Source organism: Sander lucioperca, chromosome 24 (genome assembly GCF_008315115.2).
Source record: "Sander lucioperca isolate FBNREF2018 chromosome 24, SLUC_FBN_1.2, whole genome shotgun sequence".
NCBI classification, from domain to species: domain Eukaryota; kingdom Metazoa; phylum Chordata; class Actinopteri; order Perciformes; family Percidae; genus Sander; species Sander lucioperca.
The window spans coordinates 12,849,679-13,280,162 of record NC_050196.1 but is presented as its reverse complement, the minus strand read 5'-3'; the positions used below and the strand labels follow the sequence as shown (position 1 = coordinate 13,280,162).

The following is a 430,484-nucleotide window of genomic DNA, read 5'->3' as shown; positions in this document are numbered from 1 at the left end:
TTATGTTGTCTCAAACGTTTATGCTTTGTCTTCACCAGGTCATCGTTGCAAATGAGAATTTGTTCTCAATCAGCCTACCCGGTTAAATAAATAAATAAATAAATAAATAAATAATATATATATTCTATATATATATATATCATCTATTAGCTATACTCTCTCATCCTTTAGGGTCACAGGGGAAAATAAACGTTTACTACAGTGGCTTCTGTAGCACACACACAAACATAGACACTCACATACACAGATAAACACGACATGCACACGTTTATACTTCATGTCCCGCCGTGACTTCTCCTTCAGTGTGTTGCACACACACACACACACATAAAAAAAAAAAAACACGTGCCTTTTAATGCATGCTCAATTTGGAGAGCTCCAAGTAGGAGAGATCTTAATGCAGCATACTTTATCTAAACTTAGTGCAGCTGTGGGAGCAACATCAGTCATGTAAAATTATCAACACACACACACACACACAAAAGAGAGGCCTGTCATGAGATACAAGTTCATTTAATTCCTATGTGCAAACACTGAAAGAAGCTGAGCGGCGGAGTAGTACGGCAGATATTGATTTAAATTTTATGAAAAAAGTAATACACAGACTGTATATTACAGTCTATGGTAATACATAAAGATTCTGAAGTGGGTCATGGTCTCATAATATTATCAACATTATAGATATCAGTTGGTTGACTAAACAAATATCGATCCACACAAATGCAATGATCTTATGAGGCAACGGACTGAATTAGGAATATAATTATGTATCAAAAATGTACAACACATACTAGGTTTGACAGGTCAGTTTCTGTAGCCCTATTAAGATCTCAAAATTATTACATTTAAACATGCATCAGCTACATCTGCCTTATAATTTTAATGTCATATATTTAAAAAAAAAAAAAAAAAGCTCCCACATTCCTCTAAAGTTATACTTTTGAGCCCTTATTAGTATTTTTAGGCTTGCCTGGCCGATTTTGCGCCTTGATGAGAGGCAAAAGAAAATACTGGACACAGATCCTGATTTTTCCTTAAACAGTCCAAAGAAGGAAAACCTCACACTTTGTTTGGCTGCAAAATCTTTGAATGAGGGTAGCTAACAGCCCTTTTTCTCACACACTCACACACACACACCTTTTGTTTATCATTCCAGTAGGTGCTGAAAGGTATTGTACAGCTGCCAGCAGCAGGAGGTGGGTGAGAATCTCTTTGTATTGTGGCAAACTCTTTTCACTCTTTCATGCACGGCTGTGCTTGAATGCACCATTGGTATTCTGCACATACATCATAGATCTGTCTCAAACTAAAACATCAAGTAAGAAGATATAGGCTAGGTTTCATTTAGAAGTGGGATGGGTTTACTGTATATGGTCTCTGGCTGCCACTGACAATAATAGTCATTACAAATTGATCTGCAGGCCATTTTCCAAATTATTCCATTCATTGTTTGGGCTGTTAAATGTCGTTAAAAAATAGTGTAAAATGCCCATCACATTTTCTCAGAGTTGTTGTGGAGGTCATGAAACTGAGCAGAAGAGACAGCTTGACAATATATCACAACTGTTAATGTAAAAAGACAGTGTCTCTTACTGGTCCCAGTTGACATTGGCTCCTAAACTGGCAACAGTGCCGTATGACCAGCCAAAATAATATCCTGGAAAGGTGGGAGAGGAGATTTGCCCAGAGTTCTGTTACCATCTGCCATATTCTCCGTCTCACTACACACTCAGACATCTATTCCGCTATGGCAGGCTATTGGGTTTCTCTTCCCAGAATTGTATAACAAACCCAATAAAAAGCCTTTTAGGTCTCTCTCCTGGAAACAAACACACACACACACACACACACACACACACACACACACCTGATTAGACTGAAATGCTGCAGTTGCCCTCAGTGCCAAGTTATACAAAATTCAAAAAGGTCAAAAGTATGTCACAATGTTATTGTCGCTTTATGGTGAGTTCATGTCCCCAATTTCATTAGCTGAGAGCAGTGATTTTGAGTTTATGTAGTGGAATCCAAAAGGGCTTTAGCTCAAAGTAAAAGCCATGCAATTAAGTGAAAAACACAAAATGTAAGATCTGCCTTCTCTGCAGTCTGATATTTTCTACATTTTATTCAACATTTCCAAATATCTACACCCTGTGGGGGTGGTTTGTGGCTCGGAGGTAGAGTGGTTGCCCCCCCCCAGGCTCAATCCCATGTTCCTCCGGCCACAGGTCAAAGTGTTGCTGAGCAAGACACTGAACCCCGAGTTGCTTCCCGGATGCTGTATGAATAGCTGTCCACTGCTCCTAATAATATGATGGGTTAAGAATGCAGAAATAAAATGTCACTACATTGTACTGTGTGTGTGACTATTAAGAATAAAGTTTGTGTTTTGAGAAGCAAATATTAAGCAAAGCAGACAGTAAAATCTGTATACTGTTAGTTTCTTTAAAAATATGAAAATGTGCACTAATAGGACATTTTGTGTGCACAGGTTCTTCATAACACAATCAGATACAAAAATATTTGGACCCATATTTGTAACTAAAGTCATTGACTTAATAATGAATGTCTTTGGCTCCCCCTATTGGCCGCCAGTAAACTGTAGATGCTGTAGTCAGTTGTCAGCTGTAATAACTTTGTGTAAATAATTTTCATCCTAAAAAAATCGCAGCCCTGCACATCTACAGAGGTGTTTCCACTTATTCCTTATTAGTTAGATGTCTGCTCAGCTGGATGTTGGACTGGAGCTCAGGTCATCATCATAGGGGATTCTGAGTGTGACATTTGTGCACTATACAGGGTTCTAAAAAATCCCCACAACGGAACAAATAAATAATGTCCGTGGCCTTTCCAGTAATTTCTGCTAACAATCCCATAATGCAGTTCTCAGCATTTTATAGATGTGAGAAAGACGTTCTATTATACAGTTGTCAGCGAGGAAGCAAAATGATGACCATTTTATGAGTGTCCGAAATCTCAATTTAACGCTTACTACAGAGACCTATTGAGTGTCTGATGTTTAGGGAGTAGTGAATTAGTAAACAAGGAAGTGATTTCAGACAGAGTGTTACTGAGGAAGTTTTTTATTGGAAGAAATTTTTCAAAACCAAACATTTTATTTACTGTGAAAGACTCAGTTTACAAGTATGCAAGGCTTTAAATATGAGTACACAGTCTGAATATATTCTTCAGAAGTCATGACTAGGTTGAAGGGTGGTAAATGACTCAATATTCCAAAGACATTCAAACTAAATCTGGTGCCCACTCAGAAGAAAGGACAGGCTAGTATACAGCAAAAAGAAAAAGGAAAAATCAAAAAAGCACAGAAAATGGTAACCAGTAAGGTAGAGAGCGTATTATTTTCAGATAACCACACAGCAATGATGTAGTATTGTCTCTCATATCAGCGCTTTACATCCTCGTAGTTAATGGCTGAGTTTTATATCCTCATAGCTGTCCATAAGATGACACTGCCCCCAAAAGTAGGTTATGTTTGTTTAGCTAGCAAGTGACCATGGTAAAATCCAATCCACTTGCCAACAACTAAATATGCTCACTGTTGCTTGAGTTGTAAATGTTTTCTTCTGTTGTCGTCATGCAGAAATGCAGCCTGGCTTTAGCACTGACATCCTCTGTGTGTACGTGTGTGTGTCTGTGAGAAAACAGATTGAAAGGACATCCATAGGAGTTTTAGTGTAATCATGGTTGAGAATTTGATCACAATCTACGAGTACATGTTCCCACACACAGCCACGTTAAGGTTACACCACAGAAGGTTTAAAATGGTTCAGACACTATACACAATGCCACGCCAGTGAGAAACATCCAAACAAATACGCCTCCTCATGTTTTCTTCTGCATTCTTACACTCATGCATCTGTGTGCTATTATGCAATCAATTATCTGTAATTGCGTACACTGACCTTGTAACCAGGCCAGATTCCTTTTAGGGCTGCTCCCTCTTAGTCGATTAGTCGACAAATCGGTCGTTTTGGTCTTAGTCAACTTAGATTTCTTTAGTCGATTAGTCATGTTTGATACTTTTTTCGTGCTGAATGACTTATTTCCGAGAAACGTACGAGCACATCTCTGGTAAACACAAGAATTAAAGTGGTGCTTTTGCATGACTCTTTGAGGAGAAACTCAGATTTACAGATCTGTCGATTAAATCAACTAATCGATTAGTCGATACAATTGAATGAGTGTTAGTCGACTAACAATTTCTTCAATCGAGCACAGCCCTAATTCCTTTGCCACGTGCCTGCATGTGTGCTGACTTCAAACTTCTGTATACCTGCTGCACAGGAAGTCAAAACCAGCTTGAAACAGCTGTATGTTTCAAAAGAATAGTTTATGTGAAACTGGCCTTTTGCTTAACTACAATAGTCTGCTTGCACTCAGTATAATGTATGGTAATGTACTGTAAGCATTAGCCAAGGTGGCTAACAGCAGTGAACCAAAAACTTAATGTATTGCCTTTCTCATTACTCTTACTCTTGAGTTATCTTCATTTACTCCTGAAGAACAAACAAATGATGACATTAAACTGTTTGCAAAGATTAACAGTGAACTACAGTAGTCTATATCGACAACGTTTCATTTCCAGTATTGTTCAGGTGCCGCCGGAAATTCTACCGGATGTCCCTCATTTAGGCCGGATGTCCTTCATCTTCCTCTGTAGGGTAAATCCAGACACGAATAAAACAACTTTTGAACGTACACATGTTCCACCAAAACAAGTTCCTTCCCGAGACTATTCCACCGTTGCTCCGTCCGGCGCCACCCAAGACCATTGTGGTTGGTTTAAATGAAATGCCAATAACCCAGAGCACGTTTTTCCCCCATCCCGGAATGCTGTGTGGACTAGCCAGACCTTCCTCCACAGCGCTGCGGAGGAAGGTCTGGCAATGCCAGACTAACAGTGAACACACCGCTTGAGGCATCAGGCCCTTAGAAATTGAATATACATGGTCTGCTTACGCTAATGTTATAACTCATGTGTAACACCGTGCTGGGTGGTTGGTCTATAATCTGGTTACATACTTGACCTACACAGGATCATTTCCGTACTGATGGATTACGGTGACTCAGGTTTTTCCGGGATGCAGCAAATGCAATTATTTCGTACGTTAGTCTGTTTAGTATGTGACCCTCGAATCAAAAGGCATACACAGGATCACAAACATACTGTAGATAAAAATGTCCCTCAGCATGTTTAGACTGTGATTCAGATAGACTATTTACACAAAAATGGTAAACAGGTAAAAGGTAACAGATTTAAGTTTATAATAGCCAGAATTAATCTATGAAAAGATGAAAACACCTGCATCTGTAGCTCAAACCCACCTGTTTAGACTTGCCTTTATGTTATTTTTATGTTCACACACACACACACACACACACACACACACACACACACACCCTTGGAATTAACCGTAACTAGGCCTCCAAGGAAAATAGAGACATTAAATTGCCATTACATAAATGATAAAAAGACCTTTCTGTTCTGAACACTGAGCTCATCATTCATTTCTTCAACTAAAGATATTCAGTGCTCTAAAACCCACTACTTGTTTCTGGGTAGCTCTTCTTAGCTTGTCCTGCCATTTGCAGCCATAAGCAGATCCTGATACAGGCCTGTGCAGGTTTAAGTTGTCAGCATTAATCAAACTGTCTGCAGCTACATAGATTATTGCCAGTTATCTCGCTAACTGGACAGCCACACTAATATCTCATGTGTTATGATTCTCTTCTCTGCTGGCAGGAGTCAGTTTACCAGAAATTGCTGCCAACTGCCAGAGAGCTGACAGTTTAAAGTCTGTAACAGCACGCGCATATACATACATACATACATACATACATATATACACACACACAGTGAGGAAAATAAGTATTTGAACACCCTGCTATTTTGCAAGTTCTCCCACTTAGAAATCATGGAGGGGTCTGAAATTGTCATCGTAGGTGCATGTCCACTGTGAGAGACAATCTAAAAAAAAAAAAAAATCCAGAAATCACAATATATGATTTTTTAACTATTTATTTGTATGACACAGCTACAAATAAGTATTTGAACACCTGTCTATCAGCTAGAATTCTGACCCTCAAAGACCTGTTAGTCTGCCTTTAAAATGTCCACCTCCACTCCATTTATTATCCTAAATTAGATGCACCTGTTTGAGGTCGTTAGCTGCATAAAGACACCTGTCCACCCCATACAATCAGTAAGAATCCAACTACTAACATGGCCAAGACCAAAGAGCTGTCCAAAGACACTAGAGACAAAATTGTACACCTCCACAAGGCTGGAAAGGGCTACGGGGAAATTGCCAAGCAGCTTGGTGAAAAAAGGTCCACTGTTGGAGCAATCATTAGAAAATGGAAGAAGCTATATCAGTCTCCCTCGGACTGGGGCTCCATGCAAGATCTCACCTCGTGGGGTCTCAATGATCCTAAGAAAGGTGAGAAATCAGCCAAGAACTACACGGGAGGAGCTGGTCAATGACCTGAAAAGAGCTGGGACCACAGTTTCCAAGGTTACTGTTGGTAATACACTAAGACGTCATGGTTTGAAATCATGCATGGCACGGAAGGTTCCCCTGCTTAAACCAGCACATGTCAAGGCCCGTCTTAAGTTTGCCAATGACCATTTGGATGATCCAGAGGAGTCATGGGAGAAAGTCATGTGGTCAGATGAGACCAAAATAGAACTTTTTGGTCATAATTCCACTAAGAGGAAGAAGAATGATGAGTACCATCCCAAGAACACCATCCCTACTGTGAAGCATGGGGGTGGTAGCATCATGCTTTGGGGGTGTTTTTCTGCACATGGGACAGGGCGACTGCACTGTATTAAGGAGAGGATGACCGGGGCCATGTATTGCGAGATTTTGGGGAACAACCTCCTTCCCTCAGTTAGAGCACTGAAGATGGGTCGAGGCTGGGTCTTCCAACATGACAATGACCCGAAGCACACAGCCAGGATAACCAAGGAGTGGCTCTGTAAGAAGCATATCAAGGTTCTGGCGTGGCCTAGCCAGTCTCCAGACCTAAACCCAATAGAGAATCTTTGGAGGGAGCTCAAACTCCGTGTTTCTCAGCGACAGCCCAGAAACCTGACTGATCTAGAGAATATCTGTGTGGAGGAGTGGGCCAAAATCCCTCCTGCAGTGTGTGCAAACCTCGTGAAAAACTACAGGAAACATTTGACCTCTGTAATTGCAAACAAAGGCTACTGTACCAAATATTAACATTGATTTTCTCAGGTGTTCAAATACTTATTTGCAGCTGTATCATACAAATAAAGTTAAAAAATCATACATTGTGATTTCTGGATTTTTCTTTTTTTTTTTTAGATTATGGCTCTCACAGTGGACATGCACCTACGATGACAATTTCAGACCCCTCTATGATTTCTAAGTGGGAGAACTTGCAAAATAGCTGGGTGTTCAAATACTTATTTTCCTCACTGTATATCTGACTTTCTCTGCCACACATTACACAGCTGACACACGAGTTGAGATCAGATAAGCTCTTTAAGCTTAGAAATCTGACAAAATATTATTTTAGTTGAAAATGTTTCTTCCAGACAGGATAAGTGAGGCAGCACCTCAGGATTTAATCGTGTTCTAATCACTGGCTCCATTGGGGGAAAAAAAAAAACACAAAAACAGATACTGCATGGTGAAAGCCATCTGTTTCTTTGCCTTGGCTTTAAATCGTGTTATTCTGCTCGGCTCACTAAACACTGACTTCATGAAGGACAACTCCACTCCAAGACAGGAATAATTTGTTATTTAAGGATGCCTTTTGCGATTACGATAAACCCCAGGGGCCGGATGGGGCCCAGAAATTCTTTTAGAGGGACCAGTTAAATTAACTCTGAAACTACATGCTAAATTAAGAAAATAAGATTTGAAATATCATTGAATTGGGGTGTAATACAATAAACAGATTGAATTTGACATCAAAAATAAACAATGCACATATAGACATGACTTGCACGTATTGTATTAGCATAAAAAAATACACTACAAATCAGATACAAATCAGTAGCTTACTTGATACTAAAATGTTTATCTTTGCATCAAAAAAGTATCAATGCATGTATAAAATACATGACTTACACATAAAAATGAGCCTGAAGGCAGACAGTATTCAAGTTAGTTATTAACTCGCCACTACTCAATACACAGCACAGCTTAAACACAAAATGTAGCTAATTATGAACTGGTTCAAGCAACTCACAGCCCAAACAGAAGTTCAATTCGGTACAGAATGTAACCTCCATAATATTAACATATACACAGCAATGAGTTAAAGACACACACAGGCCACAGCCCAGAACCATTTAACCATCAGGAAAGAGATCAGCTAGGTTGAGAATGGCTAGGTTAGCAAGGCTAGCAAAGACAGACAACACAGAGACGTAGAGTATCTGACTCACGTTATTTGACGTCCAAGTCAATTCTCCTTTCTTTCATTTAAATTAAGTATCCATGTTGACAGGACTCCTCACCTCCATGGCTGCTAGCTAACTAACTTGTTTTACAAAACCGCAGTTAGCTGATATCATTCGCAACCTAGTTTTATACAGTCTATGTCCGCAACCGTTAAAATAACTTACCGTTACCTAACTCTATACTCTCACACTTTTATTGGATTTCTACTAAATTAACATGTTTGTTCTGAGGCCACACCGTGACGGGGTTCACACTTCACTTCAGTTCCGCCGTCACAGTGCCATGATAGTGACCGCGCATTTCGTTGAATACTTTTTAGTTTTTTAATTAACTTCACCTGGCCTCTTCTCGGTAGACTAATGTGCAATGTGCAAAGGGTGCAATGTCGTCTTTTAACCACACAGACCAACCGTTACAATCAAGAGGGACGCCGTTTCGCACTTTTGATAAAGTATTTAAGGGACAGAATTTAATACATGTTGTTTTACATAAATACATCAATTTAAGGGATACTGTGTTTAAGTGAGAACACGACGCTGAAGTTGGCATCCGATTCGGCAGTTATGGGGAAATTTAAGGGCAACTTAAAGCTTCTGATTCACAGCGTGTAGACCACATTGGACCAGGTGGTCCAGATCCAAAACCACTCTAATGTGGTCTACATGTGAGAACAGGAAAATCTCCCTTTATTGCGTTTTCACAAATAGAATAAAGCTTTCACAAATCTGAAACTGTGTTTTTAAGAATCTTTAGCCTCTCTAGAATAATTTAGTCCAGATATGACAAGTCTAGGTATACTGGTTTTGGATCTGGACCTGGTCTAATGTGTAAAACATATGAAAAAAAACTGTAAAATCTCCCTTTCTTGCATTTTCACAAATACAATAAAACTTTCACAAATCTGAAACTGTGTTTTTAAGAATCTTTAGCCTCTCTAGAATAAGTTAGTCCAGATTTGACAAGTCTAGGTAGTGGTTTTGGATCTACACCTGGTCTAATGTGGTCTACACGCTGTGAATCAGAAGCTTCAGAAGAAGTTTCCCTTAAATTTCCCCTTAACTACCGAATTGGAAGCTGCGAATCGGATGCAAACTTCAGCGTCGTGAAGAAGTCCCGATGCCATTGTCTAGCTAAACGTGTATACCTTAACCCTCAAAACATGGGATTGTTAAATTGAATGTCATTATTATAGCTTGTGTTTAATGTTCTCTGTATTGTGCCCAGTATGTCAAATATAATAATCTAATTCAAATTTACTATCTGTATATTTCTTTACTGTATGTATGATAAACCAAGCCCCACAGCATCAACACACCAACTTCCGAACTAAACTAAGCCAGTCCATGGATCATATGCTCAGTCCATGGGCTTGCAAAGACAAAGCCAGTAATTGGACAAAAGATAAAGACTGAAGCTGAAGATTCACATGGGCTCAAAAGAAAATCCGCCCTAAACCACAAGAGCCCTTAGGATCCTTCAGTACATTGTTTAGGAAGGATGTTCCCTTTTAACTGAGAGACTAGTTGATTCAAACAAGTCCCAGAAACCACATCTGAAACCACCATAATAATTAAAACAAACCAATTCCAAGCAACAAATTCCACCTCCTTTTGTCATTTGGGGGCAGGAGGTGGAATTATGGGAAAAATAACCCAGGACATAAATATCCTTCACCTAAAGTCACTGCAATCTCCATACAGTTTTACTTCATAAGAGGGAAGGCCGATGTAGTAACTAGTAGTTAAATGGCAACATCGGAAGCATGCCTTTGTTGATAAAAAAAAAAAGAAGAAAAAAAAACTGTATAATTTGTTTGTAACTTTTTCAAATAAACTATTTTGAGAAACCACAACCAGCCTGGTGCTGAACCACCTCCCTCAGGTTCAAAATGTGCTGTGGTTTGCTTTACCAGTTTAGCTAAACTGAAGAAAAAAGGAATAAATTCACAGGACTGACCAACAGGGTGACACATAGTGTCTATGCTGCAGGTTGTATCTTAATACGTAATGAGTTGACAGCTAAACAGGTCATCAGTTCACCAGAAATCTGTCACAAAACCACAGCAGGAAGAAACGCAACTTTCCCGTAAACAGCCCCTGAGGAAACGCCCACAGAAGGTGTTAACTCATAACTGACTTTAACTCTTTTATTAATCTGTTGCATTGTGGGTCTTTTTGATGCATCTATTCCAATCTGGCAATAAAATCCAAAGGGAAATAATGAATCTCCTATGATAAATACAGCATAATAATATTAGTAAAAAGAATAAAACTGAAGAATAAATAAACAAACATGTTTAACCAACGGCTTAGTATCATTTTCCTCCCATCCTGTTGTGTTACAGTTCAGAGTGAGGGTTATTGTTAGGAGTGGGAGAGCTGGAGGAGGAATCTGTCGCTTCTTCTAACACATCTTCTTCCATGTTCACCTCTTTCTCGTCCACCTCCTCCTCCTCTTCCTCTTCAGGAGTTTGCTGCTGGGCGGAGTTGGGTTCCTGCATGTCCATGATTTTCAGGAAGTCGTAGAATTTGACAGCAGGAGGCCAGCTATCCTCACCCAACAACCCTACAGAGACACACCAAGACAAAGATCTAGAATTACAATGTGCAATTTGAAACAGGATTTAAGATGATACTGGCCTTTAATCTGATGCAACAAAAAAGCACTTTGGGCCTTCATAGGTTTGTGTAGTAACACATGTTGCACCTGAAGTTAAATTTATAATCATGAAAAAACAACTCTGAATTCAACATTTACAAAGTAATCAAGATAATAGTTTTCTATGACTATTAAGATATTATATAATGCCAGAAAATAAGAGAAAGTGACAGATTTATTCTAGGAGTCAGCTTTGAAAAACTCATATTAGGCAATTGACAAGTCCAGTAGTCTAAAGCTTTTTTGAAAACTTGAAAGCCATTAGGTACACACGATGTATACACTTCCAGTCAAAAGAAGAGTTTTGGAAACTGCCTTTCGAGGTAACATAGTCCCAGGATGTGGAAACTTAAAGCCGGTCTGTGGTTTCTTCGCGGCGACTGTATGGAATGTGCTGCATGACAATATTTCGGTATAGATAGACGGAGACGAGTCACAGCGTGACCGCTGTCTTATCTTGGCCCTCACCTGCACAAACTACAGCGTTCAAAAGGTCAAGTTAATTGCTCCGGACAGTTGAGGTTTAAAGCCTCAGCACCTTCATTTAAAAGGGCTTTAACGTCCATTACACATGTAGCTGCTCAACTCAAAGCCCCCTGCACATACCTTTCACATTCCTCAGGCAGTAGAGCCACAAGCTGGAGCCTGTTTTGGAAACAGGTTAGTCTGCCTTTAACCTCTATCGAGCATATGGCTTTTTATGCCATGTGCCTAAATAAAGGAGATATACTGTAGGAAAGACTGTAGACATAGAGCTTTACATTTCCATAGGAGGGTAACTGTCACATCTTTTTTATCATTTCTTTTTCCATGTGAAGTCATTCCCATTTTTCTGTGAAAACTTTTAACAGACACATTGCTCCATCTTGTTTTGGAATTCTATTTTATCTCAATGGACACATAACCTGCCTCACTTTCTTTTCTGTCAGCTAAAAGTGAATGAAATCACATTTATAAGTCATCACAATTATTTGATGGCATTCCCTTATTGTATTCTTCTGAAAAATACTACGTTTTAATGGGCTATAATCAGCCTCTTCTAATGAGCTGACTGGGGTCATCGTGGAGGAAACTGGAAAGTCATCACTGCAGGTAGTCACCTAATCTATGTAAGTTAAGTAAGCAATCACATCAGATAAGAGCTTCATTGCTGCGGTTAAAAAAGTAATTATTGCGACTCCTGCTGCGTGAGAGATGACGACTTCTTCATTGCAAAGAGACCTACTGTAAATCCAAACTACAAAGTGGCCTGCCATGTCTGCTTTTGATGTTGCTCACTCGTTTGCTCGCTGTGTAAATTGTGGAGAGAAATTCTAATTTGTTCACAATGCAGACAGAATACTGACAACCAGAGTGCATAAAATACCAGGTGTAAATGTGAGAGTGTAATTGGATTATTCATTGCAGATGAAAACACATCCAGATGTAGACTGCATTTCAACAGCAGGCGCTAAAAGGGCCTTGCTGCTAAAGAAAACAAACTGAATGATAGTCATTTTGCGTTTCCCACCGTGGGCCAAGTAGCAAGTGAATACTTATTAATGTGGATCCAGTAACTTTTTGAAAGGATTTCTGAAAAAGGCGACATTGTGGGTTTTTTTTTTTTGCACACAAAAAAATCTGGCAAAGACATCCCATGATTTCCACTGTGTATTGGGATACAGATCTGGAGCCAGATGTTGGTCCAAATATTTCTAAACATGTTCTATTATTATACAACAAATAAGGTTTAAACATCCTGTGCTGTTCTATCATATTATATACTTTCCTATATATACTGCAGCTTTGTATTTCCTTAACTTAACTCTTTGCTGTCCAGCTCTTCCTCCGACTTACCTGCTGCTGACTCAGTCCCATCCTCGATTCTCTGCAGCCACTGTAGGACAGAGGGGGCCCCTATAGGCATGTTGGGGGGGTACTGGTAGATTTCACCCCCAGAGGGCAAATGGGTGAGGACCACAGCAGGGAGGGGAGGCATAGAGCCCAGGTATGACCCCAGGACAGACATACCAGCTGGAGTACGGCCACTGGAACACAGACCAACAAAATACATATATTATTCTAAAATAATAAATATATAGAAAATATCCATAAAGAATAAAAGAAACAAATCACAATAAGAGTGGTGTTTTTGTCTGTGTACATGATGAATGGCTGGAGCCATGTAGTAGGGTCATTCTGATGAATGACTGAAGGACTGATGTACGTACAGATGGATCCAGCAGGCCAGGTATGGCTCCATCCTCCGCCCTCCCAACTCTACCACTCTTCTCATCTCCTCCATCAGCGCCTGGTTCTGCCTTTGCCCAAATTCATCCTCTTCCTCTCCCACAAAGAGGAGCAGGAGGGCTTTGCCCAGGGAGAGGAAGGATGGCAGGTTTTCCACCGTCAGCTCAGGCTGGAGATGAAACGGAGACAAAAAGTTAGGAGGCGTTCAAATGTACACATTTTTCCAGTGATTTCCTCTGCAAGATAGATGTAGACGTAGAAGTAAGCACTTTAAAAGCCGACGGTTCAACAACAACCAAAATAAAATCAAGATTTAGAGAAGATTTGGCGATAGCTTATACAAAATCAGCACAAAGGCCAGTTTCTGCTAAATATCTGAGATTTACACATCAGTGATTTTTGCCGTTTATTGCAGCTGCCACACTAAACTGCAGTGATATCAAACCCGCTTGTGAGCGTCAGCACAAAGTATGTTAGAGGCAGCAATTATTTCACTGATTACATCCCTCTTCATTCAGTCCCTAAGCGACTTATCTTCTTTAGAAATTCTGCTTTGAACTGGATAGACTTACTAGACCTTGACCAGACCTTCCAGTCTTGATAAAAATGAGGAAAAAAAGTGGCACCTAAAAAAGCATTTTTTTTTTTATTGTTTAGACTTTTCATCCAAAGGGCCCTATTGTTCAATGAAAAAGAGTTTCCCCAGTAGGATTTAGACCTCCGACCACGGTTATTACACTTCAACTATTTCCCTTCACAGCACCAGAAACTAATTTGCAGCCAAATTCTGCATTGAAGATAGCAGTTTCCACACGACTGCATCATGAGCGAATGAAAACGCAGATGTGACGCATTACTCTGCCCTTGGATGTATTGAACACACCGTGTTCAAACCCTGTGGATCCACATATGGAGTTTGTTATCTGTGACATACCGTGAACGATTCAATCTTGGCTTTCACAGAATTCCAAGAAGTCATCATTTATTTACGCCAAGACATTGGGACTTAATTTTGGTTTAGTTTGAACTGTTAACCAAACAATTGTAAAGTATTTGGTTAGTATTTCCCAATGCATTACACAGAAAGACAATTGAGCACATGTTTTGATTCACCAGTGGATGCAGCAGAGCAGTGTTAATGTGTGAGAGCAGCTCTTCAGCAGAGTTGGACACAGGCAGCGCGGTAGGATGAGTGTGTGTCCTCCAAGATGGAAACACCAAGACTGCAGGAAGGTCCACAGTGTGCTCTGCTGCCCTGCACAGAAAACACACAACTTAAATAAATATTTATACCGTTGCAGGTCAAACATTTAGCACAGTTTTAAGACTATTTATTAATGCAAGGGTATTTTACCCTTTACAAAATGTAATCACATGTTGACTGAAGTGTCATTTCAAAGCCTGACTGAATTTGAATTATCTTTGATCAGCTGCTAAGGCTTCCGGAGAATTACCCTTTAAAAACAAACCTCAAACTGGAATTGAAAGACTGAAATTAGAGCGGTTACCATTTCTCTGCGAGCCCATCTGTCAGCAGTCCAGTCAGCACCTCTCCTCTCAATGACTTTGCTGCTTCAGTAAACAGTGGTACACCTGGCAAGACAGAGCAACATCACCATAACAAATCATTATATGACAAGGCTCATGGATAAGGTTGGTTATATTCCATATGTTTCTTATTGTCAACATGAAAAGAACAAAACTAGCAGTGTGTGTATCAAAGCCTGATATATCTTCTAGCTCTGTGCCATACAGCTCCATTGGTGTCCAAAAACTATTAAAAACACATCAATGAGCAATGCAGTTGCAACAAAGTGCTATGATCCTTCATTACCATAAATAATAAATACTTTTTTAACTGAATCACACATTCAGCATCCTGCTGCCAGAAACACTCACTAAGACCGAGATCAGACTGACTTTAAGACCGTCGACACAGTGGGGTGCCAATGCAGAAAGAAACTAAATAAGTTGAATCTGGCTTCTTTTGCCCGAACCACAACACGCCGACCTCCAGCAAGGCACCACAGTCGCCAATCAGATACGTGCAAGCACACATTCTCGGTAGACTACTTCATAACATGAACCCCTGAATTTCCACGGTTTACCTCGCAATCGTAAATAGTTGCCACGCTGTTTAGTTTTCTAAATTGCTATGCAGTGTTTTCGGGTCTGAGAAGCCTGTGATCTCACATATCTCTTATTCAAATGGGAATTCCTGGATGCTGTTTCATGTCTCACTGGTACCTGAGGCAACATGTCCCCACAAACACAGATGTTTTCTGGCCTGAACTCCCAGTGACACTCCAAATGAAAAATATACAATAACACCAGCCTTATACTTAACCTTTTTAACCCTAACCCTGAGGCACAGTTGCTGTATCCTTTAAAAAGTGAATTAAGTCCTGATTTTTATTTCAGCTATTGAGGCATCCCTTATTAGAAAATGTCAAAAGGTCATCATTAGCCAATAATGTGCACTGATTCATGCGTCACAACAACACATACAATTACAGCATCCTACCTCTGTGTGTTTCAAACAGTCCCAATACTCTGTGAGGCGTATAGCCTGCTAGCTCTGGGTGAGGCACTTCCTGAAGGAATGATGTCACTTCTTCTTGGCTAGACAGTAGCACAGGAGAAGCTGGGTGGCTCCTGGTTAAAGAGACAAATAAGCATGTGTGCACAGACACACACACACACACACACACACACACACACACACACACACACACACAGACACAGACACAGACACATAACTAAATAATATAACAATGTATGTTACTGTTGTGCCTGTACTGTATGAAAGGCCTGGTCCAGGTTAAAGGCTATATATGTACATCTTATAGCTATTCAAAGAGAAGGACTACAACATTTCTCTTTTTGCTCTAAGGAGACACTCATCAGTCAAAAGACTTGATGACATACAAGCATGGAAGTCTCTGGGGGATTATAGGACAAAAAATCTCCTGAATTATAGAAAAGATGACAGGCCATTAATATAAACGATTTCAAAAAGTTTGTAAAAGTTCCTCAACGTTGATTTATATTCCCCCGCTGTTTCATGTGGCCAAGCGTATATCCGAGCGTGCTTCGTGTTATTTTCTTTGCATCATTCTGATACAATCTTATCTCATGTTTTTTTGGTTTTTCTTTTTTGTAAAAACAAACTACAGGAAGTGAGATGAATTAACAGAGAAATTTATCTTTTAAGATAAAAACAGATGTTAAGGTTTTCTTCTGGGGACATAATTTGAAGTTGGAAAAAAGGTAATAACTTGCAATATACTACAGAAAATCGCAATATGTTTAAAATCGCAATAATATCGTATGATGGTGCCTCTGGTAATTTCCACTCCTAGTCTAGGGCCAAGCAGAAATAACCATATTGACAGCACTATGACATCATTGCTATTTTCTCTCCCTGCAGAGTCACAGATGCCAGTATTTAACAGTTTCCACAGGCTGAGTAGTACTCCCCATGATAGGTGAACTGAACTGGATGTGTAAAATTCTCATTTAAAATTGTCAAGAAACAAAATTTTCTTTAATACCAATTACCTTCTTGCTTGCAATGTTTGTTTATTTTAATGTTCCATAATTTGGATTGGAAGAGCACTTAGCTGAATGTAAGACTATAATATATCATGATGTAATTCATCTCCTGATTTCAAAATAATTTCAAAGACAAATTCATGTCTGTGGATTCTTAGAAAACTCACAGCATGATGAAGCGATGCAGCGCCTCAGTACCCAGCATGCCTCTGTAGTGCTGGGCCGTCTCCTGGGGGCGGAGCAGTAAGACGCTGGGGAAGGCCGTGATTGGCGGGAATGGGATCGGAAGGGAGCTGGCCGGCTGAGCAGCGCATAGGTCGGTCCACTCTCCACAGTCGACCGCACTCATCTGGACCTCGGAATCTGAAGAGATTCATTCATCAGGTAAACATCAACATCAAGTCATTTTAAAACTCGTCAAATTTGATCATGTCTCGAAGTAATCTCCTCCAACTCCAGAACTTATCATCATCATGTTTCTCAGTTTTCTTTCTCAGTATCAAAGTAATCCAGTGACAGTAACTGTTGTCTGTGCCAGTTTGTCAAAATATAAACATATATAGGCTGAAAATCAGAGCTCAAGCTGTAGCATAACTAACTAAATGACTCCATGGAAACATTATACTTTCTGTTTACATCCCCCAAAGATCCCAAATTATGGGAACTGTAGTTCCAAAACTTAAGAGTGTGATTATGCCCCAACTTGAAATAATACAAAGAAAAATATAAAGAGTTACAAAATCCATTAGTATTAAAGTTTCTGTGGCTCATCATCATGTTATATTCCTGGAATACTGACACTCTCCTCTATTCATTCATATACATATGTTTGCCCTGTTGTTGAAAATCTGTCGACATATAGAGAAAAAAGTCAGCAATTTAAAATTGCGCCCGGGGGGAGCAGTTGTCTCAGTTTTGTCTGAGGGGGCCCACAGTGTCAGACTGCCATTAGGACTCTGTTCATGCTGCGCCCTCCTGCTTACCTGTAAGACCCTCTGCAACGTCAATGAAGGAGCTGAGAAACGCCATTGAAGCAGCATCCCCTGGAGGTGAAAGCAGAAAATACAATTTCTTCCATCCACATGTATTTCTACTTTGAAATTCATATTCATTTGCTTCCCCTCCTTGACAGGACAGTAAGGAGAGTGTGGCTTACATTTGAGGTAGAAGAGTGCCACTGTCAGGCTGCTTTGAGCTACTGCGGTGTGGAAGTTGTCAGAGGTTAGTTGGGTAATTGAGTCCATGTCCGGCAAGTTGCCTCGATTTTCGTAGACGGACGCCGCAATTTCATCGTCCAAATGGCCTGGAGGTAGACACAGAAACACATAAACACGCAGAAACGCTCTCATTTCTTCCTCCTCACCCCTCCTTCACTCCTTAACTTATCTCTCTTATTCAGTCTTCTACCCTCAGGTCAGAGACACAGGCCACTCTCATTCAGGACTAAGAGAGCCATGTTGAGTTTCAGGGCTACATCCATCCAACCCATGAATAGCTGATCAATGTATTTACTTAATCATTTATTTATGTATACATTTTTTCATAGTTTTTTATGTTATTTATCTTCATTTTTCATGTATTGTGCTTTGCAAGTTTGTACCTTCTGACTGCTGGTATGTGATGTGTGTGGTATATTGTATTGTGTTTCTGAGTATGTGAACTGCACAAGCGAACTGTGAACTGTGTGACTGTGTGAAAATGTGAACTGTGTCATGTTGTTATGTGTTGTATGTGGATTAAACACACACTGATGCTCTGCACAAATGAAGTTCCTAACGGGTAAAGAAGTGAACTGATTCTCTCCATTTTACCATCAGACACTTACCAAAATGGGAATGCTCCTCCTCGTCCTCCTCTTCATCCTCTTCCTCTTGATTTGTAAAGAGCTCCAACACCTCATCAAGGTCGTTCAAGGTCAAATATTTCACCTCTGAACTCTCGAAGCAAACACGCACACACAAAAAGGTAAAACACACATGGGGAAAAAATAATAAGTAATCTTATTTTGTACGTACTGTATGTATGAGAATTATACCTTCTCAGGCAGCCTGTAAGCAGCATTGTATTCATCGGGGGTTTTCACTGCGGGACTCTGCCTGACACACACACACACACACACACACAATATTAATAATTGAAAGCTATAACAAGATTAAATACAGCAAAATAAATGCTTAACACCCCACCAATGATGATGTATTCAGATTCCTGCCCATATATATATATATATATATATATATATGCATATGTGTCTGTGCCTCTTACCTGTGTACAAGCAGCAGCAGTGCAAGACCACGGAGCCTCCAGGCCAGAGTGGTGGCTGTGTCCAGGTCCAGGTGTGCGGTTGTGGGACGAGAGAACAGGAAGACCTGGGGGGTCTGCTGGTAGGGGAACTGAGGGGGCTGGACCGAGGAGGGGTCGTTGTAAACCTCAGACTGGGAGTAGAGAGACACATACAATAATGTACAAATGAATACATTATATTCACTGTTGCTTTTTTAGATTGTTTTCTGACTTGCTTCACAATCAAGACGCAAACACGTTTATTTGGGATTTAAAGTGTGCAACGTCTAAGTATAGGCAGAGCTGACAAGATTTGTTTGATTGATGGAGTAGTCGATCAACAGAAAGAAAATTGTATAAGCAAACTGCCAAACATCGACTGGCTCCAGTTTTGACAAATGTTTTTCTTTTTCATAGTATGCCGAGATAGAGAACTTTTGTTGTTTTTCAGGCACAGATATGACACATTCTGCCCCAAACACATTAGAGCTGTATTTAGGGCTGAAGTTAACAATTATATAATAAAATACTCACAACATCATTTCCTAAAGCTCAACATAATGTCATCTAACTGCTTGTTTTGTCCACCCAAAATATATTCCGCTCACTACCAATCAGACAAAAGCAGCTAATTAAAAGCTGGCCGGTGGCCTGGTTATCTAGGGGTTAATGTTACGACCATGAACCACTGCACGCCCAACCGGGGACCTACAGTATGTTGCATGTTGTTCCCCATCTCTCTCTCTCTCCCCTCATTTCCTGACTGACTAATCCAGTGATTCCCAACCATGGGGTCGGGACCCCTTAAAGGGGCCACAGGACAAATCATGTCACTGAACGATCAACAGGACAGAAAAGCTAGAAAAACATGGTTCTGCCATACAATTTTGCTCTGTTTTTGTGAATGGAACATTTTAATAAAACATGGGGGGGGGGAATCATTTTGTAACTGGTCATAACAAGTACACATATGCAACCAGGGGGTCAAAAGTAGACATTGCTTTGTTTTAAGGGATCACAATGCGGAAAACAGACTAATTGTTTCGGCTCTAGACATAACTCTAAATATAAAAAGTACACAGTATTGCACCGTGGCTCTATATTTCCATCCTACTTACCACCAGTGGAGTCTCCATGAGCTGCAGAAAGGAGTGGAGGCCGAGGGTGGACAGGGGTTTCCTCATAAGGGTCAAAGGACACGTCATCGGGATCACAAACCCACTGTGAACTCTACAATGGAGGAACCACACTCGAGACGAGTGAGACAACTCATTAACACTGAAAAACAGATGGAGAAGGAGACACACAGTAAATTCTTTTTCTTGTAAATATCACTTCTCAGCTTTCAGGGGTTTGATGACGCATTTAGATTTTTTTCAGACTGCCTCAACATCACCACATGAAATGAATAAAACAGATGTTTTGAGACAACAAATGTACTACGGCAGGACAACTTTTTCCTAGAATTTTCCTGTTGAGTTGGCAATGCAGTTTTTGACGTGGCACGCGTCTGACAGAAACCCAAATCACTTCATCTTGATGACTCTACAGAAGTAATCGAACCATTCTTCCAAAAGATATTTCTGCATTTGATGTTTTTTGATGATGGTCTTCAGAGAAAAGAAAGGAAAAAGGAAAAGAACCTACCCTAAGTGCTTCAAAACTGGGCCTCCAGTTATAAGGATGAACTGGTATTTGGATCCGTACACATACGCTGTCTCCATCAACGATCTGTGCTCTAAAGTAACACAATCAGCAGAAACAATACAATTAATTTGATTAGTCATTAAAGTCAATCAATCAGACAATCTTTGTCTCCACGCCAATTTACAAATTACGATCCATGAGTCAATTAATCAGCAGCCAGATCATCTCCATCACTGACATTTTGCCTCCGTGTATCCATCCTCTCCTTCTTTTTCATACCTTGTGTTCCCAGACTGCGGACGTAACCCAGCACGATATCCTTCTTCCCTCTGGCTGCCTTCTCCATGGCCAGCAGGTCAGTGTCTGTGTGAACGTACTTGACCTCTTCACGCAGAATGGCACTTGAAGAGGAAGACAGAGAGACAAAATCGCCATTTTCATCTAACTGCCAATTACATCTTAAAGGGCAAATCTGGTGATATTCTGTATTTTTATTGTGAAAAGACCAGAACCAAAAATGTGTTAGTCTCTCTATACTTTTTGACTTCTCTACCCGGTCTGTGGCTCTCAGATCTAAGCTCCTACACTACAATACTATTGGTTCCTACAGACGTAAATCCTTTAAAACAGCTAATGAATATATAGCGTCATTTGTTAAAAGATGCTGAGTGATTTCCTTTAAAAGCTGGTCACGGTAGCTTTTTTTTTTTTTTTAGCAAACACTACTCAAACAGGAGTGCATTTGTAAGCAACTATTTTCTCCTAAATCAATACTAAGTTTCAGTCATCGAGCAAAACCCAACTTCTCCAATGTGAAGATTTCTGTTTGTCGTTGTTTTACATCATTGTATATTAAATATATTTGGGTTTTGCACAGTTGATCAGACAAAACAAGGTACTTGAAGATATCACTTTGGGCTTTGAGAACTTCTTATGAGTATTGTTTTTTGCATTTTGTAGATTAAATCTGTTAATCGATTATGGTCATGGTATAGGTCATTAGTTGCAGCCCTAGTAACTTCCTCTTTGAACATTGTGCTGAAAGGTTCTGAAATGTAGCACATAAGCACAAAGTCTGTAAACATTGACCTGTTGGAGTCTGCAAGAGATGTGTCTAGCTTCAGAAGTAATGTTATACTGTTAAACCATATTAACACACAACAAGGACTGAAAGTTAAAGCCGCCTCACACAACTGGGTTGCATTATAACTGAGGGAGTGTTGCTTACTTACAACAGGACTTCAGAGACTATGGAGTTGACGTCAAACACAGTGTCCAAATCAAAACCCAAGAACTCTTTACCACCCCTGGCAGAAAGACATGGGCAGAGTTATAGAAAGATTAAAGAAAATGCCAATACAATGCATTTAGTACCTGTATATCACCCATGTCTATTGTGACAAATACACTCAACAGCTCCCACTACTGCTGTACTCCACACATCCCACCTGAACAGAAACGCTGTGTGCAGCACCCGCTCTTCTGTGCAGTATGCGTGAACCAGTTCTTTATTGCAGTTGACCTAAACAGAAAGGACAAAAAGATACTGAACTGTCCACATCTTGAAGTTAATAGAAACTTTGAGCTTTGATGTTAACTTCTATGACAGATGGAGCACACATAGCACCGAGGACTACAGTTACCTTGCCAACCAGTACTCCATAATCCTGCAGAGCATCAGCAGACTTCTCCAACTCCACCAAGAAGAGAGAGATGGTTGGAGAGACTGGAGACAGAGAAATACTGTTGATTACTGGGTTAAAAGGCCTTAAATACCCCATGGATTTAGCGGGGAACTGTTGCGTTGCATATTGACAAGTCCCTGGACCTTTGATGTATTTAAAAACTACTTAAAATGGCAATACAAATGTGGAAAAGATTGTGTAAGGCCTACCTTGATGCTCGAAATAGATAAACATCATCTTCCCCGAATGCAATTTCTCATAGAAGTCTGCAGCTGTGTATTCCATCAGGTCTGATGTGTTCGCTTTCTCTGTGCATCCTCCTGACTTCATCCACAGCAGGAAAACAGCAATACACATCCACATCATGGAGATCAGGCTCTTTGGTGCTTTCTGTGGGGTGGGGGGATGCAGAAGTGGTATTGGCTTCGATGAATAAACAGAAAATAACTATACTGTCTGTGTATAACTGTCAAAGACATGTAGCTAGACACTCATGATGAAAATGATCCCAAACAAACCAAGGAAGGGTAACAATATGAACACTCACTATTAATTCACATGACCTGCACTGTGTAATAGTGTTGAAAGGAGCAAGCAGTAAGAGAAAGATGCTAGCTCGTTACCTGAGAAAGTCGAGGAGGGGGTTAAAGTTCAACTTTTGTCTTTCCAAGTGGCACAAACGTTACAAACCACAGTTAAAACCGGGATGAAAGGAGATGAAGACATTATGACGCTAATTATAAGCAGCAGCTTATCCTACGAGTGTAAATCCCGAAGAAAGTCCAAAAATGGCGCTTTCTGCTTTAGTTAGGAGAATGTTAATGCTAACGTTAGCTGGTTCATTAGCTAGGCTTGTTAGCTGCCTACTGTTGGATGGTTGTCCATGGCTTTATTTGGCTAGCTAACGTAAACCGCTACGAATTTAAAAGATGTCGGCATATGTCAGTGGAAGGTGTAAGTTAACGTTAAACCACTGAAAAAGCAAGGTTATTTTTCACCAAGCCCCACAATAAAACTTGAAGAATGTGTCATGGGAGAATGAGTCTGACGCTCTTTTCGCAAAATAGCGTCAAGATAGTGGAGTTGAAACAGTACTTCCTGTTATTGTTTTAAAATAAAATACTTGTTACGACGTTTGAGTAGTGCATGCCACTTTCATAATAAACACGAAAAATATATTGTAAGAATTTGTAGCTGGTGATAATACAACTGTTTTACAGTTATTCTAATGGTATTCCCAAATGTGGCTGTTCCGTGCACGCTAGGAAAAGTGAGACTACATGTACGCCAACTTTTTAAGCTTTTATTTTGAAGGCATCACCACTTTTCTGCAACTGTGGTTATTGCTCGCTAACTTGACGTAAATATTTGCAAATTGTTTTGACGCGTTTTTCTCTGCGAGATACGCCTATTTGATTCATTAAGCGAATAAGATCAGGGAACAGTTTTGACTTATAGAAATGTCCAATCACAAGCACATAGAGGGCGGGCACTGCCACATCTGACATCATCATAAACTAATGGAGTGAGAAAGCTATGGAGGTTGGGCGGTAGGATGAGCCAATGACACAGCGATTAGGAAAGTGGGTGTGAGGACTCTGGTGATTTAGCTAGGAAACTGGCTAGAATCTGTGGCTCCGGAGTCAGCTGTTTCCCAAGAAAATGAGCCTGGTGTTGAGCCAAGATGGTGGCCTTCGATACCCTAGTTTCACTTTTAAATGAGAGCTACGGGGGCGGGTCTAAACCTGCATCACAGCTGATCTGGAGGTCCCCCCCCCCTTAAATTGTTTTTTTGCAGAGAACAGCTTTGCAGAGATTCACAGGGGGACCTCTTGTTTTCGTTCTCTCTTTCTGGTTATTTTTAACCTAGCGCTTTTTTAAACTACAACCCGTTTTTCCTTCAGTCCAGTATCGGATTTAAACACCAGCAGCTTCACGATGCCACTTCTTTTCAGAATAAACTGCTTTAATCGCAATTTTTCACCCGAGTACCCTTATATTTTTGTCATCCACTGTGAATGTAGCCCAGGTGTGACCAGGTTTTAGTGTTTTCGCCTTCACAGCATCCCATGTGTTAGTGCGAGCCGTCAGTGGAGATGTTTTCGGCAGGAGAGGAGGTTAATTCCCATTTGTTTACCTCACTGAAGGAGTCATCTGGAGCTGCAATCTCCCCAACATTGGAGCTCAGTCTAACTACCGTCTACATCGTCCTCTACTCCTTCCTGTTTGTTTTCGTTTACCTGCAGCTCTGGCTCATTTTGCACTACGGACACAAGCGCTTCAGCTACCAAAGTGTGTTTTTGTTTCTGTGTTTGCTGTGGGCAGCGCTGAGGACGACCCTCTTCTCTTTCTACTTTAAAAATGTGATGCAGGCCAACCAGCTGCAGCCTCTGGCCTACTGGCTGCTCTACTGCTGCCCCGTCTGCCTGCAGTTCTTCACACTCTGCCTACTCAACCTCTACTTCACCCAGGTAGTGCTACACTCTGTGTGTGTGTGTGTGTGTGTGTGTGTGTGTGTGTGTGTGTGTGTGTGTGTTTTATTACACACTTGCTTTGGCAATCTAAACGTCTTGTTTCCCATGCCATGAATTGAATTGAGAGAGGTGTGTGAGTCAGGGTGTACAGGTGCGTGTTTGTGTGTGCATGACCTGATTTAATTAAACAGCTGACATTGCAGTTTTGTGTTCATCGTAGTTATGTGATTACACATTTAACACACACAGATGGTACTGCTTTCCTATTCTATTGTATTCTATTGACTCCTTTGCTGGATTCCTATTATTCCAAGTAGGGCTGGGCGATACGGAGAAAATCAGATATCATGATATTCTTGACCAAATACCTCGATATCGATATTGCGTCGATATTCTAGGGTTGACAATTGGTGCTTTAACAAAATATCTTCACACTTAGATTTTAGATAAATAATCATCAGTAATGTGGACATAATGTCTAAGTGGGGAAAAAGCAAATAATAGAACAGCTAGAACAGTCTGGTAAGTTCAGAAAAGTACATCACTTTACTGTAATGCAGCCTTTAAAACCAGGAAAAGAGAAGACTTCTGTCATATCACGATATTACGATATCCAAAATCTAAGACGATATCTAGTCTCATATCACGGTATCGATATAATATCGATATATTGCCCAGCCCTAATTCCAAGCCAAGGTCTTCAATTCCTTGTCACCCACCACCCTGTGTGCAAAAGCTCTTAAAGGATGATTACCCAACTCTAGTAAAAAAGTGAACTGATTTAACAACAATGTATCACAATTTGTCACGCTGAATTTGCATTAAACACATGCCAGTTGTCATTTTAGCAAAGATAAAAGACCAGCTAGTAAAAAAACTTCAACTCCCATGAGGCTTTGACGGTGCTCGTTGGATATGTTTGACATTTTTCATTATTTTCTGATATTTTATGGCCCTATATGATTAACTGGTTGACAATGATAAATAATCATTAGTTGCAGCCCTGGATTAAATCGAATAAGTATTGGGATTTTTAATTTAGAATAGGTATGAGGCCTCTGTGTCAAAGCAGTGTGGTTATCTGGAAATAACACATAACCTTAAAGAAGTGGTTGGACATTGTGTCAACATTGAGTCTCGTCATCACTGTGAGGTTTCCAGGCAACCAGCAGGGACTCCAGGAAGTTGCACTCGGCTATGAAATAGTCCAGCACATTGCCCCCTGTGCGAAAGAAATGAGTTAGTGAGCTTTAGATGTGCTGGTAAGTGTATTTGGTTACCTTTAGACAAAGCAAGATTTACAGTCTTAATGCTAAGTTAAGCTAGCCGTCTCACAGCTCTAGCATCATACAATATGGACAGACATGAGAGAGGTATCAATTTTCTCATCTAACTTTTTTTTGGGAGCATTTCTGTCTTTAATGAATAGGACAGCTGAGATATGAAAGGGGAGAGACATGCAGGAAACCGTCACAGGTTGGACTCGAACCCTGGACCTTCTGCATCGAGGAATAAACCTCTATATATGTGCGCCCGCTCTACCAACTGAGCTAACCCGGCCACCTCATCTAACTCTTAACTTTAAATTCAAGTTGTTGCTTAGAGTGTTTCTGTAATAGTCAACATTTCTTCTTTCACAAATGGGTAAATGTGGTCATCATCGGCCTACATGTTCCATAGTACAGTGGGTTGACTGACAGCCTTTTTAGGTTGCTGTTGGTTTGAAAGCTCTGCACATCAGTTCATGTCCGAGGGTTAGAGATCTCCCAGTAAAAGCATGTCTCATCAAGTCCCAGCCTCCATTGATGCGTTTCATTCAATAAGTGGACGAGAGACTCAAGCAAATGACCCTGTCAGCAGCGGCATGTTCTCACATACTGTGTGTGTGCATGGTGTGTATGAAAGAAAGAGAGGGACACAGCTGGTCAGTTAACACCTGCCCACTCCAAATGCCAAAGACCTGTTCGTTCCAGAAAACACCTACACTGGGACTTTAAACATCTACACACTTTGGGACTTTCAGTTGTTAATACCACAACAGTTAAATCACTGTTTCAAAGGAAAATGTATCTCAGTCACATAAAGGGGTGTCAGAAGAAAGGAAGCTTGTTAAACTGGCTGAGTGGACATAATGAAGCCAAGGGTGTCATATGACTGCTGAATAAACACTGTTGCCCATCAGCTGATCTGCGACCAGTTAAAGCATGCAAACTAAACTCCCTTTGAATAAAAATGAACGTAGGGATGGTGGAAACAGCTGCCTTTTTCCTTTCCACCATTACTAACCAAATGTTGTTCTTCCATGTCATTATTGGTTTAAAAGTATGTGTCTCTATCTATGTTAGGAAGACCATATGACTGGCCAGCGCAACGAGCAAACTTTTCTTACTTGTGGTTTTGTGTCTAGCCGAGTCAGACCTCAGTAATAGATCACATTCATATTTTTTTCCGGCAGTAGAAATTTTGACCATCCTGCTGCATCACTTGCTCAATCAGCATGTGTAGTGATTAGATCTGTGATAAACTTTAAGCCTCACTGACTGATCAAAGTCTACATTAGGGCTGCATTTAAGGATTATATTTATCATTGATTGATTGTGACTAATTCATATTGCTTGTTTTATTCAACCAGCAGACCAAGCCACAAATATATTCTATTTACTACCATATATGACAAAGTAATGCATCAAGCTTTATAGTTGTGAAGCTGGGACCAGAGAACATTACCCTTGTCCTTGATAAAATGTCTGAAATGATTTTTCGGTTAACAAAATAGTTGATCAAGTTATCGATTTATATACTGTACTCATCTTTTTTTTTAAAATGTTTTAGTTGTTATACGTGTGCTTAAAGTGCATAAAGCACCTACAATTTGCTACAGGTCTCCCCGAACACAGGCACAGAAAATCTGTCTTTTAGCAAAGTTTGATTAATAATTACTTCAACCAATGTCACAACACAGTTCCTGCATTAGTGCTGAACAGCACTGTTTAATGTTGAACTCACTGAAAGGGATAACTGGCATGAGCAGAACACTGATATAACATCATGCCACTGTGACACAGCCTGCCGTCTGACACACACACACACACACACACACACACACACACGCTTGTGTGGAAATACTTGTGTGTAGTGTTTTCTGATGAGTCAGGCATGACTCCTGACCTGTGATTTACTTCCCCCCGTTAGTACATTTTAGCTCCTTCGAACTACAGAAAGTAATAATGGTAATGTTTAGTTTCATTCTTTCTCATTCTCTATGTAATTTAGCTATACATTTTCCTTAGATTTTTGAGGCATGCTATGGTGCACCTAAAGTATGTAATCCGGTCATGTTCTGTTGGCTGGTTGCTTCATTTCTAGGTTACAAATTACCTTCTTCTGGCCTACATTCACACACAAAAGGTGGACCATGTTAAACAATAATACCAAACCTCTGTGGCTATGGCAGCTATCATATATCAAAAATGAATCATTATCATGATTAATCTGAGTCTGACAGATAGGATAAAGTGGATGTTTTTACTGCTAGCATGTTAGCAGCTGGTACATAATAGGTAGTTTTTGTTTGGATTGTCTTGACTATTTATTTGATCATTATCATAGCTAGTAACAGGCCAAATTACACTTTATTTTAAGAGCCAACAGCATATGTTCTCATATACTAATTAGTGCCTCCTCTAGGAAGGCAAATTATACTCACTGTGTAGAGGCTGCTGGGAGCTCTAACTTGATACAAGTGTATTAGGCCATTCTGGGCTATGTTGCAAATCATTGAGCAGGACTGCTTCATGACAATATTAAATTTACATCAGTTAGATGAAGTAGGTTAGGTATTTAATTCAGTGGATTAGCCAAAACCAGACGTTTTTATGTGGATATTTTTCTACAAACAATTCTTTAAATTGAATTTTCCAAAAATGTACTGCATCATGATTACTGTGGTTTTTTATACTAGCATATTCCTATGATTATTCTCAAACAAATAATTCTGCGTGTATACATACACACTATTATAGTGTGGATTCTTGCTCGGCCCTCTTGTTTTTCTTGCCCTGTTTGAATATATGCTTCATAAGCATGTGTGTGCCTGTGTACTTCAATGACACACAAGAATTTCGTCAGGCTCTGTTGAGTTCACACTCTTCTCCTAAAAAAACATCTTCCTTTGCTCTCTCTTTCCTTCTATCTTATCTTAAACGTGAATTGTTTAAATACCATACTGGGATTATGAACATGACTATGTAAATATGTATCACATGTACATCACTGTATGTGTGTGATGATATTTGTTATACTTTTCTTTGTTTAGGTGATGTTTAAGGCAAAAGCCAAGTATTCACCAGAGCTCACCAAATACAAGTAAGCTTGCCCTTTATCATTATTATTTCTTATGTAACTTGCCGTTTCCGATTTGTTGTGACATTTTTATCAGAAATGATTCTAAAAGGAACTGCCCAGATCTACTTCTAATAACATGCAAAACTCTTTTTGTCCTTTCTGGTTAGACAGAAATTCAGAATATGGTTTTATAATTTTAACAGCTACCGTCCTTCCTTTCCACAACCACTCTTTCTTTTCTTTCTTCTCTCTCTCTCTCACACACACACACACAGTTGGTTTGCAGCTTCGACACCATGAATTTTAATTAGTTGTTTATGAATAAAGTCACATTGTTTTACCATCCTCTGTATTTTTTTCTCTCTTTCTCTCTCCAGGGTTCCTCTGCGTTTGTTCTTCCTGTGTCTCAGTATATTCTTTCTGGTGGTGAATTTAACTTGTGCATTGTTAGTGCAAGGAGCTCTGCAGCGCTCTGAATCACCGAGGTAAACAAATATAATAATGTCACATTTAGCCCCCGCAGAACAGTTCTACATGAGTGTCTTAAGTTAATAACCTTTATGTGTCCAGTGATGGGGGTATCAGACATGCGGTCCTGGCCCGGGTCTTGATCAACGACAGTCTGTTTGTCCTGTGTGCTGTCTCTCTGGCCGTCTGCATCTTTAAGATCGCCAAGATGTCCTCTGCCAACGTTTACCTGGAGTCCAAGGTAGCAATAAAAAACATGCATGCGGCAATTCGTTTACTCAGGCAAAGTTCTTGTACTAATACTGCTTTGTGTTGAGACAAAATTAACACCAATATTATTTTGTTGGAGAAAACCATGTCGGACAGCACACAGGTTAAGAAGCCCTTCACACAAATAACATTAGCATAAGAAAAACAGCATCAGCAAATATAAAACTCCTGCCGTTTGCCTGCTGCAAACAAGACACTCATTCTGGAAATTAGTAACATTAACATGAACTTCCTGGCGGCTGTGGCTCAGTGGTAGAGCGGTCGCCTGCCAGTTGGTAGTTCGATTCCTGGCCCTGCAGTCCCATGTCAAAGTGTCCTTGGGTAAGACACTGAACCCTGAGTTGGCCCGAATGCTGTGCCATCGGAGTGTAAATGTGTGTGAACGTTTATCTGATGAGCAAGTGGCAGCCTCGGCCACAGTGTGGGAATGGTGAATGGTTCCTGTACTATGTAAAAGCGCTTTGAGTAGTCGTAAAAGCGCTATATAAAAACAGTCCATTTACATTTACTTCCTGTGGCTTAATATCAAAATATACCAGACACTAGCTGTATCTCAGATGTAATTGTATGTTATTTATTTATGTAGGCATTTCTTACTCACCAATTTCTGTGCAAAACTGTCCACCATCTTATTAAAATCCAGACTCCTGACCAGATCACCAGAGGCTTATAACTAATTCTGCACTCAGAGCAGAAAGGGATATTAAACGCTTTTCACGCGTTACTTTTGCAATTTGTCCAGTTTATGGCACAAAAAATACTTATTTACTGATCACTAACTTAATATTTTTTTTAAATAACCAGCACCACTGGCAGTAATGGTGAATCATGATTTTTATCATAATGTAGACATGTGTATGTCCCTCAAAACTCAATTCCTGGCCTATAGTTTGTCATTTTGGTCACGGAGAGGCCTCAGTCATTTGGTGGATCACATCTGTGGCCCACATCTGACATTCAATTACAGGCCAATAGCCGACTGATGCATGACTTGTAATAAAGCACAGTTACTCTTCCACCAGGGAACATCAGTGTGCCAAGCTACAGCAGTAGGAGCTGTGGTGATCCTGCTCTACACATCCAGAGCCTGTTATAACCTGGTGGTGGTGGCTCTGTCCCCACAGGACAGACCCAGTCCCTTCAACTACGGCTGGTACAGCGTTTCTGATCAGGTACTGCACCAAGTGTGTTCTGTTTTAGATGGAAAACATGCTTTTATTTAGCCAGACACCCAGTGACGAGAATGTGGACAATCCATTTTGGGAAATTTGGGAAAGCAGTGCTTAGTAGGGTAAAAGGCTTTGTTTGGCTATAAATAACCATGTGTATCTGTGTGTCCTGACCTATATCATGGCTCAGGCCTTGAGACAGACAGCCCATTTTAAAGGGTGTGTGTGTGTGTGTGTGTGTGTGTGTGTGTGTGTGTGTGTGTGTGTGTGTGTGTGTGTGTGTGTGTGTGTTGGACATGAAACACCAACAAACACCAACTGTGTGTACGTGTGGGTATAATTTGACATATTCTTTAATCTGTCAGTTAATCTGTCAGTCTAACATCTCAACATTATTCTTTCTGTCCCTTCCCTGAGCATGTGTCAATAAATGTGTGGACCGTGCGTTTTACCTGTTTTCATGTTACATATAGTAACTTAGTTTACATCACAGTAAGAAATACACACACTTTCCTTTTTAAATTTAGCATCATTAAATAGTTGTTTGCTGTTTCTCCCTGCTTCCAGGCCAACCTAAGCTAATCGCACCTGATTCTAACTACTAATTAGTGCGCAGACATAAGAATGGTACACATTTTCTCATCTAACTCTCAGGAAGAATGCCAATAACCTTATTTCCCAAAATGTGAAACTATCTTTTAAGGTTGCCATACTCACGAGACAAGCAGCATTGATAGTGTAAGATATAATATGTGCAGTCATACGATACACACGAATACGACACATGCTGAACTGTTTGTTCAGTTGTTTAGTGTGTTCAAGATTCTGGTAATGAATTTAACGCATCATACATTGTGTTTGTGTGTGTGTTACAGGCCGATGTGCAGGAGATCAGCGGGGAAGCCTACGTTGTGTTTGGGATCATTCTGTTCTTCTGGGAGCTGCTTCCTACAAGTTTAGTGGTGGTTTTCTTCAGAGTCCAGAGACCCAACCAAAACCTGGTAAAATAACATGTTAAAAGTATAAATGCCAGCAATAATCTGTCAGACAAACCTGTAAACTGTAAAGTATTATGAAGCTTTAACATCTCTATAACTCTCAGACTCCAGGAGGGATGATCAACAGCCACAGTTTCAGCTCCAGAGCATATTTCTTTGACAACCCTCAACGGTATGATAGTGATGACGACCTGTCAAGAAGCATCAATAGTAGGACTGATCGGACCAGGTGGGCACATACCCAAGCACAAATACAGTCTTTTAAGCTTTGTATTGGAAGATCAATACCTTGACTACTAAAATGACTTTTGATTGATGTCTCTTTTCCTTATCCTCCTCTCCCTTCTCTCTTTTCTTTAACACCTCCTTTCAATCCTTCTCTCAGTCTCCTCTCCACCACTCCCCAGCTGGGTACATCCAGTTGGTATGGCTCCATCCAACGTAACGGGACTCTAGCTGCGGGTGTTGCGTCCGCCCAGCAACCGCCGTCTTCCACGGCCCCCCTCCTCTTTGCCTACGGAAACATCCAGAGTCACAATCACCACCATCACAACTACTACTCCACCCCGCAGAACAACTACCACCATCATCATCACAGTAACTACTTTTCAACGCCACAGAATTATTACTGTGGGTCACAAACATATTTCTGCACCCCACAGAATTAAGCAGGGTCCATCCTTAAGATTGAAAAAGACTAATAACTAACAATTTCTTGCGTTTGTGTCACCATTTTGCTTCCCCAGATACATCAAAGCAGGTACTTTTGAGTGATATTCTGAGCCATTGCTCTGGACCAGTTTGGGCCTAAAAATTGGTGCACCTATTTATTCCGGAGAAATGTGGTCGCATCAATAACTGGGAAGTTGCTGTGGCATGACAAACTGCTTTTTTAGAACATCACTCTCTTTAAATGGCATGTATGGACCAGAATAAAGGCAAGCGCAGGCCATGGACCAGAGTTTAGCACTAATTTGGCTAATACATCTAAAACTGCAAATACCAAACATTTCTCTTGTTAAATGTTTTGGTCCATTATAATTTCTAAGACTGGAATCATCAGGGACCAGACAATCGTCATGCTCATTATCCTTTGCTTGTAAATTTCATCCAATTGTGCTTATATGGAACATACCATTCTGCTCAGACCGGAGCCATGTAGCGGGTTAGCTAACATGGCTAATGCCGAAGCTAGTCTGTCAGTTGACAGTTCTGGACACAAAGACGTTATATTCACTCGGAATTTGTTGTTGCATTGTTATTTAGGTTGTCATAAATTGGGTTGTGTGATTGTTTTTGATGGGCACACGAAAAGGGTAATCTTGGCGGGAAAGGATGGATGCTGGCCTGCTAGCTTAATGCTCGATCCTCATAAAGGCTTTTCCGTCAATGGAAACCAAAAGCCTCTACAAAAGACATGTCATGGTGTTTCTCCTGTCTGGTTATGACAGGAATTAGCAGTTGCTAATTTGCCATTGGCTGTTGTAGCAGTGAGTGCTACCTTATAGCCAACGCTAACAGTTTACTTAAACTCAATCAGTTTAACCAGGACAATTCTCAGCAAAACTGTATTTTAAAAAGCTAATCAAACTTCCATCCATCACAGACTTGTAATATTATCTAGTTCGTGGCAAAACATTTTTTGAAACGGTGATTGTTAATTTTGGGGCCACAGAAATAGAAAGTTTGACAAACACCGTTAAGACTTTAGCCTGCCTACTCAGTACTGGATTTGTGTTTAATAGTTTGACATTTAAAATAAGCTTATTACAGTTTTCATAACTGACTATCATCAAAATACTGGTCAGTTTATTTCAGTGTTCACAAGCATCATCCATATAAACTGCTTACAGACGCAAAATATATGTGAAGCTTATATGTAGCTGTAATATGCATGTTATTCTCAATCTCAATAGCACAAGCTTGGTCAATATGTAAGTGTGTGAAAAATGTAACATCTAACAAATGCATTTATGACAATTAGTGGAGGAGGAACAGTTTTAACAGATGACTAATAACCAGCTCAGGCTTCAACAAAATCTGCTCAGTTACAGGAACGTGCCACTGCTGTTGGATTATATTAAACAGCAGCCAAATCCAGGTTTCCTTTCCCATACTTATACAATCAAAACTATGTGAAACCCTAAAACAGGGAGTGCCATACTGTAAAGTTGCTGAATGTTTGGGATTAAAAACATTTATTTTACTGGGCAGTAGCATTATCAGTATCATTTGGAGACTAAAGCATTACAATGTTACCTACATTCAGTAGAAATCAGACCAAGGATTGCACATTAAAAATGTCTCTAAAACATATGTTTGACCAAAAACCTTTCATGTAATCAGAACCTCTGTGAGTTGTGAGGCAACAATTTGCACTTAGTTCACCTTCAGAAAAAAGGCTTTGGACCTGAATGTAGGATTTCATCTCCTAATCATTGTCTGTGTTTGAGATAGGAAATATCAATGTGCCATCCCATTTTGTCATAATACTTTAATTCTTAAGAAAAATATTTTTGCACAAGAAATGGTTGGATGATGTGTTTTTAATTGTGTGTCAAGTTAATCAATTTCTAATCCATGTGTTTTGAGTCAGTTTATGTGCAATTTTAGAGTTTTTGGGGTTTGTTTATAATTATTTGACCCAGTTCTCAGACCAAAATCAGTGTACATATCAGTGTCAGGACTGAATGAAAAAATGCTACCCAACTAAAAAGCTAGTTGCATTACTTGTATCAACAAGTTTCACAGAACACTGAAGTACAATGATGGAAATAAGGTTGTTGGGTCCAGTTGTTCGCCTATTTAAGAAAAATTAACATCTGCACATCTGCAGTGCATGCTTCTAACATCAGAGTGCAAGAACTCAGTCATATTTTCTTTCCAAGGTGATATAATTTATGTAGAACATGTTGCTCTATCTGCTATAAAATGGCAGTGATAATTATTTTATGAATTGTCTCATGTTAAGGGTTGTTTTATCCGCGGCCATACTGAATGTAACCTATTGTGTGATAGATCACTAACTATGTATGCAAGAAAAGCACTACCATGTTGAAATAAAGGCCTACTGCACTGTTTTTAAAACAAAAGTGAACCAGAATTTGTCTATCGATCACCCTAATTTTTCTCGTTAAACTTATCATAAATATGAATCTATAAATGTTGAAACATTACACAAAAAAGGTAGTTTACTGCCCTTTCTACCTCTGCAGTCAGATCAGTACGTCACAACCACATTAGAAAAATCAAACCACTGCTAAATGTGCACTATGCACATAAATGAACTCCTGCAGCTGATCATGTGGCTGAGTTTACCAGTTAACAAATTTATGAGGAACATCCGAAATTAAGTCAAGACAGCAGCTGGCCAGCTCACTGCAAAACATGGCCAAGTTGTGTAACTGTTTCCTGAGACAAACACACGTTAGGCAAAGGAATCCACAGACAGAGAGATTCCCTGCTCTGTGCTGTATCTACAAACATTCACAATAATTGATCATTTATTTTTCCAAAAAAAAAAAAAGAAAAGAAAAATTTACAAATCAACACATTCTCAAAGTCTGAATAATTTCACACAGCATGAAAACAAATTTAAATGTCAGTTTAGAGTGGCGCCACACAATACTGATAAAATAACCTTAACTGTGTTGAATATTGCAATTGTGACAAGTGTTTTGAATTTTTCAGCAAAGATGTGTTCTCCATCTTTGAGGTAACAACAAAGAATGATGATTTTGATCACTAAGTGTAAATAATGTCCAGAACCCTGACTTGAAAGAAAAGAAAGATCCTGGTCAAGCCTGCATTGAGATTTTTTTTTATAATTTGTATATATTAGATATTATCAACAACCCAACCAATGACCCAAGGAGAAAAAAAAAAATCACCTGTTGTATAAAACCCTGGGTGTCTTTCTAAAACTGCCTGAGCTCAAAGTTTTAGGTACAGCCTGTGGTTTTCATAATATCTCTTAAATTAAAGCATCCCATATCTGTTCTGCATTTTGAATGGTTCAAAGACAAAACAGTTTTTAAATAATTCAAAACTGTCTTTTTAAAAAGGCAGACATATTTTAAAAAAACACACCAATGTAAAGGTTTCCAGTGTTTTCAAAGTTCATGAGTTTATATTTAGCTCTGTTCTGCTGTAAGCTCTATCTGTAAGAAGCTGGTTTATATGATCGTAAAACTGATTAGATTCTCCTTGTCACCCAAAAGAGAAAGTCATCTATTTTTGCTTTGATTTGCCATTTTGCTGCTGTTTCAGGGTCTTGCTAAAGGACACTTGGGGGTGGATGCTTAATGCCTCTCACAAGGCTTAGGCCAGCTCTCTGAGAGTTTTTCAAAACTCAACACCACCCTGCTGCTCCAAACACACTTTTTTGAAGAAGTTAATTTAAAAAACTTGAAATCCTACAAAAATATCTGATGCATCAGAACAAAATTAAAACACCCCATATTAATAATGGTTAAGGCATCTCGGTAATTAGGCCTAAGAGTCAACGTGCACACACACATATACACACATACTGTACATTGACGAGACCACAGATGAGCCAACACATGGTGAATCATGAATACACCTGCACACATAAACAGACACATGGACATGTGCATGAACTACACACACAAAAACAAAATGTATTGTGCACATTAAAAAAAAGTGAACTTTTTTTAAGAACTTGTGGAAATGTCTGGACTGGGATTCAATATTAAAACATTTTTAGCTAATTAAGTTTGAATTAATTCCACATCTTATGCCTTTTATAATCAGTTAAAGACCTATTTTTGCTGTTTAAAAAAAAACTAACTATCGGATCCAGGAGGAAAACCATAATGCAAAACACTAAAAAAAAAAAATTTTTAATAAGATTTTGCAATGACATTACCAAGACCTTACCATTTCCAATCACGTTTCCAGACCATTATTACATTATTTAAAATCAAAACTTTGTCACTACTTTTGCATTGACTTTCTAAACTTTTCTGCAGCCATTCAAGTTCCAAAACACACAAAAAGACACAGACTGGGGGTGCCCTGGTAGCCTACCGGGTAGGGTGCGTACCATAAGGCTCAGTCCTGACTGCAGTGGCCTGGGTTTGAGTCCAGCCTTTGGCCCTTTGCTGCATGTCTTCCCCTCTCTCTCTCCTCTTTTCTCTCTGTCTAGAGAAAATCATAAAATGCCTTTATATCTTTAAAAAAAATATATATATATATACGGCGAGCAGTCTTTTTCCAAGCAGAAATCTGGGACATATTTGTTAAGATCATAAATTAATTTGGCTGATCCAACCAGACCACGTGGGAACGCACACAGCGGTTACTTTAGCTGACAAAGTTTTCCCCGCTATGTTTTCTTGATGTAGAAATCAATCCTGGTCCCTCCAACAATGTCTCACTCATGTTAGTTTAGTGATGAAGAAACGGTTTTTAAAAGCTGTGGTCCTCTAAAATCTTAAAAATACAAAATTAATTAAAGTGCTCATATTATGCTCATTTTCAGGTTCATAATTGTATTTAGAGGTTATATCAGAATAGGTTTACATGGTTTAATTTTCAAAAAACACCATATATTTGTTGTACTCCACATTGCTGCAGCTCCTCTTTTCACCCTGTGTGTTGAGCTCTCTGTTTTAGCTACAGAGTGAGACATCTCACTTCTGTTCCATCTTTGTTGGGAGTTTCACATGCGCAGTACCTAGGTAAGGACTACTAGCCAGTCAGAAGCAGAGTATGAGGGCGTGCCACGCTAGCAGCTAGGCGAGCATTATAGCGTGTGTTACAAAGTGACGCACGTTCGTCACGGAAGTAAAGGCTGGACTATAATAGAGCTGTTTGGAGCAGTTTGTGAACAGTGTTTTCTGTTGGAGATGGTAAGTCCCTTTGGGGTGGACTTTGGGCTTTTTCACTTTGTAAACCTATAACATGCACAAAGAAGATATATAACACAATAAAGGAAAGGGAAAAAGCCAAAAGCATAATATGAGCACTTTAAATAAATTCTTCTTTCTGACCCAACAGAGACAGGGTCCTTTTGGACGAAAACTCACTGTTTGAAAAAATGAAAAAAATCTAATCGTTGTGGCTTCCGACCCGAATGTGTTGATGAAACCATCAAAAAGGTACCTCTGGAGTTTTAGAGTTTTAGAGTTCAAAGTTCATCGTCATCGCTGCTGTCCCAAGATGCCAGGCTTGTCGATCTCCTAGAGCGGAGTTTGTGCTTCTGTCAGGATTCCTCTATGACTTCCTGGTTGACCACATGTTGGTATCCCCGTTTGCTAATTGGCTCCTTCTGCCAACAAATAATGCCAAGGAGGCCGACGATGAGGAAGAAGATCAGACTGCCCGACACTGCCAGACTGATGATCACTTCTGAAGACGAAGAAGGAATAGAGAAAATGAATCAATGGTGGCACAATCAGTCGTCTCTTTAAATTTTAGAAGTCTTGAGTTTTTAGTGTGTGTTCACCTTTATCTCTCCCTTCGGAATGCACTTGACACTCTTTGTCCCGGTCTTCTGAAATGGAGAGCTTTGTAATTCTCACAAACTCATCTAGGGGGCAGTCAAGGGAGCAGCCTGGTAACTGCAGAGGGTACGGCTCCACTGCGCTGTCATTCCGGTAGAACATCGACACTGAAACAGAGCTGGTAGACACACAGAGAGAAAGAGTTTTACAGTCTGATAGTCTGATGTCATGTTCACTGTCAGCCGTTTGGACCCACAAATAGTCCTAATGGACATTAGGAATAAAACCACTGATCAGTATACTGAAATATTTGGAGTCTTACAGTATTATAAAGCAATTTTGGTACATAAGTCCTCATATTTTTATATCAGTCTGGTTGTGTTAAATTTCAAAGTAAAAGTCTTAATCCACTTTGCACATTTTTTACTTTCTTTCTGGTATCAGCTCCTCAGTATAACGAGTCTGTGTGTCAATATATGTTTAAGGGGATTGTCAGCAGTATACTCTGTGTGTGTGTGTGTGTGTGTGTGTGTGTGTGTGTGTGTGTGTGTGTGTTTTTTACCCGTTGTCCCTGTACAGCTCAAATATTTGACAGGATGCATATGGCGGCTGTACTCCATTGAACACATTCAAGCTGGCCTGAAGAGCGGCTACAGTGGTGTCATGCTGTGGGCAAACATACACACATTAAAGGAATACCTAGTGGGAAATGTGTTTACTACTCTTTTTTTTAGCGTTAGATAAAAAGGTCAATACCACTCTCAGGTCTGTATGCAAAATGTGAAGCTACACAGCCAGGAGACAGTTAGCTTAGCTTAGCATAAAGACTGGAAATAGTGGAAACCGCTAACCTGGCTGCATTCAAGTTTTTTTTTAAAATCCACCCACCAGTAATTCAAAAAGCAATTCTTACCGCTGACAGCATCATCATTTTCAGTCTCTGTTTCGGGTCTGGGACAGCCATCTTGGAAAGATTCTTTACTATTTCACCCAGTAGGATACCTAAAAGACAGACAGCAGATCATGAATGTATCCTACTTACAAGTATGGTATCCAAAGCCTGATATATCTTATTCATCTGTGCCATAGAGCTCCATTGTTGTCCAAAAACTATTAAAAACACCTCAATGAGCCACAGTGCTGCACTGGGTATCATGTACATTAATTATCATGAACTGTAGTTTGTTTTGACTCAATCCTACACAGACACACCAAATGTGAACTAATCCGCTGCTGAAAATAGTCCCCAACAAATTTTACACAGTTCTTTCCTGTTTGAGTAACATTTGAATTTCACTAAACCACATACATACCTCCCTGCAACCGGCTCTTCTCTTGTTGTTTGTAGACCCCAAATATAACCTGGGAAAATTTAACATCAAAGATTATCATTAGATTAGCCCACTTATAACTACAAAATAGCATCATGAGACACCAGAAGTCCTAAATGAAACCATAGATATTGCCACTACTCCTACCTGAAAACTGAAGTCTTTGAGCACTCGGAGCTTCTCCATGACATCAGGAGTCACCCAGTCAGGAGCGGACATGTTGTGACGGGACTGAATTCACACAGAAAACACAGTGGAAATTATGAAAACCATGAAACAAGACATGTGACTAGAAGAGGGTCTGAAATCTTTAATTAGGCTGGCTTTTTGTTTCCTGATAGCACTTCAGCAGCCCTCTGCCAGCACACCCCTCTCACACGTTGCTCATCTAATGGCTGTACTCAGTGACCCAGCTGTCCCTGAGTTCATAATTAGCTTATACTTCAAATCTCACACTATGTGTGTATTTGACTCGTAATAATGTGAACATTATTCCTGAAAATTTGAAAAATTTAACATTACAGATACTGATATATTGACAGTAATACAGGATATTGATTGGTGGCATGCTGAAATGCAAGCAGTGACCTTTGTGTGCTAGATAAGACAACAAAAAAAATACAGATGTGAAACCGGTACTAGTTGCACAGTTCGTCTAACAGCTTGTTTTCCAAAACGTCCATATGTTCCTTAAAAACTGACGAGGTCGGTTGAGTCACAAGACTAAATTAACACATGTGAGATTCGGTCAGTTACAGTCTCGCCCGCCAGAAGTTTACACATAACTTAGGTCTGTTGAAATTCAAACGGCTTGTGAATCATGTCTGGAATAACTGGACGCTCTTATTTAGAAATAAAAGCAACATAAGTAGTACACCAATCGCCAAATCGCCTTTTTTCTGCTCGACCTCTTCATACTTGAAAAATCTAGCTTCACCACATTATCTTACCTGAAACGTGTTCTAACTAGGACATTAAGACCTGCTGAAATCTCTCATATAATGTAGATTTACAGCCAGAATTATTACTGTAATTACTTACCTATAGTTTATACTTACTCCAATTTAAAAGTAATTGATTGTTTCAACCCGAGTTCTCACAGAACTTCATTACAGAGAATCATTACACAAATATGTTATTGTATATACAAAAAGTCAACAGAAATAATAACTTTTTTTACGGTTTTCAATTCTGCTCTTAACTTCTTGTTTTTGCGGGGACTGACTGACTGACTGACTGACTGACTGACTGACTGACTGACTGACTGACTGACTGACTGACTGACTGACTGACTGACTGACTGACTGACTGACTGACTGACTGACTGACTGACTGACTGACTGACTGACTGACTGACTGACTGACTGACTGACTGACTGACTGACTGACTGACTGTTCTCACCTCACAGAAGAGTGTGTCGTACACGCTCCAGACTGATTCCACATCAGTCTTATTCAGTCCGGTTTTAGTCCTCACCAGCTCTATAATGTCCTGAAGAGAGGAACGCAGTAAGCTCCACATCCCTACATTTGTATCATCTCTGAAAATCTCAAAAAATGTCATAATATGGTTTAGAACACATTTGAGATATTCAGACTAGAACATATTAGAATCAGGCTTAAAGAAAATCCAACATATGTAAGCAAAGAATGTATTCTCCTTTTGAGGTCACGTCACCCCCCCCCGACCTTTCTGTACCTGGTACGTTTTGGTGACATTAATAAATTCCTCTGTGTGTTCAGTTTCGTTCATCAGCTGTTTGTAGCGAGGACAGTCACCCAAAGGAAAGGAGAGTAGCTAAAAAAAGAGACACAAAGACAGAAAGTTCAGAAAAAGTGCGTTGAATCACTTATAGCGAGGAGCACTAATACACCTATCTCCATTATATAAATACCCTCTCTTCACTTTGTGGCACTGTGTGTACAGGTATTGGCTGCCACTGCAAGTTTTCTTCAAAGACCTGCTGACCAGTGGGCGGGTAGAGACCTGGATGAACGCAAGAGACTGTTAATGTGAAAAAGAAATGTACTAGAAAGAGAAGTATTGCTGGTAGGAGGACGAGGAGCTAGTTGATGTTCAGACCTGCAAGGTTGGCCTCGGCGCTCATCAGGGTGCGATCGTAGTCTGTGCTGCGAATGGAGATCTGAGGACAAAAGGAGTTGCCAGTGAGGGATCAAAAATGACATCATCAAAGCATTAAAACAGATCGCATTACGTAGGGCTGCGACGATATGATTTTGACCTAGGGCTGGGCGATATGGACAAAATCAAATATCATGATATTTTTTCCCAAATACCTCGATATCGATACCGCAACGATATTGTAGTGTTGACTATTGGTGCTTTCACAAAATATTTACACAATGAGTTTGATGTAATGTGGATATAATGACTAAGTGGGTAAAGGCAAATAATAGAACAGTTACAACAGTTTGGTAAGTTCAGAAAATTACATCACTTTACTGTAATGCAGCCTTTAAAACCAGGAAAAGACCACACTTATGCTATTACGATATTACGACTTCCAAAATCTAAGATGATATCTAGTCTCATATCACGATATCGATATAATCTCGATATATTGCCCAGCTCTATTTTGGCCCCATTCCATTCTTTCATGATACATGGGTTTTTGTATTGCTATTTTCATTCATTGGAATTCGATAGTATTTTCCTTCAACAAAAACAAAAATTTTCAATTTTCCATCCAATTTGCTGGAATCGTATATGATGTAATTGCCGTCGGCGGTGCAGTATTACAAAAAATATTTAGGTGAATCATTGGTAAAAAAAAAAAAAAAAAAAAATCGTCACCAAAAAATCACGCTCATACGATTTTCGATTTTTTTTCCCCACCCCAAGCATTAAGTATGATAAGTCCAAATGTATTGGAGAGTTTGAAGAGAAGAGCTAAAACTGGACTTTGGTAATGTACAAGTTCAAGTGCTATGATGAACAGAAATACACAGGAAAACATGTCCATCATGCACCGGTGGGAACCCTTTATAACACCAACATGGGATATTGACATGAATCAGCGTCTGTCTGGTGGCGTGGCATGTGGTCTGTAAGCGGAGCGGTTACCTCGTGTCTCTCATAGGATTGGTTAAGGAACCCTTTGTATCGATTCCTCAGAAACTGGCCCAGATCAAAGTGCTGCCGCATCCCCATCTGGAAACACACATGGAGAGGAACGGACATTATACTCCTGATGACATCACTGAATATAGTTAACCTTTCAAATCTTTTAAACTTATGAACAACAGAAAATGTGTGGGTTTAAAGTGGGGCAATAACATCAAAATATCAGGTTTGAAGGAATAAACTAGATAATGATTTCCTTAAGAAATTATGTGTGACATTAATTGGTCTGATTTTTGGATTACTTTATAATTATATGAAAACTCATTGACCTAAATGTATTGGTTGAGTTATGGATGCCATGGGAGTGAATTGAGCTTTAAAACATGCCTTTAATGCATTACAGCCCGTAACTCATAAACTGTACAGGCAATTATATGGCTGTGTTATAAATATAATGGAACTGAATGGGATTTCACAGACTTTAATGCAGCATATTACCAATAATAATAATTCATAATAAGCTTATGTACAGTTAATTACTGTGCAACACTGAGCATTTTTGAATTGAGGTTGTACTGTATACAATGGCTGAGATATAAAGACAATTGATGGCAACAGTACACAATAAATCATGTTTTTCAAGAATAGCTCATCAAAAATAATATTATATAATACTGCATGAAACGATGCATTCATTGCTATATGAATTGTAAATGTAGCATGAATGGTTTTGCAGCTATAGAAGTATGCAAGACGCCATGGGTGCTGATGCACTGCAATCACTCCAACTAGAAAATATTCATCATGCCTGCGATAGCTGTCCAAACCCTTGTGGCCAGTCGCTCTCTTGGTGTGGGTCGGTAGGGTAGGCTTTGACCGGAGACCTGTCACCATGACGAAACAACTGGGTGGGGGGGGGGGGGGGGGAGAAGAGATGTCAACACACCATTTCCCCTTTACAGTGTAACTACAAGCAAAAACTTCCACTGCGGCAGTTTCTATCAGTACTTTGTTTGAAAAATCTTATCATTGCTACACAGTGACTAAAGAAGGAACATATTGTAATTTGGTGATAAGATTAAGAGTTAGCCATCAGCAGAATCACTGTACAATTTGATACTGATGTATTTGAAAGTCTATAAATAGAGCCGCAAATAAATCCAACAGGACTGCATTAAATGTTGGAAAATGTGAATGTATTTACCCAACGGTTAGTTTTTTTTGTAGCAGGCTGGAAGCCACTTGATCAAGCCGATATATTGAGTGTCCGCAAATAAAATGTTCACCGTTTTCCTACCTAGAGGCCCAATTGTCCACTGCTTGAGAGTAGATATCTGTATTTGATATTGCTTTTTAAATGACCCTTATTATTCCACCTTATTTTGAACATACAACATTTGTAAACACCACGCCGCTCCTCTGAAAAAGAATCAAGTCAAAAAGCTTTGTCCCAATTTTCTGTGTCACTGGCGGTCATTGAGTCCAGTCAGCTGATAGTAACAATCTTTCAAAGTGTTTGTCAGAGACTGCTGACACACAGGTCAAACGTGTCAACTGAAGAATCCAAACATAAAGGGCCTTAAAATGAGCATGTACAGAAACAAAAGGAGGAAGAAAGGACAATAATAAAGGGTGTCAAAGACATTAAATAAGTGAGTACAGGGACATATGTCTATGAACTGGGCCCTTTACTTGAAACTGCTCCTTTGATAATATATACAGAACTAATGGTGTGAACCCTAATCTTGATGTAGGTTGAAAGTAATATCTGTATCCAGTCAATTAGGTATTATTATTGGATGCCACCACATCAGCTGTCTACTCAAGTGTGGAGAGCATGCATGACTGATCCGTCCAAAATAGCTGAAAAAGTGTGTAAACTCTATTTGAAGGGTGGATTAGCCCTTTAGAGCTGCTTATCCATTATCTGCTCCATGATCCATTAACGGCTATCTTACAGGCAACTAGCCAACCATTTCGAAGAATGAGCGCAATGATAAGAGCATGTAATATTAAGTTCCAGTTGCAACAACAGTCAACAAAACAACGGTCATGTGAGAACATCTATACTGACCTTCTGACCTGATCTTCCTCAAACATGTGGCTTGATGTCACGGCTTTAACATGAGTGTGTTCAATGCTATTATAGTTCTCACATCTATGACAGATTCCATGCCTTTAAAAAAAGGAATAGAGGGTGGGAAACAGAACCTACTCATCCTCACGCCAGAGGAGATTTAGATGAAGAAGAGATTATGATAAATATGTGACCAAGGTCTGGAATGTTGACTTAAAGAACTGGCATCAGTCATTAATTAGAAAAGAGTTTGGAAAAATATGGCTCTCTCATCCCAAAATTATAACCATCAAATCATTCATCTTAAATGTATCTGTAGATATGATTTGATTCATGTGAAAGTAAACTTGCATGAAACATTGTTTTATCACAGATTACAGTTGTGATTACTGATACTCTGCTCACTTGGCTCCTCTGTAAACAGAGGACTACTGTTTTATGAAATGGTGCATGCTTAAGACTTGAAAACAGGTCGGACAGATGTCATGTGCTCTTCCTACATAATGTATTCTATACAGAGTTGTCAGATGATGTACACATGACCATATTATATCATACCCTACTTCCCCAAGACATTATATGGGAAACGCTGATCTAAAACACTGAAGAAATTAGACAGATACAATTCATTGGCTCATAGATAAATGCAATAAAAGATGGACATGCAAATATACACTAGGTGTGTGCTTAAAGTAGACGTGACGCTTTAGTGCGGGTTTTTACTACTGTATATGGACAATGGTCAATGAGAGAATTAGACAACCTTTAAACCATCAATAAAACTACAACTAATTAATTTAAAATATTGTCACAAAATATTTGTAATACAAAAAGAACCATGCATATGAAGTTACATTACTGTGATAGTTCAGCAATTATGTTCTTAGAGAGAACAAAGCCTCAGGAAAGCAGTGCCACAAGTGCAAAGTGAATTTACATTGTATACTTGAAACTCCCGTCATATAAATAGACAGAACTGAAATTAAGCATAACTGCTTATCTATTAGGTATGCATGTGTAGCTCATTGTTCTGTGGGCAATAACTTCTGTATCCTTGGCTGCGTTTCTTCTCCTTGACCTTCCTGGTGAGCTGTTAACAGGTCCAGGCCAGCTTGCATTTGCCAAATTCTTTAAAAAGTGCCTCTGTGTCTCTGTATTATGAATAAGAGAAACGTCTAGGCCTGAGCGGAAACAACCGAGGTTTATATGTGACTCAAGTCAATATCAATCGGACCAGTACTTCCTCAGAGCTTAAATATGACCCCAAAATATAAGCATTTAACTATTCCCAAGTGTGGTGTGGCTTGGTTGTTAGTACAATTGATCGGTCACCTGCCAGGATCAGTTTCTGAACGGTTCAAGCTGACAGGTTAGACAGGTAAGGCTTGTAATGCAGATTTAACAGAAATGACCTTAGCATGAGAGTTCAGAAGAGCTCAATCGTTTATTTAAAATGTCAGCTGTTTTTTTGGAGGGCTGTCTTTGCTCGTTTCGTGGAGTCTCACGACTCGGAATTCAAAACACGCCTTACCTTTAGTTTTCCAATTAAAATATATTCATTTATTGTTACATTGCAATGTTGTATCAACAAAATGTCCACTTCTGTAAAGGGTTAGCCCGTTGGATTCTAAAACAATGCATTAACGTTACTAGCAAGCAAACACAAAATGAGCTTAAAGAAAAAAGTGTTGCTGCAAGCTAGGTGGATTATAAATATGCCGAATTTAGTAAAATACCCACATTATTTCTGATAGACTCGATTCTTGTTCAAAGGAACACACGTTTACAGAGAAGCAAAGAAAACAGAGAGTATCCTAAATTTTTAGATTTGGTTCCGAAAGAGTCTATCCACCGAAGCGAAACGCAGCGAACTGCTGCAAAGTTCAAGACAGCTTCCGTAGCGTTAACGTTATAATATATTAATATTACTCACCACAGTCACATATACTAGTTTCCTTTCTGCTGCAGCTTCTCCACAGACAGAACCGACAGTTAAAAGAAAGAGCACCGCAGCAGACACCATGTTTTCGTCTTTAAAACCGGAGGGATATGTTTGCTAACCGATGGCTGTTTGTCGGTTTCAGATCTCCTGCCTGAGCGCATGAGCGGCGTCGAGTCAACGCCATGGATCCGTTAGCTTATCTGCAACTAGATCGGAAGTTAAAGCATAAAATGTAGCGTATATGTTTAACAAAAATGTGCAAGTCTGAGGGCACGTAAAGTGTTCAAAATGGTGATGTAGGCTATCTATTTCATCCTTTTTTAACGCGCATACGCAATATCTGCCCACATTAGTGATTTATTCCTAAATAATGGCACATTTTGTTAAGCACGCATTTTATTTTGAAATGATAAGGGAAAACGGAAGTGACGGATCATCCAATCCATGTGCGTACTAAGAGGTGCGTACTTGTAAAAAGTCCTGTGGCCAGGGTTGCACAGTTGGTAGAGCAGGCACACATATATAGAGGTTTACTTCTCGACGCAGCGGCCGCGGGTTCGACTCCGATCTACATCCCTTTACTGCACGTCATTCCCCTACTCTGTCCCCTTTCATGTCTTCATCTGTCCTGTGGAATTAAAACTTATAAAAAGTCCTTCTCAAATTTAATATTCAAAAATCCAAACCATGCTTTAAGGTACTATTATTTGACTGTAACTTCTTGTCTGAGTCTCTGAAATCAAATGTCTCTGTATGTCTGCAGTTAATTTAGCCTACATGAAGATATAAAAGCCGTGAATATGTTTGCCAATGCTTGTAGAAATGTAATGAGATGAGAAGTTGCTGTCATTTACTAATGTCTGTATTTGTTTGTGATATAGTGTTACACTATATATATATATGTATATATATATATATATATATATATATATATATATATATATATATATATATATATATATATATATAGTCTTCATTCTGAAATAAGTCAAAGAAATATCAGACTAATAACAATGTTATAATTTTGACTTTCGAGCTTACAGTTTTTGTCTCTGCCTCTTGAGGTCAGTGTTGCGTTGTCTGCAAAAAAAGTATCCTCTTACACGGCAGACAAATAGTACTGGTATTTGCAACGAGACTGCTGTGCAGCCTTTAGTATCTGTTACTGGCAATAATTAGCCTATGTAGCCTTATTATGGGTACAAGACGGTGTAGCTTTAATAGGTCCAAACATTTGAGTTTTCTAAGATTATAGAAATGTATTCAGCAACTAATGTATTTCTAAAAAATAAAATAAAAAAACTTTAGGTTATATGCGTCTCTGGGAACTTGAAATTTTTCATTATTTGTAGACATTTTATGAATAGAACAATTTAAAAATCAATACCTCAGCTCTAATGCTAATTGCAATAGTGGTTTGTACATATTCCACTAAAGCTGCAATCCAAATTTCTCTTTGGACATGTGGGCCTTGCATTAAGTCTGTGTGTTTTTGAATATGTCTTTATTTTTTATTTATTTTTAGACCTTACGTCTATATCTGGCTTAAAACCGCAAGGCTTAGGGTCATAATCACACTTGTTTTAAGTAAGGTAACAGTTAAAGCTGCATGTGTAGAAACTTTGATGTTTGAAAAGGCTTTCTGTGCTCCCAACCCTCCTGATCTGACCCTTCTCGTGTGACCCTGATCTGTATGTGTTTACACCAACACGCAGTAAAAAGCAGCTTTGTTGTGTGATGATCTGACAACAAGTAGCATAAGCCTGGATCCCAGTGGGAATCTGATCTTTGTATACCTTTTTTTCATCATCAGTATTCAACTACACTGTGATTACATTGTGAACATTTATTTTCCTGTGCTTTCATAGTGATTTTTTTCCCCAAACACATAGACTGAATAAACCCTTTGGGAACATGGCTTCAACAAGTGCTTTGGTGCATTTTCTTCTTTGCTAATGTCTCTAACAACACTTTCTTTTTCTCTTTCCAGCTTGCATAATGAAAATAATGAGAATGTAGTTTTATGACCCAATGTAAGATCCATTTGACCATCAAAGCTATAGCTAATGTCAGAGAAGAACCAAGACCAGTTGTTTTTGTTCTATCATATCATTAGATCATAAACAATTACAGAGCCAACTACATTTATGTAACAAGCGTTGTACTAGTCCTCATCTTATCAAGTTTAGTTTCACTTTGACTGTCTCACTGCTTAAACTCTTTCATTACAACACGAGCTAACACTCACTCAGCTGCCAAATACTGAACTTTGTATTCCTAGTGCTATGGCAACTACTACTGCAGCTACAACTAGTGTTACTACTTTTACCCCCATTATTACCACTATATATACTCCTACCATACTGATATTGCCAATATAGTTATTATTATTTGTAATGCTTCTACTTATCATATTATTACTCCCACTATCAATTATATTACTACCACTTGTATTATTATTATTACTTGTAATAATACAGTTGTGAAAATAATCCCAAAAACCCTGCTGAGGTAGAAGAACTTCTAATTTGCACATGTTTTTCTGTAGTGGTAAAAGGAACAGGCAGCTTATTTCACATGGAGTAAAACTTAGTGACTTGTGTTTAAACAAATTTGAAAAAAAAAGAAAAATGGCAATAGGCAAGTAAAGCGCACCCTACCTTCACACATAACAGAAATAATTGTGTGTAGGGCAAATAAAACAACAGAATCATAATAATGCCACATGGTTATTGAGCAGGTTGTGGCACACCTGTACATAAACACAAATAAAAGATCCTTGGGCTCAGGCCTGCAGAGGGACAGAAAACACCCAGATTAATGTTAAAGTAAACCCTATGGGAACATATCAGTACACCACATCCCATGAACTGCCTGCAAAACATACAGTTGCAAAACAACAAAATTCAGCATTCAGCAATTATATTCCCTCAGTGTTGATGCCAAGTTATTCTAAGTCTTTGCCGGTTAAGTGTCAACAATAATCTCTTTGTTGCTTTGTTTTTGCCCAGGCTGTTTATCTCTGCTATGTGTTACTAAATCCTGATGGAGGTGTTTATGTTTTTATCTCAGATTATAGGTGACGGCTAATGCTGAAAACACATGCTACGGCCCAGCTTAACCTTTCAAAAACAGAAAAATAGGCAACAGCCAAATGTCACCAGGAACTCACACACACACACACACACACACACACACACACACACCCCCCCCACCGGCATCAACAATAACAATAATGAGAACAATAGTGATTAAAGAAAGCAGGGATTATCCTTAATCTGTAGTGTTTGTTTTAGGTGTCATTGCATATGCTCATTAAGAAGGCAGGATATCCTCCTATCCATAGAATCTAATTCACACTGACACCTCAATCTGCTTGTTGGGAGATCATAAAAGGCAATCCAAGTGTGTGTTTGGTTGCAGGGGGGGGGGGTCCTTCCCCACACGGACATGACTAATAATCATGAAGATCACAGGGAGAATTACTAACATAATTACCGAGATGATCTGATGAACAGATGTCTGCGAGCTTCCTCCTGTCATCTGACAGGCCCTTCACAAGAATGCAGTCACTCCAAGCGCCTCATATTTAGCACCTTGTCTCTACTTGTGATCTACACTGAGGAAAAATGTTTTAGTTTTGTTGAAATCATGTGTTGGAAGAGTTGTGAGCAGAGATACAGTGTGAGCATGAGCAGCCAGATGATGGCAGCATTTCTGCAGTTTGTTATTACACTGAAGCCACTGATACAGTCATTCCTTCTCTGTGAGATGGCTGTTTTTCATTCAACAAGAGCATTTTGTAAATATGCAGCAAAGTGCTGCACTTTGCTGCATATTTACAAAATGCGAGAGCTCTTCTACCTCAGCAGGGTGTTTGGGATTCTTTTCACAACTGTATTATTACAAGTAATAATAATAATACAAGTGGTAGTAATATAATTGGTAGTGGGAGTAATAATATGATAAGTAGAAGCATTACAAATAATAATAACTATATTGGCAATATCAGTATGGTAGGAGTATATATAGTGGTAATAATGGGGGTAAAAGTAGTAACACTAGTTGTAGCTGCAGTAGTAGTTGCCATAGCACTAGGAATACAAAGTTCAGTATTTGGCAGCTGAGTGAGTGTTAGCTCGTGTTGTAATGAAAGAGTTTAAGCAGTGAGACAGTCAAAGTGAAACTAAACTTGATAAGATGAGGACTAGTACAACGCTTGTTACATAAATGTAGTTGGCTCTGTAATTGTTTATGATCTAATGATATGATAGAACAAAAACAACTGGTCTTGGTTCTTCTCTGACATTAGCTATAGCTTTGATGGTCAAATGGATCTTACATTGGGTCATAAAACTACATTCTCATTATTTTCATTATGCAAGCTGGAAAGAGAAAAAGAAAGTGTTGTTAGAGACATTAGCAAAGAAGAAAATGCACCAAAGCACTTGTTGAAGCCATGTTCCCAAAGGGTTTATTCAGTCTATGTGTTTGGGGAAAAAAATCACTATGAAAGCACAGGAAAATAAATGTTCACAATGTAATCACAGTGTAGTTGAATACTGATGATTAAAAAAAGGTATACAAAGATCAGATTCCCACTGGGATCCAGGCTTATGCTACTTGTTGCCAGATCATCACACAACAAAGCTGCTTTTCACTGCATGTTGGTGTAAACACATACAGATCAGGGTCACGCGAGAAGGGTCAGATCAGGACCAAAGGTTTTCCAAGAAAATTGCTCTAAAAGGGTTGGGAGCACAGAAGGGTTGATTATGACCCTAAGCCTTGCGGTTTTAAGCCAGATATAGACGAAAGGTCTAAATATACCTGCAGCCAGATGATGGCAGCATTTCTGCCGTTTGTTATTACACTGAAGCCACTGATGCATGTGCCTTTAGTCAGTCCATCTCTGTGAGATGGCTGTTTTTCATTTAACAAGAGCATTTTGTAAATATGCAGCAAAGTGCAGCATAAGCATAACATAACATCAAATCACAGAGAGAAAAAAAACAAGGTTCCCTCCCTTCAGCGTTTTTTTTTTACACAGCAAAAGCTACACTTTCAACACATAATGAGCCTAATTATTACCAAATGTAGACACTGCTGGAGTGTTAGATGGGAGAAAAAATGGTGAGGTGTTCAAATAGGAAACAGAGGTTCCAGTTGGAGAGGAATACCCACAGGTTTAAATATAGCCCACAACAGTTCTTATATAACAAGTGGGACGTCAGGGTTGTTTACACTGTTATTGCCTGATAAATGAATGGTTACAATCCAGCATTATGTTACACATTTCAAATCCTCATTAATCCAAATTAGCCTGTCACACAATCACACTATTAAATAATAATATGTTAATGGGGGTATCACTCTGCTGCAGCAAAACATATATAAAACGAGTATTAGTTGTGTGATTTGCTTGCACTTTCATTTTACAGTATAAAGTAAGTAGTGGTGTTGTTCAAACGGGTTCTGAATAATTTCCGTTTCTGCACGAGATAGCTGTTGGAAAAGCAGGGGCGGGGTTTGCCTGACTTGAATTTTTCCATCAGCCAATAGGCAGCGTCAGAGCCGGGTGATGGACAGGCACGGCCCCTGCAGAACGCACCGCCCCCCTATGACTCTGTGTTTTATTCTGTTTTTAGAGCAGCAGCGTCACATGTTGTTTTTCTCCAGCATCAGATCAGTCCCTTGGTGCGGTCCCACTGCACAGTTGCTTCTACCGTGGTGGACAGCGGACACAGCTACCGGTTTCTGCGATGGATTAGATACAAAAAAACAGATATATTTCAAGTCATTTAGCTGCGAGTTAAAAAAAGAAAAGGAAAAAGGGAGTTTGCTTATCTGGAACTCAAGTGGTGAGAAATGGCAAGTCCTCCGGCGACGGGTGGACACCTGTTATCTAATGGGACGAACGGTGTGAAGAAGTACGGATACCTGAGGAAGCAGAAACACGGACACAGGCGCTTTTTTGTTCTCCGGGAGGCGACCGAGCGCTGCCCTGCCCGGCTCGAGTATTATGAAAGCGAGAAGAAATGGAGAAACAAGTCCGCCGCGAAACGGGTCATAACTTTGGACTCATGTCTGTGCGTAAACAAACGGGCCGACGCCAAACACAAGCACCTCATCGCCCTCTACACCAAGGACGAGTACTTCGCCGTGGCTGCAGACAACGAGCAGGAGCAGGAGAGCTGGTACATGGTGTTGACAGATCTAATAGCTGAGGGGAAAATGTACGACAGCCCCGCTTCCACCTCCTCTTTAGTGGGCTTTGAGGAAGCCAACTACGGACTCATGACTCCTGCAACAGCTGCCTATAAAGAGGTATGGCAGGTCAACTTGAAATCCAAAGGCTTGGGTCAGATCAAGAACCTCACTGGAGTGTACAGGCTGTGTTTGTCCAGCCGGACCATCAGCTTTGTCAAACTGAACTCAGAAACAGCTGCTGTCAGTTTACAGCTCATGAACATCAGGAGATGTGGCCACTCAGACAGCTTCTTCTTCATAGAGGTGGGTCGCTCAGCGGTCACTGGGCCTGGGGAGTTCTGGATGCAGGCGGAGGACTCCGTGGTGGCACAGAACATCCATGAGACCATTCTTGAGGCCATGAAGGCCATGAAGGAGTTGTCTGAGTTCAGGCCGCGGAGCAAAAGCCAGTCCGCCAGCACTAACCCCATCTCTGTTCCCACACGACGCAACCTCAACAACCTCCCCCCCAGTCAGACGGGCTTGGTGAGGAGATCCAGAACAGATAGCATGGCAGCCATGTCCCCAGGGAGAAAGTTCACATCCTGTCGGATAAGAACGGCCAGCGAGGGGGACGGAAGCGTGACCCGACCTGTGTCCATGTCCATATCTGTGAACGGGAGTCCCACCAGTCCAAACTCTGGGAATCACCTCATCAGGTCTCACACGCTCAGCAGTGGGCGCACCTGCAGGATGCTAGAGTCCTCCTCCAACCTGCATCATAGCCGGTCCATGCCGGTGTCCAACTCCCCACCGGGCACCTCCAGCCCCATCAGCATGTCTCCCAGAATGGGGGGTAGTATCTCCACTCCCGACAAAGCTAGGCGTCCTTTCAGCTGCAGCGCCTCCATCTCTGGCTCCCTCAGCGACACAGGCTTCATGCTGTGTGACGATTACAGCTCCAGCCCAGGGGAACCTAGATTCCTCCCCTTGACACGCAGTGACACCCCTGAATCTCTGTCCAGCACGCCTCCATCCCGTGACATCAGTGACCCTTGTGGCTACATGACAATGGAGGGGGGGAATGGCAGCAGGTCTGCGGCTGGCGGTGATGCTCTGGCATATGACAAGGCTTACAGGAAGCGGACGCACTCCCTCACCACACCACGTCAACAGAGGGTGGTGACGCCGCTATCCTCAGCCTCCCTGGATGACTACACACTCATGAGGATGGCCCACGGCCAGAACTCTCACTCTGCCTCTCCCAAAGTGTGTTACCCTGAGGATTATGGAGACGTTGAAATCGGTTCATCCAGGAGCTCAAGTAGTAACCTTGCCGATGATGGCTACATGCCAATGACGCCAGGTGTAGCAGCCCAGTCTGGCAAGGTAGACAACTACGTGCCCATGAGCCCCATGTGTGTCTCAGCACCAAAGCAAATTGTGAACCCTAGGGTGCACCCTCAGGCTCCTGCCAACGGCGGCTACAAGACCAACTCCCCCTGCAGCAGCTCTCTGGAGGACAACGGCTACATGAGAATGTGGTGTGGCTCCAAATCCTCAATAGAGAGCCCAGACAGGCATAGTGAATACATGAACATGTCACCTGGAAACCCTCCTCCACTCCAGACCCCCCCTGAATACTACTTGGGCCTGTTGGCTGGTGAACCTGCATCAATGAGGTCAGCTTACCAGGCTGGCTCTCTCACGCTCCCTGCTAAACTTCAGGCCTCCAAGAATGAGGAAAGCAGCCAGTATGTGTTGATGAGCCCTCAGAGTTTGAGGCAGAGGGCAGGGGAGTCAGACTATTATTCAATGATGCAGCCCAGTGCAGCTCAGACTTCACCACTGAGCCCCTCTGTACCCTCCCCAGTCAGACACGGGCGGGCAGAGAGCCTGCCATACAGAGGAAGGCTCGGTAGGCCTAACAGGCTATCCCTGGACACCCTGAGGACCCTGCCCAGCATGAACGAACACCCCCTGCCCGGAGAACCCCGGAGCCCTGGGGAATACATTAAAATTGACTTCAGCTGCGCCAGGTTCTCCCCACCCTCCATTGTATCCACAGAGAGCCAGTCTTCACTGGGCTCCAGCGGTGGATGCCCGGGGAGGTCCTCTCTGACAGACTACATGAACCTGGAGCTGGGCTCACGATCACACAAGGAGGCAGACACTCCCGCTGAGCCCTTGGACACACTCCCAGAGTTATCCATGTGCTTAGTCGAAGATGGAGTGTACCATCTGGATAGCGAGAAAGGGTCTCAGGGTGATGAGGTGAAAAACGATTACACTGAGATGACATTTGGCATGACCAGCTCGCCTCCACAGCTTGTTCCTCAGAACACTGCAAGGTATGTATATCTGTTGGGAGGGAGCCATTTTAAGTGTGTTATCATTAGTAAAAATAGTGACTTTTCCTCTTATCCCTTGCTTCTGCAACAGTGTGAATTTCCCCATTGTGGGATTATTAAAGGATTTTGAATCTTGAATCTTTTGATTCAGTAATTATTATATTATTAACAGTGTGTACTGTGTGTTGAAACAGGCATTTTAATTACTCTGAATGAAAACATTTTTACTCAATGAATAAATGTACAATGTGTAATGGAAAGTGTCTGATAATCAACATTATCACCACTAATAATGTGGAGAAAAAAAACATAAACCAATATCCATGGTTGATTTCCTTTTTAATAAAGGTATAGTTATCAAAGGGAGATGGTAGTAACAAGAAAAAGGATAGGATGTGAATTATGCAAAAGTGTCTATGACTCGACGTGACGTAAATATCCTGAATATTTTAGCAATTTAATATTTTAAACCTTTGGTTAGTAGCTTGATGGTCTGTTTTTTTTACATGTATGAAAATAAAAGCTATTTCGAGACTTAAAATGTCATATTTTAAACTTTGTTCTCCAGCAGCCAGAGTATCCGGGATAGGAGGCTGTCTCTGGAGGACCAGGGAGTCCCAGGAGGCATTGGGGTCTTCCTGCTCGGGGCCACCTCTTCCTCCGCAGTGGACCCCAACTGCTCCGCCAAGGTGATCCGGGCCAATCCGCAGGGACGTCGGCGCCACAGCTCCGAGACCTTCTCTTCTACCGCCACCGTGACACCGGTCTTCCCTTCCTTCGCCCGCGGCGACATGGTGAAGAGACACAGCTCGGTGGAGAACATCTCATCCCGGAGCAGCGAGGGCTCCGACGAGGAGTACGGCAGCCCTGTGAACAGGCAGAGCTCGTCCGGCTACCCAAATGGGCTGAACTACATTGCCTTGAACCTGCTGGGCAACAGGGACGTGGAGAAATGCGAGGACCTGGCTGGCTTCAAATCCACCAGCAGCTGCAAAGGGGGTATCAATGGATTACACAGCTCACCATATGTCTGTTTAGGATTCAAGGAGGCTGCAACCACTGCCAAAGGTGAGTGAGGTTGCCGTCAGAGTTGTTGCTGCTTAATAATTTATCTAAACTTTCAACTTAAAGTCCTGCAGGTGTTATTGTTTTAAAAGGGAGAAAGTGTTTTAGGGTTGTGAAAAATTAGCTTTTTATTTTAAACAAATGGCCAATGCAGTTTGTCTTTACTGTTAGAAAAGAGAGCTGCACTGTACAGTTTGCAGTCATATTGAAGAGAAGAAAACCAAGGATGAAGGCAAACTAGTATTTCCTCCCAGATTCAAATTCAAACTGGCTCTGTGGATTTTAAAAGTACGTGAAGTACTATGTAGGTGGTTCTGATGCAGCTGGTACTCCTCCTACTTCAGAGTACTTTCATATCCTGTAACATGAGTAGCATTTTTGTGACAACTTTAACAATTGAACAGTGCCAATGGGTGTTTGTGAGAGCAGTGGCTTTTGATTTTAGTTGCTATCAGTCACACTTTTACTTTTTTGACTCATTTTATATGAGGTATTCTCAATATTCCCCACAACACGTGAACGCAGCACAAGGCTGCTATAAAACTTGACCTGGCTGAGAGCTCTGAAGTAAACAAGCAGCAGCATGACAGAGCAGGACGCTGCCTCGCTGCTGCCGTCGTGGGCTGCAGATACTAAAAATACACAAGTAGATATAAGGATTCCACCAACACTTATTATGAATGAAAGTTGTTTGTGCAAAAAAAAAAAAGACAGACCACAGATTCATCATAATTCATTTGACACAAGTATTGTTCAGGCCTCCTAATGTGACACTGAGCCCCGGGCATTTCCGGCTTTCCGGTTTTTCAGTTGGGTAGGCTTTAGGATGTGTTGCACATCAATGTGACCTCTATAGACCTCTTATTCCCACCATCCCATAATCAATACAGTGTCCCAGAACATCCCAATGAACCAAATAAAGCTGTGGCGTGGGATAGCAGACACTGTAAACAAAGAGGAACAGCAGAATGTTGACATTAAAGCCGAGTTTGCCCCCCTGTCCCCACGCCATTTACTGGACACAGTGAGCTCACATGTGTTTACGAGCACGTAGAAGGTTTGGAGCAGGAGGGGGGGGGCAGGGGGCAGGGGGCTAACGCTGACATGTGAGGCCCAGCACAAGTGCATATGTGTTTGTGTCCTTGTAGGCAGCAAGGGAAAACAACAAAGTAGGCAAGTTGCTATGCATCCATGAGGTAACTGGATGTTAACGGTCCACATTCCTGGCTGAGCGGGTTTGAAAAGTTGCTGTGAGAGGGGCCTGTTTTTGTCCCAGCACCAGGCCATTTGAACAGAAGCTGGCTTTTATTTCACCACGTGGCTCTTGTGTAAGAGAGAAGTTGAAAAAAAATCTATACTTATTTTAAGTTTATTAGTCAGTGATGTTCTGGTAAATAAAGAGGAATGTACAAACCAAAGCAGCCCACACAGTATGGAAAATCAATTACCTTCATTTATGCATTCTTTAAATGTACAACTGTGTGACAACCTTGACAGTGACATGTACTGTACATGACACAAGTAAAATGGCTCTTTTTCAGTTAAACAGGCGGTAAACTGACTTAATGATAGTCTGCTGCATGGTAAATTTCATTTAATTTACAGCAAAATGACTCAAAACGTGCTCGCATGATTGTTTTTATCGAAGCTGTGTCCGTTGGCACATCATCTCTACTCATGTTTTGATGGAGTACAAATATTTTTATGGTGCTAAGACAGCTTGAATGTAATTAAGTAGAGAGAGGGAGGGAAAAGAGTCAAGCACATACATGTGGACTGTAGCACGTACGCATGCAGAACAGCTAGGGGTGTTTTTTTTCTTCTCCCAGGGATCTTGTTTTCCAGTGGTGTAGCCTGCATCCGCATACACTTGGTGGAGATGTCCAGAGAGAGACTGGCCTGTTTTGTTTTCCAGTGCCTGGCTGATTGTGGGAGAGTGAATGAATGCGTGCATAATGGGGCAGGATGGCACGTGCACTCCACTGCCCTTCTGCCTCATTAGGCTGTTCACTTAGCAGAAGTAAGACAAGCAGAGAGGGGGAGATGGAGCACAGCCTTGTATGCTCAGTAGAAAGAGGAAGGTGTGGGGGGGGGGCTCGGGCTTTTTAAAGCAATAAATAAACTCATTGGTGAGGCCCCCTTCAACTAAGGTGCATTTTGGGAGCGCAGGATGACAGACCCGATAACTTGTTTACTGAACACTCAGTCCCACTGCTGTGTGGCGAAGTGGGGTGAAGGAGGTCAAAGTGTGCCACTGGGTTTTTGGTGTCTAAAGTCGGCAGGTTTTCATTCCAGCAAAACACCTTCTACACTACTGGTGAAATGCCACCGCTCTGGACGAAGATGTTTGTCAGGAAAAAGAATCAGCCCCAACAGGCGCTTAGAATTCAGCCCCCCAGCCACATGTAACAGCCTCCTTGGTGAGAAATGTGACTGCACTGTTTTGAGTCATCAAAACCCTGAAGTCATAAGCCTTTGACAGCTGGATACGTTCTTCTGGTGCTCCACCTAGAGTTAGCTTAGATGTCTTAAGCCTGTCATAACGGACAGGTTTGTTTACCTCTTGTTTTGTCTGCTGGCCAGCCCATGTGACTCGGAGGTGGCGTTTACCTCTGCCCTTCCATCTCTTCTCGTAGCCCTGGCTAGCCACAGCTCAGCCAGGTGGATGTTCTGTACCAGACCCGGATTAGCCAAGTCAGCCGTCTCTGTTCCCGTCTGACTAATACCTTTTATCTAACGGCCCTGCTCCCACTGTGGGGATTCAAGAAGCTTGATTTGCATAGTTAGATGATTCTCACTACAGTTAGGCGTATCTAACAGTATTGATTTGATTGCCTTTACTATTACTATTCATAATCGTCATCAGGCATTATAGTAGGTAGAAGAAAGGGGATAGAAGGAGGGTAAAAAATTATAAGGCGTCTCCAACACCGGAGGAGCCCTGGTGTGTGTGTGTGTGTGTGTGTGTGTGTGTGTGTGTGTGTGTGTGTGTGGTTGAGGGGGAGGAATGGGGGGTAAACCACTCTGCCCTGTCTTCACACACATGCGAACACTCTTATTATACTGATTTCCCTTCCAATACCCACACTAGCACGTAAACATACCATTATATGTCTCTTTCTCATGCACACACACACACACACACACACACACACACACACACACACATCCCTACCTACTCACTCTCTCTCCGTTAATAACAGCCCACCATCTGCCGCAACCACAGGCTGCAGAGAGCATGACCATCAGCATTGTGTGTGTGTAATTCATCGGCCAGATTAGAAGCATTTGTGTCCATCTACTGAAATCCTGCTTCCTCCCAACGTCATTGAGTCGGTAGTATTGCGAGTGATGTCATCGCAGGGATGATGTGGTGGGTAGATCCAAATGTACCCAGAGCACATATATCCATGTTAATTACATTTCCTGTGATGTGTGTGCGTTGCAATGTCAGAGGATGCAGCGAGCGAAAGGGGTCTAGCTGCACAGCCACGCATCCCTAACTCGCTCTGAGCATGCTTGGTAGATGCTCCTGTCATTACAAGGTGATTTTGATGTCATAAACTTAGGCTACATTTTTTTTCTTTTTTTTTTTTCTGACATTTTAGAGACCAAATCTGGGTTTTTTCACTTGACTCTCTGCTGCTCTCACACACACAAACACACACACACACACACACACACACACACACACACACACACACACACACTTAGACTTAGACATTTGGATAAGGTCTGCATTGTTACCAATTTGTTTTTCCAATGCTGGAATTCTGTCCAACATCATTACTTTGTGGCGCCCATGTGGCTCTATTTGATTTTCTACATGTCACATTTTGTTCTGGCATTGTTCTTTAAGGTGACACCTGATTATAGCCATCAGCCTGATTGTTCAATCCATTGTTGCTGCATCCCTGCACACTGGATCAAACACACACAAATACACACAAGCTGTTGAATAGTTTATTTACATCTGCATCAGGCCTGTATTGAAGCTGAGATGTGGCAAACATTACAAAGCAGTGCAGATAGCCAAGGCAGGAAATCTAGAAATGCCATGTTACTTGATATATAGAGAACAAACATGCACACGTAACACCGCAGGCTCTTGTGTCAGAGTTTCCAGGCTGTGTGTGTGTGTGTGTGTGTGTGTGTGTGTGTGTGTGTGTGTGTGTCGTAGCACGGGGAGGAGGGGCGCTAAAGTAGGCCGGGATGTTCCAGACAGAAGCGCTAGCTGCTAGATAACTGCGTGGCCAGCGTTCCCCACATTTAGCCAGCCACGGCTCCAGATGAGATTACAGCCTCTGCAGGCGAGATTAGATGGCCTGGGCTAGATCAGTGAGAGCCTGCAGCCACTCCACGGACAGCAGCTGGCTAATACGTAATGCAAGGTGTGGGCATATGTTAGCTTGAGCCTGTCCAGATTTCGGTTCATCGTAATAAAGCACAAATCACGCTAAAATAAATAGAAATATATGTTGGCTATAAAATCTGGGTAGCACTGAAGACAAATGTTCCTTCACATCAGCCATCTACTCAGTGTTTATAAGTGAATTCTGTATGTTTAAATAGTGAATTATATAAAATACAGGGACTTATTTTAGGATTTATTGACTTAACATCCATAGTGTTCTCAACTAACCTCCATCCTTCTTTGTTTATGATTTTATCGTATAAAAATAGAATTAAGATGATTTTTTTCTTTACATGTGGAGTTGTGGACTGGATGAAAGCTCCAAAAATGGCAACTTTTCAGGAACTAAGAACAGCCTTTCTTTCAGCACGACGGCTGTGCATTTTTGAGGTTATCTGACAGCTTATTTAAGGGTTTCATCAGCCTTACACTGAGAGAGGTTTTCCAGCCCAAAGACAACCATGTAATCTTTGTGTGGTTTCATGACACATGGCTGCAGCAAGGATATTGTCCTCCTGAAAGCCAGTGCCCTCACATCTCTAGGGCTTGCCTCCTTCGTCCCCTCTCCCCGTTCCCACACACACATTTAGTTGTACAGCCCTCCCTTCACAGCTGGACTCCATCTCTTCCTGGAAGCTTCTAGTTTTCCCAGTGTCCCTCCCTCCCTCCCTCCCTCCCATTGACCACCACTCTGCCTTAAGTAAATCCTTCCTTCTTTCAGCTTGCAATGCCCCCAACCCCTCCTCCACACACAGGCTGTTACCAGTGGCCACACCATCCTTAATCCATAATTACCAATGCAATATAAATGCAACTTCAGTTTTTCTCTCTGTGTATAATATCAGAGATGCATCAACTACTGTATTGCTCGCTGCCACTACTGCTAGCTCGTTCTCCTCTGCTCAGCGTGTGTCCATAGCAACACGGCAGTGCGAGAGGAGACCCCCACCCCCCATCTTTCTACATCCCAGATTATGTAATAACGACCGTTGCAGACCAGTCTCCCACTTCCAGCTTCCCCCTGCTGTCCTTTAAGCGCTTCCTGGGAAAAACAGCTGGTGTGTTAAGAAATGACACACACCATCTAACCACCACACGATGGGATTGGGATGGGTTGGGGTGGAGGGGTGACCAGTCCAGGTGGAGCAGAGGGAGCTAAACACATCATGGCTGAAATGAAACAAAATGCATAATGCATAAATACCGTCATTCAACACAAATAATACACATAAAACAATCACATTAACACATCCCAAATCCCTTCTATTTAACGTGTGTGTGCAGCACTCACTGTTCTTGTTATTCAAGCTGCTTTTCCCAGTGGCACCTTGTTATTGTGGCACAGAACACAGCCTAATCTGAGTCTGAATGAGTTCACACTGTACAGTATAAGACTGCATTGTTGGTACTGGTGGTGTTTGTGGGAAAATAATCTGACTACAATTTGGGGTTAACTCACTTTTTTGAAAATCAGATAGAAAGGAGGATTCAAAATATCTCTACTCACACCTGTGATTCTACAGCTAATCTAGAATTGTCTCTACATGTCTCATGTATTTTGAAGTTTTATGCAGTATTCAATTGGAAGTTTGGAATTTGTATTTTTCATTAAATTACCCACAGTCCCACAAAACAAGCTGGTTATTTGCTATAGTTTGAATAGTGATTTATACTTAAAGAACTATGTGTATGTGTATATAGCAAACTTGAATGTAAACAATGCACAATTTTTTATTTTTGTATTTTTTATTGGCTTTGGCAATGTTTTATGAGGAAGGAAATGTATTTGGTAATGCAAATTATTTGATTGACCTAAAAGATTCACACAATGAGTTCTGGTGAGAAGTGCTGAATGTAATTATAACTTTTGATTGTATACAAAAAGACTTCACAGTGCAGCTTTAAGTCTCCATATATTTCATCACTGTTGGCCTTTAGCTGGTCCATAGGTATTTATTCACTTCCACTTCGCTAATGGCAATGCACCACATTTGTATTTTACATGTCACAAATTTGAGTAAAATTTGCTTGCAAATGGCTACAAATGTTCATCCTATAGTAGTTAATAGTATGTGATTGTTAGAGAACATAGCCAAAGAGTGTTGATATAAGATATTTCTACTACTAACTCCTTCTTTTTCTCTCTTGTCATCTCTTTCAGACTGAAGGACTCTTCAATCCTCTGTCTTGGCGTCTTCACTGACCTCGAAAACCAATCTACTTTGCCCTTTCACTGGGCTCTGTGGCCCTAAAAGACTATCTGGACCCTTAGCAACACTCACACAGACACTTTGGAAACAAGCAGGCCACCATCTATGCATGTCATGAATTCACTGAAGGCGGGCTGGGTGGCTGGGTGGGTGGATGTGTTGTTGTGTATTGGTGTGTCTCGGTGTGTCTCATGTTCCCTGCGCTTTCACAGGCTATTTGTCCTGTGACCTACATTTTGGCGCAAGCACAGAAGCAAAGATAGTCAGATAATAACAAAACTCTAATGGTACCCAAATACTATTTATTAACTTGAGGGTAGTTTTATGACTGCCTGTATGAGTGTGAGTGTGTTTCTGAGACAAAGTACAACCAACTGGTATGACAGTGAACAATGAAACTTACTATAGAAATGGCCCAGGGAGCGATGATACCAATGTACACTGAGTATATAACTATATTTAGATTAGATATGTTATTTATTTTTGGAAGATGAATGTCTGATAAGACCTACCCAATGCCTTAATGTCTATACTGTGCTAATGTTTTCTATGAAATAAGAGATAAATATTCTATTACCGTATGTCTGTTTGGACCTACATCTCTATATTGTTATTCTATTGTGGAGAGTAAAAAGCCTAGCTTACCAGGAAAAATATTATTTCAAAAATGTACATTACAGTGGAGCTGCTTATGATCTGATTTATCGTATTGATATTAAAGTATTTTCTTAATAATTTCTTATTTATTCTAACCTAGTTTATTTTTTGTCCAATTAAAGCTCTGGACTTAAAGAAATATATTTCTAAATGTCTTTAAAAGTTATGCATGTCTTTATAACTCAATTCAAACACCACAACACCAGGCATCAGAATGCACTGTACCTCCCACAATTAGTCACTTGAGCCTAAAAACCTCACACACTCCTACCTTCAAACCTACGGCCTGCTGTTGAGCTTGATGCAGGCCGCCCTGCTGTGAATCATTTAACTGTACAACTGTATAGTTGAGGGGCCGATGGAGGGGTGGAGCCAATGAAAAATGTCAAGGTTGGGACACAGTCGAGACGGTTTCTAGTCAACTAGTGAGGGCTGAAGTGATGGGGGAAAGGGGCCGCCATTGTCAGCAGGGCTGGACAATCATCGAGGGGAGGGGGGCTCTGCAACACCGAAAAAGTAGAAGAAAAGCGGCCAACAGCCACATCTGGTGCCATCACGGAGGTTCCCTGGAGAACCAGCTGTCTGGAAAATATATTTATATGGCAGACAGCACAGAAAGTATGAGCTTGCTGAAGAGAATTATGTAATGTTACAGAAGAGAATTATGTAATGTTACAAGATAAAGCAAGACTATGTAACTATATCACTAAGTGATAACTATGTAACAATTACAGGATAATGCTCAATATTAAAACATAGTATAATAGTTGTAGAAAAATCATCAAGTCACTAAACTGGTTTAGTAAAGTACCGTACACAAGACAGTATCTAATGTTTGCTAACATTAGCCACCGTCTGCTACTGTATGACATTAGCTACCATTAGCTACTGGCTGACATTAGCTATTGTCTGCTACTGGCTGACATTAGCTGCTATTAGCTACTGGCCGACATTAGCTAACATTAACCACCGTTAGCTACTGGTCATACCAGAAGCTAGCAACAAAACTCTTGTTCATAGTGAGCTTAACAGCAGCCACTGTGGCCAAATGCTAACATGTAGTATAACACAAGTATACAAACCGACTTGGTAAATGTCAGTAACACAGCAGTATCTATCTAAAGTTTGATAACGTTAGCTAATATTAGCTACTGGTCATACCAAGGCTGTAGCAAGGGCGTTTTGTAATGTGTTATTTCTTTCAAAAGTTACATATTCTTGTTTTAATCTGAAAAAACTGACGCTGGTCTTTGCTGCATCATTCACTGTGCCAACTCCAAATGGCTCACAACCCCTTTAGTGTACAGTAGATTGTAAAACTTTTAACCATGTCTGAATGTATCACTGAGCTGGTGGAAACACCACAGAAAGATAATGTGGAAATGGTTTTGACAGAGTTGAATAATATTGGAACTGTACCACGCTAAGTTGTGGTATCTATCTACAGAGTCTTGAATGTGTATATTGTGTACATAGAAAGAATTTAACTAAAAACAATCTATTGAAAATACATATAGATTTTACCTACATTGCAATGATTTTCCTGTGTAAAGACTTTGGCTACCGATTTTTAAAAAGGGGATGGGGTTTTTGTTTTGGGTTACTGTATGCTTTTCTCCCTCGCAGTCCCTGTGACTATATGAAAAAAAATACTCTGTCTATTTAATTATTGAGATCTTTTTGCCTTGTTGACACACTTTACCTAATTGCATATGCAATAGTGACATGAATACAATCTAGTTTACAACCGTGGAACCAAATGTGACATTGCATTGATTGATTGATTTTCTTTTTGTGGCAAGCAGAAGCTGTTTTGCTCCTTGTACATTTCTCTTTCTGCCAAGTGTTTTGTTTTTGTCGCTGGGAACTTTGTTCTTGACATGTCTCAAAGCGCTTTCCCCATTTCTGTGTCCATGGACAGACTTTTCTTTTACAGATTGATCTTGGATTGACTCGGTCTGAATGTCGTTGTCTTCCATTGTACATAGTTCAATATACTGTTTATTGTGATGCTCACAAGAGATGATTATAATGATTTATAAATTCTGGTAGTCAAGTATTGCTTTTGTCTGTATTGATTATGGATAGCAACCTACAGAAATAAATGATTTATTTAAAGAGGTACAACTTTGTCTTCATTTTTTATTTCCTAAATGACAAATAGTAGTATGTGGTAATGTGTGGTATTATATTAAGACCAAAGTTGTTATTATTATGATTATTATGATTATGATTATGATTATGATTATGATTATTATTATTATACATTTATACAAATATAATTATTTATAGAAATACCTTTTTCTAGCAGTTCAGTAAAGATAAATATAAAAAAATTAAAATGAGTGTTTTTTTAAGTACATCAATGTACTTAAAAAAACACTCATTTGGACAGGACTGTTATACAGCAATATATATCTAAAGTTTGCTAACGTGCTAACATTAGCTATCGTAAGCTACTGGTCATACCAGACCAAGTAAGGCTGTAGCAGCAAAACCACTGAGTGTATTGAATTGAGACAGGTTTTATTTATTGCTTATGAATTCAACTTTTAATTTGTAAGAATAATGTGTTATTTTGTCTTTCAAATGTTACATAGTGTCACTATAATTAGTTTTTCTCCTGATGACAGATTTAAAGTAATTTAAAAACATCAGTTTGATATTGCTTAACTATGATGTTACAAACTATTTTGTCAGTGCAAAAGTATAGGCAAATTGATTGGAAATTAGGTCATCGTCCTCAAACCACTGATTATGAACGTCACAAGACTCCTAATCGAGTCCTGCGGCTTTTCTTCTCCCATATCCACTGGAATATCATGCATTTGGCACAAGGTCCAATAGCTTCCTGACTGTGTGCCGAGAGAAGGATATCCTATTGTCTCTTCGTCCTGTCGAGAGTGAGGAGCTGAACTCTCCGGGCGACACTCTTTCCGTAAGTGTTTTTATTATAGACGGAAGCTGAGGCAGGAAGCTTATACTGAGCCAATGACTTCCAGCCAAGCCATGCGTCTCCAGAAAGGACTGCATAGTCAGAGTCTGGAGCTAGCAGTTTCAAAGCATTAAGTAAACAACACATTTCACCTGTTTTTAAGTCCCACACACTCTCATGCAGCTGTCAAACAGGAACCTTGTGGGGTTTTTTTACCATGCAGTTATCTTATTACACATGTTCATGGTAAGATATAGGAACATTTTCCATTGACAAGGTTACATTTCTTATCTTTGGTTACTTATTTATGGTTCAAACGTGACATTGAGGCTTAACAGAAGAAAAAAAAACTTTTTTTCATTTGGTATCTAGTCATGCAAACAATTTGGGTTTTATTTTCCAAGGTTTTGAGACTTTCGCTGTCAGTGGTGAATGGAATTGTGTTTGCAGTATGTAACCCTCATCCTGCCAAAGTATTTAACATACAAGGACTAAAACTAAACTAAAAAACTGATTATTAATATTTCAGGGAAGTTACAGTTAATTTGCATGTTGTGTAAAACAAAAATACAGAGCACATGAGGAAATGCATATATCTGCTGCATCTGTGTCTGTCCCATACACACAAGTTCTGGAGTTGTGACCATAGTGACCATAGACTGTATATAAAGATTGACGACGCATCGCTACTTCAATCGTTTTATGTGTTTCAGGTGAACTGACCCTTTAAAACAGGTTTGACTCTGTATGATAAAAAGCATGACTCTGAGACTAGGCCGGTGAAATAAAAAGTTCAAGTTTACTCAAGGTCGAAAACAGGCAAAAGTCGAAACCAGGCGGGCAGGAGAGATGAGACAAACTTATCCAATAGGGGATCGATAGAGGGCAGGAGTCCAAAAGGCAGGCAGGGGGTCATAAAAGGCAAAGCTGAGGCAGGCAGAAAAAATGGCTGAAACACTAAGCCGAAGCACAATAGAAGATCTGGCAGAGGAGTTAATACATGGCAGGGGAAGAAAGAATTGTCTGACAACACCATTCAGGCTACTACTGTCATTCTACATATATCAATTTAATTAGTCACCCTGAGTCTCACCCAGTGTGTCCCCTTGAAACACAGAAACCATCTGATAATGAAAAATATCCCAGCAGTTGCTTTAGTGTTCTTTATGGGCATGAGGTTCCCAACACTCCAGTACAGACACAAAATGAACAAACACACGCTCGCACGCACGTACACACACACACACACACACACACACACACACACACACACACACACACAAGCAGCCACTGAGGGCACACTTCGAGCTGGTGTGTATTAATTAGCAGTATGACACTGTCAGTGGGACTTTGCTCTGCTGCCAGACAGAAACCAGCCTTACGTAAGAACCCACCACCAAGCCACCAGGAGGGACACATTGTTCCTCACCCCTCTCTGCACACATTGTCTGTCTTAAAAAAATATTTTTTTTATTCCCTTTTTCTTTAACAAAATCTGTATGGGCACATTTCTGCTCCGAAGGCAAACCACAGGCGGAGGACACAAAACCAAAAGTCTTTGTTGCATGGTGATTTTGTTGTTGCTGGTTGTCTTCCTCAACATAAAGGACAGCTTGCTAAATAAAATGTGTCAGGGTTAAAGGTTCCTAAAATACAGTTTACAGGATGCTCATTTGAAGTGTGTGTGTGTGTGTGTGTGTGTGTGTGTGTGTGTGTATATCTGATCTATTCCTGGATACACTCAATTATTCCCAAATTTAGAATCACATTCACAACCACATGCTTGTACACTCATGCAGAGAAGCAAGAAAGAATTCATCATGGCTGCGATACTGGTGCCATGCAATCTGCATCATCATCATCATACGATTTGGAGGCTTGATTGACTCGAGCTCTTGACCTTTTTTGTGCCCAGAAGTCTTTGAAGATCACAAAATTTCCAATTTCCTGTGAAATCAAGTGGCATGCATTCCTTTCCAAAAGGGAACATACAAAGAGTTACAAACATGTGAACTAAATTAGTAGCGGAAAGTGGATTTGTTAATTTGTTTACACACAGGCACATGTAATTATACTGCAAGCACTTGACATCCATCATTTTTTTTACATATTTTATTTGATAGGCCATTTTAATTATTTCTGCTATAAAGCAAATCCGTTTTTCTAGGAAATGTTATTCCCTGAGTTATGTGAGCAACAATCACGGACTTGATGCACCCACTGTTCAGTAGGTTAGAACAGTGTGTGTGTGGTATGCATTGTAGATTAGGGTCTTAAAGAGGGAATAGCTGCTCCTTTGGCAACCTCGTCCACCATGTGCTCCGCTGGGCCTCCCTGCCAGCTTGCTGCCGTGCTGTGCCGCGCCTCTTGAGGGGATTGAGAGTCGCTGGCCCCATTATTTCTCCCTCTATCAGCCTAAGGAGCGTTTCAGCCAGGCTCATTGAACTTCGCCGTGCAGCAGCAGGGCGGAGCTGTGACCCACTTACAGTAGCCAGCTCTAGATCTCCACAGAAGAGAGACAGAGGCACACAGCACTGGTGATCCCACATGAAAATATAACATACTGACATATATTTTAGAAATAGCATACTAAATCAAATCCTAATGACAATACATTGCTTTTGTCATGCAAACAAAGAGGTTTTAACCTACATCAAGGTATGACTTCACTGGTTGAGAAAGTGTGTTGTTTTGTTTTTTTAAAACATGCTATACGCAACTGTAGGTTTGCAAATGTTATTGTTTTGTGCCTGTAGATGATGAAGTTAGCTCATCACCTTGGGAGCCAATGAGCTGAGTGCACATTCATTTACACAGTCTATATGTTATCACTGCTGACTATACAAAAAAGATGTGTTCATCCAATGTTGCCTAGTGGCGGTGTTCTCACGAATTAACCACTTGAATGCAAACCATATTATGTACACAACTTCCCAAGGAACTGCCAAAATATTGGCTTTTGTCCCCCTCGTAGTCAGACCAATAGCGGATGGGGTCTGAGATTGGTGTGTTATCATTCTCCCAATTTGCTAATTAGCACCAAACACAAAGTACAGCTGAGGCTGGTGGGAATGTCATTAGTTTTGCAAGTATTTAGTCATAAAACAAAGCATGAATTTAAGTACCAAATTTCACAAAAGCGTCCCGCTACAGAGCTCCAGCCTTGGGCCGGCCCCCTCCAGTGCTGTGACTCATCTCCAACACTAAGACTCATGATGGAAAATCCCTGCTAGGGGTCTCTCGATGACGTTGTGAAGTAGCGTGTGATCATAGGAGGTGTAGTCTTTATTGCCGATGCAAATCTTTTTGACCGACATTGCCATCTCTAGAGCAATGCTTATAGCATGGCTAAAAGGAGTTGGTCCCGCTGCAGCCTTTTCAATGACATGTATTAGAAAGGTCCCAGTTTGAAAAAATACAGTAAAAACATAAATAAGAACCTTGTACCGAGCCTTAAAGGGTTCTTAGGGTTATTGATGACTTTGCATCATTCACGTCTGCTTTTCTGGTTTGTTTCTAACTTGTCAAAAAGCAGGAAGAGAACTGTAGGAAGTGAGAGGTCCTGCGGTCAGCAGCTATCTTGATCAGTTAACAGGCTGCACTCTCTTTACCTCTTGCTCCTGGAGCGACAGCAGCACTCTAAGTTACATGAAGGCCATCAGGTCAATCAGCCTTGATGCATTCTCTCTGAACCTTTTTGGCTTTTATCAGTCATCACTTCTACATGCTTGCCCAGACAGAAAGCTGCCCCAAGGCAAAAATCTGGATGCTTGGCTTAGTATCTGAAGACTGGGCATATTTCATTATGACCTGTCATTTTTGAATTCTTGCTGCAATGCCAGTGAAGGTTTCTGGGTTGAGTTGTCTGCTTGAGAGCCTTACGGACCATGTGTGGGAACACTGGTATTGTCTTTGGCTTGTGTCTGCTCAGTTTGACTCAAGCCAAGGTGGTTTAAGTTGGTACAGAGTGCATTTAATGATCACTGATGCTTTATTAGCATTATTTGGTACTCATTTTTTAGGATTCTTACTAACTCTTACTTACTGTTAGTATTATGCAAGAAAAGATTTCAATGAATTGGTTAGGAGAATAAATTACATGCATGTGACTTTGCGTGTGTCAATGGAAAATCTCTGCAGCTCGGTCCATGGCATTCAGACTCCACGTGTTTGGACAGCATGTGGAGCCCAGGTCCCGCCCACTGCTCACAAACACTCCTGCTGCTGTTTACCACGCTGGCAGTGGAGTGGAATAGACTCCAGCCTGCCGGTCTACATGCCATCTTATCAGCCGATACTCTCTCACAGCCCGTAAACATGTTTTGCAAAAGACATTCTCTGGGAAAACACTGTTTTAAAAGAGCCAAACCTAAGTCGACTCATGCTTGTTTCTCGGATGAGCTGGTATGATATCAAGTGGGCTTCTCCCCCCTTTTTCAATCCTTATTTATTTAAAAAAGACCTACTTGTAACTTCTGCTCTTCACCAGTCTTCACACAGGACACATCTTTGCATCTGTAAAGTCTTGCTAGATTGCGCCAGGTTGTTTGTGATGTCGTTATCAGACTTCTCCTGCTGTCTCAAGTGGGCTGAATGATTTTTTCACTTATTGAACCCATCCCCACTTAGCTAAGTGCTCTTGTCTCGGTTTTCAAACAGGCGGCAACAAAAGCACATAACATTGTACCTTTTTTCACTGTACATGAGCCAGGACATGCACATATTTGTGTTTGCATGTAATAGATTCACTTTTGGGAAAATTCTGTCCTTGACCTAAACTGGTCCTCTGCACTATTGAGTAGTACTCTTGCCTAGACTACACCACTGGAAGGTAGCAACAAAGGAAGTGATGAAATAGGTCCAGGAAGCTAAAAACTAGCATGGCTACACTGATGTAGCCTTACTAGCTAGGCTGACATGCTAACTTGTAATTTATTGATCCAGAGATCAGTTAAGTGGTTGTATTTCCTAAATTTCAGATTTGTATTTGTTGATGGCAAATACAATTCATGGATCTGTAGACTATGTAGCCTAATAGAAAGCGTTGGACATTTTGGGAAAAACTCCTGATAATAGACTGGTAAGACATACCCCAAATACTGTATAAATATCTGTCTCAGTATGCTCTCCTTGTTTTTGTCTACATAACGTACCTACTTGCCCTTATTCATATATTTTACACTTATTGAGGTTTAAAGTTTACAACATTCATCATGAGCGTCAACCAGAAGTATCAACTCATTTGAAATGTCATCATAGTCTAGTCATCATATTTTATGTTTGTATGTGTATGAACTTTTGATGAAGAAAAAAAAGGTCACAAATGGCGTGGGATCGCTACATGAGTCACTGAAGGCCTCAGGCTGAACATGTGAACACACATTGGGTTCGTGGACCAATGAAAAGCTTGCTACACCCGTACTTTGCATGTTCAGAGTTTGCATGACCTTTAAATGAGGATGAGAGGTTTCAAGCTATTTACTTTACACTCTCAGGAATCCTTTTGGCTTGCAGCTACATTCTTCTGAAAGATAATTATAATGTTATATATTACGATCCTGAGAATCATCTACATTTCTAAATTGATGTCTTTAAACAGCATATATTTCTTCTGAGGATGTTTTTCAGCATTTCGTATCAGTCTTAGATTAATCCAGAACACAGTTAGTAGTGCAGTATGTTGCTAAATTAAACACTGCTGTACTTATATCTTGTTTTTCTGCTCATTTGTATGTTCAAAGTGTAATTTAGCAGTAATTAGCTCTAGCTGCCATAGATTATATATCTGTTTTGCTATTTCTATCTCTTTTCTACAGCCATGCTAGTTGCTCTGTGAGGCTGTTCTTGAGCTAAATGCTCAAATTGGCATGCTAACTATGTCTTCAATGATAATGCTAGCATGTAATGTTTACCATGTTCACCACCATTATTTTAGTGTGTTAGCATGCTAACATTGGCACTAAACACAAAGTACAACTGAGGCTGATGGGCATGTCATTAGTTCACACAAATATTTAGTCATAAACCAAAGTAGGCCTACAGAACAGAATTACAATTTTACCTGATCATGGCACTAATTCAGCGTTATTATAATTCATCCTCTGGGGACCAGGAATGTGTGTGAATGAGCAATCCATCCAACAGTTGTCATGACATTTAACTAAAAGACAACCTGCTGTTGGCGCGGAAAAATTATTCTTAATTTTTGAAAGTTTTTTCAAAAATTAAAAAGTCTTGACATGAGTCCAACATATTGTTAGCAACTATAACTCCCCACTAATGACAGGCTTACTGGCCTATAGGTAAGGTAGTCTCTAAGGCCATCCACAGATACAGTTCATCCTGAGGATTCACTGTGCCACATGTATGTTTAACATTAAAACATGATTTACAAATTCATGCCAACAATTATTAGGCTTTTTTAATAGCTTAGGATTCTATGCAAAACAAGGTATGTATAAAGGCTTTTAGGCTGCCCTACACGTTATTGTAGGCCCAGTTTAATATGCAACTTAATTTTATACAATATATGTAGTAGGGGGTCCCTGCTCTGTCTCTCTTTCAGTTAAGGGGTCTTTGGCTTAAAAAACGTTGAAGACCCCTGGTCTAGACCATTAGACCAAGTGACTTTGCCATCACTAGAGTCATATGGCATGGCTACAAGGCTTGAGGACCAACACCCGATTTTACGTCATTTAATCCATTTATTATCATGAAAAGACTTCTTGCTTTTTTCCTGTAATTATACAAATCTCTTTAAAGTCATGGAAAAGCGGCATAATAATGCAAAAAAAAAAACATGACATAAAGCCTGTCAGCTTATCCATGTTTCCATCTGTGTGTGTCTGACCTTTACTGCCTGAGAAAAAACAACATTCAAGACACAGAGCTGTAAAGAAATCCTTAAAGAGTTTTTTCTCAGGTAATCACTAAAGACACACTACTATGTGTGATCACAGTTTGTTCTCTGTACTTTGGGTTATTTGGGTGCGGGTGTGTATGATGTTCTCACTCCTAACCTACAACAGCGTTCAGGTGCGAGGTAATTCGTGCCACCTGTGTTCAGGCACTGTTCTCAGGAATCACTTAGGAATGTGAACAAACTCCACCAAACGTGTGTCATTGTGAACACACCCTTAAGATGCTCCAGTAATCTAGAATATGCTTGATATGTATCTGGAACAAATAACTGTATATACAACATTTCTTTACTTTACTGCAGTGTACATTTTTTATACAGCTGTGTTTTTCACTGTGTACATTCTATACAGACCCAGTATTTCTGAACACTGGGTGACGTGACATGCTGTTTTCTTGCGTGTCACATGCTCCAGTTTTCTCCGGCTCTGTGGGGTTGTTAGGCCCTCTGTGGTGGAGGAGGTTATATTTCAGAACAGAGTCAGTGAGACACTGATTCTAATGAGGCATTAGCTTAAGCCTATAATGCGGAGCATGGCAGTTTAACATTGAGGGCGGCCCACAGCACACAACCAATTTGACTCACTGGATGTGGGATGAATGATACTGCTGGTGACCTAAAAACTACAAAACACACACACGCACACATGGGTTTTTACAGAATCATGCATATATTTAATTCCATCTGCATTATGTTTTATTGTTAAGCTGTAGTAGTATCCCTAGCACTACTTTTACTCTGGATATTTTGCAGCCTGCAGCTTCAATCCAAATATTTTACAATCAATATTAACAATCAATCAACGAAATACCCAAAATGAAAATGATGACACAGTAGCCTTTATGTGTTGGACATGGTAGCAAGCTAATGACAGAAACTGCTTTTTTGGCAACAAATTAGGCAACAAAACTACCTTGAAGGTTAGGAAACAAAACGTGTTGGTTAGGTTTAAGAAAAGGTCATGGGTTAAAAAAAGTATGTTTGTTACGTAACTTCAGTTACATACATAAGTTACAATAAGTCAATGTTATAATTTTGGTTTCACACGGGACACAAACAGTGGTCTCCTTGGTTAAAGTACCAACAAATAAACATAATCCAGGACAAAATACGCTTCCTTCGAAATGTAATTGATAATGCATGTTCGTTGTATGGGAAGGTCATTTTTGGGAGACAGGTCTCAATATACATAACTAACTAACATAAAAATGAACAGCCACTGGAAAACACCAATATAGGGTGGCGCAGCCTATAGATTTTTAATTTCTTTTAACAAAATATGTCAAAACAAACACCATTGAAGTCCATATTTATTTCTTGCCAAAATTTATTTCAATTTAATTTTGACTTTAAAAACTGACATGGAGGCACACAAACTGATAAACACACTGACTTTATCTTGAAACACCTGTTTGTGTGTCTATGTATGTCAATCAGTCTTTTCCATCAAATTTAAGAACAATTTATTCCTTTACAATCTTTATTTCCATGGGAATTGTATACTTTCACACACAGTGCTACTTCAGTGCTGAAGAGTATTTTAATTTGATTTAAAAAATAAGGACAAATGAAATGTATTGCCTTTGCCTCAGAGACTTAGAACATGTTATACAGCATATACAGTGTCTTCTGTCCAGTTTTGGCTTAAGGCCAAAACCTTATACATTCCTCTGATCTTATCTCTTTAAATGTATTAGTGAGGCTCCTGCATCTGTAATGCGAGCTGTGAAACCAGCACCATGGCTGCCTCTGGGCCTATTATGGCCTTTAGGTTTGCGTCAGTACGCATATTAGCCTTAACACTCTGAGTAATGCTTATTATGTGGATGTCTGCATTAGGACCATCAGTGTATTTAACATGAATGTAATCAGCTTGTTGTTTTGTAATGTAACATGTCTGTCTGCGTCTGTTAAAGCCTGTACCCTCAGGGTACAGTAAAGTTGATCTTATCTTATCTTTCCATTAGCGTAAATGTGTTTCCTATGAATGCATGAAGAGAAAAATGATTTTGTGCTCACTCCTGTTAGATCTTTCAAAGTCCTTTTTAAACCCAGACTTTTATGAACTTTGCTCTAAAGTTGAAATGCATTGCCAAATGAGGAAAACTATCTAAAACCATTTACTTTTAGCATTTAACCTTTTACTAGCCACAAGTTCTGCCGCAGGACACTAGTAGAACCTTTGCGGACTCCTAGTACTATGAAAACATACACAAATAAATACACATTTTCTTTTACCTTTGGACACAGCAAGGCTAGCTGTTTCCTCTGCTGCCAGTATTTATGCAAAGCTAGGCTAACTGTCTCCTGGATTAGCTTTACATTTAATGCAAAGACATGAGAGTGGTGTTGATCTTCTTATCAAGCTCTGCAAGAAAGCAAAGAAGTTTCCCATCATGTTTAAACTGGTTCTTTAAAAGGCAGTCTGACCACTGATGGAAGAAGCATATGGAGAAGTATTTAAGACTTTTCCCAATCTCGAAGATCTCTGCTCCGTTCTCGTTGGTGGCACCTCTGGTGATAAGTGATAATTGCAGGTGTGTTTTTGGATCTCACTTTCATTTGTTTTTAAAGTTTCATGGTCTGTAATCATCACTCTTTTCCTTGTTTATTTGGCTATAGTTACCATTAACTAGCAACACTATCAGAGACCGAAAAAAAAAAACCTGTACGCTGCTTCACCCACGAGTGAGTTGAAGAGCGAGTGTGTTGCATTAGCTGCCCCTGCTGCTGACCAACCACTGCTGGGTGATAGAAAATGGTCACTAACTTTGCGCTGCATGTGATTTTTCCCAGGAATGTCGCCTCAGACACCCTGTTCATAATACTGCAAACACAAGGGCTTTCATCAGTGGGCCACAGGCTCAATCACCATTGTGTTACTTCATTCGGCAATAGTGATTTAACAGACATTTAAATAAATGACAATCTTCGAGATTATTACTTTACATAAACAGCTAAAGATTTGCTGATTTTGAATACAAAGAAAGCAACTTCACTTGCAAGATTCTGCACAACACGTGATCAGATATACAGTATGTATATATAGGACTGAAGATATTTCAACTACAATAAAACTGTATAGGGATATTTGGTTAGCAGCCTATTTCAGTCTTCAGCTCCAAACTCAAAACGTTCTTCCAGCATTCCTTGTCACTGTACTACATTGGCAAATAACTGACTGCGCAAATGGATGCTTACAATTCTTGTTGATTACTGAGCTTTCTAAGCCATTCAGAACTTAATGACAGCTTGAGTTTTGTATGCATGTGGGTCACTGTGGCTCAGATCTGCTCCAGCGTCTGGCTCCGTAGTCAAGCCGGTGCCTCGCTGTTTTTGACCTTAGTCCCGGTGCTTGTTTACCTGCTGAGTGGAATGTGGAGTTATGTAAGGCTTAATCTATCAGAAAGTACATGTCCCTCTGTTACCTGGTCACAGGGCAACACACACGCATGTGCACGCACGCATGCACACACACACACACACACACACACACACACACACGGATGTCCACACTGACTCATACACAGACAAACAGCTTAATGATATGGCCTTCCTGGTACATCCAAACTGTGTTCAAGCAAAAAAACAACCCTATGTACACACACACACACACACACACACACACACACACACACAGCACACATACACACACACACACTGCACACACGAGTGTTAGGGTCCTAAATCCGTCTGTGCTCACTGGGTCCTGACGCGTGACCTTTTATGACCAATAACTGGGCTTTTACAGTCACACAACAAAGATAAAGGCTCACTCAGCTTATGCATGCTGAACACACACACACACACACACACACACACACACACAGTGGAACACACACACCAGTGCGAGTGTGTTACCATTATAGAAATTCATCTACAGCAATCTCCCCTCATGTTTGCTGAAAAAGCACTCCTGACGCATTTCCGCTACATGTTTGTGTGTTATTGACGGGCAGACCAGGTCAATATTTCTTTCCGAAGCTTTCTATTCATGGAACCCATCCTGTTCGAATGATGTGCTGCCCTCATGCATCTCCTCTGCCGTATCATTCTGGTGTGGGTCAGACTGCTCATAAACACTCTCAGAAAATCTGTTATTAACATCATCCGGTATCAATGGGCTGTGGTTTGTAAGGTTTCCACATAACCATATCAGTGTACTGAAAGCAAAAATAGACGTGTGCACACAGAAAGCACACGTGTGACAGATATATGTATATAACCTCTGTTAAACACAATAAAAGACGTAGTAGTGTTGTAACAAGTTTGCTCTGCCTTCCAGTTGAACATACTGTACAGTACATTTCATAACCTTACATTTGAGTAAGATAATTACCTGAACTTCATACTTGTGTAAGTGTCACATGGCGCTACACTTAAAGACAGAGAGAGATTGTCTCATCCTATATGAGACAAGCACTAAAGCTATTCTTATTGGAAAGTCGCAAATTTAAGGTTTTGTTATGTGACAGCAACACTATAGAAGTTCTGTTAATTTACTCAAGAAAGGACTTGAGTCACCTTCTACCTGTCAATAGGTATGTTTGATTTTTTTTCACGATGTACACACAGTAGTGTTATTCCACGGTGAAACTGCTTCCCAGATGCCTCCTACAAACTTTTCACCAGCAGCTGTCTGTAGGTGTTTGAAACCAGGCCCAATCATATTAGTGGGAACAGTAGCACAACACCACCCTCCAAACCGAGGTCACACAGGGTGTAAGTTTGCGTGCTCAGCAGCCAAGTAAATCATCCGTCAAACATGCCAGCCACAAGGCTAAAGCTTACAGAACAGGACAGAGTTGGAGACACGCACTCAGAGGAGCTTAATGGAGAGCGGTGGCACGCAAAGATGCTGTACCTAAAATCTTTCCCCCAAATCCAGCCCTGTGCAAGAGACTCACATATACTCTGTGCTGTCAGCAAACATGCAAAGCCAAGAACATAGATTCAAATAGCACTGAAATCAACACCAGGTGCAGAATACTTAATAGCTAGATGACCAACTGTGAAACCGGGGGACACCTCCTTTGGGGAGCTGTGATAGGCTGCACCGAGGTGTCCAACCAAAAAACTAAATGACATGAGAGTATCTTCATATTAATAGCAAGTGTGCTGTAAACAAAGTGTGACCTTTCATTCTGTGCCTCATGCTTACACAACTAAATAAGACACGCCTGCATATGTTGGGTGAGTGGAGCGGTAAGATGGCTGTTTTGCAGTCAACTTCCAAGTTCTCTTTTTCCAACAAAAAACATAGACTTGATACTTGTTTTTGTCCTACTGAGGAGAAAGCAGAGCTGGGAGGTGGACAGGGTTTCAAATGACTTATTGTTATGGAAACAGCTAGAGCCTGGTCCGATGAGCAACCTGCTTTCTGATACACATTAAAGTCAACAATTGTTATGTTTTTATTATGTTTCATGTTTATTAAGAACTTTATTGACATTTGTAACTGCAGAAGTGACCATTTGCTAAACCCCACCTGCCTTAGTTACTGTTGATACGTCTGTCAAACTTTTTATCGTGCATTTAAAGTGCCCATATTATGAAAAAAACACTTTTTCTGGGATTTGGGGTGTTCTGTTGTGTCTCTGGTGCTTCCACACACATACAAACTTTGAAAAAAATCCATCCATGCTGTTTAGAGTGAGATACGGTTTCTGAATGTGTCCTGCCTTCAGTCTCTGGGTGAGCTGTTCAAAATCGGCACGGCTTGTGACGTCACAAGCCGAAACGAGCAGGCTAACCGCAACCATTAGCTCGTAGCGTTAGCATGCTAACGCTATGGCTAACGCTAGCATGCTAACGCTAGCATGCTACCTCGTTCTCAATAGCAAAGCACTGCTACAACACACACAAGTTCACCATAATCTACAAAAGAACTACTTACATGTGCGCCCTCATTTAGAAGTCTCCCAGCTAATCCTGCCTTGTAACTGACCGAAGTTGTAGAAACAGCCTTTCTTTTACTGTCTATGGAGCTAGCTAGCTGACATGATCTACATCTGAGCTACTGGGCATGTGCAGTGCAATCAAAGATAGTACAGAAGAAGAAGAAAAGAGGTCTCACTCTATAGCTAAAACAGAGACCAGCTGAAAAGAGGATCTGGAGAGAGAGAGAGCACTGCAGTACAACACAAATATGGTGTTTTTTGAAAATTAAACCATGTAAACCTATTCTGGTACAACCTTAAAATACAATTATGAACCTGAAAATGAGCATAATATGGCTGCTTTAACATATGCATGGGGAATTTTTAACATAGCTCTACAAACTAATGTATTTTATTATTTAATATGCTCAATGTTCGGTTACTAACCTAACACGCTTACTTACAAATTGGCTTACATTAGAGCAAATACTGTAAACACACTGTTAAATCCAACTCTAAAACCTCAACAGACCTGCTGTGCCTAGTTACGGTTGCTAAGGCATGATTGGACAATTGCTACTCAGGGGAGGGGTTCAGCAAACGATCAATTGATGAGTTATTAAATTCATAAATGAGGAGGAAAAACAACAAACCTGGCAACCCACAAGTTGTTAATTAATGGCTTCTAAGAGATCTTTACAGCATTAGTAATGATGAATGATTTTGATAAAAAGTGACACATTAGAAAGCAGTACTGTTATTTCAATATCACTTCAATGAGGTTGTGACTTGCTGCCTTATGGGTTGGTGCAGGCTGTGATCAGATGCTGATAGAAAAAAATGATATTATAATCATTTATAACTTTACACACAGAATCACAGACCTGGGCGTGCACAGTCCTGCACTCCAACAACAACAACAGCCATGCAGACAGTGCTGCTGACAGGCTACACAGACAGTCCAGCCAGAGACAGCCTGTGAGTAACTGTTTGTTTACAAATGAGCAGATTGTAGTTGCTCCAGTCGCTCTTTAGATTACGGAGTGAGTGCCAAGTGTCTTAGATTGGCACCACGCACTGAGGGCCAAAGTCCCAGCCTGAGGAAAAGAAAAACATTCCAGAAACAAACAACATAAAAGGGTCCATGATTTATTAATGGCCCCTGATGGCCTGTTAAATGCTTTGTTAAAGAAATCAATCCCGCCCTGTCGTTAACATTTCAAAGGAGCATAAATGATGTGAATTGATGCCTGAGATTTGAGACTGATTTATTTAAAATAGGGAGCGTGCATATTAATGAATATTTATGTTAATACTCAAGATTATAGCCGGTGGCTAATTTACATCGTTAGTCCCTTTGGCAGGTTGATGTTAAAATAAGTTCCGACACAATAAATCAATAAGACAAATAACAGTAAAAGAGTACAATAGACAATCAGACAAACAATAAATTGTGGTAGCAGTAAGAGTCCACTGTGAAAGAGTAAAGGCAATAAATAGATTTATCAAGGTAAACGAGCTGGCAGGAATGTTGTGTTCTCTTTGGTTGCTGCTCGTACTGTATGTGGTTATCGTCGGCTGTGACATGACAACAGTAAGAGAAGGTGACTCGTCACATTGACTGAAGTTATTGCTCAGAAGGCTCTATCAGTCAACGAGTTCAATGAAAACACTTGGATAATGAGACTGTACCGGATAACAATTACAGTTACAGTTACAAAGTTCAAAAGATCGATTAATATGACTTAACTGGCAGAACAGGCATGGCAATATAAATGCCAACAGTGTATTATTCAGAGAGCCTTTTTATGAGAACACAGGGGACACTTTACCTGAACTACTGTGAGGCATTGTAATTGCATTTAAAATGCACTCAAAGTCTGTGTGACCTATTCTAAAGAAATGCAACCATGGTACAAATGTGAATTTGAGTTGCTGTAAATAATGAGGATGCACGTATTATATTTTCAATGATTTTACTAATATTTTCAACCACCAAAGTGCTTGGTTTTTGTCCACAGTATACAGTAGGTCAACCCAGATTATGTAAATAACCCTGTAATCCTTATGGTCAAAAATGTGGTTGTCTTTAAAAGGTAAGAATGTAGGGAGATATACCCTAAATAATTGAATGTGAATTCAATGTATTCATATTTATTACATCTTCTATTAAGCAAAGAAGACGCAAGATGAAGTGCATTTATCATCCACAACATCCTTCCTGCTTTACACAAAATATGCTGAAAGTCCATTTGCACATCTATATATACAGTATCACTCCATGTTTTTTTAGGAGATAGGTAAGTCTGGTTCAACTGACCTAATATTCACTCATTCGTATATCAGCTGTCAAATAGCTACAGGTGTTGAGTGGTAACTTTAAACAAAGTTGTGAACATGTACAATTAGGTTTAATGATATGACTATAATACATTCAGTTATACTACCTATTTAGATGGAGAGGCTTTTGCTTCTGATGCGTTGATTCAATTCATTTCATTTACGATTAGCCAAACAATTACTTTCTTGATTAATTGAGTAATCGTTTGGTCTATAAAATGTCACAGAATAGTTTAAAAAAAATGCCCATCACATGTTTCCTACAGCCCAAGGTGACAGACATCTCATTTTATAGAAGTGTGGGTGAGAGTGTATGTCATTAAGCCAACTTGCGAATCCACTATGCTGCTAATAGACCCAACAACAGTGGTCATGGTTTTCCATGGTTTAATTAGCCCCAATGACATCTGGGCCTTTGCAGATGGGAACTCATTTAACTAGGTGTAGTGATGTGTGAACATGTGAAGTACTTCTCTTTGAATGGACATAATAACTAACACAAGGAGAAGAGGGAAAAAAGCTATTTCAAATTTAACAGACTCACTATTTTTATGTAGCATTGGTTGGAAAACTTCCATTTGGTCAGCAAAGAACAACACTAACATCAACCTACCTACAGTGAACTTTTGCTTTTTTTACTTAGATGCTCATAATGTAACCCTGCCAGCCCTTCTTTAGGAGTCCATCTGCTTCACTTTACTGCTCCAAGGGATGTTCTCTCATGCTTTATCTCAAACCAATGCCGAGGTCACTGAAAGGCTGCTATGGCGACCTCTTGACCCCTCTGCTAATATGCCATATGATGTAAGCGAGCAAGACAGCTGCACAGGTCAGCCTGCTGTCCAGTCAGTCTGAAGAATACAGAGAACGGTCAGGGATTTGATCCAAAATTCAATTTCATAACAGAGAGGGAGAGCTGTTATGACACAGCGTGTCATGACAGGGAGTGGGGGGGGAAGACAAAAAGACAGACAGATAGCTATTAAACAGGTAAAAAAAAGAGAGCAGATCGCAGTGTGGAATGGCAGTGATGTGTGAAGCTGATCTAATTTTAGTCGAAGGTCACTGGGTACTGTCTGGCTCATCGCCCTGCCAGCTGAAAAAAAAAGCCCAGCACAACATTTTGTGCTCTGCAACTTAGGTGAACAGGATCTCCATGTCCTCATCGCTCCTGACATTTGTGTAAGATTGTGTGGTGACGAGTTCAATCGTGCCTTGAGGTGACGCTATATCAAAAGCGGCTTTGGCAAGTGCGCAGAGGGTTTTTTTTCCACTCTGTTTATGAAACAACTGCTGGGAACACACATTAGGCACCGTACAAATGGGTACATACTGTACTGAAATTGAAACACAATTTCATACGCACACTGTATTTTTGTTTGTGGGTAATCTATGTCAGCTTTAGCCTTCGGGCCACCATCTGCAGCTGGTGTGCTATACTGCCATACTTCATTTTACAGTATTCTACACTTAGAATACTGTAAGATAAGATAATGTCAGCCTTTATTGATCTCCAGAGGGGAAATTCAGGTGAAGTACAGACAAGAAAGTACAGTCAAGTAGGAAAAAAGGAAGAGACAAATAAAAAGGAAGTAAAATAAGATTATAAGAATAGAAAAAGAATAGAAAAAAAATTATACAAGAGTAGGACTATATACGTATAGTACCCATGACAAGTGTTGCACCTTATACTAATAGTGCAGTGATAAGTAGCAGCTAGTTAGCAAAGTATTGTATATTAGACACCATATATAGTTTAGTTTATGATAGAGGATCACATATCTCTTCGTTACAAGATCCAGATTAAGCATATTTTAAACTTTAAACTCTTTCGATTAAACTTTTTGAAGCCCATAACCCTAATGACATCACTATGACATCATCTCATGACTAGTAAACTGATCTTCATGTGTACAATTAGTGGAGCGCCCTTCTTGACTATTTCTACTTATTTAGACCTCTTCATGTGTTGTCAAGTAACAAGAAAAGTCGAATGGCTTTTACCTGCACATCTTTTATGAAAGGTTATACAACCATTGTAAATAATCAATGGGAAGCCTTTTGGCAAATATATTTTTACAATGTGTCAGCAACCAGCAGGGGACAGGAAATGTTTACGACTGTCTCTGCAGCCACACATCACCAACAAGTCACTCTGAATGAGGAGACTGACGCACCTCTTAGTCATCGGCCATGTCAAGAAGGGATTTTAGTTTTATTACTCTGCCTAATTCTCTCGCTTTCCTTCTGTGCCTCCATGCCAAAATCTCACTCAGTCCTACACCAGCACACTATCAAGACACCGCTTCCTCCTCCTCCTTCTCCCTCTCAGTCCCAGTGCCAGCTGATGTATGCCACGGAAGCAGTGACATCAGTTGTTTACTGTCTTGTAATTCGCTGCTAGTTGCAGTGCAGCGACACATCCAGCAGGGCTTATGTAACTTCACTGCCTGCTGCATGACAGGCTGTAACACCAGAGAGTGTGTGTGTGTCTATGTACCTCCTGTACATAGACATACAGTACAAGCAGCCGGTCAGCCAGCTTTCCTCTACACTGCACTGCATTTTGTGTGACGTGAAAACACAGCGTGCTCACCGCTGGTGCGCCTCCCTCACTACACATATCCCAGGATCCTCCACTGCAGCAACAGCAGCAGTAGACAGGTAAACAACACTGGCTGGCCTGTGACTCAGGGCTCAGAGCATAGACTGTATATAAGAAGGCTCAGAGCCATGCAGCTCCTCCTGCACAGACACAGCTCGCCCCCTGTTGGCAGCAGGAAACAATGAACAACACCAAATTTGTGTTGCTGATTACATAAGTGAGGACCCAGGGTCTATTTTATTTTTCAGATCTACTTTCCTACAAGCTAGTATAAAGATGATTGAGAAATATCTCCTTGCTAGTGTGTTTCTTGAGGCCTTTTGTTTAAAAAAAATTGAATGTACAAGCTGTTAATTTCCTATCTTTAGTGTGTTGTATCCATTTTAGCATTCAAATAAATTACCAGTGACACTCTTTATCGATCCCTGTAGGGAAATCCCCCCCCACACACACACACACACACACACACACACACACACACACACACACATACACACTAGTCATATAAATGTCCCTGTAAAAAAAAATAAGTACTTTCGATTGGGAACATGACATTACTGGCATGATTTTACATTACTTTACAAGTGGCAACGTGTACCTGGCATTACGCGAGCTGCCACCTAATGCCCTAACTGTCAAAACAAGTTTATAATCCAAACATGAGCAGGCAAAAAATACGTTTGGGTAGCCATAAATGAACGAGTCAATGACATGTCAGCAAGTCATAATATACAGAACAAGCTTGTTTTGTCCACACTAAACAGCTGGTTAGTGCCCAGCAATGAGGTTTTGTTGGACAGGAACCAAAAACCAGGACTATCTACCTGTATTATACATTCATGCTTTTAACTCCCTAAGCAGAGATAATAATAAAAAATGTTTGTCTGTTACAATAAGATGATCCCAGGCCCATCTGGCTTAACATCATAATCACCATCGCTGATTATTGTCAGGGCAATGTTACTGCATTAATGAAATGAGGTTTTATTTCTACTGCTACCAGAGGACTATGATCCAAATATGACCAAAATAATCATTGTAGTGAAGAAAAAAACACCTTCTTGTGGTCAACAAATATGCATTCCTATTTTTTTTTTTTTTACTACCAGCTTACTAGTGGCTCACTACTCACTGGCTCCAGACCCATGGTATTGATGATGGTTTTGATGGTAAACAACATCAGTGGCTGCACCTCCTCAGCACTGCAGCATCTCACTGTGCCCTCTGCTGGTGAATGCAAGAGGAACAATAGTATGTCTAGAAGAAGGAATGTACAAGTTCTTTCAAGATTTATGTTTTAATCTGACAGTAGATCACAAAAAGTTCACTCATTGCTACATTGATATAACATAAACAAACATTACAAATACAGCGCAATGGGTTAAAACAACATACATACTTACAGAGAAGAAAGTTCAACTAAATAATAATAATACGATAAATAATAAGACAATTCAGATTAAATATACAAAAAGTGATGCCTTTAAAGTGTGAAATGTGAGCACGAGACTACATTTTAGTTGATGAATTTAAGTTTCAAAACACAAATCACCACTGTAGGGCAACAATAGTTCCGCTCTTGTTTCCAGGGGAACGTTTTCCTTGCAGGTCCCTACTTTGAGTACAAGGAAGTGTTCAACATGTAGCTCGGTGAGCAGTCCGACATTCACTACCTCTTCTTTGGTGAATCACAAGAGCAGGTAACATTAAAATCGTTAGTTATTAGTAAGTTATTTTCCTTATATGTATCGTTACTGTTCATCAAATTAAGCTGGAGAACACTTGCTATTTAGGCGGTCTGTTTTTTTTTTTAAATGAAAGCGCGACGAACATTAAACGCTTAATTCATTCAAATTTGGGGGGTATTAAGCTGCCATTAAAAACACAAAATTACTCTTCAAAATGTCCTTATCTGCCGGCAAATGCACGTAACTTATTTCGACAGACACGCCTGTACAACACAGACGTCATATGACAACAGATACTTTTATTTTGAAAATGAACTAACCGGAGTTGGCAGTAGCTTTCAGTTTAACAGCAGCAAATGGTCATGTAAATACATTTAAACGTACGATTAGTAGCGAATAACCAGTACGAGATTTACCTATATAAATGTTAACGTAGTATTGAATGTAATACTTTCCACCATGTTTAGTTAAAGTTGGGCCTTAGTTTAGTTCCTATTCTTGTTTAAGGCTGTCTGCTACTTGTCAAAATAAAAGAGCTCTTGTTGGTTCGAGACATGTCAGAACATGTTGAAGTTTGACCTCTGTGGACCAATAATTAGAAAAAAAGTAGTAAGTGAAATAGTAAAAAATGATTAAAACATTTTAATTGAATTGGTTAATATGCACTTTAAAACACGTATGATTTACCGTGGTTGGTAGATTTGTTTCTAAATCATTGATTTCAGTTTTGTATTGTACATTCTTGTTCATTCTTTAGTATAGAGGATGCAGCTAAGGCCTAAGTAGGCTAACTATTGAGATCATATGTCATATATAGGACACATTCAGGCTCTCTATACTCGTTCACCCCTGCCTGATTCTCAATTTTATGTAAAGTATTATAATGCACCAAACTGATTTAGGATGGGCCACTTGTTTGACAAAAACAGAACTGTGATTTTCTTACATATTTCAGTGTTTCCCAGAAATACTTTTTATCCTTCACATTTAGACCATAATAGGACACTAAAATGTTCATTTGAAAACACAACCAATAATACTAATAATAAGAGTTGATATAATGTAAAAATGCAACTAACCATTATTTTTATTATCAATTAAGATGCTGATTATTTTCTTGATTAGGAGATTAATCATTTGGTCTCTATAATGTCAGAAAATAGTGAAAAATGCCCATCAAAGATGAATCTTGCTGATTGTTTTTAGTCGATTGAATAATTCATTCAGTTATTGGAAATAATTATTTACACTAAACTGTCTTTTTTTCTGTCTTTGACATACATGTATTTCAGATTCCACCATGGAGGGAACTTCCAGAAGCGATGCTGCAGGTCAGCCCTCTGTTGCTGCTCAGGTTCCTTTCCTTCATCTCTGTACCACATTAGAGAAAATCCAGAAGTCTAAACTCCGTCCAGATAAATCCAAGATCCTCAAGGAATTCATTGAGTCGTGGAGGAAGTTCCATTCTGCCCTCCACAAAGACAACCCTAAAACAACAGACTCTTTCTACCCAGCCATGCGCCTCATAGTCCCCTCCTTCGAACGAGAGCGTATGGCGTATGGCATCAAAGAAAGCATGTTAGCTAAACTCTATATTGACGTATTAGGCCTCCCAAAGAATGGCCCTGAGGCCAATAAACTGTTGAACTACCGTGCTCCCACTACATCCCAGGGAGAAGCTGGAGACTTTGCCGGCATGGCGTACTTTGTGCTGAAGAAACGGTGCACCAGCGAAGGAAACCTCAGCATTAAAGAAGTCAATGACTTTCTGGACTCGGTGGCTATCAACAATGCTGGCAAGCAGAAGGATCTTGTGAAAAAGAGTCTGCTGCATCTCATCACCCAGAGCTCGGCTCTCGAGCAAAAGTGGCTCATCAGAATGATTCTGAAGGACATGAAGCTTGGGATCAGCAAAGAAACTGTTCTCCAAGTCTTCCACCCAGACGCTCCTGAGCTCTATAATGTCAACACAGACTTAAACAAGGTCTGCCAGCAGCTCCACAACCCCTCCGTGTCTCTAAGCGAAGTTTCAATCGGACTCTTCTCTGCTTTTAAGCCTATGTTGGCGGCTATGGCGAACATCCGCAGTGTGGAGAAACAGATGGGAAGCAGCCCTTTTTACATTCAGACCAAGCTGGATGGAGAGCGTATACAACTGCACAAAGACGGGGATGTGTACAAGTACTTCACCCGAAATGCCTTTGAATACACCCAGCAGTTTGGAGGATCCCCACTGGAGGGCTCACTGACACCTTACATCCACAACAATTTTAAAAGCCACATTGTGAACTGTATCCTCGATGGTGAGATGATGGCGTACAGCCCGACCACAGACACCTTCATGCAGAAAGGGAGCAAATTCGACATCAAGAGACTCATGGACGACTCCGAGTTACAGACGTGCTTCTGCGTGTTTGACGTGTTGTTAGTCAATGACCAGAAGCTTGGCAAGGAAACACTGAAGAAGCGCTACGAGACCCTTCAGACAGTTTTCAGTCCAGTCAAGGGAAGGATACACCTGGTGCCAAAGACGGATGCCAGAACCATGCAGGAGGTGGTGAATGCCCTGAATGACGCCATTGACAGCCGAGAAGAGGGAATCATGGTGAAGGATCCTCTGTCCATCTACAAACCCGACAAGCGGGGGGAGGGATGGCTGAAAATAAAGCCAGAATATGTGGATGGATTGATGGATGAGCTCGACCTGCTGATTGTTGGTGCCTACTGGGGCAAAGGGAGACGGGGTGGTATGATGTCCCACTTCTTATGCGCCGTTGCCGAAGCTCCAAAGCCTGGCGAGAAACCCTCGGTTTTCCACACACTCTGCCGCATCGGCTCTGGCTACACCATGAAGGAGTTGTATGACCTCGGTTTAAAGCTCGCCAAGCACTGGAAAGTCTATCGGAAAAATGACCCACCGGCATCCATTTTGTGCGGAACCGAGAAACCCGAAGTTTACATCGAACCCTGCAACTCGGTCATCCTCCAGGTCAGGGCGGCTGAAATAGTCGGAAGCGACATGTATAAAACCAACTGCACCCTGCGCTTCCCCAGGATCGAGAAGATCCGCGAGGACAAGGAGTGGCACCAGTGCATGACCCTGGCAGAGCTGGATCAGTTCCGCGGCAAGGCGTCCGGGAAACTCGCCTCTCGGCACCTTCGCATCGACGGTGACGAACCGGAAAAGAAGAAGAAGCGCACTCAGCCAGCCAAACCCAAGAAGGTGATCGGGATCATCGACCACTTTAAGCCCCAGGACCTAACCGGGGTTACCAAGGAGACGGATATGTTCGAGGATGTGGAGTTTTGTATCCTGAACGGCACAGAGGATCACCCCAAGGCTGAGCTGGAAAAGGGCGTGGCCAGGTAACATGAAAAAAAAAAAAAAGCCTTTTGTGTTAGTTGTGTTTAGTTAAAGTCAATGTTATTTGGCTCAGTAACGTTACACCGATATCTGTCTGAAGTTAGCTAACATTAGCCACCATACGCTACTGGTCATACCAAGTAACCGGACAGGGTTTCTCCTGCATAGAGGAATTTTTGGCGCTCCCCAAAGAGGTTTTAGCCAGCCCCAAAGCAAAATCACCAGCACCAAAATGAGAAAAAAATAGCAATTCACACAGCCTCTCTGAGTGTTTAAGAGCAATTTACTAAACAACCATTAAAGGAAAACACCGACTTATTGGGACTGTAGCTTATTCACCGTATCCCCCAGAGTTAGATAAGTCCATACATACCGTTCTCATCTCCGTGCGTGTCGTAACTCTGTCTGACGCACCCACAGCTAGCCTAGCTTAGCACAGATCCTGGAGGTAACCAGCTCCAACTAGCCTACTGCTCCCAATAAGTGACAAAATAACGCCAACATTTTCCTATTTAAATGTTGTGATTTGTATAGTCACAGCATGTACAAATAACAAGGTCACATGAGACACAGCCATCTTCTAACCGTATACATACTGGGAACTGCAGTATCTCACAAAAGTGAGTACACCCCTCACATTTTAGTAAATATTTCATTGTATCTTTTAATGGGACAACACTGAAGAAATTACACTTTGCTACAATGTAAAGTATTAAGTGTACAGCTTGTATAACAGTGTAAATGTGCTGTCCCCACAAAATAACTCAACACACAGCCATTAATGTCTAAAACCGCTGGCAACTAAAGTGAGTACACCCCTATGCTAAATTCCCATAGAGGCAGGCAGATTTTTATTTTTAAAGGCCAGTTATTTCATGGATCCAGGATACTATGCATCCTGATAAAGTTCCCTTGGCCTTTGGAATTAAAATAGCCCCACATCATCACATACCCTTCACCATACCTAGAGATTGGCATGGGGTACTTTCCATAAAATCATCTCTCAATGCAAATCAAACCAGCTATTAGTCTAACCGACATAAAACCATGCCAATCTCTAGGTATGGTGAAGGGTATGTGATGATGTGGGGCTATTTTAATTCCAAAGGCCAAGGGAACTTTATCAGGATGCATAGTATCCTGGATCCATGAAATAACTGGCCTTTAAAAATAAAAATCTGCCTGCCTCTATGGGAATTTAACATAGGGGTGTACTCACTTTAGTTGCCAGCGGTTTAGACATTAATGGCTGTGTGTTGAGTTATTTTGTGGGGACAGCACATTTACACTGTTATACAAGCTGTACACTTAATACTTTACATTGTAGCAAAGTGTAATTTCTTCAGTGTTGTCCCATTAAAAGATATAATGAAATATTTACTAAAATGTGAGGGGTGTACTCACTTTTGTGAGATACTGTATATTCTCAGAAAGGCGCAACACCTGAGAAGCCCCGTGGTGAGGAGCAGAGAGTTCTCTGTTAAACAAGCAGAACATAAACTTGAATATGAGTGCTAATCTCTGTTTTATCTCCAGAGCCGGCCTGTATGAGACTCTCCCGGTGATTTATTTAAATACTATCATATTTTTAACCAGTTTTGTTAATTGGGGTTTATTTACTCAAGCATAATATACATTTTGTTAATTAATTTGTCAGAAATAATGCCAAAATGCATAGATTTCTGTCAAATAAGGTAACGCAGACTCATTACTCTTTGGCTGTACACTGATTGATCATGCTTACTGCCGTGCCTCCCCAAGGCTTTTTCTGAGGCAGGAAAATCCCTGGCTGAGTGTATTGAATTCAACAATGGTGCATTCTATTTCTCCTGACTTAAACATCTTAGTCATAAGAGGACGGTTGTGTGATTACTACTTTCAAAAGTCACACAGTCAGACTTTAAAGTGTCCTTAATAAACAAATAACTGATTACTGGTGTCGTCTTCCCATTAGTTGTGGAGGTGTCGTGGTTCAAAACGCAGGGCGGGACACCTACTGCGTGATTGCCGGCGTGGAGAACATGCGCGTGAAGAACCTGGTTTTGTCCGACCAGCATGACGTGGTGTGGGTCACCTGGCTGCTGGAGTGCCTTGCCCAGAAGGAAGTGGTCCCATGGCAACCGCGCCACATGATCCACATGTCGCCCTCGACCAGGGAGCACTTTGCCAAGGAGTACGACAGCTACGGGGACAGCTACTTTGTGGACACAGACGAGCAGCAGCTGTGGGAGGTGTTTGGCCGGATCAGCGACGCGCAGGCGTCTGCGGCGGCGAACGTCAGCCAGGTGGAGCGGCGTTGTGGCTGGGAGGATCTTCCCACCAGCATGTTCAGACCCTTCGAGGTTTACATGGACAGCTACGCCGACATAGGAGACCCTAAAACCGCCATACCTGCCACCTGCTTGGACATCAGGGCGCTGGAGTTTTGCTACCACGGAGGGAGTGTGGTGCGGAAGTTAGAGGAAGGAGTCACTCATGTCATTATCACAGAGGAAACAAGACTTGTGGATTTAAGGACTCTGAGGCGCTGCTTTAGGAGGAAGTTTAAGATTGTAAGAGAATCTTGGGTGACGGATTCAATCACAGCAGGGCATCTGATGAATGACACTGACTACTTAGTTTAAAGACTCTTCTGGTGACATACACAGAATTTAAGTTGGCACTGGAGAGAAATCCTTGTATAGTTGAAGGGCTGCACGATATGAGGAAAATATGCGATATGCGATAACCATATTACTTGCGATAAATAACAGATAGTAAAACGTACTCAGTTCTGCCTTACTGATGCTTTTAGCATACTGCTAAAATACAACAAACTTGTTTGTTGATTAAAGGTGCTGTAGGTAGGATTGTGAAGATCCAGGACTTAGCCAAAACATTTGAACATCAACAACTTCTCAGTCCCTCCCCCCTTTCCGCTAAAGTCTCCTAAGCCCCTCCCTCCACAAGGGAGAATGAATGCGTGTGCATGAGCAGTGATTGACACGCAGTTAGACACCCCCCCCCCGGCCCTGATTGGTGCATCTGAACAGGTAGCGGTGGATTTTTTCAAATCCCACTACAGGCTGTAGGTGGTGCCAGAGGAGCCGGATTTCTTTAAATGACCTGCTTCATGTAGTTCTACTCCAACATAGGGTCAGTTTCAGCAAATATGACAGAAAGTTAGTTTCATAAGTCTTACCTACTGCACCTTTTTTAAAAAAAAAAAAAAAAAAAAAAAGTGAAAAGAAATTAGTTCCAACATTCTTTTAATTGAACTAATTAAACATTTAAACTGAACACAAAAGGCACCATAAAAAAAGAATGATAGTTACATTTTTAAAGTGCAGTTTTTCTTTCTACTACTAATTCTCTCTTACAAAAAAATCCCTGAATGTCTTTCGCAATGTGTCACAATATTATATTGCAATTACAATAAAAAAAAGGATTAATTGTGCAGCCCAAATAGCATTTTAATTAAATTCCAATATGATTAGCAATAAACTATTGAATAAAAGTCGATAAATAAAATAAATAAAATCCCAACAGTCGAAATCACTGCTAAGGTGATTATGAAACTATACTGTGCTAAACAGGGATGTTACTTCTCAGGGGTTTCATGCAAACTTGATGTTTTATTTTTGGGGGTTTTAATGAGTGATTAAGGCGGCTTGTTAGATAAATTAATAGGCCAATGGTAAAGTCCAGAAGGCAATGGTTGGTTTCTAAATTATTTGATTTTTAAGAGAATTTAGAGTTGTACTATATACGTTTTTTAAATACAGAAGCCGAGTAGGGAATCTTCCACCATAAGTAAAGTAGGCCTCTTCTTATTTTTTAACCTAGGATTGCACTCACATAACATTGGGGGACTTGAATGGTCAAAATCAAAGCAGCGGAGGCCAGGATATCATGACTTTTAGTCCCCATTATGAGTCAAGCACCAAAAACATTGAATCCCACGTTTTCCATAATGCAACTGGAAAGTGTCTTTCATTAGACCTCCCTTGCCTCCTAAATGCCTACTTTCAAACCCCACACCTTCAGTTTGCTCTTCCTCTTTTTGTGATCTGTGCCTTGTAGGGCTGGGTACCGAATTCAGTACTTTTTAGGCACCGACCGAATTGCCTCTAAAGTATCGATTATCGAAAAATGCCTCGTCATTCAATACCCAATTTCAATACCTAAGGAGTAAATCTCATCAGCGTCAGTGAGCCAATAAGCACGCAGCATGTTTCTACCAAGATCTAATAATGTTTGTGATTGGCTGTCTAACATTACACGTCGTAGAGACACGCAGGAAAAACTCTACGTTACACTCAGAGGGCGTACGTAGTAGGAGCTGAAAAATAAAGATTTGTGCGTAATGTTGTAATTTCTTTTTGTTTTATAAAATTGGTATCGTTTAGGAACTGGTATCAAAGTCACGGTATTGGTATCAGTACCGTTATATGTCTGTTTAATCACATGTTAAGCACAACTCTAATAAATATATCTTGAACTGGTTTGAAATAATATACTGTTGTGACTGGAGTCTTGTTTAGTTAACTTCAGACGAGCGTCTGTGTGAAGCGATGGCCTTTGCCTCAGCCCTTCAGCACGCACTGAGCCTGCAGAGAGAGACCGAGGGACACCACACGGGTACGTTAAAACTGGTTCAGCTCAAGGCCCTCCAACAAAGATGTGGCCATGTTTTCCTGTCTTCAAAAATGTCACCAATGTCCCTTGGGACTCATTCATATGTTATAACCTTCATAACCATCGCCCCTAGGGTGCAGGTAGCTGCCTCTGGTGTCCTGGGCATTGTTGTGCATAAATGCCGCATGAATACATTTTCAAAGTAAAAGTGATGAGGTACCTGTTCTCAATCATATACTGTGAATAATAGCTCTCACTGACATGTAGTGTTCCTTGTAGGCTTTGTAATTTTGTTAAACAGATTAATTAAAAGTCCACCTTTGAGAAAACAAAGCATGAAATAGTTGAGAGCAAAATGATCTTCATTACTGGTTAAAAAAGAAAAGTAAGCTCTCAGTAAGCACTCTGTAACCCATCACCCACTCTGGACTATTTCCAGGTGATGTTGAGTGAGTGTTTGACTGACAGGCCTTAATTAGAGGTACTCAACTGGTGCTTATTCTCGTGTGGCTTTGATTGTATGATGCGTTGTGTCGCAGCACAACTGTTGGTCTTGAAAACTCTTATCTGCTGGTCCGTCAGGATCTGGAGATGAAAATAGCAAACAGCCGCTGAAAGCTAGAATTGCAGAAATACCATGCCCTAATGGGATAAATGCCCTAATTAGGGTGGCTTTAGCTATCGGAGCGATGGTACCAGCGAGCACGCTGGACACAAGCAGAAACAAATGGTTTGGAAGCAGCCCCTAGACAACCAGCGGCTGCATGCACTCAGCTGAAATAAATGAGCCCCCTGCAGAGACCAAACAGAGGCTCATGGCTGCAGGGGAGGTTTGTCTGCAGCAATTAGCACAGCCCACCCTTAATGAAGAAATTCAATCAAAACGACAGAGAATCAAGCTCCGTCTTGTGCCTCATAAATAATTGGCCATAAAGGTCATAAATATTTATATGTATTTGACCAATATTAAGCTGTTGAAATGTCTATTAGATGTTCAAACCACTCTGGTCGGTGATTTTCAAAAAGCTTCCATTTGCTTCAAGGCAAACCACTTTTAGGAGTAAGAGAGATTGCCCTTTCCAAAATCCTTTTCACTGTGGAGGAGAGGAGCCACTTGTGATAACTGACTGGACAGACAGATTAAACAAATTAGATGTAAAGTGTTGATTTGTGAGATTTAGAGGTGCTCATAGGTAGATTTTGTTACTTTCAGACCAAGCTAACTGTTTCCCCCTGCTTTCCAGTCTTTATGATAAGCTAAGCTAACCGTCTCCTGGCTCTACTCTATACAGACATGACAGTGGCATCAATCGTCTCATCTAACTGGGCAGGAAAACCAAAAAAGTGAATTTCCAGGCCTGATGAGGTAAAAATCATCTGGTAAGTCACTAAGATTTGCACACAAAAAAAATTGGTTCCTATCCTGTCATGACCTTTCAGATTCATCTTGTGGCCCCTTGTGGGGGTCCTGACCCCCAGGTTGGGAACCAAGAGAACTTTAGGAAAAATAAAAGCAGGTAAACTGTTCACTGTGATGGATTACCTATCTCAAGTAGATACATGTAAGACTTGGCAGGTGGATTTTTATAATGTTGTACAAAAATAAATGAGAGCAAGTTGTCATCAGGAAAAACACATTCTGATATCTAAAAGACAACAGCAGCCTGTGCTTTTGAAATTTGGTGGCTGTATTATAAAGTACACAGGATTTTAAATGGGATAAAACATGCAGAAGCATCGGTATTGTCCTTTAAAAAGGAAACAGGTTCCTTTCTTTTGATGGGAGCATCTTGCCTGGGCCGAGACCAGGTGAGTACCAACCTGACTGGTACAGTGTCAAGACAACTACAATAGTGGCTAAAATAAGGCTGTTAGTGGACATTTTCAAAATGAAATATTTATAAAACTCTCCTTATCCAGTTAGCCCTGCTGTTCCATGTCTTCTGTACATCTGCATGCTTTTACTTTTAGTCGTTGTGTTTTCTTTATTTTTGTACTATAGACCTAAATAGTTGAGATAATATTTATTATGGAGACTGGCATCATAAGCTTTCATTTTGAAGTATAAAAACAACATTTCTGTTGATATTTTAGCGGGCTCTTTCTGACTTGACGCACCATAGCACCGAGGGATGCGGTGACTGCGATGCGCGCGCATAACGTCAGCGATTGAGAAGTCTGTCAAGATAGCAAGATTAGATAGCACAGTACCGGATGTTGAGCGAATTGACCTTCAAAATAAAATACAACATGTATCTGAAACTGCAAGCATCCATTTGTACAAATTGTAGGCTATGTGAAATGTGATTTTGTTGCGGTTCAAAACGCAGCAAACATTATTATCATTATTATTATTGAGCTGAACAGTATACATTTGCAAATGCACCATTATTGGCCAGCCTATTTTGCCTAAAAAAATCTTTAAAATGAAAATAAAACAACTTAAATTTTTGCCTTTTAAGCAAATGTGGAAGCTGGACCCTGATATAGCCTAGATCAAAGATCTTCAACAGGGGGTCTGGGACCCCTAGGGGGTCCTCAGAGTTACTGCGAGGGCCACCAAATAATTGTTAGTTTTTTAAAGTTTCCAAGAAAATGTAAATGTGTTAACATGAATCCAACATATTAGTAGCAAATATAAATCAGACATTTGTGAAAAAACAACAACATTGATGATAACTGTGCTGGCCTATAGGTAAGGTAGTCACTAAGGTAACCATCCACAATCATGTCAAGTTCATCCTGAGGGTTCACTGTGCCACATGTATGTTTAACATTAAAACGTGATTTATAAAATCATGCCAGCAATTATTATTTTAATAGCGTAGTATTCTATGCAAACAAAGGTATGTATAAAGGCTTTAGGCCATCCTACATGTTATTGTAGGCCCAGTTTAATACGCAACTTAATTTTTACACATCTTAATACCATTTTTGCGATGTAGTAGGGGGTCCCTGCTCCATCTCTCTTTCAGTTAAGGGGTCCTTTTAACGCATTGAAGACCCCTGGCTAAGATCACTGATTCCTAAACTGGGGGTCAGGACCCCCAAGGGGTCTCAAGTTCGGAGGGGTCATAAGAGGGTTAAAGGGATAAGAAAGGAAGAAAAAAAATCTGTTTCATAAAATTGTGCTTCTATTCCCTCATGTGTCTAACTTGAACTTCTCCCACTGTGAAATACTGTATAGTGTCACCTCCTCTAGCCTTCAACTGAAAACATCCCAGTAGTACCCTATAAATCACTCTTTGGTTGAACTGCTCACCAACTGTGATGAGGGGTCACAAGTAGGCTATACAATGTTTCATTTTAAGGGTGAAACTAAGATTTGGAGCCATTGGTCTAGATAACAGGAAAAGGAAACTGTAGCACAAAAACCACGTCAGCGTATGACCTTTAATTTGAATATTACAACCGGAAGTAGTGCTGGGTATTGCTGCTGACTTAACGCAGCTTCCTGCAAACACACACCGTCTCTTGGCGAACATGGCGGCAACTTGACAACGGCAGCGAGAAGAAGACGGTGAGGGCTTGAAAAAGAAAAGAGGTCTGTCAGCTTACAGGCTGTAGGCCCATCCGCCGACACAAAGGCAGACAGCTTCGCCATGTTGGAAGAGGATAGCGCCCTTGTCCCTGCACGACCGAGGCCGGGGAAAACGTAAACCCGTCGGTGAGTGTTTCTAAAAACGGAGTCGAGGCTACGCAGAGGAGCGGCGCGGCGCGGAGCTCGGGGCGGGCGGGAGGACAGCGGCTTCACCGGTCAGCCATGGAGGATGCGGCCCGTGGTCGCCAGCGTCTAATTTCCCATCCGGCCCACGCTCATTTTAATGGGAATTACCGCTGATCGCAAAGGCAAGCCGGGACAACCCACCACCTGACATTTGAGGGGAAGAAAACGCGAAGCGGACCCCACGTCAATGACTGTTGCGGCAGAGGAGCCCCCACGGTGGAGTCGGCCGGTTCCCAAAATATGACCAGGGGTGCTGGGACGTGTTGGCAGCAAGAAGATGACGACGGCTTCCAAATCTGGCTAGAGCCCCCCCGCGACAACCAAAAGCCATTCACCGACTCAGAGAGGGCGCAGAGATGGCGACTGTCCTTGGCATCCCTCTTGTTCTTAACCATCCTCCTCTCTGATCACCTGTGGTTCTGCGCCGAGGCCAAACTGGCCCGGACCCGGGTCAAGTTCGCATCCTCCCACCTTCTCTCACCCCAGACCCACTCAGCACACAGCAGCCTCAGAGGAAACCCAGATGCTATTTTTATAGGAAACTCTACCAAACATTTGTGGCGGCTTGAAACTTGCCACCAGGATAGTTTATCTAAAAACTGCTTTACTTTCGCAGATGCCGACCATTTGTGCGGGGGCCTTTCCGACAAAGAGGGGACGCGGGCTGTAAATATGAGCGATTTGTACCTTTCCTTTTGTAACTCCTACTCTCTGCTGGATTTGTTTTACGGGTCGACAAGTCCGGACAATTTAAACTGCAGCCTCGACGTGCTCAGCGATGGCGACACAACCAGATGCAGCCTGTGCGTCCAGGCGTACCAGCGCTACGACCAGCACGCCCAGGAGAAGTACGAGGACTTTGAGCTCCTGACTCAGAAATATGAGCCGGGGGCATATTCAGTGAGGACGTGCATGGAGCAGTGCAAGGTAGGCTGTAAACGGGAAGGGGTTGTTGTGTGTGTCTGTGTGTGTGTGTGTGTGTGTGTGTGTGTGTGTGTGTGTGGGGGGGGGGGGGGGTGTTGATATGGTGGCCATCTGTTGATTTGGGCCCGGATAGATGCCAGTTTTGGTCCTCTTCCTCCTGTCGCCATGGATACGGGTGACAGATTCAAGGAGACTCCCGGCTCCGGGCCTCATGTTCATTCATCTCCTCATTGTGTTTAGGCCCCATGCTAATGTGCAGATGGAGGCCCTGCTAGTGTTCCTTCAGCATCCAGAGCCATTTCTCTACCCCCCCCCCTTTAGTCCAAGCTCTGTTCTTTGACATTGAAGACCGCCTGGCGATTCAATAGCTCATAATCCTCCTGATCAGCCATCGATAACATAGATAGGCTTGTTTGAACTGTACTATTGCTCGAGCTTTTATAGCCTAGCGTTTATATCAATTTAATGAGCAGGAAGGAGGTGGTTGGCATATGCAAACAACTCTGGGAGCCTGTGTGCCCTATGTGTGTTGTCGCAGTCCGCCAGGTGTTCATCATGGCCGCTCACTCCATATCGAGAGCGTTTTATTAAAGTCAAGAGGTGGTTTCCCTGCCTAATGTGGCGGAAGGCTTTTTTTCGCTTAGACTTGTGTTTGCTCATTACCAGGCCCACACGTAGGCCTCGTGTCGGCTAGGCCCGTGCTCGCTGTTTGATTGCCATGCACTGTTTACCAGCTCATTACAGACGAAGGTGGGACAGAGTAGTTGTAATGGGTGTCCGGGAAACGCGGGGGGACCGGCGGTCAGGGCCGCTGCTGCGTGCAGCCGCTGTGAACACGCTGGGCCATAAAACGCTGCAATCAGCACCGCGGAGAGCGCCACAGCAGCGCAGAGCTGTCCGTGGTGCTGAATGGCGCTCACCGGTTCCATTCACAGAAGCCCCGGCCAATCCCAGATGGCCTCCATTCACCCAACCAGTGGCACAGACACACGCATAGGCGTCGAAACGCGAATCTAATGCCTGCTTATACAACCACAGTGCATTCAGATAGAGCCACATGCATGTAAGCTGGGCCTAGTTGCCAAGGCTGCCTTAAATTTAGAGGAGGAAGAACACGAAAAGACTAACTGAATCCCTTTTATGTGTGTTGTATTCATCAAACAATCATTAACTTTCTTTTATATTCTCTTCACTGTTGGATGTCTTAATCCTGGCAAAGACTGCACAGTCCTTTTAGGCAAGATAATTCCAGCTTTCATATGGTTTCAGACCTCACATTCTTACTCATTTAAACACACTCACACTCTTTGTGTACACAAAGGAGCTGGAGGCTGCTGGACTTTCATTTATCTTGTGCTTAAACATGAAATGAGTTTTCTATGGATGATTTTGATATCACAGTTTAAAGCCATGCTGTTCTATCTATCTATATGTTTGAAATCATTCTGTTCTGGATAGAGCTAAAACAGTGAGTCGATTCATCGGTTAGTTGATTGGCAGCAGAATTATTGTCAACTGTTTTGATAATTGATTATCATTTTCTTCTCTGCTTTTCCTTTTACCTTGGGCTCTGGGAACTTTTTTGACATTTCATAGACGTCATAGTAGTCAGATTTATCGATAATAGATAATGAAAATAATCTTTATTTGCAGCCCTTGTTCTGATATTTCAAAATCATAATTGCTGGAAGCTCTATGTTCCATCCCCAATGGCCTAAAATACTCTCTGCATGCCAAGGCCTTTACTAATGTTGAGTTGGTAAGACCTGACCTAAGCTACTTCATTGTCTTGCTTCAAGGTTAGTCAATTGTCAGCTTTAGAATATGCAATCATGCTACACAGGAAAAGAAATAGCCAAGCCATGCCAGCCTTTCCAGCAAGTATCAGTCATTGAGGAATGCTCCCACTGAAGCCTCCATGTGGGACAATCGTTCTTTTCCTCTGCTGAACTTCCTCTGCCAATCTTAAGTCATCGTTTCCCGCTCTCTGAGCTCACCTCTTGGCACTTGGAGAGAAAACATTCATCATTTAGCCAAGCTGCTAATTCCTTTAACAATGACCCTTCTATATCACCTCCTTGATTATAGGTTTGTAAGTCCTGTATATGTGGTCGGCAGCGTTACGGACAGAGTGGCATGACTCAAGTGGTAATGTCGAACTCTCGTTGAGTTAATGGCCACCTGCCTTGGAGAAGCCTAGCAGTGCATGCTGTGTACCGGCTCAGACAGATGTATATGTAATCTGTGTAAATACGGCAAGATTATAGCGTACACTGGCAAGTGTTTAAACTTTAACCAAATACATCCCTCCCTCATTGTCTCATTTAAACATTCATGGGAACAGTGGAGGCAGGTAGAGCCAGTGTTTGGTTACCCAAAGCCAGAGGAAGATCTCTGACATTTCAAGTGAAGATATTTGACATGGAGAGTAGCATTTGTTGTGCCAGAGTGATTCCTTTTGTCCGCAGGTGGTGCTTTGATTTCTCTAGCCTGGGGTGAACCATCACACAGTGGACACGGCCAGTGTGCTGTTCCTCACAATGGTATTCTCCATCATCTGACTCTGTGAAAACCCACCATTCATCTTGACAGCGGGGCTGTGCTCAAAACATTTAAACCTGGGCTGACGCACTAATGCTGACTTGAAAGCAGCATTTTTCTGTGAACCAAAATGTCAGATCTGCTTGTTTCACAGGAAACAATGAAGCAATAACAAACCTGGCATCTCAAAAAGCATGTTGGCAGTTCAACAACTGTTAGCCAACAAAGGCCTAAGGTCCCCACACTGCAATCAATTTATTTAATGAAGAGGCACCTTCCTGTTTTGCCAGTAATCTGCAGTAATGTAGCATAACCGTTATTATCATCTATTAACATTAAGCATATTTGAGCACAGTTGTCTTCTTCCCACTTCAGAGTGCGCAATTGGCTGAGGAAGGACAACCAAGAAACCCTGAAAGTCTGCATTAAAGCCTAAAAGCATGGCGTTTTGTTTTTATTTAGGGCTTATTTTCATTACCTAATAAATCTGCAGATTATTTAATCTGTAATCTGTTATTATTATCTATCGTTTGGTCGAAATTGTCAGAAAATAATTGAAAGATGCCACCACAATTTCCCAGAGCCCAGTGTGACCTGTTCAAATGTCTTTATCTGACCAACAGTCCAAAACACAAACATATTCAATGCACTATCATAAAAGATGAAGACAACCAGCAAATTTAAAGAAAAAAAAAGGAGCTGGAACCAGTGAAAATGTTCACAGTTTGACCATCATAGGACACTGAAATGCACAATTAAAAACAAAGCTAGAGCAATGCTATGAATTAAGCCTGCAGGAAATAGTAGTTATAATAATCATAGTAATAATAGTTCCTTTTATAAAATATGAAGAAAACCAGAAAATATTTGTGCTCGTGTTTCGCTGTGTTCTTCTGACTGGTTTGTAGTGGGCATGGTTAAATTGGAAAGGTGATGTCACATACTTCATGCACCAATCAAGATTGAACAACATTAACCCTGTTTGTTGCCTTTAGTCATGAATATTTAATATTATAAAGAAAAAGTTAGGTTTTGTAGCCAAGTTTCCAGGGCTTTTAAGAAGATGGAACCAGTGGATTGATTTGAGGTATTATTGCTGTTTTTTTTCCCCCTAGGGCCCCATTAGAGGGTTAATCTGGCCCTGATGGGGCTGTAACACAGAACATGTAGATTGTCTGAAGTTCCCATTGGAAAAGATGAGTTTGTGTCTTTTTTTCCACAAAACCACACTGAGAATCATTTGACAGAGTAATGAATGGAGTGCACCTGTGTTCCTCCCTGGTAATTTCACTCATTTGTGAACTTGAAAGACAGAACTCTCAGCACCTGGCCAAGTAATCATGGAGTCTCTGGAATTGAACAACTCTATCTGCTCTGACTAATACTTATATTAGTACTTCTCCCTATTTGAGGCTCCTAGTGCTACTACTACCAACCCTGCTTCTTCTTTTTCTGCAGTTACTGCCACTGCTATGTTGTAAAATGATTTCAAAACACAATCACAGATGAGTCTGTGCACAAATCTGTCTCCTTCCCCACCCTCCAGGTCCAATTGAAAGTCTAATCTTAGCCGGTGTTGTGTGCAAGTGGAAAGGAGGACAGCGTCCTCCCTCTTTAGATCCTTGTCAACCGCACACATCTGCATTGATCTGAGCTCTTTTGGAGCCGGAGGGACGGGTGGCAGCAATACCAAGAGGTTGATCCCTATTGATTTGCACCAAGCCCTCCACGCTCACTTGTCCTTCATTTGATAGTGGGCAGCTCCTCCGACCAAAATAGGGCAGTGAAGACATCATGTTACTATCTGAACCTGTTTGATTGTGTCAAAGACCTGTGTGTGTGTGTGTTTGTGCGTGTGTGTGTTTTAGATGTACAGTTTAGGTAGACCAGTGTTGAAGTTGCACCCTCTTCATCTGTTATCTACAATGTGGACAGTTACGCAATTCAGCGGTAAATGATGTGTAGCAACAACGATATCAGTTCTCAGATGGGGGGGCCCTGAAGCTAAATCTAAACACAGATGGAGCCTTGTGAAGTAATGCATTTTCCTCTCAGTCTCAGGGTTTGGAAATGGCTTTTGCTCCATATTTAGATGAACAAATGAGTCCTTTCAACTGAATCCCACCGAAATGACACTGAAAAGTGTGGGCTGCAACGGCATCGATTAATCTGTCATTTTTAGCTTGCAGCATGGTATAGTCTGAAATATCTCAACAACCATTAAATGAATTGCTATGAAATTTGGTATAGACCTACATGTCCCCCGCAGAATGAATTGTAAGAACGTTGGTGATCCCCTGACCTTTCCTCTAGTGCCATCTGGCTAGTGTCATCTGGTCAAAATCTTAAAAATACCTGTAAAACTAATGCCATTCCCATCAGCCTCAGCTGTACTGTACTATGTGTTTACCGCTTAATAGCAAATGTGACCATGTTAACATGCTAAACTAAGATGACTAACATCGTAAACATATCTGCTAAGCATCATTGTGTTTGCATTGTCACTGTGAGCATGTTAGCATGCTGACGTTAGCATTTAGCTCAGAGCACCGTTGTACCTTAGTACAGCCTCACAGAGCTGCTAGCAAGGCTGTAGACTCTCAGTCTTGTTACAGTTTAATTGAATAATTGTTTTCTGAAAAAAAAATGTTCATCACAGATTGAAAATCATAAATCCATTGATACTGGTGGAACAACTGGTCAAAATTTTGTACTAAAATGAATATTACGTTTTCTTAGACAGCTCATATCTCATTGACCAGCTCTAAACTAAATATGTAATCAATCAAACAGTAATATACTGTATCTAGCCATCCTTTCATGTGAAGGGCCAATATTTCCGTGCAGATCCATCACTCATGTTTCAGTGCAGTTGTAGTCTTTGTACTCCACTGATTTGTGTGTAAACAAACCAGCAGTGGTTATGATGGTTCACAGGGTGGAGGTGGCTCACATACGGGTGCCACTGTAGCTTTGATTTGCTCCCTCGCTTATCCCACAGTACATCCTACTTGACAACAAGACATAGATACACAGACTCTCATCCCCAAATCTATCAGTTATCTGACAGTATTAATGTGGTTTATCTCATCTGCATGAATATCCTGTGATTACTCATGTTTTTTTTTTTAAATTGCTGCCTTTGTTAGTCTTTTATTCATTATTCATATTAGCCAATACTGTGTGTGTCTGCTCCAGTCTCACAGAGCCTTGTGTGCGTTAATGAACGACAGATTGTTGCATTGCATTGTTCACCCGTCCTGGTTGCGAACGGAAGCGCTCACACGTGTGATTTCCGCCACTGTGTCTTCCTGCGGCGGTTGTGAATGCTGACCTTGGGTAGGGTTTTGTCCCTTCAGGATGCCTGGCCCACTCCACGACAGCCCTTTTATGAATGGGCAGATCCCTGAGCTGCATGCTAATGAGGTAGGGAGCAGAGAGGGGAGGCTAGCTGTTGCAGTGCATGGAAGGGCTTCCATATTGTTTTTACTGTGAACCACTGTACAGTGAGCAGATCAGATCACATGAGATAACAGCAGGGCTGGAGGAGGGAGGGAAACCGCACAAGGGAAAGGGGGGTTGAAGTGGGTTACCCGATTAATAGGCCTCATTTAACCTCTGTGCCATTTCCATTATAGGTGACATGTGAAGTAATTTCTCTGGCATACAGTAATGGTGTCAATCAAAGCTGAAGGCTGTAATTATAGCTAGATTGTCTCTGTGTATAGCAAAGATTCCATTTATTAAACTAATGACATTCAGCCTCAGCTGTACTTTGTGTTTACTGCTAAATGTTAGCATACATGGTAAACGTAATACCTGCTAAACATCTTCAAGTTAGCGTTGTCATTGTGAGCATGTTAGCATGCTGATGTTAGCATTCAGCTAAAAGCACTGTTGTGCCTCAGTACAGCCTCACAGAGCTGCTAGCATCGCTGTAGACTCTTGCTATAACAAAAGAGAAAAGCTTACCAGTCACAGTTTATATATCATATATATAAATGACAGTACATTTAGAAGGGGCACTCCAGAGACGCAGTCTTTCTGTTGCAGATTTGAAGTCTCAAGCCCAATTCGACATAACCCCAATGACATCATCAGGGTTATGTCGACTCTGACTTGATGACGTTATCAGGGTTATCTTGAATTGAGTTTGAGACTTCATGTTTTTCACAGATTTAAAACAGCTCCCTTCAAAGCCACAAAGGACATTATACAACGGTTACATGTTAAAAATGATCTTCACGTGTAAAATGTGTGGAGTATCCCTTTTCCTCCTTTTTGCATTTATTGTGTGACATCTTGCCCCAAAGACAACACAGACACACACACACACACAGACACACGCAAACGTGTTTAAATGACTTTTTTTTTTAAATATATATGTCCCTGGAGATGAATTGCATTTAGCAAAGCTGTTCTCTTGGAACAACCAAACTGTAATTATAGTATAAAAAAAACATTCATTAGTTTGGCTTCATAATTGTGAGAAAATGAAGATGTTGCAAGCAGGATGTTGTTTTTTCCTGTGTGTGAAACACCTAAGGGTCAGACTAATACCTTCATTCATTTATGGGCATGACATGAATTAGTCTAACAGTCCTATTGTCTGCATAGGTATTTGAATGGATTATATTTACAGGGACAGATACAGTATACGCCTGAATGCATATCCCAGCCACAAGTTGAGCATTTAACTAGAGTAGAAAATGCAGGAGCAGGGTTTTGTGTCCTTATTCAGGGGGCAGCATTGTCCATAGCTGGTGGTTTCAGATATGAAAACTGATGACTAAGGAACTCAGACATCCTGTGGGCTGCTTTCAGATGATCGTGTTCGAATTCCCCACTGCGTGGCACTAATGGGATTATCTGACTTGTCCTTATTCCCCAATGAGGTACCTCTTTCTTCATGTGCTCTTTTTAAAAGCGGACTAGGTAAAAGGTTACGTTTGAATCTCTGTTAAGCTCCGTGTGGCCCATTAGGATGATTGAGGATGGTGTTTTTCCAGCTAAATGAACTGTCAGTCACTGGACATTTATTTATGAGAGAGCACTATTGTACTTTTCTTTCCATCGGTTGCTCAATGTGTGATGTACGCATCTGTCTTACACAATAATTGAATGTATTGTTGGCCGTGCAGTCTAATTGCTAACGTAAGATTTCAGTATATTGAAATGCTGCTCAATTTACATCATCTTACATCATCAATGAAAGGAGACAAAAAAATGTGGCTAAATTAATCCACGTGTCTTCTGCAAATAGACAGTGTTCGAGGCTTGTGACGTAAGGAATGTAACTGTGACAGGGCCTTTAGCCAATATTTTGGCCATTGTCACCAGCTAGTTGTCAATGTTGTTGTCAGTTGTAATTCATCGCCTTGGCAGAGACTTTGAATGGGTTTGGAAGGTGTTTCTGGTAGTAGATCTGGACAAACAGGTAGGCCTATCTAAACATGGCTGCCCATTAGTTGTAATTAACCTGTTCCTTGCCTCCCATTTCCATTTCCATGGCCATTAGACATGAACATTACTGTCCTTCCCTGGCACTGGCTATTTAAAAAATATTGGACCTAATAATGAGATTTTGATATTTTTAGGATGTGTGGTTTTCAAGGTTTGTGATGCTAATTGCCCCTCTGTAATGGATGTTTCAGTCTATAACTGTTTTTTCTGGTCTCAAAGTCATTAAGTGCGGAGTAGTGCTTAAAAATTGGTTGTCTTGTAAAATACTAGTGTAAGTTCACTTTTAGTATTTCTTCTTGAGCAATGTATGTCAGTCCAAGCAGAGCCATATTGTCAACACATCTCATGTATTAGTCTGTCTCTGAAAGCTTTCTTACTCTGTTGCATTCAGCCCCAAGCCCACTGGTTCCTACTGAATCCATCAATCTCAGTCATTGTCATGAAATTGTCATTTTTAGCAAACGTTACTCTAACAGGAGTTTGTTGAGGGACTATTTTCAGCGGCGGATTAATCTACATTTAGTGCTCTAGTGAGTATTTGGAGCAGCAGGACGGTGTGTGTGTGAGATTGAGTCAAAATAAACTACAGTGTGTGTGTTCATGGTACCCAGTGCAACAGTGTGGCTCAAAGAGAGTGTGTTTTTAATCGTTTCTGGACAACAATGGAGCTCTATGGCATAAGGAACAAGATATATCAGGCTTTGGACACAATGCTTGTTAGTAGATACATAATTGTTAGTTTGAGCCTTTTAAAATATAGGATATCATCAGCAAAATGAAAAAAAAACAACCTTTTGGACCTATTTCAGTGATGGAAGTTTTGCAAAGATGGATTTATTCAGACTCAGTGAGATTTTCTTTTCTGTTGATGCATTCCTTTTGACAGTATAGTTTTTAACTTAAGATAAGGCCTTGTAAACATAGAAAACACTGAAAACAATGTATAGCCCAGAAGGCAAGTCTGCAGAGAAAGTACATTACAAACAAAAATGTTTTCAGATTCAAATAATTTGAGTTAGACAATGATGTTATAAAATAACACATACAGGGAACATACTGTTTCCTGTGGGAGTAAAAGAAGGCTTTCTTACATCCTTCATGTGAGACCAAGCCAAAACCTTGCATGTGTTTGTAATATTGTTCCATATCACATTGTATAACTTCATTGTTTGCAAAATAATCCACGGTTAATTGTTCTTTCTGTAAGAAGAATACTTGACAGTGAATCTTTATGTTGTCTTAAACAACTAAGAGCAGTGGTTTGAAGAGAACATAACCATATTCTAGTTAAGATATACAGATTACATATACTTATAAAATTACAATACATCTAAAATGACTGTACACAGTTTAAGTTTGATTAGGACAATGCACATTCATAAATGCCCCAGTGTTAGCCAGTCGGCTAATTTTCAACTGTAGTCCTAATTACCCAGCATGCATGTCTTTATGGTGGGAAGAAACCAGAGCACCCCGAGGAAACCCACGCAAACACGGGGAGAACATGCAAACTCCACGCAGAAAGGCCCGGAAAGACCTGGATTAGAACCCAGAACCTTCTAGCTGTGAGGCAGAAGTGCTAACCACTGAGCTACCGTGCTGCCTACAGTCAATAAAAACATAATATACAGTTGCAATGCACAATACATAAAAACAAATACAGAATGATGAACAACTCAAAGTGCACATTTACATTCAGAATACATGGACTCATGAAGAAGGCATTTAAAGTGATTTAAATGGAATAACGGCTGTTCAATTTCAGCAGAATCTGCAGATCGAGCGTACTCCTCAAATGCAATTTTGCCTAATTTTGTTCTAACAATAACAATATTAGGACCAAGGAATCATTAGTACGAGTGCCATAGTGACACAATTTAAAATACAGCAAGCTTGTAAAATATATAGATCATTTTTTGAGCACGCTGTTACATATTGTATTTAACCATATCATAGTTGCCATGTACAGATATTATAGAAAGGGATTTTTAATTTTTTTAAAGTTTGGCAAAGGAGATTAAAAAAACCCGCTGTCATTGAATGTGTTCCATGATTTTGCAGAATGGTCCAATATCAATGTTCTGGCCTGGCGAGAGGGTTCTATGGTGTGCAGTGGTCTGTCTGAGAGAGCTGCTCCATTTAGCGTGAATAGAGTGGCGACAGAGGATGTCAAACTATTATCAGAGCCACCTGGTACATCCACAGTCCTGATGTTGCTCCTGCGTGACCTCTCCTCCAAATCCGCACATCTGATCTGCCAAGTGGCCACCTGAGTTGAGAGCCGCTCTGCAGCACTTTGACACCCCCTCTCTTCACACAGCGTTCAGCTCTGTTATAACAGAAGATGTTAAATGGGGACACTCCCTTCTCAGATCTAATAGATGCTCTTTAACGCTCAGAAACAGCCCTAGTATGTCCCAGAGATATCAGAAAAGTTCTTTTGCAGTCACAAGGCCGTGTTGTTGACTGCAGAGATGGCAGGAGGGCCTGTATCATCAGGAGCTTGTGGGCGGAACTACAGTAGAGGCCTCTTGGCTGTTAAACTTTCCCTTTGTCCTTGTATATTAATGAGACGTTCCCGAATAGCCTTTATTAACATATAGTATAATATACCAGAGCTTGACATAGCATGCATGTTTTATTCCAAACTTACTTAAAGCTCTTTGGTGTTAAGACTTCTCCTGTTCCACCACCACCAGTTTTAATTTGTCCAATCCACCTTATTCCTCCTGCATGAATTGCAGGCACGCTTACCACTTATTCCTTTCACTAAACTGGTGTTTGAGAGAGTGAGCTGTATTCTCTTTCCTGTTTTTCTGAATTAATGATGACGACACCCTCGCTCTTTCTTAGGCAGTGGCAGATAAATGTTCCCACTGACAGTGTTACATAAGGATCGCGGTCTTGTCCACAGTTATCTGGCCTCCATTACTCTGACAGTGATCTTTCACATTTTCACTCCCTTCCAGGCCAATACATCTTTCTGCTGATTGCTCTCCCCCCCTCAGGTCGGCCACTCCTCCTCATTCCCTCACTGTCTGATAATGATCGTCATTTACAGTACTTACTTTGAAAAGCCATGAGTGACGTCATTCCCCTCATATGTGTTTTTCTCACAGCACCAAATCGGTAGAGGGTCAGCACAGTGAATGATAACACCAAATTAAATTCATTCTGTGCATTCCAACAACAGTAATTTCATATTTGGGAATCACAAGAATTATTAAACGTTTATTGACTTAATATTAACTTGTTCCCAGATGTATGACCATGTCTCAAGATAAAAATTGTGCATCTCCGTGTTGCATTTCGATGTTTCGCTGCTTTATACTTCTACTTTTGTTACTTTGTCATGATGCATTATTATAGATTGAAGGCCCTACATACCCACACAGGTGTTTTGAGTTATGTGGCTGATTAGACCCGCTCAGGTTGGAGCTGTGTAAAGCTACATTATGCTAGGATTTACATGAGGTCATCATGTACTAACAGGAAATTTGAGAAAAAGAATGTTATTTTCTATCTTGTTGCAGAAGGTGCTCACAAATGATTATTTTTTGTTATTATTGTTATCTATTATACTTTGAATTCGGGTTTATGTCAGTGCAAGTCAGCTTACGCACAACTAGTGTTGAGTTGAGGATGAATTAGTCTCGCATTGCCAGGTCTCCACAGCGCTGCGGAGTAAGGTCCGGCTACACCACAGATACATTCTTGGATAGGAGAAGAGGAATAGAAGAGGAAACGCTCTGTGTTGTTTGCATTTCTTTAATCCAATCGTGAGAGAGACAGCGGCTCTGCGAAATAGTCTTGAGAAGGAACTTGTTATTGTGGAACATTTGCACCCCGCAAAATAAAACGGCACACACAACATTAAATGAAGTTAACTGTTTACACAATACAGTCACGTGAGCTATTTAACCCGATGTGTTTCATATCAAGATGTTCAAAACAAACGTTCTGTATAGTGACGCCCACTATTTTTTTCTAGAGCAATGTGTAAAGAGATAATTTGGCGCTAAAGATGAAACATTGATGTTGGCTTTTTGAAAGTCCTCAAATCTCTTCTGAAAACAAATGTTAAAGGTGCTCTAAGCGATGTTGGGTGACGTTACGTCCCTCCTCCTCATCCCGTCCCCTCCCCCTCCCTTCCGTGCACTAACCCCCCCAACCGCCACCCCCAACTCCTTCTTGTCGGTTATTGGCTGGAACGCTGGAACACTGTTTGTGTATCTTTCGTTTGTTATTGTCGTAGAGCCTGGGCTGTCTACAGAGACCGCGTTTTTTTTACAGTGTGTTCAGGGGACAGCCAGCTAGCGCAGTGGTTCCCAACCTTTTTTCCTTGGCGCCCCCCCTACTCATGTCTAAGAAAAGATGAGCCCCCCCTGAAACCGAAGTTGCGGTTACTCTCGAGATAGAGCCTTACTTTCTTTTTTGATATAGAGGAGTTATCAGCACTTTTACGTTTCTCCGACATTTTTTATTCATAAAATAGTGATGCCGTGGCTAGCAGCTAGCAGCTGACCTGATGACAGCAAGGGTCCCAGGTTAAGAGGTCCCGGAGGTTTGGCCTACTAAGTAGCCTGCCTACAATTTTAAGTGAGAACAAAAATAAATAGTTTTTATACAGACTTGTATTCATTATATATTCTAGTGTATTTATCCTAATTTGTTTAACATGTGCAAATTTTTTTTTTTACCTCAACCTCAAACCAGATAAAGACTTGCGCCCCCCCCTGTGATCTTTGCCGCCCCCCTAAGGGGTGCCCGGACCCCAGGTTGGGAACCACTGAGCTAGCGGATAGTGAGGAGATGTTTGCTGTATGTGACAAAAAATGTTGTAGCCTAAAAAACGCGTGACATCGCTTAGAGCACCTTTAACTTATGATGTGTTGTACGAATTGTTTCGGTGCTTGAAATGAGTTTACCAAAGTCTTAGGTTATATATGATTCAAATCGTAAATAAATGTCTGAAATGAAATTTTGGTAATATTGTTTTTTTTGAGTAGGCGTTTTGTCAAACATTGTTTGGACTCGCCTCAGAGTCTTTCCACCTCAGAGGGTTAAAATAGCTGATACATGGTGAAACGGAATTTGCTCTTACCAGTGTATCGCTACGTGTACAATTTGTCCATAGCAATTGTGAGCCACGCGCCAGATGTCAGGCTTTATCCTGGAAATGTACGTCCGTTGATCCAGACTAAGGATGAATGGGTGCTGCTGATGATAGTCTTTCTCAGTACAGCTGTGCTCAGTCCAGTTTGTTTTGGTTCTTGGGTTTCAAAGCCCCCACTCAGCATTTATCTGGCTGTGTTCATGGTGGAGCGACATCTTGGGGAGAGGAGGAGGAGGAAGTCAATATGTCCTGGGCTTGTAGGTCGAGCCTCCTGCAGTCAACGGGCTCTGCATCAATAGAGAAAGCAGAGCCACCCTGACCTATTCAGCAGCCTCCCAGAGCTCTGATCCAGCTGAAAATGAATTCTTCAAACCTTTGTGACAGAGATCTGCAGAGCTGGAGCTGTGCTAATGGGGATCCTGCGGCCAGAGCACCGCTTAATCTACTCAACATGAAACCAAACCTGGGAAACAAACTTGTATCTATTGTTTCCCCACAGCAGATAGGATTTTTTCATCATTGGAAAGCCAATTCTTAGATCTCCCTGTTTTGTAATCTAACCGATTCATTGCTGCGCCTGCATGCTAAACCGGGCTGACAAATCCTGCCATACACATTCATTCATGTTTTCCCAGAACTTATCTACAAAACGTGGTTCCGGGAAATGAGTTCCTCTTTGTCTTCATGTCCTGATGGGTGGATCCATGCTCTGACGTCCCATAATGCCGTGTGCTTTACAGGGCATTTCCAGTAAAAGGGTTCAGGGTTTCTGGAATCTTCTCTACGTCTGTCAATACCATTGATGGAGCACTAACCAAACGTCACAAGGTGTGTTGATCTGGTGCTGTCTTGGTTTTTTAGGATTTTAAGGGCAAACAACAGCTTTATCACTAAAGCTCTATAACAAAAATCAAGAGGACATAGCATATTTTTTAAGTATCTGATGTTTGAAGTTTAAACTGTTCTAAAATAAATCATAAAAAAATCATATTCAATCATAGTACAGTATTAAAGCACTTAGGAATTGCAGTACACATTGAATCTTCAACACTCATATTGTATGGGGATATCCCTGCCATGTTTTTGCTGAAGAGCAGCCACTGTAGCCACAAGCAGCAATTAAAGAAGCCAAAACAGTGTGACAGCAGCACAAGCTCTGGAGGCCTGTCAATACGATTAATGGATCACTAATCAAGCCTTTTGTTTACCGTTTTCACCTCTAAACATTGTTCTTTCAGATGTGTTTGCTTCTAAGAAATTGACATGTCAAATTTGTGTTTTTTTATATTTGTGTTTGCATTAGGAACGTTTATTCATAGCCATAAAAAAAAAATTAAGGAGTTGAGATACCTGAGATTTGAAAGAAAAACATGTTAGGGTTGCACACTGGGCTTAAGTATTCTGTACCCAGGGGAGCATGCCTTTTAAAAGATCAATTATTTGGGCAATTGTGAAAAACAAGTATTTTCCGGTTAGTTAGAACCACAGATACTGTTCAATTTGATGAAAAGTCAAGTTTATTTTTATTGCCTAAACTCACAAGGTCGTCCCAAAGGGATTTCCAATCAGGGAATTATGCTGGATTACATGTTAACATCATTTCCTGTGAATCCCCCGTGTGTATGAAGCCACATACGTAAGTGGCGGACTCCTAAAATAGATTATGTGAATTGCCACGTATTAACGTTGATGCTTTCCAGACTGTTTTTGCGCCTGCATCTCGCTAAGAAATCCTCAAATGCCACCTGATCTATAGGGCTGTTTTGGGATGCTTTTTCACTGTGTGGAGTGTCAGTCAGCCTGCCTGTGTCAGAGGTGTCATTCATTATATTCAATTCAATTCAACTCTATTTCAGACACACAGGTCCATATCAGTATACAAATATGTAAAACACAACAACACAGACAAGACAAAAAAGTTATATAAATTGAAGTTCATAAGATCAGAGGGATTAAAACACCTACAGACATTTGTTCCAATGTTACCAAAAACAAGAAGTGTACTTTGTGTCTCTCTGTGTGGGGTCAGGTACATAATTCAATTTTTTGAATAAGTTATTGTGTGTTATTAGCAACAACTATAACTATAACTCCGACTGAGTCCCCATTCCAGTTTAACACTTAGGCCTTCGCTTGCCAGAATGTTATTCAGATAGGAAACTGTGTGTCAGACACCATTTTTTGGCTCTGTAAAATGTGTAGTTCCCCACTGCAGCCCCTCTTTGACCCCTCTGTTTCTCCCAGAGAGCACTCATTGCTAGCAGATGACACTGTGAACGTACAAACAAGGGTTTCACTGAGATTGCAAACCAAATCATTTGATGAAAACGCTCTGCCTCGGAGTGTCATTTTCCAGAAGCACACATAACGGCGCCTGGATACTGTACGTTACATCACCGGGGAATGGGATGTTATAAGTGCGGACATCAATGGAGGATGACAGGAATCCCTGTCCTGCTGGATTATCCGAGGGTTGCGTCAGTGACCCGAGGCGGCCATTGAGATTTAAGTTGTGAGTGCATCCAAATCCTGTCAACAACATTTTGGCAATGTTTCTTTTAATGTTGTGTGTGTGTGTGTGTGTGTGTGTGTGTGTGTGTGTGTGTGTGTGTGTAATATATGAACGTGCTCCTTCTCTTGAAATAGACCAGGCTACCCCATTTTGATTTCCTTGTTCAATGTCCTAATTTTAAATCTTCAGTATCAGGAATTTATATTTTGCGCACACAGGACATTAGAAATAACTCTGGTCAAATGAAGAAAATAGCCCAGGTAGTGTAAGAGCTGCTTCTTGTCCTCCCGCAGCCGTGATTTGTGTGAGTAGCAATAATCGGTGTCATTCAGCTTCTAGCTGGGATCTCACTCTGCAGCTGACTCATGTGCTTTTTATAGCCGTCTCTGTCATTCCACTTTATAGCTGGTGTGTATGTGTGACAGCGTGCTGAGGAAAGAAGGTGTTGACACAGGCGCGTTGAGTTGAAGTTTTCACATACCTGGGAGCTTAAACAAACATGAGTATAGTTAACTTGCTGACTGATTTGGGAAGTACAGTTCAGGGATAGACTGACACTGGCTGAATTTGTGGTTTTAGGACTTTTTTTTGGTGTTACATCACTGTACATATACCTTAGACATCATTATGTATCATAATTAACACACACAATTTACTTAAAAGCATTTGGAACTTTTTAACATTTAAAAACCAGAGGAGCACCAACTCAGACATAATGCTATAAATTTGAAGAGTTGCACGCCCAAAAAGAGATTGGGAGTATGACATTTTGGGAAATCCCCTTTTCACTTGGTTGACAAGAATTAGATGAGAGGATTGATACCACTCTCTTGTCTATGCACTACATATGACTATTCTGAATATATGTTTACATTCTATGTATAATTTTGTCATCCCAATTGTCCATCCTGTAATTTTATCATGTTGTTTATTCCGTACACATGGCCATATAAATACAATTGACTTGACTGACTTAAAGCTAGTGGAGGTTAGCTTAGTTTAGCATAAAGACTGGGAACAGGGGGGGGGGACAGCTAGCCTGGGTCTGCACTCATGAGCAATAAACTACATAATTCTTTTTTTACTGTCATCAGTTTAACACGACATTAACCATATCAGTACTAGGTTTATAACCTTAAATAATATTTTTACAGGTGTGGGTATAAACTGTACACTCACAACAATAACATGATTTCATACTTTGAGTAACAAATGTTTGATAGAATATTTTAATAAAACAAAGTGAAAGAAAGGAAATGAAAAGCATTTACGTAATACATCAAAAGAACCTCTATGAACATACAAATCCATACATACGTTTATGTGTAATATATATCCACTCATGTCCTTCGTCCTTAGTCATACCTTAATGCTACACAAGAAAAACAAAACAAAAACAGCTGGGCCAACCTAGCTTTTACCCCGGCTCTCCGCCCTCTCCTCGCCCTCCTGGCGCTTGGTCCAGCTGGTCTGGCTGGGTCGGAAGATGCCATGCCTGTATAGAGGTGTAAACTCTGGACAAGTGTTGGGCACAAGTGTTAATTTGTCCCAATACAAATGTCTTCCCAGTAATCAGCATCGATGGAAGGACAATTTCAAATCATTCATCCCATTTTTGCTTTGCTATAAATTGTTTAAAAAGAAACTCAAATGATGACAGCAGATTGAAGTTATTTTGTAACAGATGAAAACGTTTTAAAGTGGATATAAAAAGGTCTGGTTGTCAGTCAGTGTTTCTTCTAGATTTAATGTTGCAGCTGCTGTAATTTCAGTTTGACATTTTCATCACGGTGTTGGTAATTTCTCTACTGAATGAATATTGAGCAAAACACTTACATTTCTCTGCTGCTCAGTGGCTCTCCCCCCAGTCCTCTCTGTGTCAGATGACAGGCATGTGAATGGGAATGGTGAGGGGAAGCCCTGCGCCAACGACGAAGCAGAGAATGGAGGAAGAGCTGCTTTGCATGGCAGATTTACAGGAGCTGTCAGCCTGCTGGTGGAATGACCAATAACCAATGGTATCCATCTAAGCTGAGCCACAGATCCCCCTGAAGCCAAGCACAGAGAAGTTCCTTGTAGTAGTCCTTGTAAATCATCACAGTTCGGACTCGAACCCTGGACCTTCTGCGTCCAGGAATAAACCTCTATATATGTGCGCCTGCTCTACCAACTGACTAACCCGGCCACACATCTCGTTACATCATTAACGTGACATTTCTCTCTACGGATGCTAATTTATATTGCAGCATACACCAAAATAGCCCAGTAATTCTCCTCATCCTTTTATATGTAGTACAGCTCGCTACCTGCTGGTTGCAACATCAGTACACACACTCCCCGTTGAGACATGGTTGCTGGTTGCTCCACCATTCGATTTGAGAATGTTTTTCGCTCTCAGACTGATTGATGCTACATGACAGCATACAAGCCGCCCCCCCCTACACACACACACACACATACACACACACACACACACACACACACACACACACACACACACACACACTTACCTTATGCACCAGGCAGGAACACAAACTAGAAGCATTTAAATTGAACTGAAATTACATTTTTACTACTGTTTTTGGTTGTGACTGATGATGCTGGTCCTGGTAATTTGATTAGTGCTATATGTTGTTGCTGGTTGTTAGCCGGCATAGCCATTGCTTAGTCCCATCTGTGATTCAAACACACCTTGCGTTACCCGTTGACTCTGTATACAATTGGCTACAGGTCTACTTACTCATTGCTGTGTGTTTTGACAATCTGGTCATTTGTCATCACTTCAGTTGAAACTATGAAAGAGAGACAGCTAACACTGGCTCTAACATTATAGAGTGTGTGGGAGCTGTCGATGACTTAGCAGGTGTTTCGATAACATGAATAAAAGTGGCAATCAGACCTAACGTTACCGAGCTAGGCTAACTAGCTTTGACTTTCAAGTTGTAGTTAAGCAGCTTCCACTCTAGCTAGGTCAACTAGCTTCCCTTTACTGCTTGAAACTTAGATGCTGTTTCTCCAAATATGTCCCAAAATGTTTTTAATCCTTTTTTTCCCAACAGCTGCAATATCACTATAGTTTATATTTCCTTACACAAAAAGTTAGGGGAGTTCAAATTTCAGTTCAACTTTAATTGTATCTAAGACCACCTGATGCTTCTGCTCTAGTTTAGGTTGGAGGAAAGTCTTTTTGGCAAAACGATATCAAGGGTTGATGCTAAAGGGTTGAAGTTAATTAACAAAATATAAAAGAAAAAGTAATTTATACTGCAAACCAAGAGTTATTTATCTGAAGTTCTGAATAGTATGTCCTTGTTGGGAAGAGGACAGCATGCATACGGAAAATCTGAAGCAGTCCATGACTTGTTCTACAGTCTGCCTCTTATATAATAGTAATAATCACCGTGGTGAAATTCAGATGCCAGCGCTGCTGACACTTATCTGCCAAAGCGTCAGCGTTTGAATCTTAATTTTTCGAATGATATTTTTAGGCTTCAAAAGATTTGCATGTAAGCACTAGCAGAAAATGTCTTACTGGTGTTTTTTACATCTTTGCGTTAATGTAAATATCCAAAACATCCGGATCGCCTTGATTTCATCTTTGGAATCTAAGATTTGAAATGTTGGCCGATGTAACACCTAGAGGGGGAGGAGGGTGTACAAAGGGCCAGGCTGGGACTGAAATCAGCTGCAGGCATAAAGTCCCGGTGGAAATGGTCGTCAGCTTGGTGTCTTTCCTGTCTGTGTCTCTGGGCTTCAGTACATTGTTTGAAGCAGACTAAGCTGCATGGCGACAGAGGCTTTTTGAGTGCCAGGTTCCCATTCACACTGATCACACATTAGGCTGATCAAATCAGACTCCAGGCCTGCTTCCTGACTAACTCAATTTGCTCTCATACGCTTCCCTTTTCACGCTGAGAACACGCACACACACATTTACGCACACACACACACACACACAGACCTGGTTGCACGCTTAAACATGTGCACACAAACAAGAAAACCAACAGAGAGTGGGGCAGTACCCATTGAGCTCTAATGAAAAGCAGAAAAAGCCGTTACCTTGGCAACTGCCAGGATACATCTTGAGGAGGACCCAGATTTCCTGTCTGACTGCGTACCGTATTGTTTTGGTTCTCTTTTGATAGCCGCAGCATCCCTAGACAGATTATCTCACGGCTGGCAAGAATCTATGCTAAATCATCACGGATTTAACAGCACTCATTTATGCAGACAGGAAGTCGCCACACTGAAAATCCCCAGTCATGGATTTAACACCTCTGACCACCACAGAATACCCCAAACTCTTAAAACACAAATGTAATCGATGATCTGGGTGTTTTTATCTTGGCCTTGAGCCAGTTTCTCCTCTACTCATTCAGCTATAGAGCCCCACTACTGCGAGATCACTGCTGCCAAAAGCAGAGGACCATGGGAATTAAACTGTTGGTGTGATTTATCCAAATTACCCTCTAACATACAAAGAAGTGTAGTGGCTACCGTTTGAATGAACATGTTTCTTAAGACAGAATATCCACAGAGAAACATTGTTTACCCTACACCACGAGCATAACCCGTGTTAAAATGGAGACAGATCTCCGACCAAGGTACTAAAACCACGTTGGCCTTTTTTGTTGTTGAAGGATGAGTGTATTTCCTGACAATTCAGTAACCTTGTGTGAGTTGCACATGCTGCGGCACTGCTTTGCTGTGCACATGACTATCCACTGGTTGATTAGACAGAATGAAATGTTCACTCCTTCATGTGGGTGAAAACATGAAATCGTCTCACCTTAGCTTGCCAACACAGAGTATGTGCCCGTATTTCCTGGAAAACAGTTTAGAGGATTTAACCACTACAGTACAGTTTATTCCACACTCATACTGTATGAACAGGAAGTCATACGTGTCTGGAATATATTTGATTTTGCAAAGCATTCGGGTCCACACTGTTCTCATCATTATCATTCTCATCACCTAATCAGATTATTATAATTATTATAATTGCCTGTGCAGTGTTTGTTATCTTTGTATGTCGGTCTAAACAGGACACAAATCAGACCCCCATGTGATTTCTCAGCATTTGAAAAAGCAGTGGAGGTTAGAGGAAGGGCACATTTACCGTTGAAGTCTTGTGAAGGTCCTGGATGTAATTTAACCAAACATCCATGGCACTGTGAAACCACAATAACAGTTAACTACCCCACCTCCAGCTATAGATGTTCCTCTATGGTTATAATAACACAGGAGATAATTAACTGTGTGCAGTGTATATCTCTACTGTGACATCTCTCTTCTTTGGTTTTGGGTTTGTGATGATGTTTCTGTAGGTGGCTATCAATGCACAAGCTAAATGTTAGCAACAAACAGGAACAGTTGGCTTGATTCTGGGACAAAAAAGATTTTCGAAAGAAGTTCTCATACTATTACTTTAAAGGCCTTAAAAACCTATTTTCTCAATTATCTTCAAACTATGAACGATGAGGTCCGACATTTTTTGACAAAGTTTGAGCAGTTATTTCACATGAGAGATTTCTGTATTTGTGTTTTTGTCCTTTCTTTAATGCTGGTTTGAAGTGGGCGGAGCTCGGCCGAGACAAAAAGGTGATGTCACGTATTACAGTGCACTAGTCATACAGACTTTGGCATCAAATGTGATGACAGTAGGTGGATTTGTTTGATTTGTTTGATTACTTCAAATCCGATTGTTGAACTTGTGAACTTTGATTGTTGCATATTTGTTGATTATATTTAATAGGCACTTAGGATATGAACCCAAGTTTTCAAATGCTTTTAAACAACACGTGTCTTGCAAAATATGTCTTTTGTATGAGTAAAACTCTCTGAATGCTGAATATTTAATATTTAATATTCTTTACCTGATTGCCACTAATGGCTTGTTTTGTCTGTGATTCATGACTTGGAAATGGCTGTTGTACCCCTATGTGTCAGGTAGGCAAATGACTCTCTTAACATCCTTCATCACTTAATAGCAGCACATTTCCTCTATTATTTAATGGGCAGACCTTTCCCTCGCCCATCTTACTAATTTTCTGCAAGACAATAGGTGACATACTGCGTTGCCATCCGGTTACAGGAGAAACAGTCGACTGATAGGATGACGTAAGCAGTCCAAGTTGCTGATGTCGACGATACGGTAACCTTGTGTGGGTTGCACATGCTGCGGCACTGCTTTGCTGTGCACATGACTATCCACTGGTTGATTACACAGAATGACATGTTCACTCCTTCATGTGGGGGAAAACATGAAATCGTCTCACCTTAGCTTGCCAACACAGAGTATGTGCCATCTAACAGACAGCCATGAGCCATTACACATATATCTGCCTGTGTCAACCAATAAGTAGCCACAAACTTTAGTACAAAGGTGTGTTTGTGCAAAGGCATACCTTTTCTGTAGTTTGAATTGCAATATAAACCGTAATAGTGGTTAATGAAGGATAAATGAATACAGAAAAATGAATTAGTTATATTGTTGGTGACTTTTAAGCCATGCTTGCAGTGTAGCTCTAGCAAATGCGGCTGACTAGCACTGAAACACTTAGTGCTAATTTGCTACATTTGTTAATTAGTAGCCTCATCTGTGCGATGCTGTTGCTAATCAGCCAGTGTTAGCATGCTAACATGCTATACCAAGATGGTGAACATGTTAAACTGCTAAACAACAGCAGGATAGCTTTGTTGTTATGAGCATGTTATCACCACTGGGCCAAAGCACAGCCTCACAGAGCTTCTAGCATGGCTGTAGACTCAAATATTATACATGTAGGTCTAATATTCATAACACAGGCTAGCCCGCTTCACACACTACTTCATTTAATGTATTTACAGTTCAGTAATTCAGACTTTTCCATGTTCTAACAGCTGCGGATTTTAACAGTTTGGTCTCATTTTTCATAAATTGAAGTATATTATTGTTGCATTTGTTTATTGCTATTTTATATGTTAATTTAAGGTCCAATTAAGTTTATTGCTTAAAAGCCTAGTTGCTGTACATTTTTCAACTGAAAATGTCCCAGTGTTCCAGACCTTTTCACAGAATGTAAACATAAACATTCTAAATGGCCCCAAGTTAATTTCCTGTTGCAGTGTACATGTAAATGGCATCAACTGACAGGAAGATAACAAAGGCCCAGGCTGTTGTTTTTGTTTTAATTATTAGAAGCAATGGAGGGGAACTTTATCATGAACAAATTGTTTATGTCATGTATACAGTATATGATTAAAAATGATAGTATAGTCACCCAGTAAACTAAAAGGGGTCATGTGTTCCACTGTATTCTACTGGAACATAGTAAAAAGTAAAGTGTTTTTAGCTGATCCAAAGTTTGGGTTGTTGCTTTTTTTTTTGCTTGTAGCCCTTTGTATAAACTTTATTTAGGTTCACATTGCCCATTTATAACCTAACCGGACAGAGTTTTGAAGGAGAGGGGTTCATAACAAATTTGATTACAGTCTTTGTAGCATGGATCGTCTGTGCTTTTTGCTGTAACTTCATCATCCCAGTCAATCCCAAAAGCACACGATGAAATAGCTAAAAATGAGAATGAATCCAGACTGTGATTTGCCCTTGGTTTATTTTGTTTTGCTAAGCTTTCCAAGCCTGGGGCTTTGCCTATTACATGTCACCATCTGTCTCCTTATGCACATACGTCTGTGCATTTTGTATTACATTCTGCCTCCCAGTGAACTACAGCAAATATAATTTGGAAGAGGACAGTAACTTGAATTTGATGGCGACCACTTGAATTTGAATTGCATTTTTCGCTGTCTTCTGCCATTTTGTATACCAAATATGAATTCATTAATTGAGAAAATAGCCAGAACATTGATTGTTAGTTAGTTGCAGCCCAAGTCTGGTGTTAAAGTGCCTTTTGCCTTTATAATTGTACAAGTTATTGTAAAACGTTCTACATCTACTACCTGCTGCAGCAGCCTCTCATAATCCATAGCCCATAAATGAGCAAATCAATACACGGTATTTAGCTACTGCTCAGCAGCAAGATTGATTCAATATTCCAGAGGCTCTGCTAACAAACTTGCCTTGGCTAATATCTCCTGAGCTTTCATTAATGCATGAAGTGCCTTGGTATCCATTTTGGAAGTGATTGTGATGCTCAGTGGTTTTCACAGCTTTACAACTTTACAGCTCAGTGTGTTGGGATGTACACATCTACTGTTAACAGAGGGAAGCTGTTGCGTTTTCTTGAGTTTTGAGAAAAGAGAGGCTTGGTCCAATGAAGATTAACAAAAATATTTAATAAGAAAATGATATGGCAGGACAGGATTTTACGCTGCAGCGGGCTGAATCGATGTTTCTCCCTCTTGGATCCACATGTCAACCCCACGTCCCCATCCACTATATTTTCCTGGAGATGTGGGCTGTCCCTTTTCCCCACGTAGATTAAAAACCATTCCCATTGGTCCTTTGATGGCACAGTGGCATTTTGGGCTCATCTCATTGGTTTTCTTCGTCGCCCAAATAAGGAGGGCATACCTCTAACATAATGCGTGTTTGATGTTACTCTCGGACATAGATGAAAGGTTCTAACGTATGGATGTCCATTCCTTTGAAGCTTACAGAAACAAATATCCCCGGTCTAATCTAGACGGCATCACAGCGGGCGGATGGCTCCAAAACAGTTACACAAAAAAGCCTCTCCCTGCCACTCAAACAAAAGAAGTGTCACCCCTTATAACTTTCAAAGAGAATACAGACATGATTTCATTAACTCAGGAAGCTGAATTTCTACTGTCATACCTAAAACCCAGCTGCAGCGCATATAATGAATACATTAAGGCATAAAAATACATTGATATCATAGATCAGCATTGTTTTAACATTTTAAACTCAACAAAGCCTAAGACCCAAACAACTTTCACCAGTCCTCAAGTGGATCATGAACCAGCATCTATTAATGTCCTCTCCTCTTCTTCTTCCTCCACAGACGGCGTATAAGCCCTGGCTGTGCGCTCAGTATTTCCCCACCACCCAGCTGTCCTGTCAGAGGAAGGTACCGTGCCACCAGTACTGCCTGGAAGTCCAGCAGAGCTGTCCGTTCATCCTGCCCGATAACGACGACCTGATCCACGGCGGCAGCCCCAGCTTCATCTGCACAGGTTAATACAGACTCACTGTCCAGTGTTACTTCCTGTTTACAGCAGCAGCAGCAGCAGCAGATACGTGCGGATATGTTTGCATGTGTGGGTGTTTGCGTGGCCTTGCATTCTCTACTGCCTCGGAGAAAACCTAATCCTCATGTAATTTATGTCAGTGAATAGCATTTTATAAAAGCATGCACAGTAGTAATTCATGCACAATGTGTGTCTCCATATTTACTGGATGGTATTCCTCCAGGAAAACAGGTGGAAGGGGTTTCTAAAGGCTTTCTGATGACATCTAGTGGTGTGATTGAGCACAGCCAAGCTCAGACAAGGACATTTTAACAATGATGAATTGAATTTGGCCCGTCTCTCAATATTTACTGCAGTTTTAACAGTAGTAATCACCAAGGACTCTGCCTCAGAGGACCCGACGCTGTCTGCGTGCCAAGAAAACAAGTTATCTGGAATCTAATCACCATAACAGCAGCATCAACACAGCCACACTGGTGATCAGACCTCTGCCCAGGTTGATACCGGCTGGACCCGAGCTGGAAAGGATGTTGGCTCAACAACATTTTATGAACCTAAAGGACTGTAGACCAATGATTAGTGGGGGAAGGGTAGTTATAAAAGGGGGAGGTGTTTTTGGAATGGAGGGTGTTCTAACAGGAAAGACCCTCTCTAGGAGAGTGTCTTTTTATTTTTACTCACCCTCGCAAGATTAATAATAATTAAAAAAATGGATCAAATATAATGCACAGTGGGTCATTTTATCATATGCAGTCTTTTTCCCAGTCAACTAGCTGATAGGTAGGGTTGGGAATCGCCAGAGGCCCCACGACAATATATTATTATGATACTTATGTCACCATACAATATTATTGCGATTTTAAACATATTGCAATATATTGCAATTTATTACCATTTTTCCAACTTCAAATCTAGGAGAAAAGGAGAATTTTGTCATCTCTTTTTCTTCATCTCACTTTCATTTTATTTTTTGCAAAATGGAATGGTAAAGCAGACCAACACATGACCAACACATATATAATAAAATATCGATACTTGGCATCCATGAAAATATCGCGATAAAAACCGATATGAAAATGTCTCAGTTTTTCCCCACCCCTACTGATATGACCAATATGTCAGCTATGAGAAACACAGAATATGAATGATAATGAGTTACAGCTATTACAGATTAAATGTTAATGTAGTTTTGGGTGCCTGGATAGCTCAGTTGGTAGAGTGGGCGCCCATATGGAGAGGTTTACTCCTTGAAACAGTTGTCCCGGGTTCGACTCCGACCTGTGGCCCTTTGTTGCATGTCATTCTCACCCCCCTTTCATTTCTTCAGCTGTCCTGTCAATAAAGGCCTAAAAATGGCCAAAAAGTCATCTTTAACAAAAGAAAAAACATTTTAATGTCGTTTCCTCCTTCACTTTAGCAAAACGTTTAAAAACCCTGAAGCACATCATATAAAGTTGGCCTATATTGTAATTCCAGTTTATCCTTTTATTTATCTGCAAGCCTTTTCTGTATCTTTTATTTATTTCTTATTTCTTTTTCTTTTGTGTTTGCCATGAATTGGAAATTTCTAATTCCACTTCTAATGTGCGTATGGGTGGCGATGGTGAAAATGATTATTCCACTAATAGATTAAGGTTTATGTTAGATTACATTATCTCAAATTGAGTTAGTAATGGCAAAACGAGTTATACTAACTCAATACTATATTTTGAGATAAGAGGGTTGCAGGTTTTCTTTCGAAGGCAAGGGAGGGGCACACAGGAAATATTGGGCAGAGTCGTGCTTTTAAAAAAAGTAAAAATTTAAAATCCCCCCCCCCCCTTCCTACCCCAATAATGTTTATACAGTTCCTAATAAAAATGATACAAGTGTACGTTTCTCCCTCACAGGTGCAAGAAACCAACAGGGGAGGCAGGGAGATGTTTAGCCAAGGACCTCTTTAGTCTACCATTTTGGCAACCTTTAATGTCCTTAAATCAAGAGTTTGGGTCTTTTTTTCTAAATCCCTGATGGTTTTTTTTAGTCTGGAAATAAGCTTTTTTCACATCAGGTCAGCCAGTCCTAAATCTGCTCTCACCATCCTTCCACTCCCTGTGCTATAGTTGGGTGAGAACTAAGCAAAGTTTGCCCTCAGCAGAGTTGATTTAAGATTCAAGATGTTAATTGTCACACCGGTTATGTGTGAAAAGCTTATGCTTGGATTAAAGAAAAACAGTACGTAGAAAATGTAAGGTACATATTAAAATATAGGTAATTGACAAATCTAAGAGGCAATGAAGGATAAACAGTACATAAAAAAATACATAAAACAGGATAAAAAAGAATATAATAACAAAATATAAGAATAAATAAAAATAGGCCTATTTACAAAACAGTGACTATTGCAAACAGACTGAATGTGGCACAGGACAGATGCTGTTGGGCCTTTTTTGACAGCAATGACAGTTGCAGTATGGTTGGCCCATGTCAGGTCCTTGTAGATATTTACCCCGAGGTATTTGAATGTGTCAACTATTTCCACCGCTGTGCCCTTTCCTGGCACCACTGTTCCACGGCGTTCACCTCCTCCCTATTGACAGTCTCGTCGCCGCAGGAGATCGGCCCCACCGCTGCTGTGTCGGCCACAAACTTCACGCTGGTGTTTTGAAGGCTGTGTCGGCGTGCAGTCGTAGATGTAGAGGGAACACAGGAGGGGGCCGAGGACACAGCCCTGTGGCGCTGTGTCCTGGAGGATGTCCAGAAGGAAGTTGATGAGAAAACCATCGCTGCGCTGCAATAAAACGATTCAATGCAAATTAGATTGTTGCCTTAACAGATGCTGTTTTTAACTGAACTGGAGCAGTTTTTCAGGCTTCATCAGATGCCCTACTTCTATTCAATCCTAACATTTCTCCTGAAGACAGGCTGTATGAGATTATACCTGTACTGTATCAGCTTGGTTATTTACCAGGCTTAGAATGGCCTTTTACTGGACCTAAAATAACAAGTCCTATATGCTATATACATATCATGAGACGATATAAATTTGTCAACTTCGCTCAGAAATTCTTTTTTTCCTCAGCGAACCAAATCCCTTTTACTCTGGTTATTTAAAATTCTCCTGTATCAATTCTTTCTCAGGGATCTTGGCAGATCATCTATCAGACAGTGAGGCGGAGTGCTGCGACGTCCGATGGGACTCCAAAATGGACAACCCTTCAGGCGGGACACTAAAAAGGACTGCTTCTTCCTGCCAGCCCGAGGGGGCCTCGGTCACCTCCGCTGCCACCCCGAGACTGTGCAGCGGGCGACTGAAGATCTGCCTGCTGGCACTCGTCCTCCTACACACTGTCATCATCATTTCAGCCTCCCATAATTCTACGTTGGTGGGCGTGGCTGCCATTTTCTCACCAGAGGAGAGTGCTTCTAATGAGGAGTGAACTTTGGGGTTGAATTTGGTGCTTGAAAAGTGTGATGTCGCTTCAAGAGGATTATGGCTTTTACAATGTCATGGCTGCCAGGGACACATCTGGCGAGACATGCTGGAGATGCCTCTACAATCTACCCGCTGATGAACCATCAACCACAGGAAGTGGGAGGGTTTTAACTGGAGCTGAGGGTGCTGGGATTGGACATCGGCCGAACGGAGATGTTTGAGAACCGACCCCGTAAAGAACTGACCTCTTGCCACTTGAAACCTGCTCATTGTTTCTAATCCATCCAAATGTTTTCTAGCATATTGTCCCTCCTCTCCCTCCCTCCCTTCCTCCCTCCCTCCCTCCCTTCCTGGCGTTTTCGGCGTGTATGGATGGCACGTCAGAGGAAAAACGGACATTGATGAAGTGTGCGCTCTCCCTCATCATTACCTTTAGATTTTTGCTGCATTTCTTTCAGGTGCCAGAATGTTTTGACATATCATCTGTGTTCCACTTCCTACTCTCCATCACCTTAGAGGCATCTTCTTACTACCTTGTATGTGATGTTGCTCAAGGGCCTGTCAGGACCAGCTCATCCATCATTCATGTGGGTCTTGTTTCCCTGAAAACAAAATGTATGTGATTCTTCTATATTCTACTGTTCAGCTTGTATTTTGTCCCACTTGACCTTTTCTCAACCCCTTACGACGGTTCATGCCTACACGTTTTAGGACCTTAAGTGCTCTAAGGCGGGCTCGCTTTCTCTTCTAACTTGTTGGGCCATTGAGCAAGTTAGGAGTGATAAAGTGGCAGGTGGTGACGGTTCAGCTGACGATTGCAGGAGTTAATGCTGAGCTTAGTCACCACCATGCAGTGCTCCTGGACAGGAAGTGGTGTTCTCTGGTTTCTAAAGTGTTCGGTTTACCTCATACGGTAGTGTCGGTGTTGCAGACAGGCGGCCCAGTGACTCGTCTCAACGCCGCAGAGAGTATTTAGAGTAGTCGTACACAAGACTGCAGGGACAACCCAGGGACACTAGAGAACAGTTGCATGATGCCAAAACACCAGAGGCCTCATTTATCAACCGCGTGTACGCTCGTTTCTACACGCAGAATCTGACTCAGTTTTTTCTTGTGCTTTTCTGTTTTTATTTGGAAACACCAAACCTTGTCGAGTGGAATTACATTAAAGTCACAGTAAAACGGAAGTTAGAGCATCTTTAGTTTCAGGTTTAGATTAGTTACGAGGGGTTGCACACAGAGAGGGGTTTAAATCAATTCCTACAGATGTGATTGGATCACTCAAAAGTTGACGTAGCTTAGAATACAGCGCGATGCAGAGCATTGGAGCTACGGGACCGTCAGCTTCCATCACCACCTCCCTCACCAACTTTGTTGAGACAAAGTCAGTAACAAATTGAATATACCCGGCACACAAAGATGGCGGAGCGGGGGAAAGAGCCGGGGTCACGTGTGGCTCACTCCACTAGAAAAATCTCCTATGAATGCACAGTAGGGAGCAGATTTTAGAGTTTAGTTTCTATATGTATATAATGTAGTTCCTTAATATCGGCAGGGAAAAACAATCGGCAATCGTCTCTTCAGTTGTTCGTAGTCAATCGTCACAAGCGTAGGCACAATGTTCTGTCAACCCAACACATTATGTTTGGATGGTAAGAAGATGTTGATGAATTGTGCAAACCACATTACTTGCAGTCATGCATTCGCTTGTAACGACAAGTTCCCAGACAACAAATTAATTGTGAAAACAGTGGATGTTATATGACATAATGTAAGGTGAAATAAGACCAGCAACAATGCAGGAACACAGACTTATGTACACAAATCTGTTGCCCGCTGATTTCTTTCTTTTTCAGTTTTCTTTTTATAAACAGTTCCTACGCACACGTTCCGAACTTGTTCTACGCTCGGTTTGATAAATGAGGCCCCAGATCTTTGAGTGCCTCTCTGCTGCGTACGCCCAGTGAGGCAGAAACTGGCAATGGAGCAATATAGAAAATTAAAAAACAGTGGCTGTTAGTGTCCTACTTTGTGGCATCTTCACTACTGTCGCCTCAGCTTTTCTGTATCGTAGAGTAGGTGCAAGTGACCAGCCAGCCAATCAATCAATCAGTCAGTCCGTCGACTCTTAAATACCCTTAGACGAGCTGATCAACCGCTATCTCTCACAGGCTAGCAAAGGGCTGTGTCAGTGTGCGAGGAGTGTGAGGAGTTTTCAAGGGCTGATCCATCTGATTTTTTTCTGGTTTTTTTTTTGTTTGTTTTTTTGCATAGCTGCTGCCGGTAAAGTGCACATTGACACAAGGACAGGTCACGCAGGGATTAAGAGTACTTTAAACTCCTCATTTTTAGCTAGGAATGCACTGAGAGATTGGACAGAAAAAAAGAGATTTACCCAATATTAAAATCTGATACCGCGAGCAATACACCAAAAATGAAAGCTAAGGATGCTAAATCTCTTTAATGAAGCCGGTTTTTTTTTGTCCTCCATTCTGGTAGCCTCTAATGATCCCCATTAACAGCTTGACCTTACCTCGCCTCACATCACTCAACAACCATCGGTTTGCTCTTCACACACACACACACACACACACACACACACACACACACACACACACGCACACACATCAGAGTGAGATGTCCTGTGGAAGTCAAGTCTACATTTGCCTCTGGATTTTTATAGACTTTAGCCCCCCCATTCCCCAGTTTACTCTCTGATCCCCTTTCGCTTGATATTCTCCTGTGACGTGTTGTTTCGTTGGTTTGTTTAACTTGACAAACTGTGATGACGAGAACTACATTCCCTTGAAGACAGCAGCGGATGTAACAGGCCCACACTTTGTGCTTCGTCCCTTCGATCTCTAGCTGTTCACGATCTGAGTCCTGTGGATCTATGCAGATGAACCCCACGCCAAACTAACACCCACCTACCCTCCCTGACCCCCCCCCTTGCCCTTTGTGTTGTAAATATGTCCTGAGGATGTGGGATCCCAAAATGGCCCCCCCCCCCCCGCCCCCCCCCCACCCTTCCCAGACCTCCCCTGCCAACCCTGACTGTTGGAAATCTCACTGTGTTTTCTGTTTGCCTCCTTGGTTTTTGTATGTTTTTTGAGATTTTTGCCGCATTTTTCTGTTGTCTAAAGCAGTGGTGTGAGTTGATGAGTAGGAATAAGTTGGATGTTAAAAAGATGAGATAAAGAGGTCTTGAGAAAAATATACAAAAAAAAATGAAGCTTGAAATGAGAAAAAGGGTTCAACTATAGAGAAAAAATTATGATAAAGTTGTCATATTGTCATACTAGAGATGCTTTAGTTTGCTAATTTACTTTCTTTTTTTTCTACAAAAGACTTGGATGAAATTATTTATAAAATGCGTCCCACGAGTCATGATCTTTTTTGGACGTAAAACAAATACATTTATTAACATTTTGTTCAAAAGAAAATAAATATAAATTATGTTAAACATTACTGGTGTTTGTGCTTTTTTGACAATGAGTGTCTTTGACGTTGATAGTAACGGAACCCCAAAGTGTCCAATATTAAATAAATAAAAAAGACATTATGAAATAAATAATAACTTGCATCAAATATATAAATGATCTCTCAACTTGTAAAATCATTGAGGAGGTTATAATAAAACTCAACTCATTATTTCATCATTCATTTTTATATTTTTGTTGGATATGATTTTTATTTAATTATATTAAATAAATGTTATTCAAAATGCCCCTGTTCAAAAGTCTGCTTTTATTTATTATGGCATTTGTCCCAATGAGACTTATCTAATAATGTCACCTTATATCATTTTATTTCATAATGCCACTTTTCATGAAAGTGGTGTTGTCACCGCCCTCTCACCTTTTAGCCAATCACATGCTCCCTGCCTCTCTTAAGCTAGCAAGCTCAACATCTGTTACCAACATTAGCCAGTTAGCTAGAGCAACAACAATCAAAGTCATTCTGATTCAACCAACTTACTGCTGCAGTAGATAAACACAGAGGCAGGGGACATATGATTGGCTGAAAGGACCACACTACTGTCAAAGTGACGTTATGAAATAAAAATGAGCCATGAAATAAAAGTGTTACTGGGAAATTGCTATTATGAAATGCAAACAGACTTTTAAAAAAGGGCATTTTGAAATCTAAGAAACCTCTTAGAATGGAAATAGGAATTATGAAATTACATTTCATCGTCATGAGTTAAGTTTAAAAAACTTCTTAAATTATTTCACAAATTATTGTGTCATTATCATATTTTAAACAATGTATTTATGTGATTATTTAAATAATAAAGTATGTATTTACTTATTATTGAACACTTCAAGGCTCTACAGATAATAAAGCATCTGCAGGCATACACCAGTTCCTCATGTTCACCAACAGAGGGTAGTATAGGATTGTGTCCCAGAGTTCAGAACACAATTCATGTCTTTATGGAGCAGATTTTATGAACAGTTCTGCATGCCCTGCTGTCACCCCTCAACCTGAACATCAGTCAGGTGATTATATTTCCTCCACACAGGAGATTTTACTCATCCTTAGTGTGACATCAAGTGTAAAACATCATTTAGTCTTATAGAGTATGTTTTTTTATAATGATTCTCCAAATGTATGTTCAATTAACATACATTAGTTTTCATTTTTAAGCTGCATTTTACAACAAAAACAATCTCTGTCCACACAAGAGTTTTAGCTCCAGTTGCGGATCGAATCTCTGTCTGTATTAAAACCATAGATATAGGCCTAAGCTATTTAGACATTTCCAATATGCAATTGTTTATATATTGTTTGACTTTGAAATAGTATTTACACCCAGACAGCAATAAATAACTAGAATATTCTGTAAGAAATTTTGACACTGTGCCTACTACTTGGTGCACACTGAACTAATCGGCGCTGAAAAAGAAGCAAAAAAAGTCTGTCACCTGTAACAGCTGTAATCCTGCAAATACGCACACCAATCACTGCCTCGCGGTCCGCTTGGAGAGAACCAATGACATTCCTCCTTGTCCTGTACAGCCTGAGCTCACTTGCCATACCGGAGTTACTGCAAGTTTACCGGAGAATGGAGGTGAAAACTCAGCAAATGTTGCCACCTCCCGCCCTTCTAAAAATGCAAAGAAAAGCTGGGAAAAAAACGGTGACTAAAAGGCTGCAGATACAGTTAGAGGTAGCCTGACATCGTCATACTCCGATTCTAATCAGAATGTGAATATGGGAATAATATGAACTTCCCGACCTCGAATGTTGTGGGCGGGGCTAAATTCGGCTTCCAGGCTAAGTTAGAGGACAAACTAGAGTAAACATTGGTAGCTTTTCAGCTATGGAGACAGCTGGGTATTAAAAGGCATACAAAAGTGAAGCCATCATTCTGTTGAACAGGACAGGTACGTTTTTTTAGTTTTAGTTTTTTTGGGTGGTGGTGGGGGGGGGGGGGGGGTTCAGACTGTGTGTGTGTGTGTGTGTGTGTGTGTGTGTGTGTGTGTGTGTGTGTGTGTGTGTGTGTGTGTGTGTGTGTGTGTGTTAGTTGGAGCCCCGTGGAGATGCTAACATTCACATCTTGCTAGCACAAACCGTGGTTTTCAACATCACCTCCCGAACGTTATATTACCTTTACTCTGAAAATCATGGATACATAAGTTGAAATACAGAATAGACTTTGGATAAAGAACAACATTTGCGAAAAATAAGACCAGGGCCCCATTTCAGAAAGCAGGTTTAGCTAGTGAAAACTCAGTTAGTTCTGAGTCAGTTACTATGGCAACACACTCCTGCTCCTTGCAGGTTTTCTTCAACTAAACCTGAGTTTCTTCACCTTATAACCCAACGTGTTCTAATTATTTACCACCCAATGTGTAAAAAAAACAAAAAAATATGCCTTTAATTTTATGAGGTCTTTTTTTATTTCCTACAAGTTCAAATGCAGTACAGTAGTTAATATTCGTCATGTTGTTCTTCATGTTGTTGAAACAAGTAAAATCATCCACCTCACCAACCCTTAACTGAACAGTTGTATTTCGAATTCTGTCTTCTTTTTTTAACTTCAACCTTATGTGGTCCATTTCAAGATCAGCTTTTTAAAATCTTACACCTTGTACAGCTGTTTAACAGGGAGCTATAGGAGCACAAAATGACATAGAATTCCACAATGCCAGGCCTTTTCAATTTCATTGTAAGAGCCATACGCAGCCAAGTTGGGCTGTGGAAGTGGATGGCCCCTCTTCCTTGTAATCCCCACCCAGCATTGCTCTGTTAAAGAAATAAGGTGAAAGTTTTTTTATGGTACACCATTAGTTAGAATGTTAAATGTAAGGTGTAAACCTCCGCCTCTCTTCCCCTTGTGGCAGCTGACAATATGTGAATGAATGTGTCTTCATCATCCTCCTTTTTGTGTTCTACTCTAACCATCTCAAGGATCAATGTATTTGTCAACTCACTGAGTACTTGCATTCACAGAAGAAACAAAGTTGTTTTATCAGTCACCGTGCAAATAATAAAAATATAAATAAATACTTATAAGTTAAAAATTATAATAAAACAAACATTCAGAGAGCACAATCAGCACATAAAAAAATCTGTGGAGGAGGGTGGTTGGGTCAGAAGGTGAACTTCCTCCAGAGATGCCTTCAGCAATAGTTTTGACTGAGGACCATCTCTTCAGCCTCTGTTTAGTGGTGGTGGTTCCTGCTGTTTTTCGGGCTTCCGCCTGTTTTTCTATTGGCTATAATGGAGGTTGAATTTGTGAGACTTGCATGTTCTTATGTTACTAAAGACGATATTAAAAACAGGCAGTTTTGGGATGGCTGAAAAAGTGACTCTGTTTGCTTGAAAAAAATTCCACTACTATAGGGTAAGCTAAACAACATCACAATGGCTTGAAATAAAAGTATACCCTCTGTGTGATGTATATTTTAAAATGTTATCTTCAGTTGCTGCCAAGTGCGTTTTGTGCCTATTGGGTTTTACCTGAATAAATATAAAGACACGTGCATACACACAAATGTTGAATAACTGGAATACTGGATAGAAGTTCATTTACTTTTTAAATTAATACTCACACATTGACTCAGTCAGCAATTTTCTGCCATACCAGCTTTATTGCGCTTTTTCTTAAATATATGTTCATATTCCACATAAGTATTCATTAATATATCTAACTTCACTGGGGAGAAGTAGGAGTTTTGAGCTTTTTTTGTGTCCTGTTGCCATGATGAGTCATGGTATCTGTATTCCATTGAAGAGGGCTTTTGATACGCTCGTGCACGCCCTTTACTCAGAGTTAACATAACTCAGAGTTGATTGACCTAATTCTTATCACCTTTTTCTAAAACCGCAAGTTTGACAGTTCAGAATTATAAAGTCTGGGATTTATTTGCTTGGACCAATGACAGGTCTGAGGAACTTTTACCTTCAGTGAGGAGTGGGAGGACTTGTTGCTGTTTGAGACTTCAGAGCCTCTATCAGCTCAAAGTGTTGGACTTTGAGGAACACAGTGGGACAGCGAGGCTGAGGGGACTGAGAATGAACGAGCAGAGAAGTTTAACACCAGATTGTGGAGGACTTCGCTGGGCACAAGACTCACAGCATGACAATCAGACACGTGAGTACAACTGGGTGTGTGCGTGTGTCTCTGCGTGTGCGCCAAGCGGTGTGTAAAATCTCCTTTAAAGTGTGTGATTGTGGCTGGGGTGGGGGGGCTGGGTTTTCGCTCTCCCTGTGGAATGTTACCTGCTTTAAGTAATGTGAAAGTTTTATCTTATTCAAGTAATTTTACAAATCACATACTATTTGGCAGTGGACACACTGGACAGTGTAAAATATAAGGGTTCTGTCAATATTTTTGCCATGCTTGTATGATGAAAACGTGTGAAGCTGATTATCTAAATACATGTCAAATCATTTTAATCCCACTTTGAAATGTGCCAGGATTGTACCAGTGTGAACGCTCTCTTAGTGTATTTGTTGAATATTGCTTGTTGCACCCGCCGTGATGTCATTGGTCGTTTTAATTGTCAGTAATTTTTTGTTTAATTGTCTGAATTAAGTATGTCTCTTTTCTGGTTAATTCTAGTCAGGCTATACTGAGGAAGGAGGTTGCATATTTAGAACTGATAATAATGTTGTATGCTCAGGATGCAAAGTGCTGCAAAAGAATGTATTGTTGGTTTGGACATAGTGTACAGTAAGGGCTCTGTGATGTTGTTCCACTAGTGTGTATGTTGACATTCACAGGCACAAGGCCATGTGTGAATTCTTATACACGGTAGTACATCTTTCTAAAGGCAAATAAGTGTCCTGGATGATCAAGTCATGGCAGTGAGTGGTGAACATTTTTGAGGCAAAGAAAGGAAAAATAATCTCATCATTCAACCGCATTAAGCTCGGTCAAATAACAGATCATTCTGAGTGCAAGATAGCTACATAGAATAGCTCATAGAAAATTAAAAACATATTTCTCACCAAAAAAAAGCAGGCAAAATATGCCCGATAGAGGTCACGCAAGATCTGGATCTACCACATTTCTCCTATTCTGGGCTCTCTGCACTGGTTACCTGAGGTAACTGCATGTCTTTACAGTACTGATAGACCTTGCCCCATCCTGTACTATCTTACTCCACACACCCCTGCTCATAGTCTGAGGTCTGCTCACCAGCTGTTGTTGGTCCCCCGAGCAAGGCTGGAGACAGAAGGTAGTAGAGAATTTGCGCGAATACCCTTCCATTGGGAATCGGGCAAACAACATCAGTGTTGTCTTTGAAAAGTGTGATATAAATAAATGATATTACTTTTATCATTATTACTAATTTAGGATCTCTGATAAGTGCATTGCCATCCTCCCAGATGGAGAGAAGAACTTGCCAATACCCTAATGTAGCCACAAGGTGGCACCATAGGACCAGTTTAGATCCAAGAGTGTGCACTGATGCAGGCTACAGGGATTTCCCCCTCTTTAGAGCCATATAAGAAAAAAAATGAATTCAAATAGATTGATGGTAATATTTTGAATTAGTAGAGTTTAAATTTAAATGTATAGATGTATAGCATTTAGGAGGCTGAAATAAGTGTGACAATAAATGCATACATAGTACCCAAAGATCCCAATGGTGAATGTGAGAATGTAAAATCAAACAATGCATGAAAATAAAAGGATACAAGTACAGGATGATGTACCTCACTGCACAAAATAAAATATCTACAGAAGACTGCGTGTCGACATGATCTACTAGAGAGAGAGAGAGAGAGAGAGAGAGAGAGATGAGATGGGACAGGCAAATACATTTACTAAAATATTATTGTAAAAAACATTTAATTTCCTCATTCTCAATCTGGGATGTACCGCTGTTGATCTTTACTGCAGATTAACATGCTTTCAATTTTTAAATGATTCCAGAGGCAAGACTGGCTGTCAAAGTGGATTTACTGCAATTTCCTCTCTGGCATTTCATGCAGTTTTCCACAGCAGAGCTCACACATCTCCCACTCATTGTTCCCTTTTTATTCGCCGAACCACATGTCAACTGACCTGACATTTCACCATCTCATGGGCCCTTTTCTTATCTGTGCATACTCAGACATCTGTACAGGAGCTACAAAAAGAGGAGAGACTTCTTGAACTATGAGATCTTGTTATATCAAGAAATTCCTAAATGATTCTCTAGTGTGAAAATGCACTTTGTTCATGAGGCTTTCTGGGCATGCCCATGTCCACTGATGCCATTTGGACATGCAAATTATTTAATACTGTTAAAAACAAATGATTGGAGTTGAACGATGAATTTTGTTATTCAATGTATTTTTCTCCAGAAAGCATTCTCGTATATGTACAGCCCACCACCAACCAACACCAAAAAGCCCAGTCTATGTTCTTGTCACACGCTCTAAATGAATTGGAGATGCCAGCATCCCTCCCACATCTCGTCCTCTTGCTGCCCAATTTCCTGTCTAGTCAGAGTTTATTTATTATCTAACTCGACTAAAACGCTTCAGTGACTCGACACCCCGGCTACCATCGGCCGACACACCATCCATCCGACGCCTGGGCTGGTCTGCATCAAATGTCCCGCTGCAGCAGCAATTTGGAGGGGGTGACAAAGCTGGGTGCATTTGTTGGTGCGACTACCTGAGGGAGAACAGCCGGGGATAGTGTAAATGCAGCTTTGAGGAGTTAGGCAGTTTGACATCATAGTGAAGGAGAAGAATGTGTTTACATGATCCCATTTGTCTGAGGAAAGTTCAGAAGCAAGGTGCTACACAATCCTTCACACACAACACTACTGAAGTCCAGTGGCTCTGCAGTCCTACATTGGCCCTCTGGACACGCATGTCACCTCCCATCTGTCTTGTGCACTCTGTCGACCGAGCTCCTGGAGCCATTGTGTTTTCAATCTAGAACCAGAGAACAGCATTACATTTTAATGCTATAATATGAGTCTGAAGACATAGTTTTTGGTGTGTTTTCTTACAGGGAGAAACTGTTTGGAAGCAAAAGGGAGCCCAACATTAGTAATCAGCTTACCTAACTGAAATTGAAACCCCTACTGAATACTAAATGGAAACATTTAAATACGGCTGAGTTTATAACATTAAATGGTTTTTACTTTGCTTCCATAATTTCATGTTTAAGTCCTGGTTACAACTCCTGCAACCTATATTCAATGGAAATAGATTAGTAGATCTCATTTGGCAATATTGATAAGTATTAGTATTTTAAATTTCTCTTAAATCATGATTTTAGTTGCTCCAGAAAAATGAATGCAAAGTGATCACATGTGTTTACACATTGTGATGCATTAGCCTTGGGCTACTGCTGTCTCTGTTTGTTATAATGCAGGTATCAGTAGTTTTGTAGGAGGTGGAGGACATGTTGATGAGAAACACACTGAAGGTGATGGTTTCTTCAGCGTTGGTTCACAGGTGGTGGCTCGGATGTGGAGCCGAGGACAAGGGTTCTATTATGGGAACTGTAGGCTGGTATTAATTCCCAGAGGACACAGTCCTCAGTCTGGATGTACAGTATGAATTGCTGGATGTTTTTCATTTCACAGCAGTTACTGGAGAAGACTAGAAGACACTCATGAAATCTGGCAAGCTGTAAATATATTTTTTTTTATTGTTGGCACAGGCTGCTCTATCTGAATCTCCATGCAGTAAACTGACACTTTGCGATGGGAGCAATGCAGGGACATACATGTAAACTCATCTTTTTTTTCTGTCTATAAGAATCTGTAAAAAGTCACAATTGCCAGATGGCTTGATGAGACGCTCCCGGCTGCCCTGTCCTCTTATTTAAAGCATTTCACTGCATGACTCATTCGTAACAGTATACCACATAACTGAGCTTTAAGTGCGTAATGGCACTGAACTATCACAGGAAAGTTTTCCTTCAATGCACACTTACCATTAATAAGTGAGCCTTCTACTTGGCTATCAATCTTTTAGAGCCTTAGAGACAACACGACAAGCATGCTTTAACTTCACTGGCAGCACGGTCCACGGTGGAGGATAGTAACACACATGTGGCTGTTAATCAGTCTGATCTATAGTTCAGGATGGCATTCTGCACACTTGATACTGCTGTGGACAAATAATTAAGCCCTTTGCATTTTTTTGTCTAAATAAAGCTGATACTATCATCTTGCTCCTACTCGAGGAAAGCAAATCTCAGCATTAAGAAGTAGTCCAGCTTTACAACAATCAGGACTCTCGGCGAGAAACGCATTATAAAAGTCAGTCACAGGGAGTTAGATCGCCTGGCAGACGGAAATGACAGCGGGTACTTCCATTTGTTCTGCTGATGATTTTGCAGTGTGACATTTAATTAAATTTTCAGCACGCAGGATGTTGTTAAAAATCCCACTAATCCAATGTTTGTTCAGAATTTTTTAACAAATGTAACTTTCATCCTGCGGAAGCTATCCAACAACTTGTTGCTTATACTCATAATGCTTAATTCTTAACATTTGGTTATGTGTTACAAGTTGTTTCATATTTGTATATGTTACAGGCTCAGAATACAAACTTGGGTCCAGACCATAGAGTAAAAATAAGATCTAGACTGGTGCAACACATTTAATAATGGGTGACCTGTGTACTTATTTTACAGGTTGATATCTCATATATATATATATATATATATATATATATATATATATATATATACACTCACCTTGAAGATTATTAGGAACACCCTACTAATACCATGTTTGACCCCCTTTCGCCTTCAGAACTGCCTTAATTCTTCGTGGCATTGATTCAACAAGGTGCTGGAAGCATTCTCTAGAAATGTTGGCCCATATTGAGAGGATAGCATCTTGCAGTTGATGGAGATTTGTGGGATGCACATCCAGGGCACGAAGCTCCCATTCCACCACATCCCAAAGATGTTCTATTGGGTTGATATCTGGTGACTGTGGAGGCCATTTTAGTACAGTGAACTCATTGTCATGTTCAAGAAACTTTGTGACATGGTGCATTATCCTGCTGGAAGTAGCCATCAGAGGATGGGTACATGGTGGTCATAAAAGGATGGACATGGTTAGAAACAATGCTCAGGTAGGCTGTGGCATTTAAGGGCCTAAAGTGTGCAAAGAAAACATCCCCCACACCATTACACCACCGCCACCAGCCTGCCCAGTAGTAACAAGGCATGACGGATCCATGTTCTCATTCTGTTTATGCCAAATACTGACTCTACCATCTGAATGTGATTGGTTGATTAGATAATTGCATTAACGTAAAATTGAACAGGTGTTCCTAATAATCTTCAAGGTGAGTGTATATATATATAAACTTAGCACAAAAAGTAAGGAAATTTGTGTTTGGTAGATTATTTCTCTGTGGTAACAATGCTTTTTGGCAATAAATCTTATACCGTTGGAAAGCCTGTTTAGTTCCCTTTCAAATGGTGCCCCATTTTTAAGGAACATGCATTTGTGGGATGAGCAGCAGCGCTGAGTATGTGGGTTGCGCCCATGAAAAATTTGCCAAATCTTCTCTGCCAATGCCAAACAGCTTATTCTGCCATTGACTCGTTTGGTGTTCGGTGGATTAGATGATTGAAGTTTGAAGAAACAAGACATATTGGCAATTGAACAATTTATTCATTTCACAAACAGGAGCCTCAGTAGCGTTTAGAAGAACCATACACAGCTGCAACAGCCTGGCACCTCCTCCTCATGCTGGTCACCAGCCTGGTCACACACTGCTGTGGGATGGCATCCCATTCTTCAACCAGCATTTGCCGCAAGTCAGCCAATTTTTTAAATCGCTTTGGCCATTTCAAATCAATGCGCTCTTCCCTCACAGCGAGTGTGTCGGCATGCAGGAGAAGTGTGGTGCCCGGGGAAACCAGGGCTGCCGGCTTCCTGATTACCTGGAGAGGACCAAGAGATAAGGGAGGGCAAAGACCCACATCACCCACACACATTGATTAGAATCAGGGACTGAAGAGCAGAGAACAGAGGGAATTATTTGTTGTGGAGAGACAAGAACAACAAAGCCCCAGACTGCATGTGAAAAACAAAGCTCCCTTCTATGTCTTGAGTAGCTCTTGTGCCTCACTGCTGTTTCTGTGGTTGAAAATGTTCAGTACAGTGTGAGTTTAAATATGAGCGTGTGTGAGTGTGTGTGTGCGGGGGGGTGATTGGTCTTTAACTACAAATATCTTTCTATCTATCTCTATCTTTTACTGTCACTAGAATGACACAGTTCGGTTCTGAGCGTGTCTAGGGTAAGTTCATTCCCTAACGTGTGCTTTTTTTTAAAGAGAAGGCTGGCTGGCAGTGGATGTGTGTGGGCTTACCTCTGGTCGGCAACAACAGCTAGCCCTGGCCGAGAGCTCCCCATGAGCTGCCAGCCCAGACGGTTGACAGTTCTTTCAAGTTCAAGTTTTTGTAGTTGGTTGGTCCAAAAAGAAATAAAGCTGGAGGTAGTAGGCGTACCTACAAACCCTTAAAGGAATAGGTTGACATTTTGGGAAACACGCTTATTCGCTTTCTTGCTGAGTTAGATGAAATGGTTGATACCACTCTCATATCTGTATGTTAAATATGAATCAAAGTCAGCAGGCTTTTAGCTTAGCATAAAGACTGGAAGCAGGGGGAAACGTGTAGCATGGCTGTTTCTGCCCACCAGAACCTCAAAAGCTCACTAATTCACAAGTTATCTCAACAACGTAGTAAAAACGACTTGAAAAGTTGTGGCGGTTTAGTGTACAGGAAGTGACAAGCACTTTAAGTATTCATGCTGAACTAAGCTCATTGCCTGCACATGCTCTAGCTTTATATGTATTGTACAGACATGAGAGTGGTATCAATCTTTTCATCTGACTTCCCGCAAATAAGTGAAAATGTCAAATTATTTAGAAAATAAGACTTGAAGGATTAAGAGTTGACTTTTCAAGATAACTAATGCTCAAGGATTAGCCTGCCTGCACCAATGTGTTGTTTAAAACATTTCTGGTGAAAGTTCCAGTGAATTTCAGGGACAAAGTAAATGTGGCAAAGTAGCTCACTCAGGTCCAAGAGCTCAGGATGCCCCCTTCACTGTCTACTTGGTTTAGTACTCTTGCACTCTTGCACAGTTTAAGCGGTTAGAAGAAAGGCAGGCAATTGAGAGTGAAATGCCTATTTTTGGTATTTTGTTAAACGCACCCTCAGTATCAGTACATACACCACAGTTGCTTAAATTAGATAAATTTATTTCACAAGTGCCTTAGAATGATTTTTATTTCCAGCACAGTGATCAGTGGGAAGCTATTGGCAGTGCTGCAGGTATGCAGGCTCAGAAAGCTGCTGTTGTTAATGTCATCTGAAGGATGATTCTTTCCAAAGAAGCTCTCATGAATACATCAGTGTTTAAAGACACAAAATGAATGAGAATTATCAACCAACAGTCCCACAAGTTTTTCTGAAGCCCCTTGTGAAAACCTGAAGGAAAATCCTTTGAGTGTAAGGCACCTTTATTTCTAGCATACAGAGACTATTAGAAAAGCACAGGCAATAAAAACAGATTAACAAGTATGTGGAAAGTTGATGAGTGAATTATAATTAGTCTCCTTGTGTGAGCTAAACGATCATCAGGCAACAAACTTTGTTAGTGAAACGTCTGAATTCTTTGTTCCTGAAGAAGTGAGATGAATAATGTAAGCAGCCTGGCAGGCGGACAGTTAAACAGACAAATATAATCATAAGGCTTAAGAAACTTTGAGTTGAAAGTATTTTTCTCTGAGTGGACTATAATTCATTCATGCTCCACTCTCAGACCAGAATCTTTCATGGTTAGGTGGAGTGATGGAGTAAAAAAACTGTGCTCTGCCTCATTTCCATAAATGGGCTATTCTTTAGAGCCACGCAGTGTGAATACATTTTGGGAAAAGCACTCTTAGAAAAGCCAGTTCCTTTTTTAAAGGATTTAACTTTTTTGTGTCAGTGTTGTCGCAGCAATGATTTCCAAAAAACACTGCTGAAGGCCGAAGATTTCACTGCAACACGCATGAAAATAAATTATTTGGGTCAAAGCCAAAAAAGGCATAAGATCTGACAGTGAGAACATCTTCATTCATCACTTTGGAAAAGTCATGCAACTCAAGGACAGAATATTCCACTAATAGAGATGAGATTGCAGGTGAAATGGTGCCTGACATAGCTGCTATTACTATGATGGGGATGCTGTTTGAAGAGAATTAGCATTACGATAAACTGGCAGCCCTTAATAGATGTAAGCATGAAAGAAATATGCCTCCCTCCCTTCCCATTTGTGTGTCTGTGCTTTATTGCAGGTGCTATTGCAAGATGAGCTTAACAGCAGCAGGGCCATATGGGGTCTATGATAAATCTGGGTTTGTCTCAAACATGTGCAACACTTGAACTTGACTTAACTATTTTCCAAAAGGGAAATTTACTTGAGAGTTAGGGTGCAAAAAATATTAAAAATAAAATACAATAGCGACAATCCAAAAACAGTAGGTCTTACAGAAATCAAGGTAGAAGAGTAAATACTTACATTAACCAGGTGGCCAGAATGAATGCTAACGTGCCTCAGTATGTTTATGTTGTGTAAATAGGCAACTGTTTGCTAGAAAATTTGCCATATTATCTTAAAAGGTGATAATATGGCAGTGTTGTGACCTTTCCATGAGTGTTGGTAAAAAATTGCAGAGCTACTAGTCTAAAGAGAAGAGAGTCTTTATCTCTGAAGCTTTTTCTCTCGTAAAAGTGAAACACTTTAGCAGAACACATTTATTTCTCTCCTGTCGGTCTCTTCGAAGGGGCTGATTTACTCTGGCTCTTAACATTTTTTCTTTTTGTCCCTTTGAGCTCTTCACAATGACATTCAGTGACAGTGATATTTCTTGGCTGTTTGTCAGATATTTAGTCCCTAGTCTGTTCATGCAGTAAAGACTATTTCAACTTTTTTTTTACTTGTCAATAAGTTATTTACTTCAGGACAGGTTACATTGGCCGTCTGAAATTAGGTTAAACTAGACTACAGTCGGGCTATAACAGAAAAGAACTGGTTGGTATGATGTGTTGTCCAGGAGATGCAATGTTGTTTAAATTTGGAATTATTCAGGCATTTTCACAGTCTCTACTAGATGACATTCTTGTTGCACTTACCTGTTCAAATGAAACAAAAAGAAGCATATATTTACGCTTCATCTTTTTTTTCCGTCTATTTTCCTGTAATTCAACAACACTTGTCATTGTGTGTTGGGCTCTGAGTGCTGCCAAAATACAGGTGACCTACACGCCAAAATGGACATGAATAAACAGACTTTAAAAACTTGCTAGCCTAGCAACAATACAAACAAACATTATGCAACACTCTGTAGAAGCCAGTGTAACACTGGTACTCTCTCCATTTAATAAGAATATCTGATGGTGTGAATATGTAAATGCATAGTCCTTAAATATAATACGACCCCACTTTTGTATTCATTTATTTCCAGAAAATCATATTGTCATAAACTCTGGCCAATGCTGTATTTAATTGGATAATTTATTTAGATTTTGCATATCAGATAGATGTGTTAATATGCGATCAAGTAGATGATATGACTAGTATCAGGCCTTCATATTGGTCCCCTACACTGTGTGATTTCTGATGAAAGTCCTATTGGTGAAATGCTGCAATAAAAGTTATGGCACAGGTGATGTCAGCTGTCAGGATTCCTAAAGGGAGGGAAAATAATCAGAAAAAAAGACATACAAGTTAAACATGAAAAACGTGATTTCCTTTAAATGGGATTTCTTTGAAAGAGCGTTTTTGCTTAGTAACCAATTGACAGCAAAACAAGGCTTCTCACATCACTGGTTTCTGCTTTGTTTTAGCTCACTACATTTCAGATCTATTTCATCAAAGACAAAGAAAACGAGTTAAGCCAACAACGACACACTGTACCGTAGAAGAAAATGAAAAGAAAGCAGCAGGACACCGGAGCTTTAAATCCCTTTGAGGCTATTTCATTCAAGAGAGTGTTTGTGGATGCTCATTTGTGAAAAGGCCCATACAGCATTTTTATCTGTCTGTTTTCTCCTTTTCCAAGGAAACTGTGTAAACATTTCAAATGGAGCCATTATTCTTTTCTTTGAAGTTTCAGGAAATCATCATACTTCTATGACCGTTGAAAGGAATAAGTCATTTTAGGCCGTTTTACTTCCAAAAAATGGGATGTAGTGTGTCTTTGAGTTTGACTGAAGATATGTCACATATACAGTACTTCTTGTACATATTGTGCTTCCATATGACATTTTGATCTAGTGAAGTGCTCGTGATGCACATAAAGAATGCTAATCGGAACATGATGAGATGGATCATAAAGAACATACATGCATATAGCCTGTAGACGCTTGTATTTGTATGCTATTTTCTCATGCATTATTTAGTTATCCTTATCTTTATATTTGTCATTTTTCTTTCAGTGACACTGCTGTAATTTTGCGCAGCCTGCACACGCGCTGTAATTGTCTATTCTATCATTTTTTGCTGTATTACTGAAAACCCAATTCCCCACAGGGAACCTTGACAGTTTCTGTACTGATCAGTTTTTTGACATAATGCAGATGAAGATAGTTTCACAAAAAAAGCATTGCAACCCTTATTTCATGCTTTATCGCCTGAGTGATCTCCCTCTTCTGGAGTACAGCCAGCGTCTGAGAAACCGTCAGACCACAACGCACCCAAATCTACTAAAAAGCTCATTATGAAGCATGAGCTCATTTTAAGTCTGACCTTTACTTTACTGGAGACCTTTGGTTTAGCCCCGACGTTTTAGAGAAACGGAAGCAAACCATTTTTTGCTCATTAAGTTTAAAGACGTACCGCAGCTTGTTTGGACTTTGCAAATTGGGCAGAAGTGAAAAAGAGCAGATCAAGGGTCATTATTTGCATTAAGAGGCTTTGTCTTCAAGTAGATTTGAATTAAAAGTAAGCAGTAACTAGAATTTAAAAGTTAGGCTTCTTCTATCCCTTACGTCTCCCAACAATGCAAAACTATTTTTTGTCCAGTATGGACTGGATGTGTATAACACCTGCTGGGTTAAAGCAACACTAAATAACTTTTCCCGCTTCAGTCCCCCTATAGGTTGGAAGCGGAATTGTCCATTACATTACATTGTCAAGTTCATTCTAACTACATATCCGCTAACTGATCTGGCAAACTTGCATAATGTAATGTAATGGACAATTCCGCTTCCAACCTGTAGGGGGACCGAAGCGGGAAAAGTTACTTAGTGTTGCTTTAACAGCTGAGTATGACACATTGTAACCTACCATGCTTATTTTTAGAAAAAAAACACTATTGAGAAGATTAAGCAAACCAGGCATATTGACTTAAGGCATGTGCATACTGTATGACTTGTTGGATAATGAAGTAAGTCACATGTTTGTAGGTCCACCTCACCTTTAGCATGATACACCTTGAAGGTAAAGGACATTTGCATAGTAAATAAGCTCCGGCATGTGACTGGTCAGGTGTCGAATGCTATCTCTGCTGTAGCATGTTGATCAGCAGTTCAGAGAGCCTTATATTTAACAGCTGAACATGAGAGTGGGATCAATCTTCTCACCTAACTCTGGGCAAGAAGGCAAATAAGGGTATTTCCCACAATGTTGTACCTATTACTCTTCATCATCCGGTATGGGCTATCTGTCAAATTAGACTTGGTGAACGAAGTCTTATGAATATTCTGGCAAACTGCCCTTGGAAAGTTTCTTCTATTTTCCTTGCACAGTGTGGAAGCAGCGCAGATTAGGGGTGGAACGGTACACAGAAGTCACGGTTCGGTTCATACCTCGGTTCTTACATCACGGTTCGGTTCGGTACAGTGGAGGGAAAAGCAAAACAAAAATGCAGAAGGCAATTTTTTTTATTGTGCATGTCTCAGGCTGTCCACTGAGCTAGCTGTAACAGCTTGAAGTGTATAAAGTAAGATGTAAACAGTAAACAATAAGTACCCTGCATCATCTCCAGACTCCGTCTGTAACTTGTAAACAAAATAAGACAATCTGCTAGTAGTGTGATATGGGAGACAAGCACTGCTCTCATATGTGAATGCACAGAGCAGGGATGTTAAAAGAGCAGCTTCGGTTACACAGAGCAGTTGACGAGTTTTGGTGTTAGCTTCACACGCTAACGGCGAAGCTAACAGCTAACAGCGGAGCTAAGAGCTAATACCGGAGCGAACAGCGAAGCAAACGGGCCTGGAGGCCATTTGTGGTCGAGGCGAGAAGGGATACAGCTACGTCCGTGTTTGGTTGTATTTGGAAGGGGCTAGTTTGCTTCGTGTGGACTCACTGGACCGACTGACTCGACACGTAGGCGGAGCTCGGGAGCTTCCGAGCTAAGGACAGGGCTACAGATTAGGTGTCCCTAAAGAACCGCGTGTCTAACAGTAGTTCCGCATTACATTAATTAATTTGTTCATGTACCGAACCGAGACGCCCGTACTGTTTCGGTTCAATACGAATACATGTACCGTTCCACCCCTAGCGCAGATCCGGGCGATTTTATATGTGGAAGTTGAACTTTTTTGGCTTTATGCACCACTGAGCAACTCTCATAGGAATAAACAGGGTTCCGCCTCGAACACTGTATCCAGTTGTTTTTATGCATCCATGGAGTGGACATTAACCGATTATTTTAATGGAAAGGACCAGGACAAGAGTTGATACTGTACATTCAGCTTTGTGATTTTATAACTGTGAGCTGTACCTTCACCCTCTTCTTTATATGGATGTTTAAGGTTTCATCAACCCAGCAAACACTCATGTTTGCTCATGTGACTCCTCACTTTCAGTCCCTTGGGCCTTGTGCCTGTCAGGATGATTGACAGCCTCCTGCCAGGCATCTTAAGTCAACACCTCTCTGCTGGATCAGTCACAGAATTATGTTTCTCCCAGGGGAGTTAAATTATGTTTCATATTTCATGGGCCACTCTTAAAAGAAAGTGAAAAAATCTCAATAAGACATACTGCCATATTTGTGACATTTCAATGAAGCATAAAACGTTATTTGAAATGGCATCATTTCATCTTTCCCATGCAAATGATAAGATAATCATAACTACAGTAGGTGCTGTTTAAAAAAGACATAAGCAGTGACTGTTTTCATCTAGAAAATTGTATCAACTTGAGCCCTATTTATAAAAGACTCTCATGCAAAACACAGGTGTTTAAGCAGTGATATCTCAGACCAGTGAAGTGAAGGTTTTTGACATTTTCAAGAAGTTCTTTGCCTGGCTACTTTTATTGGACAACACAAACTGTGGCTGTAATGTCCTGGTTTATGTTCCATGTTGACTTGGGATCCTTTAAGGTGAGACTATGAAACATTTGACACAATTCAAGAAAACAATTTCAAATGAAATATTCATAAAAATACAACTTTTAATGCAATGAAGACAGAGAGAGTCTGTAACAGGTTAGATTAACCAGGCTCACCTATAATGTTGAAATGTTAATCTGGGACATGATAAATCATAGTGTAACATTAGCACAAGGCACACTCCTGTGTGTTGAAGTGAACAAGTGTGAAGTGTTTTTTATTGCTAAGAAAGTCAACTTTTTATTTATTTATTCTTTAAAAGTCATAGTCTTGCATTAAGAAAATCTGAAACGTATACTCACTATCTTTCTAAACAATATTGATTGCTATGAAAAATCCATTAACTTTTCCATCTTGAAGTCTGTGCTCAGCGTGAAGCTTCTTTCTCTGTTTATGTCGAGCTGAATCGACACCTAATCCTGCTGCTTTGATGTCACACTGAAGGGTATGTTCATCTCTGGGAAGCAAACTCAACCCAAGGGGCTGTATCAGACTTGATCTGAGCAATCCTCTGGAAGCTGTGAGGCATGTGGGATATTTTCAGCCTCTGTGCCTAAGTACCGTCTGCATGTGTTTGTAGGCAATGGCCAAAAACACTATCAGTCTGATTTATAATATGTTCACCTGTTCTTACACTCCTCCTTTTTTCTTTCTGTCATCACACACACACATTCTCTCACATTGCCGAAGCCAAAGCAGCATCCCATGACTGCCCTAGTTGGCTTTCTCTCAGAGAACGGAGCCAGCAGCAGGCGGCCTTGTGCCACCGTGCCATGTGGTGTGGTCTCAAAGATTACCATTTTCATAATGAGGTGTCAACGAGGATGACGGATGATGTCTCTCCTCTCCTCCTTGGTTTGGACTTCCAAAGTACACAGACTTGGCAAACGGGGGCCAGAAGGAAATCAAAGAGCAGAGGAAATGTGGGAAATGTGGGCAGCGTGACGGAGTATTTCTCCATCTCTCCCATTAACAGAGACATCAGCTGTGACGCAAGCACAGAGAAGTGCCACAGTCCCAGATATAACTGCCAGGATCAGTCTGCTATGCGGATTTAATTATCTGATTCCCACTGAGTCCTCTGCTTTGATCAACACCCACTCACTCATCACTCATCTTCAACCGCTTATCCGGGGTTGGGTCGCGGGGCCAGCAGCTCCAGCAGGGGACCCCAAACCTCCCTTTCCCGAGCCACATTAGCCCAGCTCTGACTGGGGGATCCTGGGGCGTTCCCAGGCCAGGGTGGAGATATAATCTGTCCACCTAGTCCTGGGTCTTCACCTCAACTAGCGCCTTTCGACACTAAGGAGCAGCGGCTCTACTCTACTATTTCTCATGGATGACTGAGCCACTCACCCTATCTCTAATGGAGAAGCCAGCCACCCTCCTCGGAAAACCCATTTTGGCCGCTTGTACGTCCGCAATCTAGTTTGTGCTTTTTATGTTGTGCTGTGGGCAGTGAAATTATATTCATTGGCACTTTATTTGTAGACTAGACCAGGTTGTGTCATTGGCACCTCCTCCCCTGTTTTTTTTTGCATCACTACATTGCCTCTCAATGTCACCGTGGTTTCATGTCTGTTTTGGTTACCGGCAAAGTCCACAAACTTTGGTTCTCTTTCTTATTTCCCTCCAGTCTTTCTCCCTTTTCCTCTCGTCTCTGTACGTTTAGGCAGATTCATTCAGTCTGAACACTCAAGAGTCTACAGACATGCTAGCTCCTAGAGGCTGTACTTAGGCACAGAAGTGCCCTGAGCTAAATGCTAGCAGGTAGTATGTTCATCATAGTTTAGCGTATATAAAAAGCAAATATGTAGGGCTGTCCTCGACTAAAGAAATTCTTAGTCGACTAACACTTATATGATTTTGTCGATTAATCGATTAGTTGATGTAATCGACAGAGCTGTGCTCTTTGAGAGGTGGTTAAGACTAGAAAAGCACAATATAAATGTAGTTAATGAACCATCTGTAAAACTGACTTTCTCCACAATTAATCCTGCAAAAGCACCACTTTAAATATTGTGCTTACCAGAAATGTGCTCATAAGTTTCTTGGAAATGAGTAATTAAGCATGAATAAGCATAAAAAATGACTCATCAACTAAAGAAATCTTAGTCGACTAAGACCAAAACGACAGATTAGTCGACTAATCGACTAAGAGGTGGCAGCCCTACAAATATGTCAACGAGTGTTGCCAACTTAGCAACTTTCTTGCTAGATTTGGTGACTTTTAGCAACTTTTTTTCTTCCAAAAACATTCCTAGCGACAAACCTACTTTTTTTTGGCAGACCTTAACTTCTCTCTCGAGGAGAGTCGCCAATAATTCTCAGTAAATGTGCTCTCAAGTGGCGAGGGGACCAGCAGCACCTTTAGTCGACCAATCATCAGCCTGACAGTGCTCATTAATTAATTTAATTGGAGTATTAAAGTTTTATTACACTGAGTTTACAAGAACAAGTTTATTCAAGTACGATCACAATTAAGTTTGACGGAGATTTAGATGCATATTGATGAGATGATGAACAATAATAATAGCTAATGACAAAGCTAGTTAGCGTCAGTATGGTTCAGCTTGAGTTCATTGTTTTAGCTTTCATTTTCTAAAATATTGTATGTACTGTATGTTATGCAAATTAGGGACCGTTCGGTATTTATGGAATGGACCACCGGAGGAAAATAGGGGAGGGTCATGTCTTTTTATTCTTTGTTGAGGGGAGGGTCATCCAATTTCTTTTAGTCACCCAACTTTTGTATTTGTGAGAACAGCTAAATTTCAAAGTGGCTTGTTTGGTGTATATTTATCCATGTAGCTCCATGTAGCCCTCTCAGTCTCGGCCCCTATCGCTGGCAGATGGGTCCCTCCCTATTTAGTCAGCCAGACAATTTGAACTGTAGCTTTAGAGACCGTGGGATTTCCCAAACTGAATAAATCCCGCTCGCACATATAAACACAAAACTGCTTTGCTAGCTCCATCGTCTTGTAACTAAGACATCTGATGAAAAAATAATTTTATTCATTAGCATGATTGCCGTACTGTTAAGTTCAAAAACAATCCAAAACACCGTACGAAACGGACTGCACCAAGCCGGGAGGGCATGAGACGGGAAGTCTCCAGGCTGCAGCCATACCCGACTCAAATACCTTTCGGTCCCGGTGACCAGGTCAGGCACAGAGAGAGGAGGCTCATTTGTCACTGGCATATATATATATATATATATATATATATATATCAAATGCCTTGAAAAGGCTGTCGTTTATATATATATATATATATATATATATATAGGCATTTGAGAAGGAAGGAGTGGTAGCATGCAAGCTCCCAAATTGACACTCGTCTGAGAAATGGAGTTTTGGATAATGTTCAGCTTTGGCAGCTTTACCTATGTGCTAAAATATACAATGACTGAGGAAGCCTAGTGATGAGTCCATAGCAACCAGTGTTGAATTACCCAGTGTGCTTTGCTGAATGGTCTCAATGTTTTATTGTTTTATTTCATGTGAATACTAGTTTACTAGAGGAGTAACTTAGTATTTGAAGTAATGCAGTAATGCAGGAAGTGTGCATTTAGTTCCCATGCTTATTGTGTTTCCACAACAATGGTTGTTAGTGAGTAAATCTACTGAAATGGCCACCACACCATAACAGAGGAGTGTGATGCGTAAGATGAGAATGCAGAGGTATAGTCACATATGTCATGGCTGTAAAAAAAAAAAACAATGGCTATCTGTATGTCTTTGCCAAGCGCAAATCAGTACAGAAGGTATCAATACATTGTTTGGGAGAGTCATCCCTTTTTTTTCCATATCATTTTGGAGGGTCATCCAAAATGTATTGCTGGTAAAGGGAGGGTCAGGTCTATTTTGACTAAACATCCCAAAACTCCTCCAGTGGCCCCTGAAATAAATAACGAACAGTCCCTTAGTGTGTGATGTCATATAGTGACATGAGGGCATTAGGAATGTCTCTGTAAAAATGTCACGTCCTGCTTCATTCAATTTCAGTTTCATCCAATAGTTGAGATATTTCAGTCTGGACCAAAGTGGTGGAGCGACCGACCGACAGACTAGGTCTTTAAACCTGATCCTTATCATTTAATAATATTTGATTCATATACTGTATAAATTCTTAACGGGCCCTCTGTGGATATCCGATAGCTATACCACCTCTACATGGGTCAACACAACAAATATAACATCAAATCAAAACAAATACAACATAAATGGAGAGTTTGATTCCAGCTATGCTCCCGACACTAATTATGACTTTACTTTCATTACGCTTATCAAAATGAGGCAAGACTTAATCAAATTACCAACCAATTGTTGGTGTGTATGTAAACCGGAGGTGTCCGTAGTGTGAACTGTGCAGGAACTGGTGTTGTTTGATGCGCGCGCAGTCTCTCGGGCAGACTTGTAATAGAGTCGGGTGTGCAGCTGTGTTCAGTAATTACTTTATCCAGTCGGGTATTCCTAATTAGAAAAGCATAATGATGTCAGGCTGGAGGAAAAATTCAATTCAGTTTGATGAATAACACTGAAAAGCTTTCATTGTGTTTTGTGAGCCACATACATGACACTCCTGTAACTTACACATGGAGTATTCGTATGAACAAATTAAACAGGAGATCATTTAACAAATGAGGCCCCTGATGTTACTCTGATTACAACTTTCTGTAATGATCGTGTTGATGACGGCCCTGAGGATCAGTTATTGAGAAAATAGTCCCTTTATGTGGTGCCGCTACTTTTAGATTACATGAGCTAACGGCTCATCATAAGTATTGATTTATTTGTCAGCGCCCGTCAATTTTATTCGTAGGGTTGTTCATGTAGCAGAGGTTTCTTACTGTTGCTTCGTCTGTACTGACTTAGCCTTACTTTGTCCCCAGTGACTTTAGTTGACTATAAAAATAAATGCATCTGGAAAATAAGTTCACACAGTTTATTAAAAAGATGTATTTGTAGGTGTTTGACTTCTGTCTCATAACTGAATTAAAAAAAATTGTGATGCAGTTTACTTTCCTGCATTTCTCCTTCTCTAGCTCTCTGTTCCCTTAAAGGTGAGCACTGTCGAGACTGTTTGCTCTTGCTATGGTGCAAATTTGTACATTACACGGAAATTTGTAGGGATTGACTTTTCCCCTGCAAATATGACCACAATCACTCAGGTTTCTTTTTTTTTCAGATTCTATGTTTGTCTACATGCTTGCTGTTAATGCTTTTTCATTGCTGGTGACTTTCGAGATGCCTGACATTGAATCTGCTTACAATACAAACATTTAACCAAACAGCCTCCCTTTTCGGATCCATTGTTGTCATATTACCATAATAAATTACACTTTTGCTTCATTCCTCATAGATCATAAACATACCAAAATCAGTGAAGAGGCTTTCAGCTTGATTAGAAAGTGCAGTTTTAATTAGGCAGCAGAATAATGATATTTCTAACAGCAAAGTCTGGGCGACAGCGGAGGATATTAGACACCCTAAGTGCTCCTCACATTAAGTATTTTTTATCTTTTTTCCATTCTTCTGCCCCACAGTGCTGCACTTGAATCCATTTTAAAACTTCAAAGTCCTTTTGAGGCTGCATAAAATTGTTTTTGTGACAAAAAATCCTCATGTTTAAAAAACATACGAGTATAGCAGTAAATTTAATTCAAGTTCATTTAGAATGTTATTCGGTTCCTATGCATGTCGCTGGTTTCAAGACTCACACACAAAAATGGATTTTCTCCAGAGGACATCCCCCATCTGTGACGATTGTTGTTGAAGTGTGATTCTCGAAGGAAAAAATTTTAAGATTGAACTGTCTTTTGCTGGTCGGCTCAAACACACAACATCTTTCACCAACACAGAAAGGAGAAGAAGTGTGCTGTGCCAAAGATGAGAGTATAAACCTGTTATACTGACACTTCTTCACACTTCTCTCTGGTGCAGGAAATTAATTCACAACACTTGCCAAGCACAGCAAGCTGTTGGTCCCGGCTTGGAGATGGATATGACCAAACACAAACGCCAAATGAAGTGGGTAAAGTCCAAACCCATTACTATTAGCTCCCATAACACAGGCCGAGTGATTACTTTCTGCAGTAAAATGTGACTCTGTGCCAATCCCATCAGCAAGTAGCAAATTACTGGGAGAGGAGAGTCCATGTCTTGTCCAGAGGCAGTGCCATTGGAAATTAGAGTGATATGTATACACATACATGCCTTGCAGGGTTTCATTCCCATGCACGCCAAACTAAATGCTTCAAATTTTAACTCTAAACTAGTGCAGTGCCCATTGAAAATGTTTGGAACGGGCGATTGCTTGGTCTGTGGTATTGCTGCCAAATTGTACCCCAAAATTACTTAAAGAAGGACCCCAAACCACTTAATATGCACCTCCACTGTATAGCCTACTACTGACTTACAGTGTAGGCTACGTCTACATCAGAGGAAGACATTGTACTACTGTATTTACCTGACAGAGAACGGGGCAGATTCAGAATGTAATCACAAAATATCACAATGAAAATGTGGAGTATGGAGTATAGCGTCATGGACTGATGGCAGTGTGCTACCCATCCGGCCCGTTATGAGAGCAGGTTGTGTCGTATGATCGTTAACGAATTTAACACGTCAGCAGAGGTGTTCATTTCCATACAGGTTTAGTGGCTTGACGGTTAACGGTGAAGTATGGATTTGTTCGCGGGGGTATTTTGGCGACGGTGATGTTATTAGTGTTGTAAGTTAGCAGTAGACTTAATTAACCCGACCAAGGGCGAGTCTGATGAAAACTGATGTGTCTGCCCGGTTCAACTCTGAGATTTTCTCGCATTGCACAGCGCTGTTGTAAAGTGTTCTGCATGTGGCGTCTGCGTGTGATGTGCAGGTTACCTTCCCCCCAAACACGGACACACATATACAGATACGTCTCGCTGCCACTTGTCTGTAGCTGGCTGTGCTTTGCATGTGTGGGATTCTGAAACGTCCTTAAATTCGGGAATTGTCATTTGTTTATTCAAAGTCAAAGACAGTCCAAAGTAGTGCTACTTTGCACATGTTTGTGGGTCTGAGGTGTATGGCACATTTTAGCTGCCAAAGCTCCGCTGCTCTCTGTCTCTGGTCCTCAGGGTGAGAGGGGGAGTGGCCAAAAGCCAATGTGTGCTTCTTTTACCTATATATTTAACGATATCTTTTGCATTTCTAATCCAAGCAACGTCACACTTGGCACTGCACTTACTCGTGCCTGTAGCAAGACACCTGTCAAGATTGATATCCATCGAACTAACGGTTCGAGAGATATGCGTATAACAGACAGACAGACAGACAGACAGATGTTTCTGCAATTTATAGATAGATGTAACCGCCCCCTCTCAGCATCTTCAGTTCTCAAGCCAGCCCATGTCTTTTAATAAGGAATATGTCAGATTTTGTACCATGGAAACTGTTCTGCTATACAATTCAGTTACTTAGCAACTAAATGACATATCTCACAAATAAAAGCCTTAACCCTCAGTGGTGAGAGAACTTTGCAAAACAGAAGGACATCACTGTGATGGTTGCGATAAATCTGTCTCCTCCAGGTCGACATGTTCAAGGTGGGAGTGTCGTCCTGAAGGTTTTCCTCCCACGATGGGCCATTAGTGCTGTTAGCACATCCTTCTTTGGTAATGGGAGTCATTAAAGCCATCAAAGTTAAAGGACAAGAATGATAACTGGGTTGTCATAGCAGATGTTTTTAAACATTCCTACATAGCTCAGGTCTTCAGCGATTAAGCCATATATCCAAATCATATTACTTGAAAACTTTTGGGAACCTATTATTAAAGCCAAGGTTTTCCAGGAAAGTGCGTCACTTTTTCCCAAGTTCCCAAAATTTGGCCAGAAAAACTATCAGCGGAGTTGAGATTGAGGTAGTCTATATCCTTGACGTTCCACTTCCGGGATTGCTCCGGTGCCGCAGGAAATTCTGCCTGATGCATGTATTTTCGCCGATGTCCATTTCCTTCCACTTTCATAGTGTTGGAATTTTAAACTCTTTTTGTGAGGACTACAGTTGACTGCTCCTCAGATCTCTACAGGGTAAATCCAGACAGCTAGCTAGACTATCTGTCCAATCTGAGTTTTCTCTCGCACAACTATTTTACAGCAGCTCTGTGCGGAGCTTAGTGCCACACATGACGATTGTGATTGGTTTAAAGAAATGGCAATAAACCAGAGCAGGTTTTTCTCTTATCCCAGACCCTCCTCCGCTCTGCAGTGTGTGGTTGGTCTGGCAAAGCGAGACTAAGGTTGAGGTAACTACTGTATAGGCTCAGACAGACTTCACTTGAGGCCGCTACTTGGACGTTATCTTGACCTTTGTTCCATTCAGAGCTTCATCATTTTCATGCTCTAGTTCTGCTTTTAAATGATCAGATTCATAAATGGTAAAAAAAACAACTAATTATCATCAGTGGCCTCAGGTACATCTTTATTTCGTTGAGCTACTGTCATCAAAACTGAAAATGCTGCTTGGCACTATACCTGACACCCCAGTGCTGCACCATCATGTTACTGTGACAGTAAGCTAATATAAATGCACTTTTTCATTATCGTATCTATATCTATTCATAATAACAGGGAGACTATCACTTGCATCCAGCAAACTGTGAATAAGAAAATGTGACTCTTGCATACCTCAAGTCTCAACAATGCTTTTTTATTATTTTTGACATCTTGACTCCAGATCATTGTTAAAGACAAATAGATTGAGGAAGATCAGGCAGTGAGGGCTTCCTTGAATTAAATTAAGAGTCCTGGGTCGCTAAAGGTCGGTTTATATCTGACTCCTGTGTGCTGTGTTAGAGGTTAACTGATTAGAGGAAATGAAACAAACAGCACCAATACCAGTGTGTATATACCGTATACAATCTAAGGGTAAATTGAAAACCTTAATGTATTTGAATTATCCTCTAGGACACAGTGAGCTTTATAGCACCTTTCATCAGTGCACCATGTTCTTCTCACACTGGAAGGTGAATAGCACAGAAGAAAAAAAACAGGATAATAATGCATGACCTGAAGGCTTTTATAGCTCACACTGGCTTTCTTAACAAAAGCACTCTATGTGATGAGCTGAAAATACCAATATATGCTCCGGCCTCTGGAAGTGGGAAACATTACTTATATTCCGCATTGAATCAGATATGCAGCAACACATGGATTTATTGTACAATACAGAAGTCTTTTTTTATTCCTTAAGGCTGTTGGATACAGGGATCCTGCTGCTCTACACAACGCTGTTTTTTTAAAAATTTGGGTTCCAAATGCACAAACCCCTGCCTTCACAGATAAAAGCAATAGAGCATATCATAGCTTTAACCTGCTGGTCAGGCCTATGGACCTTTTTCACAGCAGACATTTTAACTTGTCATAATAGGAAATAAGCACAGCTGAAATTGATAACCTTAACGATGGCTCAATTCCATCAAGTGTCCCAGTAAGCTATTACAGTGAGTCAGCATGCACAATACCAGGGCCTCTCCTAAGTGGAATGCAGCCATCATTAATGGTTTGGAATACACCTGTGCTTTTCCTACTATGACATGTCAACATGTCTGCCGTGAAAAAGGTCTATATCATAGAAAAAGCCAGTGTTGCCTATGTTTAGCATTGCATATTAACATAGGAAAACGGAAGGGGAAGATGAGGGGATGAAGAGAAATGTACCAGGGGTGGGGATAGGCCATTAAGAATACCTGGTAGAAGGTTGGGAAGCTGATAAATGAGCTGTCTGTGTTGCTTTGTTGGGAGGTGGGTGGGCGGGGTGCAACAGGGGAAGCCTTGTCCATTTCCTAGACGCTCCACTGTTGACTTCCATTACTGAACCCTGTGGTGGAAGGCAGCCATGACAAATGGTGTAGTAATCGGGGTGGGGGGGGCATCCAAAGCCCAGTATGGGCATCTGCAGCATGCAGGGCCGAGGAAACACATTGTTGGCTGGAATTACAGATGAATTAACAACGGTGTGGAGCTCTGCAGTCTTGTAACATCTGAAACATACCAGGATACATCACCAGTGTACTGTCACTTTGCTTGCAATCAATGAGATAGTAAATCAGAAAGCTGTTTTGGAATCAGCTAGCTTGCACTTGTCTGTCCTGGGATACTGATCTAGTCCCAGGACATTGTAGCTGAAGGGGACAAAGGAATGAGGACTGCAGGGACTAGTTCTATCTGTTGCAGATGCTCCTGCGGTGATTGAAAGTTGTGTTTCATAAATGACTGTCTCTCGCAAATTGCAGATACATTTTCAAGTCCTAAAAGCCTCTGGCATTCTCCTGCGTCACAAGTATGGCTCTTGTTTTGATTAGTAAAACATGTTAAAATGATTTGGTGAAACTGGCCCCTTGTCCTTGTTTGCATCAGTTTTTTTTATTTATTTTTTTTTTTTTTTGAGAGAGGTTTTTTGCTAAAACAGCTGCCTGCATCTGGAGCAGACGCTATGAGAGTGAACCAAAAATGTAAAGTGGCAACCTCTTTCACATCATCCATTATTAACATTAAAATATTGATAATAGCAGCTTTAAAACCATTGTCAGCCACAGGTAGAGGTGTCAGGAAATGGCTTATTTAGTGTCAGCTGATTGCACAGTTGCATCAAATAAGCTGCTGATGTCACAGGCCTATGCTGTTTGTAAGACGGACCTTTTTCACAGAAGATCTTTTGACATCTCGGGTGTAAATAATCAAAAGAATGTGGGCTGAATTCCATTTAGCTGCTTTAGTTTCAGGGTCCGGTATTGAGTGTTGAGCATGCAGGCTCACTGGGATCCTTGAATAGAACGGAGCCTTCATTAATGTTATTAGCAACACCTGTGCTCTTCCTCCTATGACAAGTCTTCATCAGCCTAATTAATGCAACTGTGCAATCAGAGAGCACACCTGGTATTAATCAGCTGTTGTTTCCAAACACCTCTACCTGCTGTAGCTGATGGTTTTTCATTAAAAACCAAATGCTTGAAACAGCAACTATACCTTTTTTTTCTTTTTCGTAGAAACTACTCTTCTGTGTTTTAATTATGTGGATTTCCTGGTTTCCTGTTGTTTTGAGTTCACAAAATATTAACATTCGTAATAAAAAAACAATCTAGGTTAAAATATACTCTTTAAAATAGCAGGATGCAATGCAACTCTTATACACTTAATATGATTTAAAGGTCCCATGGCATGACATTTTCACTTTATGAGGTTTTTTAACATTAATATGCATTCCCCCAGCCTGCCTATGGTCCCCCAGTGGCTAGAAATGGCGATAGATGTAAACCGAGCCCTGGGTATTGTGCTCTGCCTTTGAGAAAATGAAAGCTCAGATGGGCCGATCTGGAATCTTGCTCCTTATGAGGTCATAAGGAGGAAGGTTACCTCCCCTTTCTCTGCTTTGCCCGCCCAGAGAATTTGGCCCAATCATGAGAGAGAGGCATCATGGCTTTCAAACGAGCAAAGTGGCAGTTGGTCAAGGCCACACCCCTCCCCCCCTCCACCTTGCCCCCCCTCTCTCCTCCCCAATAGCTACAGACACAGAAATGGCACATACTAAAGAAAGCTCATTGTGGGACTGGCTCTAGTGGCTGTAATTCTGCACCAAGGCTGAATTTCGGGAAAGAGACTTCAGATACAGTATTAGGGGACCACTAAGGTCTATATAAAAGAGACTTCAGATACAGTATTAGGGGACCACTAAGGTCTATATAAAAGATATGCGCGATATGTGCGCTCTGACTGTGTAAAATATTTAAAAAGCCTCATGGGCTTCTGCACCGCCTGAGAAAAAAACAAATCTGTTTTTACACAAGGCGAGGTCCACGTCTCTGAAGAATAACTTGAGAGAAAAACATGTATTTTCTCAGTTTTCTGGTCCAAGACGACTGTTGCTAGGTGATAACTCCTGAGCATTCAGCCTCTTCCTCATCCCTGCCCAAGAAATGCAAGTTTGAACTTCCTGAGGGCTTCTCGTCCCCTGAGGACCTTTACTCATGCATTCGCTAGAGAAGCTGACCTGCCATTGTTTGTTGTTTTAGTTATAATTCATCTGCCTTTTTCATGTTTCACTGCAGAATACTTATTCACAGTCAAGCTTTCCTCTGCTTAAGATGTGAAAAGGTTTCAAACTTCAGAACGTCTAGTGCGGAGGCAGTTACTGTTTATCATCGAGCACATCTTATACCAGAAACCTATTTTTGTGTGAAGAAATCACACATGGCTCTCACACACATAACATCAACACATAATCACGTTTTTCCCAATATTTATTTTTTGTTAAATAATGGACATTTGGCATGAAAAATACTGTACGTGTAGCCAGTAACCATGAACCAAACAAGACCGCATCATAATACCTATATCATAGTGGAGATACAGTAAAAGCAAAACGTCACAAACATCAATAACCTCACATTTAAACCCTCTCACAAACGAGATAGTTAATAACAGACAATTACACGTTTTATAGTAATACAATGTAGCACACGCAGGCACCAGATGTGACAAAATGTAATACAAATGTTAGCAGACCGGGAGACTGCTTTGGTAAACATTTAGCACATGTAGACGCACATACACGGACAGCTCCACCATCAGGGAAGGATTTCCAATGCTAATAAAAGCTAAATATATGATTTCATCAGCTCATCTCTACGCCTCTCTTCACCCCAGCATTTGTTTACTTGTGCCGTTTTTTTTTTTTCCCTCGAAGCTGAGACTTTAACTTGCATGTCAACACCATAGACTATATAAAGGTTAACACTTAAGATGCTCCCTCCCTCAGAAGGTGTTAGGAAGCGAAAAGAACAACTCCACTCTTCCTGTCACTCAATGTATGAGAAGGAAGGGGGAACAAGAAAGCTACCAAAGACACATTTTCCCTTTTTACAAAGAGGTACTCTTGAAGGCTGAGTAGAAAATGAACATGAAAACAAACAGATGAGAGCAGGTTCTTTTGACAAATCACATTATTTTTCTCAGGTGCAGAACCTGTAGGCCAAAACATAATATTTAATTCTGTGCCTGAGGTGAAACTACAAAAATCACTCTTTGCAATTATAAATTATTCTGCAGAAAAACAAAATAAAAAAACCCAGCAGAGGCACATTTCTACACCCACCCCGTAGCCATTATAAACATTTGAGACATACGGTAATATCTTCTAATTTACTTATGAGAGCTTTGTCAGTGTTTGCTACTGGCTGACAATCTCATAACTCCCAGCAGTCAACCATTCAGCAGTTAAGAAAAGCAGCTTTGTTTGTAGCATTTTTAGGAAAGGATTGTGAAAGCTCAAGATGAGTAGTGTAGTAGTAGTAGTAGTAGTGGAGTAAAACATGAGAATCCCCCAAGTTACAAGTTAACTTAGAGCAAAATCATAATGAACAGCTTGAAAGTGCACAAATGGCATTCCAATAAGTCATCACAAACACGAAAAGGGTTACTATTTCACTGCCAGAAAAGTGACATTAATGAAATATGACTGCAGTTTATATTGTGTGCTGTCACTTCTTTTGTGTCCCGAGATGGTCAAAAATTGTTCCACGTGTTGTGTGCGGAAATGAAGAGGCTTGCTGTTTTTTCCTCCTCGTGTGCCGCCTGGAGCACCTAATGGGTTTCTTGTTGAGGGAGGTAGAGATAAGAGAGAAACCGACGGAAACCAAAACCAAACGGTCCCATGCCTCGGTCTCATTTCAGTTTCAATTTGCATCAGGCATTGTTCTGGGGACAGGGTAAGAATACGATTTCTCACCCCTGGGGGGGTCATCTACCTTGTTTTTTGAGGAGTCTGTAAACTTACTGCGTTATGGTAAAAATAAATGATTTCGGTAGCTGACTGCTTCAGGAGACATTCACAGTTACTGAGCAGAGGTTTGGTGGAAGTGCTCCAGATGGCCTTAAAGGAATAATAAGACATTTGGGAAATGTGCTTATTTGCTTTCTTGCTGACAATTAGATGAGATTAATGCTACCACTAAATATGAAGCTACAGCAGCAACCCATTAGCTTAGCTAGACTGAAAAACAGGGGGAAACAGCAAGCCTGGCTGTTCAAAGATTTAAAAATAACCTCCATAAAAAACGTAACTCCTTTTTTTTCATGGATAAAACAATCAAGACATCAGGGTTAATAGTTATCTTAGAGGTGCTGGAAGGTGGTCTTTTTAAAACTTTGACAGAGGCAGGCTTGTTGTTTTCCCCAGTGTTTCTATTCTACGCTAAGCTAAGTGCCTGAGGTCTGTCTCTTCGTATTAAGCGTATAGACCTGACATCTTAACTTTCGCACGTATGTTTTGAGAGTTTAGTTCAGTGATCTCTGTATTCAAAAGATTAAAAGACCCCAAATCATCTCCCACTTTAGTGTACTAAACAACTCAAAATGACTACAGAAGCATGTATCCTGTAGTGAGGAAATGAGTTGCACTTGTACAAAATGCTGAGTAAAACTAGCTTGACTCTGGGAGGTTTGCTCACTTTAATAACGCATACCTAAACCGGCCAGCCGGCTGAGGTAAATAGAGAAACCAATATATAAAACTCAACAAAAACAGTACATTTTTAAGAGCAAATCTCTACATCTCTGCAAGGCTTTTACCATGACTTTTAGTTTGCAAGTTTTTGCACTGTTCATTCATAATGCACATGACCAGAGACTGAGATTTATTTTGTGAAGTTGTAAATCTACAGGCCATGATATACAAAATAACACCAATTTTGGATTAAGAAGCTTATCTTCATTATTCCTACTTAGCTATGGTAATTTAATATACTCAGCCAAACTATAGGCTCCAATGTCATAATGTGAAACATGTAAATAAATATTGTTTAATGGAAAGTGAAAGCGTGCACAGACCGTGAAATAAATCCTGACTAAATTCGCAAGGTTTCTACTTAAAATAAAAAAGCACACAAAGTTGAGGCCGCCAGGCGAGGGGTTTACAAGTAAGGCTCTGCTGGGGATTTTTTGTGTCAATTGTCTGCCTGCAAGCCGAGCTCGCCGTTACCTCCACCGCAGCCTGTAAACTGCTCTCAGACAGCGCTTGTGCCTGCAAATCTCAGCTGTCACCCACACGCTATTGTCATTCATGTATTCATACGCCTCTGCACTGAAAAGAATAAAAAGGAAGGCGGCGGGGGGGGGGGGGGGGGCTGCAGGGACAGCGAGTGCTAGGCGATGGGAGGACTTGAAAAAGAGGACCAAACTTGAAAGTCAGGAAATGACAGCACTCAGCTGTCAACGTACACCGTACGCAGGACAAAAGTATTACATCACACAAATCCAGATATTTGTGTGTTGCAGAAGCCAACTGTTAAATTCTGAGTCTATTTTTTTTTATCTTAATGGGGTCTGAAATTATTCACTGCAACACTATCGTGTCCATATTTTGGCAGAATTGACTGAATTCATGAATGAAGTCATGAATAATTTTCATGAGAATTTGGAATTTGTTAAAGGCAGGGTTGGTAATGTTAAAAATCTGATGAGAGTGGCCGGGTTAGCTCAGTTGGTAGAGAATGCACACATATATAGAGGTTTACTCCTCGACGCAGCGGCCGTGGGTTCGACTCCAACCTGTGGCCCTTTGCTGCATGTCATTCCCCCTCTCTCTCCCCTTTCATGTCTTCATCTGTCCTGTAGAAATAAAGTCCTAAAAAGCCCAAAAAAATAATCTTTAAAAAAAAAATCTCTGGGCTCCGTCTAAAGGCAGCTACACACCGGGCCGACGGCCGACTGTTGGCAGAAAAGGCAGTTGGACTGATCAATCTCCTCGGAACACACCAAAGCAACGAGACGTAATATGTCTCTATAACAGCAGGCGGCGCTAATCTGTATTGTCACCCAAAAAATTAAAAACAGCAGCTTATTGGACGAACGCATCACGTGGGTCTGGCTGCTGCTTCCGGATTTTGGCTTTTTCAACCGGCCATTAATGGCGACTCATTCAAAATACGATCTCGTATTGTACTAAAATAGTTCACCAAAACATGTTTCTGAAAACATTTTAAGCAAGAAATAGGCCGTGCAGTTGCTGAATCTGTCTTCATTTCAGATCAACAAAGGTCAGTTTAAAAGATTTTTGTCAGATTTTGAGAGACTCTAGTCACGGTCATCCCGCTCGCCATTTCCGGGTGAGTCCCGACTGCCCTGTCTCCGACTGAGCATGACAGGTCGGCCAAAAGGAAGGCAGACAGCTCCTCCAACGGACAACGGCACAAAACACACCGAACAGACTCGAGTCACTGACCTCTCCAGACTGTCCAATGGCTGATTATCGGCCCGGTGTGTAGCTGCCTTAACCGCTAAAAAAAAAAAAGCTTTGTAGTCTCAAAGTACACTTGTAAAAACTGTGCTAATTGCATCTCATTATACAAAGACTTATTACACAATTTTGACTATTTTCCTGAGTCCTTTTTGCAGGATAACAGCAGTTAATTACAAAAGCATACAGAGTAGCTTTATATTGAGTGGAGAGACTGGTATCAATCTTCTCATCTAACTCTTAGCAAGAAAACAAGTAAGCTTATATCCCTAAATGTCTAACTATTCTCGTAAAGTGTTGTCTTTCATTTGCTATTATGCTTTTATTCTAATTTCTATAACTTCTGTTGACATTACTTTGTATTTGTTTTTGCCAAACAATTTTCTCCTTATTGTAGCACACATTGAGCTCCATTCTTTGAATGAAAGATGCTATTTAAATCCAGCTTCTTGTTGTTGTTATTATTATTATTATTATTAATAATATATTGAAGGGCTCAGATGTGGCGCGTCAGCAGAGCCATTTGTCGTCAGTTTTACAAAGCCATGAGATTTGCACTGCAGGAGAGGAGAGGGCACCTGAGAATCACCTTGTTAGTCTAAGCCTAGAAACGGGGTCTTTGTACTTAGGTAATGCTCAGAGTAATTGGCAGATCTGCAGCAAAAGGCAGAGAGAGTACATAAAAGATACTGCAGAGATAATTGTGCAGAAAAGGTGAGTTAGACTGACTTTTCCATGCAATTTGTAGCTGAGTCAGACTGGAGCAACTAGCAGGTGCAATCAGCCTTTCATGGGTGGACTACCTGAACTTTCTGTAATGAGTCACATCCTGATGTTAATGTCTGCATGAGTATTCAACATACATTTGTAGCACTAGCAACAGGAGATTTAAGTTCCATGACCAAGTCTGTTTGATTCCAGTTTGTTATGCTGCAGGGTGGATCAACACGAAAAAATTGCCTTATTCTAAACACCAGGCTTTCATATTTATGCATGCCAAGAAATTATGTCGAAATTACAGTCTTCAGATGTTTATCATCAAGATGCACCTGCCTTTTCAGCCTGAATCACAGAGCAGTGCTGCAAAACAGCCAACCCATCCTGTTATTAATAAGAATCAGACGAAGTTTGGATATTAGCAGAAAGAATGCTGTACATACAAGAAGTGATGAAACATAACTCAATAAGAGTGAAACACTAAGTCAGAGCTGACAAAAAGCTTGTCCAGAAAAAGCTGGACTAACTGTTACCTTTATCTCTTCGTGTAAATAGAAGGATTTCTTGCTGTTTAAATATTTTAGAATTAGGGACCCAGTGATATTCAAAGTTGCCCTGTGTAGCCTTCAGTAGAATAATTCCGATAACACAGAGAATGCGAGAGATAGATGCCCTTAATGAATGAAGATGAAACCACATTAAACACAAAAGAAAATCCATACTGATTAATTACTGAGGTAATAGTCCTCGTTGTTCAACAGTGTGTCTCTGTCAAAAGTGTTCCTTTGGCACAGTAAGAACGTTAAGACAGTATTTACAGGTACACAGGATTTTCAACACAGTTTTTCACTAAAATGTCTGCCAGCTAGTGAACAAACTACCATGAGAAATAAAGCCACACAAAGAGCACAGGCACTTGATGTTCTCTTCAGGATGCAACAAAGCAGATGCTGCCAATTAAACACAAGAAAAATGTCGCCAAACTGAAACAGCTTTTTCCCCGCATCACATTCTGCAACCATGCACACAGAATTTGAAGGAGACCTTTTAAAAAGGCCTAATAAACGAGGGTGGGGATATTACTCACTGTGTGACTCATAGCATATTAAGATGAAGAGTGAAAAACAGAAGATACAGACAAAAACAGATGGTGCACACAGTAGCCACTGCCCCGACAGCCGCAGATGCGAAACATCAAGCTCTCTCCTGCAGGCTCAACAGGTGCCCGTGGTGCTGACGGTGGTGTAGCTAAACTTGGACATGGAGGTGGCCATGGAGGTGGCCATGGAGGTGGCGGTGACGCCGTCTTCTCCTCCCTCCTTCTTCCTGCACCACCAGCGGCAGAGCCGGTTGCGGCAGCAGCAGGCGAAGGTGGACAGCAGGGCCTTGCGGAAACGGGTGTTCATGAAGCAGTAAATGATGGGGTTAACGCAGGCCGAGGTGTAGGACAGCAGGTGGATGAAGGAGATGGGCGCTCCTGTGAGGGCTTTGGAGGCTGACCCCAGGTCAAAGGCCTTCCAGGTGTTGGCGGAGAACAGGGGCATCCAACAGATGAAGAAGAGCGCCACGATCACCATCAGCATGCGGATGACTCGCCTCTTAGCCTGCAGCTTGGCCTCCGAGGTGTTGCTGCGGGGGCGCTCAGTTTTGGCCCGGGTGGCGCCAGATGAAGCAGAGAGGGTGGGGAGCTCCACAGCAGAGGAGGGTTTTTTAGACACCTGGATGTAGCAACCATCGTCCTCATCGTTGGACCCTGTGGCGGCCTTTCCTACACCGTTCTTCTGGCCTGTGGACAGTCAAAGTTTACATTTTGGAGAGCTTCAACATAATGCAAGTGCCAAGTATTAAAGGATAAAGGGATCTTTGATAATTGATTACAGCAAGCACAGAAACGCTGACTAAAAACCAACTTCATTATTTTTCTGCATACCTAAGAAATAAAACACTATGTTTAGCGATAGGTTGCAACAGTTGCTAACAAAAGGCTATTTCACATTGTTTCAACCTTGATGAATCACACACAAGACTCCATGGAAACTGATGGTCCTTATGCACACAGTAACAACAGCAGTTATTATAATAATCACCTAAAGGGACCACATTTCAGCTATACCTGATGGAGAAATTCCAAACACGCATGAAAACAAGCAGAGTAGGTATTAGCACAACTGAGACTAAGTCTATTTTTGTATGTAACAGGTGCAGAACCTATAGGTAGCAACAAAATGTCATTCTCTGCTTGAGGCAAAGCAACCTTTACAGTTATGCTGCATATCTATTTGCCTAAGAATGGTTGTTTGTTCCTATTGGAAGTGCATAACATAACACTAAAACACCATAAAATACATTCAATTAGCTGTATATCTAGCCTAATTGGGGTTTAATTGTGTCATTACTGGCAGCTGCAATATTTTACCAGACTTTTGAGAAATCGTGCTGTAGCCTGCGTTTCTAATGAAATTCACCACAGCTTCACACAGGTCCATAAAAAGTGAAGTAGATGTTTTCATCCGCAGTATGAATTAAATCGATGTGAACAAAAAGCCTGTTGCCGTTTGGATTGAATTTATGATGGATCTCACCGGTGGTCTCTCTGTTCTGGCCCAGCTCAAAGTGAATGCCTCGGAAGAGCTCTCTGGAGATCAGACCGTACGCTACCATCATTACCACTCCCGGGATGAAAAACAGAGTGAACAGCAGCAATACATACCTGAAAAACAGACCGAATGGAAGGAGAAAAACAACGGTCAGAGGAGAAAAGGGAGTTGAATCAGCCCTCGAAGCCATCCAAATCAATCAGATTCTCTAAGCAGATGGCTGGAAAACCTGCAAGTGAACTTAAAAAACAGAATTTTTCAAACACCTGCATGCATGTGTTGGAGCTGTGCTGGAGGCCCTACAGATGGTCGTTCCCTTCCCAACAGCCCTCTTTACACCCGTGGTGTTAAAAAAAACTGCAGCTTCCTGGGCCAGTTCTGCAGCTTCTACCTGCAGGCTATCAAGCTTGTCAGCACCTTGTGGTTTAACCTTCCTCGATACTTGCTCTACCTACTTGGACTGTTTTTATCTACCACTCAGGGCTTTTTTGCTGATGCCATGTTTGCATATATCTACCAGTTTTATATGTAAATCCTTACCACATACTTTCATGATGTTATAACATTGTCAGACTCATGATGGACAGTATTTTTAAAAAAGCACCATTGAACTAGAGCTAGAGATATCGTCTTTTTTTTATTCCAAGCCTTGTCAAAACCATGAAGATAAAGAAAAGTGTAACCTGGAGAAGCTGCGAATTCGAATTAGTGATTTAACAAAATACACTGCACTCAAACATGATGTTGATCTTCCCAACATGAGCATGCATTAGGTCTCTATAGTTTGCAGAGTGAGGCGAACCAGTTGGACCAGTCAGCTGATGCAGGTCTAACACTACAAAACACTACTTTCTTTAAGAAGGTAGGAGCCATCCTGTTTAACCGAGGGAAGGTTTTCAACACGACCTTATCAAACAGTTTACACAGTAACGCAGTGCATATTGACACGTATGGTAACAACTGGACGTCACATGGATACCGCACATCATACTAGACAGTACACAGGGCTGCATATAACACAACAGAAAGAAATGTTTTTTCAGAAGGCATTTCTGAAATTACATTTTGCCAAATAAACATTAAATATGCTGTAATATCACAATTGCGAGACATTTCATGCTGCCCCAGGCTGTGTACACGGCGGTTTTCTGATCATATATGTTCCATTTTCCTGGCACAGAATGAACAATGACCGTGACTCTCGCTCTCTCTGCTTGGATTGATGGCACCTCAAAGAAAAAGTAGTTAACTGAGTACAGTGCAAAGAAACTGCAGAAAATGTTGACAGAGGGGAATTTTTCAACCGTGTACACAATTTAAAGGGCTCAGTCTTTATCGGATTGCAGACACCACTCTGCATATATTCTATATAAGACGTGGCTGCAACACTTCATATTTGTTCAAATATATTATAAATATGCAGCGAAGTACAATGAATGACTTTCAGTTATCAAAGTATTGAGTCTTTAAAGGTGAATCAAATGAATAGAACCTTGTGAACTAAAAGATAAAACTCAAAAAAGAAACGCATGAATAAATAAAAAAATAAATAAAAAGGTGTCACTTTGATTGTAATACATCTTTCACCATCTCCCTTTTGATTCGTCAATCACAGAATGCTCTTCTCAACCACCGATGTTTGCGGTGCACATCAGTCAGCACATGAAAGCGACAGCAGAGCGGCAGTTTCATTCACTCTCTTGATATTCTAATGTCTTCCTGGGCAACCCTCTGAACTCTGCACAGCCCCTCTCTTTCACTTCTCACTTTTAAAAAAAGGCTTTAGTTAAAGCGTTTGGTTTATATTAACCATCAAAGAAAATTATATGCATGTGTTACATATTTCTGCACTATACATAGGACTACAAATAAACTCTTTGTTGTTTGAGCTCTATGGATGGCAATGTCAGTCAGTTCAGATGGAAATATCTCAACAACATTGGAGGGATTGCCATGCCAATGTTATCCGGTCATCATAAAGTGTTTTTATCATCTATTGAGATTTGCCTCGATTTAATAAGATTACCTCCGGAGGTTTTTTTATGTAAACTCCATTCTGCGTTAAATTGTCAGAATAATAACAATCATTACATTTGTCTTTGGCTTGACAAAATCGGTTCATTAACTTCTTGATGGCTCTTTTATGTGTCTGGAAAATCTTTTGCTAAAAATGGATGCTTCAGTTACTCTATGCACTGCTTCATTAGGTGCACAAAATAGGTATAGGATAGGGAGATGGAAAAGGTGGTATCTCCTTTCATTCTAGATTTTAACCCCCAACCCTGGTCTAATTTCAAAGATGGCCATGATGGGGGAAGAATAAACTGTGATTAGAACTTGAAAGGTCAGCATACTTAGTGACACATCTGGACTTTTGCCCTGTGAGCCTCGACTTTCTTCCTCCTCCTTTTCCTCACCGAGCATACTAATTAACTGGTCTTCCACTGCCTCTTCTCTCCCGGAGAAGCTTTACAGTTTGATAGACAGTCGGAGAAAAGACAGCATTCGACCACAGAAGGCTGTCAAGTAGGGAGATGTAAAAGGTTTTTCAGCTTCCTTTTCATTTTAATTGTGCCATACTGCAGGACTTTACGTTGTTTATGGACAGATCTGTGAAAATTCCCGAGTAGTCTCTCCCAAGATGCTCTAACATATCTTGTTCTTGACTGTGTATTCATCTACTTGGGGTGTTTTTTTAGCAACAAAGCAGCATGTATTGATCCTCAGAGGGCATGGAGACGGGAAATGCTGAGCAATCCAGTCTGCAGCAGCAATATTAGTTTCTCTCCAGACATTTTGCATAAGCTTTACTCTTCCATCTTTCTCAGTGTACAGTCAGGTGCAGAGAAACACTCATGTTCATCTAAAAAGATGGCAATATCGTAACATGCATATCCTCACAGCACCAATACTGAGGGCAGACCCATTATCGACAGGATCTCTGTCTAATGACGTCTCATCCCAGCTTCACAGTTTTTCGGTAGTCGATCCCTGCTATGCTAGAAAACGGATCCATTTTATACGGTCTCCAAGTATGTCTCAACAGGAGCTGCCTGCTCACCTTTTATAGTACATCTTAAAAAACAGTCTCCCACCTAATGATTTCATTCATTTTTTCACAGACACCACCTCTGTAACCACCTTTACAGCTTCAGCCCAGTGGTTCAGCCTTCTCTCCATCATTAGCTAGACTCTTTATCCTTCTCGTAGTTCTACTTGGACAGGTAGAGGGAAAATACACTAAAGTCCCAGTCACACCACTTTTTATTGTAATGGAATCGCCACAATCAGTGGTTTTGCTCACGGGGGCATCAAGCTAATAGGCTGTGTTGCACCATCCACTTTTTTTTTAACCTCCTCTGCTTCACAAAAGTGGAACTGTTTTCAGACAGTTATTGTAGTGTTTACAGTGTGTACTGTGTAACACCAGTGTGTAGTAGTGACGTGTAGAGTGAGTTGTTTGCAGTCATGCGCAGTAACATAGGAAGTTGTCGGTTGCAGAAGTAGTACGATACACGCTGTATGCATGTCTTCACCAAAGCACATTCAGTAAACATCATAATGAATGAGTGAGTTGTCCGTGTACTGTTTGTATATGGAAACGTCACAGTTATGAGACAGGATTTGATGTTACAAATGTTTCTTTTGAATAACCTGTGTGGACTTATTGTCCCAGCTGAGCTAACAAACAAACAAACAAGCTTGGAGAGCCTTTTTTCCCCCTTTTTGATGACTCTTTATGGAAATAATGTACAATCCTGAGAACAGTCAGTCAGGGGGAATAAACAACACAGTACAGAGGAAATAGAAAGAAGCTCAGAGAGCTGTTGTGACTGACTAGCGCTAACATCTTCATGTAACATGCCATTAGCTCACGAGCTACAGCAGCACACCAACTAGCCCTGCGAGTACTCCCTATGTCTCACCATATATATCACCAAGCCTCTGGCACCGCACTTACCTTATACTGAATAACAATAGTTAACTACAAAATCACCCAGTACACTAGAAGGCAGAGCTACACAGGTAAACTAAGCCATTAGTATTGACAAATTTATTCCACATCTGTTACAGAAATTGAAACGCGTTAAAAGTAATTTATTGGATAAACTACCACACTTACAAACACACAATGTAATACAATTACTGCTTCAATGTACTGCTCAGAGAACAGCTGAGGTGCTGAAGGTCTGTGCAGGAAATTTGAGATAAATTAACAAAATGACCAAATCAGCTTCAAATCTGTTTTCCAACTGGGAGCAATCAGTGGAAAGTGGTTTGATTGCACGGCTCAAAAAAATGAAGCAATTTTCTGATTGATAATGCATATGTAAATGACACAATTACACTGCATGTAAGTCAGAGTATCTCCACACATTTGGAACCAAAGCCAAGCAGATTGTATTCACTAACTGACTCCCGTCTATTCAGCTCATACTCACTCATCCCTGTTGAGGTAATGGAGGCACATCCACCAAATTATTGTCATGCATGTGAAATCTTTCGAAAGTTTTCTTTGTGCAAAGTTTGTCAATTCTGAATGGCAATACAGATGGTTTTTCCTTCTATCACTGAAATCCAATCATAGAAATGTATGATGAGTTGATGAATCACCATGCTTGTAGTCCCAACAGCACTTACCAGGTCTGCTCAGCTTGCCTGCTGGGCCAGTACTGGCGACACATGTGGCCAAGAGTACCGTTGGCCTTGGGGAAAGACTTGAGGACACTGAACACCGGGTAGGGCACCATGATTAGCAGTGACACCACCCAGGTGGCAGCGATGACACGGTAGGCGTGGGATCGGGTCTGCCACGCGCGGGACTTCAGCGGGTTACAGATGGCGCTGTATCTCTCAATGGCAATGGCCACAAGGCTGAAGGTGGAGATGCTGACAGAGAGCCCTGCAGGAAAGAAAAGACAGCAAGAACACATTTAGAGAGCTGGTCTGTTAGTCTATTCAGCACTTGATTCAAGATATCTCAGCATTTGGAAATATGCTTATTCAATCTCTGCTGAGGGTTAGACGAGAGAATCAATAGTACTTACATGTCTTTCAGGTAAATATAAAGCTACAGCAGTGAGGCGGTTATCTTGGAAGCAGAGGGAGCAGCTAGCCTGGCTCTGTCCAAAAATAACAAAATCTGCCGTTAACACGTTACACATTGACCGTACGACCTAGTCATCTCCCCCAGCACCCAGCATGAAAACCGCATGAGGAGATCTATTTGCAAAATAGTTGATTAGCTGCTGAAACACATACACAATAACACATTTTGAAAGATACAGTACAAAATGTGTCACCTCCTTGCTTACAGCAGCAAAATACAACAGTCTCAATTACTTACAAAAACAATAACAAGCATGAACACACCCATCCAATGCAAGAACCTCCCAGTTCACCTTCGGTGCCATGAATTTATTAGTCAAATAAAGCCCTAATACTATCGTTACCACCACCACCACCACGTCAATCAGGATTAAAGGCAACAAGACATTTCCATTTAAGAGTCAAAACATGTTTTAGGATAAAATCCATCTGCTCTCAATAGTGCTAGCACCTTTGTGATTGTCCAAGGACACTTTCTCTATAGGGTCCAACACAATTTAATTCCTTCAGAGTCAATCCAGGGCCAAGTTGTATTTGCATCTATGAATATAAATAATCCGCAGAGGGGGAGCAAGCTCAGTCAGCGCATAGTCTGTGTTCTGAGGGTGAGACTGGCCAGGTGAGACAAATAGCATTAGTAAAGATATACCTGCGTGTCACCAGCAGCCCCCCAGAAATAAATTCACCCCACTGATCCTCTGTCGCTACGAGAAGCAACAACATATTAATCCCCATCTGTTGTTCCTTCACAACAGGAACATCCTGTTTAAAGGTGAACATTGCATTATCATTCAAGGGAGGAAGTCATTATACATACTGCTATAAACATGGTGCAACTCAATCTACAGGAACCATATTAAGTATTTGAGTGGTGGACGGCTCTATGGCTCGGTTGAGAACAATTGATCCAATCTCCGGGATCAACCTTTGGCGATGGTCTCTCCATCAAAGCAATAAAAAAATATTTGTTCCATACTATTGTGATAAGCTTTGCTATCAGAAGCTAAAAGATTAAGGATTTAGTGTGTATTGTCGACTGCTTGGGAAGAGAACTGTGAGGATATATGGTGTGGGATTTGATGCAGAGTGTGATAGAGGCAAGAGAACGACTTTATATCATATCCCTTCTCTAACAGAACAAAGGAGCTGAGTTGTAGGGATAATCCAGAACAAAGGGAACGTCATCGTCACAAAAAGATGCCTTTCATGCTCTGTGAGCAGTCAGAGAGACTCTGCTGTGCATTATTAAAAGCATTTCAGCCCTTTGCGAGAAGGGTATTTTTTTTTATTGCTGCTACACTGACATGAAACCTGACAGGATACTACATCAAACTAAAACCGCTGGGTTGAGGCATATCTCCCGGGGACAAAGATACTGCATAAGATGAAAGAGATAGGTACATGTCACGTTCTAAAAGCAACAGGAAGTTTGATATTTTAGTTAGGACTGCTGATTTGGCCTGTTAACCAACACTGTTTACAGCAATTCACACCGCAAATAGTACTTTGTCTCGAAGTTTTAACTCAGTCAAATCTGAATACAGACATGACACACATGTTTTTAGTTCTATTATTTTTCAGCTCCTACTACATGAGCCCAGTCTCTGTGCTTAACGTAGAGTTTTTTCTGCCTGCCTCTGCAACCTGTAACATTAGACAGCCAATTACAAACATTATTTAGATCTTGATAGAAGCATGCTGCATGCTTATTGGTTTACTGTAGCTGATGAGATTTACTACTTAGGTATTGAAATTGGTTATTGAATGACGTGGCACTTTTTCGATACTCGATACTTAAAGGCAATTCTGTCGGTACCTAAAAAGTATTGAATTCAGTACCCAGACCTAATTACCTACCAAATAGAAGTTATACAAATAAGATGTATTTATGTGCTCAGAAAATCAGGAAGAGCAGGATGGCTCTTTAGTAGGCGCCACCAGTGATCATAGAACTACTATTACAATTTCTATTTTTGTCAGCCTTCACTGTCTATAAGATCAAGGGCCTTTCTGCATGTTCCATGACACAATCCTTTATTGACTGTCGACCGCTGTACACTACCAGTCAACTAAAATAGCCAGCTCTGGCTACGCAGAAGGAGGTGGGTGGCACAGTCAACAGTAAGTAAGAACTTAACTGTGCGCACCGGCACTGTAAAAGTCTTGCACAATAAGTCTCTCACACCCACACATCTCTTTCAAGTGCTAAGCACAGACAAAGAGAGACACCAAATCACACATGGGGGGGGGGGGTCTTTTATTGAAGCTTGAAGGTGCTCATGCCAAGCCACAGTGCCCGGCTTACACTTATTGTGAAAATGTGGAACGCAGATGTGTAAGAATTTTAGTCTTTTTCTCAAAAGGAACAATAAAAACGAGTAGAAGACGAAAACGAAGAAGCATTATTTATAAAGCACTTTTGTAAAGTGCTTTACAAAGCAGACAGACACAGCAGAATTAAAGCACAAAGCGAATTATAATGAGAGGAGTAAAACAATTGTTGGTAAAATGCAGTTAAAAGTATAAAGAAACACTATTCAAGGCATTTGCATCGAAAGAAGTTCTAAAGGAATGGTAAGGCGAGTATCGAGCATACTTTAATGTCTGTCCGGTAAATATAAAGCTATAGCCACAAGACTGTTAGCTTAGCTGAACATAAAGACTGGAAACAGAGGGAAACAGCTGTCTGGCTTTGTCCAAAGTAGCATAATCTAACTATTAGCACGTCTAAAGCTCACAAATTAACACCTTACATCCTTATGACACAGTCCTCATCACCACCAACCAGCATAAAAACTGCATGAGGAGTCGGGCTATATTGCCTTCTTATTAGCTTATTATTCTTGGTAGAACACATTCATATGCATTTATCTTTCAGTGCATGGATACATTACATTATGTTGAGTAGCTCAGCCTACAGAGCCCCATTAGAGGGTGAAGCCTGTGTGAAATAGAGCCACAGGTCTTCAAATGAGTGATGTTTTCAAACCCTACACTTATAAAGACTAATAGCTGGGAGGTTGTGCACATTCAGACTCAAAGGAAGTGCCCTTCCAGGTGATGTATAGCACTGATACTCCACTCATTTGAATTGATTTCAGTTTCGTTTCAGGTACACAGACAGCCCAAAGACTAGGGTGCTTCTTGTCTGAGGGATTAGATTCTTCATCAACCCATTCAACATTTCAGTCCAGGCCCACTTGACCATCTGTTTTATTACTGGCGGGGAAAGCAAACACTGATCTGAGATCAGCAGCACTGATGGAGCAATTTGTTCGGCCTCTAATAGAAGAGTCATGAAACAAAACAGAAAATCGTAAACACTTTAAAATAGACTGCGGCAACTGTAGACCATATGCTCCCATTTATTATTACTGTATGTGCAGTAAGCAGCAGTGCATAAAGACGACCAGTGAAACCCATAAACCTCCATTTCATTTTACATATACTATACTATAATATATTACATAGTACAGTCAGCTCCTCAATATACCTGTTGCTGATGAGTTTCCTGTGCCTATATTAAAGTTGACACTTTATCATTATATACACGTCTCTTGTGTCTTAGTTATTGCTGCACAGAGTCCACTCTAGTTGAGTTTTCACACAGCCGTGCTGAGCAGAGCTTGCCTCCCTGACACTTGGCAGTATTGCGAGGCTAATGTTTGAGGAGAGGAGATTGTGCTGTGATCCTGGACAAGGTACAGCCAAGTTAATTACCAGCCAACTAACCAACTAAATGCTCCCATTCTTCCCCTGCGCTGTATCTTCCCTTCTCGGGATGAAGAAGCTCTAATCCTTTTCTTGTTCGTTAAACACGAGTCGGGCGAACACTCACAGTAGTCTGCTTGATAACTGGCTTCTGAGCGGAACTGTGAAGTTTTAAATCGAGGGGAATTCAGCACACCTCAACCTGGGGTAAAAGATTTACATTCCTCAGCTGACACTACGCCTGTTATTTCTTAGCTCACACCTAATTCTCCCAGTGGAAAGTTGCCCTAAAGAATCCTAAAGGCATACAAACTTTACAAATGGAATTAATTTGTTATAGGTGCCAGAGGCACTTGCATCCAGTTCTGTAAAAGGTTTGCTGGAGGCCATGAAAGTCCAAATTAGAATACATTATGCAAACTGCACCTTAGGGGTAGCTGACAGACGGAGCTGGTAAGTTGGTTAGTAATTGTCTTATGACCAGCAATAAAAACACAAACATGGATACATAAATGTGACTTGAAGGCCACACATATACACAAACGCACGCACCCAGAATATTACAACATCGATCTCATAACTGCCACCGAAACAGTACACGGGCTATGATTCACATGATTATCGAATGAGGGGCAGATAGATGGATGCATGGAGGAACGGGGGAATCAAAGGATGGATGGTGTATTATATGTCTAATGGGCATGTGTTAACAGATGAATTTGCAAAGGGTAAATGAGTTTGCCGAGTAGGTTTGCCACACAATCAATGGGTGAGGAAGGTCACAATGATCCTGTGTATTGATTGGTTTTGGCTGATAGAAGGCCTTGCTCATGGGCTCAGATCTGGGAGGAGGTTTGATTGATGCATTTTTTTTTTACATGCAGATGCTGATATTTGTCAAAAAACATTTCTATTTATTATTATATTTTGCACGATTTTCTCATAGAGTAGTATAATGATTCTATGTTCCGTCCATAGGCAGCACTAGACATGTTGTCTTGCCAGGGCTAGTTGGGGGCTTAATAACTTTTTAGTGGTGGCAGATGTGTGGCATTTGGAATAAAAACACAGCTTCTTCTTTTTTTTTATTATTCTTTTGGCATTTTCGCCTTTTAGCAAGCTCTGAGAACCTTTCTCCCTTCAGTAAATCTTTTAATTGAATGAAGTGGTGTACCATCCTGAGAACAAAATGCTAGAGGGGAAGTAAAAGGCCCAGTAGTTCCTGTGTCTTGGTGCCTTCTAGAACCAAACATTTAAACTAAACCTAATTCTGGGTGGGGCTGTACCGTAGCATCATTAAGCCCCTCGTGCTGCTGAAGATTCTCCCCAGAATTTTTGTCTTTTAGAAGAACCTCTATCATCTGATGGATATATATTTGATCATCCTTTGAGACATTAATTTAAACACAGACTAATGAAATTCTTAAATTGCATACATTTTGCAGGGGAAATAATGTGTTATTGCATTTTTAGGCAGCTGATTGAGAAAGTAACGCGGTAGTGGAGGACATCCTAGTCATTATTCGCAGTTTAATAAAATGCCGGTATACATGTGGTTAAGTGACTTATCTGTTCACAATCATTTTTAACTACTCTGTGGCCCTAACCTTGACTAGATGACAAGCATACATATGAAGTATTAACCAAAGCGGCCAAATAACAAAAGGTTTGAATTTGAAGTCCGAGGCAGCTGGCCCTCCTGCCCTCCTCCTCTTTATCACAGCTCAGAGAACCCAGTGATTGAAAAGGAGATTCAGCAGGCCTGTTCTCACAGATGGTGCATTACATTTCTGAGACAATAATAGGATTGTGGACCTCACTGTTCAATAGCTCTCCTCAACCATTCAAAGCTCAAAGTGAAGACACCAAGTACTGCAGCCGATCTCAGTTTCTCCACCGTCTCTTGTGCTTCGGTGTGACTCAGGCCTCACGTGTCACCTTGGCTCTGGCCTGATGGGAGCCAGCTCATCACTAAGTCACACTCCTGAAGACGTGTGACTGTTCATGGACTTTGAGCATGATGGTTACCCTCTGACAGGCAAAATGAAGCCCAGAGAAAAGCCTCTCTGAAAGCTCTTGGTATATGTTGAGCTTTTTTTTTCCGGCAGGATTGTAAAGCTGGAGCACATTTTATGATCAGCGGCCAGCCACAAAAAGGGCCAGATTTTGGTTCTAGAAAAGAAAAATGCCTTTTAACCCAGGCACTGAATGATCTGCTTGTTGTTATAGAAAATGATTAGATTAACGTGAATCTCACCCTTGTTCCTAACAGCTCAGTTTAGCATGACTCCGGCTCCTTGTGAATGTTTTTGGAAAGAATTTCCTGTGACTCAAATTAGCATTTCATTTAAAAATTAAAAGGATAAGAAATAACATGCGTCTGGCTGTGCCTGAAGGGAACAAAATCCACCTGCCAGCACCTCTAAAACTCACTAATTAACACAACATGTCTTGCTTGCTGAATCTGTACAAAAACCAAAGTGTAAACAAATGATAGGTTGTGGTTGTGGTTTTTAGGGGGATTGTGTGCAGGACTATTCCAGGCACACTGATTTCCTGGAGGTGACAGAGCCAGGCTAGCTGTTTCCAGTCATTATGCTAAGCTAACCAGCTGCTCTCTCTAGCTTTATATTTAACGTACAGACATAAGAGTGGTATCAATCTTCCCATCTAGCTCTTGGCAGAAGAGTGAATAAGCATATTTCCCAAAATATCGAAGCAGGTTTGAAACTCATCCTCACCCATAAAGTAGGACATAGTCTTGCACATGGCCTCTCCGAAGATGAAGTCCTTCAGGATGTTGGGGATGAGGGTGAAAGGCATGCAGAAGATGGCCATCATGAGGTCGCTGACCGCCAGCGACAGCAGGAAGGAGTTGGTGACGGTCCGCATACGCTTGTTCAGCATCAGGACCACGATGATCAGCAGGTTGCCGAAGACGCTGAGAAGGAAGATGAGAGAGTAGAGCAGGATGCGGAAAGAGTCCATGTCTGACAGAGGAAGAGAGAGGACATCATTTATAGGATCTGTTTTTGTATATAGCTCAGCTGATCAATTAAAGGAAGGAAGTGCATTTGTACAAGTGAACAACGAAGTACACAGCTTTGAATTAATGGGACACACTGAATGAATGTTGTCTGTCTTCTAAAATAGAAAATATGAACTTGTTTCATCAAAACCTCTGAGTGTGCCTGTTTTTCTTGTAGTCACGAGAGACAATAAAATGTTTAATGTACAAATAACAAAACAACTGTGCCAAATAAATAAAAAGAGGCAGAAGAGGAAGATTGATCTATTACATGGTTTAAAAAGACTTTGACTAGATTAACAAAATTAAATTGTAGAATATTTGATTTCATCTGTATGCAGGTGTTGGTTGTTTTTCTTGTATTCATTCAAGCAACCAACGTATTAAATGACACGTGAAATAATAAAATAAGATGTTGAAGAAGGAAGTGAGAAAATAACATCAAAACACGAAGGGAAAATGGCTGTATCAGGTTGTTCACGTGGGAAATAAAACTCGGGCGCATAAACAACACCAGAGTCTATTACAAGACAGAATTACGTTGCATAATCAACATCTTAAACTGTGCTGGTGACAATATTTTCCTCCCCGCCCTGTGAGCCAAATTATAATTAAAATAATACTAAAAGAAAAAGTCAAACATCATGAGTGCTGAACAGACTGTGCCAGGTGCTAACCTGGGAATATAACTCAAACTGGAAGAACAAGATAGAAATTAAACATTATTTGCATCATCAGAATATGAATCAACATTGAACATTGTCTGTGCAGGACTATTACTTGTTGTAAATGTAAGAATGGTCTTCTAAAAGAAAGCGTGTTTCATATGGGTTCCTAGTTTCAGCGCTGCCATCCAGCTGAGCATCAGTAAAAGCAGGACAGCCCAGCCAGAGGGTTTTTGGGATGCTCCCTTCACTGACACCGGCCTGTCACAGCGAGTCTGTGTGAGAATGAGAGTATCTAACAGGACAGGGTCGGGGCCGGCCATGTGCTGCGCTGACTGAGCCCTCTGATTAAAGACAGCGCCATGGGGAGTCTGCAGCAGAGCCTGCAGAAACAACGCTACACATCACCCTGAAGGCACACGCTCCTTCATAAGGAGTGAAACCAAGACACAAACTGTAGCCTACTGTATGTTCACATCACTACTACAAATTTCTTTTAATGAAGACTACTTTTATTATTTTATCTTTACATAAATAGTTGTGCTCACAAGAAAATGGTCTGTTGAAGCCACGCTACGATCAAAATAATATACTGTGTTGTACTTCATCATGAATGTTGAAAAGGAAGCCGGCATTACAAAATGGGAGCGTGGAACAAGATATAATGTAGCTAATAAAAGGCAGGAATCTCTATAAGTCGATCCGGATTCCGTCCAGTTGTCCGACCCGCATGCGCGAAAAACAAGACAGAATGTCACACACTATTCAATATATCCATATGTATTTTGCTGCTAGAGTTTTACGGTCTTGTACTAGTATTTTATTATTACTGTAGTATTAATATTTTCTTTTAACTTTTTCTATGAACCTTGTATTAAGAGAAGTAGGCATATGATTGTTTGTTTATATACTTTATTATTGTTTAATGCTACTCTGCATGGCTCACATATGCATATGCTCATTTGTGCTCTGTTGCTTTGCAATAGCTTTCAGTGTTGCATATACTGAACAGTGGAAGTTATCATATAAATGCATCAATGTTTTGCTGCTCAGCGTTACTCTGCAGGATTTGTTGTGGATGTGAATTGTATTGCTGATGTTGTTATTTCATCGTCTTACTGTCCTGTGTGGGTATTTTTTAACCTTCATTTGTGTATTGCATCTTGCAAAAGGACTGTTGTCTTTATAAAGAAAATTAAATTTTTTATGATTTTTTTATTTGCTGTTTTAAACCCATTTAAATGTGTCTTTCTGGCAATAGTCCCATGCTGCGCCAAACATAATGTAATATTTTACATTTAAAGAAAAAACTGTTTGAAATAAATATGATAATGTTGAGGAAATCCAAAAGGCTGTAGGCAGTATTAGGTAAATGTTTTTCATTTAACGGACAGTACGCAGAGGACCTAGACAGCAAAGCTAGTGTAACGTTAGCTGAGGGGTTTGAACCCAGTACACTGCAGGATGCATGTTAATCACCTCTGCCATCTAAGAGACCCAGTCGCCCTCAACTGCAAATATGAATTATTCTTTTGATAAGAAAATCCTCTGATGGCTTTGAGAGTAGTTTCTTCAGCTGGAGATTGACATCACAGTCAAGTTCATATAAGCAAACATCCACCTTGTTTCAGTCACTGAATGATTAATCTGCAACGCAGGTGTGAGAAGTTTGACAAGAGTTGGATTTACCCAACAGAGTTATGGGAGATATGCATAATAAGCACTCACTTGTGAGACTTTGTTCACGGACAAGTGGGGAGCCCCCACTGGCTCAGCAGCTTCTATTGTGTTAGATGGTGAGCGATCCAGCCGAGTGAAAATGGAATTATCTATTCATTGAGCACCAGTGGTATGTTGGCTCCCCTGAGCCTAACGACGGCATGGCAATTCACTTTGGTTCCTTTGACTCCCTTAAGCGTGACAGCTGTGTTCAAATACAAAAGCATCTATAAATACATCACAGATAAAAAGATGGCTTCTGAGTTGCTCATATGCAGCAGTTGACGCGGAACATTTTAGCCATGACCCAGGGCTGAGAGATCCAACACTACTGCTTATGCTTGCGTTGTTTCTGTTTATTTAACCTTTGTTTGCTCTATTTGTACTGTGTATTCTATAGGGCTGTACCAAATACCATATTTTGTGCTTCGAAGTTAGGTACTTATCAACAGAGAAAAGCCTATTCACAGCTATCAAAGGGGGGGAGGGGGGAAATGTTCAACATCTTTGACTGCACTTGAAGGTAACTTTATTTCACAGAGAAAGAAAAGAGATGAATCCACCTATTGTTACACAAACTCCTGGGCAGTTCAGTGCTTGTGTTTAGTTTTTTTTTTTTTACCTTCGTAGTGTTTCAAAACTTTTTTGTGGCAGCGATAGAGGCAGTGATGGTTCTTGTTTATTCTAACGTTACGGGACACTCACGCCGAAAACAGTCTGTGGGGGATAAATGCCTTGGCACGACAGGTTTTACATGATAGTCCACCACAGGGTAACGTTGGGTTGCTTTTCTCCAAAAGTTGAATCGGTCTCAACTTTTTGCTGTAGGCAGTTAAAATAAATGGGAAGACCTGCATTTTTGCTGGACTGTCTGACGAGTGAGGACCAATGCAGTGTTTGTGAATGCATGCTCAGCCAGCCAATGCCAGAGCATTGACATATTATGCACGGCCGTACTATCTTTACCTTTATCACATCGCCTGAAAACGACACTAGTCTGCTACAGTATAACCATACAGACCTCTACAAACATCAGACTGCTCGCTTGTAACTTAACATTTCTCCGACATTTAGCTAGCGGCTTAATCCCGACAAAACACCACAGTGAATTTCAGCCTGCATGCACGTAAAAAAACAACGCATATACAAATCCCAACATCAAATACCTACCCATCGAACGTATATTCAAATATTTCGATCCAGCCCTAGTATCCTATTGGCTGCTCAGCGAGGCAAACCGTCCCCCTGTTTCTCCACAAGGATCATTAAAGTTCCATCACTTCACTTTGTCTTATTTTTAGGAGAGGACTAGCACGACTGCATAGGGACAGCTAGTCATTTGGAAGTCATTTAATTGGGGGATGTGGAGTTTGAGGAATATCTTTAGGAATTAAATGATGGAGCTGGATCTCATCTTGATACATGAATTAAAAGATCATTAATAGTGAGCAGTAATAATCTTAGAGGCCATGTGACAGAGTTGCCACAATTCTGAACTATCCTTTTAATCACAACCTAGCCATGAGGCTGTATTTCATACCAAGCCCCTGTGAGATGATGAAATGTTAGAGATGACTGTCAGCTCTGTCCAGATCTGATGCTACGCCTAATTTCAAGTGAGCAGAAACCCCTGTGGAAATGAACCTGTGAAGCAGTAGACATGAGTCCGGTAATGAGTCCTGAACTTGTGGGAGTCAGCAACTAATTCTCTTTTGTTTAAACTTGTCCTTCATGGTCTTGACTGAACGTTCAGTGAATTATTTGCCATTTTTGGCTGAAAAGGGCAAATAATGCATTGGCTCAATGTAATCTCGGAACCCATTGGCTATTGTCTGATGATGTATTCGATTTCTATTAGCTTATTTATTTATATGCATTCATACGCAGATATTTGTTTATAGAGATTAGGTTGTAGATGTTGTCTCTCAACTCCAACTCCATTCTCGTTTCTCATGTTGCTAATCGGACTGTAAACGATGAGCGGCGCACAGAAGAGGCCGTTATCGGGTTACCGGAACCCTGAAATATTGGCCGTTTCCTACAGAGGCTAAATCCCGAGATTGTTAACCTATCGATATGAATGTAATTTGCTATAATGAATTTTGTCTTACAGCTGTAATATTACATAAATGAGTCCAATATGATTACATTTCCCAGAGTACCATTTTGTTGAGGAAAAAAACCTCCTTAAATTATATTTTCATTCTTATTACAAATAGTCTCCTTTGGAAAGTCAGAGATGAAAACATCTTTTTAGGGGGAAGAAAATGTCCGTAAAGAGACAAAACAAATTTATCACTGGTTGACTTTTCTGTGGCCTCATTAAACATTTTTCAGTATCAAGGACAATATTGTCTCTCAGTGACGGCACAGAAATGGCAGAATTGGAAATAAGATGGTCCTTACAAAACCTACAATAAAGTTGCTTTAAAGTTACTTTATTGCATTTTCATATTTGGTTCACTTAACACTTTCATCTGATGTGATGCTTTTGGCAGGAATGTGAATAAAAACAATCAACAACCTCCAATAAGCCTTGTAACTTTAGTGAAGAATAATCAATGTGTGTGTGTGTGTGTGTGCCCTTTGCTGTAATAACCTGTAACCTTCTATGGTGTTTATCTGCTACATAACACATGAAAAATTGGCTTGATTCAAGTCCGACTATGTTTCGTTTCGAAATTGAATTTTTTTTTTTTCTGATAGGGTTTCTGAGCACAAGGGCCTGCTGGTTATTACAAACATCTGTTTCCTTATAACCATTAACGGTTGCGTTTTGGACTCGTTTTTTTGGACTCGTTTCAGCTAGTAAGCACTCCAAATTTGAATCCAAACATGGAAGGTTGCTTCCAATGCAAGATTTGTGTCCACACTGCCAATAATAGATCAAAGAGCACTAAATAGCTCAAGCTTTAATCCCTATCGTTCTTTCGCTGGTTGTCACTGTTAATCAGACGCTGCCCTTTACAAATTCCAATTGTAAGTTCGAAGAGTTGACAGCATGTCCTAATCGATCCAATCAATCATTTTCAGTTCAATCACAGAAGAAAAGCATGATCGCTAAATACCAAGACTGATTTCACCTTGTGTATGCGGATCCCTTTTAGACTGAAAGTGTCAAAGAGAATTTGTAAGCTTTATAACAAAATCCCATTGGTTTTTGATATATTTGAATATATGACTCTGACTCATTGCAGATATGACCTATTGGCCTTCTTTGTAGCTCTATTCTCCAAACATGCATTACTCTAAAAGGTGGTGGCAAATTAATTCTTAATATAACATATATAATTGACGTAGCAGCAGTGACGTCAGCCATTGGTTTGTGGACTACCATTTGAAGCCTTGAGTTTGGCAATTTGGACGTCGTCATCTTGGTTTTTTTTAAACCGGACGTGACGATTTTTGGATGAGTGGGCAAAGCTGTGGAGGATGATGCTGCTAAGCCACTGTGTTGTCATGACACTATGGTTGCATTGGTGCTGCGCTAAACTAAACGCTATAGGGAAACTTGCCTATTTTCTTTGAAACAAGCCAACTTCTTTTTGCAACCAGTAGAGTCGCCCCCTGCTGGAAAGAAACTGCAGGTAGAATGCTGGTTTAAGGCACTTCCGCATTGGCTTCACTTTCAAAACCCGAAAGCTGCGTCCATTATTTGTATAGTTATGTTTGACAGCAATTTAGCATAGAGCTCTGTCTCTGTCACATTTTATTACTATAATGAGGCGAGTTACTGTATCAGTCAGCACAATTAAACTCAATTAGTCTTTCCTCCACACCCGTGAGAGGATAATATTGATCTGTCCTTATCTGGACATTTTTGGAAGTTGGAGAGAGCTTGTGCGAACGAGCTCAGCACATATTCAATTGCCCACAAGACGTTGTCAGACATGCACGTTTGCTTTTAATTGAAAAAAATTGCATTAATTCCTCCAATCTCTGCCTCATTAACATACTGTGAGACACTAAAGTGAATAGTTGAAAGCATGTTAAAAGAGTAAACTTAAGGGGCAATATGGGATGGCAGATAGCACATGGACATTAGGTGTGAGCTCATGTCTATTTAAAGTAAAGCATTTAGCAGAGTTACTGCACTGCAGCCTCTCCGGATGGTAACATATGCCTGCCTGCCAGTGTTCGATGGGCAGGCTGCAATTTGAGTTCATGTTCTCAAGGAGACATGTACATACTTATGGTGTACAGTATGTAGATGCCTCAGTTTACAGTAACGGCTGCATGTAGGTTGCATTAAGAATAACAGTAGTTTAACTGAGACCATGTAGAGTGTAATGGGTAAGAGGAGGTTGAGAGACGCCTGTCAATCAAGGCAAATGCATCCCCAAACAAACCTCTTCCAGCCTACACAATGTAATTAATGGTGCAGTATGTTTTTTAATTGCTTTAGTTACCACTAAGGTATTCATTAAAGGAAGTTAAATCAATTATTCTGACCCTAACTTGTTGAAATTGATTATATAGGAGTTTCCTCATTTGCCTCATATGAACTCATTGGAACAAGCACCTCGTAGCTATTAGAGGAGCTGCATAAGGGACTCCCTCATCGAATTAAACATTCAGCCGAGGTGTTTACCACTTGATTCCCATAAATCACTATGGCAACAAAGCCAGCGATGAGGCACCTGTATTCCCAAAGTTTGCAGTGCAATTACTAATTGGACTTTCTCCGGACTATAGAGATCCTTAAACTTCACGTCACAAGGGAAAGATTGATTAGAAGTTAAAGCTCATCTATTTCACGATCATTGAACATGCTCATCATGTATGGTTGCACAGGGGAGGAGAGCCCTATAAAGTATGGTTGTATTTGTTTCATCGCTTAGCGAGTCACATCACTAAGGATTAACCGACGGTGAAATTAGACCTCCATTATATGCAGTCTGACTGATACCAGATAACCCCATAAAGCTCTCGCCCTTTCCCCCTCTAATCCTCCGCTCTCGCGAGTTAATAAAGCCGGCGTGCAGACAGAGGGCATTACACCTCAACACAATCATTATATGGCTGACGAGATCTTTATTTGTGCTGTCTACTCGACAGGCGACACTATACACCCTCATAATCTGTGATATGTGTGCTTATGTGCTTTATCCATGGAGTGAATTGATGAGATAAATGCATATAAAAGCTATAATCGATTTTCCTTATTAAATGTATGACGCAGCAGGATGTGGATTGTGCACAAGAGGCAGCAGCTCATAATCGCGAAGGAGGAAATATCTTGTACACCCTGTGTGTGTGTGTGTGTGTGTGTGTGTGTGTGTGTGTGTGTGTGTGTGTGTGTGTGCTGTTAGTTCTGCCTCACCGGGTTGCTTAAAAAAATGTCCAATTATTTGATCTTATTACCGTGATCATGTTATGACACGGCTCTGCAGACTGACTCCAGCACATCTTTACCTGGCTGTCTGTGGTTTTAACTCTGCTGCGTGGGAGCAGCCGGTTAAAAAAAAAACAGCAAAAAAACAGGTCATTAACCATTCGCCGCCTACACAGTCCGGCTCAGCTCGTGTCTGTATCAGCAGAAATACTCAAGTAAAGTACAAGTACCTCAAAATTGTATAGTGCAGTACTTGTTAATGGTAAATGTTAGTTACATTTGAAAGCTGCAAGCAGCAGTACATTAGGCCAAGCCATTGTCCCATTCTGAATAGGCATGTTTTTAAATGGGCCCTGTACTAGTTGTTTCAGATCCAATCAGCAGTCGTTGGTCAGTCAGAGGTTAGAATTGTGTACTTAGATGATAGAAAGTTCTCAACTTCAAGTAGCTCCATCCATCTCCATAGTCAGGAAGTGTTTGTAGCCTTTGAAAAAAAAAAAAAAAAGAGTTCAAATTTTGAGAACAACTTATTAACTGATCCTCTGATAGTGTATTTAATCTTCTCCATCTCAAGGGTTTTTTGCCAAGGAGCTTTGAAGCAGAGGATGAGAACAGAATGCATGAGTTTAAGTTCACAGAGGACAGAGAGCATCTGTCTCATTTGTCGCCTATCCTCGGGTAGACTTTTAGTAGCCTGGATTGATTGATCACTCTCATGAATTCTTTTTTTTTTTTTTTGTTTAAATGCCAAAGAAATAACTGTTTTCAGCTTCTCAAATATGAGCATTTTCTGGTTTTCTCATGCACTATACTGAATACCTTTGGGTTTTGGGCTGCCGGAATAAAGGAGTAATTTGAAGCTGTCACCTCGGGCTTTGGAAAACTCTGATGGGCATTTCCCACTATTTTCTGACATTTTTTAAAGACCAAATAAATTGTTGATTTGAGTCCTACGCATAGAAAATAACTTGTAATGTGAAATTTCTCAGCTTCATTTTTCATTTACACTCTCATTGCTTTTTTATGCTCAGTGTTCTGGTTCAACATGTGGAAATATGTACAGATACCTATTAGAGTTATTTTGATCAACTTGCTGTTTTTGCTTTCATAAAAATGCATCACTTTCTATTCTATTTTAAAAGTTGAGAATTATTGCTCAGTTATTGCTCAGAATCACATTGCTATGTGATTAATGCTTTATTCCTAACATAACCAACAAAATAAACATCTGTCTGACTCAAAACTAATATTTAAGCCATGTATCAGAAGCCCAGGCCATTTGCATGCAAAGTAAAATTTATCAGCTTAATTTCTCTCATTGCTTTAGTGTTTTATATTCAGTCCATCATCGGAATGCTGTATATATGAATATATTTACTCTACTATCCCAGATTTAGTTTGATCAAATGGCTGTTATCGTTTTGTATATAATTTTTTTCACTGTATCAGCATCTCAGTCCTTTTGCAAGTGAAGGACAAAATCTCCAATTCAATGAATCGGACAGCAGTAATTCCACAAGTGGAAGTTGGGGGTGGGACTTTAATTTCCTGTCCCAGCACTGGAATATCATATCTGAGAGCAGCAATACAGCTGCATAATCACGCTCCATTGCTCTCTCCTTGGCCTAAAGGGAGACTGCAGAGAAGGAGCACTAAGGATTAAGGTAAATAAAAGAAGATTGTGTGTGTGTGTGTGTGTGTGTGTGTGTGTGTGTGTGTGTGTGTGTGTACATTGCCATGTTGTGGAGCTATATCATCAAACAGCACCATTAGTGTTTCAGCAATATATGACATAGTGTGTCACAGAGGGAATGAGATGGAGGCGACAATCTGTCAGCAGGACATTTCTCTTGGTCAAACACTGAACACACCCCACAGCGTTTGCTCTCTGGGTAGTTGAGTGATGTTCCAGCCTGCCTCCTGTATTAGGTCAATACAAGTAATGCAGCCCAGACTGTGAATTATTTAGTGGTTGGAAGATTTGAAATTTACTTGATACTGCAGCAGCAGCAGGAAAAAAAAAATTAAAATAGAACTCTCTCCCACGCTCAGACCTCATTACCTAATCAGCCCTTATTTTCCACTGGTATCCTGATATGAGACAAGGCTTGTGGGCCTTATCTTCACCTCTGGTTTAGGGTTTAATCTCCTCAACGGGTAGGCAGCATTTTGAGAAATGTACACAGTAAAAATCAACATTCAGAATTAAAAAAAAAAGGCTCTCACACTGCACACAACAACTCTGCTGATTGTGGCATTATTGATGCAGAGAGAAGCGGCAGTAAATTGGTCTGCTTGGTGACTGATTGCATACAATCAGACTGAAGAACTTCATTTACACAGAACTCCTGATTGGAAATCATTTAATGGTAAAACACAGTGAACGTGCACGGAGTAGAAAAATTAAAGAACAATCTGTGATGTTAGAAGGTCGATGTGCCCTTTGTTTGTACAAATTAAATCTGTGAAGAATGACATCAGGTCTACTGATTATATTTTAAGCAGGTAATCTTTCATAGGTGACACTTTGTAATTAGAGGCAAACAACAGCATCAAGCTGAATGAATAGCATCTTTTCTATTAAGAGGTTGACCCTTTTGTTTTGTAGGCTGTTACTCACTGTCAGATATGAACTTGTTTTTATGAAAAGAAGAAAAAATAGTTTGACTTGTTTTTTTCCCAGTGCCAACAGACAGGCTATTATAAAAAAGATGACAGCCATACAAGAGACATATAGCCTATCCAAATCCTGATAATCAGTTTAAGAAAAAACAATAACACCTTATTTGTTTAGTCTGTTTGGGGGCCAGATGTTGTCTTTGTTGCCATCTGAAGCATTAATACAGTTAAGCACCCTCAGCTTGGATGGTTAATGAGAGACAGCTTGGTGGAGCCTACAGAAGAAGAGAAGAAAAAGAAGCAATCTTACCGTTGACTCCTCTGGCCGGTCTGGGGAGGACAGAGCCGTTATTGCAGCTGATATTATAGTCGGTAACTTCCATGCTGAGGTTCCCCTGCTGCGCACAGTCCGCCGACACGTCCGCCGCACTGCCATTCACCGTGTGCAGAGCCATCCTCTCCGGCGACAGGACGGTTATTAGCCGCTTAATTAGCCTACACCTGCGTGGGCTGCTTAAAACTGGAGCCGCGCTGGAACAACTTGCCGCAGTCGCGTTTTTCTTCACAACAGCCGGAGTGTGAAACTTGGAGAAAAAAACTCCAGTTTGAGTTTCACTAATTTTAAATTCTTACACCGTGGAATAACGGGACAATAACCGGACCGTGAGAAGTTAATTAACGTGCGGTCGTAGCCTATGGGAAGCCCCGTGAAGCGCAGCGCAGCGAAGCGCTCACAGCACCGGACTGAAGCCCGACTGTGAAGGAATGAAGCTGCGCTGCTAAGGCAACTGAGGAGCTCTCTGCCTGTCTATCTCTCTTACACACACACACACACACACACACACACACACACACGCACGCACGCACGCACGCACGCACACACACACACACACACACACACACACACACACACACACACACACACACACACACTCACTCACTCACTCACTCACTCTCTCTCTTTCTCACACACTCCCTCCCTCCCTCTCTTCATTCAGCTCACGACTGTCATATACAAGTTAGCCAAAGCAGTATGAATATGCTTATTAGCTTAGCTGTTTTAGGAAAAGAGCTGCAAAACCCCACTGTACACTTCCTGCCCAGGTAACAGGCCAAACAGCACACAGACACAGTTAGCAGCTAGATGGTGAACATAGCGGAGAGAAGCATTTAGCAGCAACTGGTTTAATCTTTATGATGCATTGTATTTTACACGCTTATTATATGTTTTGTTAATGTAAAATGCAAATCTGAAAATTAGTTGGTAACTATTAACTGTCAAATAAATGTAATGGAGTAAAAAGTACAATATTCCCCTATGAAATGTTTATATTTGAGATAACCATCAGTGTCCCATTCCCAAGGGCTCCAAAACCGCTTGCAAAGGTTTTCTTCTTTTCATAGATTAATTGATTGTGCTGCTGAGATATATACATCAAGTGTGAGTGAGTGTGGAATTACAATTGACGTGGGTGGGTGTGTTGGGGTTAAGAGAGATATCAATGTAATTGCAAATTCTAAACCACTTAGGATTCTCAAGAGCTACACAAAAAAACATCTGTATTTTATTGACAATTATTATTTGATTCTGTGTATTAAGATACAAGCAAAACCAACATTTTAGATAAGTAGGGCTGGACCCGAATACTCATTATTGGGTGGGTATTTGGTTTACAATTTTGGGATTTGGTATACTTTTTTTTTATTCAACACTAACAGAATCCTTAAAAAAACGAATGCCTTTAATTAAACCTAAAGATACACAGTGTCTCCATTTCAGCTCAGTGTGAGAGTCTTCATTGGGTTTTACTGTCATTTACGGTCACTCTTCTTTACACGCACACGCACACACACACACACACACACACACACACACACACACACACACACGGTGTGCAGCACACTCAGAGAGAGGCACAGTGATGACTTTGAAATTTTAGCTGTTTCAACAATTGTAGGTTGAAAAAAATGTGCATGCAGACTGAAAATTACAAATTAATCTATGAGCAAAGGAAAAGTTCCGCAATCCGCTGGCTAACTCATACATTGTAACCAATGAAACACTGCAGCGCTTTCCCATCCATCTCAGCTGAGAATGGAGAAATGTCTGGCTGAGTCAAGTTCTAAGTTATAACGGGGCAGACTAATGTGTGTGGAGGTCTGATGGTGGTCAGCCTGGTGCTGCTTTTAGGCGATTTAATGAAGGTATACACAGCCGTGAGTAATGCCACCGCTGGCTGCTGAGTCCTTCCTGATTCATGCTATTAGTTTAGGAAGTGCTTAATTTGATATGCAGTAGAGGTTTCTAGCGGAAAACACATTTTGAACGATCATGTTCATTTAATTGTGGGAAGCCAAAATCGTGATCGGGGTTAATATTGGATTAATTGTGCAGTCCTAGCTGAGACTTGGCCAGTAAAATCTCACCCAGGGCCCCATAAAAGCTTGCTGCCCTCTTGGCATCAGTGTCACCAGTTTTGTTAGAACTTCTCTTTCAATAAATTGATTTAATTTCATGTACTATTTCGGGCGGATCAATAATAGAACAATCTCTTTCTCTCAAGGAATGGATGCTGTTGATTTCTCTGCTCTAGTGAACAAAATCCAGGTCTTGCAGGATGTCAGGGATCATCATTGGGACAAACAGCTGCAATTCTGCAAGGTTTAGAGGAGAGAACCGGATACCTTTTCTTAAATTGCCTTGTGTGGCAGAGGATGGTGCTATGGTTACAAATAGTTTTTTGGCACATTGTGTGTTTTTGAAAAGCACTTTTTTTGTGAATGCCACTGTCTTGTTTACACTTTGACTGTTTAAAATGATTTGTTTTAAACTGGAGAATGTCTTGGAAATTTTATGCAGCCCGTGGAACAACTGTTAGATTTTCCATTTGTCTATTTGGCCGACCGATGTTCTGGGACTCCTGGTGTGTAGCGTGATGGCCTTGTTGAACGATCTCAGAGTGCCTCAGGGTTTAGTTTGTATGTTACTGCTTGAGAAACCATACTGATGCTTTGAAAAATGTCTGGATGCTGCGGGGACGAGGGGGAGTTAGTTTGCACTGTGGGGGTGGAGGGCTTCACTATTTGTGTTTGTGATTTCTTTGGTGGTTGCTGGCAGTCCTGCTGATGGTTTCATAAGTTTTGATGCTGCTGTTATACTGCACTTGTGTGGGAGGTGTGTGTATGGTGCTCCAGCTTGGCTAACATGTGCTGGTGTTTCTTTCACATTTTTTAAGATAGCAGCTTATTGAAGGCATGCCAAAAGTTGCTCGCTTCTGCCTTCTCTCAAACATCTGATGTTGTTTGGCGGCGGCTCCTCAATGATTTTCACTGTGTCTTCACACAGGTCATGACCAGCATGTCTGATGAGATGAGGAACTATTCAACTTTAGATTCTCCAGAGTGTCAGAGCATCCTGCTCCTAGAGAGTGTGGGCATTTTACTTTGATGGAAATGAAATCCCTTGTGTAGACATCCACTGAAGCAAAGGCAGCTCAGGTGGAGCGCTAAAGTAACTGATTTGCATATAATGAAATGTCAGTCTGATCCTTTTTAACAATTCCTGAGTCCCCCAGGACAGCACAGTAAATACTAAAAAACATACACCAATCTTTCCTAAAGTTAGAAACAGGAGAATTTGACTTTACAAAATGATTGCTTGCTGCAGTAAAGTGGTGACTGGTTTTATTGTGTGAAGCACTTTGAGACTTTTTTTGAATGAGTGGAATTGTCCTTAATGGAGGCACATTGCTTTATGATGTCATTCGAATGACACGAGTCAAATGATAAGTTTCATTTTTTACTACTAACAGTTCCCAAATAAAATAAAATCAACTAATCAGCCATCAAAAGGAATTTGATACAGTAAATGAAATAATTCTATGTAATACATGTGACACTACTGTGTGGGATAACCTTGTGTCTAGATATTAATAGTATCTTATCAGATCCAGTGGTCACGTGTGGTGTTACACAGGGATTGATCCTAAGTAAGTTCATGGCTAGTAGACAATACTCTCACTACATTTGGGTTATGACTGAATCACTTTTATTTGCCTCAAATAGGAAACTCAAATCAGATTTCTTAATGTCACCTGCAATGGAGTCTCAGAAAAAGGTCATAACATCAAATCTGGTAATTCTTTGGTTTTAAAAAAAATTGTCTAATACCTGCCTAAGATTCTTGAAAATAATGTTTTTTTTATAATGTTATTAGTGATAAAAATGTCCTTAAAGGGTTTCAGAGGCTCCCCTATAAACTGAGGATTTGGTTTTCATTTCACTGGATAATTATTTAATATTATCCCAGTTCATAGGCATTATGATGATCACTGTAATCACTCGTCTCATTATGATTATTATCTCCTCATGTTATGTGTAGAAAGACAAGTAGTTGATTAGTGGAACTTTCCCATATGTGAGAAAATGTCCCTTAATAGGAGTCCATGGCCTGAGATGTGTGTGGTTGTCTTTGACATGAAAATGCTTGACAACTTCTTTGTTCAACCAAGGATATTCTCCTAATGCTGTGATGTAATTATCCTAGTGTAGCAAATGGATCGGAAGCAGGTGGGGGAGAGGGGGGGGCGGGGGGGTGGGGGGGGGGAGCTAGCCTGGGTCTGTCCAAAAGTTAAAATGATCTTACTGAACTTGGCTTGTGCTTTTAGTTTTGAATAAAAGTAAAACCATCTCAGAAATGCACCCCGTTCACTGTTCTAATAACTTATCATGGGATAACTTTATCCCATGGAAGAAGTGAAATCAGACATTTACACTTCTAGAGTAATGAAGCTGTGAGACTGAAACACATTTAATGACAAAGACAATACTGAATACTCATTCACAAGGAAATGCAGCACCATCAGACACTTGAAACCCACAACCCATAACAACCCTCAGGCCTGTCAGGAATGCTTGCACCAAAAAGATGCTCCCAGCTTTGTAGTCTGTCCAGATGTTGACACAGCTTTTCCTCACCACATGCACTCTCTAAATTAACTGCACCTCATAAAACAATGAGTCCAATGCTGAAATAAACTGCAGGAGTGATCATAAAATCCTGGATAAAAACTGTCAGGTGATGCAATGTTTGGCTGAACGTGTGTATCTTAAAGAAGAATCCCAAACTAGAAAAAAGAAAACTGAGTACACATTAGTAGCAACACATACCTAAATTCAGCTCTAATCCCTATGAATAATCTTTTATCTTCCCTGAACCAAACTTTAAAATGCTGATCAGTGGGATTAAGGTAATATTATGTACACACACACACACACACACACACACACACACACATACACAGCGATAAAAATAAGAAACAGAGGGGAGGTATGGTTCCACAGGGAACAGAAGTTCCACTTCTATTGCTCCACACACTCCTTCTATCTACTAGCTAATGAGGAGCAGCTTCACACACACATAAACAAATACACACACACACACACACATACACATACACATAAAGACATGTTGTAAGCTTGTGTCTGAGTGCAACATAGCGGCCTGCCTCTCTCATCCAAAAGCATTAGTGCTTTCATCCATCATTATGAGGAAACAGCCCATGATGTGTGCTTCATTCTCTGTCTGGGACACACATCCTGGGTTTGTGCACACAGCGCCAAAACTGAGACAGGTCTTGTCTCTATATCTTATGAATAGACATGATGCACATGTCAGCAAAGGAGTGTAGACAAAACCTTGGGTTGCTGAGGCGTAGTTAACATGCAAGCCTTATGCTGTCAGGGTATAACCACGGAGCAGCAAAACTGAGACAGCTAGAGCTCCAAAGCAAAGACTGAACTCTTACACTAATTAATCTCAAAGGGCTACAACTTGGATTAAAAAGCACTGTGCGGATGTTGGTGAGGACTTGCCAAGAATAACGGGTAGCATAAATGATTCATTATCATCATACACTTGCTTTTTATTAAGAGATGGCCCATTTTTGAATTTAAGGTGATGATTTACTCCCACTGATAGACTGTATATTACAATAAAACTGTAATTGTATGCTTCTTTGGGTGTACAGGTGTTTGCAAGCATCGTGCCTCTGCCCATATTTGTCTCTGATTATCTAAGGCTACAGATTTGATCTCAACTTGGCATTGCACTGACATCTGCTGGTCAGATCAACATCAACATTTATTTATATAGCGCTTTACAGCAACCAGCAAGTATCCAAAGTGCTTAACATGAAGTAACAACAATAAAACATAACATACAGTAAAATCAGAAAGGAATAACACATACAGTAAAATCTGAAAAAGAATACATGAAAGCAGAATGAAAGGGAAAATATCACAACTACTACTATGCGCTACTATGTATTCTAAAAAGTTTTGAGGTTAGATTAAAAATGGTACATGATGATGTTACATGAGCGATTTCTACAACCCATCATGTCTGCCTACATTTAAGCAGACCTTGCTATTAGTGGCAGCGCATTTCATTTTACATTCAATCTAAACATTTTTATAGGTACCATTCCATTGAGAGCAATGCTATTAATGGCTCTATTCCCCAGAACAACAGAATTTGGATGTGGAAAACCTTTAAAGCAAAACAATAAATCACATGCTCAGGCTCCAGAATCCTGCTACCTCAGCACAAGTTTCAATGCTTATTACTTATACTGCAGTACAGCAATGGAAACTAAGGTAGAAAGAAAGGAAATGCAATTTCTTTTGATTTCTAAAATGCTGCAAAGTATTTAGTGAAAGTGAAGTGATGCAGTGAAGTATAATCGCATCATTTGACCTTGTATGAATGTACTGTAGTGTAAAGTCTGCCTCTATACCACATTATTTATATTAACAGGAATAAAGAATATTCAATAAACCCATTTTTAAAAGTCATTCTTACTCTACATAATTTCAATATGAACGCAAATTCTCATTGCTATCAGTATAATCTTAAAGAAATGACCACTGCTGACTGTTTTAATGAGAATTTGTTACTGTTTGACAGCCTCATAATAATAACGATAATTTTATTTTAAAATGAGAGATGAACATATACAGTGTTGTGATGCTCAGATAAACTTTTTGTGTGACATATCACTGTACCTAATTTGATACAAGATGCTTTCATTTTGTGTGTGATATTTTGAGTCCAAAAGTAGGACATTTTGTGTTAACAGTTTTCAAACTGAACCTCTGTTGTGAAGACTAAGGTGGCAACGGAATACTGTAATATCCAAAGGATAGTCTGCAACTCTTGATTCATTGATCTCTTTGCATAACATTTTTTTTACTTCAATTGTTGACAGCTATTACATTAACTGATTTGTTTCCTTGTTAAAAAAAAACCTGGCACACAGGAAGGAACCTAATGTAAGATTATAACAGCAGCCACAAAAGCTTGTCAACCATCAGCAGAAGGGCTGGGTAGTCTCCCTGAGCAACAATAGGAACCACAGCTGGAAAAACTATTAAAAGAACATCAAAACAAAATCCAAAGGCTGCGTCACAGGCAATCTTTTAGAGCTGCAGAGACATTACAGCAATTTAGCACCAAAATAAACCAAACGCAGGATCTGAAGAACACATGAGGGGATACCATTATAGCTTGTTATTCTAAAAATGAAAACTAGATTAGATTGAGCATATAATGTCATGCAGTCCACCTGAGCACGGATGATGTTGACCAGCTACATTTCAGCCTTGCTGATGAATAATGGATAAAACATTGTTTTTGCCTGTGGTAGCCTATTTTATGAAGAAAAAAAACATTCTAATGTGTTTAAATTCCAAATAACCTATACATATGTCATAACATATGATACCTTTAGCACTGATATAATGAAACAAGCAACAACAGAGGATTCAGGTTATTCCCAATTACCGAGATAAATGAATGTAATGTAACCAGAAACTATAAACAGTGGTTTCCCCCCAAAGTCAAGCCATGAATTTCAAAATAATATCATGTTTAGCATAATAAAGGTTTTAGGCAACAAGACTACAAGGGTGTTAGGTGCTCTGTGTGAGGCTGTGCTAAATGCTAACATTAGCATCCATACAGTGACAATGCTAACATGTTGATGTTTAGCAGGTATAATGAATATATATGTCTAATGTTTAACACTTAGTTTAGCGTGTTAGCGTGCTAGTATTAGCTAATTATCGCTCCATCTACATTAACACAAAATACAGCTATTTGCTGATCAGACTTGTATTTCGCCTCCAAACTGAAAACAAAATCCACCATTAATTTAAAGTTTACTAAAGATTCCAAATCAGATCATCCAGAACAGCCTTTCATTGACAGGGTATATCCACCTAAACTCATGTGCCTTTTGTTAAACAGGATACCGTGCCTACATTTATGACCCAGTACTGTGTGGACCTTTGCTCTTTTCCATTAGTCTAGCCTCATTATTTCTTCCTTTGACTAAATGCACCTTATCTAATCTTCTGCCTCTTATATTCATGTTGTAAAACATATTCTGTGCAGCTGAACACAATGCTATTACTACGGACAAGGGTGTAGTTTACTTTAAAAGGCGTCGTCATTTGTTGACCACGAACAGCGCTGACTTCACTGCTGTCAAGTGTCATACTGAAGCAGAAGTGAAAAAGGCAGATAACAGCTTCCAAAAAAAGGAAGCTATTCAGTGTAACTAAATGTGGCTCCTGTTTATTTTTATGGGAATGTTTTTATCAAACCTGTAAACCTGATTAATATATGACAATCAGTTAACAGTATATAAAAAAATAAAACGTCACCAGCCTATTTTAAAGGATATAAAGTAATTAAGGTTATTGACTCCGATTAATCATTAACACAGTAATAGCGTGTGTGTGCTAGAGGTGTGGTAGAGGGCTGAGGCAAAGGTTTCCATCTTTATCTGATGGACATCTTCTTTAAAATGCTTGTATCATCCTGAGGTCAGTGTCGCAAACAGTTGCAAACACGGAGTTTACTTTCACAAAGTGACCATGCTTAGCTCTGTGGGACTGAGCCTTTTGGTGCTGCTTTCAGCGATGGAAGCAGCCACAGTAGAGAGGTGAGTTTCCTTCATAAAATAACATACTGGCAGCTTGTGTCAAATACTAACTGAGGAGACGTTTTTGTACAAAACCCACTTCTACTCCTGTGTCTCATGTATTTTGGTGTGTGCAACAGAGTGGAGTATGACTACTACAAATACCATACCATGCCGGAGGTGAGAAGGCCCGATCGCTGCTCTCGCACACTTTTACTTTGACAGATTACAACACACACAGACGCTCTGATGTGTAATGTGTGTGTTCCAACCTACAGATCAACGACTGGATGAATAAGGTTCAGAAGGATTACCCTGATGTTGTGACCATAGTGGAATACGGACAGACCTATGAGAAGAGAGTCATTCGCTTGCTCAAGGTAATCCAACTTTTAAACTGTGAAGCATCGCTATGGCATACACAGATGAGAAATGAGCAAATACCAGATAATACTGGAGTGTATTGATGTTTTGTGTGTGTTTTGTGTAATACAGTAGCTAAATAAGAAGCTATATAAATGTGTCTTCCAGATTGGCTTCAATACTGGAAAGAAAAAGAAAGCTATCTGGATGGACTGTGGTATACACGCCAGGGAATGGATCGCCCCAGCCTTCTGTCAGTACTTTGTCAGACAGGTAAGAGACACGCAGCCATTTAAAAAAGTAAATTAACTAACAAAGAGTATAATATTTAATTGAGTTTCCAGACTGTTCTTTATTTAAAACAGGACTGAAGTGGATGACATATCCTACATATCCTTCAATATATCAATCTAACCCTTATTTTTATTCTCAAATCAGATCCTGCAAGCACACAAAACGGACCCAAAAATGCAAGAGATGATAAAGAACATGGACTTTTACGTCACCCCTGTACTCAACATGGACGGCTACATCTACTCCTGGAAGGACAACACAGTCAGTGCTTGTGTTTGATGGGATTTTTATCAAATTACTTTTTCTAGGGTTTCTGAGTTGTGCCTCAAGCTCTCAAGACACAGATGAGCAGGATATGAGAATGATAGTCTATTAAAGCAGATTGGCAGTTAAGTTACAATGAGCTACAATTCAATCAGTGAATAAATGGATTTCTGGTGCTCAACATGAGGCCAAGTACAAAATCATTACATTTTCAAAATAAGATGAATGGAAAATATATTAAACAGGCAGCATTGAAGTGTGTACAAGTGCTCATTTTATTTCTTACTAAAATGATAGAACGACCAAAATAAGATGTTTTAACTTTGACAATTTTGCCCTGTAGACTCGACTGTGGAGGAAGAACAGGTCACCGGGACCTCCAGGCTGCGACAGTTACGGCACTGATCTCAACCGCAACTTTGACGCCAACTGGGGCAGTGAGTCTTGTTGTGGTTCTCCATCTCCTTATGTATTCAGCCTGTGTTTTTGATAATCATGGATAAGTGGTTATCACACAAAGAAAACTGCCTGTTTCCCCCCAAGATGTTCCTGAAGCTGACTCATTACCACACAATTCATTTTAAAGGGGTAACAACGAGTGGTCAGAAGGGCCAAAAACCTAATGCAACTTAATACCATCTGTCATTAGAACGTCCCTGCCTAGTAAATACCCACATATCTTAAACTTCACATCCCAGTTTGTGACGCAGGTTTTCTGTTATAAATCAAGTCGGCAATAACCTCGATGACATCGCTATGACATCATTAGGGTTATTTTCTCAGACTTGACAAAGCTTGAGCCAAAGAAGACATTTAATAACGGTGTTCACAGGTTGAGTAGTACTCCGACCCCCCTTTAATTTTTCTGACCATTTCCACCGTGCATCGCATTGTGGGGCAACACTATCTAACATGAAGGGAATTCAGTATGTAAACTGACATTGGTGACTTAAAGTTGACACTTTTACCATGTGAATCTACTACAATACCCAATCAGTCTGTTGTATTGAATGTTAACACATCTTAGGTTTTATTGGACTTAATGTCCCATGATGCTCTTTCACAGGGTAAAGCGACCAAAAAACGGTTAATGCAGCTGACTGGTTTGTGTACATTTATATTGAGGTCTTGTGAACATGTGAAGCTTTAACATGTAAAAAGGTGAACTTGCGCCACCTGTGTTATGGGAGGAAGTGGGGTCACTACTACATTTTGATTCAGATTATTCCATTTCTTTGGCTGCCTTCACAGCACTTGGAGTATCATTTAACTGCAGCTCAAACACCTACTGTGGGAGCCAAGCTGTGTCCGAGCCCGAGGCCCAGGCTGTGACTTATTTTGTAGGAAGCCGGAAGGACGACTTCCTGTGTTTCCTCACCATCCACTCCTACGGCCAGCTGCTCCTGGTTCCCTATGGACACCCCAACTTCACCGCCCCCAACTACAATGAGCTGGTATTTAAATCTACAGACACATGCTACGTTTACAAGTGGCCGGCTATTTTCATAAACGGACATTTCAACCTCTCCGTTTTCAAAAATAACATCGTGCAGAGCTGTCAGTTTTCAGAAAAGTGTTCGTGTACACGTTTATATATGCTGTCAAGAGCATGCCAAACCTGTAGGTGGCAGCGTAACGAGAAGCTCAAGCCCACGTTAGCCAATCAGAATCCCGAAAAAAGCAACAACAGCAACGAATCACTTCCTCGACTGCCTAAACCTCAGTTTGTCTCACTTTACATGCAAACGTGCAAACAAAGTTTTCCAAAATCTCCACTCTGGCCGGAGGTTTTAGAAAGACTCGTTTTCAGAGGCGAATTCTCCGTTTGCGTGTAAACGAAGGGCACAAACGAAGGGAAATGTCTCCGTTTTCCAAAATAACCGTGTACGTGTAAACGGGGTAACAGTGATGGATGTTTTACACATTTCTGAGAATAAACATGCACACACAATATTGGACAAAATATCAGGATAACAAGTGTATGTGCATCTTTATAGCCTGATCATCACTGCATGCATCTACATTAATAAAGAGAATAGAAAAACCCACAGAAAATTAGATAATCTGTTACAAACACTTCGGTACTCACGTTAGCAATCTCTGTCAAGGTTCTGGATTTATTATTGTTTGTTGAATATACAGTATATTTGAATGGTGCATGGCAAAATGCATTATGATTTTACACAGTGTATACAAACCATAAACGTGGCAGTACGACAGATGTCGTTAACACCCTCTGAGAGCGGTCAGTCGTCATCTGCCAAGACTGAACAGAACGGGAGGAAGCTAGGAAGCATTGCTTGTAGAAAACAAATGGCTGGCTGCTGATAAGATAGCAAGGAGGCTGATGCAGGTAATAACCAACTGGAGCCACAATCAAGAGAGAATTATGCTAAACAGGATTATGTCCATTCCTTTCCCTGGCTTTAACATGACTTTAGCGGAGGGAAGCCGGCCTATTCCAGAGTACCCCCAGGACTCAAGTTCAATTTAAGACTTTTTAAGACTTTTAAGACCCCAAGGGTACCCTGTATTCTCCTTAACCACTCAAACGACACCACGTTTCTTTGGCTTGGCAGGATGCAGAGTCACATCGGCCTCTCGTGGACCAGGTTTTCAATTACGAAGCTCAAATGAATGGACCTGGAGCAGGATTGGTTTATGAACACTAAGACTCTAAAATTGATGCAAGAACATACTATCAGCTGATATATTGTTATCAGATTTTTTTTTAAACTCTTGCATATCAAAATCAGTAGTGGCCTCAAAAATCCTATTATCTTCACACTAATGCATCTCCAGATTAATAAAAAAGGGCAACAGGAAAAATAGAATTCAACCCCTAAATATTTACAGAAATTTTAAAGGACATGATGCAAATTGTAGTTATTTAGCAGATCTAAATGCCCCTTCTGACTTACTTAAAATGCAAAAGACAAAATACATAAACAGTATTTCTGAACATAAGCTGTTACAGCACTTGTTCACTACACATATCTTCATCAGACATATTCTGCCGTTCTGACTGGGTGCAAAAGCGTTTCACACTCCTCCACCACAGTGGATATCAAAGATAGCATCACAAGCATGCACTCACATCACATATCTGTGACAACTGAGCCTCATTTTCTGCTCCTTTTGCCAGACTATTATGTCAGCCACAGTGCCCAGTCATGGAGAAGGAGTGTCAATTCCTGTCATTAATACTAATGAAGCTCTAGACAGTTTAAACCTGCATTTCCTGCCTTGTAAACCCCGCCGCAATATCGATTTTTTTGATCAAAAATATTGTGATATAGTATATGACAGCTCTACACAGGGTTGGTGTAGATGCTTTCTTTGACTGTGTGATGACAGCTAATGTCTGGTTTCTCAGATGGAGGTGGGTTTGGGTGCAGCAGACGCCATTAGGAGTGTCCACGGGATGAACTACACTGTAGGAACCTCACCGGATGTATTGTGTAAGTCAATGCTGGGTCACAGATATAACATTTTTAGCCGTGCTAGCAGCGTGGCTCCAGGGGGTGAAACTCTAAAATATGTACCCTCTTTCTACAGACGCCAACTCTGGTTCATCCAGAGACTGGGCTCGGTTTCAGGGGATCCCTTTCTCCTACACCTTTGAGCTGAGAGATAACGGGACATTTGGCTTCCAGCTTCCTGAGGATCAGATCCAGCCGACCTGTGAGGAGGCCTACAGCGGAGCCCTGCACATCATCACCTACGTCTACAACAAGACCTTCAATGGTGCCGTGGCAACTGCTGCTGCAACCCTGTGGACCATGCTGTTAACAGTGGGCGTCACCGGCACCACCCTGATGTGAGGAGCTAAAAAAGTGCACGAGGGAAACTGACCAAAGCTGTATGGCTTTCAGTTCCAGTCATCCTGCGTGTATGGCACAAGTGTGTAGTTAGTTTCAGAAACAGTTCACATTTTTTTCAGACAAAATGTGTTTTTTTTAATCCTCATTTTAGGCAGACTTTTCTGTTGATAAATGATCAATAGTATAGTAATGTATCCATTAAAAAATAATAATGCACCTTTGGTTCAAACTATTATAACACTGTTGTGTCTTTGAATGATCTGAAATGTCTATAACTGTTTATAAACTTCCATATTCCAGGCAATAGTTAATGCATTACAATATTACCAAGTCTATTTTTATATCATTGAATATCATGACATTTGAGTAACAGCATCTGGTGCTAAAGTAATAAAAAAAAGAATAATGTCCCTTTTTGTGTTAATGTGTGTTTTTTATAACATTTGTGAAGCCCATTTTCCCCTCTAAATTGCATTTTATTTGTTGCATCATTTGCTTTGAATCTGAATGACTGCACAGCCGACAATCTGTATGTCATGAATTCCTTCTACTACATTTGTAATAAGAGTTCTTAATATTGGCAAACATTTACAGTATGTACCATAACAGAAAAACATGTTTAAGGAAAAGCACATGTAAACCAACCATTGATGTAAAACAGGAGGTTGAGTTTTGAAGAGGTATGTATGTCTGTTTTATCCTTTGGGTAAGAATACAAGTTTCCCAATGTGACAGGCAGTCTCAAAGCTGCGTTTCAGTGCTTGTTACTGTGTTCCTGAACGGCTGGAAGCCTTGTTGTCTCAGACCGGCTAGCGGTAAGAAGAGCTGCTCCTCTGGAGGAAACTGGTCCCACCGTGTCCATGTCCAACCTGGGAGGGAGAGAACATCACATACTATCAACTGCTCAGGTGGGTGGGAATCTTTTTATCTTTTATTTTTTCATTTAAAACTTGTGAAAAACAGTGGTTCCACTTCACATACCCTCGTTCTTTTCTGGCTCCAGGTTCTCTGGCTCTCCTGACTGCTTCCTGTCCAGTTCTCCTTGCATGATTATGGTGATGTAGTGGTACTGCTCCTCCAGTCTGATGGAGTTCACCACTGACGCAAAGCAGACGTTTACCAAACGCACCCCTGCTTCCTCCAACACCTCTCTGTGAGCACACTCCTCCCACGTCTCTCTTCCAGTGACATAGAAAGAAGTGTGTCACCCACTGGAAGTCATCATATGCATGTCATATGTACAGTACATTGAGGAACCAGCACTACCTTACAGCAAATTGCATTTAAAATCAGCAAATTAGTATTTTTGCACGCATACTTGGCAGGCACGTGTAACAATGCAAATTCTGAACATGTCTTAATATTTGCTGACCACGTCGGGAGAATTCGGCGTAGTGATAACTGGCTAAGAAGTTATTTATTTTATTGTAATTTCTCTCAATAACATAAACACACGTCATAGTGAAAGAGTGTTGCTGAGTTAAATGAATGACGGCCAGTGTTGAACATTCATTAATAGCCTTGCGTCACTATAACGTCCCTCGGCTAAGCAGAGTCAGATTTGTGAATGGGGTTTGCTAACTAGCTGCCTAGGTTACCTACCCAAACTCCAAGTGGCCACCTGGGAGCTGGTACGTCCCTTTGCCCATTGCGCTTTTCCGTTTTCCCAGGAGAACACAGCCTGAGTTGGCTGAGTCTGTTACCAGCACCCCGACCCCAACTCCTGGACGTTTCACTGTTATATGTGACATCTGGTCGAACTTAAAAACGACTCCTAAATCACACAACGTTAGCTTAACAGTTTTCGCTCAGTGCTACACTGAAGAGTAGCTAGGTTAATCGGAGGAAGTACAACAGGTTTCCCCTAGCTGTACTTCCGTCTTCGCTTTAAAAGACATTTGTTGTTTGTCAACAAGACAAGAAGCGAATAAGGAACTAACTATAAACTGCTTATGGTCCACTAGCAGTTCATCATTCGTTCCTCATTTGTTCCCTGGTAACTACTACCTTAGGGTGGCAACAATAGTATGGTATGTAAGTAATAGTAGCTGATACACCTCATTATATCGTCCAAATTGTTCCATTTAGCCGCTTATTTTGAATTGGCTGGGCAGTCTTTGGCTAAAGGGTGCTTCAGTAGCATACATTTCTCCAAGCCATAGCTATAACATCTATACTTAGTTATTTCTTGATATAATGGACAATAAATGCACTTAAAAGCACCAGCTGTAGCTACTAAACATACCACTGCCACCTAGTGACAAGTTGTGCTAAGTGTAGGCCTATATTCTAGTTATCGACTTACAGGGAATATTATTATGACTAAGGTCAGTTGTAATCATCCTTTTAGGCCTTTGTTTGAAATTATAGGATGAAGAAGAAAAAACATTTTTATCATACATTTTTCAAATAGTCTTTCAAATAGGACTTTATTCACAATTAAGGGCTGTAACTAACCAGACTTATTTTAAATGCTGGCTATTTACTTGTAGGCCTAATGGAGTGGCCTATTTGTAGCCTACATTGTGGTAGGCTATTGGTAGGCTAAATTTAGCCTACTAAAGTAAAGGATCTTTACTTTTTTTTAATTGAATTGATCTGAATGATGAATACACCACTGTTTTTTTTAAATAATAAAATGATCAGTTCATTGACACCTTTACTATCACTCTCATGGCATTTAGCAGTTTTCCACCGACACCCGTTTTCCCCGCTAGACCTGCCAGGTGGCTCTGGCTCCGCCCACCTCTCCCTGCTCTCACCTGAGAGACGGCAATTTCCTCCTGTCAATCCAGGCCAGGCTTACGTCTTCACATGTCGGCACCTTTCTCTTCCACTGTTCTGCTTGGGATTTTAGACATCTCTGAGTAACCATCGCTCTACTCTCAGCTCTTTCTTCTTTCCGTCAGTGTCACTATGAGTGCTAAACTGTGGACAGAGGAGCAGTTTAACTGCCCTGTGTGTCTGGATCTCCCAAATGATCCAGTCACCATCCCGTGTGGGCACAGCTACTGCATGGCCTGCATCAAGGACTACTGGAGCAAGGACGACCCCAAGGGGGTCTACAGCTGCCCCCAATGCCGCCAGAGCTTCAGCCCCAAGCCCTCCCTGTCCAGGAACACCATGCTGGCGGAGGCTGTAGAGCAGCTCCGCAAAGGCGCCCGCACAGCTGACGTTCGTGAGTCCATGCGAAGCGCCCGAGGGGTCGCCGCCGCCTCCTCATCCAGATCCAAAGGGAAGCTCTCCTCCTTAGCAGTGCCGTGCGACATGTGCAAAGGCAAAGGAGAAGAGCGAGCGGCGGTCAAGAGCTGCCTGATGTGCATGAGCTCATTCTGCGAAACGCACCTGAAGCCCCACCAGACCAAGAAGGCCCTGAATCAGCATGAGCTGATCGCACCCACGGCCAATCTGGCTGAGAAGATCTGCACCCAGCACAAGTACCTGCAGGAGTTCTTCTGTCGCCAGTGTAAGGTGTTCGTCTGCTGGCTGTGCACCAGCAACCAGCACAAAGGCCACGAGTGTGTGTCCACCAAGGCTGAGCGCTTGGAGAAACAGGTAAGAAAGAAAGAATGGATGCTGCACTGGCCTCAGGCACCAGATGAGAAGCTGCAAAAGGGTCCCTCGACCAGTTAACCAGGGTGTACTGTTGATGTGATCCAATATCAGAATCAGAAAAGGCGTTATTACTACTAAGTAAGTAGCCTAACACTTAGAATTTGCCTTGGTGGTTGGTTCATAAATAAACAAACATATTGAACATTAATATGAAATAAGCAATAAATACAGAAACAAATTATCAAATGAAAGTGTTTGTGTGATAGGTTAGGTTAAATCCCTTTTTAATATGTGGTGTACAACTGACATCTAAAACAGATCCTAAAATGAAACACAGTTAAGTTTATTAAAAAGAAAACTTAAATAGAAAGTGGCAGCTGTTTCTAGAATAGGTGACAATCAATACTGCCTATGTACAGTAAATCACCCCTCCTGCTAACTGTCCATTGTTCTGTGTGATGTTTTTTTTTTTCTGTTTGTGTGAGAGGGTGTCGTCCTCTCTCCTTTTTGTCTTACTGTGGCTCCAGCCAGGCTGAGGACATTCCTAACTACATTCCTGTCCATTCATAACGCTCCACCCTCTCCAGGTTTCTTCTGTGTCACACGCACAGCTGTTTCCTCGTGCTTGTGTGAGATAAATTGGGATTGTGTTGATGTCATGTGCTCGTGTATCCCGTTCTAGAAAGTTATGTCTGAGATGTATGCAGAGAATCAGCAAAAACTGAAAGACCGAGAACAGGAGCTGAAAGACATGAAGAAGATGATGGATGTGACGAAGGTTGGTTGGTTTGCACTCATTTTGCAAGTGCATTTCTCCTAATGAAAACTACATTTCCCATAAACCCTGCCATAGTTAATTCAGATAGATGTCAGGCTATTTTGGCATACTGAGACATGTCCACCTTCTCTCTCCCAGCGTTCTTTAGACAGGGTGCATGAAGACACGGAGCAGGTGCTGTCGGAGCTGCAGCGCTCGGTGGAGCGTCTGCAGGAGCTGCTGGAGGAGGTTCTGCATCAGGCCAGCCAGGAGAAGATGGGACATGCTCAGGAGGTCGCCAACAGCCTGCAGGCTGAGATTAAGGAGCTGAAGAAGAGGGACATGGAGATGAAGGACCTGGCCCTCTGTGAGGACCACATCCATTACTTGGAGGTACTCACTTTCAACATCTCATCCTGGTTCAATTTCATCTCTGTTAAGAATACATCTAAGCTTTTTCCCGGACCATTAATCAAGCAAGTAAAATAACTGGTCAAACCCAAACTCCATTATCAGTAGTTTACACCCAAGCAGTTGAAAGGGAAGCCAGTCACATTACAAAAAATCCCACTCACACACCTGCATAACTCTTTCCAGTTACTTCCATCAGGCCGAATCTATAAAGTCCCTCAAGCCCAAAAAACTTAGAAAGACACTCGATTCCCACTGCCATAAACCTCTTAAATAAAAAGTAATGACCCACACACCAACACGAACACTATGTCACTTTGCACACAGATATTGTAATTTATATATATTGTCCAAGTTTGTTTTTGCACTGTATGTTGAGGCGACGTCTAAGATTATCTGTCATGACAGACATTAAAGTTTTCTGAATCTAAATCTTAATCTAGGCTGGACCAAGAAGGTGGTGGTAGTCTCAGCTGTAAATTTCCCCTAAACTAACCAGCATATTTCCCTTCAGACATACGAGTCCATGTGCCATCCCTTAGAGTCGGGGGACCTGCCCCCTGTGTTGGTCAATCTGGAAGCTACCTTTGAGCCTGCACGAGAAGCCATCCTAGACCTCAGGGACCGAGTCGAGGACCTGTGCAACCAGGAGCTGAGCAAGATCACCAAACAAGGTCTGTCACAAGAGTCTTATCTTATCCTACCTTCTTCTCTTTTTATGTCTTATCTTCATCTTATTGTCTGTTCTCTTCCAGTCAATGACACAACTCTGTTCACCTTGCGAGACTGTAAGTACCAAACATTTTTAACTTCAACATGAATGTAACAAAAGTGTAGTTTTGTTGAGTCGCTTCGTTTTAACAATGACTTCCTCTGATCTTATCTAGCCAATCGCAGCGCAGGACAGAAAGGAGGGATTTTTAAATGTAAGTTTGGATTTATTTTTTTTTCATCTGAGAATACAGTATTAGAAGAAAGTCATTATTTAAAAAAAAACAAAAAAAAAAAAAAACTGATTTCTTATTTCCCCTTTCTCTATAGTGTTTTCTGGTCTGGGTTCTCGCAACACAAACAGCCGTTCACCAGGTATGCGCAGTGTTTTTAAGTCTACATTTGTATATTCACTTTATAATCTTTTATATAAATGGGCGTAATGTATACATGATTTCTGTCATGTCTCACAGCTACTCCACCCAGTATTTCAGTGGGAGCACGGAGTACAGACAGACGGGGACTTGGTAATGTAAACTGACATGTGACAATATCAAAAGTAATTTGAGATGCAGTCCATGTTGAACATTCACATTTTATTACTCAGGTATAGGCCTCAAAAGTCAAGACGTGAGGAGTAGAGACACACCACGAGGTGAGGCTTTGTCTGTGTGCTGTCGAAACCCCCCTAAATTAACCTCAAACCTGCGGTGTGAGTCACTACCATGGATGGAGCGGTACAAATGTGTGCGCGTGTTTTTAAAATGTGTTTCGTCCTTGTAGTAGACAGAGGAAACACAAACTCACCCAGACTTCGGGACAGACAGAGGGGAGAGGAAAGAGAGACAGGTAGGTTCATTCTGTTTGCCTGGCAGGAGGTCATACTGGCTCTGATTTAAAGGTCCCATATCATGCTCATTTTCAGGTTCATGCTTGTAGCATTTATGTCTGTAATGCTGTAATGTTCAAAAAACCCATTATTTTTCTCATACTGTCTGAATATACATGTTCACCCTCTGTTCCTCATATTCTAGAAATAAAGAAGACAGTGTGCTTTAACTCAGCTGCTCAGCGGTTTTTTAATAATTAGTGAATGCCTTTAGTGAGCTGTTATCAGCTGACACTGATCGTAACCGCAGCTTTGATCTAACATCTCACATGTGCTCTAAACAGTGAGGGAGACCAACTCCAGGCCCAGCCCCAGCCCCAGCCCCACTCCCAGCCGCAGAGAGTCTCCGTCTCTTTGGAGCAGGTCCAGTCAGAGCCAGGCGGTCCCTGCTGCGGCCCCGACTCCGACTCCACTGCCAGCCACCCCAACTCCTGCTCCAACTCCAGCCCCTGCCCCAGCATCAACTGGAGGTACATACCTTTTGACCAAAATAAATCCTCAGAATTGTGGCCATTGCTGCCACCAACACAAAAGGCTCATGCCAGAGTGTAATACCTTTTTTTTTTTGTTTTCCATCTCTCTCTCTTTCCTCCTCCTGGTTCAGGGTCTAGTTTCAGTCGGATGGCCTCGATCAGCAGCCTCTTCCGCTCCCATCGGCGTGGCACCAAACAGGCCACCCCAGCTTCCCCGGCCAATGACACACTGTCACCAGGAGGAACCCCATGTAAGATCAGACTCCAACTCCCATACTCTCCTCTCGAATTAAATTGACTCAAGAGTTTTTGGCAAGCTTAAGTGAGTAATTTGTTCTTTTAGACTTCCAGTTTAGGCATCTATTGTAGCTACAGTACCACTTTTCTTCAGAGTATATTTAACATTATTAGCTTTATTTCTTAACCTCGATACAAGCAGCAAAGTAGGAAAAGACGTAATTATCAGTAGATGCAACAATCAGACAAAAATATGTTCAAATCTATACATTTTAATTTGTCCAAGTGATCAGTTTGACACTGAAAATGTCTCTATCTCAATATAATTTGGTTATATAGCATGTTGATTATGTTTCAAAGTGTGACTTGTACACACCCAACAGGGGGGATGGCTGCTCTGCCTGAAACACCGACAGAAAGTAAGATGGCAGCCTTTATACATATGTCAAATGAATAGTCTTCCTTTTGGCTCAATCAGTTATATCATTTCAACTTGGAAGAGTGTATGTTAATACTAATGTGTCTAACAATATTTTCTCATTGGCCAGTTAACCCCGGGCTGTTCTTGGACTCGCCCACCCCCGGCATCATGGATAACGCTCCTGCTTTCCCTGCACGTGAGTTCATGCAAATGTATTTTCATGGCATCTCCGTTTTTAAACCAGAAACATGAATGAGAAGTGCAAATCAATGAAAAGATGATGCCTGCAACAACAACAAAAAGAAAGAAAATCAATACATGCATTCTAACTATTCGCAAAATGTGCCTCTTTGTGCATGAACTGACATATTGTTTGGCTTTCCAGTGAGAGAAATCAACCTCGACAGCATCCAGGCCCCAGAGCCGAGGACCAGAGAGGAGTTCCTACAGTGTGAGTCTCACTGTTTAACTAAATTGTTACATTGTAGATGTTATTATTACAGTACTGAGCACTCAGGCACTCACTGACAAACACTTTGGCAGGGTAAATGACCACCATGTCTGCCATGGTGCCTATTGCTGTTCATGTTTACTCCAAAGAAACTGAAAAGCTAAAACGCATCACTTCCTGTGTAGTCTTATTCTTAGAAATACATTCCATTGCAGAAGGTGTTTAAAACTCCACCCCAACGTCAACATTAGAATAATATAAATGTCCATTAAACCCTGTAGACTCTGTGACGTTGACCCTTGACTCCAACACGGCCCACCGACGGCTGGCTCTCTCCGACGGCAACACTAAAGCCACGCTGCAGGTGGCGGCGCAGCCCTACCCTGACACTCCGCAGCGTTTTGATGGCTGGACCCAGGTGATGTGCCAGAGCCCCCTGTACGCCCAGCGCTCTTACTGGGAGGTGGAGTGGAGAGGCCGGGGCTCCTCTATGGGCGTAGTCTACGGGGCGTTGAACAGGAAGGGCTCAGACGCCCGGTCGGGGCTCGGTTACAACGCCCAGTCCTGGACCCTGGAGCTGTCGGACACCTGCTGCTCAGCCATGCACGACAATGAGAAGAAGGACATACCGGTCACCTACTCCCCTCGCCTGGGCATCTACCTGGACCTGTCCACGGGGACGCTGGCCTTCTACAGCGTGGCAGAGAGCATGACACACCTTCACACCTTCCGCGCTAACTTCACCCAGCCGCTTTACGCTGCCTTCGGGGTGGGCAGCGGAGTCGGGGTGGGTCTAGACTTCGCCCTCGGCCAGTTCAGCTCCAGCTCTGACAGCATCAAGATCTGTCCCATGTGATGGTGCAGACTGACTTCAGAGATGAACACCGCAGCTTGGAAGTAAGTCCCAATGCTGATCAAACTGGACAGGACACAATGACTGAACGTAATGTTTGGTTGCACAGAATTTCCTTTTTTTTTTTCATATTGTAAATGCACTTACTGAAAAAAGTTTGTTTGCTACACAAAAAGCAAATATTGCATTGTTTAAAGACATACTAGACTTTCTGCACCAAGTATAAGTAATAATAAACCAGTGGGTGAGTCAGCAGCTTTGTTTCCATTGCTTTATTAAAAAAAACTGAATAATAGCCATGAGTAGTTTACAGAGGATCATGATCTTAGAAGGGAGGCAAGTGATAGGATTTTATATTTTAGCCAAAGAAAGCCCCAAACCTGAACTTCCTGCTTTACTGGAAACGGATAATATGACAACTACAACAAATCTAAAGATATGAACAGTCTGGATGAGCCGTCTATCCTCTTCTCTGCACTCCTACAATTAAACAGAAGCTTCCTTTGTCAAACATGTTAAAGCAAATTAGCACAAAAAGCATCACGTGTGTATTTCATTACTTGGAAAAAAAATAAAAGTATCACTTTTGGCTTAATTTGAATTCCCTTCTGTGGACATGTGGAAAGCGAAAAAAGCTGCATATATTAAAATCTTAAGCTAGCAGACATTGTTACAACAGGCACAAAATATGCTACATTTTCTCATTAATGTTAGAATCTGTATACTTCAGATAGTGGTGTCACTAAAACAAAGTTAAATAAAAAAAAAAAGTAAAAGTGCAGTAGCTGAGTGGGAAGGTCTGGTTGGACTGACGGTTGTTAGGGACAACAGCACTGAAGGGTCACGTGTCAAGCACAAAGCTCTATGCTTCCTTGTATATAAACATGACATTATAGAATATAAAGTAGTAATGAATAAAGTAGGATGAACTTTCATATGCTTTCCTACAGGAATACTCCCACCTGTTGGCCAGTGTGTAAACTACACATGCGAGACCCACACATAATACACCTGGATGTGATTATACAACTAAAATAATGTGTTTTCCCTCTTAACAGACTGAAGCTGAACGCCCCACAGGCCTGAGATAAGGATGGTGGCTGGGAACTGAAATGATAAAATTTGCTTTTAAAAAGGCCCACCAGTGATCCTCAAATTAACACAAGCTCCAAATCCCACTAAGTGCAACTAATATATACAAACATGGCTTAACAGGAACACAAATCATAATCGGTGCTGGCTTCTACTTAAGGCCTCATACCATTAAAAAACACACAAACACTAGGACCTAAAGGAAAAAGGCCTGACGTCTATGGTTCTGACCTCGCCTTCAACCTGGCCCCACCCGTCTGCCGACAGGTGCATGCTGGGACTTGTAGGCCTGTAGGTTGCCTTTGACATGTCATGCAGACGCTTGCAAGGAAGGCGGGAATCGGGGCACGGCACATGGACGGTCACCAGACATCTGTAACAATGAACTACTGTAAAATCATGTTAGCATTAATACTGGCATGTTAATGTTGTGGTCTGACTACAAGATTAGCCTGGCAGTATGCTATCAAGCCAGCTAGCACTTGAAGCCCTCAAGTAATAAAAGCATGTTAAATCCCTTCTCTTGTGACTGTTTTTGTTTGGAGATGACCATGAAGCATTCACTGTATAATGGGCATAGTTGTTACACACTAAAGCTTTTCCAACCCACTACAGAACAAGCCCTTGGAATAGCGAGACTGGATGCTCAGCCCTTCTCTCTTTGCCTTTCACTTACTTTACCTTCTGACATGAATAAAGACCACATTCTCCCTTCATTTTATGCCTTCTTAACTCGTTCTTTTCTAATCCACATCCACGAACCTTTGTCCACTTACATTTGACCTTTTCCTCCCTCCTCTACCTGTAGCTGAACATCCAGAGCCTCACAGGAAAACTACCTAACCTAATTAATGACTGAGAAGGTGTCGAGAGCTGACACCCCAGTCAGAGGTGAGCTAAGGCCTCAGTAACTAGCATCATGGCAAACATCTACACACATAGACACTGCGGTATAGCTAAAAACAGTCAGTTTAGTTAAATTGTGCTTTAAAATTAAAAAGTCATAAAAAGGAGGGATTGTTCTGCCCACCGGATGCCCTGACTCCTCTCTCCGAAGGCAGAGGAGAGGAGAGATGAGGGGAGGAAGAAGAGGATGGAGGTGTAAAGGAGGGGTTCATGTTCTGGGGTGTTTGCCCTCGCAGTCCATCCACCTCTTCCCCCTTAGCGTTTGGCTGAACTTGGCGGGAAATGGGAGACAGAGGCAAGATGCCGGCGCCGTTCTTTGGGGTTTCCCCAGGGTGGTGCGGGGATGTCCAGGGTGGTGGGGTGAGGCGGAGGTGTCGGGTGACCGGCTGACTTCCCCGCTCGGGCACCAATCATGGCTGGGAGGCTTTGGTTGCGCCTCAGGCCATCCAGCAGGCTCCCTCCGCCTGCTGACACAAAAGTAGCAGCATCCTGGCGTGGCGCTGAAGCCTCGGACTCTGCTCCCTGGAGCACCTTAGTGAATCCCAGCCGCCGTAGCCTCTCCACTAGGCCGAGGTCAGGCCTGGCTCGACCTGACTTAAGGGATGGGACACGGGTTAGAGTTTCCTGGGAATAGCTTGGTAGATCGGGATGTGGGGCGCGGCCCAGATTCAACCCATAAACGTCCTGGAGGAAAAGTTCTGCCGGCCGCGAGGCTAGGAAATTGTCCGCCGGGTGCTGGTGGGACTCCGGGGGCACCGGGGAGGGAGAAGGTGAGTGTGAGGGGGAGTTGGGGGGTGTGTTTGGGAGGAGGCGGAAGAGGGGCTGCCGGGGTGTTTGTTTCGGGGATGGAGGAGGGGTGTCAGTGGAGACTTGTGCAGAAATGCCCCTCTCCAGGACCAGCTTGGCCAGACCGCGGGTGGGCACAGGGGGGCGTCGGGGGGGAAAGCAGTCCCCCAGACTCAACCTGCAAGGAGTCACAGGGGTACTGGGACCTGTCCTCATGGAGCTGGGTATGTTGGCCATGAGGGACGACTGAGAACTGAAAAACAAGGTGAGAAGAGAGACGTTACCTTTTAAAGATTTGTTTTCTCATTCTCGGGTCCTCCCATCATTCATCACTGCATAATAAAAAAAGAAGAAATGGCATTAATGTTCTCTTTATCTTTTAAGGAGGACTAACCTTTGGGTGACCTGTGTGATGTCACTGGGGTGCAGGATGCAGCAGGTCGTGAAGGTGTAGGTAGAGGAGGTGGAGCCCGGACACTTCCCTGGATTTTGGACTGAACACGCAACAAATCAGGTAAGGAGAAAACACGTCTTAAAACTCCTCATTGACATACAGTATATTGTACATTTCTATTTCAATACTTCAAGTAGTATTTACCATAAGAAGACGTTGTTGTTGATGTGGAGATGCAAATCTGACTTTGTGAGTGGACCACTGTTGTACAGGCTCCTGAAATGGGCTGAGATGAGGAGCTGGATTTCTCAGTGCCATGTCGGGGTGCGGGGGTCAGACAGACTTCTGATCTGGCTGAGGAGGACGTGGCAGGTGTCCCGGGGGATGTCGGCAGGGTGGGGGAGAGAGGTGGGACAGGGAGAGGCGACACCGATTGCTTTCTGTCTTTCCTTTCGTCTGGGGTAGACGAAAAGCGCACCTTAAAGGTGATCCCGCCTTCCTCCTCGTCCTCCTCTTCCTTGCCCCGCTCTGCCGCCCCCTTCTCCTTGACACCTCTGTGCTCTTCATCCTCTTCGTCCTCCTCCATATCAGACAAGCGGTAGACAGCGTCCTGAACCAGTGGGCAGAAACCTTTGGTCACCACCCCAGGGTGGGGGTCCAAGATGGTGGCCAGGTGTGGTTTAGCCAGCTGCTGCCAGTGATGGAGCGTCAGTGAGCCTGACAGAGAAATGTCATTATGTTATCAAAAATTATAGTCACCTAAAAATTTTCTCAGGAGTTGAAAGCCCCCAGAACCAACAAAGTGCTGACAAAACTTTAACTGGCAACAATTCTTTCTTTTTTTTAAAGATTATTTTTTGGGCATTTTAGGCCTTTATATATATATATATATATATATATATATATATATATATATATATATATATATATATATGACAGCTGAAGACATGAAAGGAGAGAGAGAGGGGGAATGACATGCAGCAAAGGGCCGCAGGGCGGAACCCCGGCCGCTGCTTCAAAGAGTAAACCTCTATATATGGGCGCCTGCTCTACCAGGTGAGCTACCCAGGCGCCCAACTGGCAACAATTCTGATAATCGATGATTCACTTTAGTTACTTTCCAGGCAAAAATGCTTTAAAGAACCACTGGTGCCAGCTTTATTATTAATATTTGCTGGTGTTTTGATAACTGAACACTTTACCTTCCATGGGCTTGACAATCTGAAGCTTCTCAGGCAGGAAGGTCTTGAAAATGCTGGAACTGAAGGAGAGTTCTGACAGGTTGGAGAAGGACGAGAGCACGCTGCCCATTGGTGAGCTGCAGCCGCTGCTCTCCACGTCTCCCTCGGCCCCCGCCAGGGACTGCAGCTTCTTCTCGCGCTCCGCCTGGAAGAACTGGCGCTCGCACAGGAAGTTCTGTCGCCGCAGCGACAGCCGGTGCAGGGCTCTGGTCAGGTCATTTCCTCCTGGACAGCCAGGCTGGCCAATTGGAACCTCCTCCCTGCAAACACGCGCACATATATTGAGCTGAAAGGGCACAAATGTCATCCTCGATTTAAAACGCAAGACAGGAATATTCTTCGTAACGTACCCCTGAGTGGACGTAAAGGGCTGTGCAGTCATCACTAGAGAGCTCTGTCCTGAGCCAGGGATAGGAGGGGTGGCCGACGCTGGCCGCGATGCTGTGGCGTTGATGGAGCGGACTGTTTGAAAGACTTTCTTCAGGGATACTCTGCAGGGAGAAGAGGTCAGAGACAAGGTCCACGAAGTTAGTGAAAGCAGCCGTTTTGTGAATGAGCTTGATTAAAATCTGTCTTAAAAGACTATGATGATGGAAATAAATGTGGATTATTGGACCTAGTGCTGTGTCCTATAAAATTTGGATTTGGATTATGTGAAGGGGTATAAAGAAGACTCAATACAGGCACACTCACTACATTTACCCAATGGTTTTGGGTTGGTAAGTGGGATTTAAGTGAAAATGGAACTAGTCTCAGCCTGAGGACTGTCTCAGTCTTTTTCATTACATTTGGGTTTTTTTTAATTCGTGAAGTTTGGGTTTCTGACCTTTGGTCCAGAGAGGCGGTCTCCTCCTCTACACTCAGCTCTCTCCTCATGGTGCCCTCGATCTCTGCTGCCAGAGAGTCCTACACACACACACACACACACACACACACACACACACACACACACACACACACACACACACACACACACACACACACACACACACACACACACACACACACACACACACACACACACACAGTTATATTTACACTAGGTGTTTTTTCAGAGCACATTGCTCCAAATGTTTTGTTTTTGGTGCATTTTGTACCTTTATTTAACTAGTGTGTTGTGAATTTGTGTCTCGGTTCTCAGTGCTGCTACATAAAACCTCAGAGTGTTTCTCTCACCATGGGGTAGAGGCCGTAGGAAAGGTGCCTCCGCAGCCCGGCAGAGGGAGCGTTTTTACTGCGAAGTTCTTTGATCTCCTCCTGGGCTTCATGGAGCATCTCTACACACTCCACATTCCTGTCTGCCAACTCGTCCAGCTGCAACACACACGCACAGACTTAAAATGAACATAACTACGAAGTAAAACATTCATTTACAAAACAGATTTATTATCCACTATTTAAAGAAGGCTGTTAAACTATAAAAATTGAATTAAAATTACTTGTTTGATTATTTCATTTTTTATGTTTTTTTGTCAATCAAAGAACCTCTGTATTTATTAATCTGGGCTAGTGCTGCAAAGTATATGTGAGTTGCTGGAACATGCTCAAACAGCGTAACTGTATGACAGACCTCTTCCAGCAGTTTAAATAAAACTCCACTCATACATGAATAGAGAAGTATTGGCAGTCTGAACCAAAACGTCCTGTGAGCGTGTGAAGTTGTACCTCTGCTGTGAGCTGTCTCTGAGAATCTTTAGATGCCTGCAGGTGGATCCTCAGCTCCTCTTTCTCCAGAGCCAGCTGCGAGAACACACACACACACACACACACACACAATTGTGATTGTGATAATTAGATAGAAGAGATTAAGCCCACTAATCAGGATAAAGTCATTGTTTTGCAAGTCATAGGTAGGTCCTGAGGTAAGTCAAGACCACCAAGTCCAATAGCAAGTCTATTTATTTACATTCAGTACATTTTAACATCTGTGCTTGGGGATAATATCAAGTTATTCCAGGTGAAAAGTCCAAGTGAAGTCACGAGTCACTGGTGTTCAAGTTAAAGTCGAGTTGAAGGTCTTTTTTGATTTAGTCAGATGTCCACCTCCGGTCCATACAGTACGTAATCTCCTCACCTCCTTCACTCTGTGTTGCAGCTCCACTATCTGGGAGAGCAGCTGAGCGATTTCCTCCTGGTGTCTGAGCAGCTCCTCGTTCTTCTGAGACAGTTCATCTGTCAGAGACACCATCTGGCTGTTGGACTCACCTGGAACCAACACAAAAACACACACACACACACACACACCAATGTTAAAATGAGCATGCCAGACACGAGGGTCTGTGTGTTTTCAGTGTAAATATGTGTGCATCTCACTCACGGAGCTCCTTCACACAGTCGCTCACTAGCTGCTGCTCCTTCTCCTCATAGGTGATGGTGTCGCTCTTCAGTTGGCAAGCCTTGGAGTGGACAGGTCGAGAGGAACCAGTAAGAACTTCCAACATCATTTGTTGTCAACAACAGTAATTATACTCACTTCTCAAAATGGGGTTATGATTTAAAGCAGCCATATTATGCTCATTTTCAGGTTCATAATTGTATTTTAAGGTTGTACCAGAATAGGTTTACATGGTTTAATTTTCAAAAAACACCATATTTGTGTTGTACTGCAGTGCTCTCTTTCACTGCTGCAGCTCCTCTTTTCAGCTGGTCTCTGTTTTAGCTACAGAGTGAGACCTCTTTTCTTCTTCTTCTTCTGTACTATCTTTGATTGCACTGCACATGCCCAGTAGCTCAGATGTAGATCATGTCAGCTAGCTAGCTCCATAGACAGTAAAAGAAAGGCTGTTTCTACAACTTTGGTCAGTTACAAGGCAGGATTAGCTGGGAGACTTCTAAATGAGGGCGCACATGGAAGTAGTTCTTTTGTAGATTATGGTGAACTTGTGTGTGTTGTAGCAGTGCTTTGCTATTGAGAACGAGGTAGCATGCTAGCGTTAGCATGCTAGCGTTAGCCATAGCGTTAGCATGCTAACGCTACGAGCTAATGGTTGCGGTTAGCCTGCTCGTTTCGGCTTGTGACGTCACAAGCCGTGCCGATTTTGAACAGCTCACCCAGAGACTGAAGGCAGGACACATTCAGAAACTGTATCTCACTCTAAACAACATGGATGGATTTTTATCAAAGTTTGTATGTGTGTGGAAGCACCAGAGACACAACATAACACCCCAAATCCCAGAAAAAGTGATTTTTTCATAATATGGGCACTTTAAAGCTTCCCGTTTTCACTTCCATATATTTTCTGCCTCCAATTCGTTTCTTTCACAATATATGGGTGCCGATTCGATTTGTATTGCTATTCCATAAGTATTGTGATGCGATAGTATTGAGTATTGCGATTTTCTTTTCCTTCTTTAACAAAAATAAAAAGGTGAATAATACACTTCTAGAAACAATATATCATGAGACATTTCTAAAAACCAATTGTTTTCTAAAAAGAATGCACATCACATGTCAGTCAGTCAGTCTGACCTTTATTTCATTTGTAAAGAAGTATATACATATAACGGATTATCTGCATTTTCTGCTTTTGCTCTGAATTGCTGGAAACGGATATGTGGTCTCTGTCGGCAGTACCGTGTAAACAGAACATATTTAGGTGAATCATTGGTAAAAAAAAATTTTTTTAAATATCAATTCTGGGGTAAGGAATCGATTTTCAAACTTGTCAGAAAAAATTACGATACATATGAGTGATTTCTTTTCCCACCGCTAGTGTTGGACCTCGTACCTCCGACCTCAGCGACAGGTTCTCCTCCTCCAGCTCCTGCAGCTTGCTCTGCAGAGACTCCAGTTGGCTGAGTGCGGCAGCGGCGGTTCCCCCCAGCAGCTTAGGCTGGCACAGCGGCGTGGACACGCTGGAGTCCGTCTCGCTCTCCTCCGAAGCGCTGGCCACCATCCGTAGCAACTCGTCCTTCTTACTGAGCTCATGCTGCAGCTGGTGAACCTGGCCAACAGGGAAGGAGTGTGTAGAGTGAGTACTGTTACTGATAATTTGATAATTATAGAGGTTCAGAGAGAGACAAACAAAATACACTTAACTGGTTACCTTTAACTACCCAAACTGCCCACCCGTCATCACCACTTAGACAAAAATTAAGAAAAGATGACATAACACCTATAACATTCAAGACAATATAATACAATAACCAAATAAACAATAAACTGTAAACCAAATAAACATACATGTATATGTGATAACACCGTAGGCACATAGTATACGCTTCTCCCCAGCACATAGCTTGTGCCTATCATTTTAAAAGAAATTGGAAGAAAACATTTAAAAAGCACTATCCTCAAATTATATTTTTGAAATCAAGAACTAGCATGTGTAAGCTACCTGGTCTAGGGCCTGTGCCAGCTGCTCCTCTAAGGCCTCGTTGCGTTCCTGCAGCAGGTGGTTCCTCTGCAGAAGGGACTGCCCGATCCGAGCTGCCAGCTCCAAGTCTCTGTCCCGCTGGCCAATGAGAGCACAGAGCACCCAGAGTCATTCAACCAATTAGAGGCTGCTTCTTAATACAAAACAAAATTGTGTCCTGTACAAGTGGGGGTACACCTACCTCGGCCAAAAGGTGCGAGACCACTTCAATGTCATTGTAAGTCTTGGTCATCTGCTCCACGCGATCAGCACTGAGGACTGCCCAGAAACATTTTACTGTTAGGTGATACACAAGCAAACACCCACACACACACACACATGCAGTCTATAATCCACATTGTGGCATGTGCATGCAAACACAAAAAACTAAAAGTAAAAATAAAACCACCATATCACTCCACTTTACTTTCTACCTAATTAAATGTTCTGACCACAAGCAACGTGAGCAAACACAATCAAGCAATCATCTGTAGCTGATCATCCATCACTGTGGTTACACTATGTCATGTATATTGTTGAAACACTAATGGTGCTGTTTGATGATATAGCTCCACAACATGGCAATGTGATTGCTAGTGGTCTGAATGTAATGAAGCCACAATAGCACTATACAGACATAAAGAGGCCACACGCACGCGATCTGGATTGATATATCGATTCAATCCTGATCTAATATTATTGATACAAAGTGAAAATATCGCTACATATCGTCATCTTTGAGATGCGTCTTCATTTTGAAATTCCCACTTTATATTTATTCTTTTTTATTAAAAAGAGTAGTTTGTTTTTAATTTAAATATCTGGAAGAGCTTAGTAATTAAATTGTCAAATCATATTTTAGTTGCTTTTTGTAAAAATATATAAATGTAACTGATTGTATTAAATGGGCTAATGTATCGTCTGAATTGAATCAAAATCGTATCGTGGCAGACTTTTTGATATCAGTAAATATTGTATTGTTGTACTAAGAATCGATATAATGTCACACACACACACTATACAGTGCTACAAGCTGTATACAGTGGCAGACAGCAGACCAATACTACATAGATTTCATGTCTGCTGTCAACTACATGCAAAAAGCAGAGAGGGGCTCCAGGTCTGTGGCTCCAGTTCCAAGTTGAAGTGCAGCTGTCGGAGCCACATTGGTGGACTGAAGCCCCTCTCTCACACTGGAGCTACAAAGAAGTCGCAGAACAGGCAGATAGAGAGAGAAAGATACCTTTGGAGAGGCTCTGAGAGCCGGGGTGGGAATAAGAAGAGGGCTCCAAAGCAAGATACGCTAGTGAGAGATAGGGGAGAGAAAAGAAGGGAAAGTTCAAAAAGGTGTACAAGCAACCAGCTTGTTTTAAGGTGAAGGGGACACAAAGACGGAAAGAAAAGGAGGAAAGGAAGTAAGAAGCCGAGGGTGAAAGCTGAAGCTTCAATAAATCCACTTCACTTAGAACATTAGTTTGTTGGGAATCTACAACATCGATTAGTTTGGTCCACTTTTAGCACCTGAGTGGGTGTCACCAGCGCTGCACCGCTTCCCCTTCCACCTGTTTAAAGAAAAGTGGCAACTCTAATCATTGAAACATTGCCTTTTTTTTTATATCGTTTAACAGACTGAGCACAGACTCAATGTAGCCCCATTGACCCAACAAAACTTGCGTTGATCACACACCTTGAAAACTTTATTTTTCATCATACATCTTTGTAGCTCAATGTGCGCTCTCCTCTCCGTTCTTTCGAACATTTGATTAATGAAACAATTGACATTTCAGCAGGAATTAAATGTAACAATAAGCAGTGCTAGAAAACCTCAAAAAGAAACAGCTGCTCTAATAGATGAGCGCTGTCGTCCAGTAATCTGAGGCTCACGGTGACCCCTGGTCCCGGACACTGCACTCCGCTCCAACAACCGACTGTTAAAAATAACCTCTGCCCCATAGAGCTATCTTTGCTGCACACAGGAAGACGGATAGTGCGCGCACACAGTGTATATAATCTCTCATGTTACTGTACACACACACACACACACACACACACACACACACACACACACATTTACCTGCTGGGAAGAGTATGGTGTCACTGTATAACGTATGTGTCCATGGTCCGGTTTGATCATGATAAACCAAACACTACATTAAAAACTAAACTCTGTTTGCAATCACACACTGCACACACACAGTGATACACTAGTTTCAGTTGTTACGTCTTGTAGGAGACAGTGACTGAACTCTGGCCACAATAAACTGCATGACTGCAAAGTCCAATCAGTAACCAAATTAGTTTTATTTACATATCGATTTTTTGATTGCTGGCATGCTCACACACGGGTGACTCTTTAAGAAACACTGTGGCACTAATAAACTATCTACACCAGCTGCAGGTACAACATATGTTTATTTGACAAATTTGAACACCCAATTTTAAAGTGTAGTGTGAGAAATAATCGTTACAAGCTAACCTAACATATCAATTCAACTGGGCTAATTTAAACAACCGGGATCAGTTTTGCAGGACTGAATGTGAACGTTAGGGGCAAAGGTCATGTTTGCATATCCATACGTTGCACTTGTGTTGCTGATGTTAAATTCTGTCCATGTGTCACCACTCTGGCTCACCACTTTTCACTGACAACAATACTGACACACTTTGCATTAAAATAGAGTTGTGACTGTGTAATTTTTGCCAAGTCAGACAGCTCCCTCTTCCGATTTCACAACCTGACACAAAAATGGGATACTTGATATGTGTATTCCATCATATAGGAGTATTGAGGCTATTTAAACATCCTCAGCATTGTCTAAATACTTAAAACATTTCCTCCTTTCTCGAATATTACCATGCGATGCCTCTTTGAGTGCATCAGGGGCTATTAATAGGCTGCGTTTGATTTTACAGCGCAGAAGTGGAGCAAATGTTTCACCGAGCAGGAATATGACACCGAGACTCCCTTACTGTACCCCTTCTCTCACACGTGCAGCTAACAAACACGTATACAGCCACCACCTAAACACGTACCCTATGCAAAACCATGTAAACAAAAACATTCTGCATTACAATGTCACACAGCTGAAATCTTCTGTTCTGTTCTTCTGTACAGCATGTGTTCAGGTCAGGTCTGATCAAATCATGCTTTTAATTAGACCGTTAAACAAAGCCACAAAAGGACTCCGATACAGAGAGGAAAATTGTGCACGCATGAGAAAAACATAGGCAGGAAGTTGCTACTATCCAACTGTTAACACTGCTTCCCCATAGCACAACTTGTTTAAATGTAAACACACAAGCATTCATTCAGACCCACTTCCTGTCTTTCAAGGAACACGGCAACACACACACACACACACACACACACACACACACACACACACACACACACACACACACACACACACACACACACACACACACACACACACACACACACACACACACACACACACACACACAAAATGCAGTATGTACACACTTTCCCCTCCACACTGTCACGTCCTGCCTGACCTTGCAGCAATGACTGGTGCTGCTTCTGCAGTCTCACCGGCTCACATGTCTGTCTATCTGTCTCTCTCTCTCTCTCTCTCTCTCTCCCTCTCTCACACATACTTAACATCATGCTAACACCTGCATTCACCTTCCATAGCAAAGTTGTCATAAACCTCCTCATTGTTGATGTTTAAAAGTGGCATGGTCCGACTCTCTCCACCGTCCTGTCTTCATCTTCTATCAATCCACCCTACCACCCCCCCCCCCCTTCATCACTCTCTGTCCCGTGACTGAACTACACTTAACTCTGGCTGGACCACTGAATTCCTTTCTCTCTCTCTCTCTCTCCCTCTCTCTCTCTCTCTCCCTCCCTTCCTCACACACACACACACACACACACACACACACTGTGTGAGATGTCTGATACACACAAGCAAAGACAAGCCGACACAATGGCAACCATGTGCCGGATAATATCCATGCTAAATCCCTGTGATTTTAATTGAAGAGGACACGCACTGTATAAAATGAATGCCTCACATGTCTAATGCACTGAGACACACAAACACACACACCATCTGCTCACTGATGTCGCCATAGGCTTGACCAATCAAAAGAAAGTCGACACAGAAATAGCTATAACTTAGTGTCCTGCCCGAATAACACTGAAGTGAAATCTAAATGCGCACACTTACTCATGTAGCGGAAGGTCTCCTCGGCCAGCATGGGGGAGATGGCACTGTGCTGGCCGGGGCCTTCGTCCGGAGAGAAGCTCGGGGAGACCACCCAGTCCTGGCTGTCGGACAGGTAGACGGAGCCGGAGTCGGCCGAGCCCGAGCCCAGCGAGCCGTAATGCTTCCCGCTGCTGCCCAGCCCCTCATCTGTGGGTTAGAAGACAGATACATTTTCATCTACTGTCCAGCATCTAATGATTACTTTCATTACTGACAAATCAAGCTGTGCGTTTTAGATAACATAACTGATCTCCGACACTGTAAAATGTCCAAAATAGTCATAAAGGCCCAACATGACGTATTTTTAGAGCGTTATCTTAGCTTAGCATAAAAACTGGAAACAGGGTACAGCTACTCCCATACAGCTATCCTGGCTCTGTCCGAAGGTTTAAACAGGGTACATGCAGATAGTGAAAAGTTGAATAGTCCCCCCCCCCCAAAAAAACCCTCAAAATGTCGACCTATTCCTTTAACTTCAGTAGCTCTGGTTTATAAAAATGATCAACAACTAACATATTAAAAGACTGCAGAAAGTGCATGGTTGCCATATTTATACTACAGAATTATTCAGTTGACGGAGGCCATAACTGGCTGTAATATTGGCAATGCATTACATTGAAAATAAATCAAGGCTTGGCCATGTTATCATGCATCACTGTGAAACTATCAATTAATAATGAGGGATGCTTTTATTTTGTAAAAACGATGCAGCCATGGTGAGATGAAGTCAGACTGCAGTGAACGTGTTTTGAGAACGAGTGTGGGCAGAGGAAGCATTTGAATGTGTGTGTGTGTGTGTGTGTGTGTGTGTGTGTGTGTGTGTGTGTGTGTGTGTGTGTGTGTGTGTGTGTTTTCTTGGCTCAGCCACTGTACAAGCCTATGTCCTTCCACTTGAGTAAATATGTGGTTTACTGGGACAGATGGGGCTAACTATAGCATCAAGCCCAAAGACACAGCATACTGTACTTCAGGGCAGCATGACATTGGCAGAGCAAAATTAGAAAATGTACACAAAGCGTACAGTTGCCATACATACTGCAGATATTTCCCTGATAATATTGGAGTATCAACATTAATTTGATAAATTACACACACCCCAACACCCTACCTGTCTCAGTGCTGGACTCTTTCTTCTCCACTGCCCGGGGTTTGACTTCAAACATGTCCTGTCCTTTGAGTGGGAGGGGCCCCCCCCAATCGTAAACACAAAGCAGGACTGAAACAGGGAGCCGCTATCGCTGTGACCTCACATCCTGTCCCTGCACTGATGGGTGGTGCACACGCACACCTTTACCTGAGGAGAGAAGTGTTAGGCGTCAAAGAAGCAATGTTCCCAGAGATTAAGATATGAAAATGCCATAATTGTTAGGGTTCACATTGACTTTGCTAATGTTTACAAGCCAAATATAGGGTCAGTCAAGTTTAATAAGGGTCACTGCAATCAGTTTAGTGGTGGAGGATATTCGTCAAGAGTAATTTTGTTGCTTACAATCCGTGTGTGTGCATGAAGCATATCTGACTCCGGGCTGCTGACAACATTCATTCGATTCCTTCAAACTTGGTTCCTGACATTTAAGGCCAGATGGAGAAAAAAAATTCCTCCCACAGTGTTTTCTGCTAGACACTTTAACTGCTGATTGTCTGGCATCTTCTTTAGGGTTTGACAGATCGTATGTGCCACTACAACCATTTAATCAGTAAAGCCTTAAAAATCTCAAGAAGCTACAAGACTTTTACTCTCTTCCGTCTGTCTGAAGAAGAGATAGATAAAAAGCTACTCATTAAGAGCTCAGAGTAAGAAACTTACAGACTGGCACATTATATTTCCATTTCCCTCTATGTGTCACATACTGTTTTAAGGGAGGGCTGAGGGGTGAGACAGAGCCCTCCCACATCCTGTTGACTATCTCTGGGACTGCTCCATGGCTTAAAGCGGTGACGCTAAGGAATGACACAGGATGTACGCTCTTAAAAGGGATGAACTCCCAGTAGAGAACCAGACCAGCTGTGGACACGTGCATCTGTACAGTATGGTGCTGCAATTTGATAGATTGCTTTGATTTGGTCTCAATCTCAGTCCATTTTTATAAGATAAGATACGCCTTTATTGTATCCTTTAGGAGAAATTGGTCTTGGGCAGTCGAGAGAACAAAAATGGCAACACATCGCACATAAACAGTAAACATACAATTGTCTGATACAATCAACTACAGCTAACATTCAATAAACCTCACACAAGACCCCCCTACCTCCCCAAACACACATATCTATTATTATTATTATTATTATGTGTTCACAAATTTCTTCAGTTCCAAATAACCCGCTGCTGCTGGCTTTTTTTAAATTTAGTATCGCACTTCCATAAAGTTGGGAGGCCTGTGAGAGACAGATTTAAAAAAAAAAAAAAAAAAAAGCAATGGCCATTCGAAGCAGCAGAGGCCAAGATAGGCTTTCAGTAGGCATGCCTGTGGAAAGACAGAGTCCATGGGAAACATTCATCCTCTGCTTATGTAACACAGAAGCTGAAACGGTTTGCTCCACAAAAGAGATTAATGTGATGCCCGTAATGCTACAGCCTAAATGTGCTGTTTGGCATAAGAGGCCTGGTAGATGCACTAATGACACTGGTATTGGAATTATAATAGTAACATTCACATAAGGGCTAAGTGCAATTCCGTGGACAGAATATTGCATATTATAATCATATTTAATAGCTACTGACATCAGTATGAGCTGGGCAAAGAAATACTGCACCAATTCTATTCATACTTATCATAGCAACATTTTTCCGATGCAAGCTTCTTCTTTTCCCTGATTGATTTAACATGCCACGGCTGATCTGTAAGTCATCTCATGAGTAAGACTGTCACAGACAGACAGCTTTGTGTTTGTGATACAGCCTAGTCTAGTCTGGAAATAAATAGCAAGAGATGCACTTCTATTCCCAGGGCCTCTTTAACTTATTGACAATGTATAACAAAAATATTCTTAAAAAAAAGCATGCAACACACACACACACACACACACACACACACACACACACAGGTTGGGCCTTGGGTGGTATCTTTAGTGCCAAACCACAGCAGCCACACACATGACAGAAAGGAGCATTTGTTCAAAAACTTTTCTGCGGCTTGAAAAAGCTGGAGGAAATCCAGACCACAATCTGAAACCACCATCTAATGTTGGTGACAGATTATTGCACATTATAAAAAAGGTGTAAACTGTAAGCACAGCAGCAAAACAGCTGCCCTGAAAGGAACTCTGTGCAACACAGACAGCCCAGCAGCATTTTACACAACACTAGTCTGTCCCAGCTGTCCCAGAGGGACAATCGGCTTGCATCATCAGAGTTCATCTCCCTTCGTGTCTAATCTTTTCATTCAGCTGATGCCCTTATCCAGAGTGACCTACAGCAGTGTGCAACAGTAGAAATGTCAGTATCATACTCAGGTATAAGATCAGGGCAAAACAAATAATCCAATGCCAAAACCTATAAGTTATTTTTCCTGATTTGCTTCACTGTTTCCATTTGTGCTGTAGAACAACATGTGCAGTCAGCCCATCTTTGATCTGACGAACTGGACAGGCCCAGAGGGCTTGTTTGAAAAGAAATGGGAAATGTAAAATATGACTTAAAGCCTTTTAATTAATCCCCATGAGCTGCTCTCCATTTCGGCATGACTTCAATATACGAAAAAGCAACTATTTGGATTCAATTGTACATTTACAGAAATGTTTGCATGTAACTCCTACAGTCATCTCGCACCTTTGTGGGTTGTGGGAAAATAACTACTGTCTTTGTGTGCCGTTTATGTGCCGAATTTACCAAAAGATCGATCTTTTGGTAAAATCTTATCTTTAACCAAATATTTACATGTTGGGATCCCAACATGTAAATATTTGGTTAAATAAAAACGATTTTAGAATTAGGATTAACGTTAGTTGACTCCCTAGTTGACTCATGACATTTTGCAAACAGACGGGGTAACTTTACGCTTTATGTCCATCTACAATTAGCTAACTGTTCATATTTAGTGTTTAACTGTAACGTTAGCTAGGTAACATTATAACGTTAATGGTTACCGAATTTAAAACACGAGCCACTGATATTTTATTGTGTTTTTAGGTTACCAATAAACAAACATGTTTAGCAGGCCATCTATCATTTAACGTGACCGTTACATGAGCTAAACCTATAGATCCTTTATTAAAATCTACTTGAATTTAATCTACTATGAGCACGTAACGTTTCACATGCTTTTCTATGCTGGGCAAGGATGACAGCTTCAACGTTATTGCTTGGCATAGCACAAACCCGGCATCCCTCGCGCGGGGAGCATACAGCACTACAGATATCAAAGAAAATGTTTGATTATGATAGAACTTACCCGATGTCAATGGTATTCCACAGCATTGACAATTTCAGTGTTACATTTACGGTGTCTCTCAATGCCCTCACCAAATCTCAAACAATGGAGCGGAAGGGAGGGAGATGGCAAACAGCTACGAATCATCAGCGTGCGACAGTAAGATCGATGACGTGTTTTACCACGCGCCGTTTATCTGTGTCAAATTAAAAGTCCTGTCAAAAGATTACATTTTCACTTTGAGAGGTTATGCGGTTCAATATCGACAGCAAAACTCGTTAATTTTTGCACGGACCATTGCATGTGGAGACAAAGTTAAAGAATATGAACTTTAAGAACAAAACGTCGTGTTGGATATCAGGCTCTCCTTTGTATTTTTAACTTGTTTACGTCGAAGCGCTAGAGTTGCTGTCGAGGGGAGAAGGTAAGCAGCTTCTTTACACGGTACTTCAAATAAATACAATAAACATAAGACCTACATATATATATATAACTGAGCTAACGTTAGCTCAAAGCTTGAACCCTGCACTATATCCATAGCTACATTAAGCCTAGCTTCCGAAATAGGAGACCTAACGTTTCAAGATGTTTTTTGTGTTGCCTGCCCCGTATTTTCTTCACGGGGTTTAACATTAACGTGCATTAAAATATGTCACCCCAATAAATAGCCTATGTGTTTGCTAGTAGTCACGACATTAACCGTCGGTTTGAATAATAGTCGTGTTCTGATTCAACTAAAATGGCTGCAGTTAATCTTAACCTTGAAGTGGAATTGGAGTTGATAAGGGTATTGCGAAATTATTCATTTTAGATTGTAATCAACGAATGAAGCCTTGCAGTCCTCTTTTTAGTACATCACAAACAAAGACAACTGAATAAATATATAATAACTTCTGATCGGGAATGTGTATATCTCTTGTTTAGGGTTCATATATAATTTTCCTTATCAAGTCAACATGACTGATTTGACTGTACGGGGATATTTGCTGGTGAATTTCATACAATTTTCCTTAGATCTGTAGATCACCTGATGCAGCCGGGTAAGCTGCAAGCGGATGGATGAATGACTGAGGCATGCTGGATGCTGGTTACTCTCTAATCTAGTGGGGGGATTCAACGTGTGTCTCCTGTTACTGCTGCGCTTCCACCTCCTGTCTCCCTCCATCGCAGTCGGTCTCCTTCGGCCTGTTAGCGGATGAATGCCAAAGCCTGCGATCTTACCGTCGCCAAAAGGACTCCATGTCTTTCTTGGTAAGAACTATCACGCTGCATGGATTTTACTTTGTGCCTCCGTGCCTGTCGCTGAGTTGTGACCTAGGAGATGTATAGTCACGAATCAGTTGCTGATGCCTCTGGTGTATAAGGCAAATTCAATCAGTCAAGTGTGTTAAAAATTAGGAGCTTCCAGATAGTCCATGCACCACTGTTTTTGTCAGATATCAGATCTCAGCGTTTTTCTGATAAGATGTCAAATATTCTTTAGTTTGTCTGAAAACCCCATTGCATCTGCATTTATATATTATATATTACATAATACTTTAACATATATATTAATATTATAGATTGGAAAATATCAGATATTAATATTGGCTTTCTGTGCATTCCTCACATCTAATGGGCACTACTCTGTTGGGACACATTAGTCACTCAGCTGCCTCTTTGTTGCATGTTGCTGTTACTCAACTCTCTCTCCACTTCCGACAAAATGCCCTGTAAGTGCCCTCACAGCCTGTATTCCCAGATGCTTGCTTCTCTGCCGCCTCTCTGACCCTCCACTCCCAAGCTCCATGTTTCCTCTCCACTCCTCCTTGTCCTGTAGGGCATGTCTCACCTGTGCCCCCCCCCCTCCTTTACCAGGACTGTTCCTGCATCTCCCACACTCAGGTCCAGCCCTTGGACATAGAGGAGCGCTATGAGGACATCAGCCACCAGCTCCTGGTCAGTAGCCAAGACGCTGTCAGCATGGAGACAGGCGTCACACTGATGTTCTTCATCATATCATCACTATTCATTTATTATCTATTTAGATCTGCTTTACCCTTGCCTTAAAGTTGTTAAAGACCGTAACTATTGGACTCAAGAAAATTTGAGCAGTCAAAATTGGTGAGACAGAGGCCGAGATACTGTATCCTGATTCTAAGTCCTTAGTATGGGTCACGCTCTAAATACTACTAATTTATCAGACCCTTTATGCCTGTAAATGTCCATGTGTCTTACACTCCAAGTTTATAACACAGGCTTTTTGAAACGAAGTGTCAAGCCCAAGTCAAGGTAACCCTGATGACATCACTATGACATCATCAGGGGGTTATTTTCTTAGACTTGACAAAGCTCCAAAACCACACAGCTGGCTGGCAAGTTAACTGTTCATCAGAAAAATGGGTGGAGTGCCCCTTTTAAAGCACAGCTATAATCCCCATTACTGTGTCAATTGATTTCACCAGGAAGTTTCATTTGTAATGCATTACTTAATATGTATTACATATGACTAACTACTTAAAATGTACTGCTAGTGTGTAAGCTCACTTTCCCCCTGATAATACAGACAAAATGCTGGGACAGTATGGATAAAACACATTCAGCTGGTGTGTTTTAAACAAAGCTACATCAGAAACACATGCAACTGTCTGATGCTGTGCTGAGAGAGAACCAGACACTACTGACAGACATCTCTTCCCCCCCCCCATTGCTCTAAGTGTCACAGTACCACTCCCTGGCAGCATTGGCCCCTCACACATAACTTCACCACCACCACAACATTTGTTATCGTATAAGAATTACTAAAGAGGTAGTAAGTTAATTTTTTTGCAGGATCGTAGTACACACATATTAGAATATAACTGAAAATGGCTATGCATAGTTAATACCTGTTACTTAAGAGTCTTTCCATTTGTATGTTAGTAGTTTTCAGTTTTTCTCCAGATTAGCTTGTTTTTCCATTAAGGGGGAGGGACCTGTACCAGAGCCTGTGAGTGTGGAACCTAAATTCTGTCAATATGGATTGAGAGGTTGATGAACGTCATAGATCACTTAAAGCACATTTAAAATGACCGCATACGTGTACGTGTTTGAGTTACTTACATGATAGACTGAATCATTTTTTCTTAAATGCATAATATATGTGCGTCCCCGCAGAGCTGTGACAGTTCTGAATACACTCTGCAAGGGCCAGCAGGTGGCGATGACATCACAGGGCTGTCAGCTGAGCCAGCCCACTACCAGCTGCTGTCTGAGCTGGGTGAGAAGAACACCAAAACATACACTTGAGTCAGCATTATTTCCCCCTTATTTCCCACTAAAATCTTTCAAACAACTGTAAATGCAGGAAGATTTCACTTCTTCCATTCTGTGTATGACAGGGAGGGGCTTCAATAACCTCAGCCAGGTAAACATGGCACGCCACATCCCCACTGGCCAGCTGGTGGCCGTCAAACAAACCAACCTGGACGAGTGCACCGAGGAGGAGCTGCTGCAGCTCATGGTGAGCTGCCGTCCAGAAACAGGCATTAATTCAAAGGACATTTTTGCTTAGTGCATGGGGTTCTTCTCTTCAAAGCTTATTTTGGGGTTTCGCAGTTTTTAAGGCATGCTTCTGCAAACCTACATTCAACCAATAGCTGCTCTCCATCCAGGTTGGTTTATATCCGATTGTGTTTCAAACCTCAGAACGAGGTTCTGCTGTCCAGGCTGTTCCGTCACCCCAACCTGCTGACCTCTCGCCTGGTTTTCAGCTCCTGCTGCCAGCTATGGGTCCTCACACCGCTCATGGCCTATGGTCAGCTACGCCTTAACTTTTGCCCTTAAAATTAATCAAGTTTAGTGTTTATGAAACTGTATACACTAAGAGCCAATAGCTCTTTATTGGTTTTGACACATCCGCATTTCTTTATATAAAACCTCACTCACAATTTGCGGCACTGTTCTCACAATTCAGATATATCACTGCAGATTTTCACCTGCTTATGTGTCCTTTTCCCTCTCCTCTTGCCTCCAGGCTCTGCAGACACCTTACTAAGAACATATTTCCCAGACGGAATGAGTGAATCCCTGATAGCGTACCTGCTGTACGGCGTGCTGAAAGCATTGGAATACCTGCACCGGATGGGCTACGTTCACCGGTCAGTGGGAGACGTTAGAAGAAACATCTGTAGAAGAAACCTCTGTATTACAAGTGTGGCAAGGGTCACCAATAAGGGGGAAATTTGAATGAAAGAACCGATGCCACCTAAGGAATTGCACCCTAGGAAATACTATGTGAACATTGATTAATTGGAGAGAAAGGCACACAGATTCGTTACGGCGTGTTTCAAAGTATTCCAAATGTTTTTATTTCAAATAACAAAAATCAAAACAGGCAGGGAACTGCTGAAAGAAAGAAAGAAAGAAAGAAAGAAATAAAGAAAAAAAAAAAAAAAGAAGGTTAAACTTCCTAAAATGGTGGGGGTGGATAAAATTCTTATTACAATTTGTTAAAACAGCCTTGATATAAATGTCATTTATATAAATAAAAAAACATGTTTTAAGAATTCAGCCCCAAATTACCTATAAACGAACCAAGCAGGGGCCACTTGTGGAGAGGCAGACTACACTGAGGAGTGTTCAGGGGTGCCACCACTACTCCCCTTAGGTGCAACACAGCAAATCACCCAGCATTCCTCACAGCAAAATGGTGCACCCTTCTCTGAAAGAAATATTCTAAACACAAATTAAATATATGGTGAACCAGTTAGTTAAACTCCACTACACATTTACCTACACTAGGGGAAGCCTTCCCCACTACACAAGGAAACACAGTATTCAAAATACTTGGATCTATCTCATGTCTGTCCACATATTCCTCTTGTGTCAGGGGTGTGAAGGCCAGTCATATCCTGCTGTCAGGGGAGGGGCGTGTCTACCTCTCAGGGCTCCACAGTGTTTACAGTATGATGCGTGAGGGGAAGAGGATGAGGGCAGTTTTTGACATGCCCCACCATAGCCCTGCCCTGTTGCCCTGGCTCAGCCCTGAACTACTGCGACAGGTCAGGACTCACTAGATTTAGTGATAACATTAATTACAGCAATGCAGATTTCAGAAAGCAACAATACTCCAGTGTCAGCCTTATTCTAATGTATATTCCCTCTCTCCTCTCCCCATGGTCTTGCCCTCAGTAGGACCTGCACGGTTACGGAGTAAAGTCAGATATCTACAGTGTAGGTATCGTTGCCTGTGAGCTGGTCAGCGGCAGGGTGCCTTTCCAGGACATGCCCCCCACTCAGGTAATGATAACACTTTCATCCAAACCGCTTAAGAAGAATATGTATGTGCACATTTAGCTTTAAAGAACTGTTTTCCACAGTTTGCATCAGTGTTTGAATCTTCCCATTCAGATGCTGCTTCAGAAGCTACGCGGCTCCCACTGCTGCCTGCTGGATGTGGCACCGTTCCCGCTGGGAGAGCTGGGGGGGCTGAAGGTGTCCCGGTCCGGGGTAGACTCCGGCATCGGGGAGAGCGTGGCCACCGGCAGCATGACACACAGCGCAACCGCTCCTCCTACTGACCGACCTCAGAGCCCTGCACCCAAAAACCACTCGGCCACCCTGCACAACCTGGTCCAGCTGTGTCTGCAGCAACAGCCTGAGCGCAGGTCATTACATTAAAGGGCTTTTTTTTTGACAATTGATCTGATAGAATTGCATTCATATACAGCATAACCTTAATGCAAATGAGTGTTTGTCCTGTTTTTGTCTTCCATAGACCGTCAGCATCTACACTGTTGACCCACGCCTTCTTCAAGCAGGTGGGTTTATTAGTCAGGATGCCTACTGCCAACTCCTTTTGTCTAAAATCACTACTTTGTGAAATTCTTGTCATGTGAAGCTTCCACTAGGCTTTAAAAAAAATTACAATACAGTATCTTGTGCCAGTGTTTAAGCTGAGTTGTGTCCTTCTGTGACAGGTGAAGAGACACACCAGAGACACCTTCCTCAGCCTCATGTACCCAGCAGTGCCCCTCACCAGCCCCGAGGACCCGCCAATATCCTGCCCCCCCGCCTTATCCTGCCACAATCCGGCGTCAACCTCCACCGACACCTCCGAGGCTGTGTGGGACTTCTCCTAACCCCAATTCTCTGTCCCTAAATCTCCAAATACTGACTAGCAAGCCAAACACAAGACAATCGAAGCAAAGCAATGAGGTCAAGTTCTACTGTGCTTTTATTTTGTATTATTAACCCAACTCTCTGAGCCTTTTTTGAGTAGTTTTGGAGGTATTTTATATGTTTGTCTGACGAATACATTGAGTTTGGGTCATGGGTTGGTGACAAGACTGTGAAAGTGCTGGATCAAAGACGCTGCTCTGCTCATTTATAAAGGATCTATGATGACACTATTGAACTTTCAACAACTCACATGACTAAAGACTGATCCGTTGAGTAATAATCACGCACTTCCTCTGAGATAAAGGGCAACTATGAGTGAAAGTCCACCCAGAAAATACTTTGTTAAAAACAGCTAGTTGTGCTAAACAGTATATGTTGTTTTTACGGACATTGTTATCTGTATCTGAAATAAATAAGTAAATATAATTAAAAAGTAAAATCCTAATAGGTACTGACAAAATAACCCCTGAAGTCTAAGTGACTATGCTCAGGTGGATTTTTCATTTACAGTGTAATGTATTCAGACTGAATAGTAAATACTGAGATGGCTATGTAAAAAGAGCACATGAGCAGTAGAATACATCTTGTGTCCCATGAAGGACTTAGAAACCATCAGCAGAAACAGTAGATTCCCTGCCTTTGTCGTCAGTGATTCGCCAAAAGAATATTTCTACTGTGCTGGGTGACCACTTCTCCAACAATGCCTTTGTTTTAATGAAACCTGCATTCTGAATATGGTGATCCATCTGTAACTGTGATTAAGTGTACTGTATATGAGAACTGTGATCTACGGTACATATCAAACATGGTAGCTGTATGAGCCTTATATATATATATATATATATATATACACATTATAATTATATATATATATATATATATATATATATATATACAATATTTGATTTCTAAACTTACTGTTAGCCTTGTTTGATTACCAGCTGCGACAGAGACGCTGGTATTGTTTTCACTGTGTGTGTGTGTGTGTGTGTGTGTGTGTGTGTGTGTGTGTGTGTGTGTGTGTGTGTGTGTGTGCGCCACAGAGGCGCTTTTAAGAACTTTGCCAGCTGTTTATATTTTTTGTCTCTCTTTAGACAGATTTTGTCATTGCAATAGTGTCACAACCATGCAAGATGCAGTCACTACAAGCATTAAACTACAAGCAGTCTACTAGTAAAAGCCTCTAGTTACCTGTATCACGTTGTCCGGTTTCCTCAAGTTGTAATCAATGAACCTGGTATTCTGATTGTGGTTGAATATGTGTTAGAAAAGAAAGACACTGGGATACCGAGGCATGTATCCATGTTTCTAAAGACTCTTCTGTATGCACACTCATGTCTTTAACTTGAGTGATGAAACAATTAGTAATAATAATAACTTTATAATTCTTTTAGCACCTTAATGCAAAGATTTAGCCCAAAGAGCTTTGCATAACAGAATTAAAAACAATGTTCGGGTTAAAAAGAGAAACGAAAGCAGTATTGTAAAACATTAAAACCAATATCGAATAAAACTAGAAAAATATGTAAATTATCACTAAATAATCAAATTTGTGCCACATGCACTGAACTGATCCAAATATCTCTTTGAGCAGTAGAAAAACCAAATCCTGTATCATATTGCATTGCATAAAGGGTTTGTTTTAAGACTACAATCCACGTCTAGTCCAGGCTGCTCAAGCTCCATCATCATTTGTGAAAGCCACATGACTTTATTTATTCTTTATTTTTATATATAAAGATATGTATAGATATATATCTGAAACCCCCTATTTCCTGCAAAATAAAACATTCCGTCACAGAAACACATGTCCATAACCCTAGTGGGACATAGCAGCTCTCTACTGCTCCACTAGATGGCAACACAACATCAAAACCATAGGAGCTCTGCAACCAAGCCCAGCCCTTAGCAACCACGTAGCTCCACATCCACAACGTAAAGTGGATAAACTGTCGCAAACGCACCTAATGATAAAAACAATATTACAAGCCACGATTTTTTTCCTCACAACTTAAATATGCTATGATAGAAACACGTATACTGTATTGAAACTGCAGTTTAATCCTGATTAGTTTGGTAGTAGGCTATGTTTGTGCCAGTTGCTGCAGTGTATTATGTATCCGGTTCCCCTACCAAATTAAAGTTGGTTAGCTAACTATTTCACACAATATGTTTGTTTATTGAAACCATAGCATTATCAGCTCCACAAAAAGTATTTTCTGGTGCAATCTTTGCCAACAACTTTATCATTATCAACTTCAAGGCCAGGGCATCTTGCCATTTTAACTAAACGATTAACATTAGGCTTGTAGCAAAAATGCGGCATATTATTCTCCTGTAAATGTGCCAACCCTATTGTACCACATCACTGTGTAACTAATAATACAATCTCCCATTTCATATACTGTATTGAATAATTTCCTTGTGCAATTATTTTCAATCATGTACTTTTCTCTTGTTTTGAAATAAATCGAAACGTACGTCGACAGGAAGGTGCTGTTGGTTGTATCTATCTATCTATGTTTGTCGGCAACTTGACACATTTACAGCAACTAAGGAGACGGCGTTAGTGACAGTGGTCTTTTCGTTACACAGGTGAGTGGTCTTCAGTTTCTCGACGGTTTTAATATATTTTAATCAGGTATTCATATTCATATTCTCTTTTAAATGAGACGTGTGTAGCCGGGCAGGCTTGTGAGGACGAGGCGTTTCTGTCACATGAGGAGGAGGAGAAAAGGAGGCTGAAAAAAAAAAACAGAAATAGGCTTTTTTGACAGCTAGCTTTTAGCTAACTTGGTCAGGTAAGGTCGACTAATTAATGACTGGGTAATGTTTGCCGAGGATAACCGAGGGCGTTGCACAGCTGTCACAGGACGAGCGAGTCATCTTGTAGCTTATTTGTAGAGCACACAACAGAGCAGACATTATTAATGGTGTGTGTTTTGCCGTGTAGTTTAACCACCATCGCCTCAGTCTGTCTGTGCCTGGAGCCAGCAGGGCAGCTCAAAGTGCACAGTGAGTAACGTTACTGGATGCATTTTGTTGCTGCTAGCAGTGAATACTTTCGCCAGTCGTCTGGCCGTGACAAAACATTTGCCTCCAGGATAAGTAATCGTCTGTGTTTTTATCATTGATAGCGAAAAACGCTGGGAATACCCTCTGGTTCTCCGAGAAGAGCATAACAAATGGAAGTACAGGCCCGCCTGGGCCAAGTCCTCTCTGGGACTGCACGTCTCTCCTCTGCCATGGAGTAATTCTTGGAAAGTTTCTGCCACAACACGTCATCTAGCACCCATTTCTGCATCTTTGAGGCGTGTTACACCTTGCCAGAGTTGGGCAGTCACGATGTTGAGCATTAAGGCCAGCAGCAGAGGTTTAGCTCATGAGTGAAGACTATGAAGCAACCAGGGAAGTGACCTCGGGTGATACTACAGCCTGAGGGTGCCACTCACCAGCACCATGGCATCCAAGGAGAGACTGTACGAGGTCTGGATGCTGTACTGCACTAAGGTAAGGTGTATTCCTGTGCACACAACTACCACTATGGCTGTTTTGTCTCCTGTGAAACAGCCAGTGAAATGTCATTAGGTGAAGTAATGGACAGTGTGATGACATTTCCTCCCTGGCAAAGAGGTTATTCTTTCTTGGCATTCATATTTTGAAAGTCTAGCGTTCTTGCCAGTTTTTGTGACTGTGGCAGACTATGGTCAGCAGTAAGTATCATCAGTGTGGAAATCATCAGTATGGGAACTCAAAACAAAAACAGACATTTTTAAACCAAAGTCACTGATTGCAGTTATTTTGTGGTGATCTCTTTATACCATGCATTACACTTTTCAGGATGCAAAAGCTTTTGAAACAGCGTATAAAACATTATAGGACTCTAAAACGCTCCAGTTAAAGCCAGACTAAATTGCCTGCTGGTCCTGAAGGATTTATTGGTAGAGGACACATAAATGCTTATAAATGAATAATGATTTCACAGAGAACCAATGTAACTTCATGGCAGGTTAGTGTTGCAGATACTTTGGCATGAACCCTCACCATATTGGTGATGAATAAATAATAGTCAGTACCATTCCCATTAACTCTAAAAACATATCCAACAGATAAAGATTAAACGTGTATACAACACTAGTAGGGACGCTATGTGGTCAGGCTTTAATATCAGTTTATGACAGGAAGTTCTCCTAATGTGGTGGGTACTTCTGCAGTGAGCAGTACATGTAGAATACTGCTTTGTTTTACGGGGGAGATGAATATATGACCCTGTAGTACCGACGGCACCCCTTGAGTCAGCTGTTGGCTAGATTTGATTCACTTGGCGATAAATCATGTGAACGTCCTGGCTTCTGATCACAATGGCCTGCCTGAGCAGCTCCTCACGTGAGCCTGGCTGCAGTCACACACCTTACTGTCCACTGTAATCCCTCACAATAACACACACAGTACAGGCAAATTGGTTTCTGCAAGTTTAGGACCTTGAATAATCCTCAACCTGTAAAGTGAAATATGTAAGCTTGAATGCAGACACAAATAGAAAATCGAATGCCAGTGGTGTGGGTGTTTTTGGGTTTATAACAGAAGTATTCAGACACACTGCTGCCCGTACACACTTGTCACAGCCACTTGTGAAAATGCCAGCAATTGCTGCAAGCATACACATTGCATTTGTTCTAGCAGGAGTGTGTATTTGCATTGACTAAGCATTACACTGCGAGGAAGGATCATTTCATTTCATTCTGGCTTTGAACCAATGGTCCACCGAGCCAATATTTCTCTCTGCGGGAGGCAAAAGAGACGCTGAGAGAGAAGCACTTAATAATATATGTATAGCAGCCTGTCTCTTTCCCTGAGCAGCTGAAATGTCAGGTATGGCGGGCGGGCGGGGGGGGGGGTGTGTGTGTGTGTGTGTGTGTGTGTGTGTGTGTGTGTGTGTGTGTATGTGGGTTGCCAGGATATGTTAGCTGCAAGAAAAAAAAATGCAGTCCTCACGTGGCCTATTTCAGTTGAGGAATGTTGGTGTGAAGGCCCTATGACCCCCTGTGGCCCAACTAAAGGGTTAATTGTTTCACAACCAACCTCAGTCCTTACCTCTGTTGTCATACAGCATATGCATTAATGTGTTTTAATAATAATAAAATTGTATACACTTGATGTTGTTGGCATTCAAGTGGTTAGATGTACAGATACTGCCTCTGCCACTTTGAAGGTTATTTAAGACACAAAGTACAAGCAGTAGCTAGTTAAACTAGATTACATAATTCAGTTAGATGGCTTGAAAGGTGTTTGTTGTTTTCTTGTGCTCATCATATGTCCCTCATGCCATCTGTCTGTTTAATGATTGACAAAACAGTGGAGACATCACTGCCTTTAGTGTCAGAGGTTAACACTTGCACAGTTCTCGGCAGAGCGGTCGTTCAGAAGCGTATTGACAGTACAACACAAGCAGCCAAAGGTATGCGCTAGGAGAACCAGCTCATCCTGCTCTGCCAACTATAGATATCAGCTGTCATTTCTTATCTCTGTATGTTATTCACCTGATTGTCACCCAGTATCCAGTGCTGAAAGTGGAATTTTTAAAAAAATGTTTTAAACAGATGTGTCACGCTTTAATTTTGACTCATGACATTGTAATAATAATTTCAGACTATGTTTCGTGCCAGCAGTGGCAGCTGTTCACATATTGATGATGAGGTCAGAAATTGTTGGGTGAGCAGCTGTTGCACCAGAGTCAGTGTTGAGGAGTGTGTAGGAGCTGGTGTCTACTTATTAGCTCTCAGAGCATCCCACTGCATATTGTCATTTAAATTTCTAAGACGTTGTTCAAAATATGTTAATACCCTGGTTTTAAATGGTTTGACCATAGCACCTAGAAACCATGGAAACCCCTGCAGGTTCCTGCGCACATTTGGTTGTAATAAACAGCACGAGTGAGGATTCTGTGTATTAGTAGATTTCTGAAGCATTCAGAAGGTTTTCATTTGAACAATTATGATGAAAATCTGCAGTAGTATAAAGGACTGACTCCAGCTTGCTTCTCAGAGTTGTAGAGGGCTGAGAGGTCACAGATGACAGCGAAGGCCGTTACGTAACCAGCGATCCTCTTAGCTGCCTGTCATTGGTTTGTGCCAGAGTGTTGTCCCCGAGCACACGGAACCGCTGGTAGCCGCTGGTATATAGAGGCAACAGCACCATGCTGCACTGGCGCTTCTATTTCACCAGTATATTATCCAGAAGGGCTTGTCGGAGAAAGTGGAGGGTTTAGCAGACTTCTGAATAGTGCCAGTTACGCTCTTAAAGCCTTTGTCTGCTGCAGAAAAGCCCTTTTTAATTCCCAACCACAGGGAACATGCCTCAACAACCAGGGGCATCATTTTACCCTTCAGTGGCTTTAGACTGAGTCCAGTATCTTAATTCTAGAGCAGAAATCCTCACTCCCTTTTTAAGTGTCCACAAACCAGGGATTTCTGGTTACCATTTACAGAACCTTATGTCTTATCTCCCCCCACCCTACCCTGCCTTGTTAGTCGCATTTTGACTGGAATTGGAGAAACGACAATAATTTGCATAAGCCCCTGCACTTATGGGAATCATAATAGTGATAAGATTGGGGGAAGAGAGGAATGAGGAGGGAAATGAACAGTTGAGCTGGGGACGATGGAGGAGGAGAAAGTGCCGCAGTTTCACATATTTGCACAAGTAGTAGATTACTTGGGTCTTTTTTTCTGGCTTTCCTGCTTGTTTGCTTATTATGGTCTAATCTCTGTTGTCACACACACACACACACACACACACACACACACACACACACACAAACACACGCACACGCATGCACACAATGACACACAGACCCGCACACACTCAGGCTTTGGTTAATGTGCTGATATGCAAAGTTTGTTCCCTCAGGCTAGCTTTCTTTTTCACTGCCGCTTATTTCATTCTGTGTTACCCTCTTGCATTTTCCTCTGTGCTATGAATATCTCTGGAATAACACTGATGTCACTGACATACTGTAGTGTATCAGCTCCCTTATGTGGTTTTAACCCCTCCCACCAGCTCCTTGAAATCCTCCCTTGGCAGTGACGTAATGGCCTGAGGAGTTGTCCCTGACTGAGGCAGTGATGTTGGGGTGCAGAACAGAATGACCGCAGCCGTCTTTAAAACCTACGGGGAGGGGACCTTTTTAAACATTGTGGTTTCAGTGACTCCATGCCACTTCCACCCAACCAGGTCACTCACAGCCTCTCCAAACTAGGCAAACAGCCACCCGTCTAGCTGGCCGACCGCGCCTGTCTGGAGGGGCGGATCACTTGCTGAGACTGTGTTGCTGCACTGCATAAGGGCATACTGATAAGAACAATCAATCAAGTAATCTAATTACTGACAAACAGTGAGTGCATCCCCTTACCAATAAAACATTTGCAGGACAGATTTTTATAAGATATTCTAATTGCTGCATTGTTTACATTTTATTTTTTTATTTATATTATTATTATTATTATTATCTCTTTTGACAGACTTACTGGAATACATATCTGGTCAAATTGTTAACATAAAGCGATTTAATGTGTTAAATGGTCGTATCACTTATTTCCACCTATTTAGAGGGACATTGTCCTAAAGTTTGACACCATTATTATCAGATGCTATGATGTACCCAATGCTGGGGAGGATGTTATTAGTTGGAAGGATATGAAATCACATTGCAGAGCCCGGTCTGCTATTGCAGGTCAACACATATCTTGTTTCATTCCCATGTCAGTGGGGAACTGAATGAAGTGCATTGATCTGTGTCACTGGTGACCTTGTTAGCTTTACAGAGGAATGTGATGTAGTAGCTTGGCAAAGGGCCTAGACTAATATGATAATGGATATACATAGGAGAGGCATGTGATCTTCTCATGGGAATTGTTTTCATATACATTGGGACACACAAAATGGTTGTTAGTTGGGACAAGGTGACTGCTGGCGAGTTAGGATTCCTACTTGTGTGTGTGTGTGTGGCCAGTGATGACGGCCATGGATAAACAGAGCCATGTAGAGCAGGGTGTGTCCCTGCCTGCCACAGTCCAAACCCTCAATGGGTATCTGTGCTCCCAAGCTGCTGCCTAAAAGAGGACATTATTTCAGATGCACACACACACACACACACACACACACACTAGTCATTCAGTCACTGCTACTAGAAAGCTTAGTCACTTGAGAGTAAAGTAGCTGGCATAAATCATCGTCTAATCTTCTGGCAGTAACATGGGCATAAAGACAATGCTGTATTTATTTCTCAAGTTAAAGGACAGCCTTAGCAGTAGGCAAAAATAATATGGGTTAGTAATTCATGCAGTAGCAGAAGAAAGAAGCACACAGGCGACATGCCTCCCAACAGAACATATTACTCACACGTGGCTGTTGCTGACTCCATTCACGTCTCTCTCTCTCTCCCACACACACACACACACACACACATACACACATACACACACACACACACACACACACACAGGACAGCAGCCTAGGATTGTTCTGATGACTTCATAGGAATTGCAGAGAGCTTGCTTCCTGCTTCGTTCTGACTGATTTCCCACTCTGACACGCAGACAGAAGCAGTCAGCCTTTCAGCCCCTCTCCAACTCCTTAGCCAGATGGCACTGCTATCCTAACAAATCCTGTTTTTCCATTTGTGTTTTTTTCTTCACTTTCAAGCTCTATCATACAAATTCTTCATAGAAAAGGTATACATTGGTTTGCGAATTGTCTGTGGACCTGTATTTATTTTGTCTGAAAGTGGCATTATGTGATGTTTTTAGGTGTGTACCGTTTGCAGTATCCAGGTGGTGATGGCTTCAGTGCAGGAAAGAAAAAAAAAAAGTGTTGAGAAAAACTCATAAAGTTCAAAGACCCATCCAATAACATGGGGAACATTAGAGCAATGCATTGTGTTTTCATTCTCCATCTGTTTCTTTGTCTCCCGGGGTAGCTTAATGTGTATATATATGGTGGTTATCTTTTCCCCAGGATAAATTTGAAGTACACTGCTCCTTAAGAGTGACAAATGTAGGCCACAGACCTCAACAACTGTGACAGAAGATGGGGAGAGGGAGGAGAGACGCATAATGGCACTTCAAAATCCATGTAGGCCTAATCCCTAATAGCTTGAATGTTTAAAATAGTGTTTTCTTTTAGCCAGGCTAGCGGTGTTTCAAGGGATTGCAATGTCAGTTGATCTGTTGGTCTCACACTTTGGTCCACCATATTGGATGGATTGCTATTTACTTTAGATGTTCATGTTCCCCACAGAGTGAATCCTAATGGTTTCAACAATCCCCTGACTTTTCCTCTAGCTACTGTCCAACACTAAATTATTATCTAAATGAATGGCGTCCAAACCTGTGGTTAGTCAAACTATACCAAATGAACAATATACTGACTGGTGTTATGGTAATCTGTCCCTATCACCTCTTCAGCCCTCCTTGACCTAGATTGCTCCCTCGCACCCTCCAGATGGCTCAAAGTCTTTATGACAGGATATGGTGGGGGGGTTGTCAGCAAGTGATTACTCCTGCATGATGAATTAATGACTCTATCCAAGCTGCATGGAGCCATCCAACTGTCCTGCACCCTGCATGTCTGTGGTGTGAAGCTGAAACATTTAGTTGTTGATCGACAACAAAAAAAGAATCATTTTACAAGCAACAATGCCAAATATTTACTTGTTCTAGTTTCTCAAATGTGAACATTTTATATCATTCTTAATGAAATATCTTTGAGGTTTGGACTGTCGGTCAGCAAAGCTAGTCGTCTGAATATGTCAGTTTTGGCTCTGGGAAACTGATGTGCATTTTTCAGTTAAGTTTTAATTTCAGATTTTCTTTTTTTATAGACAAAACCATTATTGAAATTATTGATACATATATTATCTTTGATGAAAATTATTGTTAGTTGCAGTCTAGTCTCTCATTGCCAGACCTATCTCCACAGTGCTGTGTTAGTGCTGGAGTATGGTCTGGCTACACCGCTTATCTATTCTGGGATTGGGGGGGGGGGGAAAGAAAGCTCTGGCTTGTTTGTATTTCTTTAAACCAATCAAAACCGTCCTGGGCGGCGCTAAGCCCCTGATGCAGCAACGGAGCCCTTGCAAAATAGATAGCGGAGAGATAGAGGAAGGGGAAGCGCTGGATGTCAGGCTTTATCCCAGCACTGTACATCGGTAAACCTGACTAGTTCCAGTCCTACTGTAGTGTATGCTATAACAGTTTCCCCTCTGCTTGAAGTGTATTTTTTTATAGCACACACCCATTAATTATGTTCTGTGTTAGGAGAGATTACATACTGTAATAACATTACAGTATGTGTTGCTTTCAGCCATTAGTTTTCAGTGTCCCCTGGTCAGATCCATTGATGGTTTGACTTAATTTAATGAATGAAAATACTTAAAGAGGCGCTATGCAGTTTTGGCCATTTCTTCGCTGTTTTCTCACTTTTTGCTCGCAGGTTTCTCTATAGAGCTCCCCCTACAGCTCCAGAATAGATATTTGTCAGCTCTTCTGTTTACTTGTGTCTGACTCCTCGCTTGGTCAGTCTGCTGTTTCCTCTTTCTCTGTTCCTCTGACAATGCTTTCCTAGCTTTCTGCTTCTTTTTTGCCGGCTCAGCCAGGACGATAGTGTGAAAAACTCCACCGCTACCTTGTTAGCCGGTTCCTGAATGGGCGTATGTGTACAGCGCCGTGAAGCAATTTGTTGCATCGCGAGACCTGATATCACGCGATACTTCCTGGCGCTGAGGCCGGCGGCTCGCCAGACCAAAGTTGCAAAGGTGTTTTTTCCGCTCACAGGCGCTAGGGGGGAGCGAGACGACCACCATTCAACTTGAAAAAAGTCATATAACCATTCCAATGACTCTGAAGCTGTTCAGTTAAGGTAAATTAATCTAAAAGAACTGCATAGTTCCCCTTTAAAGTCAATTTATTTAGTAGAAATTCAAGCTTCCTTCAAAACAATAAATATCAACACTTCATCTTACTAAATGTGTACTTACTGGCATGCTCTTGTATTCTTTTTTGAGATATATAAGAGCTGATGCTCCCAGTAGAACTAAGTAACTGGTAATGAGCGTAATGAGACCTTTCTGAGTCCACATGAACATGTCTTTATGGTCCCTGCTGTTTAAGCAGTTTTTCCCTGTGGTCCCCTGTGTTTAGTGTCCGGTGTTTGTTCCTGTGGGTTGAGGGTATTTTACACCAGAAACTGTACTATGACCTAGCAAGTCAAGCCAGGCCAGCCTTCCTCTGTGGCCCATGTTGCCATTCCATCCTTCTCTGGGCATTGTTCCAGGAATTTAGCAAATGTCGATCAGCCGGCTGCTAGAAACTCCCCCTCAGAATGCAGCCAAGCCTGTTTTCCACTCCAACAGGTGCATGTTTTGGCTTCCACAAAAAGATAAGCTACTCACACACCTGAGACATTCCTGCTATCACGTGTTTGTCATGCTTTGGTAGCAGCTTCATAAACCACTATATCCCTTTTTTTTAACATGGTGTTCAGCATACAATACAACTTCTCACTTTGTTCTTTTACTGTTGCTCCACATAATCAGACATTTGTATCCTTTGTTTTAAACTTGATTTTACTGGTTACTGCCAGTGTAAGTGAAAATGTCTGATTGAGCTCATCATTCTGAATTGCAGAGACAAAAAGTGTGTGGCTTCTATTGTTATTTTTATTTCATTTTTTATTGTTGTCTAGTCGCGCACACACTCACACACTCACACAATCACACACACACACACACACACACACACACACACACACACACACACCAAATTCAATCAAATTGCCGACAAGGCCTGTCAGCTGCCAGCCATTTATGTATTTTAACAATGACAGCTTTTGTCAGCAAAGGCCACTAACTATATTGTTTTCTTTATTTACCCTGCTCTCTCTCTCGTCTCTCTGGTTCCCCCCTCCTTTCTCTCTGATTCCATCCTTTATGCTCTTCACTCCCCTTCTTTCTTTCTTTCCGCTGTTTGATTTCTCAGAGGGATCCAGACTACTTGAAGTTATGGCTGGAGATTTTCATCAGCTCCTATGAGCAATGTCTGGATGTGGACTTTGAAAAGCCACCTTCAAGGTAACGTGTGGCAAGTTGGTATCATACTTACTCACTTGAAGTTAATTTTTATGATGCAAACATACAGTATATCTACCTTTTTAATAGTTATAGTAGTAATAAAAGTTCCCACTGGTCAAAAATGTGTCACTTTGTGTGTGCACTGTGCAAGAGAATTCATCCTAAGGAAAACCTACATATGACAATTCTTCATGGTTGAAATGTTGAATAGGGCTCACTGGTAAAATAAAAAATAAATGGTGAGTTAGATGTCATGATGAACTGTATTGTGAATACCCTACAACAGTAGTTCCAAACCTTTTCTGTCTGATGCACCCTCATAGGTTTATTAGACTACATCAGCACCACCCATCATGTACCAAATAAACTGGATGTTAAAACACTATTGATTATATAAAAATGGATATTGTTGCAGTACTTTTTTCATACACTTGGTTTCATCTATGTATCCATTACTTTTAGCTAACTGTTTAAATGTATCTGTTTACTAACTAGCTAACTAGTTTTCACACACTCTTAATTACAAAATGTGTTAATGTGTTACAACCGACTCAGGTTGATTTGACATGGAATCCACATACAGTCATGTGAAAAAATTAGGACACCCATGCTAAAGTTGACTAAAAAGAGGAATAAAAAAATCATCTTTTGGAATTTGATCTTAATGCCTTAATTAAAAAAATTAGGAAAAATACAACCTTTAAGGATACCAATGTTCTTTGTGAATGAATAATGTAGCGTAAATAAATAAATGTTTTTCCTTACAATACAGGGGGCATAAGTAAGTACACCCCTATGTTAAATTCCCATAGAGGCAGGCAGACTTTTATTTTGAAAGGCCAGTTATTTCATGGATCCAGGATACTATGCATCCTGATAAAGTTCCCTTGGCCTTTGGAATTAAAATAGCCCCACATCATCACATACCCTTCACCATACCTAGAGATTGGCATGGGGTACTTTCCATAAAATCATCTCTCAATGCAAATCAAACCAGCTATTAGGCTAACTGAAATAAAACCATGCCAATCTCTAGGTAAAATAAAAATCTGCCTGCCTCTGTGGGAATTTAACATAGGGGTGTACTCACTTATGCCCCCTGTATTTTAAGGAAGAACATTTATTTATTTACGATACATTATTCATTCACAAAGAAAATTGGTGTCCTTAAAGATTGGATTTTTCCTCATTTTTTTAATTAAGGCATTAAGATCAATTTCCTAAAGATGATTTTTTCATTCCTCTTATTAGTCAACTTTAGCATGGGTGTACTCATTTGTTCACATGACTGTATCACAATTTCTATTTCTTAGTTGAATTAGTTGAGTTAATTAGTTTAGCTTTTCACGTACTCCCTGGCAACTACAGAAGTGCAGTACCTGGTTACCCCTGGTTGGGAATCACTGCTCTACAACAACTCAGTCCGTACTGTCACCTGTCAGTCTCCTTCTGTCTAAAGTATGTCAAATACCCTAATAACATGGACCTCCCTATAACATTTAACAATACACCAATGCAGTTTTCTGCATTAGGTCCTGCGAGTGGGTTCAGAACTCTCTCATCTTGTACGCGTCATCCCCAACATGACCGCATACTGTGCAGCCTTCCACAGCACAACCCAAAATAGCACGGCCACACCAGATGCTTTTTGTGCAAAGCGGTCACATTTTGTTGCAGGTGACGCTCTGACTGGTGTCGACATGTGAACATATGATGCAGGTTAATGTGAGAGCCTTGAACACATCTGAAAGCCTGTGTCCAGTATTTTAGTTTGTTGATACCTAGTCAGTCACATTTTATCACGGAGGGAGGGCCATGCAAAAGGGTGGAGTGGGGTGGAGGAACATGGGTGGTTAAATCCTTTCCTCCTAAATCATTTGTTGAGCTTTTTGTCTCTCTCTCTCTCTCTCTCTCTCTCTCGCTCTCTCTGTCATTTCCTTTTTCTCCTTGACTCATTTTCTCCTTTCCTTTTCTGCCTTTTCTCTGACTCCTTCTTTCATCTTCCTCCCTGATCTGTCTCTTCGCCTTGTGTCCTCTGTCTAATCATCATTTTCTTCCTTCCCCTCCTCCCTCCCTCTCATTCCCTTTTTCTGCAGCTGCCACATCTGTCTTGCTTTCCCACCGACACTCATTGCATGGGTTTCGCTGCGCTCTCTCTCTATCCGTCTCATGAGCAGTGCAGCACACATGCTGTTTTCCTAGGAATGAATGCCTGAATGCAGCAGGCATGTGTGTTTGATTGAGTGAATGCAGAACACGGTCTGCTCCGTCAAGTTGTTTTCGTGTATGCTGCAGCGACACCTCTATGATAAACCTCCGTGATTAAAAAGTGACATCTGCACTTTACAGTGTACCAATTTTGTTATTAACCTAACCTAAAATCATTTCATCCTCCTATCTAATGGAGATTCCTATTCATTCTGGTTGTGATGCTTCTGTGTGTCCAGGCCAGAGGAGGTTCCCCCGGTGTTGACGCTCCTCCCAGACAACATTCTGCAGGTTTTGCGCCACCAGCTGCTGCAGTGCGTCCAGAAAGCCTCTGACGGCCTGGAGCCTGAGCAGCAAAATCTGGCTCTGCTGCTGCTCAAGTTCCTTATCATCATCTGCAGGTCTGGACAGTAAACATACACACACACACAGTATAGCTACTTTACCTCTGAATCCTATGTTTTTCATGGATTGTGTTGTGCTGTAATTGTAGCATACTACTTTTGTGCTATCATTTGTTACCTTCATGTAGAGCTGGGCAATATATCAATATTATATCGATATCGTGATATGAGACTAGATATCGTCTTAGATTTTGGATATCGTAATATCGTAATATGGCATAAGTGGTGTCTTTTCCTGGTTTTAAAGGCTGCATTACAGTTAAGTTATGTCATTTTCTGAACTCACCAGACGGTTGTAACTGTTATATTATTTGTCTTTACCCACTTAGTTATTATAGCCACATTACTGATGATTATTTATTTAAAAATTAATTGTGTAAATATTTTGTGAAAGCACCAATAGCCAACACTATGATATCGTTGCGGTATCGATATCGAGGTATTTGGTCAAAAATATCGTGATATGTAATAGCTAATACTCAGCAACTGATAAGCTAACTTGTAAGATAACTTGTTCTGTGTGTGTGTGTGTGTGTGTGTGTGTGTGTATATGATTGGTTGTTTCTGATAGGAACCTGTCCAATGTGGAGGAGATTGGCACTTGCTCGTATATCAATCACATCATCACTATGACAACAGTCTATATTCAGCAGGTCTGACTCCTTCCTTTGTCTTTGCTCTGATGGTTCTGTTTCTCTCTGCTCTGTAAAACATCATGCCCAATAAATAGGGTGAACAAAAAGGCACAACATTTCCAATGAATTTATTACACACATAATAGCAGATGTGAAGAGGGTATGTGTGTGGGTTTGCAGCTGAAGAGCAAGACCAAAGAGAAGGAGATGGCAGACCAGAGCCAGGCGGAGGAGTTTGTCCGTCATGCGCTGGCTTTCTGCGAGAGCCTCTACGACCCATACCGCAACTGGAGGCATCGAACCTGCGGGTAACAACATCTTGCACCATTGCTTTACAACACCATAACAACAATAAAGCTTACATTCACCAGCAATAGAGGTGTTTATCATCCTATGTGTACAGCATGCTTTACTTGGTTTCATACTCGTGTCTTACCTCAACTGTGTTTTTCCCTCCAGGGAGCAGCTTGGTACAATAGAGAGGAGCAGACAGAAGTACAAGGCAGCTCCGCTCACTGTTGAGTTTGTTCCTTTCTTTTACCGTAAGTCCCTTATCTTTAATTGTACTTCTGAGTCTCACTCTCTTTCCATGTGCGACACAGTATTAGTAGCATTCTGGAGAACATTTTAAACTATTGTAATAAAATAGTTAATTAAGGCATACTCATCAACTGTACATAACACTTTCTGTCCTAAAAAGAAAAATATTCCCTTCAGTAATGTGTATATTAGCAAACACTGTAGCAATATTACAGTGCTTGCTGTGTATGCTCCATACTTTGCATCTTTCGCTTCAATGGCCTGTTTGGGTGTGGATGTGGAAGCAATCCTCCACATCATAAAAAAAGCCGGTTCTCTTCTATTTATTTCTCTTCACTTCTATCCTCCCCTCTCCTATCCTCCCCTCTCCCATGTTTTCCCCCAAGTGATCCTATGCCGTCACTCTCCCACTGCCCCCTCTTCTTTCCTCTCTGGGTCCAGTTGAATCCACTCTTTGTGTCCGTGGTCTGTTTGCCAGGCGATGAGATGAGCCGATAGTGAATGGTGTATGTCAAGCCACTTCAGCTAGGCTGGTGGACATTTTGAACAAATGCTCCTTTCTGTCATGTGTGTGGCTGCTGTGGTTTGGCACTAAAGATACCACCCAAGGCCCAACCTGACAGAATGTGTGTCTGTGTGTCTGTGTGTGAGATGTGCAAAGAACAAGTTTGTGGGAATACTTTTTCCATTTATTAAGCTCAATAGGATAATATTGCCATTAGTTTGATCCAGTGATAGTAGAATGTTAGCGTGATTGGGACAAAGGAAACAGACATCACGGAGCCAAGATGTCCCATTTCTTTCCCCCTATTTGGACTTGTTGACAGATGAGTTAATGGATGACTGGGACCACCATGGACCACCATGACCCAGAGGTTACTGGCAGGACTGCCACATGCGTGTGTGTGTGTGTGTTTGTGCACCGTGTATACTGAGGTCCTATCTTCGCTGGCTTTCAGACTTAGTTTAGCTTGTGTGTGTGTGTGTGTGTGTGTGTGTGTGTGTGTGTGTGTGTGTGTGTGTGTGTGTGTGTGTGTGTGTGTGTGTAAGAGTCAGGATCAAGGTGTGTCTGTGTGTCCATTCATCAGTGTTTTGTTTACAGACAAAAATACAGGAACCTGAACTGTTTGGAACTTCTTTTGCATAACAAACATCACGCCTACAGATCAAACTAGTGTGTGTGTGTGTGTGTGTGCACGTTCCAGAGTGCTTCCAGGAGAGCGAGCACCTGAAGGAGAGTCTGAAATGCTGCCTGCTGCACCTGTTTGGCGCCATAGTAGCTGGTGATCAGGTAAGTCTCTGGATGACCTGGAGGTCACAGAACATTTTAACTAGCAGGTCACAGGCTTGATCTCCTTGGTAACCAATGTGTCCTTATCAGCTCTTGCTGGCCATGGATGTGTTTGAATAGAGAGATGGCGAGGCAAGGAAATGTATTTACTTAGCACAATTCAGACACAAAGGCAATTCAAAGGGCTTTGTTTTTTTACAGAGACCTATACAGACACTGTAACAATAATCAAGTCTACTAAACACAAGTCTTGTTGAGACATTGGGTGGACCCTCGGGGAACTCCACGTGTCATTGCAGTTCGTTCAGATTTGTAAGGACCAACTGACACAAAATCCTACCCTGCATAGATTTAAACCAGTTGAGGGCTGTGCCGGTGAGTCTAACCCAGTTTCCCAGTCTGTCCAGCAGTATCTTATGGTCCACTGTATCAAACGCTGCACTGAGATCCAGCAGAACTAAGAAAGAAACTTTACCATCTGTCTGTATTTAAATCGATGTAGTTTAGGACTTTGATGAGAGCAGTCTCAGTGCTGTGATGAGGTTGAATTCATTACAATGATCACTGTCCACCCAGCCTTCAACCTTCTTCTGCCACATGAAATTGACACAGTAGTAAAATATTTAGCATGAAAAGATCCCAAACTATTGGTCGGTGTTTATCCCTTTCCCATGCCATTTGCATTCTGTGGTGTTATAGTTGGCAGTTTCTAGTTGTTGCATGGCGGTGGGTCTTCTGTTCTCCATGTCATGTCTAACCCCTGTCCCTTTCTCTCTACTTTATTTTCTTTTCTCCATCCCTCCCTCTCTGGCAGAGAAACGCTCTGTTTGCCATCTCTCCAGCCACCATGGAGGTCTTGATGCGGGTGCTGGCTGACTGCTCCATGGGTAGCTGCTCTTCAGATGAGGGCGAGGACTGGGACAGTGAGGCCCCCGACCGTAAGGCGCTGCTGACTCTGGGCTGCCTGCGGGAGGTGGTGCAGCGCCTCCTGTCCTCAAGCTCTGACCAGCGGCAAGTTGAAATCGCCTCTGTGCTAGAAAGCTACTTCAAGCTGCTCAACTCGGATCCGGCAGCTGTCGTTGCCTCCCAACAGCAGCAGCAGCAAGCCAAGGGCAGAGTGCCGACACTGGGCCGACACTGGGAGAGCCGATTTGTGGCTCTGCAAGTAAACATGCTAGGTAGGGTCTTAATTGACAAGAAAGGCCTGTGATATTAGATATATATTTGAGCTGTTCTATTTTGTTGAATCATGATTTGCATACAGGGTAGTCAAGTTAATGTGACTTATTCCACCTTGTTTTATTTCTGTCTTTGCTTATTTTTCTCTCTTTTTTTCTGTCTGTGACTCTCTTTGTCTCTCCACCTTTGTCTCTCTTTGATTCTATTTCTCCTGCTGTCTTTTAGACACTATCAGGGACATGTTCCTGTGTTCAGACAGGCCAGTTCTACAAGCCATCTTCCTCAATAGTAACTGTTTTGAGCATCTGACACGACTGCTGCAGAACAGCAAGGTAACGGTACAGCTATTTCTATCTAAATATAACCTGAGGATACAACTCAGTTATGAGTGTAAGTGGCTGGATGTGGTATTTGATAATTCTGAGCTAATGTTTTTAGATTAGAACTGGGTCAAATTGAACATTATTTCTAAGGTATTAGTTGTAGATACTACAAGACCCTAAGGCTGTTTGAAGTTGTAATCTCGCATCTGTGACATGTTTGCCCCGCTGCATTCTTTACTTATGTAGAGGTTTAGTGAATATTTAAGACATTATCAATTCTAAAATATGCTGTTTTCATACTTGAGGACTCACAGTGTAGTAGTGCATTACATTACAGCTTGCTGCTTGTTTGCAATGTTTGTGATGAAAGACGTCTTTTATCGAAGATAAATATCCTGTGGTGGAAAAAGTACTCAGATCCTTTGCAGTAGCAATACCACAATGTACAAAAAAACTCATTTGTAAAAGTAAAGAAGTAGTTTCAGCAAAATGTACTTGCAGAATAGTGGCTGTCAGGTAGTACTTAGTTACTTAATGATAAAACTCTCCAAGATCATTTTACATGAATAGAGTTACGTCTTCTATTGGTTATTGTTTATTTACGTCTCTGGTGAATCAGTTTCTGTAGTTCTGGGGTTGTATTCACAAAGGATCTTAACACTAGGAGTCATCCTTAAAAGCTATTCACAAAGCTGCTAATAAAACCGTTTAGTAAGGAATAAAGAGAAGCACCAGGGTTTACCCTCTTGCCATGCATGACATCATGTTGTTATTTTTTAGTTAACCTACTCTACTCAGTATGTATACATTGTTTTGGTTGACTGGTTACTGATCTGTGTCAGGGAGATAGTATTTATTAATACAAATGAGTGCAGCAAACAAATTAAGATAGATGGCTTGACGTCATTTATACTGTCAGGGTTTTAACATATAATTTGGATGCATTATCGTCCTGGTCTGGTCTAGCCTGTATGGCATGTGTTTAGTACTTTGTAAAGTTTTAGTGTGAGGAAGAGCATTTTGCCCACCTTGCATGTTTACCTCCCAAAGCAAGGCTGGATCACCGACACGCCTCCACACAGTGACCCCTGCTGAGGGCCATAGCTTTTAACCTCTCACCCTCTTCTCCACTACACCATCTTTCCTCCCCCTGAACCATCCTTTGACTCTCCCTTGTCGCCATTCTCTCTTTCTATCAACCTCCCCACATGCTATGTTGACATGTTGCCTGTTGTGTGTGTCAGCTGGTTAATGCTAGGTGCACAGCGGCAGACAAGGACCAGAAAGATATAACCAACAACAGGTTACTGACAGGAGAGAGGGACACTCAGGTACCGCCGAGAAAGCCCCACACCATCCACCTATCTGCCCCTTAACCTCACCGGCTGCCAAGTCCCACCACCCTCACCTCACTAGAGCCACGTGGCCACTCCACAGCAAGACACTTACGCTGCTTTGTCCCAGATAATGATTTGAAATTCGATCATGGCTTAACAGAAAACTCACTGAGTCATTAAACGGTCAGGGTGCTGGCAGGCAACACACTGCTGGTTGTGTGAGCATCATTTATTCAACAGATTCTAACTGTTACACCACCATGGTTGTGGTCTTTATAGTTTTCTCATTAATACTGAATTTCATGTTTAACCAGTTGTAACAGCCGGTTTTGGCTTAGCAAAGATTACAGTAGACCCAGAGATGAGATTCACAATATCATTTTAAATGAAGTTGTGTTGAACTCGCTGAACTTTAGGTCTTGTAACCAAGGCGTGGCTCTGTTAGCTTGCTGTTATAGTAAGTTTCACACATAGCCTGAGTAGTGCAAATACATTTTGAAATGTATTCGCCTCTTTCTTGAAGGGACAGTTCAACGATATTGATCTCATTAATTATTGCACGTTTGTTTTGCTGAAATCTATAAGACATGATCTGTCACTTACAGTACCTGTCTGATGCGTCCGAGGCTCGTCTTTTGAACGGTTTAGCATCAACTATGTCAGAGCTCTCATGTCAGAGCTCTCATGTGCACAGAAAGGTCACTTGTACAGAGTATACCAGCTTCTTCTTCTACTCTTTGTACCTTTTCTACTCACAGAGCCACCTTTTATAAGGTATAATCACTCTATTGACCTGGATAATGTAAACACACGTGGACAAACCAGCATGTAAAACACAAACACGAACCAGTGTGCCTTTGTTGCTGTGCAGCTGTAACCTGATGCAGTGGCCGAGGCTTCAACCTGTTTGGCGGGTTTTTAGAGATCAAGCAGCATCAGAGCAACTTTTCAGTTAATATAAAGCATAACGATTTAAAAGTAATCGATGTAATGGAAAAAAAACAAATCAAATGAAATTCCCAAACCAGAATTGACCTAAGGTGCTAAATGGCCGATTGGTAATAAAATGTTTTTGTCTTGCTGTAGAGTGACCACTTTGCCTCTTTCACAGCTGTGTCATTTCATTTATTTCATGTCATTTTTGGTTTCCCCAGCCCTCCCCTTTCCCCATTGTCCTGGGTTTTCTGCTGTATACTATGGGTTCCGCTGGAATGCTATCATGGTGGCCTTGTGTGTGTTCTCACAGAGTTCAGTGGTTTGAGGTGATCTGGACTCAGTGATGATGACCTAAGTGTTTGATTTTTGCCACAGTCCCTCTCCAGCCGGTCCAAGACCCTCTGTAGGATCAACAAGTCTACAGCTGCATGTTTATTCCAATGGAATTACGGGTTCAGTGACCCGGAACATGTTGGACATGAGCAGGACAGAGCTGGATGGAGATGTGTTCATTTTGAATGGTTTTGCTTGTGTTTTATGGGTTGCATGCTTTTTTGTGACTGTTTGTGTGAGGAAAAAGAGTGAGGTACTCCTTTGTGACTGTCTGTGTGTGGAGTTGGGTATTTTTATTTTGACTAAGCCCTGAGAGCTTCCTGCTCCAGTCAGATCATCATGCTATTAAAAGGATTGTTTTTTGTTTTACCTGGAGCAGAAAGACAACACTCCTTTATCTGCACTATAACATCTGCAGTACAAGCTTTAATGCCGGCCTGTACTGCAGAGACAAACATGGATCTAACCATCATCAATGATTTTAATCACGTTTTCACACACTAATTGAATCAAACTTCAAGGCATGTACTAAAGTCTCCCTTTTATTCCTCCAAGTGTGATGCATGTTGTATTAAGTGCCTTAAATAAGTTGATCATTATTATTTTAGCATTTCAAACCTTATATATGATTGTGGCTTTAAATTGTATGCATGCTTATCACCTTCTGAAAGTGCTATAACATTCATCTGGAAAGAGGAGATTTGACATGTGCCCAGTCATTTGTCTACATACTGTGCTCGCTAAAAGCACAAGTGATTGGCTGAAGTAAGGGACTGACGAGTCTGATTTTTCTTCAGGTGTTTCAAGGGCGACTAGACCTTCTCGCTGTAGCAACCATCAAAGCCCTGACAACCGTGATGCACAAATCACCAGCTGCAAAGGTAATAGGAACACAAATGCATGTAATTACATGCTGTCCCTATAGTCTATATTGGGACTGGAGCCACTGAAGAACCCAGCTGGTCATTCCAAAGTGATTATTGAGTTATTGAGTTAGAGAAGAGAAGTTTACAAAAGTAGCTTCAAACCCACAATCGGATGAGAAACTCTGGAAAGGAAGTTGATCATCCCCTCCTGACACAGTTTTCATTGAAGTTCCCCTGAGTTGTGTGCTTTATCCACTATTTATGCAGAGCTGAAGTGAGGTTATTGGCTGCGCCCTTGTATTTTAATATATTGTTCCCGCCACCCCTCCAGGAGGTGTTCAAGGAGAGGATTGGTTACAATCACCTGTATGAAGTGCTCACCTCACTCGGTCAGCCATCACGGCACCTTCTCAAAGAGCTGATGAACATGGTGAGAGACGGATTGTCTTTTGGTGTTTAGTCCTTTCTTTCTTTTTATTTATTTGTTGGTCTGGTTGAATGATGTCCTGCTAACTTTCTTAGTTGCCTGATTGACTGAATGGCGCTCTCTAATCCACTGCACCTGTATCTGTGTGTATTCTGTGTCTCTATCTTTGTGTTCATGTGTATTTCTCTGTGTATGTGTGTAGGCGGTGGAAGGTGAGCACACCTCAGTGGGGCTCCTGGGCATCAGTAACGTGGAGCCCTTGCTGCTGCTGGTGCAGTGGCTCCCAGAGCTGGACTCATCGGAGCAGCAGCTTTTTACGGCCGACTGGCTCCGCCGCCTCAGCTGCCTCAACCGCCAGACCCGCGCCACCTGTGTCAATGCTGCCATGGTCATGCAAGCGCTGGCAGGCCTGGAGCGCCACCAACGGCTACACCGAGCTTGCGCTGAGAGCCTACTGGGGCTGGTGGGCTCACTGGGCTCCCAGTCCCTGAGCGCCAGGGAACTTCTGGGTCTCCTGCTTCTCCTTAGACCTCTAGAGTCCACTCAAGCTCACCCCTATGTAGGTCCTGCCCTGAGAGCCCTCCTGGCCATGGTACGGAAGCAGGGCCTGGAAAGTGCCATGCAGTACTTTGACCTGTCACCTAGCATGGCCGGCATTGTAGTTCCAACAGTGCAGCGCTGGCCAGGCTCGGCCTTCAGCTTTCTCGCCTGGTTGTCACTAGATCAGGACCAGCTGGGCCCACTCAGCAAGGACAAGAGGAAGCAGCTCTACAGGTGAGAGGAAAAGAGAAGAAGATAGAGGAAGTATTGATTAAAGAGACTGGAGGAGTATCCAAGAACATTTTCATCTAATGTCTGGTCTAAACAAGTATAGTATCATTAGGAGGAGATGGCATACTCACTATTCTTGTGAAATTCCCAAACAGAGATTATCGCATCAGAAAGTTCTGTATGTCCATGCTTGCTCAAGCTGTTTTCCTGTACTTTATCCTGTACAGCTTTTTTACCCCAGGAGGGACGGGGTTTGAGGCCTTCATCAGCTCAGCAGGTGTGCTGGTTGTGGCCGTATGCACGAAGAAGGAGTACGTCACAGTCATGCTGCCCGACTACTGCTTCTGTGACTCTCTCTGGGTGAGTCCGGTTTCATGACATCAGTTGTTGTTTTTTTTGTCATTAACATTTTTTATTTATTTTGGTAATGCAACTCCACACACATATATACATGGTACAAATGTAATACATATATATCACATTTGAAAATACAAACAATAGAAAATAAAATAATAATGAAATAAAATAAAACTAATAAAAGGCAGCCAAAATAGGAACCCGCGCAGCATCCTCATACCCATTACATACACACTGTTACCCACAAATATAAACACACATATGTGTGTCTGCACATCCATAATTATCCTCTATCCACCAATGCCCCACCTCCCCTCTAAAAGTCAGTAGTAATATTCAAAAGACATCCATGCTTGTCTGTTTTTGCTTGGAATTAGGGCTGAACGATTAATTGCATTTGCGATAATATCGCGATATGTTAAAATGCGATTTTCTAATCGCAAAGGCTGCGATTTGGTCACATGACTCGCGAGAGCAAATCAGTCTGCACTCCACAGAGAAAGCATCAACTTAGCACGCTAACGCTACGTCGTACCTTGAGCAGATTTCTGTCATTCAAACAACTCTGAGTTGTAGTTTAAAACTTTTACAGCCATTTTAATAAAATGAAGGGTTTTATTCGGGCTTGAGTCTATACATGCAGTTAATGAATACAGGCACACAGAACTCAATGCTCGGTTAGCAACGATGAGCTCTGATTAGCGGTTAGCTCTGGTTAGCAGTTAGCTAGCTCCGTTATAAAGATATGAGTGGAGGAGCTGCCACTGAGAGGGGTAACAAGCAGACTCTGATAAATGACGTTCGGGGAGCTTTCACGGCAGCGTGGCCGCGGGGTTTCAACAGTTTTATTAGTACAGTTAATCCCACGGCAAGAACACCAGCAACTAGCTAACGCAACGATAGCCTCTCTGGACAAGTGCACACGGCAGCACGTAACTTCACGAGGGGGAGGGGCTGGAGGCAGCTCCTCTCTGTGCACTGTAAAAAAAAAATACACTGTTGTGTGTGTGTGTGTGTGTGTGTGTGTATGTATATGTATATATATATATATATATATATATATATATATATATATATATATATATATATATATATATATATATATATATATATATCTATCTATCTCAGAAGTTCAAAGGCCGCTATCTCTGTCATAAGTTTAAGCCAGTCTGTAATGTCTGGTCTCTGGACTCTTCCAGCTACGCAAAATGAGTCTGGCAGCTACAATAAAACCCGTTAACATCAGTTCAGCTTCTGTAGGCTCTAATAGGCATAATTGTGGGGATTCTGGCAGGGGTTGTCTGAGCCACCCTTCAAACTTTTTTAACACTTCCTTCCATAAGGGCCTTAACGTGGGACAATCCCATAAGGAATGGAGAAAAGTACCCACCTCTTTCTTACATTTCCAGCATTTATTGTCCCGGGTTAAGCCCATTTTAGACAACATGACATCAGTTGTTGACATAAATTTACTGAAGGGGTAGTGCCACTGAAATATGGCAATGTAGACAGAATAAAAAAATCAACCCCTTTAACACAACACTAAAATTTGCAATCAGTATTGCAAAAGATGAATGATTTTTGAACTGCTCTCAACTTCCCAAGAGACATTTAGGCTACAAATTCTAAATATCCTAAAGTCTGGCAACACAGATGCCACCCTATATTTAGAAGATCACACCTTGGTAGACTGACTAAAGAGAGCAACACTCTCAGGATTAAAGACACTAAATTATCGGATTTTCTGTTTACAGCATAGCATCGGTGTGGTGCACGTACCAGGAAAGAGGCCTTTTGGACAGAGTCTCGTGTACATTTATGTGGATGGACAGCAGAAACTGTCGGCCCCCCTCAAGTATCCCAACATGACAGAGGTGAGACCTGTACTCACTTGGTTAATAATGGAAATTCACCAACTTCTCTGCAACTTGGTCAACCAACCAGACTGTGTGTAAATGTTACAGACAGAAATGCTGTAAGAGGTTACAAGTACCCCGTAGTTTGCTGTTTCTAATGTATTTGTCTGTTTGTAAGGAGAGAAAAATGTGTCATATATGCACATCTCATTCTGTTGTCCTCCACCCACAGCCTTTCATCTCCTGTTGCATCGGTTCAGCAGGCCACCGGACCACCACTCCCCCGCCCTCCCAGATCCCAGACCCTCCCTTCTCCTCCCCGATCACACCCAGCACTCGCTCCTCGCTGGGCACCATCCTGTCGCCACAGACCTGGGGGGGACTGCTGGGGGGAAAGCCTGAGTCTGTGACTAAGCTCATCTCTGCAGGGACCCAGGACAGCGAGTGGGGAAGTCCTACCTCCTTGCAGGGCCAGCTGGGATGCGTCATGGTCTTCCATGAACCCCTGCAGCCCAATCACATTAAAGCCATCTGCATTGCTGGTAAGCAGGGAGAAATGGCGTGAGAGGAGGAGGAGGAGGAAGAAGAAGAACAGGAAAGAGAAATTAAAGAAAATATGTTGTGGGATAAAGGAGGCATATTGTTTGTTAGAACAATGAAACAACAACAGTGGATGAATGAAAATGAGACCAGCAATAAAGATTAATAAAAAAGTTAAATTCACATCAAAATATTGAAACAGTACAGATGATAGATAAAAAAAAGTAAACCTACAAATGTTTTTTTTTTTTTTTTTTAAGATTATTTTTTGGGTATTTCCACCTGTAATGGATAGGACAGTTAGATATGAAAGGGGAGAGAGAGGGGGGGAAGACATGCAGGAAAATCGTCACAGGTTGGATTCGAACCCCGGACCTTCTGCGTCGATGAACAAACTGCTCTACCAACCGAGCCAACCCGGCCACCTACAAATGTTTTTTAATCTGTCTTCTACGCAGGTCCAAACTGCATCTCTCCATTCAAAGCCCAGGAATCGGAACTTGGCGACCTTTCAACCAAATTGCTGCTGCATTACTCGCCCAAGGTAATTGGACCACTGTGGTTTCACTCATCCCGTCTTAAAACTTTAACATCAGCCACATACAGAACAGCCATATCAGTTTTTTTAAGACACGGTGTTTCTTCTGTAGGAATATGGAAATTTGCTTTGCAGAATGTTCTCAAATGGGGTCATATTTCCATTTTCTTTAATGAGTGGAAATTAAAGAATGATTTTACCACGATAAAATGATATTTTTACTACACTAGTAATTTTATTTATTTGAAGAAAATCTACTAACTGTTAACTAAACATGGTCCTTTTATCAACAGGCGTGCAGGAACCCCATCTGTCTAGATCTGTCCCCAAACATGCTGCACGGACGCCTGACTGGGAATAAAGTCGTCAACTGGGATATTAAGGTGGGAGGAAAATGCATGCTGTCATGTATTTATTGTGTGCTCAGAGGAATATTACAACTTGAATTGCACAGATGTGTATTCTATTTGAATATGTGTTGCTGTGGTGTCTGTGGCAGGATATGATCAACTGTGTGGGCGGCCTGCCAGTGCTCTTCCCTATACTGGAGCAGTTGACCCTGATTACTCCTGATCAACAGGCCAGTGATCCTGCAGCTGGGTCAGATTTCATCACTCCTGATGTGACCACGCCAGCCGATGGAGATTGGGTCATTCTCCCATCCAACAGGGCTTCAGGTCTGCTCCAGCACATATATTGTTTTTCCCCCCTCATTTCTCTTTACTCTCAATAACTGTGAAACTGGTGTACATGTGGAAACAAATGTATTTTTATTTTTGTTACAGAGGCACGCCTGGAGAAGAATCTGGTGGCCACCTTCCTGTTGGTGCTGAAGCATTTTCTGCAGAGACATCCTATCAACCAGGAGAATCTGCTCCACTCGCATTGTGTCAGTACACTGGGAGCCCTGCTGCAGAAGGTCTGTTTAATCCTGATTTTGCAATCAATTAATATAACCAGGGTGTCCGTTCGGAATATTAGGCGCTGTGCACAGGACAAGACTCTGGCGGCTCTTCAGTGTATGCCTTCACTGACACACAAATCAACAAATTTGTTAAAAAAAAAAAAAGAACATGTTCAAACGTGTTGCACTGTTGGCATGTTATTACCCAGCTTCCATCACTTCCGTGCTTCCTCTGTTTGAATATGATTGAGTAGAGCTTGTTGAAAGTTAAGTTTTCATGAGAGCAGAACAGTTTCAAATAAAATTCCGAAATGTTTAGTGTTTATATAATACTTGTGGACCATGAGAGACCGTTTACACCAGAAACATAACACCCATGCCTCTCTGCAATTTGTGACCTTAAAACCATGCAAGTTCCCTAATTGAGTCCCCTGATGCTACTGATTCTGCATGAGTCACACTAATTCATTTCAGCTCGGCTTTCTCTTTTTGGGTTATACAATTTCTTCCTCTTTCAGATGTGTGGTTTCTTCCTGATTTTATAAAAAAGGAAGTAAGATCTAGACTAGAGGGATGTATTAAAAGCATTTTCTGGTCAATTTCTACCAATGGAGTACATCTCACAAAATGCGGTAATTGCAGGTCTCCACATGCAAAAAGGGCATACACCTCTTTTGTTTTTCTCCCTATTCAACCTGGATTAGTTTGGTTGTGAGAGGACAAATTAAGAATCTCTGCTGACTTTGTTCAAGTTTATTATAGCTTGTGTTACATTGTTTATAATGTACGAAACTCGCATGGTGTAAGAATTATGAATTTTCCTCGACATCCTCTCTGCATATCTCTGCATCAGCATTTACACCATGGGAAAATAAAAGACTCCACAGAGACTCAGATAAAAGAAAATGTCTTGGTTGCGGTAATAGTTGCTCCCAGCAAAGTAACCACACCCTGTAAATGGTAAAAGTACAAATAAACCACTAATGTGTATCTCCCCATTCCAACATGTTCCTTATCTGTTTAGTGGAGGCGGGTTTTGGGTGTCAGGTATAGCTTTATACTTGTTTACCAACACGTTTTTTATCATGACATAATACGTACCTGTTTGTGTATGTCTTTTTGTTTCTTAGAAGGCCCATTTTCAGATCACACACATTCCCCCCCCCCCTTCTGTGTTTTATCATTTTACATGCATGCCAGTAAAATACAATTGATTAGTTTTTGTATGTGTTTAGCTGCCAGCAGGTCATGTGGATGTCAGCGTGCTGGTTGCTGTGCAGCTGCTGATAGAGCAGGTGACATATGAGAAGAACCAGGCTCTGCTGCAGCAGCTTCACACACATCTACTGTTCAACTTCAACATCTGGAACAAAGGAGACTTCCCACTACGCATAGGTTTGTTTGTGTGTGTGTGTGTGGGTGTGTGTTCGATGGGGGTCGGCACGCCCCCAATTTGAAGAAGCAGCCAGCCGTACCGACACGGAAGCTAGGCAATGTACTGCTGTGGACTGGAGCAGCAACAAAACATATTTAAAGGCCCACCTAAAAAAAATCCATAACAGTTTAAGTGTACGCCATATTTATATTTTTACTGCTTTACCTTGCCGTCAGACAGCCCTTTCCAACGGGGAACTGAAGGATTCACAAAACTCACACAATAACACAAACAATCTAACCGATCGAGGCAGCGGTATACAACTCCCGTGAAAGAAGACCGAAATATATTATCCAAGGATCATGCCATGTTTCTATTTTCCTTCACATTTTTCTTGCATTTTCCATGTATCTCTAGTAAGTAAGTCTATTTTTCATCATGGCTGTTGGATGTGATGCTGCTGAATTTTGTGTGTCAAACAAAGAGTGTGTGTCCATGACTGAGATTGTTACCAGTTCTATGTTTGTTTTCTTCCAATGTAGGTCATATCCAGTACATGTCCACCGTCATCAAAGATAACAGGAAGCAGTTCAGAAAAAAATATGGAGTTCAGTTCCTTTTGGACACCATACGCCTTTATTACGGGTGAGATTCCATTTCCCAAAGTTCATACCTGTCCAATACTTTTAAGTCTCTTTTTCACAAAACATCATTGTCATCTGCTCTGTACTTCAGGAAGAACAGTAATAAAGAGGGTGACTTGAGCGAGGATGACATTCGTACCATCCGGGCGTCTCTCTGTGGCCTCATCAAGTACTACATCAGCAAGGGCATGTCACAGGAGGAGATTCACAGCATTCTGGGATACATGGCTGCCATTGGAGACGAGGAGCAGGTGAGGGGGTCGGGTCAAATGTTATATTATGCACTTAAAAATTCTTAAAATAAACCTTTTGTGAGAGACAATGTTTTTAAAATAAATCTTCAAGTTAGAAACCTGTGATTATCATGTGTTAGAATAACGCTATATCATCCTTATTCTATGCCTGCATAAATCATAGTAGCCTTATGAGATTGTCCCCAGCGAGGACCAGAATACTACTAAAATCGTATCAAGGGATTACAGCATTCACTGTGAACAAAAGGTTAATTCATTTTCAGCCTTGCAGCCTGAGAATGATACTTTGAGGTGTGTCAGGCCAACATCTTTAAATTTGGAGTAGGTCAAGTTGTTATTGGTGTATGCTTGCCAGATGACCCATATATTGTGAAACTGGTTAATGCCAACCGCCCTTGCCATTTAAGGATTTCATTGTGAAATAAGATGCCCTTTCACAGGATTTTCTGTTTCCCTATGGACTTACTGCAGTAATGCCTGTGCAGGAAGCTGTCAGTTTATTTCCCGCATGGCAGCTGTTTTTGCCAGCTTCTCTCTCTCTCTGCATTATGTTTTAAACACTTTCCTCTCTGTAAGCAATATCCATCAGTGGCTGTTGGCTGAAACAAACTATTCATTTCTTGACTGCTTTCCTCTCCGACTGTTAACGCACTAGATGAAGTTTTCACACAACTTGGTATCTGTCACCTATTTTGTGAAAACCAATTCCTCCTCTTGTCACACCTCCTCCCCACCTCGCTGCCTTTTTTAGTACCATCTTGTTTTTCATTTTGTCTGTCACTTTGCATATCCTCTTACACTGCAGTACTATATGTGGAAGCTTACATCACCCTCTATGAACATATGGTCAATCGCATAATCCTACTCCACTGCTGGGTGTCTGGCATCTTTCTGATACTATTTATCCATTCATCAAGTCAGACTGAATCTTTAAATGCCACACTTAATTAATTATGTTAAAACTTATGAAAAATCCACTTGATCAAACATAATCTTTAGTTAAATATTACATACATTGTCCACATATAAATGGTGCAATACAAGCACTAATTTACACTGTGAACCAATAGATTTTATATCGTTGCCCACCTCCCTGCTCCCATTTCTGTTTTAGTCAAATTTTGTTAAAGATGCCACTCTGTGCTTGTTAATCTCAGAGTGATATGACATGCATGATAAGCTGTTTTAGTGTCTGTCTGTCTTTTAGTGCTATGATTTCCTTCTCAAAACAATGTAGAAGTCTGTCAAAACTATGTAAAAGAAGCTAAATGTAGTTGTGGCTGTGTGTGTTGCAGTTGTGTGGGCTGCTGGAGTTGTTACTCAGCCTTCTTCAGACCAGTCCGGCCAGGGACCAGCTCTTCCTGCTCCTCTTTGAGCCCGGGGTGGCCGACTCCTGCTACGCTCTCCTGCTCAACAACAAGCACTCGGATCGACTCCGAGAGCTTGTGTTCAAGGTGGGTTAACGCCAACTACACTTGGGACAAACTGACTTACTTGCTTTGACTAAGTAAACCGCTGTAAAAGGTCACGATTAGTTATGGAATTCCTGGAATATCATTGCACTTTAAGAGATGCAGAAAAGTTAGTGTTTTTCAAGTCAGGGAATTTTAAATAAACCCAGTATTGGTATTCATCAGGATCAACAATCATGTAATTTTACAAATGTTTTACTTAACAGCCTTGCAGTATTAAGTCATACTGTGTCATACATTCATGGCCCATCCATTTCATTCACCTAAATGTAAAAGTGACTTTGAGCCACACACCAACTTACTCAGAACTACACAGAACATCCAACCACAGACACTTGTCAAAATCCTACTCAACAGGAATATACCACAATGTATTATAGCACTATTAGTCATAAAAAAATAATGTTTGATTCTTCTTGCGCACAGTTGTTTGAGCGCATGTTGCGCTGTGACCGCGTCTATGAGAAGAATAAGCAGCGCTTGCGGCTGAGGGAGGCAGGTTACGCCGGCCTCTCGCTGCTCTTCTCCGAACTTCACATCACTCCGACACTGATCCGCTGTCTCCTCAACCAGGTCCTCCACACAGGTCAGCTCTTCTTTTGTTTTTATTACTAAAGTGTGTTTTACACTGTTGTGCTTTTCTCTTCAACTAGTGTAACTTTAACCTTATTTTGTGCAAATGTAAAGATTTTTGTCTATGTAAACACGCTGCAGTAGCCGCTGTCCTTAACAGTATCAGTAATCAGTCTGGAGTTGCAGCAGCAACTCTCCTGCTACTATAAATCTCCCCCTGAATTAAATGTGTTCAGCCTAGGTTGAAGCTTTTAGTCAATTGGTCAGTGAGCAGGGGTGCTTTGATTATTTTTTTTTTCTTCCCCCTACCAGTTCGTTCTCTGCTGCCCATTCCGGCCAGTTTTATGACGTGTTGTTCCTTGAATTAATGGAATCAATTTCATGAGTCCTCACGGAGCGTTAAGCCAGTACTCGTTATTAGTTTTCTTTAAACAGAGGAGCAGTGTGGCTTAACCTTCCTAATTGAATTCAGGTCATATTCACATTACCCCACACACCAGAGTTGAAGGCTGAACGGCTTTGTAGAGAGGCTGAAAAAATGTCAGACCAATACTATTTACTGATCAATGGAGCTCAGGACGGAGGCAGTAGACAGAACTGCTCCCCTGACAATAACGTTAGCACATGGTAGCACAAATCCTTACCAAATGTACAATTGCACAAATGTAAAATTGTGTGTTTGTGTCCAAAATCTACAGATAATGTGGTGAACTACAAGGACCTGATGGCACTGGCCCAGCTCACTCACCGGGCTGGACCCAGCGTACGCCTCCTCGTCTGCAAGAGGGTGAGGAAACACCTGCACTTCAGCCTGCTGACATCCACACTATTAATTATATATATATATTGAATAACAGCTGACACAGGAAATGACTGATGGAAAAAAGCATTAATTGTTTCATTATTAGCAGTTAAAGTTTAGCTTTGAAGATGTTGATGTTTTTTTTCACCATTTACCTCTTGATGCTACATGACTTAGTTTTCCTGCAGATATCATTAACTACATTTTTTCCCCCTCTCTGTCTTTAGGTTCACCAGCTGCTACTATCCCAAACAGATGCTGCCATTCAGATCTCAAGGCAGCAGTGTTGGCAGGACACTCTCATGCGACTCTACCTGCGGGGTGAAGGGTCCCTGCCACTTCGGCCCACTGACACCATCAGTGCCTGCAGCCTGGACCTCAGCCGGTCCAGTGGCAGCAGCACCAACCGCCTGGAGCTGCCACTGGAGAGGAGGGCACGGGCAGGCAGTGCTGGCCGCCTGGACCGGCTGGAGGATGACCGGCTCAGCATAGGTGACACTCGCTCTGTGGACAGCCTGGAGAACGGCGACGTCATCTCGCTGCTGGACACGCCATCTTCCTCTGCCTCCACCGAGCCACAACTACACGTCAAGCCCTGGGTGGTGGGAAAATCAGGAGGCTTGATGCTGGATCTGTCCCACCTGCAGGCCTATGAAGGCGGGGAGAGCGGCAGCCAAACACCTGGTAGCATGCCCAGCACACCTTCTCCACTGGAGACCTCCAAGCCTTTCCCAGGGAGCACCGGGGATCGAGATGCAACTTCCTCCCTGAATGAAGACAGCTTTCTCTTCAGTGACAACATCTCACTGGGGGAATCCTTCAACAATACTGAGGTGAGATGGCTGTTTTTGTGATACTTTTTTCTTTTTTCTTTCTTTTTTCTTGCTGTGATAAGAAACCCCTGGCATCTTTATTTCATATAGTAGTCTGTATTCGGAGGTTGCCTTAAGGCTACTACCCTGCAAGAGCTTCTTACTTAGTTGGTGAAATGTTACTGTCATCCAGTGAGCATATCACTGGAGGGCAGAGGTGGAAGAGAGACAACCTGTCTCCTCCCACAGCAGGAGGCTGTCAGTTATATAATGAAATGTGTCATTTTAAAACTTTTGGTTGGGGAATGTGACAAAGTGTTAGATCTTCCTGGGAGAACAAATTTGGCCAATAGCGACAAAAGTAGTAGTAAAAAGTATCTACATTCTAGACAGAGCAGTTTATGTTAGAGACAGATAAGAGGGGTATCATACTAAAACTGGGCTGTCAAAGGCTTTGAGAGGAATTAGAATATTTTAAGTATTAATATAAGGCAGGGGTCTTCAACCTTTTATAGGCCAAGAACCCCTTAGCTGAAAAAGAGAAGGATCAGGGACCCCCTTCTACATGTTTTGTATAAAATTGAGTTGCATATTAAACTGGACCTACAATAAAGGTTAGGGCTGCCTAAAGCCTTTACACATACCTTCTTATGGTGCATACAATACTATATTTTTTTCTTGGCATATTCATACATTTATACATCATGTTTTAAGGTTAAAATGTGGCACAGTAAATGCTTAAGCTTAACTGTATCTGGGGATGGCTACCTCATGGCTACCTTAGATGTAGGCCAGTAAGCCTATCATCAATCTTGTGTACATTCCGAAAAATCTTTACTAATAATATGTTGGATTCATGTTAATGCATATTTAAAAAAAAATCCCCTGTTGAAGATCTCTGATATAAGGAACACTGGAATCACCTTTTTTTCTTTGCTGTATTCTGTTACCTACTGCTACAGTGATACACCAGAGGGATCAATGACATGATTTAATCTTATCTATTCTAATGATAACCCTGTGTAATGTTGCCCCCTAGCGGGCGGAGGAGGAGCTGTGCACCACGCTGCTGGAGATTGTGCTGTGTGTGATGTGGCGTGGGGTAGAAGGTTCAGATGATTCAGCGTGGCTGGAGCGTGGACAGGTCTTCTCAGCTCTCACCAAACTGGCAACCGCCAACGAGCTGCTGCTTCCTGTCGACCAAATCAAACTCAGGTCAGCCCTGTATTCAACTGCTGACAACACTGGACAAAGCAGGAGCTGAAAACATGTTGCTTTCAGAGACAGACTTGCTAACAGTATCTAACGGTGTCCTCCTCCTTCCTCTGTGCTCTCTCTTTCTCTTTAAAGTCTTATGGAACGTATGTTGGAATGGGCGGTCAGTGATAACCGCCAGGCATCAGTCGCCACGTTGCCACAGCACACGGAGAATGCAGTGCGTTTGCTTCACATGGTACAAGACTTCCTGCAGGCAGAGGGCCTGGTCAATCCAGCACTGTGGACGGAGAAGGTGCTGGAGGAGACGGTGACGCTGATGGACAGCCTCATGGTGTGGTACTCTGCTGGCACCCAGTGGTTCCAGCTCTCCCAAGTTGGACTGAGACTGCTGCTGGGCTTCATGGCTCAGGAGGACCCTAAAGTGAGCTATTTTTCCCATCGTCCTCCCTTTCGGCCTTGTTTGTACTATTCCATGTTTGGTATTTCTTCTGGCTTTTTGTACAAAGCAAGCCCATGCATGCCCAATAATAAATTGCCTGTGTCCCAGGTGTGTGCCATGGCCACTGCCAAGCTCAATGGCATCCTGCAGACCAAAGAGGTGTCAAGCCAGGACGAGGCCTGCTACCTGCTAGGTAAGGTGGAGAGCATTCTGCGGCGCTCCATCCAGGAGCAAACGGAGACGTACTCCTTCCTGGTTCCTCTGCTGCGAACGCTGCTCTCCAAAGTCCACCGCCTCCTCTACATGGAGCTGCACCTCCCCCAGCTCCCCGACAACAACGGCAGCCCGTCCTTCTTTGAGGACTTCCAGCTATACTGCAACTCACCTGAGTGGCGTGTCTACCTCGACAAATATGTATGAGATTTTAAAGGTTCCTTGTTGTTTTTAGATTATATTAGAAACAATTTTATTGTAAAACATAATGGTATGATTCTCGGTTTTACTTCCATTCGTCTTCAGATTATTCCGTACATGAAGCAGTATGAAATCGAAACATTCAGCCAGGGCCATGAGACCATGGCTCTCTACTGGAAGGAGTGCTACGAGGCTTTCATGGTCAGCCTGCATAAGAGAGAGCGGGAAAGGGGTGAAAGCAAGATCCGCTTCCAGGTTAGTTGGATCAGTACTAAATAAATAATAAGCCTCTTTTCCTCTATTGGTGCAAAGCCTCATCCAAAAAAAACGTTTCCTCTTCACTCCCTCCAGGAGCAATTTGTGGAGCCTTTCTCACGCCGAGGCCGCCAGGAGAACTTACGCTACAACAGCATGCTGAAGCAGCAGCACAGCCAGAACAGTGCTACCCTCAGGCAGTGGAAGGCAGCACGCCGGGGTCTGGTGTGTGAGAGAGGGCCCTGGGCTGACAGGTACTGACATCAACTTCTCTCCTTTTCTGCATTTCTTGTCTTTCCCCCACTTTCTACTTTCTACTGTAGCAAAACAAATCAACATGTGAGCTCGACTTATTGTTGATTTTAGTTTATACTTACTAAGATAAGATGGAAACAATTACAGCAGCAGTGATAGAAAACAAGTGTATAAATATAATATGTTCAGATAATGGCTGGCTTTGGGAGACTACAAGTGTGTTTTGTAACTATTTCTAACAGGCAGCAGGATGAGATGCACTGGAGGGTGTCCAGTGCTGAGAACTTTTCCCGCATGAGGCTGAAGCTGGTCCGTAATTACAACTTTAACCCACACCGAGAGGCCAGCGCTCTGAGAGACAACTTGGGTAAGACACCATTGCCTCTCTGTGGGCTTTTTAGTGTGTGTTTAGACTAACAGCCTGGTACAGTTCTGTTATGTCTCTTAAATGTATGCTTAAATATTTGGACTAAATGTAGCTGCACTGATATTTTGCACATTGGTGGCTCTATTTGGCAGCAAAAAGTACCTGCTCCAGTAGATGTATTCAGTAAGTGGATGTGATGATCAGGGATAAGTGTGTGTGTACAGTATGTCATGAGCACACTTATCTGGCCTACCCTTGATAAACAGATTAAAAAGGACTGACCTTGAAAATCTTCTTTAAGCCAAATATTTGTCCTACCCTTCCATCTACTTTATGAGGAGGAGGATCCACTATGCTTGGTGTAAGGGTGAGCATTTTGCAGAGTCAGGACTTCAGGAGGCTTTTATTTCATTTTTTATTTTGTGAGCAAGTTTAAAACTGTAAATGTTATGTTTATGGATAGAGATGGTCCGATACCATTTTTTGCTTCCCGATACCGATTCTGATACCTGAACTTGCGTATCAGCATATACCAAGTACCGATCCGATACCAGTGTGTCATATATTTCATTATGTTTTAACAACTGTATACTACTATCCTGTATGGATGTGATATTATTTCTATCTTTGTTGTCGGTCTGGCTCAGGTTAAACTCTTTGTGAAACATGAATGCCACAGAACTTTCTTTTATTCTGCAGTTTGACAGTCAGTTATAACGGAAAAAGAACATCAATAAACTACTTTAATGTAGATTTTCTTTAGGACTGTATTACGTGGTATCGGATCGGTGCATGAACTCCAGTATTTCCCGATACCGATACCAGCGTTTTACGCAGTATCGGAGCATCTCTATTTATGGAACGAAATAACTGAACGGAGATGAAACAAAAATGTGTCAGGTAAGTTTTTGTAGTTTGGCAGCCCTTGACAAGCATGCTAAGAAGTTAATTTCCTGCACTGCCATGTGATATTAACCACTGCAGCATCTCTGGATGCCTCCTCTCAGTGTTTAATCCTCTCCCGTCTCTTTTGCTTTTCTCAGGTGTCCATAAGCAGCGTGTAAACCCAGAGTCTCTGCTGCTGGAGGCTGTGAAGCAGGTCAAAGTCAGCGACCTGGAAGACGACATCCTGGAGCTGCCAGAGGACGACCCTGCTGCCGCTAACAACCAGTCAGTCACCCAACACGACGACCACAGAACAACTGTGTTCACGTAATACATACCAAGGAAAGTATCACAACCTCCCATTCTTTGTCCTGCAGAGTTGAAGCTGAGGAGGCAGGCCAGAAGGAGAAGCTGGTGCTGTGGGAGGACTGCGAGCTAGTGACGGTGGTGGATGTGGTGCCCGGCCGCTTGGAACTCACCACCCAACATATCTACTTCTACGACAGCAGCCAGGAGAAAGAGGAAGGTGAGGAGATAGCGATGGAGGAGGATGAAAACATATGGTAAACCCACTAAACTTTTACTTGCACTAACTACTTGTTTCCTGAAGGAGTGGGCCACGACTTCAAATGGCCCCTGTCTCAGATCCGAGAGGTCCACCTGCGGCGTTATAACCTACGTCGCTCAGCCCTGGAGATCTTCCTCATTGACCAGACCAATTACTTCCTCAACTTCAAGAAGGAGGTGATGAATCACAAATTTAACTAGGCATTGACCATATTTTAAACACCTCTTGATTTAGGTTTGAATTCCAATGATCACAGAAGAATACTTGATCCCCCCTTTTGCCTTTTAAATAGTTTTATAATAAGATTGAGTTTTCTTACCAACAGGTGAGGAACAAGGTCTATAGCCGCATGCTGCTGCTGCGATCCCTCAGCCTTTATGGAACCCGCTCACCACAGGAGCTCCTCAAAGCCTCTGGACTCACACAGGTCAGGAAACAATGATGCAGAGCTCATTAACAAATACAGATATCCAACAGTCTCAACACACATATAATTAATTCAAATATATGGCTTCATTGTAGGAATTTATTTATTAAATGATCTTTGGTCTGTGACTCTCGTCAATCATCCGCCTTAATCTCTTCATTGGTTCAGTTCATCAATGTTTTGTGTTGAGGAAAATGAAAATAAAGACTGCGTTTGCACAGAAATGGGTGAACCGGGAGATTTCCAACTTTGACTACTTGATGCAACTCAACACGATTGCAGGCAGAACATACAACAACCTGGCTCAGTATCCAGTGGTACGTTTCTCTCTGAATACATTACGGTGAAGTGTGGTGACTGGATGCATGGTAATATTTGAGCTAACTCGTGTGTGTGTGTGTGTGTGTGTGTGTGTGTGTTTTACCAGTTCCCCTGGATTCTAGCTGACTACACCTCAGAGGAGCTGGACCTGTGTGATCCTCGGGTATTCAGGGACCTGTCAAAGCCAGTGGCTGTTCTTAACGAACGCAATGCCAAGGCCGTTAGAGAGAAGTATGATTCATCCCCCCATATTTCAATTATTCTCATAATTAAATAATCATTAAAGCAGCTAAAGGAAGGCACATCACTGACAGTCTGTCTGGCTCAAGTTAACTTTTTCGATGTGTCCACCAGGTATGAAAGTTTCGAGGACCCAACAGGCACCATCGACAGATTCCATTATGGCACCCATTACTCAAATGCTGCCGGAGTGATGCACTACTTGATAAGAGTGGAGCCCTTCACCTCCCTGCACATCCAACTGCAGAGTGGACGGTAAAGAGACTAGTCAGCCAGTCATCATACCGCTCTTCCTCTGCTTTTCCTCCATGTATCTTCAGCGATGATAGTAATTGTAATTATAGCATCCCCTGGAGGTAGTTTTTGACATGTATGTGCCAGCACTTAGCTGCTGTTTCTAGTGTTTAATATAGATGCTCATCCATACCATCCTGCCTTGGCTCAGGTTTGACTGTGCCGACCGCCAGTTCCACTCCATCCCTGCGACATGGCAGACCCTAATGGACAACCCCAATGACGTCAAGGAGCTCATCCCAGAGTTCTTCTACTTCCCAGAATTCCTTGAGAACCAAAATGGTGAGTATTGATTATTTTTTCATTTAAAAAATAAGAATATGATTATAAAATATTTATCCAAGCAGATTCAGACTCGGCAGTTGGTCACTATTGTAGGACTTGTCTATTTGAGCATGGTCATAAATATGTTTTGTATTAATTCTCTGAATCCTTTCTCTCGCTTCCCTCTTTCTTCTTGCTATCATTCAGGTTTTGATCTGGGTCGCCTGCAGATCTCCAAGGAAAGGGTAAATGACGTTGTTCTGCCCAAATGGGCCAAGTCCCCTGAGGACTTCATCTACAAGCACCGCAAAGCTCTGGTGAGATGCAGTTTTAGTTCTACTGCTGTCGTATGACCTTGCTTCTTAGGGATCATTCTCTGTAGATATTGTGCAAGAAGAAAAAATGTTGAATATTGAATGAACGGTAACCATGATTAAAACCTTACCCTAGCCTTAACATTAGTGCAGAGTGTCCAGTATTTGGTCTTTGACTCTGAGGGACTGACACCAAAGCTGATATTTTACTTTTGATATGTCAGATATCTGAAGATACATGAGTTTACACTGTCTACATTTTGTTATTCACATAGCCAAACAACATCCAAAGGAACATGTTTTGAGTGTAGTATTCCTGTAGTGGAATTTAAGGCACTTTGATGAAGTCTGTGTGTGCATATGCAGGTGCAATATTGTGCTTGTTGTAGTAGCTACATGTATTGTTTACAACCACAGTGTATATGTGGTTTGTGACAGGAGTCGGAGTACGTATCAGCCCACCTTCACGAGTGGATCGATCTGATCTTTGGTTACAAGCAGAGGGGTCCTGCAGCGGTGGAGGCCCTCAACGTCTTCTACTACTGCACATATGAGGGTAAAGCGTCCAGAACAGCTATCATTCACATCATGGTTTTTCTTCAGTTGAAAGTATTGTTCTTGTATGCACTACTGTGTGCATCCCTTTGGTTACAAAAGGATGCAAATATAGATTTAAAAACAACAAACACTTTGTTTCAAACATTCAGTCACACTAACTATTGCAAACTACAATTACAATTTTTGGTATTTTAATAACAGTATTAAAAAAAAAAAAAACGTATTTACTTAGATTTTACAATTATTTCCTAAAAGGGAAAGTTCAAAAATGAGACATGATTGTTTCCAAAATGTTTACTTTTACTTTAAGTTCACCTACTGATACAAAGACTGTTTTTGGAGACATTTAATTTCAAGCATTTTGCAACAATGATGTCCTGCGTTTGTGAATTGTAAGTGTAGTATATTTATTGATTTGGGGTTGCAGGGGCGGTGGACCTGGATGCCATCACTGATGAAAAGGAGCGTAAAGCTGTGGAAGGCATGATAAGCAACTTTGGACAGACACCCTGCCAGTTACTCAAGGTGCAGACACACTCCAGATGCATTAAACCTACCATGACTCAAGCTAATGAAGTTCTGTATCTGTGTTGATGAATCCGATTTAGACTCTTGTATGTGTGTGACTGCATAGGAGCCCCATCCAGTGCGTCTGTCTCAGGAGGAAGTGGAAAAGAGGAAAGCTCTGCTAGACTCATGTCCTCTCAGCATGTTCGAACACCTCAGCGACCTCAAGTCCTTCTTTGTTGAGGTTTGATCTCTCTACTGCTCAGTGTTTGAACTAAAACAAAACACTAGTCAGCAATAATTTAACCAAAATTATTACCATGCACTTTTCATCGAAATATCCCCCTAAAATAACTTGGATTTCTCTTCCCCGTCATGTTGCAGGGCATCAGTGACAATGTGCCGCTGGTTAAGGCCGTGGTCCCAAAGAATCAGTCCCATTCCTTCATCACCCAGGGGAGCCCTGACACCATGGTGAGACTTGGCGTTAATACTAATAGTCATTATAACAATCGTTGGAGAATAGTTGTTTTCTACTCCTTTTTAAATTGGAAACAAAAGGAATGAATGAAGGGTGTTTGTCTCCAGGTAACGGTTAGTCAGAACTGCCTGGTTGGGACCCATGGGTGGCTACCTTACAACAAGAACATCTCCAACTACTTCACCTTCATTAAGGATCCCACAGTGTCCAATGCCAAGTGAGAATACACACACATGCAAATGCATTACATTTGCAGCAGCATAGCTCTGTGGAAACAATGCAATGCCGCCTTTACCACCATGTTGACAAATCTTTCTAAGCTCTCCAACCCTCCTTCCTTCCTCTCTGCATTGTCTGTCTGTCTGTCTTCTCTCACCCTCTTCACCTAGAACCCAGCGTTTCCTCTCCGGACCTTTCGCCCCTGGCATGGAGGTAACAGCAGGGCTGTTTGTGGTCTCACATGATGGCAAGTTGCTCTTCAGCGGTGGCCACTGGGACAACAGCCTCCAGGTCACCTCCCTTGTTAAGGGCAAGACTGTGGGACAGCACATCCGACACATGGGTATACACACACCTTACACATAATTCTGTGAAGAGAAGTCTGCTTCTTGACTTGCGTCACATCCAAAACAAACAGGTCAAGCATGATGATGATGGATCTGCAACTTGTAGATATCCATTCAAAATAATTAGCCCTTCCTCATACTGGTGTTAGCCTCAGGTAAAGAAGCAGCTATATGACCACTGGATGTTTGAGTTTGTAGCAACATGGTGTGTAAAAAGTGATTTTTAAAAAAAATAATTTGTAGCATAGTTTATGATTCAGCATTGTGACCCTTTATATATGTATATGTCCTGTGTCACAACCCGGCTCATAGGCTGCAAAGATGAGTGGTATTAGCATAAAATAGTAATTTGCTTACAAAAACCATACTAAAAAACAGAAGAAACGTGAAAGTCAGTGATCAGTTACTAGGTGAGACTGTCACCCAGTCTCACCTAGGAGCAAATAAAGAGGGAGATTAAAAAGAAGAGCAGGAGGATATGCCAGAGAAAGCAACTTGGGAACAGTGAGATCTTTTACTGTATTAGTCAGATGTTTTTGGTCAGTATGTACACCCAGTGTTATACCTCCTGACCCAAAATACGCAGTGTTTAACACAATTAGTAACAGTTTTCAAGTGTCCAAATAAATGATCTGCAGCTGGACACGGACAGCTGCAGACAAACGCACATACTAGGTCTGTTTATAAAATCTGCTTGGAGGACTCGTTCCAGCACAGTAGATTGCCACGCTACCACTTGTAGCAGAATGGCTGCGCAGTCACGTCCATGTGGTCAAAAGAATATTCCGGGTATGTGGAGGTCCGCACAGATCCTACGCGTATACCCTCTGATGACAACATTTAAGTCACTCCGTCAGACCCCCACGCGCACACGGACAGTATACTTTCGGCTTAACTGCCTAACCAGAAACTAACTAAACTCCCTCCTAGTCTGCAGGTACCTTGCAGTGGGTATTTATAAACTGATAGCTTGCTTGGGCGGCAAGGCAACCAGAGTACTGGCTATGGATGTGCACCCAAGACAACTGCTCTAGTTTGTTACCACACTACAAAAAACGTTTAACAAACTCCAAAGGGAATATGCTCATAAGCCTAACAGCGACAGAACAGCAGCAATTTACTAGCTGTGTTTACAAGGCCACTCAAACTCTGTGCCACAAAATCACCAAAAAACATACATAGCTCTGTGACACAAAGACATCTCTCTGAACAGATCAGCAACTTTTTAAACCATACAAGAGAGAGGAGAGAAGAGACCAAAGTAGAGTTATGACGCTCATAAAAAAATGTATCCACTGATTCACAGACATCTCTTTCCCCATGTAAGTCTATGGGAAAATGATTATTTGGGCCCAATGGCATCTTTCGACGCACGCGGAAGTTGTAATTCCACTGTTTGGCCGCTATGTCAAATTGACTTCAAAGCCTTTTGTTCACTATCCCTCCAGACATCGTGACCTGCTTGTCAACGGACCACTGTGGCATCCACCTGATCTCCGGCTCCAGAGACACAACCTGCATGGTGTGGCAGGTGCTGCAGCAGGTTAGGACAGCCAGGACTCACTTATACACCATGACAGATACTGATCTGCAAATAGAGTTTTAGACTAATAGATTTACATTCATAAAACATGCAGACACAAAACATGTTGTTTTATCTCTCACTAATTGGGGGAGCCTTGAATAATTACATCCTTTTTTTGCTAATGTTCTCAAAGCTAAAGGGGCCAGTATTCATTTCTGGGTTTTACTTTTAGGCATTATTCAAGTTGTTAAGTTGATAATAACTTAAAGAATATTTTTAATATCCCTAATTCATTGATCAGCTTTGTAATTTATGGAAAATATATGACTTTCTTCTCTCTTTATGTCAAACGACCAGATACATTCTCTCTCTCTCCGTCTCAGTCGGTTTTGTTTGCTTTGTTGTGCAGGGTGGAGCTCCCGTGGGTCTCTGTCCCAAACCAGTACAGGTGTTGTATGGACACACGGACGAGGTGGTCAGTGTTAGTATCAGCACGGAGCTGGACATGGCTGTGTCTGGATCACGTGTAAGAGCACACACTGGACTGTTCTTTTGAGAGTTTCCCAATGTTTTGGCATCTTTTGCTGTGTTTCATCTCATCCTGGGAATTGATGTAAATTGGCCTCTAAAATACATCATGAGAGTGAAAGAATGATGGTGCCATGCTGGAGATCGAATCACGTGTGTTCTTGAAAAACTACTTAATCACATGCTGAGTTCATGAGCTGGAAAGTGGGGTTTACACTGAAAGTCAGTGGTATGTGTAATCTTGGGTCTTTAAAGGTAAAGAGATTTGTAAGGTTTGGTGTTCAGTGGCTTTGATTACTTTGAATCTAAAATGACAGTGATCTTTCATTTTAAGCACTGCCAACAATACAAGACTAATTGCCGTTTATGTGGTTTTGTTGAAAATTAAATAATTGTTGAGAATTTTCAGCCAACTTTTACAGCTGACTGAAACTTTCTTTTTATAAAAAGTATGGCTTACATTTCAGTCTGCTGTTTGATTAAAAGGTTGGAGTCTAAATAACTAAACTGATTTATTTATTTAATATTGTTTTAATTTACAATTCCCCAACAGAAAAAGTAGAGAACATAAGTGGAGTGCTGTCACAAGGGAAATTTGACTATTCGTTATAACTTTAAGGTATTAGTTTAATTTAATGATTTTAATTACCATTATGAAAATGTATGTGAATGAAACACTGTGTGCTTCCAGGATGGGACAGTGATCATCCACACGGTGCGTCGGGGTCAGTACATGCGTTGCTTGCGCCCGCCATGCGACAGCTCCCTGCCGCTCTCTATTCTCCACCTGGCCGTGTCCTGGGAGGGTCACCTTCTGGTCCACACCTGCATCGAGGGCAAAGCAACACTAAAGGTGCATGCACAGTTTTCTCACACACAGACACTGCTTGAAAAAGGGCCAATCTAGGAAAACGAGTAGGCTGAATCTCACTTTTTTTACACTGTATGTGGAAATAACTGGATCACAGTTGTGTGAAAGGCATGACAAACATTTGTTTAGTGAGCTATTGCAGAGTTTTTCTGAAAGTATCCAGTTCAAATTCTACTAAATGCTGGCTGGACTAGAGCTGCAGCTTTATGAATATGGATTTGTGTAGATGAAGTTATTCATAGGTGTTTTATTTTCTCTACCCAGGATAAAAATGCCCTCCACCTTTACTCTGTAAATGGAAAGCACCTCTGCAGTGAGCCTTTGAAGGAGCAGGTGACTGATATGTGTGTTTCAGGGGAGTATGTAGTCATCGGCAGCGAGCAGGGATACCTGTCCATCCGTGACCTCTACAGGTAAACTCGTTGTACATCGACTTACAACTTATTAGATTGAGAAACTGCCTTTTTTTAATAAAACGCAGACTGAGCATGTGGACATTATTGAAATAATTGTTTCTCCTGTGCAGTCTGTCTCTGTGTACGGAGCCCATGGCCATGAGGGTGCCTGTGCGTTGCGTCTCGGTCACTAAGGAGCAGAGCCACGTCCTGGTGGGCCTGCAGGATGGCAAGCTGATCATCGTGGGCGTGGGCAAGCCGGCGGAGGTAAAGAACTCGCTGAGGAACTACATCGCTCAGAGCCTGGAGGGATCGCCGCTCATGGCCTCCCCCCTGCTGGCCCCACTTCGAGCTCGCTCGCCAACCCGCTTGCTACACCAGCGCGACCAGCTGGTATTCAGCCCCACTTCCAGCTCCCATAAAGCCCAGCGGCTCTAGTCCCCCCCCCCACATTGCTGTAGATCTAGTGTGGCTCAACGGATATACATTGCTGGGATAAAGCTTTACATCCGGCACATCTCTTACACGCAGATTGTCCTCCTCCCCTGTCTCTATCTCCACTATCAGGGCTTAGTGTCACCCAGGACGGTTCTGATCGGTTTAAAGAAATACAAACAATAGAGAGCGTTATTTCCCTATCCTAGAATAGATAGGTGGTGTAGCCAGACCATACTCCCATCGCTGACACACCACTGTGGAGATTGTGGAGACTACTGTAGATCTGACACACACGCACACACGCACACACACACACACACACACACACACACACACACACACACACATACAGATGCTGCACATATCACCTGTGTTGCAATGCTTGGCCTCAATGTCCTCAAAGACATTTTAATCCACAGTCACCTCTCCTTCTCAGGGATGGTTGTCGCCCCCAGTCACCATTTACATCTGAGCCACACAGATTTAACATATTCCTTTTAGCACACATCTGAGCAGACACAGTGACCACTAGAAACACAGCTGTGACATGAAAACAACTTTTTGTGCTTACCTCATTCTGTTTTTTCAGAATATTTGGCATCTGTGCAATGTTTGACTTGATTTGGCCATTGCCCTGGGATCAACTCCAAACCCTGCTGTTTACCTGAAGTGTCATTATGTTACGTGTTTAAGTGTAGTCTATGACTATAACAATTATGCTGTGAAACAAACTTTAGACAAATTAACGCTTCTTCAAACTCAAGCCATATTAATAGTGTAGCTACAATCTAATAATGCAATCCAATACTCTTGCGCCAAGATAGACTTTAATGTTTTGATAATGTAAATAGTATGATAGTGTAGATGTCGGAGGTTGATACAGGTAGTTCCTCTCTGAATAGTTTGATTATCACACTTTTCTGCTTTTCATCTTTTCTCACCAAAGTGAATCAGGCTTTGATTTTTTTCTTTGATGCTTCACAAGTCAATCAAGTTCCAATTAACTAATCAATCCACTCATGAATCATATCCCTCCTCCTTTTTCCCCCGTTTCCTTTGACTTCACGCTTTTCTTTCCCCACTCTCCTTCATCCCACTTCCTCCTCCTCTTCCTCCACTATTCTCAGATGCGTTCGGGCCAGATCACACGGAAGCTGTGGGGCTCCAGCAAGAGACTGACCCAGATCTCCTCGGGGGAGACGGTGTACAACACCCAGCACGACGACAACTGATCCCATCCCAGTCCCCGAGCCCTGAACCCTCCCCTCCATGCACATCCCACATTCCTGTCACCCATACCTTTCGTTCACCAGTTTGCTTCATTCTGTCTGAGGAACTCCCTTCAGTTCCTCCAGTACCTTTTCACAGTTTAATAGGTAGGGTTCTGGGTTGCTAGAGCATTGAGCATTGCCATTTGTCTGTTATGTTTGTCTGTGTGAATATTTCTGCTTTGGATTGAGCGTATGGCGCTGGCGCTGTGGTTCAAATCCAAAAGTAGTGCCAGCCTCAGCACCACCACATCACCACCAACCCAAACACCATGGCTCTTAATCCCTCAGCTAGTCATCGTCATTTTTACATGATACTACACGGTCAGTCTAATGTTTTTCCAGCAGCACTTTGTTTCTCCGACCTGCTCAGCTTAAATTTGACAGGGACTGATCAGTTAACTGCTCTCCTGTATGTGTGTGTGTGTGTGTGCGTGCATGTGCAGCATATTGCCATGCTCTATGTCAAAATATGGTTTCAAGTGTCCTTTTTGTCCTCCCTTAGTTTGCCTTTGATGCAGACAGGCGGGCCTTTGCTCTGTAGGCCGAGACTTTTCATGATTGCCTCAAAGCTGCCACACAGCAGCCTTATGCAGTAAGACGGCTCCATCACTCACAAGACCAAACCTTCTGCCTTTCCTATGCGTTTTATATTTGTGTGTGTGTGTGTGTGTGTGTGTGTGTGTGTGTTTTTATTGTTGATTTCTTTGGGGTTTGTTTTTTTTGTACAGATTTAGGCATGTGCCCAGCAACTTGGCATCTGTTCGTATGCATGGCTTTTTTGGTCCATTTTGAGATTAGGTACCAGACACCATGATGAAGAAGTCATGATTATTTACGTTTGGATATAGCGGACTTGTTTTGTTCTAGAAACATTTATAGCGTTTGTCTTTAATGTTGGCATATCATTTAAGATATAGTTTTGTAAAAGGATATATTCTCACTACAGGCAAAACGCTACATTCTCAAACAAAAGAGGCTTCCATGTGAGGATTTATCACAGCAGTACAGAAAGAGATGATGTTAAAGTCACATCACACTTCATTGAATGTTTTTAAGTTACTTGAAATCATGTTTATTTATAAGTAAAAGTAGCAGTTTTTAAAATCACACTTTGTCTCTTGACTACAGACACATGTATGGCATATTTTAAACTGTTCTGACTGTTCAGACACCTGCAAAAGAAGGAGAAAGAAGAAATCCTCAAGGGCTTTATGAGATGTCAGTGTTAACGGAAATACAGCTCTTTCATCTGGTAGCTGTCGATGCTTTCTTCCTGTTTTCTGTCCTTGTCTTGGTTGCTCTTCCAGTCCTCTATCTCCAGTCTTCCTATAGCTTAACTGGGACAGTAAATGTACCATAACTCCCTCCCTTTCCTTTAGCTCTCATCATATCCTCAAACTATTATCCTTTATTATTTTCACATCTCATTCTCCTTCCTGCTCATTGTGAAGTGACCTATTTCACAGGAGTTTTTATTTTATTGGGCATCGAGGTTTGCATGCCTCGTTGTGGTTGCTTGGAAGACGTGTTGTTCAATGTGTGAATGTGATTTCTTTACTTAATCAGAATCACAAACCACAGTATGAAGCTCCTGTGGGTGATCCTGTGTGATTTATATTTTTGCACCGTGTGTGTGTGTGTGTGTGTGTGATTCTGTGAACCATGGCAGCCCTTGATTATTTTGGCTCATGGGTTCGGCATTGGACAGAGGGTTGCTCTTGTGGTCTTTTTTTATTGTTCAAAGTGATTTTGTATTTAGATTTTATTTAAATGTCACAACAAGATGGAGTGCAAAGACCAATCTGTGTCCTTTTTTGAAGTTTTTTTTTTTTTTTAAAGGTGCATAAAATGTTTTTTCTTTTTTCGTTCATCTACATTTGTCATTCAGACAAAAGACCACTGTTTGAGCTGTTCCACGACTGCAACAAACGGAGTGCCTTTATCCCAGTGTGGTGTTGACACAGGTTTCTCTCATTACCGAAGCTTATCATCCCCGACCTGACCGTAAAACAAATGAAAGCAGCATTCCAGATGTTAAACCTCCAGTTTCAATGGGAACCAAGAATATAAGACTTCAAAGTAAAATCAAAAAGTACTATTTTGTCTTAGCAACATTCTCTGTGACTATCACTAAATGGATGTGTGTATATCTGTGATTATTTATGAATACAGTATATAATGTACAGCATGATTTTTATTTCAGCGTATTTGAAATGTACTTTTGCACTTTCCAGGTACTAAATTGTAACAAATTGTTCTAACTTGGCTCCCGAATCTGTATAAACTGCTTTGTATACACAAGTGGAAAATGATCATTAAAGTCTTGTCTAAATTTAAATGGGTTATATGAATTGTGGTTTATCTGTCTGAGGTCTTTACTGTAAACGCTTTAAAGAAGAATGAAAAGTAACTGCCATGTCTAAGGTCAAAAGTTGTCTTATTTTTTCCTCATGTCAATTTTGTGCACATATTTCAAAATAGAAACGCACAGATGTAAAATGCCAGGTTTTATTTAAGGAAATAGAGACAGATGCAGACAACGGTAGCCCAAACTAATGGAAACAATATTGTCTATAAGATTGTTAAGGGTACTCATAAGAGAATAAATGAAGCGAGCCACCCTCTTATGCTGTGTTTCTTTGTGGTTTTCATGCAGTGATCTGGTATGAACAGATGGACGCTCTCTTCAGTTCACAGTCGGCTGCCGTCCACCAGCTCTCGTCTGCAAAAAGGGTAGAGACAGAATTGTAAAAGACATGTTGGCTCGCCTAACATAACACTCAGGTATTTCTAAGAGCATTTCGTAATAATAAGATAAAGCCCAACATGTCTGGTTACTGGTATTTACAGTATTTATCTAAAATGTACAATTGTGCTGAAGGGACAGAACAATAAGGTTCATGTTGTGGTATCCGAAGGGCCTATAAGGTTAAAGTCTGTATAAAGCTCAAATGTGCGGAGATATTATGAGCACTGTGTTAGTGATTTTCCTCTCAGCAGAGTGATGTGTTGAAGAGGATGTTATATTTGATTCTGTGATTGGGGGCTGAGTGGGATCAATGAATTTATGTGTGCAGCCCCTCAGATGGACTCGGACCTTTACTTGCCAACTCACATCTATTTACTTTATCTAACATGTTACCTAAACGTTGCTGCAGCAAGAGCAGAGTGCATATTGGCAGTGTATTCTCCAAACTTTCCATGGAGTCTGTAAATTGATGCTGAAAACTTGATAGAATAAAACCTTTATGATCAAGTACAGTGTCAGCGGAGTTCCTCTTCCACACACCTGCAACACAGCATCGCAACTAAAGATACCACAATGTCTAAGCAGATAGTCAGGTTGTCCTTAGTGCCACAGGGCAAAGATTCCTTCAAACAAGTTAATATTTTATCTTAACATACTTTTTGTGACACAGCCAGACATTTGGCTTATCTGATCTGTAACCCTTAAATGTATTATGCAGTTAAAGGTGGGATTTTCCAAAAGTTACATAGTCGCACTTTAATGGCCTGCCTGCCTGATACAGAAGTCTATCAGGAAATGCTGATTTCAGACATAAATCAGTCCTTAGTCTGTGTTGTTTTGTTTGTGGTGTGTTCTTACCTATCTTAAACATCTCCACACAGACAGGTTTATCAGTGTGAATGTTGGGGTGACCTGGCATCCAGTCGCTGTAACTCCACTCTGACCCGTCTACCCATGATGCCTGCTGGTTCTGAGGTGTGCCACGCCAACACATACAGTATAGTCAAAATATTTCATACATACTGTATAAGCTTGGTTAAACCATTCTTATTCAAACTGACAGCACATTAGTGGTGGAGGAAGTATTCAGATCCTTTACTAAAGTAAAAGTAGCAAGGGTAACACAAGAATATGAAAAATAGGCTTAAAGTTTCAAAAGTAAAAATAGAAATGCCTCATTACTGTTATATTATTTACTTATTGTTATTAGATTGTTAATACTGTTGCATCAATGCATAAGTATGATTTTACGATTTTCTTTTTTGTTGTTGCTTTCTGGCCTTGTTTAGTGACAGCACAGAAACAGATGGAGCATTTAAAAAAAATAAAAGTTTAGAGGTCAATGTTTTACCAAGGTAAGAATAACACTATCTGTCCTGTTGATAACATATCTGATGACACTCTCCTTGGCTGCCATTATGTGCCCCAGTACAGGGCCAGACTGTTGGCGTCACAGTCAGTAAGCAAATTAATAAAAATGGTGATGTGAGATAGTTTTCCAAAACATTATTCCAAATGCAGGTAGTTGACGAGAGGAACTTGCCTTGACTATGCCTCCCAGCCAGGTCAACACAGGGTTGCGCTCGCCATCCTTGGTTGCCAGGGCAACCAGGCGGGAATGCAGATCGCCAGTGGTTACAGATGCAAGCTCAGCATTCGGGGCGAGAGCTCTGCATAAAGCCTGGAGACAAAGGTCACAGAAAAGTCTGAGATTTAATTTGTAGAGCTACAAACAGATTTTTGTCAATATGGGGAGGTCTTTGAAACAAAACAGTATTGGTCACATGGACTCACCACTGAACGTTTAACTAGGCTGAATTACCGTCCCTGCCTAAAATTGTAATGTGAGATGTATGTGTCTAACCTGTGCATCTTGAAAGGCCAGCGACGTTGGGTTGAACTCATAGCATTTTCCATCAATGACCTCCCCCTTACAAGCCACTCTTTTTGTTTGAAGCCCAGAGGTAAAGTGTTCAGTTCCCTGTCTAAAGCGCAAGGGGATTATAAGAATGGGTTTGGTTCCCTGTCTGAAACCATTTGGGATAGATATCATAGGTTCGGTTCCCTGTCTGAAACCATCTGGGATAGACATCATGGGTTCGGTTCCCTGTCTGAAACCATCTGGGATAGACATCATGGGTTCGGTTCCCTGTCTGAAACCATCTGGGATAGACATCATGGGTTCGGTTCCCTGTCTGAAACCATCTGGGATAGACATCATGGGTTCTGTTCCCTGTCTGAAACCATCTGGGATAGACATCATGGGTTCTGTTCCCTGTCTGAAACCATCTGGGATAGACATCATGGGTTCTGTTCCCTGTCTGAAACCATCTGGGATAGACATCATGGGTTCTGTTCCCTGTCTGAAACCATCTGGGATAGACATCATGGGTTCTGTTCCTTGTCTGAAACCATCTGGGATAGACATCATGGGTTCTGTTCTCTGTCTGAAACCATCTGGGATAGACATCATGGGTTCTGTTCCCTGTCTGAAACCATCTGGGATAGACATCATGGGTTCTGTTCCCTGTCTGAAACCATCTGGGATAGACATCATGGGTTCTGTTCCTTGTCTGAAACCATCTGGGATAGACATCATGGGTTCTGTTCCCTGTCTGAAACCATCTGGGATAGACATCATGGGTTCTGTTCCCTGTCTGAAACCATCTGGGATAGACATCACGGGTTCGGTTTCCTGTCTGAAACCATCTGGGATAGACATCACAGGTTCGGTTCCTTGTCTGAAACCATCGGGGAGATGAGGAGCAGAGGGTTCCTCCACCCGGACCCAACCACCACCATTCTTCTGGGTTGGAACATCAACAGGGACTGGAAGACAGATACCTTCAGATTATACAGGCTTGTTTAGGTATATAATGTGATTCTATTTAGTACATAAAAGAAAACAATACAAAAAGTCTACAGCCATGCTAAAAAGCTCACAATGACAATGCTAGGATGTTGATGTGTCTTAGTTTAGCGTGTTAGCATGCTAACATTAGCTAATTAGCACTTCACAAAGTACAGCTGAGGCTGATGGGAATGTCATTAGTTTTGCAGGCATTTGGTCATGAACCAAAGTATTGGACAAATGGTAAATATAATATGATGATGGTGCTAAAGTGAAAGTCAGTTGACCAAAATCATTAAGATTCATCATCTGGGGACCATGAATGTCTGCACAGTATGTCATGGCAAGGTGTCCAATAGTTATTGGGATATTTCAGTCAGGACCAAATGGTAAGCAACCAACAGACCGACATTAACATCACTGCTTTCAATTCCCTCACCCTCGTCTGTCAGCCAGTGTCTTCTCTCCATCTCTCCAAATCCCTCTTCCAGAGAAGGACGGATGGAAGCTAGAAGTGGAAATGTAAAAATGTAAAAAAAAAAAAAAAAAAAAACTGGCTTAGGTAGTTATTTCTTGATTAGGTTTGAATATATACTTACCCACTCTCCTGTCCATCTCACTGATGTGTTCCTGCACCAGGCCTGTGTTGAGGTCAACAAGGAACCTCCTGGAGGGCTCTGTACCTTGTCGGAAGCCCCTAGGAACAGGTTCATGGATGTCGGAGTGTTCAGTGCCCTGGTGAAAGCCATCAGGGAGCTTATAGGTTGAAGATGTCTTCTGCAAACTTCTTGGGACTGCAAGTGGGGCAGCTTGGAGGCCTGTGAAGGGTATTGTTTATTTTACAGTTAGCTGTTTTTTTGGCCTTCTCTTCGCAAGTTGAGAGGGTTTCTTAAATGGCAGTTACACAAAGGATCTGCAAATATGAATGCAAATCTTGTAGCTGTGGTTGCACATCCTGCTTATTTATTAAGTGTAAGAGATGCTCACATAAAGTACAGGCAGAAACCTAGTGGTGTTAGAATACACAACCTTAGACTTGCTTGCTGATTAAACAAATTCCCTTGCCAGTTGACAGATAAAAAAATGGGTTGTCCCTTTACATCAATTATTAACTATTGTGCCAGAATAATGCGTATATCTTTACCGGTGTAATAAATCAATAATGGTCAAAGTCTAATTTCTAATTTCTGAACAGTTGCTCTGATTACATTGTCGTTTACCACAAGCAGCAGTTTTGGTGCCAAGGCAACAAACCACAAAGCCAAAATTAACTATGACATGGAAAGTATCAAATAATGAACTAGGATCATCAAAGGGAATGTTCTTAAACTGTTATTAAATGGCCTAGTCTGTCGAAAGCCTCTAATTAGCAATGTGAATTTTTATATTCTCCAAATAATTGAAATGAAATATGGTACAGGACAAAAAACTGAAGGCCAGAGTACGGAAATGAAGAGACCTTTATACTACATTGTATTGTGATGTGTGGAGATAATGAAAAATGTAAAATGTTTTTTTCTCATGATCACAGGGAAGATATTTCCTTATCTAACCATAGCGTTATTTTGTATTAAGATTGTGAGATTTTTTCAAGATCATAAGAAAAGCTATTTGTTTATTTACTTATTTCGCAAAATTATTATGTGACCTCCACATGACAAGCTGTCAAAAACCATTATGTTATATAATCTCAGAATAATGATAGAAAACATCTATGGCTATCTGTAATAAAATTACTAATAAAAAGTGTAGTTATGTCAATATCAAAAAACTGATATTTTTTTGTTCATGATAAAACAAACTCTTTGAATCACATCATCTGCAAATTAAAGCATTCAGTAAGTCGTGTGACATTAAATAAATGCTGGCACAGAAATGAATTATCGTATTACTATACTAATGTATCAAACAAGCATACAGTAACTACAATGAAAGAGGAGGGAGTGAGAGCTTACCTGACAGTGTCAGGAACAGTATCACTAACTTGAACATCCTGTAAACACCAGAATAAACAGAGAAACTTTAAACTGCTGCACGATTCCTTCCACTGCCCTGTGCTCTATAAGCGACTAACCCTAGAGACTGTTGCAGTGTAGACGATACGCCAGTTTGTGTGTAGCTTACCTGAGACAACTGTGATGAACACAGCAGAAACAAAAGGCTACCCTTTATACCACTGTCTTGGTCATAAACCCCGAACTAATAACACTGAATGAGATTATTGATTAATCTGCATCTCTCATATCTTGATGATAGCTGATATTCAATGCACTTTGCCCTGAGTTCTTGCCTGATAAAGGTTTGAACCGTTTGAACACAATAGCTGCAGCAAATTCAGTTCAGTTTTCCTTGACATAAGACTTTTTCACAGATGTAAGCATAAACATTCTAAATGGGCCCAAGTTGATTTCCTTTTGCAGTGTATGTGAATGGCATCAACTTACAGGAAGTTAACAAGGGGCCAGGCTGTTGCCTAGCAATGGAATTCCATTGAAAAGATCCTGTTTTCCAGGTTTTGTAGATATGTTAAAGGTGAATGACACTTGTTAATCGGGGGTAGCTCAATCAATATTTGTAAACGTGGATTGAAAGTGGAAATTACAGATGTGACAGGGTTGTACATAGAAACTCAGGGCCCCTGATTCCAATTTGTATTAGGCAAGTGTACAGCCAATGGGCATTTACTCTAAGCGGCATCAAGCTAACCATAATTAACCAGCATTTAGCAGGAACTTGTCGGTTTAGCTTTCAAAATAAAAGTAAACCAAACAACTTCTGATTATGAATGAAAACGTGTGTGCCCCGAACAACAAAAAATTGGATAGTAACTATCTCTAGTTCTCTTATTAAGCAGATACTGAATTTAACATCTGGACGGTGTAAACCCTGAAAAGTTGCAACACGTTTTTTGCTAAAGCTTTTATTTTTAAAGTCATGGCAGGAAGTTGTTATATTATGCCTACTGTGTACAGTTTTCTTGCTAGGAGGTACATGGAGTCTCTCACGTTGCTCATGATTACATAAACCTGGGGAGTTTTAATGCAGCAATAGTATCAGCCTGCTCCGTATTTTGTAGCTGATCATCACACTCACTTCATTTATTTGGGATCTGAGACAACGAGCACCTGCCATAGGTTAACTTGCACGTGACGTTACGCAATGAACGTTACAGTGCCAGAGTGACTTCTCGCAACTAAAACAAGCTAGCTTAGCTAGCTAGCTCAGTGGGCTAAGTCAAACTTCTTTGGGTTTCTCTCCGTTGAGAAGCAAAGAGCTTGACCGAAGTGGACTGTGTCTGCGTGTCCAGCAGGTCGGATATTTCACCAGCTCCTTGTCAACTTCGTGTCTGTAGCTAGCTACTTCAAATGGCTTTAGTAACCGCGTTAAGAAGACTGGCTCACGTCAGGTTACGAGAATATTCCTGGAGGACGGCGGCAGTAACTTCGAGTGCTGGTGCCTGGCTGACTGGCCAGAGGAGTTTTACCACCGGCACACAGTCTCTGAGGTAGGTACATTAACTGAGAGAGTAACTTAGTGTTCAAATACAAGACAACGTTGGAACGCAACCGTGCATACTGTTCATCTCTGTGTTGCATGCACAGAGGCGTACTCCAAACTCCATGCAGAAAACGGGTAGTGAGACATGTGACCTTGCTCATCAGCACACGCCTGGCAGGATATCAGGTAGAACATTAGCTAAATGAAGACGTTTCTCTAAAGTCAATTATTCTTGGCTTTGCTAGGCTCAGACACGTGTGTAGGAAACACTATGCAATGCATAGCGTACTTTCTTTACATTTAATCTTTTAAATTTGCGTTGTTTGTTCCCACAGCTGTCACATTAGTCAATGGGGTTTTATTTAGAGTAAAAACAAACACATGTACAATGGTAGGTTGAAACAAATTGATCAGATCTGGGTTTTTATTAAAATCTGAAATTGTGTGATTTCAATGTGTGAAAACTGGTGTGTTTGTCACATAACAACAAGAGTGGCGGTAGTGTAATCATCATCTTAAAGCTGATTGAACCTTGGATGAGGCTAAAGTGATCCATCCTTCTGTTCAGGTACAAGGCTTTGACCAAGGCTAGGCTTCCCAGGGCCAAACAACTTGTTGAATTGCATAATGCCGGGCTGGGCTTAAACTGGTACACTGTCCCTGTGAGCTCAAATAAGGGGTGCATGGCTGACCCTGACCCTCCCAAGATTAACATGTTAAAAAAAATCCATTTCATGCAGGTGTTTCCAAGTCCATGCATGTTAAAAGTCATGTGGTGCAGGTAGTGGGGCAGCTAAGTTAAAAAATATTCATAACAATTTATTTTTCGATAAAGCAACACATTTAGCACAGATGAAGGTTTATATTTTATGAAAAGATATAGATAAATCGGCCATTTTTCAAAATAAAATAAATATGACAATGCTGCAGAAAAACTGAATGCATGACTCTTCATGATTGCCAAGGTGTGTTCAAGCTGATTTAGAAGATCACAGACAAGCCAAAGTTCTGTACCTTTCTTTAAGACTGTGCACACCAGAAACTGCTCGCACAAAAACATATGAATCAACAGTACAAATGAATATTGTCTGCAGGCCGAGAAGTGCAGCACGTGAAACGTGGAGTAACATCCTACTGTCAGCCTCCTCATGGCTGCATGGAGGACAAATCCTGGAGCGGTGGCTTACATTTCAAATACATTACCATGCTTGGTAAGAAATGAGTACCTACCTTTGGTAACAAGTGTAAATAATCAATCAAATGTATGCAACAGAACTTGATATTTTACATGTAAACAGAATCTGCTTTGTTAACATACGTTTATGTGCCAAAAATGAGATGAAGAGACCAATTGGAGTGAATAGAGAGAAAACATAACCAACCGTAATCTGCTCACTGGAGCAATTGATGACGATTTTCACCTTTTAGACGGGCATACCATGACAACCCAGAGTTCTACCAAAGTTCAGTATAGCTTTAACTGTGACTAAGGGTTACCGATGACGCTGGACTTTATCCAGCGATATCTCTGTCCATTGTACTGCTAATCAACGTTCTATAGATGCATGTTATGCATTCCAGCATGAAAGCAAGTGGGTTAAGTTGGACCCTGAAGTGACCAGGCTCCTCCTTTTAGAAAGCACCCCTAAAAAATAAAGAGGGAAAAACTGTAGTCTGACATCTGATCTAATCAGCTTGAACACACCTTGGCAATCGTCAAGAGTCATGATATCGGTTTTCTGCAATATTCCGGCATATTTGGCAGCCCCGATATATCTTTTCATAACATGCACATCTGTGCCAAATGTGTTGCTTTTATCACAAAATAAACATTTGTTATGCTATGCTTTCTTTCACTTTCACTAAGACTGAGGCTAAAGTGATCCATCCTTCTGTTCAGGTACAAGGCTTTGACCAAGGTCAGTCTTCCCAGGGCCAAACAACTTGTTGAATTTCACAATGCCGGGCTGGCCTTAAACTGCCTGACACTGTCCCTGTGAGCTCACGTCAGGCGTGCATGGCTGACCCTAACCCTACCGTACCTATCATGTTCGAAAATCCACTTGGGCGATCAAAGTTTAATGCAGGCTTTTCCAGGTCTATGCATGTTTTGGTCTTAAAAGATCATGTAGTGCAGGAAAGTGTATGGAATTTGATAATTGGCTCTTTTTTTTTTTTTTTAAGCAGATTACACAGGGTTCCCGCTGGTCCTGAGATTTCCAGGTGGTCATTGAGTTTAATATTCATGGCCAAGGAAATCAGAGGTTGACTAGGAGTGCCAGGGAATTTCATGAATTAGTTTTTTCCAACTGCTTACACACGTTTTCAAAACTGTCTCCTTTTTTCAAAACTCTACACACAATTCCCAAAACTGCACACACAAAATGCAAAATGCCTCACATCTCCTTCAAAATGAAGCACTGCATTCAAAATGCCATAAACACATCTCAAAATGAAGCATTTGCATCAAATGGCAAACACTTTTTTCAAAATAGTAAATCTTTGGATATACCATGTACACACTGTTGTTCTAAATCTAAAGCTCTTTTGTCTTTCATAGGCTTATATCTACATTTACAATGTTCTAGAGAGAAAGTAATCTGCTGAGAGTGGTTGAAAAGTGCACTGTAAACAACAATGTAATGTTACAGTAAAACAGAAAATATTTATTGGACAAAACATCACGTTTGTAAGAGTAGCACAGTGTTGTATACAGTAGCATGAAACAAGAAAACAAAAGTACAAACATATGTAACCTGTGTGTGTGTGTGTGTGTGTGTGTGTGTGTGTGTGTGTGTGTGTCTTTGATAATAGTTTTCTTTAGTCTACAGTTTTTTCAAGAGTGCGGCTCACTAGCCCCATACGTATCGGCTATACCTTATATCAGAACAATTTAGGAAACGTGTGTTTGAAACTCTTTTCACGGTTATAACAACAGTTATTGAGCCAAATCCCCTTGTCACTCTCTTTGGAGTTCCCCAGGAGGAATTGCATCTATCGCAGTGTTTCCCACAGATTAGAAGCCAATTTGTTTGTCTATTTGAGATACTTATTTTCATACAATCAAGTATCAAAAACTGAGGAGGACACGCTGTTGGATGCTGTCCTCCTCTCCTACTCTTTTTTTCAATGCCTAACAAATCTATCTGTTTGTCTCCCTGACTCTGTCTTTATGATTGAGCCGCACTGGTTGAAACCTGAAAATATTGTAAACAAATTAATTACAATAACTAATTAACTGGTCGGACTGTTCAGCTCAGTTTCAGACTGATACCTCCGGTTGAGGCTGGTCCTCATCCTCAACACGTGCCTTTTTCAGTGGAAGAGTAAAAAAATGACATAACATTATTTATAATACGTTTATTTGATTCACAGCTGCTACATATAGTGTTTTGACCTCGACAACCCAACTGCATTACACCGCAAACTTGCGACTAGTTAATTTTCTAAAGCAGGCGCAATCGCTTGTTTGCTGAAAGTTGGGTCGGGACTAACCCTTTTTGTTTCGACCCTCCACAGTAGTTTATGAGTAGTGCAGTAGGTTCTTCTGTATTCACTCCTTTTTTAAGGATGTCTGGTCCCTGAGATGTGATTGTATTTAATTATTTATTTATTTTGCACAATGTGTGGATGTGTGGCTGTGTTACTCCTGACCTGGGGCTGGGAGGGTGGACTGTTTATGAAAATGATTGGAAAAGAAAACCCAACTGGTTGGAAAGAACGTTCTCTTCAGCTAAATAGTGACTAAGACCAGTGCAAACTAAGCAGATGAAGAATGTTTATCCTCAACCTTCATGACGCTGAATAGAAACATTTATGGACAAATGTCTAATCCAACACTGTTAAAAAATATCATACTTTTGGGGCACCTGAGTAGCTCACCTGCGCCCCATGTACAGAGGCTTAGTCCTTGCCGCAGCGGCCGTGGGTTTGATTCTGACTTGCAGCCCTTTGCTGCATGTCATTCCCCCTCTTTCTCCCCCTATTCCTGTCTTCAGCTGTTCTGTCAAGTTCAAGTTCAATACTTTATTTCCATGTCAACATAGTTGATTGGAATTTCTCTTGGTGCCAATCAGGTTAAAAAAAAAGGCAAAACATACACAGGAACATAGTAGTACATAAAAGACAATCACATAGACAATCATACAAACCAGTAAAAAGCTGTAAAGACCTTGTGCTATTGCAACTTCCCATAAAGACTCTTGTGCAGTCTCTAAAGTGCATTTGAATAAGGTGCATTAAGTACAGGTTTACTCTACAAGGTGCCTGAGCATTAAGGAGCCTAATAGTGGCGGGGTAAGTACGGTTACAAAAGCGGGATGTTTTGCCTCTGAGACTTTGAACTCTCTTTCCAGAGGGCAGTAGTTGGAAGTAGTCGTCTAGCACTTTCTGTGCTTTATGGCTGGTCCGCGTGGCGTAGATAGAGGCTACAGATGGGATGGCACGTCCTATCATTTTGGATGCGGTGTGCACCACCACCTCCAATTGCATCCTCTCTGAAGAGGAATCTAATAAATGCCCCAAAAATAATCTATTTTTCTATTTATAATCTATAAAAAAAAATACAATCTGTGAGTCATTGTCTTAATGTTTATATAGCAACAGCTGAACAAAGGTTTGAAGAATTCATTTTCATTCATGTGTAATTATATCTGCAGTCAAATTGTGGAATTGCATAGTCTAATAATGCAACGTTTTTAAAATTATATTTTAATACAGCTATTTAGTCAAACAAGAGACCTAATTTAAGTAATTCCATCATTATTCATAATATATTTGTTAAAGACAAATGACACACATGATGAAATTATGCCTGCTTATGTGATATAAAATAGCTTTTCTTGATGCATAAAGTGTTAACCTTCAATGCATCTGTGGTTTACTGATGTGTTGGAAGGCATCATTGATTTTTAACTGGTCACTGTTGTCTAATTTAGAAATTGGTCTGACAATGTGACAATTGTTATGTGATCCCACTGGGATAACCTCATAACCTTGGCCTTATATATTCACAGCAGGAGAACCCCTAATAAAAATATGATATACTATAGAAAGAGCATCGTACTCCTTCTCCACATTTTCGTCTTAGAGGTTTTCTAGTAGAGCTTCTTCACCCTATATAGACAGAACTACTTGTTTTCTTTTTATAAATAGTTACCATAGTGATCCTTATTACTTGGCTTATTATTTTCTCAATTGATCAGTAAATCGTTTGGTCTATAAAATTGTGTGTAACTATTGGAGGGTTACAAAATATACAACATACAAAGCTGGAGTAAACTGTACTTATATAAATCAACAGGCCGTAGATAGGATTTTATATAGTTGACACTGTTCTGGGTTTCCCACACTGAGGTTTTGAAGCACTTTGGCATCTTTTGGTCTGAGTGCAGTGATGAGCTCTGACCACTAGAGGACAGTGACGGGTGGTGGAAACTGTCAGGGCTGTAGGGAGCCTGGCAGGTGAAAATGAGTCTTTTAAGAGTCTGAGTTAGAAATGGTTGACTGACAACTGTGTGTGTTTCGTCAGGTCAGACAACAAGGTGACGGTCCACTTCATCAACCGAGACGGGGAGAAGGTCACAGCGAAGGGGTCGCCGGGAGACTCACTGCTGGATATTGTCATTAATGAAGACCTTGACTTTGATGGCTTTGGTACACACACATACACACACACACACTCACTCACACTCACACACACACACTTCGGTGTAGGATAGACTGAGATTTCCGGCTGTGAAAGTCCACCCTACGATGAAATATTATGTTATTACACCTCTCAACCAATTCACAACCCAAAACCAGATTACAGTTGGATAGATATGTCTATTGCATTGAGTGATGTTCCCTCCGTGTCTGTATTGCAGGATATTTAACCTTATTCTTCTCACCTGAAAGGACATACAATGTAGCAGGCATTCAAATTTATTTAAATATGATTCACCTCAGGCCTCGCTCTTTCAGGCTCAGGAGTTGAGACATTGAGGCCTCTGTGACCTCCAGACATAATGTGTGTGTGTATGTGGGTGTGTGTGTGTGTGTGTGCGCGCGCGTGCGTGTGCGCGCTTGTGTGTGTGCTTGTTTGTTTTCAGGGGCATGTGAGGGAACCTTGGCGTGCTCCACATGCCATCTGATCTTTGACGAGGACGTCTACAAAACTCTGGGGCCGGTCACAGACGAGGAGATGGACATGCTAGATTTAGCCTACGGCTTGACTGACACGTAATGAGGACACAAACACTTTTTGCCTTGAACACACAGCAGGCCTGTGTAAACACACGGCCAAACCTGTCCATCCAGTAGTGAGATTCCATCGACCACAGCTACTTTTAATTGGATTTTTTTTTATTCGTCAGTGGCAGCATCTTTACATAGACAATACTTGTTAAGTGGATAAATTCTTTTTTTTTCCTATAAAAATGTGCTGATAAAAAAAAAAAAGAAGATTGAAAATATCTGTCTTATCCTTTTTAAGACAGGTGTGTTACACCCTGCATGATGCTGATGAGATGTTTCTGTTGAGGTAAAGTGATTAGTACGAGTTAATCTTATACCAGAATCAACTTAACTCTGCAAGTGGGCCGTACTGTTCAACGAGCTGTAAACCCAACAGTGACATATTATCAGTTACACCTTATAATATAGGAAAAACAACTTGTGCTTCAACTTTACAAAATGCACTCATCGTATTTTGGCTTCATTTCAATTTTAAATAACTAACAATAAAAACATCTGTATATAGTGTAAATAAATGAAATGGCTGTTGCTGAAAACATGGCGACCCGAAAGCTAAAGACTTAACACTCCTTATTTTTTTTTCTCCCCACAGATCTCGCCTGGGTTGCCAGATCTGTCTGACGAAGTCTCTGGAGGGCTTGGTGGCCAGGGTTCCGGAGAGTGTAGCGGACATCCGACAGAGCAAAGACGGATCCTCTTAACCCCGCGGCGGGGCAACGTGGAGTAGACATTGTGGTTGTGCCCGGTCAGGACTGAGGGAATGTGCACAGGGACGATGGTGGGTGTTAATCTGTCAGTGTCACTGCTGGACTGCCACAGCATTATTTCCTCCCTTTTTTTCCTTTTTTTTTTTTTTTTAAATGAAAATACTTCCAAGTCAGAAAACAAGAGCCAGCTTTTAATAGCCAGAATGTAAAAATACAGGATTTGGACTCGCAAATCCTTTTTTTTTTTTTTTTTTAAGAAAGTAAAACTACATAGGCAAGAGTTTTAGAGTTAAACCTGTAAACTCTGTAACCATTAGAGAACCTTGCCGTCCTGGTGAAAGGAATCATGACAAAATATTATGACATAAACTCTAAGCTAAGACAAACCTATATCATATCCTTATAAACTCTTCATGTTAATCCTGATTTAAGGTTTGCCAATTTTAATCACTTAAAAATCTTTTATTAGTTACTATGACTGAACATCACTTTGCAGACTGCAACATGTGCTATATACACCTCTAGTTTGTGGCTGTGCCTTCGATTATCTAAGGAAGTATCTTTTGCTTTTCTTGTTAGTATGGCTGAATTTACAAGATTGTCTCTTTGTGTGTAAAAGCAGTCATTATCACTGAATAAGGAAAAGGTACACCGCTAAAAGAGTACACAGCTGACTGCAGCCTGTGAAGGAAATGTTTGTGAACCAATGCAACTAACAGTTCTTGACGCCTCAGATTGTGCTGATGTCCCCCAATATTTTATTCAACATATGTATACCCCTACTATTGTTGGTTTGATCAGATCCTTTATGTAAACGTATAATTCTGTCATGTGATTGTACATAGCTAGAACACACACATATATCATATATGTATGGAGTTAAAAATAATGTAATAAAAAAATCACCTTTCTAATGGCGTGTTGAACTGTCAGTTTTTTCATGTTCTATATATTCAGTTTGAAAATAATATCTTGTTTCTAGCACAGCATGTCCTTCTTTCCCCCTGCCGATAACCAAACTGTAAACCAATAATTACATCAAACGTTAATCAAGTCATTTTATTTGCAAATGCAGGTTTTATTTTAGGCATGTTAACACAGCGTATGAATACATGTACGTATATAGAAAGGAGGCATAGACAATATAATAAAGCAACAGTCTTGTGGCCTATTTAAACAACATTTTGAGCTGCATAAAATATAAAGCTTGAAAAACATCCTTGAGGGGTCATATTTACATAATAGAAACATTGCGACAGGACACATTTGATTAATGCAAATCAATACAGGCATGTGTGAAAACCACATTGTTGGCAACAAATAGAAAATCAAGGATCATACCTACAAATTGTTCTACTGCATGTATGTACTGCTGTATGTGCTGGAACACGTCATTTCATATGTCACAAGTGCTAATGCTGAGAAGCGTTTGAAATGTATATAGTGTTTAAAAAAAAAAAGACTTGTAGAACAGTGTATGCCATTAATGACCAAATATTTAAAGAGCAAAGACTCACTGCAGACAGAAAAACCTAATCGGTGTCACCTAAAAAAGGAGTTGTTCAATAGTAAGAGGCAGTTCAGATTTTCCACTAAAATCACATGACCTTAATCTACAAGTCTTGTGTAAATTTGGAACATATTTGTTAAAGTTAAGATACCAACAGTAACATGAAGTGATGCTTCTGAATCTAAACTATAATCATGATTGTATTAGCCGTTATATAAGCTATAGCGGTACACTGATTTGGTGTAAAAAGTAAAAAAAAAAAATCTTATTATATCCCATAATGTCTCCTATTAATTATGTTTAAATGCAACTATTGTGCTTAAACTTTTAATTTTAAATCAAATCATTTTAAATAAGTACTGATGCAGGAAATCAGTGATGCTCACATAATGTTAAAAGTTGTGTAGGCCGGCTCTTTAAAGGGTCTGCTTTTAACAAAACTCAGGTTTACTTTATAATAAACTCAGTATAGTCATTAACCATTCATTAATGGTACCTAACAGATTGAAATGTCCAAACATAATACAGCAGAAAATCCAATGATGAATCATAAGTGAGAGATTTTACTTGTTCATGGTAAAAGAAGGCAACCCCAGGTAGTTTAAATTGGCAGGTTTTAACTTTGGCCTGATATAGTTCAAAATAAAAACACAAGTTACATTCTTCTAAAAAAAGCTCATGGATTGGATATAACTTAGTTTCATTATGCATTTGATACAAAAACAATCCATCAGTTTAGACTGTTCTAAACATTTTTCAATAGTATTTGTGCATCTGCATGTGTAAATCCAGCATTGAGGACATTCAAGCAAAAATGTATACATTCCCTTAATGACAGTAAGCTGTAACTAACGTTTTCAAAATTTAGTTTTTTTTTGCTTGAAAGCTAGTTTTTCTACCAAAGCAAATGAATTAAATTGTAAGTCCTGTCACAGACTTAGGCAAAATGTATTGGATGGTAGAGGTCAATGCGTTAAGAGCCTAACGAAACACTAAAAAGCAGTCATGCATTTAAGGTGCCGAGTATAATAACCATTTTGTTTTTCTTTTCTAGTGCGTGTTTAAGTTAAGTGATTTGTCTTGTTGCATTCATGTAATCCAGTTCTGCTCCAGTCCTAATCAGACATAAGATTCTTCAGCAAACAGAAGCTGGTCAAAGTCTGGTTCTGCTGCAGGATCGCTGCACCTTTTCAGCCATTCCTTGCGACTCTCCAGCAGAGCGAGCGTCACCTGCTGGCTGCTCTGGGGGTTACTGCGCGGGTGAGAGGAGAAGTAATCCCTCACTGCTTTGGTGGCAAAGGGGGACAGGCAGAACCGGACCTCTGGTGTCCCTCCCTGTGAATCCACCTCCAAGACCTTCAGTCCCGGGTCGCTGGGCAGCCTGGCCCGTGTCAGGGTGGAGGCTCGGTCCACAACCTGCCGTCCGGGCTCTGATCCCCGGCGCTTGTAGAGCCGGGCATCGCATCCCTCCTCCACGGAGTGAGACTTGTGTTTCTTGAACAGGGACAGAGACGGACCACTCTGCCTGTAGAATAAAGACGGCGAAGGCTGCTTTAGCTCGTTGGCTTCCCTTTCAGCTGCGCCGCTGTGGTTGGTGCTGTCACTTCCTGTATGGGCATGGGTGCTGTTGAGCGGGGAGTCTGAGGTATGGAGCCAGGGGGGCTTGGGAAATTCGAGACTCCCTGTAGAGCGGTGGTGGGAAGGGGGGCTGGATGAGTCCTGGTTAGGATGCCGGGGCTTGTGGGAGTCTGGGCCAGGCCTCCCCTTTACATGGCTCCCTCCTCCTCCTCCTCCTGCTGCATCTTTCGAGGCTCTGCTGATGGTTTTGGGCTTCTGTTGGCTGCAGATCGGTTTTGCTCCTCCCCTTTCGCCTGCTTTTCCTTTCACTGGGACAGGTTTCCCAAGTTGGAGCGACTTATCAGTAGGATCTCCCTGTTTGTAGAAACACAGAATGCATTGAGTTTAGATTCTCTTCACCATATATTTTTCTCAAAGGTCCACTTTGATTGATGATCTGCAGCTCAAGGCCTTTAATCAGTGCTGGTTGGGTAACTTTCGGTCAGGTTAGAACAAGTTGTCATATTGTGGGGGAAAGCATACCCCTGCATTGACTTTTTCAACATTCTATACTATGACTTTTTTTAATCACCTTTTGACATATGACTTTTTTATGACTTTTTGACATACTATACTATGACTTTTTTCGATATATGTAGTATGACTTTTCTGTTACTTTTTTCGTCATTCTATATGCTATGACTATTTTTTTATTTTTATTTTTTTTTAATTACGTTTTTCGGCATACTATACTGTGAGTTTTTTTATTTCGTTTTTGAAGGTGTGAACAACAAATAATAGAAACTTGAACTATCAGCTTGAGGAATAGCTCACTGAGATAAGCTTCTGACTCAACAACCTGAGGTTGAAGGATCAAATCCCACATTTGTGTTGACAGTTTTTCAACGTCTTTCCTCTGAAATGTGAACGATAAATACAACTTCCAACAAGTTTAGAGTATCAGATCAGATAGCTCAGTGTGATGGAACGCTGGTTGGAAGGACACAATGGTTGTGAGTTCAATACTCACAAAGAGCACACCTTATGATGAAGTTCAACATCCAAGAACGCGAGGTCCTTCACTCAGGAGGGGTTTGTGTCCTGTGTGTTGTGGAAAAGTACTTTCCAAGACCCAACTGTCTGAGTCTCCATAAAGATGCCGAGGACAGTTGGGATTAGGAAAGTACTTAACCATGACATGTGGGACATGAACCCTGGTCTCCTGTGTTGTCCTTATGACACTTAGAGAAAAAAATTCATGGTTGCAGTCAGCAAAAGGTAAGGTGCGCACAACCCCTTTGGGGTTGTGCGCACCTTTTAAGACAGTTGGGGAAACCCTGGTAGCAGTCGGAGTACTTTACTACTGTCTTGCCGGTAGGCACCACCCCTTCGGGGTGGTGCCTACCTTATGCACATCCTACCAGGGAACACTGGATGTGAACCTGAGTCTCCTGGGTGAAGGGCTGATGCTCATTCGACTCTGCCACCACCTCTGCCGCCACCTCCAACAGTTACAGTACGCAGTTAACACGAACTCTTGGGTTTAGGAAAGAAATAATTTTTCTGTGAAAGACTTGGTGTTTCTGGGTGTTAAACCTCTTAATGAAGTGGACCTCATGGGTATTGAACTCACAACCACTGTGTTCTTCCAACCAGCGTTCCATCACACTGAGCTATCTGATCTGATACACTAGACTATTGTTTTGAGTATTTGACTTTTCCCTTCCAGTTTTAGACTTTGAAAATGAACAGCACCTCAGAGAGATTGAACTCTCAACCTCCAATCTTCTTGAGAGTTTAACCTTCACCTTATCTTGCTGAGCTATATGCAAAACTTGTAAAGACTTTGGTTGGAAGTTGTATTTATCGTTCACATTTCAGAGGAAAGACGTTGAAAAACTGTCAAGACAAATGTGGGATTTGATCCTTCAACCTCAGCTTGTTGAGTCAGAAGCTTATCTCAGTGAGCTATTCCTCAAGCTGATAGTTCAAGTTTCCGTTCTATTATTTGTTGTTCACACTTTGTCCTTGTAGACTAATTGATTTCATGTGACAAATCAAATTGATTGATTAATTGGTTGATTGATTTGTTAATTGATCTGTTAATTGGTTGATAACTTAATTGATTAATTAGGAATAGCTCACAGAGATAAGTTACTGACTCAACAATCTGAGGTTGAAGGATCAAATCCCACATTTGTCTTGACAGTTTTTCAACTTCTCTCCTCTGAAATGTGAACGATAAATACAACTTCCAACCAGAGCCTTTACAAACTTTGCAAATAGCTCAGTAAGATAAGGTGAAGGTTCAAATCTCATGAAGACTGGAGGTTGAGGGTTCAATATAGCTCAGCGTGATGGAACGCTGGTTGGAAGAACACAATGGTCATGAGTTCAATACTCACAAGGTACACTATAAGGTTTAACATCCAGAAACATGAAGACTTTCACCCAGGAGACTGGGGTTTGTATTAACTGCGCTGATATTATACATGTCTCACTCTGTAGTTAAAACAGAGCGCTCAACACAAAAAAAAGAGTGTGAAAAGAGGAGCTGCAGTACAACAAATATACAGTGTTTTCTGAAAATCAAACCACATAAACCTATTCTGGTACAACCTCTAAATACAATTATGAACCTGAAAATGAGCAAGTCAAGAACTTATCAATACAGTAGTTAAGTGTGTTGGATCAGATAGCTCAGCGTGGTGGAACGCTGGTTGGAAGAACATGATGGTTGTGAGTTTAATACTTAGGAGGTGCACTTTATTATGAGGTTAAATACAATAAAGTCAAATACACTGTTCTAAGCGCACTTGTGTTGATGTTCTCGACACTAAAGGCGCCAGTGTCAGGTTCAAGACCTGCTCTCTTAGTATAAAAACAGTCATGTAACTCATAACCTCTGCTGTTCTAAAGGAAATACTATTTTAATTCTCTAATCACTTTTACTGGTGTCATTCCTGTAGATGTTTCAAAATTGAACACCTGTACAGAAAGGGTAGTTGTATTTGACAGTAGCATAACATTTGGAAATGCATCAAAACAAAATGACTGTGACTAATTAGTGAATGAAAAAAATATTTCAGTTAGAAAAGTGATAAGCAGGGCGCCTGGATAGCTCAGTTGGTAGAGCAGGCGCTTATGTATAGAGGTTTAATCCTTGACTCCGACCTGCGGCCTTTTGCTGCATGTCATTCCCCCTCTCTCTTCCCTTTCATGTCTTTAGCTGTCCTGTCAAAATAAAGGCCTAAAATGCCTTTATTTATCTTAATTTACCTTTATTAAAAAATAAATAAATATATTAGTATTTTTTACTCACCCCAGTCTTGTCCTCTTCTTCCTTCTCCAAGTTGTCTTGTTGGGTTAGTGACAGCCTCCGGCCTTTCTTCAGCCAAGAGTTTGGGTGGAGGCCCCTGCAGCTTTTTAGGGTCCCCCAGTTGAGTGCTTCTTTGGGTGGGGAGCCTTTTGGACAAGTCTCCAGGTCTGGATGTCCACCAGAGGTCAGAGTAGAGCTAATGGTTAGAGGTGTAGAGGGGACAGAAGAGGGAACAGATAAAGGGGGCGCGCTGGAGGGCAGATGTGCCTTGGCTGGCTGCAGCCCCCGTCTGGTCGCCCAGGTGTGGTCACTGCTGAGGGAGTGCAAGGAGTCCAAGGAGTCCAGGGAGGAGCGGGTTTGTGCAGGGGAGGTGGCGGTGGAGGAGAGGCTGGGGGAGCTCGCTTCCTGAGCTCCATGCAGGGTTGATGCGGGCTCACCTCCACCCCTCCTGGTCTGACCTCTGGAGTGTGTGCAAGTGAGTGTGTGGCTGCTCGGCTTCTTGGAGAGCTCTTCTTCTTCATTATCTTCATCCTCGCCAGAGAGACCATCAGTACTCCCTGAAACCCACGGCCGGAACTTGGCCACATATGCTATAGCCGGCTCTGAGCGCCGGCGCTGTGTGTGCCGACCATCCAGGGACAGTGAGTCCAGCGTGGAGGTGTCTACAGTCAATGCGTCCTGTCTCCGTCCTCTGGCTCTCCCCAGTGGGTGTAACTTCAGACACTCTGGGCTGTCAGTTTGGGTCTGGTGCAAGTCTGGGTCTGTGTCTGGGTCGTAGTCGCTGAATGTGAGGATGGAGTCCAGGCTACCTTGTAGTGGTTTGGGTCTGGTGTGCCTTCTGCTACAGAAGCCCGGTGAGCCCCCGCTGATGTTGTCCAACTCGTTCTCTAGACTGTCGTAGGATGAGTCTGTATGAGGGTACAGCCATAAGTCTAACGGTCCAGCAACAGGACCAAGAGTTGATGCAGAAGAGACAAAGCAAAAGGAAACACACACAAACAAACTGTTTGCAAAACATTGCAAATGGGATCTGTTTCCATAGCTCACGATTTACGAGGCAAACTAAATGTGCAACTTCTAGCCAGTAAATACTTGTCTTCATGAATAATTCTACTCATGAAGAATTTTCCTGTAATCTGTGGGGTTTCTTTTGACATTGATATGACTTTATAAAGAAACAAAATAAAAAACACATTTTCCAACTTCTAATCCTGCATCCTCGTGTCACTTGTGCAATTATTTCTTGTTATATGCCAAACATGTAAAACAAAGTTTTAATTCTATCCTGAACTCGGTGACGGAAAGGTATCCATTCAAATGTGATTTGGGGATGCACTTGACCATAAGCTCATGGGTCATAGTAGCTGGCAGTGATATCATGGTCACACATCTACCACCTATGTGTTTCCTCCTCATCTAACAATGCAGACTCCGTGTTTACTGTGATGGATTACTCAACTCATTAATAAAACAGTAGATATGCTTACTGCTAGCATGTGTCCAAAATGATTAAGGAACATTCTAAATGGATGCAGGAGATGTCACAAAAATAGACTAATAACATAAATGTTTAATCCCTCTCGAGTTAAAGACATTTGTGTACCTGATCCCATCTCGTCAGTGTTGAGTCTGTGTGGCTGCCCTCCAAACAGGGAGGAGGGATCCTCTCCCAGAATCTGCTGACAGTGTTCAATCATAAACTTTACCAGCTCACAAACCTGCAGAAGACAGGAGGAAGAGAGAGGTTGGTATTAAACTAGTGTAACAACAGAGATTCAATGATAACAGTGAAACAGTTGTGTTAGCATTTCTCACTGTTCATTGTCCAACTAACTGTAGTGTTGAAACTTTTCAAGGCTGCGGGGAAGCACTCTCCTATCTCCTGCTTTCAGCATTTAAAGTGCATCTTTTCGGAGCAGCTACTTGTGTTACAATGCTTAATACTTTCTGGAACAAAGTGCTTTGCAGGACATCAACCCTGAGGTTGCTTAGTTCACATCAAAGTCAAACTGTTCTAAAATATACAGACCTTCTACACTTTTTATAATGCTGATTAAACATTCCTGAGAAAAGCCTGACGTGGTTTAGGGTGTTACAATGCTCTCATTAACAGGGGAATTAACACACACACAGACATGTTGATCTAAAAATAACTTTTAGTTGGCAGTTTGTGCAGCTTAACATTTGTGTGAATAATACTTTGAACACAAACATAACAGCGCCATTCCGTTAATGAGGGCCATGTTTTGGAAGTCAATATACCAATTTTCCAAATCAGTTGAGGAAGTTGTCCTGATCTTATGCCGCAGAGGCTAAAAAGCTAAAAGGCGGGCATTTGGCCTTTTTATCGGTAAAGCGAATTGTTATGATGAATTGGAAAATTCATGAACCCAATTACTTTAGAGGCACCTGGTTAGCTCACATGGTAGAGCGTGTGCCCCATATACAGAAGCTCAGTCCTTGTCACAGCGGCCGCAGGTTCAACTCTGACCTGCGGCCCTTGGCTGCATGTCATTCCCTCTCTCTCTCTTCCCTTTCACATCTTCAGCTGTCCTATATAATAAAGGTCTAAAATGCCCAAAACATAATGGTTTTTATGCCCCGCAGACAATACTAAGAACCCTCTCTTTGTTACTGAGCTGTGGCATGGCTTAGACAGACTGACTTAATTGTGTTGCAACATTAGAACAATCCTGTGTGTCCAAGTTAAAATAGCAGGAGTAGCCAAAGTTACAGCGACCAACTCTTTCTAGGTCTGGGTCAAATTCCACAATGTATTAGTTGTTAAAGTGATATTTTTTCTTCCCCTCTTTTACCTTCTTAGTTCCTTCTCCCTCCACCTCAGGGCTACAAGGCACTCCAGGAGGCCAAAGCATGCTGGGAGCGATGCAAACTGATAAATTGAAACTTGTCATCTGGTTCTCGTGGGCGTTGCCCTCGATACCGTGCAGCATGGCCAACAGGTAGCGAAGCAGCAGGGCGTTTTCTTTGGGCAGGCGACAAATCATCCTGCAAAAGAAGACACAACCGGAGAATAGGAAGAGAATAAAATTGTCAGTCTTTAGACATGAAGAACTGCCAAATCTCCAAGCATCTGGAAACCCCTGCTGTGGTCCATTATCCACACTGAATATCCATCCATCCACCCAGTTTAATATGCAGCTCAGTTATACAGTATACAACATATGTAGTAGGGGGTCCCAGCTTCATCTCTCTTTCAGCTAAGGCGTCCTTGGGCTAAAAGGAATGCCATCAAATGATACTAAAAAAGTAGAGTAGCAGTATAGTGTGAATGTTACCTCTTTACGTCCTCCACTTGTTCTTCCTCCTCCTCCTCTTCCTCCAGGATGTCTATCCATTCTTCATGCAGTTCACAACCCAACAAGCTGCTTGGGATGCTGCGCAAGAAATCCTGAAAACATGGCCACGGCAGTCAATCACACCAGCGTTTTCTCTACGATGATGTCTGTCTGAAGACGTATCACTACTAATCCATACATATTGTTTATTACTCCTCTTTGTTCCTGTATTTCCAGGTATTGGTGTAAGACATTTATATTACTTGGGATAAGTGAGAGATGTTCACTCACATATACTGCAATTAAAATGAGACAATATCACAGCTGCAAAAAAATATAAAACATTGACATATATAAACTCGGGTGGTGATGGCGCAGTGGATATGACACATGCCTTTGGTGTGGGAGATCTGGGTTTAATTCCCATTGCGATACGTTAAGACACTTAACCCATAGTTGCTCCAGAGGCATGCGACCTCTGACATGTATAGTAATTGTAAGTCGCTTTGGATAAAAGCGTCAGCTAAATGACATATAATGTAATATAAATGAGAAAGCTTGCTGTGTAAATATGTGACATAGTTTAGGCACTTGTGCAGAGCAGCTCTCTGTTATCCCTCCAGATAATAAAAGATTATAATCCAGATTACATTAACGAGACAATCTAGGCTCTGTGTTGCGAACATCTTGTCCTGCTATCAAAGCTACATAGCATGGCACACACAGGCTGAGTAGGATGGAAGTGGATTCATTTTGTGCTTACAGATGTGGGTCAATAGGGTAACCAACACAGTGATACATACATGCTCAAAAACTGTCATGATGATGCTGTGTTGCTATGATACGTTTTCAAAGCCTCTTGGTTTCATTAAATAGTGTTTATCTGCAGCAAAGATATATATGAAGATTTTTTTTTTTTTTTTTAATTCCACCTTTTCAGGTTTAACTAAAATATACACACACACTTATACCGTCTCACCTTAAAGACTCCGGCAATGAGAAAGACGTGCTCTCTTGTCAGAGGAAGTTGAAACTCGCCACTGTCCAGAGATTCCCGTAGCTCCCTGACAGCCCGAGCCCCCGCCGGCCGACGGAAGATCCCCCGCGTCCATGAACCCTCATGGTACAGAAACACCATCATGTCCTGGTGAGGGAGGAGAGAGAAAGTGAGGGAGAGTGTTTGCAGCCATTTCTTTACCGTAACAATAGATTGAGAAACAAGGACTGAAATCCCAATTAGTCACTCCTGACGTTGTGCCCACTCACCATAACTGGCTTTGGCAGAGCGTCGTCTACACAAACGGAGCTGAGCGGCTGGTTGAACAGGCAGCCGCGGGCCCCGCCGGCGAGGGACAGTTCATTCAAGTGAGAGGAGGAGCCTCGCCAGAAGGCCCAGGTGATGAGGGAACGCCTCCTTTTAAATGGCTTCTGAGGCCACTCTGAAAAGGCAATCCCAGAATGCATAAGCAAAAACACTCGTACTATTTTTGTTACTTTTCTGAATGAATGACGACCTCACCTGGAGATACATGCAGCGCTTCAACGACTCGAGGCTTCATTATGAACTGGCACTGCTTGTACACCTGCATCTGCTCCACCTGCATGGCCCTCTGTCTGTCTCCGCCGCCACCTCCCTGAGACATCGTGTGTCTCACATGACTCATCTGGATACTGAAAGGAAACTCATGACCTGAGACAGAGGACAAGAGGCAGAATCACTCCCTGGAGGCTTGATATAGTTGCTATAAAACATAAACAGTACCATAACATCCCATTATTAGTCAGCACACGCATGCGCACGCACACGCACACGCACACGCACACACACACACACACACACACACACACACAGACACCTCGCTTCCACCCTGCAGGAGCTGCAGTGTGCTACAACACACACTCTTTTCTGGGAATGAATGGTACTAGTGTGTCTAAAAAAAAAATAACCTTTTCTGTCATGCTCCCCTTTAGAAAAGTCATGTAGCAATTTAAAGACAACGACAGGATCTGATGATATTTTGTTAAAACTGGTCTAGACCTCACTCACTGACCAATTAGAGGGTAGGGGGTGTTGTCCCTCTTGGAGATGACCCACAGCTGGAAGTCTTTTACATTTCCCTGAGCAAAACAGAGACGAAGACTTTAAAAAAAACAAGACTTTACACGGCCTCAGAGAACAAGATGCCCCAGAAACAATCAGACTGTCCTGCAGAGGAGAAACACATTTTAGGACGGCTGAGATGTGACAAAGAATATTATTCTCTTCCACTTTTCACATGCTGCGTGTTAAAATCACATGTAACTTGCACAACTGAGCTGACATTGGGCTACAGGGCTTCTGTGAAAACACCATCCTCTGTTCTCTGTGTTTGGTAAGAAAGTATTTGTGCATTCCATGTGAGGTTCCGCCATCACCGAGGATGTTCCGTGACGAGGAGTGAGTGGAGAGAAACCACAGGTGTATCCTATGAGATCTGATGGGACAGTAAGCGGAGCGGCTATCAATATTTGGAAGTTTAAAAATCTGATAATTATATGTATCGGCCGATACATTTTTTTAAACCTAAACACACAATCTTGATACGGATCCCTTAGATATTTTCTTTTTTTATTGTGACAAAAATAGGTTGGACAAACTATGTCACGATGACACTGTTTCTACTTACCCTAAACCTTATTTTCCATTCCAAGTCTATCTAGTCTATCTAACTATCTGACCTAAACAGGTGCACAGTTGTGGTTAGAATTACAGTTTTAATAAGGACAGACTTCTTATACCTGCAGCCTTTCACAAACAATTTATGTGTTTTATTAAAGATTCTATTGCTCCCTGACTTACAGTATTAAACATATTTCTAATTATGTGATGCAGCAATAGATCTGCAGTATAATCAGAATTGGAATCATCAGGCGTTTTTCTTAAAGCTGTAACTAATAATCGTGTCCTCAGAGTGACGCTGGAGGGAACAAAGATGTCCCATTTGGTAAATACAGTTCCTCCATCCTCGCTTCTCTTTCATATTCTCTTTGGGAGGAGCAAAATGGAATGCATTGCACAAATACCTGCAGGTTTACATGATCAAAACGCATCTTACAAATGCAAACAAGTTTAGCAACAGTGTCAGACAATATAAATGGGCAGCTGACTAAATAAGTACACAGTAAACATCATGAATACATTTACAGTATTGTTTGGGGGAAAAGTAGGATTCTGGTGTGCACGCACAAACAGACCAGGGCTGCTCCATTATAGAAAAAAATCTTTTGGTCAATATTGAAATTACGATTATTTAACACGATTACTCATTGACTTTTGGAAAGATGTTGCAAGTATTGAACTTAAAAACAGTGAAACAAGTCATCAATTTCCCCTTCATACTTTTCCCGCAACACAAGACAAAATAAGAGTTTACTTGCAAAACGTAATGTGCAAAATAATCGTTTTTCTCGATTACTCTGTTTTTGTGCTCATTAGGAGCCAAACTCACAATCGCGATTAAAATTTAGATTAATTGCACAGCCCTATGTTACACTTAATGAAAGCAAGAGAAACATATTTTGTTCTTCACTCACTATGATGCTGAACTGCTGCAGGGCCAGTCGGACCACCTCATTGGTTGAATCGGAGTTGCTGACCGGGAGCGTCTTGGTCTAAATGGGGCAGAAGGACATACTGACATATATGGTGCAGGATCAACAGGACATCACATACTCTGGACAAGAAGTATCACTACACATATACATGAACCACTGAAGAGGGAAAACTAGCTTTAAAATATTCATAATGTGAAGATTACAGCGATACCACAAATGTAAAAGTAGATGTGCTCAAACCTCAAAATAAACTTACAACCGCAAAAGTATTGATTCCCTTCCCGTACACTCTCAGAGGAATGGTTTTAGGTTCTTCCTTCTCTTTCTCTTCTTTAATGCGACTGGAGAGGAAGCAAAGAGGGAACACGTCAGATTTCTCTTCTCTCCACACACATTTGGACACACTTTATGATGATGCATGAAGGCAGAGTTTACCTTTTGAGGAGGGAGAGCCATCTCTCTTTCTGTTCTGCTGAGCTGAGGCAAACATAGAGAGGAACATCACACCTGATCACAGTCTGTGTGTCTAGTAAAGATCCATATTTTCTCTTTTTTTGACACCTAACCTTTCTCATCTACCTCACTTCCTTCTTCTTTTGACATTTTTTGGCGGTTGGAAAACAACTTGGTGTGCATACCGCCACCTTCCTACCTCACTTCCTTCATCACTGACTACGTTTACATGCACATAATATTCCGGTTTTTGCCCTAATTCCGAAAAAGACGACAGTCCGACTAAGCTGTTTACATGGCTAATGAAAGTGAATATTCCACTAATATTCCCGTTTACATGCAGCCGTGCAAAATACGATTTATTCAAAGTTTACCAGTGGTGGAAGACTTGTTGGACCGTGGGAACACAGCGTCCCTCTTTCATTCCTTCAACCAGCTTCTTGAAAAAGTCGGCGTAGCGATGTGTGCGCATATCCAAAAACCTGTTGATATCCAAGTCTTTGATAATGTTTAAAAGTAGCTGTGTTTCTCCTTCTTATCGGGTCTGCAGCCTTGCAAACTGTTGGCTGGTTGGTTTGTGTACAGCAACCATAGCAACGCACAGAGCTGACCATAAGCCATAAACAGGCAAGAGGATGTAAACTGAGGTAAAAACCCAGATTGAGACGCATATTCCAAATGCGCTGTATAAAACCCAAAAATACTACTGGAATATCCCACGTCTTAATCGGAAAATGCTATATTCGGAAAAAAGCCTTATTGGGAATATCAAACAGAAATATGTAGTTTACATGACTTGTATCATATTCGGAATAATAGTGGAATATTGGTGTGCATGTAAACATACTCACTGATTGGTTTCAAGCTTCCACCCTGTCACCCCTAATTACCTGATTGAAATCACCGGGTCACTCCCTATTTAAGACTGCGACTGGTATGATGAGTTCTATTTTGCACTTTAATTTCTAATAACATGTCCAAGTTATTTAACTGACAGCTTTATTCTTATTTTTTAAAGATGGACCTATATATATATACATATATCTCAACTTTTGTTAAGGTCTAATTTCTATTTGCTTTTCTTCAGATTCACCAGTCAGTGTATGTCCGTTTTGTTATCCTTATCATTTGCACCACCATTTTGAATGAAATAAACCTGTGTTAAGTGGTCTATGTGGCTCATGCATTCAGACTGATGTCCTGTGATAATAGAACTTTAATCACTGAAATTGAACCCTCTTCCTTAACAGTGTTATTTAACAGATTTGAATTTCCGGTTAACCAGGATAGATGGTGGGATATCACTCAGTGTGAAGCTAAACCGGCTCTCTATACAACTGTGTACGGCTCGCCCTGTCTGTTTGCTGCTTATTTGGCATTTAAGGTCAAGTTTACAGCATCACCAACATATACTACTGAAACAAACTCATTCTACAGCCTGTGACGTGACGCAGCGTAAACATAAACAATGAACCTGAACAAAGTTTATAGAAAGGTAATTAAGTTTAAAGTGACTATATGTAACTTTTAAATGTTTCTGAAACTGTAATTTTCCATCTGATGATCATAAATTACCTGTAACAGCAAACGAGACTAAGTAAAAAGACAGCTACTTTTATATAGTTTTTATTAACACCTCTGCCGGGTGACGGGTCACAGATTTCGGCGTAACACCGGAAAAGCCCATGTAAGTGATTTGCAGGTAAAAGGAAGGAGATGTCTTTATATAGGCCTAATTGTATTTCAATTTTATTTTAGAAGTTATCCGCTTTATTTATGGCTGATACTGGGGCAGGGCTATCACAGAAAAAAGGAAATAAACGAAGAACAACTAAAAGTGAAAGATGATGGGCAAAATCCGAGTCACACCCGGTCGGGCTTTCAACAGATGGGAGACAATTACGGGATTGTAAATGATTCAAAACCGACCCCGAATTGGCCCTCAGGTATGTGATGTCTATTTCAGTCATAAAATAACTTTAGATTGCGCGATGTGGTTGTACGCCAGTAGCCTATATTAAATTACGTCCCCCTTCCATTTAGCGCGGACATTTTATTACTTTTAGTCCGTGTTTGTGTTGGCCTGCTATTTTCTTTTCCCTTGTCCCCCTGTAGTTGTGTAAAGCGTCCTTGGGTTTCATTAAATGCACTATATGAATCTAAGTTATTATTACGTTGGTTGCTACAACAAACTCTTATTGCTTTGGCTCGTGACACAGTGACAGTGATAACATTACTCGGTTTAGCTCATGATACATCCGAAGTAGGCTAAGTTACCATAAGCAACACTTGAAATGCAACAATGCATCTGTAACGTATTCTCTTATTGTAAATGAATTATCTGTCTGACCAAAACATTCATCGCAACTTTGACAAGTAACGCTAACTCAGTAATATATACGGTGGGTAGTAATACAGCACCATAAAGAAAAGAGCTTTACGACAGCAGGTGTGTTAAAAACACTACCACTTTCGTCCAAAGGGGCCGCTAGAATCAACACAAACTGAAAGCTACATATAGCCACTATAACTGTGACTTGGAATCCCATTAAAATATCTCATCAGATTCGGTTGAGACCTTCAGAGCATTGTGGTATAAAACAAATGCAATTAAAAAGGCATTCAATTATTAAGTCTGTGTACAGATTTATAGCAACGTAAATGTGACCACATATTAACGTGTGTGTGCGTTACCTAAACATAGCGACACAGTTACAGGTGGGCCAGCCCATAACAAAGCTCCTCTCTGGGTTTGTGCTTCCCTCACACACCTCGTCCATGCAGCCTGCCGTCCACATCTCACACACACACACCTGGGCCTTCTGCTTGAAGTGATTGGCTGATCTGGGAATGCAGAAAGAGCCATGAGAACCAGTGTGACACCACACTTACCAGGTATTAACCTAATTCCCCACTGAAGAGAGACTAACAGCCAAAATGTTCCACACAAGGATAAAAAAAAAAATACCACATGCACACTTGTGCTTACTTGGCTTTGGCGATCACCAGTATGTCGCTGAACAGGAAGAGGTGTCTGTCCTGAGTCTGCATCCCGGTCTTCAACTGAGCATGTCCGTGGAGAAGAAACGACCTATCAGAGCCGGTGAGGAAGGACTTGACCAATGAGCAGGTCTCTGGGCACACAGGAACCAGGAAGCTCTCTCTGGAATACAGACACATTGAGCTAAAATCACTGACATGTTTTATTTTACACAGGAAAAATCCTGTTTTTTTTAATAGCCAGCTGGTCCAAAATACTCTATACTTAAAAAAAACAATTGGTTTTCTGAGCAATAAAATAAGTTACATCATATGTACTTTTAAATACACTAGTTTATCAACGATTTAATACCAAATCTCCATCTCAGACCACATTTCCCATAAACCTGTTTGCTTTATGTTCACTGTTCTTCTCTTTCTCCTGGGGGTTATTGTAACCTTGGGCACTGGAAGAAGGAATGCATCTGAGCAGATTTTTCACCAAACAATTGGAGTGAAGGAAAGTATAAGACGCAGTCTTCTCCACAATGAGCTTAACTGTTTATAGTATTTGTACAAATGTCTAAACCTAAATGTGTCTTTTATCATGTTAGAATACTACAGGTTGCACTTTAAAGTCTCCTCTCAGGTGAAACATAATAAAGTTGAATTTGATCTGTTTTGATGAAGTGTAAACAAGAATATTGTCTTTAAAATCTGAAGATTTGGGACACCAAGGGATGCGTGCACATCCTCTCTCACTCCAAGTTCTGTAATGTTACGCAGACTTGGTTCCATATCAGTACACTTTGATGCAACCCGTGATCCCACTTTTATGTCAAAGTACCTCTTCCAGTCAGTGTGTAATACAGTAACTTGCTTTAGAACCAGCGTGACTGACTGGTAATGCTAAGCAGGAGATGTTTTGAGGTTGACAGTTTTAGTTTATCAGAAGGCATGTTTGGTGGTGATGTCGCAGAGTAAACACAAAGCCTCAGTCAGCCCCCGTCTCTTATGATGGGCGAGTGCCTTTTTTATTAGATTATTCACTTCAGATCTCTGTCTCTCTCCCTCATCACCAAATACAAAATAGCTTCCAAATACTGAAGTAGTTTGCATGTTTACTGCATAGTGTGCCACTTTGACTTGTGTTTCAATAGAGATTCATAAGAGATCAAAGGACTCCTGCACTCTTCATTATGTCAATTGTGTAATGTATTTCTAAGTCCTGCGTGCAGTATGAGGTCAGGGAATCGGCAGCTTTCAGAAAGTCAAATCTAAAAAGGGACAGCAAAACGGAAGATTTGAATAGGGATCTTTCGAAATTGTTAATAAATGATATTCTTGGCAGCTCAAAGTCATAAACTGGTAAACCAAAAAGGAATAAAGTGAAGATTAAAAAAAAGATAAAAAATACAAAAAAAAAAAAACAATAAAGAAAACAAAGATATTGAAACAACAAAACTTGCATTCAATAGATGTGATGTTTTAGCATTAACCTCTCAGCAAAATAAAAAATAAGCATATTTCCCAAAATGTTGAACTATTCTTTTCTGCATTTGTTGTTTAATAAGCTAAAACGGTGAAAACTATTTTTTTTTTATTTGACTCACTTTTTTAGACCTTTTAATGCTCACCGGACTCACTGGATCAATTTAAACCAAATCAAAGAAAAAAAGTGGTTAAAGAAAAAAGAAAACGTATCTATCAATCATCTGAGAGAAAAAAAAAGATTATTATCTAGAGATATCATTTCCTATAGCAGTGGTATATCGTATTAGCCATGTCCACACTTGGAGTGAGAGTTATGTGATAAAACGGAGCCATACACCGTGTCAACAGTCTTTGACAGAAGGGGTTGTTGGTTGGTTGGTGGGTGTAGCTCAGTGAGGGGCCCCACCTCTGTCGGAGCTTTTTAATGAGGTTGTTTCCTTCTTCACTTTCCCAGGCGATACGTTGAAAGACAGAGCTATTAATAAATGCCTGATCCTCTGATAAGTCTGGTTACAGGAGGATTATCTATCCGAGTGGATTCAACACCTTACTCTGGGTTATGCCTGGGGCATGTGAGTGTGTGTGCGTGCACGTGTGTGAGAGTGTGGCTTCAGGATTCAGTGGCCTCTGTGTAAGTGAACTGGATGCTTCTGAGGATGTTATAACCCACCTACTCACCCTCTTGAGCGCTGCTTGGTGACACTGAACAACTAACACCTGCAGGTTACAACATGACACCTGGGATGACTTAAACTGCCCCGTTGACAGCGTGGTATAGATCCAGACTCATTTGCGTGAGTGCACACACGTGTATAAGTATTGTGTAGTGTGGTCTAGACCTACTCTATTTGTAATGTGTCCGGAGAGAACTTTAGTTATGATTGGAGACTATAAATAAAATTACATTGATCGTGGCTGAAAATGACTTGTAAACCGCAACACACATTTGCACCATTCACTTTTTAAATCTAGCCTCAGGTCTTTGAATGTATTTTACAGTACCTGGAGAGAGTTTTGGACCTGATGAGAGCCTTGGTGATGACCAGAGACGGGGCGGACTGGCGCCGACAACTCTGAGACTTCATCCGCTACAAGAGACCAACAGAGACAATACATTTATCTAACTCAAAATATTATCTCACCACTGCCTTGTTAACATTTATGTCTCCTGAAATCCCTTTATCCATGTCTTTTTTTGGTGGAAAAGATTTTTTTGATTTCTTATGACCAATATTCATACTGCAGCATTCATCAAAGGAATATATATATATATATATATATTTTGTAAAGTATTTACCTCTACATCACTTCAACATCTCTACTCATTCCAGGTTACTTTACCATAGCACTTCACTAAGTCTTCAATTTGTGTCAATTTGGATTTTACACAAAAAGAATAAAGTGAAGTTAACATCAATATTGAGCTTAAAAAAACCTGTTGTACGCTATAACCTCTTCTTGGTCTCATTTTTCCTATTAGTCTAAACATAAACCAGCTGTAAAATTATCTTAATGAAGGCATTTTTTGCTGCATCTGCTAACACAAAGACACACTGCCCTGCACAACTAAAAAGGCTCAAATCCCAAAAAGAGAGGTAGACAGAAGTGACTCCGTTATTACGTCAGGTTTACACTTTCCTCATATGTTACATAGGCATCCTAATGTTCAACACATCCATCACATCATTGGGACCGACTGTGGCCTCCAAAAGGACAGGAATAGCAGATTGAAGCAGGAGTATTTAAACACGGAGGAATGTTTAGCCAGGTAGACAACACTGTACAGTCTGTATTGCCTTCAGTACTCCGCAGCCTCTATCTGTCTCTGCTATGACACTCCTGACCTCTCTCACACTTCAACTACTCCGTAAAAGCCAGGTGGAAATGTGTGTAAAAACTGTCTGTCATACATAATTTTGTTTGTGGTGGTACAGCAAACACATATTCATAACTAGGGGTGGGACTCGCCAGAGGCCCCATGATTTGATATTGCGACATTCTGCAATAAATACCCTTATCCAACTTCAAATGATGTCTAAAAAAGATATATTTCTTTGTTTATTCACCTCACTTCAATTTTCCATGTAGTGGGCTGAAAAAGCAAATTCATTTTATTATTCTAGTACCAAAATGTTAAATTCTTAAAAAAGATGTATACGTGGCGTCCGTGTATCGATACAGTATTGCCACGGAAAATATTGTGATACTATGCTGTATTGATTCCCCCCCACCCACCCACCACCCCTAATAACAAACATACATGTTTTTTTTTTTTTCAATCCAAAATCTTAAGCAAGTCTTTAGGTTGAAATGAAATAAGACTAGACAAAAATATGGCACTTCAATGCTATATTAATCGTCTGTTCCCATTGTACTGCACCCTACCAGCTGCTGCTTGCAGCCATATTGAGATCCTATTTTTCTTTGCTGGATCCTATTATCCTTGTTTCCCCATGAGGGTCATTCAAGTTTTATTTAATCTACTTGAAGAAGGATTTGTGAATGTGCAGCAAGGTGACAAGCAGCCATTACATAAACAGTTTATTCATTGTATGTCAGATTAACACACTCTGTGACACCGTCGCCTACTAATACTTATTATGTTTAGTATGGTCAGATGGGTAGGTTATTATTTTTGTTGTTTTAAGTTTCATGACTGAAATCTTAACGAAGATTAGGTGTTTATCCTCTTTATCTTTACTATACATTTTATGGTTTAATGTAACTGTATTTTACCCCCCAGTGTTTTATGATCTGTTTTTTTCTGTTCTGTAAAGCACTTTGTATTTTTGTTGAAGGTATATTTGATTTTTGTCGGTTGGTGTTGTTGGTGTGTTGGTTATTGCCGTAGTTACACTTCGTCTTTTCAATGGGTCTTGATCAGCCAGACCACACGCCAAGGTGGTCGGATCTCAGTGAAGTGTGGACATCATGTGGGCACTATGTCATTCATTTTGCACGAAATAAAACTAAGGGAATCACCAAAGTTATTACAAATTATCCTGAGGAGTACATGGATGTCTACCAAGTTTCATGGCAATCCATCCAATAGTTTAAGATATTTCAGTCTGGACCAAAGTGGTTGACCAACCCACTGGCGTCACAGTCTCCAACTTGTCTGAAGGCGATCAAAAACTTTCAGTCCCAAAAAAAACTCCCCAGTGAGAAAAGATCATTCTCACCTCAAGGCATTTCTGACATTTCACAGTGTAATATCATTGATTTAGCAGGGTCACACAGTAGTGAAACATTCTTTAAGCTACACTCGAGCCACAACATGACAATGTTACCTTTCACTCCTAAAAAGAAACTAACATAAGGTAACATGGAAATATGGGTTTTATGCTGGGGAAAAAATCTACTGACCAACAACAGCCCAGCTCTTATACTATTGGCTGTATTACGACACAAAGCACTTAAGAGGAAATTCATTCATAGACTGTCATACTGCCAGCAGGGGCCACAGGTCAGAATCTACTGGGATTCAACTAATAGAAGTTGATACTGCAACTACCAGCATTCAAATTTTAACTAAGAATTTGTTCCCATAATGACAATAAATAAAAGAAAATGAGAACACAGACCATGTTGAAATAAAACCAGACACGACACAATGAAGTGCTCTTCCACTGAGCTTCCTGGGCTGTTTCCGAGATTTGTGTTAATTTCAGGTGGAACTGCACATCTCAAACGTTCACTGTATTTACTCATACTGTCAGGAGTTGTCATAGTCCTAGCAGGGATCAATGGCATGATGGTGATATACTGCATTTCTGTATCTGTTTGAATCAGTACATTCAAATGAGAAGCTGTGGCCGATGTGGAATCAATCATTAATGAAAACAAGGATGCAGCACAGTGCAGCAGGAAAAGTTATCTATGCATTACCAGAACGTTTTGCAGCCACTAAAGTTACTGACTGTTAATCTAAACTAACGATATCAGCAAAGTAAGAAAAGTTGCACTGAATTGAAACAGAGGGGTAATGTGTAGAGTCAGTCAATTCACATTTAATATTATTTATAGTGTCAAATCATAACAGGCAATTCCCATATTGAGCTGGTCTAGAGACCACACAGGGACCAAACAATTCTCCCAAGAGCAATTGTACTTCGTACGACGGTGGCAATGAAAAACTTCCTTTAACAGGCAGAAACCTCGAACAGAACTTGGCTCTAGGTGGGTCAAGTTAACTATAAAAGTATAACAAACCATACCCAATGGAAAGTATAACATCTTAAATAGGCACAAAGGGCAGGTGGGGTTTACAGTCGCACTGCAACTAACGATTATTTTCATTTCGATTAACCTCCTGACAATTTCATTGAATAATGGATTAGTCGTTTGGTCGATAAATGTCAGAAAATAGTGAAAATAATGTTTGTCTCCGAGTGGACTGGTAGCTGGAGAGGTGCCAGTTCACCTCCTGGGCACTGCCAAGGTGCTTTTGAGCAAGGTACTGAACCCCCCAACTGCTAGGGTCTTGGGCAACCCCCTCACCCTGACATCTCTCCATTAGGGCATGTATAGGTCCTCTGTGGGTGTGGGTGTGTGTGTGTGTGTGTTTTCAAGACTTTAATAAATGGTAATAAAGCACTAAAATGATTCCTTATTTTTTCTGCTCCTTATGTGAAACATCTGTACCGGATAATACACACTTAACGAATACTTGATGACCCAATATTTACTGTGATCCTATATAGTGATACACAAGGGTGTAACTTTGGTTTAAGAAATGGGGGGGGGCACAAAGCAAGGGATCTGGGGGCGTCCAGCAGAAAAATATTTTCGAGGGGCATGTCCCCCCTGTCCCCAGTGCAAATTACGCCCTAGGTGATACACACATTTGTGTTATAAAGCATTGTGATGAGCATAACTGTTTTATGAAGACAGTCATTAGATATTGTTATAAGCATTCATTTTGTTTATAAATTAGTAACAGATGCTTTATAAGTTTTAGTCATTGACTACATTACAATTACATTGCTAAACACTTAAAATCTCCACATCTGCTCACATCAACAGGGGTTTTTCAAAGAAATTGTTACCACATTTAACATGATTAACCAACTGATATGTTTTATGTTAGTTGAGTTGTTGGCTATTTATCACTAATAATTAATAACCAGTATAATATTGTTTATGGTTGCCTGTGTTATTTTGTACAATTTCATCCTATCTTTTTTTTTTTCCAGGGACTACTTCAGTGGTTTGCCGTCTTTAAGGAGACGGGGTATCTCTGAACTAACCTCTCACCCTCCATTCATATTGCAGTTTGAACAAAAACGCAAAAATAACAATTTCTTCATATTTTTTATAAACGGTATGATCTGGAGACAAACTCCTTTGCGTACTCAGTTTACACGTCAAACTCTTGAAACCACAACTACCCATTAACGTAAACAAGGACTGGGAACACTGATAGAAATGTTTAAAATATAGGCCTACCCGTTTGTTTTCTTGTTGTCCACCGCCTCGGCAGAGGCTGTCCTGTTGCTGCTGTGGAGACATGTTGTCCATCCAGCCTCCAGACGCCCTACGGCTCACTGTCCAACTGTCCTCAGGTGATGCAAAGGAGAGAGAAATCCCATTAATAACGTCTCGGGAAGGAAGAAACCATCCCAACACAAGCTTGTTAATACGTCACTTTTAAAACTTTAAGTCTGCGAGCACTCGGGAGACCGTGAACTGCGAGGAGGGAAAATGAGATGAGTAAAAATAAAAAAAGTTTAAAACACAGCTATCTCTCTCTCCTCACCATCAATAAAAGACTGTGCTGTAACTAAACGCGCCTCCTGTCTGGATTATCAGTTACTGTGCCACTTCTTAATGCGTCTTTACGCGCAGAAGGGAGGCGGCGCCAATACGCTGCAAAAAAATAGGTCCATCTATTTTTAACCAAATTACTCCATTCATACAGCAGACAAATCAGATTTACGCTAAAAGAAAAAATGAAAGAGGATTATTAGGTAAGACTAGTTGTTTGATAAGGGAATCAGCTTGTTAATAAAAATCTGCGGATGTCCAGCAGAGTGAACAAGTTTGATTACTGCCACCAAACTGCATTAGAAAAAAATAATTATTTCAATCAACATGATCAGTCCACAATTCACTGCGGTCTATTAGCAGAAACAAGATCATTCTGTTAGTAGATTAGATTTATACAACCCTTTTTTAGAAGCTTGTTAAACCAGGTGACAAAATGATCTCACCTCATCCAATGCAAAATTGAATACGTGTTAAATATTGACTTTAACTATATAATTTATTTATGCTAATATTTCCTCATCCCCTAAAACAAAAAAGCCAAACTTACATACCATTCATGGTTTATTGGGAAATATTTTAGCATTACATATTTAAACAAAAACACACATGCATTACATTATTATTTGTAAAGTCAATATAATCTACAATAAGTTTTTCTGGGGGAGTACAAAGGCTATTTGTTTGCTTAGATCCTTTCATTTGAAGGATTTTTAGAGGCCTAAAGAGGGAAAATGTGAAGCATTTAACAAGAAACAAGGCAAAAATATGAGCTAAGTAAGAGAAAATACACTTTGCACATGTACAAGTCCAGTTTGTGGCAAAGGCAAGGATTGCCACCGCAGTACTTTTTCTACATATTGGGCATTAGGGGCAAAAGGTTTACACATTTTGTGGCAGCCCAAACTACAAAAACAACACAAGGGTTCAAATCAATGCAGATAAACAAACTAAAGGGAATCCTGTGAACATTCTCTAAGCTAAAAGAATTTATTTAGATCCTTTATCAGATTATGGGTCTGATGCTCACTGTCAGTACAGTAGCTTCAGGCTCTCCATCAGTCTGAAGAGACATTATTAGATTCCAGTGTCTCTGGGAAACTGTCAGGAATAGTACTGACTGCAATGTAGGCCGTAAGGTTGTAATGTAGGACACATTTAAACCTTAAATAAAGTGATAATCTGTCAATTAACTCTACAAAGAGACATCATTTTTGATCTGTAAAGCAGATATTAATGCCTCAAAAGCTGTAATAAAACACTTAAAGTAAGTAATTATTCATTTAGGTCTATATACAATATTGATAAAAGTAAACCTGACCATATAGAGGGAGGAAATCTGGACAAAGAGATTTTTTAAAGGACATATTCATAAGGAAAAGAATGTTGCCCCAAAATCGATTGTCCTTCTAGAAACAGAAGTGGGCCACAAACTGGGCTAAAGCAGAACAAGGCCAGAAAGTGAAAGACACAAAGTATTCATTCCCCAAATTGGCCACAATCAGCCCCGTTAAAACTGGATCACTTTAATGATTACGTTCCCTTGTGTTGATAATGAACAGCCTTCGGCATGGCAAAGAAAAGCAGCGCACCCCTCCTCTCTGACTCCCAACCTTCCTGCTACAAACACACCACCCTTAAAGCATCAGTCTGTTTGCTTTGATTGTATCAAACAGGCAGTCCAAATGTTGGAGGCAAAGGTTATCATTCATATCTCACTGCAAACTATACACAATCATCCACTAAGAGCCCAGTGAGTTTGAAGGATGAAATGCCGATTGATTAAATAAAAACAAAAATAAGATAGTTAGTGATCAATGACCTTCACCGGAAGAAAGAAGAAACTTTATTATTTGTCACATACAATCGTACAGTACAACTATACCTCTGAGCCACAGCCATCCAACCGACATCGGCTGTTGCCCCAAATACTTTGTTTTTTTTATAACTTTTGCTTGCTAATAAATATAACACAATAAAAGTTGTTCTGGTTCTACAAATGGACCAAAAACTCTGAAAAAAAAAGATCCTGCCATGATATAACAATTATCTTTGTTCATCAATTACAGACATGACCCAATTAACAAATCAAATGTTTGAGGGTTTCATCTAATTTACTGGTACAGCATCCAATCTCTTTATCTGTTAATCTGTTTATTATTACACGTTTAATAGGGCAGGAAAAAGTGATTTACAAACATGAAATGTTTTAACAAACTCAGGAATTACATAAAATCAACAGCAAATCATTTACATCAATAACAGAACAAAAGGTCAAAATCAGAGGTATCAGAGACATGGTTTTTATAAATCTTCTTTATTTAATGTGGATACAATACAATGTTTAAAAACCTACCTGTGGAATTACATATGTTGTATAAATGTCATCCACCTTAACCACGGATTCCTCTTCTATTAATAACGATTTGTACTTATGAACAACAGAGATTAACAGCAGTGGAACACTGAACGTTGAATGCGGAATGCCAACTGCTACTATTTATGAGCTGCTAGGAAGCACAATGACCAAAATGTCTTAATTTCGTGGTGATTTATTGTATCAAAATATAACAAAACAGTACAGAGAACTGACGATTGTCCTTGACTTTTCCGGGACAGTTTGTCGGTGCTGACTCGTCTCTACTCTCTACTGAAATTATGTTCAAAGAATCATACATACAGTACATATGCTCTGACTTTGCTTAAAGTTTTGAAAGATATATCTTTTCATCCCGTATGCACTAGTGAATATTCAATATGAGATCTGCCTAAAGGTTTGTGTAAAACTGATTATGTACCTCCTGAGGTTCTTTATGGCTGCAAGTAAAAAAAACAAAAAAAAACCTAATGAGCTCCTCTCCCACTATGAACTATGCTTCATGGAAAATATGACTTACAATGTCTAACTATAGCAAGACAAGGGTGAAAAATACTGGATGAAATTGTTACTCTCAGGAAATAGACACTGACTCTAACCATTTTTCTTCATTACCTCCACCAAGAAGGTCATGTTTTCTGCTCGGTTTGTCTGTTTGATTGTCAGTCCGTAGGATTACAGAAAACCTACTGCAGCGGATCTGAATCCCGGGGCGGATACACAAATTATTTTTCACTTTCGTTAACACTAGGCTTGTTCGAGATGAGCCAGGTCTGCGCAGAATCGATCACCAGTGATCGCCGCCCAATGCAGGCCGGTTAGATTTGCGTCCGACTTGCTCTGACGTCATGCACACGTGGGCAACGATAACCTCACGAGATCAAGGTGGCCGCAGTTCTGAGACGCAGGCAGCGCAGTTGCTTTTCACCGACTGCAAGACCCAGGCGGACCCAGGGCATGCTGGGAAATGCTGGCCTCTCAGCTGATCTAACAGCTGATTGGTTCAGAATCGACTCAACATGATGATGTTTTATATAAACTTCTTACTGATTTTGAATTGGAGGGATTTTAACTGCTATTTGTCTGATTTAGAGGCTTATTCTGTACAGAACACATGCTGTGTGGCTGATAGTATGTTTAGAAGTCAGAGAGACTAAATCTGTTCAGATTACAGATCATCTACAGTGTGTTGTTAATAAAAATCAGCAACAGATCACATGTAGAGCAATTTTGAGAGCTACTCTGTCATCATTAAAACAACTGGAGACTGTGTACAAGCTGATATATGGGTCTGATAACATTTAATTAAATTGGAATCGGACCACAGTGTTTCTGTGACTTCCTGTTCAGCCTGAAGGCTGCTGGAATCCATAGGAATCGGCTGGAAACTGTCCAACTTGACAGCCGATTGTTGTCACCGCCCCCGGCTGCTGCCGCCTGCTCTCGTCCACTTTACAGGCGAGGCGCAGTTAATCTCGAACGAGCCTATTGTGAGATAGGGAATTTGTGCTGCACTCATGTGGTGTTGGAATTATCTGAAAAATGAGTTCCAGACTGGGAAAATACACACTGCATTAACATTTTGAGATAGATTATGCCTTGGCGGAGGTCTACGCTCTCCAAGTGCCCTTCTGGTTTCTTTTTGTTTTTAATACCAAGAGGCGACGTTGACGAAATCCCAGTGTAATTATCTGTACCTGTGTATTTGTCTGTTTAATTGATGACCCCATCCTAGCCCTACTGTTCTTGTTCTGCATGTCATGTTTACTTTCAAATTACAAGAAAAAAAATACATACACATTTTATATATATTAATCATTGTCTGCTGTCTGTAGGCCAAACTGCCCTTTGAGGACAATAGATTTTGTATCAACCCTAGGTATTTATTAATAGGGTCTGATGCTGCGGTACAAAATGATAACTTATTAAAAATATTGATGTCCACATCATTTAAAATACAATGGACCTGCAGAGTTGTAAACACTGTGTGTTTGTGTGTGTGTTTACCTATTCCTTCACTGGAGGCAGGACACAAACAGGACCTATAGCAGATAAGAAAGAAGACCATTTCAAACAAATATTCTGTTGAATATTGTGAGCATCAAACTAAAAGTGACATTTCATAGACTATGTTATTCAAATAGCCTCTCAAATATATATTTGTGCAAAACCGGTAATGAGCAATAACAAATAAAACCAAAACTGGCTCATCAGATGATGCAAATCATATTTTGGTAATTACAAAATATTAACGATCAAACTATGCTTCAGCAAACAACGCATTTGATTCCAAACAGTGATTTCCAGGAACCAGTGGAGCAATTCCTGTCAAAAGACCAGCTATTTCAAATGATCAAAAGATATGATTAACAAAATCCAGTGGCAATTAAACCTGGCCAATTTCTCAAAGGCTGCTCTTGTTAAGACATACAGCCTACAAGATCAACGTTTCTTGACTCAATAAGCAATAAGCTCAAGTCTAAGTCTAAAAGAGCAAATAAGATCAAGTTTTACTTGCTCTTCTATCCACAATATCTCAAATATTTGCCTTTTGGCTGGCGTGACATCCTTGAAATTACTTAAAAAATACACTGCCTCCTAACTTCCAACTGAGCAGCAATAGAAAGCACTAAATTCTTTTTGAAGTTATTCATGGTTTACCAAATAAAAGTAGTCTACATATGTGGTTATGGATGAAATCTATAAACTGCTTTTGCAGTACAAATGACTTGAGCCTTTAGATTATAATGATGTGAGTGACCCAGCTTTGGTAATGGGCACATCTCAGTCCATAGTCTGAAATTGACTCACGACACGATTTGCTTCACAGAAATACCTTATAAAAACAAATATAACTTAAACATGTTACATACATACATACACTCCGAAACATCACACAGCAGTTTTCTCTCATTTTATCATTTAGCCTTTCCGGCTGCACATCATTAGGCTTGCAGAAGTGCTTTGTGTGTGTGTGTGTGTGTGTGTGTGTGTGTGTGTGTGTGTGTGTGTGTGTGTGTGTGTGTGTGTGTGTGTGTGTGTGTGTGTGTGTGTGTGTGTGTGTGTGTGTGTGTGTGTGTGTGTGTGTGTGTGTGTGTGTGTGTGTGTGTTTTACAATGCAAAGATACAAGAGAGGAAGAAATTAAATGTAATTACCTGTTATAAAACTATTCTTTAGAATCTGACACCTGGTTAGTGTATATCACATTTCTCAGATCCAGTGAAACGAAGATCTTGTTTGGTCACGCACACAGAAACCCACGACACACACAGCAAATATATCTGGACACTCACTTAAACACTATGGAGATACCATAATGTCTTCTTATTTGTTTAACATATTTTGTGATCACCTGATTAGGAAAAGTAAAATATTGTTCATATAAAACGGTGACCACAACTTGGTGGTGGGGACATTTGTGGCATTTGATCAGCAAGTCATAAAATTGCATGTGCAATGTGTGTCAAGTGCATTATTTTCCAGATAATACACACTGATAATAAACACAAATGTTTGTGTATGCTGTCAAATACAGTTATTAGAAACAAAGAAAACCAGAAAGGGCCAATATCGGAATTGGCAAGTCAGACGTAAAAAACTGTCATTATTCAGTCAAGAAAATTGCAATCGGTGCATCTCTAATGTTAAATTTATGAAGAAAATGACAATTCTTTCAAATGACAAAGAGACAGAAGCTACTACAAATGTTTTATTTCTCTTAACCATCAAATACAGGATGCACTGAAGCTTCAGAAACATTCACTTACTGTATGATTGAACATCCAATTAGCTAAGAGTAACAGTATTTTTAATGGGAGGACCACAAACTACTACCTACTCCCAGGAAAGTCTTTTTGGGTTTACTCTACTTTTCAGTTTCAGAGATTAGCAATCTTGTTTTGACTCTAATCAATGTCCAAACTAATTCATCTTAATTTAAATTTAACACTCCCATACAGCAGCTTCATAGAGTGTATCCAAGACAATAGTAACCACCACCAACTGCAAAGTTGTCTACCCACAAAAGGCTTCTTGACATGCTTTGAAACTTGTTTGCACACTTAATATTCAGCAGACAAAAAGCACAAACCGTGTCACTTAAAAAACAGAGGGGAAACTTATGCTGGGAAAAATATTGTGTATAAATGTTGCAAATAAGTGTAGCTACAAACCATTTCTTTGTAGTTTTATCAATCACAAAATATATGCCTCTCAGTGACAACTTTCCTTACAGGAAAAATAAAACTGGCAAAAAAAACATATCAAACATTTCCCACAGGGAGGGAAGTGGGTCGATGTAACACAGAAAAAGATGATCGGCTTGGGGCAGTAACAAAGATCCATGAGAACTGTGTCTCCATGATCAGAAGTATCTTAGTATCTGCGGCGTTTGTTATTTGGCCCATCAAAGACTCCCCCTACTGGACTCCCCCTTCCGAATCCTGGGGCTGGTCCAACTTGAGGGCCTAATGGCGGCTGCTGCTGCTGCTGCTGCTGCTGCTGCTGCTGCTGCTGTGGCGGCTGCTGCTGCTGCGGCAGCTGTTGCGGCTGCTGCTTTGGGGACTCAACTTCTGGTCGCCCCCCCACTGATCCACCCTGCAGGTATCTATCGTTTTGCTGGGGTGTCATGGAGTCAGGGAAACAAAAAAGACGGAAATGGTGTTCGGGGGTCAGACACGAATACAGTGTATCCAGAAAAGCAATTTCAGAGTTCATCAGTCAGGGTTTGATCCAAGTGTCGCCATCCGAAAGTAAAAGGGAGTGAGGTGAACCAAGCAGACAAAGGGAGACAGAGGAATAAGACTATTAGTTAAGTCTACAGTTTTGAGATACATTTTCAAAGCTTAATATAGGTTTTTACAAATATAGTAATAGTTTACTTCTGCTTCAGAATAAGGCTAAAGGGAGGCCTTTGCTCAAATTCAAGAACTACTTTTTTTAGGAATTCCTTAGAAGCCAAACAATGACTTTTAATTTCTAAACAGACGGTTTGACTAATGTGCTGTTATTAGGTCATGTTCTCGTAGTATAGTCTATAAAGAAAATGGCATTCAAGTTGAAGATAGACTAATTGAGAGATAAGCTATATCTTCCTAATTCTTTCCTGATACATTACCATGGCTCCATTCTCTGACATCAATGGTGTCCCCATATTTGCAGTTCCCTCTGGGCCAACGGCTCCTCCCCTTCCACTCATGCCCATCATTTGACCCTGGTTACCACTGGGTCCCGGAGACCCCTGGTTATAGCCATCTACACGCAAAACAACGGAGCATTGGTTTGTTATTTGGTGGGTCAGTTAAATGTACCCCAACGCCACGCAAGACCTGTGGTAGCTGAACACAACTAATCTCAATGACTTCAAAGAAAAATTTAACGTTGGCTTTTGGTCGACAGCTTATATGATTTCTGTCATCTGATGAGGACTATTATTTTATTACTTTGCTACTCATTTAAAAAACACATTAACAGTACACTCAATTTATCAGTATGAAGTAAGACCTTTACAAAACCGTTCTGTAATCAACGTTAGCTTATATTATATATTATATAATATAATATAATATTATATATATATATATATATATGCTAGGGGTGCACGATTCAGAAAATGTCACGGTTCGATATCGCGGTTCAGATTCACAGTATGTAAATGTAGTTACTTTTCCCATGTGATTGCAGTAGACATACAATTAAAAAAATTACAAAATTAAAAAATATTAAATCGATTTTTGGAATTCTATGAATCGATTTTGAATCGGTAGAGCTTGAATCGCGATTCGAATGTGAATCGATTTTTTGGCACACCCCTAATATATGCCAACACAACTAAAAACCAACGTTCATTTAAAGTAGTAAACAGGTCATATATTATGTTGAAGTAGACATTACAGATAGAATAGACCGAGACAGCAGATTGTGTAATTAATAATGAGAGGTTCTTACTTTGACACCTAAACTTGAAGGCCAAGTGCCAACATCCACATCTTTTCCTAACTAAACCTTGGATTGCACATCATCTTAGTCGTCAAGCGTTCAGAGTTGTAAGGAAAAAACCTTGGACCATTTCTAAAAGCAGTCAGACCGGCACAGACATCAAAGGTTATATCCCATTCAAACAACAGAATTCTCCACTTTCATTCAGATCTTCAAATGTTAACCCTTGTGTTGTCTTCCCTTCAACCTTGATTTTGCTTTTTCCAACTTTTTTAATTTTTCTTCTACACATTTTCAGAGCTTATTTCTACGTCCCATATTTTCTGATATAAAACAAAAATTTAAAACGTGTCAATGTGACCTGAGGTCAACACAAGGGTTAAATAGTACAATCCCGACGTGTTGCAACATGACGACTGATGTAAAACTATCATTTGAACTGTAATTACAAGCAGCCTCCGACTTCGAGTCAGAGATATTGGAAATTTCTCAGACCAACGATATCTCCCACTTTGTGAAAAGCGCTACAGACATAACACACTATACAGTGTTGGATATTAACATTTTATAACATAGGAAGGAATAAGGTAAGAGTTTGGATTCCATCCACCTGTTTTTATGTGTCAATTTGCACTTACACTAAAAAACGGAAGTGGGGTGTAAATAATAAAATGTTGGAAAAAAAGTTGAAGGTTTTCATGCTTGGCTGAGGTTTAAAAAAAAAAAAAAAAAAGTTGCTGCAATGGAAACAGACTTAGCAAATAAATCATGACATGAATTAAGTATGTGGCTTAAATGTCCACTGAGGCGGCAAAAAATCACAGCAACGGAAAGATCTGTGTGGCGCAATGAGACTGTAACCTTCCATAGAAATTATTACATGACACAAACAGCAATGCCATATCTCCCTCAGGTTTTTTACATTTTAAGTAAAAACGGGATGCTACTGTTTGTGCAACAACAACAAAAATACAAATGGAACACAGCAGTTTTGTTTATATAGATGATGTGCAATCCTAGGTAATAATGTATGGGGAAGGACCACCATGAATATCTAACAATCTGTCCTACATTATAGACCAAAACCTCAGTCCCCAGCCCCTCATCCTGCACTCCGCACATCAACATTTACTTTACAATTTTCATACCCGATCAAAGTCAACAGACGTTTGTCTTTACTTGTTGTTACTTGTTATTTCCAGCTATGATTCACTTAAAAATCATAAGTGCTAAATAAATGCTGCAGCCTTTAGGTTTCTTCCTGAAAATGTACTGTAAAAACAAACTCAAAAGGCCAGAACAGTTAATAAATATCACAGTAAAATCTTTCAATTTCAATTCAGGATGAGAGCTCAGGGACCAAATATTTCTCAAACTATAAAAACCTCGCCCCAACAAAAACAACCCCGTTCAGTACACTGTATATTCTGTGAGTACAGACATAAAGTTGTCATGGGGTGTATTATGGTTTTGTTTTTCTTTTGCATTGCATCCCCTGTAAGTCCATTTTACACCAAAAAGAAGTCAAAACATACAAAGTATTACTTTAGTCATTATAAACATGTAAATACATCTTATTGAAAAGGAGCCACTGGGGATGCAAAACAAATAATAGTGATAAATGACATTAAGGCAGTAATAATTTACTCATTATCGTCACTTGATCTGGTTTTTGAATCAACCAGTCTTTACACAATCATGCCCGTACCTCCCATATTAATGGCTCCACGAGGGCCCAGCTCACCCACTCTCATTTCCTGTTCTCTCTGGAAGAAGTGAAAAGGAGCCTTCAGAACAAAACTGCTAAAGTACAATTCTTCAGTGGATAGGCTTTCTGAAAAAGTATTCATTTTCTACACAAAACTGATGATAGAAATTGCCCATGGCATTTAAAGAATTTAACAGTGATGGAAAGGGTGAACTTAAGGTTCAGCTTCAATGCTTCTTCGCCTCTATTCAAACTTTGGCAATGCAGAAACATTTTCCATCCTCCTGCTGTTCTGTAGACTTACTGGTCTCAGACAAGCTTAATGCACACTGACACTTTGCAAATTGAGGCTACTAATCAAATCAGCTGGAGCAAGCATATCTTTAAAACATAAGCCACATCAAACGGGCTTCAGGCTATTTTATTCACACGTCTTTTTTAGGAGTTTAAAGCATGTACTTTTGTCAGCCTCTAGACCCAACCCAAATTAAAAGTTGTGTAAAACAATCTGTACAACATTCGCCCATTCGCACAGGGTCCTGACACACCAAGTCAAACTAGATATTAGCGACAACTTGGGTGGGGTATCTTTTGGGGTTTTTCCGATACCGGTGCTAAATCGATACTTTTAAAACGGTGCCGGTGCCTAAACGGTGCCTGAACCGAAATATATTTCATATATTTATAATGTATATAATATAAAATATAAAAAAGGAGCACAAAACGACAGTTGGCGACATTAAAGAACGGCTTGTTTATTGCTAAGGCCATATGGTCAAAATTAAATGATTGATTAATAATGTCATAACAATAACTTATAACAATAAATTATTTCACCAGTAACGACAAAAACAAGCACCTGATGGGAAAAGGGTATTTTACAATAACTTAAAATGCACCACAAGGCTGGCGAGTTTCAAGTGAATGCACCGTCTGTGTTATTTTTCCGACAACGGCAGCTGCAGACTGTTACGTCCCGCTGTTAGAATCCTCCACAGGGAAATACAGTCACACTTTACACCACTTAACGTTAGCTGTCAGCATTTTAACCATTGTGTTTAATGCAGCTACTAGCTAACGGTAACGTAGGGTCCCGTGCAGCGATGCTTCTGAAAAAAAAGGGTCAGGCACCGAAATGAGGAACCGAAATGTTCGTTCTTATTCGGTCTCGTTACTACCGCTTACGTCAGAACCGGTGCCCTATTGGCACCGCGTTCGGTACCCAACCCTAGCGACAACAAACAAAACAACCTCATAGCAAAGACTACAGTTGACCACCAGAATGCATCTGTTAATGTATTTTAATGTACTTGTTTTACTCTTGAATACATAAATAGTAGTATTATGTCTGTTCTTGTGAAGAAGGAAAGGGTGAAGGCAAAAAAAGATAAAGATAAACAATACTAAATTAGTGACTGCTTCTGATGCAGATTCAACATGCATTAGCCCCACGTGTGCTGAGAATGGTCGACTATAGCAAATGGTGCTGGGAATAACGCAACTGCTGAATGACGCCTGTCAGCTTGGTGTTTCAGGACCCAAACACAAAACCAGAGATGCTCCATCATCTGTTCATTCATTCATTCATTCTCACAATAAACACAATTATGGATACATTTCATTCACACACAAACTGACACACAATCCTCTCTCTCCGTTTCACACATACAAAATATGCAAACGCACAAAGTGAATACAGTTCAACAATATTTCACTGACCTGTATTGAGTCTGCTTTAGGATTAACGTTTTTTAAAGAAAATGTACCAATTAAACATCTAGACAAGGCTTAATCCATATGATTGAAACCTACTGGACATCAATGACCTATGACCAATGAACTATTTTTAAGAAAAATTATAAACTCACTATAATGGGTCAGTGAATGTTATCACCACGGTATACATTTTCACCATCTTATCACAAAGAATAATGGTGGATTGAATTTTGCACAGTTACAACCTCTACCTTCTAAATGTGTATATACTCTTATGTTGAAGGTAGAAAATTTAGACATATCACAGAGATCAAATTGGTAATCCATGGACAGGTATGGAACTTTAATTTGGTGGGCCAAAACTATACATTTACAGCAATAGCAGAAATTGTCCCACACAAACATTTTTTTGGGACACTCAAAAGTTAAATTACTGTGCAAATATTGAGATGCTCGACCTTTGTATCCTTAATATACTTACCTGTTTATTGGTCAATATGTTGCAATTAAAATAAGTAGTAATGTGAATGTGCTCAAAGTGTGATAACACCCTATATCATTGTTCCACTTACATTAATGACATGGCAGCTTCAAATTTGTCTGTGGTCAGTAATGCATGAGCTGCAGCTAATGGAAGCAGTAGATTGCAGCAGATAGCATTTATATTTTGGGAGTCATCAGTCTAATAATAGTATAATGCCAGAAAGAGCAGGTTAACACTTGCTCTAACACTGTAAATAAGTTAACAGCCCATGATAAATCATGTCTATATATTTTTATTATACCGAGTGGTCTACCAATGTGTAAAATACACCTTTAAATTACATTTTATAATTGACAGGACGGCAAAGGAAGCTAATGTAGAGTTCGTAGTATCACTGTTAGGGAGGTAAAATTTGACACGTACTCTATTAATATATCAATCCACACCAACTGTATGAGACAACACACATGCCACTTCAGTTTAAAAGAAAACAATACAAATGAAACTTCTCATGTATCTTACTCAAAACTACGTGTGTTCATTGATAAGACTAATCATTAGTGTTAGATGGGGGCCGTGAAGGAGTCGGTATGAATTGGACGGGTGGTCCTAGATGAAAGTTCTGAGTGTGTGTGTGTGTGTGTGTGTGTGTGTGTGTTAGATGCATGTAAAGATGCAGACTCCAACAGGACCTCTAAACAGAGCAAAGGATTTGAAGAGAAAAGTTATCACACAGAAATCAACAACATGTCACACCGACAGACACTCATACTGACAGATAAGGCACCTGGAATTCACTCAGACTTTTTTTTTTAAATCAAATAAAATCATACAGATTACATTTTGACTTTTTCTCACTGCAAATCCACTTGTATGAATTAGCACTTGAATCCTTTTTGTTTGTTTTTTTACAAACCTGCTCATTGCTGTTAGAGCACTGTGCCAGTAAATTAATTATTATATATTCCATTAATCCTTATTAATAAATGTATTAATTACTAGGCCCTAAGAGAGATGCTAGAAATGATCTAGGGTCAGAGGCCAAACTGGTATTTGTAAATATTTTTAGTGTGACAGCAAAACATTCCACTCTCATCCACGTACACAAAGCTCCATCGTTTTTGTTTCCTTATCTGTTGGAGTGGCTGGTTCTATTCATATATCCCACCATGTTCCTGTCAAATTAACAGGTAACGCTGGCAATACAAGAGATCTATACTATCATTATTTAAGGGTAACTATGAATGTTCATCAAGGAAAATAATGAATACAGAGTCCTCAAACTTACGAGAGACAACTGCAGCTACTATAAAAGGTGCAGTCACATCACAACTCAGAAAAACACATTTATAGAAAAGAAACTGCACACAAGACTGTATAATTCTAAGCCATGAATAACCTGCTTTACCAGCATGCATAAAGGTGTTGTTCCAATCACTGATCTTTGATTATGAACTTGCATTGGTTTGTTTCTTTTATTTGTTCAGGGGGTGGAAACAAAAGCAACAACTGTAAAAGGTGGTGTGCATAAGCATACAGTTCTGAAAGATTCTGAAAAAACAGGATCATGATAAGAAGAGGCCTAATATTGATTTAGTATTCAACTTACAGATAATAGTAATATATTACTAATAAATAAATACATACATAGTAAAAGTGAAACAATATAATATCTGTGGTTAGTGGGGATCCCATGCATAGTTTGACACAATGAACTACAGTATTACAGTGATGTGTTACTATGGCAGCCTGACTACAACTATTAAAAAACCATAACGAATAATCAAGAAGATGGAAAATGTTGTCTCTATAGACGTGACTGAAAGCTGCTACAAAACTATAAGGAAATAAGAAAAACCTGCACAGCAACACAATTCAGTCGAGGTGCTGCTAAAATGTAGGAAATGCAAAACAAACAAAAATGAAGAAATGGGGTTGCTGCTAACCTAACACTGGGCTCTGGACCAAGTTAAATCATTTTCGGCAAGTGGTTCTTGTGTACTACACGTTTAAAAAAAATCCCCAAGATATGCCTCAATGAAATAGATTTATAGATTCAGACTAAAATCTGCTAGAAAAAAATAAACTCTGCAGCTACTGTAATACCAAAGACCAATAACTGAGGATGCTGCTGTATCTTACAAACGACACTGCTAAAGTATGTACACTATACAGGCTGTTGAGATCCATTTCACACTATGGTGCATAGTATATGTATATACTGTATGTATGTGCTAAATATCATAGTATATACTATGATATGTAGCATACTAAGGCAAATAGGAGGCAAGTATGCTTAATTATGTATTTCTACTTTCTTTTGATTTCTATCTAGAATTAAAAAGATCAGTGTGTGCTAAGGCGATGCGCAAAGTAGAGAGAAAGGTCATGTATGCATTTGTTGAATAATAAAGTATTAACCCAACTTTTACTCTTTGACTGGTGTGAGTCTTGATTGTTTGCGTGTGCACGATACTTTAATATGTATCAAAAGTGCAAATAGGGCTGGACAATATATCAATATTATATTGTGATATCGTGATATGAGAGTAGATATCTTCTTAGATTTTGGATATTGTAATATAAGTGTTTTCTTTTCCTGGTTTTAAAGGCTGCATTACAGTAGTACATTACAGAAGTGACGTCATTTTGTTCTAGCTGTTCTTTTAATTGCCTTTAACCACTTAGTCATTATATCCACATTCCTGATGATTATTTATCACAAAAATCATTGTGTAAAAATGTGTGACTTGTGAATTGTCAACCCTACAATATCGATATTGAGGTATTTGGTCAAAAATATCGTGATATTGGATTTGCTCCATATCGCCCAGCCCTAGGTGCAAATGTAACTGGACAGTCTTTAGTGTGTTTCTAAGTGTGTTTGACAGCATATATGTATTCCAGCTGTACTCACATTGTCCAGGTAGTTTGGTTTGAAGCCATCTGGGTGGCGTCTCAGGTCCTCCTGTTCTCTGTGTCTCATCATCTCCTCCTCTCTCCTTCTCCGCTCCTCTTCATGCCTGCAGCCAGAGAGAGTAAAGACAGAATAGTCAAATAAAATACAACCAAATCAAACAGGAGGGACTCTCAACAGCTCTCTCACTCGGTCCTAATGGTTTGCTTAAGAAAGGAAACACACCTCATCTCTATCTGCTTTCGCCTCTGCAGCTCCTGGTTGCGGAGCTCCTCCAGTCTCCTCAGCTCCTCCTGACGTCTCATTAGATCTGGAAGAAGGGAGGAAGACAACATGAGTAACACGAACTGGCAGAGGAATGGATATATAAGGAATAATAAATGCAAAAACACAAAACAAAAGGGCAACATGCATGAGGCAGTATTTCCTATAACTCAGAGATCATGATGAGCAACACGACATAAGCAACCAAATTCTAACACTTATTCAATTGAGGCGACATAACCCATTCCCTCTTTTCACCCATCATTACTCTCTAAAACAAAATGAATGAGAGAAGGTAAAGATGATTACCTTAGCTATATAATAAAAGCATAACACTGCCAGATATTATATATGTATAAAACATCCATAAAGAGTCAGCTGGCTAAATCTTACGCTTACCTACAGTTTAAATCAATCACCACAGGCAGCTACACTGCAAATAGGTATTGTTTTGATTTCCCACCTGAACAAATGTGAGATATCAAGTACACTAAAGTACATAGTACAGTAAAGCGGCCCCACAGCCCCTACCTTGTCTCATTAACATGAGCTGATGTTCATGTTTGGCCGCTTCTAGCTCAGCCTCCAGTTTCTCTTTGGCCTCTTTAATGTTCTTGTCCACCTGTTCTCTTTGCTGTTTCTCCATCTCATGAAGAGCTTTCCAGCGAGACGAATATTCAAACTCAAACGTCCCCGGCTGAGCAAAATGCGGCATCTGCTCTCGTTCCCTGGCAGAAAAAAAGATAATACAAAAATAAACAACAATTCCAGTGGATTACGGTCAGCCACCCTAGACCAAGAGACAGAATGAGCATTGTGGAGTTCAAAATGTTCAAAAACCAACAAACAGTATGAACAAACTGAAGCACATTTTAATGTAACAAAAATGTATGCATTATTTGCACTATAAGATAACTACAAATAACTTGTTGACTTACTTGTAGTACTTTGGAGTCTTCTGCAGCAGTTTTTCAGGCTGTCCATCCTCATCATCAAAGTGCTCCGAGGGCTCCACAATGGCTGGACAAGGTGTGCTGAAGAAACAGAAACAACACTGAATTAAACCTGTGATATTACAAGAAAGACGATGCAGTAGAAAGGACAAAATGCCTCATAAGTAATTAGTTTTTGTACAAGCGTAAGGTTTAACTGATTCGGGATGAGTAGGTAAAAACTAAACCTTCATTATGCAACTAAAACAGCAAACCACAAAGTCATTCAACCCCAGCCAGTTCTGTGTTCACCATGCCCACACTCCTTACGTGGTCAGCAGCAGCGCTCCCTCTTTGCAGCGCTCCAGGGCCTTACGTGCAGCTGCTTTGCTTGCAAACTCCACAATGCCTCTCCCAGTGGGACGACCACGGTCATCTGTCACAACAATAGCCCGTTCCACCGGCCCAAACTCAGAAAACGCCTGATGGTAGAGGGTGGATTTCAGATTACTTATCACTGCAAAGAAATCAGCAATTCCACAGAGCAGCAGACACAGGAAGTACAATTGACAAACATCCCAATCCTGTTGAATTTCTGAGATTTTATAGCTTTTGTCCAGTATACCTGTTCAAGCAGTTCATTTGTTACTACAGGCAACAGGTTGCGCACTGTAAGCGCAGCACCGTGTGTAGCGAAGCGGATCCTGATTGGTCGATTATTCAAAATAGTCCCATCCAGCTCAGCTTTAGCAATTTCTGCCAGCGTCCGGGTTTCCTGAAGACAGGGGGGAGGGGGGGGGGAGGATGATGACATTATGGCATTCGTTAGGGCTGCAGAATAAACTGTATTCAAATTGTTATCCTAAAGATATTTGACAGTCTAGAATTTGCACCCATGTAGGGCTGGGCGATAATTCAATATAATTTCTTTTTCACCTTTCAATAGAATCGTATCGTGATGAAATCATATATTGAGACATCGTGATACACAATTAAGTCACTTCAACTGATAATAACCAGCATATACTAACTCCAATTTTATAGAAAATCTAATGTGAAATATTTTGAGCAAATATTTAAAGATTGCAGTTTTTGTTTTTACATCACATTTTACATGTTACGGATGAATGTAAGATGAATGGTTATTATAATATGGGTGTCAAGCATATGGTGTCAAGTCGTGACTAGTAACTTGATCGATTGAAGTCAACCAGCACCTTGTGTGTTTGCTAACATAGCAGCTTAGTTAGCTTAGCCACGAAATTTCGGTCCACAAAATAAAACCAAAAACACATACTAACGTTAACGTTAGTTAGGGGAGGTTTGTTTCAGAATAAAAAAGCAACACACACAGAACTTACCAAGCGAACGAAGCCGAACCCCCGGTCTCTGTTGATGAAAACCTCGCCAATGTTCCCATACTTAGCAAACATGTTTTTGAACTCCTCCTCCGGGATATCCACCGGGAGGTTTCCGACAAAAAGACGTGAGCGCTGGGTGAACGTCTTCTCACCGGGCTTCCGAAAACTCGTAATATCCAGAGTCATTTCCTCCCGGCCTTCTTCGCTTCCTTCTCCGGATACTTCCCCTTGTTCGGCCGCGGGTGACTGCTGCTGCTGCGGCGTTGGGCTGTCTTTGTTCGCCGGTGACTGCGCCGGGGCCGGGGAGTCGGTCCCGCGTATCGCTTGTTGAGGAGAATTACAGCTTTGCATGTTTGCTTGCTGCATATTTCGGTTAGCCATGTTCGGACAAAGTTGTTTATGTAACGTTATCTTAATTAAACTAACTTTGGGGAGAAGGATTGTGGACCGCTGATGCTGTGCTGTGCACACACACCTCCTGATTTTCAAAGATGGCGGTGGTTGTGCGCGCAACGTCCTATTTTGATCCAGCCAAGGGCGTAAATACGTTCTCTAACATCCAATGGTAAATACCAACTGGAATTTTTGTGACCCCCTTCCAGCCATGGGGGGCTAGAAGAATCATCATTAACCTCCAACTAATGATGATTTATTTTTCCTTAACAATAAATGTGCCAATCTTTTTTTTTGCCAATCAGCCCAAAACCCAAAGATATACTATTACAGTGATATAGAACAGACAAAGGCAGCAAATCATCACTAGAGGTGAGAGAGTTGCTTTAAAAATTAGTGACAGGATAAATCGGTTTTAAAAGTAATTGCTGATTAATGTTGTGTCGATGCACTCATTGATTAATCAACTACAACACTGCAGATCTAAATCCTGCTATTTTAAACAGGAAAAGCCTCATAGCCTGAAAAGGGTGCCTCTCCACTAGTGTCAAGTCATTTTTTATTTATATAGCCTAAAATCACAAATTTGGCTCAAAGAACTTTACAATTTGTTAAGTGTACAACACCCTCAAACCCTAGAGCCACTTCTCCAACACACACTCTCTCACTCAGTGAGTTATTACAATTTGCACAATGGTATCCAATATATAGTCTAAATTAAAGCCCCCATGGCTGAACAAAACCAGGAGACCTGTTACAGCCCCTTAATCCCTTATATCCAACATGAGCATAGTCTACATTTTGACTGATCCTTTACACAACAGGTGTCTTTTTCTGTCCATTTTTGTCATCTGAGCAGTGTGCAAGTTTCTGAGGTGCTTGCTGAAAGCTTTTCCCATGATCGACCAGCCATCTGTCCAGATATCATGGCACATCTGTGTGCATATGCTTAAATTCCTCTGTTTGACATGGGTAGTTATCGTCCTCATTGCTCTCCTGTCAGGGATCCCATATCCAGACAGGTCAAAGGGCTGCTGCCTGTCGCTGATAAGTTGTATGAGTCTGTCCACATAGGCAGCGTAATGTTTCACTCAGGGAATGTGAATAAGCAAGCGGTTTGAAGGGTCTTGTTTTAATTTGCCTACAGGAATAATGCATGCTCATTATAGTTCTCGTTTGATCCTGAGCAATATCCCTTAAGCATTAATTTTACATATCTGAAAGACCCTGATTTTAGCCTTAATTAAGTTGATGTTTGTTAAACATGTATTGTTGCATCACTCAATGTTGTGTGTTGTAGAAGCAAACTTAAAATCTAAAAAGGTGAATTGCAGAAAAACACTCTCTGTGAGTGTTAGGCCTATAGCCTATCATATATTATGGTTGTGGTTAAAAGGCTTTATTAATTATTAAAACAATATGATTGTATTTTTAATGTGTATTATTTGCTAGTATGGGCCCCTTTACACAAGCTTTAAATAGCTTACCAGGGTGTCCCATTTCACATATGTGCATATTGTCTTATGATTGTACTTGTCTTTTAACTTTTGTGAATAAATTTAACCTGAAGGTGAGGAACCTGAAGGATAGTTAGCCTAATACTGATGCATTAACATCAATGTGTAAGAAGAATATTAAGGTTACAGCTGGTAGAGGTGGAGCTATTTCTAAGCCTAGCGTTGGATAGTTTAATCTAAAAAGATGTTTTAAACAGTGATCACATGTTTTGTGTGTAAAGTATCAATGTGCCAAGTAACATCAGATAAATGTAGTTGAATAAGAAGTACAATATTTGCCTCTGTAATGTAGTAAAGTAGAAATATAAACTATCAAAAGGGAAACAATTAAACTCAGGTATAGTACTTCAAAAAAACGGCTTTGCTACATGACACCACTGGATTATAAAGACAATGTCAGTTCACTTCTTACTGATGGAATCCATAAAAAGTGTAGAAAACGTAAGCAGCATTCCTGATCCAGCTGCATTGTTGCTGATGGGAGTAGTAATGACGTGCCAGTGACGTTGCAGCACCCTCCTCTCTCAGGTCGGAGCAGCACAGTAGTTTCTGATTTTCATCTGCGCTGCAAGTCTCCTGCGGGCTTATCGAGGAAATAAAGCCGGTGAGTTGTATTATAAAGTTCCATAGAGTGGCTATGTAAGCATATTAAGTCAGTGTTAATGCGTTAGTAAATGTCACGCTTCGGTTTAATTAAGCGCGATAATTTAAGATGAATCAAGGATATTATGTTTGGAATCCACTTATGAATTGATCGTGGGATTCAATTCTGTTTGCAGTCATATTTCTGAGAATAATTATTAGGTTTAATAATCGTCATGTATGATATATTACATTACATCATTAGTGTGAACATCAAATGCAGTTTAATTGTACTATGTAATAGCGCTCGGGTAGTCACATAAATAGACTTTATTAATTATTTAGGCTGAGTTAATGTATGTGTAGAGTAGTAGAGATTTGGAGCGCAGTTTGAGTAGGCATCTTTAATCACATGAACGCTGACACAAGAGTGCACAGAGTCCATTTAAATGTAGTCGACTCACATTTGTATATGTAGCTTACATTATATTTACACTGTGCATTGATTGTGAGGTTGTTCATTAGGACTTTGTGTCACAGACTTATTTATAATGAGTAGATGTAACTAAGTACTGTAAGACACATTTTTAAGAATCTTGTACTCGATTTCCATTTTATTCTACTTCATACTTTATCTCCCCTACAATTCAGAGGAAAATATTGTACTTTTTCCACTACATTTACTCGACAACAAGCTACTTGTTACTTTGTAGATTCAGAATTTACATAAAACACGGGCACCCTATAGAATATGATTCAACTACCCAAGAGTATAAAAATACTTTTTGTACAGTAGCCTTATCTCCAACTACATCAAAATACTGCTTACACTGTAACACTAATAGCCTATAGTATATAATCATATAACACTAAGAGGACATTTTGCTGCATAATTAGCAGTTTTGATACTTTGATACGTTTTTATAAGTTTTACTTCAGTGCATAAATTCAGGACTATCATTTGTTGCAGAGTATTTTTACATTGTAGTGTTGCTACTACAGTCTGTGTATTTGTTTGTACGTTGGGAGGCTGGACTTCACTAGCTAACACTTTAACCATAGGTCTGAATAAATCTTGGGTTAGGGTTAGTTATCATACACTGTGTACTTGGTGTTTTAGTCAACAGTGAAGTGTTAAACAGCTTAAGACAGGAGAATTCAGCAACACTCACTGTCATTTCTCTAGTGCAGTCATGTATATCTGACTTCAGTGTATAAGTGGAAAAAAACATGAGCAGTTGTATCACAGAAGTTAAGCCCCTGCCATATGTGTCTGGTCGATAGACCAGAGCTGCTGATCGGCTGAACTTCAAAGGCAACCCTGGTGGCCTAAATCTTGTATTCTTTTGACACGCATGACCAACGTGGAGCAATTCTACTTCATCAAAGGAATGAAATAGTTCACATTTGTCATTTTGTTTTACCATCTAGATCACTTTTTAGTGATCTTTGCTCTGTTGGTAGGGTCTAACCAAAGGTACCAACGTATTTTACCCTACAGTTATGTGATGCATTCAACTTTGACAGAATGAGTTTGAACAACTGCAGAGGCCTCAGGGTATTTTAACCCATTTATCTGTTTCTCTGTGTGGTCCATCAGAAAACCTGCCTTTATCAATTCCTTATATATTCCTAACACCATACATTCTAAGTTGTAAACATGTGTTTCTGCACATTTAAATGGTTTCCATTTCTAAGTGAGACAAAATGCACACAAGGGCAACTGATGTCAAATAAACGTCTTCCCCAAATATTCCCGTATACAAGCAATTAACACAAATAACACCACAGCATCCATGACAAAAAGAGTCAAGAATTGGACGAAGAGGACTTACCCAGTAATATTTACAATGTTTTGGGTCATTCATGTGTGTTTCAGTTATAAATATGATATCTCTGACAGCACTTGAAGGCAGCATAGCATTGCCTGAGGACTGAAGGTGTGAAGTAATTAGTTCACAGTTTCTCTCAATGTTACCTGAACAGTCTTTCCTTGGAAATACCTTTATCTTTTTTTCAGTTCTCTGAACTTCTGATGACTGATTCATAGCATTGGACTTGGCAGATAAGCCTATAACTTATCTCTGGTATGAAGAGGTTACAGACGGGGTCATGAGTCAAACAGCAGTTTAAATCACATTCTTGTTTTGTTTTTAACTTATTTTCTGAATAAAAGAACAAAATGTGACACTGAGATGGCTGCATCACCACCAAACCGAAACTACAGTAAAGAGCGACTTTTCAGATATTATTGCAGAAGTGTCTGCAAAATATCGTCAATGTGTCAGCCACACTCATCACTTTTACACTCACAATCTGCAGACTTTATCCCCCCGTTGTCAGGGGTGACAGAGAGATTTAAAACCTGCTCTCCTTCAGATTCTTTCAGTCCTGCGACCCAAAGGAGTTGGTCGGTGCCGATTGAACCCTGAGTGATATAAACCCTCTCCATCCCTCTCCAGTCGTAACAGGGAGCTATTGTACCTAATCCCCGCACTCCAAATTTACTACAGGCAAGACCCGGCATCTCTCAGACAGCTCAAAGTTGGAGAGCTAATCTCAAGTTTTCCTTTCAGCGTACAGAATATCATTATGGGCTATACAGTAGCACTGGTGCTCTGAGGAGCTTAATGAATGCAAGCCCATGGACTGAAATACTTCTCTGAATACCGTATCATGTATTTCACGTTTCCAGAACTCAACTTCTGTAGTGCAAGGTAGATAAAAAAAAAATGTAAATAATTTTTTTCAATACTGCAATTAATAAAAATGAATTCCAACAAGTGACACAGACATCAACTTACTTAAGCTTTCAATGAGCAAAAAAAAAAGAAGTTATTATACATGTATTTATACATTCATTCCCCTCAGGTGCTGGGTTGTTTATTTTCTCGATAAGTCGATTCATTATTTGATCTATAAAATGTCTGAAAAATGTGAAAAAATGCAAATCCCAAGTTTCCAAAGCCCAAGTTAACCTATTGAAATGTCTTGTTTTTCGGTCCAAACTGCAATATTGTATCACAAAACACTCTTCATTTTTGCTTCAAAAAATATGAATATGAATTGACTAATTGATTAATCGCTTCAGCTCTAGATACTATCAAGCTGTCTTCCTGACTATAAGGTGGTTTTCTGTGTTCATTATAGTCCAATTCATTTGCATAGCATTCAAAGTCATTTAACTATTAAATATTATGTATTGTGTAAAATTCTTCATATACAATGTTCAATGTGGTTGAACTGCTTATTTTATAATCAGAGCCTTGGATACCAGAATTTAGAGTATGCCGTGTGCAGCACATACAGTGTGGTTATTCTGTCTGCAGCAAAGACATGGATCAACGTTATTGGGGCATGTATAATGCTAAAAAAACAAGTATTTACAACCACACAGCCAGCACAACGCCTGAGGACAAAACATAAAATGGAGTCAGAGGCATCTGAACTTGCTGATCTTACACTACTGATCTCAATTCAGAGGCAAAACCAGGTCATCTGGTATTTAATTCATTGATTGACGTCTCAGTGAATCTAGGAAGAGCATTTTTTTATAGAGAGTGTTCTGCCTGGACTGTGACTGAATACTATTAGATGTCATCAATGAATATAGAATATAAAATAGCCTGTGTATGTCTAATAATCTGTTAATAATAATGAAAAGAGTTGCTGAAGCATGTACCAAAGCTAATTTTTATTACATTCCAATTGTAGATCAAGATCAGTTTTTTTTCTTGCATACAAACAAACACTGCTTTAAATCTTTATAAATCAAGGGCACTCAGGTATTGTCTCTCAGACTATGTGAATTATTTCTCATATGGTCACAAAGCATTCACATATTTGCGAACAGGAATGCCACCTCTTAAAGTGTATTTGATCTGCCGGCGTTGAAATGATACTTGATACTGTTTGAAGTAATAAGCTGTCGGATGTTCTGAATGTGGTTCAGACCTTTAGGCTATGGAGAGATGTTTACATTAGGGAGGTAGTCTTTACACAGTGCATGTTTGTCACTGACTTGTCAAATCCTTCTTTGGAGTCTGGAATTAAAAACAAATTGTTTCCTGCCGAATAAAGATGGGCAGCTTAGAGGATATTTCTTGAATCCCTCAACAAAGTCTCAGAATAAGGGATGTGGGCATTTTATTAATGGAGCAGTGAATCTGTTTGGCTAAGTAACAGATTTGGACGTAAAGAAGGTCTAGAATAGGACGATTTTTCTTTAGCAGACCTGCTGTTGTGATCTCCAGTTTAAAAGGAGTCAGAGTAAAAGATAATAAACATGCTGACTCGGTTTTACCAATAAATGACCCATTGCATGACAGAAAAAAAACCATCTGGCAAGCAAGGACTAATGGCTAAATTCCCAGAGGGCAAAAAGGTCTTGTAATTGAAACATAACTCACATTTGTGTCAGAAGTGACAGTGTTAATAATAGTTATAATAGATGTCTTTCTGTCATTTGTCTGTAGACTGGCAGGGTTCCTTTTGACATTTAAATAATAAAGCGAGCTCACAGCATGAGCAGCACACACAGCTGATCACTTTTATAGACTAATTCCTTCTATTATTAGATGTTGGCTTCGCTTTTCTCTCAAGAAGACATTTGTTTTCATATTCTCCATTCAGTGGAACTATGAAATTATGACTAATTTGTTTTTAGTTATATTTATTATTATACTGTTCCTGAGGATGTATTTAAAACCCTTTCTGTGATGTATTTCAGTTGCTCATGGTCCCTTCTCTCCCATATTTTGCCTAAAACAGAAAAGTGCATGAAGGAACTTTAGGACAATGATGGAGGCCTGGCTAACAGTGGCCTGGGTCCTGCTAATGACCAACATTGCTGATTGGCTGAAAACTGTCCAGTCACGGGACTTCACCATGACAGATATCATCCTGCTGCATCCCTCAAGTAGGAGCATAATATTACTGTGTGCATCATGTGTGTTTTGAATGTAAAACATTTGTTCAAATCTGCCTCCAACAGGACCATGAGACAAAACATTTGGGAACTGAAAGTGATAAAGATGTGTGTGTGTGTGTGTGTGTGTGTGTGTGTGTGTGTGTGTGTGTGTGTGTGTGTGTATGTGCGTGCGTGCGTGCGTGCGTGCGTGCGTGCGTGACATGGCTTTGTCCTGTGATTGAAAAGTGGCTGATCCCGAGACCTATAGCTGTCCCAGATGAAACAGTACCCAGTACAGATGTGATTCTTGCCAAAGGGAAGGCCAAACATCTCCTTGTTGGATCACTGTGTCGGAGCAGTACAGTAAACACATGATCATTCAGAGATACTGTCTGGAAAACAAATCTTTTATGTAAGAATTTGACATCTGTTACGTGGGGCATGAGAATAGTTAACAGCGTCTTGTTATTGTCCCAGAGCATGGAGACAGTCACAGCGTCACGTCAGCAATCCCATTAATAAAGAGCAAAGAAAACAATAGTGCCATTGAGCAATCACACTAATGAAACATGCCTCATGGCTATAAGCTAGTTTGTATAGTTCTTTTCCTGCCAAGGGGCCCCTGCTCGTCACACAGATTTGCAGAGCCCAGGTGTGGCAGGATTGTAAATCACAATTATAAAATCACAATTATAAAGACAGACAACTGAGAGGAGGTCCTGAGGTGGAACTTTCAGTTTGCCCACAATACTTTTCACTCATTATTAAAGGCTATTTACATTTCTTTTGCACATCTGTTAGCAAGCAAACACATACAGCAAACACATATAGTGAGCAGTTTCTAGTGAGCTTACGTTTTGTAACACACATGTAAATATACTCGTTTCAGAAGGGCTTGAAAATGTTCAATGAAGACATCACAAATATATATATTATTTAATATATATATATATATATAATATATTTAAAATCAAACCCTGAATGTCACTATCAGACATCATAAACTCTGAGTACTGAAGTGTGTGCGTCTGTTCTCCACAGCTACACCTCATCCTGGTGGCTTTAAGTGCTTCACGTGTGAAGACGCTGCAGATAACTATGAGTGTAATCGCTGGGCACCGGATGTTTACTGTCCAAAAGGTACGTTAGCGCTTTCTCATTTACTTCTATGTGTGCATAGTGGGATTACCAGAATGGAATTTTGGGACATCAAACTCTACAATTTTTCTAAAATATGAAGGAGAGTGTAATCTGAATATATGACATTTTAGAGGGGTTCGATTTTCTAAATCCAGTTCTGATACTGTCTGAGTGACATGAGGTAGTAAAATAATCCTCAAATAAAGGCGTGTCATGTCTTCCAGATGCCAGATACTGTCACACACGCCACATGATGGATAACCATGGCGACAGTGTGTCTGTGACAAAGCGCTGTGTGACCCTGAAGGACTGTCTGTTTACTGGCTGTGCTGATGTCACCGATAATGGCTATCAGGTATGTGGATTAAGATTAAGCTGCATTAACAACCTCATACTGATGTTGTGAAAAAAAAAAAAAAAAAAAATATATATATATATATATATATATATATATATATATATATATATATATATATATATTAGAATATTTAGCAATCCGGACATTTAAATCTCATCCGTCAGATGTGCTCATCCTGCTGTGAGGGGAACATCTGTAACATGTTGGCGCCAAGGAATGCGAGCAACGCCATCTTCTCCTCGACTTCTCCCCTGGTCAGCTCGAGCAGAGGGTTTCTTCCTGCAAAGCTGAGCTACATCATCATCGGCATCTTTACAGCTGGACATATTTGATAGGGAAACTGCATCTGTGAGACATAGTGCACATCAGACCCAACTTTATAAAGGACACTTTTTGTGAAACTGAAAAATTTGCTAAAAGTGAAGAACAGTAATAAATGTATTACCTAATCTCATGGTATTTCTTTTACAACCCTGGTATATTTAGCATCTGGGATTCATGTTTATTTTATAGGATGTTTGAATGAATAAAAGACTGAAAACCTGTGTCCAGGACTGTCACTACTGCACCATGTTTCCTTTAAATTAGGTTTCCTTCCTCCTCTCAGACAATTTTATAATTTGTTGAAGCTTTTTTGTTAATTTATTTACGCAAAGTTTTTTAAGTTGTATTAATGTGACTGTGTTGTTTAACAATGTCAATGTGTATTTTTTGAAGTTTTGTCAATATTAAATTGCTTGTGATTCAATTAAATTGTTTTTTGGATGCTACAGGAGTACATACAAAATGGAGACTGGTATAACTGCACTCAACTGTTTGGCAGTGGGGACCCAAGGGGTGACCTAGCCCCCCTGGAATCTGATTGGCCCCTACCAGAATCAGAAGGTGATAGGTAGTTGGCTTGTTAGGATGGATTAAATAGGGCCTACTGCATGCAGGCCCAGGGCCACCAGACTAAACATCTGTATGGAGACATTTCTTGTTGTAAAACTGGTCAAAATGTCCACAGAGAAAAAAAATTACTACAAACGATAGATCATTTGTGTGTGTGTATGTGTGTATATATATATACACAGTAGAATCTATACAGGCTAGATTGATAGTTTGACAAAGCAGAGCTGAAGCTTGTGAGTTTCAGCTCTATTTTGTCAATCAAGTCTGGTATGTCCTAAAACAATGTCCCTTTTAAGGGTATTGTGGCTCAGTGTGGTCAGTTGAGGGTCCCGTTTATGGCTGTGGCCTTTTCTGTGTGGAATCTGAATGTTCTCCCAGTGTTGACATGGGTTTTCTCCAGGTGCTCCTGTTTCCTCCTACATTCCAAAGACATGCAATCGGAAACTCTAAATCACTCACAGCTCTGCATTTGATTCTTGATGTGAACTGCAATCACATTAAAACCAAATGGTTGTCTTTTTTTTCATCATGTATTATCAAAGGTAGAATAGGAGTCAAAGAACATTTGTCAAGTTGAAGGTAAATGAGTCAGCCTGTCTGCAGTAAATCTAATCAACCACTAGATGGCAACTAAATAACTACTATCATATCTGCATACTCCAGTCACATTATGACAATACATTGTGACATACACAATCTCAATTTACAGGCATGGCAGGCAGGTGCCCAATAAACAAACTGGGTAGGACATACAACAGTCACTGGTTTTGTGGTTGCAGATTCTATAAAATCCTCATCGAGGCAAATGTCTTACTGGATACTTTGCAAAATCAAAAATGTATTTCTGTATATCAGTACATCTTGTAAAAATGTGTCTCTTAACATTTGTTTCCGGCTCAAAATCCAGACTAATCAGTTGTGCCTTGCTGCACCCAGCAGTCAAATTAAATTAAACCATTCAACCATAGTACAATTCTCCCCTGAAGAGAACAATTCGTCATTTGTTGATATCCATTTTCTACAAACATTAATTAGTTAGAGTATAGTGATAAGATATCTTTGCATTGCATAAAAAAATACATCACTTTGATAGAGAAACATTTGGGTCTATAGCCACAACACACTGGCAATTTAAAAAACAGTGATGCCCATATAATGTCAGAGAGAGAAGTACATTTTATTTATATAGCCCAATATCACATATTTGCCTGTGTTAGATACAAAAGTTTTGGATGAGGCATTTGGTAAAACTGCCTCTTGACTGGGTCTGATCTGTGTGTGCGCCAGGCAAATTAAATGCCTGGCTTCATTGTCAGAATATTTTTGTTGAGTTTATGTCTTTTTTTCTTACAGTATCTCAAAGTATTTTTAGATTGTTTTTGAATCTACAAACTATTTTATTTTGTTGTATTTCAGTATTGGTAACTTCATTATGAAAATTACATTTCAATTACAGTAATTCGGTTATCCACGTATGACGAATGGGGTTGTAAATTTGGGAAACATTTCTGTGAAGGAGCCCACACTCACAGCTACAGGTGATAGTGTCACTGCAGCCTGATTAAGTCAATTCATTTGTTCAGCAGTTCTGACTGCCTCAACTGTAGTGCTTCAACTGAAAAAATATCCATATTTCTTTAGATTATGTGCAACAGATAAGAAGAGAAAAAACAAGACTGTTAGTATGAAAAGTTATTGTCCTGATATACAGGGTTTCCATTTAAAATCTATGGTTCTAAAAAACAATATCTTTAATAAAAGCGAGGTGATGTCATCTTCAAGTGTTAACATTGTCTACCAACTTTTCAAACAGCAGATATTACATGTTGAAATGTCTTTTATTTGTAGTCAGAACCCTTGCCACTGCACTGAGTGTGTGTGTGTGTGTGTGTGTTTCTCCCTGGAGGCAGTGCAAAGTAAGCTGGGTTGGTTTCCTGTCAGTCAGGCACAGCATGGAGGTCTACATTAGAGTCTCAGTCCAGTCCTTGTTAAAGTAAGACAAACTTTGCACAACCTTTCACTGATACAACCATGTGCTAACACTACCATATACCATATATATGTTCCAAGCTTCTTCAAACCATAAATAGAGGCCTTGTTTGGATTGAGTTCTGTGGAATATTTAGAAAAGCCTATTCATCATCAGCAAGTACATTTGAAAGTCCTTGTAGTCTTGCGATAGCAGCACTGTGAGTGGGTGCATTGGTGAAAACAGTCCCCACAAACAAAGGTGTTCCTCTCAGGATGTGGCGAATAACTGTGCAGGAGCCTGACACTTCGATGTGGAATCCCAAATCTCTTAGTTCCTCCTCTGTCTGCAGTTTGGTTTGACTTGATGGAGATGCAAAGAACTGTTGGGACACATAAGGTGATGGTGATGTACTGGACAGCATTATACTGGGGTGTTTCTAATAATCTGCCCCCTCATGTATGTAAATAAGGCTGACAAAAAAATAGAAAAACTCCTAAATATACAAAGCATTCAGAAATAGGTGTGGGTATCGAGAACAGGTACTAAACTGGTACCAGTTCCGGACTAGTCAGTACTGAAAACGATACCCATCCCTATTAAGAAAGTATTCAGACCCTTCACTTATGTTGATGCCTTATGCTAAAATCGTTTAAATTAATTGTTTCCCTCATCTATCTTAGGGCTGGGCGGTATATTGACTTTTTAAGGTATATCGATATATTTTTCAAATGAGCTTTGTGATCAGACAATACCGTTTATATTGATATAGGTTTGATTTTGCGTTACAAAGCCATGCCTGTGTTTGCATCTCTCCTCTAACACTCTCCGGGCAACGCCGCCCCCACTTTCTCACAGGCTCTCCTGCAACATGGAGGAAGACACAGCATTTTGACATTTACCTACAGTTTTGATTGCCTACAGTTTTGATTGTTATTTGCACGGCTGCATATTTTATTAAAGCAAGAGAGGAAAACCTGTAAAAAGTGTTTCCGCTGGTAACGTTCTACCACCACGCCTTTAAAAAAAAAAAAAAAAGAAAAAAAAATACAGTAGTTACTGTATGTAAAGTTAACTTCAGTTCTATGAGTAAAAGCGAGTGAGACGGACCCTGGACGCGGGCGAGAGATGTGACCCATGACCGGATTATTATAGTTCATAAAAATGCCACGCAGTGACGATACAGACGTAACGCCGCTGACATGCGATTGTGCACACAACTCGTGCTGGACCAGTTCATATGAGCAGCCCTCACTCTATTAGTGGAGAATCCAGTCTGCAGTGTAGTTTATACACCACTAATAAACCAGAGAAGTGTACAGTAAGTGTTTTAAGTACAGTATGTGTTGCAGCTGTATATTTTCAAAAAGGGAAGGAAACCCTGTCTTTGCATTTTATTTTGATTAGTCTGTTTTCATAAAAGTGCTCTCACATGTGACTTACAACTGAACATTTAGCCCACTTTGTAGAAAATATCGAGATATATATCGTGTCTTGCCATTTAGCCGAAAAACACAGAGAAACGATTTTTGGTCAATATCGCCCAGCCCTAATCCATCTACACTCAATACTCCATAATAAAAAATGCCTAAAATTCCCTGGTATTCACTGTTAATACAATACATCACTACTACAAACAACATAACTTACAGGTGCTCCTGTTGTTGGGTCAATAAAGTCTGCCCAGTAGCCTGCAGTCCACAGAGCGAAGCACATTTCCTTTGCTCCACTTACAAACTGCAGTCGGGAGAAAACACAATCAGCAGCTGTTCTTAACATTATGTCATATCTCCAAACTTATAAAAATAAAATATCACAGGACTGACTTTGTGGAGCAGCTGGTCTCTGTCCTGGTCTACTGCCTCCTCCCTCTGACTGTTACTCTGTGTGACCGTCACAACTGTGATGGAGGTGGTGGGCGCTGCGGGGAACATGAGCTCAAGATCTGACACACACACACACACACACACACACACACACACACACACACACACACACACACACACACACACACACACACACACACAGTTTTGTTACTTCATGTTATAACTGTATAACACAACACTGTAAAAGATGAGTTAAAGTTAATTAACCGTCTCTTACCTTTCCTTAACAGCTCAGGGCAGGAATTTATGGAGCAGTCTGCGTCCGTCTGATTAAAGTACTGCTCAGCTTTGTGGACTCTCGTGTCTATAGTACCGAGGTTTCCCTGATGAACAAACACACAAAGAAATACACATTGACGAAGTAGCTTTGAGGCTGGAAATTTTTTTCTGACTGATAATATGAATACCTTTGTGAATTATACCTGAGATAAAAATGTGGATACATGCAGCGTACAAAGCTGTTTTGGAGATTGTTTTGAATAGTTTGTGTTATTGAAAAGTGGCTGTACTGAGCAGCATACCACTCCAGTGATTGACTTATGCAGCTGTTTCACTAGTGGCATAACATCAACCACTTTTCTCAGCTCTACTGATTGATAATGTGCTAACTGTCAATCAATTGAATAATCTATCCAAATGAAATAGCGTTAAATGGCTAAAAAAGTATTGGTAAATGTACCTTGTGTACATGTAATGTGAACACCCATGTTTATTCTTAGAGAATGTTAAGTCTTCCCAGATTTCAAAAACCCACAAATTCACAAATAAATAAATAAACAAACAGAAACATAACCTTACTGTCCTCTTTGGTAGTCACAGCCCTGCCGAAAGTAAAAAAAATAAATACTTGAAATATTGAAATACTTACTTGGAACTCATTAACAAACTGGGCCAGTATGAACTGGTGTCTCTCTATGCAGCTTGGGGCCGTCAGTACATCAGGCACCGTCCTGTGAACTGGAGTTTTCTTTTGGTCCTCCATGCCCTCAAGGTGGCAGTCAAACCCAGAGTTACCCGGTAACTGAAATCGCTGGTCCTGAGGTCCGAATGGTCCCATGTTCTCATCAGGCCACACAGTCCTGGGGCCTGGAGGGGGACGTGACAAAGAAATTTGAATGTGTGTGTTTGCTCTTTCATGTTTGTCTTTGCTTTATCTTCCCTCACTTCCATCATCTTGTCTCTCTGTACATGTTGTTTTGGAAACACAATCAACAGCCTGGAGCAAGTACAAACAGACAACAAACTAAAATCTAAGTCATAAGCTCTCTTCAGATCTAGATCAGAACCTTTTGTAAACTGTAGACTATGGTTACATTTACCAGTAACTGGTGGCTAATTCATTCATTCATCACTACTTGACTCACCTGAGTCTCTGGGTGATACAGCTATGTAAGGCTCATCTGAGCTTGCAGCAGAGAAGGTTCTGGTTCTGCAGACATGGAGAGCACCTAATGCTTGATGGCCAGTGGTCTTATATAGGACCAACCTGCCTCGACCACACAGCACCTACATACAGTAGAAACAAAGGCAAACTCAGAAAGTCACACAGCTTACTACAAGTGGGATAAAATTCCGGAAATGTTGAAGAAAAAGTGAAAAGACAGAAGACATATAATGCTTGATGCACTGAACAAATAATAAGCTAAATACCACGTCAGAAGCTGAATATTAGTTGTTGTTTTTTTTTAAATCCGAAGACATTTTGTATTCTGCGTGTAATTTGTATGAAAAATTGCCTGATTTGTACATTGGAGACAATCGCATACAGTACAGAGGTTACAAGTTATGTCACTTACACTAGTGGACATTGTGGTTGGTCTCCTGTTTTTAACTTCAACCTGTTGGATAAAAACAACAATATTTGGTACAACAGAGGACACCCCAAACTGTGTGTAGTAAGCTAGCTAACTTAGTTGTCAAACCAGTTAGTTAACATGTGCTAGCTGACATGATGTAACTTCTTGATTATGTATCATTCACGGGGGAGCAAAAGCATAAGGGGTCGAGTCTATCAAACACTTGCATCAAAAGTGGTAAACATGTAACGGATATAAATCGTCACAAAATGTGACAGGTTCAACACATGGATGTATGGTTCAACACAAACAAAACAGCTAGCTAGCTAACTAGCTAACTACCGTTACTACCGTTAGCGGTTTGTTTGCTAGCCCATATGTCAGCTGATATTCTATTTTGACACTCCCTTTTCAGACAGTATTGTATACTTCCTTACTTGATATCACCTTGCAAAAAAATTCCTGACAACGTGCACAATGCACGTGTTAATTTCCTTTATAAAAAAGGACAAATATACATCTGTTAATGGGATTACATTATGAAAAGTACATGTTGTTCTTACCTGTCAACTTGCACGTCCGCGGCCCTGCGCAATAGCAAAACAACGACGGAAAGTGACGAGGGACAAACAAACAGTTACGCAAACTCCTGCGGTTTGCATAACTGACATTTTAGCGTATGTTATGTAAGCTATGGTTGTAACGTTAAGTGATAATGGTGCTTTTAAAAATGGCTTCAACAACACCATTAACTGCCAGAAATTGCTATATTGAGACAATATTAATTTTAGTTTTATTTTCCTTAGTGCTGGACATAGATATATCAGGCCGTGTTTTCCATGACTAGCCACAAGATGGTAGCAAATTAACAGATAACACAACCACGGATTTTATTACAACAGCAGTACTGCCCCTGTCTTGCAGTGTGCCCTTAAAGTAGGATAGTTAGTGTTTATGACTTTGAATTTAGTGTTTAAAGTTTTCTTTATGTTGACTTTCATGTTATTTGTTCTCTAGCTTGCTTTAAAATGCAACATAATGCTGTTGAGATAGCTTGTAAAAAGAGTTATTAGGCTAAGACTTACTTTTGTTGATATGTATGTGTAGAGGAAACAGCAGCTAATCAATAGCAGGTATGACAGGCCAATTGCTCAGCTGCATTGATAAGGCTGATGATGTCACAGGCCTGAACTATTTGATAGAATATCTATCAACACCCAATGCTCTCAAGGTCATGTAAACAACTTCAGAGGACAGCCCCCTGTGTAAATTATAACAACCAGGGCAAAGAAAGTGCATTAATAGCACTTACACTTAAGGTTGTATAGAACTCCCTTTAATACTATTTAACTTTACCTTGGCTAATCTTTAAATATGATCTAGAATCAAAGTCTAAGTGTGTTTGTACTGGACAGTTCTCAGGTGGTAAAGTGTGACAAAAATGGTACACATGCTCAGCAAAATCCTCTCCCTTGATCAATAAAGTTAAAAACTAGAATAGAGGAATTGTCCTGGCAAGAACAGTGTTTTCTGCTGTCAGAAGTCGTGAAGGACAGCTAGTAAATTAGACTATATTGTGCTGGCGTAGACACATCTCTTTAGCTGACTTGGACAAGCTGATTGACACTTTCTCTGAACTGACAGGATATGCACTGGGAGTTTACCCTGGGACCAACATGCTTCACTCACTGGGGGCTGCTCCAGCAACGTCTTGTGTGCGTGTGTGTGTGTGTGTGTGTGTGTGTGTGTGTGTGTGTGTGTGTGTGTGTGCATCACGCAGGGGCTCCATCTATGGTGGATGCTGCGTGGCTGTTACAAATGATCCTGTGGGAGACTTGTTTACAGCCAAGCTCTGTGAGGACACACACACACACACACACACACACACACACACACACAAGCAGCTACCAAATGAATTTTTCACCTCAGGCTCTCTCAACAGTGTTGTTATTTGGATGTGAAAAGCAATGAATGAATCAAGATGAGTTGAGTCTGGTGGAAATTCAATATTCTGTGTTTCAGTGAGATAATATGCAGCTTTACTGACATTAAAGCTGCAGCTTATGATTTTTTGAATTATTGGTTAACTTGTTCATTGTGTTTGAAATGAATCCATTTGTCAGTAAAAAAAAAAAAATCAGAAAATAGTCAAACTATAAATCACAAGTTCCCAAAGCCTAAGGTATCTTCAAATAGCTTGTTTTTGTCCAACCAACAATCCACATTCAAAGATTAATTTACAAAAATTTAAATAGGCAAATGGATACAATTCACTGTGTATTTATCTGTGGCTGTGTGAAACAATAGTCCAGTATCAGTCTCTAATTGTTTCTATGAAACACTTTTCCCTGGACAGCAGAGTTCATGAGTGGAATTCCTAAGTGCAACTAAGCCTTAAGACCTCCAGACAAAGCCATGAGTCAGTCAAGGTCTTTTTATTGCTGCGTTGTCAGGCCACATCAGCTTGTCTGGGATCAGCACTTTTCTACCATTTCATCCAATGTCAAAAAAACATATTTCCATCTCACACATTTTGAGCTACCTGCCTGTGTCAGCACATTAACTGTGCTCACTCCTAAACTAATGATATAGTGACGCCATTAAAGGTCTATTTCCCATCTCCTTGGCATGTGAGGATGACAAACCTATTAGGATTGCAGAGTTACAGGTTTTGGTCATGTTTCCCACCCTCACCACCTCCACCTGACTGCTAGATTGTGCTGGATTTAAAACCAGGCAACCAGACAAAATAAGGCATTGAATCATGTATATCTTCAGGCTGCGGTCCAGTCCTCCATTTCAGCCCTTATTTAGTTCTTCGCCACAACTAGAAACTTAGACCCTATGGCACTGACATTTACATTCCTAAGTTAACAGTCTTTCCTAAAGTCTCCTGGCTGTAGGTTCATATTTAGCATACAGACATGAAAGAGGTATCAATCATCTCATCTAACCCTCAAGAAAGCAAACAATTGTCAGTATGCATTTTAAGCTATGGTTCTAAGTATATTTTATATGAACCAATTACATTCTTAATCATTTAAAAAGCCAGACAGGTTAACACATGTCTACAGAGCCTTAGCCGCTGCAGAGCATCACCATCTGGCCCCCAACTGCCTGCTAACACTACAGTGAATGTTTTTTAGCTGACTGAATATATTAAATGTCTCTGTATCTGGGTAAACGGTAAAAACATATATAAACTGATTTAATTGTTGGTGGTAATCTTTTAATTATTAAACCCAACATTCATTTTCTTTCTTGTGGTGTCTTCCCTGTTTGACCTAACTTTGTGAGCATGGTCACAGTGGCATTCATGTAAAATGCATGAACAGCCCCTCCTGAAACATGCATAATTATATGAATACAGAATAACAGCTCATACACAACGCTACCTCATTAGAGACCGTAAACCCCAGGCTTGCACACAGAAAATAATTGAAGAGTTCAGCACTACTGACAACACTCACAGCATTTTGGAGTCCATTTTTAGGAAGAAGCACCAGGTGCAATATATGATAATATTTCAAGAAAATCGCACAGACGGGTTAAACAAGCAAGTGCAATAAACCACGGCAGAGATGATTTCTGGTTTAATTCAACATGCCGGCTGATTTATGTTGCCAAAACACCATGGTGATCTCACATGATCTACAGCCATGCTAGCAGCTCCGTGAGGCTCCACATAGGCAAAGCAGTGCTTAGAGCCACCAGCATGCTAACATGCTGATGTTTAGCAGGTATAATTGAATTAAATTATATTCATAATTGCGAATAACCTATTTGAAGAACATTTAAAACATTTAACATTTCACTCTCCAGTGAGCTTTGTCTTGTACCTTTGTACTCCAGAAACTTCTAGTGATGCAGTATGAGCTTAACTTGGTAGTTTCAACTGTGACAGGTATTGTCAGAAATAACAGAATATTACTGTAGGTGCGTGCACCTGATGCTCATTTGTTGAAGTCTGTTCCAAAACGCTCTGAGCGCTGTCAGTGCTGCTGAACTGTGCAATTAGGCTTTTTCCCATTTGTAAGCCTGGGGGCTGCAGTCACTAATGAGGTAGCGGTTGGTGTGTGTCTGCTGTTGCACCGTGCGCATAAAATTATGTATATGTATAGAGGGCCCCGGGCTATAGCTGCACATCCAGCACCAACCGATGCTCGACTGGTGACTGGGGGTAGTTTCAGGCCAATTCTGATGGTAAATCCCTGAGAGCCCTGATCACTGTTTGCTAAGTTCTACTTTGTTCTGACGTCATACCTGCAAACAGCTCCTTAATGCAGCAAAGGGTTCATTAAAATTCAGGCGAGTAGTAATTATGAGGAAGATAATTACTACAGAGTTTGCATATGAGAACACTCAAGCATGTGGCACCCTGATCATTTAGGCCATTTTACATATCATGAATGCAAGCCTACAGAGCAAAGGCTCACAAAGTGCTTTAATGGCATTCTAATTCAAATGATATTGCCAAAACGGTTCCTTCTCTCGTCAGGCTGAAAAGATGAAAGTAGCCGTTGTAAATAGAAATATGGTTGTATTTCTGACCATCCTGATAAGCGGTTGTGCTGGATGCTGGTTGGAAAACTATTATTGAACAATGGAATATAAGTGTGTGGAAGGCCCCAAGGAGTAAAGCTGAGGTCAACATAGGGAAAGAAATAATTCAATGAACCAGCCTTAGTTAGTTATCCAGTGAACTCACACTTCAACATTAAAGATAAACTCCAGAATAAATGGCAGGCACCTCATATGTGTGCACCTCAAAATTAGAGCTTGTCAAGTGGTGAACATGAAAGGTACAGAGCAAAATGTAATCAAAATGTATGAATGCAGTTTTATTTAGTAGTGAGAACAGCATCCCTGGTCTTGGAAGGTCAGCAGGAGCCTTTGGTAACAAAAGCTACTACAGCAAGATGAAACACTGAAGGTCAGCCAAGTAAAGTAGCAGGATAATTTATTACAGACTGTATGCTTGCAGTTTGAAGCAACAGTGCTTGACTTCTTATTTCCTCCTCTCTTATCTCTTGCCTTTTAACCAGGCCTCAATCTAACATTTTCTTAGTTGGAGAGACTGTGCTTCAGTCCACTGATATTTAAATCAGGCAATGAGATTACTACTGCCTCCGGATCAGCTAAGCCTGCAAGAAATGTTTGTATAACTAAAACTTCTATTCTCATGTACATCCGCATGGCATCTGGGCAAGTATGTGTCGGCACTCATCATTTTTCAGGGGCCGGAGGTAGGGTGACATTTCTGAAGGCACGTAAAACCTTGCCACTGTCTCACAGCACTGTCTGTTCGGATTACAGCAGCAGTGTGCGCAGTGTGGACAGGGAAAGCTCTCTGAAAGTGTGTAAAAATACCTAACTTCTGTCATGTCTGATACACAGAAAATGAAAATAGATAAAATGACTTCATTGCGTATTAAAAAGGGGCTGGTGAGTACCAGCTTATGTTAAATTGTGTATGCTTCACGTGCTCTCTAAATGCAGGAAAACAGCTTGAATGCTAATGAAGTGATTATCCACAATTTGACAGTTATGGCATATTTTCTTCATGCTTAACTGTAATGTCAGCCTTTGAAGCAATATTTTGAAATAGCACTGGAATAACAAGATAACTTGTTTCACAGAACGTTAAAGCATCACTTCGACTAAACGCTGGTGCACTGCCATTAAGTCTCTAAAAGTCATGTCATACTGTTTGTTCAATGTAAATTAACATGTTTCAGATATCTTATACTATCAAGTTTAACTTTTTCTGTTCTAATTCTTTCTTGTTTCAAGATAGTCACTAATTTCTAGAATTGAGTTGATTTATATTTGAAACAAGTTAACCTTTTTTTTTTTTTTATATTGCGACTTAATTCTCAAAATATTGTGATTATTCTGACTTTTCTCAAAATTACAACTTTATTCTCAAAGATTCTTTTCCTAACATGCCCCTCACGACTTGATTAACAAATGTCTTTTTGCACATCTGTGTCTAATAATGCAGAATGTTTTGGTGTTAAGTGCTGAGGTTTTAAGATATCTGTCTATCAGGCAGCAGAAATCGGAGGAATACAGCACAGGAGTGTGATTCAACAACATCCACCCAGGCCATGTGAGAACCCCCTCCACACCTTCAGGCTGAATGACACAGGACGGCATTGTGATGACTGCACGGTGCACAAAGGGTGTAGATGGGGCTCGGCGATGCCACGGCTCAAAATGCCCTTCTAACCTGTGCTTTCAGTTTCCATTCAAAACAACAGAAGATCTGGCATCCCAGTGCGAAAGGCGACGGCCCTGTAACTGTAATACAGTTTGATAGAGGGGATGGGTTTTCACACTTAATGCCCAACGGTAATGTATTAGCTAATCTCAGTGTACAATGCTGCTGTTTGTCAACCCTTTGGAGGGTGAAACAATTCCTCATAGAAACAAATCTCTGATAGATTTGTGCCACAAAAACATTTTTCTCAAGACAATAATAGCACGAGAAAGGCCATATTATAAAAGATTCATTTGATGCATACACATCAGAGCAAGAAGCTAAACAAGTTCACAGTATGGAGCCTAATGTGTATTGATGTGTTCATGTCAGCTGTCTCTTTGGCTTTGTCACACGCTCTGATGATCGCCTCCATGCCTGAGAGCTGCCTACACAGACCAAATGGGGCTTTGAGAATAAAGTTAGCTTATACAATGTATAGGAGGATGTGGCAGGAAGAAAGGATGGAAAGGTGTCAGTGTTAGGGTTTCACCACTGAGGTATTTCTGATTAATAACTCTTGTTGGTTGTTTAGAAAGGTCTACAGTCTACAAGGCCATAGTCTAAGGTTTTTCTGCAGCTGGATGGAAAGACTGTGTGAAATGTATCTGTGACACACATTTGCACTCACACCAACCAGGTAGCGCTAAAACAATTAAATGCACAAATTAGCCTCCAGAAAGCTGACCAACATTATTAAACAGCAAGGTGGATAATGGTGGCAGACAGTTGGACGTAATCCAATGAGTTCATCACACATCAGGCACCCCAGGGCTGATTTAACTCTTCATGGTTGGATTAAACACAGCAGCATGATACTGTGCTGAGGGGCAAAGCACCTTTGAGAAACAATGAGTGACCACATGAACTGAGACAGATCTCTGAAAGGTCAAGGGTTGGAAGGACGTTTTCTACACGTGTTTGCATTTCAGGTCTAATAAAAAGGTCAAAGAGAATGCTAGTGTACACAAAGAATAATTTTTACTCAATTCAATTCATTCTTTTTTTGTTTTCTTTTAGCAGGTATAATGATTACCATGTTAATCATCTTAGTTCATTGTGTAAACTGGAAGAATACAAACATCCAGTGGTGAAGGAGAAGGGTCATTTACACAAAGACGGCAATGAAAATGTCTCACTGGAGAGAAGACAGGATTTGGGATCTTCTGTCGGTCAGGGCCGAGATCGTCAGACAAATCCAAAGAATGACAAGAGACGCGGTTGTTTATGACCAAATGACGAACGGGGTATGTGACCGCGGTGTGAATACGCGCCAGGTTCTTCCTCCTACTCGCTCTACGCAGGCGCCACCCCTCACCTAAACCAAACAGATTTATTTATCTTTTTCCAGTAGGTGAGAACGTGTCTGACACATACAATCTCCCTTTTAGTGCAAATCCATCCAGTAGATGTTAAAATATTTCACAGTATAGGTGAAAACTTTGACTTGCTGGTGGTGCTAGAAGAAAAGTCAAGGGATCACTAAAAGGATTAATCCTCTGGGCACCATGAATGTTAGTACCACATCCTGTCCTTCCAAATGGTGGAGTGACCGGCCAACGTTGCCATCCCTAGAGCCACATCACTGAAATGAGAAACACAGAAAAACATTAATGTTGGGAAACAGGGATGAGGGAAATAGGACGGAAGCAGCCTTTTCACAGGTAGACACTTCACAAAATGTAAATAAATCAGAGTTAGCCAAGATTTTCTCATGCAGTAGCTTGCCAGAATGTTTAATGAAGCGGTCTCATATTAGTTTCAATTACACTCACTGCATATACATGACACATTAGAAAGTAACACAAGATATACCAGAAAAGGAATTACAAACAAATGTAATATAATGTAGAGATAACATGTTCAAAGACAGAACATTGTTTCCTGAAGTTTCCAAAGACATTCAATACAAATCCATACATATTGTACCAAGTACAAAGTGAAGGGAACTGCAGAGTTGGGTGCCATGTCTCTGTAGGTTCGACACTACCTTCAAGCCTTTTCCCATTTCATATAGTCATTTGATTCATTGTACCCTAAACCCAATGTTTTTTAATGCAGAAAAAAAGGCTGGCAATCAAACACAGGTCCAACTTATATCTTTGTAGTTGTAATGATCTCCACTGAGTGCTTCACTGTTTGCTGCCCTGTAGTCCTGGTAACCTTTGCTCTGTCTGCAGCATCATTAAATAAAAGTCTTGTGACATATCAAAGTGTGCACATGTCCTTTCCTCTTTTAATGACTCACACTCTATAAACCAGAACGCCGCCACACCTCACTAGGTTTTGTGTTTTCCAGTCTGCGGGCAGGGTTACAGTGGTGAGCGTTGAAGCGTGAGCATATTGCTCTGCTATTGCTGACTTTGACTCCTGGCTTCGTGCCTGTGTACAGTGCAGGAATGTGCATGTGTGTGGCGTGCCAGACAAGGTGAGAGCGATGACGACTCTCAATCAGACAGGGGCAATGATCCAACAAGCGCTGACCTAATTTGGTGGGGTATCTCTGATCCGCTCATGTTACCTTCAGCAAACTAGGTGCCGTTTAAATCCCCTGCAGCTGTTAGTCGTGACAGGTGGAAAGAAATCAGGATGGTGTGTTAGCTGATCCAGGTCAGTGTTGTAGCTTTTCTATAATATCTTTTTGTTGTCATGTTAAAATGAAATTGCTATAATGTTTTAATTCTTATTTCAATGCAAACACCAAACAGATGCTATATGAAGTCTAAGTCATTTAAGGGAAATAAATCTGATCAACACACTCTTACTTTGTTGTAAATTCAAGTATCAAGGAAGGAAGAAGGAAAGTTAACTATGCATATGAAAGTAATCTTTACAATGTAATTCACAAGCCGTTACAAACATTAAGTTTGATTTTTGAGACATTTAGGAGCTTACCAGGCAGGGAGAGTCGAATGAAAAGATGGTATTAAGATAAATTGTGTAGGTTCCAGTTTTTTAGAGCTTAACTCATAAAAGGGACCAACATCCATGACCTACAGTATGTAGCATTGATTTTGACAAATTCTTTTAGCCATGCTGATTCTAGTGATGGCATTGTTGGTCTGTAGGTTCTCCAGACTGAAAAAGCTCAACAACTATTGGCTGGATCTCCATGATATTTAGTACAGACATTCATGGTCCCCAGAGGACGGATACTCATTTTGCAAAACTACTATTCCCATGCCTCAGCTGTGCTTTGTGTTAAGTGCTAAATCAAAAATTACCATGCTAACATGCTTAAGTAAAGTTCCTTTTTAAATGACAACATTGGCTAACATTTTGACTAATTCCTGAAGGTACGGTCGATAAGATTTGTTGTCACATTGTAAAAGAATGTGTACTAACCTTCACATTACAGACACACAACGCAAAAATCACATTTAAGACTCTAAAGCCATTTTATTAAATGTTATGTGCATTAATTGTTATACAATGGTCAGACTACAATAGGCTAATGTACAATACTATGCACAGGGCTGCTCCTTCACTATTTGGGGGCCTTGTGAATAAAGATGAACTGTATCTATTATGGTATTGATTGAGCAGTCCTTTTAAAAGGTCAAAATATCCATCTTGAACAGGTGTACACTGAATGAATCTGACTAAATAGACAAATGGATACGATAAGATTATTTGAGTGCCAGAAAGACAGGACATGTATGTCCAACAATTACCCAGTCAAAATCATTTCCAACTTATCAATTAAAACATAAAAAAATAACAGAATAGATCAACCACAGAAACATTAAATCAAGAAATTACTTTTAACAAAATCCTATATTAATTACACATATGTTATTGTGTCACATAACACTAAACTAGAGGATATTTTGGGACCAGTCCTCTCATTCTTTACTTCTCCCACTGGATTGAAGCCATTGATTCACCCTGTGCACTTCGAGGTCAAAAATTGGCTGTTTGCCCAATCAATGGTCACCTTACCGCCGTCTATCGGCCAATCAATAGGCCTACCTGCTTTAATCATCCCACAGCTCCCACTCAACATGTAACCCAGCATCTCTCCTCGATATAGCACTGCATCCTCACCAGCAGCAAAAACTCATAACGGAGCCCAAAGTGGTCAGGATCTCCTGAGGTTAAAAATCAATACATTGAGAGAGAGAGAGAGAGAGAGAGAGAGAGAGAGAGAGAGAGAGAGAGAAGCTGTGATGAGGATTGTTATGATTCCCTTCCAGTGAGACAATCATAATCCCATCGCTGTTGCGGATGTTGTGGTGGTTATGTGGAAAGCTGATTGCAGAGAGATCCAATGGACTAAATCTGAAATCTGATGGATAGAAATTTCCTGCAGCAGGCGCAAACATTATTACTAAATATACTTGGTTCTCTACAAGAAACTCTCATTGTCTTATAAGTCTGTAATGATGACTCGACTAGGACGACTTACCCCTAAATTCCACCAGGCACGTCCATTGTTATATAAAAATATTAACTAGAGCAGCCTGTTTTGCTGCCTGCCATGACTGATGGAACAATAGGAAGCTTTTTTAGTTGTTTTACAGGAAGTGATGTGTTTTGTTTGGAGAGGAACAGGGTAGTATTAGGAATGACAGTCAGAACCAGCCACAAACTCAAACTAAATACATTTGATTTGACAAACGATCTCTGGGAAGAAGAAACACCGCAGCAATAAACAGCTTTACTAGCAACGATGGAGTCAAAAAAGAAGAAAAACGATCTTGTGGATTACCACACAGTGAGAGACAGTGACAGATAGTAGCCTACCAAGCCCACCACCCCCACTGTGCACTTGTGGTGCGGCAACAGAGCCAGATGAAGGAGGTAAATAGGTTTTGACAGCACATTACAAAGCCTCTCGGCTGGGCTCGGCGCGCAGCATCGTGTGTTTTAAAGGATGGTGAAGGACACACACAGAGACATATTCAGGGTCTCTCTATAATCCAGCTACAATGAGTGTAAGCAGGTACAGGTGCAGCATGATGCCAAGCTAGGGACACTTCAGTAGGAGATGAGGGTTGTGAACGTGTAGTCATTTATTTAAAGATGCTACATATAGTATGGTTTTCAGGAATGTAAAACATCATTATCTTTTAAAGAAATAATTGTACAGTTTGTGGAAAATATGCTTATTCATTTTGTTGCCCAGAGTTCGATAAGATTGATACCACTCTCACTCTGTCTGTATGCCAAATCCATAGAGCCAGGAGTTGATTAGCTTAATTTAGCTTAGCATAAAGACTGGAAACAGAAGGAAAAGCGCTAGCCTGGCTCCTTCCATAAGTTAATAATCAGTCTACCAGTATCTCTAAAGCTAATACTGTATATCTTTATCAATCTTCTCATCTAACTTTTTGGGGAAAAGCACACGTATTTACAATAATGTGGAACTATTACCCTAACACATTCAAAACACAGTACACTTTTTATGGATACTATATAATTTCAAAAAAAATTCAAACTCTCTGCCAGCACAGGATGTGCAGGCATGTGTTAATATTTTCTGCTCTGAGGGACCTTGAATGATTGTTGGTGTAAATTCTGTGATGCAAAGCTCCTCCATCTTCTACAGTCTCTTTGAACCAACCAGGATTCAGCTGCTTTTTCATTCACTCTGCTCTGCAAAGGTTAATAAAACTCTAGCCTTTACCTCTACACACAATGTCACCCTCCATTGCTTATTCATACACACACAGAGACAAGCAAACACACACACACCGGCAGCAAAAGATGAGGGTCAAGGACAGGTGGGACCTCAGAGAGACATCATTGAAAGCTGATGGCCTCTCCAAAACAAACACAGAGGCTGGATGCAGAGAAAGAGAGAGAGAAAGAGGGAGCGGTAAATGAAAGAAAGCTATCAGAAGTAGCAGCTGGATTGGTTGTGACAAGGCACTGATGGGATAGAGAGGCTTCTGCAATATAGAAAGCCCTGCCATCAGCAGTTCTGTGCCTCCAGGTAATGGGCAAATAACATGAATTCACTTCCTCGCTGATGCACTCTCTGCGACAGTATGGCACTTTGGTTCCTGTGAGAGTGCTTTCCTTTGTCGCCTCGCAAAGCAACAAGGGTTGGTGGGAGAAGCAGCAGCAGCATCTGGTCGCATCATTCCTCCCAGCAGATAAACTTCCATCTTTGTCTTCCTTAATGTTGCTGCATGTTTTTTGCTGAACATCCAAAATGGAAAAAAAAACCCTGTAATTTCAGGCTGCTTCTGTTCCCCACTACACAAAACCAGCCTTGATATGAAATAGCTCTGATTCATTTTCCCCCCACAGATGAAGGTGAAGCGCCTTTTTCGATTTGCAGCTACCAGCCGAGCTTCACTCAATTACCCAGTGGCATTTTTGTGACCTTGCACAAGATGATAATGACCTCGCCGTCCTGCTGAGCTCTTTTTTTCCTCTCTCCTTTTTTTCCAAGGGGACAGCAAGTTCTCCATCACATCACGAGCTGATTGATGCCTTCGGTGCATGACCTGATGTTAGACTCGGATGACAGCAAATCCATTCTCAAGTCTCTATTTCAACACCTTTTTTTTTTTTTTGATGCAGAGCAAGTAGTTTTTTAAGGGCCAAAGATTTCTACTTTTTTATTTTGAAAAATGTTCACATCCTAAATCGATTTAACTCAGTAAGTAACTGAGATTTTTCCAGTTTAACATTAACCAAACCACACATTTGCTCTCCCTGAATCTAAAAAAAACCCCATCTGGTTGGATAATCAGAAACATAAGAAGATACTAAAGCCCCGATTTGCAAAAGACGACATACAAACTGCTCTGCTCAGATGTTTTACAAAGAATAAAGCTCTGTCTAATTAACGCTGAAAGCATTAACCAAAGATTATGCAACAACAGAACTGCAGACAGGATCATTTAAACATGCTAAATTGGTGTGATCATGCAAAACATGTCACATTCAAGAAACTGCACAGTCAAACTGAAACTAATGGTACACAGTGAACAGAACATCATATATGTAGGGTGGCTAGGATGCATATTAGCACTATGCATGTATAATTATAACATACCGCTGCTGAGTTTGTATCATCATTGTAAGGCATTCACTAAAAAAATCCTTAAAATTGAAACAATGACAATGGAAGAAGTCACATATTGTGGCATGCCAAGCACTTATTCTAATAAGATTAGCTACCACGCAGAATAAATCGCATTTTGCATCTTTCATCGTCTCATTATAACAATTTGTTCTAGCGCTGAGATGCCCTGCATACAGTCACGGAAAAAAACCTTGACATGAACAGATGAAATTCAAGCGTTTGTGAAAAATACTTTTTGACTTTGTCCGTTATCATACAGAACGTTCTCTTGTTAATGCTGTTGGAGGAGGAGAAAATCATTCGGAGGCCATGATGCATGAGCATGACGGAGGTCACATGATCTTCGATCTGGTTTGAAGTCAGCTGAAGCTGCAACAACACAACAGCTGATTTTTCTCCTCAAAAAAACATGATGCTATGCTAACAATGGGAAGTTGTTTACATGACTGCAAGTAATTCACTGATATTTTTCTAGTATCTGAAGCACCTTATCGTTTCCTTAGTGGTTGGACTCTGAACAGTTGTGGGGTCATGCTCCACCACCTGTGCCTCAAAATAAAATCACATTGATTGATGAAGGTGAACTCGGGACAAAAAACATCCATGCACCCAAAGTCATTTGGAGCACATATGGTTTTATTCTGACACCTGCAACTGCCTCATGTCGAGGTCATTCTGTCTCAGCTAGAGACAGAATATAGGATTTGTATTAAGAAATCATAATCATATTGAATATTCAATGTGTTTGACTGATTATGTCCACACAAATGTGATATTTATGCACACAAGTAAAACAATGACCAATATCTTATATATGTTTAAAACCTTGTTAAATAGGCAGTTATCCATCTAATTAGAACAAATGTCTCCTTATTAACCTTTTATTCAATACTTGATTTCCCAAGAAGTGGAAAAAAACATAATTAAATGCTAATCAAAGGGAAAATAGAGACAATGTTCTAGACAGTATAGAAAATACCCGCTAACTTATGAGTTTGCAAGAAAGAACCAAGACATAGTAATATGCTTGCCTGTAGACAAATTACATTGTGCATGTTCTGCTGGCCTGTTGTGAACTTAAAAAGGACTATCTATGTTATGTTTGCAATTAATTGGAATTCATTATTTGAAAGTACATATTAGTTGAACACTATCTGGTCCTCTTCAGGAACCTTCCGAAAACTTTGCAGTTACATTTCAGTTCATTTCTAGGAAACTATGAAACTAAAGTCTCACATCATTGTGTGTCCATCATCAAAATAATTGAATTTAAAGTGGCGACATCTTGCAGCAGAATCAATCATTGCAATGTTTTTTTTCAGAAATCTTTTTGCAACTGCAAATCTTTTCTCAATCCGACCACATAAATGCTGTTAGATGGACTTCGTTACTACCTCATCCTCCTCACATTACTGCACACCAAATAGCTCCGAGCTGCACCAACATTAGACCATGATGCCTTGATGTGTGGTGACAGTGATCAGAGTGCAGCATGTGATCCACACACGTAACCGTTGAGGAGCAGCGATATGAGCAGTGACAGTCATTGCTGTGTACAGTCTAATGAAGTATCCATATTTAATATGCCAGCTGCGTGTGTGTCAGTCTGGGAGTAAACGGCTGTGAATCTGAATACGGAGCCCTGATACAGTAGCTGTTGAGCAGCGCAGCACTGACACCCTGAGGCCTTTGTGTCACTCGCTCTCTGCACCATGATGAAGTCATTCATAGAGTAGATCACAGCTATGTCTTGTATGACATCACTGTTCAAAAAAGTTTGCTATATATGAACTAAACATCTTTAAGTCTTGAAAATGCAGATGCAATTTGGAATAAGAAAACAAATATCACTTCACATTTGGTATAAAAAAATATGATATTGTTTTCATGTGGGGCAATAAAGCAGTACATGCACCAAATTCACTCTGTACTGATGAAACTAATTCATTTAAAAGCAATAAGCGGCCTTATCAACATTTTACAGAGTCTGCAGAACATTGGCTCAGTGAGATATTTTCAGTTTCCTGGGGGAATATGCCACCGTTCATTTAATCTGTGGCTGCCTGCAACACTTCCCTCAAAGAGGCAGAAAACAAAGGGAGCTGAGAGAAAGGAAAACACAACTCATTGTTTCATTAAATCAGTAGGAAACCAGAAAGCAATCAATGCAGCACACTTTGCCATTTTCTTATCCATTGACTCAGAAATCAAAGAATAGGGAGTCATTTGAAAGCTTTATCTGAATCCTGTTTGAGTGACAGCTGCTGCAGTTTGTACATATACAGTATATGAACCAACAACGTGTAAAAGTGCACTTCATTCATCAATATTGTGTCAAAGGTGATTATTTATTACCAATTTTCCACATTCAAAGAATAAACACACTGTCTTATTGATTAATTCAATTCAATTCAATTTTTCAATTCAATTTTATTTATAGTATCAAATCATAACAAGAGTTATCTCGAGACACTTTACAGATAGAGTAGGTCTAGACCACACTCTGTAATTTACAAAGCCCCAACAATTCCAGTAATTCCCCCAAGAGCAAGCATTAGCAGTGGCTAATGCGACAGTGGCGAGGAAAAACTCCCTTTTAGGAAGAAACCTCGGCAGACCCAGGCTCTTGGTAGGCGGTGTCTGACGGTGCCGGTTGGGGATGTGATGAACAGTGGCAATAATAATCACAATAAAGATAATGGAACAGTGACTACAAATGGTAGTCATAGCAGGGCACTGCAGGGCGTTACAGGATGTAGCGTGGCACAGCAGAGCATGGGTGGACGTAGCAGGACGCAACCGGACACTGCAGGGCATCGCAGAGCGTAGCAGGGTGTAGCAGGACCACAGCGACAGCTGCAACCAAGATCTTGGTGCTACCCTAATCCAAGGAAATATTCTGGGCGAAAAAAGAAACATAAGGACTCTGGGGAGTAAACTCCCCAGAGCTAGGTTAGTAACAAGCATTTCTGGGACAAGGATGCACACAAATGGAAACAAATGGAAAGAGAGAGGAGAGAGCAGCTCAGTGTGCCACAGGAAGGAAGGAACTTCCCCGGCAGTCTAGAACTATAACAGCATAACTAAGAGAGACAAGTTAAGGAGAGGAGCCTGGTCGGGCTAGAACTCTCCCCAACCGGATCGGGCTGTACTGGCCTGCCTCCCTCTATTTTTATTATATTATTGATTATATTTATCAAAGAGGAGGGTTTTTAGTTTATTCTTAAATGTGGTGACGGTGTCTGACCCCCGAACCCAGACTGGGAGCTGGTTCCACAGGAGAGGAGCCTGATAGATTAAAAGCCACAACGGTGAGAGGCAGCTCTACTAAACACTATAATGTATTTTTATCTTTTTTTGACTGGAACTTGATAGATTTAGGAGATTATGAGAAATAGGTGTCAAATCATTTGAAAGTTCTGAAATGGAAAAAAAGAAAAAATATGTAAACCTTATGTTTTTCTGCTTTTCTGCTTTTTGTGCACCATTTCGCTTCAAATCAGGCTGGGATGGGTTTATTTAATTTTAAATCTAGAATGATGGAGCAGTAATATTACTGTATATATTTGGAATATTTCAAAGACATCACTGCTTTGCAGCATCTACTGAGTGTCACAGGACGTGACAGCAGGCTGCATAGACCACGGTGCTCTGCAGTGACACTCTGTCCACTCGCATCAACAGCATTGTTCCCCACAGCGGCATGCCACTATTCTGCCTTTAACCACCTGCTCAGGGGGGAAATAAAGCAGCTATGGCAACACCTGCCCACATCTGGCGCCTCTGCAGCCACCCAGTCACTGTTTTTATGGGTCACGAGATGATCGCTGGTCATTTTTCTGATGGCCGGGTACAAAATGCTGGCAGGCTGCTGATGTGGAGCAGGGGTTGGTTTTAGAAATGCTGCATGTGCACTTGTTTTGAATGACCGAAGAAAAGGACTATTACTCAGTGAAGATGGTTTCCTGTGTCAAAGCTACGATAAAACCCTTGACAAAACAGTTTTGACATTTTGAGAAATACACTTGATCGCTTTCTTGTCAAAAGCTAGATGAGAAGCTTGATACCACTCCCATGTTTGTATGCTAAATATGAAGCTAGAGCCAGGAGATGATTAGCTTAGCTTAGCTTAGCATAAAGACTGTAGGCAGGGGGAAACCGCTTGCCTGGCTCTGTAAAAGAAATCCGCCTTTCAGCACCTCTAAAGCTTATACTGTAATTAACATGTTATATCTCTGTACAAAACGGAAATGTAAAAACAACAAGCTTTATGGAGAGTTATGTGCTCGGAATCTTGGCCGTGCCAATACCTCTCTGCCACAGCTTGAATGAAAATCTTACATTTAAGCTGCTCTAATCAATATTGTCATATCAACAATGAGTCATGTGACTATGTGGCATTTGAAAGGGGTTACTCGTAGTGACAATTCTACAGAAAATCAACATCAACTCTGCAGTTTCCCTCCCCTGTACGGAGTGTTTTAACATCTTTCAGCTCATTGTTTTGGTCCGTGGCTAACTGGTGAACATAGTGGAGCATTTAGCAGCTATATGGCCAGATGGTTCCTCAAGAGCTGGTTGAAACCGAGCAAAAAAGGAGAGTGAATATTTGACATCTACTCGTCAGGTGGCCAGAAACACGACCCCAGATGAGTAAGTAAGGAAAGTTTAGCACTTATCACAGACCGAGTCACAAAGTGCTTCACAAGCAAAATACTAAAATACAATTAAAACGAATCGATAATCATAAAAAAAAAACACAATAAATCACAGTAAAACACAAAAGCATTAGATACAAAGTAATACAGTGAACAATGTGGCTAAACGAACGTCTGACTAAAAAGATACGTCTTTAGCTGCTTTTTAAAGATCAACGTCACTCTTAAAAACATGTGGCAAAGCGTTCCACAGTCTAGGAGCGACTGTTTCAAAAACTCACATGTCACATGAGGCAAATAAAAAGAGAATTACAGTAATCCAAACGCGAAGAAACAAAGGCCCTAACTCATAGCATAGGATACAACACGCCTGGGTTTTGCAGTGTTTCTGAGGTGGAAAACAAGTGCGGGTTAAAGGGGCACTATGCAGTCCATTTCTTCGCTGTTTTCTCATTTTTTGCTCCCAGGTTTCTCTATAGAGCTCCCCCTACAGCTCCGGAATAGATATTTGGCAGCTCTTATGTTTACTTGTGTCTGACTCCTCGCTCGGTCAGTCTGCTGTTTCCTCTTTCTCTGTTCTTCTGACAATGCTTTCCTAGCTTTCTGTTTCTTTTCTTGGGCTCGCCGGCCCAAAGTTGCAAGGGTGGTTTTTCCGCTCACAGGCACTAGGGGGGAGCGAGACAACCACCATTCAATCGAAAAAAGTCATATAACCATTCCAATGACTCCGAAGCTGTTCAGTTAAGGTAAATTAATCTAAAAGAACTGCATAGTTCCCCTTTAAGGACATCACATGTTTGTCAAGGCTCACAGCCTGGACTAAAGTCCCACCAAGAATGAGTGCTAATATTGCTTTGTGTCTGCTGGATGTTCCATCCCTCTCTTCAATTGTTATTGTATATTTCTTGTAAATTCTATTGTATTGTTATACTGTATACCTAACAGTATTTTTTATATTTCTTACTGTCCTTTCTGGTTTTTTTTTCTTTATATGTTAAGTGAGTGTTGTACTTTGAGAGCAAAGATTAACTGGAGTCAAATTCCTTGTTTGTTTACGCAAACCTGGCCAATAAAGCTGATTCTGATTCTGATGTGTTAATAAGCAACTGTTTGCGAACACGTTAGCCACATCAACTTTATAAGGCGATGGATAATATGTCAATGTTGTAGCTAAGGTGTTAAATTGCATTACATTGTCAGGTACTCCTGTTATCTTGACACAAAACTTTTTTTAATGTTGCCCGATAAGCCTCATGTTTACGTGTGATCACTGCAGTGCGTGATGGTGATTACATTACAACTCCTATCTTTATCATTACTATCACAGTTGGGGCTCGCATTTATCAGAAGATTAAATCAATTTAAATGTGAACTGATCTAACTGCAGAGAATAGATATCAGTCAGCCGTGCTGTCAGACACACAGAATCAGACGCTGGGAGATAAAAAGCGTAACATGAACTGATTTACTTTGTAATGAACTGGGATATATTGAGTGTTGAATCCATCAAGTCAGATTGTCTCTGCGGTATCTTTCCTGGTCAAATATGTGAACAATAACAGAAATGAACAAAAAAAATGTGTGTACATATACTTCCACAGCTGTCACTTGGATGCCCTGAAACAGTCTGAAGCTCTGTAATCATTTTTAGCCAGATGACGTTTCTTTTTTTAATTACAGTTTTGTCTATCACGGGGGGGAATTAAAGCATCAAATAAACTAATTGTGTAGCAGTGTGTCCTGAATTTTTATTCAATATTGAGTGGAAGTAATATCTACCACCTTGTCTATATTGACAAAAATAAAATGCTGCCAGTTTTTAGAGGAGGAGTTTCAGCATTCATTTAAAGGTCCCATGGCATGAACATTTCACTTTATGAGGTTTTTTAACATTAATATGCATTCCCCCAGCCTGCCTATGGTCCCCCAGTGGCTAGAAATGGTGATAGATGTAAACCGAGCCCTGGGTATCGTGCTCTGCCTTTGAGAAAATGAAAGCTCAGATGGCCCGATCTGGAATCTTGCTCCTTATGAGGTCATAAGGAGGAAGGTTACCTCCCCTTTCTCTGCTTTGCCCGCCCAGAGAATTTGGCCCAATCATGAGAGAGAGGCATCATGGCTTTCAAACGAGCAAAGTGGCAGTTGGTCAAGGCCACACCCCCAAGCTCATTGTGGGACTGGCTCTAGTGGCTGTAATTCTGCACCAAGGCTGAATTTTGGGAAAGAGACTTCAGATACAGTATTAGGGGACCACTAAGACCTATATAAAAGAGACTTCAGATACAGTATTAGGGGACCACTAAGGTCTATATAAAAGAGACTTCAGATACAGTATTAGGGGACCACTAAGACCTATATAAAAGAGACTTCAGATACAGTATTAGGGGACCACTAAGGTCTATATAAAAGAGACTTCAGATACAGTATTAGGGGACCACTAAGGTCTATATAAAAGAGACTTCAGATACAGTATTAGGGGACCACTAAGGTCTATATAAAAGCATCCAAAGAGCACCATGTCATAGGACCTTTAAATACACAGAGGACTTCATTTATTTGGAGCACGTGTGTTGCTGGGGAGTGCCTTGGTAGCCGAGTGGTTACAGTGCTTGCCATATATAACTGTAACGTGGTGGGGTCGATTCAGGCCTTGGGACCTCCCCTGTATGTTCTCTTTCAAATAAAGCCGAAAATGTACACAAAAAAAATTCATTGTGTTGCTGGAAGTATGCCTTGAACCAACACATCTCTCTAAAAGTTTCCAAAGTTTTGTGCTTAAAAACGAAGTTAAGAAAATTAAGTTCCACTGCAAAATCTGCAGTTGACTGTAAAATGTCAAAAGACAAATCTAAGTTCTAGTAATATCCAAACTTTGAATGCTGTGAAGACTTTTTCATTGCTTTTGTATAATTTGGAAATCAAGCAAAGCAATGTAGAATAAAGGCAGGGAATAATATACTGTATGATGTCTCCGGATCATAAAACTCTCAGACAAACATTGACAGAGTATATTTGATTTAAAACTTTTCGAATTGCAGAATGTAAGTGCACTACGGATGTTGGAGGCAGGTAAAGAGACAGAAACAGGAAAAAGTCCATGGTTACACTTACACACAAAAAAAAACTGGTTAGGCCTGGCAGTGGTCGTGCAGCACTTCAATTAATGCACTATATTTGCTCGTCAACCTTCATACCACTTCAGCATCTGGCTGCTCCCCCAGATAATATCATGAAGATGAGAAAGTGAGCAACTGGGAATTCCACACTTCAGATTCTGCAATTTCACACGTAGTTTGAAGAAGAAATTCATGAAATCTAATTTCCAAATCTAATTTGCTTTAATGGCACTCAACTGACCGGTGACAAGAACAGATTAAATGGAGCCAGACCAGATGTACAGCAATAAAGTAGAAAACCATGGAGATTAAATTCACTCCTGAAGTTGCACACCAGGAAATTACTTTTTAAGCTTTGGTAAAGTTTAATTGGCAAAAACACACACATTTACAACCCATTTTAAAGTTGAAGTAATAGTAATTAAATTCACTTTTGGCCACACAGGCACAGTTAACTGGCTCCAGACCAAGGTTGTTACTACGCCGCATGTTACGCCACACTCTGCAAGTTACTCAGAGGGTTGAAGCTTAGACACTGTTCCACTAATGTCCAAAAACAATTGTATTCTCTTTTGAAAACTGGAAACATAAGCACAATATATTTACTTTCACAAAAAGTGTGAATTCAAATTTCAGTTCAACTTTACATATCGGTCACAAAAAGTACAAATACACAGGTGAAGTCAAGAACCGTGTTTAAAGTGTGTCAATTCCTTATGTAAATACACTACACTGGAAAAAATTACTTCTGCAATGGCCAAGTGGTTACTGGTTGCTACCGGTTTGGCAAACAGCAGCAGCAGAAATCTGCAGATCACACTGAGCTGCAGCCGCCTCACTGATAACAGCCTTGTAACACCACACTTTGTCTTTTCTGTGTGCATCTCCTCATCAGACTGTGTGGCTCTTCTTCTTTCCTCCAGGGCACCCAACAGGCTAATAATGAGTTTGTTATTAAAAGCCTGGGAGCTTTTATGTGCAAAAAAGGATAAAGACATTCACGAGCCTGGAGACAGCAGCCTGCTGCCTCTGCAGAGCTGCAGGAGAAAATAATCTGGAAGCTTGTTTGACTAAACTAAAATGTCATAACAGTTTAGGAGAAAGCTAAAGGTCTTGTATGATTATGTGGCAACTGATGGGCACATTTCTGTAGTTTTTTTTTTTTTTGCATGTATGAATTCTATCTTATCCTACACAGTAAACAAGAGTCTAGAACACCTCCAGATGCCAAAACACTGGAGGTGAAAAGCACGGAAACATGTCATTCTGTAAGATGCTTAACTCCCACACAGCACCTGTTCTTTCTGTGACTCAGCCAATCGGCTGGCTCTGTTCTATCTGCTGTGTGTCTCTCTGAGGAGACGTATAGGTACGTATGCCTGATACACACATGTTCAACACACAGAGCTGGGTGAACCCTCTCTCTCTGACTTAATCCTGGTTCTTTTGCTTGCAGAAAACAAGCCATACTGATGACTTGAGAGATGTGCGTCGTGCTTTAGGTAATCCTTTGCCTGCACCCGAAAACATGCTATTTTGCCTGAAACTACAAAAAAAACAAATTTCAAAAAAAGAAAACCACAAAGATCCAGCGCTGCTGGTTGCTTTTATCATTAAAAGGCTGCGGCTGGACTTGAAACAGGGACACATTCAGGTATTATGGATGACAATGCTGACAAAGTACAACTAACTTTTTTTTCCCCCTTGATCATAATGAGTCATAGCTTTGTGCCTGTCAGTCTTTTCACCGCCAGTCTTTGCCACCATGTGAAAGAAATAATCACATTAATTCTGCTTCAGTTTACCATTGATGCCGGCACTAGACTTTTTTTCAACTTGAGTTTCATATGCTTAGAAACTTCAAGGGAAATAAGAGGGTTTTTTTGCACTTTTGCGTAAGTGCCAAATATAAGTGTCATGACTGCAGGCCATACCATTTTATTCTTATTTACAAAAGGAATGGGTACTTCAATAGGACTTGCCACCATGGTTTTTTTCTGCACACCTTGAAATAATTAGATACAAATATTTTCCAAAAATATATTACGTTGTGTCATCACAGAAAAAAAACTCTTTGGCGAGCGTAGAAGATAAGATTTAGCTATCCCTCCTCATTGGCCAAGTACATCAGTAAAAAAACATCACATTCACTGTTAATGTTACGTCTGGTGCTAATTGATGGAGCATGCATTACTCTCAGTCATGATGTGCCTTTTTCTCTGCTGCTTTGCAGGTTAACCATCACACTGAAGTTCTGTTGGTGAAAAACATCTCTTGTTTACTTTAGAGATAAAGAGATACATCTCTCCATATATATCATACATAAAGGATAAGGCTTGTGATATTCTATAAATCCCATGAAAACACTAAAACTACTGATCAAAATAATCAAGCAAGACGAGACAATAGAAGTAACAGATAATATAATACCATCCATCCATCCATCTTCTTCCGCTTATCCGGTAACGGGTCGCGGGGGTAGCAGCTCCAGCAGAGGACCCCAAACTTCCCTTTCCCGAGCCACATTAACCAGCTCCGACTGGGGGATCCCGAGGCGTTCCCAGGCCAGGTTGGAGATATAATCCCTCCACCTAGTCCTGGGTCTTCCCCGAGGCCTCCTCCCAGCTGGACGTGCCTGGAAAACCTCCCTAGGGAGGCGCACAGGGGGCATCCTTACCAGATGCCCGAACCACCTCAACTGGCTCCTTTCGACGCGAAGGAGCAGCGGCTCTACTCCGAGCTCCTCACGGATGACTGAGCTTCTCACCCTATCTCTAAGGGAGACGCCAGCCACCCTCCTGAGGAAACCCATTTCGGCCGCTTGTACCCTGGATCTCGTTCTTTCGGTCATGACCCAGCCTTCATGACCATAGGTGAGGGTAGGAACGAAAACTGACCGGTAGATTGAGAGCTTTGCCTTCTGGCTCAGCTCTCTTTTCGTCACATAATATAATACAACACGTGTAAAACACGCACAGCATTTTTTTCCCTTTGCACTTCAGAAGATGTTAGCTTAGACATGGTGGTTAGGCTGAATGTGCTTGAGAGACCCATAGACAGATGCGGCAAGACACAAATCAAAGAGAACAAAATTCTTTACAGAGTTAATTGACTATAATCAAATATTGCAGAAGTTAAAAAAAGGCACACAACACGTGGCTGAAGTCAGAAAGAACAGAAAGGAGGGATGCAACATATATACCAAGGCCCAGATTAGAATAAGGTAAAGTATATGAAAAAGGTAAAAGTCTAAAAACAGATCTCAACATACTGCATTCCTCTACTCTACTTAGACACATAAATACATATGTACTACAGTAGAGGTACGCACGCACACACACACACGCACGCACACGCCCATCCAATGACATTGTCTACAATAACCAAAGGGCAAAGTGTGTGTGTGTGTGTGTGTGTGTGTGTGTGTGTGTGTGTGTGTGTGTGTGTGTGTGTGTGTGTGTGTGTGTGTGTGTGTGTGTGTGTGTGTGTGTGTGTGTGAGGAGAGGAGGACGTCATGTTTACACAATCTGACAGGCAAATCTATGGCGGAGGAAAAATGCTCAGCCACTGGAGTAAAAGTCTGCAGCTTTAGAATTTGAAAAGATAAATCTTCTTCAAAACACATCACAGATATGACATATCTGGGTCCCCACCAGCGTGGAAAAAGTGTCTCAGACTCGCACAAGTGAAGTCACAACAACTCGCTGTCATACTTCTGCTCTGTGCCGGCATCAGTGAGTCAGTTGTGTTCAGGATTTCAGGTTTAAATTAGTCATCCATCCAGTCTTTAGGTTTGAAAGCTTTTACTTGATTCATAGTTTAGCTTTGTTTAGTTTAGTAATCATTTACAACCTCCCTGAGTTCAAAAATGCAAAAAGCCAGATGTGTCAATGCCGATGACAGGCTCAGATTGTTAGTATAAGTGACTGACAACAAAATGGAAAGAACATACAGAGAAATAAGAAAAATACACTTAAAGGTACAATATGTAACATTTCTGCATTAAAATGTCAGCAACTTCGGCAATCCGTAGTAGTTTCGGTAAGCTAACCACGACAGTATTGTCGCCCACAATCAACCTCTGCTGCTAAAAGCAGTCAATCTGCAGTGATGTTTGAAATAGAGACGCTTGTGGATGTGTTAGCTGTCGTGGTTAGCTCGCCGGAACTACTGCCGAAGCTGCTGGCTGGCTACGCAACGTTAGCTAATTCCGCTAGCACAGGCTAACTATAGCCAGTTAACTTTGTGTGTAACGTAGCTAACAAAAACCCACCCATCTCGTAGGAGCGAAGCTTAACATTTCTTTCAATACAATTATGGTACAAAAGGAGCACTAACGCCACATGTCTTATGTTAACAACGTGGACGCAGATATAGGAAACAACGAAGGCAGTCGTAATATTTACCTAGCCGTCTAGGCTAACGCTGTTGCGCTAACGTTAGCAAAACGTCGGCGTAGCTTTAGCTAGCTGTCTAAACTTGTGAAAAGCCGAACAGCATCCCCATCCAAGTAATAAATGAACAATAGGCAAATATGTTGTTACTGGAGCTAGTAGGGTCCATCAAAACGTGAGATAAATTCATTAGAACTGTGTGGTACTGTAAAATTAGTCAAAACAGGGCTTCCACGTGAAGGCTCAGTACCGCTTACCCCTTTTATTTTTTGTGTTTTATTTTTTTTACAGATTTTTTAAATATTTTTTATAATGCGTTTTTTTTTTTTTTTGCCTTTTGCTTTTTATACTTTTTTAATACTTTTGTTATTTATACATATCTTTTTCTATTTTCTTCAGTTGTTTCCTCTTATTCTGGTTTATTTTTTATACTTTTTTGCACTGTGACCTTCTCATTAGTCGTCACACTCTTCCTCCCATAGAGGTTGATTATAGTGATTCTCACAATTCCCAACTTGACATGGTCCACAAGCAGGCATGCATGGTAGTCCATATTAGAGCTGTAATCGGGCCTTAAAAGTTTGGCCCGAAAAGGACCGAGCCCGACAGCCCAAACCCGTTTACAGCCCGACTGAACAAAAGGCCGTCTATCAGCAGTGATTAGAGTACATGTCGGAGAATAGCGCGGACACGCGCTTCACACAGCAAGCGGGCATACGCACCACTAGGCAGAAAGGGGAGAGAAAGAAAAAAGAGACTGCGCCGCACGCACACAGCTCTTTTGTCTTTCGTCAAGAATGAGTCATTTATACATTGTCCTGGAGCGCAAGCCCGAGCCCGGCCCGAGCCCGTGTAAAATGATAGAAATTAAGACCGAACCCTACCGAACCCGTCCGACCGAACCCGTCAGTCCCATCGGGTTCGGGCAGAGATCTTCAGCTCTAGTCCATATGCCCTGCAACTGTTTTTGGCAGGCAGTTGTGCAATTACAGTGGATCATCTGCAGGAGGCTTTCTGGGGCAGCAGTCTTACTGGTCATAACTGGCAGGAACCAGTTGTCCACCAGTTTCCATCCCCAATCCACTGTGTTCATGTCACCTTCCTTTCCAGTCCACACCATGATCTGGAAGTAAACTCTTTGGCAGTGGTATTTGGTTGAGGACTCAATTGGAGGCAGACGTTATGGGGTAACAAATGATTTGGCGGTAACGATTTTCTTGCTAAAAAGGTTGTAGCGCAAAAAAGCAAGTGAATCGGTACTCTTTCCGCCAAACAACACTGCCATTGCCTTGGTCCCATGGTCCTCTATGACATTCCTTGCTTGTTGTGGGAGCAGAAACACATTTGCACAGGACTGGATGGTTGATTCACCATTCACAAGTTTCTGGAATGCTGTCTGTTTGCCAACACTAAAAGTGCATGAATAAACAGCAACTGGGAACACAAGTCACTACCCAGGACTTGTTTCATCTCACTGATGTTGTACACTTTAGTAGCTTAGTAGCTTTGAATGAAAATAGAGGCCTCTATTGTTCGTCCCAGCATAGTAGAGGAGAAGAATGAGTAAGTCTGTATCCTCCCCTATCAAGGTTTTGGGCTGATGTTCTGAGGCCTTGACTGCAGCTTTGACAATGTCCACGTCTGCATCACCTGATGCGGTCATAAGATTGATAAGTCCTTGTTTGTTGCAAGATCTGGAAAGGAAATCATCCTTTCTTCCCACAAACTCAGTCTCTGCATTGAAGTTAACGATGGGGTGAGTGTTTTCACCACGTCTCTGATGTGTATTGTCTTTGATGGAAGGACCTTCGCTATAACCAGTGGTGGAGGGAGTACTGAATCTCAGTACTTAAGTAAAAGTACAAATAACCAGAGACAGTTTGCACCTTGGTCAGTGAGGGCGCTGTGTCTAGCAACCCGTGATTTACAAAGGGCTGGTTCAGTTATTTTGATGCTGAGCTTCGACAGTATCCATACTGTCCACTACCACAAACAAGGCCTGGCTTTTAAAAAAAGTCCTTATCCTAACCAGCATAAAACGTAAATATGTTGTTAGAATCTGAATGCGGTTGGTTTTATTCCTGGATGTATTTTAAGATGGTTTTATTTTCCATAACCATGGAAGCGTAAGCAAATAAAGTGTGTGAAGCAGCGAAAATGGGGAAGAGATGTGAAGAGGTCCAGCCAAATAAATAATATATGAACGCGTCTTACGCAGCCTGGCGGAGGAGTAAATGACGCTGTGAAGAGAAATAGATGGCAACTATGATTTAACAACGGGAATAATAAAAAAAAAAAAACATTTTCATTTTCACTTTTAGGCTGTATTACCGAGGGTCAGCAGCGCTGCACCCAGGCTCTGGAGCACCGGAACCGGCTTGGAAGCCGATGAAGGATCAGCGGTGCCCCATATATACAGTATCTATGGCAACCAAACTTCACTGGTGAGACATAGTGTGACGGTCAGGAAGACGTTTTGGCAGGGGGAAAAACTGATCAGAAAATGTAACGGAACGTTGTAGAAATGTAGTGAAGTACAAAGTATAGATAATTGCTGCAAAATGTATGCACTATTGATTCTACTTAAGTAAAGTACAGATACCTGAAAAATGTACTTAAGTACAAAGTATTTGTACTTCGTTACATTCCACCACTGGCTATGACCATCAAAAACGACTGTTGTGTGGAATCCAGGATAGTTTTGTTAGATTTCTTGCTTAAGAACTCAGTGACTGCCTGCTCTAATTGGGGCTTGTTGGCTTTACAGAAGATTTCCTTGCCTACGAACAGGGCTGCAGGAAATGAGCAGAGCTCATAGCTCATTACCTCTTCCAGTGAAAACTATCCTGAATGGAATCAAGGATAGTTTTGTTAGATTTCTTGCTTGAGAACTCAGTGACTGCCTGTGCTAGTTGGGCCTTGTTGGCTTTACAGAAGATTTCCTTCATAGCTCATTACATCTTCCAGTGAAAATTGTCCAGTTTACGACATGATCAAGAACCGTTGGAGCAACAAAGCAGAATCAATGGTTCGATCTTGGGCAACTTTGATGGTGGAGTCATCTGCAAGGGTTTTTGCCTGGTCTTTCCGTTTGAAGGATATTCTAAAACGGGTTTTCCAATCATGTTTTCAATGATCTCATTGCCAACAGTCTCAAACTCATGCACATTCACCTCCTCTTTGGCAACAACACCAGTTAGAATGTGTCTCAGAGATGGGTCTGGAGAGAATGGTGTGCAAATGCTAAGCTTTTCCTTGGTCTTTTCTAGATCAGAGTGATCTCTTTTCATCCTTGCTTCTGAGGATTCTCGGTGCTGCTCGCTGGTCGTGTAGGTGAGGTCATTGAATTCCTGCACGGCGTTGTTGTATTCAGATGTGATGGGTGTAAACATGGTCCACAATGCTCACATTTCTTCAGTCATTCCACCTCCATGGGTCAAGCCTCCACTGCTTTTCAAGGATCGCATCAATGTCTGCTCGATGACAAGGTCAGAGCTACCCAGCCTGCCCAGTACTGGTTAAATAACTTTTACATTGAATGTCAAGTCTGTTTTTAAGCAAAAAAAACACATACTGAGTAGGAGTTACATGACATAGGCTAAACCGTTTACATCTCTGGTTCACCCCAAACAACCTTACAGTAATCTCACAAAATCATGTAATCCATAAGTATGTAATCATGTCAGTGCAAATTAAACAAGTCCAGTGGATTCATAGACCCAGACAACATGGGGTTACACACCAAGATTACTTGGCTAGGTCAAATATTGAAGGACTTAGGATTTTTTAAGGGTGTCCTGCCCATCTTGGACACCATCTTGAAAATTACACCTTTCTAGTGGTCAAACTTTGGTAAACTTTTAGTATGTTATTAAGGACACCTAATACTACAAAAACCAGCTGAGAAACCTTTTGTTAGAATTGTTTAGGGTTATGTGTTTTTTTTTCATATATGCAGCCGCCTAACGTTTAAACACTTAGACACTTAAAATAACAATCTGAGCCTGTCAGTGGCAAAAACAAGCACTTTTAATAGACGCACATTGACGATTCGTAATTTTCCCATAGGATTACATTGCAGCCTGTTTCGTGGCTGCAGGGCTCTTGCTGAATACTGGACCAATTTTAAAAAATGTGTCCACATTAGTCACTTAGACACAAAAAAAGGGAAAATAGTTCCTAGGTTGAAAAATACAGAAGTTCCCCTTTAAGGTTTGGGAAAAATAATGATTACAGATAACAAAAAGGCAAACATTAAATCACGAGGTACAGAATTATAGACTTGATTTCCATGTATACTGGACTGAGGTCAAAAAGTATTGGGAGATGGACTAACACATGGTTGGTTTTTGACTTTTCATGGGAACAAAAATATAGTTGTGTTATATAAAGAACAAATGTCCTCACAAAAAAAGTTAAAGATGTGAGACAGACTCAGGCCTGCTCTGTTTTAACAGCCACCAAACTGATTTTAAAAACACCCTCAAAGTGTATTCCCAATGGTCCTTTTGCTTATTCAACTCTGCCAATGCACACTTTTCCAACATGTCAGCAAGTTTGCCCGTCGCCGCTCTATCGAGAGTAACCTGAAAGAAGCGACTGACTGCGACTTTGCTCGCTAAGCCTCTGGATAGACTCCCACTGCCATTCTCTGGCTTTCACATCCACACAGAGAGAGGGAGGGCTTCTTGCCCCCCCCCCCCTCCCCACCCCCACCCACCCCTCACCTTAACAGTGTGTAGGAAGCCTGTGGAAAACACACAGGAGATAATAACTAACGTGTCAAACCTGGAGCGAGATCAAAGCAGCCCGGCTGACAAGAAAACCTTCTTACCAACACTGCAGCAGTACGTAGGGGTGGAGAGAATTTAAATTGTTATGCAATGCAATAGAAAGCAGTGGCTGTCGATTTTACATTCAAAACATCCCCAGAAGTTCTCAGTGAAATGTTCCCCTTCCCTTAAAATCCTACCACAGCAGTAATTCAGCATTGTGGGAAAGACGCAATCTGTCTGCAACAGTATTATGGGATGTTATTTCCAAAAGCCACTTGCTTTTCAGTTTGCTCTCTGCAACCGAAGACGTTAACTGTTTTTTCATCAGAGCAGAGGGAAGAGCCGAGACGCACCTGCAGCATTTTTTTAATTAAGTCATTTTTCTGAGGCAATAATAAAAAGACTAACCTATGGAGTCTCATTATGTTTGCCTCCTCACTCCCACATGGGTTTATACAGAGAATGTGAGGTCAACAAAGTGTAAAGGTAGAGGGATGGAAGAATGACAGCATGCCAGATGTTTGTTGTTTGATGTCTTTACTTTGGCACACACCACATTAGTTCCGCTTCATCTGAATTAAGTTTTTGTATTACAGTTTCATGGAAACCAAATCAAGGTATCTCAGAGTATCACAGCAACTTCTAACTTTTTCCTGAAAGTCTCACAACCTTCCCTTTTCCTATTTTCACGTGTATCAGTATGGACAACATTGTTTTCTTTAAACTTGTATTATCTATTATTAATTCTTGGTACTATTCTGTCAGTGAATTTACATTTCTTTATAAATAATTTCATAAAATATTTTTTTATGTTAAATATGTTAAATCCACTAAGTCCAATTCCTGCATGAACAAACTGCCATCAATCACGCACTAACTGCATACACAACTTTTTTGTTACTCCAGAGTTTGTACCAGTCCAGCACACTTGTTTGTCTCACAGGACACCAAATTTTAAATTTAAATTTGACAAAATCAACATTAATGAAGTCGCTCTACTTCACAGATAAGCTAAGTTAAGAAATTTCTAAATCACAAACCAAAGTGTGTTTTCAATTTTTCTCACTTCAATGTACTTGTGTGCTCTCTGTCGCCTGTCAGTTTGTAACACGTCAGCTAACGGTTCAACACAACAAAACCTAGCCACTGCAAGTAGCTTTGAATTAAATTATCCCGCTTTTGTAATCCATCTTCTTGACCTACCTTGAAAATTGCCCATTGCAGCATCCGTAGGACAGGTTTTAACATTGTGCATTGTGTAAGAAGGAGCCAGCATGCTTAATCACAAATAAACATTACATGTCATTTAGCTGACGCTTTTATCAAAAGCAACTTACAATTGTTATATATCAGAGGTTGCACACCTCTGGAGCAACTAGGCGTTAAGTGTCTTGCTCAGGGACACATTAGTTGATGTATCTTAGTGGGAATCGAACACAGATCTCCCACGCCAAAGGGATGTGCCATATCCACTGCACCATCACCACCCAACCACAATATACGATCATTTACTTTGACTTCTAAACACGGACGTTGTGGCAAGCTGACTGACATAGGACAGGTGTTTTAAATAAGGAGCTCTCAGGGTAATCAACTTGAAGGACATAGAAATAGAGGCCCTAGAAAGGCCATTTATAACCAAGATTGGCCTGCACAAAAACATATCCACATATCTAGACTCACAATGAAATCAACAATAAACATTTTAGTGCAATGAATCCATGAAATACAAATCTATATCCACACATACAACGTTTACATTTAATTTACAATGTCCATTACTTAAACAGTGACATTGATTTAAAATGTCAAGTTAATGTATGAAACAAAAATGGTATTTATATCTGGCATTTACAGGAGCAATAAAGGTCTAACATTCTGAGCTATGCACTAAACATCAACTTGTGCAGTTTGGCAAGTACGTAGCATCATCGAGTGAGGCTTCAGTGACAGGAAAGTATTGAAGAGAGAACATGTTTCATCAATGCCAAAGTCGAGCACAGTTGACGCAAAGAGGAGTCATTGTTTCAGCAAATCAAAAGGTATATCATTTGATTGATTGTTTGGGAGTATTCATATCAGGAATCAAATGTATTTTAAAGGGAAGTCAGCTACCAGGATGTTTAGAGAGACCAGCCCTCTCCTCTCTGTCTCGGTTTCCCCTTTGAGCTCCGCCAGTTTCAGTCCCAGCTGAGAGGAAGGAAAGACGAAAGGAGAGAAGAGGAAAGAGAACGGAGAAGGAAGATGGGAGGGACGGTGGGTGGGTGAGTGGGGTGGGGGGGGGGGCACTTCCTGCGAAACCTTCAGCAGTTAAGGATCTGAGAGGAGATGAGCTCAGTTCACAGAGTGAGCTCCTTCACACAGCGGACACACACACACACACACACACACACACACAGACACACACCGCTGCAAAGTCCCATTACACATAAGGTCAGAGTGTAAAAAACACATCCTCCGTCTACAACAGGGGTCTTAAAGTTATACATCCAGTTTGTAGGAGATTGGACTGGTAAGTAACAAGAACAAGAATGGACAAGGCTGCTCCATGATAACGGTTGTGAATATGTTACATTCCGTTCTGTAAAAACTATAAACAAAGCCTCTCTCATCTGTTTTAATTGGTTTCATAAATTGTTACACTGAAGATGTATCTGAGTGAGCCTACCTTGAATCCATCCTCCCTTCCTCTAGTGCCATTTTCCTATCAATCTGCTCTCACGTTATCAAAATGAATGAAGCGTTTGCTAGAAAAAGTACCGGCATATATTCCTGTGTGTCTCATTAAACCTTTAGAAACAACTTTTCACTTCTTCTGAATATGCAAGTACTCAGTGAAATGACAAATAAAGTGAATTGAATGGAATTAGAACATTGTGAGCTGAACCCTGCTTTATGTCACCCCGAGCGCTCGTAGCTGCTTTCAGAGTAAAGTCACACAGGTGGAGCATGTGGGTGGTTATGAACCACAAATTGTGAATTTTCCCATTGTGGGATTAATAAAGGATTTTGAATCTTGAATCTTTTGAAAACAACTGTGATGGAATTGTTTCATAACACTAACATGAAACAATCGTTTGTTAGTGTCAGATTATAATATATTAGAGATATTATTCTTGTCGTTGGTTTTCAGATTTACTATCCAGTGAACAAATATTGATAATATGCTTTAGCAAAAGATAAAATGAGTCTGGATGTGAGTGAGGCAGGATGTGGTCAAACCACTGTCATCTGAGACAGGAGATGGTCGGAGGAAATAGCTGTATTGATTCCTCTGTGTGTGTGTGTGTGTGTGTGTGTGTGTGTGTGTGTGTGTGTGTGTGTGTGTGTGTGTGTGTGTGTGTGCGTGTGGGACTGAACTGTCATACTGAAACGAATACTTCAGACAATTCTAATATCCATTAAGATAACACCTCGGCTTTGCTAGGGCTTTCATACAGATCAGTGGTAGAAACAGTCTGAACACTTACATCAAATAATGTAAATATGGAGTATATGCTGTATGCTGTATGTAAGTTGATTGTAGTATTGTTTTCTTCGCAAAAATACATTTTAAATTCAGTTTGACTTAAATTCAACCACATGACACTGAAAGAATGGATGTGACATTTTGAATGCAAGTTGGTAAGCTGATGTTTTGCTTGTTTTTTTTCATCAGCAGAGCCTAATATGGCATTTCATAACTTGTCAAAGGCTTCCAGGGTTTGCTTCTATCAGGAATAAATGTAACCTTTAATTTTATGACTAAATAAAATCTAAGAATGAAAACCAATCATGCAGCTTTTGTGCTTTATGTCTATTTAATTTGATGCATTGGAGAACAAGTCACACATGTCACGACACACGCCAATTCTTTAGTGTGGACTCAATGGATCAATGTCGAATATGAGATGATTTTTGTCCAATCCACAAGGTCACGTATCAGTGCTCCCCATGTAGACAGACATGGACGACTGCAGGGGTTACATGGTCTCCTTTGATCCATTATTAATAATGCTGAGGTACTGCTTTTTGGTGTGTTCTGAGTGTGTGTGAGAGAGATTCCTCAGAGGAATATTTGGTGCACACAGCATATATTACTGGCAGTAGCTACGAGACAGATTGTCTTTGGCAAATTTCCTGGAAAAAGTTTATAATGTCATCATTTTTGGCTTGTTATTAATGTAATTGTTGATTAATGTTGCAGCCTTTAAAGTCGTCATCAATATCATTGTTGTCATCAACCTCCTCGTCTTACACCAGGAGGAAAACGCTTTGTCCTTTTTTGTCATCGTGATGTTTTTTTTATTAGCAGACAGTTATAATGAGGAAATATTTTAGCAAAAAATCATTTAAAAAGAAACTCAACAAAATTAAATGAGTCATTTTAAGTTCACTGCTATTAGGCTAGACAGTATTATCTCTCTTCAAAATAAAAGCCTTGACCTCCACATTGAGTCAAATCAAAACTCCTGTTATGCTCATTCACATAAAGAACTAATTCCTTTTAAAATATGACATAGGTGTGACTCCTAGATTTAAAAAAAACCCACAACCATTTTAAGTATTTTGCATAGATGTGAAAAATCAGTGATGACAAAAAGAAACCTTGGCCAGTTTGTCCTTGTGTTTAAAGCAGGTAAAAACAAGCTGGTGAATTAATTATAAACAATAGCCTAGGATTAGCTCTATGCCTGCAGATGCGGTGCGGTCAACATGTTTGTTGTCCTCTCTCACGTGTTGCCCCACGCAGCAGATGGATACGTTACCTATTACGTGTTACGTAGGTCAGGGGGTTATGCAGAGAGGGGAATAAGATTCAGCTCATCAGACGTTTCCTAAAAATAAAGATTGTTCACAAGTCCCGCATCTCAAGTCCCAGTCGAGTCTGAAGTCTTTTGAGGGCGAGTCTCAAGTCAAGTCTGAAGTCACTGTGTGTGCGACTTAAGTGCGACTCGAGTCCCAGTCTCAAACTCGGGTTCCCATCTCTGCTAAATAAAGAGCAGGACATAGCCTTTAACGTTAGCTTGAACTGTGATAGTAACATGTAGTTGAAGAAAAAAGGGTGAATTTGGATATAAAAACACAAGAACATGTTTTTGGTTTTCCTCATACTGGGTTCAGTAAATGACACCATTTACCCAGGAACACAGGGTAACAACAAAAAAAAACATTTTTCATTTAATGGGACCATTAAGGGATCGCTAAAGGGACCTCTTTGAATATCTGACATAAAAGCAGCGCAAGGCAATTTCACATACTGGCAGCTGCAAATGGAAGCAAGAGATAAGTGCTTGAAATCTAATGAGTTTAGTCGCCAGAAATCCAACAATGTGACTTCAGTAAACTGCACTCTGTATGCCCATGTTAACCAGTACAGTACCAGAGCACACTCAAGGACAATCGAGGTCCAACGTTGGTCCAGCTTTCTCAGAAAGAAGAACTCTTATTGTACTTCCTGTAGGCTTCATTCAACATTCACCATAGAAAGAAAGATTCTTGATGCTGTTCAAGACAGTCTCACACTTCTGTGGCCCCAAGTGGCAGCCAGAGGAAGCCCTTTGAATTTCTGGAGCTTCATTACCCAGAAATCATGTAATATTAAAGTGACTATATGTAACTTTTAAATGTCTCTGAAACTGTGTAATTTTTCATCTGAGGATCATAAAAGACCTGCAACAGGAAACGAGACTTACGGTGAAAATAACACTATTTTTATATAGTTTTTATTAATGCCTTTGCCTGGGTCCGATTTTTCCCACAAAGTCACAAAATGATTTACGGCAGGTAGACGGCGCTACAGAGCACACACTCTGACGGGTCACAGATTTGGCAGATTGTGGCTTCTTCTGAGTGGAGACCATTTCCCATCACTGTCCATATCCATCACTTAAATTTAATTAAAACAAACTGTCCAAATCTGCTTTTAAAAAAACATGATGTTACCTGATTAGATGATAATGTAGGATGTTCTAAAACGGCTTCAGGATTCCAGATGGTGGGGAAAACCCCCAGAGTTTGCCTTGAAATATGCAGAATGACAGCGGAGGTACAGTGTTCCCTTTGTTTAATTGAGTTTCAGTTTTTGGGCCCCCACCTCGCAGGGACTTTAAGTCATCCATAACCTCGCTGAGGTTTAATTGCTTTTGGCTGTCGAGCCCCTCTGGGAGAAAAGCGGCAGCTGAACAGGATTCCTGTGTTAGGACGTACTCTTTCACTGAACTTAATAGGCTTTTTTACACCACCATCTCTTTATTCACGTAAGAGTGTCAAAATGTGTTAATTTACCAATTAAAGAGTTCAGTCAAATCCTATACCTCTCCGTCTGTTCACGAGTGTATGTGACAACAAATTAAAAAGGCAAATATGTTACAATTCTAACCAATATAATCTGTCATGATTTCATAAGAGAAAAGCTATGTGCTAACAAATGTCATCTTACTCACACATTTACTTTCTTCACTGATGAATTGCTGCTTTAACAGAGGAAGCTGCTTCACGTCTGTGTGTGCCGATGTTAAAAGAAAAACCTTGAAATGTTTTTTCCAATGCCTAGCATACTCTTTTCTGCACCGATGCCGTCAACAGAGGTATCTCTTCAAATACACAAAGGACTATGTTCTTTTTTCACCTTGATTCGAATGAGCACTCTTGTTAAAAAAACAACATTGCAAAAAGCAAAGACGCACTCTGGTTTCCTCTCCGCTCAGCAAGCTGCTGGCTGCTGTCTGGTAGCATGCATGTGACTGTTTCTAATAAGGTTTCTAATAATGGCGTTGCTGTGTGTGGCTTCTTCCATCTGAGATCCATCCTCAATCATTGGCTTTGCTCAGAGATGACTGATATGTGAAGAGTCGGGAGGCTGTCCACAGCTGATAAGCCAAGTCTGCACAACCCTTACCTCTAATCTCCACACACAGTTTGATTCCAGAGGTTTCTGTGTGTGTGCGCAAGTTGTGTGTGTGTGTGTGTGTGTGTGTGTGTGTGTGTGTGTGTGTGTGTGTGTGTGTGTGTGTGTGTGTGTGTGTGTGTGTGTCTAGGCAACCTAACCTTGGCAGTTTCATTTTTGAAAGGCTGAAGAGATATTATCTAGCTAGCTTAAAGTGGAAGAGCATAGACAGACCTACGGGGTGTACACTTTGACCCTTCAAACCGCTAAATGTTCACAGCAATGGCTTCAGAAAAAAAAAATCTTTAGTGCATTAGTAGCATTTGCTTTAGCCCTACCGATGGAACAGATCAATGTATTGATTGTTAATTAACATGTTGTTACCATGTGCATGTAAGAGCAAACAGCTTTCAGAGTAAAGAGAAACTTCACCTGCCTACAGCCATGCTTGCAGCTGTGAGGCTGTGTTTAGTCACATGCGCTTTGAGCTCAAAGCTACACTAACATTCTGATGTTTAGCAGGTATAATGTTCACAATGTTTAATTCAATTCAATACAACTTTATTTGAGGGCAATCATATGCAGCAGCTCAGATACAGTAGATGAAACACACAATCACAAAACTAAAAACATTCAAAGGCTTTGAGCTTAAAAAAACTGCATGTAGCCTAACAATAAATATCTAGAAACAATCTAAAAAGGATACCCAAGGTAATGCCGTACAAAAGCATACCATAATGAAAATAAAAAAACACCCTATGAGGAACTAGAAAGCAGACAGCAGCGGAGATAAAGGACTTAGAGTAACGATTAGTTTTAGAGCCAGGCAGAGCGTAGCATGAATGAGATTTCACCAGCTAAGACGTGCTCAGGTAGCTTCAGTGGACTCGCTGATTTCCTCATTGGTCACAAAAACAAACTTGGATCGCTCTGTGTCTCTCCTTTAATTTTCAATACTGTTCAGGCTGTTTCCGTTCCAAAGTACTTGACAATTGCTGCTCCAAAGAGCTGACAATTCCCACTCTCTTGTTATATGTGATGCACAAAAATCTGTGTCGCCATGGAAATAAAACAATATCATTCAGAGATTCAAACCAGATTGGTCCGTATCTGACCTTGGCAGGAGGTTGATCGGCTTAGCTAACATTTATGCTAATGATGCAGCATCTCCACCCGCTGCTCCATCAGCACATGAAGAATCCCAGAGGAGTTCTCCCCTCTACCCCACCGCTAAGACACCAGTCACCCAAAGTTTAAAGGCGGGTGGAGATGCTGCTAGCTTTCTACCAAGCTGTAATCAACTATCTAACTATTTGTGTGTGTACTTTCAAAGTCAGGAATGTGTGTGGCTTGGACTGAAAAGTCTCCCCTCTCTCATTCAAAAACAATTTAAGAGGCTCTCTGCTGAGCTAATGCATCTGAATACGTTACAGTCATTTAACAAACAGCTGCTGCAGGGATGTAATTGTGATTTAATAGGCTGAGACAGGAGAGATACCAAATGGACAAGACAAGTTTGAATAAGAAGATGAAGTGTGAACCATCTTTGAAATGTGCATAAATAGTATGTTAAGATGACGTTTGGCGTCAGCTCAAGCTTTTCCTGTGTGTTATTTATATACCACAACAAATGTTCTGACTCAGATGTTTCTCTAATCTCATAAAAGCGTGATTTCCTTATTTATTTCTGTACACAGCTCACACTTGAGTTGACAATGAGCCTGTTTGCACGGTACTTGAGGCAACATTTTCATCCTGCGACAACGAAAACTCATAGCTTCCATTTCATTACTAACAAAATTGAGATCTTAAGACATCAACTCATCAGAACATAACAATGTCAATGAAGTGAAAACAAGATTTAGAAGCAGCAGGGTTTCAGCAGCGCACCAGGAGTGGCTGACAACTGATAAGCGTCTCTGGCTCAATGTAGCATCAGTGGCGCAGGAGGGGGTTTGTGGGGAGGGGTGTTGATGGGTGGCAGGGACCCATCCGTTGCTGATTCATGCTAATCGGGGCAGGTGGGACTCCTGGGTGTTTTTTTGTTATTGGTGAAGTAAACACACTCAGCAGGAGGGGGGGTCTCACTCTCTGCGTGTGTGTCTCTCTCTCGCGCACACACACACACACACACACACACACACACACACACACACACACACACACACATACACACACACACACACACACAGATTTTGTGATGCTCCAGTTTCTTTAATCTTTAGGGGGTCTTCGGCTCATGCAGATACTGTAAATGAACTAATAAATTAACAAAAACACACTCAAAGGCGTTAATGCTTCACTGAGAACAGCTGGAATTCGGATTAGTTGTGACCCACCCCACAACTTTAAAGGGCTGTTTGAGGGTTAAGACATGGTTTTAGGATTAGGGTTAGAATTAGGTTATGGTTAGGGTGAGGGTAAGGGTTAAGGTTAGGCATTTAGTTGTGATGGTTAAGGTTAGGGTAAGGGGCTAGGGAATGCATTATGTCAATGACGGGTCCCCACAAAGATAGCGAGACGCCCTGTGTGTGTGTGTGTGTGTGTGTGTGTGTGTGTGTGTGTGTGTGTGTGTGTGTGTGTGTGTGTGTGTGTGTGTGTGTGTGTTTAACAAGGTTAAAGCCCGGAGGAAAGGCTGCTTATAAAGATGGAAAGAAGAGAAGAGACACTGTGTAAATGGCTTTGCCGGCTGAATCATCAAATACATATTTGTCTAGCTAATGAAAAAGACACAAGTGCTGCGCAATCATATACCTGAATTAATCATGTTTACTTTCTTTCATTCACAGTAAAAGAGCAACGGATTTTAAGGAGGAGAAAGTTTGCTCTGGGAATGGCTTCGCTAGATCTTTGCTAGATCACTTTACCTGAAAAGGTAAAGGTAACTTCTATCGGAATTGGAAATGTGTCGGAGAAAACACAAGCATCCCAAGCTGATGTTTTTCATTGGACTTAAGATGTAAAATTGTCCTGTTGGTTATATTGCATGTTACAGGAGAAGAACACAGAAACAATTGTTTATATGTACCTAATGGATTTTTGGACGACGATTGTGATTATTTAAAGACATGCCAATAAGCTAGAGCACGTTTTTCTCCCATCCCGGAATTCTGTGTGGACTAGCCAGACCCTCCTCCGCAGCGCTGTGGAGGAAGGTCTGGCAATGCGAGACGAACATGATGTTAACTGATATTATTGCTATGAAGAAGATCAATTTAGAGCTTAAGCAGGCGATGAGGACTCTCCCCTGACAACATGCTCAGACATGTGTTGAGTTTGGCCCCTAACCAAAAAGGCCGAGCCGGGGAGCAGATGGAGAGGAGAAGCCAGACAGAGGAGGTCAGTGGTCTGGATGTAGCCCACGGTAAGGATCAGACATATGGCAAACCAGACCGGAGAAGAGAGGATGTTGAAGAAAGAGGGGGGAGTCCAGTTCACTGGAATATAAGACTCTGTTGTTTGGAAAGGTCAAAATAGTTTTGAGCTTTGTAGTCAAAGCTCAATTCGTGCCAAAATCCACAGAAAAATCTGGCGCTAGCAAACTGTATCCAGTAAAACATGAGTCAGGAACTTTTCTGGTGATTTGGCAGCTACTCTGCTGTTCACCGCAGAAACATTCTACCAAGAAGCATGAAAAGCTTCGCCTGTCGTTGCTGTTCCCACATTCTTCTCCAAACACAATCCCCCATGGAGGGCAGCAGTGAGCCAATGTGAAAAGGTTTTCGGTTTTCATTGAAATAAGAAGTGATTGGTGGATTGCATGAGTGCTGAAATGAAAAGTGGTACTTTTAAGTACAAAGTCTTTACTAATTTAACAATGACACACTATCAGGTAATGCTCGAGGCTGAAATAACATATTTTCATTGTGTTAAAAGTTCTTAGTTTGTTTTTTTAAAGTGTTAAAGTGACACTATGTAACTTTTGAAAGAAGAAAAAAACACATTCTTCTTAAAAAACGTTTAACTCATAAGCAATAAAACTAACCATTGCTTAGTTTAAAATACTGCCACTGTCTTATTTGGTCTGGTATGACCAGTAGGTTATGGTGGCTAATGTTACAAACATTACAACTCATTTTAAAACCTTAATTAATTATAAATAAGGATGCTTTTCAAACTTTAACTTTGACTGTTGCTTATTCAGTCACGAAAAGGTAATTTTATAGAGAAAGACTGAAGATTTGAAACTAAGTTTTAGTTGTTTTTTTGCTTCACAAACTTCAGCTAAAACATTATCTGACTATAACTACTCTTGTAAAGGCTCTACACTGTTACTTTGCCTAGCTGTGTCAGCATTTTAGATTAAGCCACATTTTTCCCATGTTGCACCAGTTCATTCATAATGAACCAAAAGCTTGTCATTAAGCTCAAGCCGTCTGCACGCCTCAGAGCCACAAGGAAACACGTTCTTCTCTTCATCCTCTTTTCTCAAGACCTTCAGCCCGAGTGGGGCACAAGCTTATTCTGTAAAAAAAAACGTCTATTGTTTTGCTTTCAGCCTGTCTCGATTTTACAGCTGTGCATGACTGATTGTCTGAGGCAGAAGGATTGGGGGGGAAACAATGCACCACCAGTTTAGACCTATTGATCTACACGCTCCCAGTCTGTGTCCGTCCCAGCTGGTCCTGCAGGAAAATGGAAAACTGTGGGGGGGCTGCTCTCACACACACACACACACACACACACACACACACACACACACACACACACACACACACACACACACACAAACAAACAACTTGGGGAAGCTTGCATTTACATTCAGAGTACTTAGAGAGTGTGTGAGAATATTCTGTGGGCGAGCAGCGATGATGCCTGTTTTGTTGAGCTGTTGCGTGAAACATAGCAGCTCATTTCCACCTAAGCCTTGACTTCACCCGGTTCAATATCAGGCAGTAGATTGCACATAAAAAGCAATATGTGGCTGATAGATGATCATTCCTGCTCAATCGAGTTGTTGCTTTTGCCATAACAGTTAATCCAAGCAATTGTATTTCTTAATCAAGATGAAAAAAGAGCTTCTTCGCTCCTACAAAGATGGCGATGAATAGTGTCCATCTCTCTTTAAGCCTGTTACTGCAGACAGATAAGGAAATGTATTCTGTTTTGCACTGGAGAGTGGGAAAAGGATATTTGGCTTAATATTAAAACTATTTATCAAAACTGGACATGCAGGAAATCCTGAGTGATTTAGACATTTAAAATGGTCTTGGGATAGTTTTCCCCCCATGAATTAAAGTCAAATAAGCAATCAAAAGCTTTTTTTTCCATGCTGTGATCCACTTATGTGTGTGAAACTAAGAAAAAACAGTCCAATAAGAAATGGCATCCTATAAAAAGTCTAACACCTTCCAGCTCCATTTCCAAGCACACCGTTTGTCACCTGTCAGATTAATGCACTGGAAGGCAGGTGTAAACAAAAGAATATGATGACAAGATTCTCTAATTCTCTTTTCTTCATACAATTTTTGTCTTTTGGGACTGAGCTGCTGAAGGCTACAATGGAGCTCAACCTTTCCATGTGCCAGATAGGAGTGGCTTCTTGTCATATTTCTCTCATATATAAATGCCACCACTGTATGTGTGTGTGAGTCATGTCTGTGTCAGTCAATTTTAGTTTTATTAATTCAAAAACACTAAGAGCTACAGCCATGCTAACCGCTCTGTGAAATGGTACTGAGGCAAAGTGGTGCTTTGAGCTTAATGTAAATAGCAGCATGCTAACAATGTTTAGCAGGTATAGTGTTAAGTCTTTTAGTGTTAAGTGTGTTAGCATGCTTTTCCTAATTAGTAGTAAACACAAAGTATAGCTGAGAGACGGATCATTACTTATGCAGGTATTTGGTCAAGTATTGGACAAATTTTGACCTGATGATGGTGCTAGATTAACAGTTAAGGGATCTCTAAATTCACCCTGTGAGGAACATTAATGTCTGAACCAAACTTCATGGCAATCTATAGAATAGTTGACAAAATGTTTCACTTTAAACCAAAAATGTCAACAATTCAATTCAATTCAATTCAATTCAATTTTATTTATAGTATCAAATCATAACAAGAGATATCTCGAGACACTTTACAGATAGAGTAGGTCTAGACCAAACTCTGTACTTTACGAAGCCCCAACTATTACAGTGGTTGCCTCAAGAGCAAGCATTAGCAGTAGCTATTGCGACAGTGGCAAGGAAAAACTCCCTTTTTTTGTTAGGAAGAAACCTCGGACAGACCCAGACTCTTGGTAGGCGGTGTCTGACGGCACCAGTTGGGGGAGTGGTGAATGGTGGCAATAATAGTCATAATAAAGATAGTGAAGCAGTGATCACAATGGTAGTCATAGTAGTTCATGTCATAGTAGGGCACAGCAGGGCGTTACTGGGTGTAGTGTGGCACAGCAGCCTGGGTGGACGCGGTTGGACGCGGCAGGACGCAGTCGGACACTGCGGGGAAACACAGAGCGTAGCAGGGTGTAGTAAGTCCATAGCGTCAGCTGCACCCAGGACCCCGGTGTAGGTGCCACCCAATTCCAAGGCGATGTTCTGGGTGAAGAAGAAGCAAAGGGACTCCGGGGAGAAAACTCCCCAGAGCTAGGTTAGTAACAGGCATTTCTGGGACTAAGATGCACACAAAAGGAGACAAGTGAAAAGAGAGAAGAGGGAGCGGCTCATTGTGTCCTTGGAAGGAGCTTCCCACAGCAGTCTAGAGTTATAATAGCATAACTAAGAGAGGCAGGCTAAAGAGAGGGGCCCTGGACCGGGCTCGTACTCTCCCCTGCCGGAACGGGCTTGTACTTCCTGCCTCCCTCTACTCTACTCTACTATGCTGCAACTCCTCACTCCCTAACTATAAGCTTTATCAAAGATGATGGTTTTCAGTTTATTCTTAAATGTGGCGACGGTGTCAGCCCCCCGAACCCAAGTTGGGAGCTGGTTCCACAGGAGAGGAGCCTGGTAGCTGAAGGCTCTGGCTCCGATTCTACTTTTAGAGACTCTAGGAACCACAAGTAGCTCTGAGTTCTGGGAGCGCAGTGCTCTAGTGGGACAATAAGGTACTAAAAGCTCTTCTATGTATGATGGTGCTTGACCATTTAGTGCTTTGTAGGTCAGGAGAAGGATTTTAAATTCAATCCTGGATTTTACAGGAAGCCAATGCAGAGAAGCTAATACAGGAGAAATGTGATCTCTTTTGTTAGTTCTTGTCAGAACACGTGCTGCAGCATTCTGGATCAGCTGGAGGGTCTTGAGGGACTTATTTGAGCAGCCTGATAGTAAAGAATTACAGTAGTCCAGCCGGGAAGTTACGAATGCATGGACTAGTTTTTCAGCATCGTTTTGAGACAGGATGTTCCTGATTTTGGCAATGTTACGAAGATGGAAAAAGGCTGTTCTTGAGGTTTGTTTTAAGTGGGCGTTAAAGGATAGATCCTGGTCAAAAATGACTCCTAGATTTCTGACAGTAGTGCTGGAGGCCAGGGCAATACCATCTAGGGTAGCTATATATTTAGATAATGAAGTTCGGTGGTGCTTGGGTCCCAGCACAATAACTTCCGTTTTGTTTGTGTTCAACATCAGAAAATTGTGGGTCATCCAGGATTTTATATCTTTAATGCACGCTTGAAGTTTAGCTAACTGACCGCTTTCGTCTGGCTTGATTGACAGATATAATTGGGTGTCGTCTGCGTAACAGTGAAAGTTAATTGAGTGTTTCCTAATAATATTGCCTAGAGGAAGCATATATAAAGAGAATAGAATTGGTCCAAGCACTGAGCCTTGAGGAACGCCATGGCTAACTTTAGCGTATTTGGATGGTTTATCGTTAATATTAACAAATTGGGATCGCTCAGAAAAATAGGACTTAAACCAGCTTAGTGCGATTCCTTTAATGCCAACTAAATGTTCCAGTCTCTGTAAGAGGATGGTATGGTCAATAGTGTCGAATGCAGCACTAAGATCTAATAAGACAAGTACGGAGACAAGTCCTTTGTCAGCAGCAGTTAGAAGGTCGTTAGTGATTTTCACCAGTGCCGTCTCTGTGCTATGATGCATTCTAAATCCTGACTGAAAGTCTTCAAATAGACTATTTCTATGCAGAAAGTCACACAATTGATTAGCGACTACCTTCTCAAGGATTTTGGAGAGAAACGGGAGGTTAGATATAGGTCTATAGTTGGCTAAGACCTCAGGGTCGAGGGTGGGTTTTTTCAGAATAGGTTTTATCACAGCTACTTTAAAAGACTGCGGTACGTGACCCGTTAATAAGGACATATTGATCGTATCTAGTAATGTGGTGTTGACCACGGGTAGTGCTTCTTTAAGTAGCTTCGTTGGAATGGGGTCTAAGAGACAGGTAGTTGGCTTAGCTGAAGAGACCCTTAACATTAATTGTTGGAGGTCTAAAGGATAAAAGCCGTCTAAATAAGTATCAGGTCTTATCGTTCTCTCTAGCCCTCCTGCGCCCAATGGTGAGTCGTTGGAAGCTGTGGGCAGAAGGTGATGAATTTTTTCTCTAATTGTTATAATTTTATCATTAAAAAAGGTCATGAAGTCATCACTGCTCAGAGCTATAGGAATAGATGGCTCAATAGAGCTGTGACTATCTGTCAGCCTGGCTACAGTGCTGAAAAGAAACCTTGGGTTGTTCTTATTTTCTTCTATTAGTGTTGAGTAATAGTCTGATCTGGCATTTCTGAGGGCCCTCCTATAATTTTTTAGACTATCTTGCCAATCCACACGAGATTCTTCCAGTTTGGTGGAACGCCATTTACTTTCAAGTTTTCGTGAGATTTGTTTTAATTTGCGAGTTTGGGAGTTATACCAAGGTGCTAGTTTCCTTTCCTTCATCATCTTCTTTTTGAGAGGAGCAACCGAGTCTAAAGTAGTCCGTAGGCAGGCCGTAGCAGCGTCTACAAAGTTATCAAGTTGGGAGGGACTAGAGTTAACATAACAGTCCTCTGTTATATTAAGGCATGACATTGAGTTAAGTGCTGTTGGAATAGCTTCCTTAAATTTAGCTATAGCACTGTCAGATAAGCATCTAGTGTAGAAACTTTTATTTAATTTCGTATAGTCTGGTAGTAGGAATTCGAAAGTTATTAAAAAATGGTCTGATAATAAAGGATTCTGCGGAAATACTATTAAATCGTCAATTTTGATGCCATATTCTAGCACAAGGTCGAGGGTGTGGTTAAAACAGTGCGTGGCCTTATGCACCCTCTGACTGAAACCAATAGAATCTAGCAGTGAATTGAAAGCAGTACTAAGGCTATTGCTCTCAATGTCCACATGGATATTAAAATCACCTACAATAAGTACTTTGTCTGATTGAAGGACTACGCATGATAAAAACTCGGAGAATTCAGATAAAAACTCAGAATATGGACCTGGTGCTCGGTAAACAACAACGAATATAATTGGCTGTACTGTTTTCCATGTTGGGTGTTGAAGATTAAGAACAAGGCTTTCAAACGAGTTATAATTTAGTTTAGGTTTAGGATTAATTAACAGGCTCGAGTCAAATATCAACATCATGGTGGTGCTAGAGGTAACGTCAGAGGATTAAAGTCAGTATGATATATCATCTTTAAGTTTTGTGCCAATCAATCATGTAGATGTTGAAATATTTTACAGGATAAGTTAAAACTTTTACATGCTGGTGGCACTAGAAGAAAGGTCATGGGAGGGGATTACCAAGTGATGAGGATTCATCCTCTGGGGACCATGAATGCCTGTACCATATCGCATGCCAATCCATCCAATAGTTTTGAGACGTTTAACTAAAAAAACAAAAATGTCAACCTCATGGTGGTGCTAGAGAAAAAAAAAGTAAGGGGATCACTTAAGTCAGTTGGATTCATCCTCTGGGGACCATGAATGTCTGTACCAAATTCCATGGCAATCCATGCAACAGTTGTTGAAATATTTCATTCTAGACGTGGTGGACTAACCAAAATTGCCATTCCTAGAATCACAACACTAGCACAGCTAAAAAAACATGCTCAATGAATCTGAACAGCTGCAAATCATAAGAACCCAACCTTGGGGAAACTGCGGAAATCACTTACAGCACATCTGCAATCAATGGATTAGGTCACTTCACCTCCCATACTTCTACAACATGGCTGGGTAAAATGAGGAGTTGTGGGACACATACTGTACAGGGCAGGGTGGACTGCAGACTTGCTCAAGACTGATTTTCTGCCAGTTCAGCCCACCAATAGGGAGTGTTTAAGACAAGAGCTGTGCTCAGGCACTCTGCTTTAGTGGGATTCCTTACTTATTACAGTATCTGGGTTAGTCTAAATACCATTACAGTCTGGACCCAGCTGTAGAATTAAGGTTACATTGCCACAGAGGTGTTTTGTTCTTTGTGAGTGTCGGTGTTAGTTTACCACTGATATCATAGTGAGCAAACGGTGCACAACTTGTGTTGTAGAAGCTGCTTGGGGATAAAGTGTTGTAATTCAGTTTCTGTGGTTTCCCTTCTTCTCCACCCTATCTCGTTCTAGCTGAATTATGTCCTACATTTCCCAAATGCATTTCAACAAGCCTCGGAGAACTTGCCTGGACATCACCATGTGTGCATGCAAGAGAGAGTATGAAAAAGAACAACAATGGTGGCAATAATGGCAAGAAAGCAGGTTTTTCCAGTTGAGAAAAACTGAGCAAGTTGTGTGCTTCACTCAAATGCTGAACATGTCAGCAGTCTAGTTTATGAGGCTACACTCTGAATGGAGAGCGCGTTATTTGATCTACAGACCACTCCCCTGTGTGTCTGGGGAAAATATAAGCAAAACCAGCTCTAGAAGAAAACCTTGCTGTTTAATAGTTATTAATTATTGTCTCCCAACTTTATTTTGCAGGAAATAATGTGATGTCACTGCAACTTCATGAAAGCAGGAACAACATCAGATAGCGCCTAAGGCTAAAAGGAAAATATGTTTTTTGCTTTCTTACTGAAAGTTAGATGAGGAGATCAACATCACTCACATGTACACTAAATATGAAGTTACGGTTAGGTTAGCTTAGCTTAGCATAAAGATTGGAAACGGGAAAAAGCTAGCCTGGCTGTCCAAAGGTAACGAATTATGCCTCAACAACAAAATATATAACAAATATCTAGTCGCTTTTAGACCTGTTAATGCGGAAAAGTTACACATTATACTTTTAAGTCGCAACAGGAATAAACATATTTCCCAAAATGTCACACTATTCCTTTAATTTGGCTAGTAAAAAGAATAAACTTACATACAACAGTTTTTTATTAGGGCTGTTACTCTATATGGATATTGTAGCCGCGGTATGTCAGTCCAATTAGAAATATAAGAAATGAGTCTCAAGACTATACAAATGAGGCTTAAATCTAATATAAATGCATGCTACTTGAAAAAAAAAAGTTTCCTCCATGCAGAGTCTTTCATCTCTGACATTTATTTTTCATCTGACAGCCCTGTTTTCCTGCCCCTGACAACCTCATACATCTTAGACCGTATATATGTGATGAAGTCATTGCGTGATATATAGGCTTGCTGTGTGAGGAAAAGCAGTTTGCATGCTAGGCAGCCCCGGGGAATTTACCACGGCCTGTACGACATTGTCTGCTTCCAGTGATATTGTAGCTTTTCAAGCCGACGGGACGATGTAGGCTGACTTACAATGAGCTTTTTGTTCCGTTAGTACAAAACCAGCTTTTCACTGACATGTCAAGACTGTCAAGGACTCAAGTCTAACTTGTTTTTCCAAAAAGAATGACATGTTGTCATACTGTAGAGCTGAAGAGGTGATAAGTTAACTCTGCTGTGTAAAAACGAAACTATTTTAACCCATTTAGTAATGCATCTACAGTTCTTTCCTGTGTGTTCAGTAAGCTGGGCCCCCCTCTTTCAGCCAACGTTACATTAGCAAGCTGAAATGATCTTGTTCACTCTTATCCACCTCATTTGGTTCTTTGAACTCAGCTACATATTTGATTTGTTCATCTTGCATTAAGTAATCTTGAATACCAATGCACTCTTTTTGTCTAAATAAAGGAAACATGAGTAGAACCATAATCAGCCCTCATGTATTTAGCACACTTTAATGCAGCCGAACAGTAGTTCATTTAAAGCTGAGAAGGCATCTTAAACTATGACAAAATTTCTCATAAAGCTGATTAAACTTAATTTAAATTGTCAAAGTCCCCAGTATGATAACATTCAAACTTTGGGTTGAATACGCCATATTTCTTTTGCTCATAAAAAACTAAATTAAATTTGGATTCGCTCTATTTATTTATTTATTTTAACTGTGCTAGTGTAGCCCTAACTACCTGATTGTGAAAATTAAATTGTGATGATACTTTTGAATAATTATATCATCATTTTTTAATTGGTGTATTTGTATCTGAAAATGACTTAATGGCCAGGGTTTTAAGCTGAAAAGTCTCGATCCAGCTAATTGTGAATAAACTGCACTTTTGCAGGTTTGGGCTGAAGGACTTGTTGCTCTGACAACAGCTCCATCTAAACTTTAAGCTTGAATAACTGAAAGAAAACAGGCTTTTGTCCCATCAACAATAAATCAAGCTAATGCAGTGATCCATGTACAAAGAAAAGGGCATAGCAGAGGATTTACAGAATTGTTAACATGACTAATGCTCATTCTCCACCCAATTATTCCACGCCCAGGCATCAATAAACTTTCCTGTCACAAGCTCACATCTCATTTCTATTAAACTGGATCATTAAACATTTCTTTTTTAAAAACACCCTAAACAGTCTGGATGAGGGTGCAAATGAACAGAAAATTGGCTATATTTCTGGTTTCTAACATAATTGACTCCAGGCATGTTTGTGTAATGCACATGTAAAAAGCTGTTGTCAGAGACAGCAAACAAAGGCTAAAAACCACCAATACATTTCAGCTGCATGGCTTTGTCTGCATGCTACAGACCAACAGGCCTTATATAGGCTGCACCTGTGCAATCATGACAATACATCACAGGTGTGTCCTTTGAAAACTAAATATTACTCAGCCAGTATGTACCTTTTCTGAGTTTACGTGTCTAAATTAGGTGTATAACCTCAAATTCAGAATTAATAAATAATACCAAAGACTCTTTTTGTGCATTTAATGTGAAGTAGACAACTGATGATGAAATTCTTCTCCTAAAGCAAGACTATTTTTGCAAAACATTTCCTGTTTAAAATGAGGAAGTTGATTTTTGTCCCTTCTTCCCCTTAACTGCTGTATAGCAATTTTTTATATCCTGAGCCGGTGCAGTGGCCTCATGGAAAACATTTTGCATTCCTTCATGAGGCACTGCATGCCCAATTTTACTCTCAGAAAAACCTGTGTAGTATTTCTATGATTGCAAAGCTCTTTACATAAACACACTTACAGTGTGTGCCTGGAATTAAGTTGTTTATACCACAGGTGTGTGTGATTTTTTGTTGAGAGCATTTATTTTACCTGCTTTGACCCATATTTTTGATTCCTGTTTGCACAAGATCCCTATCGTTTACAATTGAAACAACCTGTATGCATACACTAATTTATGTGAAGGTTGATTCAAGCCATTTCTTTCTATATGAATTCAACGTTGAGATAAGAAAAAGTATCCTTGACAGCAGCCTAAACTTGTGCAGAAATGATTGCCATTACCTCAGCTCAGAGGAAAGTGCGACATCTTGTGAGAACCCAATGACGCAATGTTCAGAAGAATACGATCCGTGCCAACATCAACACAACCAATTTGCTTTAAATGGAAGACAGGTGTGCTTCCTATAAGTGAATTAGGTGCTCTGGTAAAGCGATAACGTGTGGACTGAAAGGTCGCACTACTATGGTTTCAGTTTACTACTTGACGTCATGTTTTCTTAACCTCCAGATGGTTTGGTACACTTTGGTTCAGAACTAGGGCTGCACAATATTTAGTTTTTTTATCGTCATTGCAATATCAACTGGCGCAAATACACACAGGCTGCGACATATTGTGAAAGAATTTTTGCAATTTTTTGCATTAGTTGAAAGGAAATATCAGTACAAAATTGCACTTCATAATGTATGTCATTTCTTTTTTTTTTAGAGGTTCAATGTTCAATAAAATAATGTTGTAAATGATTTCCTTTCATTTGTTTTAAATTCAACAAGCAATTTGTTGTATTTTAGCAGAATACTGGAAGCAGCAGAAAGGCAGAACTGAGTACACTTTATTATCCGTTTATTTATCCCAAGTAATATCGTTATCGCGATATTCAACGATATCGCTTATCCCATATTTTTCTCATGTCGTGCAGCCCTAGACAGAAACATCTGAGAAGCAGTTATTGGAAACTGTTTGGAAAAGGGCAGGCACTTTCAAAAAAACACCTGGCAGGTGATTGGATGAACCATCTGTCTATCACGTATCGTCTGTCTAACGAACAGTCGCGGCGGTCATACACACCTAACCACGCCCAGAGCTGCCAGTAGCTCCTCACCGGACGCTAATTGGTCCGGTCCACTGCTGTTCAGACACAAGGTCTTTCACTTGAAGCCTGACTAGAGGAATTTTCGTGTGTATGTGATCTCGTGAGAATCCAGCTGCTGTGCAAGGTACATGTTTTCTCTCAATGAACAGAAAACACACTTCTCTTCAATTCCATTTACATTTATTCTAAAGGGAAAATATAATTCAATAAATATTGCGGCAACAACATTGGCAAAGACATTTGAAGGGGACATCAACATTCAAGAAAACATGATACTGTACACGGGGGAGAGACAGGTCAGAAAATCAAGATAAGAGTTGGGCCACTGAGCTGCCAAATGTGACAGCACCGGCATTTGCAACAAGATTATGGGAAGTTACATTAAAAGTGCATCAATGCCTTTGATATTTAAACAGCTCCTTAATTGCACTGTCAGAGGAAAGAAAACACAAATTTACACTGTAAACAACACGGTTTGTCAAGACTTTAGACACTTTCAAATTAACACCCATTTGTTGTTTACATGATGACGTATTTCAAATGAAGGTTAATGGAACCCATACACTGAAATGACCTAATTTTGAACCATGTAAGGAAAATAAAACTAAACTACAATTTAAGCGAAGGCCCGGTCACACCAGAAAGTGAAACAGCAAAATTATTTTCCTAGTCTTCGCAAAATTATTTTCATGATTAATTGATTAGTTTGGTCTATAGAATGTCAGAAAATGGTGAAACATGTAGATCAGTAGTTTTCCAAAAGCCCAAGATGACATCCTCAAAGGTCTTGTTTTTGTCCCCAACTCAAAGAAACTGAAACTAGAAAATATTCACGTTTAAAAAACTGAATCAGAGAATAGTTACAGTTTACTTAAACTGATTAACTGATCATCAAAATTGTTGGTGATTAATTTAATAGTTGACAACTAATCGATTCATCTTTCCAGCTCTAAACCGCTAACAAGCTAGCCAGACAGCTAAAGCTCCCAGAGCTAATGTGAGCTCTTTCATTTTTTGTCTGTGTCGTTTACTCCCCCTCCGCTCAGTATCGTACACCATGTCATTCAATGAAGTAGTGCTAACGATTATTTTCAGTAACGATTAATCTGACGATTATTTTCTCGAGTAGTCATGTTGTCTATAAACTGTTAAAAAGTAGCGTAAAATGACAATTATTTGATTATCCAAATAGTTGCTGGTGTGCCCGGGCCTGTGTGAGGATTTTACCAAACAGCAGAGTCTGAACACTTCATGGAAATGCAAAGCAAAGAGCTCTGGTGTTTTCACAGCCTAATAAACAAGCTTTAGTTGTTGCTTTCATTTACACTCCCTCCCTAAAGTGCAGTGGGAAAATGACTCATAGCGCAAACTGGCTGTCAGCCTATTAGGATATTCACATTTTACACAATTAGTCCATGTGTGTTGGTCAACTAAAGCTTTCCGACCCATTAAGGGTCCATTAAGGGTTTTAAAACTTGTTATGCAAGTTATTTTTCATTTCAAAACAGTGTCACTAATTAAAAGGGCCAAATTGTATTCGTTCATCACAAGGACTTGAGAAAGTGTTGGCCATATCCTGGAGTCTGACTTCAGCTTTGAGTCATTTTGCTTACAGCTCCACAGTGATACAGAATCAGAGTCCACAAACGTGTCATTGTGGAGAACAGTTTGGATAATCTATCTTCAGTCTTTTTATCTATAGCTGTTGAGGTGAAATAAACGGGCACAGAATGGCTGTCTGACTGCTACAAACAAGCTGTTATAAACTCAAAGAACCGCTCCTAGGATTAGCTGTTCAATGGTTTAAACTCATCAGGATGAAGCTAAAATTAAACAATGATGCAGTAACACAGCAATGACTTCACATTATACCGACGAGATATCAGAGACAGGGGACAAACAGCATCAGGTTTCTTTTGTGCAGGACTGAGATTGCTCTTCTAATGTCCTCTGCACACAGACTACACAGTTACAGGAGCGGGGGGGGGGACGGGACGGGGGAGAGGAGGGTGAATCAGTTCCAAACTACAGTGAGGAGTTGGTGTACAAGCCCTCCGAGCAAAAAGTCTCTGATCCAGCACAAACAGCAGCTCCTCGTTTTTCTTCTCCCCCCCCCCCCCCATCACCGACTTTGGCTCTCATTCAAAAGATCACATGTTCTTACACCCATCCTTTACAAATGAGCGTCTCCTAAATGACATCACTCCTCCTGCTCATTTCCTGCTGGTGTGGAAAGCTTTGACCGCTCTGTCCTCCCAGAGGAAGCAGGTCACTTCCCCGAGCAGGTAGCTCGCTGACAGATAGCTTCCTCGTCCGGTGGGGCAGGGGGGGGCCACATGGATTGGGACGCTACTACGTATTGAGTTTTCACTGGTGCAGAGTATTCCAGTAACGTGTACATGAATTGAAGCTTATAAAACCCCTTTCTAGACAAATAAGGGGTCTTTAGCATGCAGGAAAGAGCCTTGCCCCATAGCTTCCTGCTTTCACTGTGCGCTGTCCTCATTCTCAGTCTAATCCCCCTCAGTCTGATCAGTCACATCACTGAGCAACTTTTGGCTTTGTCCTTCCGGAGGTCCGAGGCCACAGCCGCCAGGTCGGGCCTACTTGGCATGTGTGAGATCCTCTTGTTGCTGCGGGTGGCCTTACTGCGCTTGACATTTTTGCTGTTTTTGTTGATGCAAGCCAGCGTGGCCACGTGGAAAATGTCTCTGACGCTGTTCTCCGACTGCTGAGCCGAGCACTCGATGTAAGGCGCCGAGATCTGCTTGGCCATGTTGGAACCCTGGGGAGGAAGAGGTCAAATATGGTCAACAGGGGAATAAAAGGCTTGCGGGTCAGGTTGACGGATTTTTTAAAGTACTCGCGTCAACAATGACGACAGGATTTTCTCTCTCAGGAATCAGTTATGGCTTAAATAACAAAAAAACTGCTTTGCTAATCACATGTTACATTCAAATCTGCCGTTTGAAATCTGTCATCTAGAACACTTTTGATCTGCATACCTGGTCATAAGAGACTGGTGTCTGTCTGTGGTTGGAAAGCTCCACCAGTGTGCTCAGGTCGGTGCGCAGGTCTGACTTGCATCCAACCAACAACATCTTAGTGTTGGGACAAAACTCCTGGATCTCCCCTTTCCACTGTGGAGAAAGACAAAAGCTTGCATCATGCAACACAGGAGAAAGCAAAATGGTAAATTAGCTAGCACTGCTGCTCAAAATTTAGCTCCCATTTTCTCGATAGACCACATATGAAAAAAACCCAAGCAAAGCCAAATGTTTGAAAAGTATTATTTAACTGCAATGAAGTGTTAAAATATGCATGTTGGCCAGAATGACCTGACACAATATCCCATGAGTCCCCCCCACCTCCGTCACCCGTCCTTTAAGTACAAAGGTTAAAGCTGCCACTTCCTGGAAGGGAACTACAAATAATCCCCATGTTTCCTCCCTGACAACAATAAATGCTCTGTGATCGATGGTATTTCTCCAGGGGCTTTAATTTGAGGCTCATGTGCCTCAGGGCTGGCTGGATGGCTGGCTGGCTGGCTGGTCAGGGGATCAAGTTCATCAACATTCAAAGAGGAAGTTGCTTTGTAAAATGTGTCTGTCCCTTTCTGTCTGCACAAACACCACTTGACTAAAAGCCAATGAGACCAATGCTAATTCTAATCTAGACCCTCATTGTCTGAAACAGGACCTGTGACGGCCACGTCCACAACATTACGGTAAACACAGTGAACTTGCTCATATTGTAACTTTTATGGACAGCTACAAAAACACGCCATAAAAACAGAAAGTTCCTTACAAAAGAAGAGCACTACCAGGTGCGTTTTACTGTCGAAAAACAATGATTTTACATTTTTAGCAACCTTTTTTTCTGAGTACAATCAAAGCCTTCTACCAGTCAGATGACCTGTCTGATGCTGCATGTCTTGCTTTATGTTCAGTACACACATGTGGGAGTCAGCCAGCGTGACCACAGTCATCAGACGTCAGCTCCATGTGAGTAACTGGCGGCTACACCTCAGTTTAAAAGTCAGTCTGTGTGAGAGCGTTACTTCTATTAGCCGCTCCGGGGATTCAACCCAGCGACCCTCCAGTCACACTACGACGTTACATCCTCACATCACAAGATCTGACGTGACTGAGGCTACAGGAAAATCTCTTGACTGTAGATGCAGCCTTTGTCAACGGATCAAACCAAATCAAAGACTTTACAGTGGTGGAATATTTAGAGTTCAAGGGCTAAAAGACTTCTATTGAGCTTATCAAAGGCTCGATCAATGCTTCATGAATGATTGTGTCAGTAAAGAGGAACAAACCTTTTTCAGTACGCTGTCAAGTGTTTCAGGGCGGCTGATGTCGAAACAGATGAGGACAGCGTCAGAGTCGGGATAGGAGAGAGGCCTCACATTGTCGTAGTACGGAGATCCTGAAACAGAGGAAGACAAGAAGCTCAAACAGTATTCACACATAATGCAGAGCAACTGGTTTGGTTTTTAGAGCTGTTGGGCAAGGACATCAACACACACACAAATGTACATACACCCAGGTTTACCCAGGTACAGTACTTTTGTCACAAGGATGGATTAGCACGTTTCCCAATTCAAGACTGTGATAGTGGAAGAAACTTTTTTCCTGGGAGGCCTAAAAGTCTTCACTGCATTAAAGTGAGGGTCAGCAACAAAAAATCTACAGAAAACCACAAACATTCCTTTGAATGCATGAACGCAGTCGCTTTTAACTCTAAAGCATTTCTGACAGTTATTCTCATATGGCATGATTGCAGCTCAGCCATCCATAGTAACCATTCGAGAAAAACAAATAATGCTGCATCAGTCGAAAGAATGTGCTGACTATGACGAGATGACTTGTTGAAGAAATCCTCTCCCGAGAAACGGAGAACTTCAGAGCGAGGAAATGACTCCCATACTCAAAATTGATACCATATGTGAGGGAGACGCCCAACTCTCCGGCAGACTAAAGGGTCTCCAGAGAGGAAGGGGGGGAGGGGGGGGAAGGGTGGCGTCATGTCAAGGTGAGTCTAGATCACATGACAAGCAAGAGTTGACCACACACAAACGGCTGCCAAGAATCTGGAGAATTTTGTTTTTGGTAACTGAAGGTTCCCCTGGGAGGTCTTTTCTAAACACTGATGTGGAGAAAAACCAGGAATGTGCCCCACACACACCCACACCCACACACACACACACACCAGGAATCTAGTGTTCCTAATCTAAACAGTCTGGATGGGAGACGACACCGTTTATACAATCTGCGCTTCCTTCCAGGCCTGGGCCTCGCACAACAAAGCATGACGATAGCTGATGTGTGCACAATAAATGTACCGCTGCTGCATACAGAAATCTGAACCATATCTATGTCCACACATTCCCAGTGTTTGAGCCAGAGTTGTCTGGGAGGGGGTCAAATGGGCCGGTTAGGTTACTGCTCCATCCAACGGGGACAATAAACAATACTGTGAAAACTCTACACCCATTGAGTGGTCAACTGCAAAGAACTTGACAATCTGAAAGTAGACAACCACACCCCACACTTTAGTTATAAATAGCAAAATTAATATTTTTTTCACAGATTGACAGGACGAGCTGTTGCTCAGCTCTTAATTTAGGAAATTAAGATAATGATGTGACGTGCTTTAAAGTATACAAGGCAGTGTGGCTGGTTGGCTCAGTTGGTAGAGCGGGCGCACATATGCAGAGGTTTATTCCTCGACACAGAAGGTCCAGGGTTCGATTCCGACCTGTGACGGTTTTCCTGCATGTCTTCCCCCTCTCTCTCCCCCTTAATATCTCAGCTTTCCTATCTAATAACGGCAGAAATGCCCCCCCCCCCCAAAAAAAAAAAAAAGTATACATGGCACTATGTTGGCATTAGTTGTCGGTCAGTACTCGAAAAACCAAATTCTGGTCAGGCCAATCACATCATGTATAGAGTTGGTGGGCGGGCTTAACATAAGGAGAGTTGCGATGGTTCCCTGCTACTTGAAAACAAAGAAAATGGCTGTTGTTGTTGGCGAACAGCGGTTTTTCGAATCGGCTTTGGCCGCGACTCTGGAAGACTTGGAGTTAAGCACTGAAGTCATTCTTAAAAAAGGAAGCTGTGTTCGGAGTTTTGCCGACCGGATACGGCAAAAGTTTAATCTATCAACTAGCGTTGCTAGGTTGAATTAAGACAACCGTTTATCCCGCCCCTCGGATTGAGCCCTGCCAATGGTGAGTTCCTAGACCCAACATCTTGATGTGGGTCTGGCTTGTCAGGCTAGGTCATTTGGTCTCAATTGGCTCAAACCATGAATTCAGTGTTACATTCCCAAATGTTGATACACAGGCCATGCAAGATGCAGCTAATTTCTGTTTCTCAATCCCTCGATCCCTGATTGAGTTCCCACTCAATCCCTGAGGATCTTTTGGAAAGCCGTCTGATAGGTGACACCACCTAAACAAAAAGACCCGACTCTGGGCTGCAATCAAACACGGCAAAGTACAAAGCGAAGAGGAATGTGGGAACCCCGCCACAAGAATTTATTTCCCATTTTTCATGGCTGTCTCACAATCAATCATGACCGCATTGCATAGTTTGAAGGTTTTTCTTTTTTTTCTGCCTGGAACCAATCACTGGAAAAATAAGACTGCGACTGAAAGGGTAAGTTGTAGAGTCGGTTGACATTTAACGATGAATTGATTGTTTTTACCAACCCAATAAGGGGAAAACACACATATCTGAGTTGCTGGGTGCAGTGTGTGTGGTCGTGGTTTCAATGTGTCTCTGCACATATTCCTGTTAATTTACCTGGAGATTAAAGTATTTATAGCTGCAACTCCTCGGAGTGCATCTCTGCAAACCACTTCAAGCTGCACAACACAACACAAACTGGAAACTTTCACAGAGGATCAAATTTTGCGTGTGGCTTGTTGAAGAGTGTGTGTGCGCAGGTCTGTTAATGGTTTTCAGGAGACTTTTAAGAGACATTTTCTTTCTTGTCTGCTGTTTATAGCGGAGTCATACTGTAACTGAATTAGGCCTGCTCTGAGACTAAACTCTGCTTCAAGGTCATCTTCATGCCAACCAGAAAGATAAGAGGATATCCCAGAGCTAGCACACACACACATATACATATAAATATATACACACACACACACACACACACACACACACACACACAAGACCTGGTGACCGTCATCTAATTAGCTCCTGTCATTGTTCTCCCACAGGATCTCTAAATCTGGAAGGAAGACACACACCCTGTCCTCCCTGTCCGCCCTTTAAACACACATCGACACACACACTCTCCAGCCCTCTCGCCTTCTCTTAAACAACTCCTTTGTGTCTTGCACACAGCAAATGAACGCACAATGACATGAGACGATACAGTATACTGTGAGACAATGCCAAACTTCCAAAGTGGTCCTGATGAAAACCTAAAGGACTTTCCATAACAAAAGCGGAAACTCTTCCCAAATGTAAAAATGTTCTTCCTTTCTGGTTTGTTAATGTGCTTTTCCAGGCTGGTTTCCACAGCAGCTGGAATGAAAAGCTCCACTAAATGCAGTAAATGCACATGAAACAAGTTGGAAAGTACATTCTACTCTATTCATGTAATGTGACTCAGAATTCAGATTCCCAGATGTTTCCTGACTTCCACCAAAAAAAAAAAAGAATCTGATATTTCCTGATGTCTGGAAAACTAGGACTGTCCTCGATTAAAGAAATTCTTAGTCGACTAACACTGATACGATTTTGTCGACTAATTTATTAAATCGACAGATCTGTAAAACTGAGTTTCTCCACAAAGAAGATGCAAAAGCACCATTTTAAATCTCGTTTTTGCTAGAGATGTGCTCTTAAGTTCTTGAAACTAAGTCATTCAGCATGAAAAATGACTAAAGAAATCATATACGACTAAGATCAAAACAAGGGGGTAGCCCTGTGGAATACAGTTCTAAAATATTCCATGATGTTGAAGACATCCCACTCTGTAGGAAGCCTTCTCACAAATGGCTTACAGACATGGAAATGTACAAACACACAAAGTCCTGAGGTAAGCCAGCTGCGACTGACAGTCTGGAGGTATGGCAACAGGTCTGCAGGCCTGCTGGTTTACTGCATAGCTAACATAGCTGAGCAGAAGTGAGCAGAGGGAGGCGGTGAGAGCATGTGTGTGTGTGTGTGTGTGTGTGTGTGTGTGTGTGTGTGTGTGTGTGTGTGTGTGTGTGTGTGTGTGTGTGTGTGTGTGTGTGTGTGTGTGTGTGTGGAGAGGCATTAAGCCTTCAGGGACACCTGTGGAAAGAACAAACCGCGACAGGCACGTCCAGCCATCCCACAGCACTGAGCCTAAATATGTTACCTCTCACCAGCCAGACACATTTAACACAAACAGAGGAGAAGACAGAAATTTAAACTGAAGTAACCTGAACAAAGATCAGCTGTTGTTGCTGTGGTTACCAAGATAATTGCTACTGCAATCACTGCTATGTCAAATGTAAAAAGGTATCTAACAGCTAATATGATATGAATACATTAAGATATGATGTGTTACATTACAATACAATGAGTTACTATGATGAGAAATATTACGTTACAATATGTTACAATGTGATACGTAACGTTACCATAAGATATGTTATATGTTACTATACGATGTTACTGTAAGATAAGATATTCGTTACAATATGTACCGATAATACGATATGTACCGATACCATAATATATAACGATGCAATACGATATGCAACGATACAATTCCATATGCAACAATACAATACAATACAATATGTAACGATACAATGCAATATGCAACGATACAATACGATATGCAACGATGCATTACAATATGCAATGATGCAATACGATATGTAACGATACAACATTTTATGATACAATATGTTATGAGTGGCAGTATATGTTACAATACAGTGTTATAATATAATCAGCAAAGTTGTGATTGATCAGGCAATATCGAAACAAAGTCTATGTAAAAAAGGAACACTCAGACAGTAAACGGTTGTTTCTTCCATAACTCCTTGATTTATGATTTAGTAGTTATGTAACTTCAAGACAAACATTCATCTCTCAGATCTCTAACGTAAAAAAAAACCCTCCTAACATCAACATGTGAATGCACCTAAAACACTATAAAGATCTACGTAAATGAGCTCTGAGGATGTTAATGACACTTGAGGTCACATTAACAAAGTGTGAATCAAGTACGACTCCACATTACAACACACAATTGAAGTTCAACATGTGCATTCAAACAAGAACAGAAGGACACAAAGGGCCAAGAGTGCAAGGTGTTCAGTGTCAACACCGGACAGAGATTTTAATGTCAGGTGTAAGATCACACAGAAAGTCCTTCCGTGACATTAGAAGACAGGAAGCCTATTAATCTCTCCCAGGATTCCACTGTCCTTTAGTTCATATACTGTATCACCACTGTTTGCTCAAGGCTCTCTCACCAGTCGGCAAATTCCAGTGTGATTCAATTTCCCCTTGGAAACGAGGTAAGGCTTTAGTGAACCACGCCACTTCTCTTTCACTCCGCTAAGGATCTGGGCCTGCTGGGTACAATAGGGGTCTTTGTAGAGGAGGAAGTAGAAACCTTTAGTCTGAGGAATGCCAGACATGCGGCTCCAATTCGCTGAGCCCAGAAATGTGATCCAATGCAACAATGGCTGCCGACACAAGAATGGAGGGGGCACAGTGTGTATGAGCAGCAGAGGGGGCTTACTGAGTGCATGAAAAAGTCCCATAGTTCAGCTGTCCAGCATTACAGGCAAAACCGCAAATGCAACATGCTCTAGAAGCTACAGAAGGAAATGATAATCCGGACTGCTCTATCCTCTATCATTATGTATCTTCCTTTAAAAACTCCTTTATCTGACTTTCTTCCTGTTTCTCAAAGTGGGTCATCTATTAATGTGCAAAATTGGCAGCTGTTCAAATCAGCACTAAACAAAAAACAACAAGAACTTTCCCTTTAGGTTCCCCGGGATAAATATTATCAAATGAGATCCATGGGGTCTAACACGTAGGTCTCTTTGGGAGTCCTTGATGTGAAAATGCCTGAGCGTTCCTGTGTTTTTCTTATGAGATTTTATTGAAGCTTTTATTTGTCCTAGCTTTGGGAAAGTGCCTAAGAAAGTTGGAACAAACACCGACCTCACACTGATTTCTGGAGTACTAAGTTCTTTCGTGTAGTCCACTGCAAAATAAGTACATTGTGACTATTTCACTAGTGCAAAGGTGTCAAATCTGATTGAACCAATCTTCCATGAGCCTGGGATTAGCGCTCATACGATTAGTTGATTGACTGAAAAATTAAAGAACACTGTTTTGGTTTATTCTCGCCCCTCACGTAGCGTCGTTTCCAGACGCAACAAACAGCTGTTTCCAGGGTAAACACAGACACAGTTAGAGACTAGCTTGTGAACATAGTGGAACACATAGCAGCTAAAGAGCCAGATATTTTCCCCGGTTGCTGATGAACAACAAACCAAAGCTAAAACTAGAGTGAGTACTGGATTTACATTTATCCAGTGGTCAGACACATGACCCTAAATTAATGCTAATGTTGCTCCATATCTGCTGGATGTGTAAATAAGCAACTGTTTGCTAACGCGTTAGTCATTAGCCATAAGTATGTCAGCGTTGTTTTTACAGCTGGTTGTGCTGCCCCCATTCAGCCAAACAAACGTATGCCGGTTTAAGCATCAATACATTGTAAAAAGAATGAAATTGTTGTTGCCTTCTCAAATGTGAGGATTTGTAGCTTTTCTCTGTTGTATATGACTGTAAATTAAATAGCTTTGGGTTGGACCCTTGGGCTGGGAAAGTATGATGGGTAGGTTTTATGTTGTTGCTCCTATTTTCTGACATTTTAATAACGGAAATAGTTGTTAGTTGCAACACTGCCTGAGATTATTTACTTACAGGTTTTGAGTTTGACTTTTGCTCATTTCAACTCAGGACAATGAGAAGAGGCCTCAGGCACACAGGTACTGGGCCATAAGGGTTGTTCTGTTTACCTTCCTGTCTTCCTGTCCTCCTGTTTAACTCTTGCACAAACACCTTTGCAGCTCATTTAGACATGCAGGCAGACAGAGTAAACCGCTTCCTCTGCTGGTGAAAGACATGCAAAGCATCAAAGGCTGCTCCTCGGCCCCGACGGGCCCCACCCTGAGGCCTGGGAAACAAAGCTTGCAGAAACAAGCAGGGTGGGTGACAAATGGAAGGCAATGCAACTGGCAGGCATTTACCTTAATGACCTGAATTACTCCCATCTCCCTCCCTTTTAAACACACACGCGCGCCAGCCATCTCATTAGGCCACTCATCACTGCAGAACAAAGACCACCACAGTGTGTGTAGGCGAGTGTTTGTGAGGGAGGGGGTTGGCAGTCCAGAGTGTTTGTCTTCACCTCTCTCTTGTATAAATCCTCCTGGTCTTTGTCCTAGTGCATGCTGGGATCACACACACACACACACACACACACACACACCCCTCCCCAGCACAGCTCAGGAGATAAGGGATCGATTGGATTGGCTATGGCTGATGGGTGCCTCTACAAAGGGACCAGTCAAGCCAAAAGCTGTATCAATCAGTCACTGTGTGTGTGTGTGTGTGTGTGTGTGTGTGTGTGTGTGTGTGTGTGTGTGTGTGCGCATGCTGGGTGGGGTTAAGGATTGAAGGGGGTGGGGGGTCTGGCTCCATCTCAGACCCACTGATCTAATAGGAATGGCGTCCCCCCCCCTTGCTGTTTTATGAAGCAAAGAAAAGAAGAAAAATGGCTCCAGGCAGTCGGCCAACACAGTGTAATAAAACAAAATTCTCACTCTAGCCGACTTTCATTTTTTCGCCTTTCCACTTCCACAGTACGCACATGCTGTAGGGGTGAAAGAATTTGAAATTTGACCTCCTTGTTTTGCTCGCTTATAGTGTTACTAAGCCTGGAAATAAGGGTTACTTACGCTGAAGTATAAAACACACCAAAAAGGTAACTTTGTGCTGCTTTTGCTGTTTAAAGGAGGTTCAGCTGTAACATTTGTGCAAAATCATGATTTGTAAATTGACTCTGTAGTTTTGCTTCGTTTCACACTGATCTTTAGAGTTTGACAAAGTTACTCAGACATCGCTCAGGAATTCCAGGCAAGAGACCCGCAACAGCTGGCTGTAGGCCTGTCCCCGCCCATCACACACACACACACACACACACACACACACACACACACACACACACCACATGCTCACACACATGCAACATACGCCTCACTCACGCCTGACTGCTGTGCTTTTCACTGCTGGGCATTGATGGATGGGAATGTGGGTTTGTTTACACACACACACACACACACACACACACAGCAGCTGGTTTGGACCCTGAACATAAAGTCCAACCAACAAGCGATAAAAGCTGGGGAGCCAGTACACGTGTTGCACAACAAAACTTTCCCAAAAAACCGCAGTGGGAAGAATTTCAAAGTGTGTTCTCCAGATGTATGAATATACGCTCCATTCAGCCTATCATTATCTTTCCTTTCGAGTTTCTGCTTTAGCTTTTCTCAGCTGGGAATAATTCATAAATCAAATCCAGCACTTTGTTGCATTTCTGTGTTAACACTGAACTATTATACTAAACGTTTCCATGTAGGCAAAAGGTGAACCATTTCCTTATCTGAGGGGGAACGTGCCTGGCTTGTAGGAACAGCAATTCCAGACTATGAGAAAGGATTAACCCAGCTTTATTGATTAAAATGGGTCACAGAGTCATTTCATTATTCAAAAATGTAAGCCTGGGTCTCTTTATATCTTATGATCTGGACATTTTAGGGAAATACCTCAGCCTTAATGTTCAATTTGACCTCTATTTGATCATCTCTCTAACCAGCAAGACAGCACTTTGCATGTCCACAGAGGTCACATGGGGTTTGTGCATGTTTGGACATGTCCGAACATTTCACCAGAACTGATTTTGCATGAAAGACATTAACATGAAGCACACAAGAGAGGTGATGTAAGGCATAATTACCTGAGGTGTCCCACAAACTGAGCTCAATCCTCTGCGTGTCGATTTCAAAACTGGCTGTGTAGTTTTCAAACACTGTGGGGACATAGCTCTGCAGGAAACATGAATAAAACAAGTGTTTGTATCTTAACATTTTGGATGAAAAATGACCAAAATGAGGCTTATAACAGAGAAGTAATACAACATTATTACCTTTACAATAACTAGTGCCAATGCTCAACTAGTATACAGAACTGTTGTCCCTATTTTACTGCATTTATTGTAAGCATTACAGCTACACCACATACTAAATATACATGCATCATATAGATACAACTCAATGCATGCCCTTCATCATTATTGGAGCACCAACCCATCTGACACATCCAGCTCCATGAAAGCACGAGCTGTTTAGTTTAGTTTAGTACCGTGTATTAATAAAACCAGGTTAATTAGCATCATGTTAATCAGTGTGCGGGCTTTGCAGGGTCTCACCTCGGGGAAACAGTCCTTGGCGAACACGTGAAGCAGGGCAGTCTTCCCGCACTGGCTGTCCCCCACCACCACTATCTTACACTTCACACTCTGACTGGGATCCATGCCGGATTTCAGAGATAGTTTTTGACACGAGCGTCTCTCCTTCATTGATTTCCGTCGGAATTAAGTATAAAAGTCCAATCCTGTGTGCATATGTGTGATTTATCGAGATGTAAAGTGACAGAAGCGCTCCCCAGCTTGCCTGCCTGCCTCCTCCGGTGTCTCCGCCTGTTCTGAGCCGTTAAAGGCCATTTGCCTCTATTTATAACGTCGCAGGAGCCAATGGCAGCGGCTCTCCTCCTGTTCGGATGAGACTCGCTCCACACAGCAGCCTGCAGGGCCTGTTCTCCATGATGGCGCCCCCTTTTGGACTGCTCTCTGAACACCACTTTTACATGAAATAAATTACATACAAATTAATTACAGTTTTTGACGATTGCTCAATGCTCACACACTGAAATCAAAAGTATTACACAATTATCAAAACCCTACACTCAAGGAGCAAAACGTTGGCCCAGATGTGACCATATGAGATGTGTGTCTATAAACACAATGTCAGCTTCACACTTTTTTTGCAAAAAATACACACAGTGATTTGCAAAACACTAAACACACTTGTATTCATTAGACACAGAAGTATATCATGATGTCACTTCCTTGCAATTCCAAAGCACTGACTGTTAAATTACCACAACTATGAGCCAATCTGTGAATCTACAGAGGAGGAGAAGGAGTTAGAGGAAGAGGTACCCCTCATTCAGGCCATGGAGGATGCCTGTGAACAGGTTGACTTGCAGCTGTGCAAGGATGGATTCGACATTACAGTAAAGACGGTTTTTCCCACGTTGTCTTGCCAATGAGGATATATCACCTGTGACGTTGATGAAATTCTCTGGCCAGATCCAGCTAGGCAAAGAGATAATGTCTAGTATTTTCTGTACTTTTTCAGATCTTTTTTTTTGTTTTTTACTGTAATTGTAACCTGTACTGGATACAGTATTTTATGTTTGTCTGTTGTTTGCTGAGCTAACAGTGTTATGCACACTACTGTAGTAGCTACTGGGACATGTTTTGTTGTGATTCTCCATGTTAACATGTTGACTGATTTGGGTATATGGAGGGAAATAAATTGTATTTTCCTCAGTCTGCAGCATTGGTCTTGTGTAGTGTTTGGTGAACATATTGTATATTTGCACTTTCTCTGTGTACTTCATTTACAGTATTCTAATCACTGAGAAGTAGAATTGCTAAAAGTGTTTTAGGTTAGCAACAGCAGTATGTAAGGTTCAAACTGAATTAAGTCATATGACACGTGTGTGTTTCATATGGTAACAAAATATGGTTTTTATAAATTAGTGTTTAGTTTTTGCAAGAGGGTCTGAGGTGTGTGCTAATTGGGTGTGTGTGGTTGTGCTAATTGTGTGTAGTGTTTTGAAAAACTGGTCCCTGCTTTCAAAATAGTGCTTAAGCAATCGAAAACTGTAACATCATAATATTCGGAAGAAAATGAATTTACTTTAATGTTTTTGTTGATGATGAATGAAAGATACAAATGTCACGTGTTTCCACAAAAGGACAGGAAGTCAACTCATAGTGCTATAGCTTGTTTGCTTAATGGATGCTTAGAGAACTATGTATACAGTCTATGAGCATTCAGATTGGCGAAGAGTATACCATTATTAACCACAAAGTAGTTATAGTCTTACAAATAAAGAAATGAAATGGTGACAGAATTGAAATTCTGTTTGTTATTTTGTTTGGTTTGAGGCCCAAAGCCAAGCTAAAGTAGCATAATATTCTAAATGAACTTGGCCTTTTAAAAATAAAAAAAAATGTTTTACACAGTATAAGTTTGAAATCATTAAAAAACATATACTCTTAATTAGATAGTATTCTTTATGTAGGCCTACGTAAATTATAAAATGGGAAGATATGATACCTAAAATCAAAATGACTCCCGGCCAGGGTCAATAGGCCTACACTAAAGCTTTTTTTTAAAAGTTCTTTTATTTGCAACAACGAAACCCCTAAAACTGGGATGCTTTATTCATGACCATCCTCTAGATACTTATATTATATATAACACCTTTTTTTGTAAACATACAATATTTAAATTGAGGCACATTATCTTGTCTTACGTACATATATAGACAGACAGAATAGGATATGAGTAAACATTCATAATAGGCTATTTATTACATAAATAAAACTTTAAGAATGAGTTTGAATATAGTTTTTAATTACTCATGTTAATTTACTAAAGCAATAGCTCACGGTATCAGTTTGTCAGTCTCATGTTTTTTTTCTCAGACACAGAGTGATACTTATTGTGCAAAGGAATTTGAATCATAGCCGTTGTACATGGTTATTATATCACCAATGAACCAATCAGATTGCTTATTTTGAGCTACCCGTTTTATAATCATTAATATGTTCCCTACACTTTATACAAAATGTGCTTTAAAAACGTTTTTGCTGGGTCAAAGCACAATGAAGGGCCTGTCAAGGATCCTGCTACTCGTGTGGGGTTAAATTTGATCCCAAAGTGACGCGGCAACACACCTTAGTATCATCATTCTTTATGTTGTATACACATTTCACTCGATTCTTACAGTGAATGAGCCCTCGGGCTCTGTATTAGCTGAACACTGTGAGCAGGTATTGATTGAGTCACACACATGGAGGTTGTTCTTTAGGAGCAATCCAATTAGGAAAACCAATAAACCCAGTGAACCCAGTACCAAGCGCTGCTTCTTTCTAGTAAGCAGCTTTGGGAATTTCCCTCATTATCTGTGCATAATACACCTACGTATTGGGGCATACAAAGCCAGAGAAAACACATTAGCTTTCATCTAGATCCTTATGAGAAGACACAGAAAAAAGTGAAATGAAAACTAGATTTCCCTACAGGCTCGATAATGCACCACATTCACATTTTTCTATCTTTTTCAGAGTGTGAACAGACACCCTTCTGGTCTCAAGGCCTCACCTCTCAGCCTTCAGGCTACTTTCCCAACACGGCAGCACTGCTATTTTATTTTTTTATAAAAATGGGAAAACAGCAGCGTTCTGCATCAGCTCTCCCCTCTGTGACAAAGTGATTGGACTCTCTGTGTTGCTGGCAGCGTTTTCTTTTTTTTTTTTTTTTTTTTACAGTGGGACAGCTCCACCCTGCAGGCTGTGTGGTGGGAGTCCCGTCTGTTGTGTGGGAGCTCTGCCTCCAGGACACAACACTGCCAGGAGAAAAGGGACAGGGGGATTTTACACACTATAGCTCTGCTATTTGACTGCCATTTCTGTACCATATGCATTTGACCTCATTTAAATTCTGGCTGAATCAGAAGGATACGGAGATTTTACCTGGTTGAAAATGTTGTGATATATATATATGCTCATCATCATATATGCTCGATCCCTAAATCCTTTATCCTCTGATCTTTACCATTTCTTTATGTCCAAATAAATGCATCTTGCCGAGATTGAAAGGGTCAAAACAAAGGAGACAGTGAGCAAAACCACATTAGCTGAGGTGTTTACACACTTTGGTCCTGTGCCCTTCTCCAGTTTTTTTTAGGCTGACTGCTGTGTGTGTGTGTGTGTGTGTGTGTGTGTGTGTGTGTGTGTGTGTGTGTGTGTGTGTGTGCTTCCTGCATTCTGCTATAGCCTGCAGCGTTGGCAATCTCACATTTGGGCCAAAGTGAGATTTTGCAGAAACATCTTAAAGGATAATTCTGCCCATTTATATATAAGATATCACAGTGTTTTGGTTTATTATGTAAAAAGAAAAGTTTGATGATGGTATGGTTTACATTTTGTACTACATTGTAATCTGCAACTGCCTTTATCATTTCAAGTGTTAATTGTAAAAAACTGACTTCCTCTCAAAATGCCTTGCAATAAACCACAGTAAAGGGGTATAAACTTGGAGGAAAGAGTCTAATAAAGAAAAGCTAAACTAGACATGTCTTGTATTGCATTCTGGTCTATTGAGTCTTATGTCAATATAGAAATTGGTTCCCTGCCCCCTGCATACATCTACGTTTTAGATAGCTGAAATAGATAACAAAATGGACCCAGCTGAACATACAGTGTAGTGGACATTGAAGTTGGTCTTTATGTTCATAGAACTGGCAGACAAGTGCAGTTGCCCAAATGCTGCGCATGGTTCCCAGAATAGAAATGAGGGTACCACCTGTTTCTGGTCACATGGGGCTGTCAACATCCTGCGCATGCAGACACCAACTACTTCTAATCAGAGCTCATTTTCATACTACCTCCATATATAGTCATTTTTATAGTGCAGGAAATCAAATCACAACAGTCTTATTTTGGAAATATGTTAACAGAGCATGTAGCTTAGCATCAGTTGGGTCAGCGTCAATAAGCTCAAATACGGCATCTCTCCTTTGGGAACCCTTTCACCGTGTATGTAGCTGCCTACCATCCTCACTGCCTCTTACATAAAATATAATAATGCAGAGATGCCCTTGGAAAGTGAGGGATTTTCGAGTAGCTAGAATTTGGGTCCCTGACTGTGGGATTTTGAACGCCAATTTATAATGACAAAATAATGATATACTGTACATTTTAATTAATAGACTCTAATCAAATTTGAAGCATACAAACTGTATGAGATGAATACTGGATGACCTTGCTCTGTATTCCCATAATGCTTTATTACACAACTAGGTCAGCACACGTCTAACTTGCAGTATTTTTTAAAGCAGTTCAATGTGTTGGCACAGTATATGCTGGAAACATTACATTAAATCAGCCACAAATATTTTTAAAGCTATAAATAATTTGAACTATTCATAGTGAAAAAAGTTCCTCAAAGCAGCAATACTGAAGTTTCCAATGACAAACTCACATCCGTGTGTGTTTTATATGGCAAGCACCTATTTGCTATCTGTAATATCCAGCACAGTTCAGGTCTGGGTCACGCACCGGTGCACATAATTCTTCCTGTGTGCGAAAGCTTCTTGGAGTACCAAATGAGAGGGATTTGTCATGTTGTTGCAATGATTTCCAGAAATTTCAGGCAATCACAGTTATGATAATCATTTGAAAATGATGATTAAAAAATATGCTTTTCTAAACAGGTCACAATGGAAGAGGATTAGGGCCATATGTGAAAAATGTATTTGAGTTCTGAGTTTAAAGTCAAAATTCTGAGTTGTTGTTTTTTTAAGTAAAAAAAGAAAATTCTGACTTTATTCTCAGAATTCTAAACTAAGAACTCAAATAAATTCTTCTCATGTGGCCTTATACTAATCCTCTTTCGTAACAAAATGTTTAAGAATGAGTAACAAATAATACAATTTGAAGTGAATCTGAAGTGGTTTGGTTTTAGCTAGTGGGCCAGCAGTGCTGGGGGGTGTGATGAGTGAGTCTAGGTCACTGGGCTGCTCCTCTGCCCTGACAGCATGCTGCCCCACAGTTATCTCTGTCGGCGTGCATTCAATCAGCGGCGCACTGACATTTACTGCAGCACATATTCACTTGTTTCATTTTGAGAGGGATTTCCTGGACGGTTAGTCACCGTGACTGGGAAATTAAGGGCAGATTCAAAACAGTTCAGGAAGAAATAGCGTTGGACGTCTCTTTTTGTTCTTTATTCAAAAGCCAGTGCAAGCACCATGGAGGGATTATAGTATATTTTTGCTGCTGTCTTGGCCTTGGTACCCATAAAAAGGAGGCTTGTGATATCAATCAAAGTTAAATATATAATAGATCATTTGTAGTGTGTGTGGGTGTGTGGGTGTGCATGCATGCCTGTACATGTGTTTTCACACACAAATTCATTTTCCTAATAGTAATTTGCATGGAGAACTAATGCTAAACAGTGACATCACTAAATATACTGCAATCCCACCATGGTGACATCATTAAAGAGACATAAGGTAACTGCAGTTATTAGAATGTTACTTGTGATTAATGGCGTCATTTGAAATATGTCATAATGTCAACATCACATGGGTGTCAACTGCCTCTTTCTCCCCCCTTAGATAAGGCCACTACACCTGTCAAACTTTTGATTCTAGCACAAGCACATGCAGTAGTCTTCCAGTCAGCATCCAGTTGAGGAAACATGTAGAAGACATGGTAATAAAGAAAGTGCATTCTTCTTGTTTTACAGTGTGGAGCTAGTTAGTCCTAGTCTAGGCCTAGACAGGCCTGCCATGCCAAGTTGGGGTTGCTATGATTAGCCTTCACTTTTCGGTGATGGTGGGGTGTTTACAATCAGGTGTACCTCAGACTGATCTCATGAAGTGGCGTATGTATGACACGCCAATTCGTATGCCATTATTGGCATGTTATCAAGATGCATACTCGCTTTTTAGCGTGTTTACCAATGCTGTTTGGCCTCCATTGACTAAACCCAACCGTAGCCCCGCGATAACACGTAGCCTCGCGATAACATGCCACGTGGCTTTAGAAAGTGGCGTGTATGTTTACTCTGTGACATTGCAGACTGCCGTCTGCTGTATACAGCGTAGACATACATGCGGATAGCTCGAAATGCGTACAGATAACATGCCACTTGGGAATATCAGGGACCGCCCCCGTAATTACGTTGTTTTTCCAACTGCCAGCTTTCACATGGTCGGGATGCGTGTTCTTCTCTTTTCTGTTATATTGGCGTTTGGCATAACAACTTGTTGCATGACTGCCACCAAATGTTTGGCGTAGCCTAGAGCATCAGGTGTGTGAAAACATGGAGGCCACAATAACAAAGATTTGCTGCTGTTTTCTTATGCGAGCATACAAACAGCACATGGACAGGTGTTTGTTTGTGTTATCTGCAGGACAACAAACGGGAAAGGACAAAGATAAGGTGTTGTTGTTTTTTTTATACATAGGCCTATTTATGAATAATTTGAAACATGTTATGTCTGTGTGTGTTTCTTGGCAGAGGCGTTTGTCTACAATAAACAGTTTATTGTCATTGAAATATTTTCAGTGAACCAAAGTCGCCTACATCAAACGTCAGTTGTCAACAACGCGTCACCAACTGGGAAACTGTTAGCAAAATCTAGCCCCAGTTTCCCACCTCCGATTCCCACATGAAGTGACGTGAATGATGACGTTTTCACTGGGAAAAATATTTTTCTGATGCCCATGAACGCACGGTATGTTTACGCGAAGTCATGATGTCATGTTGTGTACCTACTATGACTTATCTTTAGTGATTCTTTTCATATGACATCACTTAACTTTCCAAAGTTTCACTATGAGAAACTGTTGTGATATTACTGTTGTTTCTTAGAAATCATAGTGGAGCAATTGCCATATTTAGAACTATGCCACTGTTGTGTTATTACTCAAAATACACCATAGTGACATCACTGTAATAGTAAAATCACTGTAGTGACATCACTGTACTGTACATCATTTTGTCCATTGTGACATGTTTTTGTGTGTGTGTAGATCTGGTATAATATAAATTGAATGTGTATTGGAACATCATGAACATCACTGAACACAACTGGGATGATTTCCAAAATTCCTTTCAGTATTAACATTTTTTTCCTGTTACCAGAAAGCCTCTTAGTTCATTCTGTTCTTTCATTTTTGGCTCAAAGCTTTCATGGAGTAAAAAAGAGGCATTAGGTGAAATTAACATCAAAACCTTGTTTTACATATTGCTGATTTGTTAATTTTCTAATGTAAACTCTGTTGTGGCTAGTGTATTTTCCTTCCATTGCTAGTAATTATGAGTAATATCCACCCCAGTCTTTTCAAACCTGTCATGGGAGTACACAGTTTTACCAAATACAGTATGAGTCACCTGCTTTTACTTAACATTGCGTCAGATGGAACAGCAGAGCCAACATGTCTCATCATTTAACAGGTAAAAACATCTACACTACGACATTCTGGGTTTTCTAGTGCATGAAGCAATGGTAACTGACTGGAACCCCCTAATGAATCCTAATAAGCTTCGGCTCTTTTCCTCCCCCCCTTGGCTTTACTGACACATGACATTTTGTTTTAATAAACCATTAGCTTAATATCCTCCTCCACTATACTGTAGGGCTGTGAGGGCACAGCACACACACACTGTGACGGGAAAACACAGAGACATGCACACAGACAGAGGCAGAGGAGAAAGGCAATGGTGCATACAGTAGAGTACAGTAAGTCTGTGGAGTGTCTCCCGTCAGTCATTAGGTCTGTTCAGGCATGGATACACACGCAGATGTAATGAGGCACAGTGAATGTGTTCAGTCTGTGTGTATGTTTAGATTGAAGGACGAATCATTTCAGGGATGACCTGATTCTTCAGAGAAGTTTGAGTGTGTGTGTGTGTGTGTGTGTGTGTGTGTGTGTGTGTGTGTGTGTGTGTGTGTGTGTGTGTGTGTGCGCGCGCGCGCGCACGCGCGCATTTGGGAGTTAATGGCGCATGAAATTATGTCTTCATTAACATCTCCTCAAGATAAACCACATGAAGGGACAATAATAATATCTGTCAGTTACATACATGACAGGAACAAAGGATATTTGGGAGTCTAATAATTACAGTAAATGACTACATTGAAAAAATTATTAAACTTTTCTGGTCTGATCGGATAACAAAAAAAGCTGCCTGAAAGTATGCTAACGTTACACCCACATACATGGCTCTATAATGGAACGTTAACATTAGCTTATCTTTTTGTGGCCTGCCTGTTTTTGTTGTTCTTTTGCCTCTTAACTATTTTTTGTGTGATTGTGAATGCATTTGGTCCGTTAATTGTTACTTTATTAGTTCCATGAAGCACTAATGTTAGCTAACAGTACTGTAACATTACTGAAATGTAAGCTAATGCAGCTAAATCAGGGGAAGTGTTAAATACTAGCCTAGTTTACAATTTAGGAACTACAATGTCTGTGATTTTGCGGACGCATGTATATGTAAAATATACATTACAGTTATTTTATCCATTCATCTATCATTCACAATGTTATTTAGTTAATATCGTTGGTGAAAATTTTAACTGTAGTTTTGTTACCAAATGTTACTCTTTATTTTGCTCGTTTGTTTTGTCTTGCAAAAAAAGGTTGTTAAAGAATGTTTTTCGTCGATAAAAATAACACTGTAGTTTACCCCAGTTCTGGCTGTATCTTGCAGTCACGTAGCCATGCGATCCAAACCAGAGCCTGCTGTAAATACCTCATGATCCTCGGAAATGTGTGGCTGCTGTGCGAGGATGTGGTTTTTTTTATTTAACAACCGTGCGCAGACCCACCACAGTCACCCCGATGAGTCAAATCACATCACAGGGCAATCCAGATCTGAAGCGGTGTGTGTCTGTGTGTGTGATGTGTGAGGTGGAGATTAGGGTGACAGCCAGGAAATAGCCTCCAGTGTCATCCAGTTCTTTATCACAGTAATGATAAATGAGAAGCTCCATATGTGTGGGGAGGATTTTAATGGCAGGACTGAAATTTGATAGACATCAAAATAGGCCTACACAAAA

General features: G+C 40.9%; 20 protein-coding genes and 3 long non-coding RNA genes across 45 annotated transcripts; 11 read left to right on the top strand and 12 right to left on the bottom strand.

The window, feature by feature from the left end:
* Window positions 1-10,253: 10,253 nt before the first annotated feature.
* txndc16 (thioredoxin domain containing 16) lies at window positions 10,254-29,976 on the bottom strand. Of its 4 annotated transcripts, none has more exons than XM_031291876.2 (21): window positions 29,891-29,976; window positions 26,090-26,212; window positions 22,726-22,906; window positions 22,475-22,557; window positions 22,280-22,353; window positions 22,064-22,138; window positions 21,111-21,232; window positions 20,832-20,922; window positions 20,303-20,462; window positions 19,167-19,336; window positions 18,937-18,997; window positions 18,727-18,838; window positions 18,058-18,204; window positions 17,885-17,944; window positions 17,069-17,264; window positions 15,871-16,001; window positions 14,855-14,939; window positions 14,460-14,601; window positions 13,328-13,515; window positions 12,954-13,144; window positions 10,254-11,024 (listed from the first exon to the last, which is right to left on the bottom strand). In XM_031291876.2, the coding sequence occupies exons 2-21, from the start codon at window positions 26,132-26,134 to the stop codon at window positions 10,798-10,800; spliced, it is 2,541 nt and encodes an 846-aa protein (XP_031147736.1). In that variant the 5' UTR covers window positions 26,135-26,212; window positions 29,891-29,976; the 3' UTR covers window positions 10,254-10,797. The 4 variants fall into 4 exon arrangements, with proteins under 4 accessions (XP_031147736.1, XP_035854478.1, XP_031147737.1 ...); XM_035998585.1 differs by having other exon boundaries at window positions 18,937-18,994; XM_031291877.2 differs by lacking the exons at window positions 26,090-26,212; window positions 29,891-29,976 and adding an exon at window positions 23,140-23,619.
* gpr137c (G protein-coupled receptor 137c) lies at window positions 24,104-35,334 on the top strand. Of its 2 annotated transcripts, XM_031291903.2 has the most exons (9): window positions 24,104-24,987; window positions 29,306-29,355; window positions 29,712-29,819; window positions 29,905-30,043; window positions 31,095-31,244; window positions 32,117-32,242; window positions 32,344-32,468; window positions 32,625-32,836; window positions 32,986-35,334. In XM_031291903.2, the coding sequence occupies exons 1-9, from the start codon at window positions 24,613-24,615 to the stop codon at window positions 33,048-33,050; spliced, it is 1,350 nt and encodes a 449-aa protein (XP_031147763.1). In that variant the 5' UTR covers window positions 24,104-24,612; the 3' UTR covers window positions 33,051-35,334. The 2 variants fall into 2 exon arrangements, with proteins under 2 accessions (XP_031147763.1, XP_031147762.1); XM_031291902.2 differs by having other exon boundaries at window positions 24,108-24,987; window positions 32,625-35,334.
* Window positions 35,335-36,675: 1,341 nt separating this feature from the next.
* Window positions 36,676-37,089, top strand: LOC118494460. The gene is made up of 2 exons (XR_004896596.1): window positions 36,676-36,852; window positions 36,906-37,089. It is a non-coding gene; the product is annotated as an uncharacterized LOC118494460 (long non-coding RNA).
* Window positions 37,090-38,153: 1,064 nt separating this feature from the next.
* Window positions 38,154-47,337, bottom strand: acp2 (acid phosphatase 2, lysosomal). The gene is made up of 13 exons (XM_031291911.2): window positions 47,136-47,337; window positions 43,934-44,029; window positions 43,126-43,212; window positions 42,124-42,184; window positions 41,936-42,027; window positions 41,740-41,838; window positions 41,443-41,532; window positions 40,188-40,271; window positions 40,023-40,071; window positions 39,623-39,711; window positions 39,272-39,375; window positions 38,712-38,887; window positions 38,154-38,614 (listed from the first exon to the last, which is right to left on the bottom strand). The coding sequence occupies exons 1-13, from the start codon at window positions 47,223-47,225 to the stop codon at window positions 38,469-38,471; spliced, it is 1,263 nt and encodes a 420-aa protein (XP_031147771.2). The 5' UTR covers window positions 47,226-47,337; the 3' UTR covers window positions 38,154-38,468.
* Window positions 47,338-52,791: 5,454 nt separating this feature from the next.
* irs2a (insulin receptor substrate 2a) lies at window positions 52,792-64,644 on the top strand. Of its 2 annotated transcripts, none has more exons than XM_031291867.2 (3): window positions 52,792-55,684; window positions 56,253-56,752; window positions 63,325-64,644. In XM_031291867.2, exons 1-3 carry the CDS (start codon window positions 53,013-53,015, stop codon window positions 63,327-63,329), a joined length of 3,177 nt encoding a protein of 1,058 aa, XP_031147727.1. In that variant the 5' UTR covers window positions 52,792-53,012; the 3' UTR covers window positions 63,330-64,644. The 2 variants fall into 2 exon arrangements, with proteins under 2 accessions (XP_031147727.1, XP_031147728.1); XM_031291868.2 differs by having other exon boundaries at window positions 53,013-55,684; window positions 56,256-56,752.
* A 21,658-nt stretch (window positions 64,645-86,302) lies between these two features.
* lig4 (ligase IV, DNA, ATP-dependent) lies at window positions 86,303-92,555 on the top strand. 2 transcript variants are annotated; one of them, XM_031291875.2, is made up of 3 exons: window positions 86,303-86,391; window positions 87,689-89,762; window positions 91,715-92,555. In XM_031291875.2, exons 2-3 carry the CDS (start codon window positions 87,697-87,699, stop codon window positions 92,382-92,384), a joined length of 2,736 nt encoding a protein of 911 aa, XP_031147735.1. In that variant the 5' UTR covers window positions 86,303-86,391; window positions 87,689-87,696; the 3' UTR covers window positions 92,385-92,555. The 2 variants fall into 2 exon arrangements, with proteins under 2 accessions (XP_031147735.1, XP_031147734.1); XM_031291874.2 differs by having other exon boundaries at window positions 86,316-86,408.
* Window positions 92,556-97,828: 5,273 nt separating this feature from the next.
* fam155a (family with sequence similarity 155 member A) lies at window positions 97,829-129,228 on the top strand. Its single transcript, XM_031291915.2, has 3 exons — window positions 97,829-99,031; window positions 123,627-123,798; window positions 126,934-129,228. Exons 1-3 carry the CDS (start codon window positions 98,345-98,347, stop codon window positions 127,230-127,232), a joined length of 1,158 nt encoding a protein of 385 aa, XP_031147775.1. The 5' UTR covers window positions 97,829-98,344; the 3' UTR covers window positions 127,233-129,228.
* Window positions 129,229-137,065: 7,837 nt separating this feature from the next.
* Window positions 137,066-158,857, bottom strand: LOC116044611. The gene is made up of 4 exons (XR_004103719.2): window positions 158,738-158,857; window positions 157,789-157,919; window positions 141,033-141,171; window positions 137,066-137,617 (listed from the first exon to the last, which is right to left on the bottom strand). It is a non-coding gene; the product is annotated as an uncharacterized LOC116044611 (long non-coding RNA).
* Window positions 158,858-164,384: 5,527 nt separating this feature from the next.
* On the bottom strand, window positions 164,385-190,623 carry si:dkey-1h24.2 (uncharacterized protein LOC100137117 homolog). Of its 2 annotated transcripts, none has more exons than XM_031291904.2 (5): window positions 190,144-190,623; window positions 179,209-179,457; window positions 172,289-172,550; window positions 167,633-167,760; window positions 164,385-166,836 (listed from the first exon to the last, which is right to left on the bottom strand). In XM_031291904.2, the coding sequence occupies exons 1-5, from the start codon at window positions 190,286-190,288 to the stop codon at window positions 166,265-166,267; spliced, it is 1,356 nt and encodes a 451-aa protein (XP_031147764.1). In that variant the 5' UTR covers window positions 190,289-190,623; the 3' UTR covers window positions 164,385-166,264. The 2 variants fall into 2 exon arrangements, with proteins under 2 accessions (XP_031147764.1, XP_031147765.1); XM_031291905.2 differs by having other exon boundaries at window positions 179,209-179,408; window positions 190,144-190,262.
* Window positions 190,624-198,404: 7,781 nt separating this feature from the next.
* On the top strand, window positions 198,405-204,179 carry cpo (carboxypeptidase O). The gene is made up of 9 exons (XM_031291919.2): window positions 198,405-198,841; window positions 198,961-199,000; window positions 199,099-199,200; window positions 199,352-199,456; window positions 199,622-199,738; window positions 200,085-200,178; window positions 200,993-201,195; window positions 203,118-203,202; window positions 203,300-204,179. Exons 1-9 carry the CDS (start codon window positions 198,774-198,776, stop codon window positions 203,563-203,565), a joined length of 1,080 nt encoding a protein of 359 aa, XP_031147779.1. The 5' UTR covers window positions 198,405-198,773; the 3' UTR covers window positions 203,566-204,179.
* On the bottom strand, window positions 203,669-205,453 carry nudt15 (nudix (nucleoside diphosphate linked moiety X)-type motif 15). The gene is made up of 3 exons (XM_031291931.2): window positions 205,168-205,453; window positions 204,547-204,743; window positions 203,669-204,434 (listed from the first exon to the last, which is right to left on the bottom strand). The coding sequence occupies exons 1-3, from the start codon at window positions 205,314-205,316 to the stop codon at window positions 204,307-204,309; spliced, it is 474 nt and encodes a 157-aa protein (XP_031147791.1). The 5' UTR covers window positions 205,317-205,453; the 3' UTR covers window positions 203,669-204,306.
* An 831-nt stretch (window positions 205,454-206,284) lies between these two features.
* On the top strand, window positions 206,285-212,842 carry trim25l (tripartite motif containing 25, like). Of its 4 annotated transcripts, none has more exons than XM_035998808.1 (16): window positions 206,285-207,120; window positions 207,803-207,898; window positions 208,037-208,270; window positions 208,803-208,962; window positions 209,044-209,076; window positions 209,176-209,214; window positions 209,330-209,374; window positions 209,473-209,526; window positions 209,613-209,654; window positions 209,786-209,848; window positions 210,173-210,358; window positions 210,493-210,612; window positions 210,982-211,017; window positions 211,147-211,215; window positions 211,405-211,470; window positions 211,752-212,842. In XM_035998808.1, the coding sequence occupies exons 1-16, from the start codon at window positions 206,482-206,484 to the stop codon at window positions 212,324-212,326; spliced, it is 2,457 nt and encodes an 818-aa protein (XP_035854701.1). In that variant the 5' UTR covers window positions 206,285-206,481; the 3' UTR covers window positions 212,327-212,842. The 4 variants fall into 4 exon arrangements, with proteins under 4 accessions (XP_035854701.1, XP_035854700.1, XP_035854699.1 ...); XM_035998807.1 differs by having other exon boundaries at window positions 209,783-209,848; XM_035998806.1 differs by having other exon boundaries at window positions 209,607-209,654.
* trak2 (trafficking protein, kinesin binding 2) lies at window positions 212,581-229,864 on the bottom strand. 6 transcript variants are annotated; one of them, XM_031291870.2, is made up of 17 exons: window positions 229,721-229,863; window positions 226,438-226,623; window positions 225,291-225,476; window positions 222,341-222,400; window positions 221,300-221,376; window positions 221,080-221,196; window positions 220,471-220,686; window positions 219,060-219,138; window positions 218,817-218,947; window positions 218,408-218,482; window positions 217,919-218,056; window positions 217,569-217,648; window positions 217,093-217,233; window positions 216,704-217,002; window positions 215,706-216,218; window positions 215,502-215,601; window positions 212,581-215,360 (listed from the first exon to the last, which is right to left on the bottom strand). In XM_031291870.2, exons 2-17 carry the CDS (start codon window positions 226,490-226,492, stop codon window positions 214,577-214,579), a joined length of 3,051 nt encoding a protein of 1,016 aa, XP_031147730.1. In that variant the 5' UTR covers window positions 226,493-226,623; window positions 229,721-229,863; the 3' UTR covers window positions 212,581-214,576. The 6 variants fall into 6 exon arrangements, with proteins under 6 accessions (XP_031147730.1, XP_031147729.1, XP_031147733.1 ...); XM_031291869.2 differs by lacking the exon at window positions 222,341-222,400 and having other exon boundaries at window positions 216,704-217,233; window positions 229,721-229,864; XM_031291873.2 differs by lacking the exons at window positions 222,341-222,400; window positions 226,438-226,623; window positions 229,721-229,863 and adding an exon at window positions 222,619-222,659.
* Window positions 229,865-229,874: 10 nt separating this feature from the next.
* stradb (STE20 related adaptor beta) lies at window positions 229,875-237,036 on the top strand. Of its 4 annotated transcripts, XM_031291908.2 has the most exons (12): window positions 229,875-230,123; window positions 230,714-230,950; window positions 231,557-231,637; window positions 232,835-232,937; window positions 233,059-233,180; window positions 233,366-233,474; window positions 233,694-233,817; window positions 234,549-234,720; window positions 234,854-234,958; window positions 235,070-235,326; window positions 235,437-235,479; window positions 235,639-237,036. In XM_031291908.2, the coding sequence occupies exons 2-12, from the start codon at window positions 230,939-230,941 to the stop codon at window positions 235,798-235,800; spliced, it is 1,290 nt and encodes a 429-aa protein (XP_031147768.1). In that variant the 5' UTR covers window positions 229,875-230,123; window positions 230,714-230,938; the 3' UTR covers window positions 235,801-237,036. The 4 variants fall into 4 exon arrangements, with proteins under 4 accessions (XP_031147768.1, XP_035854702.1, XP_035854703.1 ...); XM_035998809.1 differs by lacking the exon at window positions 231,557-231,637; XM_035998810.1 differs by lacking the exon at window positions 230,714-230,950 and having other exon boundaries at window positions 229,904-230,123.
* A 1,322-nt stretch (window positions 237,037-238,358) lies between these two features.
* Window positions 238,359-285,083, top strand: nbeal1 (neurobeachin-like 1). Of its 2 annotated transcripts, XM_031291846.2 has the most exons (55): window positions 238,359-238,435; window positions 238,978-239,350; window positions 247,876-247,967; window positions 250,415-250,576; window positions 251,151-251,232; window positions 251,395-251,522; window positions 251,674-251,756; window positions 252,960-253,045; window positions 253,860-254,223; window positions 254,450-254,556; window positions 255,792-255,878; window positions 257,951-258,034; window positions 258,351-258,449; window positions 258,649-259,220; window positions 259,445-259,577; window positions 261,329-261,448; window positions 261,663-261,972; window positions 262,429-262,514; window positions 262,802-262,891; window positions 263,008-263,185; window positions 263,294-263,427; window positions 264,648-264,807; window positions 265,330-265,432; window positions 265,523-265,682; window positions 266,981-267,139; window positions 267,584-267,743; window positions 268,429-268,517; window positions 268,760-269,365; window positions 270,384-270,559; window positions 270,695-270,983; window positions 271,110-271,415; window positions 271,521-271,670; window positions 271,767-271,924; window positions 272,168-272,292; window positions 273,336-273,462; window positions 273,555-273,703; window positions 273,788-273,921; window positions 274,071-274,172; window positions 274,394-274,489; window positions 274,600-274,724; window positions 274,848-274,988; window positions 275,179-275,309; window positions 275,499-275,608; window positions 276,044-276,161; window positions 276,591-276,688; window positions 276,798-276,914; window positions 277,055-277,144; window positions 277,259-277,368; window positions 277,541-277,713; window positions 279,166-279,260; window positions 279,652-279,768; window positions 280,462-280,623; window positions 280,906-281,054; window positions 281,168-281,303; window positions 282,602-285,083. In XM_031291846.2, the coding sequence occupies exons 2-55, from the start codon at window positions 239,300-239,302 to the stop codon at window positions 282,704-282,706; spliced, it is 8,274 nt and encodes a 2,757-aa protein (XP_031147706.1). In that variant the 5' UTR covers window positions 238,359-238,435; window positions 238,978-239,299; the 3' UTR covers window positions 282,707-285,083. The 2 variants fall into 2 exon arrangements, with proteins under 2 accessions (XP_031147706.1, XP_035854293.1); XM_035998400.1 differs by lacking the exon at window positions 255,792-255,878.
* A 156-nt stretch (window positions 285,084-285,239) lies between these two features.
* On the bottom strand, window positions 285,240-290,709 carry LOC116044578 (actin cytoskeleton-regulatory complex protein pan1-like). Of its 2 annotated transcripts, XM_031291894.2 has the most exons (8): window positions 290,470-290,709; window positions 290,301-290,338; window positions 288,945-289,163; window positions 288,785-288,853; window positions 287,359-288,323; window positions 287,038-287,175; window positions 286,353-286,464; window positions 285,240-285,467 (listed from the first exon to the last, which is right to left on the bottom strand). In XM_031291894.2, exons 2-8 carry the CDS (start codon window positions 290,335-290,337, stop codon window positions 285,394-285,396), a joined length of 1,614 nt encoding a protein of 537 aa, XP_031147754.1. In that variant the 5' UTR covers window position 290,338; window positions 290,470-290,709; the 3' UTR covers window positions 285,240-285,393. The 2 variants fall into 2 exon arrangements, with proteins under 2 accessions (XP_031147754.1, XP_031147755.1); XM_031291895.2 differs by having other exon boundaries at window positions 288,785-288,829; window positions 290,301-290,708.
* Window positions 290,710-291,318: 609 nt separating this feature from the next.
* On the top strand, window positions 291,319-300,247 carry LOC116044604 (adrenodoxin). 2 transcript variants are annotated; one of them, XR_004103716.2, is made up of 5 exons: window positions 291,319-291,850; window positions 297,374-297,498; window positions 297,936-298,065; window positions 298,673-298,858; window positions 299,410-300,247. XR_004103716.2 is itself a non-coding variant. In XM_031291930.2 (4 exons), exons 1-4 carry the CDS (start codon window positions 291,711-291,713, stop codon window positions 298,779-298,781), a joined length of 504 nt encoding a protein of 167 aa, XP_031147790.1. In that variant the 5' UTR covers window positions 291,319-291,710; the 3' UTR covers window positions 298,782-300,247. The 2 variants fall into 2 exon arrangements, 1 of the variants encoding a protein (XP_031147790.1); XM_031291930.2 differs by having other exon boundaries at window positions 298,673-300,247.
* On the bottom strand, window positions 299,833-322,951 carry LOC116044567 (rho GTPase-activating protein 20-like). The gene is made up of 17 exons (XM_031291866.2): window positions 322,751-322,951; window positions 322,441-322,546; window positions 317,995-318,080; window positions 315,509-315,682; window positions 315,214-315,363; window positions 312,502-312,543; window positions 312,323-312,407; window positions 312,046-312,123; window positions 310,524-310,590; window positions 309,992-310,162; window positions 309,739-309,911; window positions 309,452-309,616; window positions 308,473-308,585; window positions 307,990-308,182; window positions 306,777-306,891; window positions 305,177-306,105; window positions 299,833-302,229 (listed from the first exon to the last, which is right to left on the bottom strand). Exons 2-17 carry the CDS (start codon window positions 322,510-322,512, stop codon window positions 301,417-301,419), a joined length of 3,426 nt encoding a protein of 1,141 aa, XP_031147726.1. The 5' UTR covers window positions 322,513-322,546; window positions 322,751-322,951; the 3' UTR covers window positions 299,833-301,416.
* LOC118494438 lies at window positions 303,210-304,983 on the bottom strand. The gene is made up of 3 exons (XR_004896568.1): window positions 303,700-304,983; window positions 303,663-303,667; window positions 303,210-303,544 (listed from the first exon to the last, which is right to left on the bottom strand). It is a non-coding gene; the product is annotated as an uncharacterized LOC118494438 (long non-coding RNA).
* A 5,880-nt stretch (window positions 322,952-328,831) lies between the features above and the next one.
* Window positions 328,832-340,958, bottom strand: pspc1 (paraspeckle component 1). Of its 2 annotated transcripts, XM_031291896.2 has the most exons (10): window positions 340,456-340,836; window positions 339,720-339,869; window positions 339,425-339,576; window positions 339,101-339,196; window positions 338,694-338,890; window positions 338,124-338,208; window positions 337,899-338,004; window positions 332,782-332,839; window positions 330,253-330,389; window positions 328,832-329,753 (listed from the first exon to the last, which is right to left on the bottom strand). In XM_031291896.2, exons 1-10 carry the CDS (start codon window positions 340,834-340,836, stop codon window positions 329,511-329,513), a joined length of 1,605 nt encoding a protein of 534 aa, XP_031147756.2. In that variant the 3' UTR covers window positions 328,832-329,510. The 2 variants fall into 2 exon arrangements, with proteins under 2 accessions (XP_031147756.2, XP_031147758.2); XM_031291898.2 differs by lacking the exons at window positions 330,253-330,389; window positions 332,782-332,839 and having other exon boundaries at window positions 340,456-340,958.
* Window positions 340,959-342,882: 1,924 nt separating this feature from the next.
* Window positions 342,883-350,102, top strand: lypd6 (LY6/PLAUR domain containing 6). Its single transcript, XM_031291929.2, has 5 exons — window positions 342,883-342,969; window positions 347,704-347,865; window positions 348,898-348,996; window positions 349,221-349,351; window positions 349,519-350,102. The coding sequence occupies exons 2-5, from the start codon at window positions 347,745-347,747 to the stop codon at window positions 349,684-349,686; spliced, it is 519 nt and encodes a 172-aa protein (XP_031147789.1). The 5' UTR covers window positions 342,883-342,969; window positions 347,704-347,744; the 3' UTR covers window positions 349,687-350,102.
* A 1,299-nt stretch (window positions 350,103-351,401) lies between these two features.
* mmadhca (metabolism of cobalamin associated Da) lies at window positions 351,402-356,564 on the bottom strand. Its single transcript, XM_031291923.2, has 8 exons — window positions 356,463-356,564; window positions 355,900-355,941; window positions 355,468-355,609; window positions 354,972-355,189; window positions 354,321-354,426; window positions 354,044-354,162; window positions 353,868-353,954; window positions 351,402-352,599 (listed from the first exon to the last, which is right to left on the bottom strand). Exons 2-8 carry the CDS (start codon window positions 355,909-355,911, stop codon window positions 352,381-352,383), a joined length of 903 nt encoding a protein of 300 aa, XP_031147783.1. The 5' UTR covers window positions 355,912-355,941; window positions 356,463-356,564; the 3' UTR covers window positions 351,402-352,380.
* A 51,056-nt stretch (window positions 356,565-407,620) lies between these two features.
* rnd3a (Rho family GTPase 3a) lies at window positions 407,621-421,273 on the bottom strand. The gene is made up of 5 exons (XM_031291928.2): window positions 420,979-421,273; window positions 420,508-420,595; window positions 411,782-411,891; window positions 410,463-410,597; window positions 407,621-410,242 (listed from the first exon to the last, which is right to left on the bottom strand). The coding sequence occupies exons 1-5, from the start codon at window positions 421,126-421,128 to the stop codon at window positions 409,994-409,996; spliced, it is 732 nt and encodes a 243-aa protein (XP_031147788.1). The 5' UTR covers window positions 421,129-421,273; the 3' UTR covers window positions 407,621-409,993.
* Between the last annotated feature and the right edge of the window lie 9,211 nt (window positions 421,274-430,484).

Coding starts and splice junctions, on each gene's coding strand:
- gpr137c (XM_031291902.2), top strand. CDS start 24,613: ATGTTTTCGGCAGGAGAGGAGGTTAATTCCCATTTGTTTACCTCACTG. Junction 29,820..29,904: donor CAGCGCTCTGAATCACCGAG/GTAAACAAATAT, acceptor TTATGTGTCCAG/TGATGGGGGTATCAGACATG. Junction 32,469..32,624: donor AGTAGGACTGATCGGACCAG/GTGGGCACATAC, acceptor TCCTTCTCTCAG/TCTCCTCTCCACCACTCCCC.
- txndc16 (XM_031291876.2), bottom strand. CDS start 26,134: ATGACGAGACTCAATGTTGACACAATGTCCAACCACTTCTTTAAG. Junction 18,839..18,936: donor CTTACAGGCTGCCTGAGAAG/GTATAATTCTCA, acceptor GTTTGCTTCGAG/AGTTCAGAGGTGAAATATTT. Junction 14,602..14,854: donor GATGGGCTCGCAGAGAAATG/GTAACCGCTCTA, acceptor TTTTCTGTGCAG/GGCAGCAGAGCACACTGTGG.
- acp2 (XM_031291911.2), bottom strand. CDS start 47,225: ATGGTGTCTGCTGCGGTGCTCTTTCTTTTAACTGTCGGTTCTGTCTGT. Junction 42,185..43,125: donor AATCCTATGAGAGACACGAG/GTAACCGCTCCG, acceptor TTTTGTCCTCAG/ATCTCCATTCGCAGCACAGA. Junction 38,615..38,711: donor TTCCGAAGGGAGAGATAAAG/GTGAACACACAC, acceptor CTTCGTCTTCAG/AAGTGATCATCAGTCTGGCA.
- irs2a (XM_031291867.2), top strand. CDS start 53,013: ATGGCAAGTCCTCCGGCGACGGGTGGACACCTGTTATCTAATGGGACG. Junction 55,685..56,252: donor GTTCCTCAGAACACTGCAAG/GTATGTATATCT, acceptor TTTGTTCTCCAG/CAGCCAGAGTATCCGGGATA.
- lig4 (XM_031291875.2), top strand. CDS start 87,697: ATGGAGGGAACTTCCAGAAGCGATGCTGCAGGTCAGCCCTCTGTTGCT. Junction 89,763..91,714: donor CTGGAAAAGGGCGTGGCCAG/GTAACATGAAAA, acceptor TCTTCCCATTAG/TTGTGGAGGTGTCGTGGTTC.
- fam155a (XM_031291915.2), top strand. CDS start 98,345: ATGACCAGGGGTGCTGGGACGTGTTGGCAGCAAGAAGATGACGACGGC. Junction 99,032..123,626: donor CGTGCATGGAGCAGTGCAAG/GTAGGCTGTAAA, acceptor CTTCCTCCACAG/ACGGCGTATAAGCCCTGGCT. Junction 123,799..126,933: donor CCCCAGCTTCATCTGCACAG/GTTAATACAGAC, acceptor ATTCTTTCTCAG/GGATCTTGGCAGATCATCTA.
- si:dkey-1h24.2 (XM_031291904.2), bottom strand. CDS start 190,288: ATGGCTCTGCACACGGTGAATGGCAGTGCGGCGGACGTGTCGGCGGAC. Junction 172,551..179,208: donor GACTATGTCCTACTTTATGG/GTGAGGATGAGT, acceptor TCTTTCCTGCAG/GGCTCTCTGTCAGCATCTCC. Junction 166,837..167,632: donor CCAGAACAGAGAGACCACCG/GTGAGATCCATC, acceptor GACTGTCCACAG/GCCAGAAGAACGGTGTAGGA.
- cpo (XM_031291919.2), top strand. CDS start 198,774: ATGCTTAGCTCTGTGGGACTGAGCCTTTTGGTGCTGCTTTCAGCGATG. Junction 199,457..199,621: donor GTCAGTACTTTGTCAGACAG/GTAAGAGACACG, acceptor TTCTCAAATCAG/ATCCTGCAAGCACACAAAAC. Junction 199,739..200,084: donor ACTCCTGGAAGGACAACACA/GTCAGTGCTTGT, acceptor TTTGCCCTGTAG/ACTCGACTGTGGAGGAAGAA.
- nudt15 (XM_031291931.2), bottom strand. CDS start 205,316: ATGTCACATATAACAGTGAAACGTCCAGGAGTTGGGGTCGGGGTGCTG. Junction 204,744..205,167: donor GGTGGCCACTTGGAGTTTGG/GTAGGTAACCTA, acceptor TGTCACTGGAAG/AGAGACGTGGGAGGAGTGTG. Junction 204,435..204,546: donor GGAGCCAGAAAAGAACGAGG/GTATGTGAAGTG, acceptor TCTCCCTCCCAG/GTTGGACATGGACACGGTGG.
- trim25l (XM_031291880.2), top strand. CDS start 206,482: ATGAGTGCTAAACTGTGGACAGAGGAGCAGTTTAACTGCCCTGTGTGT. Junction 207,899..208,036: donor AGATGATGGATGTGACGAAG/GTTGGTTGGTTT, acceptor TCTCTCTCCCAG/CGTTCTTTAGACAGGGTGCA. Junction 209,527..209,606: donor TACAGACAGACGGGGACTTG/GTAATGTAAACT, acceptor TTTATTACTCAG/GTATAGGCCTCAAAAGTCAA.
- trak2 (XM_031291869.2), bottom strand. CDS start 226,492: ATGTTTGAAGTCAAACCCCGGGCAGTGGAGAAGAAAGAGTCCAGCACT. Junction 220,687..221,079: donor TGGCACAGGCCCTAGACCAG/GTAGCTTACACA, acceptor CCTGTTGGCCAG/GTTCACCAGCTGCAGCATGA. Junction 217,649..217,918: donor CCTACGGCCTCTACCCCATG/GTGAGAGAAACA, acceptor GTGTGTGTGTAG/GACTCTCTGGCAGCAGAGAT.
- stradb (XM_031291908.2), top strand. Junction 233,181..233,365: donor AGGAGCTGCTGCAGCTCATG/GTGAGCTGCCGT, acceptor TTCAAACCTCAG/AACGAGGTTCTGCTGTCCAG. Junction 234,721..234,853: donor GCCCTGAACTACTGCGACAG/GTCAGGACTCAC, acceptor TGCCCTCAGTAG/GACCTGCACGGTTACGGAGT.
- nbeal1 (XM_031291846.2), top strand. CDS start 239,300: ATGGCATCCAAGGAGAGACTGTACGAGGTCTGGATGCTGTACTGCACT. Junction 251,523..251,673: donor TGGAGGCATCGAACCTGCGG/GTAACAACATCT, acceptor TTTTCCCTCCAG/GGAGCAGCTTGGTACAATAG. Junction 271,671..271,766: donor AAAGCAAGATCCGCTTCCAG/GTTAGTTGGATC, acceptor CACTCCCTCCAG/GAGCAATTTGTGGAGCCTTT.
- LOC116044578 (XM_031291894.2), bottom strand. CDS start 290,337: ATGTTCAAGTTAGTGATACTGTTCCTGACACTGTCAG. Junction 287,176..287,358: donor TGGCCTTTCAAGATGCACAG/GTTAGACACATA, acceptor CTTTGTCTCCAG/GCTTTATGCAGAGCTCTCGC. Junction 286,465..287,037: donor GGCTGGGAGGCATAGTCAAG/GCAAGTTCCTCT, acceptor GGCACACCTCAG/AACCAGCAGGCATCATGGGT.
- LOC116044604 (XM_031291930.2), top strand. CDS start 291,711: ATGGCTTTAGTAACCGCGTTAAGAAGACTGGCTCACGTCAGGTTACGA. Junction 297,499..297,935: donor CCTTGACTTTGATGGCTTTG/GTACACACACAT, acceptor GTTTGTTTTCAG/GGGCATGTGAGGGAACCTTG. Junction 298,066..298,672: donor GCCTACGGCTTGACTGACAC/GTAATGAGGACA, acceptor TTCTCCCCACAG/ATCTCGCCTGGGTTGCCAGA.
- LOC116044567 (XM_031291866.2), bottom strand. CDS start 322,512: ATGGACAACATGTCTCCACAGCAGCAACAGGACAGCCTCTGCCGAGGC. Junction 312,544..315,213: donor AACTGTGTCGCTATGTTTAG/GTAACGCACACA, acceptor TGTTTGCCTCAG/CTCAGCAGAACAGAAAGAGA. Junction 310,163..310,523: donor CACCCCCTACCCTCTAATTG/GTCAGTGAGTGA, acceptor CCTCTGTCTCAG/GTCATGAGTTTCCTTTCAGT.
- pspc1 (XM_031291896.2), bottom strand. CDS start 340,836: ATGGCTAACCGAAATATGCAGCAAGCAAACATGCAAAGCTGTAATTCT. Junction 339,870..340,455: donor GGTTCGGCTTCGTTCGCTTG/GTAAGTTCTGTG, acceptor CCCTGTCTTCAG/GAAACCCGGACGCTGGCAGA. Junction 338,209..338,693: donor GCTCATGTTAATGAGACAAG/GTAGGGGCTGTG, acceptor CCCTTCTTCCAG/ATCTAATGAGACGTCAGGAG.
- lypd6 (XM_031291929.2), top strand. CDS start 347,745: ATGATGGAGGCCTGGCTAACAGTGGCCTGGGTCCTGCTAATGACCAAC. Junction 348,997..349,220: donor GGATGTTTACTGTCCAAAAG/GTACGTTAGCGC, acceptor CATGTCTTCCAG/ATGCCAGATACTGTCACACA. Junction 349,352..349,518: donor TCACCGATAATGGCTATCAG/GTATGTGGATTA, acceptor CTCATCCGTCAG/ATGTGCTCATCCTGCTGTGA.
- mmadhca (XM_031291923.2), bottom strand. Junction 354,427..354,971: donor AGTTTGTTAATGAGTTCCAA/GTAAGTATTTCA, acceptor TTTGTTCATCAG/GGAAACCTCGGTACTATAGA. Junction 352,600..353,867: donor ACCCAACAACAGGAGCACCT/GTAAGTTATGTT, acceptor GTGTCCCAACAG/TTCTTTGCATCTCCATCAAG.
- rnd3a (XM_031291928.2), bottom strand. CDS start 421,128: ATGAAGGAGAGACGCTCGTGTCAAAAACTATCTCTGAAATCCGGCATG. Junction 420,596..420,978: donor CCAAGGACTGTTTCCCCGAG/GTGAGACCCTGC, acceptor TGTTTCCTGCAG/AGCTATGTCCCCACAGTGTT. Junction 410,243..410,462: donor CACCAGTCTCTTATGACCAG/GTATGCAGATCA, acceptor CTTCCTCCCCAG/GGTTCCAACATGGCCAAGCA.